Consider the following 422,046-nt stretch of genomic DNA (forward strand, 5'->3'; position numbering starts at 1 on the left):
TACACAGGGGGTCTTGCTGCCCTCTGCTTTCTCTGTGGCCGCCGTAGTCCATGAAGGGAACATTCCTGCTTGGGAGTGTCTGTGGCCACATCCTCGCTGCTGGCGTGATCCTAGTGCGAGATGGATGTCTCTGGCACTTGTCAGGAAATCCATAACTGCCCCAAGCCCTTCAATGAACCTGCTGGGGGGAGTGGCAATGGTCAGCAGCTCTCAAGGAGGCCCCTGAGGCCTCCCTGGGTCCAGCCAGAGCGCCAGGCAGCCGTGACCCCACTTAATCACTTGAGGGGCTTTAGGTTCTATTGGCACCTCCGTCAGCTGGGAAATTGCAGATCTTTGGGGAGCAATGATGGGAGAGGGGCCTGGCCTCTAAGCTCAGACAGAGTTCCTAAGGTGGGGGAGGGCATTTTGCCAAATGAAAATTGACATTTTGGCTTGAACTTCATGACCTCAGGTCATTACGCTAATGGCCCCAGGAAGAGGGCGATGCAGGCAGGCCAGGCTGCTAAGTGAGGGGGGTTGGACAGGAGGAGGCTGAGTCTGTGCTGGATTCAAGCAGGACTGGGCTGATGGGGACTCCTCCACCATCCCACCTCCTCTCCTCTCGCCCTTGGGGCCCAGCTGCTGGAAGCCCTGCTCCCTCCAAGGCAGCAGGCAAGCAGGCTTCTCCAGCAGCAGCAGCTCCCCACCTCCTCCCCACAAGCTTGCTGGGGGACCCAAGGCAGCGGTGCTTCCAGAGCTTCCCTTGCCTGCACCCTGATGGCATGTTGGGTGTGACTGTGTTGGACACTAGCACTTCAGGGTCAGGGACCAGCCTGGCCTACTGGGCCTCCCAGTGGGCCTATATCCAGGGGGCATTGCTCCAGGAACATTGGGCACAGTTCTGGTTGGTCAGTCAAGCATTGGATTGCACCTCACCATACAGAGGAACATGAGTCTATGAAGTGGGCTTATTTATCTAATTTTCAGGCATCTGGCTGGCCCTGCTATTTAGAAGTGAAGCAACTTCAGAGAGATTGAGAAATCCCTTGAACTGGGCATAAAAGTGTTTGCAATAAACACTCGAAAATACTCCAGCTGTGACGCAAAATGTCACAGTCAGTCTGAATTTCTTGTGATGTATATGCTGCCAACTGACTACTCAGAGAATTCTGCTTGGTCCAGGTTTGGGGACAGAAGGGTGACTTGTCCTGGTGGAGAGATGGCAAAGTGTGACATGTGGATTCTCCTGGATCTCAGTAGTTTATGGCAGCCTTTTGGATCACAGGGTGAGGCTGGCACTATATGTAGGTGGCACCACTCATTTCACTGCACCCAGAGAAAGTATTGCTGGGCACTTCTGCCTTTGGCCGGGGCGGGGGAGGTTCCATGTTGTCTCTGATGCGTTTAAATGTGAACATGAAAAAATGTGCACATGCAGTGTGGAAGGGCTAGGTCCCACTATCACAGTTCCAATTTGGATTGTGGGGGGAGGGGGGTTAGACTTTTAAACCTGTCTAGCTTGTCCTAAGTCCTCCCCTCCGATTTATTTCTCATTTTTATCCTTCCAAGGAAGTCAGGATGGTGCCTAAAGATGGCACCTTTTGGCTTCCTTTTGTCCTCACAACAACCCTGCGAGGAGGTGAGGCTGGGAGAGAGTGACTGAAGCTTCATGGCTGAGCAGGGATTCAAAACTGGATCTTCCAGGTCTAACATGAGAACCATGACACCATTTTGGCACTCTGAAGTCAGCCCATCTCTCTGCACTGCTACGAGTGGGTCCTGGTATCGTGCCATGAGTGAATGTGAGAAGGCACCCTCAGTGGAAAGACATGTGCATGGAGCATTCTTGTGGGCTACAAATGGGCATTCATTAATGGAACATTTCACATCCTCCCCCCCACAACATCGCTCTAAACAGAACAGGATCCACCCCAAGCACATGTCTGGGATCTTCGTGGCCGTCTGCTAATGCCTCGTTTAGAAGGTTAATATATTCCGTGCCCTGTTTGTTCGGCAGCTCCATCCACACAGCTGCTCCGCAAACCCACACAGATGTTTCCTGAAGCAGTAATCCTGACAAAAGACTTAGCAGCGCTAAGGAAAAATGGGTTATGTAAAGAAGGCACGGCTAAGGAAGCCAGAGGGCCAACCTGGGGCATATTGTGGGCCAAATGAGACTAAATCGGGCCCAGAGGGACTAGGGGACAGATGGTTCTTGACTGAGGCCCAGTTCCTCCTTTAAATCATATACTGCCATTTCCAGAGGAGACATTCAGGTGAGAGGGACTGGGCAACCTGGCGGCCCTATGCAGCTGCTTGGGCTGTGTCCCTAGAAGATCAGCCTCTTGCCTAGAAAGGGTCCTTCCCAGCCGGCTGCAGGAAGAGGCTTGCAGAGGCCAGCCCTCCAGCTGTGACATCTCAACACTGGGCATTACAGTGGCGTAGCTGAGGCATCTGGGGGGCACAAAAAAATTTTATACCCCCCATGCGACAAAATCCAGAAGTTAATTGCAGTGATGTGATGCCAATTACTTTGGGGTTATGGAGCCCTTAGGGCTGCTCTGAGCAACTGATGGTTTTTGGTTGGCTTTTTTTCTTTGCCCTTGGGCAATGTACCCCCCAAAGCTACACCACTGTTGGGCAGTGAGCTCAATCGTGTCATACAAAATGTCCTTTGGGGGCTTCCTGTGATTGTACTGTGGAACTCCCCAGGAACAGTGGTATATGTGGGCGCATTTGTTCATCTGAGCCCTGCTCGCAACATTCTCTGTGCAACAAACTCTGATGGGCACATTGCTCTTGCCTTGCACGCCGAAGGCTCCCAGCTCTGGCTGTGGCATCTCCAGGGAAATCCCCTCCAATACCTGGAGAGCGACTGCCAGTCAGTGCAGACAATTCTGAATTGGGCAGACCCATCAACTTAGCCGAAGGCAGCAACTTCATGTGCTCGGCCCAGGTAGAGTTTTTCCAACAGGCATCCCCTCTGATCAGAGTGGTAGCCAAGCATTGAAATATGAGATTAACTTTGAGCAAAGTAGATCAGGCGCAAGCAGAGGAAGGGGGACACAGAGCAGCCACAGATTCCCCCCCTGCAGGCCATTTGGAACGCTTTAGCATGGTGGAGAGGGGGAGGGGGTGCTGGCCTTGGAAGCACTGAGGCTCTAGCCCTTCCCTAGGGAAGCTCTGGCCTGCTGCCCATGTCCCTCTGTTGCCTAGCTGGCCTTGAGCTCCTACAGATGCCCAGCATGGCTGTCCATGCTCTGCTCAGCTTCGGTCCCAGTCTGGCTGCAGCTGCAGGCCAAGGCTCTTGGGTCTTTCCTGGTCTGGCTGGCCTGCAATCCCCCCCCCCCCAGCTTCTTTCTCAATTTCCCCAGCAAAATGCCAGTGGCAGAAGGACACACCATTTCAGGCCCCCCTCCAAAAAAGGACCACATTCTTTGCTTGGCCTCCCACTGAACCAGCCTGTGTAAATCACTGAAAAGAATTGCACAGCCCCCCTCTTGGGAGGCAGTGGGCTGCTGGCGTATATTGCTCTGAAAGGCACCAGCTCCTGTGGTCTTAATTAAAAACTTTAATTAAAAACCTGGGAGCTTTATTAGAGCTGGTAATTGATTTAATTTTCTCCTTGCATTCTATTAACTGCGTCAACATTATGAGATGGGGCAAGCCCACCCCGGTGTTGGTGGCTGCTGTGTGCGGGCCTGGGCTCTGCAATAACGCTCCAGGTCCAACAGCCTCACATTGCAATGTATGCCAAGAGCAGGGGCCGTGGCACAAGCACCTGTGCTAGGGATGAGGGCAAAGGAGGTCAGCTGTTGGGTTGCCCCTCCTAGGAAAAACCTCACTCAAAGGCAAACTGAGCACCAGGATTGGGGGTGGGGGAAGGAAGCCTTGCGAGCCACAGTAGTCTGGCTCATCCAACGCATCACACTAATAAGATATGGGCATCTAAGCAACCACACAGCCACTAGATGCATGGAGGGCTGTTCCTGAAAATGGATGCATTTATAAATAACTCACCAAAGCTGCTACACAATGGCAGGCGGGGTGGTGGTGGTGGAGTTACATGGCATGCAAAGGAAACCTCCCGCTTTACTTTCCTACAAGCAATGCTTGTATATTAGCAGGTGACTGGTCACTTCCTGCCACGCAAGTTGCTGCTCTTCTGATAATTGGACTTGCTAACTATGTCCTTGCGGGGGGCCATAATTGACCGCTTGAGTTATGGCCTTTTCCCACATCCCCTTAAGGCACTTGCAAGCAGAGGATTCTGGGGCAGCGTGTTTCCTGCATGCCTGTCCACAATGCCATGGCACGTGGCCAACTGCACATTGCAGTTGGTGCTTTTGTGCCAAGATCAGCCTTCCTGAACAGCTTTGGCCCAAGGTTCCCCCATGCCACCCTTCCAGCAGCTCTGTGGTGTCCGGGAGGCCATGGAGCTCTCTTGGGCGCCAAACTGTCTCAAGGTAAGTTCCACGGCTGACCTAAGGACTTAGACCTGCACCCCTGAGGGTGGTGCTCTGTAGTGTGCTGGGGGCTTGTGTGTTGGCATCCTTCAGTCTCGGAAGACTCTGGTATCGTGCTCTGAATGGTGGTTCTGGAACAGCGTCTAGTGTGGCTGAAAAGGCCAATTCGGGAGTGAATTGGGGGCTTAGACTGCAGGTATCAAGGCACACTTCAGGACATAAGCGGGAGCTACTGTTGTCCAGGTGCTCCAGATTACACTGTGAACATCTTTCACTCACAGCACAGCCCTGTGTGCATCTACTCAGAAGTTCTACTGTGCTCAATGGGAGATCCTCTCAGGAAAGTGTGAGTAATCCCAGTTGCCCCAGAATGACCATGGGAAGTCCCACCAACTAAAAGCATCACTGAAAACTGCTTCTCCCTGGCAGCATCTCCTTGGAAGAGAGCATCTTGTAAAGAAAAAATGAACCCTGCCCTTGGACAACCCTGGTCTTGTCACAAGCAGGCCTCACTTCCTAACAGGCTAGTGGGGTGAAGTGTTTGTGCAGACGCAGACACAAGGGCAGTAGCCCTGAGTAGTCATGCGTAAGTGCAAACATTAAGGCTACCAGGTACTGGCCCCAGCCTGCCTCGGAGTGCAAGGCAGGGGCACACAGAGTACCGGAGCCATCACAGGTCAGACATCGAAGACAAAACTTTTCTGGGGTGAGCTTGGAGCATTCTGAGCACACAGCTCATGGGGGGGGGGAGTCCACAGGAACTGATACTTCCCTCTCCTTGAAGGCAGCTCCTGGAATGGTCAAGTGCTCCCCCACATGGCCAAAGATCAGAATTATTTCTAATCAAGAATTCCTGTACAATAGTAGTTCTGAAGTCAGCCACTGACATCTCCTTATTCTAGGATTTTTTAAAAAACAAACCTTCCATTCAAGAGAAGAGTTAAAGGAACAGATTAACTCATCCACCAGAAAGCATGGGCATCGCGTGGGCTTCTAGAACTACCTTGAAACTTTTTCTTACGGAAATTGTAAGAGCAGGTGCCTGCTTTGACTTCAGAACTATGTCAACAGTGAACTCAACTGTCTCCTGCACTGTGCAGGCCAGCCATTTTCAGCCTCTCTCATCTCACAGCCCACTGACAAGGCACACCATTGTCAAGGCACACCATCAGGTTTTTGACAATTGACAAGGCCTTATAGGAGGCTCACATTCCCCACCGGCTCTACTAGTAAATGATCTGTGGCACACAAATTCCTGTGGCACACTCATGGCACACTGAGCAGTGGTTAAAAATGGCCGGTGCAGGCTCACCGGTGCACCCCTACACTGCAAGGTGGCTTCCTATATTCGCAGGAAAGGGTTCCCTTATCGAGCTGCAATTCTTCGAGTCCTTATAGACTACCGAAAAGAGAAAGAGGAGCTAAGAGCAGTGCCCCCCATGCCTTTTTTCCTCTGGAATCTTCTGGTCCCTTAAGGTGACATTTTAAACATTGCCCCCTTATCTGGTAATAGGCTGGCCTCTGTTCTTCCCACTCCTTGGACTGAAATAGGAAGAGAGCAGAGCAGAAGAGGAAGCGTGACTAAGAGAAGAGCAGTGACTGAGAGCATTATAGCCCTTCCAATGCGGTCCTCTCCCCCTTCCACATGTCCTCTTCCACTTGGTTCCCCTGTTCTAGGCCAAGGAGTGGGCTGGTGGAAGGAAGTGCCCCCTACCAATCTGCTGCCCCCGAGGCAATTGCATCAGTCAACCTCCTGGAGGGGCCGGCCTTGGTGGGCCTGCTTGCAATAAGGAAAAAACAGCAGGCCCAAGTCACACATCCTTACCGACGCTCTCAAAGCATTTTATACAATTCTCTCCAGGGAATATTCTCTTCTGGAACTGTTTTCAAGCCTATGTAGTGAACTGTTCAGGAGATTATTTCCTGAAGACAGCAGTGGAGCAAGTTTCCACGGGAGGCGAGGGATTCTTCACCTTCAAGCAGAGGCTGAACAGGAAGCTGCTGGAGATGCTCTAGAATTTCCTGCTACAGGTAGGGGTGGACTAGATGATCTTGTGGGTCCCTTCCTAGTCTAGGCTTTCATGGCCAATCACTGCGCTTCATTTTAAAATGTTTCCCCCACAAAGCATTCCTGGTGGCTGCTGCAAGTACATTCCTAGTTTTAACAGGAAAGTAGCCTGCCTGGAAACCTTCTCTGGGAGGTAGGGGGAAAACATTCTCAATAGCTAGTTCACCATCTTTCCCTCCTCCCCTCCATGCCAAATGCTCCACCTACCCCCTTTTCAACATAAGGACATGAAGACTCTTGCTCCCTGTCAGGTAGACACACCAATGCCCAGCAGGTAGTTTAGTCTTAGCTCTCTAGCTTGGCCTGGCAGAAAGAGCAGAGATGTGACCCTGACACCCCATTGCTCTGCGTTATCAGACCAGAAGCAGTGTTTGGACTCTTTGCCCTGAATTAAACTGTTTCTCACTGGCACAGAGTGAGGACCCCAAGGGTCTCTCTCACAGACCCCTGAAGTCTTTGAGACAAGCTGGAGGTGACTTCTGCACCTGCTACCCCTGCAGTGGTGCCTCACAGCTAGCTCCAGAGCCTGGATTACTGACCCAGCTTAAGGGGGATACTGGCTGCAGAACTAATCACAAGTTCTTGTTAGGTACACTTAAGCTCTCCTTTTCAGCTACTTAGTCCTTTCTTCTTTCCAATTTTCTCTACCCCCCCCCCAAAAGTATGTTTTATTTAAGATAAGATCCCAACACAATTATGAATACACATTAGAAGTGCAGGAGAAAATGTTTGCTGCTGCATAGACTGCAAACGTTTAACCCCTTCCTCTTCTTACTAGACTTGTGTTTCTTGACCAATTTAAGTATACAAAAGTCTGGCCTCTGCTACTTGAGGTAACCCACTGCCTCCTGAATTTGGGGGGGGCATAAAAGAGTCATCCCCTTCTAGATTCTTCCAGGTCCAAGAATACCAACACTGCTGCTCCATCACACACAACACACCCCTTGGCAAGAGCTGAGCTGGGAGTTAAGGCTCCAGTTGTGGTAAGAGGAACCTTTGGCTCAATGAGGAGGGGGGCATACCCCAGTCTTGCATCACCTCTGTGTGTACACAGCAGAACTATCCCAGTTGGACAGGGACAGCTGCTCCCTTCAGTAGCTAGTGCCAGGCAGGGGCTGACCAGAGCAGGCCGTTTGCAGGCCTAGCATGCTATAGGTTGGGATGGGAGACGGCTGCATGAAGAGATTGCCTGCCACGTCAAGATCCAACATAAGGCCAAAAACACAGTAAAGGTGCCTCCCTCCACCTGTGCCAATAGCCCCCAGAGAATCTTCTCTATTCACCAGCAGAAATTGCAAAAGTGAGTTTATTAAGAGTAGATAACTTTCAATATTAACAAGTTTGGGTGCTTAGACTAAAACAAGACAGGTGAAAACAAACACTGTAGACCGTTAGCCACAGGGGGGGAAAGGAGGCTGGACCACATCCCATGCAGACCCCAGGTCATGTAACTGGGAGGATGTACCCCAGGCCCATCCCAAACATGGGGGGTTAGGAGGGAACAAGGGGAGTTTTATCCTCCCCCAAAAACAGGAGAAAAAGAAATCCCTTAAAAAGAGTCAAAGCGTTCTCAAGGGGCATAAAAAGGCCCTGGCTGGAAGACACTCCAGGACCTGGCCAGTCGAAGACAGTCCTCGCCTGGTTGGAGCGTGAGGTCAGAGCTCCCAGCAGTCCTTGAGCACCAAAATAGAAAGTCCTCCTCCAGAGGTTGCTCCTAGGCAGGCGGCTTTATGCCCACGTCCCCCGACTTGGCACTGAGCAGCTTCTCTACCATGGTGCCAGCATAGTTCAGGCATCTGGCCAAGGCTCGGCAGCAGCCAAACTCTTCAATCAGCGCCAGCTTATAGGTGCGGAACTCCCGCTTCTCGTTGATGTACGTGACAGCAGCCATCAAGGGGCAGAGGATGACTTTGGTGTGGTCCTGGAGCCAGAGGGGATGGAAGAATGAGAGAAAAGAGCCACACTTTTAGTCAAAACGCACCCACCTTTGGCTTCAGAGAGGGGCAGAAACGCCAAAGCCAGTTTTAAGCATTCCTGGAGAAAGCCACAGAACTCAGTAGCTAGCCCATGAAGTGCTTAGCAGTCTTCAGATCTTTCTGTAGCAACTAGGGATATTCTCTGGACCTCCCCAGCCCTGTCTTTCTGCCACGCAGGTAAGACAGCCCCAGAATTCTCAGTAGGGGTTTTGCAGCACAGCCTGCCTTCACCTGCTCCACTCTGCCATGCGTGGGATCTGGCTGGTTCCAGATTCCTGGAATTGCTGGGCAAAGCCCTGCAGAGTAACCCCCCCAGGACAGCCCCTGTTCCCCATAGTGACAAATTGCTGCCATCAATATTGAGGGGGTCTGGTGAGTCCCCTGCTGGTGGGAACGAGTTCTCTGTCAGCATTAACTGGCCCAAATGCCATTCCGGGAAGAGGCAAACAGTTCTGAGAGACAGCAAGTGTCATCTGTTCACGCTGCATTGGGGAGAGGCCTATGGTACTCCCATCATTTGGGTTCTGACAAATCCAAGGAACAGGCAGCAGGAGACTGATGTTTGGGCGGCCCTATCTTCTCTTGTGACCCATCCTGAGTCCATCCAGCCCAGCTGTGGTCCTCCAAGGCCCTGCCAGGAGCAAGCTTGTCTGCCCTGCCAGCAAAACACCTTCAGCAAGAAATACTGCTGGCGATTTCACACCCAAGCCTGCAAGTCACGTGTTCCTGCCACAGGGCCCCCTCCCTTCCTCCCAGCTCCAAAGCCTACCCACAGGGACAGCCTCTTTCCATCACCTCACCCGGAAAAAGTTGATTTGCACAGTGCCATTGCTCAGGTGCAGGACGATGGCACTGCGCGTGCGGAACCAGGTGCGCAGGTAGGGGAGGCGCGTCAGCTCGTCCCCCTCCCGGGGGGTGATGTTGGCTCCAGCCTTCAGTAGGTGCTCGCTCATATACTGGCAGAAGTATTCCAGCAGTGTGACCTGCAGGGAGGCAGGGAACAGACACAGGCTGCCAGTGCAACCAGGGCCAGCCGCCGAGCACAGGCAGGCCCCAAAGCCACTCCCAGGGGAGACCCTGCAAGGCTCCGTTCTTGGGCACACCTGACCTGACTGGAGGGCCAGACCAGACCTGACCCTACTGATGGGACCACCCCAGTCCTGATTTGCTTGCAAGGATTGCCACACCCCATGGCTCAGCCTGACCACCTCAATATCACGGCTCCTTCTTGAATGGCCACAGCAGAACTCCATTTGCCCAGAACACTCCAGCCCCCCTGGAAGTTCCTGCATCTCTGGCTGTAGTTCTGAATGAGGGGACAGTCACTCTGACCCTGCCCTTCTCCCACTGCACAAGTCATGTCTTGGGAGGCACCCACCTTCTTGGTGTACTCGACCGGGTACGACTGGATGCTGAAGTAGGACTCCGCACTGTCGCGTGCGATGTACTGCAGGCTGTCCCTGTCGCTATACATGATGAGGCGGGTCGAGTCATTGAAGAGGACCCCCATGCTGTTGTCACACAGCTGGTACCCTGTGGCAAGAGGTGGAAGCAGATGACATAAACTGATCCACTTCTCAGCCACACTGCTGGTTCAAGCAGGGAGGTCTTGCGCACACTCCCCTCCATCACAGGGGCCATTTTTGCAAGGTGCTGGAATCCGTTTTACAAAATGGCTGCTGTTGGCAGCCTTGGCCATTCCCTCTTCCTAACAGCACCTCAAGAACCTGCTGTATTGGGGAGCCCCGACACAAAACCGACCAGTCACAGTGAGGAGGTGGCAGCAGCTGCCACGTGTGTTGCACCTCCGACAGGTAAGAAGGGGGGGCTTCCAACTCAGATCATTTAGGAACACAGGGAAAGGGTAACAAAATGGGGCCTCTGCCTATTCATGCCCATTCAGTTGACATGACAGGGTGTCAGACAGAGGCTTCCCAGTTCCTCAAGCGGATACGGCAAGGACTCGACCTGGGACAAAACATGAATGCCATCTTCAAGCCAGGACCAGCCCAAGACCCACTGGAGTCTGAGGCAAGGTGCCAAATGAGCTTTGGTGAGGTGCCAGCCTCTGTTCCTCTCCCACCCCTGGAAGCAGAAGAGAACACAGTGGATGGTGAAAAATCAGAGGGAGAGACTTTGGGGTGTTCCCTCCCTTTGCTCCATCTCTCCCCCTTCTCTAGCTAAGGTGCTGAGAAGGAACTGTAGAGGTGAGTAGGCAGATCAGGAAGGGGCACCTGCTTCTGAGCAGCAGGCTGGCACCTCAGCCAGTCTCCACATTGGATGTTCCAAGACCTCCACATTGGATTGAAGAGTTAGAGGAAGGCAGAACTTGGCATCATCCAAATCCATCAGGGCTATCCTTGCTTGAGCGTAACCCAAGGTTGCACTCCTAAGAATATCACTTAGCAAGGCATCCAGGTCTAGCATTTAGTAGAGCCCCAAGAAAAAAAAAGCCACCACACACACCCCCCCCTTTTGCTGAGGTGGCTGCTTGCAAACAGACTGGCTTAGAAAAGAGCCTTTGCTCACTGAAATGCCTTTTTTCTTTTCACAGAGGAGCAGACAATATTCGAAAGAAGGTCCTCTAACTTGCTACTAAGGCCCTGCCCAGGTGGCACCCAAAACTTGCCAAAGGGCTGGTCCAGGTCAACAAACCAGGCACTACTCACCCAAGCCATACTTGTCCGAGTAGTCCACCCATTTGCTAACCCAGAAGATCGGGATGCAGGCTGGGTCTTCAGCCTCCTCTGGAAAAAAGAGAGAGAATGAGGGGACTGAACGGAGAAAAAAATGCAGGTAGGCCGGCTCAGAATTGGGACCCAGTACCACCACCACCCTCTCCCAGAGACTCACCTTGTCTCACTGGGACCCTTTCTGAGGGCATGGAGGCATTGACTAAGGTAAGTTGCTGCAGCAGGTTGGTCAAGTAACTGTCCACAGGCTCTTGGAGCACCACTTCTGTCCCCTTTTCAGGTGCCTTCTCAGGCGCAGCATTCTCTGGGCCTGAGATATGAGTGAGGAGACCCCAGATCAGGCACTAGAGACACCCCTTTGCCTGTCACTCAGCCCAAGCCATTCCTCAGGCAGCAGAGCAGTCCCCCAAGGAGAGACCTCCCCCAAGGCTTCCAACAAGCCTCCTGTCCTGCTCCCGGCTGCTTCAAGCCAACAGACAGATCCCAGCCCCCCTGCCAGTGCCCCACTTGGAGAGCTCTCCCAACAGAGAGCCTGCACCTTTCTGCGTGTGATGAAGTCTTATTGCAACTAAGGGCTCGATCCTATCCAACTTTCCAGCACAGATGCAGCCCGAGGAAGGGAACAAACATCCTCTTACCTTGAGGAGGCCTCAGTGGCTGCCCCTGCACTGCAAGCCCCCATTAGCACAGCTGCAGCAGCACTGGAAAGTTAGACAGGATTGGGCCCTCAGGCTCTGCAAGCCAACAGCCCCATCTGCCCTGGGCAAGCCACTCTGGTGGCGCAGGCTGCATGATCCCTTGGCCCCCTTCCAAAGCCCCTCCCCTACAGATTCCAGTTCCCCTCCCTCTCCAGGCTGGCTGCTGCAGGACCCCATAGCCACTCACCCTTGTTTACCACAGCGAGGGGTTTCCTCCCACTGGGAGCCAGAGAGAACCGAGGTGGGACTGTGAGGCAGCTAGTGGGCAGCCGTGAGGGGATGTAGCCTGTGGTGAAGAACTCGTCTTCTAGCAGCTCATCAACAGTCGGGCGGGTAGCCGGGTCAGGTCGAAGCATCTTCTGGATGAGGTTGGCAGCCACAGGGTTGATGTGCTGAGAAGAGGGAGGAGCAAACAGAGTTGGCAGGAGGTAAACCAGGAGGCAGCCAACCCCACATGATGAGAGGCCCCCAGCCCAGCGACTCCCTGGACCACCCCAAGGCAGTTCGCCCTCTGAAACTCTTCCTTCATTGGGGCTGCCAGCACCCCACGGCATCCCCATCTTGCTATGCTTTCTTACAATGGCCTGCAAATGGGGCACTGGAAATAAAAGGCACATAAAAGGCACCTCTCCCCATGTTAGTTCTCTAAACATTTCTGGAAGCAGAGTGTAAGTCCTACACAACATGCCCACCAACACAAAGTGCTTCTAGAGCCCCACAAAGCCAGCCACCGTGCTTAAGGCCACTGAGACCCTCCATCCTGGACTCTCCCTCCTACGAGTTCAGAGGGGGCAAATGGTGTTTTTGGTGTTTAATCCTGAACAGGATGGTCCTCTGAACTGCCTTCCATACAGAGTCAGACCATTGGTCCCTATAGCCCAGAGGTGCATGTACTGACTGGCAACCACTTCCTAAGGGCTTTGGGCACAAGGGCAGTTGTCAGTCCTTGCTGGAAATGGAACACAGCTTTTTAGGGCCAGGATGACACTAGTTCTAGTCTCATGCTCATCAAATAACTTTTCTTGCTCTCACCTCAACCCCCGAAGGCCTTCAAAGTGAGGTAGGTGAGAAATGTAAACGTTCCAACACAATAATGGGAGACGGTGATCTGGAACACCATCTAAGCCCCTTTCAGGAGTCAGGGGCCCCCATTTTAAAACCCAAAGAGCCTGTGCCATACCGACGGAATGGTGTATTCATTGTTCTTGATGCGTCTGTATGTCTGGCTTAGAGAGGCGGTCTCAAAAGGTGGCTTTCCCACCAGAAGGGTGTACCTGTGTGGAGAGACCAGAGATGGAGACCTGTTGCATACCTGGATACAGGTAAGAGCAAGGCACAAGGGGGCTTGCTGCTCACCCAAAGTAGGAAGTTGCAGGAAGGGACACTCTGCAAAGTTGGTTGATGCCTGTACTAACACTTATTCAGAGATGGCCAAAGAGGACACCTGGCTCCTCTCTCAATGCCTGGAGGGGAAGACAGACCATATCCCTCTGCCAGGATCAACCTCCTCCCCCTCCAGAGTGCATCTGTCCACCAAACATATATGGCTGCCCTCACCCCAGGACTCGCCTGAGCTTGCTACTATAGAGTGGCGCGCAAGGACAAGGGAGAGCTCCGGCAGGCTCTCAGACCCTAGCAAACAGCATTCCAGAAAGCTTGTTGAGATTCCTCTCATCAGTGTTGGACCTGTCAATCAACTGATGGGGCAAATGCCCCAGCGTGGAGCCCTGCCCACCTCCAGGATAGCACCAAAGCCTCCCTGTTTGCCAGAAGCAGTTTAAAGCAGGGGTGCTCACACTTTTTTGGCTCGAGAGCTACTTTGAAACCCAGCAAGGCCCGGAGATCTACCAGGGGGGAAGGAAGCGTCTGACAGACACCCCCTTTAATGTATGGAGCCCCTGCTGGAGTCTGGTCAGTTTCGTCAGTTTTGTTGCTGCATGCCTGAAGAGCAGCTAAAGTGTCGGTTTCAGTGTCAGTTTAGTGTCAGCTAAATATGTCAGTTTCGTCTAGTCACTAGATGAAACTGACATATTAACAGTTTGGAGAGACAGGGCTCCTCCATCTACTCATTTTGCCTCGCAATCTACCGGTAGATCGCGATCCACCTATTGAGCACCCCTGGTTTAAAGCATCGGGAAAGCTTTAGGAGGCTTCTCCCGACACGACCTGGAGTCACACAAGGCTCCGTGTGCTCCAGGTAAGTGGAGGGGGGTGGATTTGCATGCAGGGGGAGAGCCATTGCCCTTGGGCACAGGGTGGGGGGGACCACTATTGCCTTGCATCACCATTTTTGGTGTAGGGGAGGACCACCAAGTTTAAAGACCAACCCATGAAAAAAATTATTCTACAAAAAGCATCACCAAATTATCTCCTTTCCTCCTTGGAGTCAATATTAACATTCAAGTGTGGGAGGCCTTAACCAGCCCACCCACCCCCAGGGTACCAGTCAGACATACATGATGCAGCCGATGGACCAGATGTCCACCTCGAAGCTGTGGCCCTTCTTGTCCAGCACCTCCGGGGCGATGTAGTTGGGAGTCCCACAGAGGGTCTTCTTCCGCTCACCGTCGTATTCCACCTTTGTGGCCAAGCCAAAGTCACCTGGATCAAAAACACAGACGTGGCCCCAGTCAAGACTTCAGCTGAGTAAGATCCCAAACTCACTTCAGTGGGATTTCCTGCGTGTGCAAAAGGGTCAGAGGACCTATCCTAATAGGATCTCCCACCAGGCCCCAGGCAGACAGAGGATGGATTACACGTGCCAAATGCCTCCCATTACTCCCCACCACCACCACCATTCAGCATCTCCACCTAGAACAGGACAACTTTCAGCTGACAGGGTCCCACCATTGGTTAGTGACTGGAAAGGTTCAGTTACAGAAACCATGTACAAAATGTATCTACAATAGGTCCTCCTTATCCATGGATTTGACCCCATGAGGTTCTGAACCCGCATCTGGAGGGCCTGGAGGACCTCGGACATGACTGCAAGTGCTTTCCAATCATGTCCTCTGACCTCCAGTGTTATGTGATGCAAGGAGGTTGTCTGCAAAAAACTAGGAGTGCCTTTTGAGATGCAGCATCTCAGAATCCATTGGGGGGTCCAGGAATGGATCCTCTGCAGATACTGAGGTCCAAACTCTGATAACTAAGAATTTTCATAAAAGAGAAGACATATTTGCGAAAAGTTTTATAATATTTGCAGCACGGTGGGGGGGAGGGTTGCTGCTTCTTGGTCTTCACTCTGGCTCTCAGCAGCAGCAACCCAGTCAAGCAGCTACTTCAGCCAACAGAAGGCAGGCAGAGTGTGGCAACAGGCTGAGAAGGGGGAGCACACACATAATCACCACCCCCTGGGCTCAGTAGGCAGTCAAAATGTGTGGGTGAGCCAGATGAAGCCTGTGCTTTGGAGACCTCCGACTTGGAAGGATCTCAGGGAGAGGTAGCCAGGCCAAGACCCACAAACCCTCTGCAAGCATAGCACTGGTTCCCAAAGCACAGAATGCAAGCGGCTGGAAAGACGAGTTCTCTCCTATCCCAGGAAGCATTTTGGTTTCTCAGCCTGCTTATGTCTTTCTTGTAGTGCACAGTCCTGGCCTCCTTGCAAGAGCCCAGAAAGGCACAGGTCACAAAATTCAGGAAGGACTCCAAGATTCCTTCCTCCAAGGCTAGGAGCCATGCAGTTGCTGGGATGAAGGCAAGTTGAGAGCTGGCCTTCCAGGCAAGAACCCATGGACTTCCCCAGCCCTCCCCACACCTCACTCCTCAGGGACCTTCCAGACGGGTCAGAGGGCCCAGCCAGCAAAGCAGACGGGAGACACTTGATCCTCCAACTTCTCCTCCTCCTCACCTATCTTCACCTCCATGTCATCATTGAGGAAGAGATTGCCCAGCTTGAGGTCTCGATGGATGACGCGGTTGCTGTGCAGGTACTGGCAGCCCAGAATGATCTGTCTCAAGTAGTAGCGGGCCTCGGGCTCCGTGAGTGCTTTCCGGCGCTTGTGCAGCTCCAGCAGGGACTGGGCAGGGGAGGAAAAGGAGGGCACAACCCTGGTGAGGAGAGGGAGACCAAGTACCAGGAGGCAAACAGTACCAACTCCCTGACACTACCCTGTACCCCTCAGCCCCCCCTACCAGGGCCTGCCAATTCATAGCAGAGTCCGTAACTTCAGAGCCAGTTTCTGAACAGGCCAGATTTCCCTAGAAGAGAACGGGAGCCTTGACAGCTACTGGTAGTGTAGTTTAATTCTGAATGTCATCCACACCCCAGCAGTGCCACCCCCACTTACTTGATGATAGGTTCAATCATCCTAAGACACCTGAGCAGGGAGGAGGCTTCTAGCCCTTGGCTTCTGCCAGTACAGCCCCACAGATCCCCTCCCCACCCCCTTGTGACCTTTGGTTTTCCTTGAGAAAAGTGGCACTGCTGCCAAAACCCTACTGCTGACATGCCCCCCATCAGCTTCACTGTTTGCAGACATTACCAGAACTCAGCCAGTGAGCCAGGCAGGCTTGACCAGGGCTCGTCTTCGGGACTACAATCCTATGAATTGTGTAGGGCAGGGGTGTCCAAACTGAGGCCTTGCACAAAGCAAGTCTGGCCTTTCCATCACTGCCACATCACAGATGTGAAACAGCAAGCAGTGGAGCTTAACCAGTTGCCCTACACTGAGAGCAGTTGCCAGCATGAGCTCCAGAAAGTCTCTGGATGGCCAGAGGCTCATTGGAGACTGGGGGCTCCCCGTGGGCCAGATTGGGGGTTTGGGCACCCCTGGTGTAAGGCAACCCTACACAATGTAGGGTTTTTGCAAGGATTCCACGAGGCCCCTGGCTGGTTTTCAGAGCTCCCTGGGCAGCCACAGCTCAGCGTTTGGGAAGCACTGCCTGGATCCGCCGGTTTCTGTGTCTGGGGACCCTGGAGGTGGGCTGCTGAGCCCCACAGCCAGCAGAAGGAAGCACCACCCTAGATCAGGAGCCCCTTCCCCACTCGCTCAGGCTCCTCCCCCGCCGCCACTCCCTACAGGACCCACATGCTCCTTAACTCCCGACCCACAGCCCGAGCAGGGCAGCTCCGAGAAGGCCCGGAGCACGTGCAGATCCTGCCCCTGCTGTCCGCTCGGACTAACGGCCCGGTCCTGCGCACGTCCCCCGAAGGCTTCAGCGGGACCTGCTCCCAGGGAGGCCTGGAGGCTGCAGCGGGACTCCCTTCCGGGCAGACGCGCGCAGGGTCGGGGGACACCCGGCGGAGGGCGCTCCGCACACGCCCAGAGGCGCCGTCGCTGGACCAGAGAGCGATCGGGGGCTCCCTCCCGGGCAGACCCCTGCGGAGGGCGCTCTGCACACGCCCAGAGGCGCGGCTGCAGCGGGACGTACCCGGCGGCGACAGAGCTCGAGCAGGATGAAGACGAAGTGCGCGTCCTCGAAGAAGCCGTGGAAGGCGACCACGTGGCGGTGCGCCAGGCCGCGGTGCAGCGCGATCTCCGAGACCATCTTCTCCTTCTGCGGCGCGCGCTGCAGCAGCGCCTTCGGCACCAGCTTGCCCGCGAACACCGCGCCGCCGCCCGCCTCGCCCGCCTCCAGCAGCTCGTAGCACTTGGCGAAGCCGCCGCGGCCCAGGAAGCGCCCGCGCCGGTAGCGCCGCCCGCTGCGGGGGTCCAGCACCGTCTCCGGGGGCGCCGCCTCGCCCTCCCGCGGCCGCCCGCGGCCCGTCTCCGCCGCCGCAGCCCTGCCGGCCCCGCTCATCGCTCCGACCGCTGCGCCCGCGGCCGCCCGACGGTTTCAAAGCCGGAGCCGCGCGCCCATTGGCCGCCGTTCGAACGCGGCCCGCCCCGAACCGCCCCCCGAGAGGCAGCACGGGAGCGGGCGGAGCCGGAGGCGGAGCTCTGTGCGCCCCTACCGGAGCGGCTCCGAAGGGGTGCTCCGCCACCGACGGGACCCCCGCCCGCCCACAGCGGCCGCAGCCTCCCTGCCAGCGGGACCTGCTTCGGAGCAGCCCTGGCCGGCACCGGCTCAAGCCCTGCGCGAGCTGCTGGCCGCTGTCCTGCCCCCTGGAGCCGGTGGGGCGCTTCTGGGAGCGAGAGGGGTCGGGAGTTAGACCCCCAAGACCGCCTGCAGCCACTCGGAGTGAGTGTCGGGGGAGCTGGGACAGACCGAAGGAAAGGTCTCTTTGCCAGCATGTCATTGGCCGGTGGAACTCCTTGCCACAGGATGTGGTGAAGGCGCCTGGCTTGGAGGCCTTTAAAAGGGAGCTGGACAAATTGATGGAGGAAAAGCCCATCACAGGTTACAAGCTATGATGGGGATGTGCAACCTCCTGATTTTAGGAGGTGCCAGGTGCAAGGGAGGGCACCAGGATGCAGTGTGTTCCCTGGTGGGCCAGCATGAGATCAGTGAGGGCCCAATCCTATCCAAATATCCAGCTCCAGTGTAGCCACAATGCAGCCCCTGGTAAGGGAACATGTATTCCCATACCTTAAGAAGGCCCCACTGATTGCCCCTCCACCACAGGATGCAGCACACACCCCACTGGCACAACTGCACCAGCGCTGGAAAATTGGATAGGATTGCATCCTAAATTGGGGTTGATAGGCCTTTGGTCTGTTCCAGTGGGGAGCCGAGCTGTTCCATCTGCTCTGAGCGTGGGAGGATGGAGGCCAGAATGTGCGACCAGATCAAGAAAGAAACATCTGAATGTTGTGGTTTCTTGAAAGATAGAAACCTTCTTTCAAATTGTAAAAATCCCTACCGGGATTTAGATTGCCTGCCTATGTAAACCGCCTTGAATAAAGTCTAAGGAGAAATCTGACCAAGAAAGGCAGTATAGAAATACCTGTATTATTATTATGAATAATAATAATAATAATAATAATAATATAATGATCCAGGTTCAAATCCCTGCTCAGCCATGAAGCCACCTGGGTGACCTTGGGCCAGTCGCTTCCTCTCAGCCTCACCTATCTTACAGGATTGTTGTGAGGACAAGGACAGAAGCCAGGCAAGAAAGCTCTACTCAACTTTCTTTGAGAGCTATGATGGTGTTGTAGTTCAGGAGCTAGACCTGGAAGATCTAGGTTCAAATCCCCCACTCAGCCAGGAAGCTCCCTGGGTGATGGTGGGACAGCCACTTTCTCTGTCTCTCTGCCTCACCTCTCTCACAGGCTGGTTGTGAGGAGGAAGCATGAACACCACCCTGAGCTCCTTTGGAGGAAGGATGGTATGAAAATGTGAAATGTGAAAAAATCGGTGGAGGGAGCAAAGGTAAACAGGTTACACTTAGGCTGCAATCCTAACCACACTTTCCTGAGAACAAAATAGCCCCATTGAACAAAATAGGACTTACTTCTGAGTAGACCTTGTTAGGCTTGTGCCCTTAGCTTTTCCACACTTTTCCAGCTTTTCCACACTAAACAGCTTTTCCATAGCTGTGCCAGCATGTACTGCATCTTCCAGTTGGGGAGGGGGCAGTCACAGAGGCCTCCTCAAGGTAAGGGAATATTTGTTCCCTTACCCTGGAGCTACATTGCTCTTACTTCAGTGCTGGAAAGTTGGTTAGGAATGTGCCTTTAGTCTGAGAGATGCTTACTTCTGAGTAGACATGCCTTGGAGTCCGCTGATCGGACTGGACTCTGCGCTAAAACCGACACGTTTGGCATTTCCCCCTTCCATGAAGGAGGGCAGCCTGGGTGGGTAACCTTTTGGGGCCTGCAAGATCCCCCCCCATGGCTGTTTTGCCTTCTGAACTTCTCACCCCTTTTCACCTTTGAAAACATGGGACCCTGAGGGATTCCCAAGCAAATTAAATCCAATCGATATTACAGTCTCAGAGCAACAAAGAAGAAAGTAAGTGCTGCAAAACATAATCAACTACAATAAACAGTGGTTCTCACACATTTTGCACCAGGACTCACTTTTTAGAATGAGAATCTATTGGGACCCATCATTGGGAAGTGATGTCATGGCCAGAAGTGACATCATCAAGTAGGAAAATTTTTCACAATCCTAGACTGCATTCCTACTCACTTACTCAGGAGTAAGTTTCATTGACTATCATTGTTAAAATAATATACATAGTAGCTTGTTAAAAGTACAAGTCTGTAATATTTCCGCAGATGCAGTCACATACCATGGTAGCATCAAGTCTAATATATTAAAAATAAAATATTGAAATGAATGGGAACCCACCTGAAATTGGCTCACGACTCACCGAGTGGGTCCCGACCCACAGTTTGAGAAACACAGGTGTACACATTTGATTCCTGTTGTGTATGTGCAACATTGGGCAGAAATGGCTTTAAAGGCTGTTCTCTGTGAATGCTACTTAAGTTCAGGGGAAATAATGGAGGACCACATATAGCTGACAATCTCATGCGAATCCCCATTAAAGAGCGACAATCCCAGCCTGAACGCCTCACCTGGCTGTACTGTAAAGGTGCCCAGTGTGACAAGGGTGAGGGGTTATAAGTGGGGAATTAAATATTAGATTAGTATTAAGAAGAATGGATAAACTAGAAAGGATCCCAGGAAAGTTGAACTAACTGGATGGAATCCAGTTTTGTTTTGATCCTATCACCAAGAAAATGTATTGTTTTGACATGATAGTGTTATTTCTTTGCCTACGTCAGTGGTTCTCAAACGTTTAGCACAGGGACCCACTTTTTTGAATGAGAATCTGTCAGAACCCACTGGAAGTGACATCATCAAGCAGGAACATTTTTAATAGTACTAGGCTGCAATCCTACCTACATTTACCTATGACTAAGTCCCATTTACTATTATTGGTAAAAGCATATACATAGTAGACTGTTAAAAGTACAGTTCTTTTTTTACTTTTATAACACCTTCATCCCAATTTTGGAGGTAATTGAAGTGGGGTTATGTAAGCCGCCTTGGGTGCCCTTTGGGGAGAAAGGTGGAGTATAAATCAAATAAGAAAATAAATGGGGAGCCGTGACCAATGGCCATAGGGATCAGGGGAGTCGCAAGCTGAAAATGTTTGCAAACCTCCCTGCTGGAGTGAGCGGAACCAGGTGGTTGGCTGCTTGCTCGCTCGCTGCTTTCTGATCTTTCCTGGGGACCAAGTTATTTTCCTGTTGATTAAATTAGTAAATTCAATCACAATCTGAGATGATTTAATTGAGAGAATTTATTTGGACCTGACAGTTTTATGCCTGTGTGATTAAGTATTATAAGGTTTGCTTTTGATTTTGCATAATTTAACTTTAAATTCTGTACAGGAGGGGGACCCACCAACTATTAATGATCAAAATAAACTCTTTTAAGATGCATACAGTTATAATTTATTTCAAAGCACAAGTTCCTCCACAGGTTTCTGTTGTTCTATTGCCCAAGTGACAAATATGTTGAAAGTAATATTTGGAGCTCTTTAGCTGCTGCTATAAATCTTCAGGGATACATACAATTTATTAAAAGTTTTGAAAGGAGTACAAGTTACCATTTATATGGCAACAAGTGACAAATAAATGTGCATGTTTGTCTTCTCAGAACACCGGTGGAGACAACATCTCTCCCCAGCTGCTTTGATTTGTACTAATGGGTCATACTTGTGGTGGTGACAGTTTGGCTACAAATCTTCAGCCTTGTCAACACAAACCCTTTTCAGTCAACTGGAATATGAGTTGTGTCATTAGTAAAATTAACTCAAGGCTCAGTTCAAAAGCACAACTGGGGGGACGGGACAGGACAGCAACTCACATCAACATGGAGCAAAGTATCCAGTGTGTGATGAAACTGAATATTTTGTTCCATTCAATAAAATGATTTGGTCTTTTACTATTTTACAATGACTGAAAGCAGTTTTGAAACAACCTGTTGGTCCCAGAACCACTGCTAATTGGATTCAGAAGCAGTTGTGTCAATTTTCTTATGCTGAGAAGGGCAGAGACTAAGGGCCCAATCCTATCCAACTTTCCAGCACTGATGCAGCCGTGCCAATGGGGCATGTGCTGCATCCTGCAGCGGAGGGCACTCAAGGTAAAAAAAAGTTTGTTCCCTGTCATGAATATGTACATGTTAGGCCTGGGTTAGCATGTGGAGCCTGAACCAAACTAAGTCAGTAATGGAGAAGTGGCTCGCAGTTCCCAGATGCAAGAATGTGAGTAAATAAACAAGAATTACAACCCCTTGGAATGTTTAACACCTTAGTAGATGGAGAGGTGCCTGATCAAGCGGAATGGAATGCAGCTATGGATCTCCAGTTGGGAGGGGTAAAGAACTATGAGGGGCTAGCAACCAGTCCAACTTTAAGAAGATTCTGTCCTCAAAAGTTTCTGATTGGACAGTCTAAATAAGTATGAAGTCACCTCAGTACTATTAGCATAAGAAGTATAATAATAAGTGCCCCAAGGGGTGTGCATGTTCCTTCTTGGACAGAGTTTTTGGGTGCAACATCCTGCATGCTTGGAGCTCCATTGTCCAACATGGGCACCTGGCCTCATAGGTAGCCTGGACTAAAAGATCTACAAGAGTAACTGACCCAGGTGAGAGAGAGGGACTAATAGAGATAGCCAGCTAGCTTTATTATTTTATTGCTGATATGTTTCCTAGATGTTTATGCCTCTAGCATTTGCTGCCTTATGTACTTAATAAACTGAAATCTCTTTTACTAAGTTGTTTCATTGCCTGTTGGGGACAAAGGTTCAGAATCTTGCCTAGCCGTTCAGCAAGCTACCAAGTGCTCATTGATGTCTAGTAACTTGAGTACTGAAGCTTTAATTGGAGAAAGAGTTCGGTGCCTGCAAGGGATAGAGTTAAGCCTAGAGGGTCTCAGTGTCCCTGGACTGAAGCACTGGCACATACAGGGTGGTGGCAGTACTACTAAGCAGTGGGGCCTTGACAGCTTTAGGGTTTTGAGAACCAAGAACTCTGAGCACCCCAAACCCCCCTAAGTTTATGACACTCCCTTACCCTGAGGCTGTGCTGCAGCTATATCAGTGCTGGAAGGTTGAATAGGATTGGGCCACAACACTGCAACCCTATCCATGCTTTCCTGGGAGTAAGTGCCATTGAACACAATAGGACCTCTGATTAGATATGCATAGGATTGTGCCCTAACTGTCCTTATTCATCCCAGCACTGTATCCCTTCCAGTAGCTGTCACTATTGCTTTTTGAACTTCTGTTTATATAAGTGGTTCCCAAACTTTTCCCTGCCATGACCCACCTTGTCCTCTGCAGTGGGTCATGACCTGATGCTCAGTGTTCCATCACAAAGCATTTTTGGGAGCTGCTTTCTGGTTGCGCTGGGCCTGCGACCACTTCATTGGCCTCCGCAGGCCCAAAACGCCTCATGAAAGCATCCAGAAAGCGACTTCCAGTTTATGGAAGTAAACCAAAAGTTGCAGATACAAACTTGGAAGTAGCTTCTGGTTGCTTCCTCAAGGCATTCTGAGGCCCACAGAGGCCAATGGCCTGCCAAGCAGGCCTGTCACTGCTTGGGAAGCAACTCGCTAGTAGGTGGTGTGAAGGAGCTTCTCAACCCAGATCTCTTAAATCCCACCCAAGTAGTGGGGCAAGATGTCAGCAGAGGACAGTCATGAGCAAAGGGGTGTCTTTTACACAGGTGGTCTTTTACACAGCCCATAAAGCATGCAGGGAGTGGTTCTGCTCAGTGGCACTTGACCAGCAAACCAGTCGCTGAGAAAAGGGCACTCAGGAGGGGCACTAAACTTGGTTGACCAAAAATGTCCAGTTCACCAGAGAGCCATCTAAGTACCAGACTTGCCTCTAGAGCAGGGGTCTCTAAACTTTTTGGCCAAAGGGCTGCATCAAATATCTGGCCCAGTGTTGAGGGCCAGAAAAAAAAATTAAATATAAAATTTAAATAAATACATTAGAGGTGGAACTTAGATGAATGAATGAGGGCCCAATCCTATCAAATTTTCCAGTGCCAGTGCAACTGTGCCAATGGGGCATGCTCTGCATCCTGTGGTAGAGAGGCACTCACAGAGACCTCCTCAAGGTAAGGGATCACCCTTACCTCCAGGCTGCATTGCCTCTGCACCAGTGCTGAAAAGTTGGATAGGATAGGGCCCTGAATGGGCTGAAATGTCCAGGATTTCTCCAAGCACCAACACAGCCCAAAGCACACACTTAAATGGACCTCCATTCCCCCACCCCACAAGCACAACTCCGGTTATGCTTGACAACTGTGCCAGAGGCTGGCCATGAGCCAGACAAAGGCTCACCGTGGGCTACATCTGACCCCCGGGCTGGGGTTTGGAGACCCGTGCTCTACAGCCACTGAACCCTCCTACTAAAGGATGCTTTGCTATTGTTGCTTCAAAATACTTCACTTCTACAACCAGAAAACACACTTTGTGTTTAGAGGGCAAAAAACTTCCTGCACCTACTTAGGACCCAATCCTATCCAACTTTCCAGCACTGGTGCAGCCACAATGCAGACCTGAGGGGGCAAATGTTCCCTTAGCTTGAGGAGGCCTTTGTGATTGTCTCTCCACCACAGGATGCAGTGCATGCCCCAATGGCAGAGCTGCACTGGCACTGGCAAATTGGATAGGATTGGGCCCTTAGTGAGAGGTCTGTTGCTCCCACCTCTCGGAGTCCCACTTCTGAGTCTCTCGGAAGGAGTTGGGGACTGTGGGGTCCCCACAGTCTCTCTGTCTCTACTTCCTCCATATGCACTGTTTGTGATTTCATGACCCAGGATCTGAGCAGGCCCCCTCCCCAGCGTGGCTGACCTAGGATGTGTAGGATTCCCACAGGCCTGCTGTAGGAGCCCACCCCCACCTCAGAAGAGCTGGCTGGATCAGGCCAAAGGCTACTCTAGTCCAGCTTCCTGTATCCACAGTAGCCACCAGGTGCGTCTGGGAACACACAGGACAACAAGGCGCCTGCATCCTGGTGTCACTCCCTTGAAACAGCCCACTTGTAAAACCAGAAGGTTGCACATCCCCATCATGGCTGTCACCTGTGATGAACTTTCCTCCAAAAATTGGTGCAATCACCTTTTGAAGGCATCCAAGCCAGACGCCATCACCACATCCAGTGGCAAGGAGTTCCACAGACCACTGGCACGCTGGGCAATGAGCTTTTCCTTATGAATGCAGGTGTCTGAGGAAAGCCCTGGAGAGGCAGCAGCGGCCTGAAGTCTAGCATCAAAAGAGCCCTGCTGAGTCAGGCTAGAGCCCCACTCGGCCCCCTAGGGCCCACAACCAGAGGGCTGCATCATGGTCTGTCCCCTGCGATGGCCTTTCCTCCCTCGGTCTGTCCCATCCACCTCTGAGAGGCATCCAGACATTCAGACGTCAGCCCCACATCATGTGGCAAGGAGTTCCACAGGCTGGGGCTCTTCCTGTGCCTGTTGCAGGCCTGCAAGGCGCTCCCTCCTGCAACCAGAGCAGGCAAAAGACCCGGATGTTCTTGCTGAGCCTGCTTGCAGGCCCAGGCCAGGGGAGGAGCTATCACAGGACCGCCCAATGAGGAGAGGAGCCTGGGCGGCCCCGCCCACCGCGGGGAGGAGCCGGTGAGGCCCCGCCCCTAACATCACCCAGCCTCCGCTTCCCTTGGGGCCCCGCCCACCGAGGGGAGGAGCCGGTGAGGTTCCGCCCCTCACCCAGCCCCCGCTTCACTCGGGGCCCCGCCCACTGAGGGAAGGCGCCAGCGCGACCCCGCCCCTCCACCAGACGTTCGCTTCCAGAATGCTGCCGGGGCCCGTACAGGGCTGCAGGTGGGCGGCCTCACAGGGTTCGGCCCTCCTCCTCCCTCTTCCCCGGGCACCCGGCCAGCGCTGAAGGGCCTGTCCACACTGCGCGTGCGCCTCCCCGTCGCTAGGCAACGGCTTCCCGGCTCGCGCTCCGCAGGGAAGGCGGGGCCGGGAGGCGGCGGTGGCGCCGCGTGATGACGTCAGCTCCCCGCGCTCGCGCGGGGGGAGACGGAGGAGCACCCGAGGCGCCCTCAGCGCCTCCTGCTCGTCATGGCCGGCCTCAGCCGCCCCGCCGCCGTCAGGTGAGTCCCTCGGACGCGGGGCTGAGCGCGGCGGGCGCGGCTCCGGGTCGCGGACAGGCCTCGGCAGGGTGCCAAACCAGGAGCGCTCCCGGAAGGGCCTCCGAGACTGCCTGGAGGGCCCTCTGCGAACCCCCGGCCGGCCCGTGGCGGCACTGCGGGCCCCGCGCCTGGAGCCCTCCTGAGCAGGCCGAGCCTCCTGCCCGCCCCCCAGCAGTGCAGAGCCCCGTCGGGCTTCAGGCGCTCCCCTCCCTGTACGGGCGAGGAGGCGTCGCGAGGGGCTTCCGGGCCTCCCGCCCCCTTCTCTGCCAGGCGCTGCTGGCTCCAGCAGACACTCGCAGACGGTCTGCAGGGACTGCTTCTCATGCACCAGCCACCGTGTTTTCCAGCTACCCCTTTAACTGCTCCTTCGCAGTGCTGCAACTGCCGCCACACACAGAGCCCCCCCTCCTCTCACCCCTTTCCTGCTTCCTGGCTTCCGTGCCACCGTCCAGCTCAGTCATTTCCAAGCACTCTGCCGTGGCACACTGGTGTGCCCTGAGTGGTGCACAGGTGTGCCACAGGAACTTGGGGGGAAGTCATTTATTAACAGGGCCAATGAGAGATGTGAGTCGCACTGCCAGCACGGTTTGCCTTGTCACAGCCCAATCCTGTGCTTGTCTACTCAGAAGTAAGTCCTGTTGTCTTCAATGGAGCTTACTCTCAGGAAAGTGTGCATAGATTGCAGCCTCAGGGCCCAATCCTATCCAACTTTCCAGCACCGTGCAGCTGCATTGCAGCCTCAAGGCAAGGGAACAAATGTTCCCTTACCTGGTGGAGACCTCCATATCTACCCTCCCACCACAGGATGCAGCACACACCCCATTGGCAGAGGCTGCACCAGGGCTGGAAAGTTGGATAGGATTTGGTCTTCAGTTGTCAAAAACCTGGTGGTGGCCTTGACCATTTTAGTGCCTTGTCAGTGTGCCCTGAGATGGAAAAGGTTGAAAATCAGTGCTCCAGCACCATAGTGGACAAGGCACAGTGAACCTGCTTCCTCAGCCCCAAAACACTCGTTCAACAGGCAGGGGGCCGTACCATGAACCCCCCTCAGCTTCTCCCCACTTGTTGAAATGCAGGAAAAAACCAACCAGGTAAAGAGGACGCTGTGCAGCTTTAAGCGATTAGGGTGTTCTGTGGATGGATTTTCTTTACACCTGTGTAGGATAAAATTTCACTTATTGAGGTGGGCCTTGAGAAGCAGCCCCCCTGTACCTGGCTGCCCCTTTCCCTGTCAGCTACATGGGGCTCTTTCTGGTTCTGTGGGCACGTGCTTGTTTTCTCCCATCCAGCCTATCTGACACTTCGTGTTGACCTTCTGTACCTTCAAGCATGCAAATTTTATTGCATTCCGAAATGCCATCACAGGCCTCAGGCACCGTCTAGGAACTTGGTGGAGATGGCCGGTTTTTAGCTTACTGTCTGCTGCTAGGAGTGTAATCAGGGGTCTCCAAACCCTGGTCCGGGGGCCAGATGCGGCCCATGGTGAACCTCTGTCCAGCCCACAACCAGCCTCTGATCCCGACAGTCTCTGGCCCAGTTGACCAAACACAACTGAAGTTGTACTTGTGGTGTGAGGGTGATGAGGGTCCATTTAAGTGTGTGCTTTGGGCTGCATTGGTGTTTTGAGAAATCCTGAATATTTGAGCCCATTTATTCATTCGTCTAAGTTCCATCTCCAATGTACTTATTTAAATTTTATATTAAATTTTTTTTTGGGCCATGATGTTTGTTGTGGCCCTTCAGCCAAAACGTTTAGAGACCCCTGGTATAGATGAACTATGTACCTGCCCTCTTCCTCCTCCCTAGATTTCCATAGCTTTCCTTTCAGTGGTTGCACTCCAGCATATAGTGGTCATTTGCCATGGCCTGGGACATTTTAGAGAGTGGGTTTAGACCAGTTTGATCAGGGACAGCCTTGAACGTGTGTGGGGGTATTTGGAGGTCAATGCAACCGTCCAAGTCCACAGCAATGGATGGAATTGACTTTACCACATGGCAGAAGACTGTGAGACTCTGTGCTTGGCAGTTGTCTAGGGCTCAGTCTTGAAACTCAGATGCCTCTGCACTTAGAGTCCAGCTTGAAACTGACCAACCTGCTTGTGTCGTCCTCCGCCTACGTTCCTGCCCTTAGGGGCTTTTCTCAAACTGGCTTTCCTTCTGTTCATTTCCACAGGCAACTTCCACCCTGGCAAGACAGTTCCGCATTTGCACTTCTGGGTCTCTGGCCTTCCCCCCCATCTTCATGGATGTTGTCTGGTCCATTCCCTGCACACCCAGCTCTCCAACTGTGCAGAAGGTGGGCTGCCTGATGCCTGTCATCCCCATCCCGCGGCGGGTCCGGTCTTTCCATGGCCCCCACACAACATGCCTGCACTCGGCCTGTGGGCCTGTCAGGACCACACACTTGGTGCGTACCAAGTACAACAACTTTGACATCTACCTGAAGTCCCGCTGGATGTATGGCTTCATCCGGTTCCTGCTGTACTTCAGCTGCAGCCTCTTTACCTCCATCCTGTGGGTGGCGCTGTCAGTCTTGTTTTGCCTCCAGTACCTCAGCATTAGGGTCTTTCTGCGTTTCCAGTACAAACTCTCCATCATCCTGCTCTTGCTGGGGAGAAGGCGGGTGGACTTCAGCCTCCTGAATGAACTGCTCATCTATGGCATCCACGTCACCATGCTGCTGGTGGGGGGGCTGGGCTGGTGCTTCATGGTCTTTGTGGACATGTAAATAAAGCAGGTGCATGTGGGCCCAGGCTGGTTTCAACCACTGGGGGACAGTGACTGCGGCATGAGGAGAGTTTCTCTGTTTTCAGATGTCTCATTTGCCACTGTTGAAACTTGAGGGATGGGGGTTGGTTTATAGTAAGAAAGTGGATGAAAGTGATACAGCATCATCCACTATGAGGGTAACAGGAGTTGAGCCCTCCCAGGCATCCGACCCTTCCTGGGTATTTTGCCTCCTTTGACCCCACTTACTGGCTTTAAGCAGCCCAGAGGACATTGTCTAATTAGAAGTACAAGCCAATCTTGGTAGAACTGCCACCACCCTGCATTAGCCTCTGCCACAGTCCAGGGAAACTGGGACTTTCTGGGCTTTGCTCTAGCCCTTGCAGTCTCTGGGCTCCCTCTGCTTTGGGACCCAGCCCTCAAGAGTCTAGACCAGTGGTTCTCAAACTGGTGGATCGCAACCCACCAGCTTGTGTAAAGCTGCCCTGTTCCCTTTAAGGGGCGGGGGCAGGGGGGAAGCAGCAAAGCGATCCCCAGGATCGCTCCCCAGCAGGGGAGGGGGGGCTATATTTTCACAAACCATGCATGCTCCCAGGGTCCAGGGGGTGCGGGGAGCCCAGTGCAGCGCTTGTGGGGCTCTCCGGCTTGTAAACAGTGAAAGTTCCAAGCGCGATTAAACCAGAAGTAGAATTCCTGGTTTTGTCACGCTTGGAACTTTCACTGTTTACAAGCTACGGAGAGCCCTGCAAGTGCTGCGCTGGGCTCCCCACACCCCCTGGACCCTGGGAGCATGTATGGTGTGTGAAAATATAGCCTCTCCTGCAGGGGTGTGATCTGGGAATCGCTTTGCTACCCCCCCCCCCAAGACTTCCCCTGGGAGTAAATCTCCCAGGAAGTTTGAGAACCACTGGTCTAGACAATGTAGGTTACTTAGAACCCAATCCTAGGCATGTCTACTCTGAAGTAAGATCCATGGTAGTCAATGGGGCTTACTCCCAGGAAAGTGTGAATGGGATTGTAGCCTCAGTAGCTTGACCAAGTGGCTAGGCTGGATTCTGAACTCCTATTCCCAATACACAATAACACAGGCTTGTAAAAGATAGTTTATTAGAGAGAATAAGGTTACACTGACTGAAAGGTTTCAGGTAGCAATTGCCGGAGGTACAGACATCTGGAAATATGTTGCCCTCTCAGCAGTATATGCAACTAGGAACCCTCTGGGCCGGTTCTCATGTGCGGGTTTGCCCCTTGTGGTCCCTGCTGCTGTCAGGATTACACATTATGCCTGGAGACTGGTGGAATTGGTGAGGCATAGTGGACACCAGAGACTGGGGACACCTTGGATTGTCCCTGATTCAAACCTTGTCTTTGCCATGACCTCCAGAGAATCAGGAGAGCCTGGCTGCTGGATCGGGCCCATGGAGGGCTCACCTAGTCCTACATCCTGTTTCTCACAGTGGCCCACCAGCTGCCTCTGAGAAGACCACAAGCAAGAGAGAAAGGCATCATCCCTTTGCCTCCTGCAGGATTGGCCTTTTCATGGCACTCTCCGCCACAGTCCCAGGGTCTCTTTCTTGATGGCTCAGGCCCCACTGATACCTGTGTGAAGGAGATACTTTGCACCTACTGACACTGATTTGCCAGATGGCCTCAGGCAAGCCCCAGACCCCCAGCTTCTCAGCGAGCAGAGTTGTGAATTGCTGAAAAATTGTATGATGTGTGAGAGGCACGTCGGACCTTCTGAGGTGTGTGTTGGCATCAGGGTGCCAAATTGTGGCAGGGACCAGCTTTGCCCCCCCCCCACGGTGTAATCCTGGGTGTGAGTGGACTGACCTCTCTAGAGCCAGGGAGAGGAGGGGTTTGCTTCTATGGAGATGCTCTAAGAGGATTTCCTGCCTAAGGCAGGGGGTTGGACTAGATGACCTATTGAACCCCTTCCAAGATTCTGTGGATTTTCCTTTTAAAGATAAATGAGGGGTGGGAGAAGCAGACAGTCCCTTCCGCACTTGAGGTGCTGGTGAATCCTCAGCATCCTGCAGGGGTTCTGACCCCCTCTGATGTTGCTGTCCATGCTTCTGCTTGACTCCATCCTTCTGGGTTTTCTGTTGTCTTCTTAGGTGGTTGAGGTGTGCCTCTGTTGTAGGCAAATATGTCCCTCTTCAGCTGGCTTTAATCTTCTTCTTCCATGTAAAGTGGTATCAAACCTGACAGCCCATTTCTTGGCCTTCCTTGGTCCTTTCTAGGAAAGGGCCGCCTGGGTATGCAGTTGGTTGTTAGTGACAGGGTCTGCTGCCAACATTGGTGACCCCCGGTATCAAGAGGTGCAGTGTGTGTGTGTATCCCAGGGGTGGGTGGGTGGTGGGTACCCCGGCTACCAGCATCCACTTGGCTGTCGTTGGAGATGGAACTCCAGGCTAGAGAGACTGGGGCTCAGGGAGCATCGCCCAGTTTTGTCCTGGGGAGCCACATTCCGTCTCTTGTGATCACAGCCAGGTTCTGATTCTCAGAATCCTCTGCTGTCTTCCTCCCCCACCATCTGGCCACTTCCTGGGAAGACCCACTGAAGACAGGAATCTCTTCTGGGTTGGGTGTATGCAGACAGAAAAAAACAGCCACTCGTGAAGACGTATCTCTGCAGGTCAGTTCTCACAGTGACTGGACTGGAGTGCTGAGCGCCATGAATTAGCCACTGTTTGCTGAGCCCTGCCTGCCTGCCTGCTAGAGTTTTGGGTCTACAGTCCTGCAGCAGTAGTGCAGCAGGCTCTGGAAGGTACCCCCTGCTGAACCAAGGCAATCAGTGCTCCTTGCGGGGCTGGCCAAGGAACACAGGAGGCCTCAAAAGGTCTGTTGGGAGCCTCCCTGCATCGCAGTGGGGGGAAAGTCTTATTTTTCAATATCAGGCAAGTGTCAGTGTGGTAATCAGCTCCCTCCATGTCTCTTCTTGGATGGAGGGTGTACAGGGGAGTGGGTTGGCTCAAGGTGCAGTGGATGGATGGAACAGTTCTATGTGCATCTCTGATGGGAATGCCCCAAACAGCTTTTAGCTGCAAAAGGGAAAGAAGGTCAACCAGAATATGTGCCTCTTCTCCCCTCTCCCACTACTACCTTGGAGAAAAGGAATTTTATAATAAAGGAAGTGCCTGGGGGGGGGGTGTCACCCAATTGTCTATGGCTTGTACACCAAGCAGATGAAGGGCTGTGTGGGTGTGTGTTGAGGCCTGGCAGGCCATCCCAGCAAAGATGGCTGGTTGATGCAGCTGCTGAACTGCAACATCACAATGAGGAGTGTGTGATACTAAATATTCAATGCCCTTGTCAAGCATGAGGAATTTGGGATTTGCATTGCCTCTGAGCCCTGAGTCCTCTTGGGAATACCAAGTCTGCCACCTTTCCCATCTTTCTGCTGCAGTGACCTTGTTCCCAAGACAAGCTGCTTGCCAGCATTCTGCCCCCAGAACCCCTAGTGTCCTGTCCAGGCACCTGTGATGAAGGCAACAAGTGTCCCTGAGCGTGGGCTGTGGGCCTTTACCTCTGGGTGGCCACATCAACCCCCAGAGGTGCAAGCAATGGTGCACTTTCAGGGTTTCAAGGTCTGTGTCTTGTATCTTGCAAGCTAAGTGGCTTTATTTGCAATGTTTGACTTCCAGTTCCCTCTGGGTCTAGGGGCAGAATGCCTGCATTCCAGAATGCTGGGGGGGGGGCGTGGCGGCGAGGGGAGTGGTGGGAGAAGGTGGCTGTCTTCATCTGTAGGTGTCCCTTTGAGGGGGCAGCTGATGGGCTGCTGTGGGAAGCAGGGTGATGCTGGGTGAACTGGACCTTTGCCCTGATCCTGCAACCTGACTCTCCTGATGTCCAGTTCTTCAGAAAAGGTGGGTTGGACAACTTTGATTCAAAATGGTGGAAATTAGATGCAGTGATTGACTTGATTAAAATCCTGGCTGGAGTGCATGATTCCACCTTGTAAATTCTCTCTGGGTTCCATCAGCTTCATTCACAGACAAAACCTTATTAAACCTGGGTAGGTAGCACAAATTCAGCACCTTAAATGCCTTGTGCCACCTGCCCTGCTGCCTGGGCAGGTGGCACAAGCTGCCCTTGGTGGCGGGCTGTGTGCAAGTCAGGCACTCACGGAGTCCTGTGTGACCTGGAAGCTTGTGCGCACACTCAGTAAAGGCCTGTGACCTGAGCTAGCTTGTTTAAGGAGCTCAGAAGAAGCTGCCTTTTGGTTTGTGGCAAAGAGATCTGCAGGTTGGAGTGTGTTTGTGTTTTCCCTTAGGGTTCTTGTTTGATGCTGGAGTTGGAGGAGGGAAAATAGAGGACTGTTTCTGCCTTTTGTTCAGTGTCAAAACAGTTTCCATAGCTCTTGGAGTGTGAGAGGGAAGGAGAATAAAGGCCTCCTTTCATTTATTCACCTGCCAGCTGTATGCCTTGGAACTCCCCCTTTCCCTTGTCCTTTGAAGCAAGAGATCCTGCCAAGAAAATGTCACTTGTGGACACAGTTTTCATTCAGTAATTGCCGAAAAAGGTCTGCAGGGTGGCTTGTGATCCTTGTGAGAGTGATGATGATGCGAAAGTTCATGGAGAGGAGGCCTCCTCTGCGACACTGAAGGTGTGTGTGTGTCTGTTCCAAGCTCTCATACACCTGGACAATTGGAGCTAAGCAAAAAGATGTTGGACTAAAACAGGCCAGTGACTGAATCCAGTCCTGAGAGTCTTGTTCAGCTTTTTCCTGTCTTCTGCAGATGCCACTGGGAAACCCACAAGCAGAAGGAGGGAGGAGGCACATTTCTCTCCCAGTATTGCCCCCCCCCCCCAAAGCTGGCATTCAGACACTGGCTGCCACTGAACTCAGAAAGGGTGTGCAGCCATCAGGGCTAGTTCACACTGATAGGCCAATCTTCATTGAATGTATTTACTGGAATTGGAATTGGGGCATAGACAAGGAGTCCCTTGGGGGCTCTGTTTAGGACTGGAGGGGAGTCAAATTTCTGTGATAACACAATTATTTCAGCAAGAGACAAGGGGGTTCTGGTCAGTGGCGTCAGCGTCACTACAGGGTGCGAGCCGCACTTGATGACGTGCAGGGGCGCAACACCACTATTGGCCAAAATTGTGAAAATCTTGGTATTTTTGAATAATATATAACATAATACAGTGGTTCGCACACATTTAGCACTGGGACCCACTTTTTAGAATGAGAATCTGTCAGGACCCACCAGAAGTGACATCATGACTAGAAGTGACATCGTCAAGCAGGAAAATTTGTAACAATCCTAGCCTGCAATACTACCCATACTTACCCAGGAGTAAGTCCCCTTGACTATCATTGTTAAAAGAATATACATAGTAGCTTGTTAAAAGTACACGTCTGTCACATTTCCCCAAATGCAGTCACATACCATGGTCATTAGACCATCAAGTCTAATACATTAAAAATAAAATATTGAAATGAAGGGGGACCCACCTGAAATTGGCTTGTGACCCACCTAGTGGGTCCGGACCCACAGTTTGAGAAACACTGACATAATATATAACATAATAATATACATATAATATATGTCATTATGACATTATTCAAAAATACCAAGATTTTCTCAAACTGGGTTGGAACTATCAACTAGCAGCCCAATCCTATCCACACTTTCCTGGGAGTAAGCCCCATTGACTGCAATGGGACTTACTTCTGAGTAGACATGCTTAGGATTGGGCTCTGGGTTGGTAGTACGTGGGACTTACTCCTGGGTAAGTGTGGGTAGGATTGCTGCCTAGGATTGTTAAAATTTTTCCTGCTTGATGATGTCACTTCCGATCATGACATCACTTCTGGTGGGTCCTGACAGATTCTCATCCTAAAAAGTGGGTCCTGGTACTAAAAGTGTGAGAAACACTGTTTATTCAATGTGTAATTTCATGCAGAATGCAATGAAACAAACTGCACTGAAATATCTCTATTCTATCCCAGCAGGGCAGGTGATGGTGCATCACTATGCCCAAGGTCCAGGGAGGACTCCACTGCATGGGAGGAGGTCCATCATGGGGGTGACCATGGCCCCATGCACTGGTGATGCCACTGGTTCTGGTGATAGTGGTGGGCAGAGAAAGCAAAGGAGGGAGCACATGGGGGAGGGGGGAATGCTTCTGCGGGGTGAAGTGACAGAGCAGGGCAGAGGAGCAGCAGGAACCACCTGGCCAGTCCAAGCTGGCATTTGGAAGCATGTGACCCTCCTGGCTCATAGACCTTGACAGACACAGAGATCTAATTTCCTTTTCAGGCCATCCAGTTCAGAAGTTCCTTGCCACATTTTGTAACAATCTATGCTCCAAGTCAATCATGTTCATTGTGCGCAGAGGCCCTGAATGTGCTGCCAGTCAACTTCCTGGGCTGCCCTCTGGTGCTGAAAGGAGGCAAAACATTTTCACACAGTGGTTTTCAAAGCCTTATTCATCGCTCTCCCACCCCCAATTCATCTCAGCCTTCAAGCACTGTGATCTGTTCTTGCAGGGAAGGGTCTCCAGCCTCTGTACTGTTCTGGTTGCCCTTTTGGGGCCTGTTCCAGCCCCCTTTCTGAGACGAGACCCCCTGAGCAGAGCCTGGTGGTGTCCCAAAGGTGGCTGCTCTGTTGTGATGCTGGTCATCTTCTTGTTAGGTGCTCACACCCCTCTTTTCTGTGAGACACTCCAGGAGCTGTAGCACAGCTCCGGTTCAGGCTCCCTTTGGAGGAGGAAGGGGGGGGCGTTTTATTTAATTGCAGGGTGGAGCAAGCAAGGAGCAGCAGCAGCTCTGTGGGTGCTCTGAAGGTGCCAGCTGCTGCCACCCTCTTGGTTTGTGTTCCAGGCTCTGCTAGATCAAATCCTGACTCTCAGGTTACCTGTTCCAGAATCTGCCGTGCAGCCCTTGTTTTTATTCTCTGCCGGAACAGGGAAGAGTCTTGCTTTGCCAGCCTGGGCACCACCCTGGGTGGATCCAAAGGGCTCCCGTGAACAGAGGTGAAGTGCAGGCCTGACACACATTCAACATGTGAATGCACAAGCATGTGTCTCAGTGGGTCTGGGGGACAGTTAGGAGGTGGGGGAGTATACAGAAGACTTGAGGCAACCAAGGCAGAGATAGCATCGCAGGCAGGGTCGCCACCACCCGCTTCCCAAAGGAAGTGACCAGCAGAGGTGTCTTCTGTTGCCTGGGCTCCTTCACAGTGCAGCATTGATGCTTTGGTGACCTTGACGGTCTCCTGTCCCCGGCAGTGCATGGTCTGGGGGGGGGGGAGAAAGAAGGGCTGGCAGCAGATCAAAATGTTGGTTCAGCATTTGCTGCAGGAAGAAGCTTCTTTCAATTGGCCAGAGTAGCCGTGGAATATGTTGGCAGTGGCTGTTGAGCTTCCTTGGAGGTGGGCCAGGCTCTGGCTGCTGAGAGCATCTCTTTGCACTGGGCTGGGCTGATTCCAGTGGGTTTCGGAACTGTGCATGTGGTGTGATGAGATGCCAAGGCCCCCGTTTCCAGCAGACTCTGGACAGGTAGTCAGACTTTGTTCCCAGCATCCCAAGCTGTATGATCCTTGACCTCCAAGCAAAAGAGTTGCTTGACTCAGAGGGGAGCTGGCTGTGTTCCCTGGTTGCCAGGGCTGCCAGGGCGTTCTGGCAGGGGAGGAAGCTTGTACTCGTTTCGTGTGGACAGGGTTGGTTTCATAAACACATCTTTGTCTTTCAGGCCTCTTCCCTTGTGGGCCTTTGATGAAGCCTCCTTGCAAACTCATATCGCGACCTGACTCTTCCCACCCCCCCACCGCCCCACTTCTTTCAGGATGCAACTGTACCCCAAAAGTGCCTGAACTGCCCCATATTACTCCTAACCAGGAGGCAGCAGCCCCCCCTCCCCTGCACACACGCGCCATGAGAATTCTAATCCATTTCAGCAGCGGTGCAGTTTGGTCCCTGCAGGGGGGTCTTTGTGGCCTGGCAGTTCTTGCTGGTCAGCCTTTCCATCAAGCCTGAACATGCTCTTCATCCTGCCAGAGTGAAATGTGGTGTGTTCAATTTCCCTGGCAAGGGATACCAGGTTCCAGAGACATCCAGTGAAGGAAGTCTGGCTTGCAGGGGCTGGGCTTGGCCTCAAGGGGCGTTGCATCGAGTCCCCCTTGGAACCTTACCCTCCCCACCCTGCCCAAAACTTAGCTTAACTCTTTAATTTTGGCTGTTTTTGTGGTGACTGGAGTGCAAGGCATTTGCAGGGGTTTGTGAACTGGTGTGTCCTGTCACTGCTGGGGGCTTGAGCATTGCCGCCCTGCTCTGTTAGCCAGAGGAGCATCCTCAGGTGACAAGTGTCTGCCCTGGGTGTCACATACAGGCCCAGGTATGCAACTGGTACAGCTGCTCAATGGGTCTCTAGCAGTGATCTCCTGCCCTGTTCCCAGGGAGTCACAGCAGTGGTGGGTCTATGAAGCCCCCAAGGAGGGAGTCCAGGCTGTCCTGAGGAGACACCATTCATGGTTTGGGGAGGTCTGTTCACTCAGGCTTGGCACCAAATTCCCTTCCTCAGTGCAACAGGAAAGGACGGCAGTCACACTGCCCTCTCGTTCTCCAGGCGGACTCCAGCCTGGCCTTCCTGTCTTGTCACCCGGCCCCCGTCTGCTGGGGCTGCTCCCCCCCTTGTTTCCAATAATAGCATCGGACTCGGCTATGGATGCCTTTTGAAATATTTCCTGTCATGTCATCAATCAGATACATATTTACAATCACTCATTAAATCAGAGTGTACGTTGCCTCCTTCCTCCCCAGAATATTAATACGGCTGAAATCCTGCCTGAATATTCATGAGGAGGGAAATCAATCTTGGTGCCAGCAGTGATGTCACTTCAGCCTGCAATCAAGGCAGCTATAAAAAACCGATCAGCTCTGCAGAATTAAAGGTATATTGATCCCGTGGGGGGTGCTCCATGTGGATCGCTTTGGCCCTGCTGCTCTTCAAGGGCCAGGACTGATGGTGTTCAGGGTCGTGTCTGGGGTAGGGAGTTGCCTGCCATTCAGGCCATGTGGGGCGGCAGCAGTGGCTCTCCCAGGCTCAAGAGGGTCTGTCCTTCCAGGAAAGGCTTTGGATCAATCTGGGGCTCTTCGGTGGGGCTGCGACCTCATTCCCATTTGTGAAGCCTGGCAATGGGCCAAAGGGCCAAGGAGGGTGTGGATACCCAGCCCTCGACTCTGCCTTGCTGGGTGACTGTCAGGGCTGCCTGTGAAGGTTGGTGTCCTGCTGAGAACAACACTCCAGGCTCTAGAACAGTGATTTTCAACCTTTTGCAGCTTGTGGCACACTGACAAAGTACTAAAATTGTCACGACACACACCATCGGTCTTTTGACATTTGAAAAGGCACACCATGCTGTTGGTGGGGGTTCACATCCCCTAACGGCCCTACTAATAAATGACCCTCTTCCACACTCCTGTGGCACACCTGCAGACCATTTGCAGCACACCAGTGCGCCACAGCACAGTGGTTGAAAATGGCTGCTCTAGAGGCTGGTTCCGGGCTTGTGCATGGAAAAGTTGCTTGTTCACGAGCCAGCCATGGCGGCCAGTTATTTATTTTGATTTATGTGCTATGGTATTTATATACCACCTTTCTCATAGACTTGTCGAGTTGAGCCTCCTGATGCGATCATTGTGCTGGCTGCACAGCTCTTGTGCTTTCCAAGATTCCACAGGCAGCTGCAAGACATGCCTCAGACTGGTTGTCGGAATGCTTGACTCTAACCAGAGCTTTCTGGTCTCTGATCCAAGGCGAAACCCAAGCTGAACCTTTTTAGCTTTCTCAGGCTCAACCTCAGACTACACCTCCAGTCAGGCCCAGCCCGGCCCAGGCGACTTACCTTTGACCCTCAGTTGAGCACCTTTGGCTGCCAACATTGCCAGGGCTGCCTCTATTGCGTGAGTGTGCAAGGTCTCCCTGGTTGCTGGCTTCCCACCCACACCCTTTTCTTTCACATCAAATTAGCACCACATCATGCTGGACTGCTCTCCTTCATTCCAGCTTCTGTCTGTTCCCCGATTTCCTTGACACTTGGCACAGAATGCATTGGGGTCCTTGTGTGCAAACCGGAAGCTTCTGAGCTCTCTGAGCTTTTGAGCTCCCTGGGCCCAGTGTTTGCAGAGGACGAGGACGCCCCTGTGCCAGAGTACTGCTGGGCCATGGAGTGCTGGTCTAGGCCCTGCTCATGGTGGGGTCATCTGTTAGGATTCAGAAGGCGCACATTTTTCCTCTCATTGTGAATCCAGGGCAGGCTTCACATGCAAATACAACATCCTTAAAAAATATTATTTTGCAGTGCATTTATTTTGACTCCACACTGTTTTCCTAAACACCAGGTGTTAATGACATTCTGAAGCCCTGGGCGCCCTGCGCTGCCTTCTTGTCAAATGTCTCCCTTGCACGGTTTTGAAAAATGTGAGCACCCCCAGGACTCTAGATGGGGGTGGCTGGCAAGTTCTTCTATGCATGGAAGAGATTTTCTCTTTCCCAGGGCTGGGCCTCTGGTCCCTGGGGAGTTTTGCGGTGCCCCTGGACAGCGAGCGGTCTCTGCCTGACCCACCTGAGAGGCGCAGGAGTGGTCTGATCTGCTCTCTTCACGATAGCACCTATCCTGGCATAGGAGCCCCAGGGGCTGCATCTGTCTTGGACAGATGGGGGTGTTTGAACCCTCCCTGGGGGACCTTCCCCTCTTCTGTTGTGGCCTAGTGTGGAAGGAGGGCTACCTCCTGATGGGAGGTCTCAGCTGACCCCCAAAACATCCAATTTGTGCACTAAGTAGTGAGGGGGACTCCTGCCTCCCTGAGTCTGTGCCACAGTACTGAAGAACAGCACATCTTCTTGTTCCCAGAGGTGCCAGTTCTCTGGGGTTGAGGGAGGAAGGGCTCTTCTATGGCGTTGGCAGGTCTGCCTCTTGGTCTCTTTCAAAGTTTTCCAATTGGGGCTGATGCCCTCCAACAGCCCTTAGGAAGGGGGTGCTGCTCAGGGGCACCTGCTAGAGCAAATGGGCCTGGGGGGTCTCCAGGCACAGCTCTGCCCAGGGAGGGTGGCCCACAGCGACTTGGTGGCTTTTGAGTTCTGCCCAGTGGGTGGTCTTGGCTGAGCCTCAGTTTCCCAACTGTAAAATGGGCGCAGGCTTTTGCCCTCTTCTTAGCTCCCGCACATGGGCAGATCGGGAGCTGCTGCGGTCCAGCCGGGGCCCAGCTGTCAGCATAGCTTATGCATGTCTACTCAGAAGTAAGTCCCCCTGCAGCCACTGGAGCTTCCTCCCGGGAAAGAACGGCCGTGGAAAGGGCCTGCCTGCGAGGAGACGCGCCCAGATCGCGCCCAGTCCCGGGGTACGAAGCAAGCCAGCGGGGCTGCAGGCCGCCCCCTCCGGCCGCCGCCCCTCCTCCGCCGGCCGCCGCAACCATCACTTCCTGCCGGGAGGAGCCAGCCGGGGAGGGAGGAAGCAGCCCGGCCGGGAACCAGGAGCAGGTAAGCAGGCTCTGCCGGGGAAGGGGCGCCGCAGACACGTGCTGGGTGGGCGCGCCCCGCTGCGGGCTGCTGCTTCCCCAGGAAGGGCGGGGGCTCCGTGGCCAGGGTGCCCACCCACCCCGTCCACGTGGCCCCTCTGCAGAAGCGTCCCCCGTTGCCCCAGCACCGCTAGGTGGACTGCCCCCCAGTGCCCCCTGTGGACAGCCCCCAGTACCCCCCCGTACTCCCAGGTGGATGACCCCCCCAGTGCTCCCTGGTGGACAGTGCCCAGTACCCCCAGCTGGTACAGCTCCCCCAGTACCCCAAGTAGACAGCCCCAGTACCCCCCTGTACTCCCAGGTGGACAGTTCCCCCCCAATACCCCCTGGTGGACAGCCCCCAGTAGCTCCCCTGTACCAAGGGTCCTCCCTCCCAGTGAAGCCTTCCCAGGAGAAGAGCTTGAACTTCCTGCAACTCATTGGGGGGGGGGCACTCCCTCTGCCACGTTGCTTTCCTGGGGGACAGAGGCACCCCCTGTCCACTTATGAGTTACAGGAAGGGGGGCTGTTCCTGGGCCATTGTGGGGGAGGCAGGCCCCTGGGCTGCCCAGGTGTGTGAGCATTTGGGCATGCTCTGATGTGGGGGAGAGGGGAGACAGGACAGCCTGGCCAGGGGGTTCCCTTCTCTCCAGTCAGGTCTTGATGGGACCTGCCCAAGAAGGCTGTGGCCTCTCTTAGGCCACCCTGAACATGTGAAAGGGGCTCCTCTGGTTCTCCTGGGGAGGGGGCAATGGCAGAGTGGAACCAGCTCCCTCCCTTGCCAAGAAGCCTGATTGTGGTCTGTCCTGCTGGTCTGTGGCATGGCAGGGAGGTGTCTGCCAGCAGGTGCAGCCCCTGCTCTTTCTCTCCTGGCATCCTGGAGTGCTCCTGATGGAGGGACAGCAGACTGAGGGCCCAATCCGATCCAACTTTCCAGTTCCAATGCAGCCCCAAAGTAAGGGAAAATGTTCTCTTTCCTTGAGAAGACCTCTGTGAGTTCTCCTCCACCACAGAATGCAGCGCACACCCCATTGGCATGGCTCCATCAGTGCTGGAAAGTTGGAAAGGATTGGGCCCTCACTCCGCAGAGCTCTTCTCCCCAACCCCAGCTGGCTGGCACACTGCAGATTGCCTGGAAATACTTCCAGGGCCTCCCAGTTCACTGAGCTGCTGTCGTTCAGGAGGTCCTGCACTGTGCTTCAGGACGTGCGCGTCCAGGGTGGTGCGCAGTACAGGAGTACTTAAACATGACATCTCCATTCCATGCCTGGCTAATGGGAATCTTTTCTGCGCTCGATACGTCTCTGAAGAGCCCCCCCCCCCCCCCGCAAGGCCGGGCGATGGATGCCTGGGCAGCAGGCCAAGGACTCGTCTTGTGACCTGAGTGATGGATGGGCTGGTGCGGGTCTCCACCTGGCAGGAAAAGATGTGCAGAGCCGTCCAAGTTGGGCCTGGTAAACAGTGCGGGATTTATGACTGTTCTCTTCCTGTCAGGGCTGCTGCGCTGTATGGCAGGGACAAAAGATTTTCCAGGCCCGCAGTCTCAGGTCGGCCTGTCTGCCTCTCTTCTCTCTCACAGGCTTCTGAGGGCTTTGCAGTCCTGGGCTGCTCTCACCAAGTGCTGCGGGCTAAAGGGTGCTGCCTACATTGTGGTCCTTGCTGCATGTTTCGGGTTTGCCATGTTGGTGCTGTGATGATGGGACTTGCTGGGGACTGCACATGAGTGGAGCAGGTTCCGGGGGGTCATTGAGGGCAGGGGAGCCAGGGCTGTCCACAGTTTCATTCACCAGGAGAAGAGAGCGGTCTCCAGCAGCGTTCTGCTTTGCAGGCCTAGGAGGGCGGCAGTACTGACTCCTCTTTCCCTTGGTCTGTCACCACCAAAGGGCAGTAGAAATGGTGGGATAAAATGTGAGTGGCCATCATCCGTCCATCCCCCCAGGCTGCTTCCCCTTAGATGGGTGCTGGTGGGCACCTCAGCAGAGGAGGAGTAAATACCCAAGCACTCTAAGGGAGCCTCTTGGGACCAGAGCAGGCTTTGCTCTGCCCAGCCAACGGTGCGGGTGCCGGGGGGGGACACGTTCCCAGTGGTGGCCTCTGTAGTAGGGAGGCAGGTGGCCAAATCCTGTTCCAGATGGCACTTCTCAAGAGTGCAGTGGGGCAGTTCACAGGCAGTACCTGGTGCTGACTCTGCAAAAGTCTGGTTTGAGGAAGGAGACTGCAGCCCTGGCCCAGGAAGGGGTGGGTGGGTGGGAGACCCTGGAGGAGCCACTATTTCCTCTGGCCCCCAGCTCAGGACTCTCTCTGAACATTTTCAGGGGTCTGAAGCAGGCCACAGGAGCAACAGCAAGTGGCTGGCAGCTGGGAGACAGGTGCTTCTGCAGGTGCCCTGCCTGCAGCTCTGGTGGTACCAGTGGAGGGATTCTGGGTTAAATCGCTGCTGGAATTTTGTCTTGGTTTCAGAGGCATTGCACGGGGGGGGGGGGGTGTGCAGGCCACACTGGGTGATGTGCATGGGGGACTGACGCCACTACTTGCCAAGATTTTTTAAATTTTGGTATTTTTAATAACACCATCATGTTATATATCATTCAATGTGTAATTTCATGCAGAATGCAATGAAGCAAACCATGGTTAAATATCTCTATTCTATCAAAAGTTATAGCCAAAAAACAAGCAGGGGACAGTGGTATGTCACCACGCCCACCACCCTTGGCATTGCATGGGAGGAGGTCTTTCATAGAGGTGAAATGCTGGCCTTCTGCACCAGGTGACACACTGCCTGGTTTCTGTTTAGAGGGGCTTGGTCAGCTTCATGGGGTGGGGAAAGCCATTGCCTGACCAGGGATTGGGGGTGTTGGTGAGGCAGAGCAAGAGCCTCTCGCGAGGAAGGGGAGAGGCCTATCCAACTTGGTGCTTTTTTGTGGCACTTTGAAGTTTGGCTTTGCAGGGAATTCCTTTGCAAAAGAGGCTTCTCAGCTGGCTTCAGGCCTCTTTCATCATGTCACTCACCGTTGTACATTTGTGAGGAGCTGTGATTTGTTGGCCAGGGGCTGCCTGCCTGCCGGCCTTCTAGGGGACGACGACCAGGTTTAGAAGGGAAGAAACCAAACCGATAATGTCTGTGAAGTGCAGGGTTCTGAAAAGTTTCAGCACACTTCTTGTGTGTGTGTGTGTGTGTGTGTGTGTGTGTGTGTGTGTGTGTGTGTGTGTGTGTGTTGAGACAGGAATTTACTGTGGAGTGGGGTTTGTGTCTGTGGCTCAAGCCACAACTGGTCAGTGCTTCTTGGGGTACATGATCTGGACACTCATCAGGGCCAAAGTCTGGGCGGTTCTGCCAGGAGGCCTTTTGACTGTTAAACGGTGGGGGTGTTATGAGTGGCTGCCCCCACCCCCAAGCAGAGCCGAAGAGGGTATTATTTTTGGAGAATGGGAACTCTTTCTAGGTCAGCTTTCTGTTGATTTATTCATGCAGATGCTCTCCTTCATCTAGAGCAAGGGTTCTCACACATTTAGCACCAGGACCCACTTTTTAGAATGAGAATCTGTCAGGACCCACCAGAAGTGATGTCATGACCAGGAGTGACTTCATCAAGCAGGAAATGTTTTAACAATCCTACCCACACTTACTCAGGAGTAAGTCCCATTGACTATCATTGTTAAAAGCATATATATAGTAGCCTGTTAAAAGTACAGAGCTGTAACATTTCCCCAAATGCAGTCACGTACCACCAAGTCTAATATATTAAAAACCAAATTTTGAAATGAATGAGGACCCACCTGAAATTGGCTCACAACCCACCTAGTGGGTCCCAATCCACAGTTTGAGAAAAACTGATCTAGAGGGTTGGAAGCTTTGGGGGATAAAATCAGCAACAAATAAAATGGATGGAAGATGACTTATTTTTGTATTACAATTCATATTCTCCCACCCTACTCTGGGATGGGGCAGGAAATCCCTACAAATGAAACATTACAGAGGCTATGAACAGTTTCTTGCTCCCTGGGACTCTGAGGAGGCTCCTTGTTCTGGCTGGGAGCAAGACGTCTTGGGTGGTGCCAGGAGGTTTGTGCCGAGGAGTAGCCTGTCGCTGGTCTCTGTTGGAGTGGCTGGTGGGGGCTCTTCTGGGACTCCCAGGCTTGCCCCAAATGAGCATTTTTTGTCTTTCCTGGGTGGATGCATAGCAAATGTTGATCAGTGTTTGGCTGCTGCTGGGTCCAGTACCAAATCCCCCGTTTTCCAGGGCTTGGCAGTCACATGGCATCTCTAGGGCTTTTGGTGGGCAGTGGAGCCACTAGAACCCGGGCTGCGTGGCGGCCATCAAGGCTTGGAGCCGCAATTCATGTTTGGCTTCTGCAGGAGCTGGGGATTTGGCAGCTTTGTGGTTGAGCCTGGTCGATGGAGGTGGCCCTGTGGCAAGAGGAGCCCGCTTGCCTGCCTGACTGCTGGGGCTCTGCTGACTGCTGGGGCTCTGCCCAGAGTGGCCGTCTCCCTCCACTGCACAAAGTGTTTGGAATTGTCGCCCAGGAACTGGCCAAGGGGTGGTGGACATTTCAGGACCCCTCCCAGATGCTGGTGCTTGGATTTGTTCTTGAGATGTTGGCTCCTCCTGTGTCCCAGTTCAACAGAGCTGCCCTGGCGGATGAGGGCGGGAGTGGTCTTTGCTGTGTGCGCTGCCATGGCCTTCCTTTTGGGGGCATTTGACTTGTCCTAATGCTCCACACTCTAGATAGCCTTTGCTCCACACTCTAGATAGGTTGATCTGCTTCTGCATATAAATATATGTTGTGCTGCTTGAGCAGGAACAGCAATAATGTGCTGGATCACATGGGAGACCTGGTCCTCTGTGGAAATAGCTGAGAGCCTTGCAGCCCTGGAAAGACTAGTCCAGGGCCCAAGCCTATCCAACTGCTCAACCCCGACATAAGGGAACAAGGGTGCTCAATAGGTGGATCACGATCTACCGGTAGATCGCGAGGCAAAATGAGTAGGCGGAGCCCTGTCTCTCCAAACTGTTAATATGTCAGTTTCGTCTAGTGACTAGACGAAACTGACATATTTAGCTGACACTAAACTGACACTGAAACTGACACTTTAGCTGCTCTTCAGGCATGCAGCAACAAAACTAGTCTCTAGTCAGTTTCATCAGTTTTGTGGCGCTGCCTGCCGGAAGAGCAGGAGCTAAAGTGGTCGGTGGCGGGAGGGGGAGCTGGGCTCCACTGGACTGAGGCACTTCCCGGGGCTCCATAGCGGAAGGGGGGAGGGGTGGGAGTTCGAGATGGAGTCGCTCTGATGGCGGTTGTCGCGGGAGGCCCTGAGTGACCCTCCCCTTCCCTTCCAGTCAGGTCCGGCCCAACCCAGCCCAGCCATGCCCGGCCCAGCCGCCCCTGTAGGAGCCCAGAGATAAGTGCTGCGGCCGCTGCCACTCTCGGTCGGGGCTGACAGGTGAGACGACCCCCCTGGCCCCCCCGCCGCTGCAGGAGGAGGGCAGGTGGGAGCAGTGTCTCCCCCGCCTGCACGCGCAGCCCCTCTCCATGGAAACGGGGAAGCCCCCCGCCCCTTCCGAGGAGGACCTGCGACGCCTCCCTCTCCCTGCTGGTCTCGGGGCGCAGCCACAAAGAATTTGGGGGGGTGGGGAGTGGGGAGCTCCTTCCCCCCGTAGTGCAGCAAGGCTGGGCATGTGCCTCTTGGGGGGACCTGTGGCTGCCCCCAGTATGTGGGGTGGGGAGAGAGGAGAGGCCTCCCGTGTGCTTCCTGAAGCATCTGGTGGGCCACTGTGGGGCACAGGAAGCTGGACTTGGTGGGCCTCCTCTGACCTGGTCCAGCAGGGGCACCATACATCAAAGGGGGTGTCTGTCAGACGCTTCCTTCCCCCCTGGTAGATCTCCGGGCCTTGCTGGGTTTCAAAGTAGCTCTCGAGCCAAAAAAGTGTGAGCACCCCTGCCTTAGGAGGTCTCTGTGACTCCTCCTTCCCCAGAGTGCAACATGCACCCCATTGGCCCAGCTGCCTCAGCACTGGTAAGTTGGAGAGGACTGGGCACCAGTTTTGGCAGAAGCTTGCGTGGGCGAGAGTCCACCTTGCATCTGATGAAGCAGCCCATGAGCCGTGGAAGCCCCTGCTGGACTCAATTGGCTTAACCTTGGGGGTGCTAGAAGGCCTCATTTGCTGCTAGAGGAGATGTGGTTGTTCCCCCCCCCTTTCTGGAAGTGGTGCTCTGTGGCGAGGCTCCTGTGCAATGCATTCTTGTCGGCCTGTTCTGTGCGGCAGAAGGATACATGTCGACAAGGATCAGGAGCACCAAGCTCAAGCTCAGCCATGAAGCTCACTGAGGTGACTTGGGGCTAGTTGCTGCCTCTAGGCCTGGCCTGCCTCCCATGGCTGTTGTGAGGGGGAGGAAGAGAGCCTGGCCTGCTGGAATGGACATGTAGCCGTGACTTATGTAAGGCACTGATTGAATAGTTGTGTAGCTTTGCCTTCCCTGACCATAGTCCTCTGTGGGAGGCTTCCATAGATGGCAGCATGGCCTGTTGTGGACATTCCCTGTGACCTTCTCCAGCTACTCTGCGAAGCAGCGAGGTGCCTCAGGTGACGCCCAGAAGCCGCCAGCCAAACTCTTGGTCCACCAACCTCGACCCTGTCCCTGCTGCCTCGGTGCAGCGGCAGCAGCGGCACTCTGGGGCAGCCTTTTCCAGCCTTGCCTGGAGAGTAAACCTGCCAGGATCATCTGCCTGCAGAGCTGCTCTGCTGCTGGGGCACAGCCCCTCCCCTCCTTTCCCCTCCTGAGGCTTGAGCACATCTTTGCAAGAGGGCAGAGTTAAGGATACAACCCTAAAATGGCATTTCCTGACGTGTGCAGAAACCCAGCTTCATGCGCTGTACATAGCCGTTTCTCAGTTCTCATTACCGAACTAAGTTGTGTCTGTAAATGTCAGATTCTTTTATTTTTTGGTTCTCAGCAGTTTTTCTTTTTTTGAAGACTGTAAAGTCATTAGCGTGAAGGAAGATTAAAAAGATGCATAACAATTAAAATGCTAATGCCATGTGCAGTGCCCAACTTTTGAAGCCGCTTTGCCATTCATCTTGTAGCACTCTCCCCTTGGCACCCGGCAATTCTTTTTTGCCGACCCCTGCTGAGCTGGTGAGGTGAGAATGGAATTGGGGGTGGCAGCAGGCAGAAGGCAGGAGCCTTTGAAGAGAGGAGAAGTTACCAATGGGCTTGGAATGTGCCGACTCAGCAAAGCCACAAGATTTGCTGTGGAGTGGCGGGTGCGAGGTTGGGGGATTGTGCCATAAGGGTTCAAGGAGCTTCCGGAGAGGTCTGCTGTGAATACTTGGTGTATAAAAGTCTTAACTTCTATAAACCACTTTTTCCAACAAAAAGCTTCCATATTGGTGTGTAATCAATCCAAACTCTGAAACAGGCATGTCAAACCCGTTTCATGTAGTGGGCCAAATAGCATACGTGGTGCCTGCTGAAGGCCTGAGGTGACATCATTAAGCAGGATCAAGCAAATAATGGCCAAAAATGAGCATTTTGTTATCACTTAGTAACTCATGAGCTGCAAATGACAGAAGAGAAAATGTGGAAATCTTGACCATATTTTCAAGCACAATTAAGAACATAAGAACAGCCCCACTGGATCAGGCCATAGGCCCATCTAGTCCAGCTTCCTGTATCTCGCAGCGGCCCACCAAATGCCCCAGGGAGCACACCAGATAACAAGAGACCTCATCCTGGTGCCCTCCCTTGCATCTGGCATTCTGACTTAACCCATTCCTAAAATCAGGAGGTTGCGCATACACATCATGGCTTGTACCCCATAATGGATTTTTCCTCCAGAAACTCGTCCAATCCCCTTTTAAAGGCATCTAGGCTATTATCACGTGGGCAGCACCCCTTCTGCCGCAGTGTCACTTTGCGGTTCAGCAGCTGAGAGGTGCTCTGCAAAGTTACACCTTGACAGAAGTGGCACTGCTGAAAGAGCGACCTGCATGATAACTGGGAGCTCCCAGGGCTCCCTCACTCACCCTTCTTGGTCTATGCCAGTGATTTTCAACCTTTTTAGTCTCAAGGCACACTGGCAAGGCACAAAAATGGTCATCCGTTTTTTGAAAATTAACAAGGCACACTGTGCTGCCAGTGGGAACCTCACATCCCCCAATGGCTCTACTAATAAATGACCCTCTCCCAAATTCACACCCTAGGCACACCTAGGGACCATTCATGGCACACCAATGTGCCACAGCACAGTGGTTGAAAATAGCTGATCTACATCTTCCCCCATAGTGTTCTTTGGCCCCTTCGGAGGCCTCCTTCCGTCTCTCCCTCCCAGACCCGCAGCAGAAGTGGCACTGCTGGGCTTAGGGAGAGCCCGTGGGCCTTATGGTTGACACCCCTGCCCTAAACCATCGAAACAAGTCAAGACTACCGTTGATAAAATGAACCACTGCAAAGAGTAGCAACACTGAACAAGATGGCAAAAGCCTGCTAAAGGAGAATGTCTCAAGACAGGATGAGAGAGGAGCTCTTCCCCAATGGAGGCCGCTACTGGGAAGGCGCTGCACCTGGTGTGTGGCAGCTGCCAGCGAGGTCTCCTCTGAATCCAAGGGCTGGGATAGATTAATGCGGGTGAAGGCAGGGCTTCCCACTCCTTGGTTTCCGACACTTTTGGCTCTCAAGAGTCAAGAGCTTCTGTGTGCGTCACAGTCTGATTCTTTGCATGTTTATTCAGAAGTAAGTCCCACCAGGGTTCCTTCAAGCTTCCTCCTCACTAAGTGTGCATTGGGTTGCAGCCTGAGACCAGGATTGCAAAGAGTCAGACAATTGTGGTTGGCGACAATGGAAAGTTAGGAGCTGATGTCTGGATTGGAATCCAGCGGTTGTGCCTGGACCTCTGTGGAATGTCTTCTCTTTAGAAGGAAGCCTTTACACAGACTGTTTTGAGGCCACTCTTGGAGCCATCCACAAGACATGCTGCATGTCATAAAGCTGGTTTCATCACCCACCTTGTTTGCAGTGCCCCACTTGCATGTCAGTGACCTGGCTGAAGAGCTGGTGCCAGCAACTCTAGCCCATGAAAACCGAGTTGTTTTGGTACTAGGGTGGGTCTGGACAGTTGGCAAGAAGGACCAGGGCTCCTGGGCTGGCCTGACTGTGTGGTCCCTGCTCCCCAGCCAGCCAAACTGTCTACCAGCAGCATGGGGCATTATCCCAAGTGGGACTGGGGCAGCTGCTGCTCCCCACCCCCATGATTTAAACTTAAACTGAGAACTTGAAAGACTGGGTTACCCCCCCATGTTGTCTGGCAAGCCAGCAGCAGCCCAAAGGAGTTCTTCTCCTCCCCCCCAATATCCTGCCTGGTTTCTTGGTCTCTTAAAGGGAGGAGCCCCCAAACAGGTGCTTGATATGAATCTCGCAAAGTGGGCCTCAGCCATGCACCAGCTCCACCCTCTTGTCTGGGCCGAGCATCCATTTCTTGCACCTCGTCATCATCAATCCCTGAGCCCAGGCTACAGTCCAGCACCTGCACAGCACCCCCCTGGCTTGTGATGCAGCACAGTGGGCCTTTCCCCTCCATTCTCCAGTTGGCGTCGCTCAGCAGTTGGTTTCTTTTTTTACAGCTGTTAAGTAGATGAAAGGAGAGCCTCTAGCACTGCCACACCAACAGAGCAAGAAGGCCCTGGCACCCCCTTTCAGAAACAGCCATCCGGATAGGAGCAGAGTAGCACAGTGTAGGCCTCCCCATGGCATTCTGGACAGCTGGCCTAGAAGGGTTCTGTGACCTGTGGCCTTGGAAGCCTCCAAGAGGTCCAGAAGAACTGGTAGGGCCCCCTCTCTGTCCTGTCCTCCCCAGTTCTCCCATTGTGCCGACTGGAGCTATATCAGCACAGAGTCCCAGCCTGGAACCGAACTGAGGGGAATAACTTGGTTCCATCCAAGCTTCCTGGAAATGCCCGACGACCCATCACTCATCCCTCATTCATGACTGTGGCCTGTGGTTCAACATGTCCTCCATGTGTCTGTGGGCAAACCATGGACAGTGTGTGTGACTTAAGGAATTAAGTCAGATAGAGGTTAAAAGAGAAGATGTTTCAGACCTCACTGATAAATTAAAGATCAATAAGTCACCGGGCCTGGATGGCATCCACCCAAGAGTTATTAAGGAATTGAAGATGGTAAGGCTACACCTGCAGTATTGTGTCCAGTTCTGGTCGCCACATCTCAAAAAGGACATAGTGGAAATGGAAAAGGTGCAAAAGAGAGCGACTAAGATGATTACTGGGCTGGGGCACCTTCCTTATGAGGAAAGGCTATGGCGTTTGGGCCTCTTCAGCCTAGAAAAGAGACGCCTGAGGGGGGACATGATTGAGACATACAAAATTATGCAGGGGAAGGATAAAGTGGATAGAGAGACGCTCTTTACACTCTCACATAACACCAGAACCAGGGGACATCCACTAAAATTGAATGTTGGGAGAGTTAGGACAGACAAAAGAAAATATTTCTTTATACAGTGTGTAATTAGTCTGTGGAACTCCTTGCCACAGGATGTGGTGATGGCATTTGGCCTGCATGCCTTTAAAAGGGGATTGGACAAGTTTCTGGAGGAAAAATCTATCATGGGTTGCAAGCCATGATGTGTATGTGCAACCTCCTGATTTTAGAAATGGGCTACAATGCAAGGCATTGACCAATGCAAGACCAGGATGCAGGTCTCTTGTTATCTGGTGTGCTCCCTGGGGCATTTGGTGGGCCGCTGTGAGATACAGGAAGCTGGACTAGATGGGCCTTTGGCCTGATCCAGTGGGGCTCTTCTTATGTCCTTATGTTCAGCTGTCAAGGGAGGGCACCAGGATGAGGTCTCTTGTTATCTGGTGTGCTCCCTGGGGCATTTGGTGGGCCGCTGTGAGATACAGGAAGCTGGACTAGATGGGCCTGTGGCCTGATCCAGTGGGGCTGTTCTTATGTTCTTAACTACAATTCCCAGGAAGCCTTGCAGGTCTCTTGTTATCTGGTGTGCTCCCTGGGGCATTTGGTGGGGCCGCTGTGAGATACAGGAAGCTGGACTAGATGGGCCTTTGGCCTGGTCCAGTGAGGCTGTTCCCATGTTCTTATGACTCCGAGATGGATCTCTTTAGAGCTGCGATTGGCAGCCTGTGCAAAGCCAATGGGGGAGGGGGCCTGGCGGGTGGGTGGCTGGTCAGATGGTGCACCAGCTCTGGTTGCCCTGATGCTGGAAGCACCTGTAGATTGGAGAGTGCAGGCATGAAACCAACTGGTGGCTCCAAGGAGCTGAGTGGCCAAGTGAAGCCCCTGGATTGGGGCATCTCCCCATCTAGGACAGACCTGTTTTTCACACCTTGTGCCACCCAGTGGCTGCCAGTTGTTAAGCAGCATGCATCGATTCAGGAGCCACTTAAGGGTGCGTAGAACGAAGGTCTTGTTTGTTACCAGCCCTGTGATGTATGGTCCCCCTCTCTCTCCCAGGATTTAAGATTCAGGCTTTTTATCAGCTTGAGCTGTGGAAAAAAAATCTAGTTGAAAGGCCCAAAGAAATGTGCCAGTAAGCATAAAAACGGTTACATCCTCCCCATGTCATTTTGCCAAAGGCTTCTGCACAATTTTTATTATTATTATTATTATTAGCCACTCTCTGCATTATGAAGGAAAATGTCTTTTTTGAAGAACGGGAGAAGGATTTGCATAATAGTCTCTGCAAGAAGATCAGCCTCCGATAATGATCTCTCCACAACGCAGCCTTTGAAAAGACGGTAGCGACACGCCAGTAATCGTATTTTAAATTATATTTCCCTTTAAGGGAAGGTGTTACAAAAACATGCAAACATAAAATCTGTCGGTTGGAGTCCTCAAGGAGCACCTGACCGTCTCCCTGCTTTTCTACGGTTACAGATTGCAACACCAGCAGCTCTTGCACAAAGCAATCTGGCTGTGCACAAGAGAGAGTTGCGGTCTTCTTCCCCCCGCCCCCAATTTCACAAGTGGCTCCTCTGTGTGCAAGGCCAGTGTGGAAAGAGCCCAAATGCCAGCAATGGCACTCTGGGCCATTGGGTGGGGGTGGGAGATCAATTCTCCCATCTGCAGGGGGACCACAGCTCCATGGCAGAACCCCCCCTTGCTTGCAGGCAGATGGTCCAGGATTCAAGCCCTGTCAGCACCACCGGGGGGGGGGGAAGAATTCCTGAGACAGCTGCTGCTGTCGGTGACAGTGCAGAGGTGGACAGGCCCACTCTGTGCCAGGCGTTCCTGGGGCAGCAGCTCCTTCTCAGAGAGCTGTGTGCCAGTCTGAATATGTCACACACACACGCACACGCACAAGCAGATGAAAGGCACCAATACGTTCACTGATGTCTGAAGTTGTGGGGTCTGGGTTAGACATAAAATTATGAAGGAAATGGATAGAGCGGGCATACGGATACTTTTCCCCCTCACATGACACCAGAACTAGGGGACGTTTACTAAAGTTGAGTGTCAGACAAATGGCAAGATTTCTTTACCCAGTGTGTAATTAACCCATGGAACTCCTTGCCACAAGATGTGGTGATGGTGTGTAGGCCTCGATGGCTTTAAAAGGGAGTTGGACAGATTGCTGGAGGAAATGTCCAACACAGGTGTCAGGCCATGATGGGGATACACAACATCCTGGTGTTGTAGCCCATCTCTGAATACCAGATGCAAGGAAGTGACAACAGTATCCTGGTATCTTGTGTGCTTCCAGAGGCATCTGGGTGGGCCACTGTGAGACATAGGAAGCTGGACTGGATGGGTCCCCTGACCAGAAGGGCTCTTCTTATGCTCCAATGATGAACATAAGGACAGCCACAGGCCCATCTAGTCCAGCTTCCTGTATCTCACAGCGGCCCCACCAAATGCCCCAGGGAGCTCACCAGACAACAAGAGACCTGCATCCTGGTGCCCTCCCTTGTATCTGACATAGCCCATTTCTAAAATCAGGAGCATACACATCATGGTTTGTACCCCGTAATGGATTTTTCCTCCAAAAACTTGTCCAATCCCCTTTTAAAGGCGTCCAGGCCAGATGCCATCACCACATCCTGTGGCAGGGAGTTCCACAGACCAACCACACGCTGAGTAAAGAAATATTTTCTTTTGTCTGTCCTAACTCTCCCAACACTCAATTTTAGTGGATGTGCCCTAGTACTGGTGTTATGTGTAAAGAACATCTCTCTATCCACTTTATCCTTCCCATGCAGAATTTTGTATGTCTCAATCATGTCCCCCCTCAGGCGTCTCTTTTCTAGGCTGAAGAGTCCCAAACGCCGTAGCCTTTCCTCATAAAGAAGGTGCCCCAGCCCAGTAATCATCTTTTGCACCTTTTCCATTTCCACTATGTCCTTTTTGAGATGTGGCGACCAGAACTGGACCCAATACTCCAGGTGCGGCCTTACCATCGATTTGTACAACGGCATTATAATATTAGCTGTTTTGTTCTCAATAGCTTTTCTAATGATCCCAAGCATAGAGTTGGCCTTCTTCACTGCCGCCGCACACTGGGTCGACACTTTCATCGCCCTGTCCACCACCACCCCAAGATCTCTCTCCAGAGCTGTCACAGACAGCTCAGAACCCATTAGCCTATAATGTGAAGTTTTGATTTTTTGCCCCAATGTGCATGACTTTACACTTATTGACATTGAAACGCATCTGCCATTTTGCTGCCTGTTCTGCCAGTCTGGAGAGATCCTTCTGGAGCTCCTCACAATCACTTCTGGTCTTCACCACTCGGAAAAGTTTGGTGTTGTCTGCAAACTTTGCCACCTCACTGCTCAACCCTGTCTCCAGGTCATTTATGAAGAGGTTGAAAAGCACCGGTCCCAGGACAGATCCTTGGGGCTTTTCATTTCTCTCCATTGTGAAAATTGCCCATTGACACCCACTCTGCTTCCTGGTCTTCAACCAGGTCTCAATCCAGGAGAGGACCTGTCCTCTAATTCCCTGACTGTGGAGTTTTTTCAGTAGCCTTTGGTGAGGGACCGTATCGAACGCCTTCTGAAAGTCCAGATATATAATGTCCACGGGTTCTCCCGCATCCACATGCCTGTTGATCTTTTCAAAGAATTCTATAAGGTTTGTGAGGCAAGACTTACCCTTACAGTCATGCTGATTCTCCCTCAGCAAGGCTTGTTCCTCTACGTGTTTTGAGATCCTATCTTTGATGAGGCATTCCACCATCTTACCCGGTATAGATGTTAGGCTGACCGGCCTATAGTTTCCCGGGTCCCCCCTCTTTCCCATTTTAAAGATCGGTGTGACATTTGCTATTCTCCAATCCTCTGGCACCGTGGCCGTTTTGAGGGACAAGTTGCAAGATGATGTCTGAATCAGCTATCAAAGATCATCAGTGTATGTTGTATCATTGTCTACCGTGGCAGAGGCCCAGCTCAACCCAGCTGGGGCTGATTCGGCCCCCATTCCTTGGCAGCCACTTGGTGGTATTCCACAACCAGGCAGGTGTGTTTGGCAGGCCATGTGTTGGGTTTTTCTGGGCAGGGTGCTGGTCACCTGGGTGTGGAGGGCCTTCCTGTGGTTCCTTAGATAGAGCACAACATGGTGCAGATGAGAGAAATAGAGAAATCTTTTGGGCTAACCGCCCCCCCCCCAACCCAGCCTGTCTTAAATGCAGGCCTCTCAATGAGCCTTGAGCTTGTGGGGGCTGAGGCTGCCCAGGGCTTGATCTCACACAAGCTGCTCTGAGCCAGGATGGTGCAGTGGTTCTGGTGGCAGACCTGGAAGATCCAGGTTCGAATTCCCACAAGGCTTCCTGTGTGATCTTGGGCTAGTTGCTGTCTCTCAGCCTCACCTACATTGCAGGGTTGTTGTGAGGACAAAAGGAGTGGAGGAACCATGGAGACCACCCTGAGCTCCTTGGAGGAAGGTGATATGAAAATGTGAAAAAATAGATAAGCTCCTTAGAGGAAGGTGATACTGCCTTCCAGTCCAGAAGCCCAAGAGCTCTGTTGATGCCTATAACTTTTGCTCTCTCTTCTCCCCCCCCCACTCCCTTAATTGCGCTTCCTTAATTGCAACTGAAGAGAACCTTGAAGGGCTGTTCTCAGCAGATCAAGAGCTGATCTAGGCAGAGGGACAAGACCCCTTGGTGCCCAGGCATGGGTCCCCTGGCCCAAAGCAGACCTGTACAGTGTGTCTTCAGGTTGAGAATGGCAGCCGGTTTGCTCCAGGTCGGACTTGCCTGGCCTCGCCCCCTTCTCAGGCCTGTCCTGGCCAGTGACCAGCTTTCTTGCCCCCACAGCTTGCCCCCGCTCCCGCAGGCCTCTGTCCGTGTTCAGCAGAGCTGCTCAGTGAGGTTTTTTGTTCCTCAGAGGAGGTGTTTGTGTGGCAGAATGAATTAGAGCAGTGAGAGATTTTCATTCCAGCACTTGCAGCAAAGGAATATTTTATCTTCTCCGTTTGCTCCTGACAGAGATGTTTTCTTTTGTAGTGCAAACGGCTTTGTGGAGCATGTCGGGCTGAACTTGGAAGTCTTTTCTGTCGGCAGTCAGGAAAATGATCTGCTCAGGCTTGGCATCCACTGGGCGCCCTGGACAGCCCCCCTCCTGCTCCCAGTGCAGCCGTCCTTTGCCTGGGGGTCTTGCCTCCTCTCTTGGCAAGGCCTGGGGGGGGGGGCCTTGGGGTTTTGTGAAATGGCTGCTGTTGGGAGAGGGGACAGTTCACCCTTTTCCTTCCTAGTGGCTTCTGTTGGATGCAGACGGGCCGCGAGCGTGCAAGTTGCGGCTGCCCAGCACGGAGAGAGCCCCGAGGACTTCTGGCCCACTCCATAATGCACTCCCCTGTTCTCTGCTGGTGGTGGTCATGTGTGGTGTGCCACAGTGGTGAGCCAAGCCATGCTTTGGGCCTCCAGGGCCTTCTCCAGGCACCTCTGCAGCCAGTTCATCTTGAGGCCCCCTTTTTGCTTCTTGCAAGTCACAGTGTCCTTTTCAAGTTGCTGTTTGGAGGACACCCTCAGCTTGATCCTGGCAGCTCTGGAAAGATCTGGTGGGATTTTTTGGCCTCCAGAGGGCCCTGGGTGCTGCCGAAAGATGCTGGGGTGTAAGTCTGCTTGTGGGGACCTGCTTAGTACTTGGCCCCTGTGCAAAGCCTGCATGCCCTAGAAGTTGCCTGTGTGTGTACAGCTGTGGCCAAAAGCTGCCCCTCTTCCTGCAGGGCTGTCTTGAATCTCTCACCAGCTTGAAGTCTGCCTCTGGCCCTGCGTGCCCACAGTGTGGATGTGGGTATGTCAGCTGTGCAAGGCCACAGGGCAACTGGCGATCAGAGGCAGGGCTGGAGCTGGAGAACAGGGGAGGTTGCACCCTTCTGTTGTGCCCTCAGTGCTCTGGTCCTGACTCTTCTGCACATAGGGGCTGTCTCCCTGCCCACAATGCTGAGGGGGTCACCCCAGTTTGCAGAGGCACCACCCAAAAGACCTGGTGCAATCCCCTGACCATGGGAAGTTCTCCCACTGTGTTAGAGACTAGTCCCTGCCTTCTCCAGTCTTGCTGGACAAGCCTCCTGCACCATGCCTGTCCCTCAGCCGGGACTCGGGCTCTTCCTGCAGCCCTAAGTGAGAAAAAGAGAGTGAGTGGGGAGCTCAATATCTTTTCTTGCAGGGGCTTCTGTCTCCTTGTCCTTGAGCAGTAGAATCCTCCACTTCACCAAGCCTCCTGGTTACAGAACCCTTCTTGATCACTGGCTCAGAAGAGTTAAAATCCTGTTTCACAACTACAGTGACACGTTTTAAATGATTTTTTTCTCCTACAAAAAGAGGGAAGTAACAACCAGAATTTCAATTGGTTATGTAAATTCAGACCAGGAGATGTGATTATTCCAACATAGATTAATTGGGGTGCCTGAGTGTGTGTGTGTTGTATGCGAACACTAAAAGGAGTTCTGTAAATAAATTATGACAACAGGCTTGGTGCAGACTGCGCTTGAACAAATGACTGGCAGTGCTTCTACTTCTGCAGAGGCTTTTTGGAAAGGCTACAAGTGCTGCACCCCTTTTTTAAATTTAAAGGAGGGGGAAGAGAGAGAGCACATGCATGTATACGTGTGTACCAGAAGAATTGGCACAAAGAGTGATTGTATTTCCACCTGGCTTTACCAGGCCGCCTATTGCTGGGGGGGAGGGGGGCTGTGAAGGTCATGTCTGTTGGTAGAGGAGATGTTGGTATGTGATGGGATCCAGGATGGGAGCAGAAGTTGGGAGGAACCTGCAGCTGAGGATTCTGGATAGAACTGGAAAGGTGAACCATGGGGGGAAGAATCTTCTTAGAGAGCTTACTTTTTTCCCCAATGCCTTGTTGACCCCACCAAAGGTGCCTGGAACTCTCTGGGCCGCTACTGACATTGCTGGATCTGTGGCTGGTGGGTGGTATGGGTGGAAAAAGATCTAGGCCAGTGGTTCTCAAGCTTGGCACCGGGACCCACTTTTTAGAATGAGAATCTGTCAGGACCCACTGGAAGTGATGTCACAACTGGAAGTGACATCATCATCAGGAAGAGTTTTAACAATCCTAGGCTGCAGTCCTACCCACACTTACCCAGGAGCAAGTCCCATTGACTATCATTGTTAAAAGAATATACATAGTAGCTTGTTAAAAGTACAGGTCTGTCACATTTCCCCAAATGCAGTCACATACCATGGCAGCATCAAGTCTAATATATTAAAAATAAAATATTGAAATGAAGGGGGGCCCACCTGAAATTGGCTCGCGACCCACCTAGTGGGTCCCGACTCATAGTTTGAGAAACACTGATGTAGGCGGTTCAGTGGATGAGCCAGCAGAGTGACCCAACAGCAAAGAAAGTGAATGTGATTCTAGGCTGCATCATCAGCAGTACAGCATAGCATCAAGACTGGGGGAAATGACGGTACTGCTGCATTCTGCCTTAGTCAGACCCCACCTGGTATACAGTTCTGGACACCATAGTTTGAGGGATATTGACAAACTGGGGCAGGTCTGGAGGAGAGCAACCAGGCTGGCGATGGGCTGGAGAACATGGCCTGCGAGGACAGGTTGAAGGGTTTGGGCATGTGATGTTTGGAGAAGACATGGTGGTTAAGCGAGGACATGGATATGGCCCAGCTAGTTGAGGAGCTGCGGGGAAGATGGAGCAGACTAGGTCTTGGTTTCCTCACAGGGCAGGAGCTGGGCAAACAGGTTTAAGTTGCAACAAGGGAGGTTCTGATTCAACTTTAGGAAGGACCTCTTAACAATACAGACCGTCTGGCAGTGGAACAGCCGGCCTTGGAAGGTGGTGGACTCTCCATTGTTGGAGGTCTCTGAGCAGAGGCTGGGGGACCACCTGTTGGGGGTTCTGTAGTTGTGGGTAGCCTGCACTGCCGATGATCCTGTAGGTCCCTTCTAACTCAGTTATCATCTGTGATCAAGATTCCCAACAGACCTGAGCGCAGCTTCCCTAAGAGGACGGGTGCCTGCCTTGTAGAGTCCTGGAGTTTGAAGAATCCTAAATTTTGAAGGTGCCTTGAAATCTGTTCCCCCACTGACAGAGTGTGCAGTGCACGCTGTGGTGGTGGGGAGGGGGCCAGATGGCCTGGCAGAGGTAAGTAAAATATATTTTTTACTTGTCTCCTGGTAGGCTGACTGGTTGCCAGGGGGTCTCTGCATTGCATGCTGGCCATTTTGCTGGCGTAAATCCAAAGAGAGGCAGGGGGGTCAGAAAAAAGGGGGTAACCGCCCGGTGTGTGCTGCCCTGGCTGGGCCCATCCCCTCCCACCTTTGAGATGCCCCCTGGCTCCCCTTCCCACTTGTTCCCCTCTTGCCCTTGCTGCCACCTTAACTGCACTAGTGCGGCATCCAACAGCTGCTGCCACATGCAAGAGGGAAGGCCTCCGGCTGCCTGTGCCTTCAGCTCTGAGGTGCACGGCAGTGGCTGACCTTTTGCAGCACTGCAACGGCACTGTCAGTAACAGGCTGGGCATTCCATCACTGTCGTCCATTTGGAAAGCTGTCTGACCCAACGGCGCATCAACCTGTGGGAGCCGCACTGCTGTGCTGAGCCTTGGTTCAGCTGAGCCAGTGCAGCCCACTCCTTCAAGGTGCTGCTGAGGAGGGCACCTCCAGCACTGTGGAGTGGAGAGAGTGGGTGGGCGAGGGGCCTTCTGGGCATTGTGTCTTGGTGACTACTGACCGACCAGGAGAGGAGATCTGGCTTTACTTGCAGAAGGTACATTCGTCATTCAAACTATGGCAAGCCATGAATATGTTGCATGGGGTTGTGAGTCATGAGAAAGGAGTGGGGGAGACCCCAGAGCCTCCCCTTGGTCAAAAGGGCTGTTTCTCCTGGAAAGGGGCACCTGAGCGGCCTCCTGCTGCAGGGTGTTCAGCCTCCGAAGGCTGGGAAGAGCTCCGCATTTGCCGCTTAAGTTCTGGGGAGCTGTAGCAGGAACTGGTTAGTTTGGGAGGATCTGGGTTTGGGTCTGGGGCTTTCCTCTCCTCATCCTGCTCTGCTTGCTTTGCCCATCTGGGCTGCAGGCTCTGAGAACCCCTCACGCCCTTCTTCTCCACCGGTGCAAATGGGCCCCTGGAGTTTGCAGGATTGGGAACGTGTGTGGTCGTGGCAGCCCCTGGACAGTCATGAAGAAAGAAGCCCTGCTGCCGATTGCTTTTCCTAGGAAACTTTGGTGGAACTTTTGCCGAAACACGAGAGAGCGTGGAGGGGATTGCTTGTGTGTCGCGGAGCTGGCAGCCCTCTCCGTGCAGGGACTGCTTCAGGCCTGGTCAGGCGGTCTCTGGGGTGGCTCTTTCGCTGCTGGGTCAGGCTCCCCTTGAATCGTGCAGGGTCCAGTACCAAGTGGCTTCTTGCAGGCAGAGAGCAAAGCAGGGTGAGGCAGACCTGAGGGCAGCGACGGTCTCATCTTCGACTGATTCAGCTGAGCCCCAGAGCAGACAGTGCCCTCCCACAGCACGGCTCTCTAGGCCTGCTGTGAGTCCTGGCTTCTCAGCTGAGGCTCTAGAGCGGCAGTTGCCAGCATTTTTCTTCTTGCGGCACACCATGGCCTTCTCTACGGCCTTCGCCTCTTGTGATGCCACTTTGGCTTCCTGGAAAGTCTTCTGGATCCTGTGGCTTTGTTTCTAGAGCAATTCTCTGTTGTAGCGAATTGTCTGTCCATCTTCCTCTGCTGGCAGAGCCATTACGACAGACAGTTGCCCTAAAACTCTCCCTCTTGGTGTCTTCCACTTTGCTCTGGACTTGGGAAGGGGTTGTCTGTGCTGGGGTGCCAGCTGTGCCCCTCAACCACCTCTGGACACAGGTGCTCCTTCTCCCTGCACCTTTTTCTCCAGGACTAGTGGTACCACTGTAGTCCACAGGCAGCTGCCATCAGATTACCTCAGTCTTCCCCCTTCCTGGCCAGATGAGGTGCTGTTCCTGTGTCCTGGCATGACTGCAGTGGGGATGAGAAACTGGGCGCGACTGACTTGGTGTCTTGATTCTCCGTCTAGCGCAGCGATTTTCAACCTTTTACATCTCACAACACACTGACAAGGCACTAAAATGGTCAAGGCACACCACCAGGTTGTTGACAATTGACAAGGCACACCATGCTGCCAGTGGGGGCTCACATCTCCCATTGGCCCTATTTGTAAATGACCTTCCCCCAAGTTCCTGTGGCACACCTGTGGACCACTCATGGCACACCTGTGTGCTATGGCACAGTGGTTGAAAATGGCCACTGGCCACCTCATGGGCTTGAAATGCTGCTGGCAGAACCGTGTCGCTCTGGCTCTGCAAGTCTCAGTTGTTCTTTGCGTTATCTTGTGATTTGCAACCTGCAAATGACAACCTGTGAGAGAGCCGGGGCCCAGGACTCTGAGCCGTACTCTCTTCCAGTGGTATCCAGTGGGGTACACGTGGTGGGAGTGGGGTTTGGTCCTTGGCTGGGATGGACGTTCCCCAACAAAGTTCTTTGTTATAGTGGAGGGAGAAATCTGGGATCACTTTCATATCAGCCAGCGTGTCTAATGGCTTAGAAGTTATTGTAGCCATAAAACAGACAGCCTCATTTCTTTCTTGTTCTGAAAATGGGTCACGATTGATGCAGTCAACATGAAATCAGAGTCGTAAAGCCATCTATAGCTGCTGGTACAGTGAGTTGCTGCAGTGGTCTGCGTTGGGAAGGCAGCTCCCCCCTTCTTCCCTCCTTCCTGAGAGAGGAAGGACTCCCATCAATGTCGGCACACCTGAGATTTGAGCTTGTACACGTGTTGGTGTCATCATGTGAGTGAGAGGGAGTGAGCCCAGGTGCTGAATCACTGTGATTTGTGGCGTAGCCGGGAGCACCCATGGATTTTCACAGCTGCATCCATCTTCTCCCAAAAGGGGGGTGATGCACACATTTATGCTGGCTCATTGGTTGGAGGGGGGTTGTCTGTGGCCCCACAAGAGTCATAAGAATGGGACAGGACTATAGGATTTGGCAGAGAGCTGGCTAAAAACTATCCTAAATAAAATTCATGTCATGCGCCTGAGAGTACCAAAAGAATTGGCTGGTGCACTCTCAGAACCTCTGTCAGCTGTCTCGAAGAAGCCCTGGAAGATTTGGGGGGGAGCCACAAGGCAGGAGAGGGGCTAATATTGTCCTGATCTTCAAAAGGGGGGGAGGAGGAGGAACCAGAAGCTTACAAACCAGTCAGTCTGACCTCCACACCAGGATATTAGACATTAGAATAAATTATAAAGCAGTCAATCAGTACCCCTCTGGATAATAACTTGGTGACTAATAGAAGCCCATTAATTGTCAGGCCTTTGACAAGGTTTCCCATGGCATCCTGATTAGCAAGGTAGCAAAAGATGGGCTGGAACCTGCAGCGCTCCTCGATGGCTCCTCGTCAACCTGGAGGGCAGTTTCAAGCCCAATGGGCAGGGCTCTGTCTTGGGCCCAGTTCTCTTCGCCATCCCTATCTGTGACTTGGATGAAGGGCCTCCTGTGGACCTGGACTGGGTTCCAATTCTGGCACTGTGTGGCGTATGGCAGCTAACTGTGTCTCAGAATATTTGTGTTCCAAAACTTGGTTTTGAAAAATCAGAGCTGGATTTCCCTTCTCACCCTACACAGTCACTCTTGTTTGTAGAAAAGCGTCTTTTGCTCAGAAGAAGGGGGCGAGGCCTTCTTCGTGATGTTTTGCAATTTAAAATGTGATTTTGGCTGCCGTCCAGTGAACCGATTCCAGATCCTGACCAGCCCTGGGTCTTGGGAGCTTCCTTGCAGGCTTTGTCCCTTGTGACGTGCAGTGAATCCTACCCCTGCAACTTCCAACTGGCACCATCTTATTGCTGACTCAGAAGGAACTCTCCCTTGCTTTTAAGGCTCTGGAAGATTCCAGTGGGAGATGATGAAAAGTGTTCACAGTCTTGGCGATGTGCACAAATGTACAGTGTGCTGCTTTGTGCCCTCCAAATCATGATAGGCTCCAAACCACATATTTCCTTCCAGTGTTTCCAGGAGCAGCATTAAAGCCCAAACTGGCCTCACACTGGTCTTTGCAGCGGCAGGATTGGAGAGCCCGTCTGCTGGCTCTGGCTCAAACAGCTGATGCCTGCGGGTGAGATGAGGGCAGGAGGAGGTACGGCCAGGGATGGGCATGACCTTGGCTGCAGGGCAGGCTTAGGGAAGTGAAGAGCCACAGGCATGTGCCCCATGGAAAGCAGGAGCTTGTCAGCCTCCTGCTCACATATGCCTGCCAGGGCCAAGGGGCACTGCTAGGGCTGTTGGAGGATTTGCCTTGCACAGAGCAGGCTGGGTGGGCAGACTTTTCCTGGGTGTGCAGCTGGTGGAATTGGTGGACAGGTGTGGGATTGGCAAGGGTGAAGGCCTTGCTCCCCACCCACCAGAGGTCCTGATGTCCTTTGCTTTGTGTTCAACATGGCCCATTTGCCTGGGTGATCAGACCGTTGAGCAGTAAACCACCATGCAAACATGGAATTCTGTGGACATGGCCAAATGTGGCACCTTCAGTGCAGGGGGCAGACCCAGAAACCCATCAACAGCCTGGTCTGGGGACAGACCCCACTGAAGCGAGGGACTGTTGTTCCATCCAAGCACACTGAGCCCCCCCCTCCTTGCCCCACATTGTTCCTTGACCTGAACTGAACCTGATCAACCTGAAGGCCATTTCAACAAACGTTTGTTTCTTCAAAAGTTGGGGAGGGAGAACTGTGGTTCTTTTTTTTTTCTTTTCTCCCCCCCCCCCCCCAAGAAAGAAACAAGAAAACAGCCTTGTTGGCCCTTGGCTGACTCTCTTCTGACCACCACCGAGTCTTGCTGCAAGATTTCCTGTATTACTCAATTAACGATGGTTTTTTTGGCTTTAGCACCCAGAAGGCATGTTTCTCATTTGAAAAAATCCATCATGGCTCTTCCTCTTGCCGTGATTCTGAGAAGTGCTCTGTCTGGGCCTCGGTACCTGGTCCTATTTGTTCCTTTCTGGGCAGCCTCCAGGTGTCACTTTCGCTACTCACCTTGATGGCCTGTGGGAAGTTCTTCCCCAGTCACTTTCAGGCAGTTTACACCTAGTAGGTGTAGGATGGAACCGGCTTTTGCAAGGAAATGTGCAATGGGATGGTGGGGCAGCACTTGGGAGGGGCAGGCCAGAAGGACCCCTGAGCCTGGTTGATTCCCATGCTCTTTGCAGAGAGAAGAAGAACCCTCTTCTCTGAGGACTTGTTGGGAAGGAGCAGGTCTCATCCAGCAGAGAATAGCAAGTGGGTTTGCTGTTGGGTTTGTGCTGTGGGTTTGAACTACTGAAGAAGTGACATGCTCAGAAACCATCTGCTTTGGTGGCAGCTGATCTGAGATGGAAAAGCAGCTTGGAGAGGTTTCCTCGGAAGATGAAAGCATTTCAGAGCACCGCTGGCAGAACCCAACTGGCCTTGGTGGAGCTGCAAAAGACCCCCAGAGGCCTGCTTGCAGTTTGCCCAGCACTCTGCATGGGGACTTTGCACCCAGCTCCTCATGACCAGGGGCTCCTCAGGTGGGGAGGGGGCTTGTAGCAATGCGGAGCTGAAGCAGGTGGGCAATTTTGTGAGGTAATTGAGAGTGGGAAGACTGTCTCCCCTGCACACCTTGGGAATCCACTTGCTCCAGCAGCAATGGCAGAATCCGCACCCAAAAGCCCAAGCTTTGTTTTTTTTTGTCCAACTGCATACCGGTGGCCTGTTGACTGTTCCCCTGTTCCCCTGTTCAGACTTGCTAATGGGATTCTGCTTCAGAAGTGACACAGAACAGGCAAAAGTGGACTTGGCTTTGTAAACGGAGCATTTGAATATTGTCAGAGACAAGCTGGGGAAAAACGTATTGATCCTGGAGCCGCTCCCGAGATCCGGGGCTGATTTGCAAACTGGGCGACATTTTATGCATCTGGGTAGCTGTGTGTTTCTCTTGGAGACATGAAAAGGCATAAAAGCATGTGTGATTAGAGGCACTGGGTGGTTGGTCATGCGTGGCAGCCGGGGGTGTCCTTAAATCACAGGGATGGTCATGTGGCTGGTGGCTTTTGCACTGGACTCAGACAAGAACTGCAACATGAACCCTGTTAGCAAAAGCTTTAGGAAGAAAATTAAAGAATCTGAAGGAGTCATCAAATTGTAGCATTGAAAAGGAACCTGCAAAGTCATCAAGTCCAACTCTCTACCACTACAGGCAGTCCATGACCATGGCAGCCCTGCTACACACGCTCTCCAGCCCCAAGAGGCGCAAGGTGATGAATATTGGGGGGGGGGGGCAGAGCAGAGACTGTCTGGTGTGGCTGTCAGAGACCCATGGTGATCTTGGCAAGGGCCATTCAACAGGCCATGCGGAGGGTGGGGGCTCTGCTCAAGTGAGGGGATCACCTGCCCCCCCCCAAGAAGTGGGGACCCATCTCCTTACTGTGTGCTGCACCTTGGCTTTGTCCTCAAGCTCTCTCTCCAAACACAGCCGTTCCTTGTTGTTTGTCCTGATTGACTTTCCTCCCTGATGTGTTGTTTTGTCTTTGTGTGTTGATGGTCAATCTGTCAGCTGAGTCTGTTGCTTTGCCCATGAGTTTTGTGCTGCGCTGACTTGTTTTGGATGCTTTGGTGGGAAATCACGTATGGATTCCGCCTGGAGTGGGGCAGGCAGCGAAGTGTGCTCACCTACAGGAGCTCTAGTTCCTGGCTGGTCAGGAGACAAAGATTTGGGGGAGCACATGGGGCGGCAGTGGTGGCGATCTCCAGTGGCCAGATGCTGGGGACAGATGGGTGCAGGCTGGGGCATTGCCAATCTGGAGCCTTTGCTGGCTCACCTTGCCCACAGCACCCTTTTCTTCCTCAAGCACATGGGTGTGAAGCACACTGCATGCCACAAAAGCAGCAGTTGTGGTTCGCCTGTGGGAAGAGCAGAGCCCGCTCTTGCTGGGAACAGACATGTTTCCTTTTTTGGGAAGTGCTGCCCCCTGGCTGGCCTGGCCTCCATTCCCCACCCAGCTCCCCTGCCTGCCCTCCCTGCTGTAATTGCTGCTTGGCCTCCCCGGTGCTGTCCTTGGCCCTCCTTCCTGGTAATCCTGCCCTGAATCAAAGCGCATTTTAACAAAACCAGCTCTTCTCCCAGGTGCACAAAAGCTTTGGGGAGCTCTGGGTTTTGTGGTTCGGGGTCTTACACGGATGCGCCAGGAAAAGGATGTTTAGCTTTTATTTGGCCCAAAGGATTCTCACAACATTATCCGTATTTCCTTTAATTTGTGGGATTTCTAGTAAATGGGTTTAAAATTATGTCTGGGCAGCCTGCCAGAGAGCTTCTGAATGGTGCAAAGTGCAGAGAAAACAAATGGGGCCGTTGGAAGGCTTTGTGTTCCTGCTCTCCGGGTGCTGGCAGGATTAGCCGGAGGAGGAGGAAAGAGAAACTTTGCACTCAGCCAGCTGGGGAGTGCCCTCGCCTTGCCACCAGCACAGTCTGAAACGGCTTTGTTCCCTCCAGGTTCTGAAGACAGGGCAGTCCTTGGGGCTTGCAGAGTGAAAGTGTGTTGGATCCCTGAGAGATCCAAGGATGCTTTGGAGCCGTGGCTGATCTGGTGTGGTGCCTGGGCAGCAGCTGGACTCTGCTGCTGGCTGAATTGGGAATGACCCCCCCCCCCCGCTCCCTGGAGCTCTGAGCCCACCAGCTACCCTGGTCGAGCCTGGAGAACCGCAGGTAGAGAAAGTCCTGGCTGCCCCCAGGGTGAACTTCCTCTGCCCCATGTGGAGCCCAGCAAGTGGTTCTGCCAGCAGGCCTTTTTAAAGGGAAGTGGTTCTGAAATCTGTCCCCCTGGAGGCTCTTCTGCCTCCAGTTCTGTGGCCTGTTTGCACTGTTACCCCCCCCCCAGCACAGCTGACTGAACACCCCCCCCCCAGTTTGACTTCCTGAAAGAGGAGGAGGCTTCTCTGGAATCTGTGCCTGGCTGATAGGGTGCTATGGCTGCCTTTGGAGACCCTGGCACTACAGGTGCCCTGCCTTTCACATGGTGAAAGGGGCTGAGAGGCCAAAGACTGCCTGCTGGAGGAAGTGGCAGCAGCACAAGGGGGGTGGGCAGAGAAGGGGGGGTCTCTTACAGAGAAGGGCCTGACTTGAGTTCTTCTCTCAGTAGCAGCAGCAACAAAAAACCAAAAAATGATTTAAAAAATTAAAATAAAAAAGGCCAAAAGCCAGAGAAAGACCTCTTTGAGGGAACCTGGAGCTTTCTTCTCCCCTGGCTTCAAAGAGCTGATTTGAACTGGGGTCAGGACGGACCTTCTTCCCTTCCGTACCCAAAATCTTTCAGAGCTGTCAGTTTCAGCACTGCCAGTGGAGACAGATCTTTGAGGTTGACTTGCTAGGAAAGGTCTCCCTCGCCCCTCCTGTGAAGGGGTGGTTGATGACCCTCTGCAAGAGAAGGGGTCCCGTGGAATGCAGGGCTGCGACAACACCTCTTCTGACAGTAGGGGCCACCCTGACCCCAAGCAGGAGGCAGCAGTGGGTCTTGGTCAGGGAGGTGGCTGTTGCTGCAGGGGTCTCAGCCGCAGGAGCGAGCGTGGGGTGGTCATCAGAGTCCTGCAGCCCCTCATCTAGGTACAGGGACCCCCGCCTTCTTTTCAAAGATCTGAGCACGTTTTCCAGACTCACAAAGAGAGTCTGGTCCAACAAGAAGCTGACGGAACATACCAAGATCCAGGTCTACAGAGCTTGCGTCCTGAGTACACTTCTGTACTGCAGCGAGTCATGGACTCTTCGCTCACAACAGGAGAGGAGACTGAACGCTTTCCACTTGCGCTGAGGCAAAGAGGCAAAGAATATCAGTAGTATTGGCAACCTTCAGTCTCGAAAGACTGTGGTATCGCGCTCTGAATGGTGGTTCTGGAACAGCGTCTAGTGTGGCTGAAAAGGCCAATCCGGGAGTGACAATCCCTTCCACACCGGGAACAAGTGCAGTCTGTCCCTGGTCTGTCTCCCTGGCTATGGGCCTTCCTTCTTTGCCTCTTTGCCTCAGACCAAAGTGTCTCTTCAAACTGGGAAAGGCCATGCTGCACAGCCTGCCTCCAAGCGGGCCGCTCAGAGGCCAGGGTTTCCCACCTGTTGAGGTCCACTCCTAAGGCCTTCAGATCCCTCTTGCAGATGTCCTTGTATCGCAGCTGTGGTCTACCTGTAGGGCGCTTTCCTTGCACGAGTTCTCCATAGAGGAGATCCTTTGGGATCCGGCCATCATCCACTCTCACGACATGACCAAGCCAACGCAGGCGTCTCTGTTTCAGCAGTGCATACATGCTAGGGATTCCAGCTCGTTCCAGGACTGTGTTGTTAGGAACTTTGTCCTGCCAGGTGATGCCGAGAATACGTCGGAGGCAGCGCATGTGGAAAGCATTCAGTTTCCTCTCCTGTTGTGAGTGAAGAGTCCATGACTCGCTGCAGTACAGAAGTGTACTCAGGACGCAAGCTCTGTAGACCTGGATCTTGGTATGTTCCGTCAGCTTCTTGTTGGACCAGACTCTCTTTGTGAGTCTGGAAAACGTGGTAGCTGCTTTACCGATGCGTCTATTGGAAGTACCCCCCAAATAACTGGCAATTATGAGTTCAACAGGAGAGGAAACTGAGCACTTTCCACATGCGCTGCCTCCGACGCATCCTCGGCATCACCTGGCAGGACAAAGTTCCAAACAACACAGCCCTGGAACGTGCTGGAATCCCTAGCATGTATTCACTGCTGAAACAGAGACGCCTGCGTTGGCTCGGTCATGTCGTGAGAGTGGATGATGGCCGGATCCCAAAGGATCTCCTCTATGGAGAACTCGTGCAAGGAAAGCGCCCTACAGGTAGACCACAGCTGCGATACAAGGACATCTGCAAGAGGGATCTGAAGGCCTTAGGAGTGGACCTCAACAGGTGGGAAACCCTGGCCTCTGAGCGGCCCGCTTGGAGGCAGGCTGTGCAGCATGGCCTTTCCCAGTTTGAAGAGACACTTTGGTCTGAGGCAAAGAGGCAAAGAAGGAAGGCCCATAGCCAGGGAGACAGACCAGGGACAGACTGCACTTGTTCCCGGTGTGGAAGGGATTGTCACTCCCGGATTGGCCTTTTCAGCCACACTAGACGCTGTTCCAGAACCACCATTCAGAGCGCGATACCACAGTCTTTCGAGACTGAAGGTTGCCAATACTACTGATATTCTTTGCCTCTTTGCCTCAGCGCAAGTGGAAAGCGTTCAGTCTCCTCTCCTGTTGTGAGCGAAGAGTCCATGACTCGCTGCAGTACAGAAGTGTACTCAGGACGCAAGCTCTGTAGACCTGGATCTTGGTATGTTCCGTCAGCTTCTTGTTGGACCAGACTCTCTTTGTGAGTCTGGAAAATGTGGTAGCTGCTTTACCGATGCGCTTGTTTAGCTCGGTATCGAGAGAAAGAGTATCGGAAATCGTTGAGCCAAGGTACACAAAGTCATGGACAACCTCCAGTTCATGCGCAGAGATTGTAATGCAGGGAGGTGAGTCCACATCCTGAACCATGACCTGTGTTTTCTTCAGGCTGATTGTCAGTCCAAAATCTTGGCAGGCCTTGCTAAAATGATCCATGAGCTGCTGGAGATCTTTGGCAGAGTGGGTAGTGATAGCTGCATCGTCGGCAAAGAGGAAGTCACGCAGACATTTCAGCTGGACTTTGGATTTTGCTCTCAGTCTGGAGAGGTTGAAGAGCTTTCCGTCTGATCTGGTCCGGAGATAGATGCCTTCTGTTGCAGTTCCAAAGGCATGCTTCAGCAGGACAGCGAAGAAAATCCCAAACAAGGTTGGCGCAAGAACACAGCCCTGCTTCACTCCGCTTCGGATGTCAAAAGGGTCTGATGTGGAGCCATCGAAGACAACAGTGCCCTTCATGTCCTTGTGGAAAGATCTGATGATGCTGAGGAGCCTGGGTGGACATCCGATCTTGGGGAGAATCTTGAAGAGGCCGTCTCTGCTGACCAGGTCGAAAGCCTTTGTGAGATCTATGAAGGCTATAAAGAGTGGCTGTCGTTGTTCCCTGCATTTCTCCTGCAGTTGTCTAAGGGAGAATACCATATCAGTGGTGGACCTGTTGGCTCGGAATCCACACTGCGATTCTGGATAGACGCTCTCTGCAAGTACCTGGAGCCTCTTTAGTACAACTCGGGCAAACAGCTTTCCTACAACGCTAAGGAGAGAGATGCCGCAGTAGTTGTTGCAGTCACCCCTGTCACCTTTGTTCTTGTACAGCGTGATGATGTTTGCATCCCTCATGTCTTGAGGTACTCCACCTTCTCTCCAGCAGAGACAGAGGATTTCGTGCAACTCAGTGACGATGATCTCTTTGCAGCATTTTAGGACTTCAGCAGGGATGCTGTCTTTTCCAGGTGCCTTGCCAAAGGCAAGGGAGTCCAGGGCCACGTGAAGTTCTTCTAGGGTTGGTTCACTGTCAAGCTCTTCCAGCACAGGCAGGCACTCAATGTTGTTCAGTGCTTCTTTGGTGACTACATTTTCTCTGGAATATAGCTCAGAGTAGTGCTGCACCCAGCGTTCCATCTGCTGCGCCCGATCCTGGATGACCTCGCCTGCTGCAGACTTCAGAGGGGCAATTTTCCTCTGTGTTGGACCTAGGGCCTGCTTGATACCGTCATACATCCCCTTGATGTTGCCCGTGTCAGCTGCTATCTGTATCTCGGAACAGAGCTGGAGCTAGTAGTCATTAGCACATCTCCTGGCAGTCTGTTGGACTTTGCTGCGAGCAGTTCGGAGGACCTGCAGGTTGCGCTCACTGGGACAGGCCTTGTATGCTGCTTGAGCTCTCCTCTTTTCCTCTTTGTCAACTCCTCAGAGTGGGCTTCAAACCAGTCTGCCGCCTTGTTGGTCTTCTTGCCGAATATGGACAAGGCGTTGTTGTAAATGGTATTCTTGAAATGTTCCCATCTGTTGGATGCGTTTGCGTCGGCCGGGCCTGGAAGAGATTCCTCAAGCGCTCGTGCAAATTCCTCCACTTTTCTCTGATCCCGGGTCTTGCTGGTATCAATGCGAGGTCTTCCTTCCTTTTTCGTGTGATACAGTCGCTTTGTTCGCAGTTTCACTCTGCTGCACACCAGGGAGTGGTCAGTGTCGCAGGCAGCACCATGATAACTGCGTGTGATCTTGATGCTGGGAAGGCTGGAGCGTCTGGTAAGGATCAGGTCGAGCTGGTGCCAGTGCTTTGATCTTGGATGTCTCCAAGAGACTCTATGTTGGGGCTTTGTGTTGAAGAACGTGTTGCTGACACAGAGACCGTGATGACAGCAAAACTCTAGCAGGCGTTGGCCATTTTCGTTCATCCTCCCAGTGCCAAACTGACCTAAGCAAGTGGGCCATGAACTGTTATCAGCACCAACTCTAGCATTGAAATCGCCGAGGATGAACAATGGCTCTTTTACAGGGATTTTCTTGACAGTGGTGGCCAGGTCATCATAGAATTTGTCTTTGGCTTCTGCTGGAGACGACAGAGTCGGTGCATAAGCACTGATGAGAGTGACAGGTCCTGCTGATGACTGGAGCTGCAGGGACAAAATTCTTTCACTTCCCACAGTAGGTGGGATGATGGATTTCAGCAGGGTATTTCTGACCGCAAAGCCAACGCCATGTTCCCTGGTTTCGTTTGGTGGTTTTCCCTGCCAGAAAAATGAGAAATTTCTCTCCTTGACAGATCCGGAATCTGGCAGCCTAGTCTCTTGAAGGGCGACGATGTCCATCTGCAGTCTGCTCAGCTCCATGTCGATGACAGCTGTTTTGCGTGCGTCGTCTATTTCTTGCAGGTCATCAGAGAAGCCAGGTGTCATTGTCCTAACGTTCCAGGCAACGTTAGAGGCAAAGAGGCAAAGAAGGAAGGCCCATAGCCAGGGAGACAGACCAGGGACAGACTGCACTTGCTCCCGGTGTGGAAGGGATTGTCACTCCCGAATCGGCCTTTTCAGCCACACAAGATGCTGTGCCAGAACCACCATCCAGAGCGCGATACCAGAGTTTTCCGAGACTGAAGGTTGCCAACAACAGAGCTGTGAGACAGCAAATGTAAATCCAGGCACATCTGGAGGGACTTGGAATTAGGAATGCAAGTGGGACACGAGTGTTTCAGACACAGCCTCTGTTGTTTGTGGCCCAGGATGCCAACAGACCCAGTCCTGCACCTGAAAGCTGAGAGCAAGCTGGAGCCCTCCCCCTGCCTCTTCCCAGGGGTGAGGTGGCCTTGGGCCTCGGACCATGTTTCTGGATGGCTGCAGCACCAGTGTTACGGCCTTGCTTGGTGAGAGGGGCCAGGAACAGCTGCTTCTGTGGGCGCTTGTGGGGGTCTGCAGTGTGGCAGGTGGCATGGACATCAACAAACCCTTGGGGTGACTGGAAGAGACCTTCTGGGGAGGGCTTGCCCTGAGCTGCCTCAGATGGACATGGGCTGGGGAGAAGGGTGGCACCCGAGAGGAATCAAATTGCCATTGGGCAGCCCAGGTGGGGGCAGCTGCTTTGGGGCTGATCTTGCCCTGCAGAAACCCCTGAGGCATCCTAGGAGGGTCATCCTCTGGTCATCCACAGGGACATTTCTTAGATGGGGGGGGTCTCATTCTGTGTAGAGGGACAGATCTCCAGCAGGGCTGCAGCAGCAGGAATTTCATGAGCCCCTTCCACCATTATATCAATATTAAACATTCCGTTTGATATAACTTTTAATACATCTAAAAGTTTCATTTTTTCTGATGTGAGGGGAAAATAAAACATTTTCTTTGACCCTAAAAATTTTTTTCTCCTTCCAATTTTAAAATTAAAAACATTTTCATGGACCTCAAAAGTGTAACGTGTCCCATCCCGTCCCGTCCCGTCCCCCCCGGCACTATGCCCAGTAGGTACGTTTGTCCTGATCTCTGGAGGGTGCTAACATAATTCAAAGATGTCTGTGACGGTTGCAGAAAGGCAGGTTAGAAGTGTCTTAAATAGCAACACATTGAAGTTGCTTTTGGTAGAGAATGATGGAGAGCACTGTGTGTGGGAGCTGGACCCCTCCCAAGCCCAACATACCCATGGTTGTCACGTCTGAAAGTTCTAACTTGGCCAGTTCAGACCCTGCTCCTGTGGCCGAGGGGACTTTCCCATTTTCTTCCTCTCTCCTTTTTCTATTTTTGGGGCAGCTAAAGCCGTGGGGATCCGGAAGAGACACTGCTGAGAAGTGGGCAGTTGCAGCCTGGAATTGGGCGTGCTTTTCATAGCCCTGCAGTTTCAGGGGTGTCCAAAGCTCTTCCTTGTGGATGACACAGATTTAGAGCCGGTTCCTGAAGCCAGCAGAGGGGCGACAGGCATGTCTTTGGAGGCCACCTGCTGTTTGCTCCCCTCTGCCCCTGCCTCCCCAACTCTTCAGCCTGGGGTGCAAATCAGGTGCTTTTGGTTTTGAGGGCACTTTTCAGGGTAATTTTCTTCCCCCTTTTAGGGAATCAGAACTATTAGTGAAAAAGGCCCCTTGGTGGCATTTGGAATTTTTTTTTTTTTTTTTTTTGGGGGGGGGGGGGTTCCAAGAGAAAGGGAAAGAATAGACAATGAGAGCTTGCCTCTAATAAGAGAAGGGAGGAGGTTTTCTTTGGGAAGTAACCTTTTTGGGGAAGAGCTTCTGGCTGGAGGAAGGACAGCAACCACAACAAAGGACTGATTGTTGTGCAGAGCAAATGGAATGCATGGTGTTTGGTGGCAGTGGTGGGGGTTTGCCAGCAGTAGCAGCTGTGAAAAAGAGAGGTGCTGGGGCCTTGAATCTTTTGTGGGGGGGATCGCACTGAGAACCATCCTTAATGCTAGCTGTGTGGGGAGGGGGTCCCCTCTGCGCCTCAGAGGTACTTTTCAGCCCTAGTTGGCTTCTCCTCTGGTTCTCTGCTTCTCGGCCTCTGGTTCTCTGGCTGATCTTGGGCTAGGGTCAGTTGTGGCTCCTGTGAAATGGTCCCAGGGTCCTCTTGGTCGGTGGCCTCCATGCCACACAGTGCAGAGATGAGTCTTGGACCTGCCTGGCTGGCTGCATAGCTCCCATCCCCTGCACTGGTTCCAGCTCCTGGATGGGCTTGGCCTTGCTGGCTGTGCTGTGGGGCTGCTGGACTCTGCCCCGGCCCCAACTTCCCTGGTGTACCCCTCACCAGCTGGTCTTTCAAGAGTGCAGGGGGACAACAAAGGGTCCTGCCAAGGTTGGCATTGCCAATGGGGGGGCATTAGCTCAGGGACATCAGCAGGGCTGGTCCTGAGAGAAGCTGGAGAAGAGCTGGACACCTTCCAGGCTTGGCAGCCATGCAAAATGACACTTGGGACCCCAAAGGGCAGTAGCCCCAAGGGAGTGGCTCCTAGACCACCTGCGGCGTGGGGCAGGGGGAGCATGTGGGTCTCTGTTGCATGAGTGCGGTGGCATCAGTCAAGGCCTGGGCCCATTCTCCTGTGAAGGCCAGGCCTGCATGCGCCCTCCTGACAGCCACCCATGTCGTATGGGGGGAGGGGCCTAGGTGCACCTGGGGAGAATGGCTCAGCTTTCCTGCTTGAGGTTGCCAGTGAGGTGGCTGCCCTGGAGGGTCTTGATCCGTGTCCTCAAAAGACTCTTGTGCTTCCCTCGCTAGTGCATCTTTGAACAGAGACCATCTTTGCCGCCACCCTGGCTTTGGAAATGGGAAAGGCCCGAAATATTGCAAGATGAAGAATGCAGAGTGGCCGAAGGCCAGGAACCAGGGTGGGTCCATGGCTTCCACAGCCCTCCTCCAGTGCCCTGGAGGTCTCATGCTACAGCCAAACTACTTGTGGGGCTGGGCCGAGCTGGGCTGGGGACCTGCCTGAACCAGAGGGCTGCCTTGAGCAAAGCTGGCACAGTGTGTGCAGGGGGAGGGTCTTTGGCACTGGACTCGCTGTGGATCTGCCTGTGCAGCTCTGCAGAAAGGTGTGCAAGAGGCCGTTTGTCGGAGCTGGGCTGCCACCAGCCTGTGCCTCTTTCCCAGTGTCTTTTCATAGAAGGGGAAGGACCCAGTGGCCTTCAAGCAGGGCCTCCTCCTTCCCAGGAGTGTACCTGCCTGCAACTTTTTTTAAAAACGGTTTCTGTTGCATTGCAACCAGGCTGCGTTCCTCATGTGTGTTCCTGCTGACTCATGGAGCAACTTGCTGAAGGGGAAAAGCCGTCCCCGCACCGTGCTAGGCAAGGAACTGAAGGCTGAGCTGAGCCGCGCTGTGCTGAGCCGCCTTCCCAGTCTCCATCAGCAGCTTGGCCTCTGGGTTGCTGTTCTGTGGTTTTTTCTTCTCCTCCCTCCGGTTCAAGGCAACTCAGTTTCTCTAAGTAAATAACAATAATATTAAAAAATAAATACAGTTTCCATTCACTTGTAGCTTTTTGACGCATTGTAAGGATTCATGGTTCTGTTAAAGTGCAGGGATTTGGAAGGGGGCAGACTGCAGAAGGCCTGGCATTTGTGGGGGTCAGCATCTCCCCTGGGGGGCTTTTTGGAGTTTGCATTGGAGCCCATCAATTAAAATGCAGGTTTTGGGTGACCTTTGGGATGGAGCTAAGCCTTGGAAGAGGTCCGTTCTCCAGGTTTGCTATCTTCCTGTTGCCTCCTGAGTGGCTCTGAGGATCTTAAATAATTAAGGTGTGCTGCCCAAATCATCCCCCCCCCCCGACTTTCCTTTGACTGAGCTGTTCTGCTGTTGGAAACCATCAAATCCTCTGTCAAAGAGGAAGCGAGGGGGGGGGGGCGTGTTTCCTACTTTTTTGGCTACTTCGTTGTGCAACGGTAGCTGTTACACAATGAGGTAGCCAAAAAAGTGGAGCTCATTCTCCATCTTCTCCCCAGATCTGGGCATGGGACCCTTGCAAGTCTCGCCTCTACAACTTTCTCCCCTGATCCCTCCTCCTCCTCTTGAGTGTTTCTGTGTTGCAGCACCCCCCCCCCCCCAGCAGAACCAGCTTCTCTCCCTATCTCAGCCTGGGTGTGCTTTTAGAATTTGCTTTTCTAGGTGAGGAACCAGCATGAAATACTACTAGCAGTCTTGGCACTGTTCTTTGTGTTTTGGAGGACCCCTCCCCCCGCCCAAAGATGGGTCTGAGCTGGCCAAGACAATGAACTGGACCACACTGTGCTTGGTGGGAAAAGGTGTCCTTTCTCCTCTTGTAGAGAAGGAGCCCTTGGGGCAGCTGTCAGCCTGATGCTGTCCGTCCATGCCCCATCTCCCACCATGTGCTAGCTATATAGAATCCACCCACTAGAAGGAAGGAAGGTGGCATCCAAGAGGGATCTCGAGTTGGGCCGGCCCAACTCAGGGCTTACTGGATTGATGCGATGGGCTGCGTCTGCCATAAGTGTCGGCAGCAATTGGTGGAAAGTTTTGGAATGATCGAAGCTGTCAGCCAAAAGGGCTGGAACAAGGAAGCTGGCCCTCCTGGCACTGAGGAGACTGTTGTAAAGCAGTCTTGTTCCTCAGGCCCTTGCAGCCTCAGAGGGATCTGGATGAAAAACCAGCTGGAAACTGGAGACTCAGACATTTTTTCCCATTTCTTTATTAGTGGAAAGGAAAAAAAAGTACAGTGCAGCTGCCCTACCTGCACGCCCTTGCTGTGCATGGAACGGGTCATCGTCCCACCTGCTGCAGCCATGCACCCGTGTATCGTAAAGGGGTGGTCAGACTGCCTGCTGTGCCCAGTGCCAGGACAGGTGCTCTGTTTGCCGAAATAGCCTTTTTGGTGCAGGCTGAGGCGGAAACGGGTCATGGCAGACCTGTGGGCAACTCTCTTTCCCGCATGAGCAAGTCCAGGACTTGGATTCTGGAGAGTGGGAAAGGCCGTGGGAGGCGCACCCTTCCGTTTCGTGACGCTCTGCCTGGTTTCCCAAAGCTTCCATCGTTCTACTTTTCCAGCCCTGGAATTGGTTTGCTACAGTTGAGGGCAACAATTTCAAGTGAAAACACGGCATTCAACGGCGAGGCCTGCCTGCCAAGTGCAGTTTGGCACCTTCCATTCTGTTTGTGAAAATACTGTGCAGAGGATGCAAACTGCATGACAACGGAACTGTGTAAATGAGCCTTGACTCAGCTGCTCTTGTGTCTTTTGGAAGCGTCTCTGGGTGTCTCACAGCCCCAGAGGGCCAGCCATGTCCCACCCACATGCACCACTCACCCCACCCTTGAGGGGGGAATTGTCCCCTTTGAATGCTCAAGGTTTCTTGCAGTTGCTGGTCGCGCTCAAGAGCCATGAGATGCCATCCTGAGTGCATGGGGGGCAGCCTCGGTCCACATGTGCGCCTGTTGTTGTGTGTCCCACGGTTGGTCGTGTTGATTCATGGAGTCTACCCAGGTGGTCATTCACCAGGGCCAGCCCAAGGCCTCTGGCCATTTGAGGTAGCCTGACAAACGCTGTCCCCCGTCCCCCCCAGTACCCTGTTACAGCTTCCACCTCTCCAACACTCTTCTCATTGCTGTCCTCTGCCCTATCCTTCTGCCTGTCCCCCTTTTCCTTTTCTAATTCAGGGCATGGGAGGAGGAGGGTCACTGACAAGCAGGTAGATAGAAGTGGGTGCCTGAGGCCGAAAGTTGGCCTTATGGTTGGGCCAGAGAGGGAGGGGTTGGCAGAAATGGGGCAGGGTGGCTCTCCCTCCCATGCCCTGGGCCTGCTTCTGTATGAGTCTCTTCCTTCTCATACAGAAGCTGGGGCTGGGGGAGAACTTTCGTCCTTGCTTGGTGGAGGAGTGATGTCCCAGGCCCCCATCACAGTTGGCAGGTCTCTTCCTGCCCCCCTTGCCTCCTGGTACTCTAACCCAGAGCCCAACAAATCCTGAGCATGAGTTTCTGATAAAGGTGGAGTCTGTCCTCCTTTGTCACCTGCTGTTGCAGACTCCCATGTCTCTGTTGCCCCCCATATATTGTATTCAAGAGAGTACAATTGCACATATATTGCACTCTTTCTTTTCTCCCCCCCCCCCCATTTCAGTCTAGGAGGCAGGCCATGGGCTCCAAGGCAGAGGGGAAGAAAGAGCCCCGACCCTCCTTCCCTCTCTGTGGGGAAGCTGGCTTTGTCCCCCATGCCAGTGATGTGTGACCTACTGGAGATGCACTTGCGGGCCTTGGCTGTGGGGCTCAGAACCCCACAAGCTGCAACTCCTTAATGATTTAGTGATGAATTGGAGAACCCTGGAGAGATGCTTTATGTTGCAGAGTGATTTGAGCAGCAACAACAGATAGGTCTTTGCTCCCAAAGAGATTACAATCTGAAGATAGGAGGGTGCCTATAGAAGCTATGGGGGGAGGGGTGTTTACAAGCAGTCTCTGGGGAAGGGGGTCGTTGCCTTCCTTACAAGGGGCTTGTGGTGCCTCAGTATTGAGGCATCTAAAATTATGCAGGGGATGGACAGAGTGTCTCTTTTCCCTCTTGTGCAACTCAGAACCAGGGGGCATCCACTGAAATTGAGTGGTGGGAGAAAAGGCAATATTTCTTTACCCAGCATGTGTTTAATCTGTGGAACTCCTTGCCACAGAGTGGCATCTGGCCTGGATGCCTTTAAAATGGGGATTGGACAGATTGATGGAGGAAAAGTCAATCACAGGTGACAAGCCAGGAATGGGTATACACAACCTCCTGGTTTTAGATCCTGTTGTCTTGTGTGGCATCTGGTGGGCCACTGCGAGATGCAGGAAGCTGGATGAGATGGGCCAGTGGGGCTCTGATGGCCCAGTGGGCTCAGGGCTGGTCCTAGGAGCTGGAGTGCTTCCGAGTCCAGGGGGTTGGGAGGCAGGAGGGTGCCAGGCTCTGGTCCTGTGAGAATGGCGGCTGCTGCCCTGCTTGTTACATGCCTGCTGTTGCCCAGCTTGCTGGGAGGAGAGGAAGAGGCGAGTGCTTGGCCGGCACTGAGCATCGGGCACTGTGTTTCTTTCTGGGGAGGGGGTGGGGGTTGTCTGATTCCTGGCCTAGTTCTGCTTCCTGGTGGTGCTTCCTCGGCTGCCTGCTCTCTTCGCACCCTGGAGGAGTGAAGGAGGGAGGGGGCTGCTGCACCAACTCTGCAGACACTGTTTGGAATCCTTCACATGCTCTGCCACTCTGCTGGTGCGCTGGTGGCGGAGGAGGAGGAGGAGGGGAGGGGAGGCGTCATCCAGATGCAAAGCGGCCACATCAATCCAGAGCCGTCCCGGTTGCTGGGGCAGCAGCGCTCGGCTTCACCCGCACAGTCTCCCTGCCATCTTTGTTTGCCTGGCAGTGACTCATCAGAAAGTCTGCCCTGCACCAACCCCACTGGCTGGCCAGGCGCACATTCCTCCGGCCCTGACATGTCTCGCTCTCTCCCCCCTCCAGGGCTCCGCTCTGCCACTGGCGCGCACTCCAGCGGGTCCCGCATCAAAGGACTCCATTCATCCGGTGGCCTGAATGCTGAGTTGCATCCGGCCTGGGCGCAGTGATGCTCTGCACCACCACCTCTGCTGCTGCTGCTGGGAAGCGCTGACAGAGAGGCCGGGAGAGCTGCAGAGGCGCCCCAGGAGGAGGCTGTGCTGGGGGCTAGCCTGAATCTACTACTTCCCTGCTGCTGCAAGGAGGGGGAGACCCTGCCAGGTGGGCCCCCCACGTCTGAAGGTAGGTCCCCACAAGACATGGGGCTGGCGATGGGTCCCGGGCAGAAAAGTTCCTGCAGGTGCGTCAGCTGGTCCCTCGTGTGACCCTCCACTGGTCCCAGTGACCCTCCACCGGTCGCTGCAGTTGCACCACAGAAATGGCTGCCTGGAATTGCACCTTTGCGGACAGAGTGGGGGGGCTGGGGGTGAAAGGAACTGCCCTGTGCTGGAGTTTACAGGAGGGGGGCCTTTGGACTTCTGGATCCCATTGAACTTCCAAAGTCGCCCAGAGAGGACCTGCTGGGGGAGGGGGAACGATGTTTTTTGGCCAAAGTGGAGCAGATCTCTGTTTCTGGCACTGGCCTTTCCCTGCAGCTGGGTGTGCCAGCGGGGGGGGGGGGCTCCATGCAAGTCCTCGGGAGTTTATGGCTGTAATTCTGTACACACTTTTCTGTGAGTAAACCACTCTGAACTAAATAGGGCTTACTTTCAAGTAGACATACATTAGATTGGGCCTTATGTCCCTGGGCTCTGGGGGAGGGACAGGGCAGGGGGGTGCTTGGAGTTTTGCTGGCCGGAGGGGATTCTGCCTTGTCGCCTCCGTCTTGCTGCCTGGCTTTGGTGCATGTGCGGGGAAGGGCGGCGGGATGGGGCTCTGCTCTGCTGCAGTTTTGATGCAAAGTCGGGCATGACTGCTAGTGACCGCAGGCAGGCAGCCTTTTTCTCACCGCCCCCCCTCTGCACCCCCCATACACACCCCCATTTGATGGCAGGGCGACTGTCAGATCTCGCCTTGACTCCTTTCAGAGTCCCACAGTTTAGAAGGGCTAGATTTGCTGGGCAAGGAGTAGGTTCTAGCTACGTGGAGACCCCCTCTGCACTCCCCCCCCAAACACTGTGTGTTGAGAACTTGCGGCAGTGCTTGACCTGTGGTTTCAGTGCACCTTGCAGGATTCTGGGGGGTGGGGTGGCTGCAGTCTTACATTGTCAACACATTTTTTTCTCTCCTTTATCTCAAGCTTGAACTCCCTTTTGGAAAGTGGGGTTTGCCTTTGTAGTGGCTTCTGTTGGGGATCTGGGATGGTTTTGCGCCTCGCTGCTTTCAGGGGCATCTTTCCAAAGCTCTGTTATGAAAGGCCCAGGCCCCCCAACCCCACTCCCCACAATTTAGCAGTGCCCTGATTCTGGTTTGAGGCTGGTGAAGCTTGATTCCCTGGCCAGACTTGTTTTTCCTTCAAATACTGACTGTGCTTGCAGAAGGACACCGCGTTTCCCCTTCCTAGCAAATGCATCGGGTTGCAGTTGCGGGCTCCGGAAGGGTTGCTGCTCCCTTCGGGGAAGACGTTTGGCCACTCCGATTTGAGGAGGGTCCCCAGAATTGCTCCAGGGGGCCATTTCAACAGTCCGACCCCAGGACTTGGCTTGAGCAAGCGAGGAGCTCCTCCGCTCTGCTTGGTGTGTGTTGCATTCATGTGCTGGGCAGTGCTCCACCAAGCTTTTGTCCCCGTCCTCTCAACTTTCTCTCAGCCCTTGTTTGGAGCAGGTCTCACAAAACGCTTCCAGGTAGCAAGTGCTCCGGCCAGCCTCAGCGCCATTTGCAGAACCAGCCCTCCTTCGGGAGCTTGATTTCTCAGCTGGAGTTTTGCTGCTGCCTCCCCTTCTGCCTGTTTGTTGTTGTTTGTTTTCCAACATTCTTTTTCCCTCCCCCCAGATGTGCCCCCCCCTCTTGGATGCCACTGCTGCACTGGACGCGTGAGGACCGGCGGAGCCATGTCGCAGATGCTGCACATTGAGATCCCCAACTTTGGGAACACGGTGCTGGGCTCCCTGAACGAGCAGCGGCTGCTGGGCCTGTACTGCGATGTCTCCATCCTGGTGAAGGGCCAGGCCTTCAAGGCGCACCGGGCGGTGCTGGCCGCCAGCAGCCTCTACTTCCGGGACCTCTTCAGCGGGAACAGCAAGAGCGCTTTCGAGCTCCCGGGCTCGGTGCCCCCAGCTTGCTTCCAGCAGATCCTCTCCTTCTGCTACACAGGCAAGCTGACCATGGCTGCCAGCGAGCAGCTGGTGGTCATGTACACAGCCGGTTTCCTGCAGATCCAGCACATTGTGGAGAAGGGAACGGACCTGATGTTCAAAGTCAGCTCCCCGCACTGTGACTCCCAGACTGCTGTGATTGAGGACCCCAGCTCGGAGCCACAGAGCCCATGCAACCCGCTGCAGCCGGCCTCCGCACCCTACGTCATGTCCCCCTCGATGCCTATCCCGCTGCTCACCCGGGTCAAGCACGAGAACCTGGAGCTGCAGCCGGCGGCCACGGCCTGCCTGCCTGCCAAGCGGTCCCTGGAGCCTGGGCTCCGGGACCTGGGTGGGGGGGGCTCTGCCAGCACCGCCCCGCTCAAGCTGTCCCGCGTCTCCTACTACGGTGTGCCCAACCTGACCACCCTCCTTCCGAGCATCCCGCAGGCGCAGTACTCGCAGGGGGAGCGGACGAGCCCCGGAGCCAGCAGCATCCCCACCACTGACAGCCCCACCTCTTATCACAACGAGGAGGAAGAGGACGAGGACGAGGCCTATGACACCATGGTGGAGGAGCAGTACGGGCAAATGTACATCAAGTCCACAGGTGGCTATGCAGGTAAGTGCATAGCCCAGGCATAGCCCAGGCACTTGTTGTCACCTTCATCTCAGCCCTCCCCCCCCACGGCCCAGTGAGTCCTCAAGTGCACCCAACCTCCAGCCTCCCCCTCCTCAGACTTTTCTTGGGCTTTTCTTGGACTAGCTCATGTTGGCATTTGGGGAAAGTGTTTGAATCTCATGCAACCCACACTTGAAGGAGGGGAAGCACACCTGCCCCAGGTGCAAGCCTCTGCCTGCCTGTGTCTGCCAAGGAGGAATGTTGGGGTGGGAGGAAGAGATGCAAGTCAAATAGATGGGGGAGCTTCTGATAGTGAGCTGGGGGGTCTCTCCCTCTTGGTTCAACCCTTTTCCGGCCACGCCACTGTCGTGTGAATCTGCAAGGAGGCCTAAAGGACTCATGTGTGTCTGTGCCTGTCTGTTTTCTCTCCAGGAGGAGGAGGGACTCTGTTTGTTTTGCTTCCTGGCTGACAGTGCAGCCTAGATTGTTCAGTGGTGCAGCCCTACAGCTCCTCCTCCTTTGGAGAGGACTTGGCAATAAGGTGTAACTGTGGGGTTGATTTCTCTGAAAAGGACACTATGGAAATTATTGGGTCTTGAGCATAGCAGGGAGGTGCGGAGATCTTTCCTCTGGGCCAGCCTCCTGCAGGCTGCCTGGTGTGGGAGCTCTCAGGTGTTGGAGACACACACCGCACGCACACCCAGGCAGTAGGCTGGGGGAAGGGGCAATGACAAACAAGAAAGGAGGGTACCACGCCACTCCCCCCCCCAGACCAGTCCCAGGAAGCTTGTGCAGGAGATGGGACAAGCTCACCAAGCAATGTCCAGTGCCACTGCTGAGACCAGCCTTGATGAGGCAATGATCGATTTGTGTTCCACCTGCTGTTTCAGGCCCTGGATGAACCTTCTGTTCACCATGTTTCTGATGAAACCAAAGTGAGGTGAGGGGTTGTTGCTATTAAGTTGCGTTGGGGGTTTTATGTGCTGAAGCCAGGAGGCCCTCCCTCCAACGTGCATGGAGGAGTGAAAGGGGCTGGCAAACTCAGGACCAAGGAGTATGCTGGATGGGTCCTGAATATGGCAAGAAACTTTGCATGCCTTTGGAAAGAAGGACATGGTTCTTCTGAGATGTCATCTGAGGCCACTTCAAATTCACTCCTGTGCCCAAAGGTGTGGAAAAATGTCAAAATAAAGAGCCTGCCTTAACTTCCATGTTATGCAGGCAGAGAAACTGTTCTTCAGTCTCACGAATTATGCTTGGTTCTGTCCGAAATGAATGAATTCAGTCTTTAGAATTAACAAGCAGAAGGGCTGCTCTGATGACCTCCCTTGCTTCGTTAGTTTGGGAGTCTTAATTTTTTGCGGTGGAGTTGGCTTCTGGAGCTGAAGATAAGCTTTGCAAGAGGCTGGTTGTCAAAGGCTTGGAAATTGCATGCACAGCAGGCAAGGCTTTTGTTAAACTAGCCTAAGGTTGCACTCTTGAGCGTAAGATAAACTTTGCAAGAGGTTGATTATTAAAATTTTTAAGTTTGGCATTTATAAGCATACGTTTCGTTAAAGATTGACAAGCCACCAACTTCAGTGTTGCTCCTGGCTTGCAGAAGAGGAGGCTTGAGGTTGAAAGATGAAGGGAAAGTGCAGGCCAGTGGAAGCCTGCACACCATGGAGGCCATGGTGGGGAAGTGCAGGAAGGCACCTTCAGGTATAGTTTCAATGCATTTTGGCAGGCAGGTGAATTTGTAGGCACCTGTACTTCTTCTCTGAAATGCTTGAGTTTTTAAAAATCCTGGAACGTTTTTGTTCTTGGAAAGGAAATTCCCTGATTTGCATAACCCCTTAGGGTGAAATGTGACTTGGCTGCAGCCCCAGGACACGCTCAGCTCTCCATGTGTTGAAAGCACTCCTGCCCCAGGTGTCCCAAAGGCACATCCTGAGTTGACCGAGAAAGTGAGCCAAGTCGCATGAAGGGTTACGTGGCAAAAGAATGAGGAAAAAAGCAGTTGAGCACCCTGACTCCTGACCCTGGACACAAAACACTGTTCTTTTAATTTTAATTATAATTTATAATTATATGTTATAATTTATAATTTTAATTATAAAATTTGCAGATGATACTACAGCAGTGGGGCTTGTTAGCGGGAATGATGAGTCTACTTATAGGTAGGAGGTACAGGAGTTGTTATTGTGGTGCAAAGAAAATAATCTCTCACTTAACATAAAAAAACTAAAGAACCTATAATTGAGTTCCAGAAAAAGAGGGATGTACACACACCATTATACATAAATGGTGAGGCGGTGGAGAGGGTTGCTAGTTTCAAATTGCTAGGTATTTACATCACAGAGGACCTCTCATGGACTATTAACACCAGCGTGTTGATAAAAAAGGCACAAAAGCAGTTATATTTTCTGAGGAAGCTTGGGAGGTTAAATTTGTCACAGCAGCTGCTTGCGTCTTACTATCGTTGCACCATTGAGAGTGTCCTAACCTATGATATCTTGGTGTGGTAAGGAAATTGCTCTGCAGGGGACAAAAAAGCTCTGCAGAGAATTATTAAGATCTCTTAATAAGATCATCAACCTTCATCTACCAGCTTTGGAGGACATCTATACATCTATACTTCTGCTGTCTGCAGAAGTCACATAGTATTCTGAGAGACCCCTTCCATCCGGCTCATAAGTTCTTTGAACTGTTGCCTTCGGGTAGACGATACAGAACTATTAGAGCAGCACCACACGACTCCTGAACAGTTTTTATTCCACAGCCATATTGAATAAGGCGATATAGTTGTTGCCCTGCTCCTGGGCATTATGGTCTACTGTTTTTATATTATGATGCGTGTTGTAGCACAATGACAATAAAGTTACTACTACTACTACTACTATTACTACTACTACTACTACTACTTTGGAGTTATCTGAAACGTGACTGGCCAAGGGGAGCTCTGCCTTAGACCTCATCTGGCGTCCCAGCAGCACGAGGAGCAGAACTTTCAGGTTTTTGTACTGACTGGATGCTCCCCATCCTCAACTCTGCTGCTCAAGAATGAGCCCTCACTCAGCAGACCTCTGGGCAGGAGTGTGTTGGTCTGCTTTGTGAAGGAGTGGACAGAGGAGTGGTGTTCCCTTGAGGAGCCTCATTTCCCACGTTTCCCTCCCTCAAGGAGCCACTGCAGAAAAGGTGCAGGATCACAGGTGTTCAGCAGCCAGCAGGAGGTCTGTGTGGGAGCAGGCAGTCCTCTGGGCACCTTAGCCATTGAGGGCTTTGAGGATCCAAACCAGTATCTTAGGATGCAGCCAGAAAACCCACAGGAGCTTGCAACGCCCCCAAGGACAGTTGGGAGCACATGTAGTTCCAGGCAGGGGCTGGCCTCCATCAGTAGCTTCCACTGGCAGCCCCATCCCAAATCTTCCATTCAGGACAAAGCAGGCTGCAGAGCAGAGTTGGACCTGGGAGTATTTACCCCCAACCCCACTGGGCTCCCCTGGAACCTGGCCTCCTGGCCTGACCCCTGCTGGATCCAGGCTGGTTCAGAGCACCAACATGTTTGCCAGGTTCAGAAGGGTAGGAGAGGGAGAGCCAAGAGCTCAAATAGGCACTGACTGGGATGCCCAGTCAGCCTTGCCCAGCAGTGCCCTGTGAACGCTGAGCAGTGCTAAAGTAGGGCACTGCGACACCCCCACCTGCAGTGTAGCTGCAATGGACTGGAGCAGCATTCTTTCAGGACCCTATCACAAAGTGGTCCCAGCCCAGGTAGGAGATGTGGAAGGCAGCCTTGCCAGTGGTATCAAAAATAGTCCAGAGGAATGAAGAGCAGGGTGCTTACCCAGTCTCTCTCCCCCAGAGCAAGTTATCCACCTCTCTCTCTCTCTCTCTCTCTCTCTCTCTCTCTCTCTCTCTCTCTCTCTCTCTCTCTCTCTCTCTCTCTCTCTCTCTCTGGTATTGGGCCTAAAGCAGATTCTTCCTTTCTCTGGTCATTTTCCTTCCAGGGTTACACTCTTGAGCGTAAGATAAACTTACCTCCCCCCGCGCTTATTATGTAGAAGGTCCTAGACAGTATCTCAAAGCCAAATTCCTGCCCTGGAATGATAGAAAATAACTTCTAGCAAATGTACCCAGAGATTGATCACCAGTTCTAGCAAGACCTCCTTATCCCTTTGTGCAAAGAAGAGACTTCTGCCTCCCTCGCCACCATCCGCACAGAAATGGGGTTCTCTCTCCTTCTCCCCCCTTTGCCCCGTGGGTGGCATTCTCAGCCCAGAAACATCCCCCCCCCCCCGAACAATCCTCCTTGATGTCTGCCCAGTTCGTGGACAGGAGTGGAAACTGCAGTGGTGTTCTCTGCAGAATTCTCGCTAGTTGAAATTGAACACCAGCCTCTTCTGCCAGGGAACCAGAGGGCACCTAGTGATCAGGGCCTCTTGCTCAGCACCAAACACAAGCAGCACCAGAAGACCGACATCTCTGCTGCTGTGGTGTGTCCAGTCTCAACCAACTGACTTCTGCAGGTCCCAGAAGCTTTGCCACTTCACTCAAAGCATCCATGCTCATTGGGTATGCAAAAGGGACCCAGAAGTCCCTTGGAACAGAGTCACAAAGTGCATGTGGAACAGCCTGGTATCCTCTGGGTGCAACGGTTCAAGCGAGAGGGTCCACCATGTCAAGTGGGGCAAGGGACGGGTCTGTGGGGAGGATCCTGCAGTTGTCCCATGGGGGTGGGCTTGGAGAAGGAGGGGTTTGAAGGAGAGGAGGTGTTGCCTGGGGCGATCCAGGAGGCAGCTTTGGGAAGGAGGAGTAGCAAGGGCAGAAGGGCAGAGTCACCTGGGGGGACCCGGTGGCCTTTGGGCCACTGAGTGGAGCTATAGAAGGGCTGGGTGCTTGACATGCCACTGACTGGAGCTCCACTCCCTTTGGTTCAGTGAGGCTCAGGCAGGCTTTGCACAGAGGGGATGCAGCCCTACTGTGCAAGGCCTGGGCATGGGGGGATGCTGCCCTCTCCCCTCTGCAGTGGCAGCTCCAAGGGCTGGCGACTTAAACACAGATCTGCACTTACCAGGAGGCCACAGTTGGCAAGTCTGTAGTAGTCCCAACTTCTGGTAGCTTGCAGTTGTTTGTGCAAAGTGCTGATTTGCAGAGAGCACAGCAGACCTTTGGAACTCTCTGCCACTGGAACTAGCAGAGGCTGACAGGGCATGTCCAAAGCAGATTTGCCTCTGCTTGACTGCTGTTGGAGAGCCTGAGAACTTGTGGCAGGATCCTCAGAAGAAGTTCCACTGTGCTCAGTGAGACTTGTCCCCAGGTCATGGCCCCCAAGCGTAGCAGCCTGAGCTTCCCTGAAAGTGGTCGCTGCATGGTCCTGGTCAGGAAGGACAAGCAGGTTGGGTGCTTGAGGGCACTGCTGGGTGAGTGCTCAACTCCACCACCAGTAGAATCAATGCAGCAAGTCGGTGGGCAGAGAGGAGCAGGTGGAAGTTTGGGTCTGGTGGCATTGAGGGTGGAGAGGGAGAGCACACTCACTGCGGTACTGGAGCTGGCATTGCTGGGGGGGGGAAGCTACTGTGACCCATTTGTTGATCAGCCCTATTGGGGTGTCCTGCAGTGTGCTTGCCAAAGGAATCAGAACCCAGAAGTGCCTCTCAAAAGTCCCTCCAGTTCCTAGTTACATACCTGGCATCTCAGCCCATCTCACAACCTCGTGAAAAGTGTGCATGGAGGGTAGAAACAGGAAGGGGTGTGTCTGCATATAGAGTGAAAAGCATAAAATGTACAGCGGGTCCTCCGTATCCACGGGATACATTCCAGGATCCCGAATACCGCAGATACTGAATTCTGCGGATAACAAGGGGGTGCTGCCGCAATTACCTACCTGGGTGCCACGCCTGGCCTCCTCAGGAGGCCTCCCGGATCGACCGGCAGTCGTCAGAATGAACTGGAAGTTCCTTCCGCTTGCATCTGGGAAGCCTTCTGAGGCCCTCCAGCTGTGGGCTCGGCATCTGGAGATACTCAGATTCACTGATGCCTCTCTTGCTCTTCTATCTCACCAGCAGGTTTTGTCAGCCATTCGGTTGTCCAGGTTTCCCCCCCGATTTGCCACGTGGTGCTAACACTTCTCCTCCTCCACTCTTTCCTTCAAGTGCCTCCGGAGAAGCCAGAACAGGGTCCCCTGGAGAGCCGCTCCTGTGTCCTCATCCGGCGGGACTTGGTGGCGCTCCCTGCGAGTCTCATCAGTCAGATTGGCTACCGCTGCCACCCGAAGCTCTACTCAGAAGGAGATCCTGGAGAGAAACTTGAACTTGTTGCAGGTAATTGAGGTGTCCCAAGGCAGGCTGCCCCTCTTCCTCCCCTCTGGAAGAGGTCAGGGGTGCGATCACACACACAGCTTGACCTCAGTCATGTGAACAAAGGACTGTTTGCTGAAAATGGCCTCCTTCATTGCGTTTCAAGTTTTTGGAATCCTTCAGCTTCTGTTTCTCCTGAATAGTTTGCTGCCTTTTTTGTTTTTATTTTTTTTAACATGAGATCAGATGGGGAAAGATCCTCAGTGGTGGTGCTGGGCCCTGTCTAGAATGCTGGGTGTGTAAAATGCAGCCCTGTCCTCAGCCCTGCTTGCTTGCAGTCCCAGGGCACTCAGGTGCTCTCCTGGAGTCATAGGCAGCTGATAGTTGCCGGTTGGTGGGGGGGCTGTCTTTTGGGAGCTGCTGATGTGGCTAGGAGCCAGGCAGCCTGTTGGTGGGTGCAGGCCTTGAGGGCCTCCCTTGGCACAAGGGATGGGGTCACAACCTTGCAGGGTCTGGCAGGGTAGGGTGTCACAGCTTGGCAAAACCAGAGGCATGACACATGACTGGGCTTCCTCTGGGCATTGCGCTGCTGGAGAAGGCCGGGCAGGCTGTGCACGGTCAAAGCACCAACTGTGCTGAGGGTGGCGCCCTGGAGGAGCTCCAGGAGGGTCCTTTCAGCAGATCCTCAGGGCTACTGCCAACAAGACCTGCCAGAGGAGGGCAGGGACTTGAGCTTGGGCTCCTCCTCCAACCCTCTGGATGTGTCTCACCCTTTCTTAGTTTGGGGGGGGGGGGGTCTGGGTTTCAGTGTGCCTTGTTCAATTGGCCCTTTTCAGTGCCAGGCTGGGTGCAACTTCTTAATGGATCTTTTACTCTCTTCCCCTCCCCCCAGGCTCCGGTGTTTACATCACCCGAGGGCAGCTGATGAACTGCCACTTGTGTGCAGGCGTGAAACACAAAGTCCTCCTGAGGCGCCTCCTGGCAACGTTTTTTGACAGGTATGAGGAAGTGTGTTCCTTGAGCACACTCTGCCACAGTAGGAAGCCAGCCTGTGTCTGGACCCACTGCCCAGGAGGAGGAGCAGGGTTGCCCTGGGGAACAGCTAGGGCGGCTCCTCCTTGGCAGGCAGGCCAGGAGCAGAGCAGGTAGCTGGCTTGGGGGTCCCCTTCCCTCCAGACCTTTTGCAAACCCACGAGAGGTACCTGGAAAGAGATCCTCACAAGTGGGGCAGGCCCCAGAGCTGGGCTGCTGCCCCCCTGCCCACCACGCATCTCAGAGGACCCCAGTCCAGAGGCTTCCTTCTGTGGTGTGCTCCCCGTCCTGGCTTTGGATCCCAGCTGAGGGTGTGGGTGAGGCTACCGCTGGCAGCCGGGCCCTTGTGATGCAGCTTCTGGTTTCTTCTTGGCACAGGAACACGCTGGCCAACAGCTGCGGGACGGGCATCCGGTCCTCCACCAGCGATCCCAGCAGGAAGCCCCTTGACAGCCGGGTCCTGAATGCTGTGAAATGTAAGTGGTGCTTGAGGGTGCTTGAGGCAAGATGGAGAGTGGGTGTCCTTTCCTGAAGGCCATCACAGCTGAAATACTCTTTAGGGGGGAAAGTAGTGACAGTATTAAGTCACATGTTCCGACAAGTCGGATTCCTGAAATTCTTTGTCACTGCTGTCTTTTTAAGAGCACCAACAAGCACAAGAGGATCAGCTTAATTAATCTGTGCAATTCATTGCTACTACACATGGCGATGGCTATTAACTTGGATGGTTTTAAAAGAGGATTGGTCACATTGATGTTCAATCTAGTGGCCATTGCCGCATATAGTGGCAATGAGTTGCACAGATTAATGAGGCTCTGTGTGAAGAAAACCCCACTTGGGATCCAGAACCTCCTGATGGTTGGTTTCATTGGATGAGCAACCTGGTTTTAGTCTGGCAAAAGAGGGAGACATTTTTTCTCTCTCTCTCTCTTTCTCTACACCAGGCATATTTTCATAAGCTTCAATTATATCCTGCCTTTACAACTTTTCTCCATGCCAAAAAGTTCCAAGCGCTGCAGCCTGTCCTCATCAGGAAGGTTCTGCAGCCCTCTGATCTGTTTGGGCTACCCTCTCTCTTGTCAAGCTCTTGAGGTGTGGTAAGCAGAACTGTGCATGGAATGTGGAATATGGCCACCCCATACTTTTATACAAGGGCAACATCACATCAGCGGTGTCTCCCACTCAGTCCTTACCTGAATTGCCACCTTCACTGTTGCCGCACATGATCAACATTGTCAGTTCGTGTCCACCACAACCTCAAGGTTGCTGTCCTAATCCATCATAGGCAGCTCAGATCCCATCGTGCGTATGTGAAGTTGGACCTTTCTGCCAAGCTTGTGTTGCTTGACCCTTGTTGACTTTCAAATGCATTTGCAATTTGGTTGCTTTTCAGCCAGTTTGGAAAGGTGCTTTTGGCTGCCTTGGTTTTGACCACTTGCACAGTTTGCAGGTGTTCCCAGACCTGGCCCCTCACTATCTCTCAGCCAGATTATTTAGAGGTCAGAAAGCACTCACCTCAGTGCAAATCCTTTGGGGAAGCCACTTCTTGCTTCCCTCCTCTGTGCAAACTGCCCTCTTAATCCTGCTTTGAGCAGTTACAGAACCACTAATTGAAACCTCCGGTGGTGGCAGAATCAGGGCCACCCTGTGCCTCTGAGCTGCAGCTTGCAGGCTTGCTCTTTGGAGAGCTCCAGCTCCAGCTGTTGAGGTCCATGGATAAAGCGCGCAGGAGCCACGTCTGGCTGGAGCCTTTGTGAGTAGATCAGCCTCTCCTGCATACTTCCAGTCTCTGGCTGGCTTCAGGGGAGCTGCTCTGTGCAATCAGTGCTTTAGGGTCCATCTCTGCAATGGGGAAAAGGGTCAGGAAGTGTGCCTCATTGCAGAGATCGTGACACGCCTCACTGCTTCTTTTGCCAACCTTGGCTGAAAAGGCTCCCTGTCTTTGCAGTGTATTGTCAGAATTTTGCCCCGAGCTTCAAGGAGAGCGAGATGAACGTCATCGCGGCCGACATGTGCACGAACGCCCGCCGGGTCCGCAAGCGGTGGCTGCCCAAGATCAAGTCCATGCTGCCTGAGGGGATGGAGGTGTACCGCTCCGTCATGGGCTCCACTGCCAACAGCAGCACTCCCCTGGACCCCGAGTTCCAGCCCTCCACGGCACAGATGTTTGAGCAGCGGATCTATGCGGAGAGGCGGGGTGAGGCTGGGACTCTGGCGGCCCTGAGAACTAACACGGTGACTGTCGACCAGAGCGGCGCGGCCGGCCAGTTGTTTGAGCCAGGCGACGATGCCGACGGCCCCGGCTCAGTCCTCCAGGAGTCGGCTGGCCCCGAAGCAGCGATGGCTTCCGAGAGCCAAAGCACCACGCAGCCTTTCGAACAAGGGTCGGGCTCCAGCAGCCGGCCGGAGACGCCTGTGAGACGCCCAGAGGGCGCCTACGCAGGGACTCTATGAGCGGAGGGTGTCGAGGTCAGCCTTTGGGGGGGTCTTCCCCCCTCTAAGATGCTTGCATGCGTTATTAATACCGAAATGTGACCCAACCATTTACCTACTGAACTGCTACTTTTGCCTGAGAAAAATGTGATTTTTATTCTGCTTGTATTTAAGATTTATGAAGGAAGTATCACATTTGTTATACTGTAAGCAACTCTAGGTCTGAGGCCACCAATGTAAGGAAAACGCAAAACCCCTGACCTCCTTTTTTGAATAACTCCCAAGGCAGGTCTAGAAGATTGTAGCATCTTACTTCAAAACAGCGAGACTGCATCCCCCACCCCCATCGCCAGTCACGTAGCAACCCAGCACCCACCCTCCTGAGCCACCATTCTTGCCAGGGAAATTGGGGCAAGAACTGGCAGGAGTGGGTGGGTCAAGAGACTGGAAGAGCAGAGAGAAGGACAGGGATCAGTCCCAGGCCGGGCAGAGCTCTGGCTAGTGTTGTCAGGCTGTTGGGGCAGGGTGGGGAGGGGGGTGTTGTCTCTTGCACAGTTTCATTGCCTGAATATTTTGTTTTGCCTGGGGACAGGGACTCTCCCATCTGGCAAAATGGGCCGTGGCCATGAACAGGATGTCTTGCCTGCGCACACCTCCAGTTTGAGACGCTGCCAGAGATCTCTGCGGTGGGTTGTGCTCAGCTGGGAAGAAGGACTGTCGGGTTGGCGTGGCAAGGTTCTCTTCCTTTCTCTATTGGCCTGCTTCCCGTTGCCGTGCCTGGCTGAGCCTTTGCTGGGCACTGTTGGGTGAGGCGCGGCAGGGGCTGAATCCTGACCATCCTATGCTATGATGTCTGCTTGTGCAGGGTGGCTGTTGGAGTGATGCCTGTATAGGTTCAAGGAGAACCAGATCGTGGATGCGTCTTGAGGAGCCACATTTCCCACTGTGTGTGGCCACAGAAAGCATTCCAAACTGAGTCTCCCGGAGGAGATTGTTTTGTGGGGCCTGCCCTGAAGTGGATGAGGGCCGTGTGTGCCATGATCTGCCTTGTGTCGTGTTTCTGATCTCTGAAACGTTGCTGGCAGAAAGAGTGCAAAATGAGCCAGAATTGAACTCTTTTTGACCGTGGCAAAGGTTGATGTTGTGTCCACTGATGGGACCCTTCTGGTTTTGCACTCAGGGACAGACTTATTCCTGGTGGGATATTGCTGTAGGTGTCTGAGGCCTTGTTCCTTGGACATCTCCCAGCAGGGCACTGAGTGGAAAAGATTGTGTAGGCTGGTCTGCATTTGCTGCTCTTTGGTCTAAAGGCCGTAGCTCGGATTTTTCTGATGGGGGAGAGGCTGTCTCTGAACTGATAATCTTGTAGGTCCCCTCTGCAAGTTCCACCCCCTGCCAATCCAGGCAGTCTCCCTGCTAAACTTTCCCCAACAGATGACCCTCCAGCCTCTGTTTAAATACCTCCAGCTAGACCTTTGCTTCAGTCTTTGGAAAGAAATCAAGCAGGGCAGTCCAACCAAAAAGATGAAGCAGTGAGGCAGCAATGGTCATGGGTGGCTTTGCCGTCTGGCAACCCCAGGATTTCAGAAGGGAGCCAGTGGAACAACTCAGGCAGTTCTTCTAAGGTGCTGCAAAGATTGAGGGCGGTGGTGCTTTTCCCCAGAGGGGAGGCTACTGGTCAAGAGCAGCATTGCAGGCCAGACCAGGGTAGTCTGCCAGGGTAGTCTGGTGATTTCTTAGTGCAGTGGTTCCCAAACTGAGCCATGGCTACCTGGGAAGCTGTGGAAACCAGCCAGGGGAGCTGCAGAATCCTCGCAAAAAACACACTGCCCTATACAATGTATAGGATTATAGCCCTAAAGGGGGGCATGAGCCACTATGTCAAGGAAGCCACCAGTCAAAAAAGTTTGGGAACCACTGCTTGGTGCAAGAGATACAAGCTGGGGGACGAGGGGTTGAAAAAGCAAGTTTAGTGTGAGGGTGGATGCATCTTCCTGCTCTGCTTCTCCTTGGGGAATGGGGATGGGGGAGGGAGAGAGGATACGTGACAGGTGGTGGTGATGATGATGACGATGGTGAAGAAAAACTGTGGATTTTGTTTCAGTGCACTGCGGCTGCTTTTGTGGAGTTTAATGACAGTGCGGGCACTGTGTTGGCCCAGAACATGCAGACGGGCACTTGTGCATGTGTTATGTGTGGGTGCATTTTGGAACAGTCCCAGGCATCCCCTTCACATGTTCTGAGACAGGCAGAGCCGCCCTTTCAAAGGGGCACAGCCCAGAACTGAGGCATGAGAGTCACTGAAATGTCTGTTGGGGGTGGTGCAGGTTGTGATGGAGTCTGTGGGGGCCCTGCGAGATGGGGAGGGGAGCAGGCTTGTGTGTGCCTCATGTTGGAGGACATCATGTTGGAGTGTCGTCGTCATCCCCAGCGTGTCCTGATACCTTCTCCCCTGAGGTTCTTTGGCAGACTCTGTGCCCAAGGACAAGTTGTGGGCGAGTGGGCTCATCCTGTTGGACTCTGGCTCTGTGTGTTTTGAGACACATGATGACTCATTCACACAATACACTTGCACAGGGATCCAGGCTGGGTTGTTGACCAACCAATTTTGCCATGTGAATGTTTTCATTGAAAGAGGTGTATAAAAACCGCCTTCCACTTTCCTCTCCCCACTCCCACAATTTCCTATCTGACTGGATGCTGTTTTGGTGTCACAAGCAAGGGGCCAAGTGACACCCACCACCCCCTGTCATTTAGCTGTAGACAAGGGGTAAATAGACCAGCCTGAAATTGGGGGGGAGGTTGTTTCCTGAGCTCCACCTGGTTGGTTGGTTCGCAACCTTCAGTTTCAAAAGACTATGGTATAAGCCTACAGCACCCGGTATTCCCAGGTGGTCTCCCATCCAAGTACTAACCAGGCCTGACCCTGCTTAGCTTCCGAGATCATGGTCTAAGCCTACAGCACCCGGTATTTCAGGTGGTCTCCCATCCAAGTACTAATCAGGCCTGAACCTGCTTAGCTTCCGAGATCAGACGAGATCGGGCATGCGCAGGGTAACAGTAGCCAAAGTCTCTGTCCCAAACTGGGCAGCCCTCCCCCAGCCTCAGGAATTGCTTGGAGATCCTGAGGCCTCGAAAGCCTTCCCCGGGCAGGCAATTCCAGTTGTCTGAACCATGGCGCTTGTCCAGTCGCACCCCAGGTTGCCCATCCTGCAGGGGCTTCGGTGGCAGGATGTGGCCTGGACACTGTGACTTTGGCGTTGGAAGCAGGGGGACGAGTGTGTGCTGGTCTGGGGGACAGTGCTGAATTTGGGGTGCTTTTTCTGAAGCCAAGCTTAAGAGCTGGAGCAGCAGAAGTGGAGTGGGGCACCTTGAAGTTGGACAATGCCCTGTTCACCACGGCAAGCTGTGAAGAAGAGCCACTGGCCCAGCCAAAGCTCTGAGCCTGTCCTTTGGACTGAGACAGGGCTCTCCCCCATTGTCCTTCCCCTCCTTGCAGTAGTCGCGCTTCCTCCTTGCACGTGCTGCACCCTGAATGAAATAATTGGATCCCTTCTTTATCCATCCCCCAAATAACCAAAACAGCTGCAATGCTGCTGAGTCTTCGGCTGAGCTGAGGCAGGCAGTGGTGCAAGAGGTGACCGGCTGCCTTCAGACTTGCATGACGCCCGGCACACCTTCTGCAGGTGGCGATGGTTTCTCCTCCGACTCTGTAGTCTTTCCTGAAGTCGGAACTTTCTCTTTCAGAGAACACTTTTTTTTTCTGGGAGGGTCTTTCCCCACAAGCTTGTTGCTTTGTAGGGTGGCTCAGCTCCCTGCTTTCTTTGCTCTAATCACCACTTCTGTCCCTGAAATCCAGGGAGTCCTGGCCATGCAGAGTTCTGTAGCCCCCCACTTCCTTCTTGGCCTAATGCCCCCAAAAGGCAATCGGGTGCCTGTGCTGTTATTCCAGGGCACAGTCTCTAGGCACATGTGTTGGCCTTTTGCCCTCTGCCAGCCTTGGGGGGGGGAGACAGACATTTTTCCATGTCGTGTTTCGCATTCAGCCCTGGAGTCAGTTGCAGCCCTTGGAAGTCCTCTGTGCCCACCAGCAGCTAACAGGGAGGGGTGGGCTGGAGTGTTCTTTCGTGCCAGAGCCAGCTCGACTTTGTATCAAACAGCCAATGCTCTTCTGATTGCCACTTCTTAGCTCTTTGGTTGCATAGAGAGGTGAGATGGCAGAAGGCTGGAGAGGCTGGGTCTGGCCCAGGCGGGTGGATCGGGAGCCACTTGCGTGGGGGCATCACCCTGGGCATTGCTGCCCTGAGAAGCTGGGGCCATCTGCAGACGAGGGGACTTTGATTGGGAGTCCTGGAGGCAAGACGAGCCAGACGAAAAGAGAAACTTGAATGGCGTAGACGAGAGAACCTGCTGAGAGTGTCGTCATGTTGCACAGTTACAGTATATTTTTATACCAAGCACAACTTCATGTACCTTTTTGGGTTTTTTTGGGGGGTGGGTGGGCTTTTATTTGGTTGTTTGTTTCTTTTCACTTAGACAATTTGGAGGCTGTAGGGAAACTTGAACAATGTGAATGGTTTCTTTTGAGTGGGGGTGGGTGGGTGGGGGGTTTCCTTGCCTCCCAGGCGAGGACGAGCGTTTTTGCACTAACCCTGTCTTGCGTGTGGAGGAGGATTAATGGTACAGTTCGCAGATTTTGGTGGGTGGTGATTGTATCCTTCCAAACAGGAGGGGAAGAATGTCAAACATAAATCCTCAGAAATAAAGAATGTAACGTGAAAATGCAGCCCATGTACCAATCAGGCTTTCCTGAGTGCCTTAGCCTCAATCGATCACTTGCTTTCCTTGGGTAGAAAACAGATCAAGAAAGTTTCAGACGAGAAGGAGCTCCCTTCCTCTTCCTCCCCCCACAATTGCCTGCCTGCCTCCCCCCCTTGTTTACAATACTATTAGAAGTGTCACTGGGGTCTGGGCACTGCCTTCCGACTGTAAGAATGCAGAATAACATGTGAAATGGAGACGGCACCCTCTAGACCAGACATAGAAACAACCAGAAAACTAAGTATTTATGGTATGTCTGCACCTTTATTCTTAATGCTTGACTGTTAGCAATATTACATGTTTATATTATATATATATACATATATAAAAATAGATATATATATATTAAAGTTATATCACGCACCTTTCTAAATAAAACATTATAAGGCAAAACCTGAATGGACTGAGCAGTGGCCATGTTATCGTATCAGCACTGAAACCCCTTCCTCGTCCCCCTCCCTGTCTGGAATGGACAGTTGCTTCCTAGAACAGCCCTGGGGCTTTTTAAAGTCCATGCTCAGTAGTTGTCCACAACTGGACAAGTAAGAGTCCACAACTCCCAGGGTTGTTCTTCCTCAAAACCATTTCGGGACTGGATTTTCATCGCGGACTGAGAAAGAACCAACAGTCACCTCTGGAGGGGCTCTGGGCACTTGCACCCCATCAGTGACTCCTGATGGGAATCCTGTCCCAAAATGGCCTCAGTAGCAAGGCTTTTGAGGCTTCCAGCCACCTACTCAGTAGAATGGCTGTCTTCACATCTCTTCCCCCCCCCCCCTCCAATTTGTTATGTGAACATTCTGGCTAGAAACAGGTTTTACTTTCAGGTGTTGATCAAGGAACAGTAGAGAAAAGATTGTCGTGCTTTCCCTGGCAGTCCATATTGTCATTGGTCTTCCTTGGTTATTGTGACCCTTTCTGAGACTAGGACTGGCAGTGAATAAGTGAGGCCCGCTTGGCAACTTCCCTCCCTTGCACCCCCTTCCCTGCAGAATGGTGCTGGTCCCGCGCAGGAGAGAGTGGAGCCCTTTCGGATACTGCCCCCAAAGCCAGACCAGCTACTGTGTGGCCATAACAAAACTGGGAATTTGCAGAAAGGGCTGCGGCTACTGGGTCTGGAAGTCTGGGGTATGGACAGGCACCAAGGGGTCTCTTTATCTGGAAGCCTTTTGTCCTGGGAGCAAGCCAGCAGCTCACTGCTGTGCTTATGAGTGACAAAGGTGAAGTGGAAGGCAGCGGTGGGGGTTTGGCTGCCATTTCTGAACTCTTGCTACTTGTCTCCATGGCTCTTCTCAGTCCAGCCTGACTGATTGTCCATGTCTGGGACAGTCCTTGTACCTCTCAGCTCGTTTTCAGCAGCCCATTGACCATGCCAAGTAATCTGGGCCCCTGGAAGGCAGGGCTTGTGCCTCCTTCGCTGGCCTGACCTCCTGGAGGGGGGGGGTTCTCCCTCCCTCCCTCCCTCCCTATGAGCAGAGCGGACCCAGAACCAAAATAGCTCCACAGCCCTCCCTCCCTCTCAGCCGCTTCTGTGGGTGTTTACCGAGTTCCTGGAGCTGAGCCATCCTACCCTTGAACTGGCACCTCTTGTACCCAAAGAAATTTGGGGCTCCTGGTGCCACGGAAAAGACGTTGACCTTTTTAAAGCACTTGTCCTGAAGTTCTACTTTGGGCGTTCCAATCGGTTTCTTCCACTGTATCTTTTTTGCACTTTAGTGACTTTTGGAGATGGAGGCGGGGGTGGGGCAGGGGTGGGGAGCCGAAACTTGCAATACTATTTTTGAGAGAGAAGAGGTTATAAAGGTGATGCCAGAGCATCAGTGCTGTGCGTGGTTTTGGCTTGAACCTTTGGGCGACGCATTTGCTTCCCGCGAAGTGTTGATCCTGCGGAACTGTGTGATTTAAGTCTTAAAAGAAACAAGGTGGTTCTTGGGACTCTGTTTGGAGTCCAATAGTACTGGACTATCCAGTACTATCCAGTAGTACTGTAACTCATGACTGTTAAAAATAAATAAAAATAAAAATCCAGTGCTATATTGTTGGGGGGGGGGGTTTGGAGATTTTGCAATGCGGAATTAGTGTTTCGCAACAAAAAGACACTTCCCCTCCATTTGTTTGTTGTTTATGTGCCATTCTTCATATCTCGCTTAAGACTGTTACTTTCACAGCCGTGGCTCACCTGGCAGGTTCGTGACGTAATTGGCTGAATGGGAAGGAAAAGCTCTTGGGGGTCCTTCCCCTTCTCCCGCCCAGGAGATCTGAGTGTGCTCCAGCTGTGTTTTTTTTTTTCTTTTCATATAACAGAACATCCATTTGAAATGTGATCATTAATGGCAAAATGCTTTGTAAAAATCCACATTTACAGAATAATAAAGTGAATAAAAGCTCCTCCTCTGTCTCTGTTTGCTGCCCTTGTCCTCTCCGCTCCCAGGCTGTGCCTTGGTCAAGGGGTGGCTGTAGCGTGTGCCTGGTGTGTGGGCTACAAGTCCAGTTGGGGAGGTAGGGGATACCACTGCAAGAGCCACTGGTGGTGATGCTGAGTGTTTGCTTCGGGCATGAATTGTGCTCAGAGTCCCTGTCGTTCTGGAGAGTTTCGTCTGTGTTTAGTTACTGTAGACCCCCGTGTGGAGCTTGGGGGAGGGCAGAGGTTTGGCATTGATTTTACGTGTATGTTGGGGTACACAGCTTCCTGTATTTTAATATATGCAGGTAAATAGGAGTTCCTGAGGGCCCCACATGCTGTCATGAGTTCAACTACTGATGTTCTGTGCCTACCTTTTTACTGACTTCTGTATTAAATTCATCTGTGTGGAAGTGGGAGCTGGGTTCAAGTAGAGAACCTACCACCCTGGTAGAGGCTGGGGTGAGGCAGATGAAACACTAACCCACCCACCCCCCCACTCTTCTCCGGTGCCAACTGACTGAGGAAAGGTCCAGCTTGCCACATATCCATCACTTCAGAACCTTCTCTCTCCCACCCCCCACCTAGAACAAGTGCCTGTTTTGTGCATTGGTGGGGGAGCCTGCTGTTAATCAAGCCTTGTTGGGATCAGAGAGTCATCGAATGGCTCCAACTCATCCATATCAGGTATGGTAGCACATATCAGGTAGCAGCAGCAGTGCTCAGAAGTTAGCATTTATTTAATGTGTGAATGCAGAACCAACTTAAGTCCCTTATAAGATCCAAAAGTTGAGCCAGTGGACTTGAATGCTTTGAAAGTACAGATGGACCATTAAAATTAGTGGAGAGCAAACGATTGGTGAGAGAGAGAGAGAGAGAGAGAGATTTAATAAACCTCTCCAACTGAGTCAGAGAAGAGTTTGGACAGCACTTTTTGTGACCCACATGAACTGTAGAGGTTGTTAAGCAGGGCGTGTAGTTGGTACTAAGACAACTGTGTGCTTGATGTGCCAGTCAAGGAGGCCAAGTGCTCTTTGGAAGCCTCCATGTCGCAACCCTTGATCCAAGGCAGGGAGTTTCCCTCACCAGAGTTTGGCCATGCCTCTTGCAAAAGTGCCACCTACAGGTTGAAGTGTAGCCTGTTCCTGAGACCAGCACTCAACACCATTGAGCATGACGGCTCTGGAGACTGTCGGTTTACTGCCTGTTTGCCTAGCCAAAATGCAACCAATGCAAAGTTGCCTTTTCCTTGAGTTTTCCGAAACAAAGATGAAAGAGATGGCCCCAAACGACAGCCATTTAGTTCTCCTCCTGTGGAAGGGGGGAGGCTGTGAGACCTTCATAGTGTTGACTCTGTGAATAATGGCACTTTCCCACTGTGTTATGGGTATCATTTCCAAACCGATTTTGCAGAAATGAGTTGCGCTAATCAGAATTTTCCTTTTCTTGCCGGCGTCAGGGTTTCAGAGAAGTCTTTGCCCGGCAGCTTCCATATTTCACACTGATTACTTATTGAGGCTATTTCCAGAATTAGGTCTTCGGCATGCAGAGTTGTCAGTGGGGTGTATGATGATGTGCAGTCAGAATAAAACATGAAATGACTTGATGTTTGTAAAGGGAATGAGGGGGGCTTGATAAATGTGTCGTGGGGAGGGGCAGATATGGAGAAAAACAAACCACAGCCTGCCTGCCTAACAGTAAAGTTAGACTTTGACAGAGCTGAATGGGACACCAATCTCTTGCAGCCGAGCAAAACAAAAAGAGCCCTAAGAAGAGCCCTCCTGGATCAGGCCAAAGGCCCATCTAGTCCAGCTTCCTGTATCTCACAGCGGCCCACCAAATGCCCCAGGAAAATGGGAAAAGAGGGACAGCATAACATATCATGCAAACCTCCTTTACTCATATTATAATTTGATATTGTTTCCTGTATAGTGAAACATTAATGCTGTTAGCAGAGGTGAGGGGTGAAAGTAGTGCCATATACACTGATTCCTGCTAAGGTTTTTACTGTAACAAGGAAAGAACTGCAACATTGCTACTCAGGCAGAAGAAAAGATGGGCAAGGAACCCAGGCTTCATTTCTTTTTTTCAACTAACAGCGCCCGTAACACTCAAAAGGTGAATGTAGATCTCCTCCCAGCATGCTACAGTTGCATATGTTTTTCTAGCATGCTCGCCACATTTAGTGTGGCACTTCAGGGTTTCCCCACTGCCAAGCACATGTAAGTTTAAAAAAAAATTTTCTTACATGGATTTGGTGGCAGTGGCAGCAAAACTCCAAAGTGACATTTTAATGGCACCTACCGGGTACCCGGTCGGGTCGCTACTCTCCTCTAAGGGGGCAGTGTCCTAAACAAAAATGTGCACACCTGTCCTTGGGAGTTGCGACCCCCCAGGTTGGCATACACTGCTTCAAACTAAGTAGCAAAGGCCCCCTACTGGTGGAGGCCAACATTTCCCACCTTGGTGCCTAGAGACGCACTGGGCAGCTCAGCTCATCACTGTTGCCCTTTCCAACAAAGGCTTCCTATTTTTGCCTTGCTCAGAAGAGCAGACATCTGTGATTACTGGCATTGCACACACGTCTGGTTTGTGCACCATTTTACCCTGTAGCTTCCTGGCCTTGGCAGGCCTGGAGCCACCGTGGGTCACTAGGTAAGGAGTTTGAGAACCCCTGGGTCAGCTCCTGTTGGAACGTTGCTCTTGTTGGAACGTGGCTGCAATGCCCCCTGCAGGATTCCGGAGGACAGTACACTGTACAGACACCGGAGACCCTCTTGCCTGCCCTCTGTGATACCTGTCGGTCAGCCATTTTCAACCACTGTGCCATGGCACACTGATGTGCCACAAGTGGTCCACAGGTGTGCCACAGGAATTTGGGGGAAGGTCATTTATTAATAGGGCCAATGGGAGATGTGAGCCCCCGCTGGCAGCATGGTGTGCCTTGTCAATTGTCAAAAACCTGGTGGTGTGCCTTGACCCTTTTAGTGCCTTGTCAGTGTGCCATGAGATGAAAAAGATTGAAAATCACTGCTGTAGGTGTTCCTCTTTCTCCCATCTGTCTTCTCTCTCTCTCGCGGAGTGCTGAAAGAGAAGGATGCTGCTTCCTCAGAAGTCCTCGTGGCAGGCAGTCCTCATGGCACACTTTCCTGGGTCCACTACTGAATGCAGCGGGACTTACTTCTGAGTAGACATGCATAGCGTTGCACACTCAATGTGTAGAGAGAGAGAGTCGTCATGCTGAATTCGGTCATCTTGGCATGACTCTCATCTCTTGAGCGAGCTTAAAACCCAAATTATTCACTTCTAAGCTGGTCTTCATGTTCCAGGCCTTCATTAGTTCAGAGCACAGACTTCAGGCTCTGTGCTGAGAAGTATGGTTAGGATTGCTGTGCCTGCGTTGGCTCGGTCATGTCGTGAGAATGGATGATGGCCGGATCCCAAAGGATCTCCTCTATGGTGAACTCGTGCAAGGAAAGCGCCCTACAGGTAGACCACAGCTGCGATACAAGGACATCTGCAAAAGGGATCTGAAGGCCTTAGGAGTGGACCTCAACAAGTGGGAAACCTTGGCCTCTGAGCGGCCTGCTTGGAGGCAGGCTGTGCAGCATGGCCTTTCCTACTTTGAAGAGACACTTGGCCAACAGACTGAGGCAAAGAGGCAAAGAAGGAAGGCCCATAGCCAGGGAGTCAGACCAGGGACAGACTGCACTTGCTCCCGGTGTGGAAGGGATTGTCACTCCCGGATTGGCCTTTTCAGCCACACTAGACACTGTGCCAGAACCACCTCTCAGAGCACGATACCAGAGTCTTTCGAGACTGAAGGTTGCCAACATGGTATTAAATACCAATCAATATCTAGTCACAAGGGTTAATAAACCTGGAAGTTGCTGGCACTGTGATGATTGTGACTCCCACAAATCTAGAAATAATCCATTTTCCCTGTGTTAAAAATACTACACAAAAACAAACATATCTGGGGTGAATGAGGAGAGGAAGTTGTGGGGAGGGGGGAGACCACTGAGCAGGGAGGGGTGTGTAGAGGCCAGAAAGGGGCAGTGGCAGCAGTTCTGCCAGCATCCTCTCCCCCTCCCCAGCCTTGATCCACTCTCTTGGGTCCACTCAGACTTGCACCTGTTAAATTGCTGGTGCAGGTCCAAGTAGACCTATCATGGCAGCAGCGGCTTCCCCTTGGGTTAATCTTAACCCCCTGGCAAGGGAAAAAATATTTCCTTACCTGGTTGAGACCTCTGGTACTCCCCCTCCCCCCGCAGGATGAAGCATGCGCTCCGGTGGCACAGCTACATCAGTGGGGGGTTTAGAAAGGATGGGGCTGCTGGAAGCTGAGCTCCTCCTGACAAGTAATAATAACAACAATAATAACAATAATAATAATACAGGTATTTCTATACCGCCTTTCTTGGTCCTCAGATTTCTCCTTGGACTTTATTCAAGGCGGTTTACATAGGCAGGCAATCTAAATCCCGGTAGGGATTTTTACAATTTGAAAGAAGGTTTCTATCTTTCAAGAAACCACAACAATCAGATGTCTCTTTCTTGATCTGGCCGCACATTCTGGCCTCCATCCTCCCACGCTCAGAGCAGACGGAATAACTCGGCTCAGCTTGTCAGCTGCTTCAAGGTCGCACGGTGCCCGTGGCCTCGAACCGGCGACCTTCGGATGTTATCTTCAGGCAAATGGAGGCTCAACCCTCTAGACCAGACCTCCAGCCCTTGCCCTTGCCCAGTGTCTCCAAACAATGGCACGCTGCCCGCCTTTCCTTCCTAGCCTTTAGATCGTGGCTTTGGGTACATTGCGATTCCCTCACCGCATCCAGCACTGGCGCTTTGCTACGGGAAATGGGGTTGCAGGGAGTGGCCCCAGCCACTCTTGTGGGACCCCTTTCAAGTGTCATGCGGTGTCATGCAGTTCCACCGAGGGGCTTGTGCTGCCAGCTCCCACAGTTTTCATGTCTTTAGATCAGGGGTGCCCAAATTTTTTGTCAGGAGGAACAAATCATCTCTCTGAAACTGTGTCAGGGGCCGGGGGGGGGGGTTGGGAAAGAAAATTTACACTTCAAATTTGAATGAAGATCTTGCAATAGCTCAAGGTCTATAAAAGATCTTGCACGAAGCAAGTCCGGCCTTTCCACTGCTGCATCACAGACATGAAACAGCAAGCAGTGGAGGGAGCCCTTGTCCCACAGCTCACGCTGTGGCCCTCATGCTAAGAGCTGTTGCACAGGGACTTCAGCAAGTCTCCAGAGGGCCAGAAGCTCATTGGAGACTGCGGGCTACCTGTGGGCCAGATTGGAAGTCCCCAAGAGCCGCAAATGGCCACCAGGCCGGGGTTTGGGCACCCCTGCTTTGAACAGCCAATGCCCACCCATGTTGTGTTGCCTTGGCTGTTGGATTTGGCTGGACATTCTTCCTGTCCAGCAGGGTTCCACAGAACCCCTTGCAAGGTTCTGGGTGGTTGACGAAGAAGTGATACCTGACTGGTAGCCTTTCTGTGGCACAGAGCAGGAGGGGAATGTCATGGCACAGCCAGCCTGTTCCACACAGATGTGTCAAAAAGCAAGCCTGATGCAAAGAAACATAATTGAGAAATACAAAATGATCACAGGGAGGTGCTCGTTTCCCTCTTACACCAACACCAGAACCAGGGGACATCCACTACAATTGAGTGGCAGGAGAGTTAGAACAGACAACAGAAACTATTTCTTTACCCAGTGGAATTAGTCTGTGGAACTCCTTGCACAGAATGTGGTGAGGGCATCTAGCCTAGATGCCTTTCAAAGGGGTTTTAGTAGCTCTCTGGAGGAAAGCTCCATCACAGATTACAAGCCAGGATGGCTTGTATGAGCCATCAGTGATGGGTATGAGATTAGCTTGCCGCTCATCAGGAGGGCCAGGTAAGAATCTTTTTCTGTCATCCAAACTGGCTACGGATGGCAGGTTTTTTGCCTACCCCAGACTGGTGAGGGAGGGAGTCCAGTAGACTTCATGTTTTAAAAATGATTCATGTGTGTTTCATAAGCTGGCCCAAGTTAAACTGAAGCCACAGTCTAGTGTTTCCCTTGGGGGATGCCAGGGTAAATAGAATGCCGGGGGCACCATGATGCAGGGCCCTTGTGTTCTCCCTGAGGCATCTGGTGGGCCACTGTGAGATCCAGGAAGCTGGCCTAGCTGGGCCCTGGGAGCAGCTAGGAGCTCCAGCAGGGAGCGTCCGATGTTCTTATGTTCTTAAACTTCATAGACCGTCACGCATGCGGCACACTCTCCCTCTCCCTTGTTTTTTCTTTTGCTGAATGCGTAGGGCATGCATGCGAGCACAAAGTGTTGCCATGGCACTAGGGAGTGTCACAGCGTGTGGTTGGTGATGTACTGGTGTGTTAACAAGCCTCATTGTTATTATTTTTAATAATAAGTCTCCAAAAGGGGAAGATTTTTGAAGCATCTTTCCTGGAGTGGTGTGAGCCGGGCTGTATAATTCTAGGAAACAGCACAAGTGTTTGCGAGCAGCACAATCAATATGTGCATGAATATGAATGAAGTTGCATTAAAATGATTCCCATGAATAAGTTAAGCAGAGGAGGCGGGTGACTTATGAAGGAGCCTGGATTAAGCCGCAGTGCTGCAAAGCTGTCCTCGGTGTGAGCATCAGAAATGGCTTGCCCTGTTCTGGGAGTCCTTCTTTCCCCTCTTGGGGCGGGGGGGGGAAGGTGGGAGTGGTTGTGTTATGTCTAATCCTGTCTTGTTCTTGTTTCTTTACTTTACTCTCCTAGAGCAGGGCTGGGCAAACATTTTGGCAGGAGGGCCACATCATCTCTCTGACATCATGTCTGGAGCCAGGAAAAAATAATTTACATTTCAAATTTGAATACATTTACATAAATGAATACATTAGAGACGGAACTCATGTGAATGAATGAATTTACTAAGCTTATTTATAACGTGCATGAGAACATACATCATGTAGAACCACAGGAGAACTATGAACTGTTTGCCACATACCTCTTGCACAGAGGAAACATACAGACCAAGCACATGGAGACAGAAGTCCTTCAAAGGCAAGGGGGGGGGGTTAAATAATGCTCAGGGAAAAGCAGAAAACAAATGGAGACTATAGATCTTGCTCTAACTTGGCCCACAGCTAGTGACTGTCGGTCATGACCACCAGTTGCGGGCCAGTGTGGGCTCCAACAGTCTCCAATGTGCCAGAGGATCATTGGAGACTAGGAGCTTCCTACGTGCTGGATTGGGGGTCTCTGAGGACCACAAATGGAGGCTGGGCCAGGGTTTGTCCACCCTGTCCTAGACTTTTGTGTGCAGGCATGAATTTCTCTTTTATCCTGTTTCTTTTCCAATGCACATTATTCACTCCTAACGCTGATGTCAGGTCCTAACAAGAAAAGCAAACAGCTCCATCTTAGCCAGTTTCACTAGCAGCTGCCTGCAGGATCTGGCTTTTTTTTTCTTTTTCCTTTAAACTGGCAGAAAGAAGCCAGGACCCCAAGCAAACGGGTCACTGGGTTCAAAGATCAGCTTCCCAGGTTTGGCAGACAACCCTGGTGACCTGTGTTCAGCAAACGTGGCCAATGGCCCAGATGGAGGCGGTGAAGCAACGTGGACAAGATCTTTTAAAGCAGTTCTTAACCAAGAAGCTTTCCACACTGTGACCCCCCCCCCAAGAAAAGAAACTGGGCAGTGGGGGGAGGGAAGAGGGGCGCATGTGGAGGAGACAAAGCAGAACAGGTGAGGAGGAGGAGTAGCCCAGAGCTGGAATCCCAGGTGCAAAGCATGATAATGACCTGGAATCTCCCAGGTGATCATGCTGGTCTTGCAAAGGAATAATCTGTGACTGGGCAGCTTTACTTAAAACGTGCAAAGAGCCAACACAACAGATTTCTGGCCTGCCAGGATCCTGCTGATCCAGGATCCAGCTTGCCAGGATCCCTGCAGGCAGCTGCTAGTGAAAATGGCTAGAATGGAGCTGTTTGCTTTTCTTGTTAGGACGCAACATCAGCATTAGGAGTGAATAATGTGCCTTGGAAAAGAATGCAGGACCCAGCTGAGCATTACCCAGTTCAGCACCAGTCAAGGAAGTGAGAAATTTTGAAATTCCCACTTCCTTGATCTTGATCTCACTTCCTCAATGAACAAAATCAATCAGAGAATTTGAAAAAAAAGTCGTAATGAGTCTGGAGAAAGAAAAAAAACTATCTGTTTCTGTATTACATTGAAAAATGGAACCAGAAAGATTTAGATGATGAAGTATATTAAAAAAAAAAAAAAGGAGGGGAAATCTTGAGCCAGGGAGGATCTCCAACAGGAATAGTTTCTGACTGAGATGGAACGACATGAAGATGGTGACACCCGGGAAAGGACCCACAAGGTCTAAAGTCAGCCAGAGCAGGGTTTGTGGGGCTATTCCCCCCATGGACTCCATTTTTCATACTGAATGGTATATTTCATATCAGGAGATCCACCTTCTGGGAGGGGGCCAATAGTCTGATGCCCTAGATGTCTACACGTGAAAAACTAGGCTGCTTCAATTCACACCCAGTGGCAACAAGGCTCTATGGCTTGTTCCTTAGCTCAGATATCTGCAGTGGCTTTCAGTGACTTCCAGGGGAGTCTGACGTTATTTAGGGCAAGTGGGATCCAAGAGCCAAGGCTTTCTGTGCCACCTTGGATGAGGGCTCCACAGTCACAGCCCCTTGCTACCACTTCCTGAAGTGGGAAATCACTTCATGTTTCCTAATCAGGTGGGATGGTGGTACTCCCAGCACTGGGCCACATGTGCCAACGAGACTTGGGTAACACGATGGAAATGTCTCTTGTCTGTGCAGTTAAGAAATGCTGGCCTGATGCCTGGTCCTGAGACAGAGCCGCCTCCTGAAGAATGTAACCAAAGAATGAACCAAAGAATGAAGAATACAGCATTACAGAATGGTCCATGGCTGGTGCATTTCTCAGTGCTGTGTGCAGGCCACACAGTTTCCCAGTTTGAAAAGACACTTGGCCAACAGTCTGAGGCTAAGAGGCAAAGAAGGAAGGCCCATAGCCAGGGAGACAGACCAGGGACAGACTGCACTTGCTCCCGGTGTGGAAGGGATTGTCACTCCCGGATTGGCCTTTTCAGCCACACTAGACGCTGTTCCAGAACCACCTTTCGGAGCGCGATTCCATATTCTTTCGAGACTGAAGGGTGCCAATAAAAAAAAAAAGTGCAGGCCAAGAAGATGCACTGGGTCCATATGTGGGAACAAACGTTCCTGGATTGCATTTCAGAGGCAGGGACCTCAGGACGCACCCCATGCTCAATCACCTGTCTGAACTATTGAGGACTACTACTTGTTGGCAACCTTCAGTCTCGAGAGACTATGGTATCGCGCTCTGAAAGGTGGTTTTGGAACGAGGGTGCGTTTCTGGGTGGGGGGAGGGCAGGCGATGGGCAGCCCCGGGGGCGGGTGCACAGGGAGCCGAGGGTGGGGCTGGGACCTGGCGGTTATGTCGGGGAGAATGGAGTGGCTTTGAGCTGCTCCACTCTCCTCGGACTTGTGCCACCTCCAGAGGTGGTGCAGGTCCGAGGAGACCCATTGGGGCACGCAGCCCTTACCCAAGATAAGGGGAAGAGCTTCCCCTTGCCCCTGGCTGAGCCGTTACACCCAACAAACCTGCGCTGGATGCAGCACAAGCCTCCTGGCTTGCCTGCTACAGAGCAAGTTTGGATTGAGCCTTAACTCTGTGTTGGGGGCTGGGGAAAAAAAGAGTTTACATTTCAAATTTGAATACATTTACATAAATGAAACCATTAGAGATGGAACTTATATGAATGAATGAATTTTACAGAGTTTATAATACATATGAGATTTATAATACATGTTCATACAGCATGTAGAACCACATGGAAACTATGAACTCTTTGCCACACACCTCTTGCACAGTGACAACATACAGACTAAGCCAGAAACACATGGAGACAGAAGTTGTTCAGAGGCAATTTTTTTTGGGGGGGGGGGTTAAAATAACACCGGGGGGGGAGCACAAAACACATGGAGACTATATGTTGGCTGTCATGAATATGTACCGTTTAGGCCTAGATTAGCATGTGAAGCCTGAATCAAACTAAGTCAGTAACGGAGAAGTGGCTAGCAGTTCCTAGCTGCAAGAATGTGAGCAAACACAAAGATTGTTGTCTCTCCTCTGCTGGCCAGAAAGGACAGACAAGAATTACAACCCATTGGAATGTAGCACCTTTGCAGTCAGAAAGGCGCTTTATCAAGCTGATGAAATGTAGCTGTGGATCTCCAGTTGGGAGGGGTAAGAACTAGGAGGACTAGCAACCAGACCCACTCAAAAGGTTCTGTCCTCAAAAGTTTCTGACTGGACAGTCTAAATAAGTATGAAGTCACCTCAGTACTATTAGCATAAGACATATACTAATGAGTGCCCCAAGGGGTGTGTCTGGTTCTTCTTGGGCAGAGTTTTCATGTGCAACATCCTGCACGCTGTGAGCTCCATTGTCTACCATGGGTACCTGGCCTTATAGGTAGCCTGGAGCGAAAAGATCTACAAGAGTAACTGACCCAGGTGAGAGTTAGGGACAGAGATAACCAGCTAGCTTTGTTATTTTATTGCTGATATGTTTCCTAGATGTTTATGCCTCTAGCATTTGCTGCTTTATGTAACCTTATGTACTTAATAAACTAAAATACTAAAAGTACTACTGGATGGGAGGGGGGCCTTGAGGGCTTTAGGGTTCAAGAACCAAGAACTCTGAGCACCCCAAACCCCCCTAAGTTTGCGACACTGGCATCCTTCAGTTTCGGAAGACTATGGTATCGCGCTCTGAATGGTGGTTCTGGAACAGAGTGTCCTCTCCAGTGCGCGAAGCCTGGGTAAGGTAGATATGGAGGATAGACTGTTTCCCATGCAGCAAATCCCCCCTCTCCATGTCACTGAAATGGTCCAATGGAAAGGCAGAAGCCAATACGGTTGGTTCCAGCGGTGTCACAGGAGTTGCCAGAAAGCAACTGTGTTCAGCCATGAACTGCCTCAGGGACTCCGGCTCCGGATTTTGCCTCGAGGTTGACTCCTGAAGCCTTTTCCATAACTGGATGTAGCCACAAGGCAGTGGAGGTTTGGGATCAGAGTTTTCCTTCTCTCAGATGAGCTGCCTTCCCAGGCTGATGAGTCCCAGCTACCCGGTGGCTGTTTAGTCGCCTCTTAGGACAAGTACAGCCAAATTGAGGGCCTATTCTTATCCCCCAGCCCCCAGGGGATGGAGACTATAAAGGACTTGCTTTCACTTGGCCCACAGCTCACATCTGGCAGTCGAGATTGACAGCCACAGGCCAGTTGCAGGCTCCAATGGGCCAGAGGCTCACTGGAGACTGGGGGCTCCCTGCAGGCTGGATTGGGGGTCACTGAGGGCCACAAATGGCCCCCAGGCCAGGGTTTGCTCACCCCTGGTCTAGGATGTAGCTGTGAAGACCTGAAGCTAAGCAAGTCCAGTGCTTGGATGGGAGATCCCCCCCTCCTCCCCAGGAACCCCCCTGCATTCTCTGTGATTTCCATCCTGGAAGAAAGGTGGGAATTTTCCCCCTGGAGGAAAGGAGTGTTGTGGGAAGCAAAACAGATTACATTTTGAATGTGTGTGTCCTCTGGAAGAATTCCATGCATCTGAAAGTCAAGGGAGAGGTTAGTCTGCAATTCCAAATACATTCCTCAGTGGATGGTGGGCAAGAGCTGGGAAATGGCCGCACTTGCTTCCACATTCAGCCTCCATTTGGATACTTTATTTGTATCCCACCCTTCTCCCTGAAAGGGACCCAAATTTAATTTAAATACATAAATTAGAGATGGAACTTAGATGAGTGAATAAATGAATGAATGGGCTCATTCATTCAACCTCTCTGGCTCTCAGAACACCCTCCAGACACAATCAGTACTGGTCAGTACAATGACATGACAGTTCTGGTCATGTTCAGTTGAGTGGGCCAGAGGCTTTCAGGGGACAAGAGGTTGGCTGCGGGCCAGAAAGAGGCTTGCTGTGGGCTGCATCTGGCCCCCGGGCTGGGGTTTGGAGACTCCTGATCTAGTCCAACCTGTCAGTGCAGGCAACTGCTACAGAATCCTTGGCAGGCGGCCATTTAGCCTTTGCGGGATAAAGGGAATTATTACCACCACCACCACCACCCCGTAGGCTACTCTGCTGGTGCACATTTGAGGAAGAGAAAGGGCTGGGGGGGCGCTTGGAAAAGAGGCGACAGGATCTGGTCTGCACTGTTGCCACTGGATGCACCCCTTCCTGCTGTTTACCCCGTTCCTCCCCACCCAGTTTCACCCCTCCCCACCCCTACTGCTACCTCACATACTCTGGTGGATGTGGTGGGAATTGGTGATGGCGTTCTGGCCCTGCCACCTGTTGCAGGAGTGTGCGCAAAACGGCCACCAACAGAGCACTCGACATGCTGTTACCTGGCATTTTGCAGCAGCGGAAGGGCCTTCCACTGTTGCAATGTGCTCTGGCCAGCAGCCCAATCCTCAATAGGACTGGGCTGTACACTTACTTTCTAGTAGTTTCAAACCCTTGGTTTCAGCCCTGTCCTCAGCAGCAAGCCTTCTCCTCCTCCTGTGTGACAGCTTTTCAGATACTTGAAAGTGCCCAGCGCATCTCCCTGTTGCTGCTCCTTCATGCCCCCTTGGCCACAGCTGGCCTGGGTCTAAGGAGACCTACTGCCAACCAGGCAGCCTGTTCAGAAGTTTCACTTACCTTTCTTTGGTAACGCTCCCATGCTCTGCTGGTGCAGCTGCATGCAGGACTCATGGGGTTGTTCTGCTAGACACCTAGATCCTTTCCACAAGAGCTACCCTAAAACTCCCAGCCTGGCTTTGCAGGGCACGTCCAGAACCGGCTGCATACACAATCCAGATTGGCTCCACTAACACTTGTCAGAACTGCAGTGACGTCACTAGGGTTTGTGCCACCCAGCACAGGAGGCCAGCACGTCACCCCCATGATGGACCTCCTCCCATGGGGTGGTGGGTGTGGCAATGTACCATTTGGTTTTTTGACCATATGGTTTTTTTACCATACCTTTTGATAGAACAGATATTTCAACATGGTTTTTTTCCCATTGCATTCTGCTGTAAATTACACATCAAATAGTATATAACAAGTATATACCAACAAGTAATAGTATATACCAAGATCCAGGTCTAGAGCTTTCGTCCTGAGTACACTTCTGTACTGCAGCGAGTCATGGACTCTTCACTCACAACAGGAGAGGAAACTGAATGCTTTCCACATGCGCTGCCTCCGACGTATTCTCGGCATCACCTGGCAGGACAAAGTTCCAAACAACACAGTCCTGGAACGAGCTGGAATCCCTAGCATGTATGCACTGCTGAAACAGAGACGCCTGCGTTGGCTCGGTCATGTCGTGAGAATGGATGATGGCCGGATCCCAAAGGATCTCCTCTATGGTGAACTCGTGCAAGGAAAGCGCCCTACAGGTAGACCACAGCTGCGATACAAGGACATCTGCAAGAGGGATCTGAAGGCCTTAGGAGTGGACCTCAACAGGTGGGAAACCCTGGCCTCTGAGCAGCCCGCTTGGAGGCAGGCTGTGCAGCATGGCCTTTCCCAGTTTGAAGAGACACTTGGCTAACAGTGTGAGGCTAAGAGGCAAAGAAGGAAGGCCCATAGCCAGGGAGACAGACCAGGGACAGACTGCACTTGCTCCCAGTGTGGAAGGGATTCTCACTCCCGAATCGGCCTTTTCAGCCACACTAGACGCTGTTCCAGAACTACCTTTCAGAGCGCGATACCAGAGTCTTTCAAGACTGAAGGTTGCCAACTAAAGTATATAACATGATATATCGTGATTTTGGTCACTAGTGTGCATAACCCCCCATGCGTGCCACCTGGTGCAACCCGCACCCCCTGCACCCCCTAGTGACACCACTGCTGAACTGAATTTTCTTTATCAGCCCACATCCAGGAATTTGGGTGACCTCAGCTCGGTAGCCCTCTGATGATGTCCCCATGCAAAGAATTGCAAAGCAAGTAAAGTTGCAATGATATTTAGTGCTTTAATTTTAAAGGTTATTGGCAGCTGGAGAAAAAAGTATGAACTGCACTTGCAAAACTGGCCCAGAAGGGCTGCACTAGCAGAATATCATCATCATCATCATGCCTTTCTCCCCGCAGGGACCCAAGGTGTAGACCCACTCGTAGGCTATTCATAAATCACAGGAGCACGTGTGGGTGCATCAAAGAGCCCTAAATTATGGTAAGCATCATGTGCAATTCATCCTTGCATTTTGCCAACAAGGCTGCCAGGCCTGTTTTGTCATTTCAAGAGCAGCACCAATCTATCACAAAGGCAACTGAATTCTCCGGTGTCCACCCCAAGGATGACTTTGTGCTTTGCCTTTCTGAGACTTCAAATTAAATTGTCAAAATCAATTCTGAGGCCAAAAATTGCAAAGGGGTCTGTGCTTTCCTTTTCTCCTCTTCTTTCACAAGGGGACTGAGAAGCCGGCGACACACCCGAAACAGACCCTTCAGCCTCTCACTCTCTTGCAGACATGAGAGTCAGAGCACATCACTCAGAGTCTGAACTGGTCTTAGAACATGTGGGGGGGGGATCGTCACACAGCACAGATGCCATTTGTTATCAAAGTCAGGTGAACGCACATTAATACCAGACTCAGCATCACTCCAGTTTAAAGGGTACTCCAAAAAAGCCAGATGATGTGAGTTGGGAAGAGTAAGAGTGATTGATGTTCAGAAAAGGTTGTCAGTCCAAGCAAACAGAGGTCTGTGCCTGACCACCATTGGTATCTAAGATCCTATCCAATTTTCCAGCCCCGGTGCAACTACAATGCAGCCCCATGGTAAGGGAACAAATGTTCCCATACCTTAAGGAGGACTCTGTGACTGCTGCCCCACTACAAGATGTGCTACAGTTAGCACAGTTGCACTGACACTGGAAAATTAGATAGGATTGGGCCCTAACATGTTTACAAGGGATACACTGGCCAAAGTTACAGCTGTCTTCTGATTCTGAACCATGCGTGGTGTGGAGAAAATCTAAAAACACTTAAGGGAACATCTAAGGGTCAACCTTCCAGTGCAGATGTAGCCACAGTGCATCCCCAGGGTAAGTGATTAAAGTTTGCTTGCCTTGAGGAGACCTCCATGACTGTCTTCCCAGCACAAGTTGCAGCGTATGCCCTGTTGGTATGGCTGCATCAGCGCTGGAAAGTTGGGCTGGATTGGGCCCTAATTGTTGTTTCATGTTTAGATGACCTTTGTCTCCTTTCAGTTCCCAAGACACAAGATCTTAAACCAAAGAGTTCTAAGGCACAGGCCTGCCCACCCTCCCCGTCTTTGCTCATATTTTAAATTTAAAGACAGCTATTCCAAAGAAGGGAATCCAAGTGACCCATTTGAAGAGACCCACAACAGCCTCTGGGGCAAATGATATGGCCGAACAAGCTCAGCATCCATTTAAAACATTCGGAATCACTAGTAATCCTGGTTCCAGGGGCAGGGCGTGCTTTATAGCAGTCGGAAAAAGCAAAAGGTCACTCTGTGCAGTCAGGCTGCCACTGTGACTGCTGGCTGCTCTGTGCCACTGAGTGAGGTGGAATAGGGTGGGGGTGTCAAGGGGAGGGGGAGGCATCAGTGGCTGCAGCTCGGCCACTATCCTGTCCCCTCCCGACCTCAATCCAGCTTCCCGAGTCCACTTGAACTGATGCCAGCAAGGAAGTTGGCACAGGTGCAAGTAGGCCCAGCACGGCAGTGGGAGCAAGGGAACAAACGTCCCCTGGAGACGAGACCCGGCTGCCCCCACAGCGTGTCTCGTGCACTCTGGTGGCGCAGCTGCATCGGTGCACACTCTGGTGCGTGTGCAGGTGTTGTGTGGGACTGGGCTGCTCGCTGCACTCCCCCCCCAGGTGCCTGCCACACGGCAGTGCTGAACACTGCCCAGAAGCACTCAGAGACTGGGAGGAGCTGCTCCCTGCAAGGCGGGCGTGTCTGAGGCTGGTGAAGAGGAAGCCCCTGCAGGGCTCGCCTGTGTCCACTCAGGAGCTGAGTGGGGCTCATGCTCTGTAGCCCCAGCGTGAGCAGCACACGTCTCTGACGTCACTACAGAGCTTCCCCACCTGGGGCATCCTATGGCAAGGAGTTCCGCAGGTTCATCTCTGCAGACACCAGTCAGAGACCTTCCCCATCCTGTGGCAGGGAGTCCCGCAGACCAAGCCTTGCCTGCCCCAGTGGGGGTGTGTGAGGGCCCCCACAGGCTGCTTCCCTACTGGGGCGGGGCTTCCGCGGCGACCACGCCTCCTCCGGCTCCTCCCCCGTCCTGGCCAGCCTGTGTTCCGCTCAGGGCAGCGTGCGCATGCGTGAGTCTCGCGCGGGGAGGAGGCGCTCTGGGCGGAGGGAGTCTGTGTCGGCGCTCCCGGCGTGCCTTGCGCCGCCCCTTCCGGCGAGGGCTGCTGGGGGTGGCGTGCGCGTGCGTGTGCGCGTGCGCGGACGGCGTCCGGGCCGGGCGGGCGGCGGGAGGATGTTCGTGCAGGAGGAGAAGCTGCTGGCGGCGCGGGTGCTGCGGCTGCGCGTGTGCGGCCTGGACGGCGCCGAGTGGCTGGAGGAGGTCGCCGAGGACACCGCCGTCCAGCGCCTCAAGGAGCGCTGCTGCCTCCGGCACGTGCGTCGCCCGCGGGACTTCCCGCCACTGCGCGCCGCCTGGGGGGCTCTGGCAGCCGGGGAGGGGGAGCCTCGCAGAACCCCCGGGGGGCTCCCCAAAAGGGCCCCCCTGCCTCTGGCAAGACGGGCGAGGAGGCGGCCCAGGGCAGCTGCCGCGTGGGGAGGCCTCTGGTGCCTGTGGAACTCCTCGCCACATGAGGCGTTTCTCTCCCCAGCTTGGATGCTTTTAGAAGCTCGTTGGTGGAGAGAAAGCCCATCAAAGGCCACCAGCTGTGCTGGGCATGTGCGCCTCCTGCTGCCTGAGAGTGCCACGCGCAGGGCACCAGGCGCTGTCTTTGCACCCCCTGAGGCCCCTGCCTGCACTAGTCGGCCCCTTTGGCCTCACCCAGTGGGGCTTTTCTTAGGTCCTTACAGCGCAGGGATTGTTCTCCTCGCTCCTCTGCGCTGTGGGCACCCAAAGGATGAGGGGAACACTCAGCACTGGCTCCGCACCGGTGGTCAGCCTTCATTGGGGTTTTCATGCCACAATCGTGTGGCATGTGGTTGTTCTGTGGAACCTCTTGCCACAGGATGTGGTGATGGCGACTGGCCTGGGCGCCTATAAAAAGGGTTTGGACAAGTTTCTGAAGGAAAAATCCATTCCGGGATACAAGCCATGATGCGTATGCGCAACCTCCTGATTTTAGAAATGGGCTATGTCAGAATGCCAGATGCAAGGGAGGGCACCAGGATGAGGTCTCTTGTTATCAGGTGTGCTCCCAGGGGCATTTGGTGGGCCGCTGTGAGATACAGGAAGCTGGACTAGATGGGCCTCTGGCCTGATCCAGTGGGGCTGCTCTTATGTTCTTCTGCTCCCTGGGGCATCTGGTGGGCCGCTGTGAGATACAGGAAGCTGGACTAGATGGGCCTTTGGCCTGATCCAGTGGGGCTCTTCTTATGCCCTTACGGTCAGCTGACAAGTTTGGACACCAGGATGCAGGTCTCTTGTTATCTGGTGTGCTCCCTGGGGCATTTTGTGGGCCGCTGTGAGATACAGGAAGCTGGACTAGATGGGCCTATGGCCTGATCCAGTGGGGCTGTTCTTATGTTCTTATGTTCAGCTGACAAGGGAGGGCACCAGGATGCAGGTCTCTTGTTATCTGGTGTGCTCCCTGAGGCATTTGGTGGGCCTGTGGCCTGATCCAGCGGAGCTGTTCTTATGTTCTTAATCTCAATGTAGAAGTGATTGGGAACCCCACTGTCTAAAGCACCCCTTTCCTTGGCCCTGTTCACTCACCCCGCTGCTCCCCACTCCCCATTACGCCCTCCCAGCACTGCTCATTGTAACTGGATATTCTTACTTGAGAGCAGGAAAAGGCACCAGGAAGCCTGGCACCAGTGAAAACTATTTTAGCACCATTGCTAAAACCCTGAGCTGGACTGGGACACAAGCCCTGGTGTCTGAAGGAACACACCAGATGCTTCCCCTTTTACCTGCTGGTCTTTAATCTTTTCATTCCCATAAGTCACTGTGACCCCACAACTGAAGCCTCACAGCCCCATTGGGGTACTGAGCCAAGGTTGAAGAACACTGTCCTGCACACTTGAGTTTTGGTAGACCAATAGAAAAACTCCCTGGTTGCTGCTGGTAACATCCCTCTCTGCCGCCCTAGTGTGTCCCTGGGAGCCTGGAAGACCCCAAGAGTGCTGCCCAGCACAAGCTCATCCATGCTGCCTCGGAGAAGGTGCTAAGCGACTCAAAGACTGTCCAGGAGGAGAACATTCAAGACCGAGGTAGGGAAGTGGGTCCCAGGAGGAGGCTGCACCTCTCAAGTGCCGGGGAGCCCGTGACTTCTGTGCCCTGGGTGCTCAAGTTCTGTACTCACGGTGGTTTCGCAGATCACAGTGAGGTTTGCTGGTGTGGCAGGTTCATGTGCTGCTTGAACCCACCCCAGCAGAATGTTTGCATAGCTTAGTCCTGGTGACTTAGCTTAGTCCTTGGGGTGTGGGAGTGAAGTACTTCTTCCAGTACTTTATTGACTCCCTCAACTGGGGAATGTAGCCAGATCAAAAGTAGGAACAGACCTTAAACATGGGGTGGGGGGCTTCCTCAGCTGCTACAAGGAACTCCAGTGTGGAGAGCTCTGGGTGCAGTGGGAGTCTCTTGCCATGTCACGGCTGCTGTGAGAGAGCCACCCTCTGCCTCCAGGAGCCTGGCCCTGGCTTTCCTTGCAGGATGTCATGGGGTTTGCTGAGGCAATGAGGAAGCAGTTTTTCCTGTGCCCTGACTTCAGGGCTCTTGAAGCCTTCCACTGCATGGGTTCCATCTCTTTTCCGTGGGGGCTTCAGACTGCAAGGGGGGCCAGGTGATGGACCAGACAGTGTTGTCCTCCACCAATCATTTCCTTTTCTTTTTAGATGTTTTGGTGCTGATAAAGAAGAGAGCCCCTCCAACCCTCCCCAAAATGGCTGAGGTTTCTGCAGAGGAAAAAGTGAGTCTCTTGGGTGATGGTGGTCTTGGTGGCTGCTTCTGGTTTTAACCTCAGTTGCTAAGTTGTTAGGGCCTGGCTGTGGGGCCTAAATGACTGAAATTGGGACTTCTGTGATGGAGCAGCCTTTGAAGAGGGGTTCTGACTCCCCCTGCCTGGTGCCATGCTGTACTTTTCTGTGTTTGTGTCTCTCCCTCCTCCCCCAGCTATTGCTGGGGTGACGCCACCCAGAATACTGACTGCCTTGGGTCTGCCATCTCTGCTCTGCAAAAAGCCCATCAAAACCCATGCTGTGCATTGTCATCAAGCCCGGAAACATGGGGCTGATGGTTTTGTTTACAGGGACAGGGCTTCTGGGCTTGACAGCAGTGTGTGAGGAGTGTGGTAAGGATAGGAATGATCTGCAGATCAGATAATTGCAGCTTGTGGTAGCGGAAATGTGCTCTGAATTGCCAACCTCTTGCAGTTTTTCGCTGATGCAACCCCCTGTCTCAGCTGGCCTGGTGGGTGAGTTGGCCCTGGCTTCTCACCATCTGGAAAAGCAATGAACTCGCTGGGTTCTTGGTCTGCATTTTGCATGTCATTTTAAAGTTGCAGTTTGGGAATTGGCCCTCAGTGTCCCAGCTCATACTGGAAGGAGAGGCTTCTAGTGTGGGGGTGTGCTAGAGAGCAGGTGGGAGGCAGCTGCTGTTCTCTGTTCCAGGCAGCCCCGTGTCTGTCACTCCAGACCTCTTGGGTTCTATGTTTAGCTGTCAGCATTCCACACTTTAGCCAGGCTGTTTCTCTGTCCGATGAGAGTGTCTGTGTGTGTGTGTGTGATGCCACCCAGAGACAGTTCCTTTGTGCTCTTTTTCGTGTACCGCCTTTGCAGGAATTCTGCCTGCAGGGACTTTTTGAGTCTCCTGCTCTGCCAGGTGTTAGTTGCACCCTTGTCAGGTGTTTTCCCACATCCCTTTATTTCACTAGGTGGAGGAATCTTGGACAAGTGAGATGCCAGGGAGGGGGGAGTCAGAATAATCAGGCAGAGGCCTTTTTGTGACTCTGTTGGGGGGGAGCAAAGTGCTCTGCAGGCCCCCTGGTCATAGCAAATGTTTGACCTTTACCAGGCCAGGAGGCAGCTTGTTCAGTTCTCGGGTGGGAGAGGCAGTAGTGGTGCTGCCGTTTGGAGTGTTGAGTTCAGGCTCTGGGAGCTCAGCAGTGTTGTGGGTGGGTAGAACACTCTTCTGAAACTGCTTGGAAATGCTGTCATTCTGGAGTCAGGAAGTGTTTTTTCAGTTTCCATTTCAGATGTAGGGGTGGGGATTGGGGGGGGGTTAGGGTTCCCAGTTCTCTGGTTCCCAGAGAGCCCCACCCCAGTGGGAAGTCTGTGTGCAGAAGCAAAGGCCCCTACACTGTCCCCTGCAACTGTGGAGTGCAGAGGCCAGAGGAGGCAGCAGTCCCTAGTAGCCTGCCTAGGAGGCTCCTCCTCCTCCATGGCTTTGGCCAGCCCCCTTTATAGCTGTACACATGAGTGGCAATCGCCACCTCTTCAACTTTTCCAAGTGAAAAAGCCCATGAGCCTTTCCTCCTAACAAAGGGCACCCCCTCTCTTGGCTGGTCCCCTCTGTCTTGACTGGTTCCAACCCTCTCTTGGCTGGTGTCCTTTGGCCTCTTTACTGACTCCACAACTTTTTGAAGTGTGATGACCAGAACTGTGTGTGGCCTTCCAAGTGTGGGTAACGTCACAGGGCCTGGAGATACTGACCGTTTTATTTCCCGCCCCTTCCAAGCATGGACTGTCTTGATGCAGCAGCTTTCAGTGCAACTGATGCATTTCAGGATCCCCGAAGTGCGCTCCAAGAGGGCTATTTTTGTGGACCAGCCATGGCGTGTTTGTGACGGATTCTCTCTCTTATTCAGAGGAAGCAGGAGCAAAAGGCCCCCGACAAGGAGGCGATTCTGAAGGCCACAACCAACCTCCCTTCCCACAGCCTGGACCGTAGCGTGGCCCACCACAGCATGAGGGATGTGAGTAGCTGGGGGGGGCAGTCTGCTCTGTCGTTCCCTGCAGGGGATGTATTTGGCCTTCTCTGTCACAGATTTGCTTTTCCTTGGTTCTCTTTGGGGAAGTGGGCTGCTGGCTTGTGTCTTTGGGGTGGGAGGCTGAGATGCTGGTTTGTGGTCTCTTGGGGGGGGATGTGGGCGCCAGCTTTTCTTTGAGCCATCTGAAAGTGACCCTAGCATGGAAGATAAAATCATAAACCAGACAGCGCAGCTGCAGATTTTTCTGCTTGTCATGTTACAGGCCAGTTGGAGCTCTTGGGAGGTGAAAGGGTCACTCAAGGTCACCATTCTGTTCTGGCAGTATGTCACTGTCCTTCATAAAACTGCTGATCTCAGAACAAGTTTTGTTCTTGTGTTCCCTGAGTGAAAGCAAGGGACTTGTCACTGTTGTATTGCATGCTGCCAGCAAAGGATCAGGAAGGCAGGGTGCCGCCTTGCTCTGCCTGCAGTCAATGGCCACACAACCCCTTTAACATAACTTAGGGAAGGCAGTGGTAGAATTTGTCCCCAGAGGGTTATTAGCTTGAAATGGGTGGGGAGGCAGTAAGAAAGATTGTCCAGATTTGTCTCCTAAGCTCCAGCTTCTGCACCTGCCTTCCTCTTCCTGGTTCTACTGATTTTAAAATATTGAGAAATTTCTAGGCCAGCGACTTTTAACTTTTCTATCTCATGGCATACTGGCAAAGCACAAAAACAGTCAAATCAAGGCACACTATCAGGTTTTTGACAATTGACAATGCACACTGTGCTGCCAATGGGAGGCTCACATCCTCAATGGTCCCACTAATAAATGACCCTCTCCCAAATTCCCCAACACTCTTGGGGACCATTTGCAGCGCACCACCATGGTTGAAAATGGTTGCTCTAGGCCAGCAGTTTTCAAAGGCTGTGCCATGGCACACTAGTGTGCCGTGAGGCAGCCACAGGTGTGCCGCGGGGCCAGAGGATGTAGGCAGCAGGCAGCAGCCACGGGCCTCACACAAAAAAGGAACATTTTCATCTCCTGCTGCTGAGCAGGAAGGCTGCAACCCGATCCTCATTTACCTATGTAGACACGCCTAGGATTGGGTATCAAGTCCCTTGTTGCCTGCCCTGTGTGCTGATTGGGCAGCCAGAGGAGCCTGGAGGAGGTCTGGGCGGAGTGAGTGAGAATTGGGCAGGCAAGCAGGTAGGAAGTCTGAGGCCAGCAGCCACAAACGCCCCCTTTCCCTGCCACAGTTGCCTGCAGCTCCCCAAAGTGACCCTCTTGCCTTGTCTTTGTCCCTCAGAGGAGGGGCGTTGGGCAGTAACTCCCAGTCTTTCCTGGGAGTAAGCCCCATTGACTATAATGGAACTTACTTCTGAGTAGACATGCCTGGGCTGGGCTGGGCTCTCAAGTTCCTCTCCTAGCCCCACTTTCCTGGGAGTAAGGCCCATTGACTATAATGGGACTTACTGCTGAGTAGACATGCCTAGGATTGGGCTTTTGGTCACACTTTTTTCTGAAATACAGGAGCAGGCAATGGGGGGGGGGAGAATGTGAGGCAAGTGATTCTGGACCTTTGGAAGGTGCAGATGAGTGAGAGGAGGGACAGTAGGAGAGGTGCTGACTGCAATTATGAGATGGGGAAGTGTGGCTGGGGAAGTGGGTGGGGTGGGGAGAGGAGAGGAGGAGAGAGAAGTGCCAATTGCCTGCTCTGTATTTGAGAAAAAAGAGTGCAACCAAAAGCCCAATCCTAGGTGTGTCTACTCAGAAGTAAGTCCCACAGGCACATTCCCCCCTAGTCTTTGGCTGCAATCCATTGAACGGCTGCAATGGAGTAAGCCCCATTGAACAAAATAGGACTTAGGTTTGTGCCCTTTGTCATGTAATGATTTAATTATATTAATTATATTAATTAAAAATTAATTATAATGTAGTAATTTAATGAAAGTAAAAAACTGGGAGTGTGCCTTGACAATTTTAGTGCCTTGACAGTGTGCCATGAGCCATGAAAAGGTTGAAAATGGCTGCTCTAGGCAATGGAGACTTGTCTGTCAGCTTGTCTTGTCTTGTCTGACTTATGAGGGAGGTGTGGGTCCAGGTTGTCCATCTCCCTCCCCCTCCCCTGTACTCAGGTGGTGGTGTTGCAAATGGTGCACCTCATCAGCAAGCGGGGACCCTGACCCTCCAGGGCCTCGACCACTCCCTGCTCTTTCACTGTGCCCTGTGATAGGAGCAGGAGTGGCCTGTGGCTGCCCGTTCAATAACCCTGGCTGTTTGGTGGATGTCTTGTGCTGCTGTTTCTCCTGCCCAGGGTGGAATTGCAGGGTGGAGAGAGAGAGTTGGCGCTTGCTTGGCGTGGGGCACCTCCCACTTCCAGTTCAGTGCAATGAGAATAGGTCTGCCATCTTGAATTTAAAAAAAAAAGTGGGGAAACTGCTGAGGTGGTGTGAGTGGAGACTTGATGCCACTGGAAGGGCCACTGCAATGTCTCCTCTCTTTTGGAGTGCCTGGCTGAGGAGCTTACCCCGATTTCTTGTTTGACCTTGGCAAGTTTGAAGCCTCCCACTTGTTCCCTGAGCAAGGGAATCACCCCTGTGTGGGGTGGAAGGAGGAGACTTGACAGGCCCTGCCCTCTGCCTTCAGAGCCCAGGGCTTTTTGGTCTTTGTAGACTTCCGGCTTTGAATATGTTTCGTGGCAGAATTCCAGCCTCAAGGATTGTCGTGTTGCAACAGCTTCTGCCTAAAGGTTTGCCCACCAAGTAAATGCATAAATTAATATCCACTCACTGTCTTTGTGAGTGCACAGTACTTTTTATAAAGTTTTGCAATCAGGTAACAAATAGGGGATTCTGTGATGCATAGAAATACAGGCGTGCCCCTGTGTCCGAGGGGGCTCCGTTCCAGAACCCCCTGTGGTTACGTGAAACTGTGGTGAACAGCTCTCCCCCCCTGCTCCTCTCACCTCCCCCCCTGCTCCTCTCACCTCACCACCTCTCACCTACCCAATCCACGGATAGGTGAATCTGCGGGTATGGGATCTGTGGATCCCCACACTGTCTGGGGCTGTTTTGCCTGCACAGTCAAGAGACCAACACTTTCCAAGGACCCTCTATTGCTTCTCAAGTGTCGTAATCTGTGGGGTGAGAGGTTTGGATGCAATCTGGATACCTTCAGTTATACAAACTGCCTTAAGTCTTATCTCCTTCTTACCAAGGAGGGATTCTTGAGCTGCTCCTCAAGGATGGGGTCCTCCTTGATCCTAGAGCTGACTAGAACATGGGGCAGAGGAGTACTCTGTCAGGTCTTCTCATGACTCTACAAATGGAAGAAAGATCTTGAACAATTCCCTGCCTGATTGCAAGGAGGCAAAAAACCGTCCATGAAAAGGGCAGCTCTTTCTTCCTGCACAGGTTGGGGCCATCAGAGGCACAAGAGAGGCAGGGCGGAAAGTGATTCTTGGGTGGCTGTCTGGAAAAGTTGCTGACTTCCTCCTCCTTTCTGGCAGTTCCAGACTGAGCTCCGGAAGATCCTGGTCTCGCTCATTGAAGTGGCCCAGAAACTGTTGGCGTTGAATCCAGATGCAGTTGAGCTCTTTAAGAAGGCAAATGGTATGGGACAGCCCTGGCTGGATTAACAAGGCATCTGCTGGGGAAGGCCATCAGACAGTGTGCTTGGTGCCTGTTCTGCATTCTGCCTGCCTGGCTGTAGGCTCCCCTGTGGGTCAGGTGCATTCTGGGGAACCTCCGGAGATGAGCTGGGTTTGGGAGTATTGTCCAGGGGCTCGGCTTGTGGTTTGCAATGGGTGGGGTTGTGTCAAACCTGGTGCTCAGTAGAAACCCCAGGAGGCATGAATGTCTACTTTCCTTAGTGAGAGAACATTGCCCCTGTGGTTGTGTTTTCACATGCAGACTTAGAGGTGTTGCTTTCTACCTCTTTGTGGGACATTTTCAGTCTCAAGGAAGCAAAAGAGGCCCTTCTCCCTTTCTGTGTGGAAGGGATCCAAATTGAGGGTGCCCCTGAGCTCAGTGGGGTGAAATCAGGGAGTCAGGTTCAAGAGGCTTGGATTGCCTCTTGGCTGGGATTCGGTTTTTGAAACTCATCCTGGCTGTGCATGGTTTTTTTGTTGTTGTTTTTTTTTTTTATGAGTAGGCCTTTCTCTTCCATGGGTTAGGAGGTCTGCCCTTGATCTCCACTTGCAAGCACTGATCAACCTTGCCTGGTACTGGTTTCCTGACTCCAGAGCAGGCCTGTGCTCTCTGCTGGGCCATCACTTTCCAGCTTATGGCCCTTTGTGCAGCCAGTCAGTGTTCTAATGAAGGACACTCCAAACTGTGGTCCACGGGCCAGATCCAGCACCCTTGCTAACCCCGCTACCATGATTCCCTGGCAGACACTGCTGGATGGAGCGAACATGGGAGGAGATTGATGGTGATGCACACAGCAGTCTCCAGTTTGGAGATCATTGTTCTAATGTATCTGCTAGTCTCTAAATCAAGCCCTCTGGTGGAGTTAGGCAATGATGGCAACTCAAGACCATCAAATGGATTGCATATCCAAATCCATCAAATGGATGATCAAATGATCAAATCCATCAAATGGATTGCATATCTTCTACAATAGACTGAAACCCATGAAGCAGTGCAGCTGTGAGTGTGGAATGTCTGTGGTGTTACTGTTTCAGGTCTATGCGGGTTTTTGATGGAGTTCTGTGGTGGTGGTATTTATTTCATCACAAAATGCAAGAATTTAGTAATTTTGGTACCCAGACAAGAGAAATTGTTACTAAGAAACTAGAAGCCAATGCTGGTACAGATGGGAGGAAAGATTAAAACACAAAGGTGCGCGCACCCTGCTTTTTAAGTAAGCAAGGAAGGTGCCTGAGTCCTGCTTCTCCTTTCTGCCTCCAGCCATGTTAGATGAGGATGAGGATGATCGGGTGGATGAAGTTGCCCTGCGCCAGCTGACTGAGATGGGGTTTCCAGAGAACAGAGCTGTCAAAGCCCTTCGTCTGAACCAGTAGGTGTAATTGGGTGGAGTTGAGGCAGCTTGTCCATTGAGAGTGGGGTATCTATCTAAACATGTGAGTGTCTGTGGGGTGATGATTCATGAAGGAGTGGAGCGACTGTTGTCAAATTGAAATGGGCCCCCTTGCATTGTAGTGGGTTTGGGTTTTTGTGTGTACCTTGTCTTTCTCCAAGGTAACCGAACGAAGAGAGGGCTTCTGTAGTGCTGGCATTGATCTTTGCCAGCTTGGCTCCTCCTACCTTCCTTGGCTAAAATGCAGGATCCAGTCATCTGGAGCTCCTTTCGGGGTTGCTAAGTGGATTGGTGGGACCCAGTGAGGGAGGCTTGTGTGGGTGTCCACCCTTGTTCTTGGCAAGCGCTGTGGCATGTGAGGGCTGCTTCAGCTGACACGGTGCTGCAAGAGTTGCACCAGTCTCAGTGACTGGGCATCTCATGTGCGTAGCCCCACATACAGCATGGAGACCTGTTCTTTTTCTCCCTCCATTGGCTGGATGGCCGCCTCCTCTTCTGTGCTTCAGAAGCACATGACTGAGCTCACCAGAGCATGCTGGTCTCTCTTCCTGAGGACTCCTCCCTTCCAACCAAACAGGCTAGTGGGGAGCCTTCACTTGACTCATAGCCCTCAGGGAGGCAGCCCTAGATAGGAACTGGAGGAGGGCTAGGGCCCTTTCTCTGCATTGCCCACAGTCCTGGGGCCTTTGTGGTCAGGAGAAGCCCCACTTTGTGGGCTGCTCTGCTGAGTCCTGCTGCACAAGAGAGGGAGGGGTGGCATTGCAGGGCCAGCCAAACCGAGCAAGGGGCAATAGGGAGCAGTCAGCCCCTGGGTGCAGAGTTGGCACCCAGTTCTCCAAATGCTCCAAATGCCCCTTGCCTGCTGACGCCCATAGATTTGGTGTTGCTTGCACATTTGGTGAGCATCCGCTCGACTTTCTCACCCAAGTCAGTAGGAGTAGTTGAGGTTTTGGTGCAGGATAGTGCCTCCTGCCTGTTGCTCAGGTCTCACTGCCGGCGCTGGGCTTGATGCACACACTTTGTCATGCAGCATGTCCGTGACACAGGCCATGGAGTGGTTGATTGAACACGCAGATGACCCCACCGTTGACACTCCCTTGCCAGGCCAGCTCCTGGTGGAAAATGCCACAGAAGCAGACACATCCTCTGCTAAGGCGGTCAGCGGGGCAAGCCTGGAAGCCAGCAGGGAAGAGCCAAAGGACGAGCTGACAGAGATATTCAAGAAGATACGCAGGAAAAGAGAGTTTCGGCCTGATCCACGGGTACTCTGAGTGGGGGGTGTGTGTTATGATGGGTAGTGGGTGAGGAGGGGGCACAGGGAGTTCTGCTGACGCATCTAAAAATTGTCCCCAACTCTCTACTTGGATGATATTTGTCTTAAATTCAGAAGGGGAGAGTTTGTACAGTCCTGGTCCAAGATAGACGAGTGTGCTTTGTGGCGTTTTGGCAGCTCCTGCTCCTGCACTGTTGATCTCAGCAGGGTATGATGTGATTGCTTTGGTGGCACACATACTAAAAGCAGCCATGCGCCTCTCACAACCCTTTTCTCCTCTCAGTGAATTTCATTTGCGCAGAGACACATAATTGCTTCAAAGCCAGATTGCAAAACTCTGGATCGTGACCATTTTCTTCTAAAGTCCCAGGCCAGAATCCCATGTGCGAGGTGCATGCTAGGGGGCTGCCAAGGTTTTTTCCTCCAGTGGCTTCCGCTTTTGCCTGCTCTAGAGCAGGGTCTCCAAACCCTGTTGCGGTCAGAGGTGCCGCACCAAATATCTGGCATGGTGTGGAGGGCTGGAAAAAACATTTAAATATAGAATTTAAATAAATTAGAGATGGAACTTAGATGAATGGGCTCATCCATTCAACCTCTCTGGCCCTCAGAACACCCTCCAGACACAATCAGAGCACAGTTCTAGTCATGTTCAGTTGAGTGGGCCAGAGGCTTTCAGGGGACAAGAGGTTGGCCACGGGCTGGAAAGAGGCTTGCTGCGGGCCACATCTGGCCTCCAGGCCAGGGTTTGGAGACCCCTGCTCTGGTGAATCAGTGTAGAAAGTGACTCACAAGGTCATCTAGTCCAACCTTCTGCCTGTAGCAGGAAATCCTCCTAGTGCATCTCCAGCAGGTGCCTGTTGGGCTGCTACTCGGGGATCTCCAAGCGAGGGAGAATCCACCACCGCCCTTGGCAATCTGTTGCACTGCCGAAACACCTTGACCGTGATGGACTTCTTCCTGAGGGCACTCTGACCTGAGGAGGGGGCTTTTAGGACCAGCTACAGCTGCTGGAAGCAGAGAAAACCCAAGGGAGCAAGCTGTGGGGCTTGGCCTTTCCTAATCAGCAGACAGAGCTGAGAAATGGGAGGAGTGTCCCATGATGACTGTTGCGGGGCAGGGACAGAGGTGCATGTGCTTGAGAGAGGGATGTTATGGGCACCTTCCAAGCAGTTGCACTGTAATGATGGATGAGGGTGAAATGCAATTTCAAGCATGTGAGGCTGAACTCGGAACCTGTTTTTGCTTCTCAAAGGTGCCTTATGTGTCCTGTGCTCCCCACTCCAGGGAACACGGCATGTAGGGGCAATCGGGCTCCCCGCCTCGGCTGAGGTGCTGCTCTCCCAGGTCTTTGCCACAGTGCTTGGTTTCGCCTTCCTCTTTGGATTGCAGACAACTGGCACCCTGGGCTGACCTTTGAGGAGGGAGCAGCTGGCCTGCCCTGGGGCCTGGTTCCCAAGTCTCTGCCCTTTGGTCTCTGCCCTTTGTCTTGCAGGCTGTCATTGCCTTGATGGAGATGGGCTTTGACGAGAGAGAGGTGGTGGACGCCCTCCGAGTGAACAACAACCAGCAAAATGCAGCAGTGAGTATCCAGCCTTGGGGCACTGCCGGGGCTTCTTGTCCTGCCTGTGAATCATGTCTGCTAGATTAGTCGGACCCCATCGGTTCCAGGGAGCAGGGCTTGCTTGTGCCTGGCAGGGTCCGGAAGGAAGCCTGCAACCTGGAACTGTGGGAGTCATGGCCACACATGACAGCCATGACTCCCACATGACATGACACACATGACAGCCATGTGTTTGGATGGCCTTAATAAGGGCACATTCTTGAAGGATACATCTGTCAGTGGGTCGTGACCCCTAATAACATATGCTTCCTATTCAGAGGCAGTGTGTGCTACATGCTAGAGAAGGGCTCACTGCTCTGAGCTCCCCAGTGGGGCATTTGGTGGACCCCTGAATGACCAGTCATCTCACAGTGACCCACCATATGCCTCAGAGTGCTGTGTCAGACCTTCAGTTCTAGAAGCAAACCCTGAACTCCACAAGGAGGAGCATCTTTTGGTGGCTGGGGAAGGGAAGAGCGTGGCCTCCTGACCCCAGGCTTCCTGGGCTTTCTTTGTGATTTTATCTGGCTGCTCACTAGACAACAAATACAACTTAGCAGAGTCTGAGAACTCTTTTGATGGAGCTCTAACAGTTGCTAAAAGCTGGCTGTTACACCACGGCTGGCACGTCAAAGCAGACAGTCTGCTGACTGAGACTCACTGTGCCCGGACGGCTTCCCAGGAGGCCCTGCTCTGGACACTTGGAATTGGACTCTGTCTTGTGTTTGAGGGCAGCCAGTGTGATCCTCTCTGGTCCCCTGCAGTGTAGAGAAGGAATCTTGCTTGCAACCAACCCAGAATAAACAAGGACTGCTTTTGTGTGTGCTGAGATTGTCATTCTTGTGGTTGTTCTAAAACTATACAAAGACAAATGAGAGTGAGAAAGCAGAGCCCAGTTTGTATCCTGCTCAAAGGTGGGGGGAACTCGCTCTCACAAGTCTCACAAGTGGGGGGAACTCGCTCTCTCCCCTGCCCGTTTGCTACTGATCTGCAGTGCAAGAGGCTTTCCTTGTAACATTTTTTCTTTCTATGAATCTGTCATAGTGTGAGTGGCTTCTGGGAGACCGGAAGCCCACCCCGGAGGATTTAGACAAGGGAATTGACCCCTCTAGTCCTCTCTTCCAAGCCATTCTCGAAAACCCAGTGGTACAGTTGGGGCTCACCAACCCTAAGACGCTGCTAGGTGAGTGCTGTCCGGGGTTGCTGTTTGTTGAGGGTGTGTGTTGTGTATTTGCATGTGGAAAGCCTAGGTTTCGCAGTGTCCCTTGGGACTGCCGAGTAACTTTGGTGGGCTTGCAGGGACAGTTTGGTGCCCCCCTTCAAGCTCTGGACTAAAAACAAGTGGCAATGAAAGGCTCTTGGCACACAGGGAAGCCGCAGCACCCGTCGTTCCAGCAACTGAGCTGCAGAGTAGCTGATGCCATTTAGAGGCCCCCTTTCTGTTGGCCCCAGATTTCTCTTGGAATCTGCAGCCTTTGAAGTTGACTATCAGGCCTGTAGAATCCACTTCAACCACAGGGTGTGAGTACCCATGCTACGTGAAAGATAGCATGTGCCGATCTTTCCACCTGTCTTTTTTCACTTGCTTTTCCCCACCTCTTTGTGCTGTTACTGTGGGGGGGAGAAGAACTGCCTCACATTGTGCCCCGTGTCCTCTGCCAGATGGTGGTCTAAAGCACTGTGCGACTCCTTCTGTCCTCTCCTCCCACAGATCTGGACTTGCAGGCTGGACTGCCAGGGTCGGTTCCCGGCAGCTGCTCCGGGTAGGAACAGCTCCTGCCAGAAACCCTGTAGAGCCACTGCCTCACAATGCAGCACATGGTGGACCCACAGATCTGACCGCCTGTCTTGTCCCTTGATCTTGCCAAGAGATCTTGTCTCCGCCGCCTGTCTCCCTGAGGGGTTTGCTCTGTGTGTGGGGCTCTCTTCCTCCTCTTTTTGGAAGGGGGACCCACACAAATGACCCAAATTTGAGGACTTGCATTTAGCAGATCAGAATCGGTTTGGGAGCAGGAGGATGTCTGGAAGCAGAATTTCCCTCAGCCTTTTCCCCGCCTCTCGAGCAAAGGGCAGCTTATGATTTTGGTAGTTGCTTTTTTGTGTGGCTGCTGCATTTGGTTTTTAAAGTAACAAAACCTGCATTAAAGCCACTGAACCTTTCATGGGGGCACCTGTGGAATTTCCATAATGTCACCAGATTGATTGACTGGGTTAGAAACTGGGTTGACTGGGTTGATTGATTGATTGGGTTAGAAACCTGACTTTGGCAGTGAGCAGTGTGCTTCTGCTACGGCCTAGTTGGGGCTCTTCCTCTATCCAGCAACGGAGGTTGTGTGCAGAATCTCACTTCTGCAAGAGGAGCTGATGAATCCTGTGGGTTCCCTGAACCTGACTGGATGTGCGTTGGGGGAGAACTGAGGGTTCAGGTTGCCGTTTGCTGCGGTCAGAGCTACACTCTGATCAATCCTGTGGTGCCATTGACTGACTCTTGCCACCCTTTCTCTGGCAGCCTTTGAAGACATGCTTGAAAACCCTTTGAACAGCACTCAGTGGATGAACGACCCGGAGACGGGGCCTGTCATGCTGCAGATCTCGCGAATCTTCCAGACACTGAACCGCACATAGGCAGGGCAGGCCTCTCCATCCACCCAGCGTGCCATTCTGGACTCTCCTCTTGGCTTTCTGTCTCCAGAGCAGCAGCAGCCAGCAGATTGCGAACAAAGAGAGTCGTTTCCTTTATTTATTTTCTCCTTTGCATTTTTTAGTAGGTGTTGTCAGCAAGGGCACTGTAGTTTGGCCTCCACCCTGTGTGATTTGAGTGTCAGTGGAAGAGTGTGGAGTGTTGCACAGGGGTAGTTCTTGGCTTTCCAAGTGCAGGAACGGAAACGCTGCCCCCCTGTCATCTCGGAATCCGGTTCTGGGGGGAAATGGGGGGTGCTGCTCATCCTTTTGGCGTCCAGGAGAAGTGCAGAGTCTCGGGGCAACTGCAGTCCGCGTGCAGAGTCGCTGATCAGAATGTTCACTTCTGTTCATTATTAAGTTATGTCTGTACTGAAATATAGAAGGCCTTTTCCGCGGAGACCCGGGAGTCCTGTTTTGTTTAAACGTGAAGTGAGCGATGGGAAGAGAGTGAGACTGGTGCTTCCCCCCCCCCACAGTGCTCATCTGGCAATAAGAACTGATTAGAGGCCCACCTAGTCCAGCCCTCGCTGCAGCAGCCTTTTGGCCTCCAGATCTGCTTTTAATGGGCGAGATGTCCGTGGCTTGTGTGGTAGAAAAAAGTAATGGTGTGGGACCACCTTGGAACCATGAGCCTGCATTTCCCAGGATGCTTTCACCTCTGTCACAGAAAAGGGTTTTGTGGTGAGCAAGAGCAAACGTGCTTATGAAGCTCTCACATGAGTATTTTTTCCCCAGTAAGATAGGTTTACAGCCTCAGTCTTACTGAACACAATGGGTTTACTTCTGAGTAAAATAAATAAAACCGTTTTCAAGCACCTCTATGCATTAGGTATACATTTGGGGCAAAACGTGATTGAGCTAATTCTGTGTGTTGTGCTCAATGGATTGAGTGTCATCCTACTCGTTCAAACCAACCAATCGGACATTGCTGGGCCTGGTCCACAGAAGCAAAGGCCCAGCTCTGAGGAGAGCCTGACGAAGCAGCATCTTGGCAAAATGCAACAGCTCTTCACAGTCTATGAAACTGGGCACATGCCCTGGCTCTCATCTGGAGTTACATTGCAATTGGGTGTGGTCTGTTTCAGTATTTCTCAACCAGTGGTACAGGTACAACGAGTAGTAACTGAAGTGGTGTCTGGTGGTGTCTTGACCCCATGACACCTGCCACCCGGCAGCGAGACCAGGAACGTGACATGATAAACAGCAGTAGGAAGCTCGGCTTGGCAGGCAGAGCTCCAAAGCATGCTTTTCTATGCTCCAAAAAGCCTTCCCATTCACCCTGAGCCTCTTGGTGGAGTTTGTCGTGACATGTCTGGCCTCCCAACCTAGAAGTAACTGGTGATGGTATCACGTGGTACTTCGAATAGGTGGACCATGTGTAGTAGTATGGTGGAGGAGAGAAGCTGAGACATTGGTCTATTTTATTGCTCACCCTTGCCAAGGTGAGAAGAATTGGAGACTTTTTTGACTTTGCCATTGGAAGTCACTACTGGACACCAACACGGTTAGGATGCTGGACAAGCAGGGGACCTAAGTGTGCCGCCCATCTCCAAAAGAAGCCCTCTCTTCTGCCCAGCTTGTTTGGTGTCCCTCTCTGAACACTCCCTTGAGGACATGGGACAAGCTTAGAAGCTCCATTTCTAGAGTGTTATAATCAAATCTCAAATCAGCCTGTCCAGCTTACAGTGCAACCTGCCTCCATTCCACATGCATGCCCTTCTTCACATGGAGAAGTGGGGAGGTGATGGCTGGCAAACAGCCAGGATTGAAAGGGTGAGAGTCAGGTTCTGTACCTGTTACTGAAAAACCAAGAAGAGGGAGGGGCAACAAGTCTTGCAAGCCAATCCTCCCCCTCCCCCACAAAAACAGCAATGCCGAAATGGCTGCATCTGCCCCTTTGCTGCATTTTTTCTTATTACTAACCAATACATAAAATTAACTAACCAATTTAGGTATAACTTTGGGTGTTAGGCTTATTGGCCAGCATTTCTATATTTCTTAGCACATCTCTATACACATACTGTCAGTGGCTCACCAGTCTGTTCCAAAGTTCTCGTATTTTGCTGTCCCAGCTGGCCAAGCCTCTCTCAGGATTCTTTTACGGGGAGGGGGCTATCTTCTTGAGAGTTTGTACACCCTCAACCCTTGCTGCTACTGCACCTTCCTTCTGGCATTATCTGGCTCAGGTTTTAATTGTCTGCATGTTAGGCAGATCAGAGGGGGGGAGCGGAGAGGGTTCAGGAAGAGCAAGGTCAGTTCATGCAGTAGCAGTGCCAGTCAAAAGGGTAGAAGTGGAGCCCACCTGAGCGCTGGCACAGACATAGCCAGTGGTTCCACCAGCCGGGTTCGTACAACTCCTTAGAATGTTGGAGAATGTGTTTAGGAGGAAAGGGAAGATAGACATAAAGTAATACAGTCAGGAGTCAAGCCAGGAGGCAGAGACTTTTTAAAAGGTTTTTGTCAACCTTTTAAAAGATTTTACCTTGTACCCCATTCCTGAAAGCCCAGCATAATGATTGTGTTGGCTTTCCCTGGGCATTTTGTTGTGTGTTGTCCTTTTTACTTTGTTATACTACAGTTTATTATGAACATTTATTATGAACAGAGGAAAAGGAACAGAAACCTGGCCCATTGTGGATGTGACTGCAACTACAATACGGATGGCAACCTGCCCTCTAGTGGCTATGATCAGAACTGCAATGGGGAAGGGAAAAGCAGGGAAGCCAGCCCTCTTGTCTGCCCTTGGACTGGAACTGCAGTGGGGATGGCAAAAGAGCAGAGGACTTCAGTTCTTCAGATCATAAATGACTTGCTAGAGCAGTGTTTCCCAAACTGTGGGTCCAGAACCCAGTGGTGGGTAGCAGTGGTTTCCCTTTTGGTGGGTCGCAAAGTTTGCTGAGCAGAGTTTGCAATGTAAACACAGTGATGAAAAAATCAGATAACTCAGTGTTTCCCAAACTGGGTCGGGACCCATTGGTCATGAGCCAATTTCAGGTGGGTCCCCATTTATTGCAATATTTTGTTTTTAACATATTAGACTTGATGCTCCCATGGTATGTGACTGCATTTGGGGAAACGTTACAGACCTGTACTTTTAACAAGCCACTGTGTATATTCTTTTACCAATGATAATCAATGGGTCTTATTCCTTGGTAAGTGTTAAAAATTTTCCTGCATTTTCAGTCATGACATCACTTCCGGTGGGTCTCATTCTAAAATTCTAAGTTCTACAGACTCTCATTCTAAAAAGTGGGTCGCAGTGCTAAATGTGAGAACCACTGAGATAACTATTCCTTTAAGCCCCAAGGCTATTCAAAAATCAGAGAGCTGCTGCAGAGGACTTGGCATTTGGCAATTATTTTGAGCTCAGCTTCTGCAGATTGCAAAGTAGCTGCTGAGTTCTTTTGCAGGGCAATTACACCAAGAGCTAAGCTTACCAGGAGCTGGTAATTAGCAGCTATCTGATTTTTGAATAGCCGCCATTTGCAGGTTTGTGTAATTTGCAAGCATTTGTAAAAATATAAATATGATGCCCCCAGATACAGAATTTTAAATAATACACCACAATATTTTTATTTTTTCTGGGGAGAAATGGGAAAGGAAGAAAAACATTCATTAAAGAGCTTATTAGGGCCACCTAATTAAAAAATTGATCAATTGTTTTGTAAATAAAGATATAAATAAAAATAATACATTCTTTCTAGATTTTTTTACAGTCTCCTAAAGCTAGGTGGGTTCTGATAAGTGTCATTTGAAAAAGTGGGTTCTGATGCTAAAAATTTTGAGAACCACCAGACTAGAGTATTCTTTTCAAAGGGCAGCATCAACTTCAGTGCTACCAGGCACACAAATCTGGAATGGTGAATTGTATAGGTTGGTTCTCCATTGTGTGCAGTGCCAGAGTGAGCTGTAGAAAGCCTGAAAGCCCCTTATGGAAAAAAAAATACACAAAAATTTGCATTTTTAACAAAGGCCTACATAATATATTCAGCACACAAACCTTTAAAAGGTTAGTGAGATGTTTGAGATGACCTCTCGTAGGGGCCCTCCAATGGGAGAGGTCCCTCCAATTAAGAGAGGTCAGGGGGATTTGCAGTCAGAAACAGGGCCTTCTCAGTGGTGGCACCTGTGTTATGGAATTTTCTCTCCCCTTTGAACCAAGGACAGCTTTCTCTTTGTTAACCTGAAGGCATATTCATTTAGGGCCATTAGGCTTATTTTAGGAATTTATTTAATGTTTTTATTGGCGTCCCTTACTGCTAGCTGATTTGTTTCATATTGTCTTTTATTGCCTATTTTATATATAGTTTTTAGTTGTATTTTACTATTTTGTATATTATGTATTGATTGTTGTTGGCCACCTTTGGTGCCCTTCGGGGAGAAAGGCAGATTACAAATCAAATAAATAATAAATAAATCCCCCCCATTCTGAATGTTTTATTCAGACCCCTGTGGATTGTGCGGGTTTTCTAAGCTCTAACTAGTATAGCCTATGCCTACATCTGATCATGATGCTATAACACCACCAGCAATGGTGGTGACAGTGGGAAAGTGTGAAAAAAAATTGTGAAAATTGAGACAATTCTAAATAGGTCCTGAAGTGAACAGGAGAGTAGGAAACAAGACGAGAATCCCCAATAATCAGGAATCTCAAAATGTTAATGCAATATAATAGCTGATGGTAGGATATGAAACATAGGGTCCAACCCTGTCCAACTTTCCAGGATCGATGCAACTGCAATGCAAGGTAAGGGAACAAACATTCCCTTACCTTGTGGAGGCCTCCATTACTGTCCTCTCACCACAGGATGCAGTGTGTACCCTATTGGCATGGTTGTATCCACGCTGGAAAGTTGGATAGGATTGAACCCTTAAGAATGTAAGCTCTGCTGGATGATCCAAGAGTCCAACTAGCCACACTGCCTGGGAGCACACAAGATGATACCTGTATCCCATTTCCATTCCCAATTGCACTTGGCATTCAGAGAGAGCTTCCTTCTGAGGACCGATTTCTTGGGTTCTCATTTCTTGGACCCATTTGACTGTGGCACAACCAACTTTCTAGCACTGACATAAGGGCAATGCAGGTCCAAGGTAAGGGAACAAACATTTCGTAACCTTGATGAGGCCTCCAAGACTGCCACCTAACTGCAGGATGCAGCACATGCCCCATTGGCACAGCTATGTCAAGTGCTGAAAAGTTGCTTAAGATTTGGGCCAAAGTTTCCTTAGCTTGATTTGATACAGAGTTTGAGTTAGTCCTCTGCTCCCCAAATCAGAGCATAGTTTGTTTTTCCACAAGCCCACTTCAGAAAGGCTATCTACTTGTGATTGAGATGCCTTGGATATGTAGTTTCTTGGTTGCCTGTCTTGGTTGCCAGTTGGTTGTGCCAGAGTCAAATAGAGGTCCCCTGGGAACATTCCATTTCCCAGAGTCACTGGCTAAAAAAATACCCAACAAATATTTGGGAGTGTTTTCCTTCTATGTGTGTGGATAGTCATTGTCATGGATCTTTTTCCATCTGTATTACCTGAGATGCTGCCATTCAAGATGCCAGGTATTCAAGATGCACAGGTGTTTCAACTCACCAACCAGGAAGAACTTTTCGAGGATGACAGTACAAGCTGGACACAATTATGTCCCCAAAACTGTTTCAGGGATATTTTTCCCCCACCTCCACAGTTGTCATTCTCACGATTCCATTCCATGATTCATTATTCCTTTTGATCAAAAATTGCTGGACAAGAGCATAGCAGCACCCCATCCCAACCCCCCCACCCCGCAACCGATGGCACACCTGTGTTTTTTTTTCCTAAGGGTTTATTTTAATTCAAGGACTTTGGTTTATACAAAATGTCATTGTAGAAACAGCAGCTGAATCCAAAGTTTGACTGATAAATATTAGTCAGGCAGCAATCTAGTCAATCACAGAACTTGGTTCTTTTTTCTCTTTCCATCAAGTTCCAGTTGTGTTGCATGGTCGGAACTGGTCTTTGTGGTATTTTTGTTTTTGTTTGTTTCCAACACTGTTCATTTAAATATAAAGTTTTGCAACAAATCCCCAAATTTATATCAAATATAATTAAAAATTAACAACTGATGAATACATTGTATCAAAAAGTACGAAGATAAACATTTCCCCCATGCACGTACCATTCTTTATATATATATATTTATATATAATATGTATATATTTATAGGATATGTATATATTTTACATGCAAACATTACTTATCAAAGTACAGCCACTAGTAGACTGGTTTTGGATGCAGGAAATGGGTTGTTGCATTTCAAGTTTTGGCAACGCACAAAAAGAATTCGGTGAGGTGTTTTTTTTGCAGGCCCTGATCCAGCTCAAACCCGCCACACTTCTGAAAGGAATGTGTCGCAGCCCACTCTGGCCACTGTGGCTTTTGTTGGGATTTGTTGCAGCTGGATTGACAGGCCTGTGCTGCTGCTATGAACTTGGTGTGCATCAAAAGAGGGATGGCTATGACACTGTCCCAAATGGAAGGCCAGTCAACAACAACCACTGTGTTCGTGGTTGCAACAGCTACCTGCCTTCCCCCAAGTAAGGGATGCAGACTTCTGAGAATTTAACTGATCCAAGTTCCAGCTGTCAGGTGTCACTGTGAACCACAGATTTATAGATCTGTTGCATCAAATTGTTTAAGAGGAATACGGGGATCAGGGTGAGGAACAGAAAGATGCGAATTATTCAAGACAGAAAAAGCCATTTCCTACCAGCTTTCAATGGCTGCATGCACTATCCAAGAACAGCTTCCTCCCCCTCCCCTTTGTTTCTCAGAGTAATTCCCCCCTTTAAAACCTCCAAGAAAATATTGTGCCTTTGTAGAAGTAAAACATAGAAAACATTTGGTCATTTCATGCTGTAGCCTGAAACGGGAGGATCCAGCAGGTGTAGCTGCAAAATGGACAAAAGTCATTTTTTTTGTTCTCCCCCCCCCCCGCACACCTCTTTTCTGTTGTGATTCAACTCGCTTGGTGAAAAAGTGTCATCTTGTTGCGTAGCCCTACAGTTTTTTTTTTGTTGTTGTTGTTTAAAAAAAAAACATAGCCGCGATCCCTACGGCATAAATCCCCCTTGACAAATGAATGGTCAATATTCAAAAGTGCATGTTTATTAATAAATGTGAGAGAGGAGAGTCAAGTCAGTTAGAATACAGTCCAGGGATGAGACTGCTTGGAAAATGAAACAGAGATCCCAATACTCGTAAGGCTTGCAAGGAGGCATTGGCGACAAACGACCACTGGAGCACAATGGCTCCCCCTCAGTCCTTCCCTGACCTACTGGGCTGTGGCTCCTCATTAGGGCAACAATCCTATACATTGTTTTTCACAAGGGTTTTTCACAAGGATTCTGTAGGTCCCCTGGCTGGTTTCCGTGGCTCCCTGGGGAGCCATAGCTCACAGTTTGGGAACCATTGCCTTAGGCCTTTGCATTGCAAAGAGAAAGCAATGTTCTGTTTAACAATCCCAGATTGATTATTCCTGTTAAATAATCTATTTTAAAAACCTATATTTTTGAGAATTACCCAGGCCAATACATTTTGCTTCCTTAAACGTTACACCAATTCCTGGGTATATTTGGGGTGCCAATTCCAAAAATGGCATCCGTTTTGCCCTATCACGTCTAGTTTTGGAGATATAGTATAGCCTCTTTAGTGAATGGTTCAAGCAGCTTCCTCATGTGGACCATGTGTAGACCATGGCTTCCTCATGGTCTACACATATATGGTGGAATCAAATATGGTGGAATCAAACCACCATAAAGTTTGGGGAAAACTTTTCTGACCCTTAATTTTGTAGGCCTGTGTTATCTGTCAACAAAACAATGCAACTCAAATCTGGGCTTGCCAAGATCCTCATTCCATTTGCATCCTGAGCGTGAGTTTGCACAGCCAACCGGTGTGGTCATCTGTGGTCATCTATAGGGTTCCTCTATTAGCTAGAATACATGGATAACCCCACCATTTTCAGCCAGCATTTTAAAACAGGGCTGTGCTTTTTAAAACAGGGCTTGAGTGAAGATTTTGAGATCTGAGATCTTTCAGGTACCATCCTACCTAAAACCACCCATTTTGAGTGAAACTGTTTTCTTTGGCAGTTATATATATACCGCGTGTGTGTGTGTGTGTGTGTGTGTGTGTGTGTGTGTTGAAATGTTATATCTTATCAAAGTATCAATTTTTCTCAGGAACTGTTAGTAGAAACATTGTTTCAACAATAGTTTCAAACAATTAAGTAACAAGTACTAATTAATTACTGATGATAGAGGCTGGTTTCCTTTAATAAAATGGATGGAGAACTCTTTAATCTGTGATCACAACTATTCTTTGAAGCTATTTCTGCCCAATGTTGCATGTACGCAACAGGGATCAAATGTGTACACCTGTGGGTTGGGCAGAATTAAGGAATGAAGACTTGTTACTTGCTATGAATTGCATATGCTGATCCTATACTGGAGAGGGGAGAATCAAAGAAAAATAGCTCAAATAATTCCACTACTTCTAAAGGGCTTAGCAAACCCCCGCGCGCACGCACACACACACACACACACACACAGAATGTGTTGGTTTTCTCTCTGAGCACTCGAACCACATTGGGTCTTTTTTTTTTTTTTTACAAAAATGGTAAAAATGAGGTTTTGTGCAGCAAAATCTGATGCCTTTTTCTTATTGCTGCTGTGGGTGAGTTTCATCTTACTTACTTTCATCTTACTCCATACTTACTTTCTGTAGCAGCACCTGGTGACAGGAGATGGCTTTGCTCACAATTAGCCTTCAAAAACAGCCCATTCTTTGACCACACAATAGGGAGGAAGGGGGCAAACCCCTTTGGCCCTGTGGAATGACAGCTGCTTCTCATGCAAATTGGAAGATCAGATCTTTTTTTGGGGGGGGGGGGGAGGTGGCAGGGTAAGAACTGAGTGCCAAACTAGATACTTTTTTTTTAGTCAGAAAACAGAAATTTGGAGCAGGGTGATAGTTGTAGGGGGAAGGAGGGGGTTTAATTCCTTGCTTCTGAGCTGATTTGCTTGACTTGAATCACCTTTTGAAGTTGTGTGTGGGGAAGTGACCCTCCCTGTGTTTTTTCTGAGTGATCACAGGTGTAAAGGTACACACAGTGCTGTTCTAAGGCTGACCTCAGAGCTTTACGGAGTGTGCTGAGCCTGCCCTTGAGTGGGGAGCCCATGCGTGTCTGCATAAAAACCAAGACAAACGTAGGTCTAGGTGTCCAGGTCTATTTCCTACTCTGTGGATAGGGGCAGTTGGCTAAATAAATAAACAAATAAACAAATAAATAAAAAGAATGGAACATTCATAGGACTTCCAGCAGGCCCCTGAGCAATCTCATAACCTACTGACTATTTACTACTACTGACTGCAAAGGCTTGAAAGCCTTGTGTGGGAAACAGATGAGGAAAACCAGTGCATGGGGAGGGGGTGAAATCAAAGCCATTCGGTCTGGAAGCCCTTCTGAAGTCTCCAGAAACAAGGATGGCGAACCAGATGAATGGGTCTTTGGATCATTCCAATAAAATGTTACCAGCGAAGCCCAAGTTCATGCAAGGTTGGGAGATATTTCATGATGTGGGGTGGGGGGGAGTGAGGAACCTCCCCTGAGCCTGTGAAAAGGTTGTTTGGGCTGTGTAAACTCACCCTAGGCTAGCTACATGCGTCCAGGGCTGGCTTGTCTGTGTGTTCAATTGAGGCATTTGCCTCAGGTTGTAGATCAGGAGAGGGTTGCTTTTCCAGCTCATTCTCCACCCCTCCGCTTCCTAGAGCTGTGACAGAAAAGGGGAATGGAGGAGTGGAAGAGCGAAGGAGAGAAGAATGGTAGACTAGAGCAGTGGTTCCCAAACTTGTTAGAGGTCCTAGAGGCTGCTGCTGCAATGCTCCCCCCTCAAGTAAGCAGCTTGATTGAACTTGATCAAGTAAGCACTTGATGCACATCTCCTAATCTGCCCTGTCAGTTTCGCAAACCACCAAAAATTGCGCCTTCACCCACCGGTGGATCTTGGACCCACAGTTCAAGAACCTCTGGATTAGAGTACTGGAGGCCCAGTGATATTCAGAAAGGTCCACAGGTGTGCTGTGGGCGTTTGGATCACAGTTGTTGTAAATTGCTGAAAAACTTAACAGTGTTATGTGGCTCTGTTTCTAGGGCAACTGTTTTTTAGTACACAGAGTTGCCCTAGAAACAGAGCCACAGAACCCAGAAGAGTCTCCCAGAAGCTGGAAGAGAAAATGACCATGGAGAAGACTTCAGAGGTCAGTGTGCCCTGGGAAGCATGGCTGCTATAGCCTCTCCTCTCCTGCATATGTTCTCTTCTGTCTCACGTCCCTCTTCCCTTTTGAATTCAGGGACTGGGAGGAGAAGAAGAGAGGACAAGTGGACACACTGTCGGAGACGGAGATGAAGCACTTGACTCACTTTAGGAGCTGGGAGGGCTACGGTTCGTCCGTCCCCCACCACAAAGCACCTGACACCAGTTTCCGAAGAGCAAAGGATTTAGCGAAAATCTTTAGGGAAAAGATTTTGAGTGAAGAAGTGATGGGAAAGGGGAAGCAGGTGGCTTAACTGTTTCCCCTCTTGCCCCATATTCTGGGATCAGGGGATTAAAGGGAAAGGTTAAACTTTTCATGCTGCTGCCACTCTGTTTGGCTCTGTGACATGTGTTAGTGCACCACAGCCCTGAGTTGCCTACCAACCGAGAGCATTCCTCGCTTCCCAATTCACACATGTATTAAGTCAACCAACAGGGAACCGCAACCCATCTCAGTTGCCCACTGAGCCTACTCAAAGGACATTTGCAAACAGCACACATTACATTTTTGGATGTACATTTAAAACACTGCAGGTCAAGCATATCCACACACAACAGAATCCAGGAGGGAAATTTCTGAATGCTCCCTTGTGTGTGTGTGTGTGTGTGTGTGTGTGTGTGTGTGTGTGTGTGTGTGTGTGTGTGTTTTGAAATACTCCCTACATATAGAAAACTAGCACCTCAGGAAATTTCAGACCAATTTGCTCTGCTAGTTTCTACTTGCAAGGAGTTATGCTTGGACTTGCTTTTTTAAAAATTAAATTCAAAGAGACTATTCAAAAGTAGCATCTCCGACCCAAAGGCTGAACTGGTAAAATCTGTTCTATCCCCTTAGAACTTGATTTAAGGATCTAAATGTCTCCTCCTGGACATACCTCCCACTAGGATCAGCAGCTCTGTTGCTGCGCTCTTACCCTCAAAGGTGTGGTGGGCTGACACCAACCCTGTGGTGTCACTGGGTCCCTCCCCATTGGGGTCCCTCCCCAATAAGGTCCCCCTTACACTCCTTTGGGAGTCTGTAAAACTCTTTTGTTCAGCTGCTGGAAGTGGGAAGGACAGTTTTTGCAGTAATGGGGTTATTAGGATGACCTTTAGTTTGGATTTTACTGTTGTTAATACTGACCTTACCTCTTTTCATTTTAGCTTATTGATGTTTGAGAAGCCTCCCTGGGTTGTGCCTTTGAGGCAAGAGAGACAGGATATAAATGTTCAAGAATAAGTAAGACGTAGGTAACCTTTTTCAGACCTCCCTCTGCTGCACAGTTTGAGGGGCACACTCAAACAGGATAGCCAAACCCAGTGATTTTTTTCCCCTACCACTCATCAGTGAGAATTGCTTGTGTTGCTGCCTTTCTCCCTGTCATTCATTCAGCCCTGCTCCCTGGTGTTCCTACAAGGGGGGGGGGCAAAGTGGTAAGTGTCTTCAGGAGCCAGGACACCTGCATAATGTGGCCCCTTGCCTGGGGCTTCCAAACCAATCCAACCAATTTGGTGAGAGCAAAATGGAGGAGATGCCTTTCTCTCCTGAATGACTTGGAAGCCACAGGGGAGGGAATGCATAACACAGGCATCCTGGCACCTGAAGAAACTTACTGCTTTGCCCCCCCACAGTGCCCCTGCTCTGCCACAGTGCCACAGTGCCCCCCCCCACAGTGCCCCTGCTCCACATGTGCTCCTTTGTCCTTTTCCAAGTTGCACTGGTGCCCAAATAGCTTCTATAGCACAGGAGGGAATTTGTCAGCACTGTTCCCCACTTGGTCTTGTAGCACAGACATTTGTGAATAACACACACACACACACACACACACAAAATAGCGCACAGAAAACACATGCACACTGACCCCTCCCCCATAAAAAAAGAACAGCACTCTCATCCCTGAGAATCAAGAATTGGTTGTTCTTTCCCTTCTCCCTCACCAGGTCTCTCCAGTGCCCTCCCAACATTCAGAGAGGCATTCAGAGCTCCTGTGCCCCATGGCACGCAGAGTGAGATGGTCCCACTTGCTATCAAGTGGGTGCTTTATCTCAACCACTTTGGATAGCCCTCTCCCACTCCTCCTGAATGAATAGGCATTTCAAAAGCAAAACAACTTTGAGCTACCGTATTGGAGGCTTCCAACCCAGCTAGGCAGAAAGGTCACGGTTTGGCTCTAGATCCAGCTCTGAGCTTCACTGACTCTAAACGCCCCCCCCACCACAGGGCTCTCATCTTCCTCATATGTCACGGAACAGGAGTTTGCATGGACTCCGTGAGCCATTTCCACAGTTAGGCACTTAGAAATGAAGAACTGGCGCCTTCAGTAAGAAAAGTGGGGCTGGAACTGCCACCGGACTGGTTCTCTACAGTGGAGGACTCTCTCGTTCGTTTGTCTTGGTTTACTGTACAGTTTTACAAAAAAATGCACACAATGAAAAGTTAAAGTTTATCTAACAGCTCAATAGAAAACCCACAACATGTTTGCTTTCACCTGCTCCTTCCCAGCCCTGTTTTATTCTCTCTTTTCCTTCCACTGTGAATGGCCAAGGAGCTTACTGCATTCAAAGAGAGGGAGAGAAAGAGTTTACAGGGTGAGCCAAAGAACAGTGGCCTTGCCCTGGCAGCTCTCCTCTGGGGGCTTTCCAAAATATCCAGGACCCGAGATGTGGAAACAGACACACGAATAAAAGGAGTCATGGACGACGACGCCTGCTGGGTGGTCTCCGGACTTGGTGCCGCCATCCTCAAATACCTAGTCCAAGTGGGATTTGTGGACACGATCAAACAAGAGTCTTGTTTTTTGGGGGGGAGGGAACAAGTCTTGCCCGGTTGAGCCCAATTCATTCAAAACTGCAACAGTTCCAAGCCTCAGGTTTGGTTTTCTCTGGGTTCCAGATTTTCCGTTTAGTGGGGTGTCTCTGGCCTCAATGAGACAGTAAAGAACAGAGTTGGGTCACCCCTTCTTCCCAAGGACGACCATCAACCACAGATCCAGAGCACTCGAGTGCAAGAGGAGAGACGTGACAAGTGAGAGGGAGGCGTCTCATGTGCATGTGCAGGGCGGGGTTCTCACAAGGAGGCATGTCTTGCCCTCCTCTCCCCCCCGGCTGGCTTGCACCCCTGCACCCACACATCTGGATGATAAAACTCATCAATTGCCGGTGTGCAAAGAGACAAAGAGAGCTGAGCCTGCCCCGTTAGCACCAGTCGTCTTCACTGCGCTCATGATAATAGCTACGTGCCCTGGTGCTGGTCCCGGGGCCGGCGCTGAGGCCCAGGGTGTAATGGTACCCGTTGGGGACTCGGCGGATTTGGTGTGACTGAGAAGTCAAAGAGGAGACATAAGATGTCCGCGAGGACCGTCCTGAATTCGTGGCCACGGCCTCCTCAAACGTGAGCGTGTCCTCCGGCACCACATGGTATGGGCTGTCGCTGTCTTCCCTGTGCCCCAGGTACGGGTCCGAACCAATTCGGGCCACCAGGGTTTGCGAGGGGGCCTGGCCGTCTCCATGCAGCAGGGCATTGTGCTCTGACAGACCCCGGCTCAAGCGCCCCGGGGAGAAAGTGGGCAGGCCAGCCTGGAAACTCGGGAAGTGCACCGGCGAAGAGTTGGCCGTCTTGTACGTGATGCTGGGGCGAGGGGTCAGCGGTGTCTGCGGCAGCTGCCTCCGACCACGGCACGGAGTGCTAGCACCAGAGGTGGACAGCAAGGGGCTCCCATTAACTGAACCACTGCCCTACATGAAAATGGGAACAAAGCCGATGAACAAAAAGAAACCAACAGAAAAAAAATTGCCAGATCAACAGAGAGGCGCATGGGAAGGAAATAAAAAACAAGTGACGGGGGCATGTTACAAAATGAGAGAAAAAGGAAAGAGAGTTTAGACAGGCACAGTCAGGAAATGGAGGAACGAGGAGTGGAGAGGGAGCAGATCTGGAGCAGTCAAGGAGCAGATCTGGAGGAACGAGGGGTGGGAGAGGGACTCCACATGGAGACAGGGGGACAACGCAGGGAGCAGACAGTTCAGGCAGGGAGGAAGAGCACCTTGCTAGAGCTCAACCATCGCACATTCTGCCTTCCAAAGCCAAGAGATTTCCTGCAAGAACCAGGAGCGATATTGGCAACACAGCCTCCATGGTTCAGCCTCTTGGTTTCTCATACAAATTCAGTTCCCTCTGAAACTGAGGCCTGGTTTCTCTAGGCTGTGTCTCCCTGGGTGAGATGAGTGGGACTTCTCCAGTAACACCACAGTCACTCCAGTCAGGTCTCACAACCAAAAATTCCTCTAAAGCAGCAGTTCTTAAAACTTTTACCACTTTTTTAAACCCAAAAAACATTTTTTTTTTTAATTGTGACCCACTTGTGCTCTAAGGGGCACAAGGGGTATTCTAAGGATTTGTTTTCTTGTAACAAATCCCCCCCCCCCCCATTTGATATCAAGAAACATTTTACAGGCCTTCAGATGTGGATGCTAGCAGGCAAAATGAACTCTTCTCCCAGAAAACAGGCCACATTTCCACTTGGTTGTTTGTTCGCATTCCCTCTCCCTCACACTCACACAATCCTGGAAGGAAAATGATAGCCCTACACTGTATCTCTAGCTGAATGAAACTCAGTAATTCTGTAGGACAGTTTTATCTTCAGTTGTATCTGAAGCTTGTGTTTGCTTCCCTGAATGCAATTCCACTAACTAAAACTTTGGATTATACCTGTATATTGTATACCTGTATACTAATATTACTAATATACAGGTATAAAGGTAAAGTTAGGTATACCTCACTTTAAGTTACCAGACATCCCCTGGCTAATCTATCTTTTAGCTGACACTGCTAGCCTTGTTTATCTGCATCTTGTTTGATTGATCATTCATACCCAAGTTACCCACTGATACATTAAAAGCAAACACCCCGTTACACATCCACCCCAAACATTCTGCTTACATGTAAGCAACTTTTCAATATCCTTAAATACTAAGAGGGACAAGCACTCCCTGGGTGTCCAAACAAATGGTCACTCTCTGGGGTGTCCAAACACACTGCTCATAGAAACTGCTGCTCATAGACCAGACGCCCAGATAGACTCTTGCGCTTTGAACGCATTTCTCTCACCCCCCTTTTCCCCTTCTCTCCTATAGCTAGCCATAGCTAGCAGCTGGGATCCCTGAAAACCTTCTCTACTATTCCTCTTTTTTCTGATTTCTTCGGATGCACCAAATGCATCCGAGTGCATGACACTGCACTCACCACCATAGGACACTCTGGTTAGGGCAATACAATAGTCCTTTATTTATTCTTTTGGATATCTATTTTGTGTCCCTTTTTAATAAAGCTGAAATCATTTATTAGAATATTTCTCCGTCTCTTCTTTAAGTAAAAGGCATTTCTGCAGAACCCTGGTTTGCATCCAGTCCTAAGGTCCTATGTTCCATGACAGCAGGTGCACTAATTCCCCTAAACAACTAAACCAGGTTCTTTTGATAACAGTCTGTGCCAGCACAGAATCCTTTGACCACCACCACACAGGAGTTCTGTGGTGTTTCCAGATGCACAGCATCATTGCTGACCCTTGAGGAATGCTGAGCTCTGAGTTACACAGAGTTCTGGCTTCCCACAACTTTCTGCTATGCAGCCACATGGCAGTTAGCAAAGCTGTTTTATGATTGCAAGCCCAAATCCCAGTCTTGCATGAGAATGAAGGCTCTGGCCAACCAGTTGGAGAGAGAAGAAGAGCCCTTGTTTTTTAGAGGAGGTCAGGGTTGCAGGAATAAAACCATTTGGCAACAGGACCCAATCCGTGTGCAGCCAGGGGCCTCAAAGGCTCTTGTTCCCTGCTGTAGATTCATGGCCAACCTAAATTGGGCAGGTTTGGAGGTGAACAAGAGACAAACAGCATCCTGTTTTGCATTGTGGGGGAGCGTACCAGATCAGCTGGTGGCTGCCATTTTCCCCCAGGATGCCCTTTGAAGGAAATCTCCCAGGCTGCCATTAGAGATGCAAGGAGCTCTTGTCAATTTTGCAGTCTTTTTGCAAAGTGCCCCCAATTTCATGGCTAGTTGAGACACAAAATGGTGTGGAACATTTTTGGCCCCTGCCTCTGCCCTGCCCCAGCCTCCCACCCTGCCCTGTTTCCAGGTTCTCACCTGTTTCTGTGTCCCAGGCTCCTGCCCTCCATTGGGGGATGGTGGCCTGCTGCGCTCGGATGACTTGGGCTGGGAGTGGTCCCGGCTCCCATATCGGTCGCAGGAATAAAAGCGCTGCTTTTCAGAAGAAGACGAGGAGTGGAGCTTGCGTTCCTGGGACCGGCCTCTCTCCTGCTTTTTGGCCCTCGGCACAGCCTCGCCTGTTTGACAAAGGAGGTGAGCAACACATGCAAAGCTGATCCACTTGCCAGAGGCTGGGCTCTAACCCGCCACTCTAGAATAGGTCACATTCCAGGGGATGGACCAAATTAGGAGAGCCACCCCCAAAAGAGAACAGACTCTGTTTTGACCATCTGAGCCCATGGCATCTGAGCCCATGGCCTAAAGGCATTGCTATGCATTCATAAAGTGGTAAAGTACCACTTAATAGTGATACTAATTGAGCATTTGCATAGTGCTTTCTGAGTATGTAAAACACTTTAATGTACTATCTTGTTCTTTTCCTTACAAAAAAAGAAAGCTATGATCATCTCATTGCGCAGATGGAGAAGACTGAGGCCATAAGGGAGCTGTTTAGGCACTGAGAGGGGCCTAATCCTACCCAAAATTGTCCAATTGAATTTGCCTGAGAGTAAGCCTTAATGAACAAATTGGATTTACTTCTGAGCAGATATGCCTAGGATTGCAGTGTTAGCCTAAACCATTTCTTAACTCCCATTTTTGGAACACTTTTCAGCCCAAACCTATCTATTCCCCCTCCCTTCCTTGATGCAGCAGCAGCAAAATGGTTACCAATGCTCTGCATCCTATGGTGGGGGGGTGGCAATTGTGAAGGTCTCCTCTGGGTAAGGGAACAATTGTTTCCTAGGGGGTTACTGGTCATCTCTTCTTCTCCTCATCTAATTGCTGGTCAAAGTAATATTTTTGAAAATAACAGATTTGGGGCTGCCTTGGCCCAAAGCCAGGGTTGGAGTGGTGTGGAGCATCCACTAAACCAGGGGTGCTCACACTTTTTTGGCTCGAGAGCTACTTTGAAACCCAGCAAGGCCTGGAGATCTACCAGAGTTTTTTTTACAATGTTCGCGCCATCATAACATACAACATTTGTGTGTACAATGTATGTTGGTGTACCTTGAGCCCCACTGAGGGGGGACTTACTCCTGAGTAGACATGCCTAGGATTAGGCTGTGAGGCTGCAATCCTAGCCACACTTACCTGGGAGTAAGCCCCATTGAGTACAATGGGCCTTACTCCCGGTGTTTCCTCCCAGAGGCACCTGAAGTGGGGGGGGGGGGTCGGCACTCCGCGATCTACTCATTTTGCCTCGCGATCTACCGGTAGATCACGATCCACCTATTGAGCACCCCTGCACTAAACGATCCACCCTCACCAGCAGTGTCCCCGTCAGCCAGGTGGTTGGGGGGCCTGTCCACAGACTTCTGCTTCTTCTCTTTCCTCCGGTGGCAGCGATGGTGGTGGTGGTGGTGGGTGTGCTCCGCTGGCCGGGAATGTTCATAGAGGTGTGCAGCGTGAGGGCGCTGCGGGTTCAGCGTAGAGATGGAGCGTTTCATGGGGCTCGTGTCCGGGATGGGCTGCAGGCAAATGGGGGAGGGGGCAGGAACAGAGGTGAAGAAGAGAACACAAGGTAGCAGATTGGAAGGAGGAACCCCCAATCCTCCAAAAAGCATCGGAAGGTGGAGTCTGGCAAACTGGCTCCACACAGGTCTTGCCCATGACCTCCTGATCCCCCAGGCAGGCTGCACCCCTTCCCTTGGGGTATCACCTCCATTTGTCTGCCCTTCATCTGCCCATCTCTCCTCTCTCCTCCTCTGCTTTGCACTTCCTTTTCTGCCCAATCCTTTTCAAATCCAGGGAACAGGAGATGGGCAGATGCTCTCAGTGCCACCTCCATTCTGCTGCCTCAGGCAACTGGCTCAGGTGACCTCATGAATGGGCCAGCCCTGACTCTAATCAGGTACTCCATGGGTACATTCCTCCCTTTAGGCATCTCTCACAGAACTTGCATTTCTCCCAGCTAGAGAATGGCATCAAAGGCACAAATGTACTCTTTCTTCCTTGGGAGTCTTATTCAACTTAGGGGGACTGTGATGTCCATCTTGGGGGCGGAGTCACAGGGTGCTGGGTCTGCTCCGCAGTCCAGGCCCGCCCAGTCTCTCCCTGGCCGGCACGAAGAACAGGGAGCCGTAAAAAGGGGTTTGTTGACCTTTTTTAATTTGGTTGCGGTTTTTACATTCACCTGAGGGGCCCTGTTTCCTCAGAGGACCCCGGGGCCTCCCCCGTACAGTTTCAGTTACAGTCCTCCCCACTCCCCAAAACAGGAGGGCCAGTTACCCCAAGGATCCCCTCTCCAGCAATCCTCACCAGGAATTGTGTTGGGCTCCTGGCGGGGAGGTTCGGGTGCCAGGGCAGTCTCTTTGGAACGAGATGGGTCGGGATTGGGTCCTCCTCTCCTTCTCGCTCTCCCAGGCCCAGCCCAGAGGTGCTCTTGGGATCCTCCATTGTTGAGGTTCTCCCAAAGCTCAGGGGAAACTCTCTCCTCACGGAGCCGTAGCCCCCGGCCTCGGGCTGTCTCCCGGCTGGGTCTGCCTCCAGGCTCCCAGAGGCCCAGCCTTCCCTTCCTCTCCTGCCGTCCCCAGCTCCCTGCCCCTGGAGCTCAGGAAGGTGCTCCCCCCCTCTTTGGCTGCCTCCTCTCCTCTCATCCTCCTGGGCAGTCCTCTTCCTGGCCCCACCTGGCTCTGAGATTTCCTGAGAGCTAAAGTCCTCTCCCTGCAGGCCCCACCCTTCCTGCACCTGGGCCGCCCTGTCTCTGAGGAGGCCTCTGCCCACCCAATGGGTGAGGAGTGATGACCCAGGAGCCTTGCCCTCTCTGGCTGGCTCCTTGTTCTGCCAGGGCATTCCCCTGGGGGTCCAGCTTGCCCCCCTTGGTCCTCCTTTCCCCCCGCTGTGGATCGCTGCCCATGGTAAGTCCCTGAGTGACAGGGACCAATCCTTAATTTCAAGCCATTAGTGATTTGGCTCCATCTGGTAGCACTTCTCCTCAAGCCCTCGTGTTCGCGCTCTCTCTAGAGTTACTCGGTGGAGAGGGGAATGCAGCCTGCACTTGCTCAGGGGCACTTCTCAGGGGCACTTCATAGGACAGAGCCCTGGCACTGAAAACAGACCAAGAATGAGCTTTGGATCACATTAAGCCCTGAGCTTATTGGGATTTACTTCCACGGAGTAGAACAGAGCAGTAACTCAGTCTAAGTGGGCCCAAGTAGATGTAATTTTAAAGTAGATGTGACTCTCAGTCATCCCCACATGTGGAAGAGGACCAGTTTGAACTGCATTTGTGAACTCTCCCATTCACAGTTTGCTGGGGAGGATTTAAATGGGAGAACTGGCATGGGGGCAGAAAGCAAACCCCCCTCCCCTGCAGTAGCTCTGAAGGTGTCCCTTTTTAAAAGTTCAATTCTTGGAATTTTTATTCCTGGTTTGGTCTTCAGTGTTTTCTCCTCCCAAGAAAGTGGGATCCTGGGATCACTTTGCAAAGGAGCGGAGCACAGACCACTAAGTGATCAATTATGATCAAGCCCTGATCCTAATTAAGATCATGCCCACATGATCTGCACACATCTGCAGCAGGAATCTTGCTCACATGAAGGACTGTGGCCCAAACACAGGATCTAAAATTAAGGATTTGCAATGATCCCACAAATCAAGACTTTAGAGCAGTGGTTCCCAAACCTACTAGCACAGGGACACACTTTTTAAAATGGCACTCTATCGGGGCCCACCTAGGTTTACCAGCCTTTTTAAAAAATGGGAATCTAGAAAGAATTGTTTTATTTATTTATTTAAAAGTAATAATAACCAGAAAAAGAGCCTCAAACATTAACAAAAGCAAACTGCAGAAGCTCCTTGCAGGGCAGTAAGGATCCATCTGATTTTTAAATAGCTTTAGGGCGTTAGGCATCTTTCCATCACCCTTACATGACCCTCCAAAACCCACAGTTTGGGAAACACTGCTTTAGAGGATATGACTTAGTGCAGGCTACATACTGCCAGGTAAGTCCCCGGTGACCGTGCTTTGCTCCGCTGCAAGCAAGTCGGACAAGGTGAAAAAACATTGGAAGCAGAACCCCACCAGTAGAGCCATGGTCAAGACATCACAGCAGGCGCAGAGGAGACGAGATGACGAAGGCGAGAAGAGCCAGGAGGGAGGGAAAGGGGTGGGGTGGAAGGATGAAAGTGAGCAGACAGGGAGACAACAGGCCGAGGGAGGGGAGAATAAATGAAGACAAGAAACAGAAGTGGGCATTAGTCAAAGGTTATCCATGGAACAAGGTGGGAGGCCGAGAATGGAGGAGAAGGTTAATCCAATGGTGCTGTGGACATGAGAATGTGACATCATCTCGTGAGGTCAGTCTAGCTCACACTAAACAAAAGGAACCTGAAATTAAGAAGATGTGAGTCTGGTTCGGCCTTTTCTGAGGTCCACATCCTGTCAGAACCTCAGTTCTGCATCTGTTCTTGCATCTGTTCTTCCTCACAGCCACCATGAAACGCCAAAAGCTCTTGTTTCCAAGGCAGAAAAGATGGTCCTGGGCAATGTCTCAACTGGAGGAGCTCAAGCACCACCCTGTTGTTGGTGGCAAATGGAATGAACCACCAGCAATGCGTGGAAGATGGAATGGTGTGAAGATGGAAGAGGCCAACTGTCTGGCCAAGCACTGATGAGAAGGCTTCATTGAGCAAGCATGGAGAGGAGAACACACGGAGCATCTCCTGTAGAGACTTTCTAAGGTGCTCCCACCCAGTCCAAAAGCAAACCCAAAGCAAGCAATTTAGGAAAGCCCAATGTTTATTGGACATTGGACTCAATCCATGGACTCAATCCGTGAGTGACCTTTGCAGAACCATCTCCATCGAGACTGGTTTCAGACAGGATGACGGCATTCAGCTCATGACTGCAGAAGCATATCTGGCTTTTGTAAAGCAGCTAGTGATGCTGGAATTTGGTTCTATCTGGTAGCTCTAAAATAGAAAAAATTCACCTTACCAGCCAAAGCCTCTGTTTTTATTCTTTTTATGCCGTGGTGGGGGGAGAGGCTGCCTTCTGGAGCACTTGATGAGCTCCAGTTCCATCAGGTTGGGACCATTTTTGTGTCCTTGCATTCCCCTTTGCCTGATGTGACCCACCCCTTGCTAGCTGTGCCACTGGTCAGAGGTAACATGATAGGTTTTCTCTTTATTCTGTATTGGTCAAGAACAGAGCCACTGGAGAAGTTGTGGGGAGAGAAGTCTGGACTCAACCAGAGTGATTCAGTCATGAGATCCACCCACATTCAGCATACAACCCTTAACACACACACACATACACACACACACACACACACACACACAGCAACCAACAAGACAAACAAAAAGAAAAGGTGCTGAATCTGTGACTTACTGTAAGCCTTCCATTGCCAGCTAAGACTCCCAGGCTCACCTGAGTTTCGGCCGCCAAGCGTGGCATGGATGCGGCTCGTCCCTGACTCTCCAGGCCAGGCTGGTGCTCACCGTTGGCCAGCATTGGGCTGATCTCTCGCATCTCTACAACCTGAGAGAAAGGGAGGAAGAACAGGGGCTGAAATCGGGGCATGAACACAACATCCCTCTTCTGCAACTGCTATTCTGAGACAGTCTGCCTCTTAGTGTGGAAGTATTGCGAAGCCATTGTGACTAGCAGACACTGTCCAGGATAGATCTGTCTTCTCTTGCACCTGGCTAATCCCCCTTTTCAAGGCATCTGAGCTGGTGGCCACTAAAAGTACATAAGAACATAAGAAGAGCCCCGCTGGAGGTCCAACATCCAGCTTCCTGTATCTCACACTGACCCACCAGCTGCCTCAGGGAGCACACCAGACACCTGCACCCTACTGCCACTCTCTTGTGGTGAGACCACCAGACCTCATGGCACAGAAGTCATGCATTACGCGAAGTGAAGGAGGTTGTCTTGTCTTGAATGATCCCTGGCTTGACTACTGTGAGACCTCTGACTACTTGACTCTGACCTTGACTACTGTGAGAAAGAATTTCTTTCTGCCTGGAACTGAACTAAAAAACCACAAATGTGCAACTGCCTTCTACAAGTCACACCCAGGTCAGTACAGTCAACACTGAAAGGCTCTCCAGGGTTCCAGTCACGCCACATACGATAAACTTCAAATGTTCTAGACATGAACAAATGTCACACACACGTGTGTGTGTATATTGCTGCATGTACATTTTGCACATTTTCTTATAAAAATTTTATAAGTTTTAAGAAATACATGTGCGTAATAATATTTATTCATGTATGTCAGTGGTTCTCAAACTTTTCACACCAGGACCGACTTTTTAGAATGAGAATCTGTCAGGACCCACCGGAAGTGACATCATCAAGCAGGAAAATTTTAACAATCCTAGGTTGTAATAGGCTGTAAAAGTGTGTAACCCACACTTATCCAGGAGTAAGCCATTTACTGTCTTTGTTAAAAGCATATACATAGTAACCTGTTAAAAGTACATTGTATTGGCAACCTTCAGTCTCGAAAGACTATGGTATTGCGCTCTGAAAGGTGGTTCTGGCACAGCGTCTAGTGTGGCTGAGAAGGCCAATCCGGGAGTGACAATCCCTTCCACACCGGGAGCAAGTGCAGTCTGTCCCTGGTCTGTCTCCCTGGCTATGGGCCTTCCTTCTTTGCCTCTTAGCCTCAGACTGTTGGCAAAGTGTCTCTTCAAACTGGGAAAGGCCATGCTGCACAGCCTGCCTCCAAGCGGGCCGCTCAGAGGCCAGGGTTTCCCACTAAGGTCCATCCCTAAGGCCTTCAGATCCCTCTTGCAGATGTCCTTGTATCGCAGCTGTGGTCTACCTGTAGGGCGCTTTCCTTGCACGAGTTCTCCATAGAGGAGATCCTTTGGGATCCGGCCATCATCCATTCTCAAGACATGACCAAGCCAACGCAGGCGTCTCTGTTTCAGCAGTGAATACATGCTAGGGATTCCAGCACGTTCCAGGACTGTGTTGTTTGGAACTTTGTCCTGCCAGGTGATGCCGAGGATGCGTCGGAGGCAGCGCATGTGGAAAGTGCTCAGTTTCCTCTCCTGTTGTGAGCGAAGAGTCCATGACTCGCTGCAGTACAGAAGTGTACTCAGGACGCAAGCTCTGTAGACCTGGATCTTGGTATGTTCTGTCAGCTTCTTGTTGGACCAGACTCTCTTTGTGAGTCTGGAAAACGTGGTAGCTGCTTTACCAATGCGCTTGTTTAGCTCGGTATTGAGAGAAAGAGTGTCGGAGATCGTTGAGCCAAGGTACACAAAGTCATGGACAACCTCCAGTTCATGCTCAGAGATTGTAATGCAGGGAGGTGAGTCCACATCCTGAACCATGACCTGTGTTTTCTTCAGGCTGATTGTCAGTCCAAAATCTTGGCAGGCCTTGCTAAAACGATCCATGAGCTGCTGGAGATCTTTGGCAGAGTGGGTAGTGACAGCTGCATCGTCGGCAAAGAGGAAGTCACGCAGACATTTCAGCTGGACTTTGGATTTTGCTCTCAGCCTGGAGAGGTTGAAGAGCTTTCCGTCTGATCTGGTCCGGAGATAGATGCCTTCTGTTGCGGTTCCAAAGGCCTGCTTCAGCAGGACAGCGAAGAAAATCCCAAACAAGGTTGGCGCAAGAACACAGCCTTGCTTCACTCCGCTTCGGATGTCAAAGGGGTCTGATGTGGAGCCATCGAAGACAACAGTGCCCTTCATGTCCTTGTGGAAAGATTTGATGATGCTGAGGAGCCTGGGTGGACATCCGATCTTGGGGAGAATCTTGAAGAGGCCGTCTCTGCTGACCAGGTCGAAAGCCTTTGTGAGATCTATGAAGGCTATAAAGAGTGGCTGTCGTTGTTCCCTGCATTTCTCCTGCAGTTGTCTAAGGGAGAATACCATATCAGTGGTGGACCTGTTGGCTCGGAATCCACACTGCGATTCTGGATAGACGCTCTCTGCAAGTACCTGGAGCCTCTTTAGTGCAACTCGGGCAAACAGCTTTCCTACAACGCTAAGGAGAGAGATGCTGTTGTTGCAGTCTAAGGAGAGACTACAACGCTAAGACTGTTGTGCAGTCTACAACGCTAAGGAGAGAGAGTTGTTGCAGTCACCCCTGTCACCTTTGTTCTTGTACAGCGTGATGATGTTTGCATCCCTCATGTCTTGAGGTACTCCACCTTCTCTCCAGCAGAGACAGAGGATTTCATGCAGCTCAGTGACGATGATCTCTTTGCAGCATTTTAGGACTTCAGCAGGGATGCTGTCTTTTCCAGGTGCCTTGCAAGGGAGTCCAGGGCCACGTGAAGTTCTTCTAGGGTTGGTTCACTGTCAAGCTCCTCCAGCACAGGCAGGCAATGTTGTTCAGTGCTTCTTCGGTGACTACATTTTCTCTGGAATATAGCTCAGAGTACAGAGCCATAACATTTCCCCCAATGCAGTCACATCCAAGGGTAGCATCAAATTTAACATATTAAAACTAAAATATCTGGAATGAATGGGGACCCACCTGAAATTAGCTTGCAAACCACCTAGTGGGTCCCGACCCACGAACACTGAATTGCAAGTAGTTTCTAAACTGTTCATTTGTATTCGTTTCAAACATCACAAAGTAAAAGGGTTAAAAACAGCAACCAAACTCTACAGTGCACACTAACACATTCACACAATTTCTAAGCCACACACACTAAAACTCACACCTGCTTGGACGAGTACCGATTCTCCAGCACAATTCTCCAGCACGATTGTCCAGCACATAATCCTTGCGAATCTGATTTTTCTTTAATCCCTGACTCAAATCTAACATTAAAATTAGTATTTAGGGTGCAATCCTAACTTGAGATGGAACAGGCAGGCTGACTGGTCTGAAGGTTCCATATCCAACACAAGGCAAGACCGAGCTGGGATGCAACTCAGAGTAAGGGGATTTTATTCACCTTTCCCCATGTCATGCACCAGCCAGACCTATGGGGCTACTCGCCTACATCTGCAAATTTGAACAACCCATGCAACTGAACAACCCATGTAACGCATGTAACCCATGTAACCCATGTAACGCAAATCTGAACGACCCATGTAACGATGGTCAGACCAGGGCTGGACTGGAGCCTGAGGTTAGGATCTGGCCTGCAGTGCCGTGGCCGGTCCCACCTTCCTCAAGTTATCACATGTGCCTTGCAAGTCACAATTTGGCCACCCAATCCTAACTTGCCCTGGAGCAGGCAGGCCAACTGCATCCAGAGTTGGGGCTGCCAAAGGCTCAGCCTGGGGCAAGGGGAATTCATGCATGCTGAATCAGCCCCAATGTTTCAAGCAGGAGGTTCAAGCAGGTTGTGCGGGTTCAAGCAGCCTGGATCTGCCCCGGGTCACTTGGGACCAGGGTGAGGATCTGGCACAAGTGCAGGGTCCTGGCCCCACTCCCCACTCAGCTGTGGCCCACCCACAGGCCTGCCTGCCACCACCCTCCCCCCACCACGGAACACCTCCTTCCTGCCCTTTCCAAGCCCCTGTGCTGGCCTGACCTGTTGCACCAGCCTGGGGGAATGGGGTTGGCCTCCCTCCTCTTTCAGTGGCACAAACATGCCTCATGGCACATTTGTGACACCCCAGGGCAAGCAGGGGACTTGCTCTGGCCCAAGGATTGGACTGCTCTCTTAGGCTGTCAGCCATTGGCAGCAGGTCAAGAAGCTGCCATGCTCTTAGTCCTGAGGGCCCATCTAGCTAAGAGGCATCAACCCTGACTAGCAGAGGCTGTTTCAGATGAGGGAGGGTGAAATGGAACCTGGGAGGTGCCACTGAGTTGCAATCTCTCCCCATTATATTGCTGTACCACCTGCAAATATATTGTACCACATTGCAAATATATTGTATATTTTGCAAACCGCCTTCCATGCTCTGGCAGAGAACCGTTAGCGGCATTAGCACCTTCACCCAAAAAAGGGTTCAGCGGGATTATTTCTGGTTTGCAGATCCTTGAAAAGTGCCTGACACTAGCCCGGAGCAGCTACTGCTGTCACTGCATGGTGACTCAAAGAAGCACCAGGACTTCTGCCGTAAACATCTTCCGCTACACACACTGGGACGGGGACTGAGCCAAGGTATTTCATTCTTTTCACAGATCATGGGGGCTACGTATATTTGAACTTAGCAGACAAAACAGTTTTTCAGGGGTTCAGTTTTGTTCTGCTACCTAAAAGCAAATGGAAAAACAAAACCCAAAACCAAAGGGAAGCCTGTTCAAGGTTCGGGTCTGTTTGAAGGATCCAAGAAAGGGAGCTGCTTCCATAACCATTCATACCTGTTTGCTTTTCTGGTCAACAGGGATTTCCTCGGAGCGGCCTCGCTCAAAAGCCGGGGTCCTGGTTTCATAAAACACGTCTTGCGTTCGTTGAATGCCCCATGACACAGACTCCTTGATTCCACCTGCTTCTGGTGTCGGTCTAGCACAAGAGAAAGTTGTGAGAATAAGCACAAAAGAAACTGTGGGTAGACTTAGTGGGGATGGCCCAGTCGACGATCTCCTTATGCCAGAGACAGCCCCACCTTCCTCCTTTCCCCACTCCATGAATTGAGAGAAGAAGAGGTGAATGAACTGGGTGACCAGACGTGTCCTCTTTTTTAGCCTTGTGTCCTGGAAAAGAACTTAAAGGTCCCCCTTTCCTGCAGGGGTGAGTGGCCCCTGCAGGAAGCACAGAGCTTTCTTGTAATTAATAAATTGTAATAAATTATATGTTGTTGTTGATAATAAAATAAGTAATATAATGCTTAAATTAACCACAATAAATCAATATACTTGTTACGTGAAAATCCCCTTTTGCCTTTTAGTTGTGATTTTCTCTCTATAGCTGGTTATGTTACTATGGACTAAAATATCATGCAGGCTAAACTTCTCCCAGCACACAGGAGACATTTCCAGAACTCTGGTCAAGTTTATGGGTACACAACCACACCACCCCCCATAGTCACACGTTATGGTGTCTTAATGTCTGGTGTCTTAAATCACTGTTTAAGTGTCTCCTACATTACTGTATTCATTGTATTGTTTTAACCCAATCACTGCTTAAGTACCGTATGCAAACTTGAACTGCCTTCTTGTGTTGCTGATTCATTGTATTGTTTAAGTTCCCCCATCTAGGAAGCCAGCCATTGAATTTTGCTGATAACTGACATCCTGATCCTCTTTCAATGTTTTACATACTCCAAGCACCTTGCTGTGTGGTAGTAATCAAGCTACCATCCAGCTCATCACTGTCTCCGAACCCCTTTTTAAGAGAGGGCTTCCTCTCACATGCTTGCTCTCTCACTCCAAGGACCAACACATCTGTGTTGTGTCAGAGGGTTCTCTGCACAGGACTCTCCCTCCCACACCCCCAACTGCTCTACAGGACAGGTAACTATCTTGCGCCTGGAACTCTTTCCCTTCTTCCCCCCCTTCTCTCTCCATCTTTAGTTAGCAGCTATTACAAATCCTTTTCTTTAGGATTTCCTCAGATGCACCAAATTTCCTCAGATGCACCAAATACTCTTCACACGAAACCACCATGAGAGCTAGGTACATTGGATTCAAATATTAGGACCAAGAAACATATACCTATCATTTCTCCATGTGCATTATGTTTACCTTTGTGCTATTGTAATAAAGCTATAATCTTTTATTAAAAGTTATCTTTCTCTCAGTCTCCTCTTTAAGCAAAAGGGAATTTCTCTGCATTACGCCGTCTTGTTATCCAGCCTACGATCCTAAGGTTCCAATAAGGGCAGTGTAATAATTCCCCTAAACAAAACAGCCCTTCTGGTAACAATACAAGTGTTTTTAGCTTTTATTTTATCATGGGTAGTTTACTTTTTCTTGGGTAGCCTACATTTGTGAGAGGACGGTGGTGGGCTAGAGCAGTGAAGACTCTACAGTAGAGTGTATTCTACTGTAGAGTGTCTACTGTAGAGACACTCTAGCCCACCACTCTCTCCTCCGCACTACGTCTCCTACTCCATTCCTTCTCTTTCTGAAACCAGAGAACAGGAGGGTCCCTGCAGGGAGCGAAGAGGGGGAAGTGAGCCATTAGGGCGCGGGGGGCCCACGGCCAGGAGGGAGTGAAATTCCAGCAGGGTCTGTAGACGGGAAGCCCTCGGAGCCGAAGCCATCCTCGCCCAGCTGACGGCGCTGCTCGCACGAAGGGCGCAACTTGCCTCTTTCCGCCTTCCTATATTGAAACTGCTCTTCCCCCCCTCCAAAAGTTGCTTCCATCTTTCCAATGTGACCACATAAATTCTCTTGTTCACTTCTCTGGGGAAAAGAAAGGGAGATATTTCTGATTACACTCACAAAGCACCACCATTGTTTAGAGAAGCGGAGCTTTTTTGACGCAGGAAGGCGTTGGGGAACACTGGCTGGCTTTGCTCCAGGGCCGCTTTCAATGGGTGGAAGAGGGACACTGTTCCAGTCTGCAAGACATAAGGACACATCAGGAAGCTTCTCATCACCAGCTTCACATCACCAGCTTCTCAGCATTTGTGGGTCAAACGGTTGTTGTCCAGTACCTTGCACCAGCTGCCTAGGAATCCTTCATCCCTCTCTCCCTGGCTGCCTGTCCACACATGCAGCAGAATGGGGTAGTAGAGTCCTGAGATGGCAGAATGGGGTTGCACCACTCCAGAATGAAGGCAGTGAATCTATACCTGGGACCTTTTGCATGCAACACAGGGGCGGTGCCACTGATGAGTCACACAGCCCATGAGCTGGCAGTGGCCCCATAAGAGTAGGGTATTTTCTAGGGCCCATTTTTAACGAATTAGTCAAAGCTTCATGAAAAGTTGGGTCCCCTTCTGGGGATCATTGCTTATGGGAATTTGGGGCCCATCTTTTAATAGTTGGACCAAGTGCGTGGCCAAGCCTCTGGGCTTTCTGTGATTGGCCCATAATACCGTTTAATGTGGCAATAAGATAAGGTTTACTTGGCAAAGCCCTCCAGGGGCTGGGTGAGCAGGATCCCGGGTGTTCTTATTCTGCTTGTAGAAGTCAAAGATCATCAGTGCAGCATAGACTTTCCCCACCGTCATTGCTTCAGCTAAATGAAGAAACAGAGTGGACGTGAGTTCCGCAGGAAGGAAACATCATGCATGGGGGGAAGGAATCAAAATCTGAATTGGGTGTCAAGTACATCCAGGCCAAGGACTATCAAACTTGTTTCATACAGTGAACCAAATAGCATTCATGGCGCCTACTGAGAGCCGGAAGTGATGTCATTACTGACATTGTTAAGCAGGTAATGACCAGAAATAGGCACTTTTTTCTCATTTAGAAACCCTTTAGAAAAAACAAGAGAAAATATGCAAATCTTGATCATATTTGAGTAGCATAGCTAGAGAGGTGGCAAATCAGTAAGTACTGCAAGCACCACAAAGTGCTGTATAGAGTCATTCTTGGCAGTGACAGCAAGGAGACAGCAAGCTTTGGCAAATGGCTAAGTGTTGCCGTCACTGATGGTGAGTGGGAGGGGCCACTTACACAGCGCATCGTGGTGCCTGCAATACTTACTGTTTTACTTACTTACTTACTCTAGCTATGCTACTGAATTATGATCAATTCATAGGAAAGGCCAATTAGTACATGGCCCACCCTTTCAGCAGCACCGTTTCTGCCAAGGCATCCATAGCTCAGCAGCTGAGAGCTAATGGACACCTTGGCAGAAGCAATGTAACAGAAAGGGCAGCCCTCACGAGAATTGGGCTCTCCCAGCACCAACATATCAGCAGTGCCATTTCCACCAATTTCCAGTGCCATTTCTGCCTTCATATCGCAGCAGCTCAGAGTAACTGATGCTGGAAGAGCCCAATTCTTATGGTGACTGAACAAAGAGCTTCTGTGGGGCAGAAGGTCCACATCTTTGGCATCCCTGTTCTAGACAGCCAAAGGGGGACACATTCCACAATCATCTGCTACTTGCACTGGGCCTAGCCCTGCCCAAAACTTTAAAGTGGCTTGACCCTGCCCTGTGAGCAACTGCTCTATTGTTGAAGAACACAGTGGGGAATGATATCTCAGGTCTCAGTTGGATTCAGAGCCAAGTAGACTGGGCAGCTGCAGATATACAGAGCAGGCCAGACTCACCATACACTTAGACAGCAACGAGGGAGGAAGGCTGCTCTGACAAGTGTCAGGGGTCTTACATACTTCCTCCCTGACTACCCCTCCTGCACACTACCTGGAGATCCTCAAGAGGAGACCTTCGAGGGGGAGTCTTTTGGCCTGAAGACATTCACCACTTCTCCTCTTAGTGGTGCTGCCAGGCCAGGTGTGAAGGTGTTGAAAAGTGTGAGGTTCCTGGCATGGAGGCTCCAATTCTTCAGAAGATGGAGCTCTGAGGGTCCCTGTTCCAGGGTATCTTCCAGCTTTGGCTCAATGTCAGGGCCTGGGGTTGGGTCAAGCACAGAGACTGCCCCCTTGGAAGCAGGACGTATCAGGCCAATCAGGTTGGCTCTCTAGAATTCTTGGTTGGGCTGAGGCGCTGCAGTACCCTCTCTAGCCATCAAGTTGCTAAAGTCAATCAGTGATGTAGAGACCTGGGATTGGCTGTTCAGACCCCTGGTTCAAGACCCCTCCCTCTAGTGCCTTCCAGGAGGGAACAAGGATAGTGTCTAAACAGAAAAAAACCCAAGAAGGATCATGAAGCAAAGATCAGCTGTATATTTTTATTTACTATTATGAATCCTCCATGCAAATAAATCATTTCAGGCTGCGCAATCAATCCATGAAAAACTGTATTTTCTTCTCTGTAATCTCTCTACTTAGGCCTGTTAATATTATCTTTCACTCGTGGCTGGAAAACAAAAATTCTGAATAAAAACCATGTGCTGGCACAGCTCTCAAGGGTCCACTTACGTTTGTGAGGTGGTACCAGGAGATCCAAGGTCTTTTGGGACAGATTGGGCCAAACCAGACAGATCTCCTTCCTCAGTTCAGCATCACACAGGTGCTGCTGGACTCCGGCTGTGTAATCAGGAAAGAGAGACAAATGGAGAGGGAAATCATTCACTTTCACCCCAGTGTCCAGAAATCCTCTTTGGGAGAGGCTGTAGTTCTGTACAGCCTCTTTGTACAGAGTTCTGTACAGCCTCTTTGGGAGAGGCTGTAGGGAGAGGGTAGAGCCATTGCTTTGCATGCAGAAGGTCCTGAGTCCAATCTGAGCAGGACAGAGAAAAATGTCTGTCCAGGAGCCTAGAAAGCTATTACCAGTGTCTGGAAGTCTGTTCTGTCTTATCTGTTGATAAGATTGAAGTAGATTAGCCAAGGACCTGACTTGGAAGGCAGCCTCCTCCGTTTATTTGCCCATAGTAAGGTCTTCATGAATTGCTGGAGACTAAGTTGGGGAGCGGGCAGGAAATTACTCAAAACTTAAAATCTGAAGATCAGGTTTCCACCTATCCATTTTTGAATGTTTGGCCAACAGTCTTGGGCAGGGCTGCCCCATTTATGAGACCAACACCTTGGGCAGAGGGAGCCACCTTCATTCCTCCCCGCCCCCCGCATTCAAAAAGGAAGTGGGGAACAGAGCGGGAGAGGAAGTGCATAGGAGATTGCACCCATTGCTCTCTTCCACCCTTCCTCTGCAGTCATTCTCCTCTGCTTTTTGCATTTGGGGAGCAGTGGCTGGCACATCATGAGTACAAGGGGTGTGGCTTTGGCACTTCGGGTGTCCTTGTGGACAGCCACCTTCTAAGTTACTGTTTCCTGCCCTCACCAGTCGCGAGTTTGATTTCCAGGGCTGTCCGGATCAAGGCCATCAGCGTGGATGTGAAATGGACACTCAAGTCGTCATTGGAGATGGGCATGTTCATCCTCACCAAGCGCTGAGAAAGAGATGGAATTCCCATCAATGCTGGCTGACACCTTCCCCCTCCCCAAACCTCTAGCCCACCCACGTAACCCTTGGCCCTCCCATTTTTTTATCCCCCTCAATAATAAAACAGCAAAATCTTGAGCTGAAAAAACCAAGAGCTGAAGTTCTACAATGCTAACCTTTCGTGTGCTGATGTCAGTGGCGCACACCAGGTGGAAAAAGGACCCCCCCAGCTCCCTAAAGCAACTTGGAGGCAACTTCAGTTCGGCACTGAATTGTACTTGTAATTAAAAACTTTAACTCTACATCAGCCGTCCCATTGTTTAAACTCAACTCCTCCCACCTTTTCTTTGGTAGTCAGAGTGATCCATTGCTACTTTGGGTAAATTCTGCAGGTGTGTATATGACCCCTTCAAGTCCCTCTGGCTTGTCTACATGACAAACATACAGTGACTTCATGCAGGTTGCATAGGGATGGCTTCCTTGCAAAGAATTTTGGAAAATTAGCTCAGTGTGTTGGGGTTGCCAATTCTACAACACAACTACAGTCGCCAGGTCTCTCTGGGAAAGGGAGAACGACCAGTGGGGCAGAGATGCCTTAAATTCCCTCTCTCAAAGTAGCCTTTGCAACTTTTGAAATGAAATCTGGTGGAACTGATTTCTGCCAGGAAATGGGTGTCTTCCTTCTGACTGTTATGGGGGCTTTCCCAGTCTCTCCCATTCTACTGTCGGATGTAGCCTGCAGTCCAAAACTATTCCCAGATTGTTTCCCTCATTCTGAGGGAATGAGGCACAAAGCAATGGGACGCTTGTGGGAACAAAAACTCACTCTGAAGTCTGGTTGCCTTCCAAAAGTCATTCCAGAACAGTGCTTAATTTCTAAACAATCTCCCCCTGGCCTGCGGGACCACCACCCATACAACTAGTCCTCCACCGTCAGCACACCAGAGGTCAGCCCCAAATGTACTTTATTCAATGCCACTCGATGGTTCAAACTTACTCAGAGAGTCCCACTGAATCCATTTCAGTGAGAGAGAAAAAAAAAGACAAAGAAAAAAAGAAAAAAGAAAGATGCGTGGAAGTGAAAGACAAGCAGATGAAAAAAAATAAGAATAACTACTCCCAGGAGAGCTCGGTCCTCATCCACTCTTAGGCCACAAGACCAGCTCCTAAATCAGCTGGAGGGAAAGCTGTGCCCCTCCCCCAGTAACAGCAAGATCACTTAATGAGATTGGAAGTTGTTATCCTCAGATGGTGATGTCTTTTGGCATGACATCATAAGGTGCTGTGGTTGTCAAACTGGGGCCCTTGGCACCAGACTTCAGCATTTGACTCTGTGCAGCACCTGAAGAGCTCTTGGCTCAATTCCTGCTGTCCTGCAGCACCACCCCTATGGTGAGTGTTGGTACTGCGTCTCTTCTGCCCAAGTAACCAGAGGAGCCAAGAGGGCTGGTTCTATACCACAGGTCTTGGCTCCTCAAGTCCAAGGAACTCACTCAGGTCTTCTTTGGCCTACCCTGCCAAAACTGCAAGTGGATCCCCCTCCCACTCACCTTGCTGTAACGTGGCCAGGCCAAGATGTGGCAAGCCCAGATTACAAGCAACCATTAAACACTGGTCCAGAGGGAGAGGGGTTAAGAGGGAGCTAGCAGCGCAGACCAATCAGGGCTGGATCTGGATCAGGTCTGTGATGCCCACAAACCTCCCAAGTCAAAAAGTTCCCCAATTGGGACCCCTTGATGCTGCTATCCCAAATGGCTTCCCTTTCAACGGGTGGGTTTTGAGAGATGCAGTTCAGCTCATACATGGATTCTGTGACAAACACCCTGCATTCATTGGGACAAGTCACATGTTTTCTGTGACTTATTCAAGGATCAGGATCTCTTTCTGACCGCTCTTGGGCTCAGGGGTCTCCTACTCTGCCTCCCCAACTCCTTTCACCCTCATTCAAACTGGATGGAATAGAATGAATGCCCAAGTTCTTTTAAGCCAGACCGCTGAGTTTTTAATTACTCAACCACTCCCTGACAAATGCAAAAACTGAATCCCACACAAAGGGTTAGCTGCAATGGCTCATCCACGCCAAGAAGTTGTTGGCTTGGGAAGCAGCCCTGTGCCAAGTGGTGATCTTCTATACTTCGGTCAGATCCTATCCACCAGGAGTAATATTCCTGCTCTCTCTATATATGCTGGGGTGGCCAAACTTGCTTAATGTAGGAGCCCCATCCAATAAACTTTGGATGCTTGAGAACAGTAATATTTAAGAAACTTTTAAATCCTTAAATATATTGACTGACCATGAACAATTTATGTTTTAATCCAGTGGACTCTCAGTTTAAATAATTATAAAGCTTGATTTTTTATTTTAAATTTAGCTTTCATATTAATTGCAATGCATAAAGGAGCTCAGCTGACATATTCCCGTGAACTGCACATTATATGTCAAGGAGCTGCTTATGGCTCGCTTGTCATGGTTTGGCTACCCTAGGATGCATTTTCATGACCTTTGGAGGCCCACATCTCAAGGCAATGTGGGGCAGGATAGAGCCATCAATAGATGAGGAACAACAGGAAGACTCTCATTTACATGCTATGGGTAAGAACCAGGACCTTGAGGGTCTGAGCCTGGGCTCTCACCTTGGGAATTACTGTGCAGTGGGTGTGCTCAGGCTTGGGACCCTCTTCAGACACCGGGGAGAAGAACGTATCATCAACCCCTGCGATTGCCAGGTTGGGTATCAAGACTTTCAGAGTAGGCCTTTGACCAAAGGGCCAAATCCTATCCAACTTTCCAACCCTGGGGTAGCTGCACCAATGGGTGCGCACTGCATCCTGTGGTGGGAGGTTAGTTATGGAGGCCTCCACAAGGTTGGAGGCCTTGTTCCTCCACAAGGAACATTTAGTTCCTCGCCTAGGGGCTGCATTGCAGCAGCACCTGCACTGAAAAGTTGGATAGGATTGGGCCCTATGTCAGTTGGGGACATGCTCCTGCATTCCTTACATACTGCGAGAGGACATGCAGTGAGCAAAAGGGGGAGAAATGCTGATAGTATGGTAAGAGAGCCTCCTTCAGAATATCTGCGTGAACAGAGCACAAGGTCAGGCACAGCCTTGCATGGTGAGCTCTCCCCACCAGCTTGCTTCTAATTAGGCTGTTTTGCTGACATGCCAGACAGAAATCAAACTTGCCTCTGTGTGGGAAAAGCACCTTCATATTTCTGGAGCCAAACGCAGCTCTCCCCAAGGGGAAGCAGAGCAGCGTAACTCATCCTCTGCAATGCACAAGAGGACCCCTCTGTAAGCTGCCAGCTAGAGAGAGGAGCTTGATTTACAGAGGCAAACCTTGCTTTGGTATGTTTGGGCAGTGAGGAGGACCGTCACAGCTTGTGCCATCAGTGGGTGAGAAGATCAGTGGGCGAGAAGTTGCAAGTGCAACTGAAGGAGGAAGGCCAAGCATCCCTGCTAACAACATTATAATTGTACTTGGTGCTTCTGAGTACTTGATGCTTCTGGCACACCTGATCCAGTGGGGCTGTTTGTATGTTCTGATGAGTGCGCAAAGAAGGTCACATTATTATCTTGATGCATTCCCAACAACTGCCTTGAAAGGGAAACAAGTACCATTATCCCTGTCTTGCAGATATTGCAGATGAGGAGACTGGCTTAGGGTTGCTATTGAGCTCGTTGCAGGATTCCCAAGAAGTCCTGCTTCACAGCACAGTACTTTTTAAGTCAAGGTTTGCTGACATAAAGAATGTTGAGCGAGGAGTCAGTCTGCAGAGGTCCAAGTGGGTCAGATGAAGCTTCCAGAGGAACATTTGCTGGCCTGCATAACTAGGATGCCTGGTCCTGGTCTTGTTGACGGGTCTAACGCATAGCAACATTGGCCCCAACATGGAGTCAGCCTTGAGGGTTCTTCACACATTATGCTGTATGTGTGTCTTGCTGTCTACAGAGGCACACATCTGTCTGAGAGCATAGGCTCTCATTTTCAAAGTCAACATGGAGACTTGAACCCCCCCTGCCCCCCCCCCCGCAGACAGGTTGCATGTCTGATGGACACATTGAAAATAATGTGCAACATGTTGAGAGAGCAGCACTCAAGCATTTGGTATGCACAGATGGTGTGTGCATTGAATGCAATGTGGGAAGCAGGCTCCCTTTGGCAGCCTGAGAACTCACCAATTAGTGACAGTATGAAGAATCTAGTCTGTATTTCTTTTGAAATCTAGTCCAATTTTTTTGAGCTCAATCTTGCTCAATCATTCTGTCCCCAGATGGTAAGACCAGACCAGAAAAGTGAGAGGCAGAGACTCTCCCTGCTCCAAGATATGGCAAGAAAGAAACCTCTGGCGTATGGGACAGAGCTCTCCTGAGACGTCTCAGAAGAAGGTCACAAATATCCCAGCACATGCAAATCAAGGCAAGGGGGGAAAAGTCACATGCTCAACAACTGTGCAGGGATTGCTTATGGCCAACAAGGCATGATATATAGTCACACACAGAGAGGGACGGGGCAATAACAGAAATGGAGAGGAAATGGTGCAGCCCAGAAGAAGGGGCCAGAGGAGAAATATCAGGTAGGCCAATGGCTAGATAGAGAGAAATTCCAACATTCAGAAAGAATGGGGTGGTTGGGAGCAGAGAACACACACACACACACACACACACCCATTTTGCTTTCAACAGAAAGATTTAAAACAAAACCAACTGTTACAGGAGCATGTAAGGAGAGAGGCTGAAACAGGTGCAGAGGCAGAAAATTAAGAAGAAGGTGCCCTCAAACCAAAGGGGGAAATGGAAACCTGAGTCAAGCTATACCCCACTACCACCAATGGTGATCTTTGTAATTGTGGTGGTATTGTAGGGATATTTGCAGTTGGAACAGTGATGCATGTGTGCATGGTGCATGCTGCATGATGTGTGCATGTGATGCATGTGTGCATCTGTGTGCATGTGGCAGGGGTGTGTGTGGTCTATGCTTCCTTCTCCATAACTATCATAAACTGTGGTGGCACAATCCTTACTGGGACCACTATGGGGTAGTGGGCTTCACAGTGGAGGCATCAAATGTTGGCTGTTGGTTGAGGTCCCACACTAATTGGATGGCCGTCCCACTCACCGGAGCAGATAATCCAGCGCAAGGGCAGGGTGGAGTAATGAAGTGGGGGTATGAAGCAGATAGGGTATGGGGGGTGAGATTGGTGGTGCCGGTGTGCCCTTCCCAGGCCTGATCCACCAGTAGGTGCAGGTTTGAGTTCATCAATTGCAGCTGCTGGAGCTTCCCCTGGGGACAAATAGCCCCTTAAGAAATTTCCCTGTGAAATGCAACATACTGTCCATGCTGCACTGGCTTAGGGGAATTTAGTGACCTTATAACAGCAGTCACTGGAGGTTGAGAGGCATGTCTACTGAGAGAGAATTGGTGGCAAGGTGCAAACCAGGGAAGTCTTGATTAAGCAGCTCAAAGCCCCGTCTTATGCATACCACCCACTGGAGGCACTCCTCGCCCAAAAGTCAGTCCCAGTTGTAAAAGGGGCTCTGACAGCATGCCGTATTGTGTCTCCCACTGCTTGCTGGAATACGTAGGTCAGAGGAAGGGAGGGGTGGGGCGGGGCAAAATGAGGCAGCGTAGGGTGGATCAAGCCAGGGAAGGGGGGCTTGGCAGCACCAGTACTGCTGATATCAGTTTCCCAGACCCAATCCTGTGTATACTTCCCATGCTTTGATTGTTCCCTTACCTAGAGGTAAGGGAATTGCCCCCCTCCCCCACTATAGGATGCAGTCCCCCTGCATTGGGGGAGGGGGAGGGGTAGGATTAGACTGTCAGTTTCTTACACATTTTCTCCGTTAAAGTACAGGGTGCCATAGTCCTAGATCAAGAGAAAAAGAAGGGGCACGGGGAGTTGTAAAAATGCCCTAAGAAGAATTGCTGGGGGACGCAAGGAGACTCGGCTATCTAGAAGGGCCTTGGAACACCACTGCTGCACTGACCGACACATGAAAGGTTCAAAACTAGAATATGGGTATCAAACGCAGGTGCAGTTCTCAGGGAACAGGTTCTGGGTGGGGGCTCGTCCCCTTATACCCAGTTCAATTCCTCTGCAGCTTGCTGAAAAAGAGATGCTACAGTCCTCTCGGAGGAGAGCGGAAATGCAGATGACTTTTTGAAGGGTGGTGCTGCCCTTCTTTTTTGCATGGTTGGTCCTTGAAAGGTGGAGAAAGACCACCCCCCATTCCCCTAAGCTAGGGGTGCCCAAACCCCGGCCCTGGGGCCACTTGCGGCCCTCGAGGCCTCTCAATGCGGCTCTCAGGGAGGCCCCAGTAACCAATGAGCCTCTGGCCCTCCAGAGATTTGTTGGAGCCTGCATTGGCCCAATGCAACTGCTCTCAGTATGAGGGCGACTGTTTGACCTCTCTCATGAGCTGTGGGATAAAGGCTCCCTCCACTTCTTGCTGTTTCACGTCTGTGATGCAGTAGTGGCAGCAAAGGAAAGGCCAGCCCTGCTTTGTGCAAGGCCTTTTATAGGCCTTGAGCTATTGCAAGACCTTCATTCATTATCTTTATGTATTCATTCATTTATGTAAACTTATGTAAATTTATTCGAATTTGAAATATAAATTAATTCTTTTTTTCCCCAGCCCCCGACACAGTGTCAGAGAGATGATGTGGCCCTCCTGCCAAAAACTTTGGACACCCCTGCCCTAAGCCCTTCCCTGGACTTTTGCAAACATGGGATGGTGTGGGCACCCAGCTGGGGCTCAGAGATGGAACTCCACTCTATTTTCTGTCCATCCTCCTCGACTCAAGTAGCTGGTCATTTCTCTGTTCAGGCAGGCAGGGCTCACCTCTGCTATCTTTCATCCTCCTGCATCCAAAGGAATTGGAGGCCAGGCTGAAAAAACATGTATGGGGGAGCCCCACAGGAAAGAAAAACCAAAATGGCAGCAAAGGAATGGAGCCACAGCAGACCAACCTTGAGGGTGGGGGACAGGATCAAGATCTTCTGGGGGAGGTTTGACACCCCTGAACTAGGAGACAAAGCATCTAAGAAAGAGCTCAGCCACAGAGTACCACAGGAAGAAACCAGCGTAGTAGCCACAACACAACCACGAGAGAGAGAGAGAGAGAGAGAGCGAGAGAGAGAGAGAGAGAGAGAGATAACGGATATGGAGAGCACCCATCTTTCCAGGGAGGTGGTCTAACCTTATAGGCAATGCGTGCTGGACATTTCTTTCCCAGACCAAGTGGCGGAGACATGTGTCTCAGCATCTCATACATGTCTGTGTAACTGATGCGCCCACTTGAGAGAGAGAGAGAAGCAGAAGCAGAAAGGGATAAGCAGGGTGGGTGCGGGGAATAAACCAGAATGAAACCAAGCAACAAATAGAAGGAGCCAGGGAGAACGGAGGGGAAGCGGGTAAGGGGAGAGAGGGAGAGAGAGAAAGAGAGAGAGAGAGAGATTTGGTTAATTGGGTTGGGGTTTTGTTTGCTTGTTTTCAGGAGGGAAAAACACAACAATCAGAGAAGAGGGTTCATTGGACGATTTCTCCAATCTCAGCTCTTTGGGGAGGGGATCTCTTTCTACCTGCTCATTGATCAAAATGAGAGTCAAATTCCTGTGGCAGCAGTACAGAATGATTCATGTGGGACGAGGGGTGGGAAGGAAGAAGTTGACACCATGGAAAGGGTAGGGCAGGTGGGATTTGTTGAATTTTTCAAACAGGGTCCTAGCCCCCCTCCAGTAACATGGTTATATTCAACATGCCAAAAAGAGCCAGGAGACCAGGTGTTATGAGGCAGTCAGCAAAGACTTCATAAAATTGTCATTTTCTGGTATTATTTTTGTCCCCTCAATTATAGCCATGTTTATACAAGATAAAAGCAGAAAAATAATGGGAAATGCTTTCAGGGCCTTGTCAGTAGTGGCACCAACTTTATGGAACTCCATCTGTAGATGGTGAAATGGAACAGTTTGTTGATTGGGGTGGGACAAATTTGGGGGAGAAGGAAGGAGCCCCAAACCAACCTTTCACGGTGACAGTGGCAACAGTGGCCTTCATTTTTTTGGAGGACATAAAATGGTTGGCTGCCATGGTGGGGAGGCATAGGGGAACAGTGATCCTGCCACCATTACACAGGGCAGGATGGAATTTGAGTCAAAATCTGGCCTACACTTTGCTGTTATATTTTCTGCATCCTGAGGATTGTGGAGTCTGGCAGGGAATGCCATATTCTTGGAACACTGACTTGCAGTTTTGTTTAACAATCTAGATCAGGGGGTCTTCAAACCACATGTGACCTGCAGCGAGCCTCTATCTGGCCTGCGGCCAGCATCTTGTTCCCTGAAAGCCTCTGGCCCACTCAGCTAACCATGACCAGAGCTGTGCTCTCATTGCATCTGGAGGGTGCTCTGAGGGCTGGAGAGGCTGAGTGAATGAGCCCATTCATTCATTTATTCGCTCATCTAAGTTCAATCTCTAAAATATTTATTTAAATTTTATATATATATTTTTTTCCGACCCGCAGCACTGCACCAGATATTTCATGCAGCCCTTTGGCCAAAAAGTTTGGAGATCCCTGATCTCGATTGCTGATGTGTCATGATTCGAAGCAGTAAAACTGACAGGTATCTCAAGGAAGACTATTCAGCAGATAGAAATGCCCCAGGCCTGGACTGCTTTCACAGCCACTCAGAAAAGGGAAGGGGAATATGAGGGATTCTTTAGAAAGATGGGATGAAACTGTAATCTGTTTTGTGGTTTGCAGCTTTTTAAGATGGGGGGGGCAACTAAATATATAAAAGAAAAGAGGCCAAGACAAGCAGGTGGCTCATCCTTAGTTGGATGAGATGACCCCCTACTTTTAAAGTGGTGGTTCTCTTATATTTAGTGTAGAATGCAACGCCCCAGGTGATTGTGGGACTTTATAGAACTCCATCTGCAGATGGTGAAATGGGACAGTTTGTTGGTGGGACAAAATTGGGGGAGAAGTAAGTCGGTTTGTCAGTTTGACAGTTGGGCAACTGCCTCTGCAGCTACACTACCTGCTAGTTAACTTCCAGGCATAATTCAGCATGACTTTTGACTTTTAAAGTCCCTTATGGCTCAAGACAGAGTATCTGAGGGACCACCTCCTTGCATATAATCACTCCTGCCCTCTGGAGTCATCAGAGGGGGTCCTTTTTAACCCTACCACCACTGACGGAGAGGGGGAGCTGGCAATGAAGAGAGGAATGTTCGGTGGTGGTGTCCTGATTGTGAAATTCCCTCCCCTTGAAATTAATAACAGCTCCCTTCTTGGAACCAGGGCAGGGCCTTAAAATCTTTTTATTCAGATGGGTTTCAATAGCTGATATGATGGGTTGGCATTTTAATCAAATGTAATTTTAAATGTTTTATGTGATGCATTTGGGATTTGTTTTGTTTTTATGGTTTTTAAAAAAATGTTTCGTTATTGTTGTTTTAAATTTTGAGGAAAGGCCGGATTAAAAAAATCTTGAAATAAATAAATAAATATTTAGGAGGGGGAGAGCTATGTCTACCACTTTTGTGAACAGCCTTTTCTAGTTCCAAGGTCTTAATAAGTCTTAAGAAGAATGATACAGCTGACCATCTCATAAGGCTAGCCTTGCCCAGGCAAGGGGGAGAGGTGTGCGTGGCAGATGCATCAAGGGAAACAGGAGCATTGGGGTGGCTTGTCAATCATTCCTGTTCAGGCAAAGGGTTAGTGACATTCCAGTTTATTCTGGTTGTTTTTCTTCCTGTGCCTTTGCAATTCAGATAAAAAGGTAAAATAAAATTTCTCAGTCAAGGCAAAAAAGAAAAAAAAATTAATATACTGGACAGCATTTTCCGGGATTCCAAACCTTGTAAGCCACCCTAGAAGGACACTTCTTTCCTAAGCCCAGGGGTGGAGCAATAGCTCGTAATAAATTGTACATATCCTTATAATGTATCCGGCAACTGGAAAGGAAAAATCATAAGTTATAACAAAAAACATCTAGGAGAAATGGTCCCTTTCCAGAGTCTTGTTGCAAAATTTCCCTAAAAACACATAAAAGCTTTATTGATTTCACAATCCTTGAGTTTCTAATTCAAAACAAATCCTAATTCAGAGCTGGGAGGAAACATATTTCAACTGTTGTAGAAAAATAATGTTTGAAAACTGTAATTACTCTTCTTCTCTGTCCATTTTCTTTAAAATTTTTATCTTCCCTTTTAAAATTTAAGACAGAAGTAACCTTTGTGTAAAGGTTACTTCTGTGGATTTGTTTTGGAAGCAGCCTCATTGCAATGCAGTTCAGACCATACCTTGACATCTCCAGTGTCCAGCTTTGAAAAGATTCATATCTGCAAGTTAACAGTAGAACTCAGCTGTGCATGGTATGATTGGCTAGCACCTGTAATGTCACGAAGAAACTTTCCCACCACTCTGTTTTGAAAATGCTTCCAGAATGCCACTCTGTCTTCCAAACCTTGCCAAGAGTCAGGATTCCTGTTTCAGTGTCAAAGTCTATTACACTATAAACCAAGGAACTCAGAAATGTACTATCTTTGGAATGCAGCCAAACATCTTTCCCAGTTGCCCAGTTCAGTAGAATCTAACCAGATCTATAGCTGGACGTACTATGCCATTTTGTGAGATCTTAACCCATAACTTTCAGCAACTTTGTTGAATAATCAGCCATCACCTCATACCAGTCTTATGAAGCACCCATCTACAACATCTATTCAGTTTCAAGCCCAATAAAAGAACCTTGGCAACTGCAATCCTGTGCAGTGGTAAGGAACCACTGACAAAGAATACCCCAACAGAACCGCAGTCCCCAGGGTCCTTTGGGGGGGAGAGCTGTAAGAGTTAGAAAAGCATTTTAGATCAGTTTAACATTTATGATACAACATATGATTTGCTGGTTGCTTTCCTGTCTTGTAGGATATGGATGTAATCCATGGACTACAAAAGTTCCAGCCACTAACAAGCACATAACCTATAACAGGTGCGTTTTGCTTTTGTGTTACAAAAACCTTCCTGGGATTCCACAGCTGAGAAAACAATCACTAGGCAGTTTCATCTTTTAATGGTTTTGGTGAAATGGCAGGGATTCATTCTTTCTTAGTGCTCCAGTTTTGATATCTTGGTTTTTAATTTACAATGCCCTGGGTTGAGACCTAACAGGAAACAAAGACTTCCTGCTGCAGGAGCACTCTGTCCTTCCCTCTGCTGTTCTTCTGCTAAGGCTAGGAACCCTAATTTCTTTAAACCATGGTTCTGTTTACGCAAGCCAGAAACTGGACAATGTTGTTTGATGCTGGCTTCTGAACCAGGATGTGAAGCAAGAGTCTTCGGAAGCCAAAGTTGCAGAGCTGACATCACAGACTCATGATGGAATCAAGAAGTTAAGTGGAGGGTAGAACACATGAGCCCAGTGCACATGTAGTGGGAAACCATAGTTTATGTCAGGGGTCTCCCGGTGGCCAAATGCAGCCCGCTATGAGCCTCTATCTGGCCCTTGGCCAGCCTCTGATCCCCTGAGAGCCTCTGGCCCAGTTGACCAAAAACAGAGTTGTGCTAGTGGGGTGGGGGAATGGGGGTCCATTTAAGTGTGTGCTTTATTTTTTGGTGCTTGGAGAAATCCTGGCCATGTAAGCCCATTCATTCATTCATTCATTCATTCATTCATTCATTCATTCATTCATTTCAGTCATTCATGTAATTTCCATCTCTAATGTATTAATTTAAATTTTATATTTTATTTTTTTTCCGACCCTCAACACTGTGCCAGATAGTGGCCTTTAGGCCAAAAGGTTTAGAGATCCTTGGTTTATGTGACTGCACAGCCTCTGTGGCTCTCCTCAATTGCGGAAAACAGTATGGACCCCATTAGTATGGCTGAATTGGGGCAGGAAATTTGTACAAGCCTCAGTTTCTCATATATGGATGAAGCAGGAAACTGTGGTTTGCTACACAATACGTGTCTAGTTCTGTGTGAGAGAGAAGAGGAGGGAGATGTGCACCAGTTTAAGACTGGCTGCAGTGCATCCTTGTAAGTAACTGAACTTTCTCCACATTTCAGTTTGACTTCATTTTCATAAACAGAAAAAGCCCCAAATGCAATGAAACATCACAAATCAGCAACATGGAAATGGTACTTAAATGATAATTTTAAAAAATATTTAAAGTATAATAATTTAGAGTCCACCCTGCATATCGACATGTACAGTTGGTCTAAGAGTATTTCAAGTACTTAAGTGATGAGGGACTGGAAAGAAAAATTTTAACTCACTGGGGAATGGGGAAAAATGCATTTTATCACACATTTCTAAACATGGCTAGCAGTCTGGCATTCCACATCCCTCATTCCAGAGATTTCTAACTGCAGGTTCTTTACTCTCTTGATTGCTATGAATTTGGCCTTCACCCCTCTAGTGAGTCCCCATTTTTGAGTGGATTCAGACAACCAGATTATTCACATGAGGGCTGCAATGAAGGGGTGAGAATTGACAGCCTAAGCTTTCATGGCATGGCAACTCAACCCCTGATAAACAGCTTTTTCAGCTCAGTGTTGTGTGTGTGACTGGGAAGGAAGACCTGCAGGGATGAGACTGAGATGGGTTCTAAGAACTGAAGGGTAGCATCTAAGACTAGGCAAGTTGGGTACTGGCTGAGAGCACTCCCTCTCCTGATGCATTAGCATTGGTTCCATATGGGAGCAGGTCAGGGGGCACCATGGGAGCCCCAGGAAAGGCACTTGCCCCAGCAACCTGGCTTCACGCAGTGCCCTAACAAGTAGGTCCAATGAGCTGCTTTTGTTGATTTTGCTTGTGTAAGAGGTTTACACACAGTCCTAACCAACTGGGTTTGCAGCCCAGTCCTAACCAACTCTCCAGCATGAGAGGGAACAAGTATGACTGTGAATTCCCCTTACTTCTCCATGGAATGCAGAGCGCTCCATTGGCACAGCTGCCTCAAACGCTGGAAAGTTAGTTGGTTAGGACTGGGGATTTTGTTCCATTTTCTTGCACCATTCTAGTCCAGTGCAAGGTTTGTGGGGTTGTAGCCAAGCATTATGGGCAGCTGTGCTGATGGCCACCAACAACACTGCATCCAGTGAGACTGGATGCAGACAGTCTGCTCTTCAACCTCCATTAAAATAGCTGCAGACAGACTCTTCCTCTTTGCTTCATTTCTTTCTCTAAAAAAAAGATGGGGTCTGCTAGTGTGGCTGCTGAAAAGCACTCTGGGACACAATCACTGCTAAGCTAAGGCTTTGAGGAAGGTTTTGGCAGAAGTGATGGCTGCTTGGAGCTTTTTCATCAGGACCTCAAGAATCAATCATGGCCCTACTCAGATTGGCCAAACCTGACACTGGTGTTGTTCTAATGTGAGATGTAAATGAGATTTTCTGTGCATGGAAGACACTTTCTGCAAGAGAAAACAACATTACTGCATCCAGCCCAGGCCCAAGTCAAAAAGTTGTCTGAACAACAAAAAGTCTTTTGAGTCATTTCATCACCATTGCACAGGGAGAACAGACACATCTATTCCTGAGTGACATACATACCAAGCTGCTGGGTCATACTCGGCCCAAACCCGAATGAACTCATCAAGATGGTGGGGTCCTAGGATGGAAGAGTCTCGTGTCAGGTACTCAAAGTTGTCCATGATTACAGCCACAAAGAGGTTCAACATCTGCAAAGGGGGACGAGGGAGATGAGATTGGGATGGAGAGGAGGAGAGACATTAACTTCTCTGTTGAATGAGAGGATGCAAAATCAAAAATATGGTAACTAGAGAAGGAGGAAAAGGTGGACACTGAAATAATAGACTTGGAAGGTCATCTAGTCTAACTCTCTGCAAGTAGTAGGAAATTCTCCTAGAGAATCTCCAGCAGGTGTCAAACCTCTACTTGAAGACTGGATGGAGGGAGGGCCTTCCTGCTGGTCCTGTTGGACCGCTCAGCAGCTTTCAGTACCATCAACCATTGCATCCTTCAGGGTTTGCTGACTGAAGTGGGGATTGGGGGCACTGCTATGTGGTGGTTCTGCTCCTTTTTGGCAGACAGATGCCAGATGGTGTTGTAGAGGCCTTTGCAGTTTGGGGTGCCACAGGGTTCTAACCTGTCCACCATTCTTTTTAGCATCTACATGAAACCAATGTAGGAGATCATTTGGGTATTTAGAGTGCAGTGTTATCAATGTTGATGACACCCAACTTTATCTCTCCTTGCCATCTCATTCCAGGGAGGCTATGGAAGTCCTGTAGCACTGTCTGGTGGTGGTTGGATACTGGAGGAGAGCCAAGAAGTTGAGACTGAATCCAGAAAAGACAGAGGTCCTCCTGGTCAGGAAATTCTTGATGCAGTATTGAGTCATCTGCCCACTCTGAACAGGGTTGCACTCCACCTGCAGGAACAGGCAGCTCTCCTGGACTCACAGTTCTCCCTGGAGAGTCAGGTGGCAGAAGTGACCAAGGATGTGTTTGCCCAGCTTCAGCTGGTGTGATAGCTATGGCCATAACTGAGTCGATCGAGCATGACCACGGTGGTGGTCTTAGTGACTTAGATAACTGCAATGCGCTCCATGCAGGGCTGCATCTCACACAAAGTTTGTTTTGACCTCACAGAAAGCAAATCAAAATTGACTTTGATTTGCCTCAGATTCTCAGGATCCAAATTCTCAAACTGAAAATTGTATACAGGATGACAGATCATCGCAAAGGGGAAGAAGAGGATGCATGGGGGATGCAATGAACATGATCTGGTTGCCAAGAATCATATAGTCTGGACACAAGCTGGCTATACCAGTGAGAAAGAGAACAACTTGGTTAAGAAGGGGTCAATGCAACTCTCTTCTAATCATTGGACTGATATTTTGCCCTAGGAATATGCAAGGGGCAGAAGGGAGTGAGAAGCTGGAATGTAGTGAACTGGAATGGAGTGAACTGAGGTGGAGGGAGGAAAGCAGGCTGAAGGACAAACTCACCAGGAAGGAGCAGAGGAAGATGAAGGAGACAAAGTAGAAATAGGCAAAGTCGCTGCCACACTCATCCTTGTTCTGGTTCTCACAGGGTTGGTTGCTGAGACAAGAGAGCATGATTTCATGCCAGGCTTCTCCTGTGGCACTTCTACAAGCACAAAGGATTGATCTTCAGGTGGAGACAAAGAAGGCTGTAGGCTCTCCTGCAGTGGCAGCCAACAGCGTACACCTGACAGCTACACCGAACCAAGTAGAGGCCTGGAGGACCAGTGGTAGCCTCAGTGCACCCTTGGGGAGGTGAAATGGTCCAGGGGGGGATGGTCCAGCGTTTTGCCTCAAGGCCCCCAGGAGCCTGACTGTAGTGGTGGTTGCAGCTGGTTCCCTCACCCCACAAGAAGCCACAGATACTTGTGCAATGTCAGAAAAACATCATGACTAACAGTGGGACAGCAGAAGTGGACTATGTCCTTCAAAATATCTGCTAAAAGACTGATAATGAAAAATTGGAAGGATAAGTGAAGATTTCTTCAATTGAAGACCTTTTGATTTTTGAGCGAATGGCTTAATACAGTGGTTCTCACACATTTAACCCTGGGACCCACATTTCAGTATGATGATGCCCATCTTCTGAAATCATCTTCTGAAATCCTTGACATCATCAAGGAGGAAAATTTTTAACAATCCTAGGCTGCAATTCTACCCACACTTACCCAGGAATAAGTCCCACTGACTATCTTTGTTAAAAGACATCATAGTAGCTTGTTAAAAAGTACAGTTCTGTAGCATTTCCCCAAAAGCAATCAGCTATCATCTTAGCATCAAGTCTAATATATTAAAATAAATATATAAAATATAAATAAAAAATAAATATATAAAATATATAAATATATAAAATAAATATATATTCATATATTAGACTTGATGCTACCATGCATTTGATTATTTGACACATTTCTGATTTGTGATTATTGTGATTGCATTTGATGTGATTGCATATACATTATATATATATTATATATATTATATATATATAATATATATATTATATATATATATAATATATATATTATATATTATATTATATATATATATATTTGAAATTAAGCCCACCTGAAATTGGCTCGCAACCCACCTAGTGGGTCCTGACCCACAGTTTGAGAAACATTGGCTTAATAGATGACAATTACATACAGACATATTCATGAATTTTTGGAAGCTTTTCCTAGATTGGAATGGGCAAACTTTCAACTTTAGGGATCCTGGACCTTTACAGAAGAGGGAATTTCACAAGCTGTACCTGATGAAATTCTCTCGCCTACACAATTGTTAAAGCTCCAGGTTCCAGAAAGTTTGCCCACACCATATATGAAAGTTTCATATCATATAATGTGTGAAAGATGTACTGTTACATACATACTTTAAAGTGTGTGTGCAGTGTGTTTTTGGGCACAATCCAAACCTGCACTGGAGCAGGCAAGCCAGGAGGCTTGTGCTGCATCCAATGCAGATTTGTTGGCTGCAGCAGCTCAGCCGTGGGCAAGGGGAAGCTCTTGCCCGCTCAGACCTCTGAAGGGTTTGGGATCTGGCATAACCACTGGGTCCCAGCCTCGCTCCCAACTCCCCAGAGCACCCGCCCCCAGGCCCACCCTCCCCCCGCCCAGGAACGTCCCCCACACTCACCTTTGCTGCTTGTGTCGGCGCAGGAGCACTGACACAAGCGGTGGCATGGGAGCTGTGGCGGAGGCTTCTGCCTGGCGATGCGGCTCCCAGCCAAGGAGGCACAAACATGCTTTATGGCTCATTTGCGACCCTCCTATGCCAGCCTAAGGGACTTGGGCCGGCATAAGGTGTGCTTTGGATTGCTCCCTTTCTTTCACAAAAATGAGGATGCAATTGGGGACCAAGGAGGGATGGGGAGGGACTAAATGGAGTCAACATGCACCACATCCTGGTCAGACAACAGACATCCCCAATACCAGAAAAAAATGCTACACCAACAACAGATCTAGCCAAGCTAGGAGTAAACAGACTATCTCCATCCACATCCACCTGAAAGTGGTCTACAAGAAAACATTTTGGTTTGATTTTCATAGGGGAGAGATCTCATTTACCGGAAAAGCAGCATGAGAGCCTGCAGGAACGTTTGGAAGTTATTGTGCCGGTTGATGGAGGAGTCATCACTCAGTGCAATGTTTCCGAATACCTGGGAAGGAGAAAACAGCCAAGAGAGACGTTCAGCAGAAGAACTGGTGGCTGCAAGGGGTCAAAACCGGCAAGGGGCAAAGTTGGGAGGGCGCCAGCCCAAAGGGACTGGGATGGTCACCAAACATTCAGAGGGGGCAGCTCCACTTGGTCCAAGTGTTCACAGATGAAAATGACCTGCGCATATCACTGTTGGGACTCAGGCCAGCATAGATTCTGACAAGGCCTCTGCCAGGCCGGGGGGGGGGGGAATATCTGATATCAGCAGAGTATTTATTCCAACAGCAAAGGCAGCCTGAGTCTGAGAAGCCCTCCTGAAGACAACCCCTCCGGACAGCCAGGAACTTGGATGAGATCTAGCACTTATCAACTGTGCCCTGTCACGCAACCAACCCTCCCCCCAACAGTAATCATGTAGTAGAACATGGACCAAATGGAAAAAAAAAACTGGTAGAGGGCCTGCCTGGCTTCTTGGAACTTACCATCTGATTGGGCTGCTCAGGAGAACAGAATGTACAAAAAGCCCTGCACGGCTAAGGGGCCCATCTAGACTTGTTACATGAAAATCCCCTTTTGCCTTTTAGTTGTGACTTTCTATATCTGGTAATGTTACTATGGACTAAAATATTATGTAGGCTAAACTTCTCCCAGAACACAGGAGACATTTCCAGAACTCTGGTCAAGTTTATGGGTACACAACCACCACCACCCCCCATAGTCACACATTATGGTGTCTTAATGTCACCAGACACAGTCTGGTGTCTTAAATCACTGTTAGTGTCTCCTACATTACTGTATTCATTGTATTGTTTTAACCCAATCACTGCTTAAGTATGCAAACTTGAACTGCCTTCTTGTGTTGCTGATTCATTGTATTGTTTAAGTTCCCCCATCTAGGAAGCCAGCCATTGAATTTTGCTGATAACTGACATCCTGATCCTCTTTCAATGTTTTACATACTCCAAGCACCTTGCTGTGTGGTAGTAATCAAGCTACCATCCAGCTCATCACTGTCTCCGAACCCCTTTTTAAGAGAGGGTTTCTTCTCACATGCTTGCTCTCTCACTCCAAGGACCAACACATCTGTGTTGTGTCAGAGGTTCCTCTGCACAGGACTCCCAACCCCCAACTGCTCTACAGGACAGGTAACTATCTTGCGTCTGGAATTCTTTCCCTTCTTCCCCCCCCCTTTTCTCCCCTTTGCTCCCCATCTTTAATTAGCAGCTGGAGAAGGCAGATCAGGGACCCCTAAAAGCCTTCCCTACAACCTTTAATTTTTCTAATTTCCTCGAATGCACTAAATACTCTTTACACACAACCACCATAAAAGCTAGGTACACTAGATTCAAGTACTAGGACCAAGACACATCATTTCTCCATGTGCATTATGTTTACCTTTGTGCTTTTGTAATAAAACTATAATCTTTTAATAAAAGTTATCTTTCTCTCAGTCTCCTCTTTAAGCAAAAGGGAATTTCTCTGCATTACGCCGTCTTGCTATCCAGCCTATGATCCTAAGGTTCCAATAAGGGCAGTGTAATAATTCCCCTAAACAAAACAGCCCTTTTGGTCTTGCTTCCTGGATCTCACAGTATCCCACCAGATGCCTTGGGGAGCACACAAGATCTCTTGCAACAGGTCACACAAAGGAGTAAGCTGTGACTCAGTGCATGGCTGACCAGGAAGGGGCTTCTTTTCTGCTACAAAAAGAGCCAAGTTCAGGTATTTGCTTGTGCAACATTCTGGGAGCCCTCCGGAGACAGAATCCAGACCCTGCTTGTCAACCTTTCCAGCTGATCCTCTCTCAGTTCTGCAGTGCTTTGCCGTTTCTCACTCAACATGCCCCGGGCAACCAAGTCCCCCCCTGCAGCACCTGTTCTCATGGACACAATTCTCACGACCACACACTGCTAAAGTGCCATCTAACTTGTACTCATGTATTCATGCATGCTGCCTCACTGGGTTCCACCTATTTCAAAGCTAAGGGGTTGCTTGAGTTTGCAGCATCCCAGGACAGAGCAAGTCTTTGAGAACCAGATACTAGGGACATAGAAGTGGAGACAGGTGTTCTCTTTATGCCTTACTCATGGCATGACATCAGAGGCATCTGGATGGCCACTATGGTTAAAAGGAGGCTGGGCGAGGGCTCTGTTCCTACGCACACTGTTCTGGGAGTAAGTCCCATGGAACCATGCCAAGAACTGTGCTGTTGGTTGGTCATTGGCCTGATCCAGCAGAGCTTTTCTGATATTGTTACACCAGGATTCCTCTCTCAAACCTTACAGGCACAATCCAATTTTCCAATTTCCTCTCTCTGCAAAGGGAGATCCTCTTCGCCTCAGTTCACTTCATATAACTTTAGCTTGACATTCAACACAACACAGTTGAGAAGGCAGGTCTCCCTGGGTTTCAACTCAAATTTACCTGCATGCCAATAATGGCATAGATGAAGAACAGCATTGCGATGAGTAGACACACATAAGGCAAGGCCTGCAGGAGAATAAAGGGGGACAGTGTAAATGCCAGCAGGGCGCACAGAAGCAAAACTATCCTTTACATGCAACCTGAGCTACACAAGGTTACAGAATGTATGCAAGACCTACCAGGCTCTATGCACGCATAGACTTTTGGGAGGAATGGAAGGAGGCTTCAGAAGGCAAGAAAAGCTATGTGCAAAGGGACAGATGAAGAGGGGAGATACTGCCAAGGTGCTGGGAGAGCCCAATTATCACGCGGGCCACCCTTTCAAGCAGTGCCACTTCTGCCAAGGTGTCACTTTGCAGAGCACCTCTCAGCAACAAAGGGATTCTGCTGCAGAAGTGGTGTTGCTGAAAGGAGGCCTATGGGATAACTGGGCTCTCCCATATCATGAAAATACGATTAAGATTTGCACATTCTCTTCTGTCATTTACAGCTCAGGAGTTTCTATCCAAGTTTCTGTTTCTACTTGAGCCAAATGTGTCTTTTTTTGGCCAAGGTTCTTGGAAAGAAAGAAAGCAGCACCTGAGCACTTCAGTTGCATGAGATGCCCTGGTGCTTCACTCCCTCTTGCTCTCCCAGGCAAGACACTATGCCTGGTTGACACTATGTAAGATAGACATAGGCCAGGGGTGTCCAAAGTTTTTGGCAGGAGGGCCACATCATCACTCTGACACTGTGTCGGGGGCTGGGGAAAAAATAATTAATTTACATTTATTTGAATAAATTTACATGTTTACATAAATTAATACACCAGAGGTGGAACATAAGAAGGTTTTGCTCAAGGCCTATAAAAGGCCTTGCACAATACAAGGCTGGCCTTTTCTTTTGCTGCCGCTACTGCATCACAGATGTGAAATAGCAAGCAGTGGAGCCCTCATCCCACAGCTAACACGAGAAGTCGCCCTCATGCTGAGAGCAGTTGTGTCGGGTTAGTGTGGGCTCCAGCAAGTTTCCAGAGGGCCAGAGGCTCATTGGAGGATGGGGTCTCCCTGAGGGCCACAACAGGAGTCCTCAAGGACTGTAAGTGGCCCAGGGTTGGGGTTTGGGCACCCCTGACATAGGCCAAGTGTGGGTAAGGCACTTCTTCAGACTCCCTTCTGCCTAGAAAAGAACTCATCGACAAAAGTCCTACCTTGAAAGACTGAACAAAGGTCCAGAGCAGAATCCGGATGGTGTACCCCTGGCGTAGGAGCTTGATGAGCCTTGCTGCCCGGAAGAGCCGAAGAAAGCTGAGGTTGATGAAATTGTTCTGTGGAGAGGAAAGGGTTTGGCATCCTTGAGACACAGGCAGCGTCAGAAGCCGCAGCCCGCAAAAAAGAAAAGAAAATTACCGGCTTCACGTTCTAAGCAGCAAATCGGCCACCAGAAAACCTTCCAAAAGAAACATTTGTCAGTGCAGGTCACTCCAACATGCAGCATGTTCGAGAAAACCCCTTTCCACAAGAGTCCCTCCCTCAGCTATAGGGAAGGCGGGAGAAAAGGAAGCGAGAGCCCTGCTACCCTGTCCTATGTTTCTCCTTGCTGAGTATGTGTTAAGGAAAGACAAGGAGACCACATTAAAGTTCCCAAAGTCCCAAAATATCAGAACTGAATGGCTTCTGACCAAAAAGCAGCATCAAGGGGGGAGGCTGCTGGATAAATGAAGGGGGTATGCATCAAGTGAAGCTGAAGTTGGGGCTTGAATTAAGGGCAAGGCTCCACTTCAGTTAATGGGAAGTTACCTGCACAGGTCTTGGAGGAAGCAGCAGAAGCCACTTGTGGCAGACGGCAAGCCCTGTTGAGAAGGCCTTGGAAAGTGGGGGCGACTGTTTCATTTGAACCCATCCTTTGTAAGGAGGCTCAGTGCGATGTTAGAGTCAAGCTTTGATACTCTTTGATCTAATGATCTAGCCCAGTAATTCTCAAACAGGGGGTCCAGGACCCAATATCTGGTGGTTTGTGAAACTGACAGGGCAGATTAAGGGTAAAATAAATTGCTACAAGGGGAGGGGAAGTTGTGATACAATCACCGTTATAGCTACAGAGGCTTCCTCCTTGGCATCCTTGTCTCGGAAGACTATGGTATCAGGCTCTAAAAAGTGGTTCTGGAACAGCGTCTAATTTGGCTGAAGAGGCCAATTTGGGAGTGACAATCCCTTCCACACTGGGAGCAAATGTAGTCTGTCCCAGGCTGTGACAGACAGTTTGAAGAGGTACTTGCCCAACAGAGTGCAAAGAGTCTGTTGGAGTCTGCAAAGGAATTCTTTGCCTCTTTGCAGTGTGTTGGCCAAGTGTCTCTTCAAACTGGAAAAGGCCATGCTGCACAGCCTGCCTCCAAGCGGGCCACTCAGAGGCCAGGGTTTCCCACCTGTTGAGGTCCATTCCTAAGGCCTCAGATCTCTCTTGCAGATGTCCTTATATCGTAGTTGTGATACAACTGTGACAGTTGTGCACCTGTAGGGCACTTTCCCTGCATGAGTTCTCCATAGAGGAGATCATTTGGGATCCAGGCATCGCCCATTCTCATGACATGACCGAGCCAATGCAGGCGTCTCTGTTTCATCAGTGCATACAGGCTGGGGCCAGCTCGTTTCAGGACTGTGTTGTTTGGAACTTTGTCCTGCCAGGAGATACCAAGGATGTGTCAGCGCATGTGGAAAGCATTCAGTTTCCTCTCCTGTTGTGAGCGAAGAGTCCATGACTTGCTGCAGTACAGAAGTGTACTCAGGACGCAAGCTCTGTAGACCTGGATCTTGGTATGTTCCGTCAGCTTCTTGTTGGTCCATACTCTCTTTGTGAGTCTGGAAAATGTGGTAGCTGCTTTACAGATGCCTTTGTTTAGCTCAGTATCAAGAGGCTTGATCTTGATACAGAGGCTTGAGCAGCAGGTAAAATGAAATTTTTTTTAGATGGGTCCCAATGGTAAAAAATTGGGGATCTAGCCCAATAAATATGGAGTTAGAAAGGTCTCCCATCTATCAGTCCAGCTGATTCATTCTGTCCATTCTGAAGGTCAATTAATCCAAATGAGAAATGCTAATCCAAACTCCAGCTATTTCTGATTATCAACAATCCACAACTCTTGGAATTCCTCCACAGTGTGTGTGTTGGGGGGGGGGAGTCCACAAAGCCAGAGAGAAGCTTTGTAATTGTAGTAAAACAGCCCTAGGCCTGCTTTTCCTTCCCCCAACCCACCTATTGCAGTGGTTCCCAAACATTTTAGAGGCCTTAGAAGCTGCTGCCTGATTTGCAAATGCCACGGGTGTGACTATAATGGTGATTGGGCAGCAGTGCTCCCACCAAATGGTGACTTGTTTAATGCACTGAGCCTAGTCTGTCCTATCAACAACCAAAAATGCATTGTTTCATGAACAACCAAAAATTGAGTAATGTTCTGGTGGTGGGTCCTGGACCCACAGTTTGAGAACCGCTGCTCTGTTGTTATCAGATGTCTGCCAAGAAGATAACTGCTCCCATACCTTGCTAATTTGAGTTTGACCCATGGGTTTATCTACCCCGCCGATGTTAGGAGAAGCACAACGTTCCACCGGCCACCATCAAAAGTTCAAGGAGATCAGCTATCAGGCATGCATCCGACATGGTGAGCATTTATTTAATTTTGTAAGATGCAAGCAGTTCCAAGTTAATGTATACTTGTTAGACTCATCAGACTCAATCCTCCATGGGAAAAGAGAAAAGCCAAAAGATTTCTACCTGGCGGAGTGTCAGGTAAGCCAAACATGCAAGCAGAAATTCTCCAGGACTGTACATGATGGATCAGTTGGGAGACCACAAACGTGGTGTCTATGTTGTTTCACAGAATAAAAAAAGGGTTGGAGGGTCATCTAGTCCTTCAACAAGGTCCAACAAGGTCATTTAGTCCAAACCCTCCCTGCCTGTAGCAGGAAATCCTACTACACTTGCATTTGTCCACTAAATTTACATTTGCTTGCCTTTCCAAATGAAATTTGTGAGACGGCCAAAGGCATCAAAGCCACATTAATAGGATGACTGTGACTAGCTCAGAGATCTGACTTTCAGCTGCCTTCTTCAAAATGGCTCTCCTTCATATCAAAAAGCTTTAACTAAGAATCCAAGAGGAAGACTTATGGGACTGGGGAGTGTGAAGAAGGAAAAAATAAATTTTTTACACAGCTCAAAGGAGAACATTTATTTATGCCATGGAATGTCAACTGGGCTTGGGAGGGCAAACTCGATTCTCTACTTGCCCATAAATTTAGCTCCATTCCACAAACTGCTCTTGCTGAGTACAGCAAACTTGGGGTCCACATTAACAACCCTGGACAAATTCTGAGTTTATTCGTATGTACAAAGCTTTCAAGAGGCCATGCATGCTTAATTGCCCCCACTGCAGGGGGTGTCAACAACATGAACAGCCATGGGCAAGCCCCCCTCCACAGCCACAGAGCCCAGACAGCTGACAGCGTGCATTGAGAGGGATAACTCAACACATATATATTTCTGGGTTTCAAAAACAGTGATGTCTTGCTTATTGCTTATTTTAGTTCATGTAACAGTCCCTCACTGAGGCTTACCAATTTGATGGGGGGGGGCAGAGATAGAGAATCAGGATGGTGTAGTAGTTCAGGAGTTGGTTTTAGACCTGGAAGATCCAGGTTCAAATCCCTGCTCAGCTGTGAAGCTGTGAAGCTTCCTGACGAACTTGGACCAGTCACTCTTTTTTAGTCTTACTTACCTTACAGGGTGGTTTTGAAGACAGAGGGGAGGAACTATGTATACCACCCTGAGCTCTTTGAAGAAAGGGCAGTAGAGAAATATGAAAAATAAATACATATAATAGCCTTCATACAGCATTTTTTTTAGTGGTCAAAGTGTGACGTGTCATGGCACAATCCTTACAAGGCTGTTACACAGGCCAACACATATTTTGCTGTCATAAAGGTTAGATCTATTGCTGTGTATATTTGGGGAGCTATTTCCAAAAATGGCATCCATATTGCCCTATCATGTCTAATTTCGGAGATACTGCATAGACTCAGTGAACGATTCAAGCAGTGCCTATGCCCATGGCTTCCTCACAAGGAAGCTGCTCCACAAAGGGCCCAATCCTATCCAACTTTCCAGCACTAGTGCAACTGCAATACAGCCCCATGGTAAGGGAACAAATGTTCCTATACCTTAAGAAGATCTCTATGACTGCTCCCCCACCATGGGATTCAGTACATGCCCCATGGGCACAACTGCACCGGCACTGGAAAATTGGATAGGATTGGGCCCTAAGAAGGTTATGCCTTATCTTCCAAATGAGACAAAATAGGGCAAAACCAATGCTGTTTTTAGAATTGGCACCCCAGCTTCATATAAAACCACCACAAATTTTGGAAAAAAGTTTTTCTGTCAGTTTCACAGGCTGTGAAATACTATAATCATATTGCAGATGGGGAAGACTGAGGGCCCAATCCTATCCAACTTTCCAGCACTGGTGCAGCTGCTGTGCAGCCCTGAAGTAAGGGAACGAAAGTTCCCATACCTTGAAGAAGCTATGTGACTGCCTCCCCAATATAGGGTGCATACCCCATTGGCACAGCAGCACCGGCACTGGAAAATTGGATAGGATTGGGCCCTGAGGTAGTGATGGGATGGCTTGAGTAAGGTTGCTGACTAATTTAAGGTTGCTGAGATGAGACTGGAACCAACAAAGTCCAGATTCACAGCTCAGTCTCATACAGTGCAACCCAATGTATATTTACTCAGAAGTAAGTCCCCTTTCTGTACAAGAAAGCTTGCCCATACATCAGTGTGCATAAGCCTGGATCATTCCAGTGTACCAACTCACAGGCTAGCATTGAGTAATGATTGTTTTTTTGAAGCTTGGTATGGAACAGACTGACAGAATTTTCTCAGTCTCACAATGTTACAGCAGACTTTTTAAAGTTTTAACACTCCCTTACTGCCTCCACATTGCCGCCCCCCCCCATGTGGAACTACCTCTTGGAAGATGTGTGGTGTCACCTCCACCTTTTCTTCAAATCCCTTCTCCAGTTAGAATCATAGTTTTGGAGGGGACACACAAGGTCATCTAGTCCAACACCCCCCCCCCCGCCTACTGCATCTCCAGCAGGTGCCTGTCCAGCCTCTGATTGAAGATCTCCAGTGAGGGAGAATCCACCGCCTCCCTTGGAAATCTGTTCCGCTCCCAAATTTTCCTTCAATCTCTTCCTGATGCAGTTTGTCTCCCTTGGATCTAGTTCTATTCTTAGGGGTTGTTGAGAATTAATTCCTCTTTCTGCTGCTCTATCTGCCGTGTGTTTCAGTTGCAAGCTCCTTGGGAATGGGGACCTGTTCACACTGTGGGTGCAAACTCCAGTATGGACTTTGGCATCTGTGGAATACAGCATTAATAAACAAAAGACCCAAAGAAATACAGGCTTGAGTTTCCCATCTCTTTGTTAGAGAAAGACAAGGAGTGAAAGAAGGAACTATTGAGCATGATGGTTAGCATCTGGTTACCAATTAGCTAACGGAAAGAGGACAGCACAAGCGTATCCACCATGCAAACAGACAGGGAAGCTTCTTTTTTCCACCCATGCATTCAAAAATCTCAAACAAGGTCAGAGAGAAGTGAAGCAACAAAAGGAAGAGGGGGAAAAAAATTAAAAGCAAGAACTCGCGCTAGTTATGACAAAAAAATTCAGTGAAACCAACCCTGTCCTATATGTGATGTTTTCATGGGAGAATATTTGCAAAGTTAATTACAAGTTTGGCGATTTGTTTGGTTTTTTTTTTTAGAGATTTGAGTTTTTGTTTAATGGCGAGCATCAGGCGTGCAACATACAGACGGAGACATGGGATTTCGCATTGTATGTTGTTGATTGGATGGCGTGATTCAGCAGGAAGGGGAGAAAAAATAAAAAAAAGAAGAGAAAATGAGTCATTGAGAAAAGCAGAGAACAGGAGTACTGAAAGTCATACAGGGAAAAACACACACACACACACTTGCTTTTTACACAAGGTGAATTTCTAGTAATGATCAGACCCTAGAAGGAAACACAGGACATCCACCCATTTGCATTCCATTTTGTAATGCAAATCAAGAGACACTTCACAAACACTGTTCAGGTTCAATCTGTTCTTTTTATTATTCCCAGGCAAAGGTTGGACATGTCAGCTCCCAGAGTCATTTGTTTGCAGACGTCCCCCCACTTAATTTGCTTACGCCTGATTCACAGGAATGGGTTCTCTTGCACCCACATAGCGATGTGGGCAAGTCAATTAGATTTCCATGTTCAACCCCAGATCAGCCCATAGGACAGAAAGGACATTGGTGTGTCGGGCCCATGGGATGAGATGCTCTGCAAAGACCAACAGTGATGTGACCCCGCAGGTACAGAGAGGTTTTTCAGAGCTGGAACGAGGGTGGAGAACCAAGAAGGGAACTGTATGGCTATTAGTTAATTAGAACTGTATTTAACAGTTAATTAGATCTATTAACTAACTGTAACTAACTGTATTAATAACTGTATGGCTATTAGATCCAGAATGTTTTTGTTGAGTCAAAAGGCAAGCTTCCAAATCCTACAGTTTAGATAGCAAAAACAAAAGTGGGGGTGGGGGGAAGAATAATGGGAACATGTCATAGGCAAGGCCAGCCTTAGGAGCTGCAGCACCCAATTGAAAACATTTTTTGCATGGCCCAGGTTCTCAGCTAAGGTCTGTAGTTTCTATAATCAAAGGAAGTAGTTTTGGGATCACTGCAGTCCATTCTCTAAATGGAGCTTAGACAAAGAAACCAAAACCTGATAGGCTCCCAATGTTCTGGAAAAAATGTCTGCAAGTTAACTCTTAGTGTAGCTAGAAAGGTGTGCCAGAGCTCCAGTTGCATTCAGAAGTGATGCGGGGGTGAATGAGGGGGATAGGATAGGCATTGCCGCCCCCTGTAATACTGAGGTCCCCCCTCGGCTATGCTACTCAGTGCACTCCTATGTATGTCTACTTGGACCTAAGTCCCATTGTGTTCAATGGGGCATGATCCCAAGAAAGTGTGCACAGGACTATGGCCTTGAACATGAAAGTCACAGGTCTTCCAAAGCAAACATTTGGGAGCTATTTAGACCTGGACGATCCAGGTTCAAATCCCTGCTCAGCCACTCTGGGTGATCTTGGGTCAGGCACTATCTCTCAGCCTCTCCTTCCTCAGTGGGTTGTGAAGTCAAAAGGAGGGAAGCAACCACCACACCACCCTGAGCTCCTTGGAGGAAGGTTGGTATAAAATGTGAAAAATAAATAAAATATCTTCAAAATTGGAGATCAATTCATATGATGCACTAGGCTGATCACACCTGTTTCCCTAGAATCTCTTTTGCTCATCTAGCTTGAGTAAGGACTCTGTACTGAGCAGCTAGAGGATGGGCAGCTTGTGAATGGAGGAAGATCACTGGCCTGAGAGTTACTGCTCCATAGCACCACCCTGATAATGGCTAGAAAGGGTACTGCTGCTTGTTGGCCCAATTAAACGAGGAGATCATCAGGCCCAGCAGGCTCCTGCTGGCCTAACAGAATGGCTACTGCCTCCAGATTTGGATCACACAGTTTGAGTGACTCAGTGGTAAGAATAATTGCAGCTATAGGTTTCTTGACTTATCCAAGTTTGTTGAACCTTCCTTTCCTCCTTGCCCATCTCAAACTAAGTTACCAACCTCTGGTCACTTGACTATTGACTGTCATTCCTGAAACTTGACCTATGACTGCTCTGGACCACATGCCTCACTGACATCCATGTGCCCAATGGGTCTGACTGCTTGCAAGTGTGGCCTCAGTGACTTCAGTCTCTAGCATTTTGTTTCTCACGTGTGTTTGTGGGTTTCAGGCCCATCACTGAAAGGCTTTGCAGGTTGCACATTCTCTCTGAACAATTAATTTGCTTATTTCAAAGGTATAAAACTTGCAGCCTTTCCTATGAATCAGCTTGACATGAGGGGAAAACTGACAAAAATTTTTCCCCTTGCCTGCAGAAATAAAAAGAAAGGATTTGAAGCATTCACAAAGGAGATGACGTAGGACACCACTTGGAAACCAAATGAAAGCAAATCACATTTTCCTTTTCCTTTTATCTTTACTCCTTTGCATTCTGAGCTGCTGGAAGAAAAGTTGGAGGAGAGCCAGGTGAGCTGCTTTCCCAGGCTCGAGGAAAGCCCTTCTGTCAGAGGCAGAGCCTGGCTCCAGAATCTCTCCCGTCAGGGAGATCAGGCAGTTCCACCTTCCCTTGAATTTGCCAAAGTCCTCACAAGTTAGTCCCTCTGCACAGTAAAGTGCAAAAATAATCAAGACCAGCGAAGACCATACAGAAGGGAGGCACATGGTCTAAATTCACTCAACCAAGGAAGAGAGAGCAATGGAAATGGGAAGAGCTGCACCCTCTGGGACATGCTGCCTTCCCTGATAAGAAGAACTTTCTTCCAGAAAATGCCAGTGTATTTCAACAGTTTAAAAAAATGAAAGGACCATTGTGTCCAGGCATTGGACATTTGCATCTGTTCTTTTTGCTGTCCCCAGACAGTGTCCCAGACAGTGCCCCAATGTATGTATATTGATATTAGATGTATATTTAAATCACACAAGTAGGGTCAGCATATATAACATGGGGTTTGTTGCCCAGTTATAGTGGGACTCTGGGATGCAAATATCCAGATATGAATGTCCACAAATGACTAGGATGAATTTGACCAGGACACAATTGTCCAGGACACAAATATCCTTGGACACTTTCTGATTGAATTACAACATTCTTCTGGTGAAAAAACAGATTAAGGGCCCAATTATATGCTATTGCCTAACCTGCAGGGCAGGAGAAGCAGTTGGAGGTCTCCTTGGGAGCATCTGTTCCCTTACACTGTGTTGCCCCCACAGCCCTGACACGTCTACTCGGATCTGTGCCAGCTCAATCACTGCCACAGAGCTGAGGCGATCCATGTCAGGTTTGGAGTCTTGGGAGTGGGGATAGGTTCCAGTAGCAGGATCTCTGTCCTGCCCCAATCCTGGGCCCGAGCCACCTCCCTTCCTACCCAGTTTTGACCCTCCCTGCCTTCCTTCCGCACTCCTCCTTGCCTAGCAATGCCTCTCCGCCAGGTGGAGTTTACCATTCAGGTTTACCATTCACTTCTCCAGCTGCTTCTGCTACCGGTGAGGCTCAGTGGCACCTGAGTATCCCAATGGGCACTTCTCCCCTTCTGGCCATCATGCCTTGTGGCATGTTTGAGATAGCCATTGGCCCAGGTAGCACACACATGAGTGGATTGGGCTGTAAAAATATCATTATGATAAATGATTAAAATGTCATTATTTCTGCCTGGGAAAAACCTGTTGATGGAACCACTATGTAGTCATTGCACAAGCCATTCATTGCCCCAGGATATGGTTATGGCCACAGGCTTAAATAGCTCCAAAAAGGGATTGGATGAGTTCATCGAGGAGGAAAAGATGTTAGTCATGAAATGGAACCTCCATGCTCAGAAGCAGTTATTGGAGCAAGCATTGAAGCACAGCTGTGGTATTTGCATCCTCCTGGTGAGCTTCCTGTGGGCACCTGATTGGTCACTGAGAAAAAAGGGGCAGGAAAGATTTTTGGTCTGCAGAAGCCTACCCCCTGCAAGAAACGTCACTTATCTTAGAGAAACATGCTGAAAAATTCTCAGATGTTTCTCCCTGGCAGCAATCCTGAAATCTGTTTCACAATTAACAATCAAAGTGCAAGCCTGAGGGAACTACATACCCCAAATATATCTGTGTATATTTCGTGGATCTCGTGGATGTCAAGGGTGTGTGAAATTCTTTGAAAATGACTTTTATATTTTAATTTGATGTTCCTGGCTTCATTCCCTAGTAATACATCATAGGTGGTTAACTTTTCCCTTACCCCTGAGTGTTGTAATCAGGAAAGGAGGTGAAGATAGGCTGTAGGAACTGAGTGAAAACTTGGGTCCACAGAGGTCCATGTACAGAACCTGAATGGGCCATGAGCCAAAGGCCTTATAAAACCTGGCCTGCCTGCACAGAACAGGGTTCTGTCTCACAGATAAGCCATTAAGGTAACTAAGGGCGCAATCCTAACTCCTTATGTTAGTGCAGTTGGGTGTCACTCACAAAGTAAGGGAATGTTTGTTCTTTTACCTCAGAGCTGCATTGCGCCTATGTCAGTGAGTGACTGACATTGCCCTTGTGTCCGTGAGTGACACCAAACTGCAGGATGCAGCACATGTCCCATTGGCACCATTATGCCAGTGCTAGAAAGTGATTGTTTGCGCCCTAAAAGGGCAGTTTGCCAGTGCTGATTGCGCCCTAAAAGGGCAACCTTAATTCTCAGTCATATTTTACCTGGCTGCAATTTCTGATTGGTAATGCTTGGCGTTGTATTACCATGGGAACATAAGAACATCTAAAGAGCCCTGCTGGATCAGGCCAAAGGCCCATCTAGTCCAACTTCCTGTATCTCTCAAAGTGGTCCATAGGTGCCTCAGGGAGCACACAAGACAATAGGAGGCCTCCATCCTGGGGCCCTCCTTTGCATCTGGCATTCAGAGACAGCCTACTTCTAAAATCAGGTTGCACATGCCCATTATGGCTTGTAACCTACAATGGACTCTTCCTCTAGAAATATGTCCAATTCCCTTTTAAAGACATCGAGATACATCTTATCTGGCCTAAATGTCCTTAAAAGGGAATTGGACATATTGATGGAGGAAAAGACCATCACTGGTTACAGACCATGATGACTATGTGTAACCTCCTGGTTCTAGAAGTAGAATATTTCAGAATGCCAGGTGCAAGGGACAGCACCAGGAGGGAGGTCTCTTGTTGTCTTGAGTGCTCCCTGAGGCATCTGTTGGGCCACTGTGAGATACAGAAAGCTGGATTAGTTATGTCTGTTATCTCAGCCTATCTAATAAATTGACAAACCGATTATGTCATTGGAGGCTGCATGCTTGGATGTTTTGCATGCACGTGGATTCAAAATACACCAAAATACACCAGTATTCAAAATACTCCACTGTTCCAATCTAGGTCCAATCTATCCGCCCAGGAGAAAGCTTGCATGGGTGTCAATGAAAGGTTTTCTCCTGGGGGGGGAGGATAGCAGCTGTTGGGGGAAGGGGACCTGATCTGGAATGAGGCAAACGGTGAGAGATCTGGAGCATCTGTTTCCCTCCCCCAAGCCTCCTGCTGCCATTTGCTGCTATTTGAAAAGTCAAGCAAGGCAGCTCTAAAGCCTCCAGTTCTGTTAATTTGCAGGAATAGTGAGAGGTTTCAGGAGTGTCTGGAGAACAACAAACACAAAAAAGGCTACACAGACCCTAGACAGTGGCAGGAGGTCAAGAGAAAGAAATCCTCCTGCCAAGTGACAGTTCTTCAAAATACCTAAAAGACAGTACAGTTCAGCTTGTGAATGTGATCTGGATGAGGGAGGAGCCTGCACACTAACCCCCCCGATCCTGGTTTGTAAGCCAGGATGCACTGATCCTGGTTTGTAATCCATAGGAAATCACAGCTCCCAGGTTCTGACAACACACAGAACCATGGTTTAACAAAGCCAGGATTCTTATTTTGCAGCTCTAGTCCTCAGGAAAAGCAAAAAAAAAGGATTGTTTGGTTTTTGGTGTTCATCTGGGCCAAGGAACCATGGTTTGAAGTGGACCACAATGTATCATTGTTCCTTAAATTAGCATTAAGAGATTGGACGGGGCATGTCTGAGTATAAAAGACTATTCAACACGGGCTTTTACTCAGCAGTGTGCCAACCCCTGCCTCAACCACTTCTCCCCTGAAAAGGAAAAGGGGATGGAGTGAAAGAGGAAATGCAGAGGAAAAGGAGTAGAGCTTCAGAAACCTGCTTCCCTCTTTCTCTTCTGCTCCATTCCCTTCTTCCATTTGCTTTCAGGGAGGAACAACTGTGAAGGAGGTGAAGCAGAGAGAGGGCCTTGCTTTCCACTAATTACTTCTTGAGACATCCACTTCACTCAGCCTCATGGCTCTGGCCTCTGGCTCATTTGGCCTCTGGCTCTTTTGGTTATCCTCCAGTTCTGTAAAAAAAATCCCATTGCCATGCCCTTCATTATGACTGGAGGAGGAAGCCAGACTGTTGTATCCAGGCTCCTAGAATGCCATCCCAGACTCCTCCAGGAAACGCAATATTAGCCATAGTTAATGGACATTAACCATGGCCAAGCTATGGTTAATCCATGCTATCCACAAAGCCAACGGGGCACAATCTCAGGCTGAATCATTGAACACATCAGCCTGCTGCCCCACCTTCCCCTGGTTTAGGGTTACTGTTTTGTCTCCCTAGGAGATTCCTTGGTAAGCAACTTCCTCAGCTGCTCTTGACAGGAAGTTCTTCCTCCTGTTTACCCTAAATCTACATGCCTGTAAATTGCAGAAGATCAGCTTCACAGATGAGACTCCAGTCCTCTGGGAATGCAAATCAGAAAATAGGTTTTTATGGCAATTCCCAGACTTCAGGAAGTTTGTTTGGTTTTTTGCCAGCGCTTGGCAAGGCAATAAATCCACATTTACAGAATCTGTACTCACCGCAATCTCTGTGACTAAAATATCAGTTATACTTCCCAAGACCGTGACAAAATCAAAGATGTTCCAGGCATCACGGAAATAATTCTGCAAGACAATTTAAATATTCAACAGGCTAAATTCAGCCACTAATATATGGTGGGCTTTGCAACCAAAACAAAGGTTTCAAGATTCTTTCTGAAGCAGGCAAAGTGTGTGGTCTTATCCATAAATACTGTCAGAGAGGAATCAACAGCATCACCAGTGCTATTGTCTACTGCAGCCACTGTTGTGCCGTGAGTATGCCACAGGAATTTGAGGGAAGGTCATTTATTAGTAGGGCCAATGAGGATGTGAAGCCCCCATTGGCAGCATGGTGTGCCCTGGCAATTATCAATTATCAAAAACCTGATGATGTGCCTTGACAATTTTAGTGCCTTGTCAGGGCCCAATCCTATCCAACATTCCAGTGCTGGTGCAGTTGTGCCAGAGGGGGTGCACACTGCATCCTGTGGTGGAGGGGCAGTCACTGGGGCCTTCTCAATGGGGCTGCATTACCTTACCATGGGGCTGCATTGTGGCTATACCGGAGCTGGAAAGTTGGATAGGATTGGGCTCTCAGTATGCCATGAGATGAAAAAGATTGAAAATTGCTGGTCTAATGCTTAATCAGTGCATACATGCACATCAATAAGAGACAGAAATGGACTGAAAAAGAGAGTGGCACACTGTGTTCTAACACTGTACAAAATTGGGAAATTCCACTTAATTTCAATTTTTAAAAATGTTCAATACATCATTCCTATTTTGGAAACACAATTAAGTAACATGGCAATCTGAAAAGGGAGGGGGCTGGTGGAATTCAAATTAAGAGACGTTTGGGTCCATTCCCCAGTTCTGGAGACAATGGTGGACAAGAGAGGACAATAAGTAGAGGATCCTACCAGCGCTCCAAAGGCAATGATCTTCAGCACACACTCCAAAGAAAACATGGATGTGAACATGATGTTGAGGCATTTCAGCATTTCTTCATAAGGATCTGGGGCATCATAGAACTACATTTGCAGGAAAGGAAAAAAAAAAGATTGTGTGGATTGCAAATGACAGAAGAGAAAACATGCAAATCATATTTCAAGATATGGGAGAGCCCAATTTTTGTGGGGGCTGCCTCTTTAGCATAACACTTCAGCACTGCTTAGCAGCTGAGAGCCTAAGGGCTGAATAAGAAACATTTACAGGCCACATCTGACCCCCATCTGGCTAATCTTTGATCCCCCCTGGTGCCTTTCAATGCATATCTCAAGAAGGTTCAATGCATTCAATTCATGCATGAATTCATGTATTCATTCAATGCATGAAACACCATGTTAGTACAATTAAAAAATTAAATATGGAAAGAACATCAAAGGTTTTTGCCTCGTGCAACATTGCTGTCACCATGCCTCTCCAGGGAGGGAATTCCATAAATGAGCAGCCACCACAGAAAAGGTTCTGCCTCACATCACCATCCACATCACCTCAGATGGCAGGGAGATTCTCCAGATATTATCTTTGTGTGATCAAGATGATGTTTCCCACTGCCCTGCATGGACTCTTGCGCCAGTGAAGCCAGACCGGAAACCACTCACCTTCATCATCAGCACAATAGTGTTGAGGGCAATCATGACCATTATAAAGTATTCGAAGGGGGGAGATACCACAAATTTCCACATCTTGTACTGGAACGACTGCCTGTTTTGAGGCATGTAACGAGTCAGTGGCTTGGCACTGATGGCAAAGTCAATGCAGGCTCTCTGTAAGAGAGGTAAAAGAGAGGTTGGATTAATAGGGAAAGGGGCTATTCTCACATGCACGGGTCAACAGTGAGACAGAAGGGGGCTACCCCACTTCCCACTGCAGGGCTGCCACTCTTTTGCCTCATCACTTCTTGCAGCCCAGGATATGCAAGGGGAGTCTCCAGGGCTGCAGAGAGCTCACTGTCCTTTGCAGCCAAAGACTGGAGCATCTGGCAATTCTTCAGCTGATGAAAATCTGCATGGGAGAACGCTGTGAGGCTCCAGTTCTTGCCTCTTCTTTCAGGTGACAGTATAGCAATCCCTTGATTTCCATCCATTTGACTTTCATCACTTTGCTCTTTCAGCCATTTTCAGTTATTACGTTTCAAATTTTGTCCACACGCTTTCCAATTTCATTCAACTTCATTCAACCTTCCACAACGTTCCATGACATTCTTGTGTCTTTTATTCTTTCTATTTCTTTTATTTCTGTTTATTCACACACAGATGCATGTGTTAGTGATGTTTTTCACTGGCCAAAAATAAATTTGTAAGCTGATTAAGGCTCTGCTTTGATATTCATCCATGCTCTGGTCCCTAACCAGACAATACTGCAAGGGATTGCTGTAGTTAGGATTTGACTCAGGGCCAAATCCTATCCAATTTTCCAGTGCCAGTGCAGCTGTGCCACTGCATCCCGTGCCACTGTTCCCAACAAATGGGAACATTTGTTCCCTTATCTCGGGGCTGCATTGCGGCTGCACCAGTACTGGAATGTTGGATTGGATTGGGCCCTAACAGTGCTGGGGAGTCAAAGCCTTTCAAGACCTGCCTTGGATAGTCGTCCATCTAGGTAGTACTGAGAAGAGTCATTTGCAATCTATACCAGTACCTCATTCTTCTCTAGGCTGCACTCAGACATCACTTTGTCACCCTGCTCCTGGAAGGTGATAATGATCAGTGCCACAAAGATGTTCACGAAAAAGAAAGGGAAGACAACAAAATACACCACGTAGAAGATGGACATCTCCATGCGGTACCCAGGGCTGGGGCCTTGGTTCTCATAGGTTGCGTCAACAGAATGCTTCAGAACACTGCAAGGAGAGGAGGAAGAAAGGGGGAATGGACTCAGCATGGAAAACTCAAAGGTAATATCACTGAAGATCTCCAAACAGAGGCTCGACAAGCACCTGTTATAGATGCTCTAAGAGGATTTAGACTGTTGGATTAGATGACTTTTTAGGTTCCATGATTCGATGATTCTGTCTGGCTCACACTGGAGCAGCCCAGCATGATACCATTACAACAATACTGTACCAGTCCCAACGGTTGCCAGTTTGTTTCTGCATCCAGTTGGTATTGAACTTCAAAGACTTACATCCTCTGAGCCAAGATTTCCTGAATTTCCCTTCACCCATGTGAATCCAAACAAGCTTCACGATCAGCCTCTCAGGCTGGGCCCTCTTCATTTACTGACACAAGTTTTATTTGGTAGGACTCAGGAGCAGAGCCTGTTCTGTGTTGGCACCAACCCTTGTGCACTCTCTTCAGGAAGGTGTCTGTCAGGTGATATCCCCAGCTGCTTTGAAGTGGGCAACTGCTGTATTCAATCAAGCATTTAATGGCTGATTTCAGTCCTGCTTTTAACTGCTCATTGGTTATTTTAATGAATTTGGTTTACAGCAGTTCCTTTAATTGTGCATTCATTACCTCGAGAGGTTTTTAGAACTGAAAGGCAGGGTGAGAATCTTTTAAATAGTGAATGAAACAAACACAATTCTAGGAATGCTTTTTTTTGTGGTTGGTGTGTAGTGATTTTATTTACACCTAGGATGTCTTATATCTGTGAGTATTCTAGTTCAGCAGTTCCCAAACTGTTTGTTGGGTTGCAGAACCAGAAGTGGACCATTCCCTTTTAAGAGGTGTGGTCCAGGAATGGGTGCCCCGACGTCACCACAGTGATTGTGGCAATTCCCAGAGTCATTTCAACATACCTGGGGGGGGGGTTGTTAAGCTTCCCTAGATGGTCCTAGAGGGTCACAGCCCCCTTTGTGAGCCTCCCCGCTGCTGTATGGAGCTCCAATCAGAGCTGACTTCCAGTTTGTGATTGGAGCTCTGAATGCAAGCCAGAAGTGAACCAATTGCCACAGAGATGGCTGAGAGGACAGGACTTGTCAGGACACTTTGTGACCCTCCCCCCTGTAGGTTGAAATTACCCTGGTTTCCCATGGTGATGCAATCACTGCAGTGTTGTCAGGTAACATCTCCCTACCTTGCCCCATCTCTGCCAGAACTTAGAGTGGACCCAACTTCATTGTAGGAGTTTGGGAACCGCTGTCCTAGGTCCTTGTGAAGGTATCTGTGGACTAGATATTCCACAGGCCAAATATTCCATCAACATCTGGCAAGAATGTGCAGAATGCATTTAATTAAGAACTGTAATTTAGTTATTAATAAGAGCAGTGGCTCCTATTAATAAGAGTGTGCACTCTTGTCTGCATCCCTGCACTGTTGCTCCAGGAAGTGGGCTTTGGATCCTGGACTAAATGTTTTGTTTGCAAACCTAGCCCTGAATCTCCAGCACCTCCTGCCTTAAGGTTCTGTGTCTGTTTTCCTTACAAAATGTTCTGTAAAGCTTACACGTCCACAAGCAGAACAAATGCCTAGGTCAGAAAAGAGTGGACAACCGTGTAGCAACAACTGTCCAGGGAATCAAGCTGGGAGAATTTCAGCCAGAAATATACATGGTACGTGCCTTAGTGCTTCTGATCTCTTCAACGATGAGTAACGATGAGCAGTAAAAGTAGCAGACTTGCCAGCAAGGAAACAACCTCCCCGTTCTCTCATCTTCTACCTTTTTATGACTGGGATTAAAAGAGCTGCTCCCAGAACAACTAAGGGCCCAATCCTAACCAGCTTTCCAGCTCTGGTGTAGCCACAATGCAGTTCCATGGTAAGGGAGAACATGTTCTCATACCTTATAAGAAGGCCCCAGTGATTGCCCCTCCACCACAGTTTGTAGCTCACACCCCACTGGCACAACAGCACCAGCACTAGCAAATTAGATAGGATTGGGCCCTAAGGCGTCAACTTACGTTGGCCAACCCTCCCCTGTAGAGACAGTGAACAGGGTCAGCAGTGCCCACAGGACGTTGTCGTAGTGGAATTCATATTTTTTCCATTGCCTGGGTTGTGCTTCCACCTCATCCTTCTGATAATCCAGATACTGCCCCCTAGGAGAAGCACAACACAGATTTCAAGCAGGCCAAATGACACACAGAAATCTCATTACCAGAGAGGCTCAGTGGTATGGCATTGCTGCCAACAGAGACCCTTAAGCAGGCGGAAGTAGGTTGCACCTGCTCCTCCTTCTGGGAAAGTCTGGGCTGCTTGGAAAGACACTTCCTTTGAAAACTCATGGGAAGCTGGCCTATAACATTGTGCCATGCAAACAGTTGCAACATGGGCTGCAATGCCTGGTTTACACATGAGAGTAGAAAGAACCAGGATGGTGTCGTGCAGGGGTGTCCAAAGTTTTTGGCATGAGGGCCACACCATCTCTGTGTGTCAGGGGCCTGGGGAAAAAATAATTAATTTACATTTAAAATTTGAATAAATTTACATGCATAAATGAAATATATTAAAGATGAACTTATATGAATAAATGAAGGTCTTGTACAAAGCAAGGTTGGCCTTTCCTTTGCTGCTGCTACTGCATCACAGATGTGAAACAGCAAACAGAAGCCCTCATCCCAGGGAGGTCAAACAGTCGACCTCACGCTGAGAGCAGTTGCATTGGGCCAGTGAGAGCTCCAGCAAGTCTCCAGAGGGTCAGAGGCTCATTGAAGACTGGGGACTCCCTGAAGGACACATTGGGAGTCCTCAAGGGCCACAGGTGGCCCCAGGGAGGTTTGGGCACCCCTGGTGTAGTGGTTTGGGAGCTGGAAGATCCAACTTCAAATCCCTGCTCAGTCACAAAGCTTTCTGGATGATCTTGGGCCAGTCACTCATTCTCGGCCTCACCTACCTCACAGGGGATGAGGAAAAAAGGAGGAAACCACAAACACCAGCTGAGCTCCTTGGAGATAGGTATAAAAATGAGATACATAAACAATGAGCTAACTGCATCTTGCATCTCTTCAGACTGCAGGTGAAATCAGATGAAATCAGACTGCAGGTGAAATCACATGGCTGAATCACATGGCTCTTTGTGAGGACACAAACAACTCCTCGCAAGTAGAAAACTAGTACAAGGGAGTACTAGTACAAGGGAAAAGCTATATGTTGATACGTGAGAATGGCAGCACCCTGCAGACTAATTTAGTTGACAAGCCCAGTGCATACAAACTTAGAATGGTGGGGAAAGGAGAAAACACAATGAATTTGCTAGTTTCTAGCCTCTCTGGGCCTTGGATTCTTCTGAAGAATCCAAACATTTGTAGAAGCTTCTGCTGCAAAATTGAATCTAGTTCCCCCAGAAAGATGCTCTAGTCCAAGGTTTCTCAACCTGTGGGTTGTGACCCCAATGTCCAGTGTGTCCTCCCACCTGCCCTTGTGTCTTCAAACTGGAGCCCTCTAGCCACAATTGGAGGCTGTATCAGGCCTCTGTGGGCCTCCAGAAGCAGCCAGAAAGTCATGTCTGGTTTACTTCTGGGTTTGTGAAAGTGACTTCTGGTTGCTTCGAGAGGCCTTCAGTGGAGACTTGGTGGTGGGTTCCCGCCACCCCCCCCCCACCCACCCATTGAGAAACTGAGGTGACCATTTTAGTCTGCCTCATACACAGGCTGGCCTTAAGGCCTGCTTTTGAGGAAAGGCTAAAGGGTGAGTTCCGTTTTCACTTGTGTTTCCAGCACCTGCAGTCCTTCTGCAGATCCTTTGACTCATCCGTGCAGTAAAAGAAGCGCCCTTTGAAGAGCTGCACGGCGATCACCGCAAAGATGAACATGAAGAGCATGTAAACAATGAGGATATTCAGGACGTTCTTCAGCGAATTCACCACACAGTCAAAGACGGCCTGTGTTTGGGGGGGGGGGGAGAAGAGAGGTGGTGTTTAGTACCCAGAGTACGTGGCTCAAATCCACGTCCCTGATTAATATGTCATCTGAAACCAAATCTTATTCCGTATCTCCCACATATGCACTCCCACCCCTAAATCTGAACCAAACACTCTCACTAGAGCAGTGGTTTCCACCTTTTGGAAAGAGCAGGTCTTTTCCACATAGACCACTGAGGCAAAAATTGGAATTGTCATGGACCTTATGACCCCTGCGCATTAAAAATATGACTGAATTTGGTAGACCATAGGGGAGCACACAATGAGACACTGGAATTGCCAGCTGTGGTTACGGCTGGTCTGTTCTCTGCTCTCTCTGATGGTCCGTGGGAAAGCATCAAGCAATCCCACGGCAAGCAATCCCACGGACTACCAGAGATGGCAGAGGGACCACTCATAGCCAATATTTCAGTGGTATGTGGGGTAGCACTCCCTTGGCACTGGAAGTGAAAGAAGGTGATCATCTTTTTTTCCTGAGACCTTGTGGACCACTCCACAAGGTCTTGCGGACCACTTGTGGTCCACGGACCACAGTTTGGGAAGATCTTTAACTAGAGTGAGAAATTGAACAAAATATGGTGATTTCCCCAACTTAGGGGTCAGCATGACAAGTAAGAAGCAAGCTTGGAAGTGAATAGGAACGGCTCTATTTGCTCCTAACTCTACGCATGTTGGCTCAAGTTCATTTGCAAAGGACTCAAGATGCAAATGTCAAAAAAACTTTCCCTCTAGGATTGTAGCACTGAAAGCCTGAAAAGGTAATTGGACCTTTTCACATTGGACCACAGTGGCCTGCGGTGTGTTTGCAATACTGTAAAGGCAGTTTTGAAATATTTGGCTCCCTCTGCATTTCAGCCAGGATGGAGTTGGGACTTATACCTGGAAGACTTATACCTGGACTTATACCTGGAAGATCCAGTTTCAAATCTTCAGCCATGAAGCTTCCTGGGTGATCTGAGTTAGTCACTCTCTCTCTGCCTCCCCTACCTCACAGTTGTTACGAGGACAAAAAGCGGGAAGCAACCACCACACCACCCTGAGCTCCTTGGTGGTATAAAAATGTGAAAAATAAATTACACCATTTCCCATTTTTGGCCACAGCTGGGCTGACAGACAAAATGCCAAATACACAGCAGTACATGGCCATTACTGCCACCACTGCTCCCCTCCCAGAGTTCCTCCTCTGCTCTCTTCCCCAGGGACGAGAAGGATCAGCAGAGGGAGGGAGGTGTCTAGTACCCTTCCCAATTCACCCCTCCACCCCCCCACCCAAGATGAGTCTTACCTTCAACTTGGGCAGACGTTTGATGGTCTTCAGAGGCCGAAGGACCCTTAGCACGCGCAGGGACTTAATGGTGTTGATATCTTTGCCTTTGTTTCCTCTGGAAGAGAGAGAGCAGGAGAGCAACAAAGGAAGGCTTTTGGTTCTTGCAGGACTCTGTCAAAAGTCCCATTGCTTGGAAAATACCCACTAAAGGGTCCGTGGTCTCCTTGGATGCATATCATAACCAAACTCAATCACCCTTCTTTCTATATAAAACACATGAGAAAGGCGCAAGGAACGAAGACATGGTAGCATGTACAGTGGGCCCTCCTTATCTGTGCTGGATCTGTGCTATTTAAACATCTGTGGATGCTGAGCCTGCAGCTGGAGGCTCTCAGAAAACCTCCCATATGCAACCTCCCAGTTGCAACTGTCCCCCATACAACTAATTGTGGCATCACATGTGTTTCATTGTCTGTGGAACTTAGTAGATACTGAAGGCCACTGTACTGAAGGTCCTTGCACACTTCAGGTTTTTCCCTTTGAATTGTCAGGTTTGTTCTTCAATAATGTATGACTTGAACCCTTATACGTTCTTGCAGAGAGATCATGAAACACATGCAAACAAAATTCAACCCAACTGCTCAGTGAGAAGTCAACCTGCTCCCACCTTCTTGCCAATGAATCCAAAGGCACTGGAGTGACTGATGAGCAGTTAGAACCAATGCATTTGTTTACAAACTGTTTACATAAACTGTTTACAATGGGGAAAATATATTTTCCCCATACATATTTTCCAATGTCATACTGATTCAATGGATTCAGTGGCACCATCCTGGGCATATGAAGAACATCTCACTGAGCTGAACAAGGCTTGCTCCCATGTAAGAGGATTGCAGGCTAAATGTCTCAGAGCACTTGCATTTCAGGTTTCACACTGACCAATACTCAAATACCCTACTGCTCCATGGATACCAGCCCTTGGATGGTGTGCTTGCCATCAGTGGCCGAGCCTATATACTTGCCATCAGTCCCCATTCATAGAACATAGGTGAGATAGGAAATCTGCTTTTGATAGGAAGGGGGTCTCAAGTCATCAGCAGAGCTGAAGTTCTTCATGAAGGGAGGTGGGGACAAAAAGAGTCATACTCTTCACATGTTGTCCATGCCCATGTTATAAAACAAGTTCCCGTTGAACTAACATAGAGTGTTAAGTCACGTGACTCAGTGACATTAAGCCATCTTGTGCGATCTTGACAAAGTTGTGGAGCAGTTGATAAAGCATATTTTGCATTATTTCAAGACCACTAGGATGTTATTGTCATCTTTGGTATTTCTCTTTTCTCCAGTACTTTTGTCACTGTATATCTGCTTGACTAGATGGGAGTAGTTCATGCACAGCACATGGCCAAACCAGTGCAACTAGATTTTAAAACCAGCACTGAAGGAAGTTGCTCATTGGCTTGGGTCTACACATCTTTATTTCTCCATTGCTGACATCACCAAACTTTCATAATTTTATGTGGACAGCAGGTGGCAAAACGTTTCTGTTGGTCACGTTTCTTTAGAATCCAGTTCTCACATCCATATAGTCAAGTAGGAATAACTCTAGTTTTAGGGCACAATCCCAACCTTGGGCCACTGCAAGGGATGCGAATGTGTTGCAAAAGTGCTGTAAAGCAGTTTAGCACCACCGCCTGAGGTTAGTTGGCATGAGAGCCAAAGTACTGGTGAACCAGTAAGGTTGCAGATGGCAGGCAGGGGGTGGGACCAGGATCCAGCACTTGTGTTGGATCCTCACCCTGGTTAACAGCTCTGAGCTGCTTTTATCTTTGCCACCTATTTAGATGGCTCAGATCTGAGTAGCCCCATTGGCGCCTCTGTGGCATTACAGGTAAGTAAGGGGGTAAGGGGAAGGAATTCTCCTTGTCCCAGGCTGAGCTACAACTGCTCCAGTCCTGTGTTGGATATGGGACAGGCCAGGATTAGGATTAGGATTGGGCTGTTAAAAACTTTAATTTTTGTGCTTCTTGAGAGGTGTCTATGTGGTTAAATTTCCATATGTTCTTCTAATTATTTCCAGGATGCGTGAAGTATCAGATGTAACTATGCCTCCTAAGTAGATAAACTATCTACTTCTAAACAGTGCTCTGTTGTTTTTGAGCCTATTTATGGCTTTTTAAACATTTAACTGTGGCAGCCCAATCCTATCCCCAGCGGAGCCACCAGGTGCCAAAATGCACCCTGCAGCCCCTTGGATTCAGCCTTCTTGGGGGGGGGGGTTGTCCCTTTCTTACCCAGACCTACACTCGGGTAAGGGTGCAGGTCCCGCAATGGGGTTACTCAATTCTGCCACGGCTGTTTTGCCAACACAGTCTGGTGAACCTCTGTGTCGTCCCAACAAGGAGGATAAGATCCTGAGGTTCCGGCACCCCTCCCACCCTGGCCCCTCCCCCTTTCCACCATCTGGCCCGGAATGCCTCCCCCCTGCCCTGAAAACCTGTGGTGCAACTTACCTCCAAGAGCTCCTGGGGCATCTCCTCTCAGCACTGAGGTTCAGCACTGTCTGGCATCAGCAGCCCCTCCTCCCTAGGTGCTGCGAACTTGCCTTATGGCATGTATGCAACAGCCAGGACTGGTGCTGAGCTCCAGTGCTAGTGCTACGGCCCCTTAGGATTAGGTCCTGAAATGCATACATGCTGGACTTTTGTCTATTTGAAATTTGATTGTGCCACAGTTAGGGTTCAACAGGGTCTTAAAGTGCTCTCCCCACACTGACAATTTTTGTTTTTTAAATAGCCGTTATTTTTCCTTGCACATTCTTCCTTTACCACCCTCCTCTGACGTTTGATGTACTATGTACATCCTAAAGTATCAAATGCAAGGAGGAGTGTCCCTCTAAAGCAAGAAGTCCCCTTCCAGCAGAATCCACACTCCCCTTAGTCTTGTAACCATTCCTTGGTTCCCATTTTTAGAAGTCATGCTGCTCAATCCATGCGGAGTCATGTAATATTCACAGCTATTACATGCCTGAAACAGTAAGCAAATGTTAGACCCTGGGTGGTCCATGCAGATGTGTGGGAGTGATGAAAGTGCATCTGGAAGAGGGCAGGCATTTAATTTCATCGCCTCCACATCTTGCTCCTTTCTGGCAGGAAGGATGCTCTTTGCTTCCATGTCGAGAGTCAGGAGTTGGGAGGGAAAGGGTCTTCTGTTGCCCCTCCTAAAAGAAAAGTCCTCTGTTGCCTAAGCGGGATGGGTGGGAATTTGCCTTCTATCACTGAAATTCATTGCCCAGTATAGGGGTTTCTTGCATCTAATCATTTTCAAACTTTTCAGCTTTTTTAGATTTTTAAGGAGCAGCCTGATGCCTGGAAGATTCATGCAGCCTGGTTGGAAAAAGAGCTATCAACCCCCAAAATTGGATGGATCACCACTGAAATTGGCATGTCTTCTTCCATTCCCACAAAATGGTGGGGCTGCTACAAGTCTGCCATGCATTTGCAGTCTCTGAGGAGGGAGACCTTAATATTGAGGTTGTAAGACAGGCCACCTCAAGGATTAGTTCCTGATTGTCTTAAGACAATCTTAAGACAAATCCCCCACTGGATGCAGCTATTTAGACTGGGCTGCCTGGCAGTAGAATGTGTTTTCACCTTCTCTGACATGTTAACTTTTCAATTTAAATCAATTTCTCCTTCAAATTGAAGGTTGTGATGCCAGTTTGAGCATTTGAACCCAGCCTCCTTTTAATAACATCTAACATGTCAGCTTCAGCAGGTCTGGGGTTGCAGTCCTAATGCCGACATCCCCACTTCTTTCTGGGCTTGGAAAGCAAGGGCAAGAACCTTCCGGCACACACTCCCTATTTATTTGTTGCATTGTGCAAAGGAAAATGACCACACTGCTCAGCAGTGAGGCAAGGAGAAAAGCGATCTCCACAGTACTGAAGGCCCAATGTAGAGAAGTGTGGAGGAGCAGAGAGGATTAGGCAAGAGAACTGGAGATGCTCCAGCCCACCTCTCCTCCCTTCTTCTCAAATCCAGGGAGCTGGCAGAGAAGCAGTATAGGTAAGTGGGTAGAGATGGCTTGTGAACTTGCGCTTTTGCTACCTGCAGCAGCTCCCTCAGTCTGCCTCATTTATGGGCCAACCTGCTCTCTGTGGCGATCTTGCCAATCCTGCTACAGGCCTTACATGGGCAACGTGAGATCCACTGGTTGAAGAAAGGAAATTTTGCCTTGTTGAGCAATGAAAAGATTGTTGAGCAATGAAAAGATCAAACAATCAATGGAATGAATGCAATACGGATGGTGGCCAAGTGCGCATAAGCAGGCATAAAAAGGCCGCAAGGACAACACTAATGTATTACCCCATGAAACTCCTACAGAGAGATCCCAGCAGGAGGAAGACAAAGAAACAACACAGAATCAGTGGTAAGAAAGAAAGGCAGGTGTACACCAAACATGTGCCTGGAATCCCACCCAACCCCACCCTTTTCACAGACCAAACAGGAATTGAGATCCACACATGCCACCTGGACCTGCCCTTCAAGTGACAGACAGGGACAACAGACTCTCCATTTCCTGCCACTGAGGTTATAATTACAGCCTTCAGAAATTGCAGCAGTCCGGAGCTCCGATGTCAGCATACTGAATTGGACATATCCAAGCTGCATAGTGTGGGCAGATGCTGCCAGGCTTCACTTGCCCAAGGCCTTTTCTTGTTAGTTCTTGTTTCCTTGTACAGCCCAATCTACACTACAGCATGTCTACTCTAGAAGTAACTCCCATTAGAGTCAATCCCAGGAAAGTGTGGATAGGATTGGGCTCAAGTTCAACTCTCGAGTTTCCAAGTTTAAGTCCAAAATGTGGATTCACTCTTATGAATGTCGTGTGGGATTGTTGGTGAAGGAGAAAAGATGGCTTATGTGCTGGAGGTACTTGGAAACCCAGAAGTTTATAGCCCTTCCTCACCTTAGCAATGCAAGCTAATAGGCAAATTTGGTATTTAAGGTTTGCTGCATTTTAGGGCTGTTACAATTGTGGAAAATATGAACTCTCTCTTTCTCATTTTTGCTGCACAATAACAAGTTCTGCATAGAAAGCAAATAACTCTCCAGCATCAGAGTTATGACTGGACAGGATGGTCATCACCAGCCAAGCATTTTTAAAAAAGCTATTTCCTTAAAAGAGATTCTCCTGATATGAGGAAATTGACTGGGAATAGGGTGACCAGACGTCCTCTTTTTTTCAGGTAATGTCCTCTGTTTTAGCCTCATGTAAAACATAATATTAATAATATTAGTAAATTTAAAACTAACAACAAATAATAATGTAATATAGTTATAAAATATAGTATATAGTAATATAATATAGTGTATAAACAAGTGTTTTTAGCTTTTATTTTGTCATGTCCTATATTTTTCTTGGATGTCTTACATTTTGTGGTACCTTATCCTCTTTTGTGGTTAAAACATCTGGTCACCCAGACAGGAAAGCACTGAAGTATAAAAATTTTTGAAACCAACATGGAGAGGTGCATTCTGGGAAGGATACAGTTGAAAATCTTTGTTCACTAAGAGTTCATAGCACATGCAGTGACAAGTGAGGGTTCTGGCAACCCTAGAGGAGTTCATGTTTCTGACTCACTGGGCTGGCTTCCAGGTGACAAGTTGCCAGAGGAGACATAAAGTGGATAACCACTACTCAAGCATAAATGAGGTCAGGGGAATTGACTTGGCTAACACAACATGACCAGCATAATATAATGCATTTTTGCAGGTGCCAAGCAAACTGTCTTGGTATTACATAGGAATTAACACACACACACACACACACACACACACACACACACACAGTGGCTAATTAGCTGGCCTTTGCTAGAAAACCACCCAGGAAAACCACCCACTTGGGGGCATATTCAGAAATACACAAAGCATTTGCCCAACAGTACGAGATCCTGGAAACCTTTGCCAACTTGCCAGCTTTCTTGTGAGGTGAACAATTGTTTCCACCAGTACAAGGTCACTTATGCAATTTTTTGCTCACATGTTGCAGAGAACGAGGAGGCTAGCTTTTGCTGTGGGCGACAGGCTGAGATCCCTGCTCAGCCACAAAGCTCTTGGGCAAGTTGTGTCTTGTAGCAGCTCAACAAAGTGAGATGCTAAAAGTGTAACAAAGTGTAGCATCAGCAAAGTGCGCACCTGCTTTATATGATAAATCAGGCTATCAAAATTATTTATAATGTAACAAAGGAAGCTGCTTTGTACAAAGTCTGATTCTTGGGCCACCTAGTTCAGTACCACCTACACTGACTGGCAGTAGCTCTCCTGGCAGGGGTCTTCCCCAGCCCTTCTTAGAGACAACTGAACCTGGGAATTTCTGCATGCAAAGCACACACATCTCCAAAATGACCCTAAACATTGGGCCTGTAAAGCATGGGGAGCACCTTGAGACTGGGCTCCTGACGAAGGCCAGGAAGGGATCCAAGAGGCATCATGCCAGGGTAGTCAACTGTGGTACCCCACTGTGGATCAAGGAAAAATTCTCCCTCTAATTGAACACTGTGATATGCAGAAAAGTCAAGCTCCCAACCTAATCATAAACCCTAGGAGAATTCCACTCTGAAATCAGAATGACAGCATAGAAGATTCTCCCTCACTGAGCTCTTTGCTTGACAGGTGCTCATCTGGCACCTGTTAGAGACAATCAAGGAAGGGGGCTGAGCTAGATGACCTTGCGGGTATGTTCCAACTATGATTCTATGAAACCCTGCTGGATCAGGGGGCCAAAGGACCCCACCAGGTCCAGCATTCCGCTTTGCATAGTGACCCACCAGCCACCTCTCAGAAGTCCACAAGCAGGAGAGGAAGGCATGCTTCTCTCTCACCAATGCTCCCCTGCAACTTGTAATCAGAGATAAGCTGCTTCTGAGCCATCGTGACTCGTTGCCAGTGATAGCCTCCATGAATTTGTCCAAGCCCTCCTACCCACCTAGCTCTTACTCTCAGATGATTGGACAAGCGATGCAATGATCTGAAACAGACCACAGGGAGAAAACAGGGGGATACCAGCTCACCAGCCGAACCTTGGCTGCCAGAGAGCAGTTGGAAAACCCAATCACAATTAGGGAGAACAGGGGATAGCAGGGGATCTTGTCCAGGAGTGATCTGCACTGTAAATTCCCAGAACTGGCAAGGTTCAGAGATCATTTTAAACACACTGGAGTAGCAGAAGAAATTCTCCAAGGGAGAGTTCTGGAACAACAAATAATTGCTAGAAATTTGTTTGCTGGTTGGTTGGCAACCTTCAGTCTTAAAAGACTATGGTATAAGCCTACAGCACCCAGTATTCCAAGGTGGTCTCCCATCCAAGTACTAACCAGGCCTGTCCCTGCTTAGCTTCCAAGATCAGACGAGATCCAGTATGTGCAGGGTAACAGTTGCTGCAACTTGGATAATTTAAAAGATGCCACCTCTCCATGCAAGCTCCAACCACCCCAAACATTAACAGTGAATATTTGTGAATCTATTTGGGGCTTCTGATTCACATGTTCCTTAGTTGAAAGAAAATGCTCGTTGGGGCTTTTGTTGTAGTCCCAGCCTATGTTAAGGATTCCATGGGGGCTGGACAGGGACTGGCTTTTTGAAAAGATAACAGCAGCAGGAAGAGACATGTCTTGAACAAAGGGCACAAGGACCTACAAAGGGCACAAGGGCCAGGTCTACTCAGAAGTAAGTTGTTCAGTGGGGCTTACTCTCAGGAAAGTGTGGTTAGGATTGCAGCCATAGAGTGGTAAGAACCTGGCTTCTGCATAGTCTTCCTACTTTCTTCCACTATGAAGAATGGAGACGCAGGGTCATACCTTCAAAAAGGGACTGCTGACCTCAAAAAACACTTTATAAGAAGAAAGAGCTGGTGGAGACACCAACATTTCCAAGTTCAGTGTTGCCCTGCTTTCCATTGCATGAAATCAGAGCCCATAAAGAAAAGCTACTTACGAAAAGGCGAAGGCCACAAGAGCCCCACTGACCACAATAAAATCCAAGATGTTCCACAGGTCACGGAAATAGGAGCCAGGGTGAAGCAGCAGGCCCAGGTCAATCATCTTCCAAGGAAGCACAAGTGAAAAACATAAGAGATACAGGAAGGAAACAGGTTCTCCAGGGCAGACACAGAAAAATCTTTGACAACACAGTCCTTCTTGGAGTTTCTGCTCTAGCTCTGTGTCCAATGACTTCCACGGCAGGTGTATGAAGAGTTGGTGCCAGCTTCATGCCACAGGACTACCCTGTGTAGGACTGAACCTTGGAGATGGGGGCCTAAGGATGCCATGCAGTGTGATTTTGGGATGTCAAGACTGCCAACTTTTGCTAAATGGGTGGAAAAGATTTACAGCAGTACTTCAGCATCCATGACTTTTATTGCTTTGCTCTTTTAGCCATTTTGCATTCTAACCACATTCCAAATTTTGTGCACATGCTTTCCTCTTTCATCCAGTTTCATTCAGCTTTCCATGACAGCCATCAACCTTCTTATCCATCATCCTTCAACCTTATCAACCTTCATTTATTATATTATAAACACATTATTATACACTTATTATAGTACATGCGTTGGCATCTGTTATATAGCTATTTACATTGTTCATTGGCCAAAATAAATTTGAAAGCTGTGCTTTGACAACCATCCATTTCTGACCTTCATCCATGCTCTGGTCCCTAACCTGAAAGTGCAAGGTATTGCTGTAGTACCAGGAGAGAGCTGAGGCTAAAGGAATGGGGCCTGGTGGCTACCAAGAAATGGACAGAGGCTAACCTTGGTCACTTGCCCACCTGAGAAATTAACTGGAGAGTGTAATCTCCAGAGAATATTTATCTACCAAAGACCTACCTTGTCCCTCCCTACCTCTCAGCTCGTGTGTGTGTGTGTGTGTTTTATTTTAAATATGTTTAGCCTGCCTTTTCCCTAAAAAAATGAACAAGAAAATACAATATGAAACAGGTGTGTCAAACATAAAGCTCACGGGGGCTCTTTACCCAGCCCATGTGAAAATTTGTCACTGCTGCCCTTTCAGCAGTGTCGCTTCTGCCAAGGCTCTGGGAGAGAGAGAAGGCCTAAGAGGGTAAGGAATGCTGCAGGGAATGGGGCAGAAGGGCGAGAGAGGGAGCTGCTGCTGAGGTGGGAGAGTCCAATTTTCATACATATGAGATTTTTATTATCAACAGTTGGGCTGTTTCCAAAGAAACATAGTTGGGACCAACAGCTATTGAAATGAACGAGACACATTAAGTGGTGATAAACTTGCATCCAATGGGACCGAAAGAACAATCCTAGGCATGTCTGCTCAGCAGTAAACCCTACTAGAGTCAATGAAACTTACTCTCAGGAAGGTGCGGACAGGATCACAGTCTTAAAGCATGACCCAATCATATCCAACTTTCCAGTACAGATGCAGCCACAGTGTAGGGGGGAAAAATTCCCTTACCTTGAGGCCTCTGTGACTGCCCCCCACCGCACTCCCCATTGGTATGGCTGCATCATCACTGGAAAGTTGGATAGATTTGGGCCCTGAGTGTTTTTTTGAATACAACCTAAGAAGAGCCCTGCTGAATCAGACCATAGGCCCATCTAGTCAAGCTTCCTGTATCTCATAGTGGCCCACCAAATGCCCCAGGGACCATTAAGGAACCCATTCTGTTTCTTTAAACCCCGGAAAGTCTGTGGGGGGAAAAAAACTATGTGCAAGACAAATAAGAGAGAAATTCTTACCTTTATAACCATCTCAAATGTAAATACACCTGTAAATATGTAATCCAGGTACTTGAGAGCCTAAAACCAGAAGAAGCAGTTTGAAGTTAAAGGTAGCCCAGTGTGAACTGATCGCGACATTTAAAAAATTAAAAAATGATGAACCACCAGAGAAAAGGCTTCCACATGTTAGGTCTCCGCACAGTCTTCTCCATTTCACAAAGGAAGACTGAGGGTGAGAGGGGAGGGTTCACCTGGGTTCATGCAGAAGCAGGATTCAAGTTCTAGTTCACAGCCACTGCTATATGAGAAATCAGAAGACCACCCCAATGCAAGGGAGCATTGGCATCAGTCCTGTTGCCCCAGCAATGAAAGCAGGCTTCTCCTTTCCACCCCACAAGCAACAGTAGATGGAGCTGTGTGAACTGGTGCAAAGGCAGTCATGGAGAGCTGTAAGGTAGGGGCTTTCCACTAACATTTTCCTGCCCCTTCAGAAGGTAGTTCAGTGGAAGAACATCTGTTTGGCATGCTGAAGATACCAAGTATCTCCAGATAGGGCTGGGAATGATCAGGGGAGAGCAGATAGCACAGCCAGCTCTGAGCAATGTGGACCAGCAACCTACGTTGGTACATTCAACATGAGCAGCAAAAATGGAATTCACGATAGAGCTGACCCTCGCCTCCCACCCTGTAGACTCACCTCGTTTCTTATGGAGTCAGCATTGACGGGGTCCTCGGCAGCCAGCGCAATGCTGCTGAGCGCAATGACAAAGAGGATGACCATCTCAAAATAGCGCATGTTGACAATGTAATGGCACAGGCGACGGATTCTGGAAGAGCCATACAAAATTATAAAGAAGACAGGAAAGCTGATTCTGCCAACTGGCTACTGTATGAAAGCAGAGGCCACAGGAATCAAAAAGTGGCAGGGATCTCACTCAAGGACAGAAAAAGAAAACAAGGACGACAAAGAGGACAGAAAAATGAGGATAGAAAAAAAGAGGAGGAGGACCAGGGAGAAGGACTGAGCCATGAAAATATTTTCTTTAACAGTATCTCAGTTGATACATAGTACTCAACAGTTCTCCTATTGAATAGAATACCAGTCTTTTTCAACTTGTCAACGGCTCAAATTTCAATCTCAGCTCCTAACTAGCTACCACCATGAGCCTATTAGACATGGGGGTGGATGAGGGTGGACACTCTTCATCTTCTTGTTCAACCTGGTGGCACTGGAGAGGGCTGAAAATCTCACTGATTTATTTGGAGGGGGGGGGTTGTTACTGCAGGCAGTCTACAGAGAAAATTCACTTTAATTTATGGTGTCATTTGGGGTGTCAAAAATTTATGGGACCCAGATGTCAAATGACCTAGCTATGCCACTGGTACATTCAATATACTATATTGCAGTGGTTCTCACACATTTAGCACAGGAGCCCACTTTTTAGAATCAGAATCTGTCGAGGCCCACTTTTTAAAATGAGAATCTGTCAGGACCCACCAGAAGTGGTCATGACCAGAAGTAACATCATCAAATATGAAAATTTTTAACAATCCTACCCAGGAGTAAGTCCCATTGGCTATCATTGCTAAAAGAATATAGTAGCTTGTTAAACGTACAGGTTGGGAGGTCAAATGGGGAGTCCTAGCCAAAAAGACACTGGAGTCGGAGCTCCGCTACCCTTATCATTCTTTTCTTGTTTTTCAAGTCTTTGACAGTTTTATTTTTCCTCTCCATCACATTATCAGGTTTTTGGAACAAATCCTGAACCTGTTGTGAATGACTTCGCTTGTTTATAAGAGCTAAAAGGGAGTATTACTATCTCTGCCAAGTGGACTGTTCTTCCAGATGCCATACTTTGAACTGTGAGTGGGTGTACCTTGTTACTACCTGGCATTATTCTCCCCACTCTAATGGGGGGGGAAAAGAACACTCTCCCCTGGGAACCATGACACTGGCGTGCTTTTGCCTAATATCACGCAGTCAAGGCTTGAGGCCATTCCCCCCCCTTCTCAACCCCCATTGTCTACTGCTTTACCACAGAGCCTATCCCCCTCCGTTGCTGCATCTGCTTGCTCGGAGCTTAATACTCCCTCCCACAAACCCCAGGGGAACCAGCAACATCTACAGTCGCCTGGCGTTGTAACTTCTGAGGATGGAACACCCACAAGCCACAAACTGCTTGATTTGTTAATGAAGCAGTCATCACTGACTGCTAAAACTGTGCATCAAATATTTTCTCAACTCGGCCATGTTATCGATCTCTTAAAGGGGCTGTCTTTATGATGTATTCTGCTCACCTTGATACCTTTACTGAACAAGTCTCATGTCCCTCAGACTCTTACCACCTCCTTACCAGAGAACCCCCATGTCCCTGCTCCTCTTAAAATTACTTCTCACCTAAAATATCAACCCAAATGCGCAGTGATCACAGTAACTACCTTCAAAGGAAGAATTCCTAACTGGTCTCGGATCAATCTGGCCAAGCGCCATCTGGCCACCCTACTGAAAGTAAGTCCATCCTTTTCAAGATTGAGAGACTGTCTTCTTCCCTGCATCTAGACCGCTTCTTGTTGCACTTTAATTCTGATTATATTCCAAGATTGCTGTTTTCACATGCTAGAAGTTTGGAAGGAGCAGGCATTTTTCCCCACAGATATTTTAGGAATACTGCTACCGTGAGTCTTTTTCTGCCTAAAACCATCCAACATGGTCACTCCTCGGATCGATCACTTATGCGCAACACAGTTCCTTTGATGGCTGTTTCCATCAATTCCTCTTATCATCTTCCTGCTTTCAAATGCAAGCAAATGGGTCACCCCATGTTGGCCTATGTTGCTTGTTTAGTTCCTCCTCTGGGTTTTCTCTATTCCCCCCTCCCTTCTCATTCTCAGTTTTTTAAAGCTTTCTTATTCCAATGCAAGGAGCTCAGGATTGTAATGTTCAGTGTATATTTGCCTCCCTCTGCCCCTTCCTTAATGTTTTTTGGAATGAGGCTAAGGCCTCTGCTGAAAAATACTTGGCTTCCAATCAGCAACCCCTCTTGGTGGTTGGAACCCTTATCTAATCTTTTTACCTTAATTAATCAAACTGGTCTTTTCCCAGATTCCTGGCTTTCCTCAACCCTCGTCCCTATCTATAAGAAAGATGACTCTTCCCACCCGGGCAATTATAGACCAATTAGTCTTCTCTTCTTTATAGGGAAGCTCTACTCCAAATATCTACTCGCCAGATTATCATCTTGGGCTCTTTCCAAAGCCCTAGACAAAGCCCTAGTTCTCTCTTTGGTAGAGAACAAATTGGCCCAGGTGCCTCTACTGTTGATCATGCCTTTTTGCTCTCCTACTTGGCCGAAAAATATTCTGTCCACCATGGTGCCAAACTCTTCGTGGCCTTTATAGACCACTGCAGAGCGTTTGACTATTAACAGGGCCATGTTGTGGAACAAACTGGCCAGTTGTGGGATAGATCCCCGTCTTCTTTTCCTAATTCGCTGCCTTCACTCATCCAATTACTGTAGGGTTCATCTTAATGGCCTGGCTTCCACATCCGATAAAATTCCCATTAATAAAAGGAGTTTGCCAAGGCTGTATACTCGCTCCTCTCCTTTTCAATTTATTTTTGGCAAATTTACCCTCTCACTTATCTAGCTGTCAGAATTCCCCTCAACGGTGTCCCCCTTCCCATCCTTCTTTATGCAGATGACACAGTCCTTTTGTCTGTCACAAGACTTGGCCTACGTCATTCATTGTCCTCCTTTCAAGATTACTGTCTATCCAATGATTTAATAATTAACTATGAGAAAACCAAAATTTTGGTTTTTGCTAAATCTTGGGCTTTGTTCCCCTGCAAGATAGGTAATCTTTGTTCCCCTGCAAGATAGGTAACCAAAATTTTGGTTTTTGCTAAATCTTGGGCTTTGTTCCCCTGCAAGATAGGTAATCTTTCTTTTCAACGTTCACTGGCTGACCACCAGCCAATCCTGAGCCTCCCTCCTTCTCAGCCATTGCGAGCCTTTGCAGCCCGCCCTTCCCTGAGCAGGTCCCCACTCAGTGCAAGGAGAGGCTTTTCCTCCACAGCTGAGGAGATATCCTTGTGTGTCTACTCAGTTGTAAGCCCCATTACAGCGGATGAAGCTTACTCCCAGGAAAGGGTGCCTGGGATTGCAGCCTTGGAGCCTGCTCAAGGCCAAGCACAAGGACGGGTGAGTGGGAGCCCTCGCAGGTCTGTTTGAGAGGAAGCCCTGATGTAGTCCCTGGGCTACTCCCAGGAAGGTGTGGAGGGCTGTAGCCTCAGCCCCCTCCTGTGCAGGTCTACTCACAAGTAAGCTGTAGTCAGTGGGGCTTCCTCCCAGGAAAGTGTGGAGAGGGTTGCAGCCTGAGTGAGTGAGGGAGGGCAGGCAGAGCAGAAGCTGGCCTGTGGTTCCCCCCCTCCCCAGCTCTGGCTTCTTCTCTTCCCCACCTCTGGAGTCTGTGTCCTTTCTTCCTTCCAGCAGGGTGCCTCTGGAAGGTGGGGGGAGTTCTTTAGTATCCATGTAAGATAAGCAGATGTCATAACTGACATATGTATTGGAATCCTGGAAGATCTGGTGAGGAGGTAGATGTGGTGTCAACAGTGGCCCCTTTAAGGGTAAGGCCTGGGCATCCAGCAGAGTGTGCTGCACAGCTGCAGCCACTTGAAGGCAATAGGGCCCTCAGGGATATAAGGAGCACCTGAGGCAGGAAGAGGGGTGTGGGTTGTAGAAGGAGTGCAGGTTGGAGGGAGGAGAGGAGACTGACTAACTGGGCTTATTGACTTTGACTTGGATACTCTGACTGATTTGACTTAATTACTTTGGAATCTGACCTTGGACTGTGACTTGGCTTATTGACTTTGGACTCTGCCCTGGATGCTCTGACTGACTTTGTGATTAATGGACTGCTGGAGACACTGGAGTTTGGTGTGTGGATGCTGTGCCCAAGACCTGCTGAGGACCTGCTGTAGTGGTGGGAGGCTGCTGGCAGGAGAGAGGACCTCTGCAGGTTGAACAGGCGAGCTACCCTGGAGGTGGGGTCCAGCAGGACTGCAGGGCAGAACCAGGGTCATTTGTTGGGGGAAAGAAGGGGAGCTAATTTGCTTAAAGTGGGCCTAATTCTCCAGGCAGAGAATAGCCTTGGAATCAGGCAAAACACCATAGAGGACCAGGCGTCTGAAAACACAGGACAAGAATGTATGACAAAACTAACGTAAAGCTACATTATAAAAATGGGACCTATAAGAGCATAAAGGTAAAAAAAAACACAACTATATATGCAGTATTATCTTCATTTTAGATGTCAAAAGGGTTTTGTGGCTCCTGAGGTTTTTTTTCCTCTGGAAAATGCGTCCAAATGGCTCTTTGAGTGTTTAAGGTTGCCGACCCCTGCCCTAGAGTATCGACCAGTCAGCACTGGGAAATCTGAATTCAACCAACTCTCTTCAAATCTCAACCCCACCTGTTCTCAGTTTTTTTTGGCTTTCTTCCCTCACTTGGTCACCCCTTTAATTATTTCAGCATGTTGATTAACCCTATTAAGAGGAGCGTGTTTATGCTCACGAGATTTAATATTTTCCCTTCAGCCGTTCACTCTGGCAGATTCTCCAACATCCTGTGTGACCGCAGATTATGTCCTTTTTGTTCTTTAGAACTGGACACTGTGGATCACATTTTACTTTGCTGCCCGGCCCACCAATCTCTTCGAGAAGCACACTTGTATCCCTTGCTTTCTTCTCTTTCTGGTACTTTTACGGATCCCTTACTTGCCCTCCTGAGTGGCCACTACCAATGTAGTAGCAGAATTTCTCTCCACAGTTTCCAAGTTAAAACCCCCACCTTGAGTTTATACTTTCCCTTGTTTCCCCTCCTTTTTTTCCTTATTAGCCCCCCGCTACAACTTTTCCTGTGGCAACACTGCCATTGTGCTGGCTTTTATTATTGTTGTTGTAATTTATTGTTTTAATGCCAATAAAGGTTACGGTATTGAATTGAATTGAGTACAGGTCTGTTACATTTCCCCAAATGTAGTCACATCAAGTCTAATATATTAAAAATAAAATATTGAAGTGAATCTGGAATTGGAATCCCATCTGGAATTGGCTCGTGATTCACCTAGTGGGTGGACTCATGAGAAACACTGCTATATTGTATGCCACAAGCTTTTTCCACTGAGTTGTCAAATCCAGATAATCTGTGTACTGTATAACCATTTTCTTGTTGCAAACCGGAAAAAAGACACACCTGTTAGTTGAAGAACATTTTACTGAGAAATGTGTTTTGAACTTCTCATTTTGGCACAAACTCATTTTGGCACATCATGAGCAGTGCTGAGCTCTAACAGTATTTTATACCCAGCAGCACTAAGGCCTATCAATAGGTAGAGATGAGGCATTGCTGGGTGCTTAGATCACACTAACATATGATTGTGGTTTAGATGAAATTATGGTTTGGATTAATTTGGTTTAGATTTCGATTGAATGGAAACTAACTTTTAACCAGCTCACTGTTCACTTTATTACATAATCACAGGTGTATTGGTACACCTGAGGCAGAGAATGGTACAGGAACAGCACCAACTTCAGTGGGAAGTGACTGCAGCAGGTTGGACAGAGAGCAGAGGGAGGAAAACAGGAAAAGTGGTGGGATCCACTGAAGAGGTTGGAGGCTAGTGCCTCCAAAGTCAAAATCTCCACCCTGATATCATCTAGGACTATGATTCTCACACTTTTAGCACTGGGACCCACTTTTAGAATGAGAATCTGTCAGGACCCACTGGAAGTGATGTCATGACCAGAAGTGACATCATCAAGCAGGAGTACTTACTTACTTACTTACCCAGGAGTAAGTCCCATTTACTATCATTGTTAGAAGCATATACATAGCAGCCTGTTAAAAGTACAGGTCTGTAATATTTCCCCAAATGCAGTCACGTATCATAGTAGCATCAAATGTCTAATATATTAAAAAAAAATATATTGAAATGACTGGGGACCCACCTGAAATTGGCTCACGAGCCCCCTAGTGGGTCCCAACCCACAGTTTGAGCAACCCCGACCTAGGACAATAATTTTAAAACTTTGTCAACCACAAACCACAGTCAACCTTGTCCTCTGTGTTGGGTCATGACCCAATGCTTGCTATTGGTTCACAAAACATAATTGACCCAGAGGATGCCTCCAGGTCATGCCAGGCCCGTGATCCACTCCATCAAGTGTGTGGCATCCCCAAACTGCCATCAGAGGGGAAGGGAGCAAAATGGATGGGAAGTAGCCCAAGCAGAGGTCTACCTGCCTGGAAGAGGCAGAATGGGAGCATGGGTCTACCCAGAAGGTAAATCTGTGTTCCTAGTCTGGGATGGAGCCCAGGTCTACCCACCCAACAAACCAGTCATGGAGGACAGTTCAACCAGGAACCCAGGTCTACCCAGCAGGTAGATATAGGCTCCTAGTCTAGGTAGGAGCCTAGGTCTACCTGCCTGGTTGACCTGGGCTCCCAAGTTAAGGTAGTTCTTATGACCCACCCTCCCAAACACAAACACTGTATCCACCCCTGCCAATGGAGTGGGTTGCAGGCCTGGCATGACCTAGAACAGCTCCCCGTGGCTTCCAGTAATGGTCTGCGGTCTGAGTATTGGGTACATCCATACATCCAGTTGTGACCTGCAGTTTGAGAAATGCTGATCTAGGACCCAAAGCCCTGCCACAAACCATCTGCTGTTGGATGATGACCCACCTCAGGGTCCTGGTCATCTGTTGGAGTCCTCTGGAGCAGAAAAAATTCTGATAGTGTGGATCAGTTACACTTTAAAATCAGCTCAGACTCACAAGGCAGAGAAGAAACTGGGAGGACTTACGGGTTGGTTGGACTCAAGATGAACATGGAGCTGTAAGGCAAGATTGGCTTTGGTCCATTCTGGGTCAATTCCTCATCCGCATCCATGTCTTTCTTCTCTTCGGCCTTCGTTTCAAATTCAGTGTTGTTCACTGCAGCATGGCCCAAAGGGAAAAGTATAAAACTCGGGCTTCTAACCGACTTTGTAGCTTTATGTTAGCAGACTATGAGCGAGCCTGAGCTGTATCCAGCACAGGCAGAAAAGTTTCCCCTTACCCCATGTCATGATGCAGCAGCCCCAGTGAGTCTACTCGGATCTGTGCCACCAGATCTGGTGCAAATCTGACCAGGCTGGGACTGCCCTGGGCCGCATGGTAACAGGGTCAAGATCCAGTATAACAGGTCCTGGCCCCGCCTCCCACTCCCCACCCACGGTCCTGCCTGCTGCCCACCCTCCCTCTCTCCTGCTTCCTCCCCACCCCCTCTCAGACCCCTACATCAACTTGGGAGACACAACTCACGTTCTCCCCGGGGCCTGTAGCAGCACAGGGAGGCCAGTGCGCATCTGTGCACTGGTCTATATCCCCTGTGAGTGGCACAAAAGTGCTGGTTTGGATTGGGCCCTAAGGAGCTAACAAAGGAAGTACAAGATTGGAAGAACAACGGCAAGCTCTGGGGACAAAGTGGCTCCCCTTTCTAACTGCACTGCTCAGAAAGGCCCACCACAGAAGTCTCACTTGGTGCTCACTTGGAATGACAGCAGATTCCCCAGGAGGGGCGGTGATGGTGACTGGAATGTTCACAGTGGCGGTTTTGTCCAGAGGTGGCTGACCCATGCGGGTGACGTTCTTCTGGTTGTCAGCATCCTCTGGCTGTTCAGGCACTATCTGCAGGCAGGTGCTGGGCAGGGTGTGTAATGGGGCAACACTCATGCTCACGCTCATGCCAGGTTGAGCATCGTATTGTCCTTCCCTGAGGAACAAGAATGGACAGCAAAACAACCATTTTCAACCCTTTTCATCTCACAGCACACTGATAAGGCGTTAACATTTTCAGGGCACACTGTCAGTTTTTGGTCAGTTGACCAGGTCATTGGTGCTCACATCCCCCATTGGCCCTACTAATATACGACCCTCGCACAAACTCCTGTGGCACACCTGTGGAGAATTTGTGGCACACCAATGTGCCATGGCACAACGGATGAATATCACTGGGTTAGAACATCACCTCTTTGTATAAAATAAAATCAGACATCAACTTGCAGCTTTTGCGTCTTTTCAGCCTGAACAGATTCTTGACAGGAGATGATTTGCTGGACAAACGCCCCTTCCACCTGACCACAAAATAAGAACCTAGCTTGATAGCAAAGCCCTTCCTCCTCCAACAGATCCTCCATCAATCGACTTAGGGCAAAGAGCACTATGAGACCAAGCTATTAGACCAAAAATGGGAAACATCTTTTAAAGAGGTACTTAAAAAGGCACTTCCCCTCTTCTCTTACAGAAGAGGGAGCACCACTTCTACAATCATTCCTGTTATGACACTGCAGTAGTCATTGTTTTCTAAGAGGTATTCCCTTTCTATCTTAGAAGAAGCATCCCCTTGTGTGAGAAAGGACAGGGAATGCCTCTCATAAGATGAAACCTTCTACCGAACATCATTGCATCAGGCATAATCTTAGAAGAGGCAGTCCCCCTTAGAAAAGGCATTCCCCCCTGTGTGAGAAAGGACAGGGAACGCCCTCTTCTAGGATGATGCTTGCTTTGCTATGACACACATACACCAATTTAGAGGCATTCCCCTGTGTGGCAATCAGCCACACAGCTTCAATAAGCTTCTTGTTCTCCATGTTTTAGAGGTCTAGATTCCTGACTTCCTGGATCAGGCCAAAGATTCAATTTATTGGGATGCTTGGAAAATAATTCTGTAGGAATGCACTTTGCCAAAGAAACAGCTCATTGCCCCCAAAACACAAGCCGAGGGATGAAAAACGGTTTCCGGAATCTGAAGGCAGCCACCTGATGGTTTTCTGGCAACAGGCAGGAATGTTTCTCTCCAGAGTTCTCCTGATTAATTGGTTGTGAAGTGTAAATAGCTCTCTAGTGTGTTATTATAGCTCAGGAACCCTTCCAAAATCCAAAATCTTTAAACAGGCCTTTGCGGGGGGGGGGGGGCCCTCCTGCAGACAGAATTTCTGTGCCAGCCTGAACCCTCCCACCCCAGTAGCTGCAAGCAAATCCCCAAGCCAACAATTTTTTCTTAATCACAGTTTTGTCCCTTTGTCTGCAACATTCTTCCTAAACAAATTCCCTTTTTTCAGAGTTAAGCAGGACCAAGCCGACACCTCTGTGGTGGGGGCAGTTCCTGAATTACTCCCAAATGCAACAAGGATAGGGTGGGAGGGTCCATTGCAGAAATGATCAGCAGTGGAAGAAATGATCATACATGGAAGCACTGGCCACCTCTGTTAAAAAGTTGGTCAGTCCAAAGAAAATTGGGAACATATGAAGTTGGTTTCTACTGAGTCAGACCACTGGTCCATCTCAGTCAGTACTACCAACCCTGACCAGCTGCCACTCACATGCAATGGCCTCTTCCTAGTCCATTGCCAGGGATTGATCCTGGGAGCTTCTGGGTAGAAATGACCTCTCTTGAACTCAGTGGGTCGCTCAAGTTGGGAAGGGCTGTACCACCTGCTCTGCCTCCAGAAGGCCTCACATTTGAAGGCATCCCCCTCTTTTCTCCCACAGGAGGGAACACTAATTCATGCAATGAGATTGGTAGGCATTATTTTTGAAGAGGCATTCTCTCTTAGAAGAGGTATTCCCTAGTCTGCCTTGTGTGCTGCTAGTATGGCTGGGAAAGATCCCCGCTCTCCCACTGATAGCAGGGAGAGCTCCTGCCGGGCAGTGAATGAGATGGACCAATGACCGGAGTCAGTCAAAGCTAATGATGTTAAACCTGGACTAGGCATCGTAAGCGGCTGACCCAACACCTTGTTTAGCCACACCCACTGCATGATCAAAACAGCCTTGGGCTAGACTTGCCTCAGCTGGTGGTTCCTCAGCTCTTTCTCGCCATTCTCCTTGTCCACCGACTCATATGTTGAGAGGGCCTTGTGCCGCATCCTGTGCCGTCTGTGGGGCTCTTCCCCACCCTCACCTTTGGAGCCCAGGTCACCTTCCCTGTTCCCAGGCCTGGATCCTCCCCGGTGACGTGAACGTCGCTCAGTCTTGGCACCGTTGATGGCTCCATTGCTCTCCTTAGCTTGCCGCTCGGCCGAATGCCGATGACTACGGTGGCGCCTGTGCTCCCTCTCTGCCCCCTCCTCCACTGACCCACGGCGGTGATGCCGCCGGCCTCCCTCCTGGCTTTTGTTGCGCTCACTTCTCCCTTCCTTGCCACCGCCCTCCCCTTCTTTGCTGTGGCTCCTGTGCAGCCAATGGCGGTCCTCCTTGTGATTTGTGCCAGACTCCCCGTTCTCAGCCTTGGGCGCATGGCTCTGCTCCTGTTCTGCCACTTTGTCTTTGTCTCGATGCCGGTGGTGCTTCCGTGTACCCTCCGTGCACTCTGCTAATGGGACCTTGGCTTGCTCTGTCGCCTCCTGAGCTTCATCAGGACTTGGCTTATTGACGTGGTTGTTGCAGCCTTCGGTCCTCGGCTCAACCACCAGTGGCCGATCTAAGTGGGTCTTCATATCTGGCCGGATGTGGAGGTTGGTGGCGTAGCGCACCCTGCCCTCTGGATCCAGTTCATTGTACAGTGCTTCGCAGCTGGTCCGGAAGTTGTGGATTCGAATCTGGCTGGTTCTCTGCTCCCACACGGATTTTGACTTGGAGGCATTCTGCTGTTTGCTACAGAAGAGAGGGCAAGTGAGGGAAGGGGAAACAGAAGATGGGTAAGAGAGGGAAGCAGTGTGGAGAGGGGGCACCATCTAATTTGCCCAGCCAACAGCATGCCAACAGTTTCGGCTGAGACTGCAAAGGCAAGCCAGGACAGACACTAGGGTGATGACAGAGCGTCTCATAGAAAAGCAAGTAAGGCCAGTGGGGAAATCATCATGTTCATTTGCCTCTTTTGCTAGTGTGCTTAAGAACATCAGAACATTAGAAGACCCCTGCTGGGTCAGGCCAAAGGCCCATCTAGTCCAGCTTCCTGTATCTCACAGTGGCGCACCAGATGCCTCAGGGAGCACACAAGGCAACAAGAGACCTGCATCCTGTTGCCACTTTCTTACATCTGATATTCAGAGACAGCCTACTTCTAGAACCAGAAGGTTGTGAATACCCACCATGGCTATTCCTGTGGTGTAACCACATCACATGGCTAACCTGTGATGGACTTTTCCTCCAACAATCTGTCCACTACCCTTTTCAAGGTCTCTTCCATTTCAAGCCCTGGTGCCATCACCACATCCTGTGGTCAGGAGTCCCACAGATTAATTACACACTAGGTAAAGAAATCTTTACTTTTGTCTGTTCTCACTCTCCTGCCACTCAGTTTGGAGGGTCTGTGAAGTGGAGAGATACAAAGATGGAACCAACCAACCAAAGATGGAACCAACCAACCAAAGATGGAACCAACCAAGCTTTCCTAGCCTGGGGAAAAAAATTAGATAAGAATTTTAGAAACCTCCCTCGCTAAGGACACCAGTGCCCAGCATTCTGTTCCTCTGGATTAAACAATGAAACATTAATTAGATGCTGGAGCATTGCCCTTTTTTCCACGGCTGAGGGTGACCAGGCAAGCTCTTTGTGGGAAGAGTGTGACCGAAGTGTTATAAAAGATATATGTGGTGCCTCTAAGTCATTTAGTTAGACCACTCCAAGTCTAAGACCACTCCAAAGTTGCTACTACCTTTTCTTAAGGAAGTAAAAGTGGGGAGAGATATTTTAAGAGATTACAGGTCATGCCTCAGTTCCAGAACACTCAGTGGATAAAAAATCAGTGGATACCAAATCAGTGGGAAAATAGCTTTAAAGACCCACTTCCAGGTTTCTTTCTATTGTCACCCCAGAATGCCTTGGTATAAACCAGTGATTTTCAACCACTGTGCCATGGCACACTGGTGTTCCATGAAGGGTCTGCAGGTGTGCAGTTTGGGGGGAGACTGGGGGAGATTCATATATGAGTAGGGCCTTTGGGGGATGTGAGCCCCCGGCCAGCAGTGTGGTGTGCCTTGTCCATTGTCCAAGAACTAATGGTGTGCCTTGACAATTTTAGACCCTTCTCTGTGTGCCCTTAGAATGAAAAAGGTTGAAATCACTGGTATAGACACTATATTGCATTCAGCCCCTAGATGGGGGAATAATGGAATCTAATGGAATAATTTCATAATTTCCATTAGATTCCCGTACTCACCCTAGCTAGTGACTGAATGTAGTATAGCGTCTGTACCAGGGGTCTCCAAACCATAGACCAGGGGCCAGATGCAGCCCGCAGAAAGCCTCTATCTGTCCTGCAGCCAGCCTCTGATCCCCAGAGAGGTCTGGCCCAATTGACCAAACACAACCAGGGTAGTGCTTGTGGGGTGGGGAAATGGGGATCCTTTTAAGTGTGGGCTTTATTTCTTGGGCTGTATTAGTGCTTGGAGAAGTCCTGGACATTTGAACCCATTCATTTATTCATTCATCTAAGTTCCATCTCTAATGTATTCATTTAAATTTTTTTTTCCCCAACTCGACACTGTGCCAGATATTTGATATGGCCATTCAACCAAAAAGTTTAGAGACCCCTAGTCTATACTGATACATTCTGGGGCGACAATGGAGGAGCAAGGAACAAGAAGTGGGTCTTTAAAGCTGTCTTTAACCCCGAGGAGCTTGCAACTTGTGAAATTTATCAGAGTGAAGGTAGGAAATTGGATTTTGGTGCTTTTTTTTTCTTGTTACAAGGTATTTAAAGGTGGACCCTGATATCAGTGGGAGTCAAATCAGTGGATAAAGAGGCACAGCCTGTAGTAGGTGGCTTATGGTCAATACTCTCTCTCTCTCTCTCTCTCTCTCTCTCTCACACACACACACACACACACACACACAGAAGAATCCAGGACGACACACAGAAGCTACTATGGATTGTCAGAACTGAAACATTGGGGAGTTCAAAGCCTTTCTGATCACCTGATTGTCCATCTCTGAGTTCTGCAAAAAGTTCTGATGGACAAGAAGAAACCCCTTACCTATGAGTCAATCTTCCCTATTTAGGGACTGCAAACAAACAAACCCAGGCTTGTGTGCATGTCTGTGTACCGGTATTTTAGCAAGTCACCCGGTGGCCAGTTTAGGGACATGGGCAGTTGGCCTGCAATTGGATTCTGCAGCTGACTTCAGGGCGCTTTTTGGTGTCCAGAGTGCCACACAGAAAATCTCGCCTGATCTCTCAGGTGGCAACAGGCCAACAGATCACACTAAGACCTCAAGGATCAACATCCACAGATGCCAAAGGGTCTGGAATAACAGGGTCAAAGATGTGGAGGGAACCTTGAAGATCATCAACCCTCTGCTCAGTACAGGAAATGGAGAGATTTAGAGCAGCCAGTGCTGGCCCAAGATCTTCTGGTGACTGAGGCAGGAAACCCACTGCCACTCTTCTCCTTCCCTTGCACCAAAGGTCACTCCTCCTCCCCCCACATTTGCTGGATCTGAAAACAGAAAAATGAAACACCAGTGTGGAGGAGAGGAGAATTGTGGGGCGGGGGGGGGGAAGATAGCATTTCCTAGGAGATGTTCCAGACCACCATTTCTCCACTTGCTCTTCTATTTATCTGAATGTATCCCAAACAGACAGTTACCAGCCTCTGCATCATGGGCTGCACTCACACACCTCCTCTCCCACATGAAAGTTAAAAGGGGGGGGGGAATATCCCTTGTCAGATCATGCCCACGATGTCACATCACATGCATCATCTAAAACAGAAGGTAGTCTTGCCTCTCTGGAAGCACTGTTTTTCACCCTATGCAAATTTATGAAGATGCAACCACAGCATTAATTAATCTTAAGCCCCATCAAACACAGTGGGCCTTACTTCTGAGTAAACACACTGAGATTTAGCTGTAAAAGTCTTACAGCTGATGAACTGCAGGTCAAAACAGATATTCTTTTAAAGGAAACGGGATCCTGCACTATGTGTTTCATTTTGTAAATACAGGTCCAGCCTTTTGATAAGCACCTTCAGGACCCACAGATTAAATCACTTCAGGTCCTGAACCTGTGGTGGAGGGCTGGACCTGAGCTCCTGGACATGACTAGCAGTGGCCTCTGTGGGCCTCACAAAGGCCTCCAAAGGTGCCTGAAAGGCACCTCTGGTTTTTGTAAGAACTGGAAGTGCCTTTTTGGGCCCTCTGGAAGTCTTTCTGAGGCCCACACAGAAGTAGACCATCTACAGCTGCTCATTCAGTGAGAGTCCCCCTCCCTCCCAAGTAACAACAGAGCTATGCCTGCAAAGCGTGATCGCTCCCCTGCCTCCTCTCTCTCCCTGGGCTGTTGCCCCTTTAAAAAGCCAGCCATGGGAAAAACGGGGCTACTGCGTGTGTGTGTGTGTGTGTGTGTGTGTGTGTGTAAGAGCCGGTTCAGAAGCGATGACACGGAGGAGAGTCACAAGCAGCAGCTGGGAGGCTTACTAGGATGACCTGATCCTTGGCAGCCCTACTCAGAAGTAGTCCCACTGTAGCTGTCAATCAATGAGGGTTGCTCCTCCTCCTGCCCTCCCTCAGCCAATGGAAATATTAGAATGCCCATCCTTTGTTTAATGAACATCTGTTCCTTCCTTCCTAACAGGGAAAAGAGAGCCCAGTCCTGCCTCCCCGCTCCTGATCGCATTAAGCCTTTCCTGCTTCCTGGCTGGAACTCCCTGCTGCTGGCCCCACAAGGTGTTCCATGTGGCAAAAACAGTGAGCAGGCACCCCCGAACACATGCAGACTCGAGTCAGCACGTGTGGGGATGAATGCCATGTCAGCGGGGCGCTGACTAGAGTCTTTTTCAAAGTCTTCCACACGTGCAACTCACAAGTCACACCCAAAATCACGCATTTTCATGAGGAGTCCCAGTCACTGACTCGAGTTCCCAACATTGCTCTTCTCACTTAGGAATTCATTAGCTGCAAATGACAGAAGAGAAAATATTCAAACCTTGATCATATTTTCAAGTTTTTGAAGAACCCAATGATCATGCAGAACCTTTCAGCAGAAGCAATGCTGCTGAAAGGGCATCTTGCATGATAATTGGGGTCTCCCAGCACCTCGGCAGCTTCTCCCTTTCTCACCCCTCTTGCTCCATACCTTTTCTCACCTTCTGAGCTGCCTTCCAACTCTCCTTCCCAATGAAGTGGTGCTGCTGAAAGGGAAAGCCCCATTTTCATGTAGACCGCCCTCTAAGCAGTGACACATCTGCAAAAACTGGTGTCACTTCATAGCTAAGAAGAGCCCCACTGGATCAGGCCAGAAGCACATCTAGTTCAGCTTCCTATATCCCATCAGATGCACACAAGACAACAAGACAAGTCTTGTTGACAAGACAAGATACCTACATCTTGTTGCTACCCCCCTTGCAGCTCCCTCTTGACCTTGTTGCCACCCTCTTGCATTCTAATTCAACTAATTCTAATTCAACTAATTCAACTAATTCTAATTCAAGCATGCAACTTCATGGCTTAGAGGCAACAAGAATGTAAAGAGGGAGCTCTTTACATTCTTGTTGCCTCTAAGCCATGAAGTTGCATATACAGCTGAGAGCGGTGCTAGGAGAGACCAATTATCACAGGGACTGCTTGAAACACTTTTGGGGATTGAATCTGGCCAATGGGCCTTATGTTTGATACCCCTCTGGTCTTTGATGGCCATCAATCTTGCTGGAGTGAATTCCATAGAGTAACAGTCCAATTCTACCCCCACCATGTTATAGCCACACCTGTGGAGTGCAGGTTGCATGCTCTGGTGTGCGCCATCAGAAGGCCAACCAGAGGTAAGTGAAAATATCAAGGGCAGGCCTTCTGGCAGCCTATGGGGTATCCTTGAACCTTGGCCAGCTAGGTAGGTGGCATATGGAGAGGAAGGGGGCAGGATGGGCTGGCAAATGGAGGACAGAATCTAGTGTGCACCTTTGATGCTGAGATCCACCTCTTCGAGCCCACTTCCTTCCCCAGAATATCCCCAACCCCAATTGTGGACCTCCTGCTATAGTCTATGGGGCAAATGCCCCAGGTGTGAGGCTGTAGCATAAGCCTCTCTGAGGCTCCCGAAGGGGTTGGAAACCGTTTATAGCATTGGGGAATCTCAGAAAGGAATCTCAGAAAGGAATCCCCTTGCAGCCTTGGGTCACATGCCCATGACCCACATGCCCATGACCATGAGCCTCAGGTGAGTGGGGGGGGGGTTGTGAATTTGGGTACAGGGGGTGGCTAGAGCCTGTGGGGGGGTTAACATTGCAGACCTTTGTCCCAGGGTGTGGGGCTGGGGATGTATAGCCACTGCCACACCTCTGGCCCTTGCACTAGTGGGCAGAAGCACACAACAGCATTCTGGCCGCCAAGGAGCTTTCACTGCTGGAGTGCATTTTCCGGCAATGTGAGGCCCTGGTGGGCTTGGTCTGTAATTCTCAAGATCTCACTGAGCCCTGATTTCCAGGCAAAGCAGCTGCCTTTGCAACAGTCAGTCCTTCCATTAAATTTAGGTTTCTCAACTCTTTAATTCACCTGCAGCTTGGTTGGCGCGCTGCAAAGCTCGAGCCTGGCTTCCCCCTCTGGACATCTACAGCACAGAAAGCCTCCACTCTGTGAACAACACCCAGCTTGCTGTTTTATGCCAGCATTTTGCATAAAGCATTAAGGCGACACATTATCCATTTAAAAAGCAATTAACACAGAGGTGCAAAGTGGCCTCCCTGAGAGCACAAATGGGAGCACAATGCTTTAGATATTAACAAGCCCATCAAACACACTTGGCGGCAAAAACTCCTTGAGGCTTATGAACCTGCTCTGGTCGAGCTGGTTGCACTGGGAGTGTTACTGCCTTGGCTCTTTTTTACCCCACAGTTCTTTCGAGTCTGTTGCTGGGGTTACATGAGATCCCGACTCTTTGACACCCACATCAGCTGAAGAGCAGATTCAGGGGTCTGGGGAGGAGGCAAAGAGGAGGTGGGAGGGAGGCATTCTGGGGTGTGGGGAGGGCAGGTAGAGGGTGGTCCTGGGGGTGAGCAGGCAGGCAGCAAGTGGGAAGTGGGGCTGGGACCCTGCTGTTACCTTGAGCAGTGGGGAGCAGCTCCAAGCCATTCTCCTCGGACTTGCGTCAACCCCTGATGTGGTACAGGTCCGAGGAGACCCTTTGGGGCTGTGGTGGCTTAACCGAGGGTTAGGGGAAGAGTTTCCCCTTGCCTCCGGCTGAGCCACAATCGGCCCAATCTTGTGCTGGATACAGCACAGGCCTCCTGTGCAAGACAGGATTGTGCTGTTAAGAATTTAAAAGCTTCTTAAATATTGTGGCTCACAAACATCTGAAGTTTATTGTATGTGGCTCTTATGTTGAGCAGGTTTGGCTACCCCATTTGAAAGTAACACAGAGAGCGGCTTCCTCGGGCAATGGAGACTTATGTGTGCAGAAGCTGCAGCACAAGGCTCTTTCACCCAGCAACCCACTAGGTTTGTGGACCAAGTGGTACAAAGTTCAAGGGCACGTGTTACAAGGCAGCAGGCACAGAACATCCAGTTGTGTTGTTTCAGCAGTGTGGAAAGGCGCCATCTGCTCGTCCCATGCCCTGGATTGAAAAAGGAAGACGAGGGAGAGGGGGAGTGTGAAAGAGAAGAGCATGATGCGCTGGGTCAGGGTCCAACATTCTAGGTCAGGGGTGCTCACACTTTTTTGGCTCGAGAGCTACTTTGAAACCCAGCAAGGCCCGGAGATCTACCAGGGGGGAAGGAAGCGTCTGACAGACACCCCCTTTAATATATGGAGCCCCTGCTGGAGTCTAGTCAGTTTCATCAGTTTTGTTGCTGCATGCCTTGAAGAGCAGCTAAAGTGTCAGTTTCAGGTTTAGTGTCAGCTAAATATGTCAGTTTTGTCTAGTCACTAGACGAAACTGACATATTAACAGTTTGGAGAGACAGGGCTCTGCAATCTACTCATTTTGCCTCGCGATCTACAAGTAGATCGCGATCCACCTATTGAGCACCCCTGTGCTAGGTCACCCCTTCTCTCCTTCACACATCTCCTCCTCCAGTTCTGGGAGTGGGAGTGCAAACAACAGTGCAAAATGCTTAGTATTTTTTGTTCACCTGCTTTCGAAAAGCTACTCCGGTGCCACCTTTATATATTATGTTCAAATAATGCATGAAATGAGCACCAGGAAGCTGGCAGGGGCAAGAGAGGCTTCCATGAATGCAGACCAGAGACCAGGTCCTCTCGATGCTGGGTGCAATTCCATCAACTGGGAGAGGCTGTTGCTCAGCAATAGAGCCTATTCAGTCCCATAAAAACATCAGAAGAGCCCCGTGGGATCATGCCAAAGGCCCATCTAGTCCAGCTTCCTGTATCTCACAGTGGCCCACCACATGACTCAGGGAGCACTCAACCCAGCAAGAGACCTGCATCCTGGGGCCCTCCCTTGCATCTGACAAGTCACCTCCTAAATCTTAACATTACTTAATTGCACACACTTTACTCACTAATACTCCAAGACAAAATGCACTGGTTCCATTGCGCCTCCTTTGCAAGCTCATTAAAAATCTCAGCAATGAGTATGGGAAGGGATGCATGAGACACAGTGGGTTGCTGTGGCCCAGTTACCAGAAGGCTCACCCCAGTTAGGACATCTCCTGCTCCAAGAGCAATGACAAAGCACATATAGGACAGAGATCAGAAAGGCAAAGTGGTCAATGGACAGCTGAACACTCTGCACAACCAAGGAGGAATCAGGATAGGAGAGTTACGTGGCATTCCTGCTCCTGAACAGGCAGGCAATCATGATTTTCAGAGCTGGGTTAAATGCTCACTAGAATTGCATGGCACAGCTCTTTCTGTACACTTCAGAATAAGGAGGCCTGGTGAATTGTGTACTTGAATTCTCTTCTGCAACAAAAACTCCCTGCACCAGGAAAGCCAGCATAACAGGGAGGGGCTGGGCTGAAGTGCTAGTTTTTTTATAGGCAGAGAGAGAGAAAAAATAAAATACTGGTTCCTCCTGTGTGACCAGTTCACCAAAGGCCTTCACCAGAACATGCCTTCAATAGGTGAAAACTGATGTTGCCATCATAGCTCACAGGACCATTTGCTGGAATTCTCCCCCCTCTTACAGATTTGCTACAGTCCATCACTGCAGCTCTGGCTCCCTTGGGTCCTAGCTTCTACCTGCTTCAAATGATGTGTACTGATTTCTGACCAGACAAGGCAGTTGCTCCACAGTAGGAAAGGATTCAGTCTTTCCTGTGCTATCCCTCGGGTAGTCCCACTACTAGGTCCACAGAGAGGAGCTTAGTGCATGAATTAAGAGAAGAATATCATCTAACCCCCACCCTATGTCAATTGCTGGAAAGAACAGGAAGCTCTACCATGTTCTTCTTGGGGAAAAAAATCAGACACAATGGGTGCAATCCTAACCCGCGCTGGAGCAGGCAAGCAGGCTTGTGCTGCATCCCACATGGGATAGCAGCGAGCAGCAGCTCAGCCACAGGCAAGTGGCTCAGCCACGGGCAGCCCATGGGTAAGGGCTCTGTGCCCCTATGGGTCTCCTCGGACCTGCGCCACCTCTGGAGGTGGTGCTCTGGAGGTGGCGCAAGTTCAAGGAGAGTGGAGCGGCTTCACTCGCCCTGGGGATGGGGGTTGGGATTCAGCATAACCACTAGGTCCCAGCCCCACCCCCGGCTCCCTGTGCGCCTGCCCCCAAGCCCGCACTCCCCCCATGCCTACCTTTGCCGGTTATGTTGGTGCACTGGAGCTGCAGCTGAGGCTTCTGCCTCGGTTCGTGCGTCAGCGCATATGAATGCACCGACGCAGTTCCCACCTAAGGAGGCGCAAACATGGACTGCGCCCAATGTTAGGACTGCGCCCAATGTTGTGCTTTAAGAAGTAGAATGAACAGCATTCCTGCCCCAGCACAACTGGAATTCAGTGCCAAGTCCAGCCCCAAAGCCCTCTTGGTGACTACAATAAGGCACACAAATGCCTCTATTTGCGTAAGTGTCAGGAGAAGGGCAAAGAACTTATGTGGAGTGACCCACCTTCCACCCCTGAAGGTTGAAGATCCTCCTCAGATTTTCTGAGTTATGAATTTCTCCATGTTAAGTTGTTCCCAGTGGCAATTCTTCAGGTCTTAGAAGCATGACCTCTGGTGGAAACATGGCCAGCCTGGGACATTCTGTTACCCAAGGTGGAGGATCCCACTGGAAAGCCCTTCCCACCAATGCTTACATGGTACTAACCGTTAAGGAGCTCTCAGGACCGGTCCAAATCCTCTGGCGCCTGAGATAGCATTTCAAATTATGCCCTCCAACATGGTAATGTGCCCACCTCAGCTCTTCCCACTCCTTAGATTGAAAAAGAAAAGAGGGATAGAACGGAAGGGGACCCATGAAGAAGATGAGTGATGGGCTAGAACAGTGTTTCTCAAACTGTGGGTTGGGACCCAGTAGGTGGCTTGTAAGTCAATTTCAGGTGGGTCCTCATTCATTTCAATGTGTATTTTAATATATTAAATTGTTTTCTAAAAAAGATCAGCAATTGCTTGGGAGGGTTTGGAGGATTCTTCTATCTAAAAAAATGAATTTTTAAACATTAAATATTGTAAAATATTAATTTACTTGATTTGATTTCATTTGGTTGTATGGGGGTATTAAAATTTTTCTTGTTTGATTATGTCACTTCCAGCCATGACATCACTTCCAGGTTAATGACATCACTTCCAGTGGGTCTCAAGAGATTGTCATTCTAAAGAGTGAGTTCCAGTGCTAAAATGTTTGAGAATCACTGTGCTAGAACATCTCCAATACCAGCTCACCATTCTCCGCTGCTTCAACTTCCTCTTCCATTCTGTCCGCCTCCTCATTTTCCAATTCAGAGAGTGGGAAGAGGGGAGTGGAGGCAGATGCCCAATGCCAATTTGTTGCCTGAGACAACAACCTCAGTTGGCCTCATGGATGGGCCTACTCTAGGAATGCACCTATGTGAACCCTATCAAATTTGCCCCAAAGCACCCCTTCAACCTTGCATAGCTCCTCTTCATTTCATTAGGGCTTGCACAGAAGAACAGCATGCTGACTCCTGCTATATGGTGCCTACTCTGCCACCTCTGCACCCACAGACCACTGCCTGAGGTCTTACCTCGCCTCCTGGTATATGCCTGAAGCTTCCTAAGGGCACTAGGGCTGTATGGACAATCTCCCATGGCCAGAAAGTGTTCTTGGCTACTAGAGCGGCTCTTCAATTTGGCCATTGAACTGCCCCAAGTGAAAGGTTTCCTGTCTTGTATGGCCATAATAGTTTTTACTGGGTTTTTGACACTGAAATGCCAAAAAAGGGAAATTTGAAATTAGCAACAGCTTCCCCAGGAGAAACAACTTAGGATCCCAATCCTACCCAATTTTCCAACACTGGTGCACCCACAGTGCAGCCCCGACGAGGTACGGGAACAAATGTTCCCATACCTTGAGGAGGCCTCTGTGACTGCCTCCCCACCACCGGATGGTACGGTTGCACCAGCATTGGAAAATTGGATAGGATTGGGCTCTTAGGGCCCAATCCTATCCAATTTTCTAGCACTGGTGCAGCACAATGCAGCCCTGAGGAAAGGGAACTAATGTTTCCATACCCTAAGGAGGCCTCGGTGACTGCTGCCCCACCACAAGATGCAGTGCATGCCCCATTTGCACAGTTGCACCAGTGTTGGAAAATTGGATAGGATTGGGCCCTCATTGTCTCAAAAAACCGACATGTCTATACATCCTGAATTTTAGCAGTTATGGCTCATTCCGACTCTTGTTCTCTGCCTTTATTCTCTGTTCTGGCTTCAACCCACAGCTCTGACCCTTAGATGAGTCTCCTGGCTGACCATAGGCTATGGCTCACCTCTGACACCATTTCTCACTGGAAACATCCACAGAAGGGAGGAAAGAAAATAGCCCACCAAACAAGCCACTTTGAATCTAGACAGGCCACAAAGCAAGAGCACGAGGGTCAAGAGGGGAGGGGGAGACTCAAGGAGAGCGCACGGCGCACATGCACACAAATGGAGGGAAAATAAAGGTTTAAAAATGGACAAACCAGCTCTCACAACTGAACTACTCGGAAGCAACTCACAAGCGTGACAGGGGAAGGCTCTGTTCCAACAACAATTCCACAATGAAGTGCGTGACTTGGGCAGAGGAGGAAGAAGAGGGTAAGGGAATCTACTTGTATATGTATATCAATCATTAAAAAAAATCAATTTACTAAATATTGTACACAGAGGGCAACTCACGGTGAATTTACGCTGGAGACTGACGAGCTGCGAGATACAGTACCTCGAGTTTGCTTTACAAAACTGCACATGCAAGAAACAAAAACAGAAACAAAAAGTGAGAAAAAAAAGGAAACAAGACCAAGAGAGGAGGAGGAGGAGGAAGGCTACAGAGACGTCCACAGGAGCCGCGGATGGGCTCCCTCCCTCTCAGGTGCAGGCCGGAACGTGCATCTCAAAAGGAGCCCAGGCAAGCTTCGGGGAGGAGGCAGCCACAGAGACACCATCTGCTAGTCGAGAGGGGAAAGAGGAATCAAACCGAAGTCCAAAAGGAAAAAAACTGGAAACTGTACAAAAAAGTCAACCATAGGAAGTTCTCTGGTTCAAGAGCCACGACCACAGAGACTGAGGCCCCTCCCCTAAAATCACCAAATGGCATTGCTGTCACAGGTCCTGGCAGGCCGAGTTCTGCCACAGCGAACTTGACACAGATCATCCCGTTCAGTCGGAACAGTTCTCCTCTCACTGCTGATGCTGGCTGTCGGTGTGTGGATCCCCTCTCAGCAGTATTCCTAGCCACTCTAGTGTCCAGGGCCACACATCCAGGGGTGCCAACCCCCACCTGGACATGCCACCCATCTGCACCCACTGCTCTGGAGGCGTTCTGAGGACTGGAGAGGCCACCTGTGGAAAACCGGAAGGGACTATTTTTGCCCTTAGAAGGCACTCTGAAGACCAGGGAAGCTGTGTGTAGCTTCCCTGGCTCTCAGGAAGCCTCTGGGGGAAGACTTCAGGGGCCAGCCCTCAGACCAGCACACCAATTTTATTAGCAGCCAACTGAGTGCTGTGGGGGAGAATGGATGGCGGTGCCACCCCCGAAACCTGGTGCCTGGGGCATTTGACTCCCTTGTCCCTCCTCAGGTATGCCACTGTCCCCTCCTACAAGGAGCTTTGCAGAAGAACACCCATTGCCATTCTCATGTCACATGGCCTTTGGGTCCCATAGTCCAGTCCAGACCCAGTTGTTCTTGGCTTGATACCTAACAGGGCCACCCTGCACAGGCTTGCTTGGAAAAAAGCTTCACTGTGTTCAACGGATCTTGCTCCCAAGGAAGCATGCCTGGGCCTGAAGTGGAACAGTACAGTCCTAGACAGGTCTACTCAGAAGTAAACGCCACTGAGTAGCATGCAGCTTCCTCTTGTAAGCATATACAGAATAGCAGTTTTGGGTAATGAACACAGCATAGCCTGGATGGCTTACTTGACCTGCTACTGCGAATCATGGTGGAGAGGGCCTGCTCTGAACCAAGGCACTGACTTGGCCAACTCCTTTTCCCCAAGACTGGATAAGGAAAAGCATTTCTGGCTGTTGACCATCCTCCTCTTACATGAGAAGTTAAGAGGAGCCCTGCTGAATCTGGCCAAATGACCATCTTTGTCCAGCTTCCTTTGTCCAGTGGTTACTAGCCACCTTTGGGCCATCCACAAGCAGGAAAGGCATAATGCCCTCTCACCATTGCTCCCTTGAAACTAGGACGCTGAAGTAGACTGCTCTTGAATCTGGAGGCGGCACAAAGCCATCAATGAATAGCAACCAGCTATCCTCCACCTGTCCTCCATGAATTTGTCCAGTCCTCTTTTAAGACTCCAAGCCAGTTGCCACCCCTGCCAACCTCCAAGGTAGACAATTGTGCTTTTCAACAACTAGTACTTACAGAAGCACAGAGTTGGAAGGTGACCCACAAGGTCATCTAGTCCAATCCCCTGCCTGTAGCAGGAAATTCTCCTATATAAACATATCCCCCTCTCAGCTTTCTCTTCTCCAGGTTAAAATATACCAAATTCCCCCACAATATCACAGGTGACACTTGCCCCACTGCCCCTGTAACTGCTGCTGAACTGCGTTGCTTGGTCTGACTCCACTGGAAGTAGAGACACCTAGAGTGGCAGTGCAACAGCGGGAAAGAGAGGTGGGTGTACAGCTGCAAAAGAGGTCTGGGTTTTGTGAAAGGAGGGAGCAGAGGTCAGCTCCTATTGTGCATCCACTCCTACATCCAGCTGCTATCTGCTGGCAGAAGTGGGACTCACAAAAGAGGAAACTTTGGTATTTTGCCAAACACAAACAAAACAACCAAAAGGTTGAAAAGCCTTGATCCTGTTGTTTCTCTAGATAGAGGCCAACAGTTGTACTTAGACATCTACCTCCCTATTGTTTACAGTCACTGCTGGCCAAAACACAGTATAGCAAGTGTTCCCAAAGTATGTATTGCTTGCTTCTCGCCAAGCCCAGATTGTGAAGCAAGTTCCCTGTAGAGGCCAGACTGGCTCATCCATGAGGCTGACTGAGTCTGCCCATCTCTGATCTCCCACCTCTGCTGTTTCTCCTTCTTCACCTCCTGCTCCCAGGATTTGAGAAACAGGAGGAGCGATATTTGGAGAACCCTTTGTTCCTCCTCACCTTCCGTAGCACCTAGCTCTGTTCCCCCCACCCCCCAAACCCAGTGCACCCCCAGCTCTGCAGAAAAGAACAGTATGTGTGACATGTGGGATGGAATGTGTGTAAAAACATACACATCTTTCTGATCTCAGCCCACAAACTGTTACAAGCAAGGAATGTGTGAAAGTGAACCAAAAGGTGACAAATCACATGACAAAAATGTATGGGCCAAACAGAAAACAACCACAAAAAGAATATCTCATAAATGTTTCTGTGAAATGCTACAAGAATAGGGACTGGGTCAGTGGGAGCAAAAACCAAGAAGGGGACAATGTGCGATTATTTTCTCCCCTCTGTTGCAGAAGGGGAAGGATCAACAGCTGAAATCTGCCTACACAAGGACACATCTTCTCCTGTGTTCCTTAGGTCTTCAAGGAAGGTCCTCCTCCAGGTCACAGAATCATAGAATTGGAAGGGACCTACAAGATCATCCAGTCCAACCCCCTGCCTTCTAAAGCAACTCCAGCTTGGAGATCCCCAGCAAGGGAGAATCCTCCTTGGCAAGCTAGCTGTGCCCCTAATGAACTGTCCTGACCATCAAGAGTGTCTTCCTGATTACCAGAAATGTCTTCCTGAGAATGTCTTCCTGAGAGACCAGAATAGTCTCTCTTGAAGTTTGCACCTATTGGATCAAGTTCTACTCTCAGAGGCTGCGGAGAAACAATTTGTTCCTTCTCCCATAGGACAGCCCTCCAGGTCTTTGAAGAGCACGATCCTCTCCCCTCTCAGCCTTCTCTTCTCCAGGCTAAACATACCAAGTTCTCCCCAACCTTTCCATGTAGGCCTGGTTCTCCATACCCTCTGCGGTCAGGTCAGTGTGGAATGGAGGGTCTTGACTTCTGGCAGCAGTCAAGATCTGATCCTGTCAATGCTCTGCCTCCCCTGCAGATCCATTCTGAAGTTGCAGTGCTGAAGGCATCACTGAGGGCACAGTAACTGTCAGCTGACCACCACAGGCCAATCCCGCCTCACCTTGTCCAATAAAGCCGGGAACTTAGAGGTGATCAGTCAGGCTGAACAAGTTCTCTCTATGAGCAGCAAGGGACAAAGACTCCTGGTGCATTGCTCAAAGGATCACCTGTCTGGGATTTGTCAAAGGCAAATAGGAGCCTGTCTGGGAGATGCTCCCCTGAGCAAAAGGTGCTCCCCATAGCAGCACCAAAGTTGGGTCACTACCCATCCCAGGAGACTGTCTCGCTCCCCTCCTTGCCTGGCTCCACCAAAGTTTCAGAACATGCTTATCTGAATAGCTTTAACTTTGCAGTGGGATCCTTCAACTTTGGGCAATCTGCTTTGCCCGGACAGCCTTTGCTTCTTACAAAGCACTTTTGGGAAGTTGCTGGAGTGTCTTTCTGTCTAGGAGAGGGGGGGTAAAGGGGGTAATTTGCTCCCGGGCCCAGGGTCAGAAAGGGGGCCCAGGAGGGGGCCCAGAAATTTCCTGGGATGTTACATTTTCCAATCTCACCCAGAATTATTGCCCGCATGGGATGCACATGGCTGCAAGTACTGCCCAAAGCCACATGCACCAAGCCAAAACCATGCATATGTTCCTTAACAGTGTCACATGGGGAGGAAGCTGGCCTGCTCCAGGAGCTCTTTGTCTTGTGGATCTGCTTGCCATGAAAGAGTGGATAGGAGCTCAGGGACACAGCTGTGGGGCTACAGCTGCTGCAGAAGTGATGCCTACCCACATTGCCCCCAGTCTGTTTCACCTCCTCCCTCTTTGGGAAGGGGCCCCCAAAGAAACTTTGTACCTCCTGATAAGATTCCTCTTGCAGGCCCTGTGTCTGAATACTTGCTAACAACTGCCTTGGAAAGGACAGTGGGAGGCAATCACTCTACTGCTGGCAGGTAAATAAAAGGGGATGTTTCCTAGAGAACAAAATAAGCCCTTACGCTGCTATAGAAATGTTTGCTGCCGACAGGGGACTAACATCGGCTACCTCCTTGGCCTTCTGCAGGGCGAGCTTCTGATTGTTGGCTTCCTCCATCTCCTCTTCATCCTGTTTTGGAAGACAGTGACATGGACAAGATTGGATACATGAACAACTGGATAGAGCAGGAGGACAGATACTGCTAAGGGACGTTCTTTTTCTTCTTGTACAACACCAGAACCACAGGTTGTCCACTAAAACAGGTGGGAGAGTCAAAACAGGTAAAAGGAAGTAGTTCTTGACACATCACATACTCTGTGGGACTCCTTGCCACAGGATGTGGTGATGGCATCTGGCCTAGATGCCTTTAAAAGGGGACAGATTGATGGAGGAAAAAGCCCAGCACAGGTAAGTCTTGATCACTGTATGCAACCTTTGGATTTTTGAGGAAGCCTATCTCTGAACACCAGTTGCAAGGGTGTGGCAACAGGAGACAGGGATCCTGTTGTCTGTGTGATCCGCCCCACACTAGCCCAGCACAGGCCGGCACTGGGCTAGCATGGGCAGGAGCCCGGCAGTGAGGCTAGCAAACATGCCTTATGGCATGTTTGCGACAGTGCTCAGCAGCACGGAGCCGTGCCACCAAGCACAGGATTGGGCTCTGAAACAACAACATGCTCTGAAGTTTGGCATGGTTCATTCATTTTATTTCCTTGCTTTTCAGAAAGAAAAATACTGCTCTGCTCACAGCGTTGGGAGCATTGCTTGGCCAGTCCATGCATCTCTTGGTACAGAGATGTGATTGCACAGTTGGCACAGTTGTGATTGCTGACTAATGATATCCTCTGGATGTCAGTCGTCAAGCTTAGATCCTGAGACTGAAGAAGCAGAGCCTGTCTGTTTGGTAGCAAATCTTTGTAGAGGTTCATCAAGGAGGAATCCAAGCCAGACTTAAATGAAAGACCCCCCCATTAAACAATTACACAAATTTCTCAGCTGCCAACTGCCGGCACATTTATCAATGTGCGGCTAGGCTACGGGCTGGCTCAGATATTCAGCATTCAACTTCAATGCATGTGCCATCCAACCCCGACTTGGAATCTATTGCAATCTATGCCCCCCCATCATGGGGACATCCTTCAAGATTCATAAGGAACTCTCTTACATTGAGTCTACCACCACTGCCTGGACTGCCAAGTTCTCAAGCAGAGCCATGCCTGGAGATATCAACAATCCCATACTGGAGAGCCCATTTCTATGCTGTCCTCCGCCAGCAGGACAAGCATGCACACTGTTGCAAACATGTCATAAGGCCCCTCAAGCCTGTTCTGCTGTTAGAAAGGCATGCACCGGCCTCCCGCCACCAGTTGGAAGTAAGTACCAGCCCAGCTAGGCATTCTGTAGGGTGGTGAGGGCAGGGGAGGGCAGAACTGGGGGAGGGAGTGTAATGTGGCAGGGGAAGGTGGGAGTAGGTGTATCAGGCCGGGGGGGGGGAGGAGACAGTGGAGGTGGCCTCTACCATGTCTTATCCCCTCTCGCAAGCCTGATACAGATCAGCTTGGCCTTTTGCTAGCTATTTCACTGGTGCAGATCCAAGTAGCCCCATTGAAGCTAAAGATTCCCTTACCACAGGGAGACCTCCAGCAGCCTCTGTTCCTGAGCTGGATACAGCAGAGGCTGCACCAGCTCCACTGTATCAGAACACAGGGATTTGGTTAGGTTTGGGCTCTGAATGTGGGACTGATGGCTAGCACTGGAAGGCCTGTCCCACCGCGTGAGTCTCCAGGCTAGACCCATCTGTTGGCACAGTTGTGATTGCTAACGACTAATGACATCCTCTGGACGTCAGTCATCAAGCTTAGATCCTGAGACTGAAGGAGCAGAGCCTGTCTGTTTGGTAGCAACATCAGGTTGCTGAAACAAAAGGGAGGCATCCTATGTATGCAGAAGGATATCGTCTTGGAAATGAGAGACAGAGTAGCTTACTGGCTTGGAAACTGAGCTGCAACCCAGCATTTCAGCAGTGAAGCAAATTCAGATATACTTGCAGTAGGCTGCTCTGCCTCAGTCCTCCCCATCTGGAACATGGGTCTAATTGTATTTCTCTTACAGTGGGTTGTTCTAAGGATGACAGCAAGAGAAGCATTGAGAAGAAAGAGGAGCAATTACCCCTGGGTAAAGAAATTAATTTTTTTGTGTGTTCTAAGTCCCCCAGCACTCAATTTTCATAGCCATCGCCTGGTTCTGGTGCTGTGTGAGAAGGAAAAGAACATCCCCCATCCACTTTATCCATCTTCTGCATAATCCTGCATTTCCAGAATTCGCTACGCAAAATGTGGTATTAACATAGTATTTTCCGAGCATGCAATGTGATTCACATGTAGCATGCTAGTCTCAGAACAAACCTGTATGGTAAGCAAGCATGTATATTGTATATGGTAAGCAAGAATGTATATTGCAGGTGGGGAAGACTAAGGCTGAAAGGGCATAAGGGCTGAAAAGGGCTGAAAGGGCTGAAAAGACATAAGGCCTCCTGGTGAGTTTGTAGTAGAGGTAAGATTTGAACCAATCCTGATTTAGAGTGCAGTCCCTTAATTCTGCACTAAGAAAACCACATTTGAAACCCTCTCCATTTCAGTGTTTCTCAAACTGTGGGTCAGGACCTACTAGGTGGGTCACAAGTCAATTTCAGATGTGTCCCCATTCATTTCAATATTTTATTTTTAATATATTCGACTTCATGCTCCCATGGTATGTGACTGCATTTGGGGAAATATTACAGACCTGTTTAACAAGCTACTACTTTTAACAATGACAGTAATGACTTAATCCTGGGTCAATGTGTTTAAAAAATTGTGTTTCTTTTTGTTAAAAAATTTTCCTGCTTGATGATGTCACTTCTGACAATGACATCACTTCCGGTGGGTCCTGACAAATTCTCATTCTAAAAAGTGGGTCCCGGTGCTAAATGTGTGAGAGCCACTGCTCTATTTGCTTATAGGACCTTATCTACAACTGAGGCAAGGAAGTGAGAGGGAGGACCTGCCTTTGCTGCTATCTTTTCTTGGGAGGGAGGGGAGAGAGCTTCCAGAAGTTGTGGGCTTCCAGATGTTGGCAACCTTCAGTCTTGAAAGATTATGGTATAATCCTACAGCACCCAGTATTCCCAAGTGGTCTCCCATCCAAGTACTAACAAAGCCTGACCCTGCTTAGCTTCCAAGATCAGATGAGATCGGGCATGCGCAGGGTCCATTTGCCACTCTGCTCCGATTGTTATATTGGACACCCAACTCACAACTCTGATTTTGAATCCTGATTAGCAATTGAAATGCAATTATCATTTTGAAATCATCCAAATCCCGAGCTTCAGGCCAATTTAGATTTGTGTGTGTGTGATCATGTTTACTCAGCAATAAACCCTGCCCTCTCTAGTTGTGCCATCTCATTGAAGCCCTTGATCTCTTGTTTCTCCAGTTCCTCCTTCACAAAGCTCTAGTGGATTGGGTTGAATTAAACGGGTTAATGGTTTGAATTAAACAGAGAGCATTTCAAACGGAGCTGTGCAATTTATCAGTGCTTTTGGTTTCATCCATATTTAATGGTGCTCCACCATAAACACTCACAAAGTTGCACACCAGTCTACAATTCTTCTGAAATATTCAAAAGGGAAAATTTAAAGGATTTTACCCAGAAATAGGGAGAGTGCCTCTTTCCACGCTCCAGGGACTCTCTCCTAGCCAGAGGCCAGAGGTTCCCACTGATCTTTCAGGCTCTTTTGGGCAAAAACTAAAATATATCCCCCTCCCCCAGAAAAAGGTATTGTGGGTTTTACAAGAAAGTAAAGAGATCTTCCTTTTTGACAGGAGGAAGAAAAATGACTCAATTGAAACAAGGCTGCCAAAGGGGTGGAGAGATGTTGCTGGAAGCCCAGGCCTGGAGCTCTGGATTCAGCCTGAAGGCAGTTATTCACCACTTGGCATGGGAGACGGACCCCTGCCAAGCTGAAAGCCAAGTGTTGAAGACTGGAAGGCACCTCTCCATCCCTCCCTGTGTAGCATCCCCCAGAGATGTCTTCACAGGCACAGCAAAATCCACTTAGGGGAGGTGAAGCAAGAGGCTGAGTACAGCTCAAAGGAATCTTTCAAATGAACTGGAGGAGCACTCAGGAATCTAGAAGGAAACCTTGGCCCAGCAGCTGCCCACCCTGCTGCTGCGGGCTCCGTGATCAACTCACCTTGGTCAGCTCCTGGGCGTTGGCAAGGTTGTCCACAGCGATGGCCAGAAAGACGTTCAGCAGGGTGTCTGTTTAAGTCGCTAAAGAGCATTGAAAAAGATTGCCGAACCCAGTGCGCTCAAGAGACTCTCCCGTGGCCTCCAGCCACCTCCCCCTGACTTCTGTCCCCACTCCTGACCTGCAACCAACAAAGGTGCTGAGGACAGGCTGCCAGATTCCAGCTAGAGTTGTGAATACAACCGGGCATCCTTCCTCTGGTGGCCTCTGGTGATGACACAAGTCACACTTCAAATTTTTCTCCAGAACAGTCAGGAGGTGAAGATGGGCAACAGGAATGGTTGCAGGATGCTCCACAGCTAGGGATAGCTCCATATTGCTCCTATTCTCCCTTTCCTTTACTGGCTTCAATATAAACTGCAGTCCCAAGGGCTAAATGGAAGAAAAATCAGAAGAGTGGAAGGGATGGAACCTGAAGGGGTTTGGGAACCTGGGTGCCACTACAAAGAAGGCCCCCTCGCACATCAAAGTCAACACAATTCTGCAGTGGTGGGATGTGTGAAAATTCCTCTTCATTGATCTCAGGGAGACAAGCAATTTCATATGGGGGGGGGAGGTTTGTGTTATTTTGGTCAAATTTTGACCATTTTGAGTTATTTGAGTTATTTTGGTCAAAATAGCCAGCACTTTGAATTGCACCTGAGATGTCCCCCTCTTTCTTTGCAAATCTTAGGAGGGAGAAGTGGAGGCAGCAGCTGAATGAAGGGGCTTTTTCATGTACTGCCTGAGATCTAGGGCTGTACAGGCCTAAATGAATGCATATGCATTCCCTAACCCTAACCCTAACCCTAACCCTAACCCTAAAGGACAGGAAGGGTCTTGCAGTTGTGACCTTGCAAACCCGAGCAGGGGAGGGCCCAGCCATTTCTGCTTCTCATCCTTCCTGTGTGCCTCGGCCCTCTTGGAAAAATTGAGGCTATTCTTTATCTCACTGGCAGTTCTAAGTAAGTATTGATCTGAAAAGCAGTGACTCTTCTTGCCAGCTGGATAGCAACATAGGACTCCAAGGGCCAAAGGCACTTACCATCAACTGACCCATGGTTTGGCCCATCTGAGTTTAAATTTCAATAATAGCCACAAGTTGGAGTAAAAGGATCTAATCAAGACTGGGGCAGCAATGCACAGGGAGAGGAAATTTCACCCCATCTCCTTACCCCATGGTCCAGACAAAAATGACTTTCCCAAAGCTTCTGTTAACCCCAGAAGGGAAGCTCTCAAACATTCTGATGAAGACTGATTTTTTTGGGGGTGGGGGTCATATGACTGCTGCATGGTGGAGTGTGGCATTTTCAGAATGAGCTTCTGTTAATAACACCACACAGCACACTGCAGCCCTCCGAGGAACCTGCATGAGCCTTTTAATCGGCCGTAGAAACCCTGTCTTGCCTATAACTGAAATGCGTTGGCAGTCCCTAGAGACAAGGCCTTTTTGGTAGTGGCTCCATAGTTCTGGAGATATGCCCCCCAGAAAAGACATTAGGCTCCCTCCCCTATTGTCTTTAAAGCTGAAAGCATAAGAACATAAGAACAGCCCCACTGGATCAGGCCAAAGGCCCATCTAGTCCAGCTTCCTGTATCTCACAGTGACCCACCAAATGCCCCAGGGAGCACACCAGCAGTTTTCAGGAAGGTTTTTTTTAAATCAGGTCAGATTCCAACATGTTTTTCTGTGGATTTTATTTGTGTTTCAAAGTATCTGGTGGCTGGTTTTCTATTTATTTTACCCCACCTTTCCAGGTCAAAAACCTCTTGAGAAACCCTCCCCCCCCCACATGTCATTTCGTCCCTGCAGCAGTTTCCTCCACAAAAGTCCCTGAAAATTGGAGAATAGCACTTTGTGTGGGCTCTTTTATCAATGCGCTGGGTGCCCCACAGAGCTTTCCAGCCTGCTGATGCCACGCACGACTGCATCAGGAACAGATCAGATTGCAGTGATGGGAAGTGACGGCTGGAGGGGAGGGATGGGGGGAAGATTGAACAAGATTCCTCATCTCACCCCATTTGCCCTCCCCTTGGAGACGTTACATGATCAATACCAGACACTCAAATGGAAAAGGATGTTTCAGAACTGCAATGAGACCGGAGGAAGATGGCAAAGAATTCACTCTTAAAAGCACCCCCCTGTGAGGATCATCTTTGAAGGGATTTGACATCATCCAGAGCTGGGCACAGCAGGCCCAGGGAAGTTCATCTCCAACAATCTGGTGAGGAGATGACTGATTGGCTCCAGGTGTTTAAGGAGAATAATGACTATTATTATAGCTTAGCCTCCCCCCCCTTTGTGGCTGAGTTGTAATTTACTCCTAACCAGGAGTAAATATTCTGTTGCTTGGAGGCTTACTCAATCAGGAAGAGCTTTTGGAGGAGAGCCAGTGAAGCAATGACAACAGCACCAGCCTAACTTTGGGACCCTCATACAACACTCCCATTGAGTGTCAGTTTCTCAGTGGACTTGTTCCTCTTTGCATGCTCTGTGAAATTCATCCCATTCTGAAGTCTACTGTGTTTGTAATAGCCTTGAAAGAGAGCTGAATTAGGCAGATTCAGTGTGATCTGATCAGGGGTGTCCAAACTTTTTGGCAGGAGGGCCACATCATCTCTCTGACACTGTGTCGGGGGCTGGGAATTAATTTATATTTCAAAATTGAATAAATTTACATACATGAATATATTAGAGATGGAACTTATAAGAACGAATGAAGGTCTTGCAATAGCTCCAGGCCTATAAAAGGTCAGTTTTTCTTTCACTACCGCTGCTACATCACAGACATGAAACAGCAAGCAGTGGACGGAACTCTCGTCCTGCAGGTCACTTGAGAGGTCAAATAGGCCACCACAGGCACCAGCAAATCTCTTGAGAGCCAGAGGCTCATTGGAGACCAGGGGCTCCTCACAGGCTGGATTGGGAGGGGAAGGGGGCTTGATGGAGACCTATAAAATGATGTATGGGATGAATAGAAGGAAGATCTTTTCCCTCTCACACAACACTAGAACCAGGGACGTCCAAAAAAATTGACTGGCGGGAGAGTCAGAATAGATGAAAGGAAATATTTATTTATCTAGCGTGTGATAAAACTCTGGAACTCCTTGCCATAGGATGTGGTGATGGCACCTGGATACCTAGACACCTTCAAAAGGGAATTGGACTGATTGATGGAGGAAACAAGCCATGATGACTAGATGCAAACCTCCGAATTTAAGGTTGCATCTCTTAGAAAGTCAGGTGCAAGGGATAGGCATCAGGATGCAGGGATGCCCTGAGGCATCTAGCGGGCCACTGTGGGAAGCTGGGCTAGTTGGGCCTCTGGCCTGATCCAGCGGGGCTTTTCTTATATTCATATGAGATAAGAATGGCTATTTCCCCACTTTCAGAATAGTAAGTCCAGCAGTGTATTCAGTCTCCAGGACTAGCTGGGGTCCTGGGGGCCCCTTGTCAGTCAGAGGACAGTAGGAGAAGTTAAACAGTGGAAATTTCCATTAATGCTAGAGGTGGTTTTTAGTTGATACACTAGGGAACAGGTTAATCTCCCATATACAGCATCACAACTTGATCCAAATGATAAGCGCACACACGCACACACACCCTTTACAACTGTTTTCAACCAAATAAGTCAAAACCATAGATCTCCCATGTCACATAAGTTTCTTATGCACAGTGCAATCCTAGGTACATCTACTCAGACGTAAGCCCCACTGAGTTTAATGGAAACTTTTCTTATTAAAGTTTCAACAGGCTTAATTTTTCCCCTTTCTTCTTCAAAGAAGCATCCATATTTCATCCCCTAGCCAACGGCTTTCCAGTGAGGTTCACCAGCTGCCCTTTATCAGGTTGCTGAGAATTCTGGGCAAGCATTTCCTCACAAACAAATTGGCAAATTCAGTTGGTCAAGGATACAGTTGCCGAACAGCGTCAAGACAATGAAGTAGATGGACGAGAACATTCCCGAGTGGACGCCCCCTTGGGACTCAATCCCCTGGTACATCACAGCGTTCCAGTCTTCCCCAGTCAGAATCTGTAACATTAATTAACAAAATTGTTTTCATGAGATGCAATGAGAGGCCATGAAACCCCATCCCAGGCACAAAGAGAAGCAAAGCTCCAAGCTAGAGACTGTAAGACACAGGTAGTGGGGTGGTGCTCTCATGACAAAGCTTCCCGCTGAAGGGGGCTCCCCAAGCCAGCTCCCTTATGTTCTTTCAGAGCTTGGTGAAGATGTTTTTGGTGGTAATGGCTTGGGAGGGGCAGAAGAGATATAACTAGGGCAGACCCTTAGGGGCATGTTCTCCAAGTGCAGTGCCCCCTCCTCTGGGGAAAACGTAAAAGTGACATCATGTGCTGTTACAATGTGCCCTGGATGCCAGGACTTCTAGTTATGCCTCGCAGGGAGGAGGGGGCAGCTACTTGTTTTGGACAGCTCGGATTCATTTGTGAACAAGAACAATAAGAAGGAAAGAGTTGCAGCCACTACTCTTTCCTACTCTCTGTGGACTGCTGGAGATCAATACCAGTGACTGGCTGGCTAATGAGCACCCAGTTAAACATTTTACACTGGCTTGGGACCCTATTAACCATCTGAGTTTTCTGGCAGGAGAGGAAGTGCCTCCATTTTCTTAACCCTAGTGCCATGCTTCCTGATCCTCTGGCTCTCCCTTCCAGTTATCCTTATCTTTCCCTCTTTTGCTAAGGCAACTGGGATGTTGCCGGGTTGTTTGGTTATGGGGTGCAGCCTTCCTACGGTGTGCTGGCAGACCCGCCTCCCCACAATTGGAACAGAGGGCAGGTACAATGAGGTGTCCTTTGCAGTTGCCAAAATCATACTAGTAGAATTGGAAGGGCCCTTCAGTTGAGGGGCCATGTTTCTCAAGCAGGAGAGCTCTCTCTAGAGTATCTCAAAAAGGCACCCGCCAAACCTCTGCTTGAAGACTTCCAGCAAGGTAGAACCCACTGCCTCGCTTGGTCTCCTGTTGAACGGATCATATTTTAAAGGTTTTCTCTCTGATATTCAACCAGAATCTTCTCTCTTGCAGCTTAAGCCTGTTTGATCAAGTTAACAACTTAAGAAGAGCCCTACTGAATCAAGCCTAAGGGCCCACCTAGTCCTGCATTTCACACTGACCCACCAGATGCCTCTGGGAACACACAATCCCGGCATCTGGTTGCCACTCCCTTGCATCTGGTATTCTAATGTAAGCTACCTCTAGAGGTTGCATGTAAGCCATCATGGTGATGAACCTGTGATGAACTTTTCACGCATTAAGCTGTCCAATCCCCTTTCCAGGGCATCTAGGCCAGGTGCCATCACCACATCACCAATCAATCATGAAATATTTCCTTCTGTCAGTTCTCATTCTCCTGCCAGTCAATTTTAGTGGACATCCCTGGTTCTGAGGTTTTGTGAGAGGAAAAAGACCTTTGTCCTCGCTGTCCACTGAGATACTCCCCTCTTGCAATAGGCAGGTTGACCACTAAATCCTAGGATGGTTGAGTTTCACAGCAAGGAACTGGAGCAGCTGTTGAAGAAGCTCCTCGCCCTTTCTGACACACTTTTTAGCTGAAGGCTATGACTTTTCTCTCAATTCCTCAGTGATCCTAGTTCCCAATTACACATTCTGCAGAATGTTGGAGCGCCAAGTGCTCAGTTATTTATTTTTATTTTTCCTCCATGACCTCAGGCCCATCTCATGCTATTGTACTCATTAGTTTAGGGAGCCGCAAGCAAAGCCAGGAAAAAGGTCAGCCTCAGCTGCTGACACCACTATCTCCTTCCATATAAACCAACTTGTTCTCTTCAGTCACCTGAGAGGGCCCTTTAGGATGTACCGCCATCGAGAGAGGTTGGGGGGTGGTGGCCAGAAATAGGGGCTTCTCGGTCGGTAGTCGGTTCTGTTGAATTCTCTCCCATTTGTTAGAAGCTTTCTGATGAAGCCTGAAAATCTTATTCCATAAAGCTTTGGGGTTTTTAAAAGGTATGCTCACTTGTCACAGACTGGCCCTTTACAGACCACGTCACAGACTGGCGACGTCACGTCACAGTCACGTCACAGACTGGCGATTTAGGGGTGCAATCTAGAGTGCCCCTCTGGCCAGCGCATGTCCCTTGTGCTGAAGAATGTCGCGAGAGTGCCGTAAAGCACTTTCATGCCACTCTTGGGGTAGATAGGCTGGAGCATGGATGTGAGCCCTGGAGCCTGGTAAGGTTGTGCTGGCTGAACTCAGCCAGTGTGGGGAGGATGAGAGGGAGGTGTTTCGGGGCGGGGGGAGGGCAGGTGGCGGGAAGTGGGAGGCGGTGCCAGGATCTGGCATAAGCCCCATTCCTGGGCAGCTCCAGGCTGCTCAGATTTACACCACCAATTTAGGTGGCCCAGATTAGAGGAGCCCCATTGGGGCTGCTGTGGCTCTCACAGTGGTAAGGGGAAAAGTTTCCCAATGCTGAGCCTCAGACAGCCTGACACTTGCTCTAAATACAGCGCAGGCCTGCCTGCCTGCCTGTTCCAGCATGTTAGGATTGTGTGGCCCATGTTCTTACGACTGATTGTCTTTATTGCTTTTCATTTATTTACAGTATTTTAATCTTGTTTTTCTCCCTGAAAGGACCCAAAGCAGTTTACACAAAAAGCAGATGCAAAAGTACAGAGAATATTTGCAGAAAGCAAATGGGAAGTTTGCAGAAAGTTTTATGGGTGTACACAATATACCCATAAAACAATTAAGATAATCTTAAAACCAATAATCACCTTTACAATTAAGCATAAGAAGAGCAGCCAGTATTTTCTAAAAGAATGACCAAGTCTGTAATTTTGAAATGACAAAAAAAGGCCAAGAAAGTTTGTCTAAACAAAAATGACTTTAGGCCTCACTGGAAAATCTCCAAGGAGGGAGCAGTTCTTAAATCAAGAGGGAGCGAGTTCCATAGGGTTGGTGCCACTACTGAAAAGACCCTGCTTCTTGCTGCCACCCCTTCACTTCCCTAGGTGGCGGCACTTGTGAAAGGACCTTCTCTGATGAGCTGGATTATATGGATGTAGCAATTTGCCACTGGTTGGCTTTTAATATGGTGTTTTTAATGCATTTTTAATTTTATGTATTTTAATGCATATGTATTTTTAATGTGTTGTGAACTGCCTTGGGTGCTCTTCAGGGAGAAAAGCAGGATATAAATTGAGTAAACAAACACCAGGGCCACAACATCCAAAGCCACAGAAAATTCTGCAGTGGGAGACATGACCCTGAAGCCCAGGGCAGCCTTTCTACACCTGGAAAGCCGGGCACACACCCGCGCATGAGTCCAATATCACACCAAAAGCATCAAGACAACTGTACATGTTCTTGGGGATGTGGGAATAAAAGCAGCCTTACCTGGAACACAGTTAGAATGGCAGTGGGGAAAGTATCAAAATTGGTGGTTGGCGTTTCGTCGTTAAAATGAAACCTGAGAATAAAGTAAAAAAATTCGCATTAAGGAGTATGGACAGAGTAGCAGAAGCCTGATGTTCCTTTGCTTTTTCCACTGAATTCCAGTGGGGGGTGGTGGTTCATAAGCCAGATTGGAGGCATCCATTTCACTGCCCCAGACTTGATGGGGCCCAGTCCAATCCCCAAATGGATCAACATCATCAAGAGTTGGAGCCTTCCTGGGATCTCCCAACCAAGGACAGCCAGATCCCTCCTGATTAAAGCTGGTCTGGATTTGCTAGAAGCCGCCCACTTCTATCCCAATCTCTTGTGCCATTTGAAGACTTCCTCTGTACAATCCAACCGGTCAACACACCCAGCCACAAAATCAATTATAAGACTGTGTGTTGCCTTGCACTGAGGCTCCCAGCATTCTGATTCTACTTCAGCCCTGGCAGATGGAGCTCTGTCCTTGCTCAAGGAGGGCCAGTCTGCTGTCAGCAGACTCACAATGACTCACAATCCTAGTCCATAAGGCTCTATCAAACCCTGGTCTCAGAGCTGGCTTTCTATCCAAGCCACTTATCCCTGGTGTGAGGATGCTTCCTCCTGCTTCCTCCTACTACCTTTCCCTGATTCCTGTCTTGCATCTCAACCCCCTGCCGTGTTTGGCCACTCTCCCTCAGTAAACAGGGGGCAGTGGCATTGCTGGGGGGGGTGCAGGGGTTGTACACCACATGGGGTAATGGCCTGGGGGGGAATTTGACACCAATAGTGGCCAAAACTGTGAAATATTAGTATTTTCGAATAATTCCATCATGTTAATTCCATTCAATGCAGATTTAATGCAGAATGCAATGAAAGAAACAGTTGAAATATCTGTATTCTATCAAAAACTATGCCCAAATAACCAGAAAACACAACTGCCTTATGTAACAAAAAGTGGATCTTTTAAACTCAAAACGGAACAATGAGACTGATTGTTCTAAGAGCCAATGAGGTGTTATTATGACACAGCAGGGAACCAATATGGTGTTAGTACAAATCAGCTCTCATTTCCATGTATCAGAGCAAGTACTAGAAGTACTAGCAAGTACTTCTGTTGTATGAGTGCCATCAAGCTGGCCACTGGTTTTTTGTTGTTTACTGATTTATTGGGTGACCCTGTATTGGGTGACTGGTTGAAATAAGTAAATAAAGTTATTAGAAGTGACCCCAACCCTAGTGATGCCACTGCATTTATTCTGTATGGTATGGGAGGAGGTCCATCATGGGGGTGTTACAATGAGATCTTATACCAGGTGACATTAACCCTAGGGACACTTCTGATGGGGGTTGGATTAAAGGACTTCTAAGGTCCCCTTGTGTTTTTGTCCATTTAGAAAGGCAGCCAACTCTCCACACGCAGGACCCCACAACCCAAAGCTTGATAAATGTCCAGAGCCTGATCCTCCATGCCAGACATTTTGAAAACCCCAACCCCATTCTCTCTCCACTGAGAGTCATAAGTGGGCTTCTGGCCCAAGATTGTTGCACAAGGAATGCAGCTTGGCTTGAACTTACTGTCCTCCAAACAGCTGCATTCCCAGCAAAGCAAACACGACGATGAAGAGGAAGAGGAGGAAGAGCAAACTGATAATGGATTTCATGGAGTTGAGCAGGGAGACAACCAGATTCCTCAGGGAGTTCCAGTACCTGCAATTCCAAATGAAACCAACCCAATTAGCTACCAGGAAATGGACACATCAGTGTGTAGTGAGGCAAAAGTCTTTCCTACCTTCAAAGGAAGGAGTAAAGAGCAAGAAGGTGTCAAAGGCCACCGCATTCATCCCATGGACCAAGTTGATAAGCAAAAGAGCAGACAATTAAGGGCCCAATCCTATCCAACTTTCCAGTGCCAGTGCAGCTGTGCCCATGGGGAGTGCACTGCACCCTATCGTGGGGAGGCCTCCTTAATGTATGGAAACTCTTGTTTCCTTACCTCATGACTTTATTGCGATTGCACCAGAGCTGGAAAGTTGGATAGGATTGGGCCCTATAAGTGGCGTTCTTGCAAATCACAGATGAGGGGCCAATGCCTTGCTTTGGTTGGTTGTGGGGAGGGAGCTAACATGATCAGTTGCTCCTCCATACCCTATCCTCCAAATGCTTGCAACATCAGAAGCTAAGCATGTCAGGATTGTAGCCAAACTTTATTGCTGACATATGGTTATGGTTGGCAACCTTCAGTCTCGACTTTGCACCCAGTATTCCCAGGCGGACTTGCACCTACAGCACCCAGCACCTACTTGCACCTACAGCACCCAGTATTCCCAGGCGGACTCTCACCCAAGTACTAACCAGGCCTGACCTTGCTTAGCTTCCAAGATCAGACGAGATCAGGCATGTGCAGGGTAACAGCTAGTTCTCTAAGTGCAGAGATGGGATTCATGGGGGGGGGGGTTCAATCATTTTAGTTATCCCCTGTTGCATAAAGTAGCAGTGCCCAAACACAGATTCACTGCCTCATTTGTTCTTTGTGAGTTCTAATCCTGGATGAATGGAGAAACTGTTTCTGGGAGGTGATGTCTCTACCCACACCCAAGTCCTTCTGCTTCTGCCCCTTGGTCCTTTGGAGGAAGGAGCCTAAAAACCTGGGGTCACCTTCGCTGTAACTTGGTGGTCCAGCTCACACACCCAGGTTCAGCAGGAGATGACCATTTTGGGATTGTTGTGAAATCCTTGGGATCACCTGAGTGTGGCTGGGGTGGGCAAGTCCCTTCTCTGAGACCCCAAACAGCTAGTCAGGGTGAACAACACTGAGCAACTTCTCTCAGTTCCACTGTTTCTACCACCAGCTGCCAAGGGCTCTGCAGAGTCATCTGCAGCTGGGCTTACTAGATGGTCCTCGAGTTAGTGGACAAAGAGGCTGCCCATGAAGGTTGCAAGTCTGTGAAATCCAAACACATTTATAGCAATGCACACGCCGTATATATGTGCATTGCCATTAGACTTCCCATGTAAATACTCTTAAGAAAATAATGTCTCATGATCAGGAACTAGTGATGCAATTATTCACTACTTGCTTGGCTGTGTGTCAGCCTGTTGTTGGAAAACTTCACAGTGGTTCCAAACACGTGATCCGTGGTACAATCAGACTGTACAGCCTGACAAAGCTTGATTTCAATCTGATTAAATTCTTGCCTGTAAGAATGTGTGTCAATTTTTTTATTTAGCATGGTCAAACTTTCAAAAATGAGAGCATGTGCTAATGAGAGAACTGACTTCCCCCCTGTTCATGATAATTTTTTTTTACCTTAGGCTATGCTTATCATCTCTCTACTGCAGAGGTTCTCAGAATTTTTAGCACTAGGACCCACTTTTTAGAATGACAATCTGTTGGGACCCACTGGAAGTTATGTCATTGCCGGAAGTGACATCATCAAGCAGGAAAATTAACAACCCCATATAACAAAAAGTGATATTCAGCAATATATAGTACTTCTTCAGAAACTGGGGCCTTCATTTAGCTATTCTGTTCTCCCCTTTCACTGCATGATCCCAAATTCTAGAAGCATGAGGGAGGGATGAAAAGTGTCTCTCTATCCGCTTTCTTTACACCACACATGATTTTATGAGCCTCAGGGCCCAATCCTATCCAACTTTCCAGTACTGGTGTAGCTGCAATGCAGCCCCGAGGTAAGGGAACAAAGGTTCCCATACCTTGAGGAGGCCTCTTTGACTGCCTTCCCATCACAGGTTGCAACGCATGACCCATTGGCATGGCTACACGAGCACTGGAAAATTGGATAGGATTGGGCTCTGTCATCCTCATCCCTGTCTTTTTCCCCTCTCCACTAAAAAGTAAAAAATACTTTTGGTACTCCTTCCAGGCCAGGTACTGGCCTTGATCATTTCACTTATCTCTTCCCGCACCCCTCCCAGATCTACGATATCCCTTTTCCAAGATGGATAGAAGCAGCTTCTTTGAAAATGTACCTTCTATTACCATGCTGTGGGTGGCGGGGGGGGGAGAAGAGACTGTGAACATTTATATTAGGAAAACTAATGAATCCGAAAATGACGAAAGAGCCATTAAGGCAATGGATCTCTTTTACAATCTGGCATTAGACAGACAAACCTGCCATGCAAGAAGTGTCAAATGCTGGACAGTGATTTAAACCTGCTTTACACTGTGACCATTAAGAGCTTGCTGATTGAAGGAAAGGAGAGTTACAGCTCTCCCAGCCCCCTGGTCGATTACGTCCATCCCTCCACTATTGGGGACCAGAGATACAGAAGGCGGTTTCCATAGCAACACCTGTGGGTGTCCCTGCTCTGTCTGAGTGCCAGACGGGATATTCCAGAGCTGATCCCTTTTAGGAAAGGGCTGTGTATCTACAGGAGGGGACCTGCTCTGCATGCAGAAAGAGGCTCATGATGTAATTCCAGGACTTGGGGGGGAAGACCCCTCTTTGAGCCTTGCAGAGTAGCTTCCAGATGCTTTGAGTCCAGTGCTTTTCAACCTGTTTCGTCTCACAGAACAGTGACAAGGCGCTAAAATTGTCAAGGCACACCATCCGTTTTTCACAATTGAGAAGGCACACTGTACTGCCAGTGGGGGGGGGGGGGCTCACGTCCCCAATAGCCCTTCTAATATATGTGCCAGAGTCCTGTGGCACACCTGCAGACAGCGCACGGCACATCAGTGTGCCATAGCACAGAGGTTGAAAATTGCACCTTCACACATTGCACACAGTACATTGCACACAGTACATTGCACCTTCACACATTCCAGCTAGTCCCTGAGCTCAGATGTCAGCCTTGTGGCATGCAAGAAGGTTCATTTATGCACCAGTGGCATTACTGCAGGAAGGAAGAGTATTTCTCAGCCCCTCTGAGCACCTATCCTCCCACTCAGCCCCTCCGAGGCATCTACCCATTTCCTCCCTGCAGGAATATAGCGGAACAGGAAGCAAGGCAACATACTTGGTGACTTTGAAAATCCTCAGCAGCCGAAGGGCTCTCAATACGCTGATACCAAAGGAGGTCCCTGGTTTCACTGCGGCCCAGATGACTTCAAAGATGCTCCCCACAATCACCTGCAAGAGAAATAGGAAGGGTGAGGGTGATGGTGGGGAAGTAGTGAGGCTGTGGTGACCTGGCTTCAAATTCATAAGAGCCTAAGAACATCAGAAGAGCCCTGTTGGATCAGGTGAAGGGCACATCTACCTCTGCCCACCAGGGAGTGGGAGTAAGCACAGCAACATACCCCTATCCTCCTGCCACTCCCTTGCACCTGGCAGTCAGAGGTAGGCTACCTCTAAACCTGGAGCTTGCATACAGTCCTTCTGACTTGCAACCTGTGATGGATGTTTCCTCACCAATCCTCTTTTAAAGGCATCTAAGCCAGATGCCATCAGCAATCCTGGAGTTTTGTGTCCAGTTCTGGTCGCTGCATCTCAAAAAAGACAGTGGAAATGGAAAAGGTGCAAAAGAGAGCGACTAAGATGATTACGGGGCTGGGGCACCTTCCTTATGAGGAAAGGCTACGGCGTTTGGGCCTCTTCAGCCTAGAAAAGAGACGCTTGAGGGGGGACATGATTGAGACATACAAAATTATGCAGGGGATGGACAGAGTGGATAGGGAGATGCTCTTTACACTCTCACATAATACCAGAACCAGGGGACATCCACTAAAATTGAGTGTTGGGCGGGTTAGGACAGACAAAAGAAAATATTTCTTTACTCAGCGTGTGGTTGTTCTGTGGAACTCCTTGCCACAGGATGTGGTGCTGGCGTCTAGCCTAGAGGCCTTTAAAAGGGGATTGAAGACGTTTCTGGAGGAAAAATCCATTATGGGGTACAAGCCATGATGTGTATGCACAACCTCCTGATTTTAGAAATGGGTTATATCAGAATGCCAGATGCAAGGGAGGGCACCAGGATGAGGTCTCTTGTTATCTGGTGTGCTCCCTGGGGCATTTGGTGGGCCGCTGTGAGATACAGGAAGCTGGACTAGATGGGCCTATGGCCTGATCCAGTGGGGCTGTTCTTATGTTCTTATCCTGAGCAAGCGGTTCCACAAATTAATTAAATACTGGGTAAAGAAATATTTTCTTTGGTCTAACTCTCCCACCTCTCAATTTTAGTGGGTGCCCCCTAATTTTGCTGTTCTGTGCGAGGGGGAAGAACTTCCCTCTATCCTCTGCATAATTTTGTACATCTCAATCATGTCCCCCTCAATCATTTTTTTTTCTAGACTGAAGAGCCCTAACACCCAGTCCTTCATTAGGGAAGTGGCCCAGTCTGGTGAGCTCCCAAACAGTGAGCTCCCAAACCAGCCCACCAAATTTAGGAAAGTCTCAAGCGATCCTCAAACCAAACGTAGCATAATTGCAAAAACAAAAAGATAGACAAAATATGTCTGGGACAAAGGAGATATATATATATATATATATATATATATATATATATATATATATATATATATATATATATATGATAGACTCCTTATATGTCTGGGACAAAAGGCAAGGTTCACATGGTATAGACCAGGGGGTCTCTAAACTTTTTGGTCAAAGGTCTGGTACAGTGTTGAGACCTTTATTAAAGGTCCTTTAGAGCACTTTATTAAACCTAATTTTGTAAACCAAAATTTGTAACTTTGTAAACCAAATCTGACTTTGTTCTGACTTTTTTTGCCCATAGGAAAACATTAATTAAATTTCAATGCATTCCTATGGGAAACTGCGCTTCGCAAGATAAAATTTTCGCAATACGAAACAACTCGTGGAATGAATTAATTTCGCCTTGCGAGGCATCACTTAAATAAATCACCTGAGCTCTTTTTGAATTTATTTACAGTTGCAGGGAGACAGTGTCGCTGCATTTGTTTTTCAACCAGAAGATAACAGGAAGTGACTAGCATGCCCCTAGACTCTAACATGCCTCTTGCTCAATTCAAAAATGAACATGGAAAATGGCGTCATGTTCAAAAGTTTTGAATATGGGGTTTTTACCACAGAGATGCAGTAACTACAGTGCCCCGCGAAACAGAATCACTACAATGGTGGTGGCAATGATTTGCAGCATCAAACCTGAAGGAAAGATTGCTAGCATGGCAAGTGCAGTAGGACTTGGAAAACAAATGCAACCTGAGTGTGCAAGAAGAAGGGAGAGGGAACAGATCTCTACTGCTGGAAGTTGAAAAACAAATGCAGCCCAAGAGAGCACACATATGTGAAGATTTCACAAGGTAGGTTTCTCTGTACCCTGTGTGTGTGTGGGTGTGTGGTCACTCCCCAGCCTTGGACTTCATCATACCATTTGTAAGCAAGCAAGCAAGCAAATAAAAAAACAAACAAACAAACAAACAAAGTTTTCTGGTTAATTGGCCATAATTTTTGATAGAATAGAGTTTCATTGTGTAGCTAAGGGAGCGCAGGGGGAGCAACTCACAGAGCAACAAGCTTCAGGAAAGCAACAAGCTCAACTTGACACTAGTGGTTAAAATTGTGAAAACCTTGGTATGTACACCATCATGTTATAAATCATTGGAAAGGTAATTTAATGCAGAACACAATGAAACTGTATTCTATCAAAAATTATGGCAAATTAACCAGAAAACTTTATTTATTTGTTTGTTTGTTTGCTTGCTTGCTTGCTTGCTTGCTTGCTAGCTAGCTTAGGGTGCAATCCTACCCTGCACTGGAAGAGGCAAGGCAAGAGGCTTGCGCTGTATCCAGCACAGGATAGGGGCCCAACGTAGCTCAGCCAGGCAAGGGGAAACAAATGCACTTGCACAACCTCCTGAGGTGGCGCAAGTCTGAGCAGAGCGGAGTGGCTTCAAGCCGCTATGAACTCCCCAGCAACAGGGATAGGGATCCAACATAAGTGCTGGATCCCAGCCCTGCCTCCTGCTCCCCGCCAGCCTGCCCCCAGGGCCTCCCACTGCCTGCCCTCCCCCACCCAGGAACACCTGCCTCCCACCTCCTCCCTGCCCACCCGAGAGGCTTGCATTGGCATGTTTGTGACCCTCCTGAGCCAGCGCAAGGGACGTGCACTGCCCCATGGGCACCTCTGGATTGCACCCTTACTTAATAAATTAAATTTGATTTTTTTTGTGGTGGGGGGCAGCTACAAAATCTTCCAGTCTCAGTCCTCATTCTTTCATTTGTTTTCTGCAAAACTTTACTGTAGCTCTTGTCACTCCTCGGCTAGTTTTGCCATCTCAGCTCTTCCCTCTGGTGTCAGTTTCATCACCAGAGGCACTTGCAGAATAAATATGCAAAATGCTGACGTTACCAAAATTGCAAACAGAGAGCGCTTTGGGCCTGGTTGGCACGTTCGGTGACAACTCATAAAGCCATTTTGTAAATGGGGTTGATTTAAAATGACATGGCCAAGAAAGCCCTATAGGGCAGTGTTTCTCCACGCTTGTCCCCTGCTGTACCACTTCGCATGGTCCACCTATTGGAAGTACCCCCCCCCAAATAACTGGCAATTATGAGTTTTTGTGAGCACACAAAAAGTGCACGCTGAGCCGAGCTCATTGCTTGGTTTCGCTGTCAGGCAGTGGGGGGGGGGGGTCTAAAGGTCCCGCATGTACCACTAGACACCACCTCAAGTACCACTGGTGGTATGAGTACAACTGGTTGAGAAACACTGCTATGGGGCCAAAACAATAGATTCAACACAGACAATGAATCAGAGATACATTTTCTTACTCCAAATCACACCATCTGACAGAGACCTTTCCAGGTAGAGAACCAATTGTAAAAGGGCCATGTGAACTTTAATGATATGGCCACAAGAGATGCCTTTCCATTCACTGCAGCGACAAAAGGATCTTAGAATGGGATTATGTTATGGGAAGCAGCTAAATACACACCTTGACTGCCAATCAGACTGCACAGCTGTGGGATTTAACTCTGAAGACTGATGGATTGCTTGCTCCATATGTTAAAATCTGGAAATGGAAGGAGCTGCTCTTTGGGTCTATGCAACATTTGTAGCCAAATTTTGCAGCCTGTCATCAAGATTTAAGCCTGCCAGAGGGTCATTGTACACCTGAAAACCGGGTACTTGATAAACTGCACAGCTCATCATCACCCAACTCTGGTCATCACAGGAAACTGCAGGGAAAGCTACTGGATCAGCCCGGAAGCCTCCAGTGCGTCCACCATGCAGAGTGAGGTTTCGTCCTTTGCAAAAGCCTCCTAGCCCGTGTCATGTCCTGCCACCATCTCTCAATCTCGGACTGTACCACAATAAAACTGGAGGAGACCTGCAAATATTTGGAGCCAGGGGAATCCAGTGAGCCTGACAAGTCTCCCCCTTTAAAAGGGGACTGGATGAATGATGGAGGAAAAGTCTCCAGCTTTTGAAGGGATGGAGGAAAAGCCTCCAGCTGTAAGCAATCATAGCTTACAAGTCATGAGGACTGTATGGGATTGAGAGGTAGCACATCTCTGAATGCAAGGTACAAGGGAGTGACCAGAGGATACAGGGATTTTGTGGTCTTGTGTGCTGTCAGAGGCACCTGGTGAGCCGCTGTGAGATATGGGGAGCTGGACTGGATGGGGTCTTGGCCTGATCCAGCAGATCTTTTCTTACGTTCTTAAGACATCCACATGAAAAGTTACACTGCTTGGGAAGACTCCAGATTTGGGGACATGGACCTGTCAAAGCTCCAGACTCTGGTCCCTCTCCCCCATGGTCCTAGAAGCAGAGATATGGAAAAGTCCAAGCTGAAGTCCAACTCCGACAACCCAAGATGGAGATTAATTTGTGGGCTCTGTTCCTCACTTCTATTCCTGGGAGGTCCACTTCTGAGCGGGAAGCCTGAGCTCAGGGACATGACAAAGTCCGTCCATATTCAGTTGAGTCACATTTGCTCATCAATTTGGTCCTGTTGGCTTCGCAAGCAGAAGGGTTGGAGCAAGAGTTCAGTCCACCATCTCTGGAGAACCAGTCATTGAAGACGATAGCTCCAGGCTAGATGGAGAGTTGCTCTTCTTTGGTGCAAGACCACTTGTTTAGACCCAGGGACCATTGCCTTTTCTTCAGACCATTGCCTGTTTGTTTGTGTTTCTCATGTGGCAAAGGCCTCAGCTGCATCTTCCACCTTTCTAGATAGCAGAGATGTTGGGAAATAAACTAGCACAAGGAAGGAGTGTTCTGCGCCCAAATTTCCTTGCTCCCAGCACCCTTATGGTGCTCATCACATGAAAGGGGCCTCTCAAGACCACATCTCCTCACCTTGTATTTATTGTATTGTCCCAACTGATGCGTTCTTATATCACAGGTTGGCAAAAGGAAATCGAGCTAGGAAATTGTCCCAGACCTCAAGAGGAAATGAAGAAGATGAGGTTTCAGGTGCACAGGAGTGTGTGTGTGGGGGGGAGTTGGGGAGGAAATAAGGATGACGAGAAGCACAGGGGGAGACAAGGCTCAGCTCCCAGCAGGATCAGCAAATGATGAAGAATTAGCAAGTAAGAAAAGTGCCAACCCACCCCCCCCATGGGAAGAACAAACCTCAGAATTGATTGCCAGCGCTGTGTGTAGCTGAGCAAAAGGTAAACAGAGCAACGGCTCAGGATTTAGTAAATAACACAATGTTTAAAAGCCATTTGTCCCCTAGAGATTGACAGAGAGACTGTTCTTTTTTCTCCCTTTTTCCTCCTGCAGATGGGTGCTGATGGCCTTTACAAGATGCACAAATTTGCCGTGCGGAGGGTGGTAAACAAGCCCTCTCCTTGCTCCTCCCTGTCAACTGGCTCTTCCTATTATCTACTGATTTGGCATCATTAAAGTCAATAGACTCTTTACCAAGAGTCCAAAGATGAATCTAGGTATTGACATGCAACAATTGCAGTATTGTGGGTGTAGTTTAGTGACAACAGGTTAGGTAGGGGCATACTAAAGATAGCCAGGCTGTTGTCATGGTTCTAGAGTTGGACCTGGAAGATCCAGGTTCAAATCCCCAGTCAGTCGAAACTTCTTGGGTGATCTTGGACCAGTAACTCTCAATCAACCGCAGTGTAGGAAGGGGCACCAGTGTGTAGCTAACCTCTTCAGCAAAGACCTTGTGACCATCACCCATTGTGCATCCCTTCATATGCGCTGGATGGCCGATGCAAGAAAGGATTGGTCTGTCCTAAATGCTGCTGAGTGCAATGCAGGCAACAGAAGCCAGGCTCCACTGTTCAAATGACATGTGTCTAGCTCTCATGACGGCGAAGGGGCCTTGAGAGTGCAGGGGAGATGTCTTGAGATCTCGGATGTCAAGAATAACAACAATGCACACGCACAGGTTCGTACATGGGGAGTGCATTGGTCCTGCAGAGACAGGTTTCTGTATCCGCGACTGGGGGCCTGGAACAGATCCCCACAGATCCAGGGGCCTGCCTGTATTTGTATAATTTTATTTAACGGGACATGGTTGGGGAGTAGATTTCATTTATTGAATAAGGCGATAATAAAAAGCTTTTCCAGGAAAGGGAGTGCTTCTCTCTCTTCAGGAGTGAAGGCAGCAGAGCAAGGAGCCAGGGAAGGCTTTTGCAGATGGTCAGCTATCTTATTTTGCAGTCTTGTAGGTGAGAGACTAGGCCTCTTGCATTTCACGGCTTTTGGACACATAAGAGAGAGAGAGAGAGTGTGTGTGTGTGTGTGTTTGTCTTTTCTACAGAGGGAGCCCTGCAATGTGCAACCACCCACAAAACACTCAGTCTGGTGTTGAAACTTCTGAAAGTGGGGGATCACAGCATAGCCCATAACCAACATGACAATGCACATTACCCAACCTGTGGGGGGGACGGACCATGCCATGATTGCCCCAATCTCTTCTTACCCCAAAGTCGAAGCAGTTGAAAGAGGAGTGGAAGTAATTCCTGGGCCCCAAGCCGTACATCTTCAAGGACATCTCGGTCAGGAACAGGCCAAGGAACACAAACTCGGCAAAGTCTGGATGGAAAAGAGCAGAGAGTGCAAGATATTTGCAAGACTCACAGATATTTGCAAGATTATCATGCGATTGTGGCAACACTGGTTCTCAATGTGAAATACATCCTGCTGGTAGAGAGACCCCCTGCCTCAATAATGACAGAGAACCTCCTCTATCAGGCCTTGCTCCGATGATGCACTGCGGAACTATCCACCACCCTTTCCTCCCTGCTTTCCTCCCTGCATTTTATTTAATGAAGTCAAACCATATAACATATTCCTGTGTTGGAAGGAGTTAAACAAACTGCTACTTGGTGGGGAGGAGCATTGTTGCCCATTCAGTCATACCCATCAGGCAGCAGTCCTTAGAGCCTCTAAAATGCTTGGGAACCACTGCTTCAGACCAGCAAAACATGAGAAAAATATTAGAGGGGGGAAGTTTTATTTCTCCCCCTCCCTGGGCCTTCGAGATCCACAGTGCCACAAACAGCCACTGAGATGCCATATGACACAGGAGATGATAAGTGCAGGCTGTGGACTCCAGTAGGGAGTCTGCACTTCTCATTCCCATCCTTAATCCACAGTGGTTGACAATGGCTCTCCAGCCATGCAAGATAATTATTTGAGCCCCGGCTCCATCTACTGGCTCACTTCCATGGCCAATGTGCCCTTTCGGAGCTGGTATTCCTGCTTTGGGAGCCAGCAGCAGATGGCCTCACTGCCCAAGCTGGCTGCTGCTTTGTGGACTTCGGCTCTTCCTGAGCCCAGGAACTGATTCAACTATCACAGGGAGTCTGAGAAGCCAACGAAACAAGGATGACTTCCTAGCCATGCCCTGTTTCCACCTTTTCAGCAGACAGGCTCCAGATTCCTCCTGACACCGCCCTGTCCATCTAATTGGGGACAAAAAATGCAACTTTGTGCTTGGCCTTCTCTAGATTTGATTTAAGCAGGAGCATTTCATGTGGGGCATGGGGAAGGGAGAGCTTTGGGGGTAGGCTCGAGTCCAATAATTTAATTTAATTTTAAAATGTGTGCTCTGGGCAAGGAGCAGGCTGGCCCCTTCTACCCAATATATTTGAATCAGCTCCTTAGCAGCTCATTTTGCCAATCACTGACAGATTAATTCCATTTTCATGTGGTCACAATGGCTGAGGTTGTTAGGCAGAGAGCAGAGGCTGAGGTTGTTAACAGCAGAGAGTGGAGTGTCGGGTTCTCTCCCCACACATATAAACACATGATTGAGTGGGAGGCTGGGAACTCCCTGGGGTACCAGGCTCTGGCACAGGGGTTCTGCTACCCCAGCATTTCAGGTATTCTTAAAAAGCTATCATAATTGTAGAGGAAGTGAATTTCTTTCTCTTTACCAATGTGCAGCACAAATCAAGACAGATTCACAACTATCAATAGACTCTTTTGTGTCAGGGACCAATCATGACTGAAGATCATGCACGTAAGTTTAAAGTGATGGCGAAAAAATAAGGTATTCAAAAGTTGGACAATGGGGGGCAAAGATACTTCTTACTCAAGATGCCATTTATTCCAGGGCTGGTCCTGCACATACATGCAAACATACACATAGCCAGTGAGTTGTAGCAATTTGGATATCAAGCTACAAATAGGCAGGAGCCACAGCAGGGTGAAAGGGCATGCAAAGAGTCTTGGGATCAATTCCCAGCATCTTGGGGCAGACAAAAATTCCTGCCTAAAACCTTGGAGCAGCTGCCAGTCTGTGTGAAGAAAAGCTGCCAGTTTAGGTCAACAGCACTGGTCTGATATGAACCAATGGTTTGATTCAGGATAAAACAGCTTCCTATGTGTAAGACTGGAGAGACCTGAATTCAAAACTCCAGTGAGCCATGTAAGAGCACTGGACGATCCTGGGTCTAACTGTGGCAAGATGTTCCACAATGACATGGCGGGTCAAGAAATGTTTTCTTTTGTCTTTTCTAACTCTCCTGCCACTCTATTTTTAGTGGATGTCCCCTGATTCTGATGTTGTGTGAGGGAAAAGAACATCCCTTGCACAATTTTATATGAGGTTGCAATCCAAACCACACTTTTTTGGGAGTAAGCATTGACTATAATGGGTAGACTTCTGAGTAGACAGGCATAGGATTGGGCTCTCAGTCATGATTTCCCCCCCCCCCAGCTCCTTTTTTCTAGACTCTAGAGTCCCAAATGCTATAGCCTTTCCTCATAAAGGAGGTGCCCCAGCCCAGTCTTCATTTTGGTCACTGTCTTCTGAAGCTTTTCCAATTCCACTAAATCCTTTTTGTGATATGATGACCAGATATGATGACCAGTACTCCAGATGGCCCCTTACCATCGATTTGCTACGAACTGATCACAGGACTCGGTTCTGTTCCGCAAGAATGTAAGAAATGGAGCACATCCTGGTTCTAGCTCAGTGCACAAGAGTGCAAACCAACTCTGAGCTGTGAATTCCTGTAATCTTGGCATCACAGTATAAACTTATTGTTAAACCACAATATAAACCACACATACAAACCTATTGAGTTTGCCATTTCTGATTGGCTAGGATTGGATTGAATCCCACCAAACAGATCTCTTTCAGGAAAGCCAGTGTGCTGGCTACTGGGATATGAAACAAAACCTTTCCAAGCCTTTTCTGCTAAGCACATTGGGTTTCCTTTTTTCAAATAGCTCTAAACATTTGACAGTGTCAAGCCAAGAAAATTAATCAGAACATTTCGACAAAACAGAGAGTAAAAAAAAGAAAAGTGGGAGAGTGGGAAGGAATCGATGCAGACCCCACAGCAGCAGTTAAGCTAATTTGTGGCATAATTAAATTCTCCCCATAGGGACAGGCCTGATTGGATTAGAGGTGCCCACATCCTGCTTAGGATGTTGTTTGTCCTCCTGGGGCAGACCTCCGCTGAAGTTCGCACATACTACCACACTCCACAAATCCTTCCCTCCTCCTCGTAACTCATGCCCGCCTCCCAATAAGCCCCATTGGGCACTGATATTAAGATCCCGTAACAAGCCATTCATTGCTTTCCTTTCAAACATACAAGTGCCTTGCCAACACAATCAACAAAGTCCAGTATCTGAAATCACAGATGTTTCCAAGATGCCTACAAGCTGCAAGGTGGCAGGTCTTTGCCAGCTGCCACTCCTCTAGCAGCAAGTAACTGCTTTCTATGAACATCCTACACTGGCACAGAGAATTCTCTGGCAATGACTCTAATCCCTTCTTACAGCTGTCTAAGAAAGAGGCCGTCACAAATCCTACTCCTGTGGAATTGTCTTGCACAGATGGAGACCCCAAGGCACACTACTTTAGGAGCCTTGAGAGCCCTAAAAGGTAGGCTGGTGGCATCCTGTGTCCTGAAGCCCCCCCCAATAAATGGAAAGCCCAATGCCATTTCGACTGCTTATCTTTTATCTGTTTAAAAGTTTCAGTAGAAATGAGCTAAAACATAAGCAGGACCCTCATCTATTGACCCTCTCCTAACCCATGTGTCAGGAAGACAAGTTCTTTTTGATCTTTTTTTGATGGAAGAATCCTGGCTAAAGTAGCACAGACTACAGACTGAAAATTCTTACCATAGAGCAGAGAGGAGGTTATAGGGCACACAGAAACTTTCTGATTAGCAAATGGCAAGAGGAAGAGCAAAGGAGGGAGCCCTGGAAACTCCCATGAAGGGTTTGCAGGACGGTTTGGTGACAAGGCTGGATAGAGCTGGAAGGCACGCACAAGGTCATCCAGTCAAACCCCTTGTCTGTAGCAAGAAGTCCTTCTAGATCATCTCCAACAGGTCCCTGTTGAGCCTCTTCTTGAATATCTCTAGTTAGGAAGGAGCCATCACCTTCCCCGGCAGTCTGTTCCACCCCTCTATGTGGCAGGAAGGGAGAGGCACCTGAGCCCCATGCCTTCACTCTAGTTCTCACTTCCTTTCTGGATTCTTCACCAAAGCCACTGTCAGCCTTCGCAGTGTCACAAGGTGTTGCTTCACTCAAGATGAAATTCTCTGGCTTTCTGCCTTCAACCAACACCATCTTCACTGCTTGAACAAAAGCACCTGGAAGCCCTTCCCCCCCCCCAAGGTCTCTGTCCCAGCAGAGTTGAATGATTTCCCTTTTATCCGCTTTGCAATTAGGCCTCTTTTTCTTGTTTTGTTTTTGTCGTATGTCGCCTGTATAATTTTTCACCAGTTTTGTAATTAACCAGAACATTCCTTCTAACACCAGCTGGGAAACAAATATCAGCTCATAAAAGTGCTCTCCTTAAACACTGCTGCTGAAAGCATTTACGTACGAGCAAAATGGAGGGGATGAAAAGGCCAGCGATATTTCGAAGCGCTTGATCCCAGGTAAAAAGGAGAGAACACTCTCAAGCAGATGATTGCAAGGAAGGGCACCAGGATGCAGGTCTTTTGTTATCTGGCCTGATCCAGCGGGGCTGTTCTTATGTTCTTAACTACAATTCCCAGAATGCCTTGCAGGTCTTCTTGTTGTCTGGTGTGCTCCCTGGGGCATTTGGTGGGGCTGCTGTGAGATACAAGAAGCTGGACTAGATGGGCCTTTGGCCTGATCCAGTGGGGCTGTTATGTTCTTATGATCCCTAACCATCTTGCCCTGTTGACCAGTTATGTCCACCTCTTCCCATTTCCCAGTTCCCCTCCGAATTGACAAAATGGGTCAAGTTGCAGGGACATTTTGTCTTTCACCTGCACATGTTGGTTTTTCACTTCAGCTGGCCCTTAATTTGGCCCACGCATGAGGAATTCTACCTTAGACCTCTGGGAAATTAGTCTGCTGTCCCCCTCCATTCCCCCAGCACCTGGCTTTTGTCCATATGTACTGACACTGGCTTGAGGCATTTACAAAATATTCACTCTTGTCTCATTTTCTTGCAAGTGTTCACATGCAAACCTACTAAGCTTGTAAGAGAATTGGGGGGCAGTCTTGAAGTGAAACTCCCAGCAGTTGGATTCCTGGGCCCTGCACCCCACCCAATGCAGCTCTCTTCTTTGTGCAACTTGAAGAGCAAATCTTACCTGGAGCACACAGAGCCTTGCCCTACTTTGGAATGCACTGGGGAAGCCTACTGATGCTTCCCCCAGATTCTTAAACTGTGCTTCTGGCAAACTGGAATCTTCAGTGAGACTTCCACGCAGTCCTAGAGGCATGTGAAGCTCCAGGGCATTTGCTCAGTTCACTGCTGAGCTTGAATGATGCCCAGAAAGCTGAGACACCAGACTGAAAAGGCCAATCCAACTGACTCGTTCTATAAAGTCAGGAACTCAGGGTGGCTTCTCAGGGCTACCTCAAGGACTTTGCCTAGTTCCCGTGGTTTTTTCCTTGACTGCTAAAGAAACTTAGACCCCAATCCTATGGAAAGCTTGTGCTGCCAGAACTAGGGTGTGAGACCCTTTATGAGGGCATGAAAGCTCGGCATAGGTTACATGCTGCCGGGCCACTGATGCAAGCCATGAGAGTTGTGGGGTGTGCAGCAGAGAGAGTAGGAGGCTCTGCAGAAGCTGGTGGCAGGGATGGGGAAGGGAGCAGGGAGTTCAGGAGCAGGGAGTAGGCCAGAGGGGGAGGATCTCAGCGGTAGATGTGTCCACCAGATCCTATCTCCCTTTTTTTTACCTGCCCCACCCCTTTTCTCTCCTTGAACTTACGCCAGCTATATAGCTAGCAGAGGTCCATGGAGACCCACAAGCCATCAATGGGCCCAGGCAGCGGAAGCAAAATATTTATGCTGCCAGGCCTCCTGATCACCAGCACAGTTATCTCAACGTGGATGGTGCGGTAATAGGATTGGGCAGTCAGACTAAGATAGCAACTCTATACACATTCCCCTGAGTTATGATCCACTTCTTGGTGCTGGTGCTATGGAAGAAATCTGGCTCAGCAGAAAGGGTACAGCAGAATGAGGGTGTCGCATTGTGAGCTGGAAGACCCTGCTGCAAGAGGAAGAATTTCAGGAAAGAATTCTTGATGGTCAGAGCAGTTTGCCAAAGGAAGAGACAGATTCACTGGAGATCTTCAAGCTGAGGTTCCACAAGCACCTGCTGCAGATGCTCTAGGACAGTAGTTCCCAAACTTTTAAGCACTTGGACCCACTTTTTAAAATCTCTCTCTATTGGGACCCACCCAGGTTTACAAGAAGTTTATCAGATCAGGACCATTCTGGTGTCATTGTGCCCCCTTAACCTGGCCTTCAGTAAGATCCAACCCACGGTAAATGCTCAGGTATGACTCAGGTCCACTTTCCATAGGGCTCATTTTCTTTGTGAGCTTGGAGGGGGGAGAAGATTGTTAAACTGAAAAGCTAATGACTGCATTAGCTTTTCAGTTTAACAATTCACACAAAATCACGAGCCGCTAGGAACTGCTGCTCTAGGGGGATTTCCAGCTAGATGACCTTGCGGGTCTTTTCAAAACTATGATTCTATGAAAGCCAACCCATAGCTGTTCTCATAGAGCCCCCAGCCCCACAACTTACAGAGTGCCGTGGTGAGTCCCTCTGGCTGGTCATAGTGTACGATGGCAACACATAGTGTGTTCAGGGCCACCACACACAGGACCATCCAGTAGAAGCTCTGTGCTTTCACCATGCGCCGAATGAAGAACCGGAACATCTTCTCCTTCCTGCGGAAGTATGACGAGCTCTCGTTCTTGCCACTCTTCAGGCTGGCCCGGGCAAAGGGAGAACCTGGGGGCATCAGAGAAGCAGAAAGGAATGCCATTTTTGAGGGAAGCCAAGGCCAAGGGCCAAACACTCATGAAACACACCCTAATGCACACAGTGAAGCATCTCATGAGATGCTTCAGCCTCATCCGCTCATTCCAGGGCTTTCAAAACATTTAACCACCTTTGAATGAGACCCTGATTGACCAATGGCCAATCCCACCCCCCTCCCGGAACCCAGTCCGTCCAACACCCACCATGCTCTCTAGCTCTTGTGGCTCAACAACAACCCTGTGAGGTAGTGGCTGAGCAAGGCTGGCCTTAGGAGCTGGGGAACAGCTCCAGAACAAACTATACACTTTGAACAGCAATAACAAACTATACAGGATGGTATCAAGAACTCAGTTTTCATAAGGCAGTGGATTCGACCCAAGCCCCCTTTGCATAGCATAGGAGTTGGGCCAAATGTATCTTCTGGAATGGAGAGGTCCACAACCTAGGTGCCCAAAAAAACCAATTAGCAATAGACGCAGGTCTAGTGTTGACTGGAATGACCTGAATGACTGTTTGTAGATAGTGGTGAAGTTGGGGGAGATGGTGTTTGGAGAAAGGTTTTTATGGGGGAAAATAGCCCTCTTGCCATTGGAAAATGGGGGGGGGGCAGCAGTGACTATTTCCTCTCCACCTCCAGGGCTAGCCAGCTGTCATGTCATTCTGTGTGAGCTCCTAGGATAAGGATGTGTCCTGCCATTTTTTTCTCCCTAGAAGCCCCGTCCAAACTGGACTTCAGGTCATAGTACCCTGGAGGGAGGGAATGGATACTGCTCACCAGTGGGTGAGGGGGGAAACCACAAAAAAAGGGGAAAGCGAAACTCCCAACACTTCTGCTATTTCTGTTCTTCCCTGACATTCAAGTTGAAAGTTCTCATGATAGAACTTTCAGCTACCAGGCCAGCAGATGACTATTTCACACAACATATAATTAGCATTTGCTAATAATTCTACTTATTCCAGGGAGACATGAATGGCTCTTTCAGTCTTTGGTTGTAAAGACCCTAGAATCATCATCAGCATCATTGGTGCCACAGCCCACCAGATGTTTGGACTGGGATCTTTGGGTGCTCAGTAGTTCAAACTCTAACCAAGAGTTTAATGTTTACTATTATCATCATCTTAATTGCAGGCCACCTGGTGGTGACTGGTGTTTTCTAAATATAGGCGTGCCACTGTATCCATGGGGATTCTGTTCCAGAACTCTGCCACTGTTAAGTGAAACTGTGGATACAGGCTAATGCCACCTTCAGAGCCGAGGGGAGCAGGGTCCTCTACAGAAGCGATGGTGCTTTTGAGCATCTTTTGAATGATCTTTGAGCGATGGTGCTTTTGAGCGTCCAAAGCATTCCGCGTGTAACATTCTCTTACAACCTTAATAACCTGGTTACGTATCATTGCGCCCATACTGCAGCATGGAAAGACCGAGGCTGAGAAGGAGTAGTTTGCCCAATGCTACCTAATCAGGTCACAGCAGAAGGGACCTTTTAACTGAGGGAGTCTTGAGTTGCAGCCTGACTTCTACACAGTGCCATGTGAAGCAGTGCTGAGAAATAGTTGGGACAACTTAAAAAAAAAAAATTAGACAAATTCACAGTGCATACATTTATTATTAGCTATTATATTAGCACATGGAAGCTCCAATTATCCACCCACCCCCCCCCAAAAAAAATACCAGGTGCTGCCAACAAACAACAGGGCCGAGGCACCACTTTTCCACCCGTCAGCTTCCATGGGCATCTGGAAGGTTGCGTTCAGAACAGACTACCCCCCTCAAAGGACCTTAATTGGATCTAGTGAGGAAACTCCTGTTCTTCTCCACTGACAATCTTGCCAGCTGGGATGTCAGGCCACAGATCAGATCTTCCTTCGGTTGAAGATTCATCTCTGTGACACAAACCGGGTTGCAGCTTCATTTACTGAGCCCAGGGGGCTCTTCCAGAGACACCAAGCAAATTGAGTTGTCAGGCTCTCCCTAGCTGGGAAACCTTTGCTTTGGTGCCAACGCAGGTGCTGCAAGGAGCAAGCTCTCAATTTACCTGTGGATTCATAACGCCCCTGCCTTTCCCTTCTGAAAATAACGCCTGAGCCAACTTCCAAAAATGGAACACAGACCAAACCCAGTTTCCAAAAATGGAATCAAGTATCAAAAATGGATCCTCGAGGGAGGGAATGGATACTGCCCACAAGTGGCCACCAGGGTGGGGGGAAACCACCCTTTCTTTTGGAGGGTGGAGCCAGGCCAGGTGAAAAACATACAGTGTTGTATATGAAGTGTCTAGCTCAGTGTTTCTCAAACTGTGGGTCGGGACCAACTAGGGGGTTGCGAGTCAATTTCAGGTGGGTCCCCATTCAATTCAATAATTTATTTTTAACATATTAGACGATACTACCACGGTTGTGACTGCATTTGGGGAAATATTACAAAGCTGGGGGGGAGGAGGCTGCCTCTGGGGCTGCACGCGTTTACTTGAGCTCCGTCTAAAAAACTTCCTTTTTTTCTGTTTATGTGTGCCTTATTACAATATTTTCTTTTCTACGGCACCTCTGAATGCAGTTTTGCAAGCCAAGTGTTTTGGTTTGCAAATGTCCCTATTGGGGATAAGAAATCAACTTTTATCTGTAAGTATGAAGAAGCGAAGTAAACGACAGAAAACCAGCCCAGCTGCCTCCGAGGAAACCGCCCTGAAGAAGAAACGCAGCGTCAAGGTCTCTAAACAGCTGCTGTTATCGGAATGTCCACTTAATCATGGAAAAGTGAGTAAGACTGTGGAATTAATCTCAGAGGGTGCCGACATGGTAGAATAAGGGAGTCAAACATTTAAGTCATCCTGGAGAGAGGAGTGAGACACCATTATCCTCCGGTGTTTTCAAGGGGGCGGTGAAATCCAGCTCTGTGTGTAATGCAGCTACCAGCACAGATAATTTGGAATGGATAGGTCTCAAGGAACTGAAAGCCCTGTCTGGCAAACAATGTGCTCTTATCTCACAAACTCTGCTTACTATCTTCAGAGGCCAGCAGGCTATGGCCTGTAAGTTAGAGGCTTTGTGTTGAAAACACTCACAGTGAAGGACAGGCCTCCCAGTGTGGGTGACATTCCTGTTGTTTCCTCAACATCGGAAGTGAGGATGGGAAGAAGATTGCAACCTTGCAAGATCTCCCTCTCCATTTTTCAAAGCCAGCTAAACTATGGCAGATGGCACACAGAATTCAGAGCAAAATCATCTCTGAGCAGTCTCTTACGCTGTGATTTGCACGAGGTGGACTTGCAGAATGTGACCAAATTAAGGTCTCCCAATTGGCAAAATATCCTGTTGTCTTTTCGACAGGATGTTATACCTCAAATGCTTCTTAAGTCATCTTCTCTTTTACATCATTTTGGAATACGACCTAAGAAAGTCTATTATGAACCTCCCATTATTGCTTTTACTCAGTCTCGGGGAGTTAGACGTCCCAATACAGTTAGGGCTGAGGTTTCTCCTATTAGGCCTAGAACTTTTGAGCATCTGGATTCACAACTCTTGGACCCCACTTCTGAATTTCAATTGAAAGAGTCATTTTCAGAGCTAGCTCTGCTAGAACAGGAGCGTTTGGTTCAAGGAGCCTTGAAAGAGCTGGTGCAAGACTTTGAAAACATACAAGACACATCAGCTTCTACTCCTTTCCAGAAACAGGATGTTTCTCCAGAAGATTTGATGGATATGGAGGTAGCTGTGAAGCAGATACCTACTCCTAGGACTTTTCATCCAGACCTACAGTGTTTAATGGACTTTAAAGAACAGTCCTTTAAGTTAAAGAACAGTCCTAAAGAATCTTCTCTTTCTTCTACTTCTCTTTTGCTCCCTTCTCAGGTTGGAGAGAATACCCTGGATGAAGTAAAGTCTGCGTCTGTTGCCCATGGCCTGGTGCTCCTTTCAGCACAAAGTGGATGTCAAATCCCTGGATTAATAGAAACTGATGTTTTACAGCAATGTCATCTATCTAGTAATTTGACTGTGTTGGAAGCTGATGAACCATCTGGCAATGATCAGACAATTTTGGATTGTCCAGCTCAGGGTACTCAGTGTTCTCCAAAAACTGCAAACTTGTATCCTGTTGTGGAGTTGGGCTCAAGCCCAGTTGGGATTCAAAGAGTTTCCAATGGGGTTCCCTGTAGAAATGTGGGGGCTGTGACCCCGGTATTGAATCCTTGTGTGGCAGCCAATATTAGTTTTACCATCTCCTCTGTTGCAAATAGTCAGACTCCTTCAGTGGGTATTTGACCCGAGTGCAGCTAATGTACTTCATCTTGTTTCATGGAATGTGGCGGGGTGGGCCGGGAAATTTGGGCAGTCTGATTTTTTTGATTTCATTAAGAAATGGGATGTTTTATGTTTTCAGGAAGTCTGGCTTTCCTCTCCCCCCCAAGTAGATAGCTTTAGAGCTTTCTTTAACCCCGGCGGTCCCTGGTTTGGGAAGGGGCAGACTTAAGGGGGGATTACTTTCATTGGTTTCTACGAATTTGTCTATTGTAGTGGAATCCTTGCCCGCTTTTGACCGTTATACTCTGGTGGTAAAACTTAATTTACAGCCAATTCCCTTAATTTTGGTAAATGTGTACTTCCCGCCACTTGTGGGTTTAACCACCTTAAGGCAAATATGGATCAATTTTGAGAAGCATCTCGGGGAGATCCAAGAGGCATATCCTTCTGCTCAGGTGGTCATTTTGGGGGATTTCAATGCTAAAATGGGCAGAAATGATTTGGAACTTTTTACAAAATTTGGAGCTTTCTCTGACCCTCCTCCATTGCGCAAACGGGTTTCTAACGCTTGTAGGTGTAATCGTCAGGGCTTATTTTTGGCCAAATGCTGCATAAAGCAAGATCTAATAATCCTTAACGGCTCATGGCCGGAGGATCACCCGGCAGTGTGTTCCTTTTGGAAGGGGACTAAACCCTCACTTCTAGACTATGTAGCTATTTCTAGGTCTTTGCTACCGGATTTGTTGGATTTTAGGGTACTCAGTAGATCAGAGAGCGACCATCTCCCTTTATCGCTCAAATTGTCAACAGTTGAGCAATTTAAGTCAAGAGAGATCCATCACCCTACTGACCATTTAGGTCCTGTGACAAGTTGTGTGAAATGGACCAGTCATGTTAGTGCTAAAATTCAAGGGCTTTTGAGTTGTGAGCGGGTAATGGGCTTTAGGGATGCAATTATAGCTAAGGAAGGTGATCCTTTGTCACATTATAATAATGTTGTTGCTGCCTTAAAACCTTTTTTAAGTAATTATACGCGCAACAATATTAGTCTGAGAAGTAGATCTTATGACTGGTATGATTCTGAATGTAGGATCCTGAAGAAGCAGGTTACTGCTGCTTTGATTATGGCAAGAGAATCTCAATTGGAGGTTCATTATGTGCATTTAAAAAATTTAAAAAAAACAATTTAAGGAAACAATTTAAGAAGGAAATCTTTATAAAGAAAAATTGGGAAGATTTAATTAGTGCAGCTAATCAGAAAAATACATCTCTCTTCTGGCACATAATTAATCCACTACTGAAGGTGTTTCCCTCGGGAGCCTCAAATTATATTACAGCATCAGAATGGGTGGAACATTTTCAGGGGATCTATGCATCGGCGGAACCCCCTTGTCCAGATTTAAGATCTAAATTATTAGCTGAAGATCTCCCATCTTGGGAACCTGTAACCAGTGAGGAGGTTGTCTCTCTTATTAGGAGAGTTAAAAGTGGAAAAGCTCCAGGGGAAGATTTTATTAGAAGTGATTTGCTTAAAGAACATCAGGATTGGTGGGCTCCAACTTTGGCTGCCCTATTTTCGTATATTGATGAAACAGCTAATATGCCTTCTGATTGGGGTTGGGCGATTATAGTCCCATTTATAAAAAAAGGAGGTCATGAAATTCCCTCAAATTACAGGCCTATTAGCTTGCTCAATGTCATCAGTAAATGCCTTGCATCTGAGAGAGAAGCTATTGGCCTGGATGGAATCTCAGGACATTATAGCCGATATTCAGGCAGCCTTTTGCCCTGGAAGATCACACCTTGATCAGACTTTAGTGCTGCAATTTCTTGTTGAAAAACATCTGGCCACTAGGGGTTCGAGACTTTTTGCAGCCTTTGTTGCTTTTGACCTAATCCCTAGATTAAGGCTATGGGATAAGTATGCAGCTTCGTCCATTGACCGTTGATTATTGCTGCTTATGGTTAGCTTGTACTGCAATTCTGGCATAAGGATTAGGTATTCATCTAATGGTCATCTAACGAATCCAATTTTGGTTAATAAAGGGGTTAGTCAGGGTTGTGTTCTTGCCCCCCTTTTATTTAACTTTTATATAAATTCATTGATCTGGCCTTACATCCTCCAAAGCTTGCTGATCGTCATGTTCCTGTTCTGGCATATGCTGACGATGTGCTTATATTATCAAGAACACAGGTCGGCATGAGGAGGGCTCTTCGCCATCTAGCCCTGGTCAGTTCACAGGAGGAATTAATTATAAATTCTGAAAAAACAAAGGTGCTGGTTTTTGCTAGACGTTATAAGGCCTTTTGATGGCTCCTAAATGGGAAACCCATTGAGCAGGTTAAAAAAATAAAATACCTGGGGGTGATTTTTCATTATCAAGGAGGCCGTTTGGCCCACAAAAACTATGTCGGTCAATCAGCACAGAAAACATCTGGTCCCATTTATCGTTTTTATTCATCTAAAGGTGCCAAATTTCTCCCTGCGGCTTTAAGGCTGCACACTGCTAAAACTAGGGTTCAATTGCTCTATGGCTCTGAGATCGCCCCATATTTAAATACCAGGTCTTTGGAGGTGATCCAGACCAAATTTTTGCGCCAATTGATGTATGTTCCCCGATGTGTGCCGAACACTGTGGTCAGGTTGGAATTCGGTACCCCAAGTATAGAGATGTCGATGTGGTTAAATGCCTTACATTATTTTTTGAAGATTCTCTTGCGACAGGATAACTTTACTTATTTGATCTTTTCAGATCCTTTTGTAGGCACCTGGGAAAAAAGGTGCTTGGATCATTTCAAACTTTGCAATCTCTCCCCAGAGTCTTTAAATGATGATGAGCCTGGGAAACGCAAAAGAAATTTTGCGTCAGAGGTTGGCAGACCTTGAACTGAGATCTGCGAGAGCCAGACTTTCTGTGTATGTTTTTCTTGGGGATCAAGCTCTTGCATTTTCTCCTGCTAGATATTTTTAAAATATTGTTATTCCCAAATTTAGGATTGCTTTTACTAAAGCTAGGTGTAATGCACTTTTATCAGCAGTTCTTTTGGGGCGTTATGCAAGGCGCCCCTATGCAGAGAGACTGTGCCCCTGCCCTCAAAACATGGTGGGGACAACTGCCCACATTGTTTTGCAATGTCCACACTATGACGACTTGAGATCTAAATTTATCTCCCCGATCTTCGGTATTGAAACGGGGATGCAGGCGGAGGAACAGCTTGCTTTTCTGCTTTTTGATGTATACTCGGATATATCACTCAGGGTTGCCCGCTTCTGTTATGCTGCACAGTTGGTAAGGAAGAAAATTGAGAGTGTAAATCACTGATTTTTATGATTTTACATATGTGTATCGGGGTGTTGGTTTTAATTCTGTGTATTTTGTTTTGTTGTTTGTGACTAGCTGGTCGGATGACCATAAATAAAGTATCTATCTATCTATCTACAAAGCTGCACTATCAACAGGCTACTATGTATATGCTTTTAGCAATGAAAGTCAATGGAACTTACTCCTGAGTAAGTGTGGGTAGAATTGCAGCCTAGATTGTTAAAAGTTTTCCTGCTTGATGATGTAACTGCCAGTTATGACATCACTTCTGGTGGGTCCTGACAGATTCTCATTCTAAAAAGTGGGTCCCAGTGCTAAATGTGTGAGAACCACTGGTCTAGCTCAATTCTGACTTGCAGCATCTCTGCTGGGTTCAAGAACTCTCTCTCTCTCTCTCCATATATGATGCTATATATATATATGAAGCTGTTTTCTAATGAGCTGAACAATTGATCCCTCCAGTGCTCTTTCAACTGCACTTTGTAGCAGTATGCCAGAAGTTTGGACAAGGGGACTCTTTCTCAGCCCTGTTTGTAGATACTGCTGTGGGAGAACAGACAAAAGAAATTATTTCTTTACCCAGCAAGTTGTTCATCTGTGGAACTCCTTGCTTCAGGATGTGGTGATGGCATCTGGTCTGGATGCCTTTCAAGGGGATTGGACAGATTGATGGAAAAGTCCATCACAGGTGAGAACACATGATGGCTGCATGCAATCTCAGAGCTAGACCATCCCTGAATGCCAGGTGCAAGTGCGTGGCCTGCACAGGTCTTTTGTGGTCTTGTGTGCTTCCAGATGGCCCTTGGACTAATCCGGCAGGGCTCATCTTCCTCAGGCCTGCCTGGGAGGGGCAGTCAGGACCAGGAGATATACAAGAGCTCGGTTGGAGCTCAGATTCCATTGGGTGCAGCTGCTTTCTCAGAGAACTTCACCCCTTGCATGTCATCTGAGGCTGAGATAGTACAACCTGGTCTGCCCCACTCTCTTAGGCACCCTCCAAATAGGAGCAGTAACTTGCCAAAACCTGCAATCCTTTGAAACGGAGCTTCCTGTGATAGTCTAGATTGGCAAGACCTGCACCTGCCACTGCTCAGATACCACAGGAGCCCTTGCTACTAGTCTTAAAGGTGTTTCATTAGAACAGAAAGAATAATTTTGGTTTATTGCCATGCCATTTGAAAAGCGATTATGAGGTTCTTGCAGACAATTTTAATATAATTACAATGCATCTTGTCAATGGGCAATTTTCACAATGGAGAGAGGTGAAAAGCGGTGTGCCCCAAGGATCTGTCCTGGGACTGGTGCTTTTCAACCTCTTCATAAATGACCTGGAGACAGGGTTGAGCAGTGAGGTGGCTAAGTTTGCAGACGACACCAAACTTTTCTGAGCGGTGAAGACCAGAAGTGATTGTGAGGAGCTCCAGAAGGATCTCTCCAGACTGGCAGAATGGGCAGCAAAATGGCAGATGCGCTTCAATGTCAGTAAGTGTAAAGTCATGCACATTGGGTCAAAAAATCAAAACTTCACATATAGGCTGATGGGTTCTGAGCTGTCTGTGACAGATCTTGGGGTGGTGGTGGACAGGTCGATGAAAGGCCCATTCATTCATTCATTCATTCATTCATTCATTCATTCATCAAAAGAGAGCGACTAAGATGATTACGGGGCTGGGGCACCTTTCTTATGAGGAAAGGCTACGGCGTTTGGGCCTCTTCAGCCTAGAAAAGAGGCGCCTGAGGGGGGACATGATTGAGACATACAAAATTATGCAGGGGATGGACGGAGTGGATAGGTAGATGCTCTTTACACTCTCACATAATACCAGAACCAGGGGACATCCACTAAAATTGAGTGTTGGGAGGGTTAGGACAGACAAAAGAATTTCTTTACTCAGCGTGTGGTTGGTCTGTGGAACTCTATGCCATAGGATGTGGTGACGGCGTCTGGCCTGGATGCCTTTAAAGGGGGATTGGACAAGTTTCTGGAGGAAAAATCCATTACGGGTTACAAGCCATGATGTGCAACCTCCCGATTTTAGAAATGGGCTATGTCAGATGCAAGGGAGAGCACCAGGATGCAGGTCTCTTGTTATCTGATGTGCTCCCTGGGGCATTTGGTGGGCCGCTGTGAGATACAGGAAGCTGGACTAGATGGGCCTATGGCCTGATCCACTGGGGCTGTTCATATGTTCTTGAACTACAATTCCCAGGAAGCCTTGCAGGTCTCTTGTTGTCTGGTGTGCTCCCTGGGGCATTTGGTGGGCCGCTGTGAGATACAGGAAGCTGGACTAGATGGGCGTATGGCCTGATCCACTGGGGCTGTTCTTATGGTTAACAGCCAGTGAGAGGCTGCTCCTCCCTGCTGGACAGCACATTTTCATGGCAACGGATAATTATACTGTGCATCCTCTCCAATCTTCATAACCACATCAGAGAAATTATCAGGAGCAAGATGCCAGAAAGTAAACACCCCTTTCCGTTGTTCAGACGCAGTTGGCCTTGGAAGCAGGGGATCTGTCCATCCCAGAACCACCATGTTCTCTTTCCCATCTGACACCGAATTTAGCATCCCCAGGAAAAATCTCATCACCAGTGTATCTTTGGTAGCCCAATCCTCCCTTCAGCCATTGAAGCCATGTCAAAAAGGCATGTGCATGGGGGGGGGGATTGGTAGGCATGGGAGAAATATTTTTCCCTTATATCTCTGTAAGCCTCCTGCTTGCCAACACATCTCCTCAGACTTTGAGGAGAGAAAGATATAAGCAGATAAGGAAGGGGACAGCATCCTGCGCAAGTCACCCACGCTGAGTGCCACCCTCTCTTGCCCTCCCCTTTCTGCCCCACCTCTGCACTGCAAGGGTTAAGGCACTGAGCTCTTTCTCAGAAAGAGCTCAGTGCCTTAACCCTCTAGTTAAGCCTAGAGGGTCTCAGTGTCCCTGGACTGAGGCACTGGCACATACAGGGTGGTGGCAGTACTACTGAACAGAGGGCCCTCAGGCTTTAGGGTTCGAGAACCCAAACCCCCCTAAAGTTTAGTTGGGCAGTGGGTTCTTGCCATTGCCCAACATACAGTAACGGAGGCTTCCAGAAACTCATTTAACACTGGCAGGAGGTCTGGAGGTTTAGCAGTCATCTCGCCTGAAAAGCTGAGCAGGATCAAGCTGAGCAGGACTTGCCTTGGATGAGTGACCAGAAGCCACTGGCAAGAGTGGAGGGATGTGGAAGAGTGTGGCAAGTGGAAGAGCCAGCTGGGAAGAATGGATAACATTGAGAACCAGCTGGTGTACCAGTTTGCAGCCTGGAAAGCATAAAGAGCTGTGAAGGCAGGATGAGCCGGCTTCTTCCAACTTGTGACTTACCCACAGAGCAGATGTCTGTGAAATGGTCCTCACCCTCTTCAGCATGAATCAGGTCATTTTTGCTCTTCTTGATGGTGGCTCTTTTCAGCACTAAATGAAAAAAAAATAAAGGGAGAAGAGAAAGAGCAGAGGGCCCTGTTAGTGTTCAGTTAGTGTCCTTTGCTCCCCCAAGCTGCCTCTCTACCTCAAGGCAACTGCACACTGCATCACCAAGCAAACAGCCGGCAGCTTCCTCGCAGGCCCCTTCACCAAGGGTCATTATTTATTTAGCCAGGGCTATGCTCTGTCCCTTCAGGTTCATCTTTGGAGGAAAATAGAGGCGGAAAGCTGGGCTGGGCCAGCCTGCAGACGCACACAAACTCCAGTTTCCAGCAACAGAACCAGGCTGAGATTTCAAATGACCTCCTCTCAAATTATGCTCCATTGCTTTCATGCTCCAAATCTTTTCAGAAAAAAACCTTTCTGTGGCCTCATGCTCTTTCATCATCTTCCCTGCCTTAAAGAAAATCCTACGTCCCCGGTTTGCCCCTATGTAAAGTGTAAGCCCCTTGGGAGCAAGGACCTGTCTTTTTATTCTATGCAGAGCCATTGTTGTAATAGCAAGAATTACTAGGAATTAGCAGGTAGCTCAATCCACCACATGGCAATGCAGTGGCGCCCACATGGGGCCTGCTGCATCATGCAGGGGAATTTCAACCTCTGGAGGCTTTACTCCTTTGCCCCGGGGTAAGCTCCTCAGTGGGTCTACTCAAACCATTGCCAATGATATTTGTGGTGCAAATCCACATGGACCTGGGATCGTGGATTGAAGCTGGAAAGGGTGTTAAGTTTCACCATGGGCTGCTGCCTCTGAAACCATCCCCTTCCCAGTCCTGACCCACCCACCTCCCTGCCTCATTGCTGCCCTGTTCTGCCCCTCCCCCCAAGTAGGGACTGAACCAGAATCCATCTGAATTTGAAGCTAATGCTTGGCTACTGAATTCTATCCCAACTGAATTCACCTGCTTACAAACAACCACAGAGAGCTCTGTTGGGTCATTCAAAATATTCCTTGCAAAGAATACCTTTATTAGAATTGACTGAGCAAGAATCACTAACTAAGGCTTCTGAGTTCACCAGAACTCCTTTTCAAGTTTAAAGAAGTGTACTGATGGAAGCAAAAACTTGGGATTCCAACACAGAGCTTTGTCCTGATAGCAGCAATTGGAGTGGAGGGGGCAAGCAATTGCCCCCAGCAAATACAAGTGGAAGGGGCAGCAATTGCACCAGGTAACAAGCTTTAGGGGGACAACAAGCTGAACTTGACACTAGTGACCGGAATTGTGAAAAACTTGGTATGTATGAATAATATCATCATTGTATATATCAGGCATGTCCAACAGGTAGATCGCGATTGCCAGCTCCACTTGGCTCCATCTCTCCAGCAGCTTGCCCCATCACTAGGAGAGAACGTGTTGGCAGGTCGTCTGCCAAGGGCTTGCTGCTGATCCTTTGCCTGTCTTTTTTCCCTGCCTATGGGAATCTTGCCTGCGGGTGTATTGGGGGCTTGTTGTTATAGTGCCAATAGTGCGTGGGTACCCTGCGACGACACACCCGGTGTCATACCTGGTCTCCTGCTTCTATGAATCACCCATTCCTGCCCCCACCCCAAACACCCCTTAGTACTGTGTTTATATACCGGGCAATGTCATTTTACATACTGGGCGATGTCCATTTTATATACCGGGTGATGTCTTTTACTGAATATACTAACTGTATTAGTTGTGTCGTGTGCTGGTCACTGGTAGCTTTATTAGTTTGCTTTCATTAAACATTTTCGGGCAGACACAACAATTGTCAAGAATTTGGTTTTGGCGGGCTTTTCCAATTTTGTTCTAACTTGCCTATGCCTTGCCTTCGAATTGGTTCAGACCACTGTGACTTTTGCTTGCCTCTGCAATTTTTTATTTTTTATTAAACTGCGTTTGGTGGTATTTGATTATTGGTGCCAGTATGATAAATTCTTATTTTTACTTTTAGAACTGCATGTGTGGTTTTGGCACACATCCAGAGGTCTTCTGTTCCTGTTGATCTTTAATACTTTGGGACAATGACAGTTTTGGACCAGATTCAGCCAGTGTTTATACTGACTTAGCTGATTTGGCCTTCTTACATCCAGCCACCCCAGTATAATGAAGACGAGTATAACGAAGAAGAGCAAAACCTACCATTTTCATGATGAATGGGACTACTTCATCATGGTGAAAGATGTTATCTAATTTTTAACACCCCAGTATCCTTGCACAAAAAGGGTAATCTGGAACATCATTATAAGGCTCTGCATAGCAATAAGTTTGATGCTGATTTTCTACCCGAAAGTGAAATCGTAAACTGAAGCTCAAACAACAAATCGAAATTGGCTACTCAGCAACATTTGATGGTTAAGCCAAGATCACATTCGGTCAATGCAAACATAGCATCCTTCAAGGTTAGCAACCTGATACCAAAGAAATGAAGGGGAATTTGTAAAAGATTTTCTTGAAGCAGCTGACAATCTTTTTGAAGGATTTAAAAATAAGAAAGAGATCATAGCTGCTATTCAATGATAGAAGGTGACAGACTGACCAGGGTAATAGGGCAAATGCTTAAAATTTAAAAGCTTAAAAGCACCCTATTTTCATTTAGGGCAGGGGTCGGCAACCTTAAACACTCAAAGAGCCATTTGGACCCATTTTCCAGAGGAAAAAAAACCTCAGGAGCCACAAAACCCTTTTGACATCTAAAATGAAGATAATACTGCATATATAGTTGTGTTTTTTTTTTTACCTTTATGCTCTTATAGGTCCCATTTTTATAATGTAGCCCCCTCTTGTAGCTTTTAGTTAGTTTTGTCATACATTCTTGTCCTGTGTTTTCAGACGCCTGGTCCTCTATGGTGTTTTGCCTGATTCCAAGGCCATTCTCTGCCTGGAGAATTATGCCCACTTTAAAGCAAATTAGCTCCCCTTCTTTCCCCCAACAAATGACCCTGGTTCTGCCCTGCAGTCCTGCTGGACCCCACCTCCAGGGTAGCTTGCCTATTCAACCTGCAGAGGTCCTCTCTCCTGCCAGCAGCCTCCCACCACTACAGCAGACCCTGGGTCCTTAGCAGGTCTTGGGCACAGCAGCCACACACCAAACTCCAGTGACTCCAGCAGTCCATTAGTCACAAAGTCAGTCATCCAGGGCAGAGTCCAAAGTCAATAAGCCAAGTCACAGTCCAAGGTCAGATTCCAAAGTAAGTAAGTCAAATCAGTCAGAGTATCAAAGCCAGCCAGCCTCCTCTCCTACCTCCAACCTGCACTCCTTCTACAACCCACACCCCCTTCCTCAGGTGCTCCTTATATCCCTGAGGGCCCTATTGCCTTCAAGTGGCTGCAGCTGTGCAGCACACTCTGCTGGATGCCCAGGCCTTACCCTTAAAGGGGCCACTGTTGACACCACACCCTACCACCTTGCCAGATCTACCGAGATTCCAATACACTGTCTCCAGGTGGTGGAGGTTTGAAGTCCCTGGACAAGAGCCAGTCCCCGGAGCTGGCTGACAGTCATGCAGAACTGACAGGCAGAATGGTAGTCAAGTATTCTGGAGATCAAGACTGGTTGGACCCTCGTCCTTTAGGATCCTGGGGCTGGGTTTATCCACTCATGGCATGAGTCAAGAAGTCTATACCATCAGCCCAGCAACTCCCTCTCTACAACACAAAGAGGAACCTGAGCTCCAACTAAGCCCTATCCCCCTTGGCTCAGATGACCCGCCCAGACCCTAACTGAAGAGTGAACAGCCTTTAAGGGACAGCCCTCAGGCTGTCAAGACTCAATCACCTCTCCATCGCTGGCATGTTGTCTGAACTGGAAAGCAGGAAGTGTGAGGCTCCTGGTGTGGCAAACTTTTTATGGAAGAGTCTGGCTCAGGAGTCTGGGAGAGCTATTGTGCTCTAGGTTGGGGACCTCTGGGCCCTAGTGCTGTTGCTCCTGTACTAGCCAGCTCCTCCTCTTGCTGTCTTTCATAGCTGTGATCATGACTCCCAACCTGAGCTGTCCACGCTGTCAACACATGCTGTAGTCAACACGCTCTCTTGGAGAGCCATCTCAAAGCCCCTCCCTGTAATTCAAGCCAGGCACAGGAAATGGTCACGTCACAGACTATAGCAGGCTGTCCAGTCTTGCACCCAAGTTATAACACATTGCAAAATTAGAGGAAACATCAAGCAGGTCAGCCAAGTTTCACTGGCTACCTTGCTTGACAAGGTGCTCCATACTCTGCATCCAGACTCCCTCCTGCATCCAGACTCCAGTCTCAAGGGCATCTCTTCCAAACTGGGCTCCCCTCCCCCCCCAGCACTGACTCGATGGCAGAAAGTCAACAAGAATAGGCAGAGCAGCAGATGGTGCAATTACTCTCCTGATGGATCTGCTCTGTGTGAACGAGTCTTGACAAGGGCAGGTCCTGTAACCCGGAATGGGTCACATGCAGCTCCAGGTCACAATGGGTCACATGCAGCCCCATGCAGCTCCAGCTTTCTTGCCAAGCTCTTGCTGCTCAGCAGCTGCTGGACCGTTATAGACCAGACCAAGTAACCAGCCCAGTTCTCATTCTTCATAATCGCCTCTTCCCATACCATTTGATATGGCAGGAACATGAGTGCCCTGGCAGTGAGAAGCAGGCACATTGCACTTCACAATAATCAGGCTATTGTAGGGAAGCCAAGCAAACTAAACTCTAAGAGCCACATGGCTGCAGCTTGAAAGGGATGCCACAGGCTCCCAGTTCAAATCCCAGTTTGCTTCCACCGCTCAGGACATGCTCTTTGCATGTTCAGGTCGTGTTTTAGTGTGAGTTTTTTGTTGCCTTGGACTTGGCCTTGCCCCTCGATGCCAGCAACATGGTTCCAGTGATCACACGTTATGCATTTGGTTTGAATCAGAAACTCAGAACTGCCACAGATTTGGGCCTGCAATTTGCCAAACCTCGCTAACCCTCTTTTGGCCCATGACCTGCTTCCTCCTTAGAGGTTTCCCAGCAGGGCCTGAAGACGGTCCTTTTTCAACAAGCCTCGGCCCTTTTAACAAGGGCATCTGGTTTTTGTAATAATAATAATAATACAGGTATTTCTTGGTCCTCAGATTTCTCCTTAGACGTTATTCAAGGTGGTTTAAATAGGCAGGCAAATTTAAATCCCCGTAGGGATTTTTACAATTTGAAAGAAGGTTTCTATCTTTCAAGAAACCACAACATTCAGATGTTTCTTTCTTGATCTGGTCGCACATTCTGGCCTCCATCCTCCCACGCTCAGAGCAGATGGAATAGCACGGCTCAGCTTGTCAGCTGCTTCAAGGTTGCAAGGTGCCGGTGGCCTCGAACTGGCGACCTTCGGATGTTTTCTTCTGGCAAATGGAGGCTCAACCCTCTAGACCATCTGGTTTTTGTAGGTTCTGCCACCTTCTTATAAGGTGTCTGCTGCTGGTCTTTCTTTGATTCTCATTGTTCTGAGGTTGTTTTAATGTGTTAGGAATGTTTTAGGATAGCCTAGATGCCTTTAAAAGGGGATTGGACAAGTTTCTGGAGGAAAAATGCATTCCATGATGTGTACAAGCCATGATGTGTATGCACAACCTCCTGATATTAGAAATGGGTTATGTCAGAATGCCAGATGCAAGGAAGGGCACTAGGATGAGGTCTCTTGTTATCTGGTGTGCTCCCTGGGGCATTTGGTGGGCCGCTGTGAGATACAGGAAGCTGGACTAGATGGGCCTATGGCCTGATCCAGTGGGGCTGTTCTTATGTTCTTGTTGTTTTAGGATATGTTTTAATGATTTGTGATTTTTGTATTTTTCCTGTGAAGTTCTATAAGTCACTTTGGTTTCCCTTGGGAGGGGGGAGGGGGGAAGTTTATTTATCCAGTAAATAAAAAAATAACATAAATATCAGTGTTGTCCTCTCTGTAGACCAGGGTGCTTAATACCCGTGGGCCGGATCAGGTGCACGGCCAAATCTGTCTCCTGGGGGGAGTGGAGTGCTCTGTTCTGCTGGGCAGTCTCCCTACCATGTCACTGATCTCCCCCACACTGTGTGCCAGTCAGGCACTTCTGGGGTCCAGCAGGCTTTGCACCCAGATTTCCGGGACATATATGGGTGGCCCACATGCAGTTTGTGGGAGATCAGCAGCATGGTAAGTAGGCTCCCCGGCAGAATGGTGTGTTCCATTCGTGCCAAGGAAGCCTTTCTCTGAGCACAGCAGTCTCCAGTTTGGAGACCATTGTCACAGACAAACAGGGCAGAAGCTCAGATCCACCTTGCAATTAACGTGAACACTGACATAAAGTAGCCTCTCATTTCAGGGGGCTTCATCTGTTTTTTAAACATTGCACAACCTTATAGCATGTCAGAGGGCACAGTTCCAGCCCCACAGAAGGAGGGCTTATCATACTCAACACTATCAGTGACTAGGATGGAGCAAGAAAAGCCCTCCTAACTCTGGCATCCTGTTGACAGGTGGTGGAAATGGGGGGCAATGCTGATAATTTCAGGGCTTTTCTTGAATGATGAGGCTCTTCCATGAGAGGCTCTTCCATGAGAATGACACTCTTTGATAACTGAGCTTTATGCAGAAGGGAATTAATTCCTAACACTGCCTAAATCAATCAATGTTGCTGCAGCTTTACACTTTTGTCTCATTTCCAAAACCTCCTTGGGCTACAAAGCTAAGCAGGAATGGGACACAAAACAGCACCGATGTATGCCTCCAACTGGCACAGTTGCAAAATCCTAGACAACACACACACCCCCTCTGAGTCTGATGCACTTGTCTTCCTTACAACAGTCACATGTGACAAATGGCACAGCTGCAATTGCACCATCTCAAAAAAGGATATTGCTGAACTGGGAAAGAACTGGGAAAGATATTGCTGAACTGGGAAAGGATCAACTTCCTTACAAATAAAGGTGAATGTTTTTCAAAGGTTAATGTTAAGTTTTAGGAGCTCAAAGGACTAAAGGGAGATGTGATGGGACAGAGAGATTTCCTTGGTCCTCTCTACCCAGCACCAGAATTCAAGCTCGTTCAACAACATTCATGGTAACAGATTTCAAGACAGCATTTCAACAGTCAGGGATGGAATCTGTTGCCCCAAGAAGACCAGCTTAAGAAGCCTTTAAAAGGGGATTTGAGAAATCCAGGGAGGACAGGAGAGCGAGTGGAGCTTCCATGTTTAGAGGCACCAACATCTGAATACCATTTGCTGGGGGCCAAGAACATGGGAGAGGGTACCTGCCTTCCGTGCCCCAGTTTTAAGCTTCTGAGAAACATCTGACCAACCACTGTTATAAAAACTGTGTGCTGTATTGGAAGGTCCTCTGGTCTGCCCCAGCACGGCTCTTCTTTGGATCCTAGTCAGGTCCTTCTCTAGTTTTGTGGACTGCCAAATTGATGAGGTTTTGCTCACACTTGAGGGCTCATTAAAATCCTAGCTGCTAAGACATAAAGATGCTTGAGATTTCCTGTCCCAGGCAAAGGGGCTTAGACTAGATGACCTTGGGGGCACCTTCCATTTCTATGACTCTGGGAAGCAGCACAGAGACACAGGTTTGAGATCAAACCCAAGCAGTGCAGCTGTGAATCTGTGATCACAGATGCTTTGCTGGCGCATACACAAGAACCACCAGTGGGGAAAGAAAGTGTCCTCAGTAAGAAAGCGGCCTTGGAAGTCCCCAGGTTCCCCCATGCAAGGCATGTGCTCAACCATTATGCTAGGGGCCCTGTCCATGCGTCATGCACTTATCACCTGACAAATGATTGGTCCATTTAGCAGAGATCAACAATGACTGGTAGCAGCTCTCTGAGGTTGCAGAGGGCCTCTCTCTTCAGCTCTCTATTAGCTCTCTCTCAGGCTCTCTCTCTCTCTCTGGGCCTCTCTCTCAGCCCTACCTTGAGCGGCCAAAGATTTCACCTGGGTCTTTCCACTTGGGCTGAGCTAGGGCCACATCCTGCCCTCAAGATGCTCTCTGTCTCCTTCTCTGCCCTTCTTTGCAGATGCCCCCTTGGAGCATCTGGAATGGGCAACCAGCCTTTGTGAGCCATGGCCATGGGTAATGAGAAACCAGGGTGCTAAGGAAGGTGGTGGAGACCTTCAAGCAAAGGAGGTGCTTTGGGAGGATTTCCTGCTATCGGCAAGCGGTTGGGCTAGATGATCTTGTGGGCTCCTTCCGACTCTATGATTCTAGGTCTCCACCACACATCATGCGCCCTGACAACGTGCAGTCCACTCACTGTTATAGCTGCCACCGCTGCTGCTAATCTCCACCGTTGCAGCACCTCGCAGGACGGGGCCTTCAGAAGCAGCCCTCCCTGACAGTGAATGGGATGAGAAAGAAAGAAACAACAGAGGAAGGGGGGGAAAGAGGGCAGGAAGGAGGAGGAGACACGAGAGGACGGAAGGTGGTCAGAGAAAGGAGAAGGGACAGTCTTTTACTGAACTTTCACTATGGGTCAAACTAGACATCAGTCAAGCAGGGGACTGGGGGTAAATGTGCTTGGGGTGTGTTCTGTAAACAGCAGCCCAGTTGGGTTCCCCCTGATTAGGAACATGGCAGGAGGAGGGAAAGAGTTTGACCTTTTTCCCCCCTCCAGTGTGGATTCAGATCATGCCCCTCCAGAGCTGCTGTTGCTCTGTGGGATGTGTGTTCTCCCTGGCACCAAGGAGAACTGGGCTTATCACTCATGGCAGAGGACTTGCTTTCCATGTAGAAGCTTCTAGGGCCATCTCTAGGTGTGGTGCAGAGAGCCACTGCCAGGGCAAGCAATCGGGAGCGAAAGAGACCAATGGTATGACTCAGGAAAAGTTCATTTCAGATGAGAGTGTATGGGGGGGGGGGTCTAGACTATGATGGGAGCAGACAAAGCCCTCCCCACTAGCCATGGTCTCCATCTTCAACAGGCTCAATCCAGCTACTGTTTACTGAGTGCAAAAACCAGCCAGCCAGCCCCATAAACAAGCTTAAGGAATGTTTCATATCAGCCTGACTAAAACATCACTGTCAGAGCTCAATGCTGAGAGGAACAGGTCCCTACATGCTCGGACTTGCACTGGTCATCCTAAAGCTTCACGTTTCTCTGACCTCCGGAACAGTAAACCTAATATGGCTGAATGGGATTATCCAGCATCACCCTGATTATCTTACTTTTTAAAAAGTAGAGCAATTCCTTTACCAATTCATTTACCAAACTTGGCTTAGAGACCAGCTCCTTTTTGGTAGCCTTCATAAATATTTCATTCAGACCTCCCCAAGGCAAGCAGAGGACAGTGTCTGCTGTAGATCCCTGTTCCCCATACAGAAAACCACTAGCTCAGCTTTTCTCAAACTGTGGGTCAGGACCCACTAGATGGATCACAAGCCCATTTCAGGTGGGTCGCCTAGCACCCAGTTTAGCTGCCATTGAAAATACAAAACTGAAAATACAGGGTAGTGAGCTGCTGGGCAGGGTGGGATCCCAGTGGGAGAGAGGCCTGGTGCTTTGCCTTGAAGATGCTGGAAAGGGGACAGGGCTATATGGTTGGAGAAGGATCCAAGTCTGCCTTCTGCTTTGACTTTTGAGCTAGAATGTTTAATTCCAACCTATGAAAAATAACAGCATGAACAGGACATTTGGCTGATTTCAGGATTGAAGCCTAAATTGATGGTGACACTTCTGTCCATTATATTACTTTTAGGTTAATCACTTCTGATGGTTCCCAACAGATTGTCATTCTGAAAAGTAAGTCCCGGTGCTAAAAAGTTTGAGAACCATTGCATTAGCGTGACCTTAAAATCTTATTCACGCAGTACCTGGTCATGATCTTTGCTATGACTACACCAGCTTTACAGGGAGTTCCCTACATGGTTCAGCTTAGGGGTCTCCAAACCCTGGTCTGGGGCCAGATGCAGCCCGCAACGAGCCTCTGGTCACCTGAGAGCCTCCGACCCACTTGACTGAACATGACCAGAGCTGTGTTATGGTTGCAACTGGAGAGTGTTCTGAGGGCTGGGCTTGCCTCAGAACACCTTATGAAAGCCTAAAAACATTACTTCTTGTGTTTTCCCCAAAACTGGAAGCAACTTTTTTGTGCCCTCTAAAAACCTTAGAATGCTTTCTGAGGGTCTGGCATTTGGGGGTCCATTTGAAAATGTGCTTTATTTTATGTGTTGGTACTTAAAAAAATTCTTGAAATTCTTGAAATTTTGAATTCTTGAAATTCTTGAAATTTGAGCCCATTCATTCATTTGTCTAAGTTCCATTGCTAATGTACATATAAATTTTATATTTAAAATTTTTTTTCCAACACTCGACACCATACCACATATTTCATGCGGCCCTCTGGCAGAAAAGTTTGGAGACCCCAGCTGATTTGTCCAGCTGATTGATTGAAACATTAACCTGAAAAATGGCTTGCCTGTTCAGGTGTGCAAGTCAGAAACATATGAGGTGCTTCAAAGTTGGCTTGAATCACGCAAGCCATAAACATCTGGAGTGCTACGAAAGTAGCTTACCTCTTTAGCCATGCATCTGAGGTGCTTCAAAAGTGACTTTTCAGCCATGCAAGAAGCAAACATCTTGAAGTGCAAAGGTGGGTGTGTCTCAACATTATGACATATGCCATGGATTTCCTACAGAACGCACACCCCCAGTATATGCTCATAGCCAGTTTAGAAAAGTACATTGGACCTTTGTACTTTATGTACAGTTGGGAACATCTGTACTTTATTTGCAATTGGGAACATGAACCTATCAACATCAACAATGGAGGGTAAAATGGGCCTCAGAGTGCATGGCTCCCATTCCAAGCGGTTCCTGGCACATGTGAGGAAGAAAGCACACACCTTTTCTGCGGCATGGCAAGGCAAGCAAGATACAAACCTCACAGGAAAGAATGGAAGGCTGAAAGGAACCTACCATCCAGTGGGGATTTCTCTTCTGCATTCTTGTCTTCCTCAGCTAACATCACCTCCTCTGAAATCAGGAAAGAGCAACAGTCAGTCTTGGATAGAAGTGCAGCCTCCCCATAAAAGAAAAAGTCTGAGGGTCAGAGATCTAGGACTTCTCCCCCACTGCCAGTTTCAGAGCCTATTGGGAGCCTTGCCCCAGTCCTGGACGGGGCCCTGGAGACCACGTTCCCGTCCCTGGGGCCCTAGGAAGAAGGCTCGCCTCCTGCCATGCAGCGCACCTGCCTCTGGAAGGAAGTAGTTTACAATCTGTGCTGTGTCAACAATAGTTGCCCATAACCAAACACCAATTTTTAATATATTAGACTTGATGCTCCCATGGGATGTGACCCTCCAGCATGTATCTCTCCAGCAGCAAAAAGTGTATGAATACTTAAATGTTCTCAAGCCCAGCTGAGAACCCATCAATGGGTTGCTGCAGCTATTTATGATGGCTACACTCTCACATAACACCAGAACCAGGGGACATCCACTAAAATTGAGTGTTGGGAGGGTTAGAACAGACAAAAGAAAATATTTCTTTACTCAGCGTGTAGTTGGTCTGTGGAACTCCTTGCCGCAGGATGTGGTGACGGCATCTGGCCTGGATGCCTTTAAAAGGGGATTGGACAAGTTTCTGGAGGAAAAATCCATTATGGGTCACAAGCCATGATGTATATGTGCAACCTCCTGATTTTCGAAATGGGCTATGTCAGATGCAAGGGATGCAGGTCTTTTGTTATCTGGTGTGCTCCCTGGGGCATTTGGTGGGCCGGCTGTGAGATACAGGAAGCTGGACTAGATGGGACTGATCCAGTGGGGCTGTTCTTATGGTCTTATTGCCTCTCACAAGATTGTACCAAATGTACAATCAAAGTGATTGTACCTCTCCCATCCAATAAGTGCACCTTTCCTTGTACTTCTGCCCCCTTTTGGGTGCACACCCACCTACCTCATGAGATTGACTGACTGTGCATGTGATAAAGCAGAGCATGGTTCACAAACACTTTGCTGAAATACACTGGTTGTTCTTGGAGGAGCTCCAAGTCTTTTTGGAGCTCCTTTCAGATGTTCAGCATCAGGTGTACATCTTCGCTATCCCAGGTTAACAAGAGGTGACCCCTCCGGTACCTTTAACCCTGTTTACCACAAATGCTGTTCATCCCAAATGTTGTTCACACAAGTATTCTGGGTGTCCCCAAGAGACAACAATAAGCTTATTGTGTATTTTTGGGACTTGGAACTGCAAGTCCTCTGAATTCTCCAGTGTCTAGACCAGGTGTCAGGAAACGTTTCTTTCTTTCTTTCTTTCTTTCTTTCTTTCTTTCTTTCTTTCTTTCTTTCTTTCTTTCTTTCTTTCTTTCTTTCTTTCTTTCTTTCTTTCTTTCTTTCTTTCTTTCTCCTTTGTTTTGTAGTAGAGCCTTGCAAGCATACCTTTTTGTTACAAAGTCTGTTACAAACCCACTGACTGGGCATGGTTAAAAAGTCAGGTGAGGATTAGTGCTAACCAATTAGAAATATGAGGATGCCCCTTTAGGGGAAGGATAAATTCCCCAGCACCCGTAGAGCAGGGGTGTCAAACATAAGGCCTGGGGGGTTGGATGTGGCCCCTGGAAGCTCTTTAGCCAGCCCACATGCTCTCCCAGCACCACCATTAGCTGTTCTCAGCTGCAGAGCTGGCACTGCTGAAAGGGCAGCCAGTGTGATAACAGGACTCTCCCATGCCTTGAAAATATCATAATTTGTGTATTTACTGTCATTTGCAGCAGCTAATGTGTTCCTTGGTGAAAACAAAGTGCTTATTTCTGGCCATCATCTGCTTAATACAAAAACTTTCCGGTATTTGACATCACACCGGGGCCTCAGCAGTCTGAATGCAGGCCTGATGCTGTTCAGCCTGCTGTATGAAATGAGTTTGACATCCCTGGGGGGTTGGAGTTTTGGTCTTCCTTTTTTTTGGATTTGCTCAGAGGGAGAGGTAGAACTGGGACTTGGAGAGCTTTTATTTGGGTCATCAAAGAGATTATGAGAATTGGTGTTTTTATAGTATTTAGGTTTGTCTCGAGCAGCTGTTTGATAAAGTTTTATTATTGTAAGAGGCTCGTAGGATTGGAAACAAAGATGTATTATCATCTGCTGAGCACACACTAAGGTTGTTGGGAAACCATGTTCAGCTTAATGGGATTTTAATAAATGTTTTAGGGCACAATCCTAACCAACTTTCCAGAACTGACTTAGCCACAATACGACTTCAAGTTAAGGTGACAAACATTAACTGGCTCCCTACTGCAGGATGAAGTGAATGCCATATTGGCACAGCTATGTCAATGCTGGAAAGTTGGTTAGGATTGCACCCTCAGTTACAGATTTTTCCTTTGGTTCTTTTTGGATTGATGGGATTACCGTCCACTTGTCCTATAGATCAGTGGTTCTCACACATTTAGCACCGGGACCCACTTTTAGAATGAGAATCTGTCAGGACCCACCAGAAGTGATGTCATGACTGCAAGTGACATCATCAAGCAGGAAAATTTTTTAACAATCCTAGGCTGCACCCCTACCCACATTTAACCAGGAGTAAGTTCCATTTACTATCATTGTTAAAAGAATATACAGAGCAGCCTGTTCAAAGTACAGGTCTGTAACAGTTCCCCAAATGCAGTCACATACCATGGTAGCATCGTCTAATATATTAAAAATAAAACATTGAAATGAATGGGGACCCACCTGAAATTGGTTCATGACCCACCAAGTGGGTCCCGACCCATAGTTTGAGAAACACTGCTATAGATATTATTGTAAGGAGGAACAGGAGGAGGTATGGCTTAGGGAACCCCTCTGATTCTCCTGGGCTGGTGGCAGTGGAGCTACTATGACATCAGACTTCAGAGAGAGAAAGGCTGTTGTAAGCTGGGGGCAAGATGGTGGATTAGCGTGCTCATCTGTGAACAAAACAGCAGCTGTGTGAATAAGGAGAGGCAGAAGAAAGAGATGACTGTGCCTTAAGGAAATACATTGCCTAGTCGTTGTCCCCCCCCCCTCCCACTAAGCCAATCAAATGTTCCATTTCGTAATTTGGTTATTACCAGCTTTTCAGCCCCATGGCATTCACCCAGGACAGAATACAACCACCTTCTATCTCCAGCTCTTCTGGAGTGAACCTGACAGCTCTTCAAAGCAAAAGTGAAAAGCTAAAAGGAAACAAGCCACAGGTCACCCTGGAAGAAAACAGGTTTTCTTCTTCTTCTTCTTCTTCTTTTTTTAAGAAAAAAAAAATACTGAAGATCTGCACCACAGAGAGAGACTTGGAAAGCAATTAAATGCTGTAGATCTTCCAGTGAAGACTTCTAGGTCTCCAAAGCAGAAACTGGCACATCCTTTGTTTTCCCAAAGTGCTGTACATGTCAGTACATGAGAAAAGAAGCTCATTCCTCTGGGTGAGGTCCAGGTCTTGTGCTTCTCTGGCCTTGGCTATGATGGTGCACAGGAGGCCAGCTTCTCAAAGAGATGGAATCCCACAGATCCCGGGCTGATCATGGACAAAGACTCCATGGCATAGGAAAACAGGATATGAAACTTTTCTTGCTCATATGGCTGGTTAGTCATTGCCATGTGAGAAAAGACCAGGGAGGTAGAAGGCCCCTATCATGCACATAAATACACATGCCAGGCTAGCAAGTTTTTTTCATGCATTTGTCCACCTGATCTTTCAGGAGTTGTGGACCCCTCCAGGTGCTTCCCCTTTCCTGTCAGCAAGAAGAGACGTGCAAAAATCCAATGACTGCATCGATACTCGTATCACTTGGGGAACCTTTTCCCCCAATAAATTAATTCTGTTCATCAGGCCCTAAATAACGGTACCCATATGAATAGGTTTTTTGCCTTTTTTTTGCCCATAAGCCTTTTTTGCTTTTAACAGATCCCTCATTAATAATTGAGGGACAGAAGAATGAACCTACTTCTGAGCGAGATCACTGGTCCATTGAGGTCTGCACTGGTATTACATAGAGGCGCCTTCCACAGCCCTACCTGGTGATGAGAGGTACTGAACTTTCTGCATACTGCTGGGCTACAGATTCTCCTGAAAAGCTGCCTCATATTCATAGATGAACCCTTGGTTCATCTATATCCGTATTGTCGGCATAGACAGGTGGCAGCTCTCCAGGGTTTTGATCTTTCCCAGCCCGGCCTGGATCTTCTGCATACACTCCACCAGCTAAGCAATGGCCCTTCCCCTTTTACAGAGCCCAGGTATTTCATGAAAGTTTGTTCAGTGCTGTTCAGCCACTTCCCTCCCCCCCAATGTTGAACTTGGCACACAACACTTCTCCCAATGATGGCTGTGTAATTCATTTAGGGACTAATCCTAACCCACTTTCCAGCACCGACATAAGGGCAATGCAGCTCAGAGGTACAGGAACGAACATGAGTGCACATGTCCCCACTGGGACAGCTATGCCAGTGCTGGAAAGTGGGTTAGGATTTGGGCATTAACAGTCATCGCAAGCCTGCTGTGATGGAAGCTGGAGAGACTGAGCTTCCCCGCTCAAAAGCTGGAGCACAGAATCAAGACAAGCAGTTGTGGGCTTAGTGGAATGCTGAATCTTTGCAAGCTCACAGCCAGCTCAAAGAGGTCCCTTTCCATTCAAAGCTGCATCAGATGGAGCATGAAAAACTGTAGCCTTTTGTGGAGGCATTTCAGCCTTTGGAAGAAATTAGAGGGATAGCACATGGAAATTTGCTTTGGAATGGGTGCAAAAGTTTGCAGGGTATGGACAGAGTGGATAGAAAGATGCTCTTTAGTTTCTCACACAACACCAGAAACAAGGGACATCCACTAAAATTGAGTGTTGGGAGAGTTAGGATAGACAAAAGCAAATATTTCTTTACTCAGCGTGCAGTTGGTCTGTGGAACACCTTGCTACAGGATGTGGTGACAGCATCTGGCCTAGATGCCTTTAAAAGGGGATTGGACAAGTTTCTGGAGGAAAAAATCCATTACGGGCTACAAGCCATGATGCGTATGTGCGACCTCCTGATTTTAGAAATGAGCTATATCAGATGCAGGGGAGGGCACCAGGATGCAGGTCTCTTGTTTTGTTGTCTTGTGTGCTCCCTGGGGCATTTGGTGGGCTGCTGTGAGATACAGGAAACTGGAATAGATGGGCCTTTGGCCTTATGTTCTTATGCTCCCTGGGGCATTTGGTGGGCCACAGTGAGATATAGGAAGCTTTTGACCTGATCCAGCGGGACATGTTCTTATGCTAAAAGTTCTGTTTTTCAGGTCAAACACTGGGTAGTTTGTGCATTCCTGATTTCATTTATATCTCTCCTTTGCTTCAAGCAGATCTTCTTAGACTCGGTGCTGCTTCCCTTTGCCAATGCTGTTGCAGTTTCAGAAGCCTCCAGGTCACGTCTATCCCCATTCTCAACCTCTTTCTTAGAGCTGAGTACACCGGTGAACGGAAGCCAGAAAAGAGGGCACAGGTGCATTCCAAGAGGAGCCCTGAAGGAGCCCTGAAACCAGGTGCTTCTACAAGCCAAGTCACTTCAGCTGATGAAAGTGGACGTTCACATGATGACTTGCTGAACTTGCTGTAGAGAGGCCTCATCAAGGCCGTGAACTTCAGAGGCACGAAAGCACTTTGACAGCTGATGAAAAGAGCTGCAAATGAAGAGTCTTTTTATTTCCTGCTAGAGGCAGATGCAAAGCCTCACACTGCCGCTTCAATATAATTGTAGAGCTGGATCCACAAGGTCATCTAGTCCAACCCCCTGCCTGTAGCAGGAAATCCTCCTAGAGCATCTCCAGCACAGGCATGTTGAACCTCTGCTTGGAGATCTGCAGCAAGGGAGTCTCCTGCCTTGTCAATCTGTTCCACTGCCAAACCACCCTGACCATCAATAATGTCTTCCTGATGTCCAACCAGAATCTCCTCTTCTGTAGTTTGTTCCCAGTGGATCTAGTTCTGCGCTCAGAGGAAGCAAGAGGTGGCCACAGACTGCTTTAACAAAGGGTCACACATTTATGGAGGGAGAGGTAGAACTTAAAGTCATGTGGAACTTCCAAGTACTGGAGGGTGGGAACATGACAACAGGAGAGGTGCTGTTCCCTTAATAGAGGCAACTGTGGGAAATCAGAAGCCAGATTTGATGAAGGCTTCTGATAATGACATTCTATGGGAGATGGAAGTTCCTGATAATGCCACTGGATTAGACCGCCCAGCCACAGTTTTTTCTAAAGGGTACAATTGGACTTACCCTTAAAAAACACCACAGCCTATTCTGTGATTCAAAGAAGTTGAGGTAAGATAGAAATAAATGCAAGGAAGCCAACAAGCTAGCGAGTCTCGAGAAGGGATTGCTCCCACCAGCTGGGAGCGTCTTGCTGTGTTGTCAGCACACTGTCAACACAGGACCCGAGTCCTGCCTTGAGCCAACAAACACACCCTGAGGCTTTCAGCACTGCATTTTCCCATTTGTCAACATGGCCTGGATCTCTCAGCCCAAGAGCTCAATTGCTTTCCTTCTGTCTGAGAAATTGGCTCCATGGCTTCATCAGCCTCCGGTCTCAGAACCACAGCTCAGCACCATTTTGCTGAGGGGGGAGGGTCACTTACCTAGGCAAGGAGCATCCCTGTCACCCCCTCAATTTTTCCTTCCTTTTGGATGCCTTCTTTTTACCACATTTGTGGTTCCTTTCACAACTTTGGTGCGCAACTTGTGTGCACCACTTCTTCTAGAAACAGGTAATTGTGTTGATGTGGAAATGTGTATATCTTCATACCACAGATGAACAAATAAACACAGATTTGTTTCCTCTAAACCAGGGGTGCCCAAACCCTGGCTCAGGGGCCATTTGCAACTGCCATGAACTCCCATACTGGCTCAAGGGGAGCCCCCAATCTCCAGTGAGCCTCTGGCCCTCTGCTGGCCTAAGTTCTATCTCTAATGTATTCATTTATTTAAATTTATTCAAATTTGAAATGCAATTTTTTTTTCTTGGCCCCTGACAGAGTGATGATGTGACTCTCCTGCCAAAAAGTTTGGGCACCCCTGCTCTAATCTGATAGAAGACTGTCAGCTCTTTGTCACTATTTGTTGGGGGTTTTGGGGGGAAAGTCCCTACGCTGGGCCCTGCACAGTATGTGGTGCCCATGTCTGTCCACCAAGCAGATACCTGAGAATTAAGAAAGGATTGAGAACCCTGGATAAGTTCCAAGGTATGCAACATTCTCCAGCAAGGGCCAGAAGTGAATCCAAACTAGTCCCCCACCCAGCATCCTGCTTGATAGATGGGAGATCTTAAAAGGGGAGGCCCTCAAGCCTGGAGTCCTGCACTCCGTCTGGCCATTTATGGGTAAAGATTTTCCCCCCAAGGGACTCTGGCTCATAAGAACATAGGCCAAGGTCCCATTTAGTCCAGCTCCCTGTATCTCACAGCAGCCCACCAGTTGTCTTAAGGAGCACACAAGAGACCTGCTTCCTGTTGCCACTCCATTGCACCTGAAGTATTGCACTCCATTGCATTCTGAAGTAGCCTACTTCTAAAACCAGGCAGTTACACATACCCCTCACAGCTTGTAACCTGTGATGGACTTTCCCTCCATCAATCTATCACTTTTCAATCCCCTTTTCTAGCCATCTACCATACATACTGGCTCAGTGTGAGCTGGCTATGGGGACTCCTGATGTTTTGGGCTCCAATGCCTCTCACAACGGGCGCACAACAGTGGATTGGCCACTACCGGTTTCACCAGGACTAAGGCTTTATTTATTAAATAAAATAAGGAAAAATTAAGTGGTCCTTACGGTAGCAGAAAGACTATTGTTGAAAAATTGGAAGGATGTGCTTTCAGTCTTTGGATTGAGAACTTTCTGTCAATGGATTGAGAAGCTTTTGACCTTATCAACTTTTGAAACAATGGCTAACATACTAACTGCCAATGAATACATTTGTGGATGCATGTACAGTATTAGAAAGCTGTATATTCAAACATGTGAAATACACAATAGTAAATACACAACCCCCTTCAATGTGGGAGAAAAGTGGGATACAAAGCTTAACGACCACAACCAAAGCAATAAATATTGATTGCTTAAATATCCATATGCTCGCCATCCTCATTTTTTTTCTAAACTGACATAGCTTAGCTTATCTTTGTAATGGTCTAGAAAACTGATACAGGTATCTGTGGGGTTCTGTTCCAGATTCCCTCCTGGATACCACAAATCTGGGGATACTGGGGATGCACTTTAAAAACACGGTGCATTCTGGGGCAATGGGAGAAGCTTCCTCGTAACCAGGAAGAGGCTGCAGGTAGTTCACAAGACTGATCTAGCTCCTCATCTAGCTGCTCAAACCCTCAACTCAGGTCCTCAAAAGGGTATTGGGTTTTTTATTCCTCAGTGTTCTCAATCTCTTCCAGCATCGGGTTCCTATCTGTAAAATGGGAATTGCAGTGACCTACCTCAAAGGGTTCCTGTGAGGATCGACTAAACCATGTCTGAAAATTCCTTTGCCATGTACAAGACAGGCAAAACCCTAGAGCAGAAATGATCAACCACTAATGGAATTTGGCAGCCATTATTAATCTGAATTGGAAACAGCCAGTGTGATTAACAGAGATGAGGCCTCTCTTTTTCTTTTCAATGCAAGGGCGTTAAATGAATGCCTCCTTTTTGAATGCTGGCCAGCTGGGAAACCACAGGCTTGTCATGCTGAGATAAGGTGAGTTCTTTGCTCATTCATTGCCTCCTGTTGAGCAGTCAGAAAGGCTGGCCAGAGGGCCGCGTCATCTCGACAGCCTTACAGCAGTGGTCACATACAGGGGCTATTGTGAGCTGTCACTTTTGTTAGAATGCCACCAGCATCCAACACTTTGTGCCCCATGGACCTGACTGGCCCAGTTCTGGGGCAGCTAGAAGGACAAATTTTGAGTCATTCTCTCTTTGCCTGCCAAGGCAAACGCGGGATGGCAATGTTGGCATTTGACTGATTAGGGCTGCTTAATTGGATGTCTCAGAAAAACCTGAGGTTTCTGGTGGTTACAAGATCACCAACCATAGCAAAATAAGAGGGGAAGCAAAGGGATGGAACCTCACAGGATGAGCAGGCCAACCCAGCGTAATTAAGGGGGTGCAGGGTATAGCAACTGCACCGGGCGACAAGCTTTTGGGGGGGTACCTGAGTTTGATACGAGAGGCCAAAATTGTGAAAACATTTTCAACAATACCATCATGTTATATACCATTTGAGGTGGAATTTAATGCGGAATACCATGAACGAAACTGTAGCCAGAAAATAAAAACACAACTGCATTATCACAGAGTGTGGATTTCTTTAACTAAACTATGACACTGGTTGTTCCAAAACCAAATAAAGTGTTGCAGGGACCCAATAATGTGTTAGAATTTCCATATACCATCATACAGTTACCTCTGCTGAGTAAAGAGGCACATTTTCAAGTGGTGCTCCTCTTATATTTAGAAGAGGAAGAATAAATGTCCCCCTTAACCCCAGCACAGTGTCTCTGACCAACAGGGGGCACAATATTTATTTATTTACTTAATTAAATTTGATTTCATCATGGGGGGGGCTAAAAATTTTCTTTGACCCCCTGGGAGCAGATGCCTTAGGTATGCTACTGGCTGGGGGGAGGTGGCAGAGCAAGTGGGCAGCAAGCTGCTAGGGGGAGCAGGCGGGTTTTCCCCCATTTTCACTTTTCTAAAAGCCTGGATGTGACATCACTTTGGTGGGCCACTGTGGGACGGGAAGCTGGACTAGATGGGCCTATGGCCAGATTCAGCGGGGCTATTCTTATGTTCTTATGTCAGGGCATCATTTTGATCTTGGCTACACAATGAGCTATGCAGTTGGCCTGAGTGACCTGAAAGGGATTTTTGCCACATGCCGATCTGAGCAATAAGGGTAAACAGGGCCATGTATAGCATCCCTGATCATGCAGAAATCTCCAAGCAGCTGCTTCTGCAGATTTTCCCAGACAGAAAATCTGTCACAGAAACAGGTAAGCCTGTATGGAGCTAGGATGTGTGGTGGTTTGGGAGTTGTTCAACCTGGGAGATCCAGGTTCAAATTCCCTCTCAGCCATCAAGCTCCCTGGATGACCGTGGATCACCTGGGTGACATTTTCTCTCAGCCTCACCTACCTCACAGGGTGGTTGTGAGGACAAAAGCAGTGAAGGAACTATGTACACTGCTCTGTTATCCTGTGAAAAATAAAAATTATCCACATAAGAGTGGGCTTACACTTGCAATGTCACCAAACCTGGCTTGGAAAAGTAGGCTTGTGCCACAGGCCTCCTCACATCACTGGACACCTTGCAATTATTAGTAAGAAAGGCCCTTTTCAGGACTTCTGAAAACAACTCCTTTGCTGTTCTCATTTAATCGATCTTGAGAGCAATTTCACAGTGGAGCATCCCTTGGTCACCTCCTTCGTAAGATGTGGTGCAGGGATGTTTGTAGTGATCGGCCCTCACAGTTTCAATGGTGGGTCTTGCTCTGATGTATCCCCCACTCCAGAAGGGCAGCAACACCAGAGTGGTGCCAGCAACATTCTTCTCCTTACCTGCCTTAAAGATCCACTCCAAGTAGCCATTTAGCTCCCTTTCAATCTGCTGCTGTCTCCGGAGTTTCAGGAAGGCCCGCCGGTTTTCAACTCTCTCTCGCTCTTTGGCAAACTCACTACATAGAAGGAAAGCAAGAGATGGAGCATAAGAACATCAGAAGAGCCCTGCTGGATCAGGCCGGGTTGGGGGGGGGGGAATGACCAGCTTCCTGTATCTCACAGTGGCCCACCAGATGCCTCAGGGAGCACACAAGACGACAAGAGCTCCCTTGTCAAAGACAGCCTAGAAACAGGAGTTGTACATGTCCATCATGGCTTGCAACCTGTAATAGATTTTTCCTCCTACAATCTGTCCAATTCCCTTTTAAAGGCATCTAGGCTGGGAGCTATCACCACATCCAGTGGCAAGGCGTTCCACAGATTAATGACACACTGGGCAAAGAAATATTTAATTTTGTCTGTTCTAACTCTTCTGTCACTCAATTTTGTTGGATGTCCTGGTTCAGGTATTGTGCGCGAGGGAGAAGAGCTTCCCTCTATGCAAGATGAATCTCAGGGCTCTCAGAGCATCATGGCTAGTTTAACCCTCAAACCAACTGTGGGCACCTTTCAGGCTTATAGAATCTGCTTGCCTGGTCAGACCCAGTTTTGTGTTCATCTCCTGGCAGCATCACCAGCATCGTTAAACCCACAGGAGTAACTTCCAGCCTGCATAGACAATGCTGAGTTAGACAGGCCAAGTGTCTGACAGAGGTGAGGGCAGCTTTTGTGTTCCATCCAAACTAAGCCCACCTGCTTAGAGGTGCAGGTAAAAAGTGCTGACTAAGAGCCACTCACCTAACCTATGAAATCCCTGCTGGATCAAAACAAAGGCCGATCTAGACCAGCAGCCAGTGGCATCGCTAGGGAAGTGCAGGCCACACTGGGTGACATGCATGCGGGGGTGACACTACTACTTGCCAAAATGTTTAAAATCTTGGTATTTTCAAAATCCTATAAAATCATTTCATGCAGAATGGAATGAAGCAAACCATGGCAAAAGGCCTCTATTCTATCAAAACTTACAGCCAAAAAAACAGCAGGGGTGGGGCAATGGTTCTGTATAACCACCATGACTAACAGTCGTGGACAGAGCTGTGCTTCATGACTTGCTCTCTCTGCTGCTGACTGGGATGAGCCACATACAGAAATATAAACCCATATCTGAATAACTAAACCCTAACAGGTACTTGGGCTGAAGCAAGTGGGAGTGTCGCAAAAGTGCAGTGAAACATTTTTGTGCCAGACTTCAGGGAGATAGACCAGCACACGGACATGTGCTGCCACAGGCCCCGGGGACAAGCTGAGTTGCATTGGCTGACCTTGGCCAATGCAGGGGTCATGGGAGGCATTCTGGGGTGGAGGAAAAGTGGCAGGCACTCCCAGGGGTGGGAAGGTGGGGAGCAGGAGGCAGGTCCATGATCTGGCAGTTATGCTGGATCCTGACGATGTTAGCCCAGGACAGTCTCGGGTTGTTTGGATTTGTGCCACCTTCTCAGGGGCCACTACAAACGGGGCAAACATTTAAGAACATAACAGCTTGCTGGTTCAGGCCATAGGCCCATCTAGCCCACCAAATGCCCCAGGGAGCACACTAGACAACAAGAGACCTGCATCCTGGTGTCCTCCCTTGCATTAGACATAACCCATTTCTAAAATCAGGAGGTTGCACATACACATCATAGCTTGTAACCCAGAATGGATTTTTCCTCCAGAAACTTGTCCAATCCCCTTTTAAAGGCATCCAGGCCAGATGCCGTCACCAACATCCACAGACCAACCATATGCTGAGTAAAGAAATATTTTTTTTTGTCTGTTCTCTCTCTCCCAACACTCAATTTTAGTGGAGGTCCCCTGGTTCTGGTGTTATGTGAGAATGTAAAGTGCATCTCTCTATCCACTCCCTGCAAGAGGCCCAAACGCCATAGCCTTTCCTCATACGGAGGGTGCCCCAATCATTTTAGTCACTATCTTTTGAGTCACTCTGGTTGAAAGTGGTAAAGCATGCTTTATCATAATAATCTGCTAGCCCTGTGACTGATTACTGAACCATTTAGCCTGCTTTTGTGTTTTTTGGTACTTAGTTTGAGTTCAGGGCAACTGAGATGTTTTGGGCTTGAGTCCTGCTCTCACTTTTGGCTTAGGTTCAGGTGGGTGCTGAGAATTAGACTGTAGCAGAAAGGCAGAGATGACCAGGAGAGGGCATCTATGCCCCTTCATAGCAACGTTTTGAATTAAGATTGGGGATGCAGTCAGGGTAGGAAGCTGAATGCCCCTGTGCTGGCTCCTGAGCATAGCAAATGCCATAAAGCACATTTTTGGTGACTCAGGAGTAGGCTGTGCTGGCACAAGGATGTGCATCAGCCTGCCCCCCCCCCCTCATTCTTGTCCCTGAGCTGGCCGAGCAAGGTAGGTTTGTGCCAGGTGGCACAGGGGGGTGGAATAGGGCAGAGAGGGGGTTTGGGGCAGTGGGCATAAAGGGATCATGCCTGGGAGATGGGTAGGATCAGCACCAAATCCTAACCCCCACTCCCAGGTCATGCAGCCTTACAAGGACTGCTCCAATTTGCATCAGCAAAATAACTGGTACTGGCTGGGGCTTGACAGTAGACAGCCTGAGAGACAGAAAGTAGTTCATGTGACATCAAGGCTACAACTCTATGAAAATTTTCCAGGGAGTAAGTTCTAACTGAACACAATGTGACTTATCTCTGAGGAAACCTGCATAGAATGTGCCATCTAATATACTTTTCATATTTCTTAGAGAGATTTTTAAATTCGGCTTTTAATCATGTGTTTTAAAACTACTGCAACTCACTCCAAGAGCTCGGGAAGGAATGGAGCTAGATTTTTAAACAAAATATTACAAGTTTCAAAGTGGAATTAGTGGCAGGAAAACATTGTAAAGAAGATATTTAAAGTTGATTATTTATTGTTGTATAGTCTTTGAGTGGTGTGGCAATGAAGATTCTCAAACGTGTGCCTGCACTATAAAATGAACTATGGTTGAGATTCAAATCAGAGGGGCAACTCCAAGAGACAATACATACTGAGTTGGAACACTAGTAGATTTGTCTGAATGGGTTAAACCCTACAGGAATCCAGGCTTCTAAATATGGGCCAGATCTCCCCCATTATCTAGCCCAGTGCCCAGTCCTGATGTGAACAGACAAGGAAGAGTGTCTAGACCACCCATGGTAACAAGAGACCTATTGCTGGGACTAAGGACCAAATCAGATAAGAACATAAGGAGAGGGCTTATGTGCTGGATCTGGCCCAGGACCCATCTATTCCAGCTTCCTCGATCTCACAGAGGCCCACCAGATGCCTCATGGAGCCTACAAAAAAACAAGAGACGTTGCCACTCCGTTGCACCTGGCATTCTGAGGAAGCCTATTTCTAGAACCAGGAGGTTGTGTCTAGAACCATGAATCATCTAGAGGTTGTGTCTAGAACCATGAATCATCTAGAGGTTGTGTCTAGAACCAGAATCATCTAGAACCATGATGGTTTGTGATCAATCTGTCCAATCCCCCTTTAAAGGCATCTAGGCCAGGTGCCATCACCACATCCTGAGGCAAGGAGTTCCACAGTTTAACTATGCACTAGTGTGAAGAAATATTCCCTTTAGTCTGTTCTCCCACCAGTCCATTGTACTTCCTGGTTTTAGTGTTCTACACAAGGGAAAAGTAGCTTCCTCTACCCACTCTATCTCATGAATAACACTGGAACAAAATTTGAACAATTTCATGTTTATCTGAATATTTTTTGATGTTTATTAATTTTGGTGGAGGATTTTAAAATGACACTATTTTTGGCATGGCATCAATAGTTTAGCCAATTGAAACTACATAGTTGTATAATATGTAGTGGTGGGAGAAAAGAGTGATAACAAAATAAAAACATGTAACACCACTTTCTACACTTTTGTAAAAAAGAAATCAGTGAAAAAATAATAAAAATAAGGGCAAAATTCTAACGGCCACTTGGGCCAGCACAAGTCTTATACACTGGGCTCCCTGCACTGCTGCAGGGTCTGGGATCGTCTGGAGGGCATGGGGAGGACAGGGAGAAGGCAGAAGGGGGTGTTTCGGGGTGGGAGGAGGGCAGATGGCAGGCGTTCCCGGGGGCAGGAGGGAGGGAGCAGAAGGCAGGGTGCAGGACCCAGTGGTTATGTTGGAGCCTGACCCCTATTCCTGGGCAGCACAGAACAGCCTCTGGTTGCCTCATTCTGCTCAGATCTGTGCCACCTCCTGGGTGGCATGCTCCATTGGGTTGCTGCGATTCCCCTTGCCTTGAGCAACGCTGCTTTCAGCCCCAAACTTGCACTGGATACAGTGCAGGCCTGCTGGTCTGCCCGTTCCAGAGCAAGTTAGGATTGGGCTGTAAAACATTTTGTGTTTTTATTTATTTAATGGGGTTGCATGGGTAATGACTGCGGCTTCATCTGCTGGCCCTAAACCACCTACCTCAGTGTTCTTCAACCTTGGGGTTGGAAAACCAATGGGGTCATAAATCCTCAGTTCTGGGGTCATGGTGACTTATGGGAACAAAAAGGTTTGAAGACCACTGGACCACCAGGTAAAGGGGAGGCGTATGGTGTAGTCCTTCAGGTACTGTGTCCCAGCACTGCTCAGGTTCTTAGCAGTTGTGCTAGAAGCTTTCACTAGTGCCAGGATTCATGGTAACTTTTTCCAGTCTCTCTAATAAGAATATCTGGTTTCAGTGAACAGCACTGAGAGAGTATTACAGGGGTGAGGAGTGGGTAGCAATGGAGGTAGGTGGACAGAGAATGTCGGGGGGGGGCAGTTTTGATGGTGTGGCCTCCAGTCTCATACTTTATTGAGTGATTGATTGATTGGGGTTGTGGAATGAAAAAGGTTGAACACTGACCTACCTAGTACAGTTTAAAAGCGTCTATATATGTAAATTTTGATTAAAAACACATAACACTGCTTTCTGCACTTTATGTTCTGTGCAAGGATCCTTGCACAAAAAGGGTAATCTGGAACATCATTATAAGGCTCTGCATAAGGCTCTGCATTATAAGTTTGATGCTGATTTTCTACCCGAATCACAATCGCGCAATAATGTTCCAATCATGCCTCCTCCTTAGGTATTTTCTTTCGAGACTGAAGAACCTCAAATTTTAAATTAAATGTGCAATGAGGACCTGTACTTTTTAAAATAGTGGCAGGGGGAGGGCTAAGAAATGGAGTGGAAAAGCAAGCAGGGGGGGCTGGGCGATTTTAGGGATTTGCCGCCGCTCACCCTCCCCCCACCACTATTTCAAAGGGAAAAAGAAACTTTCAAAATTTCATGATTGTGAGAGGGGCTAACTCCTCCTGCCTCCCACTGCAGGTCCAGTCCTTTTTATAGCCCCCCTCCTCCAACCCTTAGGGATACCACCCAATACCACCCAAGGGACATACCACCCAAGGGAATACCACCCAAGGGATAGCTGGCCACTACCAAGCTTACTGCCCTACCCAGGGATACTGCAAGGTTGGGGAAACCAACAACACTCTCCACAACTAGGCTTTCTCTGACCTCCTGGCACAGCACATGCCAGCCAGGCTCTGAGTTCGAAGTCTAAGACAGTGCCCCTAGTCACAGACATAAATCAGGTGGCACAGAGCTGACCACCAAGGTGCCAATCCGAAGACAAAGGGAAGTGGTCAGGCCCGCAGGCTCAAGGACCACACAGCATGTGCGGTTTGCTGCAGTCCAAAAGTTGGAGAAAGTTGGAACTGGTGGTTACACGATGTTATTTGAGCTGTGAATTGGCTCTGAATGGAGAAGTCAACAAGCAAGCCCTGCCAACGCCTTCTTGGCAACTCTCTCTCTCTCAATCTTATTTCTCTCTGTCTCTCTCCCCCCCCCCCCCCCAAACTGGCAAAGCAGGCAGATGTGGAGCCGAAACAAATTCTCCAGATGGGAACACTAAAGTAGGCCAAGAGAGATGAATGGCTTTTGCAGGCAGCTAAATTTGGAAACAATTGTTGCTGTGTCCAGAATGGTGCCCAAGAAGGCACCTTTGAGTGTGTGGCAAGACTTTAAAGCACTGGCCTTGTCTGACCGCATGAAGATGAGGAGGGCCAAAGCCTCCTGATGTAAGGTTCTCCTCCCACATCTGATAGTCATGGAAGGTCCCCACAAGGTCATCTAGTCCAACCCCCACCTGCAGCAGGAAATCCTCCCAGATTTCCAGATTTCCGCCCAGCAGGAAATCCTCCCAGCAGCTGCCTGTCGAGCCACTGCTCGAAGACCACCCCCCATGTCAATCTGTTCCACTACTGAACTGCCCTGACTGTCGAGAGCTTCTTCCTGATGTCTGGCTGGAATCTCCTCTCTTGCAGCTAGACCCATCAGATCTAGTTCTGCTCTTAGAGGCCGCTGAGATCCAATGTTCCATGGGACGGCTCTTCAGGTCTCTGAGTCTTGCCACACACTCAAGGGTGACTCCATTCTTGGGCACCATTCTGGACACAGCGACAATTGCTTCCAAATTGAGGGACAGTCATACACATCTGCCCTTCTGACTCCACCCTTGTTGTGCCTCTGGGTCCTACCCCCAGCACAGGTGATTGATGCAATCAGAAGAAGGGGGAGAGGCCCACCATCTCTCCCTAATATTTCTGGCTTTGTCTTGTCCACACTGCTTAGCAGGGATTCAAGAGTGCACAGACTCCTGAGCTGCAACAAACAGGTGGAACTGCTAAGCACTTGTGCATTGCAGGAGTCCCATAAGAACATCAGGAGAGCCAAGGATCAGGCCAAAGTCCAGCTTCCTGAATCTCACAGTGGCCCACCAGGTGCCTCAGGGAGCACACAAGACACCTGCACCCCACTGCCACTCTCTTGCACCTGGCATTCAGATGCAGAAAACCACGAGGTTGCATGTACCCATCATGGCTTGTCACTTGTGATGGACCTTTCCTCCATCAATTTGTCTAATCCCCTTTTCAAGGCATCTCGGCCAGATGGCATCGCCACATACTGTGACAAGGAGTTCCACAGATTAATTCCATTCTGGGTAAAAAAAAAAATTCTTTTGTTTGTCCTAACTGGAGATGCTGCCAGGAGACGATGTTTGGAATAAAAACAGATACCCCACTGCCAAAAGCTTGAAGCTGGGAAGTCCTGAGTGACCGTCCTTGGGCTGGGGAGACAGATCAGGTCAGGGTGGTCACTGTAAGCAAAGCAACACCCCCCTGTGGGCCCATTTCCCCTGTACTCAGCGGGCCAGTCTTGTCCTGGCTTCCTTCACTTCGCAGACCTTCAGTGTCTCTCACCACAAGTCCTTTTGCTCTCAGAACAAAGAGCTGCTCTGCAAGAGCTGAATTATTCATTTCCATACCAAGAGCAGCTTTCTCCTCCAACATAATAGCAGCCACCAAGAGGCTGCCTACATAGGAAGTCTGGCTATTGGGAAGAGAGAGCCACAAGGAGAGAGCCACAAGGCTTGGGAGCTTTGGAAGAGCCTGGGGTGGCACCCCTTTTTGCAGGCACTCTTTGTTTTTGCCATGATGTGGATGCCTTCATTTTCATTTGCCCCATTGCAGTACCTGGCCCAAGGTCTCTCGGCCATTCAGTCTGAGTTGGGGGACACTCAAACGTCTCTCCCTGGTGGGGTTCTTACTGCAGGAGGGAGAAAAGAGTTGGGACTGACACGAGACACGGGCAGCCAAATCCAGTGCAAATTCGCCCAGGGCGATGCAGCGGCACATGCGTAGCTTCCACTGAATCCTGCAGAGGAATTTCAGCTGCTTGAGGCAAGGGGACATTTGTCAGCAGCTGCAGTGGGACAACTTGCGCCAGTGCAGGTGATATCATGGGCACAAGTCCACGTTGCCCAGTGTTCACAGATCAGGCCCTAGAAAGGGGTAGGACATGGCACTGCTCTGACCCGCCCACCTCCCAGACCTGATCACCTCTCCCCTGTTGCCACCCTCCCTCACTCTGCCTAGCTTGCTTCGAACCCTTCCACACCCTACCTCCATGCCTGCAATGCTCACCTGTTCTGGTGCTTAAGAGCGGGTACTGGTACTGGCGGGACAGCACAGGCCTTCCGGCAGTCACAAAGTGCTTTTGCTACAATCTGCACCAGTGGAACAGTTGCTCCTCCAGGGCAGAGGCACCCCTAGGCTTGTGCCATTAATTCGCTGTGCCTCCAAACAGGACATGAAGGCCATGATCCTCTCCTGCTGTTGTTCCCAGCAAGTTGTGTGCTGAGGTAGACTGCCCCTGGCTCTGGCCATCACAGCTAGAAGTTATCGACAGACCTACTCTCCTCCTGAATCTGCGCTCTGTTCTTTCAGAGTCATCTCTGCGTGATGCTTTTCTAAACTGAGATGTGGAGGAGGAGACGGAGGAGATGGCAACAAGGAAGAAGCCATTTTTCTCAGTGATGCTTGACCAAAAAGACAGAATATACCTTGGAACGTAAATCTGAGGGAGACTAGGAGTAGGGGTTGGGAACAGAAGGGAAAGCTTTGAGTTTGGGGCAATGAAGCCAGCTCTTTGATTAGCACCAAAGCGTCTACCAAGAGGGGCAAGCACCCAACTGGCAAGCACTTGTGCACCCAACTGGGAGTGTTTCTAGGCAGCAAATATGTCACTCTCCCAAAAACAACCCAAAAAAAGTCACAGGTTCCAGCAGCAGCTGGAAAAGAACAGGAGTTCAAAAAGAACGGCACCTATTCCCTTTTAAGCAAACAGGGGTTGTATCAAAACAAAGACTTGCCAAAAAGGCAAGCTGGAATGCTGACATTTGGGAGCAGGAATTTTTATAGGTGTCTCCCAAATCCAGGAGCACACTGACTTGGCCTATTTGGGGGAGAAGTAGAGTGAGTGTACAAGAAGAAAAAGGATGAGCAAAAAAACCCATAAGAACAGCCCCACTGGATCAGGCCATAGGCCCATCTAGTCCAGCTTCCTGTATCTCACCGGCCCCACCAAATGCCCCAGGGAGCATACCAGATAACAAGAGACCTCATCCGGGTGCCCTCCCTTGCACTGGCATTCTGACACAGCCCATTTCTAAAATCAGGAGGTTGCACATACACATCATGGCTTGTAACCCGTAATGGATTTTTTCCTCCAGAAACATCCAATCCCCTTTTAAAGGCATCCCAGCCAGATGCTGTCACCACATCCTGTGGCAAGGAGTTCCACAGACCAACCACATGCTGAGTAAAGAAATATTTTCTTTTGTCTGTTCTAACTCTCCCAACACTCAATTTTAGCAGATGCACATCTGCAGTTATGTGAGAGGGAACAGAGAATCTCTCTATCCTCCCCATGCATAATTTTGTATGTCTCAATCACATCCCTCCTCAGTTGCCATTTTTCTAGACTTAAGAGCCCCAAACGCTACAGTCTTTCCTCCTAAGGGAGATGCCCCAGCCCAGTAATCATCTTAGGGCCTAATCCTATCCTAGCTCTGGTGTAGCCACAATGCAGTCCCGTGGTAAAGGTACACACGTTCCCATACCTTAAGAAGGCCCCAGTGACTGCCCCTACAACACAGGATGCAGATCACAGCCCAATGGCACAACTGCACCAGCCCTGGAAAACCAGATAGGATTGGGCCCTTAGTTGCTCTCTTTTGCACCTTTTCCATTTCTACTATGTCCTTTTTGAGATGTGCGGACCAGGATACAATACTCCAGGTGTGGCCTTAACCATCATTGTACAATGGCATTATACTATTAGCCGTTTTGTTATCAATACCTTTTCTAATGATCCCAAGCATAGAGTTGGCGTTCTCTACTGCTGCCGAACATTGGGTTGACACTTTCATCGACCTGGCCACCACCACCCCAAGATCTCTCTCCTGATTCATCACAGAGAGCTCAGAACTCATCAGTGAAGTTTTGATTTTTTTACCCCAAATTTGTAGAGGTACGTGCCTCTAAACATGGAGGCTCTACACAGCCACTTTTCCACAGGCCACAGCTACAGAAGAACTTTTCCTCCTATAAACATATGTCTCATCCCTTTTAAAGTTGACTTAAGCCAAACACCCTGTGGCAGCTATTACAAGATACATGACATGATACATGACATACAAGAGCATGGTATGTCACACATTGGGATTCCACTAGAACCAAGACAGAACTGCAGAAATCTAGGGATAAATTTGGACAGGGAGAAGTTCAGAAGCTCCCTGCGCTGCCCTCCCCTCTGCAAAATCCTGTACCAAAAGTAAGCTGGATTTGACCTAGGTGGGTTTACACTGGGGGCATAGTTGCCAATGGTCTACATGCTGACATGCAAGCCTGATTAATAGCCGGTATTTATCTCAGGAAGGACCAGGTTGTGTCTCCATCAATCAAGCAGTTAGATACGCTGCTGTGGATGCAGCTGCTCTGCAGTCACTACCCTCCCCCTGTGCATTGCATGTGCAGAGAAAACAGCCACCCCATAGCAAAGATGGAAAATAAGTTATCACAGTGCCTTAGAACTCTGCCCTGATAGATCCAGGCCACCTGATTCCTTCCATAGCTCAAGTGAAATGCAAAGAAAGAAAGAAACAAGGACTCCAACACAGACCCTTCAACACTGGGGCGCAAAAGACCCTGGACTTAAAATTGTTGTTGGCAACCTTCAAAGACTATGGTATGTGGTATCTGGATGGTGGTTCTGGCACAGCGTCTAGTGTGGCTGAAAAGGCCGATTCGGGAGTGACAATCCCTTCCACACCGGGAGCAAGTGCAGTCTGTCCCTGGTCTCTCTTCCCTGGTATGGGCCTTCCTTCTTTGCCTCAGACTGTTGGCCAAGTGACTCTTCAAACTGGGAAAGGCCACTCAGAAGCCAGGGTTTCCCACCTGTTGAGGTCCATTCCTAAGGCCTTCAGATCCCTCTTGCAGATGTCCTTGTATCGCAGCTGTGGTCTACCTGTAGGGCGCTTTCCTTGCATGAGTTCTCCACGATCCTTTGGGATCCGGCCATCATCCCTTCTCACGACATGACCAAGCCAACGCAGGCGTCTGTTTAGCAGTGCATACATGCTAGGGATTCCAGCTCGTTCCAGGACTGGAACTTTGTCCTGCCAGGTGATGCTGAGGATGCATCGGAGGCAGCGCATGTGGAATGCATTCAGTTTCGTCTCCTGTTGTGAGCAAAGAGTCCATGACTCGCTGCAGTACAGAAGTGTATTCAGGACGCAAGCTCTGTAGAAGTTCCGTCAGCTTCTTGTTGGACCTTTGTGAGTCTGGAAAACGTGGTAGCTGCTTTACCGATGCGTTTGTTTAGCTTGGTATCGAGAGAAAGAGTGTCGAAGACCGTTGAGCCAGGGTGCACAAAGTCATGGACAACCTCCAGTTCATGCGCAGAGATTGTAGTGCAGGGAGGTGAGTCCACATCCTGAACCATGACCTGTGTTTTCTTCAGGCTGATCGTCAGTCCAAAATCTTGGCAGGCCTTGCTAAAACGATCCATGAGCTACTGGAGATCTTTGGCAGAGTGGGTAGTGACAGCTGCATCGTCGGCAAAGAAAAAATCATGCAGACATTTCAGCTGGACTTTGGACTTTGCTCTCAGTCTGGAGAGGTTGAAGAGCTTTCCGTCTGATCTGGTCCGGAGATAGATGCCTTCTGTTGCAGTTCCAAAGGCATGCTTCAACAGGACAGCGAAGAAAATCCCAAACAAGGTTGGCGCAAGAACACAGCCCTGCTTCACTCCGCTTCGGATGTCAAAGGGGTCTGATGTGGAGCCATTGAATGTTCCAAAGTGCCTTTCATGTCCTTTTGGAAAGATCTGATGATGCTGAGGAGCCTGGGTGGACATCCGATCTTGGGGAGAATCTTGAAGAGGCCGTCCCTGCTGACCAGGTCGAAAGCCTTTGTGAGATCTATGAAGGCTATAAAGAGTGGCTGTCGTTGTTCCCTGCATTTCTCCTGCAGTTGTCCTTCAACACAGGGGCGCAAAAGACCCTGGACTTAAATTAAGAGCATAAAAATAACCTTGCTGTGTGAGGTCAGAAGTCCATTTTGTTCAATATCCTGTTTCCCACAAGGAACTTCTGCAAAGTCCACACACTTGCTAACAGCCTTTCCTTGCAGTTGTTCCTACTTAACTAGCATGCTGAGGTAGACTGCTACTAAACATGGAGGTGCCACTAAGCCATCAATACTCATGGCCTCCAGTCCTCTACCCACCCATTTTTCATGATGCCTCAATACAGGAAACAGCACATGTCATAAACGAACACATGTCATTAGTCCATCCAGCTCAGGGTTGTCAGCATGGACAGGGAGCGGTTCTCTAGCGTTTCAGATCTAGACAGGTCTTTCCCTGGGGGATTCCACCAGGGACTTATCCAGGGACATTCTCTCTACAAAGGCAAAGTTCTACCATTGAATGACACCCCCCCCCCTCTCCTGAAAAGTCTCTTGGGAAAGAATTATCCTTCTTTCCAAACAGGTTCAAAGTGAAAGAAGGGGGTATCCAAGGAGGCTGCCATGGGGAAGGTCAGGTTGGGTGTGGTTCAGAAGGCTGGAACTTGCACAGAAGGCAATCTCATAGCCAGGGGGTCACCACAAAGGAGGCCCTGACCCACATCTCCACCAGCTGTGCCGTGGTTGGTGATGGGATGTAAAACATGACAACAAAGACTGCTCTCCCAACAAAGACTGGGAGAGCAGACTGAAGTAGGATGAAACGGTTTAGTTTTTAATTGTACCGTCAAAGACTTCACAATTTCCACCTGATTAAAATAAAATCCTGATGAAAGAGTTGATCCCGCCAGAAATGTAACTGATTCATCTACTCATCAACCAAAATTCATCACATCTGCTAAGATTCTTTTCATTGGTGACAACCCTAAAAAAAATACATTTCTATTTATTTTTCCCAGCAATCCATCCCTTCCTTTCCAGGAGAAAGGAATGCTTGTCAAAGCAAAAGATTTGCGCTTCTCCCCAAACCTTTTAATTCCACTCTAATTTCTTTCTTTCTTTCTTTCTTTCTTTCTTTCTTTCTTTCTTTCTTTCTTTCTTTCTTTCTTTCTTTCTTTCAAATCCCAAACAGCAGAGAGTCAAAGAGGGTTCTGCAGGGTAACTCCTTTAGCTAATTTGGAAGTGAAAAGGATTTTTTTCTGGCCTTACCCAGACAAGACACCAAGCACCAGGTTGAGCATGAAGAAAGAACCAATGATGATGAGAGGGATGAAGTACAGCCAGTTCCACATGTTCCCAGCAGCGTCATTTGTCTGGAAAAAAAGAAAGATAAACTGTAATCAGGTATTAAGTCCATGAAGAGGCAACATTTTGGTTATTCTGCAGATATTATGTTGGGACTCTTTATGTGAACATTCACCAGGGGGTGCAGAATTTTGCCCACAGACTCTCCTACTGAACATTATTCGGATGCCACACCAATGGCACAACACCCACCATATTCCAAGGCTGACCCAGACAAGCACAACCCTTCCCAGTAATGCTGAGAGTGCCCTGGAAACTCTGGCATAGCCCGTTGCCCACAGAGCTGTCTCCACACATCAGAACAGTGTCAGCACAACTGTCTGTGCATCATCAGTATGATGTCCAAGGAGCCAATCCACACATCCACCTAGACCCACTGCCAGTGGCCAGAGAAGCACCAAGGCCAGCATGAGTGGACAAGGGCGCAGGGGGACAGTGCTGGCACAATGGGTGGCCAACACTGAGGTGACACCTCCCCACCAGCCACTGGAATTGAGTAGCACAGTGACAGGCATCTCCACGTACCATGGAGGGGGCACCCCAAGGATGACACAAGGATGCCACAATCCCAACACCCCCCAATGGGAGCTATAGTGGCACCAGCACAGAAGGTGCCAAAAAAAGACCTGCTAGGAATTTCTGCAATCAGTGTAAAGGTCCCTGATCCTTCACACACACACACACACACACACACACACACCCAAAGGAAGCTTTTTGACCACAGCAGAGAAAGATAACTCCCTTGGATGAGGGCAGCCACATGCAACAGACATGTAAGAACACCAGAAGAGCTCCATTGGAGCAGACCAAAGGCCCATCTCACAGCTGCCCACCAGATGCCTCAGGGAGTACATAAGACCATAAGAGACCTGCATCCTGTTGCCACTCCTTTGCACCTGGCATTCCAAGACAGCCTACTTCTAAAACCAGGAGGGTGCACATCCCCATCATGGCTTGTAACCTGTGATGGAGCTTTCCACCATCAATCTGTCCATTTCAAGACATCTAGGCCAGGTGCCACCACCATATCATGTGGCAAAGAGTTCTTCAGATTACATTCCTCACAAGTCTCTTCATGGCAAGGGTATCCGTTGTGGATATTCACCTCTTGGAATGAATCTCATCACCAGGAACAGGTCACAAGGGGAGCTCCTAGGAAAACAGGCTCATTGCACAGGTCAAGAGCTTGGCAAGCTGAGCTCTCATCTTTGACAGGATAGCCCAGAAACACCATGGGAGGCGGATAAGGAGAGAGGGAGGCAGATCTAGAACTCACACCAGTGACTGCAAAAGCTGCTTCACAGCTTGTGTGAAGCCAGCCACACCTGGCTGGGAGTCTGTAGCATATGGACCTGTCTAGCAGGAGTACTGGACAGGGCACCTCCTGCAGTGGCCCACCTATCTGGCCACACATATGCGCCACCCACTTGGCTTCTTCACTGGCAGTGTGGTTGTCCTCCCTGACCTCCTGCCATTTGTCCCACTGACCAATGGCAGCAAAGAATGGGGGAAGGGGCTCATGATCCCTGAGAAGCATCCCTCCCTCAGAGCTCAAGACATTGTGGAGTGAGAATGTTGCATGAGAGCCGGGGGGGGGGGGCTCCCCATGGTGCAGGAAAATGTGCCTGGCCAGCAGTAGTCATGGTTTCATCAAAAGGATCAGACACTGACATGTCACAAAAGGAAGACAGTTGATAGCAGAGACACCTGATAATCCCAAAGGGTCAGAATGTGGAGAGGGCAGTAGAGTCATGAGCTAAGAATACAGCATCCATACATGACAGCTTGGGAATCACCCCCCCTTTTGTTTTTCCGAAGTTGCAACAGCGACCAGGGTGTGACAGTCGGCAGGTGGACCCCTATGTGGGGGGGCGTACCGGCGTATGTGGCGAGGACAGGATTGGACCTCATGTAACTTATGAATGAGCCAAAGGTGTGTCCAAACGGCATGTAAAATCAGGCCTCTGTGAGAAGCAGGATCACCGATGTACATATAGCTTCTGCATGAATAGACCATTTCACAAGGCACACCAAATATATATACACGGAGTGGGGGGGGAAGGGGAGGAACCAAGAGACACATGATCCACCACACCCTCAGTGCAATGCTCAAAAGCAGCGTGAGCAAGGGCCTTCTCAAGAAACCCTGCTGGATCAGACCAAGGGAGCCCCATCTAGCCCAGCTTCCTCCATTGGCCCACCAGGTGCCTCTGGAAGCACTCGACCACAAGGTGGCTGCATCCTATTGCCAAGCCCTTGCATCTGGTGTGCGCAGACAGGCTGCCTCTAAAAGCCAGAGGTTGTATCCATTCATCATGGTTTGTCACCTGGGATGTGGACATGTCCTCCATCAATCTGTCCGCTTCCCTTTTGAAGGGAGCTAGGGCCAGAGCCCTTACCACATCCTGTGGATCGTTCACCACAGTCGTGAAAGGGGCCTCAATTGCAATGATAACAATGTATTCAAAAGCAGAACAAAAAGAGAATGCACTGACGATGCTGTTCTAGGGCAGGGTGTGTTTGTGAAAGAATGAGATCTACTTGTGTAGATCCATACAGAGGATCTACACGAGAGTGAAAACCGGTTGCTATGAAAGCAAGCTGAGGAAGCACATAGAAGCTACCCTGATGTCAGGGCATCAATAAAATCTACTTCAGTATTGGCAGCACAGACTGGTAGCATCTTTTCTTCAGGGTTTCCAGCAATGGTCCCTTACCGCCTAGCAGGGGATGCTGCCAGGGGTACGACTGAGACCCTGTGCATCCAAATCAGAGGTTCCATCACAGAGCTCTGTCCACTCTGTGTGAGCTATGTGATTGTGTGAGCTATATGAGTGTGTGTAAGATCTTCCTCACCCTGAATGAACTGAGCACCAAAGGGTGATCGACAGGGAATCTCATGCTGTCTCTCATATTGCTAATTAAGGGCTGGAAGTCGCAAAGTGGAATCAATTTTTATGCCTTCAGTTAAAATCTTTTAATGGTTTGATGCTTGGGTGACTGTCTATGCTGTTCAGACCCCAGCCACAAAATTCATCCTAGACAATGAAGATGGAAACAGGGTCAAGTTGGGATGCTTTGAAGGTATTGCACCTCAGAACCCAGACAGAAGGCTCCTGGTGTCTCCATTGCACAGGAAAATATTACATCATTCATTTAGCAGTACTTACATAGAGCACAAAACGCATGCCTGCCTCATTGCTTTTACCCATGCCTCTTGCTAGGTGGTGGCCCATTCTGCTTCCTTGAGAATAGCTGCCACTTGCCCACCTGAGTGTCCCAGGGCCATGGGACAAAGAGACTGACCTGCTCCCTTACACTACAGACAAAAAAAGTAGTCGGTGGCATCACGATATCCTGTGGCAAGGAGTTCCACATGCCTGCAGACCATGCACCACAGTCATGAAAGTGCCCTTGACTCAAATTAGGTATGCAAAAGCCAGGAAAAAGCAGAAGGAGGGAAACCCTTCTGTCATCTAGCCCAAAACTAGAGGTTTGGTTCCGAAACTAGGTTCCGAAACTGTGAGCCATGGAAGTCAGCCAGGGGAGCTGCAGAATCCTTGTGAAAAACCCACCACCCTATACAATGTATTGGCCTGTAGCCCTAATGGGGAGCCATGGCCAATAGCCCATGGTCAAGGGAGCTACCAACTGAAAAAGTTTGGAAACCAGTGACCTACCCCCAGAAGTGACCCAAGGATGATGCAGCCCATTTGTCAAGGGAGGGACCAGCAAAGGAGTGCCGTGGGGAAGAGGCCAGCTGGCCCAGGGCTGGCACTACGTTGCTCAAGCACTGGTCTCTCTCCCCTTGTGAGAGGGGTTCTGCTTGCAGGTCAAGCCTGATGTGCCTCATGGGCTGCAGCTGCTTATTTAGGGCAGGGTAAGGCACACTGGGCACACTGGGCTCATATCCTCCAGTGGCCCTACTAATACAGCACCCTCACCCAAATTCCTGCAGCACACCCAAGGGCCATTTGTGGCACACCAATGTATCTCAGTGGTGCACTGGTTGCAAATAGCTGCTCTGCTGCTTGCACAAAGGAGACCGGCCAGGAGCCAGAGCCAAGAGTACATCCTAGCCCTGGACGTTCTGCTGTTTCCTCATTGATTTTCTTGTAGGATTGTATGTTTATTCCAACTGTCGCCCTCCTCAGGCACTCTTGGAATTGGAGGGGATAAAAGCCCTCAAATGAATCAAGACAACCAAGCCATGAGCAGGGTCAGTGAGTGTCCCACAGATCACTTTTTTGTCCCCTATTCTTTCCAGTTATTTCGGCTGTGGCCTTTGGGACCGACTGAGATGACGCTGGGGGCACCAACCTCCACAATGCCTGGTAGACTGGAATTCAAAGTTCTCCACTTGAAGCCTACAGTCATCTTAGTGTTGCAGCATTACAGAGAGAGGAGATCAAGAAAAATCTGGCAATCCAAGAAGGAAGCAAATCCAGCAGGCAATGTCTTTAACTGCTTGTCACATTGTGCTGATTTGGGAGTAATTAGAAGTGTCATTTTACTGGAAGGGTGTATACATCTGGGTGGTACATCTGGGAACCCCCCACCTCAAAGTTTTGCTTGGTTTACCTTTCAACAGAGCCTCACAGGTTTCATTACCACTTCTGCTAATGAGCACTTTTAGCACTGTTTGCACTTTAGCTCAGCTTGTACCCGCACATCGCTCTGGGTGCACAGGAAGACCTGACGCCAGGTTGAACTCTTTGTGCAAAACTTCCTCCCAAATCCCACAGCTTGCTTTGCTGAGGGTCTTGTCCAGATGTCCATTTTTAACATACACTTTTACTGGGCTTGTTTGACACTGAAGAAGTCAGGTGTCGTTCCTCACAGTGGATGCAACGGTTGTAAAACACCTGGAGATGTTTGGCAAGACACTCTGGGTGTGCCTTGCTCACCTCCAGGAATGTATGTCTTTCCCACAAGAACCCAAAGAAATGAGGAGGATCTACATGGGCTTGTATGCAAAAGCTCCTAGATTCAATGCCTGGCATCTCTCCTTACAGCATCTCAGGTAGCAGGAAAAAAAGTCCTTGGATCGCTATGGTCAGTCACACCAGACAGTTCTAGGTTACCATCTAGGTGAAACAATCCTCCTACTCTGTGCTACCTGCACACCATCCAACACTATCCAAGCTCTGTTGGCTCATCACTTCGGAGCAAACCTGCTTCCAGGTCAACACATTGCACTGGCCAGCCCAAGCATGCCACTTCAAAATGCAACAAGTATTGCTCCAGGCCAATCTGTCAGGTGCCTCTGGTACTGGGACAACCCCTCCCAAGCCATCCTGCAAGAGCTGGATCCATGCACAGTTTCCTCCTCCCTCTCCCTCAGAGATGGGAGCCTGGAACCCTGGAAAACAACAGCCAAGGACCTCAAGACTGCAGAACACTGGAAGGGCTGTTCCCCTGATCCAGCATTTTAGCATCAGTCCACCTGCAGCTCCTTTGGCCTCCTTCCTGCATATCCTCAATTTTTAAATCATTGTTTATAATTGTAACACATTCTGAGCATGCACCTGGCTGAAAAGCAGGGGATAAAATGAATGAATGATCTTATGTGTTCATCCATTAATGTGGTCTGGCAACTCACAAGAGAGGCCATTAGGCCTCCAAAGTAATTGGACCTAATTGGAGACCTAAGTCTTCAGGTCTTACTCATCTGCAATAAGGAGATCTAACATTGTAGTTCTCCAACCTTTTAGCACTGGGACCCAGGTTTTGGAGTGACAATCTGTGGGACCCCACCAGAAGTGGTCATGAACCTGGAATGATGTCATGGCCGGAAGTGACACCATCAATTTAGGCTTCAGACCTAAGCTGGGAGCAGTCAAAGGTCCCTCTTTGCAGTGTGCTTGTGCTGCTATTTTGCATAACTTGGAATTCAAACATTCCAGCTCAGAAGTCAAAGCAGAAGGCACACCACACAGCCTCCAACCACACAGCCTCCCCCTTGCTAACATCCCATCTTCTCCCCCTTCAGGGCAAAGCACCCTGCCCAGCACCTCTGCATCCTGTATTTTCACTGGTAGCTGAGCAGGGTGCTATGCGACCCACCTGAAATTGGCTCACGACCTACCTAGTGGGTCTCAACCCACAGTTTGAGAAACATTTGAAAGTGCATGTGTGCCACTGCTGGGCTGGGTGGGCTCCCAGTGGGAAGAACATGAGTTCCTCACTCACAACTGTTGTTGTTGTTGTTGTTGTTGTTGTTGTTGTTGTTGTTGTTGTTGTTGTTATTATTATTGAGGATTTTAGGAATAATGCCATCCAGCTATATATCAATCAATGTGTAAATTCATGCACAATGTAATGAAACAAACCACGTTAAAATATCTCTATTGTATCAAAAGTTATAGCAAAAAAACCAGTGGGGGGAGGTGATGATACATTGCCATGCCTGCAGCCGGGGGTGTTGCCACGCCCACTGCATGGGAGGAGGTCTATCATGGGGATGAGCGCTGGCCCAGGTGACACAAACCCTAGTGATGCCACTGCTCCTTCTCGCAGCCTCCTGGAAAGAATAACCTCCAATCACCTCATTATACAAGTAAAAAATACTAGAGGAATACAAAAAGGGGGGGGAGTGTTTACCCATTCAAAGCATTGCCTTCACTCTGAACAGGCTCTAATGACATCACAACCAGCTATGACTTGGTGTGCTGCTGGAGATCTTTCATTTTGCTTTGCAGGAGTCAATCAAGCAACACATTCTAATGTGGAAGAAGAGAAGAGAGCAACCAACATGATGAACGGGGCTGTGCACCTCCTTTACAAGGAACATGATGATTGGGGCTCTGCAGTATAGACAGAAGGTGCATTTGGAGAGGGGCCATAATTAGAGCCAAAGCATTTTCGGCCGCGAGCCCCAGTGCAGGTCAGAGGTGGGTGGAAGGGGGAGAAATGAAAATGTATCAGTGTCTCATTAACATCCATTCTTTCCAAGTTCAGGTCCCAGAGGAGCATGAACAACGAGGCATTTGAGACTAATTTAAGGCTCTCTGCATACTCTCTGCAGTATGGCGTAAAGAGAAGGAGCTAAAAATACGGAAAGGCTATTAGTAGCCTTAAGGAAAGAGGGATGAGTAAAAAGTCATGATGAAGCAAAGTGGTGAGATTTGATAGAAACACTGGGAGGATTTCGAAGCAAACTGCCACAAAGGACAGCTGCTGACTATCGTTCAAATTTGTCTACAGGTAAAACAAAAGTTTGAAGAAAGAAAGAAAGAAAGAAAGAAAGAAAGAAAGAAAGAAAGAAGAGGCTTGACAAGCACTTGTTGGAGATGCTCTAAGAAGATTTCCTGCCTAAGGCAGGGGGTTGGACTAGGTAACTATTAGGCCCCTTTCCAACTCTATGATTCTAAGGAAGAAAGAAAGAATATTTTAGATGATACCCCTATATCAAAAGAAGTGACCTTTCAACACACATTATTTAAAAATAATAATAATAATAATAATAATAATAATAATAATAATAATAATAATAATAATAATAATAATAATAACAACAACAACAACAGGTTTTTTTTTAGGGGGGAGGGAGGGAAAGTTGCCCAATTAGAGATTTTTTTAAGTTGATTAAAAAGATATTTTAAAAGAAAGCCAATAAACAGGCAGCAGAGACTGAAGACACATGATAATTTTTCTAAGAGTTGAAGATGGTAAAGTAAATCTTTGGCAACCACTCACTCCCCCCCCAGGTAATCCAAGTAGATTACTTCACACCATTTGCTGGCTGCTCTTGGCTGCCTGTGGTCATTGGATAGCTAACCAGGGCATCCATTCGGAAGCTATCCGAATGACCATTTTGAATCTGCAGCACCATCCTGAAGCTATCTGGCCAGGTTATCCATCCCTCCCCTCTATAGCATCAGAGCCTTGATCATTTCCTGAGGCTGGAGTCACCATGACAAAAAAATTTTTTTCACCCTAACCAGTCGTTCCCAAACTTTTTCAGCTGGCAGCTCCCTTGACCTACTGGGCCATTCACCACAACTTCCCATTAGGGCTACAATCCTATACATTGTATGGAGTGGTGGTTTTTTTGTAAGGATTCTGAGAATCCCCTGGCTGGTTTCCATGACTCCTTGGTGAGCCACGGGCACACAGTTTGGGAACCACTGCCCTAACCCCATAACCCCATTTCCCCCATATGGTCAAAGATTCAGAATCTGCTGATTCAGTATCTACTGAGTTTCTTCAGGAATAAACAAGAATTGATTTTATCATTTTAAAAGTATCATTCACAGTGTTGCACACACCTTGTTTTGTCCCACTGTCAATATATGTTTAAAGAGATTTTTTATGGAAGAACTACAGCAATCAAGGAAATAATCTATGCATAGGGATGTAACAGGATGAGAACATGCACCAGGTGCAGTGAGGTGCCATGCTGAACCACCATACTGACAGGACCAGCTCCAAACTGGAACTGCTTGGAAGTGGAGGACCACCTCATTGCTGACCATGGCACCCATAGGGATGTAAGCTCTGTCCTCTCGAAGGCATCAAGAAGAAGCCAAAATGTCTGGTATCATTCTGACATTCCCAGATATCATAATTGGTATAATGATATCCCCGTTACCCATATATCAGCCAAATTCTTAAATGGTAATTGTATCATCTCTTCAAATATAATATTCCGCCAGAATTGCATCTGGTCTGGGAAATTTCTGATTTTTCTGTCTTTTGATTGCTTCTGTTAATTCTTGCATGGAAATTTTCTGATCTAAAATTTGTTTCTGTTCTGATGTCAGTTTTAACATAATATGTTAAACTTGTATGTATGTAAACTATGTAATTACTTATTACTTTTTAATAAGTAATCCTTTTGCAAGTCAGGATCTACATTATACTTCTTATATAAATTGCTGATAAAAGTTTTCTATTATAAGTTTAACTTCGAAAGATTTATGTTTCTCAATTCCATTTTCATCTATCAAACGGTTTATAAAGTTCCTCTGTCATTCCATGTGCCAGCCATCTTACAGGTTTATTTGCATTTTCAAAATAATTCTGTTTAATTTTAATTTTCTCTCAATTTCTTCCGTTTGTATAATTCTGATCTCATGTATCCCAGAATTTGTGGTTTCATTTCTGGGTGATTATTTATTTTAAAGAACCAACTCATTTCCTCTTTAGCTAAGGTCACAAAATCCAGAAGTTCACAAAAAGCCAGAATGTCAAGTGGTAGGCACAAGCCAATGCACCCAAACAATTGCTAGTTAGCTTCCAGGTTGCCAAACACATTGCACGGTCTTCAGCATTTTCAATGATGTCAACAAATGAAAATTTAAACCAACAACCAGTAAAGGTGCTCTCAGCTCTGCTTCTCAGTGGAGGTCCACCAGTTCACTGCTTATGTCCCTTGACCTGGAATGGTTTTGCAAATTGGGGGGAGAGGAGAGCCTGATTCTTGCAATAGACCCATGAAGCTGTTCACAGGAAGGGCAGAGGAAGACAAGGGAACACTGAGCAGCAGGTAGGGTGCGGTGAAGAGGTGAGCTGGTGAGACAGCACATGGTAAGTAAGTAATAACACACTTACTCAAAATATTACTCACATTCATGTTTCACCTTTTCTCCAAGGCACACAGAATGGTGCAGAACATTCACCATTGAATGTTGAATGAGAGATGATGTGGCCCTCCTGCCACAAAGGCCCTCCTGCCTCCTGACACCCCTGATCTAGACAGTAAGATCCTCAGGGCTGTCCTCTCATCCTGGGCTAAGATCAGTGATTTAAAGGAGATTTGAATCTGGTTCTCCCCAGTCTAAGACCACCGGCATCACACTATCAGGCACATAGGATTAGAGTTGGTAGGCAAGAATGGAATCCCACTTTATGGGGTAGCAATTGCAGGAGAGGAATTGGCCTTAATCTCCCACTTCTGGACTTCCTGGCCGAACATTCAGGGAACCAGAACATTGGAGTAGATGAGCCTTTGCTCAGATCCAGCCGGGCTCTTCTTCGATGCACAGAGCTTCTTGTTTTAACTATACCAAACCAATGACTTGGGTGGGGTATATTTGGACCAATGTGGAACACTGGAAGCTCAGGGATGAGAAAGGAAGACAAGGTCTTCCCTGGCCACATGGTTCCCCCCCTCCCAAAAAAAAATTCCTGTGCCACTGTAGTTGAAGCCCCAGCTGACATCCCCGGTGGTGGAAGAAGATGAATTTACTAATCGTGCTGTCAGAATTGATCATCATGTAAACACAGCTAATAGACCAAGACATGCTCTATAAATTTCCAGGCAAACATGGGTATTAAATCAGCGAGGAAAAAACCACAACTATAAATACCAACAGGGGGCAGGAACAGGGTCCAACATGGACCGTCCCTGATCAACCCTGTTAATCTGATTTAAGTTTTGCCAGCTTCCAAACTGCAAGAAAGAGGGGAAAGCTGAACGCTGAGCATGAGCAACAAATAAGGTTGGCCAAGAAAAATCCTTCCATTTTAGGGACTCCAGACCCAGCTGTGATCAAAAATGTCTCATCCCCTCCCCAAGTCATTAAAGAAAATGTGGTGAGGAAGAGGTACCTCGGTCCCTCTCACCCCAAAGTTTTGCTATTCCTTGGATCAGGGGTGGGCAAACCCTGGCCCAGGGGCCATTTGTGGCGCTTGAGGACCCCCAATCTGACCTGCAGGGAGCCCCATCTGCAATGAACCTCTGGCCCGTCCGAGACTGCTGGAGCCCACACTGATCCACAGCTGCGAGCCAAGTTAGAGCAAGGCTTTTTATAGTCTCCCCCTGGGGGCTTTTTTAACCCCCCCGCCTCTCAACAACTCATGTCTCCATGTGTGTCTAGCTTGATCTGTGTGTTGTCATTGTGCAAGAGGTGTGTGGCAATGTTCATAGTTCTACATACCTGTGGTTCTCATGTGTATTATAAATAAGCTCAGTAAAATTCATTCATTCACATGTTCCGTCTCATTTATGTAAATTTATTCAAATTTGAAATATAAATTAATCTTTTTTCCCGACTCCGACAGTGTCAGAGAGATGATGCCCAAATTTTTGTCCATGACTGTCCTAGATGCTGTTGCCTGCCCGAACACTCCCCTGTGAGAAAGAAAAACCTAGAAAACTACAGAAAAAAACAGCTAGCTTTAGGGCCCCAATAAATCAATACCTCTCAGCAGTAATAGGGCTGAATGATAAAAAATGCGTTTGCCCTGGCACTTCCACAGACTCATGGCATTGCCTTATTAACATGAGCCTGTCTGCACCTGTTACGACTTTAACTCACCAGCAACAATTACGGGCTGGTCAAAAAAATGCTCTTTCCTACTCTCATCTGCAGTGGTGATGCTGGGTGTTGCAAACAGGCACATTTATGCCACCGAGGGAACATAAATCAATAGGGAGGCCTGTGCCACCCTATTGATGCCACAGTAGGAGCCCTGGTGGCCACTGGAGAGGTTAAGCACCAAGTGGCCCAGCGGTGTGGGGAGGGTGGCAGGAGGTGTGGGAGTTCCTCAGCGAGAGGACGAAATGGGTGGGACCAGCTCGGAAGGGGGTGGACTTGGGTGGGAGGTGGACTGGCGGAGGCATCTTCAAATAAATCCTATTCCCTCTCCTGGGCTTGGAAGCTCCAAGAAGCTCCCTTGAGCAGGCTGGGGCTTTAACTTGGGTTAAAGGGACAAATACCCCTTACTCTAAGAAGACCTCCAGCCTGCTGAACTCCAGGTACCACTTAGGTACCATTGCTCCTGTACTGGATAGGATTGGGCCCTAATTGTCAATCTGAACAACTAACAAACTTACTGCATATGTTTGTTTGCTATTTTACATGCCCCCCCCCCCCGCAAGCAGCTGTTATTTGCAATTTTTTTCCATGCCTCTACCCTTTGCTTCCACCAACACCTTACCAGGAGCTCTGGAATGCCTGTGGGCTGCACCTGCTTTCCCTACATCCCCTATATCACCTATCACATGTGCACTCTGAATGGAAAATAATTCCAAAAAAATTGATAACTTGGAATAAAAACACTTAACTCCTCTTTTTAACTTTTTCATTTTTTTTATTTACTGAAATTTGTGAAAATACACACAAAAAACGCCCACCTAGTCATGACCCATGTATGAATCATCTAAAAACAAAGCCAGTTCTTCCTTAAGAGCAATTACTCAGATGCACACTGAATTGCACAGCTGGGGTGCCATGTGGGGTGCTACGACAGAAAAGGCCCTGTTTCTGGTGGTCACCTGAAGAGGGGTTTATTTCTGAATGTTTTATCTGGTGGACTCTTAATGTACAATTTTGCCTAAGGAACTTAGCTTTTCACCATCTTCCTTGTCTTTTAGATCCCTGTGCTTTTAATGTTCTTTCAGGTCCTCTTAATGGTGTTTAGCTGCTGCTCTATTTGCCAGATTTTCTTTTGTGGTTCTACTACACTCATTATTTTACTCTGCGGGAAGCCACCTGGTTGCCCCGTGCAGGAAAGGTAGAGCTACCCATTATAAAAATGAATAAAGAAAAAAGCATTTCACAGTAAGAATATCTTCTCTGTGTTCCTTTATACAATTCACAGTTTTACACAGGATAATTTGGAATTGGCATGATGTTGTGCTGGATTAGTGATAGGAATAAGACCTGCCTTATGCCAAATCAGAATCTTTATCCCAACTTGTCTACGTTCACTGGTAGTGATTCTCCAAGGATCTTTCCCAGCCTCACCAGGAGAAGTCTCAGGTCTCACAAACTAGGGCTTGAACCTGAGGTCTACAAGAGGCAAAGGCAGGTTCTCTTCTTAATCCACCAGCCCTTGCCAAGAAGCAGCAGCTCCAGCTGAAAGATTTAATATGGCCAACAATTGTTACCAGCAGTGTCCTCTCCAGAATAAACCCCTAGGGAACTTAAAATTGGTTACTGTCTGTGGACAAGGGCTGGCCCCTTTGTGGCTCCATGGAATCCTACCACCACATAGGTGTCGTGAAACTCTTCCTGAAACATTCATTGAAGATTCTGATTGCAGAGAGATTGAGATTGAGATTGAGATTGAGAGAGAGAGAGAGAGAGAGAGAGAGAGAGAGAGAGAGAGATCCCAGGTGGATTTGGAAGCACTGTAGGACCAGCTGTTTATGGATAACTCCCCAGATCATCTTTGCCTCCACACTCAATACAGTGGATGCTGAGCTGTGCCTCAGAGGGACTCCGAGATGTAACTGGATGCCACTTCCAGTCACATCCAGGGGATGTTCTGAAGATGTTGTGAATCATTCTTCACCCTTTCTGATGGTCTGTGGTGGGGAGCTCACTCAGCTAGTTGCTGGAAGTGTCTCAAGGTCAGTTTTGTTTTCTTTCGGAGACCTCGTTGACCCTCGTTAGGGTCTCACGGACCACAGGTTGAGAACTAGTGATCTATGCTGAATCCACATGCCACATGTGGAACCCCCAGTGGGGTTCCAACTTTGACTGGTAGAAAGCTCAAAAGTCCAGCTGGGCTGATTAGAATGTACAACCAAACTGCAACTGAGTGAGATGCCACAGTTTTCAGTGCTCCTCTCTTCCCAAAACTTGACCATATTCTGGCATCACCTGGTGGCCAAAACAGAGTTATGATTCAGGAAGCTCCAAGTTCAAACTCACCTTTGTCATCACTGAGTAGGTGGCCTGAAGCAAACAAACTTCTTGGCTGTTGTGATACATGTGAGGAACCTTTGCAGGACCAGAAGGAGCCACCTCAGAAAACTGCCTGCAGCCCTCAAAACCCAGCGGTTTTGATGAGGGAGGGTAGGCAGAGCTATTTTCAACTGTTTTATTTACTTTCCCCATGTTTTCAAAGTGCATTCCCTGGTGGATATCTGTGGATATGGAACCACATATAACTTAAACCACGGGTGCTGAATCCTTAAATAATGGGGTACGCCTGTACCGCTCATCTACCTTATGCAGCTGATGCCGGGATTATAAGAACACCTGATGAATCCTAAGCTGCCCTTCCACTAATGGACAAAGCTTTCTGCACGTGGAAGGGCGCTTTCTATGCCAGGGGTTGCAAAAAAACAAGAAGCACATACTTAAACAATTTAAGACGTTTGAGAGCCACAGGACACAAATATTACACCCATGTTTTTCTGTTGCATACACATTTTGTTACAAAAAATGTATATAAATATTAAGAAATACACATATGTAGTAATTATTCATGTGGTAATTTCTAAACTATTCATTTGCATTTGTTGTAAAAATCACAAAATGAAAGAGGTATCAACAGCAACTAGACCCCACAATGCCAACCAACACACCTTGTTAATTTTGCGGCCCACAACACAGCCACACACACCACAATCACGCCATCATAACTCACACTGTCAACATCAGCTTGTGCTGATTCCCCAGCAGAATTCCTCTGTAATCCTTGTTGATCCGAAATTTCTTTAATCCTGACTCAAATCCAGCATCAAAATTAGCACAAATTCTTAAACATATTTACTCACCATGAACATTAAATTCATGTTTTAATCCAGTGGACTCTCAGTTTATACCCGTTAAATTATAAAGCTTGAATATTTAAAAATTCCCTTTTATATTAACTGTGATGCAAAAAACTGCACGTTATGTCAGAGCAGCTATTTTCGACCACTGTGCCATGGCACACTGGTGTGCCATGAATGGTCTGCAGGTGTGCCACGGGAGTTTGGGGGAGTGTAATTTATTAGGAGGGCCATTGGAGGATATGAACATCCCACCAGCAGCATGGTGTGCCTTGTCAATTGTCCAAAGACTGATGGTGTGTGTTGATAATTTTAATACCTTGTATGCCATGAGACATAAAAGGTTAAAAAATCACTGTGTCAGAGCCACATACCATGTTTTGACCACACCTGTTCTCTACCTGGGAATGGCACACTTACTCCATTCTTTTATCAAGGATCAGAAACAGGGTAACACTCTAGTCTAGATGCTGCCCTGCAGGTTAATGGCATGGCTCTCCCTTCCAATACTGCATCGCACATCCCCGCTCCCAAAATAAGATGGGGGACATTCTACACATTCAGATGTAGAATTTTATAAGTGAAACTTATTTTATAATTTTATTTACTTATGCAAATTTTATAAGTAAAACACAGGATGCAAATCAAGGCTATAGCATGGTCTTAACCACACAAGACCACGTGGTTAAGGTGTGTGCCACAAAAGACCTTAGTGTGCCACTGAGGGTTCAGTAGAACTTTGAGGTCCATTTAAGGCTCCAAAGGTCAAGACCAGCACCCTAAATTGGACCTGGAAACAACCTAGAAATCATTCCAGCTGTTTATCCCCACTGGAAAGTGTTCTCTCTACATGGTCTCTCACCGCACTTTTAGATCCATAACCTCTTTGAAAGGTGACTGACAAGTTAAGTTTCTGAACAATCTTCCATAGATGAAATGTTGATGCGACCAGAGCATGAATAATTGTGGGTAGGGTCTCTGGTTAGGAGGGGCCCCAATCTCTGGTTAGAAGAGGCCATAGCTGAAGCACCATGTGCCAACTTATGTTTTAAGCATACAGGCGTATGTTTGGTCTTGTGTAGTGATACAACCCTTTGGTTGTTTTAACCAAACCAAACTAACAGAGCATTAGCTGTTTTAACCAGATATTAAAACAATCGTTATTTGTGGATTATCTGCCTGTCTTAAAGAAGCTGTCCGACAACAGAAATGGACTCTCTGTGCCCTTTCTGTAGTGGGCAGCCCTATCCCAACCTATGCTGGCACTGCCAGGGTGTGCAGGGCCAGGAGACATTGGCTGCATCCCTGGTCCCACAGGCTACAGTGGGTTGACTGCTGTAACTGTGGGGCAGCAGCCCCGACAGGATTGGGCTCTCACAGTGAGGAGAAAAATCTGGCACTAATCTGGAAACCCAGTGTAACACCCGACAGTCCAGGAGGGGGGTTAGGATATGGTGGAGGCCAGTTCACTGATCCTGCTCTCTCTGGGGGCCAATCCATTCCCCGTTCCTCTCTCTTCCCCACCCAGAAATTTCCCCACGACCCTGCGCTGCTCAGCATAGCCTTATCTGTGCTGGTGAGCACTGCCCCCAGATTCAGCGCCAGCACAGGCCATTGAGCAGCTCACGAATCATCGCAGATGTGCCTTACAGCACATATGCAACACACTGAGAGCTGTGCAACACAGCTGTGCAACACAGCTGAACAGCAGTTAGGATTGTGCTGGAAAAGCTTCAACTGAAATGTTGGGAAGATACTCCCACTATTTTTCAATGGACCTTTTAACTATGTAAGATTTGAATCTATGGTATGGCTTATAGTAGTTGGCAACCTTCAGTCTCGAAAGACTATGGTATAAGCCTACAGCACCTGGTATTCCCAGGCGGTCTCCCATCCGCTTATAGAAGACAAATGAATATGGACAAGTTTCTGGGTATTTGGAAACCCTTCTTAGAAACTCACACATTGATTCTTTCCAAATGTTGATTCTATATATATATGGCTGGTTTTTTTTGTACACGTACAGAAGGACACGTATTCCTTTTTTGCAATTATATTTTGTTTTGCAATTGGTTTTATTATTCACCAATAAAGGAATTCAAAACAATCATGCCCCAGCCTCAGCTGGCAGAAGGTGCCTCATATCCTTGGCCCTCCAAAGATGCGGCCAACTCTAACAGTGCTCCCCAGGCTGTGAGCATGATACCAATGGGGAAATGCAGCCACAGCGAGAAGGATGGAGTTGCGTTGCACCAGCACACTTCACGTGATTTTGAGATTCAATGGCAAAGCCATCTGGACCTCCTTCAGTGGTGCAAACGAAGCCACAGAACTGAAGAGAGCACCAGCCAGAGGTGTCAGCTGTACTTACGTTGTAGAGGATGTCTGTCCAGCCCTCCATGGTGATGCACTGGAAGACGGTGAGCACAGCAAACAAGATGTTGTCAAAGTTGGTAATTCCAAAATTGGGGCCTTCCCAGTACTCTCGGCAGGATCCCTCCTCACACTCCCTAGCAGGTGAATCCACTCCACAAGGGAAGTCTCCTACCCGCTCGCCTGTGAAAATGAAGGTGGAAACGGTGGGGAAGAGGTCAGTCAGTGTTTGATGCATGCTAAGATCTGACTCAAGCACTGTCTCCAATGGAATTAATGTGAACAGGCTTTCAACAATGACAAAAGTGGTTCAGAAGTTGGAGGTAGGGCTTGCTTGGCATGACTCACGCGCAGAAGGACCCAGTTTCAATACCTGGCATCTCCAGATAAAGCTAGGAAACACATAAAACCCTTGAAGAGCAGATGCCAGTCAGTGCCTGGGCTATATCAGGGGAATCACTAGGGGGTGCAGGCCACACCAGATGATGTGCATAGGGGTGGGGGGTGGGGTTTACAAGATTACCGACCAAAATTTTTAAATCTTGTTATTTTTGAACAATACCATCATGTTATATATCATTCAGTGTGTAATTTCATGAAGAATGCAACACAACAAACCACATTAGAACATCAAAAGTTACAGCCAAAAAAAACAGCGGGGCGGGCAATGGTGGGGGTCCCACCCACTGCATGGGAGGACATCCATCATGAGGGTGATGCGCTAGCCTCATGCAGCAGGAGATGGAAAACCTAGTGATGCCACTGGGCTAGATGGACCCATGATCTGATTTAACATAAGCCATAGCTGTGGCTGGTGCAACAGCTTTTGACCAACTGTCTGTGCTTGAGAGACTCCTTGGCTGGGCACTGTCCCTACTGGTCCCTACTGGTACAACAACCTTGGCTCGTTGTACCAACTTTGTGAATAGGCTAAGGAATCTAGGCTTGTCGCTCAGGGTGGGCGGAGACCATGCTTCCTTCCAAATCAAATGTCCACAGGCAAAAAAATTAGGGGTGGATGTTGAGGTTTTGCTTGTGCTCCAAGCAAATAACTCAGCTCTGAGTCTGTCAAATGGATGGCCACTTGTTTCCAGGCTCCAACACCAGATGGGCACAAGCTGCAGTGCTGACTCTTGGCTCTTCCCTCTGAAATCAATCCCCAGCCTCCGATCCTCACTTCCCATCAATATCCCCGAAGACTGCTTCGTCTGACAGCTCCCTCCCTGACCTACTTTCCCTTCCTCGGCTGGAAGGCTGCTGCTGCTAACTCCATTGGGGCGGCTTGTGTTGCTTTGAACAAATAAGACCGAACCAGGTCAATGTGCCTCCTCAGAGAGTCCCAGAGGCTGCTTACATGAGCTGGAAACACAGCGTCATTCGCCCTGGTAGCAGCAACAACAGCTCCAGGCAGCCTCCCTGATCTGGCCACAGTTGAAACAATAGCTGTCCTGCCTTTAGGTTTGCATGAGCAAGCTGCAGCTGCAGTGCAGGGAAGGGTTTGTGTATCCCCTAAAAGTTGGCAGAAGGAGGCTCTGCCATAGGATGGCATCCTATGACCATCCTCTGGCTACAACCACATGCCTCCCACCCGCGTCACTTAATTGTGAACAGAAAAATCCCAGTGATCTTTTCTTTGAATAATTAAAAAAAAATTCAATATTTTGCACCACCCTGAATTAAATCCTGTGAAAAGAACAGCCAGCTTTTGGGACCTGTATAAATTATGCCAACTGCATTGCAGAATTAGGGTAACTATACCAATTCACACTGTACTTTGTATAATTTTTCCTACTACTGCTACGTAGCAATGGGCAAAAAGATATACAGACACTCACCGCTTAACAACGGTTTGCTTAGTGACAGATTGCATATATTAAGGTTGTCAAAGCACAATAAAGATGAGACAATCGCGCCCCCATAGCCTGCAGCAGAGTGTCTGTTTACACAACAATACAAAGAAGAAGCCATCTATCTCCAGCAGCCTGTGCAGCCTGCTAGTTTTTTGCCAGGGAGTGTCTGTCTATACAACAAAGACAATAGATTGGACTGAATCTGATTGGACTAGCATAGCGAAGCCAATGGGACATGTGCTGCATCCTGCAGTTGGGTGTTGCTCACGGAGGCCTCCTCAAAATAAGGGAATGTTTGTTCCCTTACCTCAGAGCTGCATTGCCCTTATGTCAGTGCTGGAAAGCTGGAAAGCACTGACATAAGGGGTTAGGATAGTACCCTTAGTGACATAATCGCATAAAACGGGGATGGGAGAATGTTAAGTGATGTGTGAAATTCACCTGTGATGTAAAAATCCCCTTTTGCCTTTTAGTTGTGATTTTCTCTCTGTATCTGGTTATGTTACTTTGGACTAAAATATCATGCAGGCTAAACTCACACAGGCCACATTTCCAAAACTCTGGTCAAGTCACACGCTCATGGTTACACAACCACCACCTATGGTCACACATTATGGGAGGAAGTCTGGCATCTTAAATCAATGTTAAAGACATTGTAGTGTCTCCTACATTACTGTATTCATTGTATTGTTTTAACCCAATCACTGTTTAAGGCAAAAGTGTCTCCTAAACCAATCACTGCTTAAGTACTGTATGCAAACTTGAACTGCCTTCTTGTGTTGCTGATCCATTGTATTGTTTCAGTTCCCCCATCTAGGAAGCCAGCCATTGAATTTTGCTGATAACTGACATCCTGATCCTCTTTCAATGTTTTATATACTCCATGCACCCTGCTATGTGGTAGTAATCAAGCTACCATCCAGCTCACCCCTTTTATGTTAGTGCTTCCTCCCACATGCTCTCTCTTTCTCCAAGGACCAACACATCTGTGTTGTGTCAGAGGCTCCTCTTCACAGGACTCCCCCCCCAACTGCTCTACTGGAGCACCTGTAACTCTTTCCCTTCTGTTCCCCCCTTTTTCTCCCCATCTTTAGTTAGCAGCTGGGGTTGGCAGACCAGGGACCCTTAAAATCCTTCCCTACGACCTTTCCTTTTTCTTGGATGCACCAAATACTCTTTACACACAACCACCATGAAAGCTAGGTACACTGGATTCAAGTATTAGGACCAAGAAACATACACTTATCATTTCTCCATGTCCATTATGTTTACCTTTGTGCTTTTGTAATAAAACTATAATCTTTAATTAAGTTATCTTTCTCTCAGTCTCGTCTTTAAACTAAAGGGAATTTCTCTGCATTACGCTGTCTTGGCTTTTCCAGCCTATGACCCTAAGGTAATAAGGGCAGTGCAATAATTCCCCTAAACAAAACACCCCTTTTGGTAACACCTGTTACATGTTATATTGGTGTTATTGACTTACATGAGCATTAGGTTCCGAAATTAGTGTGTAAGGGGAAGATCCCACAGTCTGAACTACCTGAAATCTGAACAACCTGTCTCTTTTTAAGAACTAACATTACACTATGGGAGACAGGCAGGCACTGAAACCGACATAAGGAACAGCAGCTTCTTTCCTCCATCGCACACTCACTCCAGGGTATAGCCTTACGAAGTTGCACAGTGGGTGGAAACACTGGCTGTGTTTAAACTGTTGTTTTTCTCTCAATTTTTTGTTTGCCCAAAGTGTGTACTTGAATTTGCACAAGCATGTTCAAGTATAAGAGATGTGGGCCGACTGTACAGTTCCAAAGCTGTGTGACTGTTGGAAGTTGCCCTCCGCAGTTCCTCTGGGCTTTTGGGATTTCAACAGGGCCCATCCAATTTCAAGCATCTTTTGGCAGCCCTGAGGACTAGAAACTTCTTATACTTTTTAGCATTGAGACAAAAGTCCTCTGGTGGCGCCATCAACCCCACAAGAAGTCACGATATCGCTTTGCCCAGTGACCATTGTTTAATAGGCAGCTGCCATTGTTCCCCCCTTGGAATGATGCCATATAATGGAGCACCATTTCATATGATCTGTGCCTCAACAGTACTGGAAGGAGCACCAGTACTAAGCCCCTTTCACTTCCCCCATGGGTATTGCCACAACGCCTTCCAACTTTCCCATTTGCAAGTAGGGCAGCGAATAAGAGGGAGGGCAGATTTCAGCAGATCCTGAACTTTAAAAAACAAAGTGGGGATTTATCCAAAAACAAAGTGGAGCTGGTCAGGTGCTGGGCATATAATTGTCTCCATAGAATGTCCAAAGCTGCTGCCTCTTTAGCACAGGCAGTCCCCACAGTATGGAAACTCACCTGTCTCATTGGAGAAGCAGGCTTTGTGGAACTTGCCCATGTAAAACTCCAGCCCGATGATGGCAAACATGACAATCGCGAAGAAGAGGAGGAGCCCAATCTGGAGCAGTGGCACCATTGCCTTCATGATCGACTTGAGGACTACCTGCAAACCTGATGAGAGCCAGGAAGCCACATTAGCATGTTGGGGATATTCGGAAGGAGACATTTTCTGCAATGGAAGCTGCAACCAGTGATGTCACCCAAAGATCACATACTTTGGCTCAGAGTACAAACGTTGAATGTTTAAGACCAACCCGGTGAAACTGGCTTGTCAGATACCAGTGGCTGAAAATGCCCCCCTAATGACAGGGAACTCTCTTTTACTCCCAGCTCCATCTTCTTTGGGTTGGTGGGACAAGAACCTGGATCATAGCAAGGCTTACCATATACACCTGAGTATGTCAATCTCGTGCATGTCAAGGGCAAGTCTGGAGCCCCAAACCCAGATATTTCCTATGACCTGTGGATGAGTTAAGCTTGGAGGATGTTATTCCCTTTGTGGAGGCCACTCCAGTAGAGCTGTACTACTGGAAGTTCCATTCCAGGCAGGAATATTCCCTCCCTTAATATTCCCTATGCAAGTCTGTATTGATGCACACGTGCTCCATGCAGCTCAGAAAACACAAGTGAGAACTTATGTAATGGCTCTCCCTGCCTCCGTTACCTCTTGCCTCCCCTTCTTTTCCCTTTAAACTTGAAATTTAGAATTTAAGAACAACCCTGCTGGATCAGACCATAGGTCCAGCTTCCTGTATAGGTCCAGCTTCCAGTGGCCCATCAAATGCCCCAGGAAGCACAGAAGACAGCAAGAGACCTGCATCCTGGTGCCCTCAAAGAGTTTAGCCCCTAGAGTTGCTCTAAGAACAAGTTTGTGACCATATTTACAGAATGTGCTCATGAGCCAGGTTTTTAAAAAAATTGATCCTAATTGACCTGAATTTCTTGACTTATACATGAGTATATACAGGTAATTTTCTGCAGCGATGTGCATAGAGATTAGTTGCTTCCTTGCAGCAATCACAATCTATTGTGAACCGTAGGGTCCAAGAGCCAGCAAAGGGAGAAACACTATTCCAGGTTTTTAGGAAGACTTTCCAGCAATGCAGACGGGTTGCCATGAAAACTAGGATATTTTGCAGCCCCTTCAAGCCCAACTCATTTTCAGCTGAAGCTTCTGTCCACTTCCTCAAAAGTGCTAAGTCAACCCAGCTCATGGCCAATGGACGAAGCAGTCCCTGATGTCAGGTTCAGACTTCCTCTGATCCAAGTCCTTGTCCAATCAACCCTAAGGAGACGGCTGAAGGGAACCTTCCCTTCTAAATAAAAGTTGGAGAGGCTTATAGATTAAAAACTGTTCAAAGACCCAGATGAGAAGTGAAAGAGCAACCAGGAATCCTCAAACAGTCCAGGCACCAATTTCTGCTCAAGGTAGCTGCATCATAGCAGAGACAGAGAAACCACAGGGGCAGAAAAGGAAACCAGGGCTACACTTCTATGCACACTTGCCTAGGGGTAGGCCCTGTTGAACACAATGGGATTTACTTTTGAGAAGACCTGCATAGGATCAGGTTGCAATCAGTGCACAATGAGTTCAGCCACCAAAAATCAGGTCCTAACCCACAGTTTGGAAACCACTGCTCTAGCTTATTGCAGAGCTTCTGCTTTTCATGTAAAAGGGATGGATCCCTTGATACTGCCAGGTGGTGCTGGGAAAGACCCCAGGCTGGCTTGCTGCTGTCAGGGAGAAAGGCTCTGTGAATCTGAAGCTGGGCTGAGCAGCTTGCAGTCATCGTACAGCTACCGTACTGGCAGGATCAATACTCACACCCAGTGCAGGGTGTTCATGCCTTATCGGGGGGGGGCAAGGACCCCATTCTCAGCAGTTTTTAGAACCACTTGACATCCCCAACCCCTTCTGACTACCTGGTGCTGATGTGGACCTTTGGGCTGTTTCTGAATCAGTGGATTTCTGCCTGGCACAGCGCGATACGTTGTGGAACTTGCCTGCCTTTTTCTGTCCATTTCTGATTTGAAGCCAGTTTGATTTCCTTAGAATCCATCAAGAGAAAAGAAAAACAGCACCCCAAACAAACACCAGCACATTTAGAATTCCAGGGAGGACTGGTTGCCAGACCTGCCTTTCACTCAGGCAGAACTGTGACTGCTGCGCTCAGGCTCTTCCCTCCCAATAGCCAGGCCCTCCTGAGGCTGAAGTGTGACTTTTCCTCCACGGTGAGATGTCTGGAGCATATTTCTCCAGTCCTGCGCCACACTGAAAACCAGCCTGAAAACCAAGTCTTCTGCTGCTCCCGAGGACATTTAAATGCTCCATCGTGCAAAAAATGTTCTTCTTTGGGCCGTATTCCAGCTAAAGAGATGGGGTGTGTGTGTGCCACAGTGTGTCAGGTTAAAACTGAGGGGGTCTTGGGCCAGCTCCCTCCCACCCTACAGGTTGTTGCAAAGGATAAAATGGGTGAAGAATTCTGTGTGCTCCTTGAAAGGTGAAAAGTTTTTATAAAAAAATACAATATTAAATAAATTTTAGTTGATTACCAGTTGATTAATCCATTAACTTTTCTTTTTTCTTCTTTTTTTAAAATGCAGGAGATCCTGCATTACAGATGCATTACATCTAGTTTGGCCATACATGACAGGGCACATTAAGGGCCTGCAGCTATTTAGTTCCTGAAAAGAGGGATTTGGTGGGCTGTATCTACAAAGGGAAATGCTGGTAGTATTGTGGTATGGCCTGTTTTCTGTATGCAGAAACTTACAGGTCCAATCCTGGCAGTATTTCCAGGTAGGGTTGGGAAAGAAAAACCTTCATCTAAAACCCTGGATAGCTGCCGGTCAGTGTCTGCAAACCAGGAGACTTGCTGCCAGTCAGTGTAGACCAGTGTTTCTCAAACTGTGGGTCGCGAGCCTATTTCAGGTGGGTCCCCATTCATTTCAACATTTTATTAAATTAGACTTGATACTACCATGGTATGGCATTTGGGAAAATGTTACAGACCTCCTGGTTGGACTGGAACCAACCGTATTGGCCTCTGCCTTTCCATTTGACCATTTCAGCGACGTGGAGAGGGGGGATTTGCTGCATGGGTAACAGTCTATCCTCCATACCTATTTTACCCAGGCTTCGCGCACTGGAGAGGACACTGTTCCAGAACACTATTTAGAGCGCGATACCATAGTCTTCCAAGACTGAAGGATGCCAACAAGATGTAGCTACTATATTTTAACAATGATAGTAAATGGAACTTACTCCTGGGTAAGTGTGGATAGGATTGTTAAAAATTTTCCTACAAAATGATGGAAAATTTTCCATCGTTTTCCTGATGATATAAATTCTGATCACTTCTGGTGGGTCCCGACAGATTCTCGTTCTGAAAAGTGGGTCCCGGTGCTAAATGTGTGAGAATCACTGGTGTAGACAATACTGAGTTAAACGGACCAAGGGGCTGACTTGCTCCAAGGCAGCTTCCAAAGTTCATAGGTCTGTGAGTGCCTTTTTGCTCATCTGTCTCCAATCAAAACAACACAGTCAGTAGTCATCACTGCTCTCCAATCAATTCTTTCCATTTCCCTGGAGGCTCTTCCCACCCTCCTATACCATAGAAGGTTTGTCTTGGACTCCAAGGGTGAACTAGCACCTCCCTTGCCATTAAGATGCTGAATGTGCCATTAAGATGCTGAATGTGACAAAGCAGCATTACTCACTTGGGATTCCTGAGACAAGCTTCAGCGGCCTCAATACTCGGACAGCTCTCAGGGTCCTCAGGTCAAACTCAGTCCCCGCGGTGGCCAGAATCCTAATGGGAGAAGGAGAGAGAGAGAAATCTAAGATGTCTGCTGGCAGGAATAAGAATTAAACTGAACAACACAGCACAGAGCAGCTCTCGAAATGAAATTCCACTCTTACTGTGCAATCCTATTCATGTCTACTGAGAAGCAAGTTCCACCTGGAAAAGGGTGCATAGGATTGCAGCCTTAGGCAAGCATATCCAGTGGCAATGGGGAAGCAGAGATTCCCATATTCCCCTCCCAGATCCCCACCTTGTTGAAATCACACTTCCTCTATCTTGTGCTCTGCGCTTTCACTCTACCCAAAATCAAGACACTGCAATCTCACCATCTGATTTCAACAGGAGACTCTACTGTAAGGCATCACTAGGTGTGGGAGGCCAGGAAGTGACCCCTATTAATCCATGCAATGCTCTGGGTGGTGGGCAACATGATGCACCATTGCCCCACCTCTATAATTTTTGCTATAATAGAGACATTCCAACGTGGTTTGTTTCACCGCATTCTGCATTAAATTACACATCAAATGATTATATGATGGTATTATTTGAAAATAATAAGATTTTAAAAATTTTGGCCAGTAGTGGTGTCACCCTACTGTGTCACCTATTGCAGCCCACACCCCCTAAACCCCCCTAGCAATGCCACTGCTGTAAGGTCCCAGCCCCATGACATTACCAAAGATGTATTCCCAAGTACTCTTCCTAAGGTGAGTTATCCATGAATAAGTAAAATTGGATTAGAAAACTTGGATAGCAAAGGAGTATTTCAGATGAGGGCTATCAGCTGCTTCCAGTCAGTGCCTGCTATGCTGGAGCCTGCCTGCAACCCTGGAGCTGCAACCTTGGAAAGCTGCTAGGTTTGGCTTTGGCAGAGAGATGCTCATCTCCTGACTAAAAACTCAGCTGGAGCTACTCCAGATCTGGGCACAGAAACATTAAGGATGTAAACACAGAGTGGATTACATTACATTCACTGGCACTTGACTGTAATACTTGAATGTAATGTAGTGAAAACATCTAAGACCATATTCTACCAAGGGCAGAAATAGGGACTAGCCAGTAAATATGACTGTTGAGTCTTTAGAGAACAAGCATTTTGATTCCACTGGCAGTGTCCCTGGGAGTTCAGTGCAGAATTGGCACCACACTAAACCAAATGGTGAACAGTTGCCCAAATTTGCTTTGATGTTGGCTGCACCTAACATGAGCTCCAGGATTTGAGGGCTCTCATGGTCCCTAGTCCCCTAGTGAGACATGTGCAGTCCTCTTCAGGCTGCAGTTATGATGCTGCTGAGCTCAGAGCCCAACCCTGAGGAGGGTCAGAAAGACTAGCCTTCAATGCATTCAAGCCAGAGCCCCTAGAACTTGAGACCCCAGAGCCAGGACACAATGAGCCCCTCAGCCCCTCAAGGAACAAGCCCCCTTGATGTCCAGAACCTCCATTTCCCTCGAACCTGAAACATTCCCTTCCCACCAGCAAGTCTGAAGATAATGCTAAAGTCTGAATATAATGCCTGGACTAGACAGCTGCCCCTTTAAATAAGAACATGTATGTACCACTTTTCAAAGTTCACAAAGTGGACCACACTTTCAAACCACAAAGTGGTTTATTTATTGGAAATAAATCAACCACTGGCTGCTTGTCCCCAAAGAGCTCACTGTTTAAGAAGAATGCTTTTAGGAAGAAGGAACATGCACATTGATGTAGTGGAAGACTCAGCCTGATCCCCTGAAATGAACAATCACGTCTGATTTTTATTATTAATAAAATTAAGAATATTTATCTACTGCATTCCAGCAAAAAGTCGTTCACAGAGTGGTTTACACAGCAAAATAATGGTTCCCTGCCCCAAAGCACACACAATTTTTTTTGAAAGTGACACAGAAGAGACACCTGAGCCTGGATGTATTTAAGGTCCCAATCCTGATCTGGCCCTTCTTAGAGCAAGTTGCCTTCTACAAGCTCTTCAAAGCTTCAGAAGGGAGACAGAGCTGTACAACATCCACCCTGCGGTTAGCAGGCAGGACTGGGTTGATACGTAAACAGCAAGAGAGAAGATTGTCATGAAGGAGAGTATGGAAAGATGCTTCGAGTGTCAAGAAGAACAAATAGAGTGTGGAACATATTGGCAGGAGGCACACTGCTCACCTCCAATAGTTCTTCTTGAAAAATATTCACAGGTACCGAGAGCACACAAAAATGGAGCAATTATCATTTTTTTAAATGGCAGGGAAAGAATAGGGCAGCATGAGTATGAAGCTGTCGCACAAGCTGCTGACAGTAATTTGAGGCAGTAACCATCACGCTCCTAGACATCTCATTTTGTGATCCCGTCCTCATGCCAGAACTTGCTCACTTCTTTCCCCGCATTTAATTGCTCATTTATAAAACATCAGATGCCTGGAAGAAGCAAACATTTATCCCGAAAGTTAATCATCGGATCTTCTCAATGGCACGGGCGGTCTCTGGCGACCTAGTCGTCGTCACCGGGGGACCCTTTCTTCTGCTCCATGCACAAGAGGGTGGGACCCTGAGGCGAGATAGGGTGTCCAACTGTGTCCCTTGCAGATTTTAGGCTGCAAAGGGGGCATGAATCTGGGGATTGTTCACCCTGACCTCAAATGACAGTCAGAGCTTGGAAGCTCTTGTTATCAGTTGCTGAGGTGTAGACAGTAGCATCACATAGGGGCAGCACTGAGGGAGTGACACTAAGGCCAAGAACAGTGGGTAGGCAGAGAGAAGATTGCACCCCAAGTCCCGTGAAGCTCATTGTGGAGGAATGGCCCTTCCTTAGCTTGAAGGAGGATACCTCTGCACAGCACAGTCAAGGCCAGGACTGGAAGTATGGCCATTGGGTGACACCAACCCTAGTGAAGCCACTGGGTGCAAGATCTAGGCTCAGGACCTGAATTCAACTCCCCAGAGATGGTCTCCCCTGAGAACCTCATCGCCTTCATATTGTCCACCAGCTGGTACAACTCAGAGACCACGAGCCATGCCTCTCCTCTCCTTGCAGTGAGGCTGAGACAAGCAAAGTGCTTCCCTTACTGGTGTCAGCCAATCTTTTTTTCCCCAGACTGTGCATTCCAGGGCATATGGCTTAAAAAACAAAGTATTTCTTTATCCAACACCTGATTAACCTGTGAAACCCCTTACCACAGGATGCCATGTTAGCACCTGGCCTGGATGCCTTTAAAAGGGAAGTGGACAGACTGATGGAGGAAGAGAACCCCCAGTTTGTTACCATTCATTCTACTGCCTATTTGTTTTGGAGTGAATGGGCCCCCTTCATTGGGCCCCCTTCCCCATAGCTCAGTGCTAAAGCTCATCCTTTGCATGTAGAAGGAAGTCCAATCCCTGACATCTCCGGGTAGGGCTGGGAAAGACCCTTGTCTGAAACCTTGGGGAGCTGTTGCTAGTCAGTGCTGATGACAATGAAGCCCTGGAGAGCTGCTGTTGGTCAGTGTCCTGAGCTAGATGGACCAATGGCATGGCTGGGGAAAAGGCAGCTTCGTATGCAGCTTAATGAGTCCCCTTCATTTTACAATAGGACGACAGAACAAGAATAGGACTCTCCTCTGCCCTTCCCAGGATCTCCGTCATCAGCCTCTGAGCCTTGCCGAGCCTCCTGCAGAGAAGAGAAGCAGCATTTTGGAAAGACACCTGGCCATTGCTCCTGCCTGCCTTGCGCCAATGCACTGCTCCTTCCCAGCTCCTGTGATGCACCCTGGAAATGCCATCGAACTGCAGAAAAACGCCAGGCCCCAAGGGGGGGAAAGGAAGTTGCCATGAACCAAAGGCTTCTGCTAACTCAGTCACATCCATGCATAAAGTGCCCTCTCTCATTTTCACTGTTTCCACAGTCCTCCCACTGATGCCTTTCAAAAGCAAACCTCACCATGAAGGAAGAATTTTGGGCGAGGGGGACATGGGAAGAGATCAAAGGAGCCCAATAATGAGGAGGACTTGAAAAACCTCAAAGCAGAGCTCTCAGGGGGATGCAAAACCAGGGAGGACGAGGCACGGAATTCCACTGGGGAATCTGCAGCCAGCCAGCCAGCTAGGCAGGAGAAGGAAAAGATATCCATCTGGGGGTGGATTTCTAATAATGAAGAAGTGCCGAGATAGAGATTTGCACCTCTCCAAGAGTTAAAAGGAAGCACCTGATTTGGATCACTTTTGCCGGCTTGTTCTTTGATACAGAAAAAAGAATAACAGGATTTGAAAGATAAAGTACAAGTCCACCCTTGAGGCCTCAGTCTACATTATACAAGTTCACAATATTCAGATCCCTAACCGGTCAAAAGCTTCTGGGAAGAGCATTTACCCAAAAGCTCCCCAAACTCAGACATGGTTCCAGGTTCACAGGGGGCCCTCAGCCAAGTGCCTTGGTGGTCCCCAAAAGACCTACTGTGACACATTTCATGTGGGGCTGCCCTCGAAGACCCTCCAGAAAGCACAATCCAGATCAAAATGCGGTTGCAAGAGCAATGGTAGGCGCGAGATGGTTTGATGGAAAAACCTCCAAGGTTTTTTAGAGGGCAAGACCTGCAGTCTATGCATTTGTTTAATTGCCTACATCTATGCTTCTTGCCCAAGAACAAAAATCCAAAGGGGCTAAGCAGAAAAAATTAGAATGCAATTGTTAGCATGGTGAGATGTAAGTAGGAAGGAGATGAACAAATACCTTTTTTTGAACAAAGGTACATTTTTCTGCGCACGAATCAATGACACCAAGGGAGAGCCAAGGATGGTGGAGTGGTTTGGGAGTTGGACTTAGACCTGGACCTGAATGATCTGGGTTTAAATCCCCGATCAGCCACGAAGCTTCCTGGATGACCTTGGGCCAGTCACTATCTCTCAGCCCCACCTTGGAGGATGGTTGTGAGGACAGAAGGAGGGAAGGAACCACATATACCACCCTGAGCTACTCGGAAGAAGGGTGGGATAAAAAAGTGATTTTTAAAAATCCTTTTGTTGTCACTGCCTTATTATTTCATTCCATTGCATTACATTCAGCACCTTTAGTGGTTGGGAGACCCAGAAGTGCATCTAGAGCTGTTTTTAGCCCTGAAAGGCTTGGACATGCTTTGGTTTTGCCACACAAAAGCAGGAAACCCAATTTTCACATGCGTTGCTTCTGTTTAAAGACAATGAAACTGAATCCTGAGTGTCAGCAGATTTTTGGTATCTGCAGATCTTAGAAATGGGCTTGGACATGATCCACTAAAGTCACTGCCATCTACCCCTGTTTCTGGAACTGCAGCTTAGGTTGTAACCAGAGGCTTTAGAAATGGTGAGAACATAAGAGCCCTGCTGGATCAGGCCAAAGTCCCATCTAGTCCAGCTTCCTGTAGCTCACAGTGACCCACCAGTGACTTCAGGGAGCACACAAGACAAGGTGCTGTTTCAACTGTCCAGATAAGGGCAGAAGGTCAGGTTCCTGGAACGTGGGGGAACATCCTGGAATTGGAGGTCTGCCCTGGCTGGTCCAGCAGTTGGAAAGACACAAAGAACAGATGTCTTTCAAGCACATTGAGTAAAATACAAGGCAGGAGAATTTAATGGCAACGATTACAGAACTGCTACATTTGGTGCCAAGGGACTCGGAGTTATTAGCCTGCTGGTTTGATACAGCAGGTTGTCAATTGATGCTAGGAGTTTTATTAGTCCTCGGTGATGGAATCTTCCAATGCTGCCTCTGAAAGCTGGTTTTCCCCCACGTTCGCACAAAAAATGCAACAAGCACCACATTTCTAAAAGCAAGGGGCTTGGGAGCGACACATGAGCCATCATCTCTTGGCACCTACATCTCTTCTCCCAGCCTTGAAGTTAAGTTCTCATTATCCTCTGTCTCCCATTCACTCCCCCCCCAAGCTGTTGTGGAAGCAGGACAACCATGTCTCCCAGGAGATGGGCTGGAGCAGATGAGAAGAAAGTCAGCTATCATGGAACTGGATAGCTGAAACTGACTTGGAATATGGTGTCTACCAAAACAAATCAATGCAATAAAATCTTGTCAAAAGACAAGAATATGCAAAAAAATGAGTGCAAAAGTATATGGAAGAATGGCAGGAGGGAAGCACACCCCTTCTTGCCTAGCTATCAACCCTTCCAGGCATACCCTCAGTCCTTACACTCCCATCACAACAAATACATGGTTGAACAAAATAATGACCCTGTACACCACTTTAACTGCAGTGGCTTCTCGCAAAGAATCTGGGGGGCCGTCATCTGGTGATGTACTCAAGTGCTCTTCTCCAAAGAAATTGCTGCATTAAATCTGTTGCAACAAGAACTCCAAGAAGTCTCACAACACCTTAAAGACCAACACATCTATTGTGGCAGAAGCTTTTATGGATTAGACTCCAGCTTATCAGTCAAATGACAGGATAACACAGGTGCCCAGCTCCAATTCCTGTTGAACCCGCTTAAGTCCGTCATTTGTACACCCTCCGAGAGCCTCTGCTTTGAGCAATTTGTGGCCCTGTGTGGTGTAATTCTCTCTGCAACAAAGGAAGACAGCAAATCCTCCCACTTCCCAAGGAACCTCTGAAGGATGCAGCTAAAGCTGCAAGTCCAAGAGGGAATCCTTCAGAGACAAGACAGCATGGAAGGAAAAAAAGGCAGAAATAAAATTATCCCTGGAGAATCTCACTGTAGAATCCTTGCTGGATCCTGAAATAAAGGAAAACTATCTCTGGGGCCCACAAGATGGGGAATGAAATGATGCTGGGGAGAAAGGTGGAATACAAATAAAATAAATAAATAATTGTGGAAAGATATCCAGGCAGGAATGATAACTGGATGGGTGAGAAAAACAGCCACTTCAAAGTGCAAAGGGAAGGCTGAAATGGAGAAAACGAAATGGCATTGTGATGACTTCAACATTAGAATCATGGAAGGGACCCACAAAGGTCATCTAGTCCATCTAGGAAATCCTCCTATCTGGCCTCTGCTTGAAGATCTGGAGAATCCACCACCTCCCTCACAATCTGTTCCACTAATTAGGTTTGCCCCATTTGATCTTGGGGCATGTAGAGGACTGTGCTGTTCATATTGGGGTGGGGGGTGGTACCTCCAGAGTCTTTAGAGCTACAATCCTATACAGTGATTTTTGGTGGTTTTATTAAGATTTTAGTGTTGCTGCTGCTTTGCCACTGGCTGGGTTTAATATTACATGTGCGCCCAGCACAGGTTAGGAGGTGGCTAGGGGGTAAGGAGGGTCACCTTGGGGTAAGGGGATATCACTAGCGCAGATTCAAGTTGACCCATTGTGGCTGCTGGGGCTTACCTTGGTGCAAGGGGACAGATGTCCTCTTATATCAAGGAGACCTCCAGCAGCCAAAAAATCTCATACAGGTTGCTGCAGAAGTTGCACTGGTGCCCTGCATCACCACATGGGGAGGTAGGATTGGGCTGTGTATCCTATAAGCCAGTTTCAACCACTGTTGTTCTGGCACACTGGTGTGCTGCAAATGGTGCCGCGGGAGTTTGGGGGAGGGTCATTTATTATTGAGGGGATATGATCACCTCTACCGGCAGCATGGTTTGCTTTGCGAAAAGAACCGATGGTGTGCCTTGACAATTTGAGTGCCTTCTCAGTGTGCCACGAGATGAAAAAGGTTGAAAATCGCCAGTATAAGCAATGAATCCACCTTCCCAGTTAGAACTGGGTGAATTCTGGTTTAATCATTGTTTCTGCACTAAATGCTTCTCCTGTGGCAGTTTTCAATTGGTGTGCCACAAACGGTCCCCCAGGTGTACCACACGAAAACTCCTGTGGTTCATATATCAGCAGGGCAATAGGGGGATGTGAGCCCCCAGCCGGCAGTGCAGTGTGCCTTGTAAAAAAAACAACAAAAAACTGATGGTGTACCTTCACAATTTTAACGCTTTGTCAGTGTGCCATGACATGAAAAAGGTTGAAATTGCTGGTCTTCTGTGCATGGGGGGCTCTGCTATCATGGTATACATTGTACACTGTGCATTCATTGGTTGCTTAAATTTGCAATTAAAAAATGACTCCTTGCAGCCCATAAGACAAGCTAGTACAGTGTTTCTCAAACTGTGAGTTGGGATCCCAGGTGGGTATTCATTTCAATATTTTATTTTTAATATATTAGACTTGATGCTCTGCATTTGGGAAATGTTACAGGTCTGTACTTTTAACAGGCTGCTATGTATATTATTTTAACAATGGAAGTAAATGGGATTTACTCCAGGGTAAGTGTGGGTAGGACTGCAGCCTAGGATTGTTAAAAATTTTCCTGCTTGATGATGTCACTTCTGGTCATGATGTCACTTCTGGTGGGTCCTGATAGATTCTCATTCTAAAAAGTGGGTCCTGTTACTAAATGCGTGAGAACCGCTAACCCAGTAGAATCTCCCTTTTGATGGCAAGAAGGAGGAGACCAAGACATGGTGGCTTGTCAAAAACTGCTTGGAGAGTCCACAGCGGAGGGGAGGCTTCAGGCAGCGACTTCCGTGGCTCCCAGCTCAGGCTCTCAGCTCCAAAGAGCCTGATCAGAAGGCAGGTCAAAGCAGGTGAAAAGCCTCTGCCTCTCCTCCTGGCACAGCACCCTGGCAATGGATCATTCCTGCTCCACAAGTCCGCTTAGCCTCAGCCCTTTGAGGACAATGTCAGAGCTCCCCCCCCCGGCACCCACCCCTTTGATTCTTTTGCTGTCCGTGCACAAATCACAGATGGAGAAAAAGCCCTGAGGCTCGGGGAAAGGTGCCCTCCCTCCGGTCAATTGGATTTTGCAGTGTGCAGGCTTCTCCTTGGCTGGCAAAGAGGCACTGATGGTGAGAGATAAGGAAACGCCAACCTCTGCTGGGAACTGCACCATCCTGGCAGCTGCATCAATCGGCTCCAGATTATGGATTTTGCTCGCAGTCGTCCTTAGCGACCTGCTGCCTCCCACGGGGTGGCACAGGTGGGGTGCCCTTGTTTGTCGAGCCACGGTGACTGGAGAGCCCCAAAACGCTCTGCTGATTCACAATGGCAGACTTAAAAATATATTTTGGTGGAAGGAATGAAGGAGGATGTTACTTTCTGAGCAGATCTGAACACTTTTAAATATGAATCTTCAGAAAAATGGCAGGGTTGTCGTCACCCGGTGTGGGAAGCCAGCACTTCACCCCCAGGATGGATCTCCCCTCATGCATCCATGCATCATGGACCATCACCCTTCTCCATTGGTTTTTTTGGCCATACCTTTTGATAGAATAGAGATATTTCAAAGCAGTTCAAAGACAACTCCCCCCACCCCAAGGTATCACCTTACTAACACCTTATTGGTTTCCTGCTGTGTCATAATAACTTCTCATTGACTTTTCAAGCAATCAGTCTCATTGGACCGTTTTGAATTAAGGAAATGTACTTTTTAGGGCGCAATCCTACCCTGCCCTGGAACAGGCAAGCCAAAAGACTTGCACTATATCCAGTGCAGGTTAGGGGCCAGAATCGGCTCAGCCAGAGGCAAGGCAAAAATTTTTCCCTTACCCCTGGGTAAGGCACCCTGGCCCCTATGGGTCTCCTCAGACCCGTGCCACCTCCAGAGGTTGTGCAAGTCCAAGGACAGCGGAGCAGCTTCAAGTTGCTTCAAACTCCCCAGGAACTGGGGTTGGGATCCGGCATAACTGCTGGATCTCAGTGCTGCCTCCCACTCCCCACCCACCTGCCCCCAGGGCTGCCTACTGCCTGCCCTTCCCTTGCCCAGGAATGCCTCCTCCCCACCTCCTCCCCACCTTCTCCCTGCCCACCCTTGTGTTGGCCCACCTGGGCCAATGCAAAGCTTGCCGCGCAGGCCGCCCCAGAGACTGGATTCGGCCTCCGTGTGCCAGCGCACCTCTGTTCTTTATGGCATGTTTGTGACCCTCCTGGGTCTTGCACTGGCCCAAGTGCAGCTCAGGATTGCGCTGCTAGTTACATAAGACAGTTGTATTTTAGTTTTCTGGTTTTTTGGCCATAACTTCTATCGAGATATTTCACTCTGGATTTTTTCCATTGCATTCCGCTGTAAATTACACATTGAATGGTGTATTATATGATGACATTATTCCTACAAACTGCAATTTTAGAGATTTTGGTCACTAGTGGTGTCACCCCCCCAGTGCGTGTCACTCCCCGTGATTGTCACCTGGTGCGGGCTGCCCCCCCTCCAGCGATGCCACTGGTCAGAAGAGGCATTCTTTCCTGTGTGTGAGTAAAAGGGGAATGCCTCTTCCAAAAGAGCAACTGCTGCATAGCCAAAAGTCATCAGGGTCACTGCAAATCATCAGAGTGGGTTGGGAGGGCTATACAGAATTTTCTGCTTCCACAGCTCAACAGACAAGGACACCTAGTGGGAGGTCTTCTCAGATAGGGGTCTTTTCTGGCCCCACCTGGAGTATCCAGGGAAAAAAGCGGGGCCTTTCCCCATGTAAAGCAGGTGCTCCCCCTCATTTGTCCACCAGGACCTTCCTGTTTCACCTGCCTCACAAGGTTGTTGCAAGGACAAAAGGAGGGGAGAAACCAGGTACACTACCCTGAGGAACCAGGTACTCTGAGCTCCTTGGAGGAAGGGTGGTATAAAAATGTGAAAAATAATTTTTAAAACAGGTAGATTGCCCTTCATCCGGACACCTGAAATCCAGACTATTCTGAAATCCAGACATTTTTGTCCAAGACTTTTTTTTGTAACTTTCTGTAGTGTGAACACTGGAAGGTCTTGTGCTCATTCCCAGGTACAGTGCAGTACAGGCTGTAAGTTCTGCTCTCTGCTCTGTCATACGGACCTGTACAGACATGGTTGCAAAACGTCAAAGAGGCCAGCAGATGCCCATATGGGGAAGAGTGAAAAGAGCAAGGGGAAGCATTTCTCATTCTATTTATGCAATTATTCCAAAACCCAAACAAATCCAAAATCCAGACAACTTCCTGTCCCAGGCAGTCTGGTTAAGGGATACTCAACCTGTAATAATGACACAGTCCTACAAAAAATAAAAACCACTTTTTTTTTTTTAGTTACCAAGGATGTTTGAACAAATTTAGGATATTTTTGGGGTGCTGAATCAAAAAATAGCATTATTTTGCCCAATTGGCTCTAGTTTTAGGGGTATGGCATAGCCATGCTATATGCTGATTCAAGCAACTTCTTCGTGAGGAAGATGATGCCACGGCTTCCTCATAAGGTCATTTTTCCATTCAGCATCCCAAATGCTCTCAAGAATAGGTCTAACTTTTAAGGTAACAAAATGTGTATATGCCTGTGTAATTGTTAACTGTGCAAAAGAACACAACCTTGGTGTTCTACTCGCTTGCAGCCCAATCCAATGCATAGCTACTCAGAAGTAAGTCCCATTAGAGTCAATGGGGCTTACTCCCAGGAAAGTGTGGATAGGATTGGCCTGTTAAATCTGCATTACATAAGAGGAAAAAAAACACACTGTTTTAAAGAAAGTACCAGATTCCCTTAGCTTTTAAATGATGCACATCTACAATTGCAGCAGTCACTGTCTTGGAAGAGGCATTCCCCTTTTCTCACGCATAGGAGGGAATGCCTCTTCTGACATAGAATCACTTGCAGTTTTTATAAAGACTGGTATTTTAAAATGTTAATATCTACTAAGCAAATAGCTGGAGTAGCTCCTTGTCGGGAGCCTCAGAGAGGCTTCAGCAGGGCCCTAGCACCTCACACCTGGAGCTTTTGGCCCATCGGACCTTATGGTAGGTCCGCAACTGATTTGGGGGCAGAAGTAGTGAAAATGGTCTGTCTTCACTGCCCTTTTGCTCTTCTCAAACTCCTACCCTGCAGTTCCTACTGACGATTCCTATCCCATTGACTACGGGATGGCAGCCACCATTATTTTTCCAGAATGTTCCTCAGGAGGACAGTATGTCCTCATGCACCATCATTCCAAGAGGCATTCTGGGGGGAAAAATAGTGCCAGAAGGAAAGCTACATTTTGCACCCCTGCCCAAAAAGTGCCTGTACCTCTCCAAAAATCATCCCTTCAGAGCAGACTTTTTCCCTCCATCATCTCACACAACACCAGAACCAGAGGACATCCAGTAACAATGACTGGCAGGAGACTCAGAACAAAGGGAAATGTGTCTTTAACCAGCATGGCATTAATCTGTGGAACTCCTTGCCACAGGATGTTATGATGGCACCTAGATACCTTCAATGGCACCTAGATACCTTCGATGTTATGATGGCACCTAGATACCTAGATGGCACCTAGATACCTTTGAAAGGGGATACCTTCAAAAGTCAGACAGAGGAAAAGTCCGTCAATGATGACGAGTAATGGACTGTATGCAAGCTCCAGGTTTTAGAGGTAAGCTATCTTTTAAGGTTACCTTAAGGAGTGGCAACAGGATACAGGGATCTTGTGGTCTTCTATGTTCTCAGAGGCATCAAGACCACTGTGAGATACAGGAAGCCGGACTAGATGGGCCTTTGGATTAATCCAGCAGGGTTTTTTAAATTGCTTTCACTTAGAAAACGATGATTCAAAAGATGGGGAAGGAGAGAAGAGGGCAACCAAAAGCCTGTTGTTTGGTAGCAGCTCTTCAGTTGAAGCACAGAGCAGGATGACTGTTGCTTGCACAAGAATGAGGGACACCTGACTTGCCGACTGTCACATCCAATTGAACTTACTTCCAGATGACAGTGGTGAGAGAGTGTCAATCTGTCTCCCAGAACGCATGTCCAAATTGGGCACTGGACTGCAAAATCTCACCAGGAAAGGAGCCACAGGGTGGGGGGTGAGACATAGCGTCTTGATGACACAGACTGAAGGAGAAAAAAGAAAGCTATCCAAAAGGCAAGAGGAGAGGAGCAGAGAGCTGTGCACAGAGCAGAAGTAATTCTCTGAGCCACACAGAGTATAAGTGCTGCAGGTGGCACTTGCTCGGGTGCCAGGGAGGAGAGAGCGTCACCAAGGGACTTGCAGTGAGAGGACCTCATGTGAAAACAGGCACCATGGAGTCCTGAGAACACAAGTCAGCTGCTGGATTAGCTCAAAGCAGCATTTCTCAAACTTTGGGCTGGGGCCCACTAGGTGGGTCACAAGCCCATTTCAGGTGGGTCACAAAGCAAATAGCTCAGCCACCATGGGAAATACAGAACTGAAAATGCAGTCCCAGAGCTGCTGGGCAGGATAGGCTCCTGGTGGGAGAAAGGCCTGGTGCTTTGTCCTGAGTAGGTGGGAAGATGAGAGGCTGGAAAGGGGGGAGGGCTGTGTGGTTGGAGAAGAATCCAGGTCTACCTTCTGCTTTGACTGCCGAGCTGGAATGTTTGAGTTCCAAGCTCTGCAAAATAACAGCAGGCGCACACTGTGCCAGGACCTCTGGCTGATCACAGCATAGTTCGAGGCCTAAATTCACTTCCAGCTATGACATCACTTCCAGGTGAGTGACATCACTTCCAGCGGGTCCTGACAGAAGGGCCTCTGGACCTGACTGAGTTCAGAGCACTTAGGAGGCCCCATAACCCACAGATTTCATTATCCATGAAACCCCGATGGATAACGAGGGCCACCCTATACTTCTCTCTCTCTCTCTCTCAACCATTTTAGAAGTCTCAATCATGTCCCTAAAATACCTCTTTTTCCCAAGCTAAAAGGCCCCACGTGGTTTAGCCTTTCCTCATCAGGCAGGTGATCCAGCCCTCTGAATCAATTTGGTCGCTCTCTTTTGCTCTACAATATCCTTCTTCAGCGTGTTTTCGCTTCACCAACGAGGATTTGCCGAGTATTCTCCGAGGACAGCCTCTGTACTGCAGTGACCAGCAAAATCACAGGAGCAAGAAGCTGAGTGAGTAGGCAAGTCAGCCCACCTGCCCTCTCCAGGGCAGGAATAAAGAAAATATTAATTTCCTTTGACATATTGTCAAGATCAGAGACCTTAAACAGACATAGACGTTTACTTCCCCCTCGCCCTGGCTCTGGCCCCTCGCCCCTCAATCTTGCTCTGGGAAGATCTTTTGTGTGACAAGCTTCCCTCACCATGAATATAAAGACGCAACTTCAAGAAAGTGAGAGAGTCATTTTTTTCCAGAGTCGCAGGGGGGGAGGGGAATACCTGTGTAAATGTTGTGACAGTGAAACTGCTTGACAAAGCCTCTAAAATATCATTTTGTAGCTGCCCAATTACTTTAAAATAGCATTAGTAACCCCCCTCCAGCAAACAGTGTACACTTTGCAATCCTCACCAGCTGCAGTCCTCACCAGCTGCATTCCTGGTTGCATTCGAATCACTCAACCATTTCTGTCCAGGTGTCAATCCCTACCCAAGCACATGGTGCATGTCCAAGAGCTAGACCAGTGCAACACAGCAGCCAAGAGACTGAGCCAAGATGGGACTTCACCTGTTCAAACCTTGCCTCTGCCACCGATGCACCAGATGGCCTTGGCTGAGCCCACTCAGTCTCAGTGAAAAGAAGTGGCAGTGCTGCTGGCAGGTAGCAAGTGACAACGGGTTATGCCCACAGCTCTGTGTCCCAAAAGGTGCCTTGATCAATTCTCTCCGTAAGCTTCTCTCCCTCAGGCAAATTCTCTCCCTAAGCTCCCCTTCTAAATTCTAGACTGCATCTTATTCAAAATGCCCATACCCAGAAACAAAAATTCATGTTGCTTCTTCTTTCCACTGAGAATGTCAGAAGAGCCCAGCTGGGTCCAGCTTCCTGTATCTCACACTGCCCTCTGGAAACACGCAAAAGACAAGAAGATCCCTGCATCCGGTTGCATCTGGCATTCAGGAAGAGGTCACTTCTCAAGCCTGGGGACTACCTCTCAAGCCTCTCAACCTATGATGGATGTGTCCTCCATCAAACTTCTTTTGAAGGCATCTAGGGCCAGATGCCATCACTGCATCCTGTGGCAAGGAGTTGCACAGTTTAACAATATTCTGGGTAAAGAAATATTTCCCTTAGTCTGTTCTGACTCTCCTGCTGGTGATAAATAAGCTACAGGATGAATGATTATTTCCCCCCAGGACTATGCAAACAAGAATGGAACAGAACGACGGCTCATCCTTGGAACCACCCACAATCCTTTGAGGCCAATGATGCTTGGTCCCCGAAGAAGACAAACCTCCTGCTCTACAGCACCAAAGCCACTAGGAAAACCAGGGCTTCTGTTCCCTTTGCCAACCGCAGCATTGCAGCTGGTAACGCCTTTTTTTTTGTTTGGGCTTTTCTTTTTTGCTGTGAACTCAGCGCTTCCAGGGCTATAGAACAAAAATCTCAGCGGGAATTTAAGCAGCTTAGGCTGCAATAAATGCTGGTATCATCCAAAGGTTCTGCAGTGATTTCTTTCAGTTTCTTACACAGTGGCTCCTGGAAATAAACAGAGGGGTGGCAAGAAGAAGTTTCTGGGTTCTTAAGGCTCTGGAGCTCGTGGACCATGGATGGTTTCTTCTCGAATGGAAAAAGCAAGGAGTAGCAACAGCAGGTCCCATAGGAGGAAGACAATCTAAGAACAGCCCCACTGGATCAGGCCAGAGGCCCATCTAGTCCAGCTTCCTGTATCTCACAGCAGCCCACCAAATGCCCCAGGGAGCATAAGAACATAAGAGCAGCCCCACTGGATCAGGCCATAGGCCCATCTTCCTGTATCTCACAGTGGCCCACCAAATGCCCCAGGGAGCATAACAACATAAGAACAGCCTCACTGGATCAGGCCATAGGCCCATCTAGTCCAGCTTCCTGTTTCTCACAGCGGCCCACCAAATGCCCCAGGGAGCATAAGAGCAGCCCCACTGGATCAGGCCATAGGCCCATCTAGTCCAGCTTCCTGTATCTCACAGCGGCCCACCAAATGCCCCAGGGAGCACACCAGATAATAAGAGACCTGCATCCTGGTGTCCCTTGCATTGCAAGAGTCCCTTGCATTGACTCTTCTAGCACCACTTCTTTGAATATCTAAAGCTTTGTGGCCTACATGGGCCACAGCACAGGATGGTAGGGCTTTGAGGTGGCCACATCTGCCTGCAGGTGGGGGACAGCCCATCTCTTCCACATCAACACCCTGCAAGAAAGGGACTGTTGGACCAAGCATGCCCGCTGAGACCAGAAGTGGCTACTACCAGCCTCATAAGAACATAAGAACAGCCCTGTTGGATCAGGCCATAAGCCCACGTAGTCCAGATTCCTATATCTCACAGTGGCTCACCAAATGCCCCAAACAGCCCTTGACTGTTACACCACCCTGTCTGAAGATGGCACTCCAGTTGTCCATGCATCCAGACACAGCCCATGCTCTAAGCTTGAAGTCCAAACCTGAGGAAGGGGGAACAGAGAAAGAACAAACTGCCCTGGACTCTAAGTTTCAGCCCCAACCTGGAGCCCATCAGCCAGGAGAGAGGAGCCAGTGTTCCTCAAGGAGCCAGCCTCATTTATGCATCTATGACAGCAGTCCCATACTCTCCCACACTCTCCTGGCTTCTCAGAAAACAGCCAAGTAAGCAGACAGGCAAAAATCTCTTGGGCAGCCTCCTTCCCAGTTCATGCCATAGAGCAGTACCCCTTCGACGCCTTGTCCAAGGCTAATTAGAGGCTTGCACGCATGGCTCCAGGAAGAGGTAATTCCTGAGAGCAAGGGGTGCAGGCATCTCATCTCCACAGTAAGCAATTCTGACATTTGCTTCATCAATTACTTGCCTCTTGTTTGTCATGATCAGAGGCTTCTCCCTTCTGGTAACCCTTGGAAACAGCCAAAAATGAGGAGGAAGCTGTTTCCCCGCACACGGTATGAGCCATGCGGCCCTGCTGCAGATGTTATGCTGGATTCACTGTCGACTCAGTGAGTGGTCCTTTTTCTTAGGGAGGAAACCGTTACATGGCACAAGGTTTGGTCTGGAAGGGGGACCTGAGACCGGGTGTGGATCTCCTATTCCAAGGTGGGATCTGCAGTTGTATCTTACCTAGATACAGATCAGGCCATAAATGTTCAACACGAAGGACAGCTCATTGTGGAACTAGATCAGGGGTCTCCAAACTTTAAGGTCAGAGGGTCACATCAAATATCTGGCACGGGGTTGAGGGTTGGAATATTTTTTTAAAAATAAAATTTAAATCATGAAACTTAGATGAGTGAATAAATGAATGAATGGGCTCAAATGTCCAGGATTTCTTCAGAAATAAAGCACACATATAAATGGACCCCCATCCCCCAAGCAGCTTACTTAAATATACAGGAATAAATAGAACCAGCACATCAAAGGAAACACCCAAATCATGTTCTGAGGGCCGGGGAGGCCTCCCTGATCCCTAGAAGGCCTTCTATGGCCTTCAGAGGGCACAAAAAATTACTTGCAATTTTTCAGGAAAACCAGGAAGTGATGATTTTAGATCCTCAGAACACCCTCTGGGCAGGACCGGAGCACAGCTCTGGTCGTGTTTGGTCAAGTGGGCCAGGGGGTTGCAGGGGACCAGAGGTTGGCCAGATAGAGTCCCCGCTCCAGGGTTTGGAGACCCCTGAACTAGATATAAAATCAAACCATATAAAGGTGTGCCCTCTTTACCTAGTGACCTGAAGTGACTCAATGTGACTTAATGTGGGTCCCCTAGTGACTCAATGTGGGTCCCCGACCCACGTCAGGAGGGACTCACTTTGCCTCTGGAACATGACCAGATGTACTTTCCGTTCAAGTCTGGGAGCTGTTCTGAGGTGCAGGGAGGCCAGGCCCAGCCTCCTCATGCATCAGAATTCCTCTGGACATGATTGGAAGGTTCTTCCAGTCTTGTTTGGAGGTCCTATCAGAAGTCGAGTGCTAATCCCTGGTGAGACATCGGTTGCCCTCAGGCTGCCCTGCCATTTGTGCAACTGAGTCAGCCCTGCCACAGAGAGCATTAAAGAGCCATCACTAGCTCACACATTGTCAAGCAAGCTTTGGAAAAGAAACCTTCATTTGGAGAACCTAGAAAGGGTATCGTTCCTCTGCATGAACCTTTAACAGCAGTGGCAAGGTGAGAAAACCTTCTGGTTACTTAAGAAGAGCCCTGTTGAATCCCCAAGGATCTTGCAGCCTAGTATCCTGCTTCTAATAGTGGTCAGCCAGGTGCCTCCAGGAAGCCCAGAAACAGGAGCTAATGTCATATCCTGGGGCATTTGCCAGGCTGCTGTGAGATACAGGAAGCTGGACTGGATGGGCCTATGGCCTGATCCAGTGGTGCTGTTCTTATCCCTTTTCTGTCAATACCCATCCTGGTAGTCAAAAGTCAAAAGTCTAACCTGGAGGTTCCAAAAGAGAGATAATGGCAGAGTCATCAATTGACTTTCCCTCTGCCAAGAATTATCTGATCCCCGTGCTATAGTTTGTGGCAGCAGGTTCTATCAAGGACACATGCCCCCAGATACGCCTCTGGTTGTACTCATTCTCTTACTGTGTCCCCACATGGTAAAGCACATGCATTACATTTTGTTGCAGGAAACACAGAACAGCTAGGGAGGTACAGATCTTGGTTCACAAACCGGGAGGTTCGAATATACAATTCAGTGCAGAAAACTTTGGATCAGGAAATAAGACCATCATAAGATTCTCTTACGTATTTTTCTTGATCATTCATTCATTGATACTCTACCCCTTTCTGTTCTAGAAAAGGTTCTGGGTGCGCAATAGGGCACACAGGGGGCGGAGCAAATGAAAGGACTCAGGGGAAGGAGTGGGAGAAGCCACTGTTGTCTCTCAGTTCAAGTGAGGTTCAGAGTACCCCTGGTATCCACGGATTTGACTCACTTGGGATGCTGGGGGAAAGTCACCTGGTTTGCTTTTCAGACCTTCTGAGACTCACGGAAGTCTTTGTGAACCTCAGAACCCCTCTGGGCACGACCGGAAAGCACTTCTGGTCGCATCCAGAGGTCCTCTGAGGGCTGTCCCATGAGTCCCAATATCCTCCGGTTCAGTATCTGTGGGAGGTCCAGATCCCCTGCAGATACTGAGGCCCAATCGGCACAAAGAGGGCTGCAGCCAAGTGACAGGAAAGAAAGAGACTGGCAATCACATTCAAGAGCAGCACCTGCTCCATCCATCCCAACTTGTTATACTGATGGCTGAGACCATCGCAGCCGATTTGTTTTAATTGGCTTCCCACCACTGAAACTTTAGAAAGCAAAGAGAGAGAGAGAGAGAGAAAATCTTCCTCTCCCCCTAATGCTTGGCCTGCCATTTCCTCTGACAGATCTCTCCACAGCGAGGAGGAAGAGATTCAGTTGCTCCAGGCAACTGATAACAACCTAGTAAATTTGAAATCTGGACTGTAATTGGATTAGCACCAGAAGTACATGCATCGAAATAAAAGGATCGCTGACCTGATGGTAATTATATTAGAAAGGTAATTATCTCCTCTTTCACCAGACTTTGCCGCTCCTCTCCCTGTAACTAAGTTTCTAGAGAACATTTGCACGGCAGCGGCGAGGGATCTGCTCACTGGAAACCGAGGGGGGGGGGTGTGTGGAATGCAAAAACTCCAACCATCCATGCTGATGGATCAGCATTTCCGGCACTCTCCAGATGCAACCCAAGAGCAATGCGAGAGCCCAAGGCTCTGTCAGGCAGAAGGTTCTGCCTTGGTGTGACATGAGCAGCAGGCCAGAAAAGTAGCTCATAAGAGTGTGGCAGAACACAGAGACAGGGAACAGGTTGATCACTGCTAAGCTCTCTCTCTCTCTCTCTCTCTCTCTCTCTCTGTGGGCTCTAGAAGTAAAATTAACACAGCCTCCACTAACTGGGCAAAGAAGCACCTCTGCAGGGGTGGTTTTCTTATATTTAGCAATGAGAAAGCCACGGTCTCTATTTGTCCCGGCACAGCCTAAGGCAGACCTATGAGACCCCAATAAGAACCTATGAGAACCTATGAGACCCCAACTCTATGATTCTATTATCCCTCCCAGTGCGGTTTGATGGATCTCGTGGCAGGGTCAGATTTAGGAGCTGTGGGGCCCAACTGGAAACACTTTTGCAGGGCCCCCCTCTAATTTTGTGGGGCTCTCTTCTACTAATTTTTTTAGCACTGAGCTTGAATGGAGCCAGACCAAGAAAAAAAAATCCGTTACTTCTGTGCAGGTGGATAGGACTCTTGTACCTTTAGTGGTACAGTGTGTGCCCAGCCCACAGCACCCCTGGACTCTCACCCATGACCGCCCTATCCTCAACAATCCACCCCAGAGCAAAAGTGGTGGCGCTGGGAGCTGCAAGGGCAGGGAAAGAGTGATGTGCAGGCTGCCACCTGTATGCCACCAATTTTGGGCCAATTGGAAGCAGCGGTAGACGGGAGCTGCTGCCAAAGTGACCCGGTTTTGGGCAAATCAGAAGTGGGCAGAAGGGCAGCACAAGGCCCCGACCATGCGCAGGCGATAATTGCCCCAATTGCCAAAAGCCGGCCCTGCTCCTGGGTGACTTTCTTTGGCTGTGAGCCCCTTCAGGACGAAGAGCCACCTCTCTCATTCCTTCACGGTAAGCGGTTCAGTTTGGAAAGATTGCCGGCTAATTCGGAACAACAAAACTGGGGAGGGGGATTCACGGGAGGAGAATTCTCAGGCCACAGCCGCCAATTTCCTACATCTGAGACCTTTGCAGAGACGGTCTGTAATTACGCCCAGGGCTGTTTAGCTGGACGGCTGGAATTCTGCAGTTCTGAGCAGGGTGAGCCAGAGAAGGAAAGGCCGATTCCCAGATGCCAGGCCAACTGTTTTAACAAATTCTTCCACAGCACTTCAGACTATTGTTCAATGGAATTAATTACTATCGGAGGCAGTTAATTGGACTAATTATGTTCATTTTTGGAACGCGTGCCTTAATTGTCCTCTTCTACTTCCAAGTAACTGCCTGCCTGGTCTTTGGAGTGCTTATTTCTCTTGGCCTCTTCCTAACCCTCTGTTCTTCCCCAGGCATGTCCATGTCCCACAATTTGCCACCTGCAGCTGCACAGATAATTAGTAGGAGGAGCTGGGCTTCCTCCCCCAAGACAAATATGCCCACCCCAACCCTGAAAAGGCCTGGGAAACGGAGCCTTTCGTGCCACCCAGCTAAATCCGTGCTCGCAGCACACATGACATACTAGAGAGGGAGAAACTTTCAGCGCAATTGGTGCATGCCTGTTCAGAAGTTAGTTCCGTTGTGCTCAAGAGAATGAGGATCCTCTGGATCTGCAGGGGCTTCATTTCAGGACCCCCTGCGGATACCAATTTCAGCGGATAATTAAAAAGGCACTTCCTGTTGCGTCCTGGAGGTCCTCCAGCATGGGCAGCACCCACATTGAGTAAATCCACAGGTGCCAAACTGTGGAGGATAAGGAGGGCCTACAGGATGGCACTACAGGATGGCAGTGTTAGGCCTAGAGAAGAGAAAGAGGACAGAGATGTGGTTTTTACTCCCTCTCCCAACAAGCAGTGTCACCCTGTCACCCCAGCATCGTAGTGTTGCCCCCAAAGGGCTGATACCAAAATGAGTGCATAATTTAAAATGTTCCCGATCCCCACCGCAACTCAACCTGAGTTCTCTTCAGGATGACTGTGGGCAGAGGCAAAATGCCTCTCTCCAGTGCCTGGGGCAGTAATGTTGTGACATCACACAAAGCCATGATGTCACTGCCCAGCTTCTCCTCCCAGCATTGAGAGGCGTGGCACAGCCTGCAGTATCCTGCCCTTGGGAAGAACGTCTCAGTGTGGGTTGGGGGTTTCACAGTGCCTCCTCCCAGCATTGGGGAAGGCTCAAAGCCTTTCTCAAAACCAAAGGAGGTGCTGCAAGGCCTGCAGTGCCCTGTGGTGACAAGGCAGAGCCTGGGGGCAGTCATGCACCCCCTCCCAGCATGGACACATGCCCCCAGATACGCCTCTGGTGTTTAAAAATGGCCATAGATGCTTCAAAATAGCTGCCAGTTGTGTCAATATGGCTGTGGCTGTTTCGATGTGGCCTCAGATAGCGACGAACAGCTGGATCAGTCATAATACTTGGGGAATCGGGTTTACTGGCAGCCCACGGAAATACAATGAGGGAAATCAATCCCTCCAGCATTGACCAGACATACCTGAACAGAGGGGTGGGTTGCAACTTCCTGGCTGCTCTCAGCTGCTTTCCATAATAATGTCTGGGTAGGAAGGATGCCAGCAGAATTACCTGCATGTTCTGCATGTAGGTCACTCCTTCGCATGGACACCCTGAACTTCTTTCAAATTGTCTAGGCCAGTGGTTCTCACACATTTAGCACCGGGACCCACTGGGACAGAATGAGAATCTGTTGGGACCCACCGGAAGTGATGTCATGACATGATCAAGCAGGAAAATTTTTTAACTATCCTAGGCTGCAATCCTACCCACACTTACCCAGGAGTAAGTTTCCTTTACTATCATTGTTAAAAGTGTATACATAGTAGTTTATTAAAAGTACAGGTCTATAACATTTCCCCAAATGCAGTCACATACCATGGTAGCATCAAGTCTAATAGATTAAAAATAAAATATTGAAATGAATGGGGACCTAGCGGGTCCCGATCCACAGTTTGAGAAATACTGGTCTAGGCTATTGGTTCCCAAACCCACCTACAAGAAAAATAAGTTCCACAGCTGCTCAAGCCTCTGGCTTTATCGTTTTTCCTATTCGTTTTTCATTGAGCACCATCAGATCAGGACCACTCTGGTGGCCTTGCATGCCCCTTCAGTAGCAGCAGCCCCAGTGGGGCTACTTGGATCTATGCCACCTAAATCTGTGGGGCAAATCTGAGCAGCCCAGGACTGGCCCAGGTTGCCAGGGAAAAGGGCTAACATAACTGCTGGATCCTGGCCCTGCCTCCCGCTTCCTGCTCACCTGTCCATCGTCCCTCCCCCTGCCCCAAAACTCCTCCTTCTCCCCTCCTCCCCACCCTCCCCACACACACCCCCAGACCCCAAGCCAGCTCAGCTGGTGGGAACTCACCCTGCCCTGTGGCCCATGTCAGCTTGGGGAGGTCGGCGCACAGATGTGGGCCACAGGGCAGGGTGTGCTGACCTTTCTCCCCAAAGAGTGGGACAAAAGTTTACAACACGTTTGCAACACTCATCAGCTGCTGCAAGGGACTTGTACCGCCAGCCAAGCGGGCACTTTTGATTGTGCACTTAAGCCAAAAGTCTTTTAGTGGTCAGGATATTTGCAGCCTTTGAGGATATGTACATTGGTATATTTGTGTTCTGTGTGTTTTCAAATACATAAGACATATCGATGACATTTATATTCCACCCTTACATCCAAGGAACTCAGGGTGGTGTATATAACTCTTCCACCTTGAATTTTTATCTTCACAACAGCCTTGTGAGATCATAACTGGCCTGGGATCACCCTGGGAAGCATAGCGACTTAAAGGGAGGGGGAATCTGAAAGCTCATTGATTTTAAAATCCAATTCCCCCCACCTCTACCTCACATATACAGGACTTTAATTATACTTCCAGGAATGGTGTATTGATTGATTAGATTGATGGTATCATATATGCCTCCTTGGGTTACATTGCTTAATTGTCTCCTGCTTGGAAGGTGCTTTAAGACATCGGGACGCTTCTTACTGGGCCTTTATTTGCCTCTTGTAAAAAATAACAGGGTCTTTTTCAGGTATTGCTTCTGCTTGTGGGCTTCCCAGAGAGGCATCTGGTTCAAGTTGGATTCATGTTTGGAATTTACTGCTATGGAATCACAATGATCACTGGTTGAGATGATTTTAAAAGTGGATAACATCCACTTAACATTCATGGTGGACTATATAATAAGTGGTTATTAAGCATGATAGCTACATCAAGCCTACACATGCAGAGACATAGCTAAGTGAACCCCAGAACCTGGGGGGGGATCACTGAGAGGGGAACATGAGGGGGTATATATATATATATATATATATATATATATATATATATATATATATATATATATATATATATATATACAGCCATTGCACCTGTATCAGCAATAACTGGTGAGGCAGCAGGCAGAGATGCCTCCATTCTTTTCTGAGAAAGCCATAAAAACAGCAGGGAGCCTGAATGAAAAGATCTGGCTCTTTAAAGACCATGGGAGGCAGCTATTGAGTTGCCTCAGAGGGTGTGTCACTAGGCTCTCCGTAGCTTTGAGTGGGGGAAGAAGAGGTGAGTTAAAAAAAAAAATTTCCAAGGAGACAGACAGACAGACAGACATATAGGTTCAAAGAAGGTAAGATCCACTGAGAGAGACTGAGCTTAAGAGAGAGACAGCAAGAGTATTCATGTGGGTACAAATATTTGGTGTACAGTAGAGTCAGGTCTCACAACAAGGTCCGGCTCCAACCCTCAGCCGGACCTACCCTGCAACCCTGTACTTACACCCCTTTCTCTTAATTTCTGCCCAACGTTGCATATACACACAGGGATCAAATATGTACACCTGTGGGCTGGGTAGAAATTGGTTAAACCAGTGGTTCCCATACTTTTGAGCATCGGGACCCATCTAAAAAAAAAAGAGGTGCTCAAGGCTTCCCCCTCCCCCACAAACAGCATGTTGTATAACCCTTGATGCACATCCCCTAATCTGTCCTGTCACTGTCATGACCTAACAAAAATGGACCCACAGTTTGGAAACAGCTAGTTTACAAGAGCACAAATGAAAGAAGGCAGTAGAAGAAAGACAGATAGTGGCAAGCCCAGGTCAATGCTGAGGGCCTGGCACATGGGAGTCTTCCACTGCTGGCATGGCATTGGTAGTGCCATGGTAAATGGGTGCCACACGTGCAAATCTGCCTAAATACACAGGGGAAGATGGAAAAGGGAAGGTGGGGAATTCACCCACCGCACACCGAGACATGAAGAGCTTGATGCCGAGTGAGAGTCAGTGCTTTACAAATATTAACAGAGAGGTTTCTGAGCCACACGGGGCAGATCTCAAGACAAATCACTCCAAGGACCCCAACACACCATTTTCTGTCTCTGCTGCAGGCTGGCAGGTCTTTGCTCACTCCCTGCTTTCCCCAAAAGCCCAAAGTCCTGAGGCAGCACTGAAGCAATTACTTTCCTTTTGATGGGAGAGATCACTGGAGACTTGTTTTGTCTTTGCAACCACAGTTTATTTACAAGAGGACACGCTTTGGGGAGCAAGTAGTAGTCCTGGCAGCCGCTAATCCTGCCTCTGAAAGGTAACAGCGGTACAGCACTGTCCCTATACGTGAAATTGGAGGTCCAAGTTTAACAGCACACAAGGAGCACAGAAAGCACATCATGGATGAGCTGGCTTTTACCTGGGAATGCAGGTAGCTTACCCATTACCTTCACCCATGGCTTCACTTCCCCCCCCCTCTCACACCTTATACTGCCCTGGTGACCTCTAACCCCCAGATCCACATTCTCTACCTGTCCCCTCAAATGTCTCTGTTCCTTCTCCCTGTTTCAATTTGGCCACCACCATATGCAGGGCAGGGGCAATGTTCTCCAAATCTCTATGATATTCTACCCTAATTATTTTAGGGATGCACTGCCTACAGCCCAATCCTATTCAGTTCATGCACTAGTGGAACACGAGTTCCACTAGTACACACCAGTGCAAAAGTGCAGTGCTTTGTGAAGGCTGGAGACTTCCTGTGCATGCCAGCAACTGTCAGGATGCCAGCCGGGCCAGGTGGGAGGAGGTTGGGGAAGGGTGTAATGGAGAAGAGATGGGGCGGGAGGTCAGATCAGGCCCAAGGGGGTGGTGGGGATAAGCGGCATCTGTGGTCATTGTATCCTAACCCCCTTCCCAGGTTTGATCCGTTTGCACAGATCAACTCAGACTTGTGCCACTGGTGCAGGTCCGAGTTGAACCGCAGTGGCTGCTGGGGTTTACCCTGGGGTCAAGGAGACAAATGTCCCCTTACCCAGAGGAGACCTCTAGCAGTGGAAAATCCCCTGCAGGATGCCACACAGAGATTTACGGCCCAATCCTAACCAATCTTCCACTGCCAGTGCAGCTGTACCAATGGGGTGCACAGAGGCCTATTGAAGATATGGGAACATTTGTTCCCTTACCTTGGGGCTGCATTGCAGCTGCACCCATGCTGGAAAGTTGGATAGGATTGGACCCTTAGTTAGGATGAGGCTGTTAGTCAACGAATCAACAGCGTCAGATCAGTTAACACATTTTGATCAGCTAGAAGACTTGCTCTTTAAGGAAATGTATTGTTAGTAACAAAGGAGATGACAGGGTATGCCCTTATGTATGATCTGAGAATAGTTTTTTCTCTTTCCATATATGTGAAGGAGGATGTGTTGAAGGATAACCTAGAATCAATCACATCTTTTGACTGCTAGGAGGTGCACAGCCTTTGCCTGCGAAAAACCCTCATCTACCAACTCAATCTGATTGGCTAGCCCAGATCTGGAGGACTGTATCATGTACTCATGTTAAGAACATAAGAACAGCCCCACTGGATCAGGCCATAGGCCCATCTAATTCAGCTTCCTGGATTTCACAGCGGCCCACCAAATGCCTCAGGGGGCACACCAGACAACAAGAGACCTGCATCCAGGTGCCCTCCCTTGTCAGCTGAACATAAGAACAGCCCCACTGGATCAGGCCAAAGGCCCATCTAGTTCAGCTTCCTCGATCTCACAGTGGCCCACCAGATGTCCCAGGGAGCACACAAGACACCTGCATCCTGGTGCTCCATTGCATCGGGAATTCTGAGGTTGCCTACTTCTAAAACCAAAGGCTTTCAAGAACATCCTGGCCTGCTGGATCAGGCCAAAGGCCCATCTAGTCCAGCTTCCTGTATCTCACAGTGACCCACCATGATAAAAAGGGCATTATGGAAAAACAAATCCAAAGAGAATTATTACTATGAGGATCACCGCTAGCTTCCCAGTTGGGTGACTGCTCCTACAGCTACCCAATATCCGAGCGGAATATCTTCCTATCCTACCAGGGTTTAGCCAGAATCAATGCACGAGCCACCCAGCGTCCAGCAGAAGCAAAGTCCCAGTTACTGCACCATCAAGGCTCTATTCCAACACTAACCATGTCCCATGTGGTTGGAGGTTTCCATTCTCCCTTGCAAGTGTGCATTCTCTGGGGCTTCAAATTGGGGTTGGGGTCTAGAGCAGTGTTTCTCAGACTGTGGGTTGTGACCCACTAGGTGGGTCACAAGCCAATTTCAGGTGGGTCCCCATTAACTGCAATATTTTATTTTTGATATATTAGACTTGGCTACCATGGTATGTGACTGCATTTGGGGAAATGTGACATATCTGTACTTTTAACAGGCTACTATGTTTATGCTTTTAACAATGGTGGTAAATGGGACTTACTCCTGGGTAAGTGTGGGTAGATTGCAGCCCAGGATTGTAAAAATTTTTCATGCTTGATGATGTCACTTCTGGTTATGACATCAGTTCTGGTGAGAACAGACAGATTCTCATTCTAAAAAGTGGGTCCTGGTGCTGAAAGTTTGAAATCCACTGGTTTAGAGAGAATTCCAGCCCACAAGAATGCAGGCCTTGCTTTCCAGGGACAGGTTAGCCTAGGGCAGGGGTCGGCAACCTTAAACACTCAAAGAGCCATTAGGACCCGTTTTCCAGAGGGGAAAAAACCTCAGGAGCCACAAAACCCTTTTGACATCTAAAATGAAGATAATACTGCATATATAGTTTTTTTTTTTTTACCTTTATGCTCTTATAGGTCCCATTTTTATAACGTAGCCCCCTCTTGTAGCTTTTAGTTAGTTTTGTCATACATTCTTGTCCTGTGTTTTCAGACGCCTGGTCCTCTATGGTGTTTTGCCTGATTCCAAGGCCATTCTCTGCCTGAAGAATTATGCCCACTTTAAGCAAATTAGCTCCCCTTCTTTCCCCCAACAAATGACCCTGGTTCTGCCCTGCAGTCCTGCTGGACCCCACCTCCAGGGTAGCTCGCCTGTTCAACCTACAGCGGTCTTCTCTCCTGCCAGCAGCCTCCCACCACTACAGCAGGTCATCAGCAGGTCTTGGGCACAGCATCCACACACCAAACTCCACTGTCTCTAGCAGTCCATTAGTCACAAAGTCAGTCAGAGTATCCAGGGCAGAGTCCAAAGTCAATAAGCCAAGTCACAGTCCAAGGTCAGATTCCAAAGTAAGTCAGTCAGATCAGAGTATCCAAGTCTCAAACAGACCTGTACGGGCTCCCACTCACCCGTCCTTGCGCTTGGCCTTGAGCAGGCTCCAAGGCTGCCATCCCAGGCACCCTTTCCTGGGAGTAAGCTTCATCAACTGAGTAGACACGCATAGGAGCAGGTGCCAAGGCTGCAATCCCAGGCACCCTTTCCTGGGAGTAAGCTTCATCAAGTAAGTAATGCGGCTTACTACTGAGTAGACACACAGGATGTCTCCTCTGCTGTGGAGGAAAAGCCTCTCCTTGCACTGAGTGGGGATCTGCAAGGGCTCGCTATGGCTGAGGAGGAGGGCATCCTGCTGGAGAGAGGGGGAAGGGAAAAACAGGGAGCTTAAGCCTGCAGAGCAGGCAAAATCGAAAAGGGAAACCAATGCGGGGCAGGTGGGGGTGAAGGGAGAGGAGGACAGTGAGCTCAGGGGAGCTCAGGGAAGCAGCCTGCCCTCCCAACACAGGTGCCTCTTGTCACACTCTTTGCCACTTTCACCCGAGGAGCCGCAGCAGACAGCTGAAAGGGCCACATGCGGCTCTAGAGAAATGCAAAGTGCAATCCCATTTCGGTGCTGGGCCAATGCAGCAACTTCTGTGCCTGCCAGAGTTGTCGTGAACACTTTACAAGTGTCTAAAACACTTTACAACACCGCAGAAATAGGCACCGATGCCAGGGATGCCAGTACCCCACGGGGCTGTATCCAAAGGTCCAGCCGTCGGTGGAGGTAGGTACACCACCAAGCCATGCAGGGGCATGAGGAAGGGGATGCAGGAGGGGGTGTTTCAGGGCAGAACAGGAGGCAGATTTGGTCTGGGAGGGTGTAGGATGGGTGAAGCAGGCCTCTGCAATATCCTAACCCCCTTCCTGGGCCTTGCGGCATCACACTGGGCTTACCAGACAGGAAACCATTTATTGATTTATTTTGCTATGCAAACCGCTTTTGTGAACTACTTTTTGTTGGAAAGTGGTCAATAAATATCAATAACGACAATTTCACACATGCGCATCATTGCTTTTTAAAAACTGTTGGATACAGAGTCTTGCTCCACCAGATCGATTTGTTCAGAACTATTTGCTTCTGTATTGAGTCATATATTTCCCTATGAACCTATAGTAAGAAGAGATCTGCAGGATCAGGCCACAAGGGGCCTATTTAGTCCAGTTTCCCATTTCCTAAAGTGGTTCAGCAGCTGCCACTGGGAAGCCCCCAAGCAGGAGAGGAAATCAAACTCTGCCCTTGGGATTGAAAACTGTTACAGAACCTGGAGATAGGGCATGACCAGAAGCCATAAGCCATTGGTAGTCTCAATTTCCATGAAACTGTCCAATCCCCTTTTAAAGTCATCCATGGTCTTCACCACATCTTGTGGCAGTGAATTCCATAGACAAATTAGCTTTGTTTTTAGTAGAGGTTTTTTACAAAATCCTTATGCTTTGTGTTAACAGATACTGACTTTGTTTCTTCTACATCTCTTTTAGTCCCATGATGAACAGCCTGTGAGCTCATAGCATGTTGAGAGTTTTATTAATATCCACCCTCCACCCTGATGCTCCCTGAGGGTTTTTTTGTTGCCTCTGAACAACTGATGTCTCCATGTGTTTCTGTCTTGATCTGTATGTTGTCACTGTGAAAGAGGTGTGTGGCAACCAGTTCATAGTTCTCATGTAATTCTACATGCCTGTATTACAGTTCTCATATGTATTATAAATGTTCAGTAAAATTCATTCATTTATATAAGTTCTGTCTCTAATGCAGTGGTTCTTACACTTTTTGCACCGGGACCCACTTTTTAGAAACAGAATCATTCAGGACCCACCAGAAGTGATGTCATGAAAGGAAGTGAGCAAGAAAAGGAAGTGAGTATCATCGAGCAAGAAAATTTTTAATAGTCCTAAGCTGCAATCCTACCCACACATACCCAGGAGTAAGCCCCATTGACCATCATTGTTAAAAGCATATGCAGGTAGCCTATTAAAAGTATAGATCTGTAATATTTCCCCAAATCCAGTCACATACCATGGGAGCACCAAGTCTAATAAATTAAAAATAAAATACTGAAATGATGGGGACCCACCTGAAATTGGTTTGCAACCCACCAAGTGCATCGCAACCCACAGTTTGAGAACCACTGCTCTAATGAATTCATTTATGTAAATTAATTCAAATTTGAAATGTAAATTAATTCATTTTCCCCCCAGCCCCCAACACAGAGAGATGATGTGGCCCTCCTGCCAAAATGTTTGTCCACCCCTGGACTGTACTCATGGGTCTTCTTCTCTAGGAAAGCAAAATGCCAAACCCCACAGTCCCATGAGTGTGGGACTTTTCAGTTGGATCTTTGGGGTTTGAATAGACCTAGGCCCAGAGAGATTAAAAACTAGAGAAAGTAAACAGGGGTGCGTTTTTGCAGTGTACATGCACAACTATGTGCCAGGGTTTTCCAGTGAGTTGCATGTGATTCGTAATTAAATCATCACAAGAGTTCTGCTGCCATAGCCAATCACCACCACCTTGGGTCCCAGCTTGGAGAGTCCCTGCCCAATTCATTCTTAAGAGAGCCAAAACTGGCAGCCCCTTCTGCCCTCCAATGGTCACCATGTCTCACTGCAGCAGTCAATGCCCTGTCTGATGTTCTCGTGCTCCCTGCGGTTTTCAGGGCACATGATGCAACTTGCACGACCCAGTTATTCCCTTTCCGCCCAGCAACATCCCTGCCAACTCCTTCCCCGTGAGTGTTATTAATGGGCTGTAATGAGCAACTGCTGCCTCATGCCCATCTTTCACCACCACGCAGACATACCACAAGCAGCCCAGGTGCTTTGTCAGGGGCTGTCTCCCAAGAGGAAAACAAACACTGGCTCCTTCCCCACCCTCAGCCATTTCTCCTTGCCAAAGCAAAGGAGCTCTTTGTCATGGAGAAGGGGGGTGAATATAGCACAGGCTTCTCCCTCCAGAGTAGGGGGGAAAAATGATCCACCAGGCCCATCCGTCAGCTCCTGGAGATTAAGCAAAAACACCAAGAAGGCTGGAGGGAGACAGATCGAAGCTGCTTCCTCCGCCAATCCATCATGACCAACTCCTGCCACTTTGAAGCCTTGCTCACCCCCACCCGGAGAGACATGGGCCTCCTCTTCCCTGGCCCAGTTCCACAAGGCAGCACATCTTGTTCATGCAGAATGTGAACAAACCTAATAGCAGCGAATACAATGGAGGGTTCCCTTTGTGCCAGCACTCAGCCCTCAACACTGACCGGGCACAGCAATAGAACAGGCAACATTTTAGGACTAAAGAAGGACTGAAGGTTGAGTCTTCCTCAACTGGTGAGCCACCCAAATCAGACTCCTTACATGTTAGATTAGAAAATCACAGAAAGTTTGGAGTTGGAAGAGTGCCTTCCAGTAGGAGGCACCTGCTGGAGATGCTCTAGTCCAGGCAGGGGGTTGACCTTGTGGGGGACATTCCAGTTCTATAATGATTCATTATTTATCTAACCGTGTGTCGGGACCCACTAGGTGGGTTGCAAGCCAATATCAGGTGGGTCCCCATTCATTTCTGTATTTCATTCTTAGTACATTAGACTTGATGCCAACATGGTATGTGACTTCATTTGGGGAGATCTGTACTTTTACAGGCTACAATGTATATGCTTTTAGCAATGATAGTCAATAGGCCTTACTCCTGGGTGAGTGTGGATAGGATTGCAGCCTAAGATTGTCAAAAAATTTTTCCTGCTTGATGGTCCTTCTGGTCCATCATTGTTTTGCAGTCCTGCCGACTACGCCAATTTGTCCTGCCCAAATATTCCAACTCCCTTCTAATGCCCACTTTTTGGCTAATTAACAAGAACAACTTTTGGCTTTTCCAAGAACAACAGCTGTGGTGCGTGAAGGAATGAACACAGAACTCCAAGCATTTATTCCTGCAATCCCTCTTGTCCGGAGGCTTTCCCTCCCCAAAACTCCACTTAACTCAGTGGGTAAAGGTCCAAAACCTCCAGTCCAAGTCCAGCTCCTGTAGGATTGTAGGTCAGGTAGCTTTGCTCCTTCTGAAGCTGCCTTTTATCCTTGTATGTCTCATTAAGTCCAAATTAGGCTCAGGTGAGCCATCTCTTCAGTCCACGTCCATTCAAAGTCCCATTAAGGTCAAATGAAGCTCAGGTCTCCATTGGCCTTGATTTATTACAGCTGGGGTGATTTGATTTATTTACAGCCCTGCCCTTCCCAGAGCTGTCAAACAGCTGTCAAAACATGGAATCGCTGTCAACACAACATCAACAGCCTGATGATCTTCTGATCTTCCATTACAATCATCCAGGACCACTTCTGGTCCACTTCTGGTCCAATTCATAAGCGCTTCTGGTCATGACACCACTTCCAGGTTAATGACATCACTTCCAGTAGGTCTATTTTATCATTCTAAAAAGTGGGTGTTGGGCTAAAAAGTTTGAGAACCGCTGCTATGATCTGTTCCAACCCCCTGCACAAAGCAGGGGGCTCGCGGCACCCCTGATCGGTGACCTTCTAGCCTCTGCTGCTTTTAACTCCCAAGGTGCATCTATTTATTACATCAAGATTCCAAGCCATGATGGGTACATGCACCTCCTGGTTTTAGAAAGAGGCTACCTCCGAATGCCATGTGCGTGCTAACAGGATGCCTTATTGTCTTGGGTGCTCCCTGAAGCATCTGGTGGGCCACTGGTGAGATACGGGAAGCTGCACTAGATGGGCCCTTGGCCTTATCCAGCGGGGTTCTTCTGATGTTCTAAACATAATTACACATATATGCTTATGCTGCTTTACTATGTAACATCTGCATGTTCTATTGTATACTTGCGGGAAGAAGGACCAGCCTGCTGCAGGATGATGAATAAAACAACTTCTGCTATCAGGCAAAAATGACGCCTTCCTTGATGCGTGTAAAACACTAGCCAAGGAAGATATTTTTCTATTTAAAATAGCATGTAGGGCACACAAGCAGGAGCAGAACCACAGCAGGGGCAAAGTCTCCCACCCCCACATTTTTCTCCTGTTTTGCAAACCCCCCCCCCCCACTCTGGATACTATTTTTTAAAGCAACAAGCCCATCAGGCTACGTGATGACATTCCATCTAGTTTGACTCTAGCAAAAGCTGGGTAGTTGGCTTGAAATTTAAACCATTTCTCTCTCCCTTTGCCTCTTAATCACATCAGAGGACAAGAAAATGCATTGCTAAATAATGTACCCAAAACAGAGAAGCACATTGCTCCCCTGCACGTAGGGGAAAAAATTAATTGATGTGGGTCAAAGCAGAGACAAGGTCTGAAATTATTCGATGGTAATTACGGTAATAAAAATAAAAATCAGAATTAGGAGAGAGGCAACCCTAGTGGTTTTGCCTCAATAGTAGCTCCAAGAGAATTCTACTGAAGAGCTAGGAAGAGTCCTATAAAATCCTGTGACTTAATGTCCTTTATAGCAGTGCTTCCCAAAGAGTGAGTTGTGAGTCCAAGCACAGTGGGTCACGATCTTGGTGACCAAACCTCCTGCTTTGGCTCCAAATAGGAGCCATTCCAGAAGCCCCACTATTTACTGAAAGCTCTCCCAGCTAGGCAATTCAATTATGGAGGCTTCTGAGGGCCATTCTGGGGCCCAGACACCAGGAGTGTCACCACCCACAGCAGGTGATGAGGTGGGTCACAGAGTTGCAAAGTTTGGGAACACCTGCTCTATGGGAGCAGACAGGGGTCCTTCCCAGCTCTACCTGCAGGAGTCAGGCACTGAACCTGGGAATATAAAGCGATCCCAACAGGCAGGCCAAGGTTCCTGTATCTAGTCCAGCTTCCTGTATCTCACAGTGGCCCACCAGATGCCTCTGGGAGCCCTTAAGGCAATGAGATATCTGTATCCTCTCAATTCTCTCAATTTGTCCTATCTCCTTTTCAAGGCATCTGTGCCAGCCCATCACAACATCCTACTTCGAGGACTTCCAGAGATCTGCATCCTGGTGCCCTCCCCTGCATCTGGCACTCTGAGGTGGCCTACTTCTCGAATCAGAAGGCTGCACATACCCATCATGGCCTGTTACCTGTGATGGACTTTTCCTCCAGAAATTTGTATAATCCCCTTTTAAAGGCATCCAGACCAGATGCCATCTCCACATCCTGTGGCAAGGGTAAATTGCCTAACAGGCTGGGTAAAGTTGTAAAATTACAACTAATTACATGCTGGGTAAAGAAATATTTTCTTTTGTCTGTCCTAACTCCCCCAGCACTCAAGTTTCGTGACTCTCCCCTGGTTCTGGTGTTGTGTGAGAGGGAAAAGAACACCCCCCTATCCACTTTATCCATCCCCTGCATAATTGGGTATGTCTCAAACGTTTGTGCAACAGGCAACAATGAAATCTCTAGTAAGATGAGTCATAATGGCTTCAAGTGGCCTTTGCTTTTTCTCTTTGAAATGTGCAGGAGAGCCTTCTACAGGTATGGTCTATGTGCCTTCATCCATCGCTCTCTAATCACACAGGGAACTGACACTTGTTTTCCCAACCTTGAATGCCAAGATCCTTGAGATGATGCACCTGGCATCTCAAACACCATGCCAAGCAAAAAAGCCCCAGCTCTCTTTGCCATACTTGTCGATGTTTGTGAGTCTAAAAAAGAGCATTCAGACCCAAGCAGTTGCTCTGCTGAGCTGTGTTTCTTGCTGGGAACCTGTTCCCTACTATGCATCCCTCTTCTCTAGAGAAAAAGGCTTCAAATAGTTTTCGGAGGCTGATTCAGTGAACAGACACTATAAGAAATGGGAGCTCAACTCAGCTGTTGGCTGCAACCAGGAAGACCTGGCTCTTTTCAGACCCTACTATCAGACCAAAACAACTTGTTGCATTTACCATACATTGGCATATCTGGGGTCTTAAGAGACAGAGGACTCTGATAGGACTCTTCAAAGACCTGAAGGGCTGTCGTATGGAGGAAGGAACAAACTGGTTCTCATTTGCCTCCACAAATAGAACTAGATTTAGAGATGATGCACCTGGCATCCTTGAGATCCTTGAGATGATGCACCTGGCATCTCAAACACCATGCCAGCAAAAAAGCCCCATCTCTCTTTGCCATACTTGTCGATGTTTGTGAGTTGCTCTGCTGAGCTGTGTTTCTTGCTGGGAACCTGTTCCTTACTATGCATCCCTATTCTCTAGAGAAAAAGGCTTCAAAGAGTTTTCGGAGGCGTTGAAAAGTCCACAACGGCTGCAGATATGTTGTTTTTTTTCCATACTGAATTAACTCCACGATGCTAGAGAGAAAAGAAGATGGCATCCTACACTCCTGATGCAAGTATCAGCACAGACTAGAAGATCTGAGATGAGCGTATGAAGCTGTTAGAGCAAAATATGGGTGGAGATTTGGAAGCCATTTCTAGACATACACAAATGGTGTCCCTATGGTCTGTCTGTCTGTCTTATACCCACTCTATCTATCTATCTATCTATCTATCTATCTATCTATCTATCTATCTATCTATCTATCTATCTATCTATCCCCCCTCTCTCCATACTTCTATACCCCATCTATCTATCTATCTATCTATCTATCTATCTATCTATCTATCTATCTATCTATCTATCTATCTATCTATCTATCCCCCCTCTCTCCATACTTCTATACCCCATCTATCTATCTATCTATCTATCTATCTATCTATCTATCTATCTATCTATCTATCTATCTATCTATCTATCTATCTATCTATCTATCTATCCCCCCTCTCTCCATACTTCTATACCCCATCTATCTATCTATCTATCTATCTATCTATCTATCTATCTATCTATCTATCTATCTATCTATCTATCTATCTATCTATCACATTTTTATGCCACCCTTCCTCCAAAGAGCTCAGGGGCGGTGTACACAGCTACTCCCTTCCTTTTATCCTCACAACAACCCTGCAAGGTAGGTGGGGCTGAGAGAAAGTGACTGGCCCAAGGTCACCCAGGAAGCTTCATAGCTGAGGGAGGATTTGAACCTGGATCTAAGTCCACTTCCCAAACCGCTAAGGCAACAGTTCTCAAACTCTTGTGTAGAGTTTGAGCCACTCAAAGTGTTTGTGGTGGTGAGAGCTCCATGGGGCTTCCTGGAACTCCCCCTGGATGCTGCAGCAGACAGGGGGGTGAGTAGGAATTAAGCCCCTGGGTCCCTGCTGGTGGTTCAATCATTCAGATCACATTGGCACCATCCCCCCGCCTCTTTAGGCGGCAAAGTTTCTAAGGCTGGGACGTTGTTATGCCCGAGTTTGAGAATCTCTGGATTAAGCTCATTAGAAAAGATTGCTACAGATTTTCCTTTCTATGTAGTATTATTATTATGTTTATATTTTTTCTTTTCTTTTTTCTCCAGCGTTTTTTTTAACAGTTAATAGTATTTTTTTTATCTCTCTCACTAATAAAGGATAAAACAAGTAAATTTTCACCAATGCCACCTCCCCCCTGCCCAATGTCATCGATCCCACTGTCACTAGTGATTCAAACAGGCACTATAAGAAATGGGAGCTCAACTCAGCTGTTGGCTGCAACCAGGAAGACCTGGCTCTTTTCAGACCCTACTATCACACCAAAACAACTTGTTGCATTTATCATACATTGGCATATCTGGGGTCTTAAGAGACAGAGGGCATGATAGGACTCTTCAAAGACCTGAAGGGCTGTCGTATGGAGGAAGGAACAAACTGGTTCTCAGTTGCCTCCACAAATAGAACTAGATTTAGAGGGGACAAACGGCAAGAGGGGAGAATCTGGTTGGACATTAGGAAGAAGTTCTTGATGGTCAGAGTAGTTTGGTAGCAGAACAAATTGTGAAGGAAGGGGTGGATTCTCCCTCGCTTCAAGCAGAGGTTCAACAGGGACCTGCTCTGGGAGGGGTTTCCAGTCACGGGCAGGGGATTGGACTAGATGACCTTGGGGTCTCTTTCAACTCTGTGATTCTATGATTCAACCTTCTTTTCAGAGACGATCCTGGCCTGGGGTCAACACCGCAGAATGCTGTCAAGGAAAACACCACTGCCTCCACCAGGTCAGGGGGCCTTTTGAGAGCCGAAGGAGGCTGTGTGTGGCCTCCCTGGCCTTCAAAAGCCTTCTATGTCTTCTGGAAGGCCTGCTAATGTGATGTTTTAGAAGTGATGTTTTAAGGCCACTGGCCGGGGGCAAGGAAGGCAAGCACTGCCCCCGTAGGCATGAGCCTTGGCATATTTGCCTCCCTTGACCCCCCCCCAGGTATGCCAGTGCTTCTGTCTGCCATTTTCCTGTTTCTGGGCAGCTGGTAAAAGTGTTTGTTGCTGTAAGCATCCCCTACAGCTGCTGCTTCTCCCTCCCACCTGCTAAGCATTCAGCTTCTTTCCAGGTAATGGAGGTGAAGCAGCAGACCTTCCTCTGTCACGCCTGGTACTTCAGAGAGATTCAAGAAAATGTACACTCACTTTAGTACACTATAATTCACGTCTATATTGTGTACTGTGTACAAAGAAGCAGTTGCTTGACCCAGTTAATTAATTAGCTAACGGATTAGATCAAGGGCTAGAACTACTCCCCATTGGGGTCTACCCACAGCTGACATCATTGACTAAGAAGCCTGCAGAGCACCAATGTGTGCTCTGGGATGGTTCCACACATCTCTTTGATGACTTTCCTTTAATGTTCACATCAGGGGTGCTCAATAGGTGGATCGCGATCTACCGGTAGATCGCGAGGCAAAATGAGTAGATCGCGGAGCCCTGTCTCTCCAAACTGTTAATATGTCAGTTTCTTAGCTGACACTAAACTGACATTTTAGCTGCTCTTCAGGCATGCAGCAACAAAACTGATGAAACTGACTAGACTCCAGCAGGGGCTCCATACATTAAAGGGGGTGTCTGTCAGACGCTTCCTTCCCCCCTGGTAGATCTCCGGGCCTTGCTGGGTTTCAAAGTAGCTCTCGAGCCAAAAAAGTGTGAGCACCCCTGGTTCACATGTTGCAGGTTTTCCACAATGGATGGATGAATTTAGAGGTCATAAAAATGTGTGTACTTCACCCCTCCCCCCCGATTCAGAATTCCCAGATGCTCCACTCCTAGTGCAGTGCTCAAGGGGATTGAGCAAATGCTTGTGCACCTAGAAGACTGGTGCCAAGACTGCTCACTGGCCTATGGGGTGTATGTTGTGAGACTGCTGTCTCTTCTCCCCCACCCCCGGGCCATTTTACAATTCCCAGACATTCTTTCTCCTCCCCCCCCCCCACACACTCTGCACTGCTGGGGGTGGAAGGGGGATGAACTAGAACTAGAGTACAAATTGGTTTGGCAGTGGAACAGATTGCCGAGAGAGGTGGTAGACTGGAGATCTCCCAGTCCCAAGTGGAGGACTCCCTCCTCACTGGAGATCTCCAAGCAGAGGCTTGACAAGAGTTGGAGATACTCTAAGAGGATTTCCTGCTCAAGGCAGGGGGTTGGACTAGATGACCTCTTAAAACCCTTCCAACTCTATGATTCTATGGAATCTTCCTCACGCTGGGAAAGCTTTCATTTTTGCCTGAAGATATGTGGGGGGGACGGACACTGGAGAGAGATTTCTCATGACGGATGAAAGGAGAAAAAGAAGAGGAGAAGGCAGAGCTCCTTCTGCCAGAATACCCCCCAAAATGGAATTGTAAACAGAAAGAGAAAGGAGGTCTCTTTAATGAGCTTCAAAGCTGTATCAAGGACTTCCTTGATATATCAGCTGCCCCAGCTTGAATATTAACCAATTTCTTTTCATTAAGAAAAATTAAGCCTAAAGGGTGTCTTTTGTTTCTCTAAATTATTCTTTACCAGAATAATTGGCAGGGCAATGAGTTTGGCTTTGAGCAGGGTGAGAGGCAAGTGGAAGACCAATGGCCCCCCCCCCCAGGAATGCACACTGCACTTGCCAAAGAGTTGGAGAGGCCAAGCCTCATCTCAAAGCTTCGCCAAGCTTTGCAGGCTGGCCTAGCAGAGGGTCTTTGCCACTGGGTCCAAATCTGGATAAGACAAGCATCCTCCTTCTGTCAGGCCTGGCTGTTTCATTAGCAGAGAGCCGGTGGCAGAGAGCGAATTCTGCCACTAAGTGGGTCAGCCGTTTGGCTAAAAATGGACGCGCCTCAAACTCGTCTCCAGCTCCTCTACCTGTCATCTGTCAGAGCTCCAATTAGCTTCCTGGCAGACACCAGGGACCAGCCGTGACAATCGGGGGGGAACGGGGAACACAAACCAATGGCTCTGGCTCGCACTCCAATTTCAGGTCATCAGGGAGGCTGCTCAGAAGGCTCTCAAGGCCCAAGTCATCCAAGATGTTTTGTGTGAACAGGGCTGAGGTTTCTAACCCATGGATTATTCAGTGGTTCCCAAACTGTGGGTCCGTGGCCTGCCAGTGGGTCAGGATGCAATTTTTGGTGGTTCACAAAACTGTCAAGGCAGATTAGGTGAAGTGCATCAAGGGTTAAACAGGCTAAACGGGGGGGGGGGGAGCACTGCTGCCCAATCACCATTACTTGAGCAGCTGGTAAAGTGAAACTTTTGTTTAGGTGGGTCCCGATATTAAAGCGTTTGAAAACCACTGAGTCAGATCAATTGTTTAATTGTGTTTTAACTGCCTAATAAAGCATCCTCGATTAAATAGGGAAAAAAATGCTGATTTTTTAATGCTGTGGGTGAACCAACAGTGGCTAGTACTGGCTTTGACTTAGAAATGACATCAGCTACTGTCCCCCCAAACTGGGACGTAACATGAGTCATTTTTTTTCACACACCCAACTCTCTGGTCCCTTGGGTCCCTCTCGGCCCTGCATAAAGAGCCCACCTGAGCTTCGTTCTCCAGCTTGAGCTTCCTCACAACAGACATCACCTAACCTAGAACCCAAGTCCCAGCCTGCCTTAGATCACATCCTCTTCACCGAGTCCTTTGGATTCTCGTTTCATGACCACTGGTTTCCTGATTCTCGGGATTCTTTAAGGAAAGCCTGGAGAGTGAAACTGGAATAAAACCAGACCCTCCAGTGCTCCATGGAAGAAAATGTGGGTGCTCTTGTATAACTGGGTTATATAGGGAGGAGCATCCATTGGTGTTCATCCTAGCAAAGCACCTCTCCTGGTGGCTGTTGCTGTTGTCTCTGTACTGTCTGATTTTAGATTGTGATCCCCTTGGGACAGGGAGTATTCTATTTCCTCTGCATTGCTGTGCTTGTTTTGAGATTGTTTTGTTTGAGATTGTTTTGAGATTCTCAAAATGATTGTTTTGAGAATGTTCCCTTGAAAGGTGGTAAACGCACCATTCTTCCAAACACCCTAATTTTCACACCACTGATTAGTGTCCATGCCACATGTGTGTGGGCCATGCGCATAGCCCAGGTGTTCAGAAATCGCTCTGTCTCCTTGCCCAGTCCAGGTCTGCAACTGTCTACAACAGCCTAGATCAGCGATTTTCAAACTTTTCCATCTCAGGTCACACTAGCAAGTTGCTAAAAATTGTTAAAGCACAACAATAATTTTTTGACAGGTGATAAGGCCCACCACACCGCCAGCTGGGGGCTCACATTCCCCCAATGGCCTTACTGATATATGACCTTCCCTCAAACTCCTGCAGACCATTCACGGCTCATCAATGTGCCACTGGGTGCTGGTTGAAAATTGCTTTTCTAGGTAAAGTGGGATGTAGGTAGAGGTGTTTGAAAATGGTGTTATTTAACTTACTCAGAAGTAAGCCCATTGTGTTCTGTAAGACTTAGGCTTTAATCCTATCTGGAAACACCTCTAGATTAAAATAAATCATGTGGCATTACTAAAACCTTATTCCAGTTTCACTGTCAAGGCTTCCCTCAAAGAATCCCAAAAGAGTAATTGTGGGACAAGAGTAGTGCTGTCACGTTGCCTTCTCAAGAAACCTCCTGCACACCATGGACTTCATCCACCACTTTTGTCCTCCTTGTCCACACTGCAGTGTGACCACAGAAGTGCTTCTGTTTCCTATGATCCCAGAGGAGAAGGCCCCAGTCTTCTGGGGGAAATTCCAGCCATGAATACACTGTATTCCTGGCTAGCCAGGAGTGAGCCGGCCAGTAATGGCAGGAGCTGAAAGGAGCACATGGTTTCCTGCTGCAGGGCTTCACCTACATCAAAGATTCCTAATCAGCTCCACCTGCCAAAGCTAAAGGCTAAACAAACAAACAAACAAATAAAAAAAGCTGAACTCAGAAGCCTGTTGCAGACCCAAACTGGACAAGGAGTCAGAGCGATTTCTGAACACCTGGGCTATGCGCATGGCACTAGTGGTATCATTAGAGGGGTTCAGGCCACACCAGGTGACATGCACAGGAGGGGTGACGCCACTACTGGCCAAAAATGTTTTGGTATTTTTGAATAATGCGATCAAACTACATATCATTCGATGTGTAATCTCATGCAGAATGCAATGAAATAAAATGCGTTGAAATACCTCTATTCTATCAAAAGTTATAGCAAAAAAACCAGTGGGGCAGGGCAATAGTGTGTCACCACAACCACCACCAAGAGCATTGCCCCACCCACTGCATAGGAGGAGGTCCATCATGCAGGTGATGTGCTGCACCAGGAGATGCAAACCCTCGCAATGCCACTGCATGGCACTGCTGACATGAGGAGCAACACAGCCGCCCAAGCGGTCAGGCATCAGAGAAGGCTACAGCCATCAACCATTGACAATGCTGCTCTGCAACTAAGATACACCCAAACCAGGCCAGGGACTGCCTGGCAATAGAGTACACAGGTGAAGCAGAGAAGAATGAGAAGAAACCAAGAACCTGCAAACCCTGGATGTGATTTGCAGTCTGTCTCTTTGAACATGAGTTATGTGATGCCCCAGTTTCCCAGATAGTTCTGAATCCTCAAAATGGGGCAGCAGGAGGCAGAATCCACTCATCCGCTAAGCATAAGAACTGCAGATCCAGGCTCAAAGGAACCTTATTTTGGTGAATATCTAGGCAGCGTTTCAGGTCCTTACCCAGAGAAGAACCTTGAAATGTTTCAATCCAGCAAATGAGAGCATGTCAAAACTTCATGGCCTCTGGCCTGGATTCACGCACCTTCCTCCCTTGCTTGCTCTGGGCAGTGGTGTAGCTAATGATCGTGTAGCCTGGGGTTGAGCTCAAAATGATGCCCCGGAAGTGGCGTCACACCCGGGCTTTTAAAAAAGTGAAAATTAGGAGAAAACCCACCTCCTGCCCCCAGCAGCTTGCTCTACTGCTGTTTCCTCTCAGCCAGTGGCATAGCGAAGGCATCTACCTGCTACCTGGGGTCAAAGAAGAGTTTGTAGCCCCCCCATGACAAAATCAAATTTAATTAAGTAAATAAATAAAAAGTGCACCCCTTGTTGGTTAGAGACACTGTCCTGGGGCGAAGAGGGACAGTTATTCTCCCCCTACTAAATATGAGAAGAGCACCACTAGAAAAAGTACCCCTTTACCCATTTAGCAGGGGTAACTGTATGGAAATGAGAGCTGACTCATAGTAGCAGCTTATTGGTTCCCTACTGTGTCATAACAACATCTCATTGGCTCTCAGAACAATCAGTCTCATAGGTCAATTCTGAATTAAGAAAATCCACTTTTTGTTCCATAAGGCAGTTGTGTTTTCATTTTCTGGTTAATTGGCCATAACTTTTGACAGGTTACATATGTATTCCAATGCAGTTTGTTTCATTGCATTCTGCATTAAATTACCTTTCCAATTATATATAACATGATATACCAAGGATTTCACTATTTTGGCCACAAGTGTCAAGCTAGTGTTGCCCCCCTAAAGCTTGTTGCCTGGTGCAACTGCTGCCCCCTGCACCTCCTTAGCTGTGCCACTGGCTATGGGGCAAGAAGGATCTATCTTAAGCATAGCAATACCCCATTTTTCAGTCAAGATCCACACCCCAGGAGACTAATGGTGTGGTTTGCAGCCTAATTATCACAAGTAGCCTGACCAGAACCCATCAATGTTTCTGAACAGTGCAAACACGGTCCATATCTGCCTCTAAAAGGGGAGCCAATTGTCAGGAGGCAGGTTCTTGCCCTCTGCAATTTTGGAATGGGAAAGCCACTACAGTTTGGGAAGCCGAACACATCTCCCCTCCCCATGAACCCCAAGCAGCGCTACAAAGCTCCTCTTCCAGGCTGGACCACTTCTGTTTATTTATCCTGTTCTAAGGCAGCAGGCACCAAATTCCAGTCCATGAGTTAGATCTGGCACCCATGCAAATTCCTCTCCCGTGTGAATGGAGCTTACCGTTCTGCAGGGGAGCCTGCTACCGTCACCTCCAATCTCCCCCAGAGTTTGTGCATCCCAGCTGCCTCTGAGTTCTGCCAGCAGGCTCTGTGCCTGGATTTCTGGGCAGACACAGCTGGGTGGCATGAACTTTGGGGGAGATCAGAGGTGACAATGCCAGTCTCCCTGGTAGCATGGTAAGCTCTGATTGTACCAGGGAGTGTTTTTCCAGCACTCAGCAGTCCCAACTTTGCTGCTGTTCTAAGGCATATAAGGTGGTGTACAATGTAAAATACAACAGCATTTGGCCGATCGAGAGAGCAGAACGCTGGTTTAGCAGAATATCCTGCTGTTGGCCACTTCCTACTCCTCAGGAAGTGAAAAGGAAGAGGGCAGTGGAGCAGAAGTCAAGAGTGATGGGCTACAGCACCTCCTGGAAGCAGCTCTAAGTCACCATACTCCTCTCCTCCCTCTTCCTTTTCAAACATAGGAGGAAGGTAGAGTGGATTGGCACACGTTGTAGAATCAGATTGCAGCTGAAGAGAAGGAGAACAGCAAGGTTGGCAAGAAATGTGGCAGGCAGGGGGACACCACCTTGGCAAGGTGGGAAATCTTAGTTCACCACCAATTCTGACTTCCAACTCACAGGCAAGTCCAGAAGAATCCAAACTTCTTTGCATTCTCTCAACAGAGAGGACAGGAGAGCAGCCGGAATGGCAAATTCAGACAGTTCACGAGTTTTTGTCGAACACAAGCAGGAGAGTCGTTCTTGATTAAATCAAAAGCAATTGTTTATTACGCAAAGATTAAATAGCGTGGGACGAGAATCTCCATTTCTGGAGGAAGGCCACAACTTTTGAATTTAATGTATAACTTTATTGCCTGCAAAGAAACCAAACTGGCTCTAATAACTGGAATAACATACAGTAGTGTATTGTCTTGACAGTTTCCAATAAAATATAATTATTTTTAACAGAAAAAAACTCCAGCACTCATAACTTTCAGTGCTTGGTGACAGCCGGATGAAGGAGAAACCAATTTCAAAGAACCCCCATTTGGAAAGATGTCTTAATATGCTCAACTAATAATCACACAGACATTTTCAGTGCAATCCAGACATTTGTTTAGGACCCTTGGAGTCCTAATATGCCGTATGTGCCTCCTCGAGACTCGGCAAGGCTGGCACATGGAGGTGTGCCAGCCTGCAGAGGGACTGAGCCTTGCATTGGCTGAGCTTGGCCGATGCAAGGCTCTGGGGAGGGTGCGGAGGAGGCGGGAAGGAGGCGTTCTGGGGCAGGGGGAGGGTGGGTGGTGGGCGGCCCCGGGGGTGAGCGGGTGGGGAGCAGGAGGCCAGTGCCAGTGATGCCGGATCCCAACCCACTTCAAGCCACTCCGCTCTCTCCTTGGACTTGCACCGCCACCTCAGGTGGTGCAAGTCCAAGGAGACCCATAGGGACCAGGATGGCTTACCTGGAGGTAAGGGGAAAAGTTTCCCCTTTCCTCTGGCTGAGCCACTTTGGGCCCCTATCCTGTGCTGGATGCTTTGGATGCACAAGGTTTGCTTGTTCCAGTGCAGGATAGGATTGCACACTGAATTATCAGAGAGAGGCTGTGTGCACCCCGAGCTGCTGCAGCTCTGTGCTCTCTCCCCCCAGTTTCTCACTTCTGTCCTCTCTCACCCGCTGCTGGTTCTCTTGGGAAGGGACCTGAGCTCATGTGTGCAGGACGAAGGGCCAGGGTGAACCTTGGCAGCATTTCCAGTGAGGACCAGGAAAGACACTTTGTCTGAAATTCCGGAGGATGCTGCCAGCCGGCCAAGTACTGTGAGAAACCAGTTTGGACTCTGCACAAGGGCACTTCACATACAGTATATTTTCACTCACACACCAGCCTGTCCTCCTCAGACCAGCCTCAGACCATCTGGCATTCTAGCTGGGCAAGCTAGCCATTGAGTGAGGGGTGCTTGTTCACAAGGACCTCCTACATCCAGGGGGTCCAACCTGATCAACCAGGGTTGAAGATCCCCCAAGAGTCTCACATGGGTTTATCCTTCTCTCTCCCCCCCCCCCCCACTTCTCAACCAATCCCACTTGCTCCTTTCAAAACTTCTGCACCCTGAGGACTCAAAAGAAACCAGCACAACTGGCCAGGGGTAGGAAAGAACTAGCATGAGCCTCACACAGGCTCTTCCTGCTTCCCCCACCCCCATGGCCAACAAGTGAGAAAGCAACTGGCCCTGCAGAGCACATCACTCCACCATAGCCTCCCATAAAACAAGCATCAGAGTCAGCTGGGAGACCTGGCTGGCCTCTGACCACATCCTGATCGTCTCCACTTCCTTAAGCCCTCCCTCTGCGGAATCTGCCCCGCCCCTGCTCAAATCAGCCTCCGCTTCCACCGTCGGCTCCATTAGTCACGAGTGGGATGTGCATCGCTCTCCCTCATGAATGAAGATGCTTTCCCCAGGAAAGAAGAATAGAAAGAAGAAAAAGAGGGAGAACATCATTCCCTCCCCCTCCCCACCACTGCAGGCTCTATAAATATCGTTACAGGGGGTGTCAGCTACTTTTAGCCATCCTTGCAATAAATCTTCTTGCGTTAACAGCAAGACAAGATCTACTGTTGTGTTCAACACTACATGAAGTGTTGGTTCAGCAAGGCCCCACCTCATTCCTTATGCACACTGGATCCAAGATCCCCACCCCAGAACACTTGGGGTTTCTCTTCATCATGCAGATCTTTTTTGGAGAAGCAAGCACCCTCTCAAGACATGTGCCTGATGGCTCCTCCCTCCCTTTTTCCAAACCCTTCCTAAAACCCATGTTCACCATGAAGCCCTTGACATGATGCTTCAGTCCTCATGTGGTAAGGTCCTTACCTTACCACAGCGGTTCTCAAACTCTGCGGTCCCCAGAGCCTTTACATTCCTAAATGAAGTCTTATGAAGCCCTGCGCCCAGCACAAGCGCAGAGTCTTGGGGAGTCCCAGACTGCCAGTACGTGGCACAGCACTGAGTTTCTAAGTGCATGCATACCAGCTCTCCCTCCAAGGTGCCTGAGAAATGGACTGAGGGTGGGTGCAAGTCTCCCTTCATGCCAACAGATCCAGAAGTGTGGGGCTTTCCCATCCCCTGCCAGGTTCCCAGTTAGCCTTCCTGGTTGCATACCATTAATGGTGCTGGATTGGGTCAGCCACCCAGGAAGTGGAGGGTGAGAATCCTCCTTCACCCTGCCACTGCTGTTATGGGTGTCAACCTGAGCAAGCATCCCTGGCCACTGCTACTCCGTCCAACTTCCCCTAGGCCAGGGGTGTCCAAACTTTTTGGCAGGAGGGCCACATCATCTCTCTGATACTGTGTCGGGGGCCAGGAAAAAAAGAGTTAATTTATATTTCAAATTTGAATAAATTTACATAAATAAATACTTTAGAGATGGAACTTATATGAATGAATGAAGGTCTTGCAATAGCTGATGGCCTATAAAAGGCCTTGCACAAAGCAAGGCTGGCCTTTCCTCTGCTGCCATTGCTGCATCACAGACATGAAACAGCAAGCAGTGGAGGGAGCCCTCGTCCCACAGCTCACACAAGAGGTCGAACAGCTGGCCGTGATCATGCTGAGCGCAGTTGAGTCAGACCAGCACAAGCTCCAGCAAGTCTCCAGAGGACCAGAGCTCATTGGAGACTGGGGGCTCCCAGTGGGCTGGATTAGGAGTCCTTGAGGGCCACAAGTGACCCCAGGGCTGGGGTTTGGGCACACTTGCCCTAGACTGAAGACCTTTAGACCTGATCAACTTTTGAGTGAATGGTTTACAATTGAGGACAGAGATATTTGTGAACAGTTGGAAGCCTTGCCTAGCCTAAGGCTAGCCATAGCAAGTGGAATATGTAGAGCTGGGAGAAAACGGCGAAAACAAAATAAAAACACATACCTCTGCTTTCCACACTTCTCATTTTTGGTTTAAAAAAAAATCTGCAAAAAAGTCCATCTTATTTGGTTTTTATTTATTATTTAATGAGAGGCATGGATAATAATGATGGCTGCATCTACTGGCACTATACCACCTATATCACCTACCTAGTACACTTTTAAAGCAATTATTATTTATAATTATAATGTAAATTTTGAATAAAAGCACAGAACTTTGCTTTCTGCCCTTCCAACTTTGGAATACACCAAGAGCCTCAAAAAAACAATGTTTTCTCCCACTTCTAGGAATGCGGTTAAAAGGATTCGGGGAATACAGAATGCCCAAGGTCACTTGCTAATTTGTCATCAGCAGCCCTGTCCAATCGCTGACGGACAGTCAGTAGGGACCCTACTGTAGGGACAGGGTCTTCTTTAGGTCTACAGGGACAGGGTCTTCTCAGTTATGTTACCCAGACTGGCAAGGGAGGGAAGATGTTTTAAAAATTGGTCACTTTGGTTTTAAAAAGTGGCCCAAGTTAAATCCAAGTGCAGTCTGGTGTCTTCATTGGGGGGGTGTGAGTTCTTGGGTGCTCCTGGAGGCACCTGATGGACCATGGTGAGATACAAGAAGTTGGACTAGATGAGCCCTGGGCCTGATCCAGCAGGGCTTATGTTCTTAAAACTGGACATCAATGTATTAAAATAAAGCAAATTATAAAATTATTGCCCTGAAGGTCACTGACATCTTTGCCTAGAAAAGGCTGGGCAAAGCTTTAGAACTTTTCCTCCCAGCTTTAAAGGAGAAATCAGGAAGGAAAGGGGGGGGGGGGGGAGACTGATGAAGAATTCTTACCAAGATGATTAGATCAAACACTTGCTATTCCACCTACCCACTGGCTCCAGCTTTGATGTCAGTGCCAAATGCATTAACTATATTTGTCATTCCTGGTCTAAAAATATCCATGCCATAAATTAAAAAAAAAAAAATCTAGGGACAGTACAGCAGAGTGTGCCAGGTCCTGTGAAGATCAAAGCACCTTGGCGCCGTGCCGGCACTCGTCAGAGTCCCTTGTAAAGTCTGCCACGCGGCTTCTGGTGCACAGATCGTAATGAACAAATATGGGCAGAGCAGGAGAAGTAGTCAAGCTGAGCTCAGGAAGGTCGGGAGCGAAGTGAGAGCAGAAGGTCTCTGCTTCAATCAGTGGCATCTCGAGTTTGAAAGGAGGTGGTGATGAGACCTCTTGATACTCTGTAATGCCACTGGGAAGCAGAGGGAACCCGGAATCCTCATTTCTTTCTTTCTTTTGCTATATATATACAACTTTGCTGGAAAGTGATTGAGAAATATTCTTACCCATAAGAAGACTGATGGGTCTTCTTACTAGGGTAGTTGGCCTAATAGTCTGAGAGTCCATTTCAAATAAAGGCATCCTAGGAAACAGGAGCATGGCTGTTGAGGCCTCTGTCAAGAGGACTAGAAACACAAGCAGTGGCCATAGGAAGTTGTGCCTTCCTATGGCCACTGCCTATGGTTCTAGTTCTCATGCCTAATGGCACAGATTGCCACTAAGGAAGGTGTAATTTTGCCACATACAAAATTATGCAGGGGATGGACAGAGTGGATAGGGAGATGCTCTTTACACTCTCACATAATACCAGAACCAGGGGACATCCACTAAAATTGAGTGTTGGGCGGGTTAGGACAGACAAAAGAAAATATTTCTTTACTCAGCGTGTGGTCGGTCTGTGGAACTCCTTGCCACAGGATGTGGTGCTGGCGTCTAGCCTAGACGCCTTTAAAAGGGGATTGGACAAGTTTCTGGAGGAAAAATCCATTACGGGGTACAAGCCATGATGTGTATGCGCAACCTCCTGATTTTAGAAATGGGTTATGTCAGAATGCCAGATGCAAGGGAGGGCACCAGGATGAGGTCTCTTGTTATCTGGTGTGCTCCCTGGGGCATTTGGTGGGCCGCTGTGAGATACAGGAAGCTGGACTAGATGGGCCTATGGCCTGATCCAGTGGGGCTGTTCTTATGTTCTTATGTGGTGGCTTCTCCCTCACTGGAGATCTTCAGGCTCAACAGTCACCTGCTCTGAAATGCTCTAAATGAGATGCTTTCGTTGTTGTATTTTCGTGGCCCAATTTTGAGCTGCCCAGTGTGTGGGGCTGCAGCGGCGTGGAAATGGCTGCTACTGGATCCAGTGCATCCCAGGCAGCCGCTGCCCCCTTCTCAGGAGATGGGGACAAAAGTCAACTTCCCCTGGGTAAAGTGAATAGTCCCACAATGGGGCTACTTGATTCTATGATGACCTGAGGGTCGATGCAGAAGTAAGAGCCTCTGTGTTGGACGGGCGGCCTGACACAGGCTCAGGATCCAGTGGAGCAAAGCTCCACCAGTTCCGCCTCCCTTCCACCCCACTCCCTCCCCACCCTAGCTCTGCCTTCCCCTGCCCCAGAATGCCTTCTCCCTGCCCCCAACTACTCTCCACTGTCCGGCGGTCCATGCAACCACCAAACAGTGGAGCTTCGGTGCTCCACTGATGCTAGTTCAGTGCTGGCCAGAACTGGGCTAGCATTGGTGCTCTACTGGCACTAGGGTCTGCAAACATGCCTTACAGCACATTTGCAACAGTGTGCACTGGCAATAAGATGCACTCTTTAGGATTGGGCCCTTAGTGAGCTGTGGCTGGGGGGGTGCACTGATAATCTCCTAAATTTACCAGTGAAGAGCCTTCAGTTATGCCACCTCTCAGAATAGTTTACTAGGCACTAGATCTTATTTTAATGAGATCTTATTTTATTGGGAGAAGTAATGAAGTCGAAGCAGACTTTCCCCAAGAATGAAGAGCGGACGCGAGGCAAGAGTGTTAAGCGAGGCAATTCAGAACGGGCAGTAGGGGTGAAACATCAAACGGGGAGACAAGAACCCCTCCGAGCCAACATCAGAGCTCCTCCAAGAGAGAAAATGGCCAGATGTTTTTGATCCTTGGCAAAGAACTCTCTTTGTAGATCAAACATCCTCTCCCCATTTCTGTGCAGCCAGCAAGAGAGTCAAGCTGTTCCTTTGAAAATCTATTATGAAAAGGGGTGTAGAGAGGTGAGGCTTGTGGTGAAGGATGTGCTGCTGGGACAGAGGGCTTTGGGGAACAGCAGAAGCAAAGGGACTTGCTGATGGGGCCTGCATTCATTTTTAAAATGTATACACTGCTTTTGCAGTTCAAAGTGGATTACAAGGGGAAAACTTCAAACTGCAGTCATAATAATTAAAAAAAATAGATTTAAGTAATTTTTTTTTTAAAGGTACAATAGCATGGGGATAAAACAGCCCATCCCCCTGCAGATCCTGAGATGAGTTCCATGGTTAGACTATAGAGAGCTGTCTTGGTCATGCTTGAGACAAAAGGATACAACAGAGTACCTCTCCCTCACATGCAGGGAATGCTTTTTCTATGGAGGAGGATTCACGCAGGCAAGCCACCATCTATGCGCAGGAGTGGTATAGCCCCGACACAGGTTTAGCCCCTCACTGAGACAGAAGGAGGCCAGAGAACGTGTCCCAAGCAAGGGGCTGATGCTTCAAAAACCTGCCAGTCAGAGCTGCTCTCCTCAGGCCAGGAGGACCCCACAGCCCTTCCACAGCAGGATACAGGAGACTGCTTTATGTTCAGTGAGTTCAGATGTCCCTCAAGCTCAGTGATTTTCAGGCTTTTTCATCTCACAGTACACTGACCAGGCACTGAAATTGTCAAGGCATACCATTTGTTGAATGAATGAATGAATAAACCTTTATTAGGCATAGATACACACCATTTGTTTTTGGAGAAGGCACATCACAATGCTGGTGGGGGACTCACATTCCCCAGTGGCCGAATCATTGACCCTCCCCCCAAAGTCCTGCAGCAAACTTGTGGACCATTCGTGGGTACAGTGGTTGAAAATCCCTGCTCTCGCCCCGTATTGAGCTGACCACCACTGACCACCCCCACTGGTGTATCTTCAAAACTGGCCAGAACAGGGGAAATCATGGGGAAGATCCTCCTTGCAATGGCCTGGTGTGTCCAAGGGAGAGGAGAAAAGGAGTGCAACTCTTCTTCTTTCCCAGGGGTTCTCCTTCTAGGGCAGCAGCCAGGAACACGATTGCAGCAGCCATTAGCTTCTTCTCCAGGTCTTCAGAAGGGTGCCAGAGGAGAAGGTAAGTCATCCTCTCCCGTCTTCACAGGGGGTTCAAAGCCCCACCCCAAGACTTCTGGGGCAAAAATGCCCATTTGCTTATAGGAGGAGTGGCTGGAGGGAACTCCCCACCACCGATAAGGTCAAGATAAACTTCATCAGGAGTCTGACAGAGTCATCCAGGAAGCGGAGGGCTCTCAGAAAACAAAATCCCCTTCAAATCATCACCCTGTTTCTGATGGTGGCCCAGCTCTTGTGGGCTTCTCTTCTCCCTCGAGCCTTTTGAGACTGTGTCCCCCATGGGAAAGAATCTTTTAAAAACGTCTCTCGCTTGCCCACTGTGTCTGCAAGGATTTCAGAAACAGGTCACCCAACATCGAATGTGTTTGCATCCATCTCGCTGGCACAAGCCAGCGTGAGACGTCTCCTGGGAATGCTTCTCTCCGCTCCCAGTTTGTAAAAAAAATCATCTGCCGCTTCATTTGGCAGTTGTGATCATTGTTTTTAATCATTGTTTTTAATCATCATTTTAATCATAGTTTTTAATCAATTTCTAACCTTTTTCCCCCCCATGTGAAGCCCATTGGGCTTCAGTGTGTTTGCCTGCCATGTTGGGCCCCACTTGCCATAGTTCTGCCATCCTTCCCTGGGGCATTGCCAGACTACAGCCCACCTGATGTCCCCATCCCATCTGCAAACAAGGCAGGAGGGGGTGGGACAAACTGCGTGGGAGTGGAGTAGTCCCATTGTAGCCGAACATTCAATGAGCCTGCTGTGAGCCATGCCATGAGTTTCTCCTGGATGACTAGGAACTGCCTTCCACCACCACCCCCCCAGCCTTCTTCACTCGTCCAGGGAAAAACCTTAATCCAATGATCATCAGTTCCTTCAGAGATGGACAAGAGAGGCCGCTCCTACTTCCTGGAGCAAACATCAGCCCTTCCCTGCTTCCTGGAACAAAGCAGGCGCGGACTGAATTTTAATTAAGATTAATTAAAATTACTCAGTGACAGAGAAAGGTGGGGGATTCCAAGATTCTTGGTGTTTTCAAAAGGAGAACAGCCCTAACCAGATCAGTCCCACTCCCGCCCCATGGCTGCTATTCGTCCTAGGAATTTGGAGCCATTGGAAGCTCCTTCCAAGGATGCCTTGTCCCCTAATACCAACAGCAGCTCCAATTTGGAGCCTGATGAGGAAAAGCGAGCTGGACCAGTGGGAAGCCAGGCCCTGGGCTGTATTTGGAGCTGATCAGCCAAGAGCCCTAGGAACAAGAAGCCTCCACCCCCCAAGCCCTGCACCCCCTGAGCTCAACACCCCAGAAGAGCCAGTTCTATCCAGATCCTCAGGTCTTCCTCAGGCTCCCCCATCTGCTCACCAGCACCAGCAACTCACTGGGAGGACTGCTGGGGAGAAGGGGGACTGCAGGGTTAGAAGCCAGAAGAGGGACCAAAGACAGCTTCCCTCTCCAGGGAGGGGAGCCCAGACCTCAGGACACTTAAGGGCTCACCAAGCTTAGATCCTATCTGAGCACAGGGTTCAATTGGGTTCAGGTCCTCAACCCTCAAGTCCCCTTCAAGGGCAGGACAAGACAAGGGGCAGAGAGCAGCCACTGGGTAGGAGGGGCACTTCTGGACAGCGGACAGCACTTCAGGAGCTTGAAAAACACACCCACATACCACATACCCTCAACACCAGTTCTGTCTGGCTGCTATGTCTGTCTGGTCCTGGACTGAGTTAAAAAAAATTGAGCTTCCTGATCAGAAGCTTCATGCAACATTTCATTTTACCCCCCCCCCCCAACCAGGCACCAGACATATGGCACGGAGTCCACAGTTTCTCATGCTTGGTCATTGTTGAGCTGTTTGGAATGGTTGATAACGCGTTGGAGGCCTGTTAGGTTTCACAAATGTCTCTTACAGGAGGACGAATGTCCTTCAGATGTTGTTACCAGTACTTTCAACTGGCTGCTGCAGAGCAGGTGAGCACATCGGGGAGAGCAGGGAACTTCGGCAGCATGCAATGACAGGGAGGTCCTCAGCCAGCCACCCTGTGATTCAGAGTAGGACCAGTCCTAGACCTTCCAGAAGGGACTGCCTTCTTAAGGTGGGGCATTGCAGCAGCCACTCCTCCTTCCCAGATGTGAAAGGGAAGAGGAGAATGGACAGAAGATGATCTGTGGAGAAGAAGGGTGTGATGGACTAGGGCAGGTCTCTCCAGACCCTGCCCTGCACGTCGGATCTGGTGCCCTGCCTTTTCACTCCTCCGTGTGAACGGGGCTTACTGTTCCACAGGCGAGCTGTCCTTCCCTGCTGCTGATCTTCCCCAAACTTAGCTTCAGCCTGCCACTTCTGGGTTCCATCACCCCAGGAGCCATTAAGACCAGATTTCTGGGCAGGCACTGTGGACTGGAGCTCAGTCTGGGGGAGATGAGCGGCAGGGAAGGATAGCTTCCTGGTGAAACAGTAAGTGCTGGTCGTGCTGGGAATGCCTTTCCCATTGACCAGCAGTGGTTTGGAGACCACTGGACTAGAGCATCAGAAACACTGCAGCCCATCCCTCTCCTCTCCTCCCCTCCACACTTCCTGTTCTGCTCCATTCTCCTCTTCCTTTTCCAGGGGGCAGGACAAAGAGAAGCTGTGAAAGTGGGTTGGCAGATTGAAGGGGGTGCCCTGCCAATCCACCGGTGGTGGCCGTCTCCATCAGCCTCACAGACAGCCCTGGTTTCAAGTGTATCCACACTGTGAAACGCTGGAAGCTGTGGGTGTTGTGGATTTATTTTTGTATGGAGTGATACTCAATCCTGGGAACCCCCACCCACAAATTGAAGTGATATGCCCCCCCATGAGTGCCCCCCCCATCTCTGGCTTGTTCAAGAACTGTTTTGACTATGGGTCCTGATGTATAAACAAAAGGAAATAGGGAAGCCAACATACATGGCAGCAAAATGAATCACACACCCATACGAGTGGCAAATCCGTAGACAAAAGTAAACAAAACAGATAATTAAGCAGATCATGAAAACAATCCCAGCCAGAGCAGGCAAGCTTCTGGCTCAGAGGATCAACTTTGGGTTTGGGATAGAACTGGGATGCCACAGAACCCTTGAGGCTGTCGGTCAGAGCCACACGTCCAAGAGGGGCCCAAAAGGACAGGTGCACACTCAGGACTATAGAAGAAGGGAGGAATATGTGGGGGTGAGGTGGGGTGGAAAGGCTGTCACAGGTCCCCACTGCTGGGCCCCAGAACATATGCGCAAGGATTCATTATCAACACTGGTTGTGGCTCACAGGCCAACATTTGGCATTCTGTACTCAGGTCAAGAAGTGGGCATGTGGCCAAAAATCTGTGGCATGCCAAACTCTCATGCTCGCTCTGTGTCTGTGCAGAGAACATTTAAAACTTTCCTGCGAAATGTTCTGGCTTCCTCCATCAGTTACACAGGATTTAAAGGCAAGTCAAGGTGGTGACAGTTTTGGGGTTTGTGTTGTTGTGGGTGTTTGTTTTTTTTTGGTGACAAAACCGTCACCATCTTGCCTCGTCTTCAAATCTGTTCCCGGCGGAGGCGAAAGCTGAAACATTGAGCATTAAAGTTTTAAAACTGTCTCTGTTTTGGCCAAGCACCGACACATGCATGAAAGACAACCCTTGGCCTCTTGCCCGTCCCCGCCCTGGCCCTTCTGTTTACTGACTGCCTGCTGGGGCAGGAGTGTGGGATAAAAATGCTGTTAACCAAGGAAGGAAGAATTTCAAGAGAAATAGCCAGACACCCTTGAGCTGTTGCAGGGCAGCTCATCTTACAGATGGGATTCAAGCTGCTGAGCTAAAGAGGAGCATTCTGAAATGATGACAGGACAAAGTGGAAGAGCAGCCTAACAAGATGCACCAAACCACTGCAAATTAAAGTCTGGTAGCCAAGAAGACCCGCCCTTCCTGCTCTCTCCCAATCACCCCCTGTAAGGATCTCTGTTGCTGGTGGAAATAAGTTCCCCCACTTGTTTCCTCCAAATGAACACAAGCCTGTGGTGAAATGTCCTTTATATATACTTGCTGAGAATACAGAAAAGCACTTCAGGTGGGTGAGAAGAACCTTTCCTGCAAGAAACCACAAGGGCTCCATCAGAAGAACCCAGCTGGATCAGGTCTAGGATCCATCTTCCCGTTTCACAGTGCCACCAGATGCTTTTGGGACAGCTGACAAGATTCCTGTTGCCAGTCCCTTGCATCTGGCATTCAGAGACAGGTGACCTCTAAAACCCAGAAGTTGCATACAGTCATCGTGACTTGTAACCTGTGATGGACTTTTCCTTCATTAATCTGTCCAATCCCCTTTAAAAGCCATCTGGGCCAAGTGCCTTCACCACATCCTGTGGCAAGGAGTTCCATAGATTAGTGACATGCTGAGTAAAGGACTATTTCCTTTTGTCTATTTTGACCTGCCTGCCAGTCAATTTCAATGGATGTCCTCTGGTTCTGTACGAGGGGAAAATAACTTCCCTCTATCCACTCTGTCCACTCCATGCATAATGTTATACGTCTCAAACATGCCACGCCAGACCCTTTCTTTCGAAACTGAAGAACTCCAAATGCTGTAACCGTTCCTCATACATTTTGGGTGCTCTCTTCTATCCCTTTTCCACTTCTGCTGTATCCTTTTTGAGATGAGGCAACCAGAACATGACACAAGACACCAGATATGGCTTTATCAATATAAATATGAGAGAGAGAGAGAGAGAGAGAGAGAGAGAGAATTCATGTGGGTTTTTGTATATTTGATGTATTCATTTTTTTAAGGTGGGTGTGTTCCCAAGAATGCAGGAAGAATAAAAAATAAAAAGTCTTTTCTCCCTATCACAGCCAGCTGTCCTGTGTGAATTTACATGCAAATCTATGCACATGTAGATCTAAAAACAGACAGGGGTATTCACATCAAGCATTGATAGCAAAAATGGCTCTCTTTGAGTGGGGGGGATGCACTGTTAGGGCCCAATCGTATCAGGCCAGCGCCAGCTCTCTGCAGGTGCTGAGCATTGCAAACGTGCCATCAGGCCAGGCAGTGACGGCAGCCTGCCCATTGTCCCTTGCTCCGGACGATGGAGAGGTGAGTGGGGCCAGGAGGAGGTGTTCCGGGGTGGAGGGAGGGAAGGGGAGGTGGGGAAGGCTCTGCTCCACCAGTTCCAGAACCCTGTGTTGGACCTCCCAGCCCAACATGGGTCTGCTTTACTTTGCACCAGCTAAGTAGCCGGTGCAGACGTGAGTAGCCCCATTGCGGGGCCTCCTCCCTTACCTGGAGGAAGGGGACAAATATCCCATTTCCCTGAGGAGCAGCCAGAAGCAGCCGTCAGAAGGAGCTACTGCTCCTCTGGGTGCTGGCCAGCTCAGGATTGGTCTGTTAAAAGGAACCTTCACCAACGTTCTCAGGAGCAGTTTGTTTGTTCTCTTGAATTATCAGAATTATTTCCATTCATAGGATTGTGACGTTCGTTCTGTCCCTCTGTGGCTGAGAGTTGTGGCATCTTACAAACCGGGGATGGAGGGGAGCGTGGAGGACCAGCATGGAGAATAAGATGGAGTACTTGAGTAAACCTCTGTGATTGTGGTGTGGTGTGTGTTGGGCCTCAGCTTTCTCAAGCTATATTTCCAGATCCAGAGCTGGGCTGTAGAGGAAGCCCACTTAAGGACTTTCCTTTTTCACTTAAGGAAACAAGGTGGACAAAAAGGCTCAACACAAATGTGGAAGTCCATGATGCAGAAATTTGGTGGTGATGTTATCAAGTCGCCACCATACTTCTGGGTCACCAAGCTCCACAGCCTCCCCAGGCCTGGACCTCAGTGCACGTCACTAGATGGGCTTGTAGCCTGGTTATCGGTACTCCAGCCTTACAAAATCAGGCTGAAATATGAATGGATCATCTTCCCTTGCAGCCTAGCAAAGGGGAGGATATGGTGTGTTTTTTTTCCTCGGTGGGCAACACTGAACAATAGACCAACATTTTCCAGTGAATCCAGTGGGGATGTACCGTGGAGTTCAATCAGGATCTTCCCCACCTCTTTTCAACATTAAGGAAGCAGAGAGAGAGGCTCTCGTGGGACAACCTGGCTTTGTGTCCTAATGGAAATTCGGGAAGACAGGCATTCTTGGAAACTAAAAAATCTTGCACTAGACTAGGAAGGAGGCATCACAACCACCTCCTTGGTCTCCTTGGCTACAGGAGCTTCCTCCATCTCTTGATTCTTTTTATTCCCCCAGCAGCCTCGCATTTGTCTCTTCCCATCCTCCATCATGCATGAACACGGCTCTCTCTTGTACATTTCTGGTCCTGAATTATTTATCTAGCGCCAAGGATGGCAAAAGAGCAGGGGGAGAAAAGAAGGGGGAGAAAAGAAAGAAGCCAGGTTGGAAAGGAAAAATCTAAAGCTTCCCATTAAGAGTGGAGGAACAGAAAGGTAGGCCTGCGTGCCAAATCTGGGCCTAAGAGACCCTCAAATATTGACTCAAACCTGGGGAAGACAACAAACGGCCAAGTGCAATAGGAAAGCAGTGCTGAGTAGACAGAAGCCTCCCAGAGTAGGCATAAAATATAAATGCCCACACCCATCAGTATGGATCCTTGCTTTGGCTTGTGGATGACAGGTTGCTTTTATACAACATCCAACCCGCTCCCATCTCAGAGCGCCCAAGTGCTCTGCAAAGGCTGCAATGGGAAGCATCAAAATGAAACTCTTGGAGACAACAGAGCAGTTGTGCGGAACCGACTTGGGACGGACATGAGAGGAGCACAATAGAGGAGCACAAAGGCCCATCTGTTTTTAGATGGATGGCCAAATAGGCCATCTATAGATAGATAAACAAATAGGCCAAAGGCTCATCTAGACCAGCGTTTCTCAAACATCAGTGGTAGTTGTACCACTGGTGGTACTTGAGGTGGTGTCCGATGCTACCCACAGGACTCACTGATCACCTCTGTCTGGCAGCAAGACCAGCAGCAACACAGCATGACAAGCAGCAGTAAGAGGCCTGGTGAGCAGATCGCTGGAGATCGCTTTTGCACACTCAAAAAGCCCTCCTGGGCCTCTTACCAGTGTTTGTTGTGTTGACCTCTCAATTCAGAAGTAACTGGCAATGACATCACAGCCAGTTACTTCTGTTGGTACTTCCAATAGATAGTTCACGTGAAGTAGTAGGGCAGGGGACAAATGGAGAAATGCTGATCTAGATCAAAGGTCATGGTGCAAGGCCATTTCCTATGGGCCTCAAAGAGTTACAGCCCTTTCTCATGGCCTCTGAAAGGTCTCATGGACCAGAAGGTGGGCAAGATCCATCACAAAAACTTTATATAAGTACAGCCTTGCAGTCATAGGAACACACTATGCATTTCATTTGAGGGTAGTCTCTGGGCTGCATCCTTTCAACTGCAGTGGCTCTGCACCAGAACCAGATTGGTTTTCCCCATTCTTGAAGAACTGGGCAGTCTTATGACCGCACCAGGCCCTGCCTCAGAAATCTCAGGCTCTGGGATGCATCCAACCTGGTACACCAACCAGCCACCCCTTCAGCAAGGTGGCTGAAACACACACAGGCCACTCCGAGGGGAGACCAGTCTCTGAACACCAACCTGAGAATAGTTCCTGCCACAGGTCAGGGGCACTAACTAAGGCAAGGGTGTCAAGCAATGAGGTCCGTGGACTGGATATAGCCTACAAAAGCTCTTTATCTGGCCCATGTGATAATTGGGCTCTCCCATACCTGGAAAATATGATCAAGATTTGCATATTTTCTCTTCAATAATAACTCAATGGAACTCAGGAGTTCCTGTGTGAGATGTGAACAAAGTGGCTATTTTCACTATCGTTGGCTGAATGATATCACTTTCTGCTTTGTGATGTCACTGCTGACCTCAGCAGGCACCATGAATGCTATCTGGCTCACTGTTTGAAATGAGCACTGTTGAAATGAACTACCTGACCTCAGGTATCCAACATCCGTATCCCAAATTTCAAACACAGTGCTTTCAACAGCTCTTTCAAAGCGCCTCACAGCACAACCCAGTTGTGTTCTGAAAGATAAATGGGCAAGGATTTTGTTTTGTGTGTGTGTGTGTGTGTGTGTGTGTGTGTGTGTGTGTGTGTGTGTGTGTGTTTTAAGACACTGTGGGCACAAGTCCCTTGCGCCAGCCCAGGAGGGTTGCAAACGTGCTGTATGGCACATTTGGGCCTCCTTGGGAGAAAGCTGGGCCAGTGCTCAGAGGTGTGCCGGTCTGCGGAGGCTGACACAAGCCTCCACGCTGGCTTTGTTGGTGAGGCTTATGTTGGCCAGGCTGGCCCGATGCAAGGCTCTGGGCTGGGCGGGGAGAAGCTGGGGAGGGAGGGTGGGCAGGGGGGAAGGTGCCCTGCCTTCCTGAGCAGGGGGAAGGTGGGCGGTGAGTGGCCCCGGGGATGGGCAGGAGGAGTGGGAGGCAGGGTTAGGTTCCAGCACTCATGCTGGTCCCCACACCTCGTTCCCGGGGAGTTTGGAGTGGCGTGAAGCTGCTCTCCACTCTCTTTGGATCTCAGGAGGTGGCGCAAGTCCAAGGAGACCCATTGGGGAAAAGGCCCAATTTCCCCCTTGCCTCTGGCTGAGCGGCCTAGGGCCCCTATCCTGTGCTGGATACAGCGCAAACCTCTTGGCTTGCCTGTTCCAGCTCAGGGCAGGACTGTGCCCTGTGTTGTTTTGCGCTTTGAAATTTGGGGTGGAAAGGAAATGGGCTGGAGACCATTTCTTGAATGGAGGTGCAGTCACAGCCAAAGCACGGGGTTGAAACTGAATGGGCAATTTAACATTCCCCTTGAATAGCGGCTTTAATGAAAGATATTTTGGCAGGGAGGAAATTAGCATAAATGATCAAATTGCTAATCTCATTATCCCAGTCAGTGTGCCATGTTAAAAATAGGAAGGTTTAAATATACTGGCAGTTCTTCTCTGTCCTTTCAGAGAAATTGTTCCTCGGTATGAAAGATCACTTATTCCTTTTGAAAAAACCAGTAATTAAAATGAGAGCCAGTTACTGAAATATCTTGGAAGTATTCAGAGAGAGAGAGAGAGATGTTAATAACTGCCTCTTGCGCAGTGGATCTGGTCCAAGTACTGAGGCTCACAGCTCATGCGCTTGAGGTGGAACCAGTTTTTGGAATCATCTCCATGCTGAGAGGGCCAGGAGCTCCGCTTGCAAGGCACAGGAACTCGACTCCCTGCACCAGAACAACTCCTCCCAGGGTAAGAGAATTATTAGTTCTTTAGCCCTGGTCCTCCCCCTAGCATGTATGCACTGCTGAAACAGAGTCATTGGCTCGGTCATGTTGTGCATTGGCTCGGTCATGTTGTGAGAATGGATGATGGCCGGATCCCAAAGGATCTCCTCTATGGAGAACTCGTGCAAGGAAAGCGCCCTACAGGTAGACCACAGCTGCACTACAAGGACATCTGCAAGAGTGATCTGAAGGCCTTAGGAGTGGACCTCAACAAGTGGGAAACCCTGGCCTCTGAGCGGCCCGCTTGGAGGCAGGCTGTGCAGCATGGCCTTTCCCAGTTTGAAGAGACACTTGGCCAACAGACCGAGCAAAGAAGGAAGGCCCATAGCCAGGGAGACAGACCAGGGACAGACTGCACTTGCTCCCAGTGTGGAAGGGATTGTCACACCCAAATTGGCCTTTTCAGCCACACTAGACGCTGTGCCAGAACCACCATTCAGAGCGCGATACCAGAGTCTTTTGAGACTGAAGGTTGCCAACAAGTAAGCCCTGGTGATCTGAGATAAGGGACTAGCTGGCCCTTAACACATGTCCCCCAGGGATGGTGTCTCAGTCTGAGAAATGTCACTCAGCCGGGCAAGGCTTGTTCGTCTCTATGTTTTGAGATTCTATCTTTGATGAGGCTTTCCACTATCTTAACTGGAACAGACGTGAGGCTGACTGGTCTATAGTTTCCTTGGTCCCCTCTCATTTCAATGAAATGTAGTTCCAACAGTTTTATATGGTCCATTGGGGTCTGGTCTGTCTTATGGTTCTAATTCAGCATTGTTCAACCCAATGGGGTCACCAAACCTAATTTTGGGGGTCATAGCAACCCTTCAAAGCCTGTGCAGGAGGGGACTTGGATCCAGTCCAATCACGGCACTGCCTGATCCATGCTGAGTTTTTGATGGAGCAGCTTCTTCTCGCTGTCTTGCCCTGCATCTCCTATGGCCGACTCCACTCTGGGTGCTACCTCACAGGGTTGTTGTGAAGACATAAGTTATGAGGGAAATGGGATGGGCGGCAAAGGAGGTGAGAAGATTCTGAGGTGAGGTGAGGCAGAGCAGAGGGAGAACCACAGCTGGGGAGAGAAAGCAAATCAAGAGCAACGGAGGATGTGGAAAAGGCTGAAGGTTTGGCCAAAGCAATCCAAGTCTAGTGGGATTCACCTTATTTAAGACCCCCAGGCATGGCCAAACTCTGCAAGCCTCAGCCTCAAAACTAACAGGTGTCAGTGGCAGGGTTGTGACTCCCCCCCACATGTGGAAGATACCTGCCCTAGCCTGATCCTTGTTTAAACAGCTCCAGAGCAGCTTCAGGGCAGGAGGTCTGGTCTAGAGCCCCTGTCTGCCTGAAGATAACATCCGCAGGTCGCCAGTTCGAGGCGAACGGCACCTGCGACCTTGAAGCAGCTGACAAGCTGAGCCGAGTTATTCCATCTGCTCTGAGCGTGGGAGGATGGAGGCCAGAATGTGAAACCAGATCAGAAAGAAACACCTGAATGTAGTGGTTCTTGAAAGAAAGAACCTTCTTTCAAATTGTAAAAATCCCTATTTAATAAGGGATTTAGATAAAGCCTGCCTATGTAAACCGCCTTGAATAAAGACCAAGAAAGGCGGTATATAAATACCTGTTGTTATTATTATTATTATTATTCAGTTCCTCCTTGCTTTGGACACACTCTCTGCCTTCCTAGGCAAGGCATCCCTAAGCCACACCATTCCGGCCAGGTGGGAAACAGACCTCAGTCTTATGGTCAACCACTGAGGTGGAGGTGGGATTCAAAGCCAGGTCTCTTGGATCCAGGAGCAACTCCCTGTTCTGCCAGTCTCCCCAGTTCACAAGATCTTACAAAACCAGATCCCTCTGTGGGAGGAGAGGGGAGAACCTCTCTCTCCAACCAGCTTTTGCTGACACCTGCAGCTCCTCTCTCGTGGATGCAGGTTGCCAAGGGAGATGCTGCAGCCCGTTTGCTTTTGTTAATGCACATTTATAGTCCCTCCAGTCTCACGCAGCTGGAAGCCAGAAGAAGATCTGCTGCTTGAGGAAAAACCATGGAGAAGGAATCGGGGCAAGTCTCCTTTGTGGTCAATGCACAATGCACAACGTCTACTGTCTTGGAGGATGAGTATTCCCAAGCAGGCTTTTCAGGTGTGGGTGGAATTGGGCCTGCACTGCCAGAGGATGTGGTGTATCCTTGGGTCAAGATATTTTTGCTGCTGTGGGTGTGCTTTGTTTGCCTAATTCCTGAGAAAGACTTGGAATTCCAGTGAGGAGATGCAGAGCTGAAGTCTGGAGGAAAGCAGTGTTTTGTCTTAGGGCAGGTACTCTAGAAAACAGACTGGAGAACCAACAGTTTGTCTATCAGCTGCTCTGGGAAGGTGTGTTGCAACACACAGCAATTTGAGGACTTGAATTCCATTCAACACCTTTCCCGCCCAGCTTGACCTAAAAACTAGCTTCATTTTAGTGGCCTTGACACCACACAACTTCCACGACACCACACAAGTTCTTCCCAAACTCAATCTTGTTCTCAACTATCCTCAAGCACCACCAACACCCAAAGCTGCTCCTTCACAAAAGAAATGCACAAAATGCGGGAAGCTCTCACAACCTCTTCTGAACATCTGAATGCAGGGAGGGGAACTGAGCCAACATTGATGCATTGTCTATGCACCAAACCCAACAGCCATCCATCTGGGTAGCTGTGGGCACACTGCTGTTTAATCAGAGAACATCAAGAGGCTTTTGACAGCCAGCCCGTTGAGAGAGAGTCTCCTCGTCTTTAACCAGGCATTATAAAAAGCACTGGATGAAATTCAAATCAGTGGAGGAGGGAGGTGTGCAAAGACTGAAATCCAGAGAGGAACCAGGATGAGGCAGCCAAGATGCAACTGGCCTACAGGTGTTGGGAATGGGGGCTGCTTTGTGTCTTTCACCTCTCCTGCCAAGAGGAGGCACATTGGCGCCAAAAGCAGGGCAACCACCCGAGGACAACTGACAGCTGCAGCTTCTTCTCCCAAGGAGCACAGCATGAAAAGGGTGATTTGCGCATGTGCGTCAAAGCTGGCAGGCTCCAGGCACCACTATGGCATAATCTGGGAGGACAGCAGCAAGTTGTGGTGGCAAAGCCTCTACAAGAGGTTCAGACTGTTTATGATGGAGACCAGTCTCTCTGGATTGAGGGCCCAATTCTATCCAACCTTCCAGCACTGAAGTAGCCATGCTAACAGGTCTTGTGCTGCAGCCTTTGGAGTGGGGGGACGGGCAGGACGACAGTAACAGAGGCCTCAGGGCTGCATTGTGGCTACATTAGTGCTGGAAAGTTACATTTGCCCCTTTTAGTTAGTGGCAGGTCCGCCACTGTGTCTACTGGCCTCTGACATTTTTCAACAATGTCTGCACAGGTACACAACCAGAACAGAGAACAGAACTTTGGGTGTGCAATACAAGGAGCTGGACTCAGTACACACTTGATATTTTTTATCTCCATTACGGAGATGGGAAAGACTGAAGCGGAGAGGGAGGAGCTTGTCCATGTTCAGCTACTCATCATCATCATCATCAACAATAACAAGTTCAAACTAGCTGATGTAGGGAAAAAGAATGAAAAGGGGTTGCCTGTCCCAAAGGGGTTCACACGTTTTTTTTTAAAAAGGTACAAATGGCACAACTTCAGCCAACACTAGAAGGGACGCTATGAGATGAAAACAATTGCTATCTGCCTGAAAAACAGAACCACTGCTTAAAAGATGCCTCTTTAACTGTAGCAGGCAAGCTTGTTGGCCAACAGACACCTCCAAAGCAACTCAACTGCACAAGCCCTCTATGAGGCAGCCCTTACTATCCCAAGTGAGACGAGCTCTGTTAAGTAAACAGAAATGGGGGGGGGGAGAGAATCCATTTCCTTTCTGATCCCTGCAGGCAATTATCTTATGCCCTGAAGCATGAGATTTGATTATGCCTCATGGTCTGTCTTCTGCCAAGCTCCCAAAAACACCCCATAAAAAAGTAGAGTGATACTTGAGTCAAGGCTTTTTGCAGTCTACCTTGACATCGTTCTATGGGCATTTGAGGACAGAAGGTGTGCCTGTTTCAGGCTCTGACCCCTTCTCAAAGCAGGACTACCAAATCAACAACAGCAGACACAGATGTGTAAGGAGAGCACACTCGGGTTCCTTTTTGAAAGTGGCACATGGATGATGGAGGTTTATTTCCTGGCAGAACAGATGTCCTGTCTGATTTCTTAAACAGCATGAACTTGTAGATGGTTCATTTACTCATTAAAAATAACCTGGGAGGAAGAGGAGGAGACTAGAGAGATTTCTGTTGATTGGGCAAACGGCTAGTCAGTATCTCATGTGGGATTAGAGCAGAAGGTCTTGGGTTCAGTTCACAGTATCTCCAGTTAGGGCCCAGGAAAGATTCCAACCTAAAACCATAGAATGTTGGATGAGCTGGTGGCAAACAGGACTGAGTTGGACATGCTAATAGACTGACTCAAGACCAGGCCCCCAGATCATCTCCATCTATTGAGATCTCCAGTGAGGAAGAATCCATCTCCTCCCTTGGCAATTTGTGTCACTGTCGAACCATCAAGAACTTCTTCCTTAGAAAACTTGCTCTGCATACAGCTAAGGGTTTGCTAACTTCCCTCACCTGATAAAGAATCCTGTACCACGGTGGTTCTCACACATTTAGCTCTGAAGCCCACATTTAGCTCTGAAACCCACAATAAGAATCTGTCGGGACCCACCAGAAGTGTTGTCATGTCCGGAAGTGACATCATCAAGCAGGAAAATTTTTAACAATCCTACCCACATTTACCCAGAAGTAAGTCCCATTGACTATCACTGTTAAAAGAATATACATAGCAGCTAGTTAAAAGTACAGGTCAGTCACATTTCCCCAAGTGCAGTCACATACCAGGGTAGCATCAAGTCTAATAGACTAAGAATAAAATATTGAAATGAATGGGGACCCACCTGAAATGGGCTTGCGACCCACCCAGTGGGTCCCGACCCACAGTTTGAGAAACACTGCTTCTTTCAAAAGCTTGCATGGAGAAAGGGGATTTGTTGCGCAACAAATTCTACCCCTCTCCCACACATCTCAAGATACGTATCCTAAATGTTATGTAAATGTTGTGTTTCACTTTATGCTAACACAAGCAATTTGCTAGGAAAAGGCACCCTATAAAGCGCAATAGACCAATCTTTCTATAGTGAGCGTGTGAAATGGAGAACTATACACATTTATGCTGTGTTATAGAAGCCACAATGACCTCTGAGTGTGTATGTGGTGTGAGCTGTTTTAACTACTGGTTAATGTAACCCAGAGGTTGGCACAGTAAGGCCTGGAGATCAGCTACTGGCTCACATGGCCCTTCGATTGCTCCTTGCTGCAGCTGACAATCCAGCCCTCACATCATGATAGGAAACTGGAGCAGCGAAGAGCAACAAGGATGATCAGACAAGGGGCAATAAGGAGAACCAACCCTGTGAGGAAAGAAGGATCATGAACTACCCTGAAGGGTTCTGGAGCTTAAAGCTTAAAGACTTGCTTCAGATTTTGTGTCTTTAGTTGATGGCTAATGGAGATACAGGTTGAGCACCCCCTCATCCGAAAATGCAAAATGCTCAAAAATCCAAAACTTTTTGAGCACCAACATGACGCTACAAGTTGCTTAATGTTACTGTTGTTTAACACAGGGGTGGGCAAACCCCAATCTGGGGGCCATTTGCGGCCCTCGGGGACCCCCAGTCCAGCCCGCAGGGAGCCCTAGTCTCCAATGAGCCTCTGGTCCATTGGGGACTGTTGGAGCCCGCGCTGACCCGCAACTGCCAGTTGCGACTGCCAGACGTGAGCTGCGGGAAAAGTTAGAGGAAGGCCTCCATGTGCTTTCTGCTTTCCCCTGGGTGTTATTTTAACACACACACCCCATTGCCTCTGAACAACTTGTGTGTCTGGCTCGGTCTGTTTGTTTTCACTGTGCAAGAGGTGTGTGGCAAACAATTCATAGTTCTCGTGTGTCTGTATTATAGTTCTCATGTGCATTATAAATAAGCACCGGACCAGATCAGACGGAAAGCTCTTCAACCTCTCCAGACTGAGAGCAAAATCCAAAGTCCAGCTGAAATGTCTGCGTGACTTCCTCTTTGCCGACGATGCAGCTGTCACTACCCACTCTGCCAAAGATCTCCAGCAGCTCATGGATCGTTTTAGCAAGGCCTGCCAAGATTTTGGACTGACAATCAGCCTGAAGAAAACACAGGTCATGGTTCAGGATGTGGACTCACCTCCCTGCATTACAATCTCTGAGCATGAACTGGAGGTTGTCCATGACTTTGTGTACCTTGGCTCAACGATCTCCGACACTCATTCTCTCGATACCGAGCTAAACAAGCGCATCGGTAAAGCAGCTACCACGTTTTCCAGACTCACAAAGAGAGTCTGGTCCAACAAGAAGCTGACGGAACATACCAAGATCCAGGTCTACAGAGCTTGCGTCCTGAGTACACTTCTGTACTGCAGCGAGTCATGGACTCTTCGCTCACAACAGGAGAGGAAACTGAGCGCTTTCCACATGCGCTGCCTCCGACGCATCCTCGGCATCACCTGGCAGGACAAAGTTCCAAACAACACAGTCCTGGAACGTGCTGGAATCCCTAGCATGTATTCACTGCTGAAACAGAGACGCCTGCGTTGGCTCGGTCATGTTGTGAGAATGGATGATGGCCGGATCCCAAAGGATCTCCTCTATGGAGAACTCGTGCAAGGAAAGCGCCCTACAGGTAGACCACAGCTGCGATACAAGGACATCTGCAAGAGGGATCTGAAGGCCTTAGGGATGGACCTCAACAAGTGGGAAACCCTGGCCTCTGAGCGGCCCGCTTGGAGGCAGGCTGTGCAGCATGGCCTTTCCCAGTTTGAAGAGACACTTTGCCAACAGTCTGAGGCTAAGAGGCAAAGAAGGAAGGCCCATAGCCAGGGAGACAGACCAGGGACAGACTGCACTTGCTCCCGGTGTGGAAGGGATTGTCACTCCCGGATTGGCCTTTTCAGCCACACTAGACGCTGTGCCAGAACCACCTTTCAGAGCGCGATACCATAGTCTTTCGAGACTGAAGGTTGCCAATACAATACAATATAAATAAGCTCAGTAAAATTCATTCATTTCATATAAGTTCTGCCTCTAATGTAGTCATTTATGTAAATGTATTTGAATTTGAAATGTAAATAAATCCTTTTTTCCCCCCCCCCCCGACCCCCAACACAGTGTCAGAGAAATGATGTGACCCTCCTGCCAAAACCCACCCCTGGTTTAACAGGTGTTCTGGTGAGGCTACTTGTGCTGCTTAATTATGCCATATTTTTACTCTTAAGTTCTTATGTGTGAGTAAGTGTAGGAAAATGATTGCTTATCGGTAGCCTATAGATCAGGAATGACAGTGATGCCAAAAAACCATAGATTGTCCACATGGGTGACTGAGATCACGACACCTTTGTTTTCTGATGGTTCAATGCGCATAAAGTTTGTTTCATGCACACAATATTAAAGATATTGTATAAAATTACATTCAGGCTATAAGGTGTATATGAGGCAGAAATGAATATTGTGTTCATGTTGGGGACTGGGATCCCATCCCCAAGGTGGGGATTATATTCATACAAATCCAAAATCCATAATCCTAAGCATTTTGGATAAGGGATACGCAACCTGCATTGCTATTCGGTGGCTCTTCCATTCTCATTCACAGCTCCTGCTACCTGGGATGCTTCTACTGGAGAGGCCAGGACTGAATGGGGACCTTCAGCTTGCAAGGCAGGGACTCCACCACTGACAGCAATCCATCCTGCACCTTCTTGGCTGCTTTCAGTGGCTACAGCATTCCAAGATCTGAAAGCAGGGCATGGCCCAACCCTGATCTCCTTTCATTGGAGATGCATGAAACCGAACCTGGCGCCTTCTGCACACAAAGGCATCTTTGGAACATGAAGTCCCCCCCCCCCCAATGATTACTTGAAAGAATTGCACTTTTCACATCCTCAGGTGCACTCTTCATCAATTGCTCTCCCCCACCCCTGCACTCACACACAATTTCTCCAAGAATTCACTTCTGTCTCTCAGTGGGTAAGGAAGAGAACTTGCAACTCAGTTAAAATCAAGACCCAGCGCTGGCCCATCCATGAGGATAACTAGGGCCATTGCACCAGGCCACAGATTAACAGGGGGCACCCATCTCATCCTCACCTCCACATTCTCCTCCTGGGTTTGGAAAAGAGGGGACAGAGTGGAAGAGGAGAGAAGAGTGGGCTAGAGTGCCAGCAGGCTCCTCTCCTCTGCAGTTCCTCTTCAGTTCTGTCCTTTTCCAATCCAGGATGTTGGAAGAGCCAAGCCTCACCATGCATCACCAGGTGAGGGGAGGGCAGAGTTGGGCATGTCACCTCAGGCATCAGGAGGTCTTAGGCCAGCCCTAGCAAGAGGACTTACTTTAGAGAAAGTATGTGAGGGATGACTGCATCAGTGTGAAATGTGCTGTTATTTCTCTTGCATAAATTTAATGAGCCACAAAGCTTGCCTTTCAAAATGCATTTTGCCCTTTCTGGGGGGAGGGGTTGTGCCCATATTTTTGAGTCTCCATCTGCAAATCCTTTGACCTACGGCCCCTGCGTGACTTGGTGACGTGCAGCCATCCCATTTGTGGGTACAGCAGAAAACAAAAGCCTCCCAAAACACTGAAAATTATTTTTGCGCCTATGGAACCCCCTATGTCAGTGTTTCTGAAACTATGGGTCAGGACCCAATAGGTGGGTCATGAACCAATTTTAGGTGGGTCCCCAAAAATAAAAATATTTTATTTTTAATATATCATTCTTGATGCTACGATGATATGTGACTGCATTTGGGGAAATGTTACAGGTCTGTACTTTTGACAGGCTATTCTGTTCATGCTTTTAACAGTGATAGTCAGTGGGGCTTACTCCTGGTTAAAGTGTGGGTAGGATTGCAGCCTAGGATTGTTAAAATTTTTTCCTGCTTGATGATGGCCTGTCATGACATCACTTCTGGTGGGTCCTGACAGATTCTCATTCTAAAAAGACGGTCTGGGTACTAAAAGTTTGAGAACCACTGCCCTTTGTTTTATCTACAAAACCCCCTCCTTGCAAATCTTCTTGGGGGGGAGGGGCTCAGCCCAAAGCTTGCATAATACATCTCTGGCCTACTCCTGGGATGGCACTCAGGTCTCAGGCTGCCACCATCAGAACCCATTTTTCAAACACCAACAATCGCACAGCAGCAAACAAAACAGTCAAAATATCATTTGGCGAGATAATGCTGGAGATTGCCAAAGCCGGCGTGAAATGCACTGTCCGTGGCATGTGTTCCTTTGGAGGTGAGGAGCGCCCGGCTGGCCGGCTGCTGAGCCAGATATGTGCGTCGGTGTGGGAAACCAAACTGAGATGCACCAAAACACACCCCTTTAGCAAATCCATACCAAACACCCCCAGCTCAGTGGAACATCACCATAGAAACCCAGCAAGGGTGATGATCAGCTTTGAGCAGCAGCAAAGAGACAGGTTGATCCAACAGGCAAGGAAGGGGGGAGGAATCTGGGATGTGGCAACTGGAAAGCACCAAAGAGATGCTGGAAACTGGGAAGATGGAACTTGCCATCCATTCCCCCACCAGATGCTTTAATGCCTTTCTGTCTGCAGTCTGCTTCCATCCTGTTCACGAGAGGAATCCCACAGGGACAGTGGGTGGTGGGGACAAGCCTGTGTGGGTGGTGCCACAGCTTTGGGAGCAGAGCACATGCTTTGCACTAGGGAAATCCACTGTTCAATCTTTAGCATCTCCATGTAAAGCCGAGAATGATTCCGACCTGGAAACCTGGAGAGCTGCTCTCTTTCTTCTAGGCCACAGTTACAGGACAAGGGATAGTTCTGAGTTAAGTGACTGAGGTCCAGAGTACCAACCCTTCAGGTTATGCCCTCCCCCAGCAAAAAAAGAGGTAGCCACCTGGTCTGGAGCTTGGCATCCTCCTCCCCTCTGTCAACTCCCTCCTGGCCCACGGCTGGTGCTGGTGTGAAGACTCAGCGAAGTGCAAGTTTCCCAGCAGTGCTGGTCTTGGAGGGTGGGTCCACCTTCCAGGGATCCTGCTTATCTGCCCCACAGCTGCTGTAGGTCTTCTTGAAGAAAAAAAAAAAACCCTCTACATTTAGCATCACACAGGGTGAACCAAGCTGGAGGGAAGATCATAGAATCCAAGAGCTGGAAGGAATCCACAAGGCCATCTAGTCTTGTGGAAGGAAATCCTCCTAGAGTAGAGGTTGCCAACCTGTGGCACACGTGCCAGTATGCCATGAGGACCCTTCTTAAATAGTACGCACAAAGTTGCCTGTCATTGTCACACCAGCCAACTCAGGGCTCCATATCCGCAAGTACACAAAGTCAACCTGAGACAAAGCCCAGAAAGGGAGCAACAAGGCCCACGATGGGGTGATTCTGGGGCTCAGGGGTCCAGTGGTGGGTCTCTTGCCAATCACATCTGCTATTTGAGAAGGGCTTTCTGAGCATCATAGCCCTTCACCTGAGCTTCACCTAGCCCTCCTCCTGGGTCAGACACTAGGTTCATTTCTTCTCCATGGCCCTGTGGGGTTTGGGGCAACACCTGGAGATGCCAAGGGCTGCACCTGGGCCCTCCTGTCTGCAAAGCATGGTGCTCCACCTCAGTGCCTGTCCATGCCTGAAACCCTGGAGGGCAGCTGCCAGCCAGTGTTAACAATACTGAACAAGCCAGTCTGAAGTGGAATAAGGCTGCTTTCTATCTCCCAGGGCTCTGCCCAGTTCCAACCCTTTGTTTCTTTCATTGCCATGACTACCCCAAAAGAATCTTGGGAACTATTGGCTTGAGAAGGAGGGCTGGGAGTTCTTTATCAGAGCCTAGCCTGCTTCCACCATACTAGGGGATATGCACTACATGTACCCCCTGGGTGGATGCAATGATGACTAACTCGTGTCAGCCTGTGGTGCAAACACACTTGTGCGTCTTATTTGCAGAGTGTCCTCTCCCCTCCCTGTCTCCCCTCCCCTCCCTGTTCCTCTCCCCTCCCCTTCCAGTTTCAAGCCAACTGTGCATATGAGAGAGAGAGAGAGAGAGAGAGAGAGAGAGAGAGAGAGAGAGCACCATCTTGAGTATCCTGTTCAAGCTCCCCTCCCTTCTCTTCCTCAGCTGCTGCATATTCTTTTCAGTGGCACAATAAGGAGGAGAGAGAAAGGAGAGAGGACTCCATTATTGTTGCTGTCCTTCTTAATGGAGCAAGAGGATCCAAGGCCCGGCATGAGAAGCCGCCCTCTTCAGTTTCCTCCCCCACCAGAGGCTTCTTCAAAACAATCAGTGCAGCATTTTCTAGAGCGCAAAAAAGCACCACAAACAACTAACCAGCCAAGGCACATTTGCTACAAACAGCATGCCTCTTATTTGCAAAAAACTCTGGCTTGAGCTCGCATCCTATGTGAGGCTGACTCCTTAATGGCCAACCAGGACTTCTTCATCCTCCCAAGTTTTTTCCTAGAGTTGGATCAAATTGTGGAAAGTTTGGCCTTAATTTTGGGGAAGGAGGTGACGCTGAGAAAGTAAAAGACAGGCTGTATTTTGTTGTTATACAGGGCCATCGACGTACACATCTAGATAAGTGGATCTAGATCAGTGGTTCCCAAACTGCACCAATGGGTCCTGACCCAATTTTTGGTGGGCATAAAACTTTCAGGGCAGATTAGGTGATGTGCATCAAGGGTTAAACAACCTGCTATTTGGGCAGGGGGGGGAGCACTGCTGCCCAAACACCATTATAGCCAGAGAGGCTTGAGTGACTGGGAAAGTGACCCACATTTTTTAGGTGGGTCCCGATGCTAAAAAGTTAGAGAACTACTGGTCTAGATAGACACAGAGAAGATGGAGGGGAAAATTCACAGAAAATTCCTAATTCACTGCTCAATCTTAGCCACTCTGCCATAGGGGTATGCAACATTTTACTAAAGGGGTTGACTGCCAACCCAACTCAAGCACAATCCTATTTCGGCCTCCGCCATATCCTAATCCTGGGCCTAAATCCTGGGCCTGCCTGAACTTTCACTTGCTATTTAGCAGGCTCAGATCCATAGGGGAGCCCCATAGGGGAGGCTCCCCATAGGGGAGGCTGGGTGTAAGGGGGAAAATATTCCCTTTCCCCAAGGAAACCTGTAGCATGCTCTTGAGCTATGCTGGATACATTGGAGGCCACACAGCCCCACTGCACAGTTTAGGATTGGGCTGTCAGTCGGGTATAGTCTGTTTGTCTCTGATTAAGAAATGCTTTATATACAAAACAAGGGAAATCATATTAAGTACATAAGAACATAATGGCCCCACTGGATCAGGCCATAGGCCCATCTAGTTCAGCTTCCTGTATCTCAGAGCGGCCCACCAAACGCCCCAGGGAGCACACCAGATCACAAGAGACCTGCGTCATGGTGCCCTCCAAAGTCAGGCCAAAGTCTGTTGGGATGGAAGCGTGCAGGCTTCTGAGTTACACAGAACTCTTTGACCAAGACTTGCACTTGTTCCACATGGCTGGATTGCTCAAGAACTGTGGGGAACCATCATCAGTCCACACTCCTCAAGAATATGGAGAGGCTCTTCTTGTTTAGAACAAGGTTCATCTAGTCCGCCTTCCCACCACAGTTTGCCCACCAGATGCTTTGGGGAAAACACAAGCAAGGCCTGCAGACAAGCCGAGATGTGTAGGGTTTTTGCTTTTGCCAAGTTCAGATCCTTTGAAAATGGGCAGAGACAGTGTAGAACCACTACAGTGAAACCACTGAGTGAAACTGACCAGAACAAAAAATAAAAATAATGCAGCCAGGAAATCAGCTCTCAAAATAGGGAGAGAAGGGAGAAGGCAGCTTTACTGGATGCAGAAGAACGGCTGACCTGGAGAGCAGACGTGGCCTCATGGCTTATGAGACTGACGTAAGAAAAAGCGGGGGATTGAGAGCGCAATCCTAACTTGTGTTGGAATGGAGAGGCAGGCATACCTGCCCTGTCTCTAATGCAAGTTTCAGTCTGCAAAACAGCTTGGCCTGAGGCAAGGGGAAACACTTTCCTTTACCCTGGGGAGAGCAGCTGTAGCCCTAATGGGTCTACTCTACACCTAAAGAGGTGGTGCACATCCGAGCAACCCTGAGCTGGCCGGGGTTGCCCAGGAACAGGATCAGGATCCGGCATAACTGCTGGATCCCAGCCCCGCCTCCTGCTTCCCGCTGCCCACCCCAAAACACCTCCCTTCCACCCTCCCCATGCCTCTCCAGACCCCCAGGTTAGCCTGCAAAGTCCAGTACATACTTACCCATCCTCTGGTGCAGCGGGCCCTGATTCAGCCTCTGAAGGCGGGCACATGTTTGTGCACTGGCCCTCTTAACTCATTGTGACAGTGCTTTTACGGCACTATTGCAATGATGATGCAAGGGACTTGCATCAGCCTAGGGTGCCTTTTGGATAGCGCCCTGAGAGGAGAATCCAGACTTCCCCCAAAACTTATCCCCCTTGCTTTGCTGGGCAAACTCCCCTTCCACCCCTCAACCCCAACCTGAGGATGCTGTTTAGCCTTAAAGACTAGAGAATGTGAATCTTTTGAAAATATCCCACAAATGCTAAGTACTATCATTAAGTGAACTATAATAAGGACCAAAGAGCTCATAGAGGTGTTGCACAAGCCCACACAAACTCCTCTCTTTGTAGGCCCCTTGTGATTCCGAGGAGGACTGCTGGTTGAAGCGTCCTTTCAGTTGGTCTCAGATTCTTGTTAAACATGCTCCGAAGAGGTCGTTAAAAGTCAATTATATTAATGGGGGCTCAGTTAGAACGGCACTAAAGGGGGACTCTGGTCAGGCGAGCAAGTTCATGAAACGGGCCCCTTGGTGCTGCAACAAGCTCTGGCTCTTGCTTCCTGCTTGCTTGAGGAGCTTAGTCATGCTGGCTCACTTGGAGACCAAACCAACCTCTAAAATATCACACCTCGCTCTTGCCATCTTGACAGAAACCAAGCAGTGCGGGAGAGAGGAAGCTGGGCAAATTTCATGCAGCACAGGGGCTTAATTCCAAGCAGGGAACAAAATCTTGCAACATGCATGTGTTCTTGGGACTCTTTTGGATTCCATGGTTGGGTTTACTTCAGGGTGTTCATGTTCTGCTTATCTCAGGGGTGTGCATGAGGCAGTCATGCTGGTCTCCCCCCCCCCCATTCAAGTCTCAGTTGGTCTTTCTTCATTTTGTTCACTTTCCTGCTCTGTTTTTACAATCCTCGCTCCTTTCTCTGTCACAAAACAATTTCTTTCTAGTTAAACCAAAAGTTCTCTCTTACTCTTAGCCCTGCTCCCAAAGCAGGAAGAGTGATGTGCTTCTCAACGAATGCTTCCCTGTAATCTCTCTCTCCCCCACCCCAGCCTTATACTACCCTAGGAAGCATTTTTGGGTAGATTATTTTTCTGCCCGCTTTCACTGTCTTAATTCAAACTTCTGCAAACCTCTACAGCAGCTAGTTTCAAGCTTTTTCAGTTCACAGCATCTGGTAGGCCACCGTGAGATGCAAGAAGCTGGACTAGATCCCTTGCCATGATCCACTCTTCTGATGTTCTTAGGTGTGTTTTGAGGAGGGATTTGGAAGGAAGTCAGAATAGGATTCACTCAGGGGATTTGGGAAGGAGTTCCAGGAACTTGAGCCTGAAGGGGAGATATAGGGTGGAGGCATCTGGGGGAGAAGGAAAACTTTGGAGGACTGTGGGTGGTGGAGTTGGGGGAGGAAAGGTCATGGCCAGGAGAGTGATGGGGTTGTGAGGCAAGAAAGGAGCAGGCCATGGAGGATGTTAAGGTTGCTGTTTGCCAATCACTGCTCAAGAAGATTGATTTTCTGTTGACCAACACAGATGAAAAGAGTCTTGGGTCAGGAGTGGGATTTGCTTGGGCTACTGCTAAGTGCTGGAAAAACACCCCAGTTACTTGACTGTGAAAGATGCCAAGCACATTTTTCAGCCAAGAAGCAAAGGAGAAAAAAAAAAGCAAAGAAAGAATACGTAATCTCTCTCTGAAATGATGGACACCTATGAGGGTGGCTTGTACACATGCTTGTATTTTTTGTTACAATCTATTGTCAGACATCCCTGCACTGGTTCCTTGTTTTCATGGTCCTTTGGGGGGAGCTGAAACCATCAGACCTGTTTATAGTTGCGCAGGACAGAAGAAGAGCCAGGCTGGCTCAGCCCAAAGGCCCATCTAGTCCAGAACCCTGTGTGCCACAGTGTCCCACCAAAAGCCTCTGGGGAGTCCACTGGCTGGACATGAAAGCAAAATCCCTCTCCTACGATTGCCTGCTCTGATGTTCTGCGCTGCTCTGCTCTGAGGCCTGTTCAGAGCCCTACTGCCTCTAGACCTAGAGGTAGGATGTAGCCTTTGTGACAGGCAGTAGGATTGTCCTCTATGAGGCACCCTAAAATTGTGTTCACATTGACCCTCTTCATATATGCACAAGTCTACAGCGCAGTCCTACCAAAATCCCTGTGTGGTGATGCAGCAGTGTCCGTGCAGGCTTCGCTACATCCCATGAGGGGTTATAGGCTGCTAGAGGTCTCCTCAGGTTAATGTTTGTCCCCTTGCCCCGGGGTAAGCCCCAGCAGTTGCAATGGGTCAACTCAGATGATCTGTACAGGCAGATCAGGCCTGTGCCCAGCTCCAGCACCCGATCTGCTCACCTCCTGCCCCACTGCCACCCCATTCTGATCACCACCACCCAGTTCAATCTCCCACCTGCCCCTGTGTTGGACTTACCATCAGAAGAAGCTCCTGATGACTGCCGGCATAAGCGGGAAGACTTCAGCCTTTCCACAGCACACCTGCTGTGTTGCAAAACAGCCCCCCCTTTTGTGATAGCACATGCCACCAGTGTTCCTTTGGTGCAGGCCCTCCTTAGGATTGGGCTGTTACTCATGTAACTTCCAGGAATGCTTGCGAGGGTGCTGAAAGGAGAGGCGTTCCAGCCCTGGATATAACAATCTAATTAGCTGTTGTTTTTTTACAGTTCAGTCTGTCTTTAATATGATTACATTGGCTTGACAAATGCCCCAGGATTGCCAAAGTCTAAAAAGGAGATCGGGCATCAGAAGGACACAGTTGCTGCTAATGTTGTTTTAGGCCAGTTGGCCAACAGGTCTCTGGCAATGACTTGTGTGCACCTCAGAGGAAAATGCTTTCCCCGTTCCTTGCAAGAGCTTGAATATTGGTCTCACATATATTTTCAGGTGACACTGCCTTAGACTGAATCAGGCCTGTAGTCCCTCTAGCCCAGCTTCCACTTCCAGCTGGAGTGGAACATCGAGAGCCAGGATGGCGTAGTGGTTTGGGAGTTGGACTTGGACCTGGTCCTAATCCCTGCTCAACCATGAAGTTTCCTGGGTGACCTTGAGCCTGTCACTCTCTCTCAGCCTCACCTACCTCACAGGTGTGTGGTGAGGACAAATGGACACCACTGAGCTCCTTGGAAGAAGGGCAGCATGTAGTGGAAATGCAGAAGATTCCCTCTGAGGGTGTGTGGTGTGTGGCTCCTTGTGTTGACAGGCCTGGGACGTAGTTAAAACCAGAACTTGAGCTTGCAAAGGGGGGGGGTGCTTTAAAGTGTAACCTAGTAGGGATAGTGAGGACTTTGGAGATAAAGATGAAAGAATCATTGCCAAAGGTGTGGGGGTGGAAGAGAGGGAGAGAGAGACCATCCAACCAACCAACCAATGACCACAGTGCAGGCATTGGAGACTGCTGGATGGCTGCCAAGCCACAAGATGGCGGAGAACCAAAGCATCGCTGCTATGGCTGGAGAACTTGCTAGGTAGAACAGGGGAGGGGACAGAGTACCCTTGCAGCTTGAGCAAGCAAGCTACCTGCCAAATGCCTTCAAAGAGGTGGTGGGGGTCAAAAGGGCTTTGCACATAGCTACGGCTGGCTATTTTTTGGGATAAGAAAGTGTAAGTGTGCGTGTGTGTCTTTTTCAAGGAAGGGAAAAAAATGAGAAGGATGACTCAGAATTAAGTGAAATCCATGGACTCAGCCAAATCAAACCACTGGAAGGGCACAGGGGTTCTGTCTGTACATTGAGGCAGGTGCAGAAGCCCTGAAATATTTCCATTGTTCACCATTTTCCAAAGACAATGTTTGCACCTCCCGAGGCTGGTTCAAGACAGAAAGTAGTTTTGGTGCCCTGTGTTTCCATATCCATCTAGGGTGGTCTCTTTTGTCTGAGCCTGTGAAAGAAATAATAATTTGTGCCTCCTGACATTTTGGTTCTGTCCTTTGGAGATGGCTGGAGAATTAAATCCCATGTCCTGCTCTGCAACAGATCGAAATTAGTCCTGCTCTGCCTTTTGATCGAAATTAGTCTTATGCAAAGTGTCCCTTGGTGGAGTTCAGTACTCAGGACCTCATCAGAAGGAACCCACATCAGCTGCCCAACCATCCCAGCTAAAGCTGAATCTTAACCATCTACAAGGGAAATCAATGTTTCTCTTGCAACCATTTTATTCCACCCTTTCGTTGAAAGTCCTCAACATGCCTTCCCCTGACTCCAGGGTGGAACGTTTTTTACCAGTTTGGAGAGCAAAGTCAATAGGTTATGGGTTGGTATCTTACCATGGTTCCCATTTCTCTGAAGATTGTGCTGTCTGGGTTTCTTGTTCTTTGTTTTTGCTTGGAGAAGAGAGTCCTGAAGAACATCAGAAGAGCCCCACTGGATGAGGCCAAAGGTCCATCTAGTCCAGCTTCCTGCATCTCACAGTGGCCCACCAGATGACTCAGGAGCACACAAGACAACAAGATCCCTGCATCCTGTTCCCATTCCCTTGCATCTGGCATTCTGATGTAGCCTACTTCTAAAACCACAAAGTCGCGTACAGACATTATGACTTGTGACCTGTGATGGACCTTTCCTCCAGCAATCTGCCTAATCCCCTTTTGAAGATATCTAGGTTAGGTGCCCTCACAAAATCCTGTGGCACGGAGTTCCACAATACATGCTGGTTATAAAAACACCCATACATGCTGATTGAAGAAGCACATGGCACTTCTTTTACTATTTGTTATATTGTCAGTTTTGCATGGTGGGGATATCATATCTTGTTTGGCCTTTGGCTTTCCTACCAGACCATTGACACACTGATATTAATATTGATAGCTACTAGCTGGCCTTGACTTTTCAAGCCTGAGACAAGATTCCTCTGGGGAGTCTTGGGGGTGACATGCTGGCCTCGCATACCAGGCGTCACAAGCTCTAGTGAAGCCACTGAGTTGACCACTGCGGAAAGCTGGACTTTGGACTACAGGAGCCCGTGGTATGATCCAGCAGGACTCTCACACTCTTTCAATCTGCTTTCCAGCCAGGAGACACTGCCGGCTAATTGACTTGGTATGGCCACCACTTGCTTCTCCAGCCTCCTATATTAACAGCATGGAAGCACATTAAGCCAAGGCCTTGATTAATGAGTCCGTCCGCCATAACCAGCGCTGCAAGGGACCCTCTTGCTCAGAGAAGCCTGGCCCCTTTTCTTCCCAGGCTCATTTCTTTCCCCACACCCTTGCTTGCTAGGGTGCCCTTGCTGGCAAGCTGCAGAGTTTTTGGACAAGGTTCTCCAATAACGGCACAGGTGAAAAGTCAATATCTTTTTTCCTTGCTTAAATTAAAGAAAGAGCCAAGAAA

General features: G+C 48.8%; 5 protein-coding genes across 5 annotated transcripts; 3 read left to right on the forward strand and 2 right to left on the reverse strand.

Moving 5' to 3' along the window:
- Nucleotides 1–7,836: 7,836 nt before the first annotated feature.
- On the reverse strand, nucleotides 7,837–17,385 carry PLK1 (polo like kinase 1). Its single transcript, XM_066610658.1, has 10 exons — nucleotides 17,254–17,385; nucleotides 15,731–15,899; nucleotides 14,337–14,481; nucleotides 13,061–13,154; nucleotides 12,068–12,272; nucleotides 11,343–11,492; nucleotides 11,159–11,236; nucleotides 9,868–10,022; nucleotides 9,290–9,472; nucleotides 7,837–8,434 (listed from the first exon to the last, which is right to left on the reverse strand). Exons 1-10 carry the CDS (start codon nucleotides 17,368–17,370, stop codon nucleotides 8,228–8,230), a joined length of 1,503 nt encoding a protein of 500 aa, XP_066466755.1. The 5' UTR covers nucleotides 17,371–17,385; the 3' UTR covers nucleotides 7,837–8,227.
- An 8,339-nt stretch (nucleotides 17,386–25,724) lies between these two features.
- TMEM250 (transmembrane protein 250) lies at nucleotides 25,725–28,682 on the forward strand. Its single transcript, XM_066610830.1, has 2 exons — nucleotides 25,725–25,862; nucleotides 28,075–28,682. The coding sequence occupies exons 1-2, from the start codon at nucleotides 25,755–25,757 to the stop codon at nucleotides 28,627–28,629; spliced, it is 663 nt and encodes a 220-aa protein (XP_066466927.1). The 5' UTR covers nucleotides 25,725–25,754; the 3' UTR covers nucleotides 28,630–28,682.
- An 11,409-nt stretch (nucleotides 28,683–40,091) lies between these two features.
- Nucleotides 40,092–94,481, forward strand: NACC2 (NACC family member 2). The gene is made up of 7 exons (XM_066610683.1): nucleotides 40,092–40,119; nucleotides 78,955–79,230; nucleotides 80,920–81,843; nucleotides 87,975–88,142; nucleotides 89,011–89,116; nucleotides 89,529–89,626; nucleotides 91,099–94,481. Exons 3-7 carry the CDS (start codon nucleotides 80,979–80,981, stop codon nucleotides 91,602–91,604), a joined length of 1,743 nt encoding a protein of 580 aa, XP_066466780.1. The 5' UTR covers nucleotides 40,092–40,119; nucleotides 78,955–79,230; nucleotides 80,920–80,978; the 3' UTR covers nucleotides 91,605–94,481.
- A 20,866-nt stretch (nucleotides 94,482–115,347) lies between these two features.
- On the forward strand, nucleotides 115,348–131,419 carry UBAC1 (UBA domain containing 1). Its single transcript, XM_066610822.1, has 10 exons — nucleotides 115,348–115,535; nucleotides 117,187–117,307; nucleotides 117,932–118,005; nucleotides 119,902–120,009; nucleotides 123,516–123,618; nucleotides 124,918–125,026; nucleotides 126,078–126,309; nucleotides 127,813–127,899; nucleotides 128,965–129,103; nucleotides 130,430–131,419. The coding sequence occupies exons 1-10, from the start codon at nucleotides 115,395–115,397 to the stop codon at nucleotides 130,543–130,545; spliced, it is 1,230 nt and encodes a 409-aa protein (XP_066466919.1). The 5' UTR covers nucleotides 115,348–115,394; the 3' UTR covers nucleotides 130,546–131,419.
- A 12,709-nt stretch (nucleotides 131,420–144,128) lies between these two features.
- CACNA1B (calcium voltage-gated channel subunit alpha1 B) lies at nucleotides 144,129–343,084 on the reverse strand. The gene is made up of 46 exons (XM_066610860.1): nucleotides 343,080–343,084; nucleotides 342,497–342,588; nucleotides 338,735–338,887; nucleotides 334,523–334,707; nucleotides 317,601–317,704; nucleotides 304,450–304,565; nucleotides 293,829–293,885; nucleotides 291,168–291,245; nucleotides 282,880–282,969; nucleotides 271,719–271,928; nucleotides 265,146–265,258; nucleotides 258,281–258,393; nucleotides 254,876–255,007; nucleotides 253,277–253,349; nucleotides 249,815–249,932; nucleotides 245,863–245,930; nucleotides 241,651–241,757; nucleotides 237,279–237,341; nucleotides 224,887–225,693; nucleotides 222,588–222,811; nucleotides 221,862–221,991; nucleotides 214,693–214,822; nucleotides 214,014–214,073; nucleotides 212,243–212,349; nucleotides 204,264–204,360; nucleotides 202,779–202,939; nucleotides 201,021–201,158; nucleotides 198,818–199,019; nucleotides 197,779–197,943; nucleotides 197,095–197,205; nucleotides 196,175–196,258; nucleotides 183,765–183,881; nucleotides 182,576–182,641; nucleotides 180,061–180,152; nucleotides 177,956–178,097; nucleotides 176,536–176,663; nucleotides 170,178–170,274; nucleotides 162,872–162,980; nucleotides 162,013–162,120; nucleotides 160,086–160,198; nucleotides 159,457–159,575; nucleotides 157,432–157,573; nucleotides 152,566–152,676; nucleotides 148,456–148,663; nucleotides 147,072–147,271; nucleotides 144,129–144,668 (listed from the first exon to the last, which is right to left on the reverse strand). Exons 1-46 carry the CDS (start codon nucleotides 343,082–343,084, stop codon nucleotides 144,129–144,131), a joined length of 6,585 nt encoding a protein of 2,194 aa, XP_066466957.1.
- Between the last annotated feature and the right edge of the window lie 78,962 nt (nucleotides 343,085–422,046).

Source organism: Tiliqua scincoides, chromosome 16, assembly GCF_035046505.1.
Source record: "Tiliqua scincoides isolate rTilSci1 chromosome 16, rTilSci1.hap2, whole genome shotgun sequence".
Classification (NCBI taxonomy): domain Eukaryota; kingdom Metazoa; phylum Chordata; class Lepidosauria; order Squamata; family Scincidae; genus Tiliqua; species Tiliqua scincoides.

Excerpts from the sequence above, each read along its gene's own strand:
- PLK1 (XM_066610658.1), bottom strand. The coding sequence starts at position 17,370 with ATGGTCTCGGAGATCGCGCTGCACCGCGGCCTGGCGCACCGCCACGTG. Across the intron at positions 13,155-14,336 it reads TGGTCCATCGGCTGCATCAT|GTACACCCTTCTGGTGGGAA; the intron begins GTATGTCTGACT and ends CTCTCCACACAG. Across the intron at positions 8,435-9,289 it reads TGCAAATCAACTTTTTCCGG|GACCACACCAAAGTCATCCT; the intron begins GTGAGGTGATGG and ends CTCTGGCTCCAG.
- TMEM250 (XM_066610830.1), top strand. The coding sequence starts at position 25,755 with ATGACGTCAGCTCCCCGCGCTCGCGCGGGGGGAGACGGAGGAGCACCC. Across the intron at positions 25,863-28,074 it reads AGCCGCCCCGCCGCCGTCAG|GCAACTTCCACCCTGGCAAG; the intron begins GTGAGTCCCTCG and ends TCATTTCCACAG.
- NACC2 (XM_066610683.1), top strand. The coding sequence starts at position 80,979 with ATGTCGCAGATGCTGCACATTGAGATCCCCAACTTTGGGAACACGGTG. Across the intron at positions 88,143-89,010 it reads GAAACTTGAACTTGTTGCAG|GCTCCGGTGTTTACATCACC; the intron begins GTAATTGAGGTG and ends CCCTCCCCCCAG. Across the intron at positions 89,627-91,098 it reads GGTCCTGAATGCTGTGAAAT|TGTATTGTCAGAATTTTGCC; the intron begins GTAAGTGGTGCT and ends CTGTCTTTGCAG.
- UBAC1 (XM_066610822.1), top strand. The coding sequence starts at position 115,395 with ATGTTCGTGCAGGAGGAGAAGCTGCTGGCGGCGCGGGTGCTGCGGCTG. Across the intron at positions 118,006-119,901 it reads AGGTTTCTGCAGAGGAAAAA|AGGAAGCAGGAGCAAAAGGC; the intron begins GTGAGTCTCTTG and ends TCTCTTATTCAG. Across the intron at positions 127,900-128,964 it reads ACAACCAGCAAAATGCAGCA|TGTGAGTGGCTTCTGGGAGA; the intron begins GTGAGTATCCAG and ends AATCTGTCATAG.
- CACNA1B (XM_066610860.1), bottom strand. Across the intron at positions 265,259-271,718 it reads GGGACTCACCACGGCACTCT|ACTTTGCCGAGTTTGTGTTC; the intron begins GTAAGTTGTGGG and ends TTTTCCATCCAG. Across the intron at positions 237,342-241,650 it reads GCAAACATTTCTATAGCAGC|TTTTGTAAAGCAAACTCGAG; the intron begins GTAAGGGCTTAT and ends TTGCATGTGCAG.